The sequence below is a fragment of the Pongo abelii genome, chromosome 9 (genome assembly GCF_028885655.2).
Source record: "Pongo abelii isolate AG06213 chromosome 9, NHGRI_mPonAbe1-v2.0_pri, whole genome shotgun sequence".
NCBI classification, from domain to species: domain Eukaryota; kingdom Metazoa; phylum Chordata; class Mammalia; order Primates; family Hominidae; genus Pongo; species Pongo abelii.
In genome coordinates this window covers 89707888-90235898 of record NC_071994.2, presented here as the reverse complement: position 1 = coordinate 90235898, position 528011 = coordinate 89707888, and the positions used below count along the sequence as shown (strand labels likewise).

General features: G+C 36.9%; 1 long non-coding RNA gene, 1 other non-coding gene and 1 pseudogene across 3 annotated transcripts; 1 reads left to right on the top strand and 2 right to left on the bottom strand.

The window, feature by feature from the left end:
- Nucleotides 1-102361: 102361 nt before the first annotated feature.
- Nucleotides 102362-429929, bottom strand: LOC129048726 (uncharacterized). 2 transcript variants are annotated; one of them, XR_008511303.2, is made up of 5 exons: nt 429472-429929; nt 235775-235852; nt 159664-159701; nt 108947-109067; nt 102362-103019 (listed from the first exon to the last, which is right to left on the bottom strand). It is a non-coding gene; the product is annotated as an uncharacterized LOC129048726 (long non-coding RNA). The 2 variants fall into 2 exon arrangements; XR_008511304.2 differs by lacking the exon at nt 159664-159701 and having other exon boundaries at nt 429472-429921.
- LOC112135587 (U6 spliceosomal RNA) lies at nt 413480-413594 on the top strand (annotated as a pseudogene).
- A 24103-nt stretch (nt 429930-454032) lies between the features above and the next one.
- Nucleotides 454033-454135, bottom strand: LOC112135571 (U6 spliceosomal RNA). The gene has a single exon (XR_002916837.2). It is a non-coding gene; the product is annotated as a U6 spliceosomal RNA (small nuclear RNA).
- Between the last annotated feature and the right edge of the window lie 73876 nt (nt 454136-528011).

The following is a 528011-nucleotide window of genomic DNA, read 5'->3' as shown; positions in this document are numbered from 1 at the left end:
GAGAAATAGGAACACTTTTACACTGTTGGTGGGACTGTAAACTAGTTCAACCCTTGTGGAAGTCAGTGTGGCGATTCCTCAGGGATCTAGAACTAGAAATTCCATTCGACCCAGCCATCCCATTACTGGGTATATACCCAAAGGACTATAAATCATGCTGCTATAAAGACACATGCACACGTATGTTTATTGCCACATTATTCACAATAGCAAAGACATGGAACCAACCCAAATGTCCAACAATGATAGACTGGATTAAGAAAATGTGGCACATATACACCATGGAATACTATGCAGCCATAAAAAATGATGAGTTCATGTCCTTTGTAGGGACATGGATGAAATTGGAAATCATCATTCTCAGTAAACTATCGCAAGAACAAAAAACCAAACACCGCATATTCTCACTCATAGGTGGGAATTGAACAATGAGAACACATGGACACAGGAAGGGGAACATCACACTTCGGGGACTGTTGTGGGGTGGGGGGAGGGGGGAGCGATAGCATTGGGAGATATACCTAATGCTAGATGACGAGTTGGTGGGTGCAGCACACCAGCATGGCACATGTATACATATGTAACTTACCTGCACATTGCGCATATGTACCATAAAACCTAAAGTATAATAATAATAATAAAAGAAAAAAAAAAAAGAAAGGTATTGGGGAGGGTAAAGATGATGTAGGACTTCTTATTTTGATCTTTAATTGGAATAAAATGGGGAAGCATTAGAAGATACTGAGAAGAGGAGTGGAATTATATAACCAAAATTTTAAGAGGGCCACTTGGATATTGTGTAAAGAAGAGTTTACAGGGGTCAGAGGTAGAAGCAGAAATGCCAGATAGGAGACTATTGCAATAATCCAAGCACACGATGATGCTGCCTTGAACCAGGGTAGCAGTGGATGAGGTGCTGAAAGTCACTGAGTGTTGACTTGAAAGCAGAACCAAAGGGATTTCCTGATAGATTGGATGTGAGGTGTGAGAGAAATTAAGGGCAATCCAAAGTTTTTGTCTTGAGTAACTGCAAAAGCTGTGAACAGAGCAGGAGGTATAATTGTGATGTTAGGGAGATCAAGAGTCAAATTTGGGGCTTGTTAAATTTGAGATACCAGTTGGAGATAGGTAGTTGGACATATGATATATAATACTAGAGTTGCGATGAAACATCAGGTTTAGTTAAAACTTCGGAATTCATCAGCTTATAGACAGTATTTAAAGTTATGGATAATGCAGAAAGTAAATATAAAGAGAAGAAAGAATTCAAGGATTGACTTCTGGAGTACTCAACCTTTAAAGTTTGAAAAATAAGAAGGAATAGCATAGAAGAATGAAAGGAGTAGCCAGTCAGTAGGAGGAAAACAGAGTGACTTCCTAGAAGCCAAATGAGAATGTTTCAAGAAGACAGGAGCAACTACATCAAAGGCTGCTGATAGGCTGAGAGGATGAGGACTGAGAAGATATCAGTGGGTCTATCAGTAGGTAATTAATGTAACTATGACAGAGGAGTTTCAGTAGAGAATAAGAGAGTGAAGAGAGGAGGTACAAATGTGTAAATATAAACAATTCCTTTGCTTTGAAATGAAGCAGAGAAATGGGATTATATCAGGAATGGTGCTGAGATAAATACAGAGCTTTAATTTTGTTTTGTGTTTTTGCTTATGTCTTGTGTGTTTTAGGATGGGAAATGTGTAGCATGTTTGCACAGTGAAAGATATAATCCAATAGACTGGGGAGGGGAGGTGAAAAGTAATGGTGCAAGAAAAAGAAAGGTGATTATTGGAGCGATGTCTTTGAGTGAGAAAAGATAGGATCTAGGGCATGAATGGAAGAACTAGCCATAGGTGAAATAATGTTTCTCCATAGTAACTGGTGGGAAGGCAGTGTATTGCTTTTGCTTTATCAGTGAAATAAGAAGATAAGAGTGAGAGGAGAAAAGCAGATATTGAAGGTTCAAGAATAAATGAAAAGGTGTGAAATAATCTTCTAAGAAAGTAGAAAGATGAGTTGAAATATATACAAAGAAATATAATTGCCTGCCAGCACAAAGAACACACTCGAAGTTGGCAATTACGAATTTAAAGTGAGATCCAAAAGTATAGTTCTGCCTTTTGTTCCCAGTCATATTCTGCTATGCAGGCTCAGGTTAAAGTAGGTGGAAATTTAGATTCAACCTGAGTTGGTGATTTAATAAGAAAGTCTGATAGAGGGAAAGAGGGGTAAGGGATATGAGGACACATGTAAAAGAGTTCACATGATGTTTGACAAGAGAGTTAAGTGGATTAGGAGGAAAGTGGAGACATGAGGAGTTGAAGGACAGTAAAGTGGTGGTAAGATCAATCTATTGTAGGCACAGTTGGGATCAAAGGATTGCTTACAGAAAGCAAGACTTGTTCTTAATAATAGTCTAGGGTAGGCCTCAGAAATGAGTGGCAGAGGTAGTTGGCAGAACAAGATCATTAAAGAAGATGAGGTTTATGATATTAGAAAATTGATCCATGTGCCTATTGAAACTACCAAAGAAAACACAGATGGAATTGGAGAGTGATGGCGAGCCACGTAATGGAATTTTTAAATAATTAGGGGGGAAAGTAGCTGTGTATCTATCTAGGAATTGGGGAGAGTAGTGGTATATTGGGAAAAGCACCAAATCTGGCTTCATTCATTGATTACTACTGATGTTGTGCGTATGTTCATGTATTTATTACCTATTGTACTCAGTATTTATTGAGTCTTCCAATGCTTTGGGGAGTGGAGCTGTCAACATGTGTAAAATGAAGATTCTGCCCCGGGAAAAACAGAAAACACATCATTAAAGCTGTGTCCTCTGTGACCCACTAGCCATGGAAGCAATGATGCAGGAGTGGCTCATTTTATTCAGAAGTTGGAGTACCCTTCTCAGATAAGTTAGCAAGGAACCCTTTCAAAGATAAGTATATCTTTTAGAAAAAGCGGGTAGGACATCTGGCAGAGACAAGGAGCATGTGAAAATGAAGTAAGAGGTGAGGGAAGAGTTAATTGGCAAATGTGGCAAGGTGCTTCATATGTAGGTAGAATAGAATCTGTCAGTGATGCTGGGGCTGAAAGATGGGTTGAAGCCGTGATAAGGGTTTGCTTTTTACTGTAAGTAGTTGGAGTCACTTTTGACTTTAAACAGGAGAGTGAACATCAGATCTAGATTTTAGAAAGCCCCTTCTGGCTGTAGTGTGGAAGATGGATTGAAAGCAGCAGTGGAGGTAGAATAACAAGTTAGGATACTGTTATAAACAATCCTGGTAAGAATTGGTAAAGGTTTCAATGAACAAAAGGACTGGTGAGAGTATAAAGTTGGAGAAGATATTAATATTTTTTTTCAAACTATACAATTCGATGTATATTAGTATGTTTATAAAGTTATCTCACAATCAGTTTTAGGTCGTTTTTATTACCCCTGAAATAAACCCTATAACCATTAGCAGTCACTTCCAATTGCCACCCTCCCAATGCCTGGCAAGCATTAATCTACATTTTTCTCTATGGATTTGCCTGTTCTGGACATTTCACATAAATCAAATTATAATGTTTATTGCGGATTGGATTACAGGTAAGCATTTTAGCCAAAGTCATTCAGTCAGTATAGGCTGTCCAAAAGTCTGTGAAGTTGCCTAGTGTGAAAACTCTGGCCATATGGACACATGGGGACTCACCAATCTGTATGCTTTCTCAATAAGCCAATCAGATTTTCTCTGAAGGAGTATAATAATCTTGAGAAATATACAGAGAAAGATGGTTAATTAGTTGTGCTTGGAACAAGGGAAACAAAATTATGTGGTCAACCATCGTGACAATGAAGCCCTAGAGCAGGCATCACCAGATGCCTTATACCTTGTATGATCATCTTGATACAGATTTTTTCCACACTTTATGAACCTGGCTGTGGGAAAGAAAGCCTTGCCTTCTTGTGTGATCTTGTGTATCTTAGAATGAACTCTCATGACTCTAGGCATCTTTTCCCAAACTTTATTCATTTTTATACTACCTCTGAAGTAGGCTTCTGAATAGAGTCTTTCAAATGTTAACTATTTTCTTTTGAAGGGTGTATCATGATTAGGGTACTTATATTAATTTACCATATCTAAAGTGAATATATATTTATATATTAGAAAATATATGTTTTATATATATATATGCACACTAGTTAAATCCATATACATAACATATTCTTTGACATGGTTCAGATGTTTTCCACCCTTTAAATCTCATATTGAAATGTGACCTCAAATGCTAGAGATGGGTCTAGTGGGAGGCGTTTGGGTCATAGAAATGGATCTCTAATGAATGACTTGGTGCTGTACTCATAGTAGGAATGAGTGAGTTCTCACTCTGAATTCATATGAGATCCAGTTGTTTAAAAGAGCCTGGCATCTATATCCTCTCTCTCTCTCTCTCTCTCTGCCTCCCTCTTGCCATGTGATACACTGGCTCCCCCTTCACCTTCTTCCATGATTGTAAGCTCCCTGAGGCCTACCACAAGTTGAGCAGATTCTGGTGCTGAGGTAAGAGACTAGCAGGACTTGTTTTTTAGTCACAACTCTGCTGACCAAAACAGGATCTAGTCCAGACAAAATAAAGTAAAGAAACTCAGTAGGAACCAGAAGATGGCAACAAACGTAATCCCTACCTCCCCTCATTGCTCATTGGCATATGATGTTCCCAACAGCACCATGACAGTTTACAAATGTCATGACAATGACTTGGAAGCTACCACTCCTTTCCATGGCAATGACCCAAAAATTATTGCCTTTTTCTTGACAGTTCTAAATAACCTACCCCTCAATTTGCATTGACCTGCCTCTTCATTTGCATGTAATTGAAAGTGGGTTTACCAAGAGCCTATACAGTTGCCAAGAGCTCATAAATTGGCTCTGGGCACACTACCTGTGAGTTAGCTGACCATAAAGAGCAGTACTGTTCAATAAAAGATTACTGTCTAATACTACCAGCTCTCACTTGAAATTTTTCCCAGCTAAAGCCAAGAACCCTCCCAGGCTAGCCCCAATGCTGGGGCTTGCCTGTCCTGCAACATTTGGTGCCCACAAAGGAATGAAGATAGCAAATGAAAGGCCATAACTGATGTGGTGCTGAGACAGCAAAATGGTGGTGATCCGTAAAGAGGCAAGACAATGAGAGACAGTGAGAAACCGTCAGATGGCAATCAGAGAGGAGGCAAGGGGTGGCAATCAGCGGTCTGTGGGATGGCAAGACAGCAAGAGGTGATGATTGGTGAGATGGCGAGATGGAGAGATGGCAAGAGGTGGCAATTGGTGAGAGACGGTGAGAAGGTGATTAGTGCTACCAAGCTGTAACATTAGCCAAAGTCTTTCAGGAGCCATCATCTGTTCTGGCAGAGTTGAGGGATGGGCATGTGGCCATAGTACCATCGCCTCATGTGAGACCTGTCAATCCAGCCAGTAGGCTATCAGGTCACTGATCCCAGGTGAAGCCCACCTGGGCTGAGGGAACCTAGAGAGACCTTCACCCAGGTCCCACACAAAGATTCATTGGCACCATTTTGGCTCCTGTGGATGGGTGAATGTCCCTCCATCCCCTGCTCCCAATATTGGGTGAGCTAGGAATAAAGCTTCTGGCTAGGTGGCCAGTTTAAATTCTTACATCATTTGGATAACCTGAAGCCTGTCCTTGTCATCCCTTCCACTGGTCCTTTTTCTTGGACTTCATTTTATTGCTCCAGCAGCCATTTTATTTTCAGTTCTAAAATGTATGTTTTGTTTGCAGTTCTGTTTTTCTTATTTGACTTTCTGTTAACTGTATTTGGGCAATTGTTTAAGGCAGGACACATGTTTGTGAAAGGCCCTTGTTATGTTGACTCTGAGATGCCAGAGTCATGTTGTTATATGGAGCTAACCAGGCCTTTGGAGTTCACTATTGGCTGCCCCTCAAATGCTCCAGCATTTTGGCATTTGGTGTGGGGATCCTCCTTGGCTGATAGTTGAGCACTGTGGGTTTTTTGGCATTTGGTATTTTTGGCTGCCACTTGGGTGCTACCAGGTTTTTGGCACTGACATTTCCTCCAGAGCTGTGGGTTCTGGAGAACTGTGGGCCCACCCTAGAGTAATCTTAGTCTTGCCTTTTCTTGTTTTCTGCCCTAAAGTTATTTTCTGTAACAGATTTTTTTTTTCTGATTGTTACTTTATTTACACTTTTCCTCCTATGCTTTAATAAAAATACTTCTTTTGTCATATTTCATTCACTGGCAACACTTATAATCCACTTTTGTAATGACTTGCTACCTATACTTACACCTTCTCTGTAGGAAATGAGAATCTAAAAGGGAAAAATAGCAAACGCCCATTTGCTGTCCCTCTTGCTATACTTAGAAAAACTTCTGTGTCCAGTAAAAATCCTTGTCAGACATGGGGACAATGACTGGCATACCAGAGGACTCACCACTAGGATATCTATCAGGCTACTGGAGCACATTCGAATTTGACTAAAGAAAAAGAAACTTATTTTCTATTGCAACACTGTTTGGATTCAATACAAATTAGAAAACCAAGAGATTTGGCCTAAAGATGCTTCTATTAATTATAATGCTATTTTACAATTATACTTATTCTGTGAAAAGGAAGGGAAATGAGAAGAAGACCCTTGTGTTCAGGCTTTTATGACCCTTTACTGGCTCATGGTACTTCCAGGAAACCATTCCTAAGGAATCTTCTCCTAGCTGCTCCCCCTAGAAGGCTAACACCCTCTCCAGAGTCTCCTTATAGTCCCCCAGTTCTGAGGTGGGTCCCACCCATAACCTAATGAAGGATTCCACCCCAAGATCATCAGGCACCAATCCCACTTATCCAACAAGCCACAGCCTATACCTTCTACTGACCAAGAAAGTAAGCCAAACCAGTACCATGAAGAATGGGGTTCCATATCAACCCTTCAAATCAAATCTGTGTCCACTGCGGGAGGTAGCTGATGAAAATGAGGTAAATCTTACAATTCATGTGCCGTTTTTTATGTGTGATTTGACTGTACAGGGAAAAATATGGCCAGTTTTCAGAGAAACCAGGAAAGTTCATAGAGAGGTTTTTTAAGTTGATCATGTTCTTTAACTTTTCATGACTTGCAAGTATTGTCAACTGCTTGCTGTGCCATGGCATAAAAAAAAACAGAGGAAAAAGTATGTGGTGAAGCCAGTCAATTGTAGCAAGGTTAGATAAATACCTTAAGAAGAAGACAAGAATACCACTCAGTTTCAGGGTCATTTGGTTGAGGCACTCAGGAAATATATTAATGCAGACCCAGACTCCCTAGAAGGGCACTCTCTTCTGGGAATATATTTTATTACTCAATCTGCCCCTAACATGAGGAGGAAGCTACAAAAAGCAGCATTGAAACCTCAAACTTCTATGAGCCAACTCTTAAATGTAGCCTATAAAGTTTACACTAGGGACACTGCAAAAGAGGTGAAAAAAAAGCCAAAAGAAATAGCCAAAAAGTACAGTTACTGATGGCTGCTTTAAGCCCCCTGCCACCTCAGGGTTGCCCAACAAGAGAGAGTGTCACAAGATCAGCATCTGGGATGTCAAGATGAGAGCCCCCGACATGCCAGCCTCTGCCCCTTATTCAATCTGCCCCTGACATGACGAGGAAGGTATTTATTTGTTAAATTATCAGAAATGTTTCTTGTAATGTCATAAATAGTTTCTTTTAAAACTTTTTGGATTTGTATCTCAGAGATTTAACTGTCATTGTGTCTTGCTACTTTCATCTCTTTTTCTCTATAAGAAGGATTATGATGAAGTGTCTATCCTTTAGCTTTTTTTTTTTTTTTTTTTAGCTCCTGTGAGTTTTTCTCCTCCAACTCTATTATTGTGGCCTGATGCTAAAGCGTTTTGTCTTAGAGGTCTATGAGAGACATATTTTCCCTGATATATCTTGAGTCTATGCTTTTGGTTTTTCTTGATGTGTAACCTTATTTTTGGCTTTTACATTTTGACTCTCAAATTGCTTAAAATAATTTTAAGGACTAATGATACCTGCCCACCTTCATTCTCATCTGGCCTAGAATGTTTAATTGGCCAAAGGGAATGCCAAAGAAACCTAAAAAAAAAACTAACTCTGGTCATGTCAGGAAACCAGGGGTCAGACACACCTCACCATGCTCCCCCTTGAAATCTAAGCCAGATTTAAATGGCTTTCAAAAATCATGAAATCGAAGTATTGCCCTTACCCACAAATGAAAATACAGCTCCCCTCTTCAATTAGAAGACTTAGTATTCATAAAATCTTTAAAAAAAGATCACATGATGATTAATTACAACCAAAATAAAAGGGCCCTTATCAGGTATTGTTAAGTACCCCTACTGCTGTTAAACTTCAGGACATCACTAATTGGGTACAACTGTCCAGAGTTAAACTGTTTCTTATGAGTCCCTACAGGGATAAAGGAAGGACACCACAACCTTCATTTGAAAACCCTAGAAAACTTAAGTTTGTTGTTTTACAAATACATAGTTAAATAATTGATGCTGTGGGTGGACATGGCAGCATTAATTCTTCTCTTCTGCCTAATTGCAATTTACTTGTTTAATCTCCTAGTAAATTTTATATCTTCTAGATTCCACATAAAGATGATGCTAGCACAAAGCTTCCAATCCTTCCTGTCTGCTGACCCGGAAAATGAAAACATCCTACTGTTGGTCCCTTAGATCAGATATCTAGAGATTCGCATACCTCCAATGCTAGGCAGGGCCTACACCCATAAAATTGACAAGAAGCTGTTATGGAAGATGGACCACCACCCTTTTTCAGCTCCTGTAATATTAAGGAGAAATATCTTATCTCCAAGTGGGAAATGAGGTAGGAGACCATAAGGACTTTTTTCTAGTCACAACCCTGCTGACCAAAACAGGATCTGGTCCAGACAGGATAAAGTGAAGAAACCATCAGGAACCAGCAAACGGTGATGAAAGCAATCTCTAGGTACCCTCATTGTTCACTGACATAAGACGCTCCCATTAGCACCATGACAGTTTGCAATTGCTATGGTAAGAGCCAGAACTTACTGCCCCTTTTCTAGAAAAAATTTCGAAATGACCCACCTCTCAATTTGCATTGACATACCCCTTAATGTGCATGCAATTTAAATTGGGTTTACCAAGAGCCAATACAGTTGCCAAGAGCCCATATGTTCCCGACTCTGGGCGTATTGCCTATGAATTAGCCCTGCTTCTCAAGGAGCAGTGCCATTCAATAAAAGTTTGTTGTCTGACACTATTGGCTTGCCCTTGAATTCTTTCCTGGGCAAAACCAAGAACCCTCCTTGTCTAAGCTGCAATGTTGGGGCTCATCTGTTCTGCATCAGTGCCATGCCTGTACAGCCTGCAGAACAGTGAGTCAAATGAATCTGTTTTATTTATAAATTACCCAGTCTTAGGTATTCCTTTACAGCAATGCAAATGGACTAATACATTCTCTATGATAAAGTATTTCAAATAAATGAAACAATGGCTAAGTGTGGTCTCTTCCCTGAGTAGCCCTTGTTCTGGGACTAAGTAGCAGGTGAGGTCTCTGTTCAGGGCTCACTGCTTGAACAGATGATCTCAGATATAAGCATTAAGCATTAGGTGTTCTATTCAAGGCACATTCTGCTCAGCAAGTTGTATAATGCCTTTCAGTGGCAAAACAGAACCAATAAATATCCTTCCTTTCTTTCTGCATCTCCTTTACCTGTTAATTCTTAGTTGTATTGAAAGTTTCATTACAAGACTTCTCCTTATAGGACATTTTTGCCTCCCTCCAATTGTCCCCATAGCATTGTCCAGCCTGCTTTTTAATATCTTTAGTTTTCCTGTAAAGATAATTGATACAGTGTATTGAATGTTTATTATTTTGTATATTATATAATGTATATATATATAATGTATATATAATGTATATAATATATACTATATATATAATATAATGTATATAATGTATATGTATAATGTATATTATTAGATAATGTTTATTATTTTCTAGATACTGGCACTGTGATAAGCACTTTACATCTGCTCCAGAATACTCTGCTAGAAATAAGAAAGTACTCTGTCTCCATAATTAATCCATAGACTAAGATTACTCTAGGGTGGGCCCACAGTTCTCCAGAACCCACAGCTCTGGAGGAAATGTCAGTGCCAAAAACCTGGTAGCACCCAAGTGGCAGCCAAAAATACCAAATGCCAAAAAACCCACAGTGCTCAACTATCAGCCAAGGAGGATCCCCACACCAAATGCCAAAATGCTGGAGCATTTGAGGGGCAGCCAATAGTGAACTCCAAAGGCCTGGTTAGCTCCATATAACAACATGACTCTGGCATCTCAGAGTCAACATAACAAGGGCCTTTCACAAACATGTGTCCTGCCTTAAACAATTGCCCAAATACAGTTAACAGAAAGTCAAATAAGAAAAACAGAACTGCAAACAAAACATACATTTTAGAACTGAAAATAAAATGGCTGCTGGAGCAATAAAATGAAGTCCAAGAAAAAGGACCAGTGGAAGGGATGACAAGGACAGGCTTCAGGAGCATAGGACTTAACATCAGAGACACTCCTAGAGGAGATAATCGAAGGGCCAAAAGAAATCCTCTATCTATCTATCTATCTATCTATCTATCTATCTATCTATCTATCTATCCATTTTTATTTTTCTACTCGCCTATTACTTGACACCAAATTCATATGCTATTCATTTACTGGTGTGTTGAGGGAGTTCAAACACAGAATTGGTCATTTGATTGATTGATCTAAACTCTGTGACTTGCCCAAGCTTACCTCCTACCCTAATATCCAGCTCTTTGAAAAGGCTCAATGCCCAGTAATTGGAATAGCATATGTCAGGTCTCATCAGTCCATCACCAGCATAATTAGGAAACAATTGTCAAACTTTAACACATAAGCTCTTAGGCGGGAGACCAATTACCTTGTCTAGGGACGGAGGAGAAAGTGGTTATATCAATGCCCTTGTCCAAGGAGAATATGTGGTTACAACATATTCTTCCACAAGAATGGGATTTATTTCTTATGAACTCATCTACTAATCCTTGGCATAACAAAATATAACATTGTAATTTAATATGTTTATGCAATTTTACTGGCATAGAAATCAAAACTGTCTTTCTTAAAACAATATGTGTAATACTTCATGATTCCTAACTATTATTAATTCTTCATCCCACAAAGCAACAGAGTCACAATAATAAGATTTGGGATTTCTCGAATGCCTACATTGTCACTTAATCTTCACAATAGCCTTATAAGATATTCTTATTAAACTATATTTTCTAATTGAAGAAACTGAAGCTTAGAGAGATTAAATCACTTACTCAAAGTCATACAGTTAGTAAACTGTGGAGGTTAAGTTCAAACCAGTCTACCAACTCTGATGGTCATAATGCTACACCAAGCTGCCTTTCTCTTCTGTAGATTTTATCCCTGAATTTACCAAGAATGCTAATTTGAGGTGTAAGAACAGCTTCAACTCCTCCTTCTGTAAAGCATGGGGCAGTAATTTTTTGTTTGTTTGTTTGTAAAGAGTTATATAGAAAATACTTCAGGCTTTGTATGCCTTATGATGTCTGTCTTAATTAACTCAACTTTGCAGTTATAGTGCAAAGGCAACCATGGAGAACACATCAACAAATGTGTGTCTGTGTTCCAATAAAACTTGGTTTACAAAGACAAGTGATCAGTGAATTTAGCCTGTGGGCTTCAAGTAATCCCCATTTATTTCATAAAATCATTTGAATTGATGTAACTATTTTCTTAAAAATATAACCCATAGTTAGTGAAATTTTCTCAGGCCATATCATAATATTTAGTCTCTATATAGCATTTATACAAGGTAGTTACATACTATAGTGAAAATATAATTAGGTTTGGAGCCAAAAGATCTGAATTTGATTTCTGATTTTATCACTTATGAGCTAAAGTGACTTTGTAAATGTCACTTGGCTTCCCTTGTGAGCATTTTCCCTTTTTCCCTTCAGTGACACCTCTGCTTTTTACCCAATTTTGCCTTGGGAAACCTACTTCTATGAACTGCTTGAGCTTCCTTGCCTTATGGCTGTCAGTTGGATTTGACCAGAGGGGTTAACCCACAAGAGATATATAATGAAAGAAGTGAATGAGGTTGGTTCTCACCCTGCAGGATCACCAAATGCTGGCTAATTCCCTTACCAGAGCGTCAATGCTCCTGTAAAGACAGTCTTCTTTTTATCTAAGTTTGTTTCTCCAGATTCTAGTAACCATTAATCCCTAGGGGTGTGCTCTAACCTTTGTGGTTCCTCTACACCTGTCCATTTCTTTTAAGCAGTCCTGTTACTAAACTCTTATCAAATTACCCATTTTGGGCATCATCTATTTCTATCAGGCCCAGAATACTTAATTTCTTCACACCTTAATTCTGCCTTTATAAAATGGGATCAAAATATGCAATCTTCCTACTTATTTGTAGGAATAAGAGTTGCTTATTTGTCTAATACTTTATTCAGCAAACATTCAGTGCTATTATATTCCAGGCAGTGTATTAGGCAATGGTGCTACAAAGATGACCAAGATGTGGTCCCACCCCCAAGAAACTTCCAAAGAACTGGAAAGACAAACCCAAAATAACTGACTATTATATATTATGATAATGCTACTATCAAAGAAGGAAAGAAGCAGCACAACAAGAGAGAGAGCTGTTATATGAGGAGAGAAGAAAAAGAGTCAGAGAAGGATCCAAAAAGGGCATAATTATGAAGTCTAGCTTTGAAGGGTAAACAGTCACTTATTAATCAAAACAGAATTAGTCATGCAGAGATCTTTTTGACAATGTGAGATTTTACCTTATCTCACTTCATCCTGCCCTTATTTTCTGATCGAGCTCTGAATCCTTCACCAGGTCATTTTCCTTCTTTTCTTATAGTAGCAGTGGCTGTTCAGGATGATTTTATCTCCCTCCTTTTTTTCTTTTGTTACACACCTCTTGGAGCTCCATTCACTTTTATATTTTATCCCTTTCAAAGCAGATGACATCAATCCTCATAACTTTACTTTTTTTTTAAATTCTAGCCCCAGATTTCCAATGCAATACTATCCACACAAAATTCTTTTCTCCTCATTCAACCACAGGGTAGCTTTGTCCCCCAATTTCCCTATTACTGGTAACTGTTTGACCCTATATTCCAATGTCTAGGCTTCAGGACTTGCATTGAGCCTTATTGTCACACACATTATTACTCCCCCCATCCAATTCATTGCCGCATACTTCCTCTGCACCTTCCTCTTCAATAGTCACTATTCATTTATTTATTCATTTAATATTCTTATTCAGTATCTATTGGATGAACATTTATTGAGTACTTACTATTATCCAGGCACAATTCTAGGATATGGGGATATAGCAGTAAACGAGAGAGAAAAAGATCCTTCTGTCTCAGTTCATTTGTGATGCCATAACAGAATATCAAAACTGGGTAATTTATAAATAATAGAAGTTCATTTCTCACAGTTTTGGAGGCAGAGAAGTTCAAAATCTAAGCGTTGGTGGGTTCAGTGTTTGGTGAGGGCCCTGTTCTCTGCTTCCAAGATAGTGCCTCTTTGCTCATTCTGTGACCTTTTCCTTGTATGGCAGAAGGCAGAAGAGCAAAAAAGCTTGAGCTAGTTCCCTCTGGCCCTTTTAGAAGGCATTAGTCCATTCACGACGGCAGAGCCCTCATGACTTAATCACTTCTCGAAAGAACCCATCTCTTAATGCTACCAAAATGAGGATTAAGTTTCAACATGAATTTTGAAAGGGATACATTCAAACCATGGCACCAAGCTTAGAATTGATAGTATCATCGGGAGAAATAAACAATAAATGTTTTGCCATACTTAATTGAACATTTAATTAAATCTAAAATGCCAGTGATTTTTAAATACATCATTATTTCAAGTATCACCATAAAGCATGCTACCAGTTAAAATAGGACTCCATCCATTGTGAGTCATTTTCATTTCAGAGATGTTAAAATGTTCTATAAATGTAAATTTCTGTGTCTTTGAATCAATGAAATTCAAAAATATATAATGCACATATTATTATGTATATAATATATGTTATCTCAGATTCGGGGAAATATTAAGAAAAGTAAGTTGGGAAAAAGCGTAAAGAGAGCTTAGGATGAGGGACGCAGTTTTAAATAGGGTATTCAAGAAAGGTTTTATTGTAAAGATAATATTTTGATAAACACTGAAGGAAGTGAGGGAGTGAGCCTTGCATCTATCTAGAAGAGTAGCTAGACCAACCCAGAGAACAGTTAATCACAAAAGCTTTGAAGTAGGAGCATATCTATTTATGCTTAAAGAACAGTGAAGTGACCAGTATTACTAAAGGAGATTAAACCAGAAGAAGAGTAGAAAGAGATAAGGTCAGGAGAACTAGAAGACCAAATTATCTAGGGTCCTTTGGGCTGTTGTAGGACCCTAGATTTTATGAGAAAGAAAGCCATTGGAGGCTTTTGCACAGAAAAGTTAAATAATCTGATTTATGTCTTAAAAGGATGACTGTGTTTATAAATGGAGGGAAAATTGAAGAGGATAAGGAAAGAAGCAGAAGATCAGTTAGAGAGCAATTGCAAAAATTAGGAGAGTGATGCTGGAATCTTAGACCTGGATGCCTTCAATGAAGTTATTGAGAAGTGAGACTGAATAAATGTTAAAGATGGAGCTTGCAGGATTTTCTGATGAATGGAAATGTGGGATTGAGAGATAAAAGTCAAAGATGACTCCTATGTTTTGGATCAGAGCAACTGGAATAGTCGTGTTGCTCTTTCTTGAGATGGGATAGATTGTGGGAGATGCATATTTGAGAGAGAAGATTAGGCGTTTGTTTTAGCTATGTTAAATTTGAGATTCCTATTAGATATCCGGGTGGTTTTGTCTCCTGACAGTGTTTATTTCCCAATGCCTCTGCCACAAGAGGCATCCAGGCTGACATTTTCTGCTCAGACTCCTAAAATTGATCTCCTTCCTTTTTGGCTTTGCATGTCCTGAATCATCCTACAAATATTTTTTTTTTCTTTCTAGTATATTAAGATGATTAACATTTTTGCTCAAAATTTCAGTATCTTCTCATTGCTTATTTAATTTAGTAGACTCTCCTTAGCTTGAACATTGATTGGTCTAAACTATTATGAACATTGGCAAATATGTAGATATGTAACTACCAAAACAATTATATTATTGATCATTTTCATCACCCCAGAAAGCTTGCTCTTGTGTCAATTTCCATCTCTCATCCCAATCCCTGGCAACTACCGATCTGATTTTTGTCTTAAAAAATCAATTTTGAGCCTTTTTTGGATGCAACGTAAATGAAATCATAGCATATCTAGGTTTCTGTGTCTGGAATTTTTCACTTAGCATAAGGCCTTTCTGATACATCCTTTTTGTTACATGTATTAGTAGTTCATTATGCTCTATTGCCAAGTAGTAAGGTGTACTGCAACTTTTTTTATCCCTTCACCAGTTGAAGGATATTGCGCTTTTCCAGATTTTGTTTTTTATGAACAAAGCAGCTATAGAGGGTTGAATGTGGCGTTCCAAAAGGTATGTCCACCTGGAACTTCAGAATGTGACCTTATTTTGAATAAGGGTCTTTGCAGATATAATTAAGGTAAGACTCTTGAAACAAGACCATCTTGAATTAGGGTGGGTTGTGAATCAGTGATGGATGTCCTTCTATGAAATACAGAAGGAGCAAACACACAGCGACACAGAGGGGAGAAGGCTATGTAAAGATGGATGCAGAGATTCAATAATGTGTCACAAGCCAAGGAATGCTAACTAAGGATTACCAATAGCCACCAGAAGCTAGCAGATAGGAATGGAATGGATTCTTCTTCAGAGCTTCCAGGAGGAACCAACCCTGTCAGCACCTTAACATCCATAACTTCTGGCATCTATAACTGTGAGACAAAAAAATTCTGCTATTTTAAGTTGTCAGGTTTGGAGTATGTGTTATGTCAGCTGTAGAAAACTAACACAGCTTCTATAAACATTAATATACAGGTCTTTGTGTGGACATACATTTTTATTTCTCTTGTGTAAATACTTAGAGTGGGATTGCTGGGTAGTATAACAAAGCTATGTTTCAATTTCTAAGAAACTTCCAAATTTTTCCATATTGATTTTACTACTTTTCATTTCAACCAACGACGTATGACTGTTTCAATTGTTTTGCACATTTGTCATCATTTGGTATTGTAAATTTTGTGTGTCTTTTATTTTGTTTTAGCCATTGTAGTTAATGTGTAGTGGTGTTATTTTCTGTTTTTCTAATGATTGATTATGAGAATCTTTAAATGAGTATTTTTTATATAGTGTCTTAAAATATTTTGTCCAACTTTTATTTGTTTGTTTGTTTCCTATTGAGTTGTAAGTATGTTGGCAGGTAGCGTTTAAGATGGCTTTGTTATCTTTCTTTCATTCTTTATTATTTTCTTTTCTTCTTTCTTTTCTTTCTCTTCCTCCCTCCCTTCCTCCATCCCTCCCTCCCTCCCTCCTTCCTTCCTTCCTTCTTTCCTTCCTTCCATGCTAAATTGCTCATCAAACCACCAAATGCTGCCTTGATGGAAAAATGATTCTCCATTAAGTTATTTTATTAATTAACCACACATGGGTATCAGGAGTGAGGTGCTAAATTTTTGGACTTCCTCTTGTGTTCACTTGATGTAAAAATCTATCTGTACACAAACATACTACTGTGACGTTTATTGCAACTTCAAATTGAGTCTTAAAATCAGTTTATGTGGGTTTTCCAACTTTTTTTAAAGTTGTTTGGAGTATTCTGGACGCTTCTTTTTTCTATTTAAATGTTAGAATCCATTTGTCAATTTCTCAAAGAATATGCTACAATTTTGATACGGCTTGCATCAAATCCATAGATCTGTTGGAGAAGAAGTCATACCCTAACAATGTTGAGTAGTCCAATTAATACATATAGTATATATCTCCTTTTATTTGGATCTTTTAAACAATTTTTCATCAATATTTTTCTTCATGTAGTAGTTTAGAGCCTTATGACTGTTGCATATTTATTATTGGATTTATCTTTACTTTGTACATCATTGTAATATTTTAAAAGTTAAATTTCTAATTGTGTGTAGCTAGCGAATGAATACTTTTTTTGTTTTGTTTTGTTTTTATATATTGACCTTGTATCCTGAAACACTGAGAAGCTCACTCCTTACTTGTAGAAGCTTTTGATAGATTCCTTGGGATTTTTTCTATGTATGGAAATGCCATCAGCTGATAAAGACAGTTTTATTTCTCCATTTCCTATCTATATATCTTTACTTTTGTTTTTTTTTTTGATTTATTGAACTATCTAGTATCTCATGTAAAATGTTAAATAGAAATAATGATAGTATATATTCCTATCTTGTTCTCAGTCTTAGGGAAAAAGTATTTGCTTTGTTTCCATTAAATATAATATTAGGTAAAGGTTTTTGTTAGATGCCTGCCATCAGATTTAGAAATAACCCATTATTCCTAGTGTATTAAGAGTTTTTATCTTAAATGAGAATTCAATTCTCTCAAATGATTTTTGTACATCTACTGAGATTACTATATTTTTTTCTTTTTTATGATGTTTATATGGTGAATTACTTAGATTTATTTTCACATGTTGAACTAGCTTTGCATTCCTGGGATAAACTCCATTTGCTAATGATGTATTACATTTTTTATATTACTATATTTGGTTTGTACATATTTTCTTAATATTATTGCATCTATTTCCATGAGCAACATCAGTAGATAGTTTTCTTTTCTTGTAATAGTTTTGATATCAGGGAAATGATGGTTTTATAATATCAGGTGACCAGTATTCCATCTTCTTCAAATTCTTAGAAGAGTTTGTGTACGATTGGTACTAAAATTTTGGTGTAATTTGCTGGTAAGTTTGTTTGGGCTAGAAGAGTTCCTTATGGGTAGATTTTTACTTAAAAGTGGAGTTCTTAAATAATATAGAACTATTGAGAATATGGTTTTCCTTACATGAGCTATGATACTTTGTGTGATTCAAGCAATCTGTCCATTTCATCTAGCTATCATCTTTTTGACATTTTAAAATAATAATAGCTTATTATTCTGATAATGTCTGTAGGACTTATAGTGCTGTTTCCTCCTTTGGTTCAGATATTACTGTTTCGTTTCTTCTCTCTTCCAGTTTAACCAGAGATTTATCTATTTTATTGATATTTTCAAAGAAGTTTTGGTCTCATTTGTTTTCTCTATTGTTTTTTAGTTGACTATTTCATTGAATTTTTATCTGGATTAATTCTTCCCATTGGCCCAATTTAGGTTTCATTCACTCTATTTTTTCCTACTTTTTTTTAAAAGTTTTTTTTATTGATACATAATAGATGTACATATTTTCAGGGTACGTGGGATAATTTAACATGTTCATATAAAATGGAAAGATAAAATCAATGTAACTATGAAATTCATTACCTTAAATATTTGTCTTTTCTTTATGCTAGAAGTATTTTATTTATTTCCTTCTGGCTATTTTAAAATATACAATAGATCCTTGTAAACTATAGTTGCCCTACTGCTATATCAAACATGAAGTCTTATTTCTTCTATCAAATTTGTATATTTGTACTGATTGCAATCTCTCTTCATAACTCTCTTCCCCCTACTTTTCCCCACCTCTGGTGATCACCAATCTACTCTCTATCTTAATGGGATCCACTTTTTTAGCTCCCAAATATGAGTGAGAACATACAGCATCTGTCTTTCTGTACTTGGCTTTATTTCACTTAACATAATGACCTCCAGTTCCACCCATGTTGCTGCAAATGGTAAGATTTTCTTCTGTTTTATGGCCTAGTAATATTCCACTACACACACACACACACACACACACACACACACATATATATGCACATATATCCATATACATATACATGACATTTTCTTTATCCTTTCATCCCTTGATGGGCAATTAGGTTGATTTCATATTTTGGCTATTCTGAATGGAGATTCATATTGTAAAATAAGATATTGTGATAAATATGGGAGTACAGATATATCTTCAATAGACTGAATTTCTTTCTTTTGGATATATAACCAGTAGTGGAACTGATGGATCATATGGTAATTTTATTTTTAGTTTTTTGAGGAACCTCCACACAGTTTTCCATTAGTTGCTGTACTAATTTACATCCCCACCAATGATGTATGAGGGTTCCTCTTTCTCTACATCCTTCCAAGCATCTTTATCCCATCTTTTTGATAAAAGCCATGTTAACTGGAGTGAATTACCTCATTGTGGTTTTGATTTACATTTTTCTGATTAGCGATGTTGAGGATTTTTTAATATACCTGTTGGCTATTTGCAGGTCTTCTTTTGAGTAATGTATATTCATATCTTTTGCCAATTTTAAAAATTGGATGATGATGATGATGATGATGACAATGAATTTGCTATTGGGTTGTTTGAGCTCCTTATATATTCTGTTTATTAACTCCTTGGCAGATGGATAGTTGCAAATATTTTCCCCCATTCAGTGGGTTGTCACCTCTCTTTGTTGATAGTTTCCTGTCAACAGTGGATACAAAGCTATGCAAAAGCTTTTCAGTTTGATGTAATCCCATTTTTCTTATTTTTGCCTTGGTTGCCGGTGCTTTTGAGACCTTACACAAAATATATTTGCCAATATCTATGTCCTGAAGTATTTTCCCAATATTTTCTTCTGGTAGTTTCATAATTTTTGGTCTTATTTTAAAGTCTTTAATCTATTTTTATTTGACTTTTGTGTATGGTGAACAATACAAGTCTAGTTTCATTCTTCTGCATATCCAGTTTTCCTAGCACTGTTTATTGAAGATTCTGTCTTTTCCCTATTGCATGTTCTTGGCTCCCTTGTTGAAATGAGTTAGGTGTAAATGCATTGACTTATATATGGATTCTGTATTCTGTTCTATTTGTCTAGGTGTCTGCATTTACGGCAGTACCATGCTGATTTGGTTACTGTAGCTTTGTAGTATATTCTGAAGTCAGGTAGTGTGATTCCTCCAGCTTTGTTGTTTTTTCAACAGGATTGCTTTGGCTATTTGGGCTCTTTAGAAATTCCACATAAATTTTAGGATTTTTAGTATGTCTGTTCCTGTGAAGAATGTCGTTGGTAATTTGAAACGACCAGGATTGAATCCTTAAAGTGCATTCGGTCATATTGTCATTTTAATTATTAAATATTTGTTCTTCTAATCCATGAATATGTAATATCTTTCCATTTTTGTGTCCTCTTCAATTTCTCTCATTGTGTTTTATAGTTTTCTTTGTATAGATCTTTTGTTTCTTAGGTTAAATTGATTCCTAGATATTTTATATTCTTTTTCTTTTCTTTCTTTCTTTCTTTCTTTTCTTTTCTTTTCTTTCTTTTTTTTTTTTTTTGATGGAGTCTATCTCTGTTGCCCAGGCTGGAGTGCAGTGGCACAATCCTGGCTCACTGCAACCTCCACCTCCCGGGTTCAAGTGATTTTCCTGCCTCAGCCTCCCGAGTAGCTGGGATTATAGGCTTGCACCACCATGCCTGGCTAATTTTTTTTTGTTTTTTGGTATTTTAAGTAGAGATGGGGTTTCACCATGTTGACCAGGCTGGTCTTGAACTGCTGATCTCAGGTGATCCACCCACCTCAGCCTCCCAAAGTGCTGGGATTGCAGGTGTGAGCCACCGCGCCCAGCCTATATTCTTTATAGCTATTATAAATAGGATTTATTTGTTGCTTTTAAAAAAAATTGTTTGCTGTTGGCATACATGTATGTTGATTTTATATCCTGTACTGTTACAGAATTCATTTATCAGTTCTATCAGTTTTCTGATGGAGTCTTTAAGTTTTTCTAAGTTTAAGATCATGTCATCTGTGAACATAGCTAATTTGACTTCTTTTCCAATTTGGATGCCCTTTATTTATTTCTCTTGACTAGTTGCTCTGGCCAGGACTCCTAGTATTACACTGAATAACAATGGTAAAAGTAGGTATCTTTGTCTTGTTTCAGGTCTTAGAGGAAATGCCATTAAATTTTTTCCATTTGGTACAATATTAGCTGTAGGTTTGTTATATATGGTCTTTATTATTTGAGGTATGTTTTTTTCTATGCCTGTTTGTTGTATGAATCCAGGAATTTATTCATTTCTTATAGGTTTTCTAATTTATTGTATATAGTTGTTCATAGTAGTCTTTAATGATGCTTTCTATTTTTGTGGTCAGATTCTTCTATCTCTTTTCTCATTTCTGATTTTATTTATTTGTATCTTTTCTCTCTTTTTTAGTTAGTCTGGAACAAAACTTTTTGGTTTTTTTGATCTTTTTATTTTATTATTTTCAATTTTAATATTTTTTCTCTGATATTTACTATTTCATTCCTTCTATTGTTTTTGAGTTTGGTTTATTCCTTTCTAGTTCCTTGAGGTGCATCATTAGGTTGTTTGAAGTTTTTCTGCTTTTTTTTTTTGGTTTCCTTTTTTTGAGACAAAATCTCTATCACTCAGGCTGGAGTACAATGGTGCGATCTCAGCTCACTGCAACCTCCGACTCCTGTGCTCAAGCCATCCTCCAAACTTAGCCTCCCGAGTAGCCGGGACTACAGGCATGCACCACCATGCCTGGCTAATTTTTCTATTCTTTGTAGAGACAGGGTTTAACCATGTTGCCCAGGCTAGCCTTGAAGCACTCAGCTCAAGTGATCTGCCCAGCTTGGCTTTCCAAAGTGTTAGGACAACAGGCGTGAGCCACTGTACCTGGCTGGAAGTTTTTCTATCTTTTTGATATAGGTGTTTATTGCTATAAATGTCCCTCTTAGTACTACGTTTGCTGTATCCCAAAGACCTTAGTATGTTGTATTTCCATTTTCATTTGTTTCAGAAACTTTTACATTTTCTTCTTGATTTCTTCATTGATCATTCAGGAGCATGTTGTTTAATTTCCATGTTTTTGTATATCTTCTGAGGCTCCTCTTTTTTATTGATTTCTGATTTTATTCCATTGTTGTCAGAAAAGACACTTGATATGATTTCTACTTTTTAAAATTTGTTGAGACTTGTGTTGTGGCCTAAGATATTGTATTTTGTAGAATGTTCCATGTGCTTATGAAAAGAATGTGTATTCTGCTGGAGTGGAGTGAAATGTTCTATAAATGTCAGTTAGATCTATTTGGTCTGGTGTGTAGTTTAACTCCAATGTTTCTTCATTGATGTCCTGTCTGAATGAGCTGTCCATTGCTGAGAATGGTGTTGAAGTCTCCAGTTATTATTGTATTGGTGTCTAACTTTCTCTCTAATAATAGTTAATTTGTATATTTGGATGCTCCAGGGTTGAGTACATAGATATTTACAGTTGGTATATCCTTTTTCTGAATTGACTCCTTTATCATTATATAGTGTCATTCTTTCTCTCTTCTTATAGTTTATGATTTGCAGTCTATTTTATTTGATATAAGTCTAGCTATTCCTGCTTATATTTGTTTTCTGGTTGCATGGAATACCTTTTCCACCTCTTTACTTTCAGTCTATATGAGTCTTTATAAGTGAAATGAGTTTCTTGTAGGCAGCTTATAATTGAGTCTTCTTAAAAATTCATTCAGCTATCCTGTGCCTTTTAATTGGAGAATTGAATCAATTTAGATTCAGTATTATTGATAAGTAAAACTTGTTACTGCCATTTCGTTGTTTGTTTTCTCATTGTTTTTAACTCTTCTCTCCCTTCCTTCCTTTCTTACTGTCATCCTTTGTGGTCAAGTGATTTTCTCTGGTAGTATGTTTTAATTTGTTGCTTTTTATTTTTAATAAACCTATTATAGGTATTTGCATTATGGTTACTATGAGGCTTACAAAAAGGATCTTACAGTTATAACAAATTATTTAAAGAGATGGCAACTTATTTTAGATCAAAAAGAAAAGAATATCAACAAAGAAATAATTTTAAAACTCTGTAACTCCATTTCCCCATATTTAGTCTTTATGTTGTCTTCATTTACGTTTTTTTATATTGCCTATACTTAACAAGCTGCTGTAGCTATTGTTGTTTCTGATACATTAGTCTTTTGGGTTTCACAGTAGAGTTATGAGTGTATTGCACATCACAGGTACAGTATTATAGTATTCTGGGTTTGTCCACTTATTTTAACAGTGAGCTTTATATCTTCAAAATTTTATCTCCTTTTAGCATTTCCTTTTACCAATGGATTTTCATTATTTAAGCTTTGGAAACATTTCTGTTACTTTCTTTTAATAAGCTTTATATCTCTTGCTCAGCTCTCTCTTAAACACCAGCAATTCTTAGATTTTTTTTTAGGGAATTTTCTATATATTGTAGGTGATCTTCATTTCTTTTAACTATTTTTCTTTTTTTCTCCTTTGACTGTGTATTGTCAAATAGTCTATTCAAGCTCACTGATTTTTCTCTCTGCTGTATCCATTCTGCTGTCAAGACTCTCTAGTGAATTTTCCAGTTCAACAAATATATTCCTCAGTTCTAAAATTTCTGCTTGATTTTTTTAAAAATTATTCAATCTCTTCAATAAATTCTCGATAAACTACTGAATACCTTTTCTGCGTTATCTTGGAGATCACTGAGTTGTTTTTTTTTTTTTTTTAACTACTATTTTGAATTCTTTGTCAGAAAGCTCACATATCACTGTCTCGTTAGGGTCAGTCATTGGTTCCTTATTTTGTGCATTTGAGAACATCATAATTTCTTGCTTGCTGTTGTTTCTTGTGGATGTATGTCTATGTCTTTTCATTGAAGGATTAGTTATTTATTCCCGTAATCTCTGTTTGGCTTGTTTTGTTTTTTATTAGATACATTTGCTTAGAGGTTCTTTGTAATTTACCTGTTGATTTTCTCTCTCTTTCTTTTCTTTTTCCCTGCTAGGTCACTGTCTTCTTTTTGGTATTAGATGGCAACCTAAGCCAAGGTTTGCCTCAGTTCTAGTAAACAATCATAGTGCCTCCAGTTCCAAAAGAGGGGGGTTCCAAAGGGGATATCCCAGTAGTGTGGGAAGACTAGCTAGGAGTTTGTGCCCAGGAGAACTGTGGAATAAACTTCCTGTAGCACGGTTCTATTGAACATCCACTTCAATGTCTCCTTTGGCTGAGTTACAGAGCAGAGTTTCCAGGGCTGCAGTTGGATGTCCCCACTTTGTCTCTGGCCATGTTCAGGGATATATCTCTTTCCAGGCACTTTCAACACTTCTTATGGTGTGTTGAAAGGTATCTTGCCAAGAAACACAAGATGGTGGGGAAGTTGATTGTCCACTCTGACCTCACTTTTTGTAGTGTATAAACCAGGAGTCAAAGGGAGATTTTCTGTGTTTGGTGCCAAGCATATTGGAGGGAGTGGTATCACAGATGTACAAGCCCGGTTCTCTTACTGTTTGCTCTGAGTTTTCTCAGTTTTTTATGGTCCCAGGAATTGTCTTTTCCTCAGACTTGAATTCTGGGATGTTCCTGACTATAACCTTAGTGCTGTATTTTGAAGGGTGGGGAGGCAGTGAAGCCAGCTAGATTCTGCACCAGCATTTTGGAACCAGAAGTCTTTTTTTTCTACTTTTTGAAAGTAGAAGCATACATTACTGATTTAAATATTTTTTCTTTTGTAATGTAAGTGTACACTGCTGTAATTTTTCCTTTTAAGCACTGCTTTAGCTCAGTCATAAATATTCAGTTTAAAATGTTTGTATTTTTCCTTGTGATTTATTTTTTATCCATAGTTTATTCAGTGGATTCTTATTTAAATTCATGCAATCTGCTTGGGGCTCTCAGAGATTCTTGAAACTTTGGCTTGTCTTCCATTAATTTTGGAAATTCTCAGCCATTAAATTTTAAATATTTATTTTTTCTGTGCCATTTTCTCTCTCTTCTCCTTCTGTCATTTCAATTACATGTGCGTAAAACCATTGATAGTATCTCACAGTTCTGTGATGCTTTATTCTCTTTTCGTTTGTTTAGGGTTTTTTGTTCCTTTATTGTAGATCATTTTTCTCTTTGTTGTTTCAGATTAGAAAGCTATCAATCTATCCTTAGGTGTGCTGATAGTTTCCTCGGCTGTGTCCAGGCTGCTGATGAACACAGTGAGGACCTGTTTCTCTTCTGGTATTGCGTTTATTATTTCTAGCAAATTCCACTTGACTCTTTCTACAAGCTTCCTCTTTCTTCAAAATTCCCCCATAGATCTTTTAACATATTATTTTGAAGTCACTGTCTGGTATTTCCAGCATATGAATCATTGCTGATTTCTGATTCTGGTAAGGTAGACTGTTTATCTCATGACAATGAGATTTGTTTCTTGCATTTTGGTGGGTTCTGCAATTTTTTACTGAACATTGGACATTGTGTATGTATGACAAGTAGACTTGTAGGTAAATTGTACTTATGACTTACAATGGAAATGCCTCTTCTGTCAGGCTGTAATGTCAGAGGTTGAGTGATTCTAGACAGGAATTGAGCTGTCTTGGATTTTGTTGGTACCATTAGTCTTAATGCACCAAAACTTTCAAATCCTCCAGTGTGTGTTTAATATGGTGCCTGGAGTATCAGAGGCTTGTTTCTGGTGTTCCTGATTTCATCTTCAGCTTTCATCAGTTGCTGCATTTGTGTATCATAAAGGGATTCTTTCTCCATGCCCTTGCCCCTATTACCAGTCAATTGCTATTGCTTATTACTTGGCGCTTGGTTTGTGGTGGATTTGATTGGTCATTATCAAATCTCCTTATCCAGTGTCAGATTTAGGTAATTCTTGAGCCTCTGGACGTGGGTGGGGTCTTTCTCTGAATTTACGCCTCTTTATATGGCAGTAAAACATTGCCTTTAATTTGTGGTGTGTCTTAGGTGGCAGAGGGTTTCCTGATGCTTCTCTAGTAAGAGCAGAACTCTGCTTTGTATTGATGCAGCATTTGAAGCCCCAGAGAATTTCCTCCTTTTATTCCAGAGTTAGATAGCTATTGCTTCTGTCACTCTCCCAGAAACAGCAGATCTTGCTGGGCCTTGTGCATATGAGAGTTTTCCATTCCTCCACCGTACATCATAGGCAGGTGGATTTTGTTTCTGTTCCTTCCCAGAAGTGGTATATCTCTGCTTGCACCTGTGTGTGTGTGTGTGTATGTGGATGTATGTATGTGTGTCCTCCCCCAGTGGATTAAAAGCTTTTATTTTCTATGAGAGAAGTGTCCTGGAAAGCAGGTAAGGTTTCCTGCTCATCCCCCCAGTGGCACTGATCAGAACCTGCATGCTTGCATCACCTAGTAGCGCTGTTTCTACTCTTTCCCTGACTCTAGTCTTTCTTTTGAGCATCTAGTTGAAGCTCATGATAAAGAGTTTTTGAGTATATATTTGTGAACTCCTTTTAAGTCTTAGGCTCCCAGTCATTTTAAACTTTCATATTAGCCCATGCTTGGCTTTTAAAAATTTAACATTTTAGCTGATGTTCTATTACCAAATATTACGGCAGCCATTTCCTTCTTTCATATTCTATAAACAGCTCATGTGTCCCCTTTCTCCTTGAAGGAACTTATCACTCTTTGTAATTCAGTGTAGCTCTTGTGGTCTTGCAACCTCAGTTATCTGATGGGATCAAAATAAGTTACATTTTGTGGACTGCTTGTTGTTGCCTTGTTGTTTGGGTGAGAACAACATTGTCTTTCAGCGTTCTTCATCCTTTGTGTAAGTGGAATTTTTTTTCACTATGCTTATCTTAATATTCTCATGTCTGGCAACCAGAGATATTAGAATAGCATTCTTGACCTAAGTTCTCTGAGCATTTTCTCTTTTTCACATGTGCATGAAATTAAAACTTAGGAAACATTACCTGCCATGTTGAAGGCATTTATGTTTTTAATTCCTGGGGAAATTCTGAAAATGGTTTAGACTCATTCTTCCTTATACTGTGTCTGGAATTGGTGGGTTCTTGGTCTCACTGACTTCAAGAATGAAGCCGCGGACCCTCGCGGTGAGTGTTAGAGTTCTTGAAGGTGGCGTGTCCGGAGTTTGTTCCTTCTGATGTTTAAATGTGTTCGGAGTTTCTTCCTTCTTGTGGGTTCATGGTCTCGCTGGCTTCACGAGTGAAGCTGCAGACTTTTGCGGTGAGTGTTACAGCTCTTAAGGTGGCGCGTCTGGAGTTGTTCACTCCTCCCGTCCAGAGTTGTTCATTCCTCCTAGTGGGTTCATGGTCTCACTGGCCTCAGGAATGAAGCTGCAGACCTTCATGGTGAGTGTTACAGCTCATAAAGCAGTGTGGACCCAAAGAGTGAGCAGCAGCAAGATTTATCCCAAAGAGCAAAAGAACAAACCCTCCACAGTGTGGAAGGGGACCCAGAGCAGATTGCGCTGCTGGCTCCCACAGCCTGCTTTTATTCCCTTATCTGACCCCACCCACATCCTGCTGATTGGCCCATTTTACAGACCGCTGATTGGTCCATTTTGACAGGGTGCTGATTGGTGCATTTACAATCCCTGAGCTAGACACAGAGTGCTGATTGGTGTATTTACAATCCTCTAGCTAGAGGTAAAAGTTCTCCAAGTCCCCACTAGATTAACTAGACATGGAGCACTGATGGGTGCATTTACAAACCTTGAGCTAGACACAGGGTGCTGACTGGTGCATTTACAAACCTTGAGCTAGACACAGAGTGCTGATTGGTATATTTACAATCTTTTAGGTAGACATAAAAGTTCTCCAAGTCCCCACCAGATTAGCTAGATACAGAGTGCTGATTGGTGCATCCATGAACTCCAAGCTAGACACGGAGTGCTGATTGGTGCATATACAATCCTCCGGCTAGACATAAAAGTTCTCCAAGTCCCCACCCGATTCAGGAGCCCAGCTGGCTTCACCTAGTGGATCCTGCGCCAGGGCCTCGGTTGGAGCTGCCCGCCAGTCATGTGCCATGTGCCTGCACTCCTCAGCCCTTGGGCGGTGATGCGACTGGGCGCCACTGAGCAGGGGGTGGTGCCCCTCGGGGAGGCTTGGGCCATGTGGGAGCCCACCCTGGGGGTCCCTCGGGCATGGCGGGCTGCAGGTCCCAAGCCCTTCCCCGTGGGGAGGCGGCTGAGGCAAGAATTCGAGTGCAGCACAGGTGGGCTGGCAGTGCTGGGGGACCTGGCACCCCCTCCGCACCTGCTGGCCCAGGTGCTAAGCCCCTCAGTTCCCCAGGGACAGCAGTGCCGGTGGGCCGCTCCAATTGCGGCCCTCCGAGCTGGCGCCCACCGGGAGCTAGCCCTGGCCACAATGGCTGCGCGCAGCCTGGTTCCCGCCTGCATCTCTCCCTCCACACCTCCCTGCAAGCAGAGGGAGCCGGCTCCAGCCTTGGCCAGCCCAGAGAGGGGCTCCCACAGTGCAGTGGCAGGCTGAAGGGCTCCTCAAGCGTGGCCAGAGTGGTCGCCGAGGCCGAGGAGGCGCTGAGAGCAAGCAAGGGCCGCCAGCACATTGTCACCTCTCAGTACCATACCCAGGAGAGCTTGATGTGAACCTGGCAAATTGCCTTAAAATATTTATTTTCATCAAATGAAGATGCATTGGTGCTGGAATCAAAGATCCTTTCATGTTAACTGGTTGAAAAAATTTGATTTCACAATTCTCTTGCACAAAACAGCAATAGTTTATTTAGAACAGCCTGATTGAGAAAGTTGACTTGTCATGTTAGGGCAAGTGTGAGCTCTTAATAATATAAAATGCTTATTTGTGTCATTTAATTTTTATAATAGCTTCATAAAGTATTGATTATTATAAAAAGTGCCATGGTATTTGGTTTTAATCAAATATTAGTTGAATGAAAAGAAATGTATAGTATAAATGCAATGATTTCTCATAGGGGTCAGAAATCCTAAATTTTCTCAGTTTCGATTCTCAGCTTGCACAATTGCCAGGAAATTTACTGTGTTTTAATGAGTTTATTTTTAAAGATAGCGTAAGTTTATATTTATTGTTTTATTTCTATTACCTAAGATTAGGCTATGTCTTCTTATATGAAAGAAATAAAGGAATTTTGAAAGTGGTTAACAAAAAACTCAGATTATAGCTGATATATTAGCTAAAGTAAATATAACCCAATTACCAACGAGATATTTTACATAAATCCACACATTATTCAAAATGTGTATGCAAGGAGTAAGGGTCCACTGGCCTAGTCCTGATTCACACTGTGCATGTTTTTCAACTTTAGTCCTTGATCACATCTTTTAATCTCAAGTCTAAATACTGAGATTTCAGTAGGTCTTTTTGAGGAGTGTTTTGTAGAATTTGAGTTTTTGTAAACTGAATTATGGGTTAAGCTAAATGTTCTTTTTGTTATATACATATAATATATGTATATATGTGTGTATATATATAAGTATATATATGTGTATATATAAGCATATATATGTATATATATAAGCATATATATGTGTATATACGTGTGTGTGTGTGTGTGTGTGTGTGTGTGTATGTATATATATAATTTTACCTTAAGTTCTGGGATACATGTGTAGAACGTGCAGGTTTGTTACATAGGTATACATGTGCCATGGTGGTTTGCTGTACCTATCAACCCATCATCTAGATTTTAAGCTCCGCATACATTAGGTATTTGTCCTAATGCTTTCCCTCCCCTTGCCACCCACACCCTGTATTGTTCCCCTCACTGTGTCCATGTGTTCTCATTTTTTTTGATAGATAGTGGGAAGTATTGCCATTTGAAGTTAGACTAACATGTTAACTCTGATGCTCAACTTCTCTATATTGCATATTCCACAAGAGTAAAATGGGGAAAAAAAAATAATATCACTGATAATTGAATGAAGTAATGTGCAAAAAGCACCAAGCTTAATGTCTTTCCATTTTAAGACCCAATCAATGTTATTTTCCTTTCCCTTACGTGCTTTTTAATATAGAGCTCATGATGGTCTATTAGAATGGATGGAGCTTCAGAGTTGGAAAGATACTTGAATCCCAGCTTTATTACTTAATGGTGCTATGTGATATTAGAAAGCTACCTAACTTCTCTGGTGTTGTTTTTTGTTTTTTGTTTTTTTTCATTTGCTAAATGGGTGGAGAGGGGATAATACATATCTTAGAGTATTATGAAGATAAAATAACATAAACTTGTGGCATAATGCTAACATCTAGAAGGCATTCAATAAGCTTTAAAAAATATCTTGCTTTAACTTAAATATTCTAATCTTCCGCTTTACCTTCTTAATGTTTTCTATGCAACTCATTTCCTGTCAGTTTGAATTTTCCCTCATATTCCTCTCTAGTGGCTGCAGTGTATCTGTCATCTGAGCCTGTATGTGCAGAAATACTAATAATAACCAAAGTCATCTTTAGTACTATTAAATACCAAGAAATATTCTAAACACTTTAGGTACATTATTTCATTTAAAAACTCAGTCTTTTTTAAAATGAAAACTAATTCACAATGAAAGTCATCACTAGAGTGGAACCAGCAGGGATTAGCTGGAAGAGGGCCTCAAGGAACTTTCTGAAGTAATGAAAATGTGCTAAATCGTGATAGGGGTTTGTAAGCATTTGAAAAACTTATCAAACTTTACACGTAAAATATGGGTATTTCACTGTTGGTAAATTATACCTCAATGAGAAATTGAGAGGAAAAACCTAATGTTAAAAATATCCATGGAGTGGAATGTTTTATGTCTAGTTTTTAGAGAAGAAAATTAAGGACCAGAATGTTCAGATGATATATTCAAGCCCACACTTGCTGGTGGCCATGCCAGTCAAATCCAGATATATTTTAGTGCATGGCCCCTGCACCTAACCACTAGGCTCCACTGCCTCTAGTGAGATCTGTGCATCCTGACCCATGTTTTCATATTTATACTTTGTTATTTTATCCTTAGTAACTATATCACATAGACTGAGGCAGAGCAGCATATTTACATTTATATTATTGTTTATATTATCTTTATATTATTGAAATATTCTTATTTCCTTGGAGATAGAGTTGTGTATTTTGGAAAAAACTCTACGCAGAAAACATATCTATCCCAAAATGTTTAGCTAGGGTGATGAGACCCAGGATATATTCTATCCTTGGAATCACTATGCATTTCCAAGAACACTGGAAATATTTGGAGGTCATGTTTCAGCTGCAGTAATGTCAGGCAGCATATACAAACAGTACTTCAATAAGTCCTCTGGTAGCAAAATCGCTAGCAATGTCTGCCATGCAATGAACCACCAAGGAGTTAAGAGTATTTTTAAGACAAAGTTTTGACAACCAAGTAAACTTGTTATCTAACCTTCTGTTACAAAGCATACATTTAAATTTCAAGTCAAATATGTCAGCAAAGATCCCTTGAAACTTTGGTGATTATAAAACAAAGCAGTCTGCAGTGCCTTTGCAGAGTTGGGTTCACTTTAAGGTTATATCTGCCTTCAATGAGGCAGGAGTTTCTAAACTTCTCAAAGCCTTGCCTGATATGTCCTCTCCCAACTTCCCATCGAAAAGCCCATACAAATTCAGAAAACTGAATCTGAAATCTAAATTTGAAAAGGACAATTGAACAAATCGAAGGGACATTTTCCTCTGTGCCATGATGAACATAAACTGAGAAATGCCTTCTTGTGCTATAAACTATGAGTTCACCTGCTGAAACTCAATATTAATATGAAGCATTTCATATACTCATTTAATCCTTACAGCAACCCTATGAGGACTTCAATATTAATATGCACATTTATAGAGTAATAAAACGTGTTAGCTGGGTTAATTGATTTGTCCGAGGACATACATCCCATAATTTTGAGTGGGAGAGCCAATATTCAGGCCTCTTTAGCCACTCCTATTCCCTACTATGAAATGCTCTAACTCTTCCCAAAAGAAAATATTAAAACATGTTGATCTGCTTTACTGCCTATATCTAGGGGATGCACTAACCTAGGTCAACTAATTTTGGAATTACAGCTAGACATTTTCTCTGTTGCTTTCAGCACTTCTTCACCTTTAAAAACCTTTTCAAAGCTCATCATCTTGGGGCATTGCAAATGCAAGCGACTTTATTAAAATTGGGGTTTAAGGGAGGAAGAATGTTAGGAACATTAGATGCCAGGATGTATGGTTTCTCTTGTACTGCATGATCAAAGAATTATAAATAAAATATTAGTTTCTATTGAAATTACAAAGCTCATTATTGTGGCATTGGTTAGAAGAGAGTGAATATTTGTAAAACAAACCTGCACCTGAGTGTCACACATGGAGCTAGAAGATGAACACCAAGCTTTCCCTTCATATTTGGATCTGTGAGGGAAATGCTGCAAGCCTGTTAAATGATGGCACTGACAGAGGTCTGCCCATATAAAGACCACTAAAGAGATGATAAAATGAAAAGTCAAGAATCATGGGGCTCAGAAAAAGACATAGCGTAAGGCCAAAGATCTTTTTCCAGATACAGATCTCCGAAAATGATTATTTACAAGAACCAGAAGATTTTTTTTCACAAGATTGTAAGCACCATGTGACCAGAAACACTGTTTATTTCCTAAGGAATTCCTAGCAAGAAGAATAATACTTGACAAACAGTAGGCATTCAAAAAACGTTTGTTAAATATCTAATGAATAAAAAGTAGAGAAAAAAGGCAGAGGAATATAATTAATGAGTTTCCCAAACTGTCAATACAAAGAAAATTTCATGTACATAATAGCTCATATTATATGACATTGTTGTGTTATTACTTGGAAAGCTGTCTGGAGATGTATGCTTTTATCCAAAACATAAATCTAAGGTAATTAATGCTAGTTGCTTCAACAACCTTTAAATCTCAGTGGCTTAAGAGAATAAGGGCTATTTATCACATGTTATACTGTGACGTGGGGAGAGTATTCATTTGTGCAGCTGTCTCCCATGAGGCAACTCCAGGATCCAGGCTCCTTTCATCTCAGAGTATCATACTTCACTTGCGATTGCTTGGGTGAGAGAGACAGACCCTATACAAGATCACATGGGTAACAGCAGGTGAGTCTTGGGAATGGCATTCATCACTTCCATCTGCATGCCATTAACCAGAAGCCAGAAATATCGCTTCAACTTAACTAGAAGAGGAGTTGGAAATGTTATCTTCCTGTTTGTCCAGTAAGAGAAAGTGGAACTTGTGAACATTTAGCTACTGTCTACTCCATTCCATCTTTTTGAGCATCAAATTTTTATTATACTCTCTCTCATACCTTGAACACATTCACCATCTCCATAAGATGATAACCCAAGCTCCCATATAGTGACTCATTGCACTCCACCCATCTCAAAATTTGGAATCTCCATTGATGACAGTTTCCTCTCTGAGTCCCTGTTGTGGTTCCTTCTAGTTATCTGGTTGTCTATATAGCCATTTACAATGGTCGAACATGCCCAGAATAACTGGAATAGAAAATCTCATTTCAAACGGGACACTGATTCGTAGCAAATGTGAAATCCCACTAAGCATATGCTTGGGAAGACCCTGGTATTAATCTGTTCTCATGCTGCTAATAAAGACATACCTGAGACTGAGTAATTTATAAAGGAAAGAGGTTTAATTGACTTACAGTTCCACGTCGCTGGGAAGGCCTCACAATCATGGCAGAAGGCAAATGAGAAGCAAAGCCACACCTTACATGATGGCAGGCAAGAGAGCATGTGCTGGGGAACTCCCCTTTTTAAAACCAATAAATCTCATGGGACTTATTCACTACCATGAGAACAGTATGGGTGAAACCACCCCCATGATTCACTTATCTCCACCTGGCCCTGCCCTTGACACTTGGGGATTACTACAATTCAAGATGAGATTTGGGTGGGGACAGAGCCAAACCATATCGACATCCTATCTTAGGTCTAGTGAAAGGTTCTTGCTTAAGCCCTGGCTTTACTGTCTGACAGGGGCTCTTTTGCTGCTTTGCCCACTGTTCTCCATATCCCTACTGAAAAAGAAGTTTCTCTTCGTGCATTTTTCTCCTTGGCCATTCTAAAGTGAGTGTAGGAATGGTACCTTCCTTGAAGGCTGTAGGAACTTCAAAAACAACTTTCTATTTGTGGAAAATTGGAAACCTAGAGGGTAATTTCAAAGCTTAAACAATGTTTTGTGTGTGGGGATGTGCATAGGGGAAGTAAAAGAGGTAGTTTTTGTGGCAATACAATTACCTCAAAAACTTAGTGATCCTGATATATTAGGTTCCAAATTATTCCATTTTCTTTTAATCATAAAGTTATATTATAGATATAGTTGTAAATCCTGTTTTCTTGTTTTGTTTTCTTGCTAACCCCACCATGACTCTCTCTTGATATAAGTGGGGTCACCTTTAGGCAGGGCATGAATGGATCTATCCCTTGAGACAGTTTATTCGATTGAGACATTTTACAGAATATTTTTCACTCAAAGTCTTAAAAATTATTTTGGAGAATTTCCAACATATAAAAAGGTAGAGTGCATAGTAAACTACCCTAATCCCATCATCCAGGTTCAACAATGTTCAGTGCATGAAGTTAAATAAATTTAAATAAAGTTTAACAGCTGGGGTTTGACAAATCCCTGTGACTATATAGTTCTTACATTACTGTAGACAGGAGAAATAGATTATGCATGGGGTTGTAAAATTGAGGCAAATGCTACCCAGAGAAACTCCGAGACTTGCTGAAGGTTACAAAATTAGTTAGTGGAAAACCTGGGACTAGAAACGAAGTCTCTTGACTCTTAATTTAATTCTTCTTCCATGTTGCTCTTTTGTCTTCTTCAGATTAATTAAAGGCAGTCAGAATACTTCAAGCAGCTACTGTGCTTATCACTTTTTAGGAAAAAACAAGTGCTACCTTTCATAAGAAGCTTAGAGATACTTCTTAAGTGAAAAAATTTACAAAACAGAAATAATTAGAAAGTAGACAACTAGAGCATTGTTGAGACAGTATTTGTATTAGTCCGTTCTCACACTGCTATAAAGAAATACCCGAGACCGGGTAATTTATAAACAAAAGAGGTTTAATTGACTAACATTTCTGCATGGCTGGGGAGGCCTCAGGAAACTTACAGTCATGGTGGAAGGGGAAGCAGGCATGTCTTACATGGTGCCAGGTGAGAGAGAGGAGTGTATGTGAAGGAGGAACTGTCAAACACTTATAAAAACCATCGGATCTCGGTGAGAACTCACTATCATGAGAACAGCGTCGGGGAAACCACCCCCATGATCGAATCACTTCCCACTAGGTCCCTCCCTTAACATGTGGGGATTACAGGGATTACAATGTAAGATGAGATTTCGGTGGGGACACAGAGCCAAACCATATCAGTATTTAACTGCCAAATCTATTTCTTCAAATATTCATACTTTCCTTTTCTTCATTTATTAAACTGTTTTCATTTCTCTACTATAGCTAGTAAAATAAAAAGATGATATATGTATCTGCAAAATCCAAGGAAGTTGCAATTTGAAATAAAAAATTCTTGAACAAAAAAATTGAAGACAGCATTAAAAAGAACCAAAGACCCTATTTCAGGATAGACTGAATCAAGTCTTCTTGCACTCACTAAAGAAAAGACTTGCAGCCATATGAAGACAACAGCAAAGTGACCCTGACCATTTTCTTGTAGTGACACCTCTGCATAGTGACAGATGGGCTCCTAGAGGAGTGGATTGGCAGGTCTTGCCAGCACACTGTGAGTTGATCACAAGAGGAAATCAGGCCTCACACCGGTGCTGAACCAAGTTCCAGGCACTTCTCTAGGGCCTATGGAAAAAAAAATGTTATTTGAACTTCTCTTCCTATAGGCAATAAAGGTTATTAAAAAAAATTTCTTTCCATTGCCTCAATGTTTCTTATTTCCTCTATTATAATCTATCACCAGTTAGAATCAGTTGTCTATTTTTGAGGCAAATACATATTGCAATTTGATTCTTAAATGATCATTGAACAAAGTGACGTCTTCATCTATGTTACATAAACAGTCTAATGCCTCTAGACATCTGGGATGTCTTTTCCGAATTTGTTTGATTAATATTCTCATTTTGCTCAGCACTGAAACTCATGACTAATTTGCTATTTTTCTCTTTACTTCTGAGGTTTCTGCCAATTACTTGCACTTGGGTCTTTTGCAGCATCTGTGACTGTTCACCATTTGTGATCCCCTTGAACACTGTTGGAACCAGACAGAAATGATGCTCATCCTGGCCTTTCCTCTTCACAGCTGTATGACCCAAAGCAGAATACATTATTTCTCTCAGTCTCAATTTCCCCACTGGCAAAATCAGTAAGAGTCTGTCAATATCGCATGATTGTTGTTATATCTGTGATGATTACTGTTCACATTTTCATTATATCATTGTAGGGCACGGATAATGTTGTTTAGATTAGCAAATGGACAGCAGTTCATTAATAATTTCCTCACCTAAAAAAATAAATTATTGTCCTCACAGGCAATCTAGATGTCTTTCCCCCGATTCCAAAGTCTTTTTATTAAACTCCTTAAAGGTAGAATGTTTTATATACATTGGCATCCCCACAGTTCCTAACATATCGCCTTACATAATTTGACATTTTTGGAACGTTTTGGAACAGATAGCTTAGGTAACCTGTTAGATTTTTCCTTAGCGTAGCATTAGTCAGTAGTTTTTAATGGAACAATATTTGGAGAAAATTTTGGCTGTTACAACTGGGGATGGTGCTACTGGTAGCTAGTTGGTATAAGTCAGGGATGCTGCTACATATCCTTAAATATATAGGGTATACAAACAACAAAAAACTATCTGGCCCCAAATGTGCCAAGATTGAGAAACTCCAGTAGGATGGAAAATGTAGCTTTGAAGTTAGACCTAGGTTCCAGTCCCAACTCAGTTGATCGCTTGCTTTATGATCTTGGGCAAGTTGCTTGACTTCTCTACATCTCCTGGAGCTCCCTGACACCTATCTACCAGCGCTTCCTCCTATATAAAATAAACCTCTCCATATAAAATAAAGCTATCACTTCCTTTTACTTTGGGAATTAAGTAAAATAATAATTGTATTCAGTGCTTGATACATAGAAGTTACTCAAACACATATACATTTTCCTTGCACTCTTAAAAGTCTATGTGACATAAAATGTTACAAGAATCTAGACACAGAGAGATAGATGCAAGCAGGAATTCTTATCTTAATAAGACCCAGGGATCTCAGGATTTTAATAAGGGATCTGAGTAAGACACAGGCTGTTCTCTGGAGACACAAAGAGGAGCAGTTCTGATCAAAAGTGTGCTTACAGAAAGAGAATGAAAATAAATCTCATGTCTCCTGTTGGTGGCCACCTTGGGTTACTTTTGTCTTTGCTTCTCAAACACAGACCACTTTAAGAGGAGCTGAACATGCCAAGGCCCTAACAGACGTGTGGATTCCACTTGCTTCCTAAGCTCAGTCAGTGTTCATAAAATTGAATGTTCATAAAATTGAATCACAAAGACTTACTTTTATCAAGATTGTTTTAAAGAGTCTAGAGCCTCCGAAGGAGACTATGAGCATCCAGAGAATTGGGCACCAGCACAGTGGGCAGGAAAATGCATCTGCACCTGCTGCAACCAGCTGGGCTTCCTCCTGGCCTGGGCCCAAGGCTGACAGTGAGCCGGACCAGGGTCTTAGAAGGCTCCAATATTGACCATCTTTGTGTTGAAGTGCTGGTAGATAGGTGTCAGGGAGCTCCAGGAGAGCCTGTCCTGAGGCCATGCAAGCAGGGATTTCATCTTGTTCAGTGTAACAGACTCAGGACCAAACACTGTGCCTGGAACACAGTAGGTGTTTAATAATGATTATTGAATAGTCTCAAAGAAATACTGAAACAGTAACATTTGACTCTGAAACCTGAGAGAAACACTCTGGGCAGAAGCCAAAGTAGTTTCCTCTTACAAGGAGCATGTGGCCTGTGTGGAGGTCTTTGAGCTGCATGATTCATGATCATTTAGAAACATTCCTGAAGAATAATACCTTCTCTAAAGAGGGAGGCATAAAACCTTACATAAAAGGCATAACTGCAGAATCCAGTAGATCCCATCCCTCACATTAGCAAGAGGTGTTGAATTATACCCCTATTAAAAATGAATAGAGATTATAAGCCAGAGAGAAGTATAATATAATTCAATTGAAAGAAATAACTACTTAGGAGAGTTAATCAGTTTGCCATTCAAAATGTGTGTTAATAATTAGCATTTTATTGAATGCTTGCCGCTTCCCATCCACTGAACTAAGCACTTCTCACACATGTTCTTATTTTATGCCCACAACACTTTATGATGTAGTTTCTGTTGTTATCCATATTCTACAGACAAGAACGCTGAAGCTTAGAGAAGTTAAGTGATTTGCCTAAGGTCACAGAATTAATAGTAGTTAAGGTCAGTATGAGTCCAGATCCTGAGATCTTAAACACTAAGCAATACTCTTAGGGAATCCCTTGGAGCATCCTCACAAATGGAAAAAATTGCTTGGAAAATCTCTGTCTTAGCTAGAGGTACTTACCTGCAGTGCCAAGTCCTATAAATCTGCAGGTGAGTGGCCACATATTTTTGGAAGCCCAAACAAAGAAGGAAATGTGAATATTTAATGTCTTGATGTGCAAAAGAAAAAGGCAAACCAGACGCATTAGAGAAGCACAATTATCTCTTGGTATTAAAACCAGAGAATCATTTCCCTGGGGCCTAACAGAGGATAATGTTTAATATCATTAACAATGCCTACAAGAGCATCTTTACTGTAAATATCATCACAACAAAAAGGCCAGGACCGTGAAATTACTGAAATTATTTGAATACCTTGAAATTATTTCAATACCTCTTGCTAATGTGAGGGATGGGATCCACTTGGTTCTGCAGTTATCCCTTTTATGTAATATCTTAAACGTCACTTCTTAGAGAAGGTATTATTCTTCAGGAATGTTTCTAAATAGTCATCAATTATGCAGATCAAAAACCTCCACACAGGCCACATGTTTGTTGTAGGAAGAAACTACCACTAAGCTCTACTCTTCAGGAAGTAGATTCTCAAAGTCACAGATGCTCCCTCTATACATGTTGAACTGGCTCTGAGAAAACAATGTTTAAGGAGGACTGTCTGAAGATTATGCTGTTCATTTGTTCCTCTAGGTATTATAAAATCTATCTCTACATTGCAAATGACCAGCAGGAATGTCCCTAGATTTCATGGTTATGGTCTTTTTGTTGTGGGTCATATGTATTGTAAAGATGCTCTTGGAGGCATTGTTAATTAAATTAAAGTGTCCTCTGTGTGAGGCCCCAGAGAAATGATTCTCTGGTTTTAATACCAAAGATAATTGTGCTTCCCTAATGCCTCTGGTTTATCTTTTCCTTTTGCACATCAGATCATGTAAATATTCACATTACCTTCTTGTTTTGGCTGCCAAAAATACATGGCCACTCACCTGCAGATTTATAGGAACTTGCACTGCAGGTAAGTACCTCTAGCTGATGCAGGGATTTTCCAAGCAATTTTTTTTTCATTTGTGAGGATGCTCCAAGGAATTCCCTAACCCCCTGTTATTTTTACCTCCTGTTAATGGGGAAAGTCAGGGTAATTTTGCAAGGGGTAGAGATGAAGAAGAACAGATAAAAGGTTCTAAGCAATGAACTAGGGCTGGGGCTGCACAGGTACAGATAACAAATTCCCCACCCTCAAAGAGTTTGTAGCTTAATGGAAGAAACACACAGGCTAAAAACTTTTGTAACACACAGTTTTTAAAAATTGTATTCATGTGAAGATGAGAACACTAGACAAGACCCCTGAGCTCCCTATTCTGCCAAGGGAAATTAAGAATGCTTTAATACAGGAGTTAACATTTGGACAGGACCTTGCAGCATAAGGAAACAACATTTATTGAACACTATATGCTGTGTGCTTCTTTATTTAGATTAACTAATTGAATCACGGCAACTTCGCAAGATAGCTGCATTTTCCCTCATTTTTTTTTTTTTGATAGACTAATGAAAGTAAGGCCCAGGAAAATCAAGCATTTACTCAGGGTGGCACAGGTATGGAGCTTCGGGACTGGGATTTCAACCTAGATCTGCTTTGTCTTCAACCATGCTCTTTCCTTCATGTATTAGGACTATTCAGGTCTAATGAGGCCCTCAAATGAGGATGCATGGTTCTGAGAATTGGGAGGGCAAATTCCACCCATGAATATCTGGTTGAATGCTTGTATCCTTTGTGCAGGCAGAGGAAAGGGCAAAATGATTTCTCAGGATGTTTTTAGCTCACTTTCTGTGCATGCTTGTCTCAGGGAAGAAAACATCCACTTCTAACTTTTGATCAGTGTTCCTCTTAGTGTGAGTGTCTCTCCAATGGTACAGTGAAGTTTTTAGATCAGCTGCATTTAAACTGGATGAAGGAAGGGATCAGGTCAGTCTTGTTCAGGACTCATACCTAGTACCTGGCTATAGAAGCCATTGATACTCATTATATATTCACAGCATGAACACAGGAATCACTGAAGAAACTGGGAGATAAGCGTTAATATATTAGGTTTGGTGATTCGGTAGTTTCTATATTCCCTAAGTCCTCATGACGATTTTATTTGTTTATTTATTTATTTATTTTTTGAGACAGAGTCTCACTTTGTCGCCCAGGCTGGAGTGCAGTGGTGCGATCTTGGCTCACTGCAAGCTCTGCCTCCCGCGTTCACGCCATTCTCCTGCCTCAGCCTCCCGAGTAGCTGGGACTACAGGCGCGCACCACCTCGCCTGGCTAATTTTTTGTGTATTTAGTAGAGACGGGGTTTCACCGTATTAGCCAGGATGGTCTCGAACTCCTGACCTCGTGATGTGCCCGCCTCGGCCTCCCAAAGTGCTGGGATTACAGGCGTGAGCCGCTGCGCCCGGCCCCTCATGACAATTTTAGGTCCTCAATAAACGTTTTGAATGAAAAAACTCCCCACCATTTAGAACTGCATTTAGTTCCCGAAGACTTCCCTGACAATCCTCAATTTGACCTACTCCTACTCCACACCACACAAGAAATACCAGCACATGATTTCTATAACACTACATCTCCTGCCAGAGCAGCTATTAATATTCCTGGAATTGTCTTCTCAGTTAGACATCTTCTTCCATTCCCGTATAGGCATCCTGAAGACAAACAGTGTGGCTCCCTTAGTCACCTTTGTATCTGTAATATCCAGCCTGGCATAAAGTAGGCTTGATTGGTTCATAGAATGAAAGAACTAATAAATCAATGAATACAATAATTTGCTGTTCTTGATTACCATACTAATCAGATGATGAACAAGCTCTTACAGGGAGTCATAATCCAGAGGAGAGCTAAAAATAATTACACAAAAGCAAAATTATTATGTATAAACTGTCCCCACCACACACACACACGAAAGAAAAAAATACATGCATTCTAAAATGGCACCTAAGTAGCAGTATGAGGGCCCTCAAAAGCAAAGCAAAACAAAGCTAAACTAAACTAAACTAAAGAAGTTGTATTCATCATTAGAGCACCAGGGCCTCCTTTTAATTGTCTCATTGCAGTAGTTCTTTCTTTCAAAGTTTCTGGTGCCTCCTACTCTGAGTTGCTGCAGTTTAAGTGTTAAATTTCTCATGCTGAAGATTTGCTGCCTTGTTCCTCTTTCGTTTTCCTTCATTCTTCCTGGGAAGCTGCATGGTTTATACTTCTTATTCCACACAATCCTTTGGCCAAGTTTTCCCAGCTTGAAAACTGCTTTATATTTTCATGTTTTTTAAGTAGTCCATGTATTCAAGCACCGTACTCTTTGTTGACTTGTTTTAGTTTTTCTATCACAGTACCTCTTTCATGATAAAGCTTTTCCTCTACACTTTGCAGAAAGAAAGTAATAATATAAGTGATTGATTTTCTCTTTAGTGGAAGCCATGCATTACATACTCATATTATTCATGGCACTGTGTATCTGTTGCTTTATGGATATTACTACTTAAGGTTAATCTAATGTTGATGATTTACAAATTATAATATCAAAAGAAATATCTGTAATAATAATTGACATCTGTATGGATTTACAGTTTAAATACTATTTATTTAATTATCTTTTTAAAGAGATGGGCATCTCACTATGTTGCCTGTGCTGGAGTGCAGTGGCTGTTCACAGGTATGATGATAGTGCACTAGAGCCTTGAACTCCTGGGCTCAAGCCAGCCTCTTACTTCAGCCTCTTGAGTAGCTGGTACTGCAGGCACATGCCACCGTATCATGCTAAAGGGTATCTTAATCTCAGTAAATTCTGAATAGCCAGTGTTAAGCAGTTACTTACAGATGAGGAAACTAATGTTCTGGGTGGTTTGCCCAAGATCAAATAGTCTACCTAGATTTTTTTTGTCCACATATTATTCCCTACGTTATATCCACTTGTGTGAAATTTAGAACCAGACAACTCTGACTCTAGGGAAATGAATTCTCATGCCCAAGGCTTTCTCTTGGGACCATGGTAGACTTAAGGAGATCTCCTGATAATGCTGTGCAATTACTGGGTTCTGTATCTTTGTACACGTTGTTCGTTCTTGGGAAACCTGTTCCCACCTCAAATGTGAAAACCGTATATATCTTTGTGCTCAGATGTCACTTTCCCTGTGAAGCACATCTATCACCCTGAACAAAGTTAGGGGCCTCCTTTATGTTCCTTGTGTATCTTTCCATTACTGGATTTATCACACTGGAATATCTAGTGAGATTTCTGACTTCTTGGATTTGGTTTAGGCAGTTGGAAGACAGAGATTATGTCACATCCAGTAGAAGCTTACTAAATCCCAGTTGAGCTGAATTAGCTATACAGTTCTCAGCATTAAAACCATATTGGGCACATTCCCAGGTAATGTTTGCTTCCCTTTGGGTTTTTTGCTAAAATTCAAACTGATACTCCAGGTTACTTAATTGCTTCATTGAGGTGTGTCAAAGTTAATTGAAGTATTACATGTTCTATTTTTCCATCTTACACATAAAACTTGAGGCTGTTAGAATGCAGAAAACTACCCAGAAATGTTGTCAACTCAGGGAGACCTGGTTCATTCCTAGCCTGGTTCTTCAAGACTCAAAAAAACAAGATGAAAATGGAAGGCCAATTAGAGGGGCTGTTACTCTACATGCAAGAAAAATGTTATCTGTCATTCAGACTTGAGTTTCTATCTCTTATTCTTCATAATAGCTAAGTTCTTAGAGATGTGGCTGGGTGTGCACTTCATATGCATTAATCCTTACAACAGTCAGGTGATGCAGGCATAACATCTTCATTCTTCGCAGTTCGTGAACATGAGATCAAGGCAGGTTTAATGACTTGGCAAGTTCACATACAAGTTAAAGGGAAAATGTGAGATGTGCAAAAAATTCTATCAGGTTTCAAAATGTGTACTCTTTACACTACATGCTGCATGATCTTTTCTTGCTGTATGAGCAGCAATGACATAAGTAAGAATGCCTTTCTCATCTTATTCATTCAGACATTTTCTTTTCCACCTGGCCAGTGACTTTGCTATGAGGAAACAAAACAAAACAAAACAAAACCTTAAGTCCTTTCTCATAACAGTGCACCTGGTTGAGAACTAAAGTAGCTATTTGTCCTTGGCAAGTCACTGCGTATTAAGGCTTTTGATAAAATTCATCTAAATTTTCTGCTTTTGTCTCATGGCCCCAACCTCCTGATTTTATTTGGTTTTAACTTTTCTTTCCCAGTGTGAGTGAAGCTCCTATTGGTTTTTATAAATGCATCTTTCTCACTGGACACACAGCTGTCTGATGACTTTCATGTTCATCTGATAATTTTCCAGGACATGAACAGAAGGCATGCAATATATATATGTAATATATATATGTACACAACATATATATGACATATATATCTCATATGTCTCATATATCTCATATATATATATATATATGAAATTTTTTCCTTCTGCCCTGGGAGGCAGTAGTGGGAGGTATAAAAATGTGTATTAACCTCCACCCCACTTTTTATTTTTGGTCAGCCATATGCCTAGCAAGTAAAGAGACCCCACAAACTGAAAGATTCCTTGCTGTCAAAGGTGGCCTCAATTTCTTCTAGGTCACTGAAGAGTTTCATCTATTAGAAAACAGCTTTGAGGGAAACTGCCAGGAGCATAGTCATTAATGTATCACTGATAGTTCAGTGTCAGGAACTTTTGAGAATGGAGGAAATTATGAGATACTTTTTTCTTCCCATTTTAAAAAAGAGAGTATCTATTTGATAAAATTCAAATACAGACCTAAGGAAGCATATGAACAGGACCTAAGTAAGCTTTTGAGTAAAAAAGACCTAGGGTTGAAATCCAGTTCTATTGTTACCTTTTTGTAGTGGTTTTTATATGATTCAATACATACATTAAATTTCATAAGGCCGTATACCAAAAAATTTGGAAGGTTTTCAGGCATTATTTATTCAACTATATTTTCAGCACCAAACTCTTCCTCTTCACTTTTTGGGACTGACAGCATAAATATTAGACATCTTGCTTTTGTCGTATAGATCTCTGAGACTGTTACATTTTTTAATCTCTTTTTTTTTTTTCTGTTATTCAGGCTGGAGAAGTTCTACTGATCTATCTAAAAGTTTTTTGACTCTTTCTTCTATTCTCTATTCATCTCCATTTCACTGTCAACCCCAACAGGTGAGTTATTTATTTATTCTTTTATTATTTATTTATTTTGAGGTGGAGTTTTGCTCTTGCTGCCCAGGCTGGGGTGCAATGGTGCAATCTCAGCTCACTGCAACCTCCACCTCCCTGGTTCAAGCAATTCTCCTGCTTCAGCCTCCCAAGTAGCTGGGATTACAGGCATGTGTCACCACGCCCAGCTAATTTTTTGTATTTAGTAGAGAAGGTGTTTCACCATGTGGGTCAGGCTGGTCTCAAACTACTGACCTCAGGTGATCTACCAGCCTTGGCCTCCCAAAGTGCTGGGATTACAGGCATGAGCCACCGCGCCCAGCCCTTTATTTAGTTATTATATTTTTTAGCTCTAAACTGTCATTTAGTTATTCCTATGGTTCTAACACTTTGCTGAAACTTTCTATTTTTTGTTTCAAAAGGTTTCAAAATTCCATATTGGGACAATTTTATAATGCCTGCTTTATAGACTTTGTGAGATAATTTCAACATCTGTGCTATCTCAGTCTTGGCATCTGTTGATTGCTTTTTCCCATGTAAGTTGAGATTCTCCTTGTTTTTCACATGATGACTAATTTTTGATTGTATCCTGTTTAAACAGCATACAAAATGTTGACTTTTTTTTGGTTAGGTTCCGGCTGCAAGTTCAGTTTCACCTTCTGTGGGGGTTGTCTATGGTTCCAATGTCAGTTGAGTTTTCAAAGCCTTTGCTTCTATCCCTCCTGCTTGTGCTCCACTTAGTATGGTGGACCTAGGTGGTGATGTATGTCACCACTCAGTTGTCAAGGATTTGGAGGTGCTGATTAGAATCAGATCTATGCATGTGCTGCCTAGCACTTCATGTACAATTTGCATGGGCTCACATTTCTCAGCTACTTTTTATCCTTAATCTCTTTGTCAGTTTCCAGTTCCCTGGGGATCACTTTTTTGGCCCTCCAGCAGGAAAGATGGGACTTTAGTTATCCTACTCCATTGCAGGGCCAAGACCAGGGTGAAATAAGTGACGCACATTTCTTGGGTACAGAAATTAAGAGGGCACCAAAACATTCAATAGATAAATAAAATTTTAATATGATATTTTAAAAAATCAAAATTAATGTGAAAATTTATAATGAACAAAATGTTGCAATTTAAGTAAAGACAGGATCCAGCTCTGCACTTTACTACCCAGCCTCACTTCCTCAACCTAATTCCTGCCCTCCTTTGCTGTATATTTCTACAACTGCACCTCCATCTGGAGCCAGGCAGCAGGAAGACAGGCAGAAAAAAAATGTAACCAGTTTGCTGGAACTTTGAATTCTGGTCTTCTTCTTCAACCTTCCTGTTACTAATTATATTTCAGAGCCTTCAGCTAGTTGATCTATGCATTCTATCCAGGTTTTGCAGCTATACTCAGTGAGAAAAACAGAGTAGAGGGTCGTTATTTCATCTTAACTGGAACAAGAACCAGAGAAGAATATTCTTAGATTGCTACAAGGAGCTAGATGAAAGTTTGACAAAAAAGTAAATTCTAGGGGGAAAAGCAATACATATTTCAAAAAGCAATTTTGTCACCTTATTCTTTCTAGTAAAACTTTTTATCCTTAAAAATAAAATTAGCTTTCTAGGAATTATACAATACACTCTTTTCCTTTGCTTCACCTTCCAGTGGAAAGTGCATGTGTACATAGGTGCATGAGTGCATGAGTAGGCATATGTACAATCATGCCCCAGAGAAAGACAGAAACAGAAATAGAAACAAAGTGGGAGGGACTTAGATAAGGATCTTGTAGATTTAAGCTGAGTTTCTCCAGTGTTCCTTTTACCATTAGGGAAAGATCAAAATGTTAGAATAAATAACGTATAAGGTCCTATATGGATTTTCCTCTTCCTTCCTATTTTGAGGAAATCATCAGAGAGACAAACCTCTCTCCTGGGTACAGTATTTGCTACCATTGACAATGTCACAGTTTTTTCTATTTATAAAAAGAAGGATACTTACATCAAGGGTAATTCATTGTTATAAGCAACGTAGGTCAAGTTCAGTGCTAGCATTCCTTTAGCTATCTGCATCAGTACCTTAAACATATGAAAAACATATTCACATGTACTATTTGAAGAATGTAGCTCAGGATTTTTGCTTATTTGCTCCTGGACCCAGAACTGTTTTGTTCATTGAATATGGCCAGTGTTAGATGGAAGGTTGTAAAATGTAGGGCAGAATGTATTTAAATATTATTTGAATTTGACTGTAGAAAGAGAACTGTGTGAAAAAGCTGTTGACTGCTTTTTACCTTTGTGGCCTCTGGACCTTTGAATTCATTGTAGTAAAAACCACATTTTAACCTACATTTGACCCAGACAGTGAATTTTTCTATAAATATGGAAAACTCTATAAAATATCCCTTTCACTTGCATCCGTGTGAAGAGACCACCAAACAGGCTTTATGTGAGCAACAAGTTCGTAGGTTGATCTTTCTCACGGAGCAAAGAGCAGGAGGAGAGGAGATTGATCTCCCAAGGGAGGTCCCCTTGATCCAAGTCACAGCACCAAATTTCACGTGCGTCCATGTGAAGAGACCACCAAACAGGCTTTGTGTGAGCAACAAGGCTGTTTATTTCTCCTGGGTGCAGGCGGGCTGAGTCCAAAAAGAGAGTCAGTGAAGGGAGACGGGTGGGGCCATTTTATAAGATTTGGGTAGGTAAAGGAAAATTACAGTCAAATCGAGGGGGTTATTCACTGGCTGGCAGGGGTGGGGGTCACAAAGTGCTCAGTGGGGGAGCTTTTGAGCCAGGATGAGCCAGGGAAAGGAATTTCACAAGGTAATGTCATCAGTTTAGGCAGGAACAGGCCATTTTCACTTCTTTTGTGGTGGAATGTCATCAGTTAAGGCAGGAACTGGCCATCTGGATGTTTATGTGCAGATCACAGGGGATGTGATGGCTTAGCTTTGGCTCAGAGACCTGACATTCCTGTCTTCTATTAAAAAGAAAAATAAAATAGTGTTGAAGTGTTGGGGCGGCGAAAATTTTTTGGGGGTGGTATGGAGAGATAATGGACGATGTTTCTCAAGGCTGCTTCAAGCGGGATTAGGGGCGGCGTGGGAATCTAGAGTGGGAGAGATTAAGCTGAAGGAAGATTTTGTGGTAAGGGGTGATATTGTGGGATTGTTAGAAGAAATATTTGTCGTATAGAATTATTGGTGATGGCCTGGATGCGGTTTTGTATGAATTGAAAAACTAAACGGGATAAGACAAGGAGAAAAACAGGTATTAAAGGACTAAGAATTGGGAGGACCTAGGACATCTAACCACAGTGCCTAAGGAGGTTCAGCATAGCCCTGCCAGCAAAGATTATTTACTTCAAGAGGGAGTTAAGAGTGGTGGTTTGGGGATAGCACCAGGAGATATCAGCTGTGATGGCTTGGAGAAACAGTGTAAATGGGCAGTGTAAAGAAGAGCAGGGCATTTATGAGTAGTTGAGAACAGTGAATAGAAGTATGGCTAGACAGAAGACAGTAGGGATGACAAGTTTTTTGGGGCACAGTCCAAGTTGGTCTGGTGTCTGGAATGAGGTTGGGGACTACTAAAAAGGAGCGTCTATACAGGAGCTTAAATGGGCTGTACCTTGTAGCCTTCTGAGGACAGGCCTAAATTATGGAAGAGAAAGAGGTAAAAGTACTGTCCAGTCCTTTTTAAGTTGGAGGCTGGGCTTGGTGAGTTGTGTCTTTAAAAGACCATTAGTCCATTCTGCCTTTCCTGAAGATTGAGGACGGTAAGGGGTGGGAAGGTTCCACTGAATACCAAGAGCCTGAGAAACTGCTTGGGTGATTTGACTAGTAAAGGCCAGTCTGTTATAGGACTGCATAGAGGTGAGAAGGCCAAACTGAGGAATTATGTCAGACAGAAGGGAAGAAATGACCATGGTGGCCTTCTCAGACCCTGTGAGAAAGGCCTCTACCTATCCAGTGAAAGTGTCTACCCAGAACAAGAGGTATTTTAGTTTCCTGACTCAGGGTATGTTGCATAAAGTCAATTTGCCAGTCCTGGGTGGGGGCAAATCCCAGAGCTTGATGTGTAGGGAAGGAAGGGGGCCTGAATAATCCTTGAGGAGTAGTAGAATAGCAGATGGAACACTGAGAAGTGATTTCCTTGAGGATAGATTTCCATGATGGAAATGAAATGAGAGGTTCTAAGAGACGGACTAGTGGCTTGTAACCTACATGGAAGAGGTTATGAAATGACGACAGAATAGAATGGGACTGTGAGGCTGGAAGGAGATATTTTCCTTGGTCTAAGAACCATTTGCCTTGTGTGGGAAGAGATTGATAGATGGAAGTTTCAGCGGGGGAGTAGGTGGGAGTGGCCAGATGAGAAGGAGAAAAACTGAAAGTGAGGGATGTAAGTTGGAACACTAGCTACTTTTTTAGCTATCTTATCGGCATAAGCATTGTCCTGAGCGATGGGATCTGGTGCCTTTTGATGGCCTTTGCAGTGAATGACTCTAGCTTCCTTTGGAAGTAAAGCGGCTTTGAGAAGCATTTTTATTAAAGAGGCATTAATGATACAGGACCCTTCTGTAGTGAGGAAACCTCTTGCATGGTGGTGCAGGATATGGAAAGCATATTTAGAGTCAGTATAAATATTGATATGTAGTCCTTTTGCAAGAGTGAGGGTTTGACTTAAGGCAATGAGTTCAGCTTGCTGAGAGGTAGTGGAGGGGGGCAGGAGCAGTAGCCTCAATGATAGATGTGGAAGATACTATAGCATAGCCTGCCTTTGCTGGTGAGTGGCAATTAGGCCTGGTGGAACTGCCATCAATAAACCAAGTGTGTTCAGGGTGAGGAACACGAAAGAATATGGGGAAATGGAGGGAATGAATGTCAAGTGGATCAGAGAGATACAGTCATGGGGGTCAGGTGTGGTATCAGGAATAATGTGGGAGGCCGGATTGAAGTCTGGGCCAGGAACAATGGTAATTGTGGGAGACTCAACAAAGAGTGAGTACAGCTGAAGGAGCCGGGGGAGCAGAAAATATATGTGTCAGGTGTGAGGAAGAAAATAGATTTTGAAAGTTATGAGAACTGTAGAGAGTAAGCTGAGCACAGTTTGTGATGTTAAGGGCCTCTAAAAGTATTAGGGTGGCGGCGGCTGCATGCAGACTTGAGGGCTAGGCAAAACAGTAAGGTCAAGGTTTGCCTAGGATAAAAAGGCTACAGGGTGCGGTCCTGGTCCTTGTGTAAGAATTCTGACTGCACAGCCTTGCACTTCAGCTGTGGGTAATGAAAAGGGTTGGGATGAGTCAGGGAGAGCTAGGGTGGGGCAGTCTCTAAAGCTGTTTTCCAGCAACAGAAAGAGGAGAGGAGTGGGGAAAGGATTTAGGATCTATGGGGTCAGCTAGGTTTCCTTTTGTGAGTTTATATAATGGTTTTATTAGGATGGCAAAACCAGGTATCTAAAGTTGAAAGTATCCAACCATGCCTAGGAAGGAAGGGAGTTGTTTTGTAGAAGGTGTTGAGGTTTGAGAGATCAATTGGACATGGTTGGCAGGGAGAGCACGTGTGTTTTTATGAGAATTATGCCAAGATAAGTAACAGATGAGGAAGAAATTAGGGCTTGACTGAAGTAATGGGAGCTGTCTGTGAAGCCTTGCAGCAGTACAGCCCAGGTAATTTGCTGAGCCTGATGGGTGTCAGGGTCAGTCCAAGTGAAAGCAAAGAGAGGATGGGATTAAGGGTGCAAAAAAATAGTAAGGAAAGCATGTTTGAGATCCAGAAGAGAATAACGGGTTGTGGAGGGAGGTATTGAGGATAGGAGAGTATATGGGTTTGGCACCACGGGGTGGATAGGCAAAACAATTTGGTTGATAAGGCGCAGATCCTGAACTAACCTGTAAGGCTTGTCTGGTTTTAGGACAGGTAAAATGGGGGAATTGTAAGGAGAGTTTTAGGCTTTAAAAGGCCATGCTGTAGCAGGCCAGTGATAACAAAGCTTTAATCCTTTTAAAGCGTGCTGCCGGATGGGATATTGGCCTTGAGTGAGGTAAGGGTGATTAGGTTTTAATGAGATGGTAAGGGGTGCATGATCAGTCACCAAGGAGGGAGTAGAGATGTCCTATACTTGTGGGTTAAGGTGGGGAGATACAAGGGGAGGATGTGAAGAAGGCTTTGAACTGGGGGAAAAGGCAGCAATGAGGTATGGCTGTAGCCCAGGAATAGTCAGGGCTACAGCAGATAATTTAGTTAAAGTGTTTTGGCCTAATAAGGGAACTGGGCAGGTGGGGATAACTAAAAGGAGTGCTTAAAAGGGTATTGTCTAAGTTGGCGCCAGTGTTGGGGAGTTTTAAGAGGTTTAGAAGCCTGGCCATCAATGCCCACAACAGTTATGGAGGCAAAGGAAAGAGGCCCTTGAAAAAAAGGTAATGTGGAGTGGGTAGACTTCATATTGATTAAGATGGGGACGGACTTGACCTGCACTGTGAGAGTTACCTAAAGCATCTGTGATGGTCCAGGAAGCTTCTGAGGCAATCAGGCAGCGTCAATCATCAGCCGCTAAGCCAAGAAGATCTGGGAAGGAGTCAGTCAGAGAGCCTTGGGCCAGAGTTCCAGGGGCTCTGGGAGTTGCTGCCAGGTGAGTTGAACAGTCCGATTTTCAGTGGGGTCCTGCACAGATGGGACATGGCTTAGGAGGAATCCCGAGCTGCGGGCATTCCTTGGCCCAGTGGCCAGATTTCCAGCACTTGTAGCAAGCTCCTGGGGGACACGGGCCTGGAGGAATGCCTGGCCACTGTGGTTCAGGCATTTGGAAGTTCTTGTGTGCTGGAGATGTGGCTGGGGTTTGTCTCACAGTGGAGGCAAGGAATTGCAACTCAGAAATACGTTGCTACTTGGCTGCCTCTACTCTATCATTGTACACCTTGAAGGCGAGTTTAATTAAGTACTGTTGTGGGGTTTGGGGCTGGAATTTAATTTTTGGAGCTTTATTTAATGTCAGGAGCAGATTGGGTAATAAAATGCATATTGAGAATAAGATGGCCTCCTGACCTTTCAGGGTCTAGGGCTGTAAAGCATCTCAGGGTTGCTGCCAAACAAGCCATGAACTGGGCTGGGTTTTTATATTCGATGAAAAAGAGCCTAAACGCTAACTGATTTTGGGAGAGGTTGGATAAAGAAACAGGAGCATTAACCTTGACTATGCCTTTAGCTGCAGCCACCTTTTTAAGAGGAAATTGCTGGGCAGGTGGGGGAGTGCTAGTCGAAGAATGAAACTGTAAGCCAGACTGTGTGTGAGGAGGGGAGGTGATAAAAGGATTATAGGGTGGGGGAGCAGAGGGTGGGGAAGCAGAGGCTGAGGAAGAATTGGGACCTGGCTCTGCCTGGCGGGGAGTAGCCTGGGGAGGAGGGGAGAGGTCAGATGGGTCTGTAGAAAAGGAAGATTAGAAAGACTCAGCGACACTTGGGTTTGGGACTGAGAGGACAGGCGGGAGGGAAAGAAGGAGGATTTGGGATGAGTCACATTGGGAACAGAGACCATGGAGGGAACAATGTGTAAAAGAATGCCTGAACGTCAGGCACCTCAGACCATTTGCCCATTTTACGACGAGAATTATCTACATCTTGTAGGATGGAAAAATCAAAAGTGCCATTTTCTGGCTATTTGGAACCACTGTCAAGTTTGTATTGGGGTCAAGTGGCATTGTAGAAGGAAATAAGGTGTTCAGGTTTTAGGTCAGATGTGAGTTGAAGAGGTTTTAAGTTCTTGAGAACACAGGCTAAGGGAGGAGGAGGAATGGAGGGTGGAAGGCTGCCCATAGTGAAGGAGGCAAGCCCAGAGAAAAGAGAGAGTAGAGACGGGGGAGAAGGGGTGAGGAGTGCTTGTCCCCCAGGAAAGTGGAGAAGGGGTAGAGACATGGAGAGAAGGGGTCAGGGGGTTCTTCCCCTGCAGAGAAGCAGTACTTTCTGCTAAGGGTGAAGGACCAAGGCAGGTGTCTCCACGTGGTCAGACACCTCTGAAACATGGGTGAATAATCAGGCAGGTGTCCCCGCAATGCTTAAACACCAAGGGAAGGCTGCCTTCAGGAGTCCGTGACCGGCACCAGAGTTTTGGGTCCATGGATAAAATGCATCTCCTTTGTCTCTACCCAAAAAGGAAAGGAACTGAAATTAAGAGAAGGGAGAGATTGAAGTGTGGCACTAAGATTGAAAGGAGAAAGAGGTCGAGGGATAGTGAGAGGTTGGAGAAGAGAGTAAAAAAAAAAAAAAGGCCACTTACCAGATTTAAAATTGGTGAGATGTTCCTTGGGCTGGTTAGTCTGAGGACCAGAGGTCGTAGGTGGATCTTTCTCACAGAGCAAAGAGCAGGAGGAGAGGGGATTGATCTCCCAAGGGAGGTCCCCCGATCCGAGTCACGGCACCAAAATTTCACTTGTGTCCATGTGAAGAGACCACCAAACAGGCTTTGTGTGAGCAACAAGGCTGTTTATTTCACCTAGGTGCAGGTGGGCTGAGTCTGAAAAGAGTCAGCGAAGGGAGATAGGGGTGGGGCCGTTTTATAAGATCTGGGTAGCTAAAGGAAAATTACAGTCAAAGGGGGTTGTTCTCAGTGGGAAGGGTGGGGGTCACAAGGTGCTCAATGGGGGAGCTTTTGAGCCAGGATGAGCCAGAAAAAGGAATTTGACAAGGTAATGTCATCAGTTAAGGCAGGAACAGGCCATTTTCACTTCTTTTGTCATTCTTCAGTTACTTCAGGCCATCTGGATGTATACCTGCAGGTCACAGGGGATATGATGGCTTAGCTTGGGCTCAGAGGCCTGACAATCCTCTTCTAATTTTCCTCCCTATCTCCTTCCCTGCCTCCATCCTGCCTTTGTTTTCTTCATCCCCTTATTTCCTTTCTCTCCAGGAACGCTGACTTAGCACCTTATTTTGCCTGTGGACTATGCAAAAGTAGATGAGGCAAACGACGATCTAGCTGAGAGTGTTGCCATTTATTTGAGGAAACAGGCATGATCACATGGAAGAGTTAAAACAGTCTTGGAACAATGTGCATTCCAGTGTAGAAATATCTTACAGAGATGGTCCTTCTAGGTTATTTCTGATGTCTTTGGAGAGTTAGTGTGTCTCATACTCGTTACGTTTGCATAGGCTTTCTCTTTTCCAGTAAAAAAAAAGGAAATTAGTTTATTGCTCTGTGTGTGTGTGATGAGAGAGCTTTTATTTAAAAACTCATATATTATGGGTGTTTCAGGTACTTGTTGCTACCCTTAACTTAGCTATTGCTTTAGCAAGTCAAATTTTCTTATATTACCCTCTGTAAAGACATTTCTGTTCTCAGCCTATGAGCCAAGCCATGTGACACTGAATGATTGCTGAATGAGCCTTGAGCCCTGGGTCAGGCATTCTGAGGGTCACAAAAGAAAACCTACCCAGTGGCCTATTTTATGAACCCTTGGTTCATTCCAGGCAAAGCTTCCCATAAGGTCTCTGCACTCTCCTCTGGCTTGATCTCTAATGAAAACTTCCTAGGCAGCCTGCGTCCCACTGGGTCTACTCACCTAGAGGGCTTCTGTCTGCTTTCAGTAATTAGGGCAAGACAGCTGACACAGATCTACCTGGGAATTACCAGTCTCCCTTGCACACTCGCTGGCTTCCCCAGGCACTGTGCCCGGGAATTAACCTCTCTTTATATCATTCAGAAGGCAAGTGGCTCATGATCCCATCTTCTATCATGACTGACCTGAGGTGCTCTGAAGAAACCTGGAGGCTGACAGTGTCAGACAGGAATAATGAGTACAGGAAGAGAGCCCTCAGGACTTACCTCAGGATGCTGCCCAGCTCCTCCCACTCCAGCTTCTCAACACACCCTAAAGAAGCAATTAGCACTGGGAGGTGATGGAGGAGCAAGGCTGTGTGCAGGAACCGGCTGCCCAATTTAGCAAATGAGAGGTGGGGGCTATCTCCTATGCAGAGATAGCTGTATTTGGGAGAATTGTTACCTGGAGAGAAGCAGACTTCTACCTTTTCCTGGGAAGTCTATGACCTATGATTTCTTAGAAATGGTATTTATTTTTCTTCAGAGGAAGGAGTTTAGTTTACAGTAGACTTTGAATGTGGTTGTAATAAAACAGCCTTTAAATTTTAGAATTTGTGTGAATAAATCTATTATATGCCTCCCTAAACCCCAATTTCCTTTTCTGAGTTGTGGGTTTTGGGAGCTTTAATTTTTGGGGTCTAGTTCTCCATTTTAATAAGGCAGAAATAAAACCCACTGGCACCTCATAGCTTGTAACAACTCCCAGCAGGATGAGGGGAGGCTGAGCTGCCAGGTCTCAAATGTGGGCTGCGCTTAGGTATCCTGAAGCCTGTCATTCATACGTACCACAGTCACAGAGGGAAGGCAGCAGCGGTATGCAAGTCTCAGTGGGAGGAACAACTTTTAGAAAATAAATTTATATTTTCACCTTATCTAGGTGCTGCTTCTGTTGTTGAAGCAGAGACTCAGAGACAATGATTTTCAGATTTAGTAAGTAATTAAAATTTTTCTCAATTTCATGGGCTAGGCACGTGCTGCCAAGCAGCATCAACAACCAACTGATCTATGCATTAATCATTTTTTTTAACTAGCTTGAGTTGAGCTAATAACATTCTATATGCCAAACTCTAGACATTGACCTATAAAAAGTTTACTCATTACATTCAAGGTACTCTGAATCATTTGGGTAAAACATGTAACAAAACTTATTGTAATTGATATAATGTGTATCGTGACAGAAGCATTATCTAATTATTATTTAACAAAACAGATGCAAGGAGGCAAGGTCTTTCCAGGTGAAGAGAGGAGCACGTGGAAAGGAATGGAGATACATATGTGCAAATGGCATGTTCAGCTCACTATTACAGAGGGGAAGGGCAGTGAGTGGGACTGAAAATGCAGGTGAGGACAGATATTTAAGGAACATGCCATGCTACAGAGTATGGATTTATTCTGAAGTTAACATTTATATAAGAATAGTAAGCAGATGTAACTGGTATGATCTACTTCACCATCTTGGAGTACAGAAAAGATTGCAACAAAAAAATAAAAATATCCTAGCAATATTTTAGGATACATACTGGAAACTTCTCTGGAGGGACAGACATGAATGGGAATGGAGAGGAACACACAGGGAACCCAGCGGTGTCTTCTATATTTATTTGGTTGTTTAACACAAAGTTCTGAAGCAAGTTAGTGCAGCATTAGATTTGATTAAAATGGTGATGAGTAAAGATTTGACAATAAAATAATTTTAAGGGGCTGTATCTTTTTAACATTCAAATTCACTCAAGTCTCCATTCATGCAACATGGCAAGTGTTATAGGCTGAGTTTTATCATCTCACCAAAATTGTGTATTGAAGCCCTAATGCCTGGTACCTAAGAATGTGACTGTATTTGGAGATAGGCTCTTTGTTGTTGTTGTTGTTGTTGTTTGAGACAGGGTCTCCCTCTGTTGTCCAGGCTGGAGTGCCGTTGTGCGGTCACGGCTCACTGAAGCCTCAGCATCCCAGAGTTCAGGTGATCCTCCCAAGTAGCTCAGACTATGCGGGACTACAGGCATGAGCCACCATACCCAGCTAATTTTTGTATTTTCTGTAGAGATGGGTTTTCACCATGTTGCTCAGGCTGGTCTCAAATTCCTGGGCTCAAGTGATCTGCTGGCCTGGGCCTCCCAAACTGCTGGGATTACAGGTGTTAGCCACCTCACTGGGACTGGAGATATGCTTTTTAAAGGGGTAATTAAGGTACAATGAGGTCAGTAGGGTGAACCGTAATCCAATATGACTGGGGACTTTATAAGAGGAGGATATGAGAACACAGATATCTGCAGAGGCCATGTGAGGACACAGGGAGAGGACGGCCATCTACAAGTGAAGGAGAGAGGATGCAGAATGAACCAGTCCTGCTGATACTCTGATCTCTAACTTCTAACCCCCAGAACTGTGAGAACATAAATTTCTATTGTTTAAGCCACCTAGTCTGTTGCACTTTGTTATGGCAGCCCAAGAAAATTAACACAGTAAAGGTTGTAGAGTGTCTCTTTTGGGGCTTTCTCAATACCCAGCAATTGTCTAAGAACCCCTGGGAATTATTCAGTTCAAAACAGCTGCAACTGCTTCTAGGATAAACAAGAACTTAAGAATCAGATCTGGCCATGAGCAAATGCCAGTTTTTTGTTTACCTTGTTTCTTTTACTATCAATGGTGCAGCTGAGGACTAGTGCTGCACTAGTGAACATTTCCTGATCAGTTGCAGCAAAGACACCTTTATTGGTCTGGATCCCACTCCCACGAGCATTCCCTTGATTTAAAGATGCTCTAGATTGGACTTAAAAGGTCATAGTTCTTTAGTCTACATTTAAGGCCCAGTCACTGTGCCTAAAGTTCTCCTCTAGGCTAAGGAGGAGTTGATAATGTCAGCCACGTGCCCATTCTCATGTCTATTTAGGTCCTGTTGTTGAGTCTACCTCTCCAGTCAGGCTCTCCTTTCCCTCTTGGTACACTCCCCTTCAGTCCTTTCTGGGTCAGTGGATCTTTTGTGAAAACTAATCAATTCATGAGTAAAATTTGAACCTCAAGAAGAAAGGAGACAGCTCTTGATCCCTCCCTCCCTCTCCAGAGGCTCCTAAGTCCCTGTGCAAACTTTTCTGCATTTTCCCCCATACTACAGTTCTGCTTATCCAAGGTATTAGGTGCCTAGCTGCTTTACACTGGCCTAAGGAACCTGTTAAGCAAATCTCTGCCTCATAAATAGGTCTGGTTTATGGTGCTTTGCTGTTCTATCATAAAAAAAAGTAGCTGAAGTTTTTTTTTAATGGCAAGTTGTCTTGATTAAATTCCAAATACTCAGTACAGTCATACAAAAACGACTCACATGATCAAAAGTTCCTAATTCCAAGCAGTCTCTAAATTGCCACTAACATTATCTCTTAAAAATAAAAATAATGGCCAATTTCCTTTTTTATTGCTTACAAGACACAATCTAAATTATTTCTCAACTCGGCTCCAACTAAAAACAAAAGAATACAACAAACAAGTTTCTACTCCTCTTTCAAGGTTCAGCTTAAGTATTCACTTGAGCCATTTATATGTTCCCAAATAAATTGACTCATACTTGCTTCTTTGATTCCTCATCATTTTTCTGAAGTTTGTCTACTCTACTTATAAAAGGAAAGCCAGGAGCTCTTCTTTTTTCATCTTAACAACCACAAAGCATAGCAGAGTGTTGGCACATAGCAAATAAATAAATAAATGGAATAGATATTTGTAAAGTATTGCTGATTGCAATGTGGATTATATCTTAGATGTGTCTTTCAAGTTTCATCCCCCAAAAAGCAGAGAATCAAACTAAAAATAATAAGCCATTTAAGCAAGACATGATGTGTCTGGACTAAGGAAACAATAGTGAAGATGAAAAATTACAGATTTTGCAGATATATAATTCGTAAGACTTGGTATTTGATTGGGTAAAAGGTAGTATGAAGAAGATAAAATGATTACCAAATGAGTTTACAGAAAATTGAGGTAAAGTTGTGTGTTCTATTTCTGATAGAATGTAAGAAAACCAGTAAGTTTAGTGTGCTCAGATTATTTTTAGTACCTACTAAGTGTGAGGAAGTATACTTTGCCATTAAAGAACTCAGTCTAGTTGGAAGTGAAGACATGCATCTAAATTGATAAATAAAACTGTTAAATGGCTTAGAAAAAATATCAAATTGATAAATGATGAGAAGCAAACATTATGGAGAAAAATGTACCATCTACCTCCCAGCAGAAAATAAAAATCAACATTGCAATTGCGATGTGGTCTGGAACCAACTGCTCCATTGCTCTGAGCTTGCATTCTGAAATGGTAATTAATATTTTTATTGATTTAACATCTGGACACAAGGAAAGCTGTTGATAAATTGCCTTGAGCTCACTAGGCATTGCTCAGGATTGTTTCTGCTGGGCAAAACCCCAGCTCATGCTGGTTTTTGCAGGGAAATATCTTGGGTCATGTAACTGAAAAGGCTAGAGACAATGGGATACAGAGGTAGAGTATCAGGCAAGACTCTTCAAAAAATGCCATTAATATAATAAAAAGGCAACTCACAGATGAGCAGAAAGTATTTTATATTTTCTCTATATACATATACAATACACACAATACTATATTACATAACTATAAGACAATTTATATTGTCACCATATATTTTATATATCTTTATGATTGTTTATACCTTTTGGAATGAGTATTCTTACAACACATTAATAAGAAGGCAAACAACTCAATAACAATAACAGAAGATTGAAACAGATACTTCCCAAAGAAGATATATAAGATATACAGTAAAAGTATATACAAGTTATTATATCTCTACAATGGAATATTGAGCTATTAATAATAAGATATGAACTGATAGAGCAACTTGATGAATGTCAAAAGCATTATATTAAGTGAAAGAAGGCAGACATGAAAGACCCATACTGTATCATTTTATTTATATGACATTCTAGAATAGCAAAACAAAACTGTTGTGATAGAAAGCAGATTAGTGGTTTTCTTTAGATTAATGACAGAAATGGTAGTGGAGATTTATTACAAATGTGCCTAAAAGAGTTTTTGTGGAGGTGAGAATGTTCTATGTCTTGATTATGATGTGTTTACAAAAATGCACTTCCAAGAGTGCTCAAACTGTACACTTAGAATGGGTTCATTTTATTGTACTCAAATTATAAATTAATAACATACATTAAAAAGTCAAAGTAATACAATTAGGGCTCTTTGGGTAAAACTACCAAATGAGCAAACCACTATTATGTAATCAAAGAATAAAAGGTGAAAGTATTATCTACAAAATGAAATGCTGCGGAGGGGAAATAACTTAAAAAGGAAATGAACAAAATTATGAGATTATTACAGGTAAACCTATGGAAACATATTTGAAATCCTATGCAAAAATACTATTTTTCATAATTGACCCTGGTTGTAATAGAATGCTTCAACAAACTGATTGACATATAAAATGATAAAGAATTCAAAGAACTACCTGCTCAAAAATCACTCAAACTAGATGACTATATAGGAAATTTGACCAATCCTTCAAAGACCATTCTTTTTTAAATTGTTCCAAAGCATAGAAATAGAATAAGAAAAAGTTTGAAATAAATGTAATATTGATAACTAAACTTGATAAAGACATGCACACAAAACTAGGAAATCATGTTTCCTTATGAATATTGATTCAAGAATCCTAAGTATTTGCAAATGAAACCTGCCAACAAGGTGTCAAGGAAATAATACATTATCACCAAATCATATTTGTTCTGGAGATTAAAGACTCATATTAAGAAATCTATTAATATAAATCCTCATATTAATATTAGGAAATCTATTAATATAAATCCTTATATTAATAGTTCTCAAGTAAATAACCATTTGATTCCATTGATATGTTCAACAAAGTTCAACACAAAAGAGAAACAAGTGACCCTAACTCTATGTTGATTGATAACATATTTATATAGAAAAACTTAATCTGAGAAAATATTTTGAATGTACACTCTTAATAAAATGTTCTAAGAAAAAAGGAAATGCACAGAAATTGTGAGCTTTATTAAGTTGTATTGGTGATGGCATTGGTATAGACATTATAACACTGGTTTTTGTACTGTAGGATTAAAGAGTAAATATGGAATAGGAAAAGGCAAGGACAAATGCTATGGTATTGTATTTGAATTTTTGTTAGCATTAATGATTAAATACATGCAATTAAGCCATGGAAAGATTCAGAAGCAATGTTACCCTGGTAGCCATAAGTATACTTTTTCCCCAGATCTTGGCTTCTAAACATCATTTTTCACTATAAATAACTGGAATCCTTAGAGATATAACTGAATCTATGTCTTTGGCAGAGTAAGTACAAAGTGACCTTGAAACATTTTGTTGTGGCAGAGAGTAAAGGAGTATCACGCATTGAGGGTACATATCAAAATGATCCAGAATCCAGCTTAATTGGACTTCCATTGTCAAAATTTGAGATGATTTGATTATTAACAATAATCATAATCTTGCTTTTAGCTATGAAGGAGTAGTTTGTATCTGACTAGTATTACAACTAAGAACAACTATAAAACTTGGATTTTAATTTTCATTTAATTTTATTATTTTTTGCTCATATAGGGACTGACAACTATAAAACCTGGATTTTTAAAAATAGTGGTTTGAAATCATTAGAGAGAAATCAAGGCAAACAGGATTTAAGGAGCCGTGATCCCAAAAGAAAAAAAAAAAGGGGCATTGAGGTTAGTTGTAGATCAGCACCGCTATTTTTCCCCCTGAAATTTGTCAATTTGCTTCAGGGCATAAAGCAGGAGGAGAAATTTAAGTAGTCTTGCTAGAATGGGATGCCCCCAAAACTTGGAGTTCAAGACGCTTTGTCAACCAAATTTGAGGTATTCAGATCCTTAGGTAAAGAAAATTGCAGAAAGAAAACACAAGAAAATGTCTAATGTCATTTAGACTGGTTTAGACTTCTGGCCTATGTCTTTCTCCCATGCTGGACTCTTCTTGCCCTTGAATATTGGACTCCAAGTTTGTCAGCCTTGAGACTTGGACTGGCTTCCCTGCTCTTCAGCTTGTAGATGGCCTATTGTGGGACTTCGCCTTGTGATTGTGTGAGTCAGTACTCCTTAATAAACTCCCCTTTATGTATACATCTATCCTATTAGTTCTGTCCCTCTAGAGAACTCTGACTAATACAGATTTTGGTATTAGTCAATGTTTCTGAGAAAAAAATCTTAAAAGTTGTTAGAGAATAAAAACACATTACTTTCAAAGAAGCAAGTACAAGACTGCCTGTGAAGAAAAAGCATTAACTATATAAAAAGATTAATAAAATTTACTTCATTAAAATTTAAAAACATTATTCATCAAAAGACATCATTAAAAGGATGAAGAAATTAATCATACAGTAGAGAAGATATCACTTTTTTAAAAATAAATAAGCAAACATCTTTGAGAGAGTTTACAAGATGACAGTCCATCTGATCAAAAAAAGAGAAATGTCCTCAACATTGTTAATCAGCAGAGAAGTAAAAATTAAAACCTAGTGAGGTACCACTACACATCCAGAGAAAGTGTTATACTTAAAAAAATGACATTAACAAATGTTGTCAAGGAGCTCTCATATGCAGCTGATGAAAGTATAAAGTCGGTGCAACCACTTTGAAACTATTTGAAAATATTTACCAATGCTAAACACATGCAGATCTATGATTCATAATTCTACTCTTATGTGTATACTAACATAAATGTAAATTTATACTCAACAAAGACATGAATAAGAATGTTCATAGAAGACTAAGGCAATATTGCATCACACCAGAAATATCGTAGGTATCCAGTCACAGTAAAGGTGTAAGTTCAAAGAACTCTTGAAACTCAACAGTAAAAGAAAAAAATCCAATTAGAAAACGAACAGAAGGCATGAATAGAGACATTCCGCCAAAGAGGATATACAGATGGCAAATAAACACATGATAATATGTTCAACATCAGTAGTCACTAGTGACATGCAAATTTAAACTACAATAAGATGTCATAACATATCTGTCATAATGGATAAAATTTGTTTATGATGTCATCAAATACTGACAAGAATTCAGAAAAACTGGAATCAAACATTGCTGTTGGGAATGTAAACTGTTACAGCCACTCTTGAAAATAGTAGGCAGTTTCTTATAAAATAAAACATACACCCACTGTAAACCCAGCATTTGTGTTCTTGGGCATTTATGCCATAGAATAAAAGCTTATGCTCACACAAAAACCAATACATAAATATTCATAACACTTACGTGTAATAACCCAAAACTATAAACAAACTGAAAATTGTCAATGGGCAAATGGCTTACAGTGATACATTCTTACCATGGAATATTACTCAGCAATTAAAAGGGAAATATACTGAGTGAAAAAAAGCGAATCCCAAGTGGTTACATACAGTATAATTCCATTTATGTAACATTGTTGAATTGACAAAATTAAAAATATGGAAAACAGATTAGTGGTTGCCAGGTGTTGGGGATGTGGAAGGTAGATGTGGTTATAAAAATGCAACACAACCGCCGGGTGCAGTGGCTCATACCTGTAATCCCAGCACTTTGGGAGGCCAAGGCGGGCAGATCACAAGGTCAGGAGATCGAGACCATCCTGGCTAACATGTTGAAACCCTGTCTCTACTAAAAATACAAAAAATTAACCAGGCGTAGTGGTGGGTGCCTGTAGTCCCAGCTACTTGGCAGGCTGAGGCAAGAGAATGGCATGAACCCGGGAGGCAGAGCTTGCAGTGAGCTGAGATTGCACCACTGCACTCCAGCCTGGGTGACAGAGCAAGACTCCATCTCAAAAAAAAAAAAAAAAAGCAACACAACAGATCCTTGAGGTGAGAGAAATGTTCTTTACTATAATGATGGATACACAAACTTAACATAATAAAATTGCAAGAACTAAAGACACACACAGAAACACAACTGGAAACGTTGATTAAGATTGGTGGATTATTTCGGTATCAATTTTCCATGGAGAAACCTGGTAAAAGGTACACAGGATCTCTATTAGTTTTTACAAATGCAAATCAAAGCCAATGATATATAAAATAGATAATGAATCTATAAATAATAATCTATAAATAAAATAGATAATGATATATAAAATAGATAATGCAGTCAGTTCTTCATCTGTGGGGGTTCCTCATCCTCAGATTCAACCAACCAATCTCTGATTGAAATATTTAAATAAACAATAACAATTTAACAATAAAAATACAAATTCTAAAGATGTAACAACTATTTAGCATTTACATTGTATTAGATATTATAAGTAAGCTAGAGGTGATTTAAAGTATGTATATGGGAGGTTATATGCAAATATTACACCATTTTATATAAGAAACTTGAACATGATAGATTTTGGTAGCTGCAGGGGTTCTGGAACCAATCCCCCATGGATACCAAGGGACGGCTCTAATATGAGAAATGAGAATTTGCTATTGTCCCTGCTTTCTGCTAGGCACAGAGACATGTCAGGAGTAGGTTCAAAATGAGAAATGGAGACAATGGATACAGAAAACTCTTTTGAGGTGTTTTGCAATAAAGGAAAGTAGATAAATGGAGTTACTGTAGAAGAGAGATGGAAGGATAAAGGGAGGATTTTCTTTTAAAATCAGAGATACTTCACTATGTTTGAATGGTAGTGGGAGGAATTCAGTAGAGAGAAAAGATGATGTGGGAAAAGGGTGGACAATGCTAGGAAATACCCTTAAACGAGAAGTGGGGGCTGCAGTACTAAATTTAAGAGTTGACTTTTGATAATAACAGGAGATCTAGCAGAGTAAGTATATACAGGTACAGACTGGCTCAGTGAAATAAGAAGCAGGGTTATTAGCTGGCAGAAAAAAGTTGATAGGGGAAGGTGAAGGTCTGTGTATTAGTCCGTTTTTACGCTGCTGGTAAAGATATACCGAAGACGGGGCAATTTACAAAAGAAAGAGGTGTAATGGACTCATAGTTCTATGTGGCTTGGGAGGCCTCACAATCATGGAGGAAGGTGAAAGGCATGTCTCATATGGCACCAGACAGGAGAAGAGAGCTTGTGCAGGGAAACTCCCCTTTACAAAACCATCAGATCTCATGAGACTTACTCACTATGACAAGAATAGCACGGGAAAGACATGCCCCCATGTTTCATTTACCTCCCACCAGGTCTCTCCCACAAGTGGGAATTACCAGGGCTATGATTCAAGATGAGATTTGGATGGGGACATAGCCAAACCATATCAGTCTGAAAAAGAGGAAACCACAGGGAATTGTGGTGAACTTCCTCTCTGCTGTTTAGATCTATTTATTAAATCACTGGACAATTTAGTATATATATATAAAATATATATATTATTTATATATTTATATTATATATAATATATTATTATTTATATATTTATATTATATATAAAATATATATATATTTATAGTATATATAAAATATATATTTCTATATTTATACTATATATATAAAATATATATTTCTATATTTATAGTATATATATAAATATATATTTATATATTTATAGTATATATATAAAATATATATTTATATATTTATAGTATATATATAAAATATATCTTTATATATTTATAGTATATATATAAAACATATATTTATATATTTATAGTATATATATAAAACATATCTTTATATATTTATAGTATATATATAAAACATATATTTATATATTTATAGTATATATATAAAACATATATTTATATATTTATAGTATATATATAAAACATATATTTATATATTTATAGTATATATATAAAACATATATTTATATATTTATAGTATATATATAAAACATATATTTATATATTTATAGTATATATATAAATATATATTTATATATTTATAGTATATATATAAAATATATATTTATATATTTATAGTATATATATAAAATATATATTTATATATTTATAGTATATATATAAAATATATATTTATATATTTATAGTATATATATAAATATATATTTATATATTTATAGTGTATATATATATTTATATATTTATAGTGTATATATATATTTATATATTTATAGTGTATATATATAATATATATATATTTATAGTGTATATATAAAATATATATTTATATATTTATAGTGTATATATAAAATATATATTTATATATTTATAGTGTATATATAAAATATATATTTATATATTTATAGTATATATATAAAATATATATTTATATATTTATAGTATATATATAAAATATATATTTATATATTTATAGTATATATATAAAATATATATTTATATATTTATAGTATATATATAAAATATATATTTATATATTTATAGTATATATAAAATATATATTTATATATTTATAGTATATATAAAATATATATTTATATATTTATAGTATATATATAAAATATATATTTATATATTATATATTAAATATATATTTATATATAAAATATATATTTATATATTTATATATAAAATATATATTTATATATTTATATATAAATATATATTTATATATTTATATATAAAATATATATTTATATATTTATATATTTATATATGAAATATATATTTATATATTTATATATTTATATATAAAATATATATTTATATATTTATATATTTATATGTAAAATATATATTTATATATTTATATATTTATATATAAAATATATATTTATATATTTATATATTTATATATAAAATATATATTTATATATAAAATATATTTTATATATTTATATATTTATATATAAAATATATTTTATATATTTATATTATACATAAAATATATTTTATATATTTATATTATATGAAATATATAATATATTTATATTATATATGAAATATATAATATATTTATATTATATATGAAATATATAATATATTTATATTATATATGAAATATATAATATATTTATATTATATATGAAATATATATTTATATATTTATATTATATATGAAATATATATTTATATATTTATATTATATATGAAATATACATTTATATATTTATATTATATATGAAATATACATTTATATATTTATATTATATATGAAATATACATTTATATATTTATATTATATATGAAATATACATTTATATATTTATATTATATATGAAATATACATTTATATATTTATATTATATATGAAATATACATTTATATTTTATATTATATATGAAATATACATTTATATTTTATATTATATATGAAATATACATTTATATTTTATATTATATATGAAATATAGATTTATATTTTATATTATATATAAATATAGATTTATATTTTATATTATATATAAATATAGATTTATATTTTATATTATATATAAATATAGATTTATATTTTATATTATATATAAATATAGATTTATATTTTATATTATATATAAATATAGATTTATATTTTATATTATATATAAATATAGATTTATATTTTATATTATATATAAATATAGATTTATATTTTATATTATATATAAATATAGATTTATATTTTATATTATATATAAATATAGATTTATATTTTATATTATATATAAATATAGATTTATATTTTATATTATATATAAATATAGATTTATATTTTATATTATATATAAATATAGATTTATATTTTATATTATATATAAATATAGATTTATATTTATATTATATATATCTATATTTATGTATTTATATTATATAAATATATAAATATTGATATATAATATAAATATATATTTATATATTTATATATTTATATTATAAATATATATTTATATATTTATAATATAAATATATATTTATATATTTATATTATATATATATCTTTATATATTTATATTATATATATATTTATTTATTTATATTATATATATATTTATATATTTATATTATATATATTTATATTATATATATTTATATATTTATATTATATATATTTATATATTTATATTACATATATATTTATATATTTATATTACATATATTTATATTACATATATATTTATATTACATATATATTACATATAAATTTATATTTACATATTTATATTACATATAAATTTATATTTACATATTTATATTATATATATATTTATATTTATATATTTATATTATATATATTTATATTATATATATTTATATATTTATATTATATATTTATATATTTATATAATATATAAATATATATTTATATATGATATATAAATATATATTTATATGATATATAAATATATATTTATATGATATATAAATATATATTTATATATTTATATGATATATAAATATATATTTATATGATATATAAATATATATTTATATTTATATATAAGATATATTTATATTATATATAATATATATTTATATTATATATAATATATAAATATATATAATATATAAATATAAATATATTATATATAATATATAAATATATTATATATAATATATAAATATATATTATGTATTATATATATTTATATATTTATATTATATATATTATTTATTTATATTTTATACATAATATATATTATTCATATTTTATACATTATATATTATTTATTCATATTTTATACATAATATATATTATTTATTTATATTTTATACATAATATATATTATTTATTTATTTATATTTTATATATATAAAAAATAAAATTTAACAAAAGATCTGAGTAACATACAGAGACAGAGCTGAAATTGTCCAAGGCTGTTGAAAGCACGGGTCTTAAAACAAATGCAGATTTCAAGGGAGGTTATAAAGGAGCCAGTGTAAGACTAGGGTACGTAATAGTTAATCAGCAAAATATGAATCATAGTATAATAAGAAAAGAACTAGAGACAGATGTCCTTGAGACACATGAATAGTAGCTTTATATGCACATTTTAAAAATTGTGAATAAGTATAATAGAATGACGAAGTGGATTATATGACCTTAGAAGTTATATAACTCCTCTCTATCTCTCTGTGCATTTGTGTGTGTGTGTATGTTTCTATATATTATATATCCTTTATTACCAACCAATTTGAGAATATGGTGAGATCACTAAATGGATTTTCTCCACTGAAAAGTGCATATATGCACATAGGCACAATATCATGCATGAAGTATTCACAGACCAATGGATAAGAATTCTGATCCTACCCCTAAATGTATTCTGACTGAACTGACCTTTCCTCTCTCATGTCCATGGTTGTGTATTTCATCCTCTCTGCTTGCAGTGCTTATCTTCATTTTCTCACCTACCAAGCTGCTGCTCCTCCTTCAAATTCGAAGTTAAGCTTTGCCTTGTCTGTGAAGCTTTTTATGACTCTTAAGAAACCCTAGGGGCACCTTCTTCCAAGTGTCTGATCTTTCCCTATTAAGATTTATCACTTTGCTTTGTAACTGTTGGTTTGCAAGTCTGCTTAATCTATCCTGCTGTGGATTCTTTGAAGGCAGGATTAAATCTCTTCATTTCTGAATCGTTATTACCCAGATTAGTGCCTGGCAAGTTTTGAATAAATTTTGCAAATAAAGAAAAGTGAGTCCTAAAAGGGGTTAGGGGACTTAAGCAAGTCAGTGTCAGAACTAAGCCAAAACTATGATGTTTTCTTTGCTGAGTTTAAGTTTCTCTTTATTCTTCTTGCATCTACCTGCTTTTAAGGAAGAAAACATTTTTACACCAGGAAATAGCTGATGGGGCAAAAATGGACTAAAGTGCACATTGAGAGGTCATCTATAAGTATTAGTACTCCCCCTTGTGGCATCTCAGGAAGGTGGAGGTGAAAGTGACCATGGACTTACCAAGGTCTGTTAGGAAGCAAGATGGATCTTTAGCTGGGAGAGAACATCGGTGCCCCGGCCTGTGTTCCCCCAGGAAGAAGTTAATCAGAAGATGTTTCCTTTCACCACAAGCAAAAATTATCTTTATTTCAAGTCTTCAATCATTTTCATTAGATTCCACAGGCATCTGAGTAGGTTCTTTAGGCGGATATTCTGACTTACATTATTGAGAATATAAGTCCTCATTATAACCTGTTGAAATAGGTTGTCTCATTCTAATGTTACCAGGTGAGACAACTGAGGTTCAGGATGTTAAAGTAATCACTGCAAGGGTGGACAGCCTGAAGCACTTGTCTTTGAAGTCCTCTATGTAGCATACTTTTTACCATATTATTCTGCCTGTTTAGACAATAAAAGTTTGGATTGTTGCAAAACAAGCTAGCTATTGTTGTTGCCAGAATTCTGTTAGCTACCAAGTAGGCAAAGGAGGCTGGCGTTCAGTGGACAGCTCAGGTGCAGAAATCAAAGCTGCTTTTTTTCCCCTGTTGTTTTTTTCTATATGGAGATTGCAAGTTGCCGAAATATTAGCTGAAGACAAGGGCTACCCCAATGAGAGGTGGCGGATATGGTGGAAGGATGGCTGAAAGTACAAGGATCTCTATCTCTGATGCACAAGCCCAGACCTCCCAAGTGGCCAGTGTTAAAGTCTTAACATTTTACTTGGAACAGAGGCTGGAGGAGAAAGGAAAAGCCTTCAGACTGTCCTCATGCAAAGGCTCCAAAGCCCAGCCTGAAACATTTTTCTTCTCTAAGACTCAAGACATTTTTTTAACCATGCCAGGAGCTTAGGAACACGCAACAGCTGATAGGGAGCTTTTAGGATAACTGGGTGCTGTCTTTACTGGCAGAGGCAAATATTAGCTTTGATTTGTAATGTTTTCATAATTCACTTTCCTCTCCTGGAGTCTCATCCCCCTTACTAGATCTAACAAGCATCTAAATCACCACAAGAGTATGATTAACACATTTCCATATCCTGAACCCCTGCAAGGCAATGATCAAAATAGTAGCTGATACCTATCGATCACTCATTATGTGATAGGTGTTTTACCTTCATGATTATCTCATTCAATCCTTATAGCAAACCATACTGTAGTGACCAAGACAGGTTCAGAAAACTTGCCCAAGGTTACAATGAGTAGTCAGTGGATCTGAGACTAAAAGTAAACAATCTGACTCTACACTACATTACCTAATGAACTAAAAATAAAAAGAGTATCTGAGGAACTAAGTCTCCACCTGTAAGACTGCTCACTTAGTTTACTCAGCGCATTTGAGAACCGTAGAAGAGAAAAGCTAAAGCTTCTGGTTTCCCTCACTGTATAGCTGGTTAGATAGATGAGTACTAGCCCATGATCTAGCCAGCCATGTACTTCTTAAGAAAAATAATGGCAATTGAATTATCACCAAGACTCAACATTGTAGAGAGATTTTATAACTGAAAAAATTTAAAAAAAAATACAGGCAACTGGGTGTGTTTGGTACTTTGATTTTAAGGTCAATCTATTATTGGTTACTAATTTGCTTTGATTGTCAATTTCACTTTCAGAAATTCCTGGATGTTGTGTCTCCACAACTTTCCAGAAGTTGCCACATCCATATCTGTCTTGTTTCCGACAGAAGCCCTGCCGTCCTTCACTGCTCAGTGCTATTTCTAATAACATTTCCAGTAGTGCCCTGAGGGTTGTACCTCTTGTTGCCCTGGTCTCTGCCGCCTGGCCTTATTGCACATCAAGAGAAGCTCAAATTTGTCCCCACCCATTCTTATCCCAATCAATATGCATGTAATAAGGCCAATCAGTAAAAAGTATTGAGGAAGGATCCTCCCCAAAACACATGGTTGTCAGGGTACAAAGCAGGCCTTGCCAGCAGGGTAGGTATGGGTGATGGGAGAAACTGGCAATGACCACCACCATTAATATGACTTGTTACAACCAGATTGTGGCTGTTGTAACAGTCATGGAGGATAGATCTGTCTTCCAATCTCAACTCTGCCACTTCTGAACTGTGTGACTTTGAGAAAGTCATTTTGCCAATCAGAACTTCATTTTTCTGGTCTCTTAAATTAGGATAATAATACCTACCAAATAGCCTTGTTGTATTGTAAAACAAGTAGCAGACCAGGGTCATTCTGTCCTTGAAATTTTACGATATACAGATAAGGGACACTATGATGGGTTGAGACCAGGCATATCAGGCTTTGCATCCTAACTTGCTCCACTTAGCAACTGTGTGAATTTGCAGAAATTTTTTCAACTCCCTGACCCTGTTTCCTCATCCGTAACATGCAGTCGCAACTACCTACCATATGGAGTATAGAAATAAGACAGTATATATAAGTAACCGCATTAAGACCTGGCATACAGATTCTAAATCCCTTTATTTCTCCTACTAAAGTTCCCATTATTCTTGACTATTTGATAATGGAGAGCAAGAGAGGAAGAGAAGATTGTCCCCAGTAGTGCACTTGTCTTCTATCTCATAACTTAATAACATAACAATAATAGCTACTGCTACGGTCACCACTTCTAATGACTGCTTTTACCACTAGTGCTGCTGTTGCTATTCTGGTATTTATTGAGCACGAACTGTGTAGCAATATGTAAAGGGTACTGCGATGTGCTCTTTACTGTGTTATTGATTTTAATTTCAGTATGTCTGCTTTCAATCAATTTTATTGCATGGCCTTGAAAAATAGCCATTTCATTCCAGTCCTGAGTTTTTGCAGGCCAGGGTTAATGCAAGAAGCTTTCATTAGTAAACCATAAACTCTAGAAGGTGTGAATAATAGGACTCGGCCTATGCATCTTTCTTTTTATCCATCTCGGCCCCAGCACCTGCTGATGAGTCCCTCTGAGTGATTTCACAGTTTGTCATCCTAACTGTTCTGGGCTCTTAGTGTTTCACTGCAGCATTTTTCAGGCAAGCATAAATCTCCAAATCTTCAAATTTTGAATCAGCTAGAACAAAATCTCAGCATTGCTTTTTATGCTATTAGTCATTCTCAATTGGTCCTTTTCCTTTTGTTCCAGTCATTCTAAATGGCAAAAAAACAACAAAAACAAAAAAGCAATCATGAAGTCACATCCTTGGATGTTATTAGTAGAAAATAAAACGACATTCACTTCTATTCTGTTGAACATATACTTACTCTAAACAAAAGAAATTGATGAACTAAAACAAACAGAATATGTTCCTCAGCCCTGCTTTAGACAGATAAGCAAGGACAATTAATATCAAGGCTGTTATTTCTTTGTTCCAATTTTCTATGCCTGTTCCTAATTTATATTCTTCAAGGTATCTGAGATTAGATAACTATTAAAGTTTCATTCTGTATTATTTTTGGTATTTAGTGAAAGTTTATTACCTACAGGCCTTTTGAGATAAATAAACTTTAACGTATTACTATCCCTACAGAATGTCAGACCTGGAAAGAACCATAAGGATGAGATTTTTCTGGGGCAACCATCTCATTTTGCACATGAGAAAACAGGCCCAGAGCACCCTGACATGTGTGTGCTTTGGGAGTTCAGAGGGGACCCTCTTTGTAACACAGTGTAACACAATACTTTCTATACACGTAGTCCTTTGAAATTCTTTTTAAATTGTGTATGCTGAGTAAGAAGTTACCTTTGAGCTTTTTTAAAAATCAGTTTTTTCCGCTAGTGTAGTAAAGGAACACTACTATTATCAGATTCGGCTTTTTTGTTCCAGCACGCATGGGGACATTGAGGAAGGACAGGAAGTATAGTGGAGGAGTTTGACTAAATATAATTGAGGAATAATCCTCTTTCCTCAGTACAAAGGAGCTTTTTAGAGCCTTATTGCTGTCCTACCTGGCTGGTTGTAATTTGCTGGGCATGTAATTTCTGTGTCAAGAGCTGTTCACAAGACAAAGGGCACAGATTGCTTTTGGGAGCCTTGTTAATTGTTAATAATTCTTCTTCACTCTAGTCCTCACCCAGAAGCCAGAAAAATATGCTACCAGGTATGCTAGCCGTTCAAGCTTAAAACTATTTTTTAATAGAAACTTTATTAGGAAAAATAATCCGGTAAGTTCCATATACTCCTTCCGTGCTTGGTTCCCAACATCTTCCTCCCTGTTACCAACAATCCTGGTCCCAGTGTCTTCCCTTCCAGTGTGGTGTCTTCTCCTGCTGCTGGCCTTATGTCCTGACACAAATGCTGAAAGTTACCTCCTCCAGTGTCCTTCCATGTATCTGAACAGTACAGTGACTCTGTCTTTACCTGCTTCAATTGAAGAGTGAGAAGCTTCTGGTGGCTGTGTGATCCTCAGCTTCATTAATTAGTAGGTCACAGTCTAAACTTTTCTCCTCACCGGTGCCATGACTCTTGGTGACCAGATTGAAAATCTGATGAGGCCCAGAGAGCAAAAGTGACTCTACCAGTGACTGGACCCCACTCATGGCAGGCCAGGATTAAGGTGGGAATCTCCTGTCCCATCTCTCAGGTGAATGTCACACTGTTTGAGACAATTTAAGGAAGGGACGTAGAGTGAGTGTGCCCCATAGTAGCTTTAATCTGGCCAAGCAGAACAACACGAATGGAGCAAAAGTCTCAAAGCAAAATCTCTCACTCAAAAGACAGTGTGCCTTAGTAATTAAGAACAAAGGATTTGGAGTTATGGAGGCCTATACCTGAGTCCCAGATGTGCTGCTTACCTACTGTCTGACTTGGAAACATTGTTTAACCCCACTGAACCTTAATTTTCTACCCTGTGGATGAAATCTATGATACCTACACCATAAGGTTGTCTTGAAGAACTAGATGACATAATTTATACAAAAGACTTAGATGAGTATCTAATATACCCAGGCCAAGATGGTAATTATTACTATCAAGATGAGCCCTGCTGCATTCTCACCCTTATTTACTCTTTTTAGTTTTCTGGAAATCTTGCTATTTCAGTCATCTTTTAGAGATGCTTACCAAGGATTGGCTTTTAAGAGCACATGGCTTTGTATCAGATACAGCTATGTTTGAGTTTGAACTACAACATTTATTTACTATTTATGTTACTCTATGCAGGTCAATCTACCTTTACAAAGCTGTTTTTGGACTTGTAAAATAGGAATAATATGCTTACATCTTGATAGAGATGGGCCTAGTTAACAGATTAAATTAGATTAAATGAGACTGTAAATTTTAATAAAAACAAGAACCCTATCTTGTACAACGTGATGTTCCTTGCATCTGGCAATGTGCCTTGCATATAATTAGTGCTCAATAAATAGTTGTTAAAGGAAACAATTAATAATGCATGAATACAGCTTTTAATACAGTGTCTTGCACATATTAAGTGGGAACTATATCTGTCATACACCATTTAAAATATATGTGGAGAAACAGAATTGCAGGGCCATTTAATATTTCTCTCAATAGATACCTATCTGGAATAGCCTCTCAGACTACGAAGATGTCTCTGTAAATGACTCTACTTTTTTCTTAATAAATAAATGCCAGGGAGACACATTTCAGAGAAGGTGGAGGCAGAAGGGGTTAACAGCTGATTCTGGGCTCTCTTGTAGAGACCTCCAGACTGGCAGAATAAGTTCTGACATTTGGGAATGCTAGGTGGGTAGGCGGGAAGTGATGATACTGAAGGTTGGGAGCTTGCATGAAACAGGTGACTACGAGGAAGGTAAAAGGGTTGAGATTATGAGTACCTGGCCTTAAATCCTGCCTTGAAACCTGGAAAAATCACATAGTTTTGGTCTCAACTGCCCCATTTATAAAACAGGAATAACAGTACTTTGCAGGATTATTGTGCGAATTAAATGAGAGAGTGGATATAAAAGTGATTTGTAAAATACTGAACCAAAATAAGGAATTATCCCTCTAGGATGGAACTTTGCTTACTCCATGATTCTGTTCAACTCAAAATCCTGAGTCCAGGTTGACCAAACCTAATTAGGTTTCCATCTTATCATATCATGAGTGTTCTCTGGATTTTATGGGGAAAAATAGAATTCATATCAATACAGTAAATACTAATTTTATCTGTTTTGAACAAAATACATTTTAAATTATCTGAAACCCTCCCTGACCACCCTGGCAGTCAGTTATTCATACATCTGGCAACCACATCACCTTGAACTTCTCTTTCCTCTTGATTACATTTGTTATTTGTCATCTCTTATAGAACTTGAGCTGGAATTCTAGTGCTTTAAGAAACTCTCATTAAATGACTGCTGAAAGAACAAATAAATATTTTGAACTGAGAATGAAATATGTTGCCAATTATTTGGTAGACAACATACAGCATAAGTCAAGTGTGTATTACATATAAAGCATCCCTAGTCTAAAAATTTGAAATCCATACTGCACCAAAATTCAAAACTCTTTGATGGCGACATGATGTCACAACTGGATAATTTCACACCTAACCTTATGTGATGAGTTATAGTCAAAACACAGAACCTTGTTTCATACACAAAGTTATTAAAAATATTGTATAAAATTACCTTCAGGCTGTCTGTATAAGGTGTATTTGAAACATAAATGAATCCTATGTTTAGATTTGGGTCTCATTTCAAAGATATCTCACTTATGTATATGTAAATATTCCAAAAATGGTTCTATGCATTTCTAATAAGGGATACTCAACCTGAATATATATAAAGAGCACAGATAAAATGCTCTACTATGGTCCAAAATGTGTCAGCCACAATGAAACTCCAAAGAGCTGATCTCACTGGCACTGTGGCACCCACAAAGCCATAAATTTTTATTATTTTCCTAGAGTTGAGAATTGCCTAATTGTTTTATTCCTTTGGTATTTTGATCTCCTTTATTAACTTTTCACAAGCACTTCAACAGAATCATTGAAATCTCTCAGTACTATTTATCATATTGGTAAACTCACTGCATAACTCCTTCTGGAATCCTCTATCATCATGTTACAATCTTAAGTGGTTTCTGTCTATGCCTTTCACACAGCTTCTATGCAGGATAAGTGGAAGATTTACCCTGAAACTTCTCTCCAGAATCCTCCTGAGGATTATCTGTCCCTTTCTTTTTATATCTCTTGTTTATAGATGGGATATTTTCCTTTCTTCCAGCTTATGTTTTCCTTCATGAGAAGCATATCGTCTAATAACGTATTGAGAAAGAGAGATGAAGGAATGACACTTCTGAGACTGCTTGAATAACAATGCCTCTATTATATCCTTATGCTTGATTTTTTAGGAGTTGAGGTATAGAACCATAGATAAATTATTTTCCCTTAGAATCTTATAGTATCGTTCCATTTCTGTCAAGCTTTGGTGTTAATATTGAGCATTTAAAATTACCTAATTTCAGTTTCATTGCTGATTTTTCTCTCTGGAAGGTTGTACATATTTCCTTAATATTTGATGTTCAAAATTTTCATGATGATATGTCTTGGCCTGGGTTTTTGTTTTTGTATTTTTATTGTTTTGCATTTTTGTTAGAGACCACGTTTGTTTACTCAAACTGTTATTTCGGCCGGGTGCGGGGGCTCACGCCTGTAATCCCAGCACTTTGGGAGGCCTAGGCGGGCGGATCACGAGGTCAAGAGTTTGAGACCATCCTGGCCAACATGGTGAAACCCCGTCTCTACTAAAAATACAAAAATTAGCCCGGCATGGTGGCAGGTGCCTGTAGTCCCAGCTACTCGGGAGGCTGAGGCAGGAGAATGGTGTGAATCCGGGAGGCGGAGCTTGCAGTGAGCCGGGATGGCGCCACTGCACTAAAGCCTGGGCGACAGAGCGAGACTCCATCTCAAAAAAAAAAAAAAAAAAAAAAGAAAAGAAACTGTTATATCATTCCGTGATAATTTCCTTCCCAATAATCTCTCTCTTTTCTTTCTGGAAAGTATATTAGTCAGATTTCATAGATTGAACCTCAAATTCAGTGTTTTTCAAACTTTATCATGCATTAGAATCACCTGGAGCCTTCTTCATACAGATTGCTGGCTTCACTTCCAGTCACTAATTAAGTTGGTATGATGGTTGAGAATTTCCTTTTCTAACAAGTTTATGGCTTACTGCTGCTAGATATCCTTTGAGAACCACTGTTCTAATTCTCTTCTGGTAACTTTTGTTTTTCACATCATTTTCTTTTTGTTCCCCTCTCGGAATTCATACCTACTCATTATTGTCTCAATTTTTGGTCAGATTTTAATTTTAGCTATAATATATTTAATTTTCTAAAGCTCTTTTGTGTTTTATGGTTAAGGATATAATATTTTAAAAAATAGAAGTATAATTTACATACAGTAAATATAGATTTCAAATGTATAATTTCATGAGATCTGACGATTATGTATATATCTAACCAACATCCTGATCACAACATAGAATTTTTTCTTTCTCCTGAAAGTTTCCGTGCCCACTGCCACTCATTCTTCCTGCCCACATGTCACAACTCTCCTGATTTACATAACCATAGATTAGTTTGTACGTGAATTTCATATACATGGAAACATACGTTGTGATCTCTTTTGTGTCTGACTTCTTTACTCAACGTATTCTTGAGGTTCATGCATATTGTTTCATTTACAGTGGTTCATTCCTTTGTATTGCTGAGTAGTATTCCATTATTTAAATACAATACAACTTACCTATTTTTCCAGTTGATACATTTGAGATCTTACCCCTACCCCTAGTTTTTGGCTATTGTAAATAGGGCTTTTATAAGCAATATTGTACATATATGTTGTGGACATATGTTTTTATTTCTCCTTAGAATTTCAGGCTTGTTGGGTTAGGAGTATATTCAAACTTATAAGAAACTGCCAAAGAGTTTCCTAAAATAGTTGTATCACCTCATGCTTTCACCAGCAATCTGTAGGAATTCTTGTTGTTATGTATCTGACACTTGATGTTTTCATTATTTTTATTTTTAGCATTTCTAGTTATTGTGAAGTGGTATTGCATTGTTCTAATTTGCATTTGGCTAAAAGTTTATAATTTAAGATTTTCTCATGTAATTTTTGATCATTTAAATATCTTGTTTGATGAAGTGTCTGTCAAAACTTGTGGCAACTTATTGATTTGCAGAAATTATTTAGCTATTTAGGATACAAATTATCTTTCAAATATAAGTATTGTATGTACTTTTTCTCAGACTGTGAATTGTCTTGTAATTGTTAACAGTGTCTTTCATGAAAGTTTTAAATTATGACAGAATGAGAAAAATTAATTCTTATGTGTATTGCTTTTTGTGTACTAAGAGATCTTTGCACCCAAATTGTAGACATTCTCCCAAATTTTTATCTGGATGGTTTATAATTTTAGTCCTTATATTTACTTCTGTAGTGTAATTTTATCTTTTTATGTATAATTTTTACGTAATTGTACATATTTATGAGGAACAACAGGATTTTTTGATACATGTGTAAATTGTGTAATCATCACATCAGGGTAATTAGCATATCCATCACATTAAACATTTATTATTTCTTTCTGAGAAATTTATTATTTCTTTGTAAGATGATTCAAAAACCTCTCCTTTAGGTATTTTGAAATATACAATACATCAGACTATGCAATAGGCTGACAGAACTTATTTTTCGTATCTAATTGTAGCTTTGTACTCATTGACCAATCTCTAACCATCACCCACCCTCACCCTAACCCTCCCCATCCTCTGATAACCACTATTCTACTCTCTACTTCTGTGAGGACAACTTTTTAGATTCCACATATTATTGAGATCATGTGATATTTGTCTTTCTGTGACTGACTTGTTTAACTTAATGTTATTCAGGTTTATCCATGTTGCCACAAATGACAGGATTTCATTTTTTATGGCTGAATAGTATTCCATTGTGTGTGTATATATGTATATATATATTACATGCATATATAATGTATATATATATATATAATGTATTCTTCATCCATTAATCTGTTGATGGATATTTAGGTTGATTACATATCTTGGCTATTGTGAATACTGCAGCAATAAACATGGATGTGCAAATATCTCTTCAACATACTGATTTCATTTTCTTTGAGTATATACCTAAATGTAATGAGATTTCTGGATCATATGGTGGTTCCATTTTTAATTTTTTGAAGAAACTCCATACTGTTTTTCATAATGGCTGTGCTAATTTACATTTTCACCATCAGCGTGTAAGGATTCCCTTTTCACCACATTGCTGCTAACACTTGTCATCTTTCAATTTTTTAAAAATTGTCATTCTGACTGGAGTCAGGTGATATTGTAGTTTTGATTTGCATTTCTCTGGAGATTAATAATGTGAAACTTTTTTTTTTTAATTTCTGTTGGTCATCTGTATGTCTTCTCTGGAAAAATGTCTATTCAGGTCCTTTGCACATTTTTTGTTGAATATTTTGTTGTTGAGCTGTTTGAGTTTTTTATATATTTTGGATGTTAGCCTCTTATCAGATGTATAGTTTGCAAATATATTCTTCTATTCTGTCTGTTGTCTCCAAAACAGCATGCCTCTGTCATAGAAACAGAAACATAGACCAATGGAACAGAATATAAAACTGGAAATAAACCCAAGCATCTATAGACAACTGATATACAACAAAGATGTCAAGTACATGCAATGGGGAAAGGACAGTTTCCTCAATAAACAGTGCTGGGAAAACTGGATATTCACATACAGAAAAACAAAACTAGACCCTTATCTCTCACCATATACAGAAATTAGCTACTAAAAATGTATTAAAGGCTTAAACGTAAGACCCCAAACTACAAAACTACGTGCAAAAAACAGGGAAAAGCTCCAAGACATTGCTCTAGGCAAGGATTTTAAAAATAAAACCTCAAAAGCATGCGCAAGAAAAGGAAATACAGACAAATGGTATCATATCAAATTTTAAAAAAAACTTCTGCACAGCAAAGACAGCAATGAACAGAGCAAAGAGACAACCTACAAAATAGGTGAATATATGCAAAAATTATGATGTAATTTTAATTAATAAAAAATTTCTATATGTAGTTTGATGTAGGAGTGAAGCCCATTGCTCATTTATTTTTAAAATGGGTTTCCAGTTGTAGGATCTTTTTTTAATGGTTTTTATTTCCTTCATTGAATTGCCTTGTCACTTTTGTTGAAAAGCTATTGACCACATATATATGACTTTATTTCTGGAGTCTATTCTGTTTCTTTCCACTAATCTGTATGTCTACCTTGTACCAAATTCCTACTGTCTTCATTGGCTTTACAGTAATCTATGTAATCTGGTAGTGTGAATTCTCTGAGTTTATTCTTATTTTCCAAGAATGTTTTGTTATTCTGAGTTTTTATTTTCTTGATTTTCCACAGAAGTATTATGAGTAAGTTGTTGATTTCTACCAAAAAGAAGCTTATTGAATCTTGTTTAGGATCACATTAGATTCATCAATTGCTTTGGGGAAAATTTACATTTTATAAAATTATCCCTTCCAATTCATCAAAATTGTACAAATCCCTCCTTATTTCGGTATACTTTAATTTCTCTGGAATATTTTGTTTTGTCTGCAAAGGTCTTGAAGATTTTTGTTCAGTCTATCCCTGTAGGTTTAGTATTTTTGATCATATTCAAAATAAAACTTTATAAAATTTATTTTTCCAATTGTTTGGTGCAGGAATGTAGAAATGAAATAGATTTTTGTATATTAACCCTTATCCTGAGACCTGACTAAATTCACTTACTAGTTGTAGTAGTTTTATTTCCTTTGACTTTACTTCAGAATTTTTATGTGAATAATCATGTCATATGTAAATAAAGATAATTTTGTTTCTTTGTGTTCAAACTCTGTACATTTTACATATTTTTCCTCTTCTTTTATGCAATGACTAACTAGGACCTTCAACCATGTTTTCTGGAAGGAGTGAGTACCGACAATGCTTGCTCTCCTCATAGATGGATAGCATTTGATCCTTCAACATTAAGTGTGATATAGGTGTAATCTTTTTTGTAGGTTTTTCATAGTTGTCCTTTACGATATTGAGGAACTTTCCTTATATTTCTGGTTTTTTGATAGAATTGGTACTGAATTTGTAAAATGCTTTTTTTTGGGGTGATCCTGTTGCTCTTGATTTTGTTATTGTGATAAATTACACAGATTGATTTCCAAATGTTATATCAAACTTGCATTCCTAGGATAAATCTCACTTGGTCAAAATATATCATTCCTTTTGCAAATTGCTGTAATCAATTTACTATTTTAATAAAGACTTTTTAAATCTGTATTCAGGAAGAATGTATGACTTTTCATCTGTATTCATGAAGGATGTGTGTCTCTAACTATGAGGCAATTGTTCCATAAGTAATATTTTATCAGTATTTTAATAATTGATAAAATGAGGTTTCATAAAATTAGTAAAAAACCTGATTTTCCTTATTTTCTGTGAAAGTATACATATACCTTCTCTTATATATATATAAAAAATATAAGAGAAGGTATATATACCTTTTATATATATATATCCCTATATATATACCTTTATATATAGGTGTGTATATATATCTGTATATAAATATATTTTATATCTTTATATATATATTTATATATTTATATAAAATATATAAAAATATATTTTTTATCTTCATATAAAATACATAAAAATATCTTATATCTTTATATAAAATATATAAAAATGTATATATTTCTATAAATATATAATATATATGATATATTTATATAAATATATCATATATATGTTATATATTTATATAACATATATATGTTATATATTTATATAAAATGTATCATATATAGTTATATATTTATATAAAATGTATCATATATATGTTATATATTTATATAAAATATATCATATATATGTTATATATTTATATAAATATATATGTTATATATTTCTATAAAATATATAATATATATGTTATATATTTCTATAAAATATATAATATATATGTTATATATTTCTATAAAAATATATATATGTTATATATTTCTATAAAATATATAAATATATATGTTATATATTTATATAAAATATATATAACTATATTTTACATCTTTATATAAAATAAATATATGTTTTATATCTATATAAAATATATAAAAAAATTTTACATCTTTATATAAAATATATAAAAATATGTATTTTACATCTTTATATAAAATATATCAAAAATGTATATTTTACATCTTTATATAAATATATATAAATATTATACTTTACATCTTTATAATATATAGTATATATAATATATATAAGTTATAATGTATAGTATCTATTATATATGTTATAATATATAGTATCTATTATATATAAGTTATAATATATAGTATCTATTATATATAAGTTATAATATATAGTATCTATTGTATATATTATATATACTATATACATTGTATATAGTATATATTATATATTATATATATTATATATACTATATACATTATATATAGTATAATATATACAATATATATAGTATAATATATAATTTATAATATATATTATATATAATTTATATTTTATATTATATCATATATATGTTATATATAATATATATTATATATTATACATAATATATTTAATATATTATATATAATATATAATATATATTATGTATAATATATAATATATAGTATGTATAATATAATGTATATATACTATCTTATGTATAATATACTATATCTATTATGTATAATATATACTATATCTATTATGTATAATATATACTATATTATGTATAATATATGCTACATTATGTATAATATATGCTATATTATGTATAATATATACTATATGTATTATATATCATATATACGTATATGTAATATATATTATATAATATAAAATATCTTATATATTTAATATAAATTGTATAAATAATATATATTTATATTATATATTGTATATAATACATATGATTATATATTATATAATACATATAATTATATATAATATATATAATTATATATTATATATTACATATAATATATGTAATATATATTACATATATTATATGTAATATATATTACATATAATATATGTAATATATGTAATATATAATATATGTAATATATATTATAATATATTATATATGTAATCTATATTAATATATGTAATATATATTACATATATAATTAATATATATGCAATATATAGATATTAATTATATATAAAATATATAATTAATATATACCATATATTATATATAGATATAAAATATATATTATATATCATATAAAATTTATATATACTTTATAATATAAAATTTATAATATATATTTAATATAAAATTTATAATTTTATATTATATATTTTATATATAATATATAATTTATAATTTATATAATATATAATTTATAATTATTTATTACATAATATGTTAATATAAAATATATATAATTTATAATTATTATATAATATATAAAATATAATGTATAATTTATCTTTATATGAAATATAAATATATAATATATAATATATAAATATTTTATATCTTTATATGAAATATATAAATATATACATTATATTTATACTATATAAATATAATATATATTTGTATATTGATGATATAACTTATATATAATATCTGAAATATGAAATATATATAATTATATAATATATAAGATATATTATATGTCATACATTATTTTATATTATATATTGTGTATTATACATATATATTACATATACTATATACTATATATTATAAATTATATGTATTATATATTGTATATATTATAAATTAATATATGATTCATATTATATTATATATAACATAATATATACTGTAGAATATATATTATACAATATAACATATATTGTATGATATATATTACGTTATATATTGTGTATATTATGTTATATATTGTATACATTATGTCATATATTGTATATAATGTAATATATGATGTATATAGTATATATTACATATGATATGGTATATATTACATATAATATAGTATATATTATATGTAATATAGTATATATTACACATAACATAGTATATATTATATGTAATATATATATTTTACATTATACATATTGTATAGAATATATATTATACAATATATTATGTAATTAATAATATATATGAGTACAAATATAGTGTATTAATATTAATATTAATATAATATTTAATATATAATGTAATTGTATAATATAATTATATATACAATTACATATATAATATGTTATATAATGTACAATATATTTAAAATATATATATTTATATTTAAATATAAATGTATATATTTATAATATATATTCATATTTAAATATAAATGTATGTATTTATAGTATAGGTTCATATTTAAATATAAATGTATATATAATATTTCTTCATGTTTAAATATAAATGTATATATTTATAATATTTCTTCATATTTAAATATAAATGTATATATTACAATATTTATTCATATTTAAATATAAATGCATATATTTATAGTATTCATATTTAAATATAAATGCATATATTTATAATATTTATTCATATTTAAATATAAATGCATATATTCATATTCATATTTAAATATAAATGCATATATTTATAATATATATTCATATTTAAATATGAATTTATATTTATAATGTATATTCATATTTAAATATGAATGTATGCATGTATAATATGTATTTATATTTAAATATGAATGTATGCATGTATAATATATATTTATAAATATAAATGTATGCATGTATAATATGTATTTTTATTCAAATATGAATGTATGCATGTATAATATGTATTATATTTAAATATGAATGTATGCATGTATAATATGTATTATATTTAAATATGAATGTATGCATGTATAATATGTATTTATATTTAAATATAAATGTATGTATTTATAATATATATTCCTATTTAAATATAAATGTAAATGTAAATATAGAAGTGTATAAAAACAGATATTTATATATGTAAATATATATAAATATATGCAAATATATCAAATATGTATTATTTATATATTTATATTTAAGTATATATAAACATATATTATACATTATATATTTCAATATATATAAATATATGTTATATGTTATATATTTAATATATAGTACTATATAATATATATAATATGTTACCATATATTTTAATATAACATATATAATATATATTACTATATGGTATATATATGTTACATATGATATATAATATATTATAATATATATAATAGTATTGTATATATTACTGTATATATTATATATAATATATAGTAGTATATATTATATATAATATATAGCAATATATGTTTGTATATATTTTTTATATTTATGTATATACACCTACATATAAAATAGTCTGGTATATGTGTATATATATATATACACACACATCTTCTCGTATATATATAGGTATATATAAAAATATACATAAAATATATATAAATACACCAGTATATGTTCCTATATATATAAAATATATATACATATATATACACACACACACTCCTAGCAGGCCAAATACATATATATATATATGGAAGGTGTGTATGTGTATATATATATACACATATACACCTACCAGATTTTTTTGTGGGGGAAATTTTTTGTTAATTCTATTTCTTTCACAGCATAGAGTTATTTGGAGTCTATGTTTTGTGTTGACTTTAGTATGTGTATTTTTCAAACAGTTGATTAATTTTAAGAGATTGATTGTTCTTGTAACAGTTGTTTTAATCTTTTAAATGCCATTTTAATCTGTAGTGAGATACCCTATTTTATTCATGACATTGCTAATTTGTGTTGTTTCTCTTTTTTTCTTTGATCAGGCTTGATATGGGTGTATCAATTTATTATTCTTTTGAGGCACTATTGGCTTTTTTGTTATACCTCTTACTACCTTTTTAGTGGCTGCTGTAAGAATTATAACATACTTCCTTAATTTATTACAGCATATTTAGAATTAAGGATTTATAGAAAATGAAGGAATCTCTCAATAATTTTATTTAATCCATACTTTTTGTCATGTATTTTATTTCTGCATATGTTATTAACTTCACAATAAAATGTTACTAAGCAGTCAGTTGTCTATTAAAGATTGTTAGGAGAAGAAAAAACATACATAGTCTTGCATAGTTACCTGCATATTTACCATTTTACTCATCTCCATTTCCTGTTGTAGTCCTGATTTTTTATCTGGTATTGTTTTCATTCTATCTGAAAAGTTTTCCTTATTTCTCATAGTACAATTTTGCTGGCAGAGAATTATTTCAGCTTCATTACCTGAAAATGTCTTTAATTTTGTCTCATCTTTGAAAACCATTTTGGCCAAATGTAAAATTCTGGAGTGTAGTGGGCTGAGTCGTATCCTCCCAAACTTCATGTGACCTGGAACCTCTGAATAGGATTTTCTTTGGGAGTAGTTTCTTCGCAGATGCAACTAATTGGGGATCTGCAGATAAAATGATCTTGGATTTAAGATGAGCCCCAAATCCTATGACTGACTTCCTTATCAGAAGAGGAGGGGATGCAGAGAAATACACAGAGAAGAACACCATGTGAAGATGGAGGCAGACATTGGAGTGAGGTGTCTATAAGCTAAGGAATGCCAAGGATTGCTGGCAATCACCCGGAGCTAGGAGAGAGGCATAGAACAGCTTTTCCATTATTCCCTCCAAAAGGAACCAACCCTGCCAACACCTTGGTTTGAGGTTTCTGCTTCCAGAACTGTGGCCATCTGTTGTGTTAAGCCACCCAGTTTGTGGCAGTTTGTTACGGTAGGCCTAGGAAATGAATTCTTTGCTCTAAAGAGTTTTGTTTGTTTTATCTCTGAGTGCTTTTAAATGGTTAAACTTTTTTTTTTTCTGATTACCATTTTTTTCTGATTTGAAGACAGCTGTAATTTATATAATAATCCCTCTGTATATAAAGTATCATTTCCCTTTGGCTGCTTTTCAGCAGGCTTGGTTTTCAGCAGATTTAAAAAAAAGTCCTACTATGATTTTTTTGTATTTATATTTTTAGGTATTTTCTGAGCTTCTTGGGTGTGTAGGTTTACAATTTTTGCTATATTTGAGGGAAAATTAAGAAATCATTTCTCCAAAAATTTTTCTCCTGAACTGTTCTCTATCTTATTTTTCCTGAGGTTTTATTGCAATATATTAGACTATTTTAACGCCTCACAAGTCACTGAGATTTTTGTTTTTTAAAAAGTTTTATTTTGCCTCTTCTTGAGATTGGATACTTCCAATTCATGATCCTTTATTTTTCAATATCAAATCTGCTGTTAAGCCCAACCTATGATTTTTTTTTTCTTTCAGGGTTATGGTTTTCAGTTCTTTCAAAGTTGCAGTTTTCATTTCCATTTGGTTCTTTTGTTATTTTAGTTTCTTTTTTTCTGTGGAGCTTTGCCATATGTTCTCTCATTGTAGCTTCCTTAAGTACTTGAGAACATACTTACATCAGCTTGTTTCATTTTCTGCAAATTCTAATAACTGGATCATTTTGATATCTGTGTCTCCTGAGTTCTTTTGCTTGTTTATGGATCTCATTTGCCTACTTCTTTGACTATTTCACAAATTTTTATTTTATTTTGGACAATTGTTGATGATACATTGTAGGGGTATTGAGTTATGTTTTTAAAAAGTGCTTGTTTTTCTTTCAAAATACAGGTAAAGAATGATGGACTTTATTGATCATGTCAGGCTTGGGTTTATTCTTTGTTTGGATGATCTATTTTAATTTTAGACATAGCGAAAATCCCTCAAAATAGGACATGGGGTTACTCTTAATGTGGAGCCTTCCTGAGATCTCAAATGAATGAGCAAGGTGTTCACCAAGACTTCTTCACTGTAACCTGGATTGGTCCTCCAGTATTTTCCGGCATTGAATGACCTATGGCATTTTCATTTTGGTCTCTGCCCTGCATCAGCTTCTCTCTTTTGGATTCACGGGGTCTCATTTTTCACGTGTGTAGCCAGTCTTTGATGAGGTCTTGTGGGGTAAACAGACAGGCTTCTGAGTACCCTCCACACTGCAGCTTTGTCCTATCTAGTAACCTACCCCAAAATTTCAGCCATTTCAGAAGCTCTCTTCACTGACTGATTCTTTGGCTAGCAAGACTGCCATACTCTGCCTGGTCTCTAGTACCACAGACGGGTGTACCCCCAGACCTAGAACATTGGCACATGTGCTCTCTCATTTCTCTGTGCTTCTCTCATTTCAAAGCTCACAATACTGAGCTGCCTATGGTCCGATTCTTGAAGAAAACTGCTTCATGTGTTGTGTCCACTTCAGAGTTATTTGCATCAGGTGGGCAAGTCTTACGCAGCTATTCCTTCATGGCAAGAATCTAGAGAACTAAAATTCTTATTTTTTTCTATGATAATTATTATAATAGTCTTTTATTTAATGGACAAAATATGTTCTCTTACTTCTGTGGAGGTATAAATGATCATTTGCTTGTTTATTTAGCTCCTTACATTTTCTTTCTTTCCTTGTGTATTAGTCCATTCTCACACTGCTATAAAGAAATACCTGAGATTGGGTAATTTATAAATAAAAGAAGTTTAATTGGATCACAGTTCCGTGGGCTGTACAGGAAGCATGGCTGGGGAGGCCTCAGGAAACTTACAATCATGGTGGAAGGGAAATAGACAGGTCTTACATGGGCAGAGCAGGAGGAAAAGAGAAAAGGGGGAGGTGCTACACACTTTTAAACAACCAGATCTCATAAGAATTCACTCATTACCACAAGAACAGCAAGGAGGAAACCTGCCCCCATGATCTAATCACTGCTTACCGGGCCCATCCTCCAACACCGGGGACTACAATTTGACATGAGGTTTGAGTGGGGACACAAGTCCAAACCATATTACGTTGGTATTTCCTTTTACTTTTTTTAAAAAATATATTTATTTTGGTTTCTGACTTAACAGGTTACCTCAAATATATAGGTAAAAAATATTCAGAAAGCTGTCTGGAAACTTCGTTGCAAAGACAGAAGTTGTTCAGTGATATAACTCACCATAAAGTGATTGACTAGGGGAATTAGCTGCTTATTGATGAACTTCCAGAGGTCAGTAGGTGTGGGTCTACTGTACTTCAGAGAGGATTCCTTTAAATCTGTTAATGTGGAAAAAACCAAGAACTGCTATCTAATTGGAGCGAGCATATGTTTTATATCTCTGTTCATTCAGTATAGTCTCTATCGTACCTAATACCAGGGCTTATAAGCGTGGATGTCAGTGCTCTGTAAAGTGAGTGGGCATATTCTGATTCTCCCCGCTGTTTGCCTGAAAGATTTCACTTATTTCTCCCCATGTTCAATACTGTGTTTCACTTCTGCAATCAGCTATAACTGACAGATACTCTTGTGTTCAAATTTTTTAGATAACAAACTATTTTTGGCAAAGGTAGAGGAGGTGTAATCACCTTGCTATGTGGGCTAACGAAGGCGTCCTGAAGTGTGGGGCACCTTATAAATATTTTCAATAATTTCTTTTATTTTTGGCTCCATACTATTTTCAAGCCTTAAGACATAATTGGCTCTTCCTATTTCCATGGCACTCTGTAATGCAGAGAGGTGAATCATCTTTCTTACTGAACTTTCTCTGAAAGTTTCCATCTTCTGTGTACAGCTACATCAACAACTGTTCATGTGTCTACACTCCATCTACCAGAATAGTGGAGTCAATTCAGGTGGATTGTGGCCTCCTTTTTAAATAGCTTTAAAAAAAAAAAAACCCTTTTACACATATTTTAGTGAGATTTCAAGAGGGCATGGCAACGAACATGTGCATTCTGTCTACCACATTCAGCAAGAACAACATTATTGTTTGAGTAGAGTGAAAGTAAGACTGTGAGGCATAGACATAGAAGGATGTAATCAAAGGTGGTTCTTTAAAATTTTTATTTAAGATTATTCTTCCAACAATATCTTGTTCCCACACTCACTCCTCCATATATTAGAACCTGGTTATGCCTCTGTCTAGCATCAGCATCTCTTGCCTTTCACTCTGTATCTATAGAACTTCAGTGAAAGGAAGCTGTTAGCGTCCAATGTCCTTAAACAAACACATTGTATCCCCGTTACCAGGTCATAAAGGCAAGAGTGGGAGTGGCAAGGAGAGAAAAAGTGAACAGGTGTGACGGGAAGGGAGGTTATTTTCCCTGTACATTCTGAGCTGTACATTAGTCTAGGTTCCCTCCAATTTGCAGACATATTAGTGGCAGCCTTGCCATTTCCAAACATTAAAACACAATTTGCAGGGCTCTCTCTTGTCTTTCCTGACTTTATTTCAACAAAATAAACCCATCTGGAAACACCCTTGAAGCAATGTTTTTCCTGCCTCATTACAGCTACATCAACACTTCAGCATTCTGGGACTGCCCTGCCTGCCTCCCGCTTCTCTGCCAGAGTGTCTCATAGCCAATTGAATCCACTGTAGCTCAGCTCTGAGGTCTAGTCTTTGCTCCCTTATTGCTTTTCAATAGCTTGAAATCTACTCAGCTGAAAAACCATACTGATAATCAGGCAAGAAACATCACTGGAGTGGGAAATTATTGAAGAACTGTGCAATGCTGAAGACTGCCCCATTGGAACGTGGCCCTAGATGTAAAATGAGCCTTTTTTAGTACCCATCTGAGAGCAGTCATTACTTCCTATCCTTGGGTGCTCTCTTTGTTTTTTAAATCCCAGAGCTCTAGAGTGACATTTAGCTGCTGCTCAGGGACTCCTTTTGTCCCTTGCCATCTCACACCAGCATTGTGTAAATGTTTGTCTCAACATCCAAGAGGAAAAGGAGTAACAAAAGCCCCAAACGTAAGGCTCAGTGGTAACATCTGAAGTCAGCTGTCAGCTTGCAGCTCCCTAACTCTTCACCCATCAGCTCTGCTTCCTCTGCAAGTCCCAGCTTAATTATATTTTCATATTTATACAATGCCCCAACTATCACTCCTTCACCCTAGCGCCCTTCTCCAACTACCTGGAGAATGTCAGAGGTGGAACGAATATTGGAGATCATCAGTTTAAGTCTTTCATTTTAAAGAATTAGAGAAAACACAAGAAATGACTTCTAGGATAACACAGAAAGTCTACGCTCTGGCTAAGGTAGGAATGTGCACCCCATGCCTAGGGCGGGAACTTGGGTGAGGTATATGAGGCACTTGGGCACAAAATGTAAGAGAGAGAACAAATAAACCCAGAAATTAAGATAACTAATATTTTAATGCAATATTTTTTAAAAAGCAGAATTATTACAAAACACTCCTTGAAGAACAAAATACCATAATATGAAATAAAGGCAGAGTCTAACAGGGCTAAGATTGGGGGGAGGTGAGTGAAGCAGGCCTGCACAAGTACAGCGCTGGACCCTGATTTTACTTAAAATTTTGATATTTTGTTCATGGATTTATTTTGCATTTTAATTTTTAAAATACCACATTAAAATATTATTTTCTAGATTACTGAGATTGTATCCCCTTCAATTTTGCTCCCCAGTTGAGTGCATACTTGCTTTACATAGCCCCAGCTCTGTTTCTGATTCTCAAACTAGTTCTACTTCTGAGCCCATTTTGCCTGACTTTTCCATGTCAATCTTCTCACTTTGAATCTCTTGATTCTGCTGTCATTGGTCTCACAACTTCTACTCTTCCCACTGAACCTGACTTACTTGTTTATTTGGACCTTGGTTATACAGGTTTCTGTATGCCTTGGCTACCTGCTTACTGAACCTTACCTCTCTTCAAATATGGGGCTGTTTCTGCTTCTCTGGTTACTGCTGTATATGTAGGAGCTTAAAATGTCCAGAATCCATTGTTGTGTCACCACAGAAAGAAAAATAAAATTGCCAATTCTAAAAGCTGTTACCTTTTTGCTAGGCTATGCTAACTAATGGAATGGGGTAAAGAACAAGAAAACCAAACACGGAAAGTAAGATATGTGTTAGAAATGCATCTGTTCTATACTAAAATTCTAGTTTATTTTAGATAAATATAATTTCCCGACACAGACCTGATGAGGTCTACTTCCAGGCTCCTTGATCGTCACGTTGCATTATTTTGACTTACCTCTTTGGATGTTCCAAAATTTTGATAATTGAATAATAGTAGTTAAATTAGAAATTAAGGAGCTTTTGAAATCATTTTTGCTCAATGCCCTAGACTTCATTCTTCATGTCTAACATTCCTTTAGGTAATACAGCTATATACCATATAGCGTTTGAAGAATACAGTTTTTAAATAGTCAACCTACTGCCAACTTCATCGTGATAATTTATATTGTTAACACATATTTACTTTAGGAATTAAGGATATGATTGGATATGGAAGTTTTCATTCACATACTCTGTTGGTGGGGGGATATGTGTGGTTATCTGGAGAAGGATTGGCCAACTGTGCCAAAGGATGATGATGGTTGTGTAAGATGAGGATCTTCTACTGGAATAGAGTAACATCAAGTTGGAAAAGGCCCTTACATCATAATTTTTTATTGTTAATGTAATTTGAATGTAATGTAACCTTTTGTCTTCTCCCTTGTCCCCAAAGACTCATGTCAAAGACCATAGGAAAAAGATCAAGAGTGAGTCAAAGAGCCTGTTTAACACATACCCTTAGATACGGATTAATCAGAGCCTAAAGACAAGGTACATAGGATATACTGCATAGTGATGAAATCTAATCTTTTAGTGTAACGATCACCCACATAATGTGCATGTACCCATTAATTAATTTCCCATTCCTCACCTGCCCCCCAGCCTCCTACTGTTCTGAATCTCCAACTGTCTTGTTATTCTACACTCTATGTCCAGGCGTACACATTATTTAGCTTAGGGGGCCCATATTTTTTGGTTAAATTACTATGCCATTTTCTTAAGCAATTCTGCTCAAAATATCAACTCTTTGTTACAAGTCTGCAATAAAATAAGAAACTTGTGTTAGTATGTAAGTCAATAACATAACTAAGCACACTGCTCCGTCCAGATGGTTATTTTTCTTAGCCAGACTTTCTCAATGAAGAAAGCAGTATTTTGAACTCCCCTGTGGTGCAAGCTCCTTATCTCCTTGTGTACTGCAACTTTGAGTGATACTGCTAGAATTATTGTCTGTATCTGTACACTTGAAGCTGACTCACCACCGCTATTTCTGTGTTCCATTCTATGGAAAGAAGATGTTTATGGCATACAACTTCCTTCTAAGAGCCCCAGAAGTGTCCATATTACTTCTGATCACTTCTCTTTGACCACAATTTAGTCACACTGCAACACCTAGAAGCAAGGGAAGCTGGAAAATGTAGCCTTTAGTTAGGTGCTATGTGCCCAGCCAAACCTTGAGTCCTAATACTAAAAGGAAAAAAGAAACATGGATATGGAGGACAATTAACAGTCACATTTTACTCCCTTACTGTTGGGCCATGAAAGGGCTGAAAGCAGTAAGGACCTGGAAACCAAATTTATAACATAAAAAGTAAAATTAAAATGTGCAATAGAAAAAAATGTCTGTTTTGGGGAAATTAAGAAGGTACAATAAATAACATCTCTATTTTTCTAAAGTTATAAACCATTTGAAAATAAGCCAAATAATACAAATAAGAGGCCATATATCAACTTTATTACTGAAAAAGAATATATTGGAGAATGTGGCTTTATTTGTAGGCAAATATACTTTCAACAAATAACCTCAGAATAAGAAGACATATCCATCCAGTGAGAGGCATGGCTGGACTGCTAAAGGTAGTGTTCCATACACACCCAACACCTCCCCCATGCCATCCCCAACCCTCCTACCCACCACAGGGCATTTCCTGTTATGCCTATTGAAAGACTGGGCAGACTTCAGCACATAATCTCTGAAGACAACATTATTTTCGAAAGAGAAAAGATGAAACTGAGATGAGCTCACTCATCTTATTTCTTCTTAGCTTTCCAGTGAAATCAGTCACTTCCTCCTCTTTGGAGAGGATTGCTTGATAGGCAGGAAGGTCAGTAGTGTTACATTAACAACTGCCTCCACCTGGAAGGAAACACTGGAAGTGGAGAAGAGGCATTCCTCACCCCTCACATTGCCCAGCTTTTCGTTCTCTTAATGTACTGCACTGGGCTTAACCATTAAGCTTATGACCAATCTGTGGAATCACTATCTCCTTCATGTAAGCAGATCCCCCATCTCTAAGGATAGTCTTGTTTTTTCACTGTCATGAAGATATTTTAAAATTATTAACCACTATTTAAAAAAAATATATTATCCTAGACCCACCAGTGGGCAGTACAGCTATTGACCCCAGAAGGCTCTGAAATTGGTCCAAACCACACATTAATTGATTGCATTTCAAGGCAATTATTTCCCACTCAAATTTATTCAGCTATTTTGCTCAGCATAGTCAATTCATGGGTTATTGAAAGAGATAAAATAACAATATTACAATAATTTAATGATAAAATGCCAAGCTAGAAGTGCTGCAAATTTAGATACAAATGCTTCTCAAAATAGGGTGACAAATAAAGGTGGAAATACAAATCTCTTTGTAGGTTGAAGTCCAATGACATTAAAGTTCAAAGGAATTAAATTTGAAAATCAAATTATTTGACTGCCTTCATTGTTTCCTCTCCAAGTTAATATTCAGCTTAATCTCAGCCAGAGGGATTATCCATACCTGGCTGGAGTTAGGATTCCTTCAGTAGCTGAAGCCAGGCAGGTTTCCACAAGAATGATTGTCAGTCTTTGGGGACCTTAGAAGCTTTATTTGTTCAATGCAAAGCTCTTATAAGCCTCTCTTTTGAGAAATCCAAAGAGGTAACAGAACATACATGATCATCACAGCACTGGCTCACACCCAATAAATTTTGAAAATGATCCAGACCCTAGAGAAACTATCTCAGATAAAATTATGTACTTAATGTTGCCAAGAATTACAGCAGGGACTTCAAGGATTCTATATAAAGGAGGAAAAATGGAGAAAAGGTTTTTTGTTTTGGGCTAGAGACAATGCCAGTCATCTTGTACCTTGTCCAAAAATCTATGACCTATGCTTTGTAAACTCAAAAATGAGGTTAATTTTAGCATTATTGATTTACTGTATGGGGTGGGAGGAAATCACTGAGACAAACTGTCTCCTCTTTTACATGTTGCATTTCAGGCATTGCTGCCTACTTGCAAATTTAGAAATATATATTTATATCCCCTGTCATAATGGAGATGCATTTTCCCTACCATCTGAGTACCTTGGAAAACCTCTTTATTGCCATTTCTCTTTTCCCTTGGAGCCCAGTGTTTCCATCTCCTAGTGCTGAAATGGGTATGGGCTGTGTCTAGTGATATAGCACCAATACTCCTCTACATGTAAATATAGTAGTTTCAGACTTGATCCAATATTCTTGTGGCACAAAATTGCTTAGGCTTAAAAGCCCTCCCCCTATGAAGGGGAGGGGTTCTTCTTTATATGAAATTAACATATCCTGCTCCACATTTTCTCAAGCTACTATCATCTGGTTGAGGTTCCTCCAGCCTATATCTTTGGTAATTGTGGCTGGTGCCTCTGTGGATGTCTGAGTGCCCTTATCCTCTGTCTTTGCTGAACCTGAGACCTAAAACTTTTTCTTGAGGTCCTTTGCCTGTACCTTTCCTGGGCTTGAGGTCTATCCATTTCTAGAGTTACTGAGGCCCACAACACACACCTTTGCTGGGCACTTGCTTTTCCTTAAAATAGGCAGATGACATTGTTTTCTTAAGGCAGAGCATGTTTAATTCCCTCTATAAAAGCATAAACCACTTGCTTGAGGTCAAAGCTGCCTTAAACTGTCTTAACCCATAATGGACAAATTCCCACTTCCATTTACCGTAGGCCTAACTCCCTCTGCCCTGGTTAAAACAGTTAAAAGTTAAACTAATACCTATAAAAACTGGCTGCATTGTTTCCTGCAGGCCACTGAAGTCTTTGCCTTGGGCATATCAAAATGCTCAGGTAGTTCGCATGTGTTTTGCCCCAAACCACATTTCACCGTCTATGTCCCAATTGTCCTGATCAATGTAGTATATTATAATACTTCTTTGTAAAAACTTTCTTTCACGCCTCCATACCCCACAGGAATACAGCCTGACTCTATAAACCCTAAAGAGTGTGAAGGAGTTGAGCAGAGTGTGTGAGCAGTTTTCTCTTGAGGGAAGAGTAAATGAACATGAACTGGGAACATGTACATGATTCCTCTCTCAAATTCAGTCATCATCGAAGAGCGATAGCATGAAAAAAGGCCAAGGGTTTCAGGAGTGTTCCCTTTTTATGAAAGGCAATCTCCAGAGTGGAGAATTATCATTCTCCTCTAAAAACAATCTGCCCTTCCCAAGAACAGTAATCCCTTTTTTTTTTTTTTTTATTGAGACACATTAATAGATGATGTTTACCTGAGATCTTGAAATTGACTAATAGTTGTGGCATAGTTGCAATAGGCTGTAGGTTATGCACACTGCTGATTCTCTAGTACAGTGGTTCTCAACTGAGGGTGATTGTGCCTCCTTCTAGGGGACATTGGATGTGTCTGGAGACATTTTTGGTTGTTGCAACCTGAGGGCCATGCTAGCAGGTAGAGGGCAAAGATGCTGCTAAACATCCTATAATGCACAAAACAATCCCATACAACAAAGAATTCTCTGGCTGAATATGTTAACAGTGCTAACTAAGGCTGAGAAACTCTGCGGTAAATATAACTTCACTTGTTTACTTCCAAGTCAAGGAAACATTGGGATGCAAGTGAGCGAGAAAGCTGTTAATATATAGATAACATTGAAACTCTCCTGAAAATTTTTTTAGTGAAATAATTTATAAATTATGGTGGTCTGTTCCGCTACAACATATGTTTGTGTAATCTGAATTAGTCCATGTGTGATTGTAAATAGAGGAATAATGCCAGGAAAATGTGGAAGTAATTTTTACAAAAATTATTTTTCCTAGCTCGTTAGTGTTTTATACCACCAAGTGACCACAGCGGGACCCAGAAGGAGGAAGCAGATAATACCATATGCAAGATGTATTTCTCATTGATTAATTGGTTGTTAAATGGGCTTAATTCTCATCTCCCATCCTCTATTTATACTTATTTACAATGTCGTTTTGTACTTTGTAGCTCCTATTTCCACACCCCTTGAATATGAATTGGCTTTGTGACTTGTTCTGACCAATCAACAGGGGCAGAATTAATGGCCTACCAGTTTCAAGCCTAGGCCTCAAGAGACATTCCACAATTCCATTTGTTCAATTGGAACTGTATGACCATTACATCAGTAAGTCCAGACTAACCTGCTAAAGATTTAAAAATTCCTTCAAGCAGAGAATATCACACTTGAGTTCCTTCTTGATTAGCCAGGCTACTGCTGACCTGCTAACTGATCACAGATGCAAGGGTCCTTGCATCTTCTGCTGAGATCAGTCAAGGCTGGCCCAGGTCAGTAAAACCAGTCAGCTGACCTATAGACACGCTAATAAATGGTGGTGTTTTAAGTTACTACACTTGGGGAGGTTTGATATGCAGCAATAGATAACTGATATAAAAGCTATAATTTCTTCTTGGCTTATTTTCGCCACATGCTCCATTTTTGGAGGACTTATTGCACAGTTACCTTTGATTTTTGTGTGTTTTTCCCTTATCTCCAAACTTAGTAGAATCTACCATTACTTAAACTTTATTCCATCAGATCACCTTTAGTGAGCGGTGGCTCACACCTGCAATCCCAGCACTTTGGGAGGTCGATGTGCGTGGATCACGAGGTCAGGAGTTCAAGACCAGCCTGGCCAACATGGTGAATCCCTGTCTCTACTAAAAATACAAAAAATTAGCCAGGCGTGGTGACAGCTGCCTATAATCCCAGCTACTTGGGAGGCTGAGGCAGGAGAATCACTTGAACCCGGGAGGTGGAGGTTGCAGGGAGCTGAGACCATACCACTGCACTCCAGCCTGGGCAACAGAGCGAGAATCCATCTCAAAAAAAAAAAAAAAAGAAAGAAAAAAAGAAATATACAGCCATATGTAGCTATCTCTTTACGTATTAGGAATTTAATATGATGTTTTAACTCTGCTTGTATTTTTATTACATATTTCATTATTATTTTTGTTAGTGCTGTGGTTAAAATGTTGCATAGACTTTGAGTGTTCTGTCCCACTCCTAGGTTTTCTATAGTCCTATTATTTTAATTCGTGATTTTGTAGAATTTAAGCTTTCTTTGAACTGTATGTATATGTTGCATTATAGGCAACAGAAATGCCCACATTTTTTGAGAATCATATTATTTATACCTTACTCACAACTGATTCTTAATCACTTGTGTACCAAGACATAAGGTTAGGAATATTGCTCAGGCCACTCTGGGGGATCAAAGCAGCACCTAAACAGAGGGATCTGTGGATATGTTTATTTCTGTTTTGGGTGTGTGTCAACATGTGAGTGTTTGTATGTATGTGTGTGTTGTATGTGTGAGTTGGTAGAAAATTCAGAGAATTAATATACTGTTATGGTTTTTATGACACTAATATGTTCCCAGGATGTTTAATGCAACTTATATCAAATTATTATAAATAGTTAAAATAATAAACACTGTGTTTAATAAATAGCTCTGCATTTTATCAAGGACTTTTATATCAATAGTCTCATCTTTAGTCCTCATGGCACCCCTGAGATACAGGTACTATTTTTTAATTTTTAAAAATTTGATTGTAAATCAACAAATAATTGTACACATTTTGGGGGCACAAAGTGATGTTATGATTATATGTATATAATGTAGAATGTTTAAATCAAGCTAGTTAATATGTCCATCACTTCAAATACTTATTTTTTTGTGGTGAAAACATCTAAAATTTACTCTTAGAAGTTTTGAAATATACATTACAATAGTCAGCATGCTGTGCAATGAATCTCAAAACATTTATTTCCCCCGTCTGAAAAATTTTTCAGGGAAGTTTCAGTGCTATCCATATATTAACTGCATTCCTATTCACTTGTATTTCAATATGTTTCCTTGACTTGGATTATTATATATTAGTTGAAATCTTAAGGCATTTCTTTTCTAAGAGAGAAACTGAGGATATATCAATTTATAGTGAACTTCCATCTTCATAGCCTTTGACCAGCATATCCTTCTTCCCCCCCCCACCCCCGCCCCCCCGCCCCCCCGCCCCTGCCCAGCCTCTGGTAGCCACCACTCCACTCCTTGCCTGAGGTCAGGTTCACTTCAAATTTTTAGATTCCATTTCATATAAGTGAGATCATGTGGTATTTGTCCTTTTGTGCCTGGCTAATTTTACTTAGCATAATGTCCTGCAGGTTCATTCATGCAGTCACATATGACAAAGTTTCCCTCTTTGAATTCCATTGTACAGATGAGGAAAAGGAAAGCGGACTGGGTTTAGTGCTCCAGGTAGTACATGCCAAATCGGGGATTGTTTTAAAAGATGCTTTTTTCCTACTCCTTCACACCAAGATGCCTTCTTTCGGAAAAGGGCAAGACTGGAAATCTTAAGGCATTCCTTTTCTGAGAGAGGAAGGGAGGATAAATCAATTTATAGAGAACTTCCATCCTTACTTTATAATGTAGTCCTAGTAACAACCGTAAAATTGGTAATTAGGTAACTTTTTTTTATAGATAAGCAAATAGACACAGGTAACAGTCCTAAGATCAAACCATGACCAATATGAAAGCTTTCTGAATGGGGAGTTGGTCCTTTCTCACTAAAGTCTTGATCCTCTTTTATCCTCAGTGTCTCATTTTGCACAATATTTTAGTAAACCTCAAGTCTTCTTGGAAAAAAATCAAGGCATAAATCTGACATAAATAATGCAGCCCTACTATTTAGATAGCCCATGACACATTTTCTCTTAGAGCTAAAGACAATTCCCAAGAGTGTAGTATTTGGTCTGTGGCTACCCAACAGTGATTCTTCAGCTCATGGCGTGATGTCCCTGCTACTGTTGGCATCCAGGCTTGGTTTCTAGGACTTTAGTTCCTGGGTACAGAACCATTCCTCTTTTCAGGATGTACCAGAGTCTGCTTTAATGTAAAAAGGAGGGATTGACTTTTGGGGAGAAAATCAAATCTAGTTGGAGTTGTCTTTGATTTTTAGATTTGGGTCTCAGATGGGTTTATTGAGATCCTGATGTTGGGGGATGAATACTGTCAGCACAATGGGTTGTTCCAATATGCAGAATGCCATGGCTGGCCACTTGCATGGCTGTAATAGTCTATAGAAAATACTCTGGCACCTCCACATGTCCCCCAGCCAGCTCAGGACACTGATGTCAATCACTTCATCACAGCATTATATGGATCACACAATCTCTCCTTAAACTTGTTATTTTTAAGCATTCATTGGGGTCATGATGTTCTGAGGTTAGTCCTTAGGCACTTTCAAATTATTAGACAAGACAAATTATTACTGAATGTCCTCAGCTTTTACTCTGGCTGGGATCAAAGTGTTCTCCACAACTGCTTCAGCCCAGCATTCTAGCTGAAAGGAGGTCCAGCGCCACAAGTGCCATTAGGTTTTGCAGCAGGCAGAAGGGGGCCAGAAACACTCGAAAATTTTATTTTATTCTAATAGGCGCAGCATGAATGGAATAATTTAAAATGCTAGGTTTAAAGTTGCCTTTTACTTCCCTTCAATATGCTGTGAATTCTGTTCAGGAGTGATTTGTCTTCATTCCTTTCCTTAGGCCTTTCTTCCTTAACATGAGTAATCTCTCGTATTTACTGAGTCCATCCTCCACGTGACGTCTTTAGTTTTTACAATGTGTCTGTAAGGCATTGAGAGGTGACAGCATGCTGGCAGTCCTCACAGCCCTCGCTCGCTCTGGGCGCCTCCTCTGCCTGGGCTCCCGCTTTGGCGGCACTTGAGGAGCCCTTCAGCCCGCCGCTGCACTATGGGGAGCCCCTTTCTGGGCTGGCCAAGGCCTGAGCCGGCTCCCTCAGCCTGCGGGGAGGTGTGGAGGGAGAGGCGCGGGCGGGAACCGGGGCTGCGCGCCGTGCTTGCGGGCCAGCGCGAATTCCGGGTGGGCTTGGGCTCCGCGAACCCCGCACTTGGAGCTGCCGGCTGGCCCCACCGGCCCCGGGCAGTGAGAGGCTTAGCACCACCTGGGCCAGCAGCTGCTGTGCTCAATTTCTCGCCGGGCCTTAGCTGCCTTCCCGCGGGGCTGGGCTCAGGACCTGCAGCCCGCCATGCCTGAGCCTCCCCCGACTCCGTGGGCTCCTGTGCGGCCCGAGCCTCCCCGACGAGCGCTGCCCCCTGCTCCACGGCGCCCAGTCCCATTGACCACCCAAGGGCTGAGGAGTGCGGTTGCACGGCGCGGGACTGGCAGGCGGCTCCACCTGCAGCCCCGGTGCAGGATCAACTGGGTGAAGCCAGCGGGGCTCCTGAGTCTGGCGGTCCTCACAGCCCTCGCTCCTGGGAGGTCACCATATTGATGCCGAACTTAATGCGGACACCGGATCGGCATCAGCATTGCTATGCTACAAATGGGCAAAACAGGCTTAGGGACGTCTGGGTAGATTTTGGCTGGTCTAGCTCAATAGGAGGTTAGATTTTAACACATCTAGGGAAAGGAGTTAGTGAATATCTTTTAGGCACTCCTTTATGAACAACGTTTACTTTATAAAGTATCAAAGAGCTATTATTCTGAAGTTATGTAACCGAAATGCAGGTTAGTCGCTCACCTTGTGCAGAGTATAAGTAACAAGAATGAAGTCTGGTATAAAGAAAGTAATTTATTCCAAAGCTAGCTAATGAAAAGAGTATAGATTTCCTGCTTTAAGGGTACCAGTTTGCTTTTGAAACAGAACAGAGGGGCTTTTAAAAGACAGGGGAGGAGGCGAGCAAGGAGAGGGGTCTGGTGCCTTATCTACTGGGCGGTCGAGCTGGTGACCACTGGCACCTTCGTGGGCAGGACTAAGCTAAGCCAGAAACTCCCCAGGAGGGAGAAAGTCTTGTATCTCTGGAGGCAGTCTCCTGATGGGAGAGGGTTTCATAGAAATTGGCTGTTATCTCTTGAGGCAGCCTCCTGGTGGGTGAGTCTCCCTTTCTGGAGCTCCTAAGCATATTGTTACTTGTACTTGCCCTCTAGGCAGTGTCTAGTGAAGGGGAGGTAAAAAAGCTATATTTGCATTTCTAAAGGTAAAGGACTAAGTAGAAAGTAGGGAACCAGGGGAATGAGAACAGGAACTAATCTCTTTAAATCTCAGTTTCCTCATATATGGGAAGCATTGTTTAAATTACCTCATAGAGTGTGAGGATCAAATCTGATAATATATGTAACCACTTAAAACAGTGCATGACACACAATAAATGCTGGCTCTTATCATCATTATTATCAGCATTGTCATGATTCAGTTCTTCCTCCCTTTGCTTCAGTCATGCCCAGGGCTTCTGTCCTTTGAACGTTAAAGTCTTATTTCTCTCTTTTTTTTTTTTTGTCTTTCATCTCTGTGTAAGGAGTTACTGTCAGTGATACTCAAAATGTGGTCACTAGACAGGCAATCTCAGCATCATATGGGGGCTTATTAGAACTGCTGATTCTTAGGTTTGGCCCAAGACCTCCTTGATCAGAGTCTCCAGGGAAGGGGCTCAGGAATCTGCATTGTAATAAGCTTTCCAGGTGATTCTAATGCTTGCTAAACTTTGAGAAGCACTTTTCTAAGTCAATTACACTGTTTGATTTAAAAGCCCTGAAAATGGAGACAAGATTTGGGTTCATATCCTAGCTCTGACACTCATGGGCTATGTAAACTTCTGCAAATTGACTCTAGATTTTCCTTTGTAATGTGTACAGTGTTCTCTGGAGTTTTATTACTTAGGTTATAGGCTAAGCTACATGAATGAAGAAACCCAAAAAACAGTGATTTGAATACACTTATTTCTCTCTGCATAATAGTTCAGAGGTACGAAGGTAGCCCAGAGTAAGTTTGTGGCTCTTTTCTACAAGGTCATCTAAGGACTCAGGATTCTTCTGACTTGATACTCTGCCCCTCCTGAGTCATTGTTTTGTTCATATAGTTGACTTGGGCTCATCGATGCTAGTGAAGCTTCTTGCCTGAGGGAAAAGAGAAAGAGAGAGAAAAGAAAATAAGTAATTTTATTTTAAAGAAGTGATGCAAAAGTTGCTCATATTACTTCTGCTTATATTCCCTTGGTGAGAACCTGGATATTTGGCTATAACTAGTGGGAGGCTGGAGAATGTGTCTATGAGCTGGCTGGCCAGCTGCCTTACACAAATTCAGGAGCTGTTGGTATTCTGATGCTAGTAAAATACATACTCCTAGAAACACATAGTACAATGCTCCGCACATAGGAAGTATTCCACAAACGCTAATGTGAGATGGAATAGTGTGATCTTGAAGAGTCAGATAGATATGAGTATGAATGTGTGTTCTTGTACCTACTTAGTATTTGACTTTGAGAAGATCATTTCTTCTTTGAGATTCAATGTCCTTGTTTTCTAAAGTAGAAATTACATAAGGTAATAGTCTTAGCTTACTGTGTAGGTTTTAGAATGATGGAGGGTTTAGGCTACCTCCAATTCTAGATCAGAATGCATTTTGATTCCCTTAATTACAATAAGGCAGGAGATATCCTAAATGCGTCGGAATATTTCACATGTCATTAATTCCTTATCAAACACAACTGCAAGTAACATTCTGCAATTACTGTGCAGTTATGGGCCCACAGCCTGAAGGTAGGGATCTTAATCCTAGGGCCCATTTGATGATTGGTGGGGTGTACATGGCAGAAATTGTGCCAACAGCCTAAAGCACAGCTTTCAGTTCCAAAGAAGGAGGAGGTGTTTTCCATCATTTCATTATATTCTCTAGGGCAGAAATTGGAGGCCTGTGGTGAAATATAATTACAATTCTCTATTGTCTTATTTGGGGTATAAACAAATTCCTCTCTAATCAATTTACAGAAACAAACATAAAAAGCAAATAAGCAGCCTTCTTAAAAAAGGAGTATTAAACAGGATTTGAATGTGTCACTTACTCTGGTAGAGCAGAAATGCAGCCATGTATTTACAAACAAGGCAAACGTATGCCCTGTTTAAGAATAGTGCTCCTTATTGGAGCTAGTCCTATTTGTCTTAACATCAAAAATTCTTTTTGATACTTATTTGTCAGTTTTCTCTTTTAGAAAAAAACAATGATTCCTGAAATCTCCAAATTAATAAGGTCAAGGACATCTTTAGGTTTCTTGCTGTCTACTTCTTTCCCTCACAAAAGACACTAGAGGATGGAAATGGAGACCACAGTGTTCTAGGTGTATCATAACATTGCTAAGAGCCTCACTTCCTGAGGTTCATTTTCTCTAACTACTAAGAACAACACTAGCAGTGGAAAAAATAAAATAGGTATGAAAAAAGGAGGTTGGAGACTTTCTTAGCTTGGATCTCCTTAAGAGCAGAGCCCGAGACAGAAGCTTGCATGCAGGTATAGATGCTTCTTAACTAACTGGGGTTACGTCTAGATAAACCCATCATATGTTGAAAATATGTAGCTAAGAAATGCATCTTATACACCTAACCTACAAAACATTGTAGCTTAGCCGAACCTACTTATATGTGCTCACAGCATTTACATTGGCCTACGGTCGGGCAAAATCATCTAACAACATAGAGCCCCGTAGAGTGCTGGTTGTTTGCCCTCATAATTGCTTGGCTGACTGGGGGCAGTGGCTCCCAATGAGAAAGAGTATAGTAAAGTATATTGCTAGCCTGGGAAGAGATCAAAATTCAAAATTTGAAGTACAGTTTTTACAGAATGCATATGGCTTTCAAACTATCATAAAGTCAAAAATCATAAGTCAACTCATTGTAAGTCTGGGACCCCCTGTGCTTTATTTGGAAAGTGATTGTAGGGAAGAGAAATGAGCATATCAGGGATCAGAACACGATATCCCAAAATATTGTGTCATGGCATGCCGAGTATTTTGAAAGGAAGGAGATTAGAAGGCCTTAAAAGAAAGGTCACTCTGACCTTCTCATGCTCTCCCTTCTTCCTTTCCCCACACTCCCCCAAGATGTGTCAAGAATTTCTCTCCCCACCTCAGATTATAGAAACTAGAACTCCTCTCCCACAAAGTGAACCATAAAACCTAGAAACTCACTCTCTAGAGAGAGTTTCTATAATCTGAGGTGGGGAGAGAAATTCTTGACACATTCTCAGCAAACTATTGCAAGGACAAAAAACCAAACAGCACATGTTCTCACTCATAGGTGGGAATTGAAAAATGAGAACACTTGGACACAAGAAGGGGAACATCACACACCAGGGCCTATTGTGAGGTGGGGGGAGGGATAGCATTAGGAGATAAACCTAATGTAAATGATGAGTTAATGGGTGCAGCACACCAACATGGCACACGTATACATATGTAACAAACCTGCACATTGTGAATCTGTACCCTAAAACTTAAAGTATAATTAAAAAAAAAAATCACTCTCTGACCCTGAAAGTAGGTCATAGGGGTCTTGTTCTGGAGAGTGCCTGCCCCATATACTGAGAAAAGAATGCCACATAGAGAGCCCAAGAATAATCTGAACAAATAGGCCTTGCTTGGTCTCCTCGCAGTTGATTACTATTAGATCCTACTTTCTTTGTCCAATCATCCTTCTCCACAACTTTTCACTTTTTTCATCAGACTTAGAATAAAAGCACACAGTTTTCCCTGGGTATGGGGGTCACATAAAACCCTGGTTAAATAAACTTATGTTTTTTTGTTTTTTTGTTTTTTTTTTCCTGTTAATCTGTCTTTTGTTACAGGACTGTCATCCGTGACCCTTATGACGATGAGAAAAAGTTATTACCTTATTGCCCCTATGGGGGTTAAGGGGAGAGAAGCAGGAAGGAGAGAAAGGCATTCCAAATATGCATGATCACATTGTCTACTGTGACAGGCAAAGAAGCTTGATTCAGAGAGAACTTTTAGGGAACTTGTGACATGAATCTTGGAACTGACCACTGTAAGTCATTACAGTGCTATAACACTAGACAGATTCATAAGAGAAAAGCACAGCCAATTTATTTAACAATGTTTTATGTGACATGAGAGCCTTCAGAAATGAAGACTCAAAGACCCCCACAAAACTGCATTTTTATGCTTAGGTTCAGTGAAGAATGGACAGTCCTGTAGAAATGTCAGTGTACAAAAAACAGGGTGTAACTTCATGATAATAAACTGAAGGTTGGGGGAGGGAACCCAGAAAGGCCCTGAAAGGTTCAATTTCTTCTTGGCTTCTCTGTGTATCATTCCTTCTCTCCAGGTTTGGTGCAGTACTCCTCTGGAATGAGGGTCTTATGACTTACTTTCAGTTAAGGTAGATTAAAAAAAAAAAAAAAGTTTTATAACTATGCTTTATACAGAAAAGTGGGGGTGGTCAGAGTGACCTTCTAGCTCCTGTAGCTTTTTCAGTTGCTAAGTGCCATGTCTTCACATATCATGTTCTGAGCTCCCACAAATTATTTATTAGTTCCCAGACCCCAGTGGACAAGGTTGGACACATAGGGGTTAATTCTCCTGCCTTTTGGTTTGTACAGACATCTCCTACTATGGCATCTGAGAGACCATTGGGCAGGAGTGGGAGGCCATGGTGCAGCTGATACAAGCCTGTGCTAAGCAAATCTCTGAAACAGAGAATAGTGAAGAGGTGAGGACCCAAGAATTTAAGCTTGCATATGAGTGTTCTCCAATGCAGATGACTAAAGGATATTTTTTTTCTTCTCACAACTTTTTGATTCTAGTCTTATGCTCCGTGTAATTTTATAATAACAATAGCTACAATTTATTTGCTATTTGCTGGATGCAGTTTGAGGGAATTTTGTAACATGTTCTCATTTTATTCTTTATAATAGTCCTTTATGATGACTTGGTATCATTGATACTTACTTACGCATAAACATTTTGAGATAAGTTAAATAATTTACTTACAGTTACAAGGTATATGCATGCATGTATATTTTTAAAAATTATTTTATTAGCTCAGAAAATATATGACCCTTACTGTAGAATGGAGACTTTTAAACATTTTTGGTTTAGCACTTAGTACATTAGCAGACATAAAAAACTGAAGCAAGAGTTTTATAAAATTGCATTTTCTCTTTTGACATGTATTGTTAAAAGAGAAAATACAATATTTTCTGTTCTGTCCTACTTGTGTGTGTGCATACTGTTTGCTACCCATTATATTGATTTTATCACTCACTAATGAGTTATGAGGCATGACCCCACAGTGTGAAAACGGTGACCTAGATAACCAATATTTTATAGAAAATATTCACTTTCAGATAACGGGTCATCTGAAGCCTCATGAATCCCTAGCCCAATGGATGATTGACAAATGATTGATAGATAGATGATAGATATAAAATGATAGATGATAGATATAAAATAAGAGCTAAATGTTGTGCTTATTTTATTAGTTCATTTAAATTGGGCTTATAGTTAGCTACAGGATTTATACAATGGCTTTAGTCTTCATTAAACAAAAGAGTCTATAGGATAAATCATATTGTCTACTGATACTTTAAATAATTTCAACTTTTATTTTAGATTCAGGAAGTACATGTGCAGGTTTGTTATGTGGGTATATTACATGATACTGAGGTTTGGGATATGGATGATCCTGTCACCCCAGTAGTGAGCATAGTACCTAACAGTTTTTCAATGCTTACCCCTCCTGCTTCCAGCAGTCCCCAGTGTCCATTGTTGACATATGATTTATTTATTTATTTTTGTCACGGGAACTGAAATTTTGATAAATATACTTGCTTGGGACTAGACAGCAAATATATTTCCTTTATAATTTGGATTTGCTGCATTAAAGAATAAGAGAAGAATAAGAGAAGAGCAAGAAGAGGAAAAAATAAATGAAAGCATGTGGAGGAGTGCACCAATGTGGAAGAGTGTGTGCCAATGTGGCTTTCATGGACTTCTTGTGGGAGTCAGATGGGGCACCCATGGGCCAGTGAACACTACTGCATCCAAAGCTGCTTTGCAGCTCCCACTATGCTCCTGCTCTTTTCTTCTGCTGTGCTCCTTTTGCAGTCTGTTCAACAAAAATCTTTTCACCAAATTTATTCCAACCTGCTACTTAGTTAGTATGTATGATTCAATATTACTAATTTTCAGAAATTCTTTCCTCTGCTTATTTCGAATATTGCCTTTACAGATTCTAGAGGTGGAGTTGACAGTTGTTTCCTCTTTCATAAACATGGGATGGGATAATGCTTTTCATCCCAGATGAAAGGGTGAGTCTTTAATGAGATAATGTATATAGCACAATAGGTGCCCCTCACATTTTAGCTAAAAGTGTCCTTGCTTTCTGCAGTGCACCAAATCCACTTTCTCCTGCCACTGTGGATGAAGCCTGCTCCCAGGCTCGTCTATACCTTATCTGGCCCTGCCTTCCTGAGCAGCTGATCCTCTTGATGGTGTGTGGTGGCTAGTGGTGGCTTTGTGAATGCTCACAGGAAACTGAGGAAAAATTGTCCAGTTAAGGCACAGAAATTTCTCAACAAGGCTGTTCCTTCTCTAGCATGCATTTATGCAAGTCTTTCAGTAGGTATTGAGACTTGAATATGTAGAAAATCTTTTTCTATCTTTCTATGACAACACAGCACACAAACTCCCTGAAGACCAATTAGTCACCTTTATTCATAAATCTAGGCTGAAAAAGTAGTCTTTATCCGGAACATTTCCAAACTCAAGGAAGAGACAGAGAGGAGATGGGGAATTATGTGATGGGTCTCAAAGTTCTCATTGTTGTTTCCACCATCATGCCATTGGTAGGAGTTCACATGCTCACCCCTGAGTTCAACAGGGAGGATGCATCGTCCTCTCGCAAGAAGGACAATCAAAGGAAGGGGATCCAGAATATTTAGCAATCATCAATGCTACTGATCAACCACCAGACACAAGATGACATTTTAACTCAAAATCACTGGATGTATCTCAGCTTGTGTGTACACTTACATGAATATGGCCATCCTCATTTAGGATCAACAGCATTCTACAGCACACTTTAGGAGGTCCCACCTCTGTGTCTTTGCTCATATCATTTCCTTCTGCTGGAATGTCTTTCCTGCATATTCACCTGTTGAAATTTTGTAGATTTACATCAAAATGGGAATAGGAAATTCAAAAATAAATAAATACAAATAGCTAACGAAATTGTTCAACCTGACAAATAGTAAGGGGGAAAAAAAAAAAAGAAAACCTAAAACAAAGAGATTCCATCTTGGGCCTAAACATAGGCAAGGATTTAAAGAGAAACATACAGTATTGTTCAGGGGGAAGTAATACAGATATTTTCATTTACAGTAGTTTCCCCTTATCTTCAAGGAATATGTTACAAGACTCCCACTGCATGCCTGAAACCACAGATAGTACTGACCCCTATGTAGACCATGACAGTATGTTTTTTCCTATGCATACATACCTTTGATAAAGTTCAATTTATCATACGTACCTTTGATAAAGTGCAACTTATAAATTAGGCACAATAAGAGATTAACAACAATAATAATAATGTAAACAATTATAACAATGTGCTGTAATAAAATTTATGTGAATGTGGGCTCTCTGTCCTTCAGAATATCTTTTTGTGCTGTACTCACCTATTTTCAGACCACAGTTAAATAGAGGTAGCTAAAACCTTAGAAAGTGAAACCGCCAGTAAGGGGGGACTACTGTACTATGGCTAAGAGTAGATATCTGGGTACTTATTTTATTACTAAAAAGTTATCACTCTCTAACGCCTATTCCTTATACATTCACCACTACTTGATATACATGTGTGCACGCCTACAACCCCCTTTACACACACAGGAACTCTTTGCTCGCTATTGTTCTCCCCAGAGAATGTAAGCTCCACGAGGACAAGGACTTTATCTAGCTTGTATATTATTATACCTCCAGTCCTAGAATGCCTAACGCATAGGTGGTCACATAGTAAATATTTGTTAGATGAATACATGAAATAATCATCAGGATTCTGTGTAAATTAATAATGACATTTACATAATGATTAACTTTATAGAATTTTTAAATGTCTTTAAAATTAAAATTTTAATTTTAATGCTTTAAATATTTTATGTTTTAATGTTTTAAAATTAAAAACATTTAAAACATGAAAAATACTTATTGTCTATAATAAAGACACAAATACAGTGGTTATCTCTGATGAGCTTATGATAGTTTTCATTTCCTTTTTATATACATCTGCATTTTCCAAATACTTATCAATAAGCATGTGCTACTGTTATAATCAGACAAACATATAAAAGACAAAAAGTCCTGGAAGTCCAGCTCAAATGCAACCTCTTCCATTAAATATTTCCTGAACTCTCCAATCCCTGGTGATCTTGGCCTCTACAATCCCAGGACATAGTGACATGTCTGAAACCATGCATAGTATAGTACTGAACCCTATACTGCTTACAATACTGTGATGTTGGATTTGTGGGTACAACCCATTTGTGTCACTTAGCTGTGTTCCTCTTGGACCAACATCCTTAGCTCACATTGCCCTGCCCAATGTAGAGTGAAGGAATATGGCATTCTGAAAAAGGTGGAGCAATGGGAAGATAAATAGGAAGTAAAGAGGAGAATGTGGATATACCAGTATATCAGCAGAAAATCAGAAACAAGATCCTGTTTAGTTCCTAAAAATAACTCCAAAAAGGTATTTTTCACTTGGAAACAGTGCAACCTTTAGCTTCAAGAGAATGTCCTAAAATTTACTGCTGGCTGCATTTGAGGTCATTGAGGCCCACCTTTAAATGAGTTCCATAAATTCCCAGGATGAAGTTCAAGAGTTTGAGAGATACAAAAGAGGCCTATGGAAAGGTAACACAGGTAAAGAAATAAGAGATGAATAACCACATTGAAAACACAGAATTAAAACCCTAGCTCCCAAATGGGCTAATCAGTCTCTCAACCTATTTCCACTCTGCACTTCTCTCTGGCCTCTATGTAATGCAACTTTAGTAGGACCCAGGGAGGAATCACAACAGCCTGTATAAAGATACCCTGACTGTCTTTCAATAAATATGTAAAATCAATTACCCAAATGGGAACTGGACTTCAATATAGACCCTCAGAGAGACTGCACAGAGATTTCCAAGATGACATTATTATTGCACTGTGCAATTTTGGAACTATTCTTGAGATCTCGTAGCCTAGGGTCCTGTATCTTCTTTTGTGTTTGTATTTAACCTTTCAGAACAGGCAAAAATATTATTCAAAACAATATTTGGTGAATATGATTGAGCCTTATTACTTCTGACAGAAAAGAAGGCAATCAAGAAGTCTGGATATTTTGTTAAGTGTACAAAGCAAGAAGGGAACTAGAATTTGCTTTCTGTGATATTAGATGTTTTTTTCAGTTCTCCCAGCTAACCTCAAAGATCTTTATAAGGAAGACATCATTTTCTGTGTTTTACAGACCTAAAAGCTAAAGTTCAGACAGTTGAATAACTCTCTAAAGGCCCCGCAGATGAGTAGCAGAGCTGGAACCCAAAGTTCATTTTTTCATTGCATCTCAATGACTGGAGATGAGTTCTAAAGAAAGAGTCTATAACAATTTAGTTCTTTGGGGAGCAAAGTTATCTCTCCAAGAAGACAGTCTACACTGTAGTCAGAAGGAGAAAAACAACTGAATACCACGACATATTGCCAGTTTATAAAGAATTATTACACATAACCAGAATGAATGAGAAAATAATGGTGCCTGTTAATCTGGGCAAACTGAACAATAATTCAATGTAACTGAACAAATAATTAATGATATTGCTCTTATCAAATTAAATAATATACATCAATGGGAGACAAAGATGTTCTCACCACCAAATTCATATAAATAAAAATATTTTGTTACATACTTACATGTAAATAGCTGTCTTTTTTTTTAACAATATAACCCAAAACGCCCCTTTGTTTAGGGGTGTTTTACCTTTATGCATAATTTTGCTTTTATTAAAGATGACTGTTACAGTCATATCTAAGTTCTGCCTCTTAAAACATGTTCTTAGATAATCCATTTAATCATCTTATTCTTTTCTTCAATTTTCTCCGAACAGTTGTAGTACTATTTGATGGACAGAATAAAGGAAACTGTTTTTGACCACACCCAGATCATGCTGATATCTACAGTAAACTCCTGGCTACAAGGAAGCCCAACTCTAACTTATGAAATGGGTGTAGTTTAGAAAGTAACAATGAGGTGGTAACTAAGGATAGTGCTAGCTGTTAACAAATAATAACAACTTAAGGTATTTTTGTTTTGGGTTTCTGCCATTCAGGTGCATCCAAAATTTCTTCATAGTCTGCACTCATTCCCTTTGCCCAGTGACCGACTGTGACCGTTCGATCTGAATTCTGACTTTCAGGGTAATCTTTCTTTAAATGTTTCACAGAGCCACAAAGTGGCTGCATTAACTAATGAACAAAATAACCAGCTAACATCATAATGACAGGATCAAATTCACACATAACAATATTAACCTTAAATGTAAATGGGCTAAATGCTCCAATTAAAAGACATAGACTGGTAAATTGGATAAAGAGTCAAGACTCATCAGTGTGCTGTATTCAGGAAACCCATGTCACATGCAGAGACACACATAGGCTCAAAATAAAAGGATGGAGGAAGATCTACCAAGCAAATGGAAAATAAAAAAAGGCAGGGCTTGCAATCCTAGTCTGTGATAAAACAGACGTCGAACCAACAAAGATCAAAAGAGATAAAGAAGGCCATTACATAATGGTAAAGGGATCAATTCAACAAGAAGAGCTAACTATCCTAAATATATATGCACCCAATACAGAAGCACTCAGATTCACAAAGCAAGTCCTTAGAGACGTACAAAGAGACTTAGACTCCCACACAATAATAATGGGAGACTTTAACACCCCACTGTGAACATTAGACAGATCCACAAGACAGAAAGTTAACAAGGATATCCAGGAAGTAAAGTCAGCTCTGCACCAAGCTTACCTAATACACATCTACAGAACTCTCCACCCCAAATCAACAGAATATACATTCTTCTCAGCACCACATCGCACTTATTCCAAAATTGACCACATAGTAGGAGGTAAAGCACTCGTCAGCAAATATAAAAGAACAGAAATTATAACAAACTGTGTCTTAGACCTCAGTGCAATCAAACTAGAACTCAGGATTAAGAAACTCACTCAAAACTGCGAAACTACGTGGAAACTGGACAACCTGCTCCTGAATGACTACTGAGTACATAACGAAATGAAGGCAGAAATAAAGATGTTCTTTGAAACTAACGAGAACAAAGAGACAACGTACCAGAATCTCTGGGACACATTTAAAGCAGTGTGTAGAGGGAGATTTATAGGACTAAATGCCCATAAGAGAAGGCAGAAAAGATCTACAATTGGCACCCTAACATCACAATTAAAATAACTAGAGAAGCAAGAGCAAACACATTCAAAAGCTATCAGAAGGCAAGAAATAACTAAGATCAGAGCAGAACTGAAGGAGATAGAGACAAAAAACCTTTCAAAAAATCAATGAATCCAGGAGCTGGGATCAGCAAAACTGATAGACTGCTAGCAAGACTAATAAAGAAGAAAAGAGAGAAGAATCAAATAGACGCAGTACAAAATGATAAAGGGGAGATCACCACCGATCCCAAAGAAATACAAACTACCATCAGAGAATGCTAGAAACACCTCTATGCAAATAAACTAGAAAATCTAGAAGAAACAGATAAATTCCTCGACACATACACTCTCCCAAGACTAAACCAGGAAGAAGCTGAATCTCCGAATAGACCAATAACAGGCTCTGAAATTGAGGCAGTAATTGCTAGCTTACCAACCAAAAAAACTCCAGGACCAGACGGATTCACAGCCGAATTCTATCAGAGGGACAAAGAGGAGCTGGTACCATTCCTTCTGAAACTCTTCCAATCAATAGAAAAAGAGGGAATCCTCCCAAACTCATTTTTTGCGGCCAGCAGCATCCTGATACCAAAGCCTGGCAGAGACACACACATAAAAAAGAGAATTTTAGACCAATATCCCTGATGAACATCGATCCAAAAATCTTCAATAAAATACTGGCAAACCGAATCCAGCAGCACCTCAAAAAGCTTATCCACCATGATCAAGTGGGCTTCATCCCTGGGATGCAAGGCTGGTTCAACATGCACATATCAATAAACGTAATCCAGCATATACACAGAACCAATGACAAAAACCACATGATTACCTCAATAGATGCAGAAAAGGCCTTTGACAAAATTCAACAGCACTTCATGCTAAAAACTCTCAATAAATTAGGTATTGATGGGACGTATCTCAAAATAATAGGAGCTATGTATGACAAACCCACAGCCAATATCATACTGAATGGGCAAAAACTGGTAGCATTCCCTTTGAAAACTGGCACAAGACAGGGATGCCCTCTCTCACCACTCCTATTCAACATAGTGTTGGAAGTTCTGGCCAGGGAAATCAGGCAGGAGAAGGAAATAAAGTGTAGTCAGTCAGAAAAAGAGGAAGTCAAATTGTCCCTGTTTGCAGATGACATGATTGTATATCTAGAAAACCCCATTGTCTCAGCCCAAAATCTCCTTAAGCTGATAGGCAACTTCAGCAAAGTCTCAGGATACAAAATCAATGTGCAAAAATCACAAGCATTCTTATACACCAATAACAGACAAACAGAGAACCAAATAATGAGTGAACTCCCATTCACAATTGCTTCAAAGAGAATAAAATACCTAGGAATCCAACTTACAAGGGACTTGAAGGACCTCTTCAAGGAGAACTACAAACCACTGCTCAATGAAATAAAAGAGGATACAAACAAGTGGAACAACATTCCATGCTCATGGATAGGAAGAATCAATATCGTGAAAATGGCCATACTGCCCAAGGTAATTTATAGATTCAATGCCATCCCCATCAAGCTACCAATGACTTTCTTCACAGAATTGGAAACAACTGCTTTAAAGTTCATATGGAAGCAAAAAAGAGCCCTCATTGCCAAGTCAATCCTAAGCCAAAAGAACAAAGCTGGAGGCATCATGCTACCTGACTTCAAACTGTACTACAAGGCTACAGTAACCAAAACAGGATGGTACTGGTATCAAAACAGACATATAGACCAATGGAAGAGAACAGAGCCCTCAGAAATTATGCTGCATATCTACAACTATCTGATCTTTGACAAACCTGACAAAAACAAGAAATAGGGAAAGGATTCCCTATTTAATAAATGGTGCTGAGAAAACTGGCTAGCCATATGTAGAAAGCTGAAACTGGATCCCTTCCTTACACCTTATACAAAAATTAATTCAAGATGGATTAAAGACTTAATTCAAGATGGATTAAAGACTTAAATGTTAGACCTGAAAGCATAAAAACCCTAGAAGAAAACCTAGGCCATACCATTCAGGACACAGGCATGGGCAAGGACTTCATGTCTAAAACACCAAAAGCAATGGCAACAAAAGCCAAAATTGACAAATGGGATCTAATTAAACTAAAGAGCTTCTGCACAGCAAAAGAAACTACCATCAGAGTGAACAGGCGACCTACAGAATGGGAGAAAATTTTTGCAATCTACTCATCTGACAAAAGGCTAATATCCAGAATCTACAAAGAACTCAAATTTACAAGAAAAAAACAACCCCATCAAAAAATGGGCAAAGGATATGAACAGACACATCTCGAAAGAAGACATTTTTGCAGCCAACAGACACATGAAAAAATACTCATCATCACTGGCCATCAGAGAAATGCAAATCAAAACCACAATGAGATACCATCTCACACCAGTTACAATGGCCATCATTAAAAAGTCAGGAAACAACAGGTGCTGGAGAGGATGTGGAGAAACAGGAACACTTTTACACTATTTGTGGGACTGTAAACTAGTTCAACCATTGTGGAAGTCAGTGTGGCGATTCCTCAGAGATCTAGAACTAGAAATACCATTTGACCCAGCCATCCCATTACTGGGTATATACCGAAAGGATTATAAAACATGCTGCTGTAAAGACACATGCACATGTATGTTTATTGTGGCATTATTCACAATAGCAAAGACTTGGAACCAACTGAAATATCCAACAATGATAGACTGGATTAAGAAAATGTGGCACATATACACCATGGAATACTATGCAGCCATAAAAAATGATGAGTTCATGTCCTTTGTAGGGACATGGATGAAGCTGGAAACCATCATTCTCAGCAAACTATCACAAGGACAAGAAAACAAACTCCGCATGTTCTCACTCATGTGAACAATGAGAACACTTGGACACAGGAAGGGGAACATCACACACCGGGGCCTGTTGTGGAGTTGGGCGTAGGGGGAGGGATAGCATTAGGAGATATACCTAATGTTAAATGTTGAGTTAATGGGTGCAGCACACCAACGTGGCACATGTATACATACGTAACAAACCTGCATATTGTGCACATGTACCCTAAAACTTAAAGTATAATTTAAAAAATGTGAATTAGAGGCTCTATGAGAAGAACCATGGTTTTCAAATCAAAGACTGAATTCCAAATGTTCTCATACATCAAAGACCTAAGGCTAGCCCATGTGGCTTAGAGGTGACAACGTATCATCAAATAGCTAAATAACTGACCATGGTTCTAAAGGGACTAAAACATTTTTTCCTTGTCTCAGCCTTCAAGTGGCAGGTCACTGCTGAAGACTTGAAGGAAGAGAGATTAACCCTTTAAGATATTTGGTAAATTCTATCACCATAGTTTGTATATATTCCCCTACTATTGAACTGAGATTGCTAATAAAATCAGAGAAATCAAGGTTTAAATTCTAGCTTTGGCATGTGTGAACTTGGGCCCGTTATTTACTTTCTCTGGGCCTCAGCTTCTGCGTCTGTGAAAAGGGCCATCGCAGTGGATTATCTCACTTACAATGAAGGATAATTGTGAAAATTAGAAATAATAAATCTGAAGAGCCTGTCACTGTGCCTGCCACATCAAAGATTTCCAATAAAAGCTAACTTAATATCTTCACTCAGTTATATTCATTATATCAGGAAAGATGCCAGACGCCAAGTGTAGCAGGGCAGCTTTTACATTTAGGAGCATTTAGTTTAGGTTCATGGATGTTTTCATAACCTTAAGTGAATGACTGTTTCCTTCTGCCACCATTATTTCATCTGAAATACGATCAGCTTATGCTAGTTGATTTCTAAGGCATTTTAAGCTCTGACATCCTGTTTTTATGGTACTATGAAAGAATTAATTGGCATGGGCTTTAGTAGGAGCCTCTCTTTTTCTTTTCCTTCACTCTTCTACATCCTTACTGCTCCTTCCTTAATCAACCACAGCACTGACTTCATTCCTATTCTCTTTCTCTGTTTTCTACCCTTCCAATCCACTGACAACCCCATTGTCAAAAGGAATTTTTGGAAGCTCCAATTTATTAAATTGCTCCAATTCAGTAAAATCTGAATTGCTTTAAGTCTCAATCCCTTTTTTCCATTTGCAGACTAAACCCTTTGTTAGAGTAAGATTTAAAGTTTTGCAATCAGCCTCTGTCCACATTTTTAAATGTACTTCATTAGACTAATATTTTAATGCCTATGACTTTAAGCCAAAATAAAAGTAATGCTAATTGCAAAATTGTAGAAAATTCAGGTCATAATCAGATACAATACAAAATCAAAAAGTTAAAAACCATTCTTAATTCTACTCTCGAAAGAAAACCAGCAACGTGGTGTGTATTATTCTAGTTTTATATCCATTCACACCTGTGGTCAGATGTAAAATTTAAATTTACCCATTTGTCTTTTCAAGATACCTTGTAACTCTCTTACATTTGTCTAGCTAGTTCAGAGGCATCCACTGCTCCAAAAGAAGAGAGCCATTAAAACAGAATGCAAACAGAAAACAAAGGTTTAAATAATTAGGCATATGAACTAACATTATTTAGAAGTGAGTGATTTGTCAGATTTTCTACCTCTCTGTTCTGCTCCAATGCCCTTCCTTCAAAAACAAACAAACAAAAACACCCCCAAACCCTACTAGAAGTCCTGAGGCATAGGGGATGATAGGATGCTCAAATGGGTTTGGCTACGTAAGTGTGAGAAGTCCCGTATGTCACACGTTAAAGTAGAAATTGGGGACCCAGAAAGACTCTAAATATCCACCACCATCCATTTCATGGAAGGTGTAGAGTAGAAATGACTGTGTAAGATATCCAGACAGAATCATTTCTAGAATCTCTCAGAGGTTCCTAAGGCCCAAGAGTGGTCTGGAGGTGACCACATATTTGCTGTGAACTAGAGATGGGAGCAGAAGCAGCTGAGAGAAGAGTAGGCACAGAGAACCTTCTGGGAGGAAGAGGATTCAGCACAGAGCTGTAGGGACCAAAAACGGAAGACTACAGGGGAACTGGGTGTTTCACAGATGCCAACATGGACAAGAGACAACGACCACAGACCAAGTGCCTCTCCTCACTATGGGTTGGCATTGTGTAAATCTCACAGAATTTGCATCTAACCCAACTACAAACATGCTTCATTTTATTGTGGTTTGCTTTATTGGGCTTTGCAGATAATGCTTTTTGTTTTTTTGTTTGTTTGCAATTGAAGGTCTGTGGCAACCCTGCATCAAGCAGGACTAGCTTACCATTTTTCTAGTAGGATGTGCTCACTTTGTTACCATTTTTAGCAATAAAGTACTTTTTAATTAAGATATCTATGTTTCTTTTTAGAATAATGCTATTGCATACTTAATAGACTACAGTATAGTATAAACATAACTTGCATATGCACTGGGACACCAAAGAATTCCTGTAACTTATTGTGCCATTTGCTTTATTATTGTGTTCTAAAACCTAACTGGCAATATTTGCAAGGTATGTCTGTATATGAGGGAAAGACTTCTTGAATTGAATGAAATTTCATTTCTACCAACTGGCCAAACCGGAAATCAAAACAGAAAATGGGTTTATAAATGGAAAAATAAGTTACATTTTTGCATACTCAACTTTGTGAACTGAGATTCACAGAATTGTAGAACTATAGTTCTTTTCCTTAGACTTACTGGTCTCTAAAGTGATCATGCCTTCAATGTAGGACACATTCAGTTGCCTCTTTCTGAAATACTGCCACATCCTTCATTTCTCCAATTAAAAATATCTGCTCCATCTTTAAGACCTCTCTAAATAAAATGATTTGCCCTTTCACAGGCCTCTCCCAAATCTCCTAAGTATGGTGAATCCTCTTACACTACACAAACTCCCAATACAGCAGTTATTTTCATAACCATTATTATTACGTGTATTTCACTAAACCAAGATGGGCGAGAAAATGAGACCTTATCTTCTATCCTTTGTTTCTCAAGGCTTAGCACAAAGCCTTGGCATCTTGCAGACCTCAGTGTATCTTTGTTGAATAAATGAATAGAAGGGTGATAACCTGAGGATAATACCAGAGGGGAAAAACCAGAGAGGCAATGATGAGTAGAAAGATGTTGTAGAGTTCAAGTCATCTTGTTTTTTAGAAAGCAACCTAGCCATGTATCATCAACCCACAAATCCAGTTATAATAACAATAAAAATAATTTAAATTATCTATTTGTCTTTGCTTCACTCAGTGGTCTACAGTGAACAAATCTTCTCCCAAAGAAGAGCGAGTATCTGGACTTTCCATTTCCCTAATTAAATTTAGAGACATCTCCAAAATAGGAAAAATGCTCAATTCTGACAATTGTCTTTTATCTCTTATTCTGTTCCCATGGGGTATTGTAAATTTCCCTTATCCTGATTTCTTAGATCTTGGCTGCTTTGAATCTATTTGACTTTTTCATTTCATTCATTTTTAGGACTTTCTTTTGGCTTATGTGAGAATTACCCATTCCAATTTTCTGGATTTTAGAGCCCCGCTATTGGACTAGTTCCCAGGTTCCCTGCATTAAAGGAATAAAACAAAGATGCAGCCAACTCCGCAAGTCATGGTCCCCTCATTTACAAAATTACAGAGTTAGAGCTCAATGGATGTAAATTCTTTTCTATGAAAAGTGAGAATGATTATGCCAGAATCATCTGGGGGACATACTTCACACACAGACTTGTGGACATTCCTCTAAGTGAGAATTGTGAGTGTGCCCAGGGTGGGTCCTGTTATCTTCAGCAGTCATCGGACAATTTAGACTTTCAGCCAGGTCTGAAATCCACTCACTCCTGTAGGTACTCCCTAGTGTTCCTTCTAGTCTATTATAAATGATAATACAATTGAGAATTTCAGCTCCAGATACCAGCAGGGAAGTTTATTTTGAGACAGTGCCCCTCAAGTCTTAATCTTTACATTTCCATTGTGGGAATAACTCTTGATGTTGAGAATGGCTGAACTGAGGTGAGCATGAGAGCAGGCAACCTAAGCATAAACTTTAGGTTTATACAGCGAGTTGCTAATTCTTAAAGCCTTTTATTTTTATTATAACATTCGATCCTCTTTATAACGCTAGAATTCATCAGGAAGGAGGTTACTGTTTTGTCTTTCTCATTCTTCATATAAGGTAAACTAGGCAGCAGATTAGACTAAGACCATGTCACAATTTATGCTGGTTAATTTGTGAACAGAGCCTCAATCTGACATTAACTAACTCCAACCAACTATGCTGCTTTTCTCTCTCTTTTTTTTTTTTTGTATTATCTGGGTAAATGTCCAATCTTTCTTTCCTGCTACATTTTTTTCTTATTAGTATTACTAGAGATTTATCAATATTATTTATCTTTTCAAAGCACTGGATTTTTTGTTTGATCTTTTCTACTGTTTTTCTGGTTTTTTTTTAATTTATTTTATTCCCTTTTGCTCTTCTCTTTAATATGTCTTTTTTGGATTTAATTTGCTCTTCTTTTTCTAGTTTATTAAGGTGAAACTATAGATTATTGATTTGACGACTTTGATTTTTTGAGGTAAGGTCTGGCTATGTCACCCAGGCTGAGGTGTAGCTGGGGTATAGTGGCACGCTCATAGCTCACTGTAGCCTCTGCCTCCCAGGCTCAAGTGATCCTCCCACCTCAGCCTCTTGAGTAGCTGGGAATACAGGCATGAGCCACCATGCCTAACTAATTTTGATATTTCTTTTCTTTTTTTTTTTTTTTCTATCTCTTGTTGGTACAGAGGGGGTCTCACCATGTTGCCCAGGCTGGTCTCGCACTCCTGGGCTCAAGCTATCTTAGCTCCTCGGCCTCCCAAAGTTCTGAGATTACAGGTGTGAGTCACCATGCCTGGCCCACTGTGCTGCTCTTTAAGATCATTTTAATTCTGTTTTAAGATTTGAGAAGGACAAACTATGCCACTAAACAATTGTAGTCATTTAAGTTGAAAAATATCAAGCAGTCTTTATGTTGCCTTAGTTTGTTTCAACTTCTTTATTTCTATATTGATGTCAAGGAGTGTGTGTGTGTGTGTGTGTGTGTGTGTGTGTATGTATGTGTTACCCCAGTGAAGTAATTGCTGCAGATCCCTGAAGGTCACATACTTTTGGATTATTTTGTATGTGAATGTGTGTGTGTGTATGTATCAATGGATTTTATCTACCCATAACTCTGGATTCACAGCACTCATAATTGAAGAGACAGCAATGAGAACCATACTCATCCTATAGCCAACATTCTAAATATCTAATTAAAAACTAGCAACTTAATGGGAGCTCTAATGGGGGAGTTCCTGAAAGAAATACATTTTAAGCTAGGTTTGGTTGGGAACTGAGTGACAAAGACACACTTGATCACAAAAAGCAATGCCAGATACTCTAAAATGAATAGTATTCGTTATCTGGCAGGTACTAAAAATAAACTCATTTAGTAAAGTGCAACGTTAAAAAAAAAATGAAGGACTTCTGTTTCTGGGAACATGGTGTAGAAGTACATTTCCCTATTCATCCCACTAAGTACAATTGAAAACCTTATATTTTATATAAAATAAATATAGTAATACTCTGAAAGGTAGAGAAAAGAAGTCAGACCAGCTAGGGACCTAAGGATCCAAGGAGCTACAAAGTGGTGAATTCTAGGGTTTTCTTTTCGCCTTATGTATACTTGCCTTGGAGTTGAAGAACCCAGCAATCTGGAAATGCCCATGGTCACAAACAATTTTAAAACACCAACAAAATCTTGTGGGTTTTTCTTTTTTCTGGCAAACAAACAACAACAACAACAACAAAAAAACAAAAAAAAAAAAGGAAAAGAGCCACAGAGAAGAAAGAAAGAAAAAACAACCTTTCAAACAATAACCCCTCTACTGCAACCTAATGGCACTGAAAAGAACTGTGGCCTCTCCCCTATGGATAGCAGTGAAGGCAAGTGGGAGACTGGACTTCTCCCTTTGCGAGGCTGTAAAGAAGCACCACAACAACCCTGCTGGGGTAGTGCCAGAGAGGGCTAAGGAAGCTAAGACGTTCATCCCACCAGCCAGTGGTGAGTCTTCCCCTACCCGTTATGGTGTCAGTGTATACCATATGGGGAGGCTGAGCTTCCAACTTCACACCAAGATGGTGTCAAAGCCAGCCTAGTAGAAAGTCAGGATTTTAACCCCTGCCCAGCAGTAATGAGTCCACCCCTACCATAGTGTCAGGAAAGATCCCACGAAAAGCTGGAATTCCCATCCCCAAAAAGCAATAACAGGGAGTCCCCATCTCAGGTGTTAAAGAGGCCAAATGGGGAATCTGAACTTTTACCTTCACTTACAGGTAACAAGATGATAGAGAAAGCTAGCTAAAACAGAAGGGTTAAATAAGTCCCAGTATCTCAGTATATAATGTGAAAACATCCAGTTTTCAATTCAAATCACTTATTATATGTAAAGCCAGAAAGATCTGAAAGTGAATAAAAAAGATATTCAACAGATACAAAAACCAAAATTCCAGAAATGTTAGAATTACCTGACAAGACTGTAAAGCATACATGATTAAAAAAAAAAAACACTTCAATGAGCAATTACAAACATACCTGAAACAAATGAAAAAATAGCACCAGCCAACCAATAAAAACTGCCAGTGAAGTAATAGAAGATATTATGAAGAACCAAATGGAGATTTTAGATCTAAACCTAAAATAAGTAAAACACTCAGTAGACAGGCTTAACAGCAGAATTTTTCCAAATGGATCCATTATTTGAAAACATAAACTACCACCACTCGCCTAATACAAAATAGATTATTTCAATAGTCATAACTATTCATGAAATTGGATTTATAATTTTAAAACTCCCTCTAAAATATCTCCAGGACCAGATGGTTGCATTAGATAATTCTAGAAGAATTAAAGCCAATTTGACACACTGTCTTACAGAAAATAGAAGAGGATGAAATACTTCCCAGTACATTTTATGAAACTGATAATGCTCCAATATAAAAACCAAGCAAAGAAAGTACAAAACAGATAAAATCCACAAACCAATATCCTCATAATATACTTAACAAAATACTAGCAAATAGAATTGTTATATATGTATTTTATATATATAGTATATATATTTTATATATATTATATATAGTATATATATTTTATATATATATTTTGTATATGTATTATATATATTTTGTATATATATTATATATATTTTATTATATATTATATATTATATATATTTTATTTTATATATTTTATATATAATATATATTTATATATTTTATATATTATATATATTTTTTATATTTTTTATATATTTATATATTATATATTTTATATTTTTATATATATTTATATATTTTATATATTTTTTATATATATTTTATATATTTTATATATATTTATTTTTTATATATATATATAATGACCAAGTAAAAGTTATTTGAGGAATGCAAGGCTGGTTCTATATTCTAAATCAATTAATGCAATTACCATATTAATAGGCTAAAGAAGAGCAGTTACCTGATCATATCAATGAAAGCAGAAAAGGCATTTGACCTAACTCAATACTCATTCAGATAATAATTTCAGAAAAGTAGTTGGTTAAGAAAGAACATCTACAACAAAGCTTGTATCTATAATTATAATTTATGATTAAAGACTGAATATTTTTCCCCTAAAAGCAAGAATAAGGCAAGGATATCCATTCTAACCACTCTTATTCAACATGTTGCTAAAAGTTCTAGCCATTGTAATAAGGCAAGGAAAGAAATGAAAATGCATACAAATCTAAAAGGAAGAAATAAATGCAAATGCCATGGTTGTGTACATAGAAATTACCAAGCAATTTACAAAAACAAAACACAAAACCTCCTAGAAATAATAACCAAGTTTAGGAGGGTTGCATAATACAAAATAGACATTCAACAATCAATTATAATCCCATACGGTATACACTTCAGTTCTCCCCAAATTGATAATCAGGTCTAATGTAATTTCTATCACAATCCCACCAAGATTTTTTGTGGTTATAGACAAAACTATTCTAGAATTTATATTGGAAGGCTAATGAGCTAGAATATCTCAAACTATTTTAACAAAGAAGAATAAAGTGGAAGGAATACATCTACCCAAATTTCAAAATTTACTTTTTAGGTACAATCATTAAGACTGTGTGTGTGGTACTGATGGTGTGGTATGGATGGAGTGTGTCAGGACTGGAGGGGTAGGCACATAAATCAATGGGCCAGAAGAACCCAGAAGTATTTCCATACAAATGTACCCAACAGATATTTTGACAAAGGTGCAAAAGCAATTTAATGGAGGAAAGATTGCTTTTTCAATAAATGATGTTGGAGCAATTGGACATCCAATAAATAATAAATAAATAAAAATAAAACTTGGCTTGTCTCACACTTTCTACATTAATTCAAAATGGAACATGGGCTTACATATAAAATATGTAACTATCAAGCTTTTAGAATAAAAACATAAGAAAAAAATCTTTTAAGTCTAACTAGGCAAAGAGTTTACAGACTTGACACCAAAAGCATGATCCATAAAAGAAAAAAATTGATAATTTGGACTTCATAAAGATTTTTAAAATTTGTTTTGCAAAAGAACCTACTGAGAAGGTGAAAAGATAAACTACAGAGGAAAATATATTTGCAGCCTACAAAGAACTAGTATTTTGATTATAATAAAGAATTCTCAAAAATCAACAGCAAATAAAACAAATAGCAAACAATTCAATTAGAACATGGGCATAAGACATAAAGAGACATTTCACCAATATACAGATAGCAAATAAGCACATGAACGATATAAAACATCATTAGCCATTAAAGAAGTGTAAATTAAAACCACTCTGAGTGAACAAAAATCAATTCTAAGTGGGGGTGCATAATGTTTCATTCCATTTACATATCATTCTTCAAATGACAAAATTATAAAATGAAGAAAAGGTTCGTGGATGCAGGAAGTAGGGGTGGGGAGTGGGTGTGACTGTAAAAGGACAAGAGAGATCCTTATGGTAATGTAAATGTTCTAAATCTTGTCTATATCCATGTCAACATCTTGATTGTATTATACTATAATTTGTCAAGAGGTTACCATTGAGGAAAACAGTAAAGGCTACACTGGACCTATCTGCATTATTTCTTACAACTTCATGTGAATCTATAATTAATTCAAAATAAAATGATTAATATTAAAATAATAATTAACTGTAACTGGTTCTTATTCCAAAAAAGGAACAAAATTAATCTCAGGACAGAATAACAAACTCCACAGATATCTGTGTGAAAAAGAAGTCTTCCGAAGGGCATGGTCTGAAATGAGAAAGGATGAGGGTGAAGAGGGTTGAATTATCGAAAATAATAAATAATTTTGAATGGTTAGGGGAATCCCAGGAGAGAAACAGTAAAGGGATCAGGAAATGAAGAAAAGGGGGAAAATGTGTGGAAGTTCAAAATCAAGGGATCAGGAGCATATGGGAAGAGCCCCCTCAAAATAAGGCCAAAGAGGATTTTCACATGGATGAAATGACTGAGGAGATGTTTTTTAAAAGGATATCTAATATTTAACTTTTAGTAACTTGTCATATGACAACCATTATTTCTCCAAATCTTCTAGAACAGCTTTTTGGTTTGTGTTCCCTTGAAGGAGACTGGAAGACAAGAAGAAGGGAGGAGAGACCTGCCCTTCCCGAAGTGCTTGCCATTTCTACCAGCATTAGCCTGGCAAGGGCTCTACACCGTGGCCACAGGAGACTGTTTCCAGGCTCCACACGGTCTCCTCCTCAAGCTTCTACATTCTAATATCTCCAAACTCTTCCCTTTGTTATCCCATCTCATCGCTGCCCCATCTCTTCCCATTGTAGCTGTTTGCTGCAACTGCTACCTCAGTGTTATCTTAACATTGCTTTTTCATCTTTTCTATTTCCTAATGTATTTTAAACCAAACCTTCATATTTTTTTTTCTGTTAAATACCATGGATGGTTTCTTTTTTCCTTATCAGACTTTAATATTATACTCATATAAATAATATTCATGAGTGCAAGATTTTTATAAGCACAGATGGAGACAAGTGGTAGACTTGGAAGATGTACAGACTGAAAGCTTCACTTCCTTTGAGACTGATTGACCACAGGCAGAACTAGGAAAGTAATTTAGCATTGCACAAGAGTACTGCCTCAAATCAATAGCCTTTTACGTTAATATGATATTTATGTTTTCCCAAATAATAAATTCAACTGGGTCAACTTTTTGCCACTAGGTATAAAACAACACTTTTGGGTGGATTTTCTGCCAGGCTACCTATGAGGTTAGCATATAATTCATTTATTTGTATTTTAATCCAATCCATTATGACATGGCAGAAATAATTTTACTAGAAAATGTATAATTATCATACCAAAGGGAATCAAAAGTTAGAAAGACTCAAGTTGAAACCTCAATTGTGTCTTAAATGGTGTTTCTGTAGGTAATAAATAGGCCCCTATTTCATGGATTTACCCTTTAGTCATTGTAGTGTCTGTTTCAAGCACACAGGCATGTTATTTGTAATTGAGATACACATCCAGATTTCAGTTTAACTTGGAAGACCTCTGTAAAAAGGCTGATTATACTGAAGTGCTTCACTGAGTGGTCCAGGACAATCACGGATTAATTCAGGGAGATGCTGGAAGGTTATTGGCTGTGTAAGAAAGGACTTGAAAGGACCACCCTACCCAGTCATGGTAGAAACCTCAGACTAAGAAAGGACCACCATACCCAGACGTGGTAGAAACCCCTGCACAAACTTCTCTTCATGATGCTTTTCTGCCATGTTCCAGGTTTTTCTCTCCCTTCTGGTGGCACCAAACTCCGTCCTCAAGAACTCTTAAGTTGTTGCTTCTCAACTTCTCAACAAGGCAGAGAAGCTTGGGTAGAGGAAGGTGTTTCAGCTAATATTTCCTAAATTGGAAAATGCCAATCTAGGTAGGACTTCCTGTCTTGCCATTGGTGGATTCGCTTATGCTAAAGGGAATTTTTTTTTTTTTTTTTTTTTTTTTGGCTCCATGCAAACTGAAAAATCTAGGCTTCTTTTTAAGTATGAATTGATTCCCAGCTCAAACAATGTTATCCTCCTCTTGGCTGTTTCCTCAGAGATACTTCAGTTCTCAATTCTGCCCAGAGACACCAAGGAAGCTTCACATTTACAGAATGTCATTCCTGTCTAGCAGTTGAGAGTTTGTTTTTCTGAAAGCTTAAGTAGAAGTCTTCAGGCTGTGCCTTCTCTGGCAGACCTGCTTTGAGACATGTGCCCATTTTTAAACTGCACTGAGTCAAACAGGATAGAATGAGGTAACTAGGCTGGACCAGAACACATGTTCTACTTGTGCATTCTGTGAGTGAAATCAACTTTACCTGAAAAATATGAGATGGGAGTGGGCAAGGAAAGGCTCAAAGGAAAATGAGGACACCAGTGCTACAAAAAGGAATGGATCTGGGGAAACAACAACAACAAAAAGACCACTATATGTTATTTCTGTTACAAAGCCATGTTGTAGCATCTCTACCTGAGTACTAATTTCTTTTCATATCTCTGATATGGCTTCTCTGCTTTCAAAACACCTAGCAGCTGCCTGGCTAATCTGGAACTTGAGTCAGTTTATTTCTTGCTGTATTCACTGAGGATTCATCTTTGTTCTAAGATGAACCTCCATACGTGATATTGTGGGTGGTGCATAACAGACAGTGCTGTTGTCTTTTTTAAGGTCATTGATAGGGCTCTTGAGAAAATATAATTTAGCAGACTGTGGAGTCTGTGTTCTCATAACTGCAACCAAGATGACTTGATTCTAAATTAAGAAAATAAAATTTCAATAATATGACCTGTCCCTAGGTCCCTTTGCTGCTGATTCTAGAATTAGGAATGTCCAATTTAGAAGATCTGAGTAACCAGTACAGTTTGAAGCCTGGGGCACAGCTGTCATTAAGGTATGAGTAGATGAGTCAGGTGGTTTTTGCCTACACACTGGACAACTAGCTGTAGCTGAACTTACACAGAAGGATGGGGAGAAGAGGATGCTTGTAGATGGGATCTAAATGCTTGTCTAACAAAGCAGAGAGCAAACTTTGAGAAATTGTTTTGTTGGGTTTTTCATAGGAGGCTGATTACACTAGGATCTAAGTGAGATATATCTTATTTTTCTGGGCAAAAATCCATTAGAAGAACTAAAGGAAGTTCAGAAGAGATTTGGTGAGATGACAGAAGGAAACTGTTGTGACAGCTTAGTTATGCTTATAGAGAACTAAGCACACAGAGTCACCACACTGCCCGGACATGTTAGAAACCCCTGCACAGACTTCTCTTCATGATGCCTTTCTGCCATGTTCCAGGTTTTTCTCTCCCTTCTAGTGGCACCAAACTCTGTCCTCAGGAACTCTTAAGTTGTTGCTTCTCAGCCTGACTCTTTTTTTTTTTTTTTAATTTTACTTTAAGTTCTGGGATACACGTGCAGAATGTGCAGGTTTGTTACATAGGTATACATGTGCCATGGTGGTTTGCTGTACCTATCAACCTGTCATCTAGGTTTCAAGCCCAGCATGCATTAGGTATTTGTCCTAATGTTCTCCCTCCCCTTGCCCCCCTTGAATCTCTTATTTAGCTAATCTCCCTGGCTATAGCTGGTAGGCTTGGGGTGGACATGGTGTTCAAACCTAGGGACCTGGAACTGGGACATGGAGAGAGCAAACAATTTCACCCTCAGAAGCAGCACCAAAATCCTGGATCATGTTGATCCAGGAGGCTGCCATTCTCCCTCACTCCCCCGCCCCACCCCTCCTGTATATTGTCCAAATATCCTCTTTTCTCCTTTACTTCCCGGCCCCTTCTGCTTACAGTAAATGGAGGTGCTGCTTCTTTAGTCAGATAACACACATTCATCTCATTTTATTCTTGTCCACACTTAAACACACAGATTGTAGGCAAGAATTATAGAGGTATTTGGTGTACCAGCTAAGGAAAAGTTTACAGATGTCAAAAGTTCTTAATACATTTGTTAATTTAACACATATACTCTCTCTGAATCATCAAAGCTAACAGAAGGAACGGATATTATGGGTAATCCAAATATAATTTGTTTGGTTTTGAAAATCGTTCTGTTCTGACATTTGAATGCCAGTGTGCCTGGTGTTCAGGGAATTCACAACATGGAAGCAGCCATATGGTACCTGGTGGCCGGTGGCCTCTGAAAGAACAAGCGATTTCTCAGTCCTACTCCTGGTAATTGCCTCCCTGCTCTGGATCCCTCCCAAGCAAAAGTAGACACATTTCCCAACCCAGTGCAAAGCATCAGCCTGAGTGGAGCTGTCTACACCTTCTCATCTTATATGGAATTCTTTCTTCTCGTACTTACAATAAGGATGACAATAGGTAAAATGAAAGGGCCTCAAACAAAAATAGACAACCCAAACCAACTTGCATCTATCTTCCTTCCTTCCATAATAGCTTATCTTTTAGTACGATTTCTGCCTTTAAAGAGTATCTTGGGTTTGTTATCCAAAATGGAAGAACATTCCATGCTCATGGGTAGGAAGAATCAATATCGTGAAAATGGCCATACTGCCCAAGGTAATTTTTAGATTCAATGCCATCCCCATCAAGCTACCAATGACTTTCTTCACAGAATTGGAAACAACTACTTTAAAGTTCATATGGAAGCAAAAAAGAGCCCTCATTGCCAAGTCAATCCTAAGCCAAAAGAACAAAGCTGGAGGCATCATGCTACCTGACTTCAAACTATACTACAAGGCTACAGTAACCAAAACAGCATGGTACTGGTACCAAAACAGAGATATAGACCAATGGAACAGAACAGAGCCCTCAGAAATAATGCCACATATCTACAACCATCTGATCTTTGACAAACCTGACAAAAACAAGCAATGGGGAAAGGATTCCCTATTTAATAAATGGTGCTGGGAAAACTGGCTAGCCATATGTAGAAAGCTGAAACTGGATCCCTTCCTTACACCTTATACAAAAATTAATTCAAGATGGATTAAAGACTTACATGTTAGACCTAAAACCATAAAAACCCTAGAAGAAAACCTAGGCAATACCATTCAGGACATAGGCATGGGCAAAGGCTTCATGTCTAAATCACCAAAAGCAATGGCAACAAAAGCCAAAATTGACAAATGGAATCTAATTAAACTAAAGAGCTTCTGCACAGCAAAAGAAACTACCATCAAAGTGAACAGGCAACCTACAGAATGGGAGAAAATTTTTGCAATCTACGCATCTGACAAAGGGCTAATATCCAGAATCTACAATGAACTCCAACAAATTTACAAGAAAAAAAACAAACAACCCCATCAAAAAGTGGGCGAAGGACATGAACAGACACATCTCAAAAGAAGACATTTATGCAGCCAACAGACACGTGAAAAAATATCATCACTGGCCATCAGAGAAATGCAAATCAAAACCACAATGAGATACCATCTCACACCAGTTAGAATGGCCATCATTATTAAAAAGTCAGGAAACAACAGGTGCTGGAGAGGATGTGGAGAAATAGGAACACTTTTACACTGTTGGTGGGACTGTAAACTAGTTCAACCATTGTGGAAGACAGTGTGGCGATTCCTCAGGGATCTAGAACTAGAAGTACCATTTGACCCAGCCATCCCATTACTGGGTATATACTGAAAGGATTATAAATCATGCTGTTATGAAGACACATGCGTATGTATGTTTATTGTGGCACTATTCACAATAGCAAAGACTTGGAACCAAGCCAAATGTCCAACAATGATAGACTGGATTAAGAAAATGTGGCACATGTACACCATGGAATACTATGCAGCCATAAAAAAGGATGAGTTCATGTCCTTTGTAGGGACATGGATGAAGCTGGAAACCATCATTCTCAGCAAACTATCACAAGGACAAGAAAACAAACTCTGCATGTTCTCACTCATGTGAACAATGAGAACACTTGGACACAGGAAGGGGAACATCACACACTGGGGCCTGTTGTGGGGTGGGGGGAAGGGGGAAGGATAGCATTAGGAGATATACCTAATGTTAAATGACGAGTTAATGGGTGCAGCACACCAACATGGCACATGTATACATATGTAATTAACCTGCACGTTGTGCACATGTACCCTAAAACTTAAAGTATAATAATACAAAAAACGAAACCAAAAAAAAGAATCAAAATTAATGTAGCTAAAATAAACTGTAGCTAAAATAATTTTCCAAATGGTTATTTGAAATACAACCCTAAAATTCAACTCCCATTAAGACTGACTTAAATAATTAGGGTATATCCACACCAGGAAATAGTGTGAAGCCTTTAATAAGAATGAAATTTACTTTCTATGGGAATATTGGGCTGGAAAAAAAAAGGAATGAGATAAACATATGTACATGAAAAGATTCCCATGCTAAATTGTTAAAAGGAAAGAGGAGCACTCTGTTTTTACTAACTAGTTAACTGAATATGACAGATTAATATGAATGAGAAAAAGATCTGGAACGAAGCCTAGCAAACTGTTAACAGTATTTACCTCTACAGGATAGACTTGAATGAATAGGGATGAAGAGCTTTTACTTTTGTTGTTTTTTTGAGACACAGTCTCGCTTTGTTGCCCAGGCTGGAGGACAGTGTGATCTTGGCTCACTGCCACCTGTACTTCCTGGATTCAAGAGATTCTCATGCTTCAGTCTCTTGAGTAGCTGAAATTACAGGTATACATGACCACACACAGCTATTTTTTGTATTTTTAGTAGAGATAGGGTTTCACCATGTTGGTCAGGCTGGTCTTGAACTCCTGATCTCAAATGATCCGCCCACGTTGGCCTACCAAAGTGTTGGGATTACAGGTGTGAGCCACCGCACCTGGCCTACTTTTTTTCTTATATAATTCAAAAAATAGTAGAGTAATGAGTGATTTAGTGTTACTCATTCTTTTTATTTTCATATTAAGAAATTGAGTGTTTCTACAATTCTTTGTGGTTCTATTTGAAAATAGGACCATTTGCTTTTTGAAAGCAAATTCATCTAAAATTCATCTGCTCATTTTTATGTTTCTATTAACTATCGTGTTTACAGTGTTTTAACAAACAGTGGAATTCTTTTGTATCCTTATGTATTTTTACCCTTTGATCTACTTTTGTTCACTTAAAAAAAACTAGGCAGTTTGTCTCAACATTTTACTTAAAACTTTAATTATTTACATTTAAATGCATTTTAAGATGTCTTTAGTAGTTATAAAAATCATACACAATAAGGCTGAACTCAATATCATCTTGTTATAAGATGTATATATCATGGGTAGACTGAATTAAAAGAACTTTCCATTTTTTCATTTATTTTAAGAACACATGATCAGATATCTGTGGAGACTCTCCCCAGGGTTTTCATTTTATATAACTAGTGTTAAAATAAACTGATAAATTAGTTTTATTAAAATACAAGAAGTAATTTGTTATTAAAAGTACAACATGAAAGAGGGAAAATACTACTAATAGTTAAAACTTATTGAACACTTATCATTTGATAAGTACATGTACTGACTCATTTAGCCCAACTGGAAAACCATGATAGTTTCTCTCTCTTCCTTCCTTCTTTCTTTCTTTTTTCTTTTTTTTTTTTCAGGGTCTTGCTCTGTTGCATAGGCTGGAATGCAGTGATACAATCATAGCTCACTGCAGCCTCAACCTCCTGGGCTCAAGCAATCCTCCCACCTCAGCCTCCTGAGTACCTGAAACTACAGGTTTGCACAACCACACCTAGCTATTTCTTTTTTCAAATTGTTTATGTTGTGTAGAGACAGGTCTCACTATGTTGCCCAAGCCGGTCTGGAACTCCTGGGCTCAAATGATCCTCCTGCCTCAGCCTCCTAAAGTGCTGGGATTATAGGCATGAGCCATCTTGCTCTGCCAGTAGCCTTTGTTAGTATCCCTATGTTGCAGATCAGAAAACAAGCAGAGAAAAGTTAAGTAACTTGCCTAAGGATGACAACAAGTGAGAGGCAGAAAGGGATTTAAAGACAATTTTAAATCTAGTATTCTTCCTTAATTTCTACTAGTATACTAGGTTATACTAGAAATTAAGAAAGAGAGAGGGTGATTTCCCCAGGGATAGGAGGAAGGCTTCTTAGACTGGATGATATGCGTACTTTGTCATGTATACAGTATGGTTAAGAGATGAGTATGTGGACTGGCAATTTAACAAAGGAGAAAGTTCTGTTTAGAGAACTCTGTTCAGGAGGTAAATCACACTGAAGGTAACTCACCTCCAGGTAAAAAGCGGTATACAATACTGTGGGTACTTCTGAAAAGAAAGAAACTCATTTATAATCCAATTGCCTTAAAACAAAAATGATTCTAAATTTTTCTTTTATTTATCAAGCCTATATTGAGCAACAGCTCTGTTAATGCTCCCTTCTGAATATTAGGGTGTAGGAATATATTTAATATAATCCTTACCTGCAGGTAGCTCACAGCCAGGTATGGCTCATTGAAAACGCTGCAAGTCTATTTATACTGACAAGTAGATTCACATCCCAAATTGTATTTTTAGTGGGACGCCTCTTTCTGAGCAATCACCACCTGCAGTTGTTCTTTATAAGCTTCCTGGGATAAATGAGTATGAAGAATAGCAATTGGAACAGTACAACCAAAATCTTTACTTTGTCATACAGGTGCAAGTCCACATGTTATCATGTTCCTTGTCTCCTCTCTTCTGAGTTGACTCTCTGAACCGTTGGATCCATCTCCTCCACTGTTTCTACCACTGTTGCTATTCTAGAATGCATCAAAACAAACTAGCCTAGCCAGGGTTCCCTGGGAAATTGGGGGAGGCTGTGCAAAGGAAGCCTGGTGGAAGACAGAGCTGCAGCTCTGTGCTGCGGTCATCTTCAGCATTGATGAATGAGTCATCCTTCACAGATTAGCCAGTCAGGTCCTGTGAGGAAAGTCTGCTCTTGCTCATCCCTGAGTAATAAAGCTCAACTCCTTAGCAGCACCAGCCCCAGACTGTCACCTGCCAGCTTAGTTTGCCTCTCTTCCTCTTCATTTAGAATTATCTACAATGACATAGCAACTATCTTGGGGACTCAGGCTTCCATATATTACCATTCTCAACAGGTAAATTCTTTGGGACTGAGAATGCAAAAAAACAAACAAACAAAAAACCACCATTTGACTTATTTAGAATTAGAGTAAGGAAATTCCTGAGTGATTCAGTGTTCTCATTTTACATATGAGGCACAGAAAGGTGAGCTCACTTTCCGGAAGTCGATGGCTGAGTGAAGTGATCTAGCTTCAGGGTCAGAACTTTACTACTACATTTTAATTGACAATAGTTTGGTAATTTTTATTATTTTTTTAATTTTAGGGAAGGTAATAACTTTTCTGAAATTCAGTCAGGAACATAGGTTTGAAGCTTTTGAAACAGAGATGTGAAAGAGAAACTAGGCCAAAAAGGACCTGAGGGTAAAATCATAAGGTTGACAATCATGACAGTCAAATAGGGTAGTGGCGATTCTTTCACTGGTTGGACCTCTCTGCTCATTATCCATGAATGATGAACTAACTGTGTGCTAACACTCAAGCATAGGCCATTAACAGAGTGGCCGTCTCTCAGTGCTGCACAAAGGGTAAATGAGTAGGATTTGAATTGGTAGAGGTAGAGGGGCATTCTGACATGAACCATCCTCTCTTGTTTCCCTAAGACATTGCTGTTCCTTCCGTAAAGACTTCCTGACAGTAGCGTGGCAGGTATCAGTGTTAGAAGAAGCCTTAGATAAGTGCATGTCAAAATCAATGTGGAAAACCCTTCCGGATCACTCCAGATAGACAAAGGCTTTATATTTTGCTTAAATGCCACTTATAAGAAGCACATTACCTCAACAGACAGCCCATCCTATAATTGGATAACTTAATAGAAAGAAAGTACTACCTTTATTTTTGCAGTCATCTGCCTTCTATAACATTTGCCCACTGGTCCCCTCAAGGAAGTGTGAGATCACCTCTTGGGACTTGTAAACTGATCAGCTCAACCTTTGATTTCCTTCACCCTATAACCAGCCAAGATGATTTCCATTTGAAATCGTCAGTTCTTCCCTGAATACCCTCATTAAACATACATTTATTATATACTTACTCTATGTGCAAACCATGCCAAAAGCTAAGAATATTGAGCAGATAAACAACTGTCCTTGTTTATGGTACAGATATTTAGAAAAACAATTATAGTGTAAAATGATCGTTGATGTGCCTAACCCTAACACAGATGCTTAGCACAATGCCTGGTACATGGTAGCTACTTGATAAATATTTGTAGAAAAATAAATTCCTTAAGTTAGCATTAATTGGGCAGGTGATAAGAGAAACTTTTTAGAAGAATTGGCATTTGAATTAAGTCTTTGAAAACTAAGTACTTATGACCTACACCAAGTAAGAAGTTCTAAGCTGAACTCAATTTTAACTTCTCAGTATACTCAGATCTAGGAAATAGTGAAGTCAGGTTTGGTGGATGCTCAAGGCAGGAAGTATGACCCTTGTTCTGGTTTTCTAGTATTGCCAGTGAGAGAGAAGAGCTTCTACTAGCCACAGGCCTTCTTTACTCTCCTTGGTTCAAGACTTCACCATCCCTACCACTGAGCACACCAACCTCCCTCATTTACCCAGTGCGCACATGCTATCCTGGAAGAGGAAAAGGAGACAAGAAATGCAAATATAAAAGCAGGCTTCAGGAGCCACAAGATATGTCCATTTGTTTGCACATGCACACTCACACACATACACACAACACACATGTGTATACACAATGATAGGCAATGAGATGCAGTGGAAAAACTGGATCTTTGGAATCAGGCAGGCATTGATTTGAGCCTTGCCTCCACCACTTCCTACCTGTATGACCCAAGGTGACCCCTTCATCTTCTCAAGCCTCAGTTTTCTCACTTGTAAAAGGGAAAAAAAGAGTTACCATCCCACAGAGCTGTTATAAGAGTTATCTGAAAGTGTGTATGCAACATGCTACCTTTCCTGCAAAGTAGAGAAAGGCTTACTTTCACCTTTCAATATCTGTTGCCTGGTGAAGTAGAGTGAGTGTCTCCTTCATCATAATAAGGTCGTCTCCCACCAAGGTGCTAGAAGGCCCTTTCTCCATCAAAAATTTACTCAATAGAATAAAGGCCACCAGTTAATATTTCAGTTTATGACCTCCAAGGACTATTTTGCAAACCATCTCACACTTCCTCATAAATGTTGCATCAGCTGAGATATTTTCTGAGATTTTGTTCTCTGAGTTCAAGGCTATGTCTTGTTTGTCTTTGTATCACTTTAAGTATCCTGTGCTTGTAAAGTGTTTTTGCACTGCAGGTGAAGGTCAGTGTGACCTGGGAAAGGGGCATAGCCTTACTTACAGACTTCCAAGGCATGTGCATTTTGAGTTCAAATACACATTCCTTTACTTGCCAAATTGGGGAAGGAAGTTAACCTCCCAGACTTTCCTTCTCTCCTCAGTGAAAGAAGGAAAATAGTGTCCTTCTTACAGGTGTGTTAGGGGATTCGCAGAAATACTTTAGCAAAGAACTTAGAACAATGCCAAGTGTCTTATTTAAAATGTTGTGTGTGTGTGTGTGTGTGTGTGTCTGTATTTACTTTAGCTTTTTGTCATTTCTCTGAGATGAAAGAAGGCTTAGAAATGTGTTTTTTTTTTTCTTTTTAATTTTCTCTTTGATCTTCAGTCACTCTCTGACCTTGGAGAGGTGGACATAATGAGGAAAGCCATCAACTAGTATTTTTGAAAAGTTAACTATTCTCTCTGGGTCGATGATTCCTCAACTACAAAACTGTGATGCAAATGCTACCTTCACAGTATTCCCATAAGAATTAAATGAGCCAGCATCTGTGCAGTGCCTTGCTCAGAGCAGGTGCTTAATTAATGGTAGTGATGATTATTAATGCTATCATTAAATGCATCCAAAGCACCGACTCACTTCTTTCCTAAAACAACCTCAGAATTATTGGTTTACATGAGGAATAATATCATGATCTTTTAAAAAATGTATCTGCATTAGGTTGTCAAAAAGCTGCCACACACACACACATGCACACACAAACACACACACACACACACACACACACACAGAATTAATTGACTCTTACACTGGAGCAAGACACAAATATCTTCTATTCTCTAGTACTAATTATGTTTGTTTTTGTGTCCCTACTAATGAATCAAGTTTATGCTTAAGGACAAAATAAATAAAGAAATTGTTTCCAATTTAAGACTAAGAATCTAAGACTAAATAGTATCCTGCTGTTTTTTGAACAAATTCTCTAAAAAGTAGAAAAAAAAAGGGCAATCCCTTTAATGAATGAGTCTCCTCTAGCATTTCCACTTAGCTGTTGCATTTGGAAATGAAACCGTCTCTTTCCGGTTTCATTTTCAAAGGTGGTAATATTAATACTAATACTAACAAAGTAGCAAATATAACTATTTCAACCACTCCAACACAGGACCACCATGTTTAAACTTCATGTAACATTAATCACTTTGAAAAATATACTTACCTTATTTGGAGGAGAACAGAACAGCTACCAGGATTAAATCAGTTGTTATCACATACAGGTCAAAGTCAAAATTAATCAACTAATGACAGAATAGTCATAGTTATTCCTCCCTTTTCTTCTTCCTCTATTCTTTTATTTTCTCCTTCCTTCCTTCTTTACTTTTTCCTTCTCTCTCTCCTTGTGATTCCCTTTTCTTTTTTCCTCCCTCCTTTCCTCCCTTTCCCCCTTCCATCTCCCATCCATTTTTCTTCCTTTATTCCTCCTGTTTCCTCTTTTCCTCCCTTCTCTCCCTTTTCCCTTACTCTTGCTTCCATCTTTCCTCCTTTCTTATTTATTTTATTCCTTTAAAATATGTACTGAGTGTGAACATGTTCCAGCCACTGTATAACGTTGTTGGAATAAAAAAGATAAATAACTACCACATTTCCATGTACCACAAACCTCATATTGAAAATTTGCTCAGTGTTTTGCAGTGTAGAAATGATTTGGTTCCTTTATTTTAAGAGTGAAAATCTCCATAAGATGACTCAATTATATATTTTTTTCAGGTGAGAAAAATGAGGCTTGGAAAATTTGAATGACTTGTCAAATACGAATGACAGGTAATTAAGCATTGCCCTGTCTTAAAAGGGTGAAAAGAAATAAGTAGGAAAATTCTGTATTTAAAAATATTCCCACAGAGGGAAAAAAAACTAGATCTCCATGATTGAAACAAAAACAGTGCTTTCTACTTAGGAATTACTCTGCTCCAGTAGCTTGTATTTTTTAAATAATAAATGTAAAATAAAGATGGTCCAGAAATAATAGAATTCTCCTTGTTAGAGGGTGTGCATTGTGGGGGTGGATGACAGATTTACCAGTATAGTCTTTCCCTTTTGAGGCTGCACAATCTGTCTCCCTAATGCAATATAATTACCATCTAAAGTGACACACTGCATGAAGCATCTTGGGATGGAAGTGGAGTTTATTGTGTTCTGGAAATATTTACAGTCATATAAGTTAGATGCTGTCATGAAACCAGTCTAAAACACTATTTAAAATTCTCACTTAGTATATGTTTAAAACATTCTCTTCAGAACAAAGGGTACAGGTGCTTTTGAGAATACTTATTATTTATCTGTCTACCTGTCTACCATTTTTCTCCTTTATTGTGGTTGGCAGAATCCTGATTTTGCTCAAGTACAGTCCTATGCTCATGTGCTTCGTTGCTTAGAAGACTACATCATCTCTTTAATCATTTTTATCCAATGTGCTGCTTCAAAATGGGACTTATAGTTTTGTTGAAATAAACTAGCTGCTATCTCAGAAAAAGAAGGCTCTACCAACCAATATTTTTACTCAGTTATTCATTTAAAACTTTTCCTGAGTGCTTACTATGTGCCAGGCACATACTAGGACCTGGGGATGCAAGGATGAGTAATACCAATCTCTAAGCTCAAGAAGCTTACAGCTGGTAAAAGAGAAAAGAGTCAAAAGGTACCTGAAGTACTGAGAGAGTAATGTTGTCATATCTAAATGTGTATATATATAATATAATATAATATGTTTATATATATTATATATAATATGTGTTTATATTATATTATATATTATATAATATGTTTATATATAATATATGTTTATATATATTATATATAATATAATATGTTTATATATTATATATAATATAATTATATATGTTATATATGTTTATATAAACATATATAATTATATTTTATATATAGAGAGAGATTTACAATGAAATTATTTCTCAATAAACCCATAAGTTGAAAATATCACGTCAAAAATGCATTTAATATGCCTAACCTACTAAACATCATAGCTTAACCGAGCCTACCTTGAACATGCTCAGAACACTCATATAAGCCTAGAGTTGGGCGAAATCACCTGGTAACACAATACACTGTAGAGTATTGGCTGTTTACCCTTATCCCATGGCTGAATGACTGGGAGCTATGGCTTATTGCCACTCCCCAGCAACACAGGAGAGTATCATGAGCCCAGGAAATGATCGAAATTCAAAGTATGTTTTCTACTTTATGGATTGCTTTCACACCATCATAAAGTTTACACATTTTAAAGTCAAACCATCATAAGTCAGAAACTGTCTGTAGTTATACATAGCAGTCCTCATGAATACATTAATGCCATTATCACAGGAATGGGTTCCCTATTGTCAGAGTGGGTTTACCCCCTCTTGTTCTCTCTGTCTTTTCACCATGTGATGCCTTCTGTCCTGTTATGATGCAGCAAGAAGGCCCTTGCCAGATGCCAGCCCCATGGTCTTGGACTTTACAGCCACCAGAACTGCGAGCCAGTAAATCTCTAATTATAGATTACCCAATATGTGGTGTTCTGCTATATTATATAATATGTACTAAAACAATGATAAAGGAATCAATTCATCAAGAAAATGCAACAACTGCAAACACATATTCACCCAACATGGAAGTACCAAAATATAAAAAGCAATGATTAATAGATCTGAAGGGAGAGATAGACTACAATACAATAATATGCAGTAATTCAATACTGCATGTTCAGTAATGGACAGATCATCCAGAGAGAAAATCTGTAGGAAAATGTTAAACTTAAACTATACTTTAGACCAAATGGACCTAATAGACATATACAAATACTCCATTCAACAGCTGCAAAATACACATTCTATTCAACTGCACACAAACAATTCTCCAGAATAGATCATATATTAAACCACAAAATAAGCCCTAACAAATTGAAGAAGATTGAAATCATATCAAGTATCTTTTCTGACCACAATGGTCTAAAATTAGAATTCAATAATAGGAAAAATATCAGAAAAAGTCACAAATATGTGAAAATTGAACAATGTGTTCCTAAACAACCAATGGGTCAACGAATAAATCAAAAGAGGATTTTTTTTAATCTTGAGAAGAAAATGGAAACACAACATTTAAAACTTATGGGATGCATAAAAATAACAGTCCTAAGAGGGAAGATTATAATAATAAATTCCTACATCAAAAAAGAAGAAAGATCCCAAATAAGCTAACATTAAACCTTAGAGAAACAGAAAAAGAAGAATAAACTAAGCTCAAAATTAGCAGAAGGAAGAAAATAATAAAGATCAGAGCAGAAATAAATAAAATAGAGATTATAAAAATGATAGAAAAGATCAGCAAAACTAAGGATTGTTTCCTTGAAAAGATAAGCAAAATTGACAAACCCACAGCTAGACTATGGGAGAAGTCTCAAATAAAGGGAGAAGACTCAAATAAATAAAAAGAGAAATGAAAGAAATGACCTAACAACCCATGCCACAGAAATACATTTGTCAGACTGACTTACGGTAGGTGAATTTTATTAAAGGATCATAAGAGACTACTAAAACAATTATATGCCAACAAATTTAACTTAAATGAATGAAATGAATAAATTCCTAGACATATACAATCCACCATGACTGAATCATGAAGAAACAGAAAATCTGAACAGACCAATAATGGTTAAGAGCATGTTAAATCAGTAATAAAAATTCTCCCATCACAGAAAAATCTCAGGACCAGATGGCTTCAATGCTGAATTCTACCAAATATTTAAGTAACTAATACAAGTCTTTCCCAAACTTTTCTGAAAAATGGAAGAGGAAAGAACACTTCCCAATTCATTTTATAAAGCCGGCATTACTCTAACACCAAAGCCAGACAAGGACACCACAAGGAAAAAAAAATTACAGGCCAACATCCCTGATGAATGATGGATTAAAAATTCTTAACAAAATAATAGCAAACCAAATTCAACAGCTTATTAAAAGGATAATTCACTATGAGCAAGTGGGGTTAATTCCTGAAATTCAAGAACAGTTTAATATAGGCAAATCAATAAATTCCATAAATCACATTAATAAAATAAGAAACAAAAACTGATAATCTTAACAGATGAAGAAAAGAAATTCCACAAAATTTAACATGCTTTCATGATAAAAACTCACAACAAATTAAGTAGAACTGTTCCACAACACAATAAAGGCCATATAAAAAATTCATAGCTAAACTCATACTCAACAGATGCATAGACCAATAAAATTGAATAGAGAGCTGAGAAATAAATCCACACATTTACAGCCATTTCGTTTTTGACAATGATGTCAAGAAAATGCATTGGAGGAAAGGCAGTCTATTTAACAAATAGTGTTGGAAAACTGGATATCTACACACAGGAGAATGAAATTAGACCCTTATCCCACAGCACTTATAAAAATCAAAATTGATTAAAGACCTAAACTGTAAATAGAGTATAAGAAAACATATGGGGAAAGCTTCATGGCATGTTTTTGGGCAATGATATTTTGTGTGTGTGTGACCCAAAAAGCACAAGCAACAAAAGCAAACACAGACAAATGGGATCACACCAAACTAAAAAGCTTTTGTACAGGAAAAGAAACAATTACTAGAGTAAGGAGACAACCTATGGGATGGAACAAAATATTTGCAAAACATACATCTGATAAAGACTTAATATTCTAAACATATTTGGAACTTAGCTCATAAAAAGAAAACAATAACTTGATTTAAAAATGGGAAAAATACCTCAATAGACATTTCTTAAAAGGTGTAGAAACAGCCAACAAGTATATGAAAAAAATGATCACCAGTAATCACCAGGGAAATACATATGAAAACCACAGTGAAATTCATCTAATACCTGTAAAATGGCTTTTGTCTTATGTGACAAATGATAAGAAGTACTGGCAAAGATGTGGAGAAAAGAGAATCCTTGTACACTGTTGGTGGGAATGTAAATTAATACAGTCATTATGGGAAACAGTATGGAAGTTCCTCAAAAATTAGAACTACTATATGATCCAGTAATTTCGCTACTGGTTATAAATCCAGATAATTTGAAATCAGTATGTAGAAGAGAGAGCTGCACTCCCACGTTCATTGCAGCATTATTCACAATAGCCATGATAAGAAATAAATCTAAGTGTTCATCAGTGAATGAATGGATAAAGAATATGTGGCATATATACATGATGAAATACTATTTAGCTATACAAAGAAGGAAATTCTGTCATTGTGACAACGTGAATAAACCTGGAGGATGTGTTAAGTGAGGTAAGTCAGGCATAGAAAGAAAAGTACCACATGATCTCACTTATATACGGAGTGTAAAGAAGTTGAACTGATAGTAAAACAGTGGCATCCTGAGGCTGGGGGGCATGAGGAGTGGGCAGATGTTTGTCAGAGGACACAAAACTTCAGTCGGCCCTTTACATGGGTCTTCACTCTGACTAGAACTTAAAGTCTCCATGTCAGCATGATGTAATTTCTATTGTTTTGCCCCTTACCATTCTCCCCCTTCCTTTTACTAAAAAAAATTTTAACCAGAAAATAAGGATAGTTAAATCCTGAGACAGGGATTAAGTCATGGTTTAAATGAGGAACAATCAATGCATCAGATTCTGTCCTCTTCTCTGCACACAGTGAATTTATAGTTAAGGATCTATAAGGGTAGAAAGCCTCACTGACTGCATCAGTGAGGAAGAAGAGTGCATGGACTCACAGGGAGCCTCACAGCAGCCACATGGCAAGCTCCAGGTGGAGCTGCCATCAAGGCATGTTCTCTCCTTGTTGGTGCCGATAACAACAGGGAACAGTGCAGCATGCATTTTAAGACCTGGCCTGGAATAAATATGTTTTGTCTTTCCCTCCCTGGGGAAAAAAAAAAAAAAAAAAAAAAAAAAAATACACTTCAGTGAGACAAGTGAAATAAGTTCAATAGATCTACTGTATGACATGGTGGTGATATAGTCAATAATAATGTATTATCATAATTTTATATTTATTCTATATACATTTTGAATATAAGTTGAGCTTTCTCAAACCAGAAGCAAGAATTAGTCATTCTTGACACATTTTCCTGTTCTCCACCTCCTCCCAGTCTGCCTTATACCACCATTTCCTGATGACTATCTCTCTACGAGTCACGTAGACTCATCCTTGACTCACCTTGGTGACCCCCACAATACCCCACGCACAGTGCAGGTATGCCACAGTGACCACCTCTAAGTCTCAGCATCCCTCCGTGGAAATTGTGCCTACTTTCTCTGAACCCACCAATTAGACTTCCCCATAAGAAACCTGCTTGGGCAATGCCCCAGACCCCAGTAAAGGTTTTGGCCCTCATGTCCCTTGCTCTCTCTCTCCCCTGCTTCCCAGCCACTGGTTAAATATGCATATGTCCTGGATGACTCCCCACTTCCCATTGATCCTGTGAGGTATGCTAACCCCTTCTCTCTGGGATTTGTAAGTAATACACTAAAAAAACACAAGTATGTGAGATAATACATACGTTAAATAGCTTCATTTAGTCAGTCCACAATGTATACAAAACATCATGCTGCATACAATAAATATGTAGATTTTTATCATCAGTTCAAAAAAGTTAGAAGTCAACAGGCTGGATTTTGAAAACAACAACAAAATAAGCAAAATTCAACTATACATTGCCTACAAGAAACCCAATTTAAATATAAAGACAAAAACAGATTTAAAGTAAGAAGGAGAGAAAGACGTAACAATTGTCTCAGTCTGTTCTGTATTGCTATAACAGAATACTTGGGTAATTTATAAAGAAAAGAGGTCTATTTAGATTCACAGTTCTGCAGGCTGGGAAGTATGAGAAGCACAGTGTTGGTATCTAGTGAGGTCCATGTGCTGGGTCAAGCCATGGCAGAGGAGGTCAAAGGGGAAGTGGACACATGTGAAGAAGCAAAATTAAGGGGCATCCTCACTTTATAACAAAACATGCTCAGTGGAACTAATACATTTCTGTAAGAACTAATCAGTCTCCCAGAGCAAGAATTCAATCATTACCACAAGAACTGTACCTAGACTTTTATGAAGTATCTGCCCCCATGATTCAAATACCTCCCACTAGGCCCCACCTCTCAACACCTTCACATTGGGGATCAAATTTCAACCTGAGTTTGATGGCGAAAAACCATATATAAACCAGTGCATTCCACTCCTGGCCCCTCAATACTGCTGTCCATCTCTCATATAAAATACATTCTTTCCCAATAGTCTCCCAAAGTCCTAATTTGTGTTAGCACCAAAACAAAAGCCAAATCGGTCCCATCTGAGACTCAGGTCAAGCTCCTTCCAGTCTTGAGTGTAAAATAAAAGTTATTTACTTCCAAGACACAATTGTGAGACAAACATTTGGTAAATATTCCCATTCCAAAAGGGAAAAGTCATCCAAAAGAAAGTAACAACAGGCCCCAAGCAAATAAAAAACCTGATGGAGCAGACATTAAATCTCAAAGATCATAAATAATCTTGACTCCACGTCCCACATCCTTGGTGCACTGGTGTGAGGGGTGGACTCCCAAGGCCTCAAGCAGTCAGTCCCACCTCATGGCTTTGTTACCAGAAAGGGATCTTGATTCAGACCCCAAGACAAGGTTCTTGGATCTCACACAAGAAAGAATTCAAAGGGAGTCCATAAAGTAAAGTGAAAGCAAGTTTATTAAGAGAGTAAAGCAATTAAAAAATGGCTATTCCATAAGCAAAGCAGTGGCATGGGCCTCTGGTTTTCCATTTTCATGGTTCCTTCTTGATTATATACTAAACAAGGGGTGGATTATTCGTGAGTTTTCCAGGAAAGGGGTGGGCAATTCTCAGAACTGAGGATTCCTCCCCTTTTTAGACCATATAGGGTAACTTCCTGACATTGTCATGGCATCTGTAAACTGTCATGGCACTGGTGGGAGTGTCTTTTAGCATGCTAATGGATTATAATTTACATGAATTATAATTATACATGTAATGAGCAGTGAGAATGACCAGAGGTCAGTTTTGTCGCCATCTTGGTTTTGGTGGGCTTTAGCCAGCTTCTTCACTGCAACCTGTTTTATCAGCAAGGTCTGTATCTCATGCCATCCTCCTATCTAATTGTGTGACTGAAAATGCCTTAACTTCCAAGGAATGCAACCCAGTAGGTCTCAGCTTTATTTTACCCTATTTAAGATGGAGTCACTCTGGTTCAAATGCCTCTGACAGCTTTGCTAGGCACAGCTCACATGACTGCTGTCATAGATTGGAATCAAATGCCTATAACTTTTCAATTTGGGGTTACATACTGCCACTGGCTCTACCATTCTGGGGTCTGGTAGTGGCCTATACTAGGTATTGTCCTAGTGGGGATTATCTGTAGTGGCTCTGCCCCTCAGGCAGGTTTTGGCCTAGTATCCCAAGTTTCCTGATACAACCTCTGAAATCTAGGTGGAGGCTGCGAAGCCTGTATGGCTTTTGCATTCTGGGCACCTGCAGCCCTAACACCTTGTAGAAGCTGCCAAAGCTTACCACCTGACCGCTCCAAAGTGGAAGCCTGGGTCACACTTGAAGCCACTGAAGACATGGCTACTTCAGCCAGAGCAGCTAGGATGCAGGAAGCAGTGTCCTGAAACAATGCAGGGCAGCAGTCCCTCAGGCCTGTGCTCTAAAACTGTTTTCTCAGGGCCTGGATGGGAGGGGCAGCCTGGAAAATCTTTGAAATGCTGTCAGGGCCTTTTTCTCACTGTTTTCACTATTACATAACAAGCAGTCACTTGACTGCACCCTTGGATTCCTCTTCTGAAAACACTTTTTCATTCTCTACCGCATAGGTAGGCTAAACATTTCTCCAATTTTTATGCTCTGCTTCCCTTTTAATTATAAATTCTACCTCTAGGTCATTTCTTTGCTCCCATAACTGAGCATGAGCAGTGAAAAGTAACCATACCACTTCTTGGAGACTTTGCTGATTGGAAATTTCTTCCACCAGATATCCTAGTCCATCACTCTTAAGTTCAGTCCTCCACAGGGCCCTACAGTGTGAACACAAGGCAGCCAAAAATTTTGCAACAATGTAACAAGGGTGACCTTTGCTTCAGTTCTGAAATAAATACTTTTCATTTCTACCTAAGACTTCATCAAAATGGCCTTTACTGTCTATGTTTCTATCAATGTTTTGGTCACAGCCATTTAATCTCTAAAAAGCTTCAAATTTTCCCTCATTTTTTTTGTCTTCTTCTGAATCCTCATCAGAATCACCCTTAATGATCTGTTCATAGAAATAGAGCCTTTTTCAAGCCTAATCCTCCAAACTCTTTCAACCTTTGCTCATTACCCAATTCGAAATCCACTTCTACACTTTCAGGTATTTTTACAGCAGCACTCCATTCCCGGTACCAGTTTTCTACCTTAGTCTGTTTTCTGTTTCTTATAACAGAATATCCAAAACTAGGTTATCTCTAAAGAAAAAAAATATTTCTTACAGTTATGGAGGCTGAGAGTTCCAAGACCGAGGGCCTCTTGCTGGTGGAACTCTCTGTAGAGTCCTGAGGTGGCACAGAGTGTCACACAGAAGAGGCTGAGCATGCTACATCACAACATGGTGGAGAAAGTCAAAGGGGAAGTAGATATATGCAAAGAGGCAAAACCTGAGGGGGCATCCAGGCTTTATACCAACCTGCTCTCAAAGCGTCAGTCCCACAAGAATGAATTCAGTCTTGCAAGAGTGAGAACTCACTACCATGAGAACAGCAACAAGCCATTCACAAGAGATTCACCCTCATGACCCACATATCTCCCACTAGGGCCCACCTCCCAATACCACCACATTGGGGATCAAATTTCAATGTCACTTTTGGTGGAGACAAGTTATATTCAAACTCCAGCGCCAGGCTATCAAAGAAAGCTAGAATGGCTATATTCATATTAGACAATTCATGGAAAGAAATATTACCAAAGATATAGAGGGTCATTTTTTAATGTTCAGGGGTTACTTAATCAAATGGCATTACAAAATTCCAAATATTTCTACACCTAATAACAGAACTTCAAAATACCAGAAAGAAAACCCTTGACAAAACTTCAAGGGGTAATAAGCAAATTCACAATTAAAATGAAAGATTTTAACATTCCTCCATGATAACTGATAGAAAAAGTAGACAGAAAATCTGTATCTTCAGTAAAGATACAGAAGACTTGAAAAAACATATACCAACTTGGACTACTTGACATTTATAGAACACTCCACCCAACCATAGTAGAAAATGCATTATTTTCAAGTACACATGAAACATTTACCAAGATAGACTGTATTCTGGCCAAAAAGCAAGTTTTAATAAATTCAGTAATAGAAAGATAGCTGGAAAATCCACAAATATTTGGAAACTAAATATCACACTTGTAAAGAAACTATAAGGAAAAGAAGAAATCTAAAGTGGGATTTCAAAACATTGTGAACTGGACAAAAATGAAAACACTACATATCAACATTTAAGAGATGTGCCTACATGTATCCCAGAACTTAAAGTAAAATAAAATAAAATAAAATAAAGAGGTGTGCCTAAAGTAGCAGATTAAAGAAAAATACTATAGTGCTGAATATCTATAGTATAAAAGAAAAAACTTCTACCTGAAGGAACTAAAAAAAAAAAACGAAAAGAAAATTAAACCCAAAGTAAGTAGAAAAAAGGAAATAATGAATATCAAAGTGGGTATCAATTAAATAGAAAACAAAGCAATAGAGAAAATCATCAAAACCAAAAGCTGGTTCTTTAAAGAGATCAATGAGACTGACAAACATCTAGCAGGAAGGATTAGGGTAAAAAAGAGAGAAAGCAATAAACAACATAAATTACCAATATCGAGAATAAAATAAGTGACAACTATAGATTCTACAAATATTAAAAGAGTAATAAGTGAATATTATGAATAACTTTATGCAATACATTGGACACTTAGATGAAATGGACTAGTCCTTTGAGACACAAACTATAAAAAGCTCATGCAAAAAGAAATAGGTGACCTGAATAGCCCTATATCAATTAAAGGAATTTAGTTTGTTAAAAATCTTCACACAAGGAAAACTCCAGTCTGAAATGTCTTCACTGGGGAATTCTACTAAACAAAGAGAAAAAATAATACAACTTCTAAACAAACTATTTCAGAAAATCGAAAAGGGGCAAATGCCTCCCAATTCATTCTATGAGACCAGTATTACGCTGACACTAAAACCAGACTAATATATTAAATAAAATGAAAATTACAGACCACTATCCCTTATGAAAATAAATGCAAAACTTCTTACATTTTAGAAAATTGAATCAAATGATATATAATATAGTTAATTCATCATGACCAAGTTTATCCCAGAAATGTGAGATGGGTTTTAATATTTGAAAATCAATCCATTTAATTCACCACAATAAGAGAATAAAACAGAAAAAAAGATCATCTCAATAAATATAAAAAAATTTTGCCAAAATCCATATCCATTCCCAATAAAGCTTCTCAGCATACTAGACATAGAAGAGAATTTCTTCCAATTGATAAATGGCATCTGTAAACAACTTTCCCCTAACATTACAGTTATTAATGAAACTGAATGCTGTATCTTTAATATAAGAAACACAGCAAGCATGCATATTCTCATGACTTACATTAACTACTATAATTATGATACTAGCCAGTACCACAAATCAAGAAAAAGAAATAAATGACATCCATATTAGAAAGAAAGATGTAAAGATATCTATTACCAGATAGCATGATCCTTTACATTGAAAATCCTATGGAATCTTCAAAAAGTCTATAATTTATGTATAAAAATCAATCATGTTTCTATATACTAGCAAAGAACTGGAAGTTGAAATTAAATAAAGAATCAGAACCATCAAAAATATAAAATATGTATAAATCTGGCAAAAGATGTACAAGCCCTATAAAATAAAGACTATAAAAACTCTTGTGAAGCAAACTTACAAAGACCTAATATATGATGCTATGTATCATGATCAAGGACTCGGAGACTCAAAAAGGTTAAGATGTTATTTCTCTCTAAATTGATCTATAGATTCAATTCCTTCAAAATCTCAATAGGCTTTTTATAGAGCTTGACAAGTTGAATTGAAAATTAATATGGAAATTCAAAGGGCCTAGAAGAGTCAAAACAACTTTGTGAAGAAGAAACACATTTGAATATTGACTTTAATTCACCAACCAACTTTTAAGACTATAGTGTAGTTACTATGGTCAAGTCTCTATGGTACTGGCATCAAGATAAACAATGCTTCAGTGGAATAGAATACAAATTTATACATAATCTACACATATATAGTCAGCTGACTTTAGACAAAGATGCAAATGCAAGCAGGTGAGAAAAGATAGTCTTTTCAACAATTAATACTGAAACAGATATCCATATGCAAAAAAATAAAAAAAACAAAATATTGAACTTGAACCCATACCATATAAAAGTGAACTTTGAGGCTGTGCACTGTTGCTCATACCTGTAATCCCAGCACTTTGGGAGGACGAGGTGGGCTGGATCACAAGGTCAGGAGATCGAGACCATCCTGGCCAACACGGTGAAACCCCGCCTCTACTAAAAATACATTAGCTGTGTGTGGTGGCGCATGCCTGTAATCCCAGCTACTCGGGAGGCTGAGGCAGGAGAATCACTTGAACCAGAGAGTTGAAGATTGCAGTAAGCCAAGATAGTGCCACTGCACTCCAACCTGGCGACAGAACGAGACTCCATCTCAAAAAAAAGAAAATGAACTGAGGTGGATCATAGATCTATATGTAAGACCTAACACCACATAACTTCTAGATGTAAACATAGGACAAAATGTTTGTAACTTTGGGTTAGACAAATATTATTTGGATATTTTATCAAAAGCAGAATTCATAAAAGAATGAATTAAGAATTTTGACTTTATCAAAAGAAGAAATGAATGATCTTCAAAAGTCAGTGCTAAAAGAATGAAAAAAAAGGCAGACTGGGAAAACTATTTTCAAGTAATATATCTGATAAAGACTATCAAGAATATATAAAGAAATCTTAACATTCAACCAAAAGAAAACATGCAACCCCAATGAAAAACATGGGCAAAAGATTTGATAATACATTCCACTAAAAAAGACATATAGGTGGATTCATCATATGAAAACTTGCTCAACATAATTAGTAGAAAAATTAACATTGAAACTATAATAAGATACCACTACACATCTATTAGAATGTCTAAAATTCAACAGAAATAACCATATTAAGTGTTGGCAAGGGTGCTGAGTAAATGAAACTTTTATATATTACTGGTAGAAACATAAAAGGGTCTAAGCACGCTGAAAAACACTTTGGCAGTTTCTTAGAAAGCTTAATGTATACCTACCATATAAATCAGCTATTCCACTCCGTGTTATTTAAGATAAATTAATGCATATGTTTATACAAAGATTTGTAAATGAATGTTCCTGGAAACTTTATTTTCAGTAGCCCAAAACTAAAAACAACTCAAATGTCTATCAACACTGTAATGAATAAGCCAGTTTACTTAGCAACAAAAAGTATGGAACAACTGGTAACACCCAACAATAAGGATGCATCTTAAAATAAGTGTGATGAATAAAAGAAACCAGAAGAATAAAAAAAGCATAGATTGCATGAATGCCAGGTAAAGTAGGGGTAGGGAGGCACAAAAGAGAAGGACTACAAGGGGCATAGAGAAACATTTGAGTTTGATAGATATGTTTATTATATTGATTTTGATTGTGATTTTACGGATGTACGCATTTGTGAAAACATATAAAATTATACACTTTAACTATATATAGTATGTCAATTATACCTCAACAAGATTGTTTAAAAGGAGAGAGAAAGAGAGACAGAGAGAGAGAGAAAGAATATTCTGGGGCTCCACCTAAACTCAGTTGAGAAAGAATGCAATGAATTTGCTTCACAGATGAGGAATGCCCTTCTTAACTCCTACAAAATATGAGAAGTAACAAAGGTGCTGTGGCATGTAACCATGCTTGCTTTGGCAAGTCAAGATATTATCCTAGAGATACTGTACTTACATTGATTATTAAATGCTAATACAAGTAGCTAAATGAAAAGAGAAAAAAAGTTCAAGAAATTTTCCCAATAGGGATCTTGCCTAAGGAAAGACCCAAAGGTAAAGAAGAAAATGATTCATTTCGGGAATTTGAGATACTATAAATGATTCTTAAGAGGCAAATAATGGTAGAGGCAAGAGGATATACATGAGTACACAGATCCGTGATAATATTATCATGACCCTGAGGAACTGGAATACACTGAAGCATCCTCTGCTTCAATAATATTAAATTGTTTCCATTACAGTTTCAGTTGTGACTATTTTTGATGCATTCCATTTTGTTCCAAGATAGAAATCAATATGCCGAAAAGTTTTTAATAAAACAAGCATTTTGAAATGCTCCAATCTTCCTAACATTCAGGATAAGAAAAAGCTCACCACCTTAAGATTATGTTGTTACTGAATACAGGAAATAGGAAGGTAAGAAACTCATTATCTGCCCACATATAGTCAATTTCAAAACTTCCCAAACATTCCTATTCAGCTGTAAATAATATAGGTTTATGGTTTAGAATTTTAAAATTGCATAAACTGCAAATTTACCTTTGATTCTTAAAAAAAATGACTCAACCTTCAAATTGCTGTGTGACAGGCACAGTGCTAGGCACTGAAGTCACAAACATAATAACAATGAAGTTCTACCATTTGGGAAAAATTAGACTGTGATTAATTCAGAGTAAGTATGCAGGCCTCCATAGTTTCCACAAAATTCAATGTGCTCTGTTGAACATCAATTTAATGGAATTAGAATTCTGCTTGAAGCCTTAAATTTCCATAGAGATACCAATTTATTCACCAAAGGAGTGTTCACCCACATTAAGAGAAAGTGAAATGTGGTCTGAGATTGAATTTAGCATCCTGATAACATTGTCTTAAGTACAAACCCCTTCTGTGAGGTCAAGATTAGAAAGATTAGTGGGAAAGAACAATTTTTCTTACGAGAGCAAGCTCTAGGCTTGTAGGTCTGCTTCATAACAGGGCTTTGATCTTTCCCATTTTGCTGATCTGTAAATCCAATCACACTTGCAGTTGAGCACACAGATTTCATTCTCTCTTATGAGCTAGGCATCCCTCCGAACTGCTATATGGCCAGACCAAAACTCTCTTTGAGAGAATTATGTTAAGTCTTATGACAGAGACTAATAATTACAAAATGCATTTTAGTCTTAAAAGGAGAGAGGAAAAAATATTATCAGTATTATAAATATTGAGATCAGTTTTGATTGATCATTAGAATCAGTAAATCAGACATCATTTTCTAATAGTATATTTATACTATATATAAAATGCATGTGTGCTTATATATATTAGAATTTCTACCAAAAAATAAGTATAGCAAATTTATCGCTCTATATAAAATTTGTAAAGGCTCCCAGGATTATAGCAAAAGAGAAATATCACATGTAAAGTGAAAAATAAAAACATATTATTGGAATGAATTTCCAATGAGTTACTAAGGAAATAATATTATTCAACAAATGACTAGCAATTTAAAAAAAAAAGATTATTCACTTCTAATTTTAAAAATCTATTGCATGTGACTAAAATATTTAAATACTAGAAATTTTGAAAGAAATGTCAAAAATATCCATGGTTTAATTTTTATATAATATTGGAATAGGAAAGAAAGAACAGAAAAAGTAAAAACTATGTTAGAAATAATTAAAAATATTGTTTATATAAAACTTTTAAAACTAAAATAAAACAACAAACCGAACAAAAATAAATTAAACCTTAATGTGAAAAAAAATATTTTTTTTTGTAATGTGTGTCAAAGAGCTAATCTCTTGATTCTACTTTAAACATCTTGCAAAAAAGACAAACCAATTTAAAAGAAATAGGAAAGGGGCAAATATTTAGAATAGATATTTAGATAGAAATACAAATAGCTCATAACCAAATAAAAATGTTCCATCTAGTTCCACAGCAAAAACAATGCAAAATAAAATATTAAATTTATGTGTTTCATGTATCAAATCACAAAGTTTTTGTTTGATAATATACAGTATTGGAAACTGTGCTAAGAAATCAGTGTTGTTTGTGGGAACACCAATTGAGAAACTCTTTGGAAGAAAATGCAGCTATATTGACCAAAATGTCATACCATACATAACTATTTAATCTAACAATCTTTGTTGTAGAAATTTACCTAGTCATGTTCACACATACACAAACATATATGTACAAAGATGATTCTTACAGCCTTATTAATAAAAGCAAAAACCTGAAAATATCTTAATACTGTCAATAAATAAATGTTATGTCAATAAACATAACAAATTTTGTTACATTTATGCCAATGAATATGATGCAGTTATTAAAAGATGAATTGTATTAGTAGGTGTAAAAAGGAACAAAACTGAACATATATCAATGGGTGAATAAAAGCAAGCTAGAGAAAATTGTGTATAAAATACTCCCATTTCCATAAACATGAAGAAGCTACAGAAACTGAGGTTTGTATAGCCATGGCAAAATTTTGGAAGAGTACATACGAAAATTGATCATGTTACCTCTCAGAAGTAAGATTCTAGCTCTGAGGTGATAGGCAGATAATTCTTATTGTGTAATTTCTTGTACTACTTGGATTTTAAAGTTATATTTATACCCTGTTTTTATAATGAAAATACTTTCTAAGCATCACTGTAATAAAGATTTTAGCTTTTAACTTCAGAATAATAATATCTGGTAGGTGCTTAATATGTGTCAAACACTGTGTTATGTGTCTTCAAAGCACTCTTCTAAACCTCACAACAATTATAAAGAGTATTTCTATCTCCATTTTAAAGATGACAGAGCAAAACTCAGAAACATTAAATAACTTGTAAAAATTCACATAATTAATGAGTGCTACATTTACTCCATCCAAAAGTTTCACTAATCAAATGGTTATACCTTGAGGACCAATGCCAGCACTTAGCACATTGGTGAAAATGGGAATAATTGACTGTCTTCTTGAAGGTTTATTTGTTCATTTGATTTTTAATGCTCATGGGTGGGAAATGACTCCTAATTCTCACATGTTACAGTAGCTGGTAATAATCTAGCCATTCTGTTATACATAACTATAAAACTAAACAAATATGTATATGAAAAGTACATGAAAAGAAAAATATATTTTCAGAACACAATCATGATCCCCAAGATAAGGTTAACAAATGTGGTGAGCCTCATGATTGCCCAGCTTTCAGCTCAGAGGCACCCATAGCACTTGGAGCTGAAGACCAAGAGGCACACAGGTATCTGAGCTGAGGAGACAGAAATCAAAGTTTGGACATAATGTTTTGGACATAATGTAAGGAACTGGAATTTGCAGTCAGAGTACTACAGAGTCTAATTTGCAGTCAGAGTATGAGAGAATCGATAACTGTGAAGAAAAGGAGCTCTAGATTGCTTGCTACATAAGACTCCTATTTAGTCTTTGGCTGATTATTAAAGTATGCACGCACAGGATGATACTTGAAAATGCTGGGCAAAGGACACCTACCAAGTTGTTGAGAACTCAGTGAAGATTCCAAAGCTTGCATATCCATTGGAAAAATCTGAGTTCCAACCAGCCAGAATAGAGAGACCTTGTTGAAACTTCAGATAATTAAATGACACTTCAGAAATCTCACATCTCAGGAATAAGGCTACTCTAGTCCAAATATAACAACTCTTATGAACAATTCTTAATATAAAAAAGCTGAAGTACAAGTAAATTAAGTCTGCAAGTATCAAATCCAATCTTAAATAAGAGGAAAATACACCATTTATAAGGTTTAGGATTAAATAAAACATGAGTAGACATGCAAAGACACAGGAATATATGCCCTATAAGTATGAGAAAAGTCAATCAAAATAAAGAGATGCAGAAATAATGGAAAGAGCTAACCAGGACACAAAATAGCTATTATAAATATGTTCAAGGACTTAAAAGGACTAAATGAACATAACGAGGGAAAAGATACAGGATTTCAATAGAAAAATACAAATTATGAGAAAGACAAAATTTTTATATTGAAAATATAATATCTAAAATAACAAATTCATCAGTTGGCTTTTCAGTATATTATAAACTACAGAAAAGCATCAGTAACTTTGAATACGGGGAAATAGAAGCTACTCAAATGGAAATAGGAGGAAAAAAATGAAGAGACTCTCAGTAAACTGTGAAACGATATCAAGTAGTAAAATACACCTAAAATTGGAGTCCCAGAAGAGGCCAAAATAGACTTAGGGATGGGAGAGGGATGGTGGAAAGATATGTAAAGAAATAATGGTGAAAAGTTTTCAACTCATGGAAAATATAATCGTATAAACTCAAGAAGTTTAATAAGCTCTGAGCAGTAAAAACGCAAAGAAAATCACACCAATATACATCATAATCAAAATGTTACAACCTTATCAAAACTACAGTGAGACACCATTTCACACTAGTCAGAATGGCTGTTATTAAAAAAGTCAAAAAAACAACAGATGCTGGCATGTTGCAGACAAAAGGGAACACTTATACACTGTTGGGGGGAATGTAAATTAGTTCAGCCACTGTGGAAAGCAGTTTGGAGATTTCTCAAAGAACTTAGAACTATCATTTGACCCAGGAATCTCATTACTGGATATTAAAAAAAATCATTTTACCAAAGAGATACGTACACTCATATATTCATCATAGTACTATTCATAGTGGCAAAGGCATGGAAACAACCAAGGTACCCATCAGTGGTGGACTGGATAAGGAAAATGGGGTAAAAATACACAATAGACTACTATGCAGCCATTAAAAATAACAAAATCATGTCCTTTGCAGCAACATGGATGCAGCTGGAGACCATTATCCTAACTAAGCATATTAATGCTGGAATAGAAAACCAAATACCACATGCTCTCACTTATAAGTGGCTTTTAAACATTGGGTACTCATAGACATAAAGATGCCAATAACATAAACTGGGAACTACTGAGGGGGAGAGGATAGCAATGGTTGAAAACTACCTGTTGGGTACTATGCTTAGTGCCTGGGTGATGAGACCAATTATACCCCAAACATCAGCATCACACAATATACCCAATAACAAACCTGCACATGTACCTCCTGAATATAAAATCAAAGTTGAAATTTAAAACTGTAAACCAACAATTTTAAAAAGCATTTTAACAAGAAAAAGGATATAATAAAAATAAAACCACAATTCCATAAAATAAATAGAAAACAAATAATGCATAGAATTCACAAAACCAAGAGATAATTTTCGGAAAATATTAGTGAAATAATAAACTCCCAGACAAATAAAGAAAAAAGAAAATGAAATACCAATATCAGGAATGATACAAAGTACTTCCTTCTATATGCTACTGACAATAAAAGGCAAATAATAAAATTAATACACAACTTAATACGAATAAACTTAATAACTTAAGGGAAATGAAAAAAAGCTCTTTCATTCAACCCAAATGAAATAGAAAAATTAAAGAGCTTTTATCTACTAAAGAAATGATTTCATAGTTATGAATAAACGTCCTACCAAGAAATGTATAGGCCCAGATGGATTCACTGGAGAATGCTAACAATTAAGAAAGAAATAAAATAAGCTTACACAAAATATTTCAGAAAATGCAAGATGAAGAAATATTTTCTATCTCATTTTATGAAGCTGCATTGCCTAATGCCAAACCAAACAAAACATTTACAATACAAACTCACAAGAGACCAATATCCTTCAAGAGTAAAGGTTCAGAAATTCTTTACAAAACATGAATAAGTCAAATGCAAAGATACATAGAAAGATAATATCTTAAGAAGAAATCAGGTTTTCCCCAATATTGAAAGTTTGATTCTTACTAAAAAAATCCATCAATATAATTCAACTTATCAAGTGAATAAAATAATTATATAACCATTTCAAAAAGGGAAAAGAAAAAAATTTGTATTTATTTATAAAAATATGCCTAGAACAATAGGAGTAGAAAGTAGACTCATAAACTAATAAAAGGCATCTACCAAAAACACAGAGCTAACATAATTTCTTAATGTTGAAAGACTGAATGCTTTTCTATTAAGCCTGGGAACAAAGCAAGAATGTCTATTCTCACCATGTACATTAAACCTCATATTAGACATTCTAATTAATGCAATTAGGCAAAAAAAAAAAAAAGAAATAAATAATGGGAATACATCAATTTAATGATAGGAAAGGATAAGTAAAAGTTTTTATTCACAGACAACATTATTATATATGTAGAATAGCCTAAGCAATCTGCAAAAAATTTCCATCAAAATTATTAAATATATTTAGAAAGACTAAAAGATGCAAGCATTATATATATATGCATATATATGCACATACATATATATGATCAATTTAAAATATATAAAATATACATATAAATCTATCTAAATATAAATATCTATATATTGTCAGTGAGCTGTTATAAAATAAAATTTTTAAAATATCATTTGAAAGCATCACAATATGCAAAATACTTAGACATAAATTTAGCAAAATGCATAGATACAAGTACACTAAAAACAATAACATATTGCTGAGAGAATTTAAAGAGAACCTAAATAAATGGAAAGATATGCTGCATTCATAATTTAGAATTATTCAACACAGGTATTGTTAGTAAGTGACTTCTACTCAAACTCATGTTTAGATTCAAAACAATACTAATCAAAACCCCAACAGACTTTTCTTGTAGAAATGAATAAGCTTTATGTGTTTGTGTGGTAATGTAGATGACCTGGAAGGACCAAAACAGTACTGACAAAATAAGAACAAAAAATCAATATATCACAAAAGAGTCCAGAAATAGACCACCCACATACAGTTGATCTATTTCTACTTTGGCACCAAAACAATTCAATGGGAGAGAGTTGAGTCTTTTCAACAATTGCAGATACAATAATTAGATACCTATATGAAAAGTACTTGTAAAAGGATAATTTCTAGAAAATATAGCAGTGCCTTACTTAATATACTAAAAGTTTGGTGGCCTTATTATAGAAATTTCCTTTTCTCTGGAATATTGGCTATATCCTTTTACAACACTAGCATTTGGGTTTCACTCCCCCACTTACTAGCCATATGAGCTCTTTTCTAACCCTTCATTTCTTTCTCTGTAAGATGGACTTATTAATACTCATCCTTTTCTTCTCCCAAAAGTAAGGCAATATCAAACAGGATAATCAAAGTATTCACATATCTTGTCCTGCAGTCCAATCTTTACACTTTCCATCATGCTTTTGTTTTGCCTTCTCCTTCCTTAGCATAAAAGTTATCAGCATGTCTTGAGTTAAAAAAAAAAAAGTCAGCCAAATATAGTAATAAATTCAATGTAGCAAATAATTTTAGATGCTACATAGGCCATACCGAAGTCTATAACATTAAGGCAGTTTTGATTGGACCATCAGTTGAATGAAGGACTTTCCTGATGGACTATGATTATTAATGCTCTCAAAGCCCTTTTTATAATGGAATGACACTTTTAAGATTTGTAGTGTAAGCACAGCTCCAGTGATTGCATTATTCTGGAATAATGTACTGTTTAAGTTGAATGGTGTGGGGATTTGCTCCTGGCTTAGGATCCTTGACCTTCTATGCCCTGTTTATTAACCTCATTGCAAGGCAGCATATACTACTGTTCAGTTAGGGTTGAGAATGAATGCTTTAGCAGTCTTAGGAAATATGCTTCCATGTGCCTTCAGGCTGATGTTTATAGAGCTATTGGTGATAAAACTTGAATGACGTTAGTGAAAGGAGGATAAAATTCTTTAGAAAAAATACTACACTTACTTTATGGAATGTTGAGTTCCAAGTTCTCCAAAACAATTCTGGAAAAGAAAATGAGAGTCCTGTGATTTTTTATGGAGTCAGTGAATAAAATAGGTTCGGCATGTAGTTTAATTCAGTCCATTATTGATATCATATTATATGCCTGCCCTATGTAAGGATAAGGGAAACACAGATACAGAAGATAAAAGCCTTGCTCTGGAACTAGTCTGCAGGGATTTTTCAATCCTCAATGCCCATTTATCACTTGGGAAGCATTTAATAAATGTTTATAAAGGAGGCATACACCAGGACAACTAGTATCTATAATTTTAACATCACTTCCATTGATTCCAATGTGCAGCCAGAGAAAGCAGAACTGGGTCCCTCCCAAAAATGTGATGATTTAGCTGATGCTGGATGTAAAGAAAAATTCTCTGTAAAGCTTGAGGAGTTAAAAATGGAAGGAGAGTTCCAGAGAGCATAGCTGAAAGACTTTGGATTGGAATAAACATATATATTTAAAAACAAGAGTAAAACATGCATGAGAAAAGATGATGAATGGGTGAGAAACGGAAACACTAGGTGCCTTTTTTCCATCCTTTCTTCCTTGCTTCCTTCCTTTCCTTCCTTCATTTCTTTCTTTTCTTTTTCGCTTTATTTCTTATCTTTTTGTATTCTTTTTCTCTCACTTCCTCCCTCCATCTTCCTTCTTCCCTCCCTCCCTCTTCCCTACCTCTCTCTCTTCCTTTTTCCTTCCTTCCTTCCTTCCTTCCTTCCTTCTTACCTTTCTTTCTGTGACAGAGGGTCTGAGGACATGAGGAGAGATGAACGTTAGATTAATATTGGGAACACTGAGTTCTAGTTGGTGTATCATTCAGGAGGTAAACTTGGGAACAAGTGTCTAGCTGGTGAATATAAGTATTTAAAGAAGAAACAGTGCTATCTTCAGACATTTGCTTGCCAAATACTTTGTTAATTTGTTTCATCTGCTTTTTGCACAAATTTATGGATTTTATGCATTATGATCTCACCAAACAATAAATGTTCTTACAGTTCACTTCCCTATCCACCAGAGAGGTTTTGGAAAACCTGTGGAGTTTCTTCTCATCTCTGTTGATTTCTATTCTATAGGAGTGTTTGTTAGCTGATACTCTCAATTTAGTTTTTCTCCCAGATCTTGGCTCAGTTTTCTTATCTTCAGTTAGGCCATCTCTGATCTTCCTGAGAAGATAAATTATTCTATTACGTAGCGTCAATCTCCTGTATACCCCTCCTTCATGTTTTACTGACTTGTGTGTTTCAACTTTTTAAAGAGTTTCTTATTGTTACACATCTTTCTGCATAGGATGTAAGCTCCATGGTATAGGGACCACTTCAGTTTTTCATCATATCTCCAGCATGCCCATCAATGTCTGGTTCAGAGATAAGTCAGTAAATATTTGTTGAATGAATGAATGATGGAATGACTATGGGGAAAAAAACCGGAAATAGTAGAGAGAGACAAGCTGACTGCCTTTTGCAGAGGTAAAGCAAATAAGATTTTCCAAGGGTAAGGCAGTTTTGCTTTGGCACTCTTTTCAAATAATCACTGTTTCTATAAGAAGAACGCCTGAACAAACCATCCAGGTAATTCCATGACTTTTGGCAGTTGTATCTTATTTACACTTAAAAAACTGTTATTATTTTTTTTTAGCCCATAAAAGGTTAGGATGGAGAGATCATATGCTCTAGTGTCCCAAGAAAGATGCCATTCCTGAGCTTATAGGGGAATCTAAGTTCCCTGGACAATTTAATCATATTTCTACCTTTAGGATATTGGGGTAGAGAGGAATAGTGGTGCCCCTTCCCTGATGCTTTTTGTCTAGAAACTTTCTTCCCAACTGTGGGACCTATTTAGCAATTAAGATAAAAGGAGCTTTTCTTGATATAATGATGGTCAAAGAATGTGCTTAGCACTGTATAGTTTACATTTAAAAAGTACAGCTTCTCTCTCCCTTCATTGTTCCAAAACCCTTCAAATAGCCATTGTAAAGAAATAAAAACAGCTTAGAGGAGTTAAGTTTTTGCCAAAATCACTTAGCTAATAAATGACATTTTTCAGACTAGTACCAGACAGTGCCGTTCCCCCTGTGCCTTCATCTGCATTTGAAAGGCATTTCCTTCCAGTTCATTAGAAACTGAGCACTAGCTCATAGCATCTTATAGGCAGAAAGAATCCTGGGAGCCACACCTTCCGTCTTTGCACCCAGTGCAGTAAAGCTCTGGACTGCATTCTTCATAAGTAGACACCCAGCTTTACTTGAATATCCACAGTAATGGACATTTTATTGTTTCCTTAGGCAGCCCATTCCACTATTGAGGGCTCTAATTATTATCTGTCTCCATAGGAAGTCTGCTATTAGCGATTGTGCACCAGTAACAAAAGTCCTGCCTAAGCGTTGGTGACAATGGCACTACTCCTGAGAGTATCTGCATTAAGAAACAGGCTGTCAGAAGACAAAATACCTTAACAAGAAGCAATGAAGCTCTAAAAGTGTGATAGCAGGCATCTTGGTCCTTCCTACATAGGGGAATCCTAGTTTGTCTTATTGACACATTTTTGGCACCTGTTCCTGCCATGTTGTCTTAGTTACACTCTTGCTGTGGTGGATTACAGTAATCAGAAGTATGATAGGGGCCCTTTAAAAACCTGAAAGCATAGTTGGGAACCAGTGAGAAACTGATGTTCTTCCCCATTCCCATCTCAATTAAATTTTTTAATAAGCATTGAGATTCTGACAATGTTCGTTTTTAGAACCCTAGAAATAATGCACAAGATTGTATTCATTAATGTAGTCCTTCAACACATATTTATTAGGCACCTAGTATGTGCCAGGTGTTAGGCTCAGCACTGAGAATACAATGATGAACAAAACCAGACATGCTCCTGCTGTTGTGGAATCTACAGTCTAGAAGGGGAGCAGACATTAATTTTAAAAAGCAAAAGCAAATGTGAAATTGCACCTGAGATTTACACTCTCTGAGTGATTTCATATATATTGAGAAGATTCTTGGAAAGTGGCTCTGAGGAGATGATTGGTTTGGGATCTGAGGAAGGCTACAGCATACAAGGGAAAAAGTAGAGTGCAGAGGGTGAGGGAAAGGTTTTACACACGCTCTGTGGTTGGAGGGGACATGTTACATTTGGGGAATGATAGAGTAATGCCTTTGAAGAACAGAGACTGGAGATCATGCTGCCTAATAATGACTTTCCCTGGTGAAGGTCAGATATTCATTTTATCATGTTGCAATTTTTACTGTCCCTATGATGTTCTGAATAGGCAACTTTTGGAGGTTATTAGTTTATTCACCTGAATAGTTGGGATATTTCTCTTTTATTTTTGGGAAATATAACATAGATCCATTAAATAAGATAAAGACTTCCAATCTTGAGATGAAAAATAGATATTTATAGAGCCCATCCTTACAGATTCTTACAGATTCATGATAGCTGCCTATAATTATATGATGACAAGGATTCTGAGTCATGTCTTTGCTTAAGCCCATCTGCTCCTTCTCCTGTGGTTAGTCTTTAGCTCAATTCGTGTGTTCTGGTCATTCCACTTGCCTGTCTTTGTCTCAGAAAGTAAGAAAAGCTATTTTATCCTGGAGCTGAAAAGTACATTGAGCATTAAAAATGGAAGACGAAACTATTCATCTCATTTATCCTATAATGGTGGTTTTGCCTTTAAATGGATTCTAAAGCCATTCTTTCTTTCTCAGTTCTTAAAAACAATTTCATATGGGCTGGTATTTTTTAAATCCAAGCAAAATTTAGGCAAATATCTGTATCTACTCTAGAAATTTTGGGGAAAATCCTTCCATTTACAAACATTTCTGCTGCTTTTCAATTTTATTAAAAAAGAACAACAACAAATCTACAAAAGAAATTTAAAAATATCCCTCTTAACACTGTTCAATATTAACTTCAAGACCTTTAGGTTTTTAAGATCTGGGAAATATGGTATTTCCCAAGAATGTCATTTCACATACTGCATGCTACCCAAGATAAAATGTTTAGAAACTAGGGATTGCTGGAGGTATAAAAATACCAGTGTTTGCAAAACCTACAATAGTAAAATATTTACAATTTTTCAAATGGGAATGTTAAAGTATCAGCAGGTAGGACTTTGGCACCAAATCTGTAAACATATTGGCTGATTCATGATTTTAGACATATAGGAGAGGTTACCAAGAAGGATGCAGATTTTCATTTATGGTTCACGTTGGTTTGGGGGGGGTTAAATCTGAAGAATTATTTTAAACGCATGTTTACATGTTTTTATTCTATTCACTTTAAAAGTACCTAACTTCCCAATTAATGAGAAAAAATGTAGACTTCTAAGCTATAGAGTTCCTCAGATGTCTACACTTGAAAGGCAAAAAGATCAGTAAGATTGGCTTTAGTAAAAAATGTATAAGGAATCTTTCTACAAACAAGTAAACTATTAATGAAACACTCCAGTGCCTGAAGAAATTAGAATAGGATAAAACTAACCTGAATGCAGATTGGAGGAAGATACTAGCTCTTTTGAGTGCCTAATATGTGCTGGGCTCCTTTCTACATACTTCACACATATGAGGCCCTGTAATATTCACAAAGAAACTTATAGGTAAGACCAGCCAGGATTACAAAGGAGGAAATTGAGGGTGAACAGGATTAGTAACTTGCATGACAAGCACATTTGGGACCTGAACCCATGTCTGACTCAGAGATGCCTCCTCTGTTTTCCTCTGCCTGGAAATATTGGTCTTAAAGACAACCAATTCTCTGTTTTTTTGTTTTGTCTTGTTTTGTTTTGTTTTTTCTTTTTTCTGTTCCCTAGCTCAACAGCTACAGGAGATGGTTGCTTTGGAAAATTTTCAGCAGTCATGTTTTGAAATTAATGGAGAGTTGGAGTTTCTGACTTTTCTCTCATAAATCTCAGCAGAGAGCAATGTATTTGTTGTGACGTGTCTGCACCCAAATTCAAAACAGTTTTCCTTCTCCTAGATGTGTTGCCGTAGATTCCAGCAAGCATGGTCTCTCCAGATTTCAAATTGGATGGTTCACCTCCCTATAATGTACCACTTTTGGTACAGACATCTTGCTGTCTAGAATGTGGGAGATTCTTACCACAGATGGCTGGGGAAGGGTTGAATGGCCCCTTGGCATGGTCTCTTTCTAAATGTGTGAGTGGAAATGGAAGGTCGGGGGCTTGCAATTTGGCTGTGGTCAGACAGCTGCTGAACAACTGAAGGATTTTAATTCAGCTCTGTCTGACTTCTGTCTATCATTCCCTTTTACGTTACTAATGAGTAGAGTTCACTCTTATACATTGCTGTATCTTCGTCAGTACCTGGTACAGTTTTGATTACATGATATCTATCCAAATAAATAACATTTTAAAGAGCACCTGAATTATTAACTGATTCTGAATAATACGCAGGCTTAAATAATTTAGAAGAAATAGGGGAAGAAAATAAAATGTACAAAGGCACAAGTATATGTGAAGAAATAGTTTCAGGAAGTGTTCCTTTTGAAGACTTGGTTTTTACTCTCCTCTATAGCACTCATCACAATCAGCTTTGCATTTAGAATAATATGTCTATCTTCTCAGCTACATTAACTCTGTCAATGAGACATAGCCTGTGTCTCATTTTTTATGGCTCAGTGGCCAGCACAAGGTGGGTTTTCAAATTTTGCTTACTTATTGGCATGGAATTATAAACATATCCCAAAGCAGAGACAGTGCAGCCTCTCCTCCCCTTAAAGCAGCCGGTGCAGTGGAAGTAGTATAATCTTTGGAGCCAAAGAGACTCTCCATTGTCTAGCTTAATTAACTATAAATTTGCCTTAGTTGCTCATCTGTAAAATGAGGCTAATAATACTTAGTTGGGAAGATAAGAGAACTAAATTAAAATACTTAGTTAAGTTGCCCATCCCATGCTTGAAATGAAACAAATTTCAGGACTCTGCAATTCTTTCTTCTGTTGCTCTCCAAAGCAAAGGCTTAAGGAGCCTGGCTGTTAAGGAGCCTGGCTGTTAGTGAGCCAAATCGCCTTCCCTCAGTACCCGACACAAGGATCTCAATCCTGTATTCCTACAACTCTTGTTCATTTTTCCAATTTATGTGCTGTATTTGACACCAAGAGAAAAGCTATTTTTAAGTGTTTATTTTCCCCATCATCTGTGCTGTGTTTGACTCACATGTGATATGGGCAAGAATATTTAATGGCATTCAACTTAGCAAACACCCTCATCAGCCAGACAAGCTGCTTTCTTTCCAGAGGCCCCGCTAGAGCAATTCACTCTCATTTCACACCTGGGGGTGCTTTTCTTCTTCCTTTTAAACAAATTCAAGCTGATCTTCAAGTAAGCATTTCAGTTGAACTCCATCAACCCTACAAAATGGGGCCAGAGCGTACTGGAACAACAGCACATTTCTTTTACAGAAATTGAAATGACTTAATACTTTGATAGCTTGTAGCTGTTCCAGGAGTCTCAGCTGTAATCAGAGCTACTTAATCCTTTCTTCTTCCCAATGAAAATAAATTCAATATATCTGTAGTTCTAGTTCCCCCACAATGCTATACATTTTGCCTATATTATCACCTCATGTCATAGAGATGTTATGGTAAGTTAGTTTCATATATATATATGATATATAATGTGTACATGTATATGATATAAAATGTGTACATATGTGTACATATATGTGTACATATATATGATATATGTGTGTACATATATATGATATATGTGTGTACATATATATGATATATGTGTGTACATATATATGATATATGTGTGTACATATATATGATATATGTGTGTACATATATATGATATATGTGTGTACATATATATGATATATGTGTGTACATATATATGATATATGTGTGTACATATATATGATATATGTGTGTACATATATATGATATATGTGTGTACATATATATGTGTGTACATATATATGATATACGTGTGTACATATATATGATATACGTGTGTACATATATATGATATACGTGTGTACATATATATGATATATGTGTGTACATATATATGATATATGTGTGTACATATATGATATATGTGTACATATATATCATATATATATAAAAGTGTACATATTATTTCATATGTAATGCACTCAGCATATGTCCCACACACCAGTAGGCATATTTGATGTTATTTCAATTCTATTGTCTCAAATTTAGGAATGAATATCATCACTATCAGCTAAGACTATAAAATGCCAAATGTGTTTTCTTTAATAACACAGAGGATTACATATGTTCAGATGATTTTAATACAACTATTTCAAAATGATCTCTCTAAAAGGAAGCACATTTAGTGTCATATTTTTGCCATTAGTCCAAAGTATGTCGGAACTGCTCCCAGGGAATCTGTGGCATGTGATATATTATTAACATGATTATCCTCATCAGTCATCATTATCCTTAAAAAGGCTACTATAGTAAATACATATTTTTTCTGGCTATCTAACAAAACTCCTTTACACTGGGGAATAGCATATCCTTTCTCTGTAGAATTATTTATTGCTCCCTCATGCCTTGCCTCTCAATTACTGATTGGCCCTCTTATTTAGTTCTGGGGCTGTCCTATTATCAAAATTCTACCTCCTAAAGAAAACAATCCCATATACGATAGCATCAAACAGGATAAAATACTTAGGAATGAATCTAACTAAAGAAATGAAAGATTTACACATTGACCACTACAAAATGTTGCTGAAAGAAATCAAATAGGATAGAAATAAATGGTAAAACATTCCATGTTTATGGATTGGAAGACTCAATGTTGTTAAAATGTCCCTACTACCCAAAGTTATCTGCAGGTTCAATGCAGTCCCTATCAAGATCCCAATGGCATTTTATTTTCAGAAATAGCAAAAAAATCCTAAGATTCATATGGAATCTCAAGGGACCACTGAATAGCCAAAACAACCCCGAAAAAAAAGAACAAGTTGGAGACCTCACACTTCTTGATTTCATATACTACCCCAAAGTTTTTCTAAGCAAATAAACTGGTCACGAAAGGACAAATACTGTATGATTCCACTCAGGCAAAGTAGCTAAAGTAGCCAGAATCATAGAGAAAATAAGTAGGAAGTTGGTGGCTAGAGGTGTGAGATCACGAGAGGAAGAGGATTGGAAAAGTTAGTTTTTAGTGGATATATAGCTTCAGTTTTATAAGATGAAAAAGTTTTAGAGCTCTATTGCACAACAATGCAAATATACTTTACTGAACCATATGCTTAAAAATGGTTAAAATGGTAAATTTAATATTTTGCTTTTTTACTACAATTTTTTAAAAAGGAAAAATAAAGAAAACAAAGCATCTTCCTTCCTCCTGACCATAGTTGATTGGTCCAGCAGTGGGCTCTTGACCTAAGCTCAGCCAGTCAAATAGCTATGTAAAAAAAAATATATATATATATATGTAAAATATATAGGTATATATATGTGTGTGTGTAAAATATATATATGTATGTGTGTGTATACACACACACACACACACACACACACACACAAAATCTGGAAAAAAAGGACACCAGTCATCTTTGATAACTAAAACTCTGAGTTACAAGGTTTGGAAGCTGCCAGTGTGATATTTCTTGCCTTATGAGAGAACTGGTCTTTGGTGAGAGAAAAGTACCAATGAAAGATGAGGAGAAAGTATCCCAGCATCTAAGCGTTAGCTATAACTGAGCCCCTAATATTACCATCAACATCATGGAAACAACAATTTGTACATGGAGTATCTGTGGAGCAACATACTAAATGTTTTATGTTTATTGTCTTGTGTTGTAAGTTTACAAATCTTATACCAGGGTCTCTAACATCTGTAAAGCGTATAGTCTACCAGGATGATCAAGTACACAAACAGACAATTTCAACAATATGAATAAGGTAATATGATAATTTTAATAATGAATAAGGTCTAACAATTCCAATAATTGAATACTTTGAATACGACCTATATAACACTGATCAAAAATGAGAGATATTGGGCTAATCCTAGTGAAGAGAATACACAAGACTTTCTTGAAAGAAACAGTACCTCAGCTGAATCTTAAAGAATGGGTAGAATTGAGCTAACCAAAGAAATGGGGATATATCATGCCATTAGACAAAGTAAGAAGTCAAAAATCAATTCCTCAGGTGTTTAGGATGAGTGGAAATTGCAGTGGGGAGTGAAGAGTAGTAGGAGCTGAAGTAGAGAAGGGCTAGTCAGCTAGAGCTTGATTGGCTATGCTCTGACTACATCCTGCTAGCAACCGCAAAATTTCAGGCAAAATTTTTTAGGACTCAGTAATTAGTTAGATGTGTATGGGGAGTAATACCAAGGAAATAGAAAAGAAACATTCAAGATGTTGCCAAGTTTTGGCAAAGATTCTGCTACCTCCTTGGTGAGTGAGCTTGGACCAGAACTTGAGTCTTTTAATTTCCAGATTATTACCTAATAGGGCTCTCAGACTGCACATGGCAGTTTGAGCATCTCTTCCATGCCCATTTCTACTGCTTTTCCTTCACTCACACATTCCTCATCAGACATTGAACATGTATTGTGCTAGGTACCAGGGATAAAAGATGTATAAATTATGCCTCTTATCATTAAAAGGCTCAAGTAAGGTAAACAGGCAGTCAAACAACTACTATATCACATGATGCAGGGTTTCATTCAGCTGTGTACACAGGGCTGTGGGAGGAGAAAAAACAAAAGAGAAACTAAATGCATTATTGTCTTATAAAGGCCATGGAAATGAAAGGATATTTGATCACCTACGTTCAAAGCTCCAGGAGGGCAAGACCTGTATTCTTTCTGTTTACTCCTGATTCCTAGTGGCCTGTCTACAGTGTTCTACAACACATTTCAAATTCTTGATACACATAACATATTCAAAATACATATTCAAAATCTTGGTGTAATTCATTTGAACTACTGGGCAGCCTATTCACTGGGATGAGAAGAATTTTGTAGCCAGAAAAATGTTTCCAATTCATAGTTTAAATATATTTCTAATGAAAAAGGTCATTCTGATGCCCAGAAACTCTGTTCTTTAGATGATCCTTAAATCTCACCTAGTTTCTGCCAGTAAATGGAGGAAAGAGCAAAACCCATTTCAGCCCGCCCACTACTGGAAACACAATCCAATCACAAAATCTGACTGATCAATGAACAAGTGGTAAGCAATCTCATTAAGTGGTATTCATTCTTCCTGTGTGTGTAATGATAAATATGACATACACAAAACATTAGATTCAGGGTCAGGGATTATATCTATATTTTTTTCCTTGATACTAAAGCAAAAGATTGTAAAGTTCCTTTTTTGTCACATTCTTTAGGGTGTCTTTTAGATGTCTGGTGTTTTAGCAATGATGAAAAGCAAGAAAATGGAGGAACAAATGAAAAGCAGACTTGCTAAGGCCACCCCAAATGAACACTTGTCTTTACTAATACTCTTCACATTCCTGTGTAATTATTTTTCTTTAAGGATAGTAAAAGTTGAAGGGTTTTGCTCTTTCTCATGGAATGTATTGTGAACCAACCTAATCTAGATGAGAGAGGGTGGGTCAGAGCTGGTTTCATGAGAGTGTGACCTATGCAGGTACACATGGCCTTATACTTAGAAGGGTCTTAACTCTTGGTTTAATGCTCTGCTGTTGCTATCTTGACATTCTTACCAATATTTTTTTTTAACAAGGGTTCCCATGTTTTCAGTTTGCACGAGGCTAGTCCTCCTGAAATGGATATACTAGTGCAATATCTAGAACATAATGACTACTCAGTAAGTGAATGAATTCATAAATGAATCAAATTTTTCTTGAAAAATAAGTTAGAGATTTCCAAGTTGAAGTGGGAAAGAATTAGTACAAGAAAAACTTATGCAACAACACAGAGAATAAAGAGAACCTCTATGATTCAGGGAGTGGCAGGAAGTTTCGATTATGGCTAGAGACCGGCCTGTTTGGAGTCAGTTATGGGACAGATGAAATTGGAAAAAAAAAATACAACAGTTGATAAAAATTTTGAAAGCTTTAGATGCCATTCTAAACAGCTTAGGCTTTATTCCATAGCATAAAGAAATCCATAGAAGTCCATTAAACATGAAAGTAACAAGGATCAGGTATGAATTTTAGATGGTCACTCTGGCAGGTGAGGGATGAACCAAGGGCTTGGTATGAGTCATGGGATACTTAAGCAGCAGCAGAACATAGGAGGAGCTGGCTGCTGGGAGGAGGGAAGACATGTGTCTCCTGGAAGGAAACAGAGGTCGAAAGTAATAGCAAAGTGAATGTGTTTGAACTTTAAAATACTTTTAATCTTAGGCAACATACTTAATCTCCCCAGACATACTTCTTCATACATATTATAAATAGTTTGGATCACATGATCACTGAATTGTTTTCCCGCCTTAAAATTTGTGTGATTTTATAGTTTTTCAGATTTTTTAAAGTTTTATAAAAATACACAGAGGTAATTCTATAACTTCACTAGATTGGTGCTCCTAGAATGCAGATACTTTTTCTTCTTCACCTCTTTATATCTAATTACTAGAGTAGTGTCCTGTATATAGAAGGTTTTTCACAAATATCTGTTAAATAATACATACAATATTCTATCATTTATAATGTATATAATTTTTATACTGTTAATATCTTCAACGAACATTTAGTGTGCCTCTAATATAATGAAGTTCTATTACATACTGAGAATACAGAGGAGAGGTACGATATCTGCTCTTAAGGACACATTCTAGTTGCAAAAATAACAACAACAAAAAAAAACACACAAAAACACACACACATCTACATGTTATATAGAACAGTAAGTGTCATGTATAAGGAAAGTGTGATGTAAGAGAAAGAATATGGGCTTTGAAGTCAGAAAAACTCTGGATTCAAACCTGATACTTCTATTTAGCTACTCTGTCAGTTTGGGAAGCTAACTTGACTTCTGTGTGCTTCTTTTACAAAATTGGAGATAATGCCTTTGTTGTAGAGATGTTAAGAGGATAATAATACATAATATATGTAAACAACCTCACATATAGTAGCTACTCAAAAATTATAACTATCATTATTATTACTGATCATAATTATTATTATTGATAACTATTATAATTATTACTGCATACACACAGGAAAAAGTACTCCAGCCAACAAGTTAGGAAAGGCTTTTTCAATGAGGTGATCTTGAGCAGGTTCCTGAAAGATAAGAAGAAATAAACTAGGCCCCATCCTGGGCACAGGGAAGAAGAGCACATGTGGTTTGGATTTGGGAGGTCATGTGTGCTCATTGCAAGCATTCTTGTTTGGCCCCAGCAAACTCTGCTGTAGAATCAGTCAGAGGGAGGTGGAGAACGGTGGGAGGTGAGGGGCCCTCTGCTCCCACCTTCTTTCCTTCCTCTGTACTTCCTGGGCAGAGGGCATATCAGCAGTTTCCTGGCCTAATAATCAAGTTCTTCCATTTGGAGAAAAACATAAGGTCATACTTTCTTCACACTCATATTTTCAAACTTTAAAAACGATTGCTGATAAGAGGAAAACAAAGTTATTAGTGAGTGTTCTGTTCTGTATGTTTTTCCCTTTAGAGTTACATGAGCGCTAATTAGGGAAAAATCTTTTCCTTGAAGCAGTATTAAATGTTTTGTCTAAGCATCACAATGAACCACTTGCAGACAACACCAATTGCTAGTGGTGTCTCCTTGGAAGTAGCCTATGCCTCCATTGTCCCTTTGGAGTTCAATAGTGCAGTACTTCATTTCACCCTTTAGGCAACCAATCCATTGGGCTACGTGCGTGAGAAATTGGCTCTAATATATTACAAGAAAGATAAAATAATCCTCGATGTAAACCATAGCTTATTGCTCCTCATCCCCTAAGAGCAGCGCTAAACCTGGTTTCTTGCATGTTTCCAGCAGTGTGGAAGGAGCAGGCAGGGAGGTCCCTTCTAACCCCCTTGTTCTTGAACGTTTACCAGAAGAGCCACTGAAGAAAGAAAGTTAAGATTAGTACATAAATGATGCTTGTACATGTATAATCTGATTTCCAGCATTCTTTCAAGACACAGATTATTATCTTTATCCTAGAATGAGAGAACTGAGGCTCAGAGAGTGAAAGTATGAATGTTCCAGATCTCGCAGATAAAGAGTGATAGAACTAGGATTTAGACCCATGTTTGTCTAACTCAAAAGCTGGTGCTCTTTTCATTATCACATGCTTTCACTTTTTCTGGCTGTTCACAACTTACTGTATTGCATCCATTCCAAGACACATTTTTTTCCACATTGTGAGCATATCTGAAATGGAAATATATAGTGTTTTACAATGGCTATTAGCCAAGACAGAATTGTAACTATTAGTCATTGCCCCTGTGTGCATAAACTCGGATGTTATTATTGAAGTCACGATTTGATAACTGCAGTCACTTGATGTCTTTGTCAACAAACCACTTAGGAAATATTTGAAGAGGATTATGTGTCCTAGTAGTCTTCTGAAAAATCTTCCTTTGGTACATGGTAAGATCAAGAAAGCACCACCACTAAAATATACAGAACAAGAGTCTGGGGCTTGGAAAAAAAAATCTTCAGAAAAATAGTAGAACACTTTTCAGAAATGCCACATCACTAATGCCCTTGATGGTACAGGGGAGAATGTTGTATAAAAAATGCACCAACTAGAAGATTCTTATAGCAAAATAAGACTCAAAATAGTCAAACTGGTTTTTCTTATATTGTTATTACATTTTGCTGTATTACTACTGCTTACATTTTATTTTTATGTAAGATTGATGGGTGATTTTAAAAATCCAAGTTTAAAATGTCCCACATAATCCTGGGATTACTCATGAATTTGCCTTCTTCCTTTAGCTAGATGTATGTTTCAAAGAGCAAGGTCTGGCCATGACATGAATAACATCATGTTTTTGAGATCCTATCATCTTCCAAATTTTATGTTATGACATATATCTTTTATTGCAAACAACAATCTTGTCAAGTAGCTATTACTTTTCTCATCTTATAGATAAGGAAATGAGGCTTAAAGACATTAAATAATTTGCCCAAATTCATACTACTAGAAAGAGAGGGTTTTAACCCAGGGTGGTCAGACTTTACCATCTTGGTGTGGAATATCATATTGTATTACTTTTGAAATATTTTCTGCACATCACACCAGAGATCCAGCACTCTGTAGAGCATATGCTAAGTATTAGTCAGTTTCTGGAAAATTAAGTAACAAATTCCTGTTTTGGCCACTAAAGGAAGAAGAGGGCAACAGTAAGTTGCTAGAGACGTCTAGCCTTTTCTTGCTACAGCACAGTGAGGCCAGGCAGACTTTGCAGTAAAACATAACTGAGTTTTAGTTTCAAATAAACCACTCACTGACTGCAAGAACTGGAAAAGTTACTTAGCCTCTCAGAGACTTATTTGCATGTAACAGGATGATAGTCTCAAGCCTGCTCAGCTTTTGGTTGCCTTAAAGGAAATAATGAAGGTGATTTTGTCACACTTAGCACACCACCTAGCACAAAGGCCCCCAGGGGAAGAGAGTTGTTTTCCCATTTCATGGGGTTTGGGGCTGAATATATCAGTCTGATTTTACTCTCAGGCTTTTACTTCATTGAAGTTATACTGGCTGATGAAAATGGTTTTCTGTTTGAGTGACAGATATAACCTTTTATTGATGCAATATATATCCATTGAACATAGACAGTGATGTATCAGAAGATGGGCTGGCATCAGTGTAAAAGAAAAAAAAAAAACAAGTGCTTCAGCATCAGGACATCTTCATGAAACCCGACTCGATCAAGTGGTGTCAACTTGGACAATCAGCTCATCTTTTTTTCTCAACCTTACTTTGTTTATTGAAAGTGAATAATAGTATCTCTTTTCCAGGGCAGCTGTGATGATTAGAGGAGATAATTTAAATAAAAGTGTTTGTACTAAGAAGGAGTTAATGTAATAGCCATTTCCCCTGACCTTGATAGCCATGGGTAGAATCAGGATACTTGATTAGTTGCAAATTAACCAACCAACTGCTAGTGTGCTGGTAATTCCTTAACCACAGGTTTTCTGGGGGAAAACAATCTCCGTTTGCAGCACTTGATGATTTCCACGGTGTAAATTCTTCCAAGAAATTTAAGCCCAACCCTGATAGCTATTTTTCTTATTCTAAGAACGTGCAGGCTCACCGGGGGAGAGACTGGAATCATCAGGAAAGTTAGATCTCTCTCTCCTGCACATGTGCATGCACACACACACACACACACACACACACACACACACACACACACACTCACAACATAGTCCGTTTTTTCCTCCTGAATACTGTTGGGGTGATCAAACCCAACACCAGGTCGTGGGGGCAACGAAGTCTGGCGGAGTCAAAGGAATGAGAAAAAGTTTGAGAGAAAGTGGGACCAGCCAGATGGCCACCGCGACTGTTGAGGCTGCAAAGGCTCCTAGATCTGGGAGCCCACGCTATTTATTGGTGATCAAACAAAGAAACAGGTGGTGAGAATGTGGGAGTTGAAACGGTGTATCAAGTGAATGAGAAACATATGGCTACTTGAGATAATGGGAGTGCTAGAAGCAAGGAGCCAGCAAGTCTAGCAGACATGCAAGCCCTGCCTCAGCTTCTCTCCCAACACTCAGCTTTTTCTCCCAACAGAACAACAGAATACCAGAAAAGAAAGAAAAGAATTATGAGACAATACTTCAATAGATGTTTATAAATTTTAGTGTAATTTTTGCCCCCATCCCTTTTTATTCCTTGATTGATACAAGTAATTGCAAATTCCTGGTATCTCATTTTTAAAAAAATTTCCATGCTAGAGGCCAAGGCCACAAGGCAACTGGTCCCCAGTTTTACCTTTTAGGTAACACTGCTTTAAGAAGAAATAAAAATGAGGTTCATTACCCCAAATTCATTTCCTGATAATTAGAGGAATAATCATGACATCTGCTCACATCAGCCAATATCAAGGCAAGGTACAGAAGTATTTTGAAGAGTAACTTCAGCACAGCAGAACTTATAGCCCTGAATTTTACAAAGGAATGGGCAGTGTTCCAGTGTCAGGCATTGCATGTGTTTACCCGCAGTACACTGCCAGTCTTGTCTCTCATTTCCTGCCTATGCTACATGGTTCAGTTGTCAGATAGGATAACTCCAAAGCAGAGAGAGCGCAAGCAGGAATATTCAGGGTGGTAAGTGTAGCAACAGAGCAACTAAGGATCACACCTGACACACCCAGTACATCTGAAGTATCAAGTATCATTTTGATTATGTAGTAAGTTGAATATCTTCTCTTAAAATAGTAGTTCTCAATTCTGATTACATATTGAAATCATCATGAAGAAATTTTAAAAACACACTTGAATGCAGATGATTTGATTGTTCTGAGATGGGCTCTGTGGGTCTCTATTTTTTGAAGTTTTTCAGATGTATCTAATGTAAAGGTAGGTTTAGGAACCACTGACTTACAGCAAACTCACAGTTAAATGTTCTACCTGATCCAGGGCCATAATGATCAGATAATCAACATTGGAATCATCTGGGGATTTCGCTGAACTGTAAATTCTTGATACAGTGGGTCAGAGGTAGGAAAATCTGCATTCCGAATGACATCCAGCTAATGTCATGATAAAATGGAAGTGCAGGGCCTTAGTTGTGGGAATTCGAAGAGGAGTCCCTGAACTGATTTTGATATCCCTTTTTTGCCCATCTAGTCATAGAGACTGAAGTAGGGATATCTGGGACATTGTCTTTGGCTTCCATTTATTTTAGTGCTCAGTTTCCTACAGTGATAACTCAGGAACCTGAGTTATTAACCTGTTGTTAACCTGTGAGCACAGTGTTTTCCCGCTTACTAAGGAAGTAGTGTACCAGTTCCGTCCCATTGCTATGTGAAGGCCCAGAGCATTCTTTCTTAAGGACAGGGCACATCTTTCTCTGCTACAAACCATCTTGTCATTTTCATGGTGCTGATCCAGGTGAGGCATTGCCCCATCTCCCAGGCTGAGGCCAGGCCATTTGACTAACAGTTGATCTTTCCTTTGTTAATTTGCCCCACTTCAAGGAAATAACTATTATCTTCCTCCCCAAGGAATCCTGCCTTCCTTTACTTCAGGGAGCATTTCTTTTCTTCATTCTGACACATATTCCCACTCTTAGGAGCAGAAGCAACCACAAATAATGTCATCAGATGTTAATTCTAGGGGTTTTGTCCCATTAGTTATTACCATTTTATTTATAGGTGACCTACAGGTATCTAATCTAAAGATAAGGATAGATGATGGTTTATAGAGACCATTTATGTCAGAAATTCAAGGTCATCATCTTTAGCTCAATCATCTAAGAGAGTAAAGCATTCCTTTTTCAAGTGTGGTCTTCATGCTTAATAATAAGAGTAGCATATGAGTTTTCTATTTCTGCCATAAATGATCACCACACACTCAGTGGCTTAAAACAACATAAAATTATTATCCTACAGCTTGGAATATTAGAAGTCTAAAATGAGTTTCACTGGTCTGAAATTAAGGTGTCACTTCTTTAAAATGAGGAGTTCTTTTCTGGAAGATCTAAGAAAGAAACAGTTCTCTTGACTTTTTCAGCTTCTGTAAGCCATCTACATTTCTTAGGTCATGACCCCTTCTACTATCTTCAAAGCCAGCAACAATGTATCTCTCTGACCTGTCTTCCATTGGCACAGCTCTCTTCATAACCTGGAAAGTGTCTCTGTTGTTAAGAATACAAGCGATTAAGTTGGGCACACCTAGAAAATCCAGGCAACTCTTTCCCATCTCAAGGTCCTTAACTTTAATCACTTCTGCAAAGTTCCCTTTGCCATGTAAGGCAACATATTCACAGGTCCCATCTTTTGCAGATGATTTTTTTGTGTATTATCCAAATACACAAATGGCTGCCATTTATAATGCTTTTCATGCATTACTTCATTTTCTCAACAACACCATTATGTAGAGATTCTTATCTGCATTTTGCAGATAAAGAAACTATGGCTCAGTGAAATGAATTTGGTAAGGTGACCTAGCTGGGAAATTTCAAAGGTGAGGTTTGAACTGAAGTCCTGTAATTCTCAAGCCTATGTCCATATTCACCTCCTTCTGCTATTTCCCTTATCAAGGATTCTGTGAGCCAATTCCTTGGTTTAACAGAAAATTTCCAAGGCAACAGTTGGCTTGCTGTAGTGGTGAGGGATGGAGGTTTATTTGGAGATATATGGAGTGATCTAGAGTTGATGATGCAAATAAAATTTGCTCTGGATGGCATGTGCTGTCAGCAGTGACCTCCTGCAGTAACCAGAGAAAAATCTACAAGGAGTATTTCTATACTTTAGCTAGGCTGATTCCACCAAGCCTTGTCGACCACAATCACAAGTAACATACAGGACTAAAAAAATGTAAAAATAAATCAGTGAAAATTCAATGAATCCTCTGCAACATAGCTGTGTTGGAACTCAGAGCTGTCTTTTAGAGCAATAAAAATGGGGAAAACATAGTCCATTCTATTTTAATCTCAGCCAAACTTACGTTTTTTCTTGGGGAGAGAGGAGAAAGCTCACAAAGACCATGCCTCATAAGCCATTTCCTGAAAAATAACTGAAATTCTCCTTAAGAAAATAGGTTACCTCAGTTTCCATGGGAATGGTTTCTAATGCCAAAATTTTACTGCCGACAACAAAAAGTGACAATGACAGAGAGACCAAAATGAGTGTAGCTATAGAGACTGCTTGTTTCATTATCACACCCTATTCTAATCGTTTCTTTACATGTCAGACATCACTCCCTATTATATTTTGAGGACAGGAACTAACTTATTCAGTTTGTATCCACATTATTTAACACAGTGTCTAGCAGGAAGCAAGCGATTCATAAAAATTGGTAGATAAAATTGAATATTACATTACCTACTAGAGTGGTTCTCAAACAATCTGCAGATTGATAGTCCTAAAATCATCTGAGGAGAAATGAAAATACAGGTTTTCTATATTTATCATAGAGATTGTCAAGTATAAGAACTGATGGGGCGCAGATATTTGCATTTCTTTAAAGCCTTTTAGGGGCTTCTGATATACACCAAAGTTTAGAACCACTACCTAGCCTTATATACAAATTTATAGGCAACATGCTAGATTCACATTTGCCAAAAGCCAACCTTGAATTAATACCCCCCTATGCAAAAGCATAGAAAGAACTTACTTTGCTAATGATGGGCCTATTAATGTGGCCAAATCTGGGCCAGAGGCAGTCAAGGATATAAGAATGAGGAGTTCTATCCCCACAAAATGTAAAATTCTATTAGAAAACCAAGGATATTTTTAAGATTCAGGTTGGTCTGGGATAGTTTGGGGGACTGGTAAGGAGCTAAGGCAGCTTCTGACAATAACTGTGCTAAAGGGGGAGATTAGAGTGGCATTAATTTGCATCAAGGACAATGCATAACTGTGTCAGGAAAGAAAGAATGGCACTAGTTACTACTGAATACAGGACTCTCTGCCAGACACCAACCAACCCTTTGCTCATTGAGCATCAGTGGTCTTGGCATGGACACTGAGGCATGGCCAGCAACATGGTTCACAGGTTTTTCTGTTGTGCTTTTAGCAGGATAAAGAATATGGCTCTAACTTTTGGTTTTGAAGGTATAAGAACATGACCAGAAAGCCATAGCAGAAAGTGAGGGAAACCTGAGAAAAAAGCACTTAGTGGCTAAAGAGAACTAAATTATGAAGCTCATATTAGACAAACCCATAATAATCTTAAGTAGCTGGAACTAGAGAAAGATCATATTGTCATTACAGTCCTATTCTTACTCACAGGCTAGTGTAGTGTGGCAAATAATACATTAGTTTTATAATAATGAAACACTGAGAATAAGAAATGAATGTAGAGAAAATAACAGATCACTGTGTGACATGATGCAGTCTCCACATTTATGAGTTCATACCCAGAAGATATGGGTAAAAATTAAAATCATGTGAACCTAATAAAAAATAAAAGTAGAAAGAAAAGAGAAGACAAAGGAAGAGTCAGAACTGCTTTATTAACAATTGGATAGGCATTCAATACCCTAGTGCCTAATCTGGAATCTTTCTTTTAAGTCAATAACCCACAGATAAAACATGAATCAACAAATATCCTGGGCTCTGAACATGAGGGCAGCAGGGGCAGTGTATTATTCAAACAACCTACGTTATTCCATTCTCTTTAGTATCTTCTATGTGCCAGGTGCTGTTAGGCATTGGAGATGCTATTACAACAAAGCAAAGAGGTCTGGGCATGATGTCTCATGACTTAATCCCAGCAATTTGAGAGTCCAAGGTGGGAGGATTGCTTGACCCCAGGCTACAGTGGGTTATGATCACGCCACTTCACTTCAGCCTGGGTGACAGAGCAAGACCCTGTTGCTAAAACAAAACAAAGTACCTTCTTTATTTTTCACCATAGCACTCAGCACTAGTTGATACTTAATTATAAATTTATTTTTAAAGTGTCTGTAGTATTTATTCCACATATGAATATAGTTCATGAAGTAAAGGGCTTGTCCTTGTCACCACTGCATTCCCAATGCCCTTTATAGGCCCCACTCATTAACTATTTGTGAAATAAATGAATAAATGAATAATTGAGTGAGTGAATAGTATTGGCCATTAAATGATTAAACAGCAAAGTAGTTTCTTTTGAACTATTATCTTGGAAGGTACTTTTTCAAGTGTATAATGTAGAAAAAGCAATGTTGTGGGACCCTATATATTCTTTCTTCTGTCACTGAAAATACAAAGTGACTCTTCTCCCCAAAAGTGAATATAAACTGCCTCAACTGGAAACAGTGTATTAGTCAGTGTATTCTAGGCTGAATGTGGCAAAAAAAATAAACCCCACAATTTCAGTAACATAGCACAATATGATTTCTTTTTCATATTACTGTCCTTTGAGTGGCTCTTCTATAAGCTGTAACTTGGAGATCTAGGCTGTTACCATACTGTGGCTCTACCATCTTGAACTCTTTGTTTTCAAGGCTTTAAAATTGGGATAGAAGAGCAGGAAAGATCTCTGGAGCATGTTGTGGCCAGGACTCGAAGGGATGAACATTACTTCCACCCATATTCCATTTTCAGAGTCTCACTGAGTTGTAAGAGGGCTACAAAACATAGTCATTTTGTATGCCAAGAAAGAAAATGAAGCGGTTTGGTGAACACATGGCATTGTCTCAATATTACACTTTCAACATTAGGTTTAAAATTAAAAAAAATAGTATTTCTAGTAATAGTCAACAAGTATAGAAAATACAGATAGGAAGCAAAATAATCTATGGAAATCCCTCAATAAATATCTAAGAATCAGATATTCATTCATTCATTCATTTTCTATTTGAACTTATTACTATGTACCACTATTCTCAGTTTCTTAGAGCTTACAGTCTAGACAGGAGGACAAATGAACCATTAAATGAAGATGAGTGCTTTGATAAAGTACAGCATATTATAGGAGATCTATAATAATATTTGAAATATAATTACTAATATTTTGAGCATTAGGTACTTTATAGATATTATTGCATTTATTTCTTTACAATGTGAGGAGATACTATTACTGTTGTTGTTTATGGTTAAAACAGCCACTCACTCAAGGTCTCACAATAATTAATGCACTTTAAGTACCTGAATAAGCAATGATTAACGTTGTTCATGAAAGTTACTAAAATAAGAACTGGTAGTTTTACCCCAGATTAGATAATGTAGAATGAAAAGAATGTAAAATCTCCAGAAGAGAGCCCACATGAGATGAGCATAGAGGTTGCTCCATGAGCACACAGAGGTTCTCACTAGATTCCTAGGGAAGAAAAACCAGAGGTGACAGCAGAACCACTCCACATCCCTAGTCCACTGCATAAGCTCTTAAAGCTCAGAGTTCCCATTCCAGAGGGCGGGTCTTGCCTTTTTAAATATTTTTTTTGTCTTTTCATAGTCCCAACTGAAAAAAAAAAAAAAAATCTTCTCACTTACTGGAATAGTCGCCCCACCCCCATGCCTCACACGTTGAAAAGTAGGCGGTCCCTTCCAAATTTGTCCCTTATGCCTGGTGCTAAGATGAATCATGTTCTCACAATGTGGTTACATATTCACATAAACACATAAGAAAATATTTATGAGTGTATACAGTCCGTATCCATGTAAATGAAAATTTTTATGCTCAACTTAAGCCATTTGTTGTTTTGGTAATTGATGTAGGAACTGGTAAACAATGAAATTTATATTTATGATATGCCTAATATAAAAGCAATTATATTTCCACAATGAAAAAGCAAAGCAAACGACTAGAGTGTTGCCTAGCTTTAATATGATTTACCCCTCTCCTCAACATTTCTGTCAGAATTCAAATTCCTAGGCAATACATATTTTCCACTGAGGCAAAAAAAAAAAAAAAAATCAGTAATTGCTCTGAAAATTAGAGAAGCCAGCTAGGATAGAGTACTTAACTTGGATATTTTCCATTGTAATAACATGGAAATAACAGAATGCATAAGAATGGTATAATGAGGTAGAGTAAAAATTTCATCCTTGAGCCAAAGTCACATTTTTCTCTCCACAGGATGAAGTAAAGAGGTGGATTGAGCAAGAAACTCACCTGGTGAGCATATTGCTTTTGCAGATGTAAGTGGCACACAGCTGGCTTTAACAGCTATGATTTGCTTACCCATATGTGGTATTACATGAAATAAAGAGAAGCTGAAACTAGGGAGGGGAAATGCAATTTTTAGCACAGCCTCACTGTCAGCAATGGAAATTGCTTTTTTAAAACTGGGAGTAGCTTTGATAAAAACATCCTCCGACATTCTCAACATTGTCTTGGGATGAGTTCTTCCAGAAACCGTAGAACACTTCCTCTTTATTTTGCAGTTTTATAGCATTTTATTGTCTACTTTCATTTAATGTTGTGAAGCTCTTGCACTGCCCTCTGCTGTTTTCTGAGCTGCATAACCAGGGTGTTCACAAGTAAAATACTGAGTTCATTTAATTCTCTCTCGATAGATAGATAGATAGATAGATAGATAGATAGATAGATAGATATGTGTGTGTGTATATATATGTGTGTGTGTATATATATATATATATATAGCACATATTAGGCATCCAAGATAAAAGAGCAATTTTTTTAAAAAGCGGTAAATGGGCAAAGCGTAGATTTTACAGTTAGGCAAAATGAGTTCTGATCCTAGCCCCACCAACATTTTCAGTTGTGAGACTGCAGATAATTTAAATTCTCTCTGGCTCAAGGCTCAGTTTCCCTACATACAAAATAGGAATATTAATACTTATTTGCATCATGTTACAAGGATAAGTCAGGCATGCTTAGTGCCTAAAACAGAGAAGACACCATGGTATGAAGCTATTATAATATAAATTAGTCACGCACTCTTCAAGAAGATAAGGCAAGTGGGGAATCTGGCAATTATGTAATACAAGGAGGGATTGATTTGATGGCTGTTGTAGAAAACCAGATAGTAAAGTGGGCTTAAATGAGAATTTCAGCCATGAAAATGATACTGCTATAGTAATCAAGTGGAGACCATTCAATTAAGGGGACAGAGACTGGAAAAAGAAACAATAGCTAGGAGGGCTAGTGTTATACCTGAGGATGAAATGTAAGGTGGGCATAACTATGGAGGCACCATTACTAAGAGGAAGATAGACACAGTCAACAGTCATGGTGGAGGTTGAATAAGAATAATTTGGTAATAGATTGGATACAGGACACAAAGGAAAGAAAATTGGATTCTGGATATGTTGGAAGGATGATAGAAGGCATATTCCATGGATGAACAGGAGTCAGAATTAGCAAGAAAAGGAGATAGCACGGGTGTGGGGGGAGGAAGGAAATTCATAGTTACTTGGCATCAACTAATAGAAATAATTTTCCTTTATTCCTCACAATAATTCTGCAATAATAATATACTTCATTATTCCCATATTTCAGATGAGAAAATTGGGTCCCAGAAAAGTATCTTGTTAATGACACTTAATGACACCCATCAGAACATAAAGAAGCTAGGATTCAAACAATTTTATGTACTTTGCAAATTCTAGGCCCTTTCCACTATGGCTTTACAGAATCAGTGCAAAAGAAGCAGTATATAAAGAGGTCCTGGTTCCATGGATGAGGTCCTCAGCACTTATGGTACTTCCATGCATGATACTGTTTTCCTTAGGTATAAAAAGATGACACCTATCTGTCCTGTTTATACTGTTTATACACAAGTCCACTCATGAATATTCTCATGATATTTACTGTTGATGGGTATTTCACTTTTGTCGATGGTGAAAATGCACATTGATTTGACAATTGATTTAAGATTTCTTCTAATGCCCATTTGCTGTTTTGGGACTCTCTACTGAAACTGTATTATGTGTTTAATTTCCTGAGAGATACTATAAGAACACTTCAGCTGAATGGCAAAGGAGAAAATGTGCCCGGTATTACTGCTCATCTGCTACGAGGTGGGCAGGTCTAAATAGCATTGAAGAACACCGTTTCCTTCTCTCTTTCACCAAAGTCTTGTTTGAAGAGTAGTGTCACACAGGCCTCACTAGAATTTCATAATCCAGAGTGACTTCTAAGAAAAGAATTTTCAAACTTAAAGACAATGGAAAGTCAAAGATGTGCATGAGCCCTAAAGAAACCACCTATCAAGAAGAGACATAGACTCAAACTAGCCTCCCACGAATTCCAAAGTCCTAGAAGCTTTCTAAAGTCTCCTGTCTTCAAAATCCCTTCATTCTAACATTTTTATTAGGTGAGAATTAATATTTGTTACTCTTTCAAAGCTGTGTTAGTTTGAATTTGCTGAGGAGAAGCCAAGACAGAACTAGATATACAAAAAGTTTATTGGGGGAGGAAGAAAGAGGAGATGGAGAGAGCTTTTGGACAATGACACTGGTCTAACGTCTGTGAAAGAAGAGAAGGAAAAAGGACTATGGTAGAAAAATTGCTGGCAAGGAGTCATCATCATGCCCAGCTACCCACTAGAGGTTTCTATCTCTAGAATAGACCCACTTTGTTCAGTCATTGGCATGAATGTGGTAGTTGATCAGAAGGGCATCAGCTAAGATCATCACTCAATTCTGCTACCTGCAGTTAGAGATCTTAGCAGCATGTTTTCATGGCAGTTTCTAATTCTATCCCCCAGAGATCTATATTGAAATATTAGAGGAAATTATAGAGTTATATTTAAACATAGAGTTTGGAGACAAACTTCCTAAGTTCAATTCTTAACTTCATCACTTGGCTGGATAAAGACAAAGATTCCTAATATCACTATTCAACAGTGTATTGAAGACCTTGGCAAAAGCAATATAGAAAATAAATGTAAAGAATGGGGAGGAAAAAGCAAAATCTGTTATAATTCACAAATAACAAGATTGTAGATATAGAACATCTAAAAGAATCCACAAATTATTAGAACTAATCTGTAAATTTTAGCAAGGTTGTTGAATAGAAGGTCAATATGCAAAAAATCCATTGTACTGTACTACTATGGCCAACAACAAAAATTTTGAAAATAAAATTTTATTGAGCTAATGCTTAAGGTAATATCAAAAACATTACATTTCTATAAAAAAATTTAAGGAAATTAAGACTTAAAACTGCAATGAAAACTATTAAATTACTAGAAAAATTTAAGAAAATATAACGAAATATGCTATATTCATCAACTATAATACTCAGTACTACAAAGATATAAATTATCCCCAATAGACCTATAGCTTTCACTAAGTCTGAATCCAAACTCCAGTAGCAATTTTGGGTAAATTGATACCCTAAATCTAAAATTTATATTGACATACCAAAGATAAATAATCAACATTTACAGTCTCTTTATTTATGACATTAAAATGCAATGGAGAAAAGATTTTTTTCAATAAATGGTGTTTGGTTGATTGGATATCAATATTTTATTTTATTTTTCTCAGCTTTACTTATAATTAATTTTTGATTGATAAATCATAATTGCATACACTTGTGGACTGCAATATAATGTTTTATATATTGTATATATGTATATAATGTGGAATGATTGAATCAAGCTAATTAACCAATCCACCACTTAACTTACCTATCATTTTTTATTCTAAGACATTTAAAATTTACTCTCTGAATTATTTTAAAATATACATTATTATTGACTAGAGTCACCCTACAGTGCAATAGATCTAAAAGATTATTCCTCCTGTCTATCTGAAACTTTGTAATCTTTGATCAACAACAGATCCATATCTTGGTTATTGTGAATAATGCTGAAATGAGTATGGCAGTATAAGTATCCTTTCAACATACTGATTTCAACTTCTTTGAATATATACCCAGAAGTGGAATGACTGGACCACATGGTAGTTCTATTTTTAATTTTTTGAGGAATCTCCATACCATTTCACAGAATGTGGATTTAATTTGCATTAAATTAATGCAATGATTATAGATCCTTAGCATCCTAATGATTATGGATGCTAAGCATTTTTTAATTTATTTTATTTTATTATTTTATATATATATTTTTTATTATACTTTAAGTTCTAGGGTACATGTGCACAACTTGCAGGTTTGTTACATATGTATACATGTGCCATGTTGGTGTGCTGCACCCATTAACTCGTCATTTACATTAGGTATACCTCCTAATGCTATCCCTCCCCCCTCCCCCCACCCCATAACAGGCCCCGGTGTGTGATGTTCCCCTTCCTGTAAGCCATTTCTGTGTCGTTAAAAGGTATATGTTCAGGTCCTTTGCCCATTTTTTAATTGGATTATTTGTTTTCTTGATACTGAGTTGTTTCGGTGCTTTATATATTTGGGGTATTATCAGATGTATGGCTTGAAAATATTTTCTCCCATTCTGTGATTGTCTCTTCACTTTGTTGTTTCCTTTGTTGTTGATATCAGTATTTTAATACGTGAAACAATGGTACTTCACACAATACACACAATATGCAATAATTAATTCTAGATGGGTCATAGATCATAATGTAAATGGTGAAAAAATAGAAGTAAACTTAGAAAAATTTCTCTATGAACAAGGAGTAGGGAAAGATTCATTAACAGGACCAAGAAGCATTAACATAAAGAATATTGTCAAATTGGACTTAATTATATTTGTAACTTCTGTTCATCAAAAAGTAACATAAAGAAAATAAAAAGGGAAACCACAGATTGAGATATCTGTCATATGTAGATCTGACAAAGAAATATTATGCAGAATATATATATACACACACACATATATATACATACACACACATATATACGCACACACACACACCTATACACTGGCAAATCAATAAGAAAGAAATGTAAACATATTCAATTTTAAATCAAATTTATAACAGAGTTAGGAAAGAAATATAATACAAATTGAGTCAACTGATCTTTGACAAAGAAGCAAAAACAATTCAATGGAAAAAGGATATTTTTTTCCATAAATGGTGCTGGGACAAACGGATGTCCACATGCAAAACAAAATCTAGACACAGACTTTATTCCCATTGCAGAAAATTAACTCAAAATGGATTATAGTCTTAAATGTAAATGCAAAGTTACGAAACTCCCAGAACATAACATAGGAGAAAATCTAGATGACTTTGGGTTGGGTTTGGTGATGACTTTTTAGATACAACACCAGTGGCATAATCCATGAATGAAATCACTGATAAGTTGAACCTCATCACTAAATAATAACAACTTCTGCTCTGCAAAAAATACTGTCAAGAGAATGAGAAAACAAGCCAGAGACTTAAAGAAAATATTTGCAAAACACATATTTGATGAGGGACTCTTATCCAAAATATGCAAAGAAGCCTTGAGTTTTAACCCAATAATAAGAAAACAAATATTAAAAAGTGGGTAAAATATCTGAATAGACACCTTACCAAAGAAGATATACAGATAACAAGTAAGCATATGAAAAGATGCTCAACATCATATATTACTAAGGGATTGCAAATTGACACAACCATAAGATATTATTATGTACCTGTTAGACTGTCTGAAATCGAAAACATTGACACCAGGTGTTAATGAGAATGTGGAGGAACAGGAACTCTCATTTTTTGTGGGAATGCAAAGTTGCACAACTATGATGGAAGACAATCTGGAGGTTCTCACAAAACTAATCATATTTTTACTATGCGATTCAGTAATTGTGTTCAAATTATTTATGGAAATGAGTTGAAAACCTACATCCATACACAAGCCGCACATAAATGTTTAGCAGCCTCATTCATGATTGCCAAAACTTGGAAGTAAACAATATGTCCTTTAGAGGGTGAATGGATAAATAATCTGGGACACATTCATACAACAGAATATTATCCAGCATTAAAAGTTCTGAGCTATCAAACCACAAAGAGTTGTGAAACAACCTTAAATGCACATTACTAAGTGAAAGACGCCAATCTGAAAAGGCTAAATACCGTTAAGTAAAATGAAATAAAAGATTCTAACCATATGATATCCTGGAAAAGGCAAAACTATGGAGACAGTAAAAAGATCAGTGATTTCCAGGGTTAGAGGGCAGGGAGGAATGAATAGGTATAGCACAGGGGATTTTTAGGGCAGTGAAACTACTCTGATACCATAATAGTGGATATATATCACTATACATTCGTCAAAACCCATAGAATGTAAATTAACAGTGAACGCTAATGTAAACTTTGGACTTTAATTTATAATGACATGTCAGTGTTAGTTATCAGTTGTAACAAATGTACCACCGAGGTGCAGGATGTTGATGGTGGGGGAGGCTGTGCGTATGTGAGATGAGGAAGCATATGGGAACTATTCATACTTTCCACTCAATTGTTGTGTACCTAAAATTGCTCTAAAAATATAGTCTGTAGAAAAAAATCCAATTTAAAAATGGACAAAAAGTTGAATACTCTCTTCATGGGAAAAGGAAAAGGATATTTCAATGGCTAATATGCATATGATAAGGTATTCAAAGGCTTACTGCTAAATGCACACCAGAATGGCAAAAATGAATGACAAACAAGTGTCACTGAAGACAGCAGGTAAATAGAACTCTCAGATACTGTTGGTAGAAATGTAAATTAATACAACCAATTTGATAAAGTATTAAGCACTATATTATAAAGCTGAGCCTATGACTCTGGATTTCTATTCTTTGATATATATATATATCCAACAAAAATATGTACATATATTCACTAAAATACAGGTAGCACTATTTGTAATAGTCAATGGTGGAAACAAACCACGTGGCCATCAATAATAGAATGGTTAATATGGAGTATGTTCATTCAATGCAATGTAATGAAAATAGGTAAACCATTGCTACATAGAAGTCATGGAAGAAATTCACAAAATGTTAGGCAACAAAAATGCAGCATATGTTATATCCTTCTACTTATATAAATTTTAAAAACAGTCAACCTTAGTTCATGGTGCTAGCAGTTAGAATATTTGTTAGCCACAGGGAAAATGTAGTAGCTAGGAGAGAGAATAAGGCATTTTTCCAGGATAATGATAATGTTCCATTATATTTTGTGGAAATAATTTATCTACATACTTATGATACACCACTTTTCTATATTTATATTTTTATAAAATTATACTTTAAAACATGCAAGCTTTTTATGGACTAATTTATGCTTTTAATTGGAAAGCACTAAAAAGAATTTTAAACATAGGTATAAGACCGTGTGCATGTGTATATGTATTTGTGTGGACACCACAAACTTCTGGGTCAAGTTCAAAATCTTAGCACGTATCATATATTTGAGAATTTGTTTTGTAGCTGTAGTCTTTTTCACATGAAGCCTCACTTCTTACCTAAGCTCTGCCAGCCTAGCTCTAATTCCTGCTTTATGGGAACTTGGTGGCAGACGGTAGGGAGGGGTTGTTGGGAATGGATCACAGTCTGTTGCTCTGGAATCTAGGCGTTTCACAGCTTGTCCCGGAGGCAATCAGAATATACAATGACATGCTTTGACAAACAGACTAACAACAAACTTGAATCATGTTTAGACCCTCAGGTGAAATCAACTAAACATAAAAATAATTTTCTCAAAATTGTTTGCTTTAATTTTTACATATTACATATTAAACCCAGTGTTTGCATCCAGATTAAAGTTTGAAACAAATGGAATAGTTTGTACATAAAATATGGTTATAAAAATATTTTAACATTTTGCATGATATACTAGAACACAACATAATGCTATGTGTGATATAAAAAATTCAATTGCATAAAATGCAGGATTAAATAATTGCATTGCAAATGAAAAAATATGGTTTTCATTTGGTCTGAACATAAAGCACAAATATACAATGATAGTTATTCCATACACAAACACCAGACTAAGTCCCACATGATGATAAGGTTGTCACTTTCAACCCCCTCTTTCCCCTTCCAATTCCAGAATATAAGTCTATTTCTATTAAAAATTGGCTTGGGCAGAGGACAGGAGCAATTGTGTTCTATCCTTGCTTGAGTTATCACTTTCCTGCTCCAATTTACGTGGGCATCTTCTTAACGTCACACATTAGTTGATAATACAAATAGGAGCTATCTTAGCTTAGAAACACTAAACTAAAAATAAGAATAAAGAAACAAATTTAGTATGGCCAGAAAAGCCAAAGGCCACAGTAAGGAAAAGTCATGGACCCCTGATGATAAATGTGTGTAGACCCTGAAATGATTTTTTTTTAATTTGACAAAAGGAATTTCTTAAAATTTGAATTAAGAATGAAAATGGACATGAATAGCTGCATCACAAACATAAGACCTATATTAGTTTTGTTTAAGTCTGTTCCAGTGATTCTGAGCCATTTTCATGATGAGTCACAGTGGATGATGTCTCTGTGTCTGACATTCTGGGCATATACAGATATTTTCACAGAACTGTGAAAGCTTTTGAAAGGAAGTACAGTAAACAGCCCCACAAAAATATTTTGTCTTTAATGAGGTGCTCATAAAAAAGATTTGTTGTGAGCATGTGAATAATAAAATCAGTCCCAAGTATTTACTTTAAAAGGCTAGATAATATTATGACTAAACTAAATAGTATTAATTTTAAAAAGGTCTTATATGTTTCCAGACTTCTATTCTACAGGTAATATTAAGATGAACAATATTACATAATTTAAGCATAAGTATGAATATAATTTATTGTAAGAGTTATAATGGATTTTATAAATTAAATAGACACATTATAATGAATTTTAGAATTTTCTGACTTTTAACATATCTATAGAACTTTTTTAAGTGTTAGCTTAGTTGAGTTGCTTTGATTGGCAACAGGCATACCCTTTTGTGAATCTGGTAATAAAATCATACTGCTCATCTCCTTCATTTATATATACTGAAGAGATGGCTCTGCAGGAATGCAGCTGATCATTTGGGCTGTGTTGTGTAGATGGGATGTCTCCAACTGAAGAAAACATAAGGGAATACAAACAAACAATTACAATGTTATTATTGGGATACTCTTGAAAGAATCCTAAAGTTATTTTTTTCGGTTCAAAGCTTCACAAATACTTGAATATAGTAAAAACAAGGACTACAGACCTAAAATATACTTTTTCAACAATAGCACTCCACCTGCTGCTGTGATTTATCCAGTAACTATAAAATTATTGCATTTTCCAAAAAGATTTGATACTTGTGTTAATGCAGACCTGTTTACAGGATACAGATGCACTATAGTAGAGTAAGCAGAGCAGTAATTTGGGGTGAGTGAGCTGGGTTCTTATTCAGGCTCTCAAGGAATACTGACCAAGTCACTATGAGTGCTCATTTAATTTCGCTGAATCTCAGTTTCCTAACATTTAAGTTTAGGATAATAATATTTACCACATGAGTGTTAGGAAGATTAAATGAGATAGATGTGAAATGTTTATCCCAGTGCCTGGAGTATAATAAATCATCTAAAGAGTAGTAGCTGACCTTGTGATTTGGTTGATGAGAGAGCAGATGATCATTCAGCAGACAGCAGTAAAGGACAGTTTGCCACAAAAATATAAGTGATCACGATAGTGACATTTAAAATGGTTTGTTTTATGGTTTTGCTCCCTAGATTCTGATACCAGAATAAGATAACAGGATAAGGCAGTGGAAAAAGTGAATCAAGAGCAAGTTCTCAGCTAGAAAGTCAAGGCAGTCTGTTTTTTGTGGGAATCACTGGAGCACAAACAGTTCCAGTCTTGGTTTCACCTTTGGGACAGGGAGTGGCCTTTGTTACCATCTAGGCAGTCAGACATTGGTGACAGCGTATGGACCTGAAGAAGGTAGGAATGAAACAGGCCTCCCTATCTTGTGGGAGGCAATTCTCCTGAGAAGCAGGCAACACTCAAAGCAGCTGGGATGGTACACCAGCCAGAAGAGAGGATGTGGGCAGAGTACCAACAATTGTGTCCCCAACAACTAGCATCCTTCCTCAGTTGGATCTATTCAGTAGCAGAGAAATCCTGTGCTAGGAGTATATGACCTAGATGTTGTCTATCCTCCAAATTAAATTATCCCTTCTTTGTTTATTCTCATTCTCATTCTCTCTCTCTCTCTCTCTCCTCACCTCTTATCATTTTAGCCCTGATCTGGATCACTCTTTAATTTTCATTTCTGTTGCTACATTCTTTGTCACATAATGTTAGTCCATTTCTGTTGCTATAAAAGAATACTTGAGGCTTGGTAATTCATAAAGAAAAGAAGTTTATTGGCTTATGGTTCTTCAGACTTTACAAGAAGCATAGCACTAACATCTGCTTCTGTTGAGGGCTTCAGCCTGCTTCCACTCATGCTGGAAGGTGAACAGGAGCTGACGTGCACAGATCACATGGTGAGAGAAGAAGCAAGAGAAAGAGGAAGGAGGCGACAGGTTCATTTTAACAACAGCTCTTGTGGGAACCAATAGAATGAGAACTCACTCACTTCCTCAAAGATGGAATCAAGTCATTCATGAAGGATTTGCCCCCATGACCCAAACACCTCCCATTAGGCTTCACCTCCAGCATTGGGTATCAAACTCCAACGTGAGATTTTCAGGGACACTCATATCCAAGCTATAACACATAATGTTCCACTTTCAAGATATTCTATGTGAGACTGATCATTTCCGTGTATCAGTCTTGATATATCAGCTGTGAAGGGTTTCAGCATCTTTGTTCATAACTCTTAAGTATTCTGTTTCATAAACTGTGAGACAATAAATAGTGTCACTCAGATTAGGGCCAGGTGACTTCTGTTTGGATCTTATCTCTGCCATTCACTAGCTCACTGAGTTGAGGCAAGTGATTTAACTCTCTGGATGTTAGTTTCTTCATCTGTAGAATAAATGTAAAAATTTCACTTACCTGTTAAGAGTCCATGGTAATTCGATTAATTGATACATTTAAAACACATAGAATAGTATCTGATACAGGGTAAGCACTAGCTAAATATTAAGTGTTCATAGTCATAAAATGCAGAGGCTGCCTTTTTCAATTTCAGACTTTCAATTATGTTTCTAGTTTTCTGGTTATTACCAAATCTCCCAATTGCTATTTATTACCCACATCTGTGCAATTTTTGGATAATCTTAAAGTGCAATTCTTGAATGTCAGGAAGCTCCACTAATGTCTTCTACCTACAATTTCCAGAAAAGCCTATGAATAGTCATTATGACTATACTAAAGTAGATTTGGTTTTTAGCTAAAGGATGAATGACTTTTAGATTAAGTTTTGCCTATAAGACTCTCCCATTACAATGGATTCTTTCCTTTTTTATGGCATTTTAATTTTTCTGTCTTGTATCTAATGTCCTCCAAGATCTAAACACTAAGATTAAAACTGCCTCATGGAGACAAAATGTTAGTCTTTAAAAATGAAATAACAATTCGGATCATTGTTTGGCTACTATGGTGCCCGTTGAACTCTAAAATTTACCCTGAGAGCTATTATTCCAATTAGCTATGTAGCTACCATATCTTCTGGTCTGCTGCCAAGTATGTGGTAGTAGGCCTGGATTTCTGTTCTTCTGGACAACCAGCATTCAGAAAGCTGAGCTGGATGCAAACCAGAGAAGAGCAAGAACAGGCTGGCGCCATCCAGTCATGTCTGCATTCAACCATCATCATAACTGATTTCAAATACCTTCCAAGGCAATAGCCACATATTTACTTCTGCCTCCCAAATATTCTGCATGTTTCTCATTTATCCAACTCTACCCTATAACTCTATAGGGAATGGTATTTGTTAAAACATAGCCTCCAACTTAACCAAGTCTCCACAGCAAAATCCAGCCCATGCCAGAAGCTTTCCTGACTCTCCATGTTCAGTTGAATGCTCCTTGTTCTGACCCTCTTCCATTCTGGACACATCAAAGTCATTCTGTAAGCACAAATTGGCTCTTCACATTTTGGTATGGAGGTCAGAGGAGCTTGCATAACTACCTATTATCCCAATTAGTTTAAGTTCCACCACCTTGCCCACTATATGGCACATGGTAGAAGTTCAATATACATTTATTGAAATGGAATGAACAGAGACAAGAAAAAATGAAAAGGAGGTTTAGTAGAAGGTACTTTTCTCAGAAAGTATATATCCCAGAGACAGAGTCAAGACTCCAGAAAGCAGCTAAAATCAATAATAGAATTCAGCTCATTTCACTTATGTTAGAAAGGTAAAAATAGAGTCAAAGTAGGATTGACTTATTTGTGCCTGATAAACATGTTTATAAAGAGAAGTGAATGAAGAATAAAGCAATGCCATGGAAAGCAATGGTATTGGAAGAGTCTCTATTGGAAAGATATTGCCCATGGAGTAGTAGTAGTGCTTGCCAGAGAACTTGCCACAAATTAACATACACATAGAGGCCCAGAAATCTTGATATTTGTTTGCTGCTTAACTCTTTCCTCAAAATTCTGACAAGCACATCAGTAACTCTAAGCCATTTATTCTCTATCTTCCCACCCTGATCCCCTATGCCCCACACTCTCCCTGCTCTGGATATCATTGTTCTTCCTACTTTTCTCCTTTTCAGTTACTTTAATTCCTCATTCTAAAGGAAGATCAATTTGGTTTGGAATACTTACTCCATTGTTCATTCTTACTTTCTGAGACTCTGATTTCTCTTCTATAAAACTGAGAATATTTTCTATTGCAAAGGCTAACAACTAATTTATTGTGAATATTTATTCAGTGTATATGTAAATTCCTCTCTGTTTCCTTCTTTCCAAGACTAAAAAGATAAAGATTAGGGGCCATCTGCTGTTGAACCAACATAGTCCCTGAGATATAACCTGACACGTACAATATTCTCCTGAGAGAAATTCTAGTGACTACAAATCCCCGTCCTCTTTCTGTCGTATATTTACCCTGATTGGTTTTCCAAGTCTGCTGACTCTCACAATTTCTTAATCTCTCTCTGCTTTTCTTCCTTCCTTCTCTTTTCCTTTTTTTTCTCTACCTTCCCTTCCCTTTATGTCCTCCTTTCTTGATCATGTATTAGCTTCCCATTGCTGATCTAACAAATCACCACAAACTTAGTGGCTTCAGGCAACATATTTCATCTTACGGTTTTGAAGTCAGAAGTCCAAAATCAGTTTCACTGGGCTAAAATTAAGCGTCTGTCTTCCTATGGGAGACTCTAGGGAGGGAGACACCCTTACTTCACCTTTTCAAACTTCTAGGAATGCCTGAGCAAGAATTCTTTGATTGTGACCACTTCCTCCATCTTCAAAGCCAGGAGTATAGCATCTTTTCTCCTCTATGACCTTTGTTTAGTTCCTTATATTGTTTCCTTCTGATTTTTCTGCTTCCCTTTTATAAAGACGCTTGTGATTGCCTTGAGATCATGTGGATAATCCAGCATAATTTCAACACTTCAAGATCCTTACTTTCATCATATTTACAAAATCCTTTCGTTAAGTAACACATTCACAGGTTCCAGGCATGAGTACATGGACATCTTTGGGGGATGTCATTCAGTCCATTATACCCAATTTCTTCAAGTTCATCTTTCCTTTTCCCTCATTTCCTCCATCCTTTCCTGTCTCTGGTCTTCCTTTCTGGTGACCCTCTTACAGGAACACATCAGTCTCTCCTCATATTATGTGCAGTAAAAATAAGTGACTCTCATTTTGTCAAACACATCGCAATGCGTAGATGACAAGAGAATGGTCCTGTTTGCTCAATCAAATTATAAGGTAGAAAATCTAACCTTTCAAATACACAAGCTGGATAGATGTTCTGCTAAGTTATCTCTGGAAGTTTGTTTAGGTGATGAGCAACCACACTGAGAAGTGCTCATCTGCGATATTAAGTTAAATTCTATTTTTCTGTTACCACCATCTAACAATATTTTATACTTTGTCTAACTCGTTTCTTTCAATATTTGAAAGTCTTCCATTATTCTTTCACCCATGTAGTGTTGAGGGAAGAATATAAATTAGAATTCCAAATAACTGGTATCATATTCTAGTCTGACACTCACTAGCTATGTGGCTTTGGGAAAATTATTTTATTTTTTTGAGCCTCAGTCCCCTCACCTAATTAAAGGATAAAATATTACATTTGCTGTCAAAAAGTAAGATAATTCATATTATACCTGAAAACCATGATATTCCAAGAAAACATGAAACAAGAATATTATGTTTGAGGCTTTCTGACAAGATTGTTGCAAAGGCTAAATTAAATGATGTATGTAAATTATGAGGTAAAATACTGCTACTACTACTGCTAATAATATTAGTAATAATGTACATGTATTGAGTAGGCCCAGCAGAGGGAGAATTGTATCAACATTATATGATATAATATACAACATATTAATATAAATAATATATAACATGGTACAGTATAGTATAGTTTATTAATTATATGAGCATTGTGATTTCACCAGCCTTGAGAGTGGAATGATGAGGGGACTGACACAACTAAGAAAGAAGTTTTGGTAATGTTTTCTCATAGGGTGTCATTTCCAAAATGTCCACATATCTACCTATGAGGGACTTTTGTAGAAGCCCTGGTTAAGAATAATTAGCTTCATCTTTGGAGCAAGAGTTACTCTCTCAAAGCCCACATGTGTTGCGGCATGTGGGAAAGATAAAGGGTAGATTTTTACCGTGATCACGACCACCTCACCCACCAAAGCTCTGCCAGGTTCATCTGCTCAGCCTTGGTAGTAGAGGGGGTGGTAACCACTTTGCACTGAATAGGAAGATACGTATGAGCCCGTGGGGCAGCACTCATTTATAGGAAAAAGCACTGTATTATCTAAAGAGTTTTCACATTATGCTTAGACATTTTTAATAAACTCTACAAGGATTTTAGGCGAGTGAAGTCAGTGAGGCTAGGTTGCATAGTAAACTATGCTTATCTAAAGATTTAAGAGCTATACACTTTATTATGAGTGTCTTTAATACAGATAGAAAGATGGTTTAAAAATACGAGATCAAGCAGAAAGTGATTCTCTTGAGCAATGAATTATAAACTTTGAAGAGGCCTAAAAATCTAGCTTTAGGTCTCCAGGTTTTTATTTAGAGCACTGTCTTATTTACACTATCATGCATCAAACAGAGTTCTGCCTTCTGTCTCTGTTTTCATGTATTTCTGCAAATTCTATCCTAGGTCTGAAATTGGGACTTTTCACCACCCAGTTGTTGTAACCTCCCTCTCCAGCCCACTACCTACTTCATGCTTGCTGGTGAAGTGTGAGACATAATATTCTGCGGTTGTCTTATGAAAAGAGTACAGAAGGAAGAAAGGAAACTTGAACAGGAATTGTCATTTGCCATAAGTTGGGTACTTTTGGGGTGCTTGACACTTTCAGTATGTTATTATATTTAATCCTTCTCTCCCCCCTATAAAAGCAAGATTATTTTCTATTTTAAAGATGAGGAAATAAGAATCAGAGAAATAATTTACCTAAAGTCACACAGCTTTTACTTTTGCAGAACTGATATTTGAATTCAGATCTTTTTAACATTGGAAGACCATTCTAGTCCTGCTTATCTACTATTCATTCTTTTCTCACTTCTTCCTATTCATTCATCCACCCATCAACATTTAACGTTTTCTATACACCAGGCTGTGTTCAAGACACTACAGAAGTATATTAAATAACATTCAGCCTGTGTCCTAGAGAAGCTCAGTGATTAGTGCAGATGTACTGCATATAAATGAATTACTATATTAGAGTGAGTGCTATTTAAAAATATGTGCTTTACAGGTAATGGTTTATTCATTAATCAAGATAAAGGCTTTATTTATTTTAATGTAAACTTTATCAACATTAGTTCCTTCAAGTACAAGACACTTTTGTAAGTGATGATACCAGCCATTTAGTCTATCTTTTTAAAAAAAAATTGTAAACATTTACTTAGTATATTGTGCCAAGATTTATATGTGATATACTGAATCCTTGCACATTTATTTAAAGATCAGCATTATTAATCTTATTTTTTAGTTTTCATTTAACTTTTGTTTTAAGTTCAGGGTTACAAGTGCAGGTTTGTTACGTAGGTAAACTTGTGTTGTGGGGGTTTGTTGTACAAATTATTTCATCACCCAGATATTAAGCCCGGTACCTATTAGTTGTTTTTCCTGATCCTCTCCATTCTCCCACCCTCTACCCTCTGATAGGCTGCAGTGTGTGTTGTTCCTTTCTATGCGTCCATGTGTTCTCATAGTTTAGCTCCCACTTGTAAGTGAGAACATTCCATATCTGGTTTGCTGTGCTGTGTTAATTTGCTAAGGATAATGGCCTCCACCCCCATCCATGTCCCAGCAAAGGACATGATCTCCTTCCTTTTTTTATGGCAGCGTAGTATTCCATGGTGTATATGTACCACATTTTCTTTATCCAGTCTATTGTTCATGGGCATTTAGGTGATTCTGTGTCTTTGCTATTGTGAATAGTGCTGCAATGAACTATTGTGCATATCTGTGCATGTGTCTGTATATAGACAATTTATATTCCTTTGTGTATATACCCAGTAATGGTATTGCTGGGTCAAATGGTATTTGTCTTTAGGTCTTTGAGGAATCGCCACACTGTCTTCCACAATAGTTTAATTGATTTACATTCCCATCAACAGTGTGTAAGCATTCCTTTTTCCCCACAACCTTGCCAGCCACTGTTATTTTTTGACTTTTTAATAGTAGCCATTCTGACTGGTGTGAGATGGTATCTCATTGTGGTTTTGATTTGCATTTCTCTAATGATTAGTGATGTTGAGCTTGTTTTCATATGATGAGGGTCCTGGGAATATAACCATATAAATGCAGTCATTGTACATTATTAACTGAGGAAAAATTGATGCTTTTTTAAGACTAGGAAACAAAAATAAGTCAAAAGGAGCCAAATCAGGAATATAAGTTGGGTGTCTAATGATTTCCCATTGAAATTTTTGCAAAATGTCCCATGTTTGATGGTAGGAATAAGCAGCAGCATTGTTGTGGTGGAGGACTCTCTATGAGGGTGTGCTGGGTCCTTTTCTGCTAAAATTCTGGCTTTCTCAAAACATTCTTATAATAATCAGATAGTATCACTTTTTGGCCCTCCAGAAAGTCAACAAGCACAATGCCCTGAGCACCTTAAAAAACTGTTGCCCTGACCTTTGCTCTTGACTGGTTTTTGTTTGCTTTGACTAGCCCACTTTCACCTGTTGGTAGCCATTGCTTTGATTCTGCTTTCTCTTCAGGATTGTACTGGTAAAGCTATGTTTCATCCCTGATTGCAAGTCTTTGAAAAAAATGCTTCTGTATCTTGATTTTTCACATGTTTAAAACTTCCACTGAAAGCTCTGCTTTTGTCTGCAGCTGATCCGAGTGAAACCATTTTGGGACCCATTGTTCAACTTTAATTTTTCAGTCAGAATTGTGTAACCTGAACCAACTGAGATGTCTATGGTGTTGGCTATTGTTTGTGCTGTTAAGCATCCATCTTCTTCAATTAGAGCATGAACAAGATTGCCTTTTACCATGCAAATTAATGTGGATAGTCTGCAGCTGTGGGCTTTATTTTCAATATTGTCTTGTCCCTTCTTACAACAAGTTATCCATTTGTAAACTGCTGATTTCTTTGGGACATTGTTCTCCTAAACATTTGATAAAGCGTGAATAATTTCACCTTTCTTCGAGCAAAGTTTCACCATAAATGTGATTTTTGTTCTAGCTTTAATTTTAGCAGAATTTATGTTGCTCAGATGGGGGCTCCTTTTGAACTGATGTCTTGGCCTTATAAAACACATATGACATATAAAATGGAATCCTTACTTTAAATTATAACATACAGCTCCTTTCTCCAAAAATCTCCAACTCATTATAGAAACAGCTTTGACTTGTAAAATAAAAATAAAAAAAATTAGCTTTCACATTTGACTCAGAAAATAAAAAGTCCAGATGTTACTTATTTTATTATCTCTATCAAAACAATTTGAAGTTTTTTTCATTTGTGTTATTTCCCTAGCATTATTTTAAATCAGCTTAGTGAAACAATCAGCTTAGTGAAACAATTGGTCACTCAGCAGATAACTCCATATTCTTTGTATTTACAAAGGTTTGAATTCATTTTAATATTTACGTAAGAATTTTATTTATATACTTCCTTATAAAATTAGATACAAAAAAAGTATTCACAATGAAAGTAAATGTCTCACTTTGTCTTATCCTCTCAATTGTCCACTCTCTTCTCTAAAAGTAATTAGTGTTAAAGTTTGATATCTATTATTCTGTAAACTTTATATACATTGCATATACATGTAACTTTACAAGTTATAATTTAATTTTTACAGAAATAGGGCCATTCTGTTTAAGTTATTTGGCAATATTATCATTTCACTTAATTCTGTAAGTTAAGAGATTTTTTTCTAAGGCAATACAATTAGATTTCATTGGGTTAAACTAAAGTCATGTTGCTTTATTGATGCATATTTAGTATTGCTCTTATTTAGAGTTACTATAATTATATGATGAACATCCTTATGATTCCTTTCTATAGTATAGTGAGCACTTTAAGAAGTTGGCCCATCAAGCATCTATTTTTTAGTAATGGAATGTAAATCACCTTTGTTAGAATCTCCTCCATCGCCATGCTAAGTAATTCAGGGAAGACCCTACCCAATTAGGGTGGAGCATGAGCTTCAGGCTGATACCACTTGAAGTATTCCATACCACAGACACATAGTTTGGTTTACAGATGGGCGCATGACACATCTGGCCCATAGGCACCATGGCTTTCTCTTAATTTGGAAGAAAGAGAAACAATATTTTCTGCTGACTATAAGCTTGTTACAATACAATATTGAAAGCACTAAAATCTTTCTGCCACTACCATGAATGAACCTGTCTGGGAATGGAGCCAAAATAGTGGAAGCAGAGCCAAGAAGCAGAAAAAGAAGTCCTGTTGACCTATTGTTAATCCCTGAAACAAGATGTTTCTGATGCCAGCAAGAACTAGCTCTGGACTTTACAATGATGCGAGCCAATAAATTTCCTTTTGCTGCCTAAGCCACTTTGTTAGCTTTTCTCTGAATCACAACCAAAAGATATCTTACTAATGCTGATAGGAATATAATTGTCAGGCCATTTAAAGGCATGTGCAATCAAAATTATTATATATATTGGCAAATTGCGCTTCCATCAATGCTACCAATTTAAACAATCACAAACCTCCAACCATCAAGGTGTCTTAATTGTGCATATATTTCTCCTATTTTTCTATTAGGTCATTTATGATTTTTCTGATTATCTTCATATATCCTATAAATGTTTCCTTTATTGTATTAGAGTGCATACTTTTTTTTTTACAAACCACCCTTTTTCTTGAAACATTATTTATAAGTAGTCATACCAAGGTTTTAAGTCAAATTTTAAATTGTTAAAATCCAGGGACATCTGCTAATTACTTCTTTGTAATTGACAGATTAATTTTTTGTCTTCTCAATAGCATATAAACATTCTTAAATTTTTATTTTTCCTATTTTTAAAATTTTATTTTACTATTTTCTTTTAAAACATTTAGAATTTATTCAAGTGTATATTGTGAGATATTGTGATGAATAGTTAATTGTGCTAAAACTATTTATTAAAGAGTCTATTCTTTTGCAGTAATTCAAAAGGCTATTTTTATTATTTCTTATGTTCTTCTTTATATTTTCATTTATTCTAAGTCTGTTGCTTGGCTTTATTCTGTTTTGCTTATTTTTTTTTTACTTTTCATTTTTATTTTTTGGACTCAGGAGGACACAATTTTATTAATCATATTTCTTGTTTATGATATATTGTCACCATTGGTTTATGAATGAATTGTCATTTGTTTGTTTGACAATTTAATAAACACCTGCAAATCCATCACTGCAAACTAAAGTTAGGACCTTGACAATGACCTACATATAACCACATCCCTTCTTCCTATCCCATTTCTACCAATCCATCATTTCCTGTTTTCTTTATAAATACTCTATGTCCCTTGTAAATTCTATGCATCGTCCCAAAATTAAATATTTTATATTTCATTTGTTAACCTTAATACAATGGCATTTGAGATTTCCTTAAGGTTTTTAGGGTCTTGAATAAATTTTTTGTTTGGAGCCCCTGTCTGTAAATAATTTGAGTTATCCCAAATAAGGATGCTACAACCCTAATGGCTTTCTAATTTAATGTGATCCCATGAATGAAATACCTTTCTGGTCTTCAGGAACAATCTGCTTGACAGGCTACCCTCCTGGAACCACTGGGTTCTTGGAAGAACACAGAGGCATGAGTCCAGAGTTCCTTAGAGCATTTGGTTAACTCTACCACAGAGTAGAGGATTAAAGAGGGCCCCAAAGAAAAGAAATGACAACGTGAGTCCAAAGATTCTGTTCTGGGATCAGAGAGCTCCACCCGGATGGCACTGTAGGCCAATGCTGATTCCAGGCATACTGGTACCAAAACAGAGATATAGACCAATGGAACAGAAAAGAACCCTCAGAAATAATATGACACATCTACAACCATCTGATCTTTGACATACCTGACAGGAACAAGAAATGGGGAAAGGATTCCCTATTTAATAAATGGTGCTGGGAAAACTGGCTAGCCATATGTAGAAAGCTGAAACTGGATCCCTTCCTTACACCTTATACAAAAATTAATTCAAGATGGATTAAAGACTTAAATGTTAGACCTAAAACCATAAAAACCCTAGAAGAAAACCTAGGCAATACCATTCAGGACATAGGCATGGGCAAGGACTTCATGTCTAAAACACCAAAAGCAATGACAACAAAAGCCAAAATTGACAAATGGGATCTAATTAAACTAAAGAGCTTCTGCACAGCAAAAGAAACTACCATCAGAGTGAACAGGCAACCTACAAAATGGGAGAAAATTTTCACAACCTACTCATCTGACAAAGGGCTGATATCCAGAATCTACAATGAACTCAAACAAATTTACAAGAAAAAAAACAAACAACCCCATCAAAAAGTGGGCAAAGGACATGAACAGACACTTCTCAAAAGAAGACATTTATGCAGCCAAAAAACACATGAAAAAATGCTCATCATCACTGGCCATCAGAGAAATGCAAATCAAAACCATAATGAGATACCATCTCACACCAGTTAGAATGGCAATCATTAAAAAGTCAGGAAACAACAGGTGCTGGAGAGGATGTGGAGAAATAGGAACACTTTTACACTGTTGGTGGGACTGTAAACTAGTTCAACAATTGTGGAAGTCAGTGTGGCGATTCCTCAGGGATCTAGAACTAGAAATACCATTTGACCCAGCCATCCCATTACTGGGTATATACCCAAAGGACTATAAATCATGCTGCTACAAAGACACATGCACACGTATGTTTACTGCAGCATTATTCACAATAGCAAAGACTTGGAACCAACCCAAATGTCCAACAATGATAGACTGGATTAAGAAAATGTGGCACATATACACCATGGAATACTATGCAGCCATAAAAAATGATGAGTTCATGTCCTTTGTAGGGACATGGATGAAATTGGAAATCATCATTCTCAGTAAACTATCGCAAGAACAAAAAACCAAACACCGCATATTCTCACTCATAGTTGGGAATTGAACAATGAGAAGACATGGACACAGGAAGGGGAGCATCACACTCTGGGGATCATTGTGGGGTGGGGGGAGGGGGGAGGGATAGCATTGGGAGATATACCTAATGCTAGATGACGAGTTAGTGGGTGCAGCACACCAGCATGGCACATGTATACATATGTAACTAACCTGCACATTGTGCACATGTACCCTAAAACCTAAAGTATAATAATAATAAAGAAAGAAAGAAAACAAAAAAAAGAAAATTTTAAAGGAATCACCTGCCTCAATCAAGTACAGGTAAGCCTTGATGATCTAGGTTTCATGACATACTTTATTTCATTTATACATACTGGTTCACATTCTGCACATGTATCCCAGAACTTAAAGTAAAATTAAAATTAAAAAGAAGAAGGAGAAGGAGAAGAAGAAGCAGCAGCGGTTCTCAAGCTACGCTCTAGTGGGACCAAGGCACCTTGATGATAAATTTGAATTATTTCTGCTATTCTCAGGTTTGATGGGAAATGATGAGAAATTTTTTAAAATAATACATTTATCTAAAACTTTTGGTGTTTGTTATGTTCACATACTAAAATCTATATAAAATATTGTATTGAGATAAGTAGGGTTAGTTGCTGCAATAAACAACCCATTTTTGTGGCTTACGTTAATAAATATTTATCTTTTTCTCATGTCACAATCCAATGTGAGTTAGCTGGGATTGTGCTCCACACAGTTACTCAGAGACTCAGCATCTTTCCATCTTGTGTTGCCTCCATCTTTAACAAAAGATTTCTATAGGACAGAGAGTTTGTAAGAGTATATGAAGAGAGTATAGGAGAATCACTCAAATGGTTTTATGTGCCAGTCATGGAAGTGGACCACACTTCTTCCACTCAATTATGTTGGTCAGAATGCAGTTCATTGCTCCAAATTTATTTGTAAAGATCAGGACGTATAACCCTCCCATATGTCCAGGAGGAAAATGATATAAATTCAGAGAATTTGTAGCACCGTCTCTACCACAGATGATCCCTTACCACAACATGTACCTTTAATTGTTTTAAGTTTGAAATTAGTAAATTGTGGTGTGTTCCAAAATGATTGTGACTTTTAAGAAATCCATTAGCTTACAGAAGTTTAAGGAACACCGAACTAAATGTTGGAAAGTTCTGTGAATGTTGTACCCCCAAGATTACATGTTGCCCTACTGGAAGCATAAAAAGATGCACAAACAAATACAAAGATAGAGCTTCTTAAAAAATACCAAGGCTATCCTAATCAACTGAGAGAACTGCCAGAATTATTTATGTTTATTTAAAGGATAAATATAAAAATGATACAAAAATGTTTTACAATTGGAAGATGTAGGATATTTTTCTGTAGGAAAAGACTAAATTCTAACCCTTTCATTCTGATTTGTATGCCATAGATTAGGTGTTTATTCTATAAGACAGCTTTATGTAATTTCTTTTATCTTATCATCTTTAAAAATATTAAAAAATAATTATAAACCATTATTTGCAAAGTATATTTTAAATTTTCTACTACACTGTATTTTTTTCTATTCCACACCCTAACTTTAATAATAGAATGATCAACTTGAAACAATGATTTAGATTAAACTTCCAATATAATGACCAAAAAATTTCTTTTACTCCCCAGCAACTGTGCATAATTCTTATATCGCCACTGCTCTGAGTTGATATACAACCTCAGTAAGCCAATAGAGGTCCACAGGGGTCTTGTTGAAATGGAAGAGCAAGAGATTATTGAAGAAAAGGAGATCACCATGGAAACTATGTTTTTTCCTGGGTATGATATCTGAAGACTCTATGGAAGCATTTATATACACTGAACAAATCATGAAAAGTTTGAAAAACATTGACTTTAATTTTTAAGAAATCTGACAGTGCTCAGAGAAATGCAGGAAAATAAATTTCCTTAGCTTACTAATAGAGAAATTTTCTTAGAAAAAAATGGAGGGAAACTTTCATCAGAACTTCAATAGGCTCATGTATTAAGGAATCATAAATAGGCCAGGCGCAGTGGCTCACGCCTGTAATCCCAGCACTTTGGGAGGCCGAGGCACGCGGATCACGAGGTCAGGAGATAGAGACCATCCTGGCTAACACAGTGAAACCCCGTCTCTACTAAAAAATACAAAAAAATTAGCCAGGCGTGGTGGCGGGCACCTGTAGTCCCAGCTGCTCGGGAGGCTGAGGCAGGAGAATGGCGTGAACCCAGGAGGCAGAGCTTGCAGTGAGCCAAGATCGCGCCACTGCACTCCAGCCTGGGCCACAGAGTGAGACTCTGTCTCAAAAAACAAACAAACAAACAAAAGGAATCATAAATAGTCCCCCAAATGCATGAAATGTCTTCAGAATAAAATTTACCCTATAGCTTTCTGTACTGTCTGGTTTTTACATAATTAAGAAATGTTTTCTTAAAGATGTTTTATTTTAAACATTTTTACTAATTCTGGTGTTTTTCATGGCAGAAAAATGTATTTTTATGAACAGAGCTCCAATTCTAAATTTTGGTTTCTAGGAGGAAAACATTTCATTTACCATGTTTTTACTTGTGGTTAAAAGGAAACATAAATGACTTCCTACTGGATATTTAGTTCTCTCAAAAATCCATATTCTAAATCTTTATGTGACAAGAGTGGATCATTTTCCTATTCACTACCAAATGTTAAGTTTGTTCTAAGGAAAAGAGAATGTAAGAGAAGAACATGAGAAGAGAAATAAAAATATCTATACACTTTTGGAGAGTCTCATAGCCTTCATTCTTTATGTGCACAATGAACAAAATAGGCTCAAATATTAATAGAATACCACATTTTTAGTTAAACTGTATAGAATATTAGCTAATTTATCTGACATCACATCACTAGAAATTCTTCATTTACCAGCTTTGGCAGGCAGAATGGTGGTGTAAAGATGTCCATGCCCTACTCATAGAACCTATGAATATATCACCTCCTGTGGCAAAAAAATGAAAATAAAATAAAATAAAAAAATAAAATAAAACTTTGCAGGTGTGATTAAGGTCGAGGACTTGGAGATAGGTCATTTATCCTAGATCATCCAGGTGGGCCCAATCTAACAAACAAACCTTTAGATAGATGCAATAGTGGAAGAACTAGACCTGTCATTGCTGGCTATGAAGATAGAGAAGGGGGACATGAATCCCAGATGGCCTCTAGAAACCAGAAAGACCCTCAACTGATGGTCAGTAGCTGAATAATCAGAATTAAATCTTCCCTTAGCCCCTCCAGAAAAACATATAGCATTGCCAACACCTTGATTATAAGCTGGTGAAACATGTCAGATTTCTGGCCTACAAAACTGTAAGAGAAAGTTGTGTAATTTAAAACCATTAAGTTTATGGTGATTTGTCAGAGTGGCAACAGAAAATGAATACGTCAGAATTTCTGTCAAATTCAAGACTTTTCTGAACTGAAGATTAGAATTTTGGTTTTCTCTTTAGCCCAATCTTCCACTACGCCATATCACAAATGTCTGCTCCAGTTAAGCTTTCAGTTCCCAGAATGTAGTATTTTTTTCCATGGCTTCTATCCTGTGTTTGTCAGCTTGGGCTGTCCCATAACAAAGTACCATAGACTGTGTAGCCTAAACAATAGACATTTCTCACAGTTCTAGGGGCTGGGAAGTTCAAGACCAAGGTGCCAGCACATTTGGTTCCTTTTGAAGACCTTCGTCCTGGCTTTCAGAAAGCCACCTTCTCACTGTGTTCTCCTATGGTGGAGAAACAGAGAGCTCTTACCTCTTCCTATTCTCATAAAAACACTAATCTTAACATGGAGGCCTCACCCTCATGAACTCATCTAAACCTAATCGCCTCCCAAAGGCCCCGCCTCTACATACCATAATATTAGGAGTTAGGGCTGAAATTTGGAGGATACAAACATTCTGTCTATAACTCACTCATTAGCCCATGTTCTTTCTGCCTTGAATGAAATGCCACGTGCTTTGTAGGGACTTCATAAACCTTTCCAGATGTAGCTGACCATATCCTCTCTTTTAACCCAAATAGACATTCTACTCCATCTGTGATATCACAACTATAACACATAATTAATGATAGGATTCAGACTTTAAAATTTTCCCTAGTAGTTATCCCATATATTTTTGTTAGGAGGCATCCCATTTTGTAGTGAAATATGTCTTGCTTAGTCAACTTAAGATAGATATTAAGCCACCAGGATCTGGGTTTCAGCTAGTGTCAAGATGACATGATTGTATATTTAGAAAACCGCATTGTCTCAGCCCAACATCTCCTTAAGCTGATAAGCAACTTCAGCAAAGTCTCACGATACAAAATCAATGTACAAAAATCACAAGCATTCTTATACACCAATAACAGACAAACAGAGAGCCAAATCATGAGTGAACTCCCACTCACAATTGCTTCAAAGAGAATAAAATACCTAGGAATCCAACTTACAAGGGAAGTGAAGGACCTCTTCAAGGAGAACTACAAACCACTGCTCAATGAAATAAGAGGATACAAACAAATGGAAGAACATTCCTTGCTCATGGGTAGGAAGAATCAATATCATGAAAACGGCCATACTGCCCAAGGTAATTTATAGATTCAATGCCATCCCCATCAAGCTACCAATGACTTTCTTCACAGAATTGGAAACAACTACTTTAAAGTTCAAAAAAGAGCCCGCATCACCAAGTCAATCCTAAGCCAAAAGAACAAAGCTGGAGGCATCACACTACCTGATTACAAACTATACTACAAGGCTACAGTAACCAAAACAGCATGGTACTGGTACCAAAACAGAGATAGAGATCAATGGAACAGAACAGAGCCCTCAGAAGTAACGCCGCATATCTACAACTATCTGATCTTTGACAAACCTGACAAAAACAAGCAATGGGGAAAGGATTCCCTATTTAATAAATGGTGCTGGGAAAACTGGCTAGCCATATATAGAAAGCTGAAACTGGATCCCTTCCTTATACTTTATACAAAAATTAATTCAAGATGGATTAAAGACTTACATGTTAGACCTAAAACCATAAAAACCCTAGAAGAAAACCTAGGCATTACCATTCAGGACATAGGCATGGGCAAGGACTTTACCTCTAAAACACCAAAAGCAGTGGCAACAAAAGCCAAAATTGACAAATGGGATCTAATTAAACTAAAGAGCTTCTGCACAGCAAAAGAAACTACCATCAGAGTGAACAGGCAACCTACAAAATGGGAGAAAATTATCGCAACCTACTCGTCTGACAAAGGGCTAATATCCAGAATCTACAATGAACTCAAACAAATTTACAAGAAAAAAACAAACAACCCCATCAAAAAGTGGGCGAAGGACATGAACAGACAATTCTCAAAAGAAGACATTTATGCAGCCAAAAAACACATGAAAAAATGCTCACCATCACTGGCCATCAGAGAAATGCAAATCAAAACCACAATGAGATACCATCTCACACCAGTTAGAATGGCAATCATTAAAAAGTCAGGAAACAACAGGTGCTGGAGAGGATGTGGAGAAATAGGAACACTTTTACACTGTTGGTGGGACTGTAAACTAGTTCAACAATTGTGGAAGTCAGTGTGGCGATTCCTCAGGGATCTAGAACTAGAAATACCATTTGACCCAGCCATCCCATTACTGGGTATATACCCAAAGGACTATAAATCATGCTGCTATAAAGACACATGCACACGTATGTTTATTGTGGCATTATTCACAATAACAAAGACTTGGAACCAACCCAAATGTCCAACAATGATAGACTGGATTAAGAAAATGTGGCACATATACACCATGGAATACTATGCAGCCATAAAAAATGATGAGTTCATGTCCTTTGTAGGGACATGGATGAAATTGGAAATCATCATTCTCAGTAAACTATCGCAAGAACAAAAAAACCAAACACCGCATATTCTCACTCATAGGTGGAAATTGAACAATGAGAAGACATGGACACAGGAAGGGGAACATCAAACTCTGGGGACTGTTGTGGTGTGGGGGGAGGGGGGAGGGATAGCTTTAGGAGGTATACCTAATGCTAAATGACGAGTTAACGGGTGCAGCACACCAGCATGGCACATGTATACATATGTAACTAACCTGCACATTGTGCACATGTACCCTAAAACTTAAAGTATAATAATAATAAAAAACAAAAAAAATAAAAATAAAATATATTTAGATAAATCTCAATCCATTGAAATCACACACACAAAAATAAAAGTATAGAAAAAAAAGATTGTAGAGAAAAGAAAAGGCTTATTTTCATAATGTAGGAAACAATTCTGAGACACCCATAGGAATCTGAAAAGAGGTGAGAAAAGATGAGGGCAGGAGAAGGAGAGGGAAGCAAAGCAAGATTGTGTTCTGTGTTGTTGTATACTAGTTCTCTTAGCCCTCAGTGGTTACTGTCTGGATATGTAAACCATCCTATTTCCAGCATCATTCAATTTTAATCCTGTGATGAAGATATAAATGATATTTAGTGCAGAGATGAGAAAATAACATTTTAATGTTATGCTGAAACTTTCTTTTAAAATTTGAATCTGTTGCCTAGCATGTGAACTGTGGTGCGCCGTTAATTTCTCAATTCGGGGCCTTTTACTAGATCAGTATCAAGAAAGATACATTATGGCCCGAAACAAACACCATTTTCTTACGAATATTTTGCTCACAATATTTTCAAACAGAATGTCTTTGCAGCAAGAAATGTGGCTTTGATATTGTTTTCAACAGTCAGTTGTGAAGCGGGAAGAACAATGAAATGACTAGAAGGGTGATGGGATTCAGGACACACTACTCCAGAATCTCGACACCTTGGCATTTGGAAAAGCAGCCGAAGCAGAAAGATCCTTTCCACCTTTCCTCTGCCCTTATCCCCTAGAGTAGGTCACACAGCCTCAGAATAATTTTCTGACCTTTCCCTGAAGTAGGTCATAAAACCTTCATGTGACAGGTGCTCTCTCTATACCCAGAGGAAAGGAATATCCTTATCTCTGAAGACACAGGGACACAGAAAAGAAGCTGAACAAAAATACCCTGCTAAGTTCTCTCCAGTTTATTACCATTCGATTGTACATTTTTATCCAATTATGATTCTCCATGACTATTCACTTTTTCATCAAACTTAGCATAAAAAATATAGTTTAACTGTTTCTTTAGGTCTTCATTTCCTTATGAAGTTTCCTCTGTCATCTAAAACTTATTAAATAAATTTGTATGTTTTTCTCCTGTTAATCTATTTTTGTCAGTTTGATTTTCAGACCCAGCTAGAGACCCTAAGAGTGTCTAGGAAAACCTCTTCTCCCCTACAAGGGTACTTCTGTGAATTTCAGAGCTCAGCCAACCACTTCCAGGTAGTAGAGTTCCCAGAAAGAGCCAAGCTCTCTGCAAAGCTACACATGGCAGGGTTTAATCTTAGGATCAAAGAGATACAGCAACTTCAACGTCATACGAGTTTTTAAAACTCAGTAAGTGGAAACTACCCTCCCTCCCTGGCTATATACTATCCATTTTTCTTACCTTTTCTTTTAATGCCATTAGGTTCAACTTGTGTGCATACAGGGGTAATAGCTGGGGAAAATGTAAAATTAGCATGTTTCCCAGATGATTGAGACCAAACAACAATGAAAACAGTTTATCTTTCAACATTCCCACTCATTTAGGCAAGAAATGCCATTCTAAATACTGCCTTTAAGTAGTCTAAAGGCTCTGAAAATGGTGGGAAAAAAATAACTTGTGACTCATTTTTATTTTAAGTGGTATGACTTCTATGATGTGGAAATCAGTTCAATCCATTTTTATTAACTGCCATGTCACATGCTGAAGATATTGAAGTGAACCAGACACAGCCTCTGTTTTTAAGGGGTCTACAATTTAGTTGGGGAAGGGGTCAGGGAAGAAAATCTATCAAATAAATGTCCTTTGGGGTAACAGATGCTAAAGTCAGGCTCAGTAAGAGGTGTCTAATTATTATACTCATTTGAAGAAGGTGTAGGTAACTCCTGTAAAAGACTGTCTATACTTTTTTCAAAGGGAAGGCCAAGGGACAGCATTCTGTGTGAGTGCCTCTCTCCCTGAGTGGAACGGGGGACCGCCCCCAGGCTTGAAGCTAATTGGCATAACCATGAAATGTAGGCTGTCATAGCTCAATCAGTCTTAGTGTGTATGCTGGAATTTTACAATACTGATAAATTGCCACACTGGTCAATGAAAAGGACATGCACTTTGATGTTCCATTCAATGGGATCTGCTAAGTAAGTGAGTTAAAGAAAGGTGTAGCACTAAGCTAAAATTCCTCAGATTAAATATAAAGAACTTCTAACACTTTGATGGGTCTCAGACTGAGGCATTGTTTGTGTGTATACTGATATGTATGTGTGTGTGTGTGTGTGTGTGTGTGTGGCAGTGTTGTGGGATTGGATCCCCCCCCCCCCCAAAAGCTAATTCTTCAATCAGTCTTGGGTGCATATACTTGGGAAGAAAAGACAAAGAAGGTATAGATATTGTGCCTAAAATATATTGAGTAGCAATATAAAGACTAAAAAACTGAATAAAACCATGAGCCAACACAAGAGAGTAGTTCCCAAAAGGGTTTTGTGTACCCATCACCACCTCTCAAAACATAAGAGTGCGTGCACGCGCGTGCACACACACACACACAAACACACACACACACACTGCTTTACAAGGAAAATGATTTTGATTATTTGTGGAGGTGGGAAGTATTACAAAAAAGCAACATTGTCAGTTATAGGGGAATGAGGGAGGGAAAGATTAGTTTTCAAATTGTAACCTCTAAGGTTATGAAGTGTACATATGTGTGTATGTTAAAAGGAGAAGAGAGAAGAACGACCTTTTTCATTTCTAGAAAAAAATGATATCCCTGGGGAAGAGGCTGTAGAAGAACTGATATTATTTTGTTGAATCAATGTTTTGGTACTTTAGTTACAGTTATTTTATGAAGACTTGGTACCTCTACAGACAAAATAAGTAAACTGATAGCTTGAGTGAGTCTTTGTGCTAACTTTTAAAGATTTTAATGTAGAGTGTGTATGTATGTGGACATGTGTGAGAGATATGTGTACTTACAATGAAGTGCCCCATAAGGTATAACTTTTATTATTATTATTATTAGGCTAACAGAACAGCCATTTAAAAGCTGCTTGCTAATTTTGTTGCTGATTAAAATATGATCAAGCCTCCTTGAACCAGAATACAACTAGTTTGAGGTCATCATAATGATCCCTCAATTACAGAAGTCAAAGAAAATACCTATATATATTGTTCAAGAAGGCAAGAAACAAGATCATTGTTTTGCTCTGTGGGAGTCCAAGGTTAAATTTTGTTTGCAAGTCAAGTTCTATGATACTTACCTATTACTTGACTCATTAATTTTATTCAGGGAAGTTTCTGGATGAAAAGATGATAAAACAATGATTATTTCCCTTTGAAGATTAAAGTTATTAAACACTATATCCAGCTGGCAGAAAAGGACAACACCCAAAGATATTCACAGGAAGGAGGGGTGAGATATCTGGGCTCAACATCAAAACCTGTATTATTTTAGGGAGGTACAGAGTGTGTGATTGATGCTGAAACTGTCTCTCTGATGCTGCCACACTGACACTATTGGCATGACCTGAGGGAACAGTTCTGTGTGCAAGATACCCACCAAAAGCTCTAGTCTCTTTTTATATGGAGTACTTGTGAATGGAGCAGTCGGCGCTGAGTAAGCAGATCTCAGCTGCCAATTCTATATATGGCGACCATATAACTCATAGCCCAGATGAAGAGCAGTTTAAAAGTAGAAGGATGAGGGAAGGTGACTATTAATAATGAAACCAGAAAAAGAGGCATAAACTAGCATTGTCCTGGGCAAACTGGGGTACAAACCCCAAGAAACTTGGATCAGATGAGTGGGGTATTATGCCCTTACTGCTATAGCACTTCCTGTGGTGCACAGTTTTGTACCAATGTACCAACTTCTGATTTCAGAAACAACGTTCTATGGTGGCGAAAGTCATGTTTATCAGGGCCCTTTGGTTTGCTGGGAGGAATCCATAGTACTGGTTCAACTGAAGTAAGTCCTGTGAGAATCTGGAACTTACTACTAAGCCTGGGGAGGGAAAAATATGTGTCTTCTAACAAGCAGGCTACGGACAAAAGGCCATTTTTATTAGTATAAAATGGGACCTAAACACTAAAAACATGGCCACATTGGGGTTGGCATTAATATGTGACTATGTGAATAAAGAATTAATAATTACATGTTATAATGCAATAAATTAATAACTAGTTTCTCCCTCATGTATGTACTGATTTTCTGGTAGTTAATTTGTTTATTAATTAAGTCTCAGCTTTTTAAAATTTTCAGGTGTGGACCTGATGGGCTGGTGCTTTTGGAAAGCTTTACTGTTTATCTGACAGCTCAGAGAGATAAGGAACTTCAAAGCTGTATGAACACAAAATGTTATTATGTATTGGACATTACTAGAATACAGAAGAAAGACATCTTTAAATTTGGTTTTTACTGGGTCTTTTTATTGGCTGGATTTTGTTGTGGAAAATACAGGCATGTGAACATGTTTTGTTACTTCCAATGAGAGCGAAATAGAATAAGTTAAAAATAAAATCATAAATTATCAAACATTATTTTGAGACATCACTCAAGTAGGCTTAAGCTTAATTTGCTCAAAGAAAGACAGAATGTCAACTTCCAATATTTTAGGAGGAGAAACAATATGCTTTCATTCTTACTATAAATCATTAGACCTGGAAGGTGGGGGAAAGGGTTAAAGACAGACTGCAAGCCAGCATGAAAGGATATGCTTAATGTCCAAAACTGTGTTACTAAGAAACTTCTGGCAGAGGAAACTGGATGCTGGCTGTCCTTTGGAACATCCTCTACCCGTTTCTCTGAAGAGCTTGCTAAGTAGATGATGATTTATTTCCCTGTATGGTAAAAGAACTTTCTGAAAGCTGCAAATCAGGGATGAGGTAGGAAGGTGATGGAGCAAAGTTAGATTAGAACTAGAGGTAGGTATAAATGAGAATTAATTGGCTACCCTTTTTAAAAATGTAGAAATAATATGGCACAACTAGGGAATGGTTTAATAGAATAAAACTCTACTAGTAGACTTTCATTGTATACCTTGATGTTTGGAAAGTTATTTAATTGGTAATTGTTGGCCTCTAGTTAAGAATTTCAAGGTTTGTATTCTCTTAGCTCTTTTATTCTGCCCCATATTATATTCCTTACAGGGAGGTATATAGACATGTTTGGCCCAGGACACTGACATTATTTATTGAGGGTAGGTGAAAGGACCTGTCCCGTCTTTCTGTCCTTTGATTCTTCCTTTCTCCCGCTTGATTTGTGGCTGCTGATGTTAAATTGATCATCTTAACAAGAAAGAAGAATGTCTTTGGTCATGAAACCAAAGCATCCTGTGCATAAGTCTTGTTCTGCTGCAGCCTCCTGTGTACCTGCTGTACCTTCCCACCATCTCACCCCTACTCACTCTACACAGGGAGCATGCAGTGATGTCCCAAAGAGAAGCATATTCACAGAAGTCAATGCCAACCCCACAGGGAAACCCAAGGCCTAGAGGAGTTATTTTGTTTTGTTTTGAAAGAGAGGGAGGATTTTGGTAACAAATTCAGTTTATTTAATTTACATAAGACTATTCAGCTTTTTTGTTTCATTTTGTATCAATTTTTATAAGTTATGTCTTAAGAAATCTGTCTCATGTAAAGGATCAAATTTGTTAGTCCAAAGTCGTTTATAATATTCTTTGTTCTTTTAATGTATAGAGTGTATTGTAACAAATCCTACACATTAAGCATTCATTACTGATACTGTTGATTTGTATTCTCTTTTACTCATGATATTCTAGCCACAGGTTTGCCAATTTTCATTTTTTTAAAAAACAGATTTTTACTTACTTTCTTCTACCATCTTTTCTTTTCAATATCAATGATTTCTGGGTTTTCTTTATAAAATCTTTCTTCTACTTACTTTGTTATTCCTTTTCTAGTTTCTTAGGCCTTAAATTATGAACTTTAGATCTTTCTTTTTTCCTGATATATGCATTTGAAGTTATGTTTTCTACTTAACTGTGCTTTAGCTACTCAGAAAAATTTTGATATATTGTATTTTAATTATTCGTTTAAAATATTCTATAGATTTTATTGTAATTGGGCATTGACCCATGAATTATTTATGTGTACAGTTTAATTTTTATTTAAATGAAGTTTAACTCTATAGTTACTGCTATTTGGTTCTAATGTAATTCCCCTGATGAGAGAGAATGCACTTTGTATTACTCAGATTTTAAAAAATTAACTGCATTGTTTTGTACTCCAGATTGTAGTCTCTCTCAGTGTATGTATTTCATGTACTTGAGAACAATATGTATTCTTCAGTCATTGAATAGACTACTCTACAAATATAATTAAAGCAGTTCATTATAATTATTGAGATCTTCTTTGTCTTTATTGACTTTTTGTCTCATTGGTCTATCAATTACTGAGAGATGTTGAAATCTCCTATGATAAAAAAAAATTGTATTTCTTTAATTCTGTACATTTTTTATGTACTGCATATCAAAGTTTTTCCTAATGAATTATTTCTATTGTTATTATAAAATGCATTCTTTGTAATCTTATTTTTCTTAAAGCCTATTTTCTCTGATATTAGCATAGCCACTATAGCCTTCTTATGCTTACTATTTGTATTTCATATCAATTCTCCCCATTTACTTTAAACTTATTTGTGTCTTTATATATTAAGTTTAGCTCTTGTAGCAGCATATAGTTCAGTCTTGTTTTTATCTACTTTGTTCATTTCTGTCTGCAAATTGGAGTAACAAAACCAATAACGTTTTATGTAATTATTGGTATAGTTGGATCTAGACCTACCATTCTCTTGTTTTCTGTTTCTCTTCTTTGGTTTTTGTTTGCATATCCTCCCCTTCCTGATTTTCCTTTGAATACTTTTAGTATTCCATTTTGATTTATTATCTGGCTTTTTAGTGCTTTATTTGTGTTTTGTTCTGATTTGACTTGATTTAAGTGGTTCTTTAGGGATTACAATATATACACCTAACTTTTCACAGTCTACTTAGAATTTCTTTTATCATTCCTGTAGTAAATATCTGTTAGTGACACATGCTCTTAGTTTTATATCATGTCAGAATTTCTTTGTCTCACCTTCAATACTGAAGGATATTTGCATTGGATATAGAATTATGGTTTGCAAGAATTTTTTGACTTTCGGTACTTTAAAGATGTAGTCTTTGGCTTTGGCAGTTTCTGATGAGAAATCAACAGTCTAATTGTTTTCTTCCTATAAGTAATATGTCATTTTCTCTAAATGCTTTCAAGACCTTTTTTTATATTTGAATTGAGCAGTTTGTCTGTGTCTAGTGTTGCTGTCTTTGTGTTTATTATTTTTAGGATTCACCAAGCATTTTGAATTTATAAATGTAAGACTTTTATGAAAGCTTGAAAGCGTTCAGCCATATACATTGAATTTTTTTCCTACAGCAATCTCTCCCACCCCACCCCTTTTTTGGAGCTTCAAATATGCATGTATTCAATCTTTGATATCATCCCATATGTACCAGAGGCTGGTCATTTTTTTATCTCTCCTGTTATTTTCTCTATCATATCCATTTTGCTTTCGCGTCTATCCAGTGCATTCTTTGTTTTGGATGTTGCATTTTCAGTTCTAAAATTGTAATTTAGTTCTTTATTGTTTTTATTTCTTGTTGAGTTTTTCTTATCTTCTAATTCACCTCATATGTGTGAGGCTTTTGTTTTTAATTTTTTATGTTTTTCTGTTTTATTTTTTACAATTTATAAAGGAGCTAATTAAATATAGCTTCCTTAAAGTTTTTGAAAGACCTATTCCATCTGTGTCATCCTAGTGTCACTATCTTTTGCTTTTATTTTCTTTGAGTTTGGCTACATTTGCCTGGTTCTTTGTATGTCAAGTAATTTTGGGTTGTATCTTAAACTTTGTTATCTATTACAATCTGCAGGATGTTGTTACTTTTGTATTAGCAAAAAATCAACAAATTCTATTTTACTTTTTGTGGATGATGGTTCAAATTTCAGTTCAGTTCTCTAAATTATTGCTATTCTTGATAATGACTATTATAAATAAGCATGATTTGGAGATTATGTTGAGATATATACAGGTAATGCAGATCTGATTTTAGTTTTCTAAACCTTTGCTATGCTAGTTTGAATGTGCCCACACATGTGTGTCTCAGAGGTTAGGCTCAATCTTGTGCTAGTGATTCAAATCTCAGTTCAGTCTTGTAGACCTGTACTATGTTGGTTTGGGTCTGTCCCATGCATATTTGCTCAGGGTTTATGTTAAGGCTTGCCTATTAACTTTAAGTTTTCCCATATGTACAAGTCAGATTGATTAGGCTGAAAGTGAACTTTTGCTTCGGACTTAGTTATAAATTAGTCATTATAGATGCAGAGTTGTAGCAGGCTCAGTGACAAGAGTGGCCAAAGAAAGTTAATAAGGCCTACTTTGAGAAAAGTAAGAAACCTGAGATAAATTAGACAGGGAATAGAACATAGTGGTTAGTAGTATAGACTTTGGAATCAGACCAAACCGGAAGCAAGTTTTAGACCTCCTACTATCTAGCTCTGTACCTTCAGGGAAATTACTTAATCTATCTGTGCCTCAATTTACTCAACTGCAGCAGGAAAAATGATTCCTCTGTCATAAAGTTCTTGTAATAATTCTATGTAATTGTGCAAACTGCTTAGCATAACGCCTGGCATATAGTGAGATTTCAATATATAAGAAGAAGATACTTAAGGCATACCTGAAACAACCTGAAATAATGGCATTCTTGTGGGTTAAACAAAAAACTTGAGTTATAAATGAATTACTATCCTTGTATGTTTCAGTTTTCACACGAGCAAATTTTAAAAAGAGTAATCTCTATTTATTTCATAGGATTATTTTGGGGATCCAATACAGTAACCCATGGGAAAAGGTTTGGTTTCTTTTAACTACAGAGCATAATGCAAAATGCAAAGGAGTAGCTGTAGCTTTGAATCTGATGAGACGTTATATGAAGGTCATGAGCAGAAAATAGAAAATATAGTTAATTAAAGCATCCAAGGTAGATTAAAAGTAAGAGATGGGGAAAGATGTTATCAAAAGTCTACATGAATTGAAAACATGATGGTATCTCCAGGATTGTCTAGTTTTTTAAGTTAAAAGGCAGTGAGTGCAATGAAGGAGTCACTTATAACAAATTGAACATTTCACGAGAGAAAAGACAGAGAATTTACATTACCCAGAACCCTATAATAGATTTTCTTTTTCAGTCATATAAATCTTTGACTTAGAACCCTTGCTTAGAACTATACTTGATTTTCATATCATGTTTTGCGGTTACTAAAATATTTTCTCATTCATTTTCTCATTTAATCCTCACAACAGCCTTGCAAAGTAGTACAGAGGTTACTTTACTTGTACAAGCAAATTTAGGCTTGAAGTGTTTAAGTAACACATATAAAATTATCTCATAAGTAAGCTATGGAGCTGAGATTTCAAATCGGGTCTTTTGATTCCAAGAATAGTGCTTCCTTTTTCTTAGCATGAAGTATTGATGTACATATTAGTCAATCAGAAGCACTTAAGGTGCAACCCCCTGGGCCTTGGTGAGGTAGCAGAGATGGTGAATGTTCAACTTCTGAGTAATTTATAGGTAACTATGCAGCAACACTAACACATGGTTCCTGATTATCTGGGCAGATATGTAAAACTTCTTAGTACTTAACCTGCCCATCATAACCTCCAACAAGAAAAACTGAAGAAAAAAGGAACCAAAGTAATTCTGTCAGAAGATTAGCCAGTAAAAGTCTATATAACGATAAAAGTGGCAGGCTGTGGCTGTTTGGAACATATGTAGACTAGGCTTCTATTGAAAGATGCTCACCTCACCTCTGACTAGCATGGTATTCAGAGAGGTAGACATAAGCGGATGCAAACAAAACATGTGTGCATCAACACATGGTTTGTGCGCCCACCTCTCAGTGCTTCTCAACAGGGCCCAAAGAACTGTCTAAAGAATGAGTCTGGGAGCTGAGAAAATAAAATATGTCTAGATCCTGTGGGAGGGATTGACTTAATATAGCCCCTCACTAGAGCCCCCCTTCTGCTTATTTCAGCCAACACTTTCCCCTACAGCTTGTTTCCATGGCTGCAAAGCCCAACCTGGTCAATTCTGCACTTCTCATTGAGACGAATTTCACATCTTCTATAAAAAATGTTTTCTGTTTCTCAAACATTTTTTATAAAAGGGGATGTGCGTGTGTGTGTGTGTGTGTGTGTGCATGCGCGTGCATGTGTGTATGTGTGCGCATGGGGTGGAGATTTATTTTGGCTAGTGAGGAGCACTTGTGTATTCTGAGGTAGTCTTTCTAGGAAAGTCAGGTTAAAATAGAGATAATATGCAAACATCAAGTAGAAAATAACAAACAAGCTAATTTTTGTTAAGGGGTGATTAAAGAGCACATTTATTTGTGTAGTTCACAGATCATTAGAAATTTTGGATAACCACAATTTTAAAAGTATTTATGGCACAAATTAATTTCCCAGATACTAATTAGTAGTTGTTGAGATGTTCAAGTACAATGAAGCCCCTCTCTTAACTGTGCAAGAGGCACCTTCAGGCTTTTGATGATATCAAATATGGTAGGCCTTGGAGCCATTTGCAGAACTTTACTTGGACTCCAGAATTTCAACTTGTCTCCTGAAACCCCCCTCCCAAACTCAGCACATACATTTTAAAATCTTATTTTTTCTTCTTTATCCCTTTGTCTCTCCGTGACACAGCTTAATGATGCTCCATTGTCTCTTCCCTAGGGAAATTCTTGACCTTCACTAGTGTTGTGGGCTTCCATGTCATCTTCTCCCTTCAAATTATTTATTCTGGTCCAGTAAGCTGCTAAAATTTCCTTTTCTAAGCATCCTCTCTGACATGTTCTTCTTTATTCATCCATGTCACTTCTCAAATTCTACTTTAATGGCAGAAATGTCAGGTTATACAAAGATAATTGCATTTTCAGTCTCGGAATCTTATTCCCTTCCCTTTCTGTGACAAAGTGTTTTGAAGAAAAATAGAAGAAAAAATAGCATGAAGAAGAAGAAAATAAAAGAAAAGAGAGGAAGAAAAAGATAACACTCAGCCAAGTGAATCTCAGAGAATATAAAACTACTCCAAAATGTTCATATTCTCCAAATGTCCCTTAACAGAAAACAGGAGTAAACTACAGGTGGAGTGACTATACACCCCATGTTGCCCAGATATTCTGGTTTATACTTCTTGTCTTTATATCCAATCAGTTAGCACCCCTTTTTATCCTCCAAAGTATCTAGATGTGTTCACCTATAAACAATGAGTTTTTTCACGTCCAGATCAGGTTGTACATTCTGAGAAACAGGCACAGATATCTGAAACTCAAGACTGTTTCTGGTCTGTGGGTGGACTGGTCTTCAGATAAGCATCCAAACTCAGAAAAATTTATTAAGAAAATGTGTAATAAACAGAGAATACACACTCTTCTGCTGGAAGGGATACCAGCAGATGAGTGGTAGGCAAATAAAATTGAGACAAAAATCTAAATCTTTCAGAAATTATAATAATTAAGTATGAAATATAATCGCTTGAGCACAATAGTAATGATAGCTGATTGTATTAGTCCATTCTCATGCTGAGTCATGGTGGAAGGGGAAGCAAACATGTCCTTCTTCACATGTCAGCAGGAAGATGAAGTGTCAAGCAAAGGGGGAAAAGTCTCTCATAAAACCATCAGATCTCATGAAAACTCACTCACTATCATAAGAACAGCATGTGGGTAACCACCCTCATGATTAAATTACTTCCTACTGGGTCCCTCTCATGACACATGAGAATTATGGGAACTACAATTCAAGGTCAGATTTGGGTGGGGACACAGCCAAACCAAAGCACTGATGTTTTTAAAATATATGTACCAGGCACTATTCTAAATACTTAATATTAACTCATTTAGTCCTCACAGGAACAACAAAAAGATAATCAACTGTTTTGTTACTATTTCACAGGCAATGAACATGAGGCTCAGAGTGACTAAGGGGCCAGGAATGATGGAATTTGCATCTGACCTAGACAGGCTGGTTTCAGAGTTGTCATGCTTAATACCTGTAACAAGAACCTTAATCACTATGCTCTACAGCTGTCCCTTGGTGAGCAGGCGAAAGATGTTATTAATATGGGTTAAAAAATAATAAAGTGTAATAAAATGAAAATGTATACAAAGAGTAGTGCTTTAATTTGAACCACCCTGTATAGAGGTGTGTCTATAAAGCTAAAAGTCAGATTTCTATATGTCTTACAAATTAGAAACATCCATATTCATCAGTAATTTTACATTACTTTTTATGGTAATGTCATTTCAACACATTTCTGTCTTTGGGAACTCCTACAAAGTTCAGTAGTATGAGACAGAAACTCTTAAAATAGACTTATATCACTGGGTTAAACTATAACAAATACTACCTTAGTTTAGCATTAGTATAAAATATTACAAAAAAAGCTTTCCTACCAGGATGCTGAGCTATTGATTCCATGTATGTAGGACCTGTGTTACCCTGGATGAAAAGGTAGTCTGACATTCCACTGGACTTTGTAGAGAGGTCATTTTCTTGAATGATCACTTAGCAAAATCCAATCACCAACTTTCAGAGAACCGGAGGCCAAATTAGTTACCACTTGGCCACCTTAGTTTTATGCTATTTGCTTACTGTGAAATCCAAGACCCATCATGACTTCCCATGTTTCTTAATTTCACGAAGCAAATAGGGGATTTATTTCTCTTCTCTAGCTCAAATGCCGAAAAACTTCAGTAAGCCATCTGGCAGTGATGTTAATTTTCATTTGTAACTTCAACACTTTCCCAACTCTTCCTTTCATTTGTTATCACTTCTCTTCCCTCTCTTTTTCTATGTCTCCTTTCTCTCTCCTTTCCACCAAATAGTAGCCACAAATAGAGCCTTATTTGTGTAAGAGAATTTGCATTATTTTCCTGTTGCCTAAGGCCCAGTTTCACTAATGACATTACATGGGCTCACTGGTCTACATAATGAGATCTAGTCTTGTTCTTTTCTTTTCATCCTCTGTACTTTTGAGGCCAGTATCACATACATTGCCACAATCAACCTGAGAGAAACCTACTGATATGCAGGACAAAGATTTCGCTTTACTGGCCAAATGAAGGTTAATTCTTATTATACTCAGAGTTTGGTCCAGTTTATGGCATCCAAATTGTCAGTAAATTAATGTGAATGGATGGTGCTGGAGAAATTTTCCCTAAATTTCTTTGCATCCAAGTCAGATAAATCTCTATCTTCTACTTCATTGCTTTTCCAATACATCATATTAAGAGAGTTTCTTCAGCTGTTTCTCAAGTACATAAAAATACTTCTGCTTCTGCTGATAAGATTGACAGTTAAAAATGTAATACAGATGGTTTTTTCTTTGATGTGTTACAAAGTAACTTAAATTGTGTAATTTTGCTCACTCTACCCAAGTTGGTCTTGCTACGCTGTAATTAAAGAAGCATAGCTTGATTGATTTGTTGATCCTATGTCACTGAAAAAGAACAACTGAAAAGTCAGGTGACCTATAATTAGAAAGCAGCCCAATATAGCCTACGTATACTCCTGTGCGTTTGATAAACACAGTTCAAAGCCCAGACACATGTAGACCACTATCTGTCTGAGTCCTGACTTTCTGCAACATCTGTGGTCATTTACTTTAATTAACAAAGTATTATTGTATGTTTTCAACTTCAAAGCAATGTATTGCATAGTTGGAGATATTCATAAAGTATAAAAGATGGTCCCTGATCAAAGAACCCAAGTCTAAAATCTATTAACACATTTATAAGCAACAGGTAGAGACAATAAAAGCACTAGGAATTTACTTTCTAACAGCAAAATGTATAAAAACCATTAAATAAAGGCTCTTTCGCTAGGCTCCTGACTAGGATAAAATTACTCCAGTCTAACATCTCTCTTGTGTCCGATGGATAGTAGCACACTTTACTAAAGTAACATAGCATAGTGATTAGGAACATGGGCTTCGCAGTGATACAGCCTGGATTAGATTCTCAGCTATGCCTCTTACTGGCTGAGGAAGTTCGAACAAGTTACCTGTGAAATGGAGAACACATTCAAATTCACCAGGGTTGTTATGAGCATTAAGTAAGATGATGACAGTAATGAGTTTTACACAGTGTCAGCACATAGTAAGCATTCAGTAAATGTTAGATATTTTTAAAGTTAACAGAGGATGAGCTGGCAGAACTATTTCAGGATGTCATATGTTGTTTCCACAGTGTAGGATTTGAATTAAAACATAGAAATATGAAGTGACGAATGCCCACCATGGGGTTCGGGTACACCCACATCACTGGTGTTTTATTTATCCCAGAAAAGATTTGTGCAAGCTGAATGCTTCTCCTTGATAAAGGCAACAAGACCACCCAGCTTTCTTGAGAGAGCTCAATTACTGTTAGGTATAATTCCCTCTCCAAAAGAGGCAGATCTCACAAAACCACCTCAATACCAACTGGAGAAAGACTGAACTCATTAGCTAAGAATGATTTCTGTTAAAAAGTAGCTGCTAATTCCTGAGGCTGGTTGTTGCATAAAAATGAATGTAACTAGGCCAGACGCAGTGGCTCACGCCTGTAATCCCAGCACTTTGGGAGGCCAAGGTGGGCAGATCATGAGGTCAAGAGATCGAGACCATCCTGGCTAACACGGTGAAACTCCGTCTCTACTAAAAATACAAAAAATTAGCTGGGCGTGGTGGCGGGCGCCTGTAGTCCCAGCTACTTGGGAGGTTGAGGCAGGAGAATGGCATGAACCCAGGAGTCAGAGCTTGCAGTGAGCTGAGATCACGCCACTGCACTCCAACCTGGGAGACAGAGCGAGACTCCATCTCAAAAAAAATAAAAATAAAAATAAAAAAAGAATGTAAGCATTTCTTCCTATATTACTGGGAAGTGCTGCACATGTATCATAAGGTATTAAGCAACATTCACACATGAAAGAGTAACCAAGTATTTATTAAAAACTTACCAAGAGCTAAACTCTTATTGCTTAAGAGCAGGTAATTTTCAGAAAGATCAATTCACAAGAAGACAAGAAACTAATAATTTGGTACCTTATATGTCAACAAAATCTTCAAATATTATTATATATATATGTTTAATATTTCATGTTGTCATCACTGCCTTTCCCTTAGGTGAATGGCTATCCATCCTGGTAAGATGGAAAATGCAAAGACTTTAGTCAAGAATTAGCTTCAAAGGAACATTATCTGTGTGACTTGAAACAAAAGTCCCTTAGTTTGCTTGATCCTTAGTTACATAGATTAGTTACATAGATAGCCTATGTATAAAATAAGCAAAATGATGCTTGACTCATTTGATATTTGTGAAGACTGAGTGATAATAATTGACTAGCACCAAACTTATTCTCAGTAAACATTAGTTTAATTTGGCCCAATAGTTAAGCCATTGTTTATGACACTTACGCCATACCACTGCTGTATCTCTAATCTTTCGCTTAATACTTATGGCTTATGCAGGTCTAGAAGCTTAGAAAAACATTCGAGAGCTCTAGATGTTGTCTACCAGAGTAGATTATAGATCAAACTTGATGCCTCTTGTGGAAGAACTGATAATAGAAGAATCTCATTCATTTAAAAAAATGCATTAGGTATCCACATTGTTCTTTACATAAGGAATACAAATGCACCCTCGTGGAGCTCACACACAAGCACCCAACACTTTAAACAACATATATGTGCTAACATGGGGAAAATGTAGGGAGCTATGTAAGTATGTAGGAAGCATTCCAAACTTGGTTTTGAGTTCAGGAGTGGTATAATAAGGAAATCTTAAAGAGAATGGCATTAAAAATAGTAATAACTACCATTTATTGCGTGCTCACAATGGCCACTTGGCTATTATAAGCATTTTATAAAACTTAACTCTGTTATTCTGCACAATGGCTCATTGAAGAGCATTACTTGATATCCCCATTTTACAGATGAGAAAGCTGAAGCATAAGACTAAGTACTTTGCATAGTGTAATTCACCTAGTAAGTGAGGCACTGAGATCTGATATCTAAATAAAAACCCTTCATTAAAAATGGGAGTTCTAGGAAGAAAGAGTGGGTGACAACTTCCAGACAGATGGAATTTAAAGTACAAAATCCTGGAGACAATGAGTACAAAAAGAAATTTAATGTTGGTGTTATGGCCAGAGCAGAGCATAGGACTGGGGGAAAGAGAAGAGGTAAGATCACAGAAGGAGGCAAAGACTAGAGGGATAGTCAAGAACTAAGTAAACCATGCCACAAAATTCCTATGCTTTATCCTGAAGGCCATGGAAAGCCAGTGAAGGATTTAAATGCTCTCCAGAACCAACCTGCGCATAGAAGACTCTAGCTAGAGCATGCAGAAATGATTGGAGGAATGATCCCTGGAATCAAGGAAAACAATTGAGATTTTGTGGTGGTAACTTTGGGGAGAGATGATGGTATGCTGAGCTCAGATAGTAGCAAAGGGCATGAGAAAAATGGATGGGGAAGACTACTGGCTTTAGGTACTTGAGTCAACAGCACACAATGATTAATTGAATGGGGAAGGTGAATCAGAAATTAGTAAAGTAAAAAATACTCAGGTTTCTGGACTGAGAAATCAGGTAGATAGAACTTTTATTTGCCAGAAAAAGGAATGCCAGAGAAAGGACAGATTAAAGAGAAATATATTTGGTCATCTAGCTGCACAATTGTTTGTACAAAACCCAAAGTTAGTTTTCGGTGGAGTGTTTCAGAGGTGAAATTGTCTGAAGGGTTCAAGTCTTTCATAAAGACTTTACCATAACAACTCTTTACCATAACTAGTACAATTATCAGTTTTATAGTCAGTTTTCTAGTATGAAGAATCTGCTCATTAGTGTTCCTTACACAGGGGAAATTGCATTATTCTAGAAAGCTTCCCCTACATTATTATGGCTGTATATTATGTAGATATTTTGAGACTTGTTGAAGAAAAAGTATAGGTTAAAAGCTATATTTGGTATCCTGGACCTGATTCTAATGCTGAGAAGAAAAGATGTCCTGGATGTCAATGGGTAAAATTGAAGAATCAGGCAAAGTAAGGGATTACTACGCGAATCTCCTTCATATTTGTATTAGTTTGCTAGGAGCTGCCACAATGAATACCATAGACTGGGTGGCTTAAACAGCAGAAATTTATTTTCCTACAGTTGTAGAAAATGGAAGTCTAAGATAAAGGTGTTGGCAGGCGTTTTGGTTCCTTCTGAGGCTATAAGGGAAGGACCAGCTCCAGGTCCGTTTCTTCAGCTTGTAGATGGACATCTCCCTCTGTCTTCACATGGTATTGCCTCTGTATGTGACTATGACAAAACTTTATTCCTTATAAGGATAGCAGTCATGCTGAATTGCAGTCATACTGAATTACAGCCAACCCTAACAACTTTAACTTAATTACTTCTGTAAAGACCTTATGTCTAAAATAGGTCACATTATGACGTACTAGGGGTTAGAACTTCAATGGGGGGGGAAGCGAGGACACACAATTTGGCCCATAACAGAATCTTTGCTAAAATGCCCTAAGCCAGGGCTTAATATGGAGGGAATGAATCAAAGAAAGTAGAGACAGTAGGGAGTTTATTCCAAACACTTCAGAGATGATTGCTACAACATCCAAGATCCAGACTGGCAGTGACCACAAGTATAGCCAGCCTCTGGTGCCTTTGGTGGTGACAGTACCCACCACACAGCCTAGTTCCAGTTGGTGGCAGAGGTGTACTCATCCAATAGTTCTTCTGGCTGGTTCCTGCCCCTTGGCTTCCCTTGGTTTCTGCTCATTTACTTAGCGTAGTTCCCAAGCTTTTCTAGGATTCCATAAGGCACCCAATACATTCGTTTCTCCAATTCTATTAGTCAGATTTGGTTTCTCATGTTTCTAAACTTGACAACTAAAGAAAACACCTAGGGATGCTTCTACATGTTTGAATTAACACTTTTTACTATCTCCTATGGCACAGGAGAAAGAGAACAAACTGCATAATGGGCAGATCTAGGTTGAAGCCTTGGCTCCTACATTTTCCAGACACATTGACAAGTTTCTGGAACTTTCTGAGCATCAGTTTCCTCATAAATAAATTTGAAATCATAATACCAAACATTTATTGGGCATTTATCAAATTCCAGGCACTGCTCTAGTATTATGCCGTTTGTGTCTCATAGCAACCCTTCACCATAACTGTACTACTGTCAGATTTATAGATTAAGCAATGATGCTGCATGTCAATGACTCCCAAATGCATGTTCTAACCGCAGGACCTGTCTATCAGCTCTAAACTGATATATCTGACTACCAGGTTTACATATTTCAAACAATATATTTCACAAAGAATTTTTGAACTCTAAATCCTTCCCTCAATTGAATATCCTCCCAAATTCTGTTGACTAAATAATGACATCCAAGTTTCTCAATCCTGAAACGTTTATTATTGGCACTTCCCATTTCTTCATCTCTCCCACTTCCAGTCATAACTAAGCCCTGATTATTTAAACTCTGTATTAGTTTTCTATGGCTAACGTAGCAAATCAAAACAAACGCTGTAGCTTAAAACAATACCCAATTATTACCTTACAGTTTTGAAGGTCAGAAGTCTGGATACAACACGACTCTGCTAGTTCTCAGCTTAGAGTTTCATAAGACTAAAATGAAGGTGTTGGCAGGGATGTGTTTTCTTCTGGAGGCTTTGGGGATGAATCCTTTTCTAAGTTCATTTAAAGTGCTGGCTGAGTTCAGTTCCTTGTGGTTGTAGGACTGAAGTCACAGTTTCCTTGTTAGCTTTGGTGGCTGGTCTTTGCTCCTGAACACAGCATTCCTTCTTCATATGCTTTCCAAATGGACCCTCCAACAGCCATGACTCCAATCTTCCTCAAGCCTTGAATCTCTCTGATTTCCTTTTCCCTTGCATCTCTTAGCTTCCAGCTGGACACAGTTTTCCGCTTTTTAAGGCCCTGTGTAATTAGACTGGAGTTGCCTGGATAATTAAGCATACTTTTCCTTAAAGCCAGCTGAGTAATAACCTTAATTGCATCTGCAAAATTCATTTTGTCATGCTTTGTGACATAGTCACAGGTTTTGGGACTGGAGCATGGACTTCTTTGGGACGACATTACTGTACCAACCACAGTGAGAAAACACATGCATACCTCATTAGAGATAATAGCAATGTTACGTATTAGTTAGAAGGGTAGACTACGGAGCTGGATGCTTTGGGTTCTTCTACCTATTAGCTATCATTTAGGACAAGTTATTTAACAACTCTGTACTTCAGTTTCTTCACCTGTAAAATGAATGTGATAATAGTACTTATCTCAAAGATTCTTGAGAAAATTAAATGAGTTACTATATTTAAAGTTTTTAGAACAATGCCTGGTATAAAGTATGTGCTGTGTTTAATTATCTGTTATGACAAATCAATATTATGAAGGGGGAGAGGGGAGAGTATGCTATACGAAACATGTGGGGACCAATTTCTAATGAGATGTCAACAGAAAGATTTTTAAGATCAGAACTGATGGAAAAAGAAAGGAGAAAGCTAAAACCAGGTTGTTGGGAGGAGGTAGGATAGTGCAGGAAGCACCATGGACGTAGAATTCTAGATGGGCAAAGACTCAGGAGTGAGAAAATACTGCTCTATACAAGAAACTACAAGTAGGTTATTGTTACTTCAGCCTGATGGAGTGAAGGTAGAGTGAAACAAAAAAAGGTTAAAGAAGAAAAAAGATGTCAGTCCCACAAGTCTGTGTGGTCAGAACGAGGAACTTGGCTGTCAGAACAATGGAAGCTGTAGAGAGATAGGAAATGAGCAACACATTTTAGAGGATCACTCTGGCTGCCCTGTGAGAAGGGATTAGAAAGGGGCAAGAACAAAAGCAGATAAACTGTTTAGAAGTCCACAGGAACAGTCTAAAAATGGAAGACTAATTTGGTCTATGGTAACAGTCCGTGTGAAAGATTGGTTTGGGGCTGTGGAAATAAAGAAAACTAAGCATATTTGTGATATGTTTTGGAAGTTTTGCTAAGCTGAATAATGTCCTCCATCCCCCCACCCCCCACCCACCGCCACCTTCCATCCCCTACTGTGAGATGTTCTAATCTCTGGAACTTGTGATACGTTATGTTACATGGTGAAAGGGACTTAGTAGTTGGAACTAAGGTTATAGACTTTAAAATACAAAGTGTATCCTGAGTGATTTAGGTGGATCCAATCTAGTCAGGAGTTCTTAAAAGGAGAGAACACTCTCTAGATGGAAGTAAAAGAGGATGTCAAAGAGCTGTGGCACAAAGAGAAGTCAGAGATTCCAAGTGTGAGAAGGATTTGGCACGCCGTGCTGCCTCTGAGATATAGGGGCCTGCCAGAGTTAAGGGAGGCCCCCAGTGGACAGCAAATAAGAAAACAGGGGCCTCAGTCCCACAACTACAAGGAACTAGATTCTGCCAATAATCTCAATGAGCTCAGAAGCCAATTCTTCCCAAAGCTGTCCAATAAGAGCCCAGGTAACAGATACCTTGATTTCTGTCCTGTGAAACCGGAAGCGCAGAAACCAGTTGAGCCAGTCTGGACTTCAGAACTACAGAAGTGTGAGAAATAAACTAGTGGGATTTTTTTAAGTGACTGACTGATGGTTTTAAGCCACTAAATTGGTGGTAACTTTTAATGCAGCAGTAGAAAACTAATATATTTACATATTAATATCAGTCTTCCTCATGGACTGTAAGCTTCATAAGTACAAGGAGAGTCTCTGTTTATTTCACCATTCTTTTCCTAGACTTAGTCCAATGCTGGCATTTGATAGATGCCCAACAAGTATTTTATTGCAAAAATGAGGCAGTGAGCATTTAAATAGCTTACCTAATGTCACACAATTAGTAAGTGTTGGAACCAGGCCTTGAGCTCATGTCAGAATGTCATATATAACATTTAATTCTTTTGAACATTAACACAGCATATTTAATGTCTTTGGCACACAGTAGACATTTAATAGCTATTACATCCTCCAGGTCCCCTTAATTACCCTGACCCTAGCTTAAATGCTCCTTTTTGCACTTCTGGCTAATAGTAATGTCCTAATGAGCCTCACTGAATCTAAGCATTCTGTACTGCAGTCCATTTTCTGCCACATTAATATTCTACAAACACATACATTAAGATTATGTCTTTGAAAGCATAGGGACAACTGTAAAGCTTGTTTATCGTTTATTGTTATTGTCACGATTATTACCATCACTCACATTAAATCTAGACTGCTGAGCCAAGCTTCCAAGGTACCAGTCTCAGGGCTTCCCTGTCCTCTCTGACTTATTTCTCACCTTTCTCAGCATGTACTCATTGTGTAAGCCAAATGGTCTCCTATCTGATAGAGATACATCCATGACTCACTGTTACCTTTGGGCTTTGCTCATGTTTTTTGGTCTTTCCTATCTAAATATTGCCATGCCCCAACTTGAAAGTCCACCTTTTTCACAAAGCCTTTCTTAGCGACACTACATCTCATTGATCTCATCTGAATTCCTAAGCGCCCTTTGGCACTTATTTAGTCTATTCCACAACCCTAAAATGCATGCCTCTGAAGTGGTAGACATAAGGCTAAGCATAAACTATGGCTTTTGTCTAATACTATTTTGTATGGCTTTTGGTGGGGTTTTGGGGTGCAGTGTATGCGTCTTGTCTCTCTCCAGCTATGTAGTAAACCCCTCAGAAAGCCATCTAAAAAATTAAGCAGTTAAGCTCTGGAGTCTAATATGCTGGATTCAAATCCTGTCTGTCACTTATCAGCAATTTGACCTTGGGCAATGTCATTATTTTCTCTAAAACTTAATTTCCAGCCAGGCACGGTAGCTCACACCTGTAGTCCCAGCACTTTGGGAGGTCAAGGCTGGTGGATCACTGGAGCCCAGGAGTTTGAGACTAGCCTGGGCAACATGGCAAAGCCCCATCTCTATCAAAAATATGTGCATACAAAAATTACCCAGGCAGATTGGCACACGCCTATAGTCCCAGCTACGTGGGAGGCTGAGGTGGGAAGATCACTTGAGCCATGGAGATGGAGATTACAGTGAGCCGAGATCACACCACTGCACCCCAGCCTGGGCAACAGAGAGAGACCCTGTCTCAAAATTTCATAGATAAGGAAATTAAATTTTATTTAATTAATTTATTAAAATTTAATTTCCTTATCTATAAAATGATGTATAAGATCTAATATATTTGATATTATAGCATATCATAATCTATCAATCCTATAATATTAAATTTTATGCTATATCATATTACAATATAATAAATAGTGTACAATGTATAATATATAATGGTGGATTATAATAGTTTACTTCATTGGGTTGTTGTGGGAAATAAAATAAGGTAATTCATGTAAGGCTTTAAAAATGCTCTCTAGCATACAAGGACTCAATAAACATTATCCATTATTAGGCTTTGCGCAGTTTTTTTTTTTTTTTTTTTTTTTTTTTGAGACAGTGCCTTGCTCTGTCACCCAGGCTGCAGTGCAGTGGCACAATCATGGCTCACTACAACCTCGACCTCTGGAGCTCAAACTATTCTTCCACCTCAGCCTCCCAAGTAGCTGGGACCACAGGTACAACGGCACCGTGTCCAGCTAATTTTTTAATTTTTTGTAGAGATGGGGTTACACTATGTTGCCCAGACTAGTCTCAAACTCCTGAGCTCAAGAGATCCTCCTGCCTCAGCCTCCCAAGTTCTGGGATTATAGGTATGAGTCACTTCACCTAGCCGATTATTAGTTTTTATTCCTACCACCATTCTGCACCTTCCACAACGTCTAATACAATTCTGGGCACAGAGTAAGTATTTAATAAATATTCTTGTCTGAATATTATTGAAAAATAATAATATATTAGATGGCTAATCTGGTAGAGGAAAATCAGAAAATTGATTCAAAGGAGTATTGACTGAACTGAATATTCAATTGACAGAAATCAGTAATCAGTAATTTGGGAAGCAAAGACACCCACAAATTATTCCATTGTATATAGATCAAACATCATAAGAAACAAGAAAATCACAATCATTAGGTAATTTTATTTTGCTTTATGAAAATATTTGATTGTTAAATTAATATGCACTATTAGTAAAGTTGAAATTTCAGAAGTAGGGAGAGATAATATCACCTCTATCCTTATACCTCGCTATCCACACTGCTGAGAGGTACCTCCTATGCAAAGTTTCTTGCCTGATCTTCCCTAAATTTATTTGTTTTTTTAAAATAATTTAAACTTTTATTTTATTTTAGATTCAGAGGCAATACGGTTAAGCCTTGTGTCTCCACCCAAATCTCATACTGAATTGTAATCCCTAGGTGTTGAGGTGATTGGATCCTGGGAGCATTTTCCCCCATGCTGTTCTCGTGATAGTGAGTGAGTTCCCACAAGATCCGATGGTTTTATAAGGCAGTTCTCCCTGCTCTTGGTCACTCTCTCTCCCCTGCCACCATGTAAGACTTGCCTCTTCCCCTTCTGCCATGATTGTAAGGTTCCTGAGCCCTCTCCAGCCATGGGGAACTGTGAATCAATTAAACCTCTTTTCTTTATAAATTACCCTGTCTCAGGTATGTCTTTCTAGCAGTGAGAAAATGAACTGATACAACAGGGTACATGTGCAGGTTTGTTTCATGGGTATATTGCTTAATGCTAAGGTTTGGAGTACGATTAATCCCATCACCCAGGTGGTGATCATACTACCCAATAGTTAATGATCTTCCCTAAATTTTCTATGTGTGTAGTTACTTGCCTTTCTAATCCTCCATTTCCTCATCTTAAGAAATACCAACTCCTTCGCAGGAGTGTTCTAAAATTTATAAAGCACACAATAATTTTATCCTAGGTTAATCTGAAAACAGCAGAATTTTGTAGTCATGGAAGCAAAAGAGAGGATATTTGTCAGAGTAGTTTCAAGGTGAATCAGAGATTAATTCCCTTGAAGTTTTTAAGTCCCAAATGTATCTTTCACTAAAGATTGTTATAGAGTTTGCCTTTTTCTAAATCTATTTAAATGACTGCAATATTCAAACATGAAGTTGTGGATAAATTAGCTTTTAAAAATGTTTAAGAAAAAATAATATGTGCATTTATAATCATTCATCACAGAGTCAGCTCACCAAATTTAAAGCACATTGTTTGGCAATCAGAAAAGCTGATGAACAAATTGAAAAAAAGTAATTACAGAAAAAGTCAATGAACAAGCAATTACTGAAGAATAAATGACCCAAAAAAGGTAGATTAGAAAGTACAGCATGGAGACCATACCTTTGTGCACAGGATGAGCCTCTGCAGTGTCACTGTCCAGCACTTGCCCTCTGAGCAAGAAGAACCTAGTTACCTTCCCTAGCATCCTTACTCACTGGCAATATACAACAGGCAGAAAACACCTCTTCTCACCACTGCTTTCCTATCATAATTGCATGTGTTTTATGGCAGGAGGAAAGGATGCAAACCCATTGTCTGTAGTACAGATTAGAGATACTTATACCTCTTAAACATTTTTAACTGCCAAATGTAGTACAATGGGGATTTAAAAATGAGTATTGAACTTAAAATATCTTGATGAAAATAAATCATCTATCTAGTAAATATGACAAAGTTCTTAATGTTGAAGGAACAAGGCATTCATGATAGTCTAAGCAAGAAGGTGAAAATTTTTGAAATTTTAAACATAACACAATAGTTTTAAACATTATTTGGGGATTTGGTATCAAATCAACAAATATTTCTGTTTTCATAACACTGAAGTCAATGGTTTTTAAATATTTTTAATAAATGTTTTATATTTGAATAATTTTATTCACAAAAATGTTGCAAAGATAGAGCACAGAGTTTCCATACACCTTTCACCCACTTTCAGCTAACACTAATATTACCATATACATTTGTCAAAACTAAGAAACCAATGCTGGTAAATTACTATTAAACTCCTGGCTGTATGTGAATTTTGCCAGTTTTCCACTAATGTTCTTTTTGTGTTCTAAGATCCAATCCAGAATATTACACTGCATTTAGAAGCTGTCAGGTTTTCATCTTATCTTTTTCCCTCTAGAAATCTAACTACAACAGACAACTTCCTTCGCTATTTCGTAAGGTACAGTTTAGAGCAGCTTCTATAGGTTGCCAGAATCTCTATTTGAGAAGAGATAAATCCAGTGTGCTGATGAGTTTTGTCTGAAGTTCTCCATGTAATTCTGGTCTCCAGGTGAACTGATTATTTTAGCATTGGGAAAACAGGCTAACGGTCTCAGGAAATATTCTGAGACAGGTCAGTTTATATTATAGTAATATGGATTTGGAGATTTTTTTATTTCTATGGCTCTAACTCATTAATATTCTTCCTAAATCAACACCATCAGTGAAAATTAATGTATTTTCAGTCTAGGGTCAGTAAAAGAAAAGCCATGATTACATTTTTGTTGTTATTATGGTTATGCATTATGACATTTCCTTAGGGGGAAATAACACTTTAAACAAATCTGATCATGTTATTCTCAATCAGATTCTTATTGTTCACAGAGTACTACTTTAAAACTTTCCAATAAAGAGCTCCTAATGAGAAAGAGTGAAACCCAGACCCTTGAGATCCAGAAGATCGTCATAAAAGCCAGCCAAAAGCAAAAAAAATAAATAAATAAATAAAAATAAAAACTTTGAAGTCTTCAGCTTCAACTTAAAAATTCATAAGTTTTCCATTCTACTCCATGATATATTTATATTTGTTTTCATATAGAATTAATGTTTTAAATTACTTACCAACCAGTTAAGACTGATGACTCCTTTCACATTGATGTTCATCACTGGTATGGATGTCCCTGTTTGACAACCAGAGGCCTGTTGATAGAAGTCCATGTTAGGCAAGGTACTCGTTATTGTTACCTCAATTAAACTTTTCAGCCAAATCCCTGTCCACAAATACCATGATATCCACACAGGAAAAAGAAATGTCAGGCTCAAACCAGGCCTGAAGTCCTCACTCTTCTATTCTATATATAGTTTATTCTATCAACAGGGTCCTCCCCTCTTCCTTCACTTACCCAGCTACCGGGTATGGTGAAGAGGTTAATGACCCAGGCCTTGGAGTCAGGGAGGCTGGTTATCTGGGTGTGTTCTAGACCAACACCCACAGCACTTTTTACCCGGTGGTTGTGGTATTTAAAGTTCTAGCACTGTCATTTATTAGCCAAATGAACTTGAACAAAAATCTTGCTAAGCCGTAGTTTCCTACTCTGTACAATTGAGATTTATAATTGAAATTGAAGAGTTATTAGGAGAACTAAATGATATGATGTATGTAAAGCAGTTAGCAAATTGACTGACTCAGAAAGAACTCAATCATTTTATTATTATATGTTAAGACCCAGTTCAACGTCACTTCCTCTCTTTTCCAAGGAGAGTTAGTATTTTTCTTCTTTGGATTTCTTTGCATTTTTATTTTTTTAAAAAAATATAAAAAGCAATGTCACAGTAAAATCACCATATGCTTTTAAGTAATAAAAGATTATAAAACAGCAAGTGCAGCATGTGTGTGCATTAACTACATTAATGATGAATATTTTCTTTTGGCACCTTTATTTTTCAAATTTTTTACAATAAATATGCATTAATCTTATAATCTAAAATAAAGAAAGCAATGTAATATTGTTTTACCATCCACATTAAATTCATTTTATCAAACAAAGATATGTACATAGTCCTATTTCCTGTCACTCCTACCACTGAATCCTCATCCCTAGGGGATATCATTTTCAAAACTTTTCATTGATTCTCATATTATATACCTTCATATTTCTAAATAACATGACTATGTTATCACTCACTTTTACCATTTTAAACATCTATTGTCTTTCTACTATGGAGGATAGAGACTTCATTCTTGCACTACTACCAATTTCCCAGTAGTTTTCTTCATCTTCCTAAAATAGTTATATTATACAATTTTTAATTAAACCATCATTTATTTTTTATTATTGTAACAATGTAAATATAATTTATAGCTAAACTATGTAGTTTAGTATGACTATTTTGTATACATTTAGTCCTCTGAAGTTAACTGTTTAATGATTTGTTTAAAAATGATATCCCTATTACTGCTTTTTCTCAAAATCTCCCATAAAAGAGTCAATCACCTCTTGATAACATATACAATCAATAATCTCTCCACTTTTTCTCTACATCCTTCCAAACTCTTTGTCCTCCAGCCTTACTCAGGACTGCTTCCCTCTTTAGGCCTTTGTTATAGACTGAGTTGTGTTCACCAAAAATTCATATGTTGAAGCCCTAACCCCAGATTCTTCAATATATGACATTATTTGGAGACAGCATCTTTCCAGAGGTAATTAAATTAAAATGAGGCCATAAGGGTGGCCCTAGTCCAATTACACTGGTTTCCTTCCAAGAGAAGGAGATAAGCACATACAAGCAGACACCAGGGCCGTGTGTATGCTTAAAGTGACAGCCAAGTGAAGAGACAAGAAGAGGTGCTTCGAGGATGCCAATGCTGCTGGCACCTTGAGGACTTCCCACCTCCAAAACTGTGAGAAAAGATATTTCTGTTGTCTAAGTTACCCAGGGTGTGTTATTTTGTTATGGCAGCCCTAGCAAACTAACACAGCATCCCTAACAGTAAATGAGGACTCTTTTTTCTGAACTCCTTCCTTTCTTAATTTATTCCTTCATTTTTACTAATATTCTGATTGTTTTATAACAGGTGCACAGGAGATAATGCATGTCTGATAATTCCTTTATTTTACTATATAATTTAATTGAGTGACTAGATGTAGGATTCTCGATGGAAATAACTGGCCTTCCAGAAGACTCCATTGCCTTCTAGCTTCCAGAGTTGGTGTTGGGAAGTTCAATGCTATTCTTGATTCATTCTCTCTCTCTCACACACACACACGCACACATTCTCTCTCTCTTTCAAATGTGTTCTTTATTCCAGGTGTTCTGAAATTTCACGGTGATATATGTGCCTTACCGGTGATCCTTCATCTTTTGCAGTGTTAGGTACTTGATAGGCTCTTTTAATCTGGAAATACATGTCCTTGATTACTGGGAAAGGTTAACTTTCTTTTTCCCCGTCCTCACCTCTAGTGTCTCTAGGCTTCTGCATAGAAATCTCCTGCATTTTGGACCTCCTGGAATGATCCTCCAATTTACTTCTATTTTTTCCTCCTGTTTTCCATCTATTTGTTAGTTCTTTCTTGGACATCTATTCAGCTTTCTCTTTCAATCCTTCTATGTAATTATTTCATTTGTTTCATTTTAAATTTCCAAAAGCTCTCTCTTAATCTCTTAGAGTCTTTTTGGATACTGATATGATTTTATGATTTTTTAGTGGATTCGATAACTTCCTTCTGTCTCCAAAGTGTCAATTACAGTGTTTTATTTTAAGCTTTCATGTTCTTCTAACTTTGTATGTTTCCTCCAAGTACATTTTATGTTCATTTTTCTGACTTTTATTTTAGTACCTGTAATTATACACATGTATAGGGTTTCTTGATCATTGATTTAGATTTAAAAGGAGGCCTTAAATAACTGATTTGCACCTTGGTGTATGTGATATGTGGGGTAATAAGGCAGAGACCCAAATGTTTTCTGGAAAGCCTCCAAATATTAGCATCTGTAGATATTTTCTAGTGGGCCAATTTCTCTTACTGTTCAGAGGGAAGGCAGCTGATAGTCTCACTGCTCAACATGTAGACTTTTCTCTTAATCCTAGTGCAGTGATTCATCTTCACCTATGCAGTTATAAACATCCCTCCCACCATGCTGGGGAAGGGATGGCAATCTGTCTGCACAGAGATGGGGAGGAGGATTTTGGAGGCAAATTGCTCTTTTTACATGCTTTTAACTAATCCTCATCTTTCAACAAAAACTTCAACATTTTTTCCAAAATAAAACAAAAACTAAAGCCTTTAATTTCATGAGCAGTTTAAATATAGCAATGTGAAATTGAATGTGTCTTGTTGGCATATCTTCACAGACATTGTGTACTAGCTTTCTCTGATATTATATAATATGTACTTATCTGAGTCTAGCCTCTTTCACTCTGTATATTCTTCTTAAAAATCATCTGTGTTCCTTTTTATTGCTGAATAGTATTCCATTGTATGAACATATCATATTTTATTTGTCAAGTCATCTATTGATGAGCATTTGGGTGGTTTTCAGTGTTTAATTTGGCTACTATGAATAAAGTTGCTATGACCATTTGCATTCCATTTGTTGAAAAAAAAACTTTACTTTCCAAATTGAATGACATTAGCAACTTTGTCAAAAATCAATTGACATGTGGATATATTTCTGAACTTTCTATTCTGTTCCATTGATCCATGTTTCTACTCTTATGTTAGATACCACACTATCTCAATTACTGAAGCTTTCTACTAATCCTTGAAATAGATTAGTGTAAAAGGAAGTTTTTTCTTTTAAAAATGTGTTTTAGCAGTTCTACATCCATTGAATTTTCATATATATTTTAGAAACAACTCAACTTTTACCAAAAAAAAAAAAAACTGCTGGGATTTTAATTGGGCTTATATTTAATCTATAGCTGAATTTGGGGAGAATTATTATTTTAACAATATTCAGTTTTTTAATCTGTGAACCTGGTATATCCCTCCATTTAATTAGATTTTTCAAAAATTTAACTGACCAATGTTTTCTGGTTTTCAGTATACAGGTATCACATATTTTGTAAATCTTTCACATGAGTTTAAGGCAGCTATTTACATTTTTTATGTATATCTGCTAATTAAGTTTGTTAATTACATGACTCAAATATATCTATTAACTCTTTTGTCTATGATGATTGGAGATTTGTCTGTTTTTCTTTGTAGGTTCATCAAGTTTTGCATTATATACTTTGAGGCTGTGATGTCATTTAACAAGACTTTAATATTTTTCATCTTCCTGTTATAATTAACTTTTTATCATTATAAAGTAATTCCCTAACTTTGGTAATGCTTTTTGTATTAATGTCTATTTTACCTGATTCTACTATAATTGCATTAGTTTCCTTTCTGGTTTGTCTTTTTTCATTCTTTCTATTTCCTTATGTTTTAGATGTGTCCTGTTAAAAAATCATGTGGGTAGGCAACCTCCAATGATCTCTGCCTCCTGATTTACTTCTCTTATGTAATATCCTTCCCTTGAATATAGGCTGGACTTAAACTGACTCACTTCTAATGAACTAAATATGAAGGAAGTGATTAGGTTATAAAAAGACTGTGGCTTGTGCTTTAAGTGTTCTCTCTTACTCTCTTTTGGATTACTTGCCCTGGGGAAAGCCAGCTGTCTATGGTAAGACAGCATTGTGAGAGTTTCACTTGAGTAAGCTGGAAGATCTTCTGAGGCTAGTAAGTCCTTCTGAGGTTCTTCAAAAAGGATTCATTCACAGTTGAGCATTGAGATGACTGTACCTGTCAACACATGGATTGAAGTCTTGTGAGAGACCCTGACCAAGAACCGTCTGCAAAGACATTCCCAGATTCTTGGCCCACAGAAACTGTAAAGTAAAAATGTATGTTGCTTTTAGCCACTACGTTTTTGGGCAGTTTTTATGTAGCAATCATTATCTAATACATGCTTGTACTTGGATTGTTTTAATCCACTCTGACAATTTTTTGCTTTGAACTGTAATATTTTGTTCAATTATAGAGAATAACAATTTTTTATATATTTTGGATTTATTTCTACTATTCTATTTTGTGCTTTCTATTTATCTTGCCTGGATGACATTTTTTTTTTCTTACAATTTTTGGTTTCTCTTGAATTGTTCTGGTATTTTTTCTTATTTTAGTCTCTGTTTTAATTTGGAAGTAATGTGTTTTATTTCTACTTTGTGTTTGAAATGGTTACTGCAGTAATTAGAAGAGGCATACTTCTCAAAGTTTAAAATTAATCAGTTTTTTTCACCTGCTAAGAAATACAAAAGCCATAAAACACCTTAATTCCATTCACAATTTCTCCAACTTATATAATATTATTATAATGTACTTCACCTTTATTTTCGAATCCCCAATATTTTATTATACTTTTTTTTTTGAGACAGAGTGTTGCTCTTTCACCCAGGGTGGAATGAAGTGGCGGGATCTTGGCTCACTGCAATCTCTGCCCCCCGGGTGCAAGCGATTCTCCTGCATTAGTCTCCCAAGTAGCTGAGATTACAGGTACCTGCCACCATGCCCAGATAATTTTTTGTATTTTTAGTAGAGACGGGGTTTTGTCATGTTGGCCAGGCTGGTCTCAAACTCCTGACCTCAGGTGATCCACCCACCTCGGCCTCCCAAAGTGCTAGGATTACAGGCCTGAGCCACCGTGCCCAGCCTTCATTATACTTTATAAGCAGTGCTTGTTTAGACTTAGTCACAAATTTACTACTTTGCTTTTGCTTCTTGCAGTTACATTTGAGAAGAATTTTCTTCTGCCTTAAAAATATCCTTAAGAATTTTTTTATAGAGAGTTATTGCTGGTAAACTTAAGTTTTGTTTGTCTGAAAATTCCTTTGTTCCACTCTCGTTTTTCAGACATACTTCTAATGAGTGTAGAATTCTAGGCCAACAGTTATTTTCTCTCAATACATTGAACATATTATTCTAGCATCTGTGGTTGCTTCTGCAAAATAATTCTTCTTCTATTACTACTTTGGAAGTAGTCTATCATTTCTGCCTGCCTGCTTTTAAAATGCTCTCTTTTTCTTTATTTCCCTTGGTTTAAATATAATGTGCCCGGCTTTTTAAAAGTCCTACTTGTGATTTATTGGACTTAAAAAAATGTGGATTGGTCTTTTATTTCTGCTGGAAAATTCTCAGCCTAAACTCATTCCAATATTGCTTCTGTTCCTCCCTTTTCTCCTCTTGGAACCCTGATGATATGTGTGTTGGATTGTCTTACTCCAACATCCATGTCTCATTGCTTCCCTTTTAAATATTCCATCTTGTTGCTTCATACTAGTTTCAGATAATTTCTTTAGAACCATATTCTACTTTACTAATTTTTTATTCTTCTCTCTATAATATGCTACAAAGCCACCTGTGCTATTTAAACTATTCCCAATATGGTCATTGATTCTATTCCTTATTCACTATACATGTTTTTAAACTTTTTTTCTTTAAGCATATTAGAGAGTTATTTTATAATTTGGATCTGATTATTTTATTATGTGATGATTTTATAAAATTTTGCTGCTGTTCTTTAATGCTGGCTCTTATTCATAGTACCTCATTCCCAAGTCAATTTAGTTCATTTTCATAAGCTTATTTTTCTTAGAGTTTTATGCATGAAAATCATTTGAGACCTGGGAAAAGGTGAATACTGCTGAGTTTGATTTGCCTTTGATTTGCCGAATGTTGCCAATACTTGACCACTCTGATTTAAATATGTGGCTGTGTTTCTTTTGAACCAGATAGTGAGATTATAGATTGAAAATCTGGGCAAGTACTATGTTAGGTTTCTCAATTTTCACATGGTCATTTTTCATTTGGAGCTCATTTTATTGTTATTAAAAGACAATTGTTTCTTCAGGACACTAAGAAAGATTTTATTGGTTTGTTTTGGCTCATCCGTATACTGAAGAGGTCCTTACACTCCCGAGGACCTAGTTTTGCCAGAGAAATCTACTTGGTTTCCTGCGTTTGGCAGACATCAGGCTTAGTTTCCTATCTCTTTCACTCCATGAGTCCATGAAAACCAACATGCAAGCTTACATGGTTTGGCAATTGTCCTTAGAGTGAACGCCAGCTGCAGAGCACTAAGAATAGCAATTAGTTCTTTGAGTTTCCATTCTTTATCAGTGCCTGATCTGAGAATTGCTTACTTCCCTGAGAGCTTATTAATACTTTAAACTTATTTTTAATATCTTATCCAGAATTTTTTAGGATATTTCAGCAGGAGGGTTGATCCATAAAATTGGCCTCCTGTATAACTAACCAATAGGAGCAGTCCTGCTGCTGCCCATAACACAGTATCTATCAATGTTGAATATATTTGCTTGTGTTTCTTTCTTCCTTAATAGGCTTAGAGCTTCTCGAAGATAGAGACTGTTTTTCATTTCAGTGCCTGGATTCTAATATGGATGGAGATATATATATATATATATATATAATCTTAGTAAATTCTATATCAAATCACATTTTATTGTCCTTTATAGATTACTTATAAAGCAAATTGCTAGACTTATAACGTGGACAAGATAGAGATCCTAACTTGAAATTCGATTAACTGAGAAACAAAAGTTCAGGTACTTATGAGAGTCTGTGTTCCTTTTTTGTGGCATGATCTACAGGGGAAATTAATTTTTAATGTAATTATTAAATCCAGTATATTGCCTCATTGAAATTCTTGAGAAATACAAACCAGTTGCCCTTTCAGCAAAAGAACAAAAAACAATAAAAAAAAATCCTGTTATGTAACACTGACTCCTCATTTTCTCATTTTTCAGTGGCCTGTTGCTATGGAGATCTCTCTATACTATCTGCAGATATGAATCACACACTTGGTAGCACTACATCTGCAGTGCTGCAGTGAACCATATGGAAAATTTACTGCAGCCAAAGGAGTCAAGTAAAAACTCTCTCCACAGATGGATTCAGCACTTCAAAGGTTGAGGCAACTGTTCAATAGGTTACACTGCCTATTTCTCAGCAATACCAAAACTCAAAAAGGCATTTGTCCTAAAAGACTGGATACACAGGTCCTGAGCTGTCACTTGAAATGGGTAGGCAAAGGGGCTGCTGTAAATAGAACTCCAACAGAAATCCTCAAACCTGAATTGGCAAACACAGTCTACCTATCAGGGCCATCTGGTCTTCATTTGAATACAGTTCATCACTAGTGTTATAGAATCTACTAGTTTATAAATTTATAATTTTTTCCTTTAGCTCTTGAAAAATATCAATGCTTGTTTCATAAGAATTATTTAACATGTGAAAATTGAATGGATGAATGGTAAATCATAAATTGAGAAGTTAATTCTTGATGTGTCTGGAGTTACAGTTGATATGAGCAGATAATGGTTCCAATTTGTAGACCACCCATATATGCTATACCTTTATTTAAGTGTTTATATACATTATTTGATTTTATTAACATTCCTACAAAAATAAGTGTTATTAGCCCCATTTGACTGATAAAGAAAATAATTAAAAAAAAAAACTAGTAAGTCTGTCACTTACAGTTTGTAAGTGTTGTGAAATTTGGGTTTCATTCAAGTCTATCTGACCCTAATGCTTATTTTATTGCCACAATTAAAAATTTCTATTTGAGAGGTGTATGCATAGATCATGTGTCAAGCCTATGCTCTGGAGTCAGAGTGCCTGTATCCAAATTTTAGCTGTCTTTGATTATCCATGTAACTTCAGGGTATTTACTTAACCACTCTTCTGTTCAGTTTTCTCACCTCTAAAATGGAGGTAATAAAAATACTTACCTATGAGGATTCTTGAGAAAATTAAATGACTTACTGCACAGGACCAAGAATAAGTGCCAAGTAAATCTCAACACTGTTATTATCATCGTGTTCATTCGTTTGTTTTAAAATATGGCATACTAGTTTGAGGAATATAAAATTTATGAATTGTTTTCCCTTTCTTTTAGGGCAGCATGTTTACTAGGGCAGTAGTTCCCAAACTAGTAGCAGCATCACCAGCTAGGAATTTGTTAGAAAAGCAAATTATCAAGCTTTATCCCAGATCTACTGAGTTAAGAAACTCTGGAAATGGAACTCCCAGCTATCTGTATTTTAACAAGACCTTCGGGTGATTCTGACAAATGCAAAGCTTGAGAAATAGTCTGGGATAAAAGATTTTGTATCTTTCCTAGTTTTACACAAGGCCAACTGTGACCAAGGGATGCTTTTAGAACCAATCCTGGGGTGCTGTGATTTTTCTAGTATCACTCCTCACACTTCGAATGGATGTTGCAATCACTTTGTTCCTTTGAGCTCATCTAATCACTAAGATTCTTGATTAATAGTTCATCTTTTTGCCTCGTCTGCATTTGAGATGATCAATTACTTCATAATAATTTCCTCTTGTGTGGAATGAGATGAAACACTGTGATTATCACAGCCATTAGAAGATACTACTGGAATTTTTCAGAATTGATGCAGACAGAATATTTAAAGTGTCCCTAAAAGCAGACTAGTCTCTATTTTGCATAAAAATAATAACAATTAATGAAGTTTTTCCAATTGAGGAATATGTGAACTAACTTTTAAAGGCTTTATTTATCCTAAGTTTTACAATGTTTATTAAGGTTCATAAGTAGAAAATGACATACTACCAAGCTTTCAGATAAGGCATCTTGAATCCAGGAAGCAAGCTCATAAGAAAGTATGTTAAACTATTTCAAGACAAAAAAATTAAGTTAGTATCAATTTATCAATATTTTAAACAAATGATGCTGCTTAAATGACTTAAATGAGTTTTAACCTAAGTCTTTCTTTAATCTATAAAACTACAGGATTGTTTTAATTGATCTCTTAGGATTCTTCTAAACTGTAAGAAAAAAATATGGTACAATGAATACATTGAAAATTATCATTTACATTGAGTAATAAAATGTTTAAATCCTTCAGGAGTCTTTCTGGAGTGGAACCAGCTCTGACTAGGTAAAAGTTTAAAAGTTTTGAGCAAGGTCTTGTGAGAAAACTACCAATTTGTATACCTTATAGCAGTTCCAGGAAGCTCTGACATTTAGTAGTTATGTAGAAGCTCTTGATTTGAACAGTTGGAAAATCCTAATTAGGTTGAAGGTGTTAGCTTATCTACCTGAATATCTTCATGTGATTTAAAGGTGTATTAATACTGCCTACCTAATAAAATTAATCTAAGGATGACATAAGCTTATAAATGATAATAAACCTAATAATTGATTCATACAGAATGAGCTCCACAAAATGCTGTTATTGTTCTAGCACAGTGGTTTTCAAACTTTGTATGTATTAGAATCATCTGGAAGGGGTACCTGGTAAAAATATAGATTCTCAGCTTCCATCCCAGAAATAAAGTGGGTCACCCATATCTGCATTTTTACAAGCTCCTGGGATATTTAAAATACAGCATATTTTATGTATTATTAAGGGTTCTTCAGAAAAATAAAATCTATAGGATATAGGATCTCTCTCTCTCTTTCTGTCTCTATACACACACACACGTATGTATATATCTAGACCGAATTCTTTCACAGTGGCAAAAGGAGAATGATATTATAGAGAGAGTTTTTAACCACCTCACATTAGTAGCATATAACAATAAGGAGAGAGAGAGAGAGAGAGATCCTATAGATCATATATATTACCACCCAATCATATTCAATTATTCACCAAATTAACACCAGCTTTATTAATAATCTTAATAATAAAGCCCCTCAAATGTCAACACTTGATCCTCATGTTTCAGGATATTCCTCAACAGCCATTGCCACAGTATAGCCAATCAACCATTATACCTCCCAAATAAATTTAAAAGACTATTAGCCCCACAAAAGCCCCACCAAAATTTAACACCATACCACAACCCACAGCACCACAAATAATTAACCCTAGACCCCCATAAGTAGAAGGTTTTGAAGAAAAACCTACAAACCTTATAACCAAAAGAATACTTAATAAAAATAAAGGATATGCCATTATTTCTACATGGACTATAACCATGACTAATGGTATGAAAAAACATCATTGTACTTCAAGAACACTAATGACCAAAATATGCAAAACACATCCGCTAATAAAAATGATCAACTACTCATTTATTGATCTTCCCACACCATCTAACATCTCTACATGATGAAGCTTTGGCTCACTTCTTGGTGCTTGCTTAATTCTCCAAATCATTACACGACTATTCCTGCCCATACACTATATATCAGATACCTCAACTGCCTTCTCTTCAGTCACTCATATTAGCCGAGATGTAAACTATGACTGAAGTCCGCTATTTTCATGCTAACGGTGCTTCAATATTCTTCATCTGCCTCTTCCTGCACATTTGGCCAAGGCTTATACTACAGGTAATTTATATTCCTAGAAACCTGAAACATTGGCATTATCCTCCCACTCACAACTATAGGAACCCCATTCATAGGCTACATACTCCCGTGAGGCCAAATATTATCCTGAGGTGCTACAGTAATTACAAACCTACTATCAGCCATCCCATATATTGGAACTGACCTTGTACAATCAATCTGAGGTGGATTCTCGGTTAATAAGGTCACCCTTACATGATTTTTCGCCTTCCATTTCATTTTACCCTTCATCATCACAGCTCTAGCAACTATTCAGCTTTTATTCTTACATGAAACAAGATCTAACAATCCTTCATGGATCTCGGACAAAATCACTTTCCACCCCATTATACAATCCAAAAATATTCTAGGCTTAATTTTTCTCCTCCTCCTCTTAATAATTTTAGTACTATTTTCGCCTGATCTCCCGAATGACCCAGATAATTACAGTTTAGCCAGCCCCCTCAATACCCCACCCCACATTAAGCCAGAGTGATACTTTTTGTTTGCATATGCAATCTTACAATCCATCCCTAACAAACTAGGAGGTGTACTAGCCCTTAGATCTCCCACTTTCATCTTAACAGTTATCTCTGTACTCTACATGTCGCAACAACAAAGCATAATATTCTGTCCATTAAGTCAATGTCTATTCTGGATCTTAGTGGCTGACCTGTTACACTCACATGAATTGGAGGACAGCCTGTTGAATAACCTTTTGTTACTATTTGACAGATAGCATCCATTATGAACTTCTCTACCATCCTCACCCTATACCACTCACTACCCTAATTGAAAATAAGCTACTTAAGGCCGGACACAGTGGCTCACGCCTGTAATCCCAGCACTTTCAGAGGCCGAGGCGGGTGGATCACGAGGCCAGGAGATCGAGACCATCCTGGCTAAAACGGTGAAACCCTGTCTCTACTAAAAATACAAAAAATTAGCCGGGCGCGGTGGCGGGTGCCTGTAGTCCCAGCTACTTGGGAAGCTGAGGCAGGAGAATGGCATGAACCCTGGAGGCAGAGCCTGCAGTGAGCCAAATAGTGCCAGTGCAGTCAGGCCTGGGTGAAAGAGCGAGACTCTGTCTCAAAAAAAAAAAAAAAAAAAAAGCTACTTAAATGAAACTGCCCTTGTAGTATAACTCAATGCTCTGGTCTTATAAACCAGAAATGAAGAATTCTTCCCCAGGACAACTCAGGGAAAAAGCATTCCTGCTTCACCATCAACACCCAAAGCTGAAATTCTATTTAAACTATTCCCTGTACTTTCTTCGGCACACACTTTACCTTGTCAGTATTAACCAACTAGCACTGATACATTAGTGCTTTTATGTACTTCATGCGTTACTGCTAGTTCCTGTGAATGATGTACTGTAATTGCTGAATTGTACATTGTACATTTACATATAAAAGTGCATTAAAAGCTTAATCCACATGCATATAAGCACGTACTGAAAATCTCTTGATCAACTATAATACATTCATGATGAACATCCACATAACAAACCTAGCTAACATGGATATTGACTCATACTAAAAATCCTTAGTATTACACAGTACATAAAATCGTTCGTCGGACATAGCACATTATAGACAAGATAATCCTCGTCCACATGGATGTCCCCTACCAAGCTTTAGCCTCTTAACTTACCAATCTCCATGAAATCATCATCCCACTCGGGAGTACTACCCTCCTAGCTCTGGGCCCATAACACTTGGGGGTGTTGTCAATTATTCAAAGCAAGACACTGAAAATGTCTAGATGGGTCTGCACAACCCCATAAACAAATAGGTTTGGTCCTGGCCTTTCTATTGACTCTTAGTAAGATTACACATGCAAGCATCCCCACCCCAGTGGAAATGCCCTCTAGATCACCTGAATCAAAAGGAGCAAGTATCAAGCATGCACAAATGCAGCTCAAAACACTTTGTTCAACCACACCCCCACGGGAAACAGCAGTGATAAATCTTTAGCAATAAATGAAAGTTTAACTAAGCTATACTAATATTTAGCATTGGTTAATTTTGTGCCAGCCACCACCGTCATACGATTAACCCAAGCTGATAGAACTCGGCGTAAAGAGTGTTTAAGATCTACCCTCAATAAAGCTAAACTCTGTCTAAGTTGTAAAAAACTCCAGCTGAAATAAAATATGGTACGAAAGTTGCTTTAACACCCTGAAGAGACAATAGGTAAGACCCAAACTGGGATGAGATACCCCACTATGCTTAGTCTTAAACTCTAATAATTAAATTAACAAAATCATTCACCAGAATACTATAAGCAACAGCATAAAACATCTGACAGAGATGTGTGTGTGTGTGTGTGTGTGTGTGTGTGTGTGTGTGATGTGTATGTGTGCATGCCTTTATTTTCTGGGTCACAGAAGATGAACTAGGGCTTTTTATCTGCGTATTTTTCTCTACTTTCCCTGTCTTGGTTATCCACCTCCTGAAAGGAGAGAAAGTAGGCTTAACCTTGAACATGCCCAATTGATTTCACCCTGGAACAGTTCTTTATCAACATACTCTATTATCTTAATGCCTGGGTACGATATGAAAAGAGCTTGGGAATCTTCTTCCTCCTTATCTCCTTCCAAAATTCATCACTTGAAATAAATTCCTGCGAGGTTTCTTAAATGGTTATTTCTGTGGTTCTTATCAGACTAAAGGATATAAAATACCATCTGCATTCTCTTAGAATTAGGATCCCTCCCAGAGACGCATTTCATTTTATTCCCTCTGTCTCCTCATTGCTATATGCTACTAATGTGAAGTGGTAAAAAATCCTATTTGGCTGTGGGTCAAAAGAATCACTGGATCTTTCTTGATAAAAACAGGCATTTTTTGCTGTAAGATAACATTGTTCATTTTCAGAGAATTTCTTTAGAGTGTTGCCTTTCAATTTGTTTCTCATTCATTAAAAAAGGTGGAATCAGTGTTATAGTTCCCATCTTCAACAGGCCAATTTAGAATTTATGATAGGCTATATTTCTCTAATTTGTAAGGGATTAATTCACTGCTGACCTAAATTCCTTCACAGTGGCAAAAGGAGAATTGTTTCCAAGCAACCAGAAATTACTGAAGTGAGGATTCAATCTTTCGGCGTTTTGCACAAAAGCCAAGAAGTCTATTCTGCTGATCAGTTGAATAGAAGATACATGATGAGCAGTGTGGGACCTCTGCAAGACTAATAAAGCTGCTTAAGAGTCAAGCATACAGCCTGTGCCTGCAGTCAGTACCATGATTGTCTCCGTTGGGAAACCATCACACAGGGCCCCATTTGCTAAGAAATCCCAAAAGACTCTTCATAATATTCAGATTGAATATAAACAATATGTATACAAACCCCATTTCCCCAACCAAAACATATGACTACATGTCGTCTTCAGCCTTAGAAACTGAATGTGTTGACTTTTTTTCCTAGCCTCAAGTTTTGTATATTTATAGAGCCAATAAGATGAAAGTGGACTCAGCCCAGTGTCCAACACGGCTTCAGAGGTAATTTAATCATCAGTAACAGAAGAGTGAGGTTGGCCTAAGGGCAATCAGAGCATCCCCAAGAATGACAAGGAAAGTTTTGTATTTAGCAAAACAAAAAGAGACTTGAAAAAAAGAATGACACTAATCAGGTCAAATCTATTCATTTTACAAATGATGACATGAAGTTATTTGCCCAAGGTCAATGGCGGTAAAGTTGAAATACTAATTCCTAAATGTTGAGTTTTTCTCTACTTCATAGTTAACAGGATCTTAACCTATTTGAAGTTCTCTGGAAACCTCCAGGCCCATAGTATGACCTCTGGCAAAGCTTTTTGGAGCCAGATTTATCTGAATTTCCACAAGGATACAAAATGTATCCATTACGTAAGTGAAATAAACGACAGAAATTCAGATGGCTCATTAAAATTACTACCTGAAAAAGCTACTATTTGAAATTGTACACATTTCAATTTCTCCCCAATTTCAATCACTTTTCAACCATAAAAGATTGCCAGCAAATTTCTTACATTTTTATAACTCTTATGTACTTAATATATAAAATATGACTAATATTTATTTAAGGGAAGTTGTTAGAATTTTTTAAACAATAAATATAATCCCTGGCAACTTTTTCTTTCCCCTGGAATTTAAAAAGCAACACAATAAAAGGCTTAAGACAACCACAATGAGGGAACAATTATGAAGCGAGAAGAGGAAAAATAAATGTTCACAGTACAACTGAGACCAGCAGCCCGTAAAAGATTCTACAGCAAAGAAAGTGGGTAGAGGAGTAAACATTCCAAATAGAGGGCCCTGCGAGAAAAAGAGGTACAGACCATAATGTGGTTCTTAAAACTAGGGATGGAAACCAGGCCTGAAGAGGTAAGAAGAGGCCAATTGTGTAGGTATTTTATATTCATGAATTTGTTACAGGTAGTTAGATAGGCATGAGCATGGTTCCACAATTATGACACTGCCTAACAATGATAATTCGGCAGCTGGCACCAGGGCACCTGGGAGAGACACTCTCTTGATGATCCACAGCTACTGACATTCAAGTGTTAACTGAATGCAGAGGCCAGGGAGAAGAAACTTCCTGGGCATGTGCTCTAAGAGAAAAAATGGTGAAGTGTGACTTCCAGGGACACTCCACTAGAAAAAGCCTCAGATGGGCACATGTACAATTTCGTAGACACGCTGCGTGTGCTCAGTTCCCAAGGGTAAGGAGGGCACTGCCCACGCAGGAAACCTAGCCTAAGGGAGAATCTTGAGAAAGAGGAGAGCCTATAAAGTTCTAGGATCAGAGTTAAACGCCCTCTTTTTGACATTCAGGTGCCTACTTGTATCTCTTCAGGCAACTTTTCCTTTCTTTCCTGTTCTAAAGCCTTTTTAAAATAAACTTCCACTCCTGCTCTGAAACTCGCCTCAGTCTCTTCTGCCTTATGCCCCTCAGTTGAATTCTTTCTTCTAAGGATGCAAGAATTGAAGTTGCTGCAGACATGTACAGATACCCTGCTGTATCAACTGGTAAAAAGTTTTTTTTTTCCTCTATTCATTGTTGTGCTGTTGAAAATTTCAAGCAAGTAGGTGTATGACCCTATTTACATTTCAGAAAGAAAGATTTATGAGTAGACTCTATTTGCTGTCTACATGCATGCTAATAGAACTTTGCCCCTACCACAGGGGAAAGAATGTAACCATTGGCTTATAGAATTATTAACAACAAAGTCACACCGTTAGGACCAGTTTTCCTCCACTTTTTGATTACTGGCTAACTTAAAATATATGGTACATAGTCTTTCTTATTTTTTTACTGCATGATACCATGTATATGACATGTTGAATAACACAAAATAATAGGGATTATTGGTACATACAACATAGATGAATGTCAAAATAATTATCCTTAATGAAAGATGCCAAAGACAAGTTCACACTATATGATTCCATTTTATAAAAACTCTGGAGCTAGACATGGTGGTGCATGCCTATAGTCCCCGCTACTCAGGAAGCTGAGGTGAGAAGATCACTTATGCCCAGAAGTTCAAGTCACGTCTGGGCAACATAGTAAGACCCCATCTCAAAAGAAAAATAATAAAAATCTAGATAACTGAAGCAAGTTTATAGTGACAGAAAGTAACAGTAGGTGTCTGGGGATATTTTCAACATAAAATAGGAAAACAGAAGTAAAAAAAGAAAGAGTAAAGTCTACTTTCCCCTTATATCTCCTATCTCCTCTGTGTCTGTATGATAATGGACAATCTAATTTTTTCAGAAATTTTGAAGTATTATTGGAAAAACGCTTCCCTTAGTTATTTTACATGTTTGAGAACTGACAGATAATGAAATTCATAGAATTTAAGAGTAGCTTATTCAGACAGCAATTTCAATTAATATCTGCTTTTTATTACTTTTAAATTCAAAAGAGATATAATATTTTGAAACTGGATAAATCTAATGTCAATCTTTTCTAGGTTATAAAGAATAGGAAAGAACTTGAAAAAACAAACTATCAACATTATAATTGAAGTTATTTTATTTTCTGGATTTAATGGCCTCCAAATTGTTAAGCAAAAAACAAATTGAGGATAAAATGACAGAAAAATAAAGCTAGCTTTGTGAATAAACCATTTACCTTCCCAAAACTTATTTTTTTTTTTCAGAGCTTTCAACTGTAGGTAATTTCTGCTTCCTCTGATTATTCTTTTAAAAATAGAAGTACTGTCTTTGGGATTCAGGAAATGGAAAGGTTGCCCAGGTTGAAGTAAGATTTTCTGTCTTTTCCCATGTGAATGCATGTCTTGATTTAGTATCAAAAGTCCAGATTCATATCAATTCTTCCTCAGGCTACACAAAGTGGTGATAAGCAGAAGTCAGAGACTGTGACTTGGCCTTGTGTTGCTGGAAGCGCAAGTTGTCAGAGCCCCAGGTTGCAGCCCTGGCAAGATCAAGTAAAAGTTTCCTGTCTATCACACTTGAAAGTCTTTTTTCACATCTAGGACTGGGCATGTAGATTCTTTTGTTCTCTGGACAAATCAGTAGTTGTGCCATCTTTTTTTAGGATTTCTTGGCAAATCTTTTCTATCCTTTCTTTCAAAACTTCTATATCCTTATATTTTAGATGTGGCTCTTATGAACAACATATAGTTGAATTTTGTCATTGTTTTATCCAAGCTGGCAATGTTTTTCTTTAAATTAGATCATTTTCTTCATTTATATTAAATGAAATTACTTATATATGTGGATTTAAACCTAGGATCTTATTATGTGCTTTCTGTTTATCATGCCAACTCTATGTTCCTTTTTCTCTCTCATATTTCCTTCTATTAAACTGATTACTTTTGGCAATTCCAATTCTTTCCCCTCTACCAATTTAGAGGCTATGTGCTCTATTTCTAATATTTCCATGGTTACTTTTTAACATGCATTTTTAATTTATGAAAATCTAATATTAATTGATATCTTTATTTTTACCCATGAAAATGCAAAGGAATTAGAATACTTTAACTCTATTTATCATCCCTCCTGATATATATATTTTTGTAATATATTTTATTTTTTATCTTTTTAATTTTATAGACAAAATTGTATGTATTTATCAAGTAAAACATGATGTTTGAAATATATAGTTTACTGAAATATACATTACATTGTGTTATGGCTAAAGTAAGCTAATTAACATATGCATTATTTCATGCAATGAGAACACTTAAAATCTACTCTCTTAGACACCGTGTTCTACCTCAGATCTCTTGAAATTATTCCTTCTAGCAAACTGAAATTTTGTAATCTTTGAGTAACATCTTCCCAACCCCCTTCATCACCATCACCTCCACTCCTGTGACCACCATTCTTCTTCCTTCTTCTATAGATCAACATTTTTACATTTCACATATGAGTGAGATCGTGAGGTATTTGTCTTCCTAAGCCTAACATAATATCCTTGAGGTTCATCCATTTTGTCACAAATAACAGGATATTTTTTTTTATGGTGGAATAGTATTTCATTGTATATATACATCACATTTTCTTTATCCATTCATCTGTTAGTGGACACTTAGGTTGACTTAATATCATGGCTATTGTGAAAAACACTGCACTAAACATGGGAGTGAAGATATCTCTTCAATATACTAGCTTCATTTCCTTTGGATATATACCCAATAGTGAGATTGTTCGAACATATGGTAGTTCTATATTTATTTATTTTTAGGAAAATTCATACTTTTTCTGTAATGACTGTACTACTTTATATTCCCACCAATAACGTACAAGTGTGAAAATACCAAACTAAGGTTTGTCCATGAAAGAATGAGAGACTGGGGAGGTATATGTATACTCTGTAGCTGAGATTCTGCAACACACAGTTCCTCTCTGTCAACTGGCTCTGCCAATAGGACATGCCAGAGGGAGATAGATAGGAAAAACAGACTTGTTTCTTCCTGTTGTTTTTCTTCCACTACTGGTGTAATCATAGCAGTGACTTTGTTCTTGACCCTGGTGATAGCAGCTGTTTGGTCCACACTGCAGCTTTTCTATACTATCAGAACTACTCTCCTCAGAGATAACAGCACCAGCGCTACATTACTCCTTCCCAAAGGTCTTCGTCACACCTTTGTGATTCCTCTTTTTCAAGTCTCTAAGGTTTAATAATTCCATTCTCATTGATTTTTCCCTCAGGACAAGGGCTGGTAGATATTTATGTCCTATCACCTACCATTATGATATTTATGTCCCTTTTGCTTTTTCTGTTCTCTCTACCTAGTTAACAAAAACAATTTTTTATATTAAAATTTATGTGTTAAAATAGTCAGCATGGTTTATGTCTTGAATGGTCCCTGACTGAAAAAGAACTACTTGTACCCTTGAGATATTTATAGATCCAGTGAAGACAGCGTAGCTGTGCTATGCTTTTTCCAGCCATAAAGAACAAAGCCATAGGCCCGTCAAAGTTTGGAACTCTGGTAAAATAGTCCACTTTAATCTGGGACTTAGGGATGTCCTGTAAGTAATTACTAATTACTGTAAGTAATTACTGTAAGTAATTAGTAATTACTTACAGTAATTACTAATTACTCCTTGCATTAGGTCATCTGTGTCATGTGGAAAACTTTAAACCTCAAACTTTGTTTGTATTAGCATTTTGGAGTTTTGAAGAAAATGTTTTCTATGCATCAGCAGTCCCCAACCTTTTCGGCGCCAGGGACTGGTTTCATGGAAGACAATTTTTCCACGGATTTTTGTGGGGGATAGTCTTGGGATGAAATTGTTCCACCTGAGATCATTAGGCATTAGATTCTCAAACGGACTATGAAATCTAGATCTCTTGCATACACAGTTCACAATAGAGTTCGCACTCCTATGAGAATCTAATACCCCACTGATCTGACAGGAGGTGGAGTTCAGGCAGTGGTGCTCACTCACTTGCCACTCACCTCCTGGTGTGCAGCCTGGTTCCTAACAGGCTATGGTCTTGTACCAGTCCAGACCCAGAATTTCATTTGTCTCAAATATCTAGCCAGCCGTTAGGGGAAATGGAATACCTGACTAAATGCCTTGTAATATTTCAGGACTAAAAACATTTCATTGTTAGCAGTACATTCTTCATTCACTTGTTTTCTCTTTAAATCTTTGATAACCTCAGTGCAACATTGATTAATAAACAATAAAATACTTATTGTCTTGATTTAAATATTTTACCTTACTCTGCCACTGTCATAAATATTTTTTTCAGTTATATCTGGTAGTATTTTAAAATATTTCAAAAAGGAAAACAAATAAAAAAATTAAGACTACAAATGAAACAGGATATAAATGCTTAGAATTTTTTCCCTAATTTCTGGCATTGATATAAGAGCATGCTTCTATACTATACTCTGAATGTTTGTAGGCCCCCAAAATTCGTATGTTGAACCAGATATTCCCAATGTAACAGTATTAGAGAGTGGAGCCTTTGAGAGATGATTAGGTCACAAGAGCTCTGCCATCGTTAATAAGAGTAATGCCTTTATAAAAGAAACCTCAGAGAGCTCTTTCACCGTATGAGGATGTGGTAAGAAGGTGCCATCTATGAAGCAAAAACAGACCCTCACCAGACACTGAATCTGCTGGTGCCTTGATCTTGGATTGCTTAGCCTCTAGAACTATAAGAGATTAAGTTTCTCCCATTTACAAGCCATGAAGTTTATGGCATTTTTTAGAGCAGCCTGAATGGACTAAGTTGCATATCATGAAGTTTCTATCTTTTAAGAGAAGATCGTTTCTGTCAAAAAAATATATTCATAACTATCTAAGAATTTATCAGTTATCACACTTTAATTTTCTGTTTACTTGCTCTGATGGCTAATTCTATGTATCAACTTGGCTAGGCTACAGTAGCCAGTTTTTGGTCAAACTTCAGTCTAGATGTTGCTGTGAGGGTTTTTTTTTTAGACTTGAAAAACATTTAAATTAGTAGACTTTGAGTAAAGTAAATTATCTCCAATAACGTGGGTAGGCCCCACTAAACCAGTTGAAGGCTTTAAGAGAAAAAGACTGAGGTCCCTAAGAAAGAAGAAATTCTACCTCTACACTGCCTTTTGACCTGAGCCGCAGCATCAACTCTTTCCTGGTCTCTATCTTGGGTCTCCAACCTGCTAGCCTACCTTGCAGATTTCAGACTAACCTATGCCTACAAATGTGTAAGCCAATTTGTATATATACAGAGAAATTTATATGTGTATATATGTATGTATATATGCATACACACGTGTGTATATATGTATGTATACATACACACGTGTGTATATATGTATGTATACATACACACGTGTGTATATATGTATGTATACATACACACGTGTGTATATATGTATGTATATATACATACACACGTGTGTATATATGTATGTATATATACATACACACGTGTGTATATATGTATGTATATATACATACACACGTGTGTATATATGTATGTATATATACATACACACGTGTGTATATATGTATGTATATATACATATACATACATGTAGCTGTATATATACATACATGTATATGTGTATATATACATATACATACACACATGTGTGTATGTATATATGTATGTATATATACATACACACATATGTATGTATATATACATACACACATATGTGTATATGTATGTATATATACATACACACGTATGTGTATATGTATGTATATATACATACACACGTATGTGTATATGTATGTATATATACATACACACGTGTGTATGTATATATACGTACATCTATGTATGAGAGATATAGGTATCAGTATAATGAAGGATATATGTATGTGTACATCCATATATATACACACATATATGTATGTGTGTGTATACACACATGCATGTATATATACACATACATAAATGTGTATATATACACATACATAAATGTATATATGTGTGTGTGTGTGTAGTGTTTTCTCTGTAGAACCCTGACTAAAATGCCCTATGGTTCTTTTGTGAGCAGAGATTATATCTTCTCCAGTGTCTGCTACAATTCTGGCATCTAGAGAGAGCTCAGTAATATTTGTCGAGCAAATTAACGAAGGATAGCTATTAAGATGCCTGATCATTTAGCCATCGGGAAAAAAAAATGACATAGATAATATCTTCTAACATGAAAATGATAAAGGGAATAAATAAAAATATAATATTCTACATATGTATGTGTGTACCTGTGAATATGTGCATATGCACAGGTGTTTGTCTGTGTGTATAAACATAGATGTCCAAAGATAGTTGCACATATGGATGGAAGTAAGAACAAAAGAAAGGGATATTATTAAATAAAAATGAAGATTTTTAAAATGTTACCAAGCAGGCTCTTTCACACTCCAGATACACCAATGCTTCTTTGTACTACCCTTTTAACACCATTTAGGCAGAAAGTGAAAAGTAGTTTTTCAGTGCCCTCTGAGGGAGGGTATATTGCTTAGAACACAGAGTCAAAGTGTTGGCACTAAGTTCCAAAACAGGCTTTTAAAATTCATTGAAGAAGCAACAACCTTGAAAGCAAAGGTTTTCACAAGGCTGAGATGTTGAGAGACAAATGACTTTTTTTGAATTCAAATTCAAAGGCAGAAAGTTTAAGCTAAAAATGATAACATTGAGAAAAATCATGACAATTGTAACAGTTTTGTTTACATGGAATGAAGAAATAAAATCATTTCATCATTAGAGGAGTATTTTTATCACGTAAACAGAAAATGGAGCAATATAGTAAGTGACTTATGGATTATGTAGAAATAATTCATGGCCTTCAACTTTGAAGTATAGAGCAGATATCCTAGCAGAAGGAGATGATGGAATTCCCAGATAAGCTTTGGAGGGCACCATAAGAAAGGTATTTCTTGCCTTACTTCTGAGACTGAAAGCCCTGTAGAGAAGCTAACTGTCTGGTGAGGTTACACACAATAAGATTAAAAAAAAAAAAAAAAAAGTCTGAGTGGAATACCTAAGCAGATGGGCCTAAGAGCATCAGCAAAATTTAAGTCCTCACAGGGTTGTATAAAATGTTTCTTTCCTATGTCCCAGGGAGAAGCACAAAGGCTGAAGAGGCAGAATGTGGGCCTGTTGACCAATGATCATGGTGAAAACAAGATACCTCAGCAGGCGTCAGTGTATGTAGGCAAATGCCCTAAGACTAGTGCTGAAGACACCCACAGAGAACAGAGGACAATGATGGGCCAGATACCTTAATCTAGTTAATGCTAGGATAATGCATACACCCACTGCCTCTACCCAACTCAGCATTTAGATCACTCACTGGAGAGAGGTAGAAAGTAAGGAAAGTAAAAACAAAGGGGAAACCCCTCAATTAGACTATTTTCCTAAAGAAGACAAAGAAATGTCTGCAAGTGACTCAATTTACCTTGATGTAAATATATCAAGAAATTTGCTATTTACCAAAAGGAAGAGTTAAACCTAGTTAGTTCAGTTACAAAATAATAAAATCATGGTTTTGGTCACCCAAGTTGCACCAGAGTGAAAAATTCAGACCTGGCATATGCATATGCCACACGTTTACTCAGTCACAGTGTGCAAAGTAACTATCACATCAAAGAGAAAGTATGGCTCTTAAGGGCAGGGCATGGGCCACAGAAAGTTATTCTCACGCCTTGGGGCCTAACGGAATTTGCTTTGCTGAGTTTTGAACTTGCTTGGGACAAATGACCCTTTATTCCTTCCATCTTCTCCTTTTCACGATGTCAGTGGCTATCCTATGCCTGCCCTACCATTGTATCTTGGAAGCAGATACTTGTTTTGTAGTTTCATGGGTCTGGGAATGAAGAGAAATTTTGCCTCATAATGGACCATATCCTGAGTTTCACTCATTTCTGATTCTAATAATTAAGATAATTAAATTGAAACTTTTTGAGCTGATATTTACAGAAAATTTGAAATTTACCATTAATACTAGAATGGATCCATACTTTGGATGACATAGGACTGGGGTGAATATAACTTGCATGTGGGATGAATGAGAATCTGGGGGACAGATGGTAAACTGCAGTGTGTCAAATAGTGTCCCACGAAGTCTTATGCCCATATAGAACTTCAGAATGTGACTTTAATTGGAAATAAAGTCTTTATGGATATGACAAGTTAATAGGGGGTCGTACTGGGTTAGGATGGCCCTAAATCCAATGTGATTGGTGCCCTTATAAAAGGAGGAGAGGCAGAGGCACTGACACACATGATCACAGGGAAGATGGCTGTGTGAAGGCAAAGGCAAAAATTGGAAAGATGCAGCTGAAAGCAAAGGAAAGCCAGGGATTGCTGGCAACCACCAGAAGCTAGAAAGAAGCAGGGAAGGATTCTTCCCTAGAGCCTTCAACTTTGCTGACACCTTGATTTCAAGGTTAGAATGTAATATAATAAATTTCTGTTGTTTTAAAACACCAAATTTTTGATTTACCATGCAGGCTTAGGAAACTGATACAACTACTAAATATATGCAGGTTTTTGTATGAACATAGTTTTCGCTATTCTGGGGTATATACTTAATTCTGGAATTATTGTTATATTTTATGTGTATATTTAACTTTAAGAAAAACTACTATTTTTCCAAGAGATGATACACTTTTACATTACCAATACCAGCTTTGTGTGTGAGTCTCAGTTTTTCCTCTTCATTTCCAACACTTCTTATTTTAATCATTTTAATTTTAGCCATTTAAATGGATATGTACTGATATTCTATTGTGATTTTAATTTGCATCTCTGTGATTACTAATGATATTGAGCATTTTTATGTCTTATTTTATATTTGTATATCTTCATTGGTGAAGTGTTTAACGAAATATTTTCATTTCTTTAAAATTAGATTGTCTTCTTAATACAGATTTTTAAGTATTTCTTTTTAAATTTAATGTATTTTGTCTTTCATGTTTTCTTCTATTTTTCAGGGTTTTTTTTGTGGTTGTTTTCTGTTTTTGGCTCAGGGAGTACATGTGGAGGATTACTACATGGGTAAATTGGGTGTTGCTAAGTTTTGGTGTATGAATGATCCTGTCAAGCAGATAGTGAGCATAGTACCCAGGACATAGTTTTTCAAACTTTGTCCTCCTCCCTCTCTCTTCCCTCTAGTAATCCCCAGTATCTACTGTTCCCATATTTATTACCATATGTACTCAATGTTTAGCTCCCACTAAGAAATTAGAATATGCAGTATTTGGTTTTCTGTTTCTGTGTTGATTCACTTAGGATAATGGCTTCCAGCTGCATCCATGTTGCTGCAAAGAACAGGATTTCTTTCTTTTTCATGGCTGCATAGTATTCCATGGTGTATCTGTGCCACATTTTCTTTTCTCAGTTCACTGTTGATGGGCATTTAGATTAAATCCATATATTTGCTATTGTGAATACATCTGTAATGAACAGATGAGTGCATGTGACTTTTTACCAAAAACGTTTATTTTTCTTTGAGTATATACCCAGTAATGGGATTGCAGGATCAAATGGTAGTTCTGTTTTATATTCTTTGAGAAATCTCAAAACTATTTTCCACAGTGACTAAATTAATCTACATTCCCACCAACAGTGTATAAGCATTTTCTTTTCTCCACAGCCCCATTAACATCTGTTAGTTTTTACTTTTTAATAGTAGCCATTTTGACTGGTATGAGATGGTATCCCATTGTGGTTTTGATTTATGTTTTGCTGACGATTAGTGATTGGGAAAAATTTTTCCATGTTTTTTGGCTGCATATATGTCTTCTTTTGAGAAATGTCTGTTCTTGTTTTATGTCCATTTTTTAATGGGGTTGTTTTTTACATGTTGATTTAAGTTCCTTATGGATTCTGGATATTAGACCTTTGTCAGATGCATAGTTTAAGAATATTTTCTCCAGAGTGGCTGGCAAGATGGCCAAATAGGAACAGCTCCAGTCTACAGCTCCCAGCGAAGATCAACACAGAAGGTGGGTGATTTCTGCATTTCCAGCTGAGGTACACAGCTCATCTCATTGGGAATGGTTAGAGGGTGCAGCACATGGAGAGGAAACTGAAGCAGGGTGGGGCGTTGCCTCATCCGGGAAGTGTAAGGGGTGGGGGAACTCCTTCTCCTACCAGGGGGAAGTTGTGAGGGACTATGCCATAAGAAACAGTGCATTCTGGCTCAGATACTACGCTTTTCCCATGGTCTTCACAACCTGCAGACCAGTAGATACCCTTGGGTGCCCTGGGTTTCAAGCACAAAACTTGGCGGCCATTTTGGCAGACACCAGGCTAGCTGCAGGAGGTTTTTTTTTAATACCCCAGTGGCACCTCGAATGCCAGCAAGCCAGAACCATTCACTCCCCTGGAAAGCAGGCTGAAGCCAGGGAGCCAAGTGGTCTAGCTCAGCAGATCCCATTCGCATTGAACCCAGCCAGCTAAGATCCACTGTCTTGAAATTCTCACTGCCAGAAGAGCAGTCTGTAGTTGACCTAGGATGCTTGAGCTTGGTGGGGGAAGGGCTGTGCACCATTACTGAGGCTTGAGTAGGTGGTTTTCCCCTCACAGTATAAACAAAGCCACTGGGAAGTTCGAACTTGGTGGGGCCTACCACATCTTGACAAAGCCGCTGTAGCCAGACTGCCTCTCTACATTCCTCCCCTCTAGGCAGAGCATCTCTTAAAGAAAGACAGCAGCCTCAGTCAGGGGCTTATGGATAAAAATCCTATCTCCCTGAGACAGAGCACCTGGGGGAAGTGGTGGCTGCGGGCACAGCTTCAGCCAAATTAAACATTCCTGCCTGCTGGCTCTGAAGACAGCAGTGGATCCCCCAGCACAGCACTTGAGCTCTGCTAAGGGACAGACTGCCTCTTCAAGTGGGTCCCTGAGCCCCATGCCTCCTGACTTGGAGACATCTCCCAGCAGGGATCGACAGAAACCTCATAAAGGAGAGCTCCAACTGGCATCTGGTGGGTGCCCCTCTGGGACAAAGCTTCCAGAGGAAGGAACAGGCAGCAATTTTCGCTGTTCTGCTGCCTCCACTGGTGACACCCAGGCAGACAGGGTCTGGAGTCAAACTCCAGCAGACCTGCAGCAGAGGGGACTGATTATTAGAAAGAAAACTAACGAACAGAAAAGAATAGCATCAACATCAATAAAAAAGGACGTCCACAGAAAAACCCCATCGGAAGTCACCAACATCAAAGACCAAAGGTAGATGAATCCACAAAGATGAGAAAAAACCAACCCAAAAAGGCTGAAAATTCCAAAAACCAGAATGCCTCTTCTCCTCCAAAGGATCATAACTCCTCTCCAGCAACGGAACAAAACTGGACAGAGAATGGGTTTGATGAATTGACAGAAGTAGGCTTCAGAAGGTGGTTAATAACAAACTCCTCCAAGCTAACGGAGCATGTTTTAATCCAATGCAAGGAAGCTAAGAGCCTTGAAAAAAGGTTACAGGGATTGCTAACTATAATAATCAGTTTAGAGAAGAACACAAATGACCTGATGGAGCTGAAAAGCAGAGCACGAGAAATTCGTGAAGCATTCACAAGTATCAATAGCTGAATCAATAAAGTGGAAGAAAGATATCAGAGATTGAAGATCAACTTAATGAAATAAAGCATGAAGACAAGATTAGAGAAAAAAAAAAGTAAAGGAATGAACAAAGCCTCCAAGAAATATGGCACTATGTGAAAAGACCAAACCTACATATGATTGGTGTACCTGAAAGTGACAGGGAGAATGGAATCAAGTTGGAAAATACTCTGCAGGATATTATCCAGGAGAACTTCCCCAGTCTAGCAAGGCAGGCCAACATTCAAATTCAGGAAATACAGAGAATGCCATGAAGATACTCCTCGAGAAGAGCAACTCCAAGACACATAATTGTCAGATTCACCAAAGTTGAAATGAAGGAAAAAATGTTAAGTGCAACCAGAGAGAAAGGTCAGGTTTCCCACAAAGGGAAGCCCATCAGACTAACAGTGGATCTCCCTGAAGAAACCCTACAAGCCAGAAGACAGTGGGGGCCAATATTCAACATTCTTAAAGGAAAGAATTTCCAAACCAGAATTTCATATCCAGCCAAACTAAGCTTCATAAGCAAAGGAGAAATAAAATCCTTTACAGACAAGCAAATGCTGAGAGATTTTGTCAACACCAGGCCTGTCTTACAAGAGCTCCTGAAGGAAGCACTAAATATGGAAAAAAAAGCTGGTACCAGCCACTGCAAAAACATACCAAATTGTAAAGACCACTGATACTATGAAGAAACTGAATCAACTAATGGGTAAAATAACCAGCTAGCATCATAGTGACAGGATCAAATTCACACATAACAATATTAACCTTAAATGTAAATGGGCTAAATGCCCCCAATTAAAAGACACAGACTGGCAAATTGGATAAAGACTCAAGACCCATCACTGTGCTGTATTCAGGAGACCCATCTCATGTGCAAAGACACACATAGACTCAAAATAAAGGAATAGAGAAATATTTACCAAGAAAATGGAGAGCCAAAAAAAGCAAAAGTTGCAATCCTAGTCTCTGATAAAACAGACTTTAAACCAACAAAGATCAAAAAAGACAAAGAAGGGCATTACCTAATGGTAAAGGAATCAATGCAACAAGAAGAACTAACTATCCTATGTATATATGCACCCAATACAGGAACACCCAGATTCATAAAGCAAGTTCTTAGAGTCCAACAAAGAGATTTAGACTCCCACACAATAATAGTGGGAGACTTTAACACCCCACTCTCAATATTGGACAGATCAACGAGATAGAAAATTAACAAGGATATTCAGGACTTGAACTCAGCTCTGGACCAAGTGAACCTAATAGACATCTACAGAACTCTCCACCCCAAATCAACAGAATATACATTCTTCTCAGTGCCACAGCACACTTATTCTAAAACTGACCACATAATTCAAAGTAAAACACTCCTCAGCAAATGCAAAAAAACAGAAATTACAACAAAATGTCTCTCAGACCAGTGCAATCAAATTAGAACTCAGGATTAAGAAACTTTCTCGAAGCTGCACAACTACATGGAAACTGAACCACCTACTTCTGAATGACTACTGGGTAAATAAAGAAATTAAGGCAGAAATAAATAAGTTCTTTGAAACCAATGAAAACAAAGACAGAATGTACCAGAATCTCTAGGACACAGCTAAAGAAGTCATTAGAGGGAAATTTATGGCACTAAATGCCCACAGGATAAACTGGGAAAGATCTAAAATCTACACCCTAACATCACAATTAAAAGAAATAGAGAAGGAAGAGCAAACAAATTCAAAAGCCAGCAGAAGATAAGAAAAAACTGAAATCAGAGAAGAAGTGAACGAAATAGAGACACGTAAAACCCTTCAAAACATCAATGAATCCAGGTGTTTTTTAGAAAAGATTAACAAAACAGATAGACCACTAGCCAGACTAATAAAGAAAAAAGAGCAGAATCAAATAGACACAATAAAAATGATAAAGGCAATATCAACACTGATCCCACAGAAATACAAACTACCATCAGAGAATACTATAAACACCTCTACACAAATAAACTGGAAAATCTAGAAGAAATGGATAAATTCCTGGACACATACACCCTCCCAAGACTAAGCCAGGAAGAAGTCAAATCCCTGAGAAGACCAATAACAAGTTCTGAAATTGAGGAAGTAATTAATAGCCTTCTGAGCAAAAAATACCCAGGACCAGATAGATTCACAGCTGAATTCTACCAGAGGTACAAAGAGGAGCTGGTACCTGCATCTATTGAGATAATCATGTGGATTTTGTCTTTGGTTCTGTTTATATGCTGGATTATGTTTATTGATTTGCTTATGTAGAACCAGCCTTGCATCCCAGGAATGAAGCCCACTTGATCTTGGTGGATAAGCTTTTTGATGTGCTGCTGGATTCGGTTCGCCAGTATTTTATTGAGGATTTTTGCATTGGTGTTCATCAGGGATACTGGTCTAAAATTCTCTTTTTTTGTTGTGTCTCTGCCAGGCTTTAGTATCAGGATGATACTGGCCTCATAAAATGAGTTAGGAAGATTTCCCTCTTTTTCTATTGATTGGAATAGTTTCAGAAGGAATGGTACCAGCTCCTCCTTGTACCTCTGGTAGAACTCGGCTGTGAATCCATCTGGTCCTGGACTTTTTTTGGTTGGTAGGCTATTGATTATTGCCTCAATTTCAGAACCTCTTATTGGTCTATTCAGGGATTCAACTTCTTCCTGGTTTAGTCTTGGGAGGCTGTATGTGTCCAGGAATTTAACCATTTCTTCTAGATTTTCCAGTTTATTTGCGTTGAGGTGTTTATAAGTATTCTCTGATGGTAGATTGTATTTCTGTGGGATCGGTGGTGATATCCCCTTTATCATTTTTTATTGCGTGTATTTGATTCTTCTCTCTTTTCTTCTTTATTAGTCTTGCTAGCGGTCTATCAATTTTGTTGATCTTTTCAAAAAACCAGCTCCTGGATTCATTGATTTTTAGAAGGGTTTTTTGTATCTCTATCTCCTTCAGTTCTGCTCTTAGTTATTTCTTGCTTTCTGCTACCTTTTGAATGTGTTTGCTCTTGCTTCTCTAGTTCTTTCAATTGTGATGTTAGGGTGTCAATTTTATATCTTTCCTGCTTTCTCTTGTGGGCATTTAGTGCTATAAATCTCCCTCTACACACTGCTATAAATGTGTCCCAGAGATTCTGGTATATGGTGTCTTCGTTCTCGTTCATTTCAAAGAACATCTTTATTTCTGCCTTCATTTAATTATGAACTCAGTAGTCATTCAGGAGAGGGTTGCAGAAAAGGCCTTTGACAAAATTCAACAGGCCTTCATGCTAAAAACTCGCAATAAATTCGGAATTGATGGCACATATCTCAAAATAGTCAGAGCTATTTATGACAAACCCACAGCCACCATCATACTGAATGGGCAAAAACTGGAAGCATTCCCTTTGAAAACTGGCACGAGACAGGGATGCCGTCTCTCACCACTCCTATTCAACATAGTGTTGAAAGTTCTGGCCAGGGCAATCAGGCAGGAGAAAGAAATAAAGCGTATTCAATTAGGAAAAGAGGAAGTCAAATTGTCCCTGTTTGCAGATGACATGACTGTATATTTAGAAAACCCATTCATCTCAGCCCAAAATCTCCTTAAGCTGATAAGCAACTTCAGCAAAGTCTCAGGATATAAAATCAATGTGCAAAAATCACAAGCATTCTTATACACCAATAACAGACAAACAGAGAGCCAAATAATGAGTGAACTCCCATTCACAATTGCTTCAAAGAGAATAAAATACCTAGGAACCCAACTTACAAGGGATGTGAAGGACCTCTTCAAGGAGAACTACAAACCACTGCTCAATGAAATAAAAGAGTATACAAACAAATGGAAGAACATTCCATGCTCATGGGTAGGAAGAATCAATATCGTGAAAATGGCCATACTGCCCAAGGTAATTTATAGATTCAATGCCATCCTCATCAAGCTACCACTGACTTTCTTCACAGAATTGGAAAAAATACTTTAAAGTTCATATGGAACCAAAAAAGAGCCCACATTTCCAAGACAATCCTAAGCCAAAAGAACAAAGCTGCAGGCATGATGCTACCTGACTTCAAACTATACTACAGGGCTACAGTAACCCCAACAGCATGGTACTGGTACCAAAACAGAGATATAGACCAATGGAACAGAACAGAGCCCTCAGAAAAAATATCACACATCTGCAACCATCTGATCTTTGACAAACCTGACAAAAACAAGAAATGGGGAAAGGATTCCCTATTTAATAAATGGTGTTGGGAAAACTGGCTAGCCTTATGTAGGAAGCTGAAACTGGATCCTTTCCTTACATCTTATACAAAAATTAATTCAAGATGGATTAAAGACTTAAATGCTAGACCTAAAACCATAAAAACCCTAGAAGAAAACCTAGGCAATACCACTCAGGACATAGGCATGGGCAAGGACTTCATGTCTAAAACACCAAAAGCAATGGCAACAAAAGCCAAAATTGACAAATGGGATCTAATTAAACTAAAGAGCTTCTGCACAGCAAAAGAAACTACCATCAGAGTGAACAGGCAACCTACAGAATGGGAGAAAATTTTGCAATCTACTCATCTATCAAAGGGCTAATATCCAGAATCTATAAAGAACACAAACAAATTTACAAGAAAAAAACAAACAACCCCATCAAAAAGTGGGCAAAGGATATGAACAGACACTTCTCAGAAGAAGACATTTATGCAGCCAACAGACACATGAAAAAATGCTCATCATCACTGGCCATCAGAGAAATGCAAATCAAAAGCACAATGAGATACCATCTCCCACCAGTTAGAATGGTGATCATTAAAAAGTCAGGAAACAACAGGTGCTGGAGAGGATGTGGAGAAATAGGAACACTTTTACACTGTTGGTGGGACTGTAAACTGGTTCAACCATTGTGAAAGACAGTGTGATGATTCTCAAGGATCTAGAACTAGAAATACTATTTGACCCAGCCATCACATTAGTGGGTATATACCCAAAGGATTATAAATCATGCTGCTATAAAAACACATGCACACGTATGTTTATTGTGGCACTATTCACAATAGCAAAGACTTGGAACCAACCCAAATGTCCATCAATGACAGACTGGATTAAGAAAATGTGGCACATATACGCCATGGAATACTATGCAGCCATAAAAAATGATGAGTTCATGTCCTTTGTAGGGACATGGATGAAGCTGGAAACCATCATTCTCAGCAAACTATTGCAGGGACGAAAAACCAAATACTACATGTTCTCACTCAGAGGTGGGAGTTGAACAATGAGAGGACTTGGACACGGGAAGGGGAACATCACACACTGGGGCCAGATGTGGGGTGGGGGGAGGGATAGCATTAGGAGGTATACCTAATGTAAATGAGGAGTTAATGGGTGCAGCACACCAACATGGCACATGTATACATATGTAACAAACCTGCATGTTGTGCAAATGTACCCTAGAACTTAAAGTATAATTTAAAAAAAAAGAATAAAAGAGAAAAACCAAAACCAAAACCAAAGAGGAGCTAGTATCATTCCTTCTGAAACTATTCCAAACAACAGAAAAAGAGGGACTCCTCTGTAACTCTTTTTATGAGCCCAGCATCATCCTCATATTAAAAACCTAGCAGAGACAACACAAGAAGAAAATGTCAGGCCAATATCCCTGTTGAACATCGATGCGAAAATCCTCAATAAAATGCTGGCAAACTGAATCCATCAGCACATAAAAAAGCTTATCCACCATGATCAAATCTGCTTCCTCCCTGGGATGCAAGGCTGGTTCAACATATGAAAACCAATAAATGTAATCCATCAAATAAACAGAACCAAAGACAAAAACCACATGATTATCTCAACAGATGCAGAAAAGGCCTTCAATAAAATTTAAAACCCTTCATGTTAAAAAATCTCAATAAAATAGGTATTAATGGAATGTATCTCAAAATAATAAGAGCTATTTATGACAAACCCACAGCCAATATCATACTGAATGGTCAAAAGCTGGAAGCACTCCCTTTGAAAACTGGCATAATGTACTCTCTCACCACTCCTACTCAACATAGTATTGGAAATTCTAGTCAGGGCATCTGGCAAGAGAGAGAAATATAAAGGTTATTCAAATAGGAAGAGAGGATGTCAAATTGTCTCTGGTTGCAGATGACATGATTGTATATTTAGAAAACCCCATCGTCTCAGCCCAAAATATCCTTAAGCTGTTAAGCAACTTCAGCAAAGTCTCAGGATACAGTCAATGTGCAAAAATCACAAGCATCCCTATACACCAATAATAGACTAACAGAGAGCCAAATCATGAGTGAACTCACATTCACAATTGCTACAAAGAGAATAAAATACCTTGAAATACAACTTACAAAGGCCGTGAAAAAACTTTTCAAGGAGAACTGCAAACCACTGCTCAAGGAAATAAGAGAGGACACAAACAAATGGAAAAACATTCCATGCCCATGAATAGAAAGAATCAATATGGTGAAAATGGTCATACTGCCCAAAGTAATTTACAGATTCAGTGCTATTCCCATTAAGCTACCAATGACTTTCTTCACAGAATTAGAAAAAACTACTTTAAATTTCATATGAAACCAAAGAAGAGCCCATATAGCCAAGACAATTCTAAGCAAAAAGAACAAAGCTGGAGGCACCAAGCTATCTGACTTCAAACTATACAAGGCTACAGTAACCAAAAAGCATGGTACTGGTACCAAAACAGATGTATAGACCAATGGAACAGAACAGAGATCTCATAAATAACGCCACACGTCTACAACCATCTGATCTTTAACAAACCTGACAAAAACAAGCAATGGGGAAAGGATTGCCCATTCAATAAATGGTGTCGGGAAAACTGGCTAGCCATGGGCAGGAAACTGAAACTGAACCCCTTCTTTACACCTTATAGGCAAAAAATAGCTCAAGATGGATTAAAGACTTAAATGTAAGACCTAAAACAATAAAACCCCTAGAAGAAAACTTAGGCAATACCATTCAGTACATAGGCATGGGCAAGGACTTCAGGACTAAAACACCAAAAGCAATGGCAACAAAAGCCAAAATTGACAAATGTGATCTAATTAAACTAAAGAGCTTCTGCACAGCAAAAGAAACTATCATCAGAATGAACAGGCAACCTACAGAATGGGAGAAAATTTTTGCAATCTATCCATCTGACGAAGGGCTAATATCCAGAATCTATGAAGAACTTAAATTTACAAGAAAAAAACAAACAACTAAAAAATGGGTGAAGGATATGAGCAGACACTTCTCAAAAGAAGACATTTATAAGGCCAACAAACATATGAAAAAAAGCTCATCATCACTGCTCATTAGAGAAATGCAAATCAAAACCACAGTGAGATACCATCTCACACTAGTTAGAATGGCAATCACTAAAAAGTCAGGGAACAACAGATCCTAGAGAGGATGTGGAAAAACAGGGACACTTTTACACTGTCAGTGGGAGTGTAAATTAGTTCAACTATTGTGGAAGACAGTGTAGTGATTCCTCAAGGATCTAGAACCAGAAATACCATTTGTCCCACCAATCCCATTACTGGGTATATACCCAAAGGATTATAAATCATTCTACTATAAAGACACATGCACATGTATGTTTATTGCAGCACTATTCACAATAGCAAAGACTTGGAACCAACCCAAATGCCCATCAATGATAGACTGGATAAAGAAAATGTGGCACATATACACCATGGAATTATATGCAGCCATAAAAATGGATGAGTTCATGTCCTTTGCAGAGACATGGATGAAGCTGGAAACCATCATTCTCAGCAAACTAACACAGGAACAGAAAACCAAACACCGCATGTTCTCAGTCATAAATGTGAGTTGAACAATGAGAACACATGGACACAGGGAGGGGAACATCACACACCAGGGCCTGTCAAGGGATGGGGGGCTAGAAGAGGGAGAGCAATAGGAGAAATACCTAATGTAGATGATGGGTTGGTGAGTGCAGCAAAAAACCATGGCATGTGTATACCTATGTAATAAACCTGCATATTCTACACATGTATTGCAGACCTTAAAGTATAATTTTTTAAAAAAGAGAGTATTTTCTCCCATTCTGTGGATTATGTATTTACTCTGTTGATAGTTTATTTTGCTGTGCAGAAGCTCTTTAACTTAATTAGGTCTGACTTGTCAATTTTTGTTTCATTACAGTTAATTTTGGGGACTTAGCTATAATGTCTTTACCAAGATCAATGTCCAGAATTGTGTTTCCTAGGTTTTCTGCTAGGATTTTTAGTTTTACATCTTACATTTAATTCCTTAAGCCATCTTGAGTTAATTTGTGTATATGGTGAAAGGTAAGAGTCCTTCTTCTATATATGGCTAGCATATGGTTAGCGAAGTACCCCAGCACCATTTATTAAATAAGGAGTCCTTTCCACATTGCTTGTCAACTTTGTTGAGGATCAGCACCTCAACTTTGTTGAAGATCCCAGCACCATTTATTAAATAAGGAATCCTTTCTGCATTGCTTGTCAATTTTGTTGAGTATATAGGTGTGTGGTTTTATTTCTGAGTTTTCTATCCTGTTTGATTGGGCTGTGTGTCTGCTTTTGTACCAGTAGTGTGCTCTTTTGGTTGCTATAGCCTTGTAGTATAGTTTAAGTTAGATAGTGTGATGCCTCTGACTTTTTTCTTTTTGCTTAGATTTGGTTTGGCTATTGAGCTCCTTTTTATTTCCCTATGAATTTTAGAATACATTATTTTAATTATGTAAAAAATGACATTTACAGTTTAATAGAAATAGCATTGAATCTGTAGATTGCTTTGGGTAGTATGGTCATTTTAATGACATTGCTGCTTCAGATTCATGAACATAGGAAGTTTTTCCATTTCTTCGTATCAGGCATTTGATTTTTTTTCAACAGGATATTGTAATTCTCCTTGTAGAGATCTTTGACGGCCCTAGTTAGATGTATTCCTAAGTACAACTACATTCAACAACTATCTTCATCTTGATTTTTGTTTGTTTAATATTCTTATGCTATTATTTGTTCATACATACTCTTCTTGGCAGGGTGACAGATTCTGGTTGTTGGTTTTTTCTCCCTCAATTGAGATTATGTGCTTGTATCAAGCTTTCATTTGTCATATTTCCAGCGAACATTTCATCAGTCTCCTCTGTTCTATTTTTGTTTAAGATTTTTGAAGAGTCTTTTATTGTTAACTAATGAGCTTAATTTCATTTCTTCCTTGAAGATATCTTTCACTATTTGTCACAAAGTTCTTTTCCCTCCATATCAGATAAATATTCACTCATATTCCTTCTATTTGTATGGTTTTATGTTTTTCATTTGGCTTGTTTTGGTTTGGGGATTTTTTTGACATTCAACTCTTTGTTTCATCTGAAATGGACTTTGTTCTGTAGAATGCATATCTAAAATTGTTGCCAAGTGTGCAACCGTTATAACCCTGCTTAAATTATCACAAAAAATATTGGTAATTATTATATATATTCATAATCCATTTTGGAACTACATTTTCTGCCCCATTGATCTACCTGTTGACTGTTGTTTCCTATTTTATTTCAATTATTGAGATGTTATAGGAAACATTTGTATCTGGTAAAGCAATAGCTCCTCTCCTCACTTTTTGAAATATTTTAGTAGTTTTCATTTATTCATTTTTCCAGAGGAGTTTTAGAATTGGTTTGACAATCTCACCCAAAATTCTTTAAATGCTGATTAACTTACATCAAAATTGCAAATTAATTTTAAAAAATTGGTGTTTTTAGTACTTTAAAAAAGATTTTTCCTCCATCTAGTTAAATCTTATTTTTGGCCTTCTTTAAATTTTATAGAAGAAAGCTTATTTTTGATACTTTCTATTTGGTTTTGCTATAGTCAATCAAATATTTTCTTTTGTATTTCTGAATTACTTATTTCTGGAATATGAGAAAAAATTTGGTTTTCTGTTTTTATATTGTATCCATATACCTTGTTAAAGTCTGTTTTTTTCTTATTTATGTTTCAGTTGATTCTATTGAGTATTCTTTATTTACCTTTCTGATTTAGACCTTTTTAAATTTCTCAGCAGTATTTTATAATATGAAGCTTATACATTTTTTATTTCTTTTTTAAAAATTATTCCTAGTATAATAATGATAATAATAATAATAATAATAAAAGAAAAAAAAGAAAAAAAAATTATTCCTAGTATTTTATTTCTTTTGATGTTATTTTAAGTGGAATCACTGCCTTGATTCCATTTGTGAATTATTTGTTGCTCTGTTAATTATCTGTTACTCTGCAACCTTGCTAAACTTATTAATTCTAGAATTTTTTGGGTGTGGATTGCTTCGATTTTCTTTTCTTTTCTTTTTTTAGAGTCAGAGTCTCACTTTGTTGCCCAGGCTGGAGTGCAGTAGCGTGATCTCGGCTCACTGCAACCTCTGCCTCCTAGGTTCAAGCAATTCTCCTGCCTCAGCCTCCTGAGTAGCTGGGACTACAGGCACGTGCCACCATGTCCCGCTAATTTCTTTTGTATTTTAGTAGAAACGGGGTCTCACCGTGTTGCCCAGGCTGGTATGGAACTCCTGAGCTCAGGCAATCCACCTGCCTCGGCCACCCAAAATGCTAGGATTACAGGCATGAGCTACCATGCCCAGTCTCTTAGATTTTTTGTATTATTGTCTATTATCACCCTGTTGTGCTATCATACACTATTTTTCTAATTCCTTAAAGTATACATTCACATTATTGTTTTAAGACATTTCTTTTTTCTAATATAGCTATTATTTAAAGCTATCAATTTTCCTCTAACCACTGTTTAACAAATACTATAATCTTTGATATGTGGGGTTTTTTTATTTGCTTTTCTTTGTTTCAAAATATTTTCTAATTTCCCCTGTGGTTTTTTCTTTGACACATGGATTATTTATACATGTAATAATTAATTTAAAATATTTAGAGATTTCTCAAATTTTTTATTTTTTAAGACTTAGTGTTTTTCAAGTCTTCTATACTCTTGCTGATTTTATATCTAGTTATTTTATCAATTATTCAGAGTAGCATATTAACCTCAGCAATAATTTGTCTTGAATTACTTGTTTCTCCTTTCAGTTCTGCCTTTCTCTCATCAGCATTTTCGGGATTCATTGTTAGATATATTTCTCCAGTCCTTTTTTATTTTCAGTCTGTTTTTGTTGGTCTTCTTTACAGGATACTTCTTGACCCTAATTATTAAATATTTGAGTTTTCTAAGACTCATTCCAAGACCCTCTTCTTTCACCCTATACTCCCCCCATAAGCAATCTATTTAATACCCAAGACTTCAATCACCATATTTTTATAATTTCCAAACTTATATCTTCAGCACAGTTCTTTCCTCTGATCTTGAGGATAAAATATCCATCCTACACAATATTTTCAAAGCTAAGTTAATGATCTTCCTTTCAAAACATGGTCTTCTTGTACAGCTCCCTCCTTGGGTGAATGACATAGCCTTGTTATGCAAGTTACAGTCCTATTGACCTAATTCCTTTAATGCCTCACAATTTTGCTTCCCTCCTCTTCATTCTCACCACCAGTCTCATCAGTATCATCTATCACTGGTTTGCTACAATAACCTACTGACTGATCTATCCAAATCTGCTTCTACCTGGCTCACCCAAAACTGCAGCCAAATCAGTCTTATTGAAACAAAAAACTGCTCAAGTCACTCCCTATCCCTCTTAAAAATCTTCAGTAACTGACCATTGCCCTAAGATAAAAGTAAAACTCATTTACATGGCCTGCAAGGCCTGGCACAGTGTGACCACTACTATCTCCAGCATTCTCTCAAACTTGATACCCTTACACACTGTACTTGAGCCACATTTTCTTTCTTTCAGCCTTCTTGTTTACAATGCTAAATTTTACAATAGGTTATCTTTAATGGGCTCTCTTTTGGCCTTAGCTACTCTTCCTTCTTCATTTGGGTAAGTCTTATTCTCTCCTCTACATATCAAATCTTTTGTCCTTTTCCTAGTAATACTTTGACTCACTGATGAGGTCAAATTTTGATTTCAAACACTTATATCACCATGTATATCTCTTTCACAGTATTCCTGCAGTTGGAGATTGATAATTCCTGGTGATGATTTAATCAATGTCTGTCTACACCATTGAACTGTTAGATCCAAGAAGATAGCAGTTGGATCTAGCATAACCTAGCATAATACCAGATACATAAATAATATTCAATAAATGTTTGCGGAATTTGCATGAGAGATTTGTATTTCTTAATGCCAACTAGATATAATCTCAAGTTGGAAATTTCTGACATTATAGAAAAACTAAATCATGTATACATCTATTTAATAAACATTTCTCAGTTCTAGAGCATGTATAATCTGACATCTCTGTGTTGTCTTAAGTACTTCAAGGTACCAGATATTTACAATTGCAACCTAGAAATATTATTTAACTTAAATCAGCCTACCTCCACTCTCACTGCTACCCTCACTTAACCTTTTTAACAACATTTTCTTATACCCCTGTAAAGTCTTTAAAGCCCATACATTTCTTAATTGCGTCTCACAACACCTCTATGTACTTAAGTGACTCTCTTGACTCTCAATGTTATTTTTATTCACTATACTGTTGTATTAATACATTCACTGTAAGAGTTCAAGGAAGATAGAATGGGAAAATATAAAAGTAATTGGAGATGGAGGAAAAAGATGTAGGTTTATGTCTGGATGGCACTTGATGGCTTTGTGAGCAGGAGAGAGATACCAATTTTGAATATTACCTCTTATAACTAAAGTGCAGACAGTCTTCATAGCAGTTTTTTGGAAAAGATGAAATGTGACAGTATGTATGAAAGTTTATTGTTAATTATAATTTACTACGTAAATGCCAATTATTATTGTAGTCACATAGAGAAAGGTGAAGAAACACTTAGAATAAAATGATTTGCTCAAGGCCAGAAACTCACTTAATTTCTCAAGACCAATACTCAATAACTCTAGCTGGCTTGAGGTGTGATGGAGTTCAGATCATCCCACCCCAAAGTATAAAACCCTGGCATTGAGAAAACAGCAGAAGCAGGATGCTCACTCTCACTTTCCCCTTGCCCTTCTTCCCTGAAGCAAGCCACAAAACCTAGGAAGAATTTTCTGGCATTCTTCTGAAGTAGGTCGTAGTTTCCTCAGTTGAGAATTACTATTCCTGTACCTGGGGAAAATAATCCAAAGGCCCAGAGATGCCAAGAAGAATCTGCACAAACAGGCATTACTTAGTTGACCCCTTCCTCCCAATTTATCGCCATTACATAATACTCCTTTTTTCCAATCATACTTCCCCACAGCTGTCCATTCTTTATCAAACCTAAGCAGAAAAATATACAAGTATACCTGTTTGTTCATTTCTGAAGCCTCCCATCACATAAAACTTATAGAAAATAAATGTGCATGATTTTCTCTTAGTAATCTGACTTTTGTTGTAGTTGCTTCAGTCATGAATCCAGCAACAGGTAAGGAAAAGAAATCTTTCCTCCCTGCAGGTGATTCTGATTTTTCAGCTGGAAAGAACATCTGTGTGTATATCATCTCCAGCATGAGCTATTATATTTGTCAAACAAACCCTAGATCATTATGTTTCCCCTTCCCAATGTTCTCTTTAAAATAGATATTGAAAAGAAAAAATACAGTATTTATAAAGACTTAATACAAGGGGGGCTCACCTATACCCATTGTTAGTGTGAAAAAATGTGAGTAAAATACATTACTCCTGGTGGGTAGGCAAATAACAACAGAAAGTGTTCATTATTAATAACTCTCCAAAACATTTTTAGGCTGAAGGCAAGAGATGCAAAAACATTTAGATAGAATCATTGTAAGATTTAATTGCAGACTATCTGATCCAGAAAGCAGTCAGTTTCTCAGTTTGGTAAGCTGTGAGGTGCAGGAATTTAGAAACAGGAATATGCCAAAGATCAGAAATTGGGTGAATTCAGGAAGTTTTGTTACATTGGTGGTTTGTATTAGCTAGAATTCTTGCACAGTTCTAACTCACAGTGGATCCAACGAGCGCAAGATTCTATCCTTTAGTTATTAACCTAGTCCCTCAAATAATAGTTAGTAGAAGGGCTCACATAATTCTCTCTTTGATCTACTTACCTGTGGAACAAAAATTATTATTGTAAGAAGGGTCACGTGAAAATCTCTGAAACTGTTCACCTGTCACCAACTAAGATAGGAAGTTAGAAACAATACTTTATTCAAGAAGAAATAGCAGAGATTACCAACATCATCAAAGACTTGAAGAGGTGGCCGTCTCTATTTAGTTGACTTATATGACCCCTGAAACTCAGGGGTCATACAGTGATGTTGGAGGGCTACTATAAATTTAAACAAGTAGCAGGCCAGTCTTAACTGCTGACGAGATGTGGTCTGTGTACTAACACAGAGCAACACAGCCTCTGGCACTTGATGCGCACCTATTTATCTGGCAAATGTGCTCATCTTGAATCTCCATCAGCAGGAAGGAGACTCATTTAGCTTCTGTCACTAGGAAATCAGAAACATACCAGAGCAGAGGCCATTGTTAAATCTTATTCTGGAACAGTTTATATATATATATAAAGTATATATATATGTGTATATATATAAAGTATATATATACACATATATATATACTATATGTGTGTATATATATAAAGTATATACACATATATAGTAAATATATGTATATATAAAGTATATATATACACATATATGTGTATATATTATATATACACATATATAGTGTATATATTATATATACACACATATATAGTGTATATATTATATATACACACATATACAGTATGTGTATATATTATATATACACACATATACAGTATGTGTATATATTATATATACACACATATACAGTATGTGTATATATTATATATACACACATATACAGTATGTGTATATATTATATATACACACATATACAGTATGTGTATATATTATATATACACACATATACAGTATGTGTATATATTATATATACACACATATACAGTATGTGTATATATTATATATACACACACATATACAGTATGTGTATATATTATATATACACACATATACAGTATGTGTATATATTATATATACACACATATACAGTATGTGTATATATTATATATACACACATATACAGTATGTGTATATATTATATATACACACATACAGTGTATATATAATATATACACACATACAGTGTATATATAATATATATACACACGTAGTATATATATAATATATATACACACGTAGTGTATATATAATATATATACACACAGTGTATATATAATATATATACACACATAGTGTATATATAATATATATACACACATAGTGTATATATAATATATATACACACATATATAGTGTATATATTATATATATACACACATATATAGTGTATATATTATATATATATATACTTTAAGTTCTAGGGTACATGTGCACAACGTGCAGGTTTGTTACATAGACATACACATGCCATGTTGGTTTGCTGCACCCATCAACTAGTCATTCACATTAGGTATTTCTCCAAATGCTATCCCTCCCCCAGCCCCCCACCCCCTGACAGGCCCCAGTGTGTGATATTCCCCACCCAGTGTCCACATGTTCTCATTGGTCAACTCCCAACTATGAGTGAGAACATGCGGTGTTTGGTTTTCTGTCCCTGTGATAGTTTGCTTAGAATCATGGTTTCCAGCTTCATCCATGGCCCTGCAAAGGACATGAATTCATCATTTTTTATGGCTGCATAGTATTCCATGGTGAATATGTGCCACATTTCTTTAATCCAGTCTATCATTGATGGATATTTGGGTTGGTTCCAAGTCTTTGCTGTTGTGAATAGTTCCGCAATAAACATACGTGTGCATGTGGCTTTATAGCAGCATGATTTATAATCCTTTGGGTATATACCCAGTAATGGGATTGCTGGGTCGAATAGTATTTCTAGTTCTAGGTCCTTGAGGAATCACTACACTGTCTTCCACAATGGTTGAACTAATTTACACTCCTACCAATACTGTAAAGGCATTCCTATTTCTCCACATCCTCTCCAGCATCTGTTGTTTCCTGACTTTTTAATGATCGCCATTCCAACTGGCGTGACATGGTATCTCATTGTGGTTTTGATTTGCGTTTCCTTATTAACCAGTGATGATGAACATTTTTTCATGTTTGTTGGCTGCATAAATGTCTTCTTTTGAGAAGTGTCTGTTCATATCCTTTGCCCACTTTTTGATGGGGTGGCTTTTTCTTCTAAATTTGTTTAAGTTCTTTGTAGATTCTGGATATTAGCCCTTTGTCAGATGGATAGATTGCAAAGACTTTCTCCATTCTGTAGGTTGCCTGTTCACTCTGATAGTTTTGTTTGCTGTGCAGAAGCTCTTTAGTTTAATTAGATCCCATTTGTCAATTTTGGCTTTTGTTGCCATTGCTTTTGGTGTTTTAGTCATGAAGTTTTTGCCCATGCCTATGTCCTGAATGATATTGCCTAGGTTTTCTTCTAGGGGTTTTATGGTGCTAGGTCTTACATTTAAGTCTTTAATCCATTTTGAGTTAATTGTTGTATACAGTGTAAGGAAGGGATCCAGTTTCAGCTTTCTACATGTGGCTAGCCAGTTTTCCCAAAACCATTTATTAAATAGGGAATCCTTTCCCCATTGTTTGTTTTTGTCAGGTTTGTCAAAGATCAGATGGTTGTAGATGTGTGGTGTTATTTCTGAGGCCTCCGTTCTGTTCCATTGGCCTGTATATCTGTTTTGGTACCAGTACCATGCTGTTTTGGTTACTGTAGCCTTGTAGTATAGTTTGAAGACAGGTGGCGTGATGCCTTCAGCTTTGTTCTTTTGGCTCATGATTATCTTGGCTAGGTGGGCTCCTTTTTGGTTCCATATGAACTTTAAAGTAGTTTTTTCCAATTATGCGAAGAAAGTCAGTGGTAGCCTGATGGGGATAGCATTGAATCTATAAATTATCTTGGGAAGTATGGCCATTTTCACAATATTGATTCTCCCTATCCATTAGCATGGAATGTTCTTCCATTTGTTTGTATTCTCTTTTATTTCACTGAGCAGTGGTATGTAGTTCTCCTTGAAGAGGTCCTTCACATCCCTTGTAAGCTGGATTCCTAGGTATTTTATTCTCTTTGTAGTAATTGTGAATGGGAGTTCACGCATGATTTGGCTCTCTGTTTGTCTGTTATTGGTGTATAAGAATGCTTGTGATTTTTGCACACTGATTTTGTATCCTGAGACTTTGCTGAAGTTGCTTATCAGCTGATGGAGATTTTGGGCTGAGATGATGGGGTTTTCTAAATATACAATCATGTCATCTGCAAACAGGAACAATTTGGCTTCTTCTTTTCCTGATTGAATACCCTTTATTCTTTCTCTTGCCTGATTGCCCCAGCCAGAACTTCCAACACTATGTTGAATAGGAGTGGTGAGAGAGGGCATCCTTGTCTTGTGCCAGTTTTCAAAGAGAATGCTTCCAGCTTTTGGCCATTCAGTGTGATATTGGCTGTGGGTTTGTCATAAATAGCTCTTATTATTTTGAGATACGTCCCATCAATACCTAGTTTATTGAGAGTTTTTAGCATGAAGGGCTGTTGAATTTTGTCAAAGGCCTTTTCTGCATCTATTGAGACAATAATGTGTTTTTTGTCTTTGGTTCGGTTTATGTGATGGATTACTTTTATTGATTTGCATATATTGAACCAGCCTTGCATCCCAGGGATGAAGCCAACTTGATTGTGGAGGATAAACTCTTTATGTGCTGCTGGATTCAGTTTGCCAGTATTTTATTGAGGATTTTTGCATTGATGTTCATCAGGGATATTGGTCTAAAATTCTCTTTTTTTGTTGTGTCTCTACCAGGCTTTGTTATCAGGATGATGGTAGTGTCATAAAATGAGTTAGGGAGGACTTCGTCTCTTTCTATTGATTGGAATAGTTTCAGAAGGAATGGTACGAGCTCCTCTTTATACCTCTTGTAGAATTCGGCTCTGAATCCATCTGGTCCTGGACTTTTTTGGTTGTTAGGCTACTAATTATTGCTTCAATTTTAGAACCTGTTATTAGTCTACTCAGAGATTCAACTTCTTCCTGGTTTAGTCTTGGGAGGGTGTATGTGTCCAGGAATTTATCCTTTTCTTCTGGATTTTCTAGTTTATTTGTGTAGAGGTGTTTATAGTATTCTCTGATGGTAGTTTGTATTTCTGTGGGATCAGTGGTGATATCCTTAATAATTTTTTATCGTGTCTATTTGATTCTTCTCTCTTTTCTTCTCTATTAATCTTGCTAGCAGTCTATTTTGTTGATCTTTTCAAAAAACCAGCTGCTGGATTCATTGATTTTTTGAGGGTTTTTGGTGTTTCTGTCTCCTTCAGTTCTGCTCTTATTTATTTCTTGCCTTCTGCTAGCTTTTGAATTTTTTTTAATCTTGCTTCTCTAGTTCTTTTAATTGTGATGTTACGGTATCAATTTCAGATCTTTCCTGCTTTCTCTTGTGGGCATTTAGTGCTATAAATTTCCCTCTACACACTGCTTTAAATGTGTCCCAGAGATTCTGGTATGTTGTGTCTTTGTTCTCATTGATTTCAAAGAACATCTTTATTTCTTCCTTCATTTTTTTATTTACCCAGTAGTCATTCAGGAACAGGTTGTTCAGTTTCCATGTAGTTGTGTGGTTTTGAGAGAGTTTCTTAATCCTGAATTCTAATTTGATTGCACTGTGGTTTCAAACACAGTTTGTTGTGATTTCTCTTCTTTTACATTTGCTGAGGAGTGTTTTACTTCCAATTATGTGGTTAATTTTAGAATAAGTGTGATGTGGTGCTGAGAAGAATGTATATTCTGTTGATTTGGGGTGGAGAGTTCTGTAGATGTCTATTAGGTCTGCTTGGTCTAGAGCTGAGTTCAAGTTCAAAAAGTTCAAGTCCAACAACTTCAAGAAGTTTTAATCTTCTGTCTCATTGATCTGTCTAATATTGACAGTGGGGTGTTAAAGTCTCCCATTATTATTGTGTGGGAGTGTATGTCTCCTTTTAGGTCTCTAAGGACTTGCTTTATGAATCTAGGTGCTCCTGTATTGGGTGCATATATATTTAGAATAGTTAGTTCTTCTTGGTGAATTGATTCCTTTACCATTATGTAGTGGCCTTCTTTGTGTCTTTTGATCTTTGTTGGTTTAAAGTCTGTTTTATCAGAGACTAGGATTGCAACCTCTGCTTTTTTGTGCTTTCCATTTGCTTGCTAGATCTTCCTCCATTTCTTTATTTTGAGCCTATGTGCATCTTTGCACGTGAGTGGGTCTCCTGAATACAACAGCACATCGATGGGTCTTGACTCTATCCAATTTGCCAGTCTCTGTCTTTTAATTGGGTCATTTGGCCCATTTACATTTAAGGTTAATATTGTTATGTTTGAATTTGATCCTGTCATTATAATGTTAGCTGGTTATTTTCCCATTAATTGATGCAGTTTCTTCATAGCGTTGATTGTCTTTACCATTTGGCATGTTTTTGCAGTGGTTGGTACCAGTTGTTCCTTTCCATGTTTAGTGCTTCCTTCAGGAGAAGGCAGGTCTGGTGTGACAAAGTATCTCAGCATTTACTTGTCTGTTAAGGTATTTATTTCTCCTTCACTTATGGAACAGTTTCTTGAGAAGACCAGCCAGTCAAGTGGAAGATTAAGTACATCAGACTTTTTCAACTTTAATTAAACTTTACCTGAATTGAGACCTGGTAAGTGATTTAATCTTACCAGCATGGAAACCTCTGGCTATGTATTATCTTTTCTTGCCCACAGTACCTCTGCCAGAATGACTATCTGAGGGTTTTATATATCATTGTAGTAAGCAAAGGATGTGAAACAATTGGTGTCTGACCATAGCATCTGCTCATTTTATCATGTAGACTAAACCCATAAGCAGACAGTCTGTTAATTCCCAGTTAATGTGTCATCTCAGGATTGGAGATTGTACTTTAGGATACAGTGCATACAGTAAACCTATCACCATGGTGCTATGTCTCTAATGGCTAGGATATATGGTTCCAGGAATCAAGGAGTGAAAGTGGCATTGGCTTTGGTCACCATCATTTCAAGTGATCCACTTGCCAAAATTTGCTTTCTATTTCCCAAATCTTAGGTCTGCTAGATTAGAGGCATGGTTCCCAACAACTAAATGTATCTACTAGAGAGACAGTAATGGCTCCTCTGAACTTGAAGCTATGACTACAATGTGGTCACTTTGGTCTCTTAATATCCAAGAACTAGCAGGCAAATAAAATTACTCATGTTAGGGATAACCAAGGCTGATTACCACGATGAGCTGGAGCTGCTGCCACAAAATAAAATGGAGCAGGAATGACAATGGAGTCCAAGGGGTTTACTGAGGTGCTTATTTATCTTCAGTGCCTAGTGATCAATGGGAAATTGTTGCAAACAAATCCTAACAAAGGCAAAGCAATTAAGGACTCAGATCACTTGGGAATATAAAACTGGGTCACCCCAGCAGACAATTACGCAGACCAACTAAAGTGCTAACCAAAGGTGAGCAATTTTTAGAATGATGATTAAGAGGGAAATGGTGAATACTAGTTAGAGCCATGTGAGCTGTTGCAGCCATTGGGAATATAGGTTATTTACCTAATCCATTCATCACCTAAAAGGGACCTCTATAATAGATGGCACTTAAACGAGGGAACAAGTGGATCAGAGTGGTACAAGGGGTGACATATAACAAAAATTTCTTCAGATGCACTTCTTATTCCATCCACAGTTGTTTAACCAGTTTGGCATAGGTTCCAAGCAGCTTCATACAGTTATAAATAGACAATTCAGGCTAATACTGCTCATCTCTTGCCTCACCCCACAGTTTCTTGTTTGAAATCGGGAAGTAGGTCACTTGTGAGAGTCACCTGATACCCAAACATGCACACATTAGAAATATAAAACAGCTACAGCCACAGGGTGAATAGTTTACCAATGGGGAATGGAAACCAATAGACAAAGGTTTTCTCCTCTGTCACCCTGACATATTATACACTTCTCAGATAATCTTTTGGGATCAAGCAACAAGTCAATAACACATTTTGTACTGGTTCTTTCTCTTTTTATGCCTTGCTCCCCATTGCTCAAGGCTGTTACTGGAATCACACTCCCATATAAAGTAGTTCCATAAAAGCCTTTGTTTCAGGCTCTGATTTCTAGGGAGCCCAAGTTAAGTGCACTGTAGTCTGCAGCCCAGATGCTAAATAACTCAGTGACTTACCTGGAGTCTCACAGATAGTGATGGTCTGAGCCATCATCTTAATCGTATCTTCTGACTCAAAACCCTGTACTCTCTACACTGGATCACTTCTCAATGAAGTCGGTAAATTCATTGTCTACTAATGCAGGAAGACCTTGGACACTGTCTGTCCTAGTGACCATGACTTTTTGTTTGTCACATCTCTTTTTTCTTTTTTTTTCTAGTAAAATCAGAGGCAGAAACATAAAAAGATAATAGATTGTTCTACATAAACAATAATGTGGGAGGGGAATGCTATCTACTCTAGGAAACCCTTTATTCCCCAGTAACCCTGAAGAAGCTCTACATAGACCTTCAGTATCATAGTGGTAGAGTTCGAACAAAGACAATGCATTCCTGCCCTGACTTTTAAATATGAGACACTGAGGCCTGGAGAGATTAAGTTATTTAACAAATTTCGCAAGCTCATTAGTGGCAAATATTTAAGTTTTTACTAGATTATCCAAAGAATGGAGTAATTATGTTTCTGGTAAGTTTAAATACAGGTCTATGGAGGAGTCTGAAAATTTTTTTACAAAACCTCATGAGAGCCCTTCCAATACTGTATTTCTATAATTCTAAGTAATCATCACATCCAATGAATTAATTATGCCACATGATATTTTCCCAGTGATACAGATGGCTTCATCATATAATTTTAGGCTATAGTTAGAAATGATTCACTGGCATTTTAAAGGCACTGTTGCAACTGTTTCCCAGAAGAAACTCGAAAAGGATGCTTAAAACTGCTGTGTATTGAAAACATATCACTTATCTAATGACAAGCCCCTTTGCAGCACCTGAAAGGGTCCACATGGAATGGAATTTTGGCAAGCTGTGTCAGTGGCTTCAGAGACTGAGCTGTGATAGATATGCCTATGCTTCAGGGTCTAGGAGCATGCCTTATGCTAGCCTTGCTCCAGGGTCTAGGAGCATGCCAGTGTGACTCAGAACTGAACAAAAGAACCCACTGTTGAAAGGTCCTGGAAGCTCTGAATCAGAAGGACAGCTAGAGAGCATGAGGCACATACAATCTCCCCATTAAAAATCTAATGCCTGAATCCCTTCCACAGCCTTCCTGACACATTGACACCTAGGCCCTCTCTGAACTCACCTCCTAGCTGAATTAAATACCGAATCTGCTGTGTCCCAATTAAAGTGAACCTCCCTTAATTGCTGAACATTACTTTTGGGTAAAGCATTACCTTTGACATTTTATCCATTCAACAGGTACTTATTGAAAACAACATATGTTGGTCTCAGACAGTGGGAATATAAAGATGACTATATGCTTATATATATCTTGCCTCATTCCTTACAGTATTTGAGCCTTATGAAACTAAATAACATAACTCTCTCCTTCAAAAAACTCTCAGTATGGGGTACAGAACCAAATGTAAATGAATGGTTACTACAAATATTATGATAGAGATACATAGAGGGAGAACCTATCCAGCTGGGTGATTTAGAAAGGCTTCCTGGAGATGAAATCCATGAGTTGAGTACAGGAGGATTTATAGGTATTACCTAGAAAGGGGGAAACAGCCTTCCAGGCAGAGCAATATGTGTAAGATGGGGAATGCAGGATACATTCAAGAAATGACAACCAAATCAGGAAGACTGGCTGCTAATGGTTTGAATGTGCCTTCCAAACTTCATGTGTTAGAAACTTGCCAGTATTACCAGTATTAAGTATTACAGTGTACAATATTACAATGTAAGGCCTTTAAGAGGTAATTAGATCATATGGGCTCCACCTTCATGAATGGATTAGTGCTATTACTGTAGTTGTATTAGTCCATTCTCACACTGCTACAAAGAAATACGTGAGACCGGGTAATTTATAAAGAAAAGAGGTTTAATTGCTGCACAGTTCCACAGGTTGCACAGAAAGCATGATTCTGGCCATCTGCTCAGCTTCTGGGGAGGCTTCAGGAAACATAATATCATGGTTGAAGGCAAAGAGTGAGAGAATCACTTCACATGGCCAGAGCAGGAGGAAGGGAGAGATGGGGGATATCCACACTTTTAAACAACCAGATCTCATGAGAACTCTATCACAAGAACAGCACTGGGGGATGGTGTTAAACCATGAGAAACCACCCCCATCATCCAATTACCACCCACTAGGCCCCACTTCCAACACTGGGGATTACAACTGAACATGAGATTTGGGCAGGGGCACAGATCCAACCCATATCAGTAGGAGGGGATTCATTATCATGAGAGTAGATTCCTAATAAAAAGGATGAAATCATCCCACTTATCTCTCTGTCTCATGTGCTTGCTTCCATATTCCATCTTCCATCTTCCACAATGAGATGACCCTCAACAGGTGCCAGTGCCATGTTCTTGGACTTTCCTGCCCCCAGAACTGTGAGGAATACATTTCTTTTCTTTATAAATTACCTAGTCTGTGGTATTCTGTTAATAGCATTAGAAAATGGACTAAGACACTGATGTAAAGTGCCCACTAGGGAGGTATGCTTGATAAATCTGGGCAGAAATAAAAAGGCCAAGTCATAGAATGTTTTACAAGAAGCCTAAACATTATAATCTATGGAGGGTGACAGAACCAGTTTAAGTAGGGTAGTGAGATTTTGAGATTAATCACTGAACATTTAGGCAGAATAATTATTGTAGCATTTTTGTAAACTGGATCATAATCTTCTGATATACCAAAACAAGTTCTACTGGTTTGTAGAATAAGTGGCACCTTTCCCTACTATAACACTAAAGAGAATTCTTTGAGAACTATTGATCCCCATTAAGTCTTCCATCTACATCAGAGTAAATTTCCTATTATTTCAGACAGGAAGGAAATGTGAGTTAACAAGCAATTATCATAGCAGCACTTCTCACAGATGGTTATATCCTTTCCAACTTCACTGAATCTATTTCTTACCTAGTGTCTCTGTCTTCCATACACTCTGGCTAAACATTTCTCAACCCAATAGTCTGTCCCTTTTCCTTTGTGCATTTACCTGATCTTTTCTTTCTCTCTCTCTCATTCATACTCCTTAGTAGAGGTTTTAGAACCAAGCCCAGTTCTTTTTTTTTTTAATTATACTTTAAGTCTTAGTTTTTAAAATTATACTTTAATTATACTTTAAGTTTTAGGGTACATGTGCACAACGTGCAGGTTAGTTACATACGTACACATGTGCCATGTTGGTGTGCTGCACCCATTAACTCGTCATTTAACATGAGGTATATCTCCTAATGCTATCCCTCCCCACTCCCCCCCACCCCACAACAGGCCCCGGTGTGTGATGTTCCCCTGCCTGTGTCCATGTGTTCTCATTGTTCAGTTCCCACCTATGAGTGAGAACATGCAGTGTTGGTTTTTTGTCCTTGCGATAGTTTGCTGAGAATGATGGTTTCCAGCTTCACCCATGTGCCCGCAAAGGACATGAACTCATCATTTTTTATGGCTGCACAGTATTCCATGGTGTATATGTGCCACATTTTCTTAATCCAGTCTATCATTGTTGGACATTTGGGTTGGTTCCAAGACTTTGCTATTGTGAATAGTGCCGCAATAAACATACGTGTGCATGTGTCTTTATAGCAGCATGATTTATAGTCCTTTGGGTATATACCCAGTAATGGGATTGCTGGGTCAAATGGTATTTCTAGTTCTAGATCCCTGAGGAATCGCCACACTGACTTCCACAATGGTTGAACTAGTTTACAGTCCTACCAACAGTGTAAAAGTGTTCCTATTTCTCCACATCCTCTCCAGGATCTGTTGTTCCCTGACTTTTTAATGATCGCCATTCTAACTGTTGTGAGATGGTATCTCATTGTGGTTTTGATTTGCATTTCTCTGATGGCCAGTGATGATGAGCATTTTTTCATGTGTCTTTTGGCTGCATAAATGTCTTCTTTTCAGAAGTGTCTGTTCATATCCTTTGCCCACTTTTTGATGGGGTTGTTTGTTTTTCTCTTGTAAATTTGTTTGTGTTCATTGTAGATTCTGGATATTAGCCCTTTGTCAGATGAGTAGATGGCAAAAATTTTCTCCCATTCTGTAGGTTGCCTGTTCACTCTGATGGTAGTTTTTTTTGCTGTGCAGAAGCTCTTTAGTTTAATTAGATCCCATTTTCAATTCTGGCTTTTGTTGCCATTACTTTTGGTGTTTTAGACATGAAATCCTTGCCCGTGCCTATGTCCTGAATGGTATTGAACCAAGCCCAGTTCTAAGGCTGGCTTTACAACTCTTAACTTCTTGAAAAAAATGAGTTGGCTGGTCTAGATCACCGTTTCAAAACATGGATCTCCACCCTTAATGGTACTATTCTAAAATATATTTTAAAACTGCTTCTTGAGAAAATGGAGAAAAAAGACAATACACTGAGGGAATTGTTGCACTGTTTTTTTTTTTTTCATTGTATTGGGTTTGCATTTGGATCTTAAGAAAAATGAATTAATAATTTTTGGTTTGTGATACATATCTATCATTGGTCTATGAATAACCGTTATTTCTTTATTTGTTAGTGTGAAACAACAGACTGTAACAAACACAGGTGTATCGCCTACCTAACACAAAAACTAGAACGCTGACTGTAATTTAAATCTATGTATGCAGTTCCCATTCATCTCATTATCATACTTCTGTCACTTGAGGTATCTCTTATTTTAAATTTTGTGTTATTCTCAACTTTTAAAAAATTATACACACATACACATATATCCACGCAGATATTTCTGTATGTTCCTAAAAAGTATATTCTTCAGTTTTAACCTGATATAGAACATATTTTGCTCAAGGTAATCTTTTGGACATTTTTACCACTCAGTGTTTTAGTAAGATTTATATTTTTGCATGCAGCTCTCATTCACTTTCCTAACTGCTATATATTTTTTCAATATTTAAACACACCAAGCACAAGCATTTATTTATCCTCTTTCCTGTAGACGGCCATTTGGATGGTTTCCTGGTTACTTCTGATATGAACGGGGCTGCTGTGGACACTTTTGTACATGTATTCTGATGTACATTGACAAAAGTCATTGTCAAATAAAAATCTAGAGATAGGATTGCTGGATGGTAGGGTACGCAAGTTTTCCATGTAGATAAATAAATTTAATTTAAAGGATTCCCTTTTATTCTTAGATTATGGGAGGAGTAATAAATGTCCTTTTTAATTAAATAATACTCATTATAAATGCTGGTTACTGATTTTTTTAAATACCTAATTTCTGGTAAAATTAAAATATTCAAAACTTTTAAGGAAATTTTGCACTCTATGAAATTCTAAAGTCTGGGGACTCAAGGCTATAGCATATATGAGAAAGGCTAAATTTCATCCTCACATGTGAAGGAGTGATAGTAATAGTGCTTATGTCAGTGGGCTGTCACAAGGGTTAACGAGATAAAGAATCATAAACACTAGCATATAGTAATTGTTCCATAAACCACAGCCCCTGGCTGCTTTGGTTTCAGATAACAATTTCTAAATGTCTGTGTTTGTGCAGCCAGCTTTGTTGTGCTCACTGCAGTATTTAGACTTTCTGAAGTGGGATAACCCTGACCAGATGCCAGTGCCATGCCCTTGGAGCCTGAGAGCAGCTTTCAAGGTGGTATTCACTCCTTCTATTTATCTGTTCTAGCAAACATCTGCAGTGCTCAGGAATAAAGTTAAGCCTTGCTTGCAGTGATGCCCTTTGTTTGCAGATAATTGTTTATTTCTTTGAACAATATGGAGGAAGCATGGCCGCAGGACAGGGTATCTTGGAATTCAGTTACCTATGACTCTATGTCTTTGGTCTGCCTCACAGTTTCCTTTCCTCACATTACAAACACACTGCTAGTCATATGGGGAACAGCCAGATATGAGGGACACGCTTCAACAAAAAGGAAAGGAGAATAAACTACCAGTCTGTTAGAAGAAAAACAACCTTTTCTCCAGTTTCAAGACCAAGAGCCGTCTCCCCCAGGGACCTCCGTGGTGGTTTTTGCTGGCTGGGCACTGGTATCTGATGGACACTGAGGTGAGTTTAGCTTCATATAAGAAATAAGTTTGGATAATAGAGATCATAAGCCCTCAGACTTCTTTCCCACTCACAGATCAAATCCATCAATCACATGTCCAGTTTTTATTTAAATAATTCAACAAAATACTGTTTCAGAAACCTCAGCAGTTCTTGCTATTTGTCTGTATACAAAGGGAGGATTTTTGCGGCTTAAAAAGGACAGTAAGTCCTTGAATAATGTCATTTTATTCAACCTAGTTTTGCTATAACCTTGAAGAGGAAAAAAACCAATTCCCAGCCAGGGCCACTCTCTGTGTGGAGTTTGCACATTCTCCTCATGTCTGTGTGGGTTTTCTTCGGGTTCTCCAGCTTTCTCTCACATCTCAAAAATGTGCATGTTAGGTGAATTGGTGTGTCTAAATGGTCCCCATTTGAGTGAGGATGGGTGTGTGTGAGTACACCCTGCGATGGACTAAGGTGTCCTGTTCAGTTCCACCTTCTGCCTTGTGCTGCTGGGATAGGCTCTGGATACCAGAGGCAATATACTGGAATAAGCATGTTGAAAAATGAATGAATAAATACAAATGATTGCCAAATAAAAATTCTTAAAGTATAAGACTATCATACAAATGCACAACAATGAACAACATGGTACAAAAGCCCTCAGGGAGCCCACGGTATTTCTAATTGCTTGTGTTTCGACTGCATGGTGATAGGAGGTGCTTCTGGTAATTTTTGCTTTGCAAACATTTATTCCTTGATTTAATCCACCACCGCTACAACTGCCATCACTCACTGATTCCCCCCAAAAATAGGTAAATAATTATTCTAGTTGTTTTTATTAATCTCTTTAAAATGTATGTATAGGACACATTTGTTACAATGTTTCATATTAGAAGTGTTTTGTTTCTTTATTTAGAAGTTTGGTGATGTTTTTGTGACTAAAAGTATGCCATAGGAGCTTAACTCTTGTTTACATCAATTAACCTATTGGTTTTGTTATATACTGTTTTGTTTAAAATGACAGTTTCCAGGAACCTATTGATGACGTTAAGTGAGGATTTACTGTAGTTGGTTTTTTGCCAAAGAGACTCAAGTCTGCGATACTGGAGTCTTTGTGCCAGGAAAGGGTACAGATACAGTTGGTAGAAATGTCTCAAAGACAAACTTGCTTACTTTAAAAAATAATATATTATTTGCACTTACTATGTGCCTAGCACTGTGTTGGTTACTGAGGATACAAACATGAATCAGCTGAGTAAGGCATCCTTTCTTCTCATGAAGTTCTGGCTCCTGGGGAAGGTAAGCAACTTATTGAACAATACTGTGGTACGATACCAGTGGTAACCCCTACAAAAACACCATGGGTAGGTGCTGGGATTGCACAGCACACCTCCTCTGGATTGCACAGAGGTGAGAAGCTAACTCATTGAGGATGGTTAGTGACCAAAAATATGGATAAAATGCTGTTTAGGTGGGGTCCTGAAGCACAGTTGGGATATTTCTAGGTGGAGAAGGAATTCCTGAAAGAGGAAGAAACCACTGGAACAAAACCATGCAACTGATAAAATGTAGAGCACACTCCAAGATCAAGGCCTTCTTCACAGGTCCCAGGACTCTGTGCCATTTTTTTGCTCATTTCCTCCTGCTATGCCCCACAAGAGTGCATATTAACAACATCAGATGATGCATAGGAAGTACACAGTGTATGGCACATAGACACTGGTCAGTAAATGTGATTTCCATTATGATGAGGCTGCTGATGCATGCCCTTGGTGATGATGATGATGATAGCTTATTGAACACTTTCTAGGTGGTAAGTATTGTAAGAGGGTTAAGTGTATCATCTCATTTGAGCTTCACCATAAACCTATGAGGCTGAAATTCTTGTAATTATTATTATACCCATTTACAAATTAAGAAACTGAATCACAAAGAGATTAAAGAACTACTCCAAGAACACATTTTTTTAAATGATTGAAGACCAAGATCTGGTCCTGGGTGTATCTGGTTCAAAACTTGACCTTAACCTCTACTATGATATTAACAATAACAATCACCATTATTGAGCTTAAAGTAAGTAGTATTTAGACAACAACATGATGAATTACTATTATATCCATTTTATTGATAAGAAAATTGAGCTTCAGGGAAATTAAATGACTTATCCAAAGGTACACAGTGGTGTAGTTAGAAACTAACCCACGTCTGCAGATTCCAAAGCCAATGCTTTTCCCTTTGCTTCACAGACAGCCTCCCCTGTTAAAGACAGCCTCCCCTGTTGAATCCATGGTAGGTTGACCAGGGTCAAAGAACAACTCTCAGAATCCTGCAATATGCTTCATGCTTGAATATTTGAAACATTCTGATTAATGCACCCAGTTTCTGCCTATATTCCAAACCAGTATTTGGAAATCATATCTCATGCTGTGGCATCACTAGACCCAGATGTCCCTCCTGCTACCCTGTAAGGGCATCTGGAAACCGGCTGTATTTAGGACAAGCATCTCAGACCAAGGCTTTGGGACTCTAAATAATGTTCTTGTCTGTGCCATTTATTTCTCCCCCTTTCCATCATGCATTTCACTTCTCTAGGGCAATCATTAGACAACATTCACTCACTTTCTTAAGAGCCCATCTCCTACTGCTGACTAAATCCCAAATATGGAGCATCAGATTCAGAATGAAAAAGCTCAGCCCTGCAAGCAGTCTCCGGAAGGCTGGGCTGTCAAGTGTTTCAATTTAATTGGGAAGGAAAGAGAAGACTATACAGAATTGAGGACTTCCATTTTTTATTTTTCAGAGAACTCGGGGATCTTTTCAAGTCTGTAATAGAGTATGACTCAAGTCTATGAGGAAGTGAGTTTAAGCCACTAGGTACTTAAATCAGAGAGCCCCCAGATTCTACTTTGTAAGCATAAATAATATCAGAATTAATGTCTACTTCCTTCAGCTCTACTCTATGAAGATAGTATTGACCCTGTGGCCTCATTTTAGTGCAACCTAATGTCTTATAATTATTCTGCCTTTCATTGTGATGTGCATTTATGTTCACATACACACATTCAAAGGTAAGGCTGGGGTTAAACATGTGTCTCATTATCCTGCGAGCAACGTAAGGGGAAGGACAATGTTTTCTAACCTTTGATCATGACATTGCCACAAAATTGAGCCTCAGAAACGTTCAAGGAATATTTACTAAGTTAACATAACCAAGACGTAAAGTAATTCTCTTTCCCACAGAAAAAAAAAAAGACACATGTCAAAATAGATGTTTTAAAATTTTCATTAGGCTTGTGATATAGAAAATTACTACAAATCTAACACTTCCTGATGTTACTGCCTCAATATTTACTAAACATTCCCTAAACATTGAGCACTGCTGAGTCAAACATGTTGCAGACTGACTAAGACAGACTATCTGCCCTTACTTAAAGATTGGCAGTTATTTAAGGGAGACAGCCCATTAACACATTAGTCTTATAAAGCAAGGTAGATACTTCAATTAGAGGTGTGTGACTCTCAGTTGGAGAGTTGGAAAGTACTTCAAAGAGACTGGAGAGTGGAAGAAGAAGGAGAACACTCCAGGCAAAAGAAACAGAGGTAAAGAGAGGCAACATGTTCTAAGAATGGCAAATATCAAGTATGTCCTAGGCAGAGATCATGGAAGAAATAGAGGAGGCTGGGGCCATAAAGATTTTGAATATCATTAAAAGAGTGGCTTCTTGCAGTCAGTGATTATCAACGTTTTTTTTTGTTTGTTTAAAAAAAAAAAAAACTGCAATCTCACATTTGCATTTCCTCCCATAGGCACACCCAAGATAATGCAAATTCCTAATGAGTTGGCATTTCAGCCCCTTCCTTTACAGTCAAGAAAGCATGGTGTGAGGGCCAGGCATGGCGGCTAACACCTGTAATCCCAGCACTTTCAGAGGCCGAGGTGGGCAGATCACTTGAGGTGAGAAGTTCAAGACCAGCCTGGCTAACATGGTGAAACCCCATCTCTACTAAAAATACAAAAATTAGCCAGGTGTAGTGGTGCACACCTGTAGTCCCAGCTACTTGGGAGGCTGAGACAGGAGAGTCCCCTGAACCTGGGAGGCAGGGGTTGCAATGAGCTGAGATCATGCCACTGCACTCCAGCCTAGGAGACAGAGAAAAACTCTGTCTCAGAAAGAAAAAAAAAAAAAAAAAAAACATGGTGTAATGACACTGGGCAGGTGAGTATGGTCTTATTTTAGACATATTCTTCAATCAGCCATAGTAAGAAAAAATAAGTATTCTCAAGCTTCCATACTTCAATGTTTTTTTCATAATGATCTGTGACAACTCTTACAGCCTCCACTCCCCAAACTGTTATGTCTCAATATCATGATTGAACTGTCCTGGGGAATTTATCATTGTGATAACCCTTACAGCTTCCCCTCCCCAAACTGTTACATCTCAACTTCATGATTGAACTGTGATTCTGGGGAGTTTATAGTATCTCTAGCAGTGGAGTCATATAGTCAGTTATAATACTTTAGGACCTTGGTAAAAGCCAGCAATTACCATCTCATTCCTAAGTCAGAGAATTTCTGAAACATTGGAAATGTAAGGTCATTCATACTATGGATTCTTGTTCCATTCCTAAGCACTTGGAAGCTTTCTTTCTTTCGGAACTTCCTATTTGGAGGAAGTTTGGATTTTGCAGACCACCCCTTGGCCAGATTGTCTTTGGAGAGATGTTTGCTACAGAATACATCCTGTTTTGTTGTTGTTATTTCCAATTGATCGCCCCACCTTGGTAAAAAGTCATCAGCTTAGCAATTAGAAACTGCTGTGCTCACTTGTTTTTAGCTGAAGTTCCATACTGAGAAAATTGTTTTACTTGGCTTGAGTTCTATTCTTGAGTGATGCTCAAGTTAAGAAGCAGGTGTGCCTGGTAGTATTTAATGCCTTCAGTGAATAAAGTGCTGCAAATGAGATAGCCCATGTAAAGCGAGCTTCAGTGAATGCAGAAACATTAATTTTTATTTTTTCTTCCTCACTTTCAAAGGGGCCATGACTTAAACTTTTATAATCTCTTTCCTGCATGTTTGCAATAGCCTCCTAATTGATTTCTCTGACCTAACTCAAATACTTTTCCAGTCAACTTTTTTAGTGCTGCAGAAGTGATTCCACAACAAACAGAATCCTGTCACTCCCTTTCATAACACGTGTATTAGTCTGCTTTCACACTGCTGATAAAGACACATCAGAGACTGGGCAATTTACGAAAGGAAGAAGTTTAATTGGACTTACAGTTCCACATGGCGGGGGAAGCCTCACAATCATGGCAGAAGGCAAAGAAGAACAAGTCACATCTTATGTGGATGTCAGCAGGCAAAGAAAGGAGTGCTTGTGCAGGGAAACCCTCCTTTTTGTAACCATCAGATCTCCTGAGACTTACTCACCATTGCCAGAACAGCATGGGAAAGACCTGCCCCTGTAATTCAGTTACCTCCCACTGGGTCCCTTCTACAACACATGGGAATTCCAGATGAGATTTGGGTGACAGCACAGCCAAACCATATCAATGCCTTTCATGGACAATCCTGTTTTTGAGAGATTAAAATTTGAAATTCATGAATCAGACCCAAGAAGGCTTTCAAGTCTCATCACCTGTTACACTCATCCACACACTAATTTTCTACTAACCTGAACTATTATTTAGTGTTTCTTCATTAAATTGAACTCCATCTCTCTCTGCCATGCATTTGCATAGGTTATTCTCTGATATATGTTGCTGCCCAAAATGTTCTTTTTCCCCTACTCACATTACTATGGAACTTAAATTGAGGCTTTAAGATGCAATTCGATCATTTCTTTCCCTTTGAAACCTTCTCAAGAATTTCTTGGAAAGATTCATTGTTCATTCATTCATTCAATCAATACCTATTAAGTATCTTCTATATGTAAGGTATTGTTCTCACTGCCAGGAATACAGATGAACTAGACAAAGTTCCTACCCTCATTTATTTTACATTCTAGTGTAGGTCAATATAACAAAAATAATAAATATATAATATATAATCCAAAGTAGTGAACAGTGTATTATGAATAAATCAGGATATATAAAACTATTTTTGGTTGAGAAGTGAACTTTTGATATCTTTTTCAACTACAAACAGCATATTCTACTTTGGGAAATGACTTGTTTCACATGTCTTGTCTTCATTATAGCTCCTCGAGGTGATAAATGCTATTTACGTTTGTCATCTTTAATCTCTTCTTCAAAACACTCAATAATTCTGTCCTGAATGAATGAATATGCACATATCTGAATAGCTGAATAAATGAATTTTTCTATGCAGTTTTATTTTCAATCCATTAGTAAGGAAGTCTGTTGCACAATAATAAGTGAAATACTCTCAAGGTAACAAACTAACACCTTAACAATACTGGGACTCTGGCCAAAAACTAAGTCACCTTCAGCACATGGATTAGAATCATAAACTGCTCCTTAGAACCAGGCATCTGAGTCATTTAATGCTCAGGTATCTTGAAAGAGAGAAACTCCCTTAGCCAATTTTTCTGTGTTCTATAATCTCACAAGTGAAGATGTCTCTCCAATTCCTAAAATAAACAACAAAAACAACAACAAAACTACTAGCTTTATAAATTACTTTTCAAACTGGGATTTGACAATAAAACAATTTTCTGGGTAATTGGCTAAAGTTTGGAAATCTTTATATTGTAAAGAGACATTTAAAATGCATAATTATGTGGCCAAAGCATATATAAAAAGTCATTCTTACAGCAGATGGGTAATGCTTGGTTCTAGGTTGCCCATTAACTCACGCTGAAAGATGACTGATCAGATCTTTTACTCATCTATTTCTCAGTTTCTGCATCTGCAGAATGAGCTTCTGTAAGTCTGCAATGTATCTGAGAGTGCCCATGTTATTCTGCTCTCTTTCTATCTCTACATAAACCAAATGAAACTTCCAATCCTCACCACTGGCTTGTTCCAAAACAAGAAATCAGAATAAGGGTACAACATGAAACAAAGTGTCCATAGGGATTGTTAATTCTTTATTTGTGTCTTGTTTGGTTTTTAACTGACAAAGCACAGGACATGACCCTTTTTTTTGGTTGGGTGAGGGGGTGGGGGTGTGGTTTAGTTGCAGGCAACAGACATCAACAGACATCAACTTTGGTTAATTTATGGCAAAAAGTAATTTATTGGAAAACTGGGTTCACTCACAGAATTAAGGAAAAAAACTGAATAACAAGGCTCAGAAAGCATCAGACCTAGGAAACTCTGGGATTTAGACAGCAGAAACTAATGAAGAATCTCCTCAGGGCTTTGCTCAGAGATGAATAAATTATATCAATGACCAGATACTGTGACATGATGCTCAGAATACAGAATCTAAAGACAGAGCACTTGATTGGTCTAGCTTGGGTCACTCTTGTTTCAGGAAAACTGGGATAGGAATGATGCACTTTACAGAATTGCTATGAATGTATCTAATGGGAAAAATGTAATTTTCCAATGGAAAGAAAGAAACGATTTTAGTAGAAAAAATGAGAATAGATGTTCAACAAGCAGAATGCTTGCCTCAAGCAAAAACTCGGGAGATCAAAAAGAAGAGGCTTGACAAAATAGAAAGCGCAAAGATTTTTGTGTTAAATGCCTGGGGTTCAAAAAAGATTTTGGCATTAAATGGCTTGGCCCCCTACTTAGTAGCTATTGTATGGAGATTATTTTTATTTACTCAGAGAGTTGCTCTTACAATAAATGAAGTAATCTATACAAATTCATGTCTAGCTCAAAGTGGGTACTTAATAAATTGAAGCTATTATTCATATTATCACCAAAGAATAAATGTGTTCAAGGTATTTGGGGACAAGAATGCAAACATATAATGACATGTTACTGTTAAGGCTTTGAATGTCCCTGAGAAGACACAGCTGAGAGAGAATTAGAATGCAGCCCCAGGATCTGTGCATGTTTCCAGATATCTGACTGCAAAAGTCACTATCTGAAATTAATCTTAGAAGTGCCTACTGCTGTGCCCTCATTGCAGATCTAGCCTCTTCTGTTTATTATCTTTAGCTTAAAGAGACAATGTTTAAATAATGGAACATGAGGAGAAAATTGTGATGTTTGATTAAACTATGAGCTATATGTCATCCATTCTCACTGTATTCATTTGATATTTGCCAAATCAATCTATCATAACCAATAATATTTTTATATATGCAAAGTATACTAAGGTTTGTGATGGGCTGGAGCAGTCTGTACTGGTGCAGGCAATCAGTATATTGCCTGTACACAATTTTAAAAAATAATAAAACCAAGTAAAGATGATCTGCCTTTTATTATCACTAGGTACTGGCAATTCTAAACAATGTCAGTCATAAAATAGTCTTTGTGAAAATAAGTAATTTGAAATTTAAGCTGTTGAAATTTTAAGATATTTTCAGCCTTAAGGCAATGTGATTATGGAACCTGAGTCATGCAATCAGGCAGCTATAACCTGGCAGCTATAATCTTTTTTCTCTAATTATAGATTAGCCTTTTCCTTACCTACACTGCTTTGTAAAATGTTGTAAGGGTCCCAGTGAAGACCCCCTTCTCTCTTAACTGTTTGTTGATCTTCATTATAAATTAACTTCCCTCTTTCTTGTCTCATACAAGACTTCATGATTATCATGTCTAAGATAAAATATTAAGTACAATCCTTTAAACTGTGTAGGAAAAGAAAAGAAGCTGTATGGAAAAGAAAACAAACTGTAACTAACTAAATTGTTGTAACTCATAAACCAGCCTTGTATAGAAAATGTTATAATCCCAAAAAATTTCACTGTTTTCTGCCTAAATAAGCAAAGCCTTAACTTTTAACTTCAAAGCACTGACACTGTTCCTTTGGAATCTGCATTACCCAAACAACTCTTCTCAGCTTTGTGTTTGATTAAACTCTTTTAAACTGGATTCTGATCTTTTTGATTATTTTAGGTTGATATACTAATCAAACAGTAGAAAGCTCCCTCTCCTTTTCTCCTTACTTATTCATCTTGTAAGTCTGTCTTTCTCAACTTTTCTGTTTGATTATTAACTTTTAGAGGACCACTTCCACACCTTGTTTAAATTTGCAGCTTTCATGAAGACTGGCATTAACCTCATGATTAAGTGAGAGGAGTGGGTCTAGGGTCTTCCCATATAATTTGCCTGGTTCCAGTTACTCTCCTTAATTAAATTTCTAATTCATAACTTAGAATCAATTAAATTTAACATGGGTTTCCTCATCTGAAAAATGGCATAATAATACTTACTTGTGATACTGAAAACTGTGATGCAAATTAGCAATAAAATAGATAAAATCCCAGGTTCAATGCATTCCACCTAGGCTTTCAAAAATGCTACTTATTTTTATATCATTAGAGTCATTATTAAGTCAACAGATATACAATAAAAGTCTACCACATATCAAGAGACAAAAATGAATGAGACATAACCCTTGCCCTACAGCACCTCAACAACAAACATATACACTCTGAGGAGGTCTAATGTCCTGGGAAAAGAGACAATAAAATATACAGGGCAGGACACGAAGTGGCAACCTTCAATTCCACAGGGAAGGAGGCCATTCAGAAGAGGTTTCTATAAAAATGTAACAGATGAAATACAGAGGTATATGCTACGCAGAGACATCACTGGATGGAAGAATCATGTCAATTACTGAGAAGCCAGAAGATTAATATCATAGGAGAATGCTTCCATAAAGAAAAAAGCAAGACACAAAACAGTAAACAGAATTTTAATACGACAGAACATACACATAAATACTGGAAGGAATTCTTCAAATTGTTAAAACTAGTCATCTCTAGGTGCTAGAAATATAGTTGTTTTTTTTTTCCTCTATATGTGCCAAAAGGCACGACTATAAAATCACAAACAAAATGCTCCTAGGCAACCTAGCAAAACCTTCTCTGTATAAAAATTAGCTGGGTGTGGTGGCACACACTTTTAGCTACTTGGGAGGCTGAGGTGGGATGATCACCTGAGCCTAGGGAGGTCAAGGCTGCAGTGAGCTGTGATGAGGTCACTGCACTCCAGCCTGGGTGACAGAGCAAGGCCCTGTCTCAACAGAAAAAAAAAAAAAAAAGAAAGGAATGCTGTTTTTTAAAAGGAAGGTGGACAAATAGCATTGAAAATCTATTCAGAAAGGGTGGTTCCAGGATGGCCGAATTGGAACAGCCCCAGTCTACAGCTCCCAGCATAAACAACGGAGAAGACGGGTGATTTCTGCATTTCCAACTGAGGTACCAAGTTCATCTCACTGGGGCTTGTCAGACAGTGAGGGCAGGACAGTGGGTGCAGTCCACCAGCGTGAGCCAAAGGAGGGCGAGGCATCGCCTCACCTGGGAAGTGCAAGGGGTCAGGGAATTCCATTTCCTAGCCAAGGGAAGTGGTGACGGACTGCACCTGGAAACTGGGTCACTCCCACCCTAATACTGAGCTTTTCCAAGGGTCTTCGCAAACAGCGCAACAGGAGATTACCTCCCATGCCTGGTTCAGAAGATCCCATGCCCATGGAGCCTCACTTATAGCTGGCCCAGCAGTCTGAGATCCATCTGCAAGGCGGCAGCAAGGCTGGGGGAGGGACACCCACCATTGCTGAGGCTTGAGTAGGTAAACAAAGCAGCCAGGAAGCTCAAACTGGGTGGAGCCCACCACAGCTCAAGGAGGCCTGCCTGCCTCTGTAGACTCCACCTCTAGGGGCAGGGCATAGTCAAACAAAAGGCAGCAGAAACCTCTGCAGACTTAAATGTCCCTGTCTGACAAGTTTGAAGTGAGTAGTGGTTATCTCAGCACAGAGTTGGAGATCTGAGAATGGACAGACTGCCCCCACAAGTGTGTCCCTGACCCCAAGTAGCCTAACTGGGAGGCACCCTCCAGTAGGGGAAGACTGACACCTCACACGGCCGGGTACCCCTCTGAGACAAAACTTCCAGAGGAACGATCAGACAGCAACATTTGCTGTTCAGCAATATTCGCTGTTCTGCAGCCTCCACTGCTGATACCCAGGCAAACAGGGTCTGGAGTGGACCTCCAGCACACTCCAACAGACCTGCAGCTGAGGGTCCTGACTGTTAGAAGGAAAACTAACAGACAGGACATCCACACCAAAAACCCATCTGTCCATCACCATCATCAAAGACCAAAGGTAGATAAAACCACAAAGATGGGGAAAAAACAGAGCAGAAAAACTGGAAACTCTAAAAATCAGAGCACCCCTCCCCCTCCAAAGGAATGCAGCTCCTCTCCAGCAACAGAACAAAGCTGGATGGAGAATGACTTTGATGAGTTGAGAAAAGAAGGCTTCAGATGATCAAACTTCTCCAAGCTAAAGGAAAAAGTTCAAATCCATCACAAAGAAGCTAAAAACCTTGAAAAAAGATTAGATGAATGGCTAACTAGAATAACCAATGCAGAGAAGTCCTTAAAGGACCTGATGGAGCTGAAAACCATGGTACGAGAACTATCTGATGAATGCACAAGCTTCAGTAGCTGATTCGATCAACTGGAAGAAAGGGTATCAGTGATGGAAGATCAAATGAATGAAATGAAGTGAGAAGAGAAGTTTAGAGAAAAAAGAATTAAAAGGAACAAACAAAACCTCCAACAAATACGGGACTATGTGAAAAGACCAAATCTACGTCTGATTGGTGTACCTGAAAGTGATGGGGAGAATGGAACCAAGTTGGAAAACACTCTGCAGGATATTATCCAGGAGAACTTCTCCAATCTAGCAAGGCAGGCCAACATTCAGATTCAGGAAACACAGAGGACACCACAAAGATATTCCTTGAGAAGAGCAACTCCAAGACACATAATTGTCAGATTCACCAAAGTTGAAATGAAGGAAAAAATGTAAAGGGCAGCCAGAGAGAAAGGTCGGGTTACCCACAAAGGGAATCCCATCAGACTAACAACAGATCTCTCGGCAGAAACTCTACAAGCCAGAAGACAGCGGGGGCCAATATTCAACATTCTTAAAGAAAAGAATTTTCAACCTAGAATTTCATATCCAGGCAAACTAAGCCTCATAAGTGAAAGAGAAATAAAATCCTTTACAGACAAGCAAATGCTGAGAGATTTTGTCACCACCAGGCCTGCCCTAAAAGAGCTCCTGAAGGAAGCACTAAACATGGAAAGGAACAGCCGGTACCAGCTAGTACAAAAACATGCCAAATAGTAAAGACCATCCAAGCTAGGAAGAAACTGCATCAACTAACGAGCAAAATAACCAGCTAACATCATAATGACAGGATCAAATTCACATATAACAATATTAAACTTAAATGTAAATGGGCTAAATGCTCCAATTAAAAGACACAGACTGGCAAATTGGATAAAGAGTCAAGACCCATCAGTGTGCTGTATTCAGGAGACCCATCTCACGTGCAGAGACACATATAGGCTCAAAATAAAGGGATGGAGGAAGATCTACCAAGCAAATGGAAAAAAAAAAAAAAAAGGCAGGGGTTGTAATCCTAGTCTCTGATAAAACAGACTTTAAACCAACAAAGATCAAAAGAGACAAAGAAGGACATTACATAATGGTAAAGGGATCAATTCAACAAAAAGAGCTAACTATCCTAAATATATATGCACCCAATACAGGAGGACCCAGATTCATAAAGCAAGTCCTTAGAGATGTACAAAGAGACTTTGACTCCCACACAGTAATAATGGGAGACTTTAACACCCCACAGTCAACATTACACAGATCAACGAGACAGAGAGTTAACAAGGATATCCAGGAATTGAACTCAGCTCTGCACCAAGTGGACCTAACAGGCATCTACAGAACTCTCTACCCCAAATCAACAGAATATACATTCTTCTCAGCACCACATCACACATAGTTGTGACCACATAGTTAGAAGTAAGGCACTCCTCAGCAAATGTAAAAGAACAGAAATGATAACAAACTGTCTCTCAGACCACAGTGCAATCAAACTAGAACTCAGGATTAAGAAACTCACTCAAAACCGCTCAACTACATGGAAACTGAACAACCTGTTCCTGAATGACTACTGGGTACATAATGAAATGAAGGCAGAAATAAAGATGTTCTTTGAAACCAACGAGAACAAAGACACAACATACCAGAATCTCTGGGACACATTCAAAGCAGTACATAGAGGGAAATTTATAGCACTAAATGCCCACAAGAGAAAGCAGGAAAGATCTAAAATTGACACCCTAACATCACAATTAAAAGAACTAGAGAAGCAAGAGCAAACACACTGAAAAGCTAGCAGAAGGCAAGAAATAACTAAGATCAGAGCAGAACTGAAGGAGATGCAGACACAAAAAACCCTTCAAAAAATCAATGAATCCAGGAGCTGGTTTTTTGAAAAGGTCAACAAAACTGATAGACTGCTAGCAAGACTAATAAAGAAGAAAAGAGAGAAAAATCAAATAGATGCAATAAAAAATGATAAAGAGGATATCACCACTGATCCCACAGAAATACAAACTACCATCAGAGAATAGTATAAACACCTCAACGCAAATAAACTGGAAAATCTAGAAGAAATGGATAAATTCCTAGACAAGTACACCCTCCCAAGACTAAACCAGGAAGTTGAATCTCTGAACAGACCAATAACAGGAGCTGAAATTGAGGCAATAACGAATAGCCTACCAACCAAAAAAAGTCCAGGACCAGACGGATTCACAACCAAATTCTATCAGAGGTACAAGGAGGAGCTGGTACCATTCATTCTGAAACTATTCCAGTGAACAGAAAAAGAGGGAATCCTCCCTAACTCATTTTATGAGGCCAGCTTCATCCTGATACCAAAGCCTGACAGATACATAACAAAGGAGAATTTTAGACCAATATCCGTGATGAACATTGATGCAAAAATCCTCAGTAAAATACTGGCAAACTGAATCCAGCAGCACATCGAAAAGCTTATCCACCATGATCAAGTGGGCTTCATCCCTGGGATGCAAATCAATAAACGTAATCCAGCATGTAAACAGAACCAAAGACAAAAACCACATGATTATCTCAATAGATGCAGAAAAGGCCTTTGACAAAATTCAACAGCCCTTCATGCTAAAAACTCTCAATAAATTAGGTATTGATGGGACATATCTCAAAATATTAAGAGCTATTTATGACAAACCCACAGCCAATATAATACTGAATGCGCAAACACTGGAAGCATTCCCTTTGAAAACTGGCACAAGACAGGGATGCCCTCTCTCACCACTGCTATTCAACCTAGTGTTGGACGTTCTGGCCAGGGCAATCAGGCAGGAGAAGGAAATAAAGGGTATTCAATTACGAATAGAGGAAGTCAAATTGTCCCTGTTTGCAGATGACATGATTCTATATTCAGAAAACCCCATCTTCTCAGCCCAAAATTTCCTTAAGCTGACAAGCAACTTCAGCAAAGTCTCAGGATACAAAATCAATGTGCAAAAATCATAAGCATTCTTCTACACCAATTACAGACAAACAGAGAGCCAAATCATGAGTGAACCCCCATTCACAATTGCTTCACAGAGAATAAAGTGCCTAGGAATCCAACTTACAAGGGATGTGAAAGACCTCTTCAAGGAGACCTACAAAACACTGCTCAATGAAATAAAAGAGAATGCAAACAAATGGAAGAACATTCCATGCTCATGGATAGGAAGAATCAATATCGTGAAAATGGCCATACTGCCCAAGGTACTTTATAGATTCAATGCCATCCCCAACAAGCTACCAATGACTTTCTTCACAGAATTGGAAAAAACTACTTTAATGTTCATATGGAACCAAAAAAGAGCCCCCATTGCCAAGACAATCCTAAGCCAAAAGAACAAAGCTGGAGGCATCATGCTACCTGACTTCAAACTATACTACAAGGCTGTAATAACCAAACAGCACGGTACTGGTACCAAAACAGAGATACAGACCAATGGAACAGAACAGAGCCCTCAGAAATAATACTACACATCTACAACCATCTGATCTTTGACAAACCTGACAAAAACAAGAAATGGGGAAAGGATTCCCTGTTTAATAAATGGTGCTAGGAAAACTGGCTAGCCATATGTAGGAAGCTGAAACTGAATCCCTTCTTACACCTTATACTAAAATTAATTCAAGATGGATTAAAGACTTAAATGTTAGACCTAAAACCATAAAAATCCTAGAAGAAAACCTAGGCAATACCATTCAGGGCATAGGCATGGGCAAGGACTTCATGTCTAAAACACCAAAAGCAATGGCAACAAAAGCCAAAATTGACAAATGGGATCTAATTAAACTAAAGAGCTTCTGCACAGCAAAAGAAACTACTATCAAGAGTGAACAGGCAACCTACAGAATGGGAGAAAATTTTTGCCATCTACTCATCTGACAAAGGGCTAATATCCAGAATCTACAAAGAACTCAAACAAATTTACAAGAAAAAGAACAAACAACCCCATCAAAAAGTGGGCGAAGGATATGAACAGACACTTCTCAAAAGAAGACATTTATGCACCCAACAGATGCATGAAAAAATGCTCATCATCACTGGCCATCAGAGAAATGCAAATCAAAACCACAGTGAGATACCATCCCACGCCAGTTAGAATGGTGACCATTAAAAAGTCAGGAAACAACAGGTGCTGGAGAGGGTGTGGAGAAAAAGGAACACTTTTACACTGTTGGTGGGACTGTAAACTAGTTCAACCATTGTGGAAGTCAGTGTGGCGATTCCTCAAGGATCTAGAACTAGAAATACCATTTGACCCAGCCATCCCATTACTGGGTATACACCCAAAGGATTATAAATCATGCTATAAAGACACATGCACATGTATGTTTATTGTGGCACTATTCACAATAGCAAAGACTTGGAACCAACCCAAATGTTCATCGATGATAGACTGGATTAAGAAAATGTGGCACATATACACCATGGAGTACTATGCAGCCATAAAAATGATGAGTTCATATCCTTTGTAGGGACATGGATGAAGCTGGAAAGCATCATTCTCAGCAAACTATCCCAAGGACAAAAAACCAAACACCACATATTCTCACTCATAGGTGGGAGTTGATCAGTGAGAACACTTGGACACAGGAAGGGGAACATCACACACTGGGGCCTGTCATGGGGTGGGTGGAGGGGGGACGGATAGCATTAGGAGATAAACCTAATGTAAATGATGAGTTAATGGGTGCAGCACACCAACATGGCACATGTATACATATGTAACAAACCTGCATGTTGTGCACATGTACCCTAGAACTTAGAGTATAATAAAAAAAAAAATTTAAAAAAAAAAGGAAAATCTTATCGGAGAAAGAGGATTATTTTCCAAGTTCAGAATTCTGTTCCCTGGGCTGCAGAAAACTAAAGGCTACATTTGTTAGAAATAAGACTTTACTTATGGGGCCCCAGAGCAAGTGACAGCTTCGGCCAATAAACTTTGAAAAGCCTTCTACTCTTTGTATCTCTCTCTTGCATGAGATGTGACTCGTGATTTGATTTTGGAAAAAAACGGCACTGCACGTAATTCTTCAAAGGAGAATGAAGGGAAACTGCAGGGAGTTGTGTCTAGCTTGCTGGAACGTTAGAACGTGCTTTAAATACTCAATGTCATTCTTTCATTTTTGGCCATTAGATAAACAATGAGCCATTGATGTTGAAATAGACCTTTTCATACGCTTGATCCTTCACTGAATGCATCTCTACTTTTCTCCTAGTGAAGCCTATTCACTTCCCCAAACTTTTTCATCTATTTATTGCTCCAGAAAGACTACACTGGCTCAGCAACTCTCCCCACTTACTCGGTTTCTCCCTAGCATTGTGTAAGTACTCTCATCAAAGCTCTTATCCCACTTCCCAGGAATTTTTTATTTGTATTCATCCTTGAGTGTACTGCTGTTACTGTAAAGCAGGACCTAGCATTATTCTGTCTTAAATATCTTGTACTTCACAGACTGCAGACTGCCTGCAACATGAAAAATGATGAATAAATGGTTGATCATCGTATATCAAACCTAAGTAATTTTAAAGTTTATCCTACGCTGTTGTGAACCATCCCTTTGCAAATGCCTGTCCTTTGGCTGTAACTCTGAGGATTCCTCCTCAGTCCCTTTCATTGGTTCCCTTCTGCCTACTTCTTAAGTGTTGTTCTCCAGAGTTCTGTCCGTACCCTTCTTCTCTTCTTGCTAAATATCTTCCCTGAATGAGCTCATCTCCTTCCCTTCATTTGCTTCCACACAGAGGATACTGAAAGCCACATTCCTTTTTCCCAGTCCAAACCTCACTGCTGAAATTCAGACCCACCCTGCATGTCCTAGCCATCTTTATCCAGATACCCTACAGTCACTCATCTTCAACATAACCAATATGGACTCCCTTTTTCCCTGTGTATGTCTCCCACCCCCCAAACAAGTTTTTCTCTTTCTGAGTTCCCTAGCTCAGTGAGCCTCATTCTTCCAACTTATGTTACCTCTTTCTCCATATTACATCTGTGACCCATTTCTCCCTAATCTGTATTTACAGCACCTCTTCTATTTCCTGCATCTCCATGCCTGTTCTTTCTAACCTCAAGTGTTTATTGGCTCTTATGTGGGCTATGACAATAGCCTAATAGCTCATCTATTAAATATGATCTCCAAACTGTTACTAAATGGATCTTCCTAAAGCACAGTTGTCATCATGTGACTCTCCCGTTTTATTTCCTTCATTATTTACAGAAAGCCTCCTTCGGTAGAAGTTTGTCTTCTTAGTAAAGCAGACTGTAAGATAGAATTAAGCATATAGGGTGTTTATTAAGGAGTACTTTTGGAGTCAAACCCAATTGAAGGAAGAAGGAAGCAGGAGTGAGAAGAGGAAGGTGAAGCTATGATATGTGGGCCCTGTATCAGCTTCAGCTTGTTTCCTTTCTCTAGTGTTCTAGCCTCCAATCATATTGATCTATGTGCAGTTCCTCATCAGCTCAGCTCAAGCTTTCCTGCCTTCTCCTTTAGGCCATACTGACTATGCCCTCTTCTATCATCACATCCAAATTGCAACACTTTGTTATACTTAATGATTGACATGCCTATTTCTAGTAAATGTTAAGCTTCTTGAAATCAGGCACTCAGTTTATTCACCATTTATCCTAAGCATACAAATACACATAGTGTATCTGGAACATATGTGCACTTGTATATACATATATACTATGAGGAGGTCTAAAGTCTTGTGGAAAGAGCCAGTAAAAAATATCCACTCAAAAATGAAATGAAAAAGGTGGGTAAGTAAGTGACTAGATAGATAGAAGCATTATAACCATGCCTTCCCCTAGCATGTACATTGGGACCTCTGTGACACACTGGATTATTAAGCAGGCCTAGTGTAGCATTTCACAGGACAAGGGCTTTCTTTTCTGGGAGAGAAACCAGGAAGAGACAGTAGGCTTAAATACAGGATGTCCAAACTCAGACAAGTCACAAAGCTAGGGATAAACAGGAAAATGCAGTAGGCAGAAGAGGATTCAGACTCCAGATAGTTAAGGCAATGGGACTCAGGAACTCTGACCAGGAGAACAAAACAAAAAGGCCAGAATCCAAAAGCATGTTATGAAGCAGGAGCTTTAACCAATGAGTCACAGAATGTTAGGAAAATTGTTAGAGGTATTCATGAAATCTTCATTTTTTTAGAGGAGAAATATTAAGGTTCTAGACAATAGGAGTTCAAAACTCAGATGTCCATCTATCCATCCATTTATCCATGCATCATCTACCCATCCATCTATCCATCCATGCAATTATCCATGCATTAGATATTCATTTGCAGTTCATGAGAACCTACTATGTTTAGATATTCTGCTAGTCACCGGGGATACAAATATGAATGAGACATGTTATTTTCTATAAAGTAACCTTAATATAAGATTGGTCTGTGCATTGAAGATACCAAAGGTGAAGCTCTCAAACTGGCCTTGTGGGGAAAATTGTCAAGTGTTCTGGTGATAGATAATGGGTGTGAGCCACAAGGATGAAGTCTAATATGAAATAAAAGGTTTTGAGAACCAGAATCTCCCAACTTTTTCTCCACCAAGGTTCAGAAAAGATATCATATGTGTGCAGAGTAGAGAAGATGGGTGTGTCCGGGCTGAAGGAGGAAGAGAAAAGAAATCAATTTCTGCTAGTCGATATCTGTGTTTAGCTTCCACTTCAATTTCCTTTCATGCCAGGAATTACCAGGAGCCATAAGATGCACAGTGCTTAACTCATTCTAGGTTTTCTTAGTCAAATTTATTTAGCTGGTGTCCATTTATCTGCCTTTCTCTAAGAGGAAGGAAGGAAGGAAGGAAGGAAAGAAGGAAGGAAGGAAGGAAAGAAGGAAAGAAGGAAAGAAGGAAGGGAGGGAGGGAAGGAAGGAGGGAGGGAAGGAGGGAGGGAAGGAGAGAGGGAAGGAGGGAAGAAGGAAAGGAAGGAAGGAAGGAAGGAAGGAAATAAATTATCTTAGAAACAAGTAATGAAAGCCAGCACCTTCTTTTCTGAAGCCTTATCTTGAACGTGGCTTCAAGAGAGCTTTAGTAGCTCAGTGATTACACAAGCCTTTCAGGGATCAGGCATGAAGCCAATACCTCAAGAAATTGTTCCTGTGACTTACTTTAATGAATCAGGTCAGACTGACACAACATCTTCCAGATAGAACCTTAAGGAATAAATGGAGAAGAGGTGTTGGCAATGCATGTGAACTAATAAAAATTTACCCCATAAAGAGAGAATAATTTTCTATCAGCATCCTGATTCATGACTCTTAAATTTATATCAGCAGTTATCCTAACAATGAAGCTCTCTCACAGAAAAAATGAGCAGGATATAGAAGAACATTTTTTTAAAAACTTAAAAATTGAAAACTTGGGGAATATAAAATGTGCTAAATTGTTTCATCTTTGCTAGTCAGATATAAGTTGAAAATTTAAATAATAAAACGTGCCCAAATTACATCCAAACTGCACTCAACTAGTTTCCCCATAGCAGTACATACCCAAGAATGCCAGGCAGTTTTCAGCATTTGTTTGTTAACATTTTATTCTCATTTTGAAACAGAAAAACTAATGAAGGATCTACTTAAATAGCAACTCCTACTAGTTTCCCTTGCGTTAGTTGGTAGTTAGTACAATTTCATTTCTAGGACTAGGCCCTAATTTATCATTATCCTTATTCTCTCACCTTGAGCACGACATCCCTCTTCTTTCATTTGGGCATTGTCTCTTCTCACAAAAGTCTGCACTAAGTTTATATATATATATCTATGTTATAAAAATATAATATATAATATATAATATTATATATTAAATATATATTATATAACATGTAACAACTCTAATGGCAGAGTCTGAGTCTTTATAATCTGTTTACCCATCTCACTTGTGACCAGGCATTAGTGCATCACTGGGCCCACTTGCGAATGCTCAGTTGACTAGAGTGAAAAGTACGTCACTACAGTCGTTACCTGAAATAAACAGTTTCACCAATATTCACTGTATTTGACTTGGTTAGGCAGAGGCAGTGGGTTCAAGGAGACCATGAAAAGAGTTTAACAAGAATAGAAATAAAATGTCTTTCTAATTCTTTCTCAAATCTAAAATTAAACTTATCAAGAGTCCTTACTTCTTGACCAAAGTCTAGTTAGTCTCAACAATAAAACAAACAAGGTAAATCAGTTTTCTAGTTCAAATAGTCTCCAAAGAAAGTTTAAGGGAAAGAAAATGAGGAACATAAATGGAAATGACTGGACGTTTCACCAGAGATTCCACAATTACTGAAATTTTCTAGTATCACATCATTATCCCAGAAAAGATGCTTTCTTAAGTCTAACCTAAACTTCTTTGGGTAGTATAAATGTATTCCTTTTGGACCTTATACCAGATGTCATTGAGAATAATCTTCACCTAGTCATATGTACTACTCTTCCCTTGTTTGTGATATATGGATTTTATTCTTTATCTTTTCTATTTATAGCCATGGCTCTACTAATGAAAAGAATGTGTTCTAATGTACACATCGTTATTAAAAATCTTTTTGAGAGAAGCAGAACAGTTAAACTTGTAAGTAAAATATTACCTCTGCCCCTCTCCAGAACTTTCAGACTTCTCAAGTGGCCCTTCAATCTCTCAGGATGGCCTCCAATGTTGGATTACAAAACAGGCCGTCTCCAACTACCAGATCAAGACATACCTTCCTCCTAACACCTAAACTTCCTCCAAAATTTGCTGAATTCTAGCGGCAGGATTTTAGCTAAAATATTGCATATATCCCAGGATTCATCTGCATAGCCTTTTTGATGCTATATGTCTCTACACTCACACTTCTGGGTGAGACAATATAAAGAAAACCTACTTTCTTCATCACAGATACAAATCTGCCCGGTACGTTGACTAGGCCAATTTTCAGCCTCCTAAGATCTTAATTTCACTGTCACTGGAGCTAAGAGGTACAGTTACGGAACAGCAGAGCTGAAAACTTATTCTAGGTGACAGACAATCTGAGACGGGCAGCTATGGTCAAAAAGGAGCTGTGTGACAGAAGGAACTCCTTTGCATCTGCACAAATAAGATGTTGCCCTTGACTTATACAGAAAGCACAAATGGCACATGTCATGTGTGATTACCACTTTCTATGAAAATCCATCTACATTGTGAAGTAGGTGATGTAATGGTTATCGACCATGTTTTGCAGATGGGAAAATGGAGGTTACTCCCTGCAAGAAAGAAAAAAGGAAAAGTCTAGCACGGTAGCCCATGCTTGTAATCCCAATGATTTGGGAGGCCAAGGCAGGAGGATAGCATGAGCCCAGAAGTTCAAGAGCAGCCTGCCAGCCTATGCAACACATCAAGACCCTGTCTCACAGAAAAAAAACAACAACAACAACTTAGGGAGATGGAGAAATTAGGGCAAAAGAAGAGAATAATACACAAACTGGCACTTTTGTTGAAAGAGTAAGCTATGGCTTCCAAGAAGATATTCTATATACTTTGATTATCTTTGAGATGAGGATCTTAGGCTTCTTGAGGTTAATGGAGCAATGCTATAATCTAAAGACAACCCTATTCTAAAGACAATCTTACAGGTAACTGGGACAAAGCCCTGTGTGGCCCCTGGGGGGTGTATCTGTTTTTGAGTATGCCAGTATCCTCCTCCTCACCCACTGCTGCAGAGACCAATGATTAACAAGATCTGAATACTTTCATTTTTTGTTGTCCAGGGTAGCTTTAACAAAAGTATGTTGTTCTCAAAAGATCTGTTAATGACAGCATGCTAGGAACTCCATTTCTTTAATCTTTCTTAAATTACTAAATTTTTTGTCTTTATTATATTTTTTAGTAATAATACTCTAAGCCATTGAAACCAAGAATAGCTTCTGCTTATGATGGCTGAAGCCAGATGGGCTCCATAATTATTATTTTAAATACATTTTGGGTTGTGCTCCTACCTTTAATTCACTTATCACAATGTCTCTACCCAAATCTTAAGGCTATAAAACAAATACTTTGTAAACTCTTTCCAGAAAGAAGTTCAAGCAGAAATGATGTCAGGGCATGAAGAAAATTAGTTCTTTAGAATGGGTAAAAAGGAAAGGAATGAAAGGGCGGTGAAGATAAGTCTTTGCTTTCAGAGTAGAAGAGCACAAAAGCAGCCAGAAATTGAATATTTTTAAAATGTGACAAATGGCTTTATGCTTTTCATATTAGCTATTAACTGCTGAGAGTCATTAGGCACAGTATGCAAAAGGAAATAATTGAATGTTCGAATATTCTGCAGTGCCACAATGGAATTCCTATTTCTAGCGTCCACTGTAATTATGAATCATCCTCAATATATGGGACTCATAGAAGAAATGTTGCCCTCAAATCAAGCTTGCATTGTTCCAGCTATTTTTACCCTTATTTTGACCAATGGAGGTAGACATTCCAATTTACTGAGCATAGAAAAGGTATTGCTTGAGCCACTGTTTGGTATTTTGAAGTACCGGAAGTCTTCTCGAAGGGGTTCAAGGAAATGGGAAGGACAAAAGACTCCAAGTTCCCCAAAGCTCACATTTTCCTAGCCCTCACCAGGCTTTACAGCCATTTTTTCATTACAGCACATGTGGTCTCTAGATCCTTCATCCTCTGCTGCAGGATGTTCTCTCAAGCCGTCTTCCTTCCTCTGCCAGGTCATCCCTTGGAACTTAGAGCTGTCAATCTCTTTAGCAATTCCAGAACATACCCTCAACCAGTCCTTTCTACCTGCATTTAAATTCAACCTACCCACTTCCATCATCTAAACAATTTCTACAACTCTACTTCTTTCAAAAAAAACCACCTTCCAATGAGTAGCCCAACAGAACTAGTTGTCAAGTCCTGAGTTTTAGCTCAAAAACATCAATTATATATTTGCAAGAGATGGAGTTTAAGTCAAAAAGTTCTTAGGTTTCAGTTAACAACAAACTTAGAATAGACCTGGGTAAATGGGATGCAATTGCCAAAAAAACTCTTAGTCTTAGGTTGCATTAACAGAAGAAACAATGGTCATTTTATATGTGGCATCAATCACGTATCAATTAGCACATAATACCTAGAAGGTGTGTTCACATCTGAAGTGTTGGATAAATAGAGCGTACACAAAGTGGGGGATGAGAAAAATACTTAGTGATTTGGAAAACGTATCAAAAAACAATAAAAGCAGCTAGGGATTTCAAGACCATTGGCCATTTTCCCACCCAGTTTGTTCTTCTTTCTGACGTCTCATTTCCTCCTCTGACAGTATCACTATAACATATACTAAGTCCCATTATCTACCATGCCTTGTGATGGGCACTGGAGAAATAAGGGTTATTTATTACGGCCTGGTCTCTGACCCTAGCCCCTGGGACTTCCAGTCACTCATCCTCAGAATCCAAATACTGTGGATTTAAATAGTAAAAGCTATGTCAAAAATACCTCATGACGTTTTGTTTGTGATGGGTGGCACTTAATATTATTAACTTTAGTTAATAATATTATTAGAGTGAATATCATTGTATAGTGGAAAAAACATGAACTTTCCAACCAGATATAACTGAGTTAAAATTCTATTCTTAGCATTACTACCTGTGACATTTCTTTAAAGTGGGGTTGCATTACATGATTATTAGAACCACTCAAATAACACTGGTAATGGACATAACATTAGACCCATCGAATAAGTGATGGAATGGGGATTCAAACCCACACAGCCTGACTTCAGAATCCAGGTGAAGGAGAAAAAACTCCATTGTTAGATTAAAACCAGATTGATGTTACAGCTTTGGTCAATGGTCTTTGCATGCCCAATTTATATACACGGAAATAAGCTGCATTATTTTTCAGCAATCTCTAAGAATATTTACCCAACTCATTCTGTACATCTTTGCCATGTGGAAATAGGGCTCTTTGCACCCTAAGAATAATGGACTGGACCTGACAGAGATTATCATGATGAAAACATTCTGCCTTACTGAGGGTCCATTCAGGTGCTCTCATTTATTCTTTCCAATCCACTTGTTCAGTGCACAAGAAAATGGCTATGCTTCTCCCCAAGGCAACTTCTCGAACAAAGACTGTTGCTCTTTCTGTCACCTGGGCTTCATGGATAATTGGAAAGCCTCCGTAGGTGCTGGGATTTCTACAGCAGCTTTTGATTTGCCCTCACCCACAGTAGGAGGAAATGCCATAATTTGTAAAGAAACAAATCTTCACTAAAGTCCTATCAGATGGATATAGATTGTTGCAACCAACCATGCAATGACAAACACGCTCAGAAACCTTCCTTCAGACATGTGGGTCCAAACAATCTCTGAAAATAGAGCTAGGTCCCAGACAGGAAGGCTTAATGCAGCTAAAATGATTGCAACACAGCATCACAGGAGGAAGATAAAATGGAATTTCCAAAGGTTTTCATAAAAATGACATTGAGCTGTTGGAGAAATTACAATAGCTACCATTTGAGGGCTTGTTCAATGCCAAGAGTTAAGCTAGGCATTCTACCTCATTTTTTTCATCTATCCATTTCTTCATGCATTCATTTGAAAAAAAAAAAATGATGAAGCACCTACAGTGTGCCAGGTGCTGGGTGCTGTAGTAGGGGCTTGGAATAAAACAATGATATACATGGTTTCTAACAACACAGAAGCTATAATCTAGTGGAAGAGACAAATTTAAAACATATCTGTCAAAAGCAATTTCTCTAATTAAACTTATAATGTACAAAAAAGAGAGTTACCTGGGGTACTGCTATAATTTTCTCTGGAGAAGATACTTGAACTAAGATGTAAAGTACAAGTGGAGGTTACCAGGAGAAAGCAAAAAGAACACAAGGAATTGCACATGGGAAGGACATTTAAACAACCCTGAAAGGCAAGTGTTGTTGTGCCATTTTACAGCTAAGAATACTTAGGCTCAGAGAGGGTGAGTAGCTTGCTTAAGATCACACATGAACAAATACTGAATCTCCAGATTTGAATTCAAATCATCTTTTTTCCTAAGGAGTTATCTTCCTTATAGAATATATAAAAGGAGCTCTATCCATCCATCATCAGTATATTACCTTTTAAAAAAGAGATACTTTTCTGTCTCAGGGATTTTTTTTTCTCCACATTTATGGATGATAATAAAAGAAAATACCTTACTTTCAGACATGAGATTTGTATTGCTCAGTACACATAACCAAGAGGGACTTGGTTTTATTTGTATCACTAGGAGAATTTTTCTCCTGTCTTTTTCAGAATTCCTTCTGGAAAACCCTCTCACCTGTAGTGGTTTAATGCTAACACAATTTAAATAAAATAAAGCAGATATTCTAGTTGGCAAATGAGTGAGTTCCTGGTATCACAGTGATTGGTACACCAATGGAGAGAGTTGTGAACACCTGGAGGCCTCAGGGAGTCATTTTTCTATTATGTTTTGAGACATCTTATTCTAGGAACTCCTCTCTGTGCCAGTTTTTTATGGGTTTGCATGGTGATAAGAATAGTGATAATAACAAATATCCCAAAGGTAGATAATCATTTAGTGGGAGCCTATGCAGCAGGCACTTAAGCATTTTATTTATGTTTAAGACATACATGTGCTGAAATCCAGATGTGTCTCATAATCGATGACAATTTACAATTTTTTGTATTTTTTTCTTAACTGAAAATAAAATAATCCATGCTATTTATAATCAATGATTTCTTAGAATCAACAAAATATGCAACATAAATTTTGTTTAATCTTCACACATGTTATGAGGAAATTCTAACATAATTTTTTATCTGACAAATAAAAATTGTGTATGTTTTACAACCTGTTGTTCTTAAATATGTATACATTGTGGAGAGGCTAAGTTGAGCAAATTAATTTATGCATTCCCTCACATAGTAATCATTTATTTGTGTTAGAAACACAATGTACTCCCTTAGAAATTTTCAAGAATACAATACATTTAGGCCGGACGTGGTGGCCACACCTAAATCCCAGCACTTTGGGAGGCCAAGGTGGGCAGATCACTTGATGTCAGGAGTTCAAGACCAGCCTGGCCAACAGGGTAAAACCTCGTCTCTACGAAAAATACAAAAATCAGCCAAGTGTGGTGGAACATGCCTATAATTCCAGCTACTTGGGAGGCTGAGGCATGAGGCATTAGAATCACTTGAACCCGGGAGGCGGAGGTTGCAGTGAGCCAAGATCGTGCCACTGCACTCCAGCCTGGGTAACAGAGCGAGACCCTGTTTCAAAAAAAAAAAAAAAAAAAAAAAAAAGAAAAAGAAAAAGAAACAAATGCAATACATTATTATTGTTATTAACTATAGTTACTACATTGTACAATATAGCTCTTGAATTAATTCCAGTCCAGTATTTTTATTTTACACATAATGAAACAGTCTTAAAATGTGAAGTAACATGTCTCAAGTTACAGGGCTATTAAATGGACAATTAAAATTCTGACTCAGATTTTTGTTCTCTCCGGTCTTTGAGACAAAACTGTGTTCCAGAGATTTGCTTTGAAATGACTTAGATAGCCAAATGGTCATAGCTGGATTAATGTTATCTTTTTCTGTTGCCATGTCACTGCATGTACAAATTTATTATGTGTTTGATTTCTCATTTTTGCAGCATGGGGGATGTTTTGGATTGTATACTAAAAAGAAACTTGGAGTTAGGTTTTAAAATAAAGGATGAAGAAAACTCCACTTAAGTTCATATAACACAGCAATTCAGAATAGAAGCTTTGAGTCACACAGCTCAGATTTAAATTTTGTTTCTTCAACTTGCTAACTTTACAATCTTGGGCAAATCATGTACCTTTTCTGAGTCCCAGTTCATCATCTATTATATGGTACATGAAATGTATTTAAACAAACATTTACAGTGTCCCTTCGAAAAGGCTAGAAAACTGCAGCCAGAGAGTAAGCAGATGCACAAGTCACTAATTCCCTTAGAATACTGCAGACAGCCATGCATGGTATGAGCTACAGCTAAACACAACATGGAGTTAGGCACTGGGAGAAGGTCCCCTTTCCGCAGGGTGCTGAGGAAATGGAGCACCTGTTCCATGTCGGCATTCTTCCCATGAGTTCTAGTCTGCCCGAGGTTATGCCTCCATGTTAGTCCAAGCTCCTGACAGCAACTCCTCTAGCAAGCAAATGGCCCAGTGCAGCAAGCATTTCTTGCTGCAAGCTGTAACTTGTTGATAGAAGGTTCAGAGGTTGCATGAAAATTTTAAATATCAATACTGAAGTTAAGGCTTGTTTTGAGAATTAGAACATATAAGTGTTCAGCAGTTCCTGAAGGATGGTATGATTTCAGTTAAAGTTAGTGATATGACTTAATGATGATAGTAGTGATGATGATGACGATGGTGATTATAATGTTCACTATCATGATTACTGGAATGATTACCGCATCTTAAATTCCATTTAAACATATTGTACATTTACACTATGTTAGGCACTGTGCTACAGTTAGGCACTTTAATAGACTAAATAGATTTCACAAAAACCTTGAAAAGGCTATTGCTATCTCCTCTTTGCAGACGAAAAATGTTGGGTGTCAGAGGCAATACCGTGGTCTTCTAATTCCAAGCATTCCATTACACTATAAACTCTTCTCAAGAGTCCTTCTTATTAAAAAATCGACATAGGCTCATTTTTTCTGAATAAGATTTTATATTGCAAAATGTTATACGCATTTTTAACGCTTATTTACTACCTTAAGAAAGGAATTTATTGAAAAACATGACAATAAGTGAGTAGTCAGAGACAAAATTTTATTTTTCTTCTTTCAAAACCCAACAAATCCATTAGAATAGCTTCTATGGAAAATTCTGCCAACCGCATATATTGGTGAGGATTTAGAGCAAATGAAACTCTCATAAATTGCTAGTAGGGAAACTAGCAATTTCTTGTGAATATTTATCAATCCTGTGACCCAGTAATTCCACTTCTAGGCATTTACCCAAAAGAAGTAAAAATAAATGTCCAGAAAAAATATGTATGTGTGAATATTCATCATCACTTTATTCATAGCAGTCCAAACACAAACAATTCAAACGTTCATAAATAGAAGAATGGACTAAACAAGCTGGAATAAACTTGTATAGTGGAAATCCTAAAACTCATTTTTCTGAGTGAGAGAAGTAAAACAGCATATGCTCTGGTTTCATTTCCATAAAGCTCTAGAATAGGCACACCTGTTCTATGGTGATAGTATTCAAAACAGTGGTTGCCTCAGTTTAGGGGATTAACTGAGAAGGGACATAAAGAAATGTTCTGGGGTGATGGAAATGCTTGCTGTTTAAATACAGTGTGGGTTAGATGGGTATTGTCAAATCTCATTAATTGTAACAGTTACAATCTGTACATTATACTGTATATAAATTACACCAACCGATAAAAAAGAAAAACACAGCAAGAGCTGTAATTAAGTCTTTTGGTCAGACTAGCATTTCACTTTATCTCTTTAGATTGATGATTAGTTTTATGAATAGCCATAAAAACCAATTCTAACATTATTTTTATCACTAAAGTTCCAGCCCCAGCTGCTTTTACCTCTATGGCAGATACTGGTAATAATTATTCTCCAATATCCAATCATTCCTCTGTTTCTGTAACTCCCAAGTTTAGCTGGGCAAATGGACCACCAGCTGAAGACCACACTCCCCAGACTTTCTTGAAGCTAGATGTGGATATACGATTAAGTTCTGTCTAACTGACAGTAAGTAATGTGTGCAACTTCTAGATTATATCCTTAACAGGCAAGGAGAGTGCTTTGTTCTCCCCTTTTCTCTTCTCTACGACCAAGATGTACTCCTAGCAGATGTGATGTTCAGCCAACTTCAAACATATGGATTGGACAATGATGGAGCCTTAAGATAAAGGGAGCTTGGGTTATTACCCTGTCAAGCCACCAACACAGGCACAGACCACCTACCAAAACTTCTAAAGGAGAAAAAAATAAAATTCTCTCATTTACACTACTGTATCTGGGGAGTCTTTTTTTTATAGTCTCCTAGTCTATATCCTAATTAATACAACCACCATATGTTTTAGGCAGCTTCTGTAGGACCTTGCTTTGGGAATCCACTAACATCTGCTTGAGAAGATTACAGAAAAATCTGATGTAGAGGTCACTGTCACATGAAATCCTTAGCACCCACAAAGGAACCTTCAGCCACAAAATGAGGCAGCAGCTCTGAGAGCTACACAGGGTAGACCATAGCCCCAGGTACCCTGTATGGCTCACAAGCATCCTCATCAATATTACATCCCAGGTGTGCAAGAGTTATAGAGTTGAAGGCAGCTGGACCTTCATAGTGAGCCTCTCAGCCTGCACGTCTCCAGAGGAAGAACTATCAAATCAACTGGACCTCCTTCCTCAGTGTTATCTTTCCTGACTCCCCAGAGAGATCATTTCCCTCTCAATCTGACCTGACTTTGAAAGTTTCATTCCATCTCACCAGTTTACATTTTGTTTATTTCAGTTTCATTTGCTTCTGGTTTTGACACAGTGAGCCTGTTAGAGCTTTCAATGCTTTTTAATCTGCCCGTGCCTTACTCTCTGGATCAATGCTGACTCTCTTGACATGAGTGTGCCAGGAGACTTAATTAACCACTTAGATATTCCTTTACACATTGCAGTTCCCAAAGTACATTCATTGTTTTCAGCACATTTTTATCTTCAAACAAATCTTGAGTTAAGCAGAAAATTTTTGGTATCTCTATTTACACATGAGATACCTGAAGCACAGTGAAAATAAGAAAATAATACATCCAAGATTGCATAAAGAAAGAGATGGTGCAAAACTGCAACTCCTGACTATAAGTCTAATGCTCTGCTCACTAAACTATGATCTAATCTTTGGTATCCTGTTTAAAAATGCAGGACAATAGACGTAAGCAGAGCACTCATCTCTAAGCAAAGGGATAATGAGTGAGGACAAAAGAGGATTTTAAATTCCTGCAAATTAATCTTCCTCCCTTCCTTTTGGCAAATGGCATCACCATGAATCCAGCCATCTAAGACAGAAAAACTGTCTTCACCCAAGACATTTCCCTTTAAATTTCCCCACTCAATTATTTGCCAAGTTATCTTCTTTTAACCTCTTTCCAATTTCAAATAAATATGCCTCACCCCTTTATTTTTATTATTTGTGATTAGACCTTTATAATATACAGCCTGATTTAATCAATACCTCTATAACTTTTATCTTCATCTCTATTTTTTCTCTCCTCCAATCCATTCTGCACACCACTGCCACATGATCTTTCTATAAGGCAAATCTGACCCTGGCAGTTTCTGCTTGAGCTACTTTAATCGCTTCCTTTATTTTTCTGAATGAAATTTACATTCTTTATCATTGCATGCAAGGCTTTCCATATTTGTATTCCCATACACTTCTGCAGATTTCTTTCTTCTCTTTCCCTGCATTCACCCTTTGTTCTGTCCATACTGAGCTACTTAAAGCTTCTCTAATGCCTCATTCTATTTCCTGTCTCTATGCCAAGGTTCAAAAACTCAAACATATTTATAGGTCAAGCAGATAACATAAGCATGTATAACATCCTATGTGTAAGGTAATAGGGATCAGCGCGTGAAAATCATTTAAACTCAAATTTAAAACATTATGCTGAACTCGAACAGACTGCTTTGAAGAACTATTCCAATTGCAAGCAGACAGATTATAACCCTTGATTGTGTTCCTCCCTATATACTGTTTCATCTATCAGCAGTATCTCTATTCCCTTCTTCTTTGTCTCACTCATTCCAACTAATTCTTCAATACAGTAGTGCCCCTTATCTGCAAGGGATGCATTCCAAGCCCCTCAGTGGATAGCTGAAGCCACAGATAGTACAGAACTCTATGTTCACTATGTTCTTTTCCTATACATACATACCCATGATAAAGTTTAATTTATAAATTAGGCACAGTAGATTAACAACAATAATAATAAAATAGAACAACTATAACAATATACTGTAATAAAAGTGTGAATGTGGGCTCTCTCTTTCTCTCTCCAAATATCTTACTGTACTCACCTATTTTAGACTATGATTGACCACAGGTAACTGAAACAGTGGAAATCAAAACTGCGGATAAGGGGAGCTACTCCATTCAACTTAGTCATTGCTTTCTCTGACCACAGGCCTCCTCATTTTGGATAAGCTCTCTCCTAAAGTGTCCCTTCTTCATTATTCTGCAACCTCTATTACTATGTGAGATCTTAAAGGCAGAGTAGTTGGCTATGTATTATTTAACGTGAACTTCCAGTGCCTAGCATACAAGTGTGATGCTCAATAAATATTTTAGTGGATGACTATATAAGTAAATCAATTTATGCCTGAATAGGATAAATGACAATAAATGAGTGACCTGAATGTATGATTCTGACCTACATATCTATAATATCTATACTGACAAGAATGAATTTTTCCCCTCACTTTTACTTTATTCTCATCAGAGAAAGACTATTTACTACTGCTCTGAGGTAATGCTTCTCTTTAAGGTCCTCATGTTCTACATTTTATTTTAAGCAGCTGAATATCAGCAGTCCGGGTTTAAACAGAAATGCCCTTTCCTCCTGAAAATCACAATGAAGATTTTGTTTTGCTTTGTTTTGCAGTTAAGTGACTGTCATTGGATAGTGTATAATAGAGAAATGCCACATCAGAATTTCATTTTCAAACAAATACCGCATCATAAAGAAGCAATTACATATTAAGATCATAATCTCTTCATCAACAATCTACATGTGTATAAAATAGCAAGTTAGTGGAGGTAATGGGATCATAATTGGCTTGGAAATTGAGGTTGGCAAAATAACACCCTGAGATGGGCTTCAGAAGGAATGAAGGAGACACATTTTCAGTGTCAATGGTGCAGAGAAAAGAAAGTGCCTGGCAGAAAGAATTCTTATGCTGTGCCTTAGAGAGCTCAGTAACAAATTGGGTTGGAGGCAAGAAGAGCTAACTAATCAATTATTTCTAGAAGAAAGGAATGAAGGATTCACTTTCTTCCTTGATGGGCTGGGTGCTTCATAAGTAGTGGATGCTAAATAACTAGGAAACCATAGCTTTACTGAATAGCATGGAAGCAAAAATAGAGAAGCATCAATGAAGTTAGAACTGAGCTCCCAAGGCAGATCTGTGAAGGGAATAAGGGGCATCAAGCTGCTGCCTAGTTAGAATGATATCATTAGAGGAACGTGATTATAATCAAGCCACTTTTGTGCATGACACCAGGATCCCACATCTGCCTGAGAATGCGAGCTCTGAAGAGATGCTGATTGAAGTTGGAAAAAATGATAAGAGTAAATTGGAGCCAGATAAACAATTTTGCTTTGAATTAAGTGATGAGTGTACCTCAGAATAGAGAGCAGCCTATTGTAGAAACAGGGTCAAGAGGGACTATCAAAAACTCCTTTGTTCTAGTCCCTTACTTTCCGGAAGAATGACACCTAATCCAACACAGGTGCCTAACTTACAGCAAAGGAGTTCCACTAAGCCTTCTAGGCAATGGTTTATACAAATATTTACCTGATAGGCAAATAAGAGTGAATGCCACGCTTTTCCCTCCATTTACTGGGGGAAATTCTGAAGACAGGAAAAGTTGCAAATGTGTGGATTTTCTGCCACCCATGACAATCTGGGGCAGCACACAGGCATCTAGCTGGCCTGACAGACTCTTGGAGGCAGACCATGACCCTTGGTCCTTGGCACTTTTAGGTTCCATGACTATAGAAGCACCAACTCTTAAACGGATATAATCAAGGGCTGCAGTCCAAGTCTTTAGTTTCAGCATCATGACCTGAAAAGAACTTTGGCCTTTAGCCCCGTTTTATGACCTCTGCATTTGTGGTTGGAAAAGACATTTCCCCCTTTGGTGTAATTAGAGAGCTGAGGTTTCATGGCATTCACCAACCCAAAACCTTTTAATGGCCTTCCACTGCCAGTTAAGATAAAATCCACAGTGCACCATGGCATTGCATGGCCTTTGTGGATCTGAGCCCTGCCTATATGTTCAAACTGATCCAATCCTGCTCCCTCATCTATGCCCTATACTTGGGCAAACTGTGTGCCCAAACTTTTCCATATCTCTTTCCCTTTGCATATATAATTCACTTTGCTTGCAATATTCCCACCCAAACATACCTATGTTGATGGTGGGGTGGGGATGCTTACCCACCCTTCAATGCCTGCTCTGATGTATCCTCCTCTTATAACGACATAAATCACCTCAACAGAACTGCTTCCTCCCTTTCTGTGGCCAATGTACTCCTCATAAATTCCTTTATCATGTAACATATGAGTTGCCATAAGTAAAGCACTTAGAACAGTGCTTTGTAAATAGAGTACATTCAATGAATGTTATGTGATATAATGTTTTATCACAGAATTTTGCAATTATCGGTCTATTACTGCCTTATCTTCACTTCTAGACTAGGAAAATGCCCTACGGGAAAGTAATGTGAAGTGTTTATCTTTGTACTCCCAGCACTTTCTCACCAGCATTGTCATCAGTTAGAATATAATTTACTCTCTCTTATTTTTATTACCAGGTAAAGAGAGATTATTGCGTTATTAACTGTTTTTCAAGGAAGAAGTCTTTGGGCTCAAATTCTAACTCTGTCATTTACTACCTGTAAATGTATAATTCTAAACTCCTTAGATCCTCAGCTTCCTCATCTGTAAAACAGGGGAAAATATTTGCATTTTAAGTTTTTTCTTAGGCTTATGTGAGGTCATTTTTATTAAGTATGTGACACATGGCAGGACTGCTATAAATGTACAACTCTGAGCTAGAGGTGAAGATGAAGGTCATCAGGATGCTGGAGGTAGAAGTGTGTTAACAGAAAGAATTTAGTAAAAGAGAGAATTTTTTCAAACTTTGGAGTTACAGAAAAAAATGAGTCATACAAACTTTTTCTGACTACCTTGCTCTTTTACTGTGAAATACAAAAGGATGCAATTGTGTGTACTTGGCAAAGATTCTTACCCTTAATGTGAAACTTGAGGAAATCCAAAATGCAATCTTAAGATTTTTAAATCAGATCCAGAAGTAGAGTGTTCCTCTCCTTTGGAGAGTGACTCAATGAAAAAAGTACTTGAGCTCAAAGGAAAAGAATTTAGGACATGAAACTTAAAAGAATAATACTTCCCTTTGAAACTGGTGCTGGAGGAATAAGAAAAATTTCAGTTTTGGGGTGAGTCTAGTTCTCTTTCTCTCATATATATCATATACCTCTCTCACACACCCTTCTTCCCTCCTCTCTTCTCCTTTTTGAATAGCAACTGTATCTAAAAGGATCAGCATTTTAAGCAGAAAATACTAAAGACTTTAATTTACAGTAGAATCATTCAAGGTAAAAATCCTATGTTTTGTTGCCATGCCTTTCTTTTGGATTGAGGACTTACAAAAGAAACTCATTCTATGAAATGAAAACAAAAGAGTGGCCCCTAGTTGTTTAGCAGTCACTACTCTGGGATTTTAATGGCCTCTGTGGTGCTTCATGGTGCAAAGCATGGGGGTGCATTTAATATCTCTTCATCTCCCTGCCAGGTTTTCCTATGTTCTTAGGCACAGCAGCCTATTTCCTCAGAATGCATCCTCACATATTCTCCTTTTGCCTCCCAGTTGTTTTTTTTTGTTCGTTTGTTTGTTTGTTTCTGAAGGTTAACAGTTCAAAAGTTTACATTACTCTACCAATTAGGACATTTTATTTACTTTGCACTATTTCTACTGACACTCACAAATCTCATCATGAAAAAGAGACAGATGTTATAACTCACACTTACAAAGAATGAAACTGATAATTTTACAAGTCAAGTGACTCTACTCAATACTATGTAATACCTATGCTCAACCTAGGATCTCCAAGGGCAAGACTTGGTCCATTATAACAGCAAGTGCTGGCTGGGTGTGGACAGGACCATAGTCCCTAAGTGTCTGGCTCTAAACTCCAGGTCCACTTCACTAAGTGTTTAGGGTTACATCATTGGTGTAATAGCATCATCTCTTGCTTCATGTTTTCTGCTCAACTACAAGATGCCCTTTGAATTAAAGTTTATTTCTGGAAGGATGCAAAACTCACAAACCTCTCCCCACCTATGCCACAAACACTACTATTACTACAAGTTTTTCTGATTTGTGCTCTATCCTTGACACTTCTCAATTTTTCTTATGAGTTGACGAAGGAAAGTAGGGACAACAAAAGAGGAATGGGAGGCCCAATACCTGGGTTGAAAAAGATTACAGCTCATGTCTAGTTTATTACTTTCCATCTTTGAAAAGTTGTCGGGAGCTCGAAGTTTTGGCTACAAACTCGCCTCAATCAGTGCTGTGCCTTTCCTACAAGAGTAAAGATGTTAAACCCAGAGCCTTTCTGCTCATTTTCTCGCTCAAGGCTCTAAGTGAATTTGACTCATTTAGTGTCCAAAGCCACATGGGAACAAATTGTTGCTCTTATTTTATTTATTTTTATTTTTATGTTTCTTATTTATTTATTGAGACGGAGTTTCGCTCTATTGCCCAGGCTAGAGTGCAGTGGCGCGATCTCGGCTCACTGCAAGCTCTGCCTCCCGGGTTCACGCCATTCTCCTGCCTCAGCCTCTCGAGTAGCTGGGACTACAGGTGCCCGCCACCATGCCCGGCTAATTTTTTTTTTTTTTTGTATTTTTAGTAGAGACAGGGTTTCACCATGTTCACCAGGATGGTCTCGATCTTCTGACCTTGTGATGCACCTGCCTCGGCCTCCCAAAATGCTGGGATTACCAGCGTGAGCCACTGCGCCTGGCCTGCTTTTATTTTAAATGCAAGTGAGACAGGAAAGAAAAAAAGGAAATAAAGACAAAAAGAGAGGAAAGAGGAAGAGAGAAAGGGAGGAAGAGAGGAACGGAGGGAGGGATGGAGGGATGGAGGGATGGAGGGATGGAGGGATGGAGGGATGGAGGGAGGGAGGGAGGGAAGAGGAGTTCATCTGGTTCAACTTGAGTCAGTCTCCACCTTACGGTCAATCATCTTTGGCCAGAGCAGAGGGGAGCTGGTACAAATACAGATATTTAGGTTGACTCTTTTAGCAAGAACTAACAAAATCTATTGGAAAAAAAGACAAGAGTTGAGATAGCACAAATATAGGTGCCACACAGGTAAAGGAGTAAAAGATAAAGCTTCTTGCACAGAATGCCAGGATCTGTCTGGGAATATAGGTCACAGTGAGTCAGCTTGGTGTTTAGCATCTGAGGGCTAACAAAGAGCCCTTCCTGGACTAAGGAATCTTTGCAGGAGTGGGGATAAGAGTAGAAGAAAGGTAAATGCAAGATAGCCAGACTTGTCTGTTAAACTAAACCTTGTAACTGGACTGAATTCCTATACTTAGACCATCAACCTTATAACTTAGGCCAGTTATAACCCTGTAATTGGTTTGAATTCCAATACTTAGACCATGTACCTGTACACTAACATATATTTGGTGCCCTGAGATCCTAAGTTACTACAACACAGAGTCAAACTTGCTTGACAATAGTTATTGAGAACTTAGTACTTTTCTAAAATGGGACAGAATAAAAGAAAATGAGGGCCGGGAGACGGGAGATGTTTTGTACATATTTGGGGAGTTGAAGAATTTATGTTGAAAACTGAGGAGGTATTACTTGGGGGATTTTAACCTTTATTTATAACCTAGATGACCCTAGAGTTGACTAAAATAAAGCAAGACTGGTGCTATCAATCCAGCCTAAAATACATTAATGAGTCAACTCATCTCAAAACCCAAGAACCCATTTATTTAAACACATTTGACCAAAAATAGCAACAATAATAAAGAAAATCCACCACCTATTTTTCCTCTGTAATATCTAATGTTTGGTCCCCAGCCTGGGCATTCCTATTGTCCACGTGTTTCCCTTTTAGAAACACATGATTGGCAACTTCACTTAGAACACAGCTTGCTTATTTCTAAAATAAATAGAAAAATATTCATAGAATGGAAGAGCATAAACAAAACAGAATAAGGATAAAGGTGAGATGATAATAAAGAATAATAATTAAATGAGAACTATATTAGTAATGGAATTAAAAGCACTTTATAAAATGCTATATAATTAAGAATAAAAATATCACTTCCAAAACCTCTAGATAATGTGTATTATTGAACATAATGCAGGAATCATTAAGACAGGGACCATTATACCAGATCTGAAAAATCTCCAAATCAGCTTTTGGGAGTCTGGATTTTCCCAGTTTGGCTGCCCTCATCACCATTGTGTCAATGCTAGGACTTTAGCTATCATTCAAAATTGTGTGGAACTAGCTTTGAAATTTCTCCATAACACAATGTTGTAATCAGACACATTCAAATTTGGTATTTCAAAATTCATTGTCTTCTCATAGAACAAATGGAAACTGATACTGTCTTGAATATTATGACAGATGGGCTCATCATTTCATAGCAGATGGCAAGATGATTAGGCTAAACTCTGAAATCTTAAATACTAGAATATAAACACCTATCCAACAGCTAAGGACACTGAAAATATCCTTTCATAAATTCTGAATTTGGGGGTGATATTTCTTCAAAACTCATACATTATTTGCTCCAGGAAATTTAGGTTTTCCTTAAAACAAATACATTCCATTGTGAATTGGCTTGGTGTCAGGCTGACCTAAGTTTGAATTTAGCGTTGCTGTTTTCTAATGTATGATAAGATATTTCAACTCAGTTTCCTCATCTGTAAAGGTGGGTGAATAGCACTTGCTTTATGGGATGTAGGGGAAAATTTAGTGAGATAGCACATATAAAATAACTTACAGATATTCACTCCCTACAAACTCCTTTCTTTACTGACAAACAGTAAAATGATTCCGTATTTATAGCTGAAGAGAATATAGTACATGTTTTATCACAAATATTATTTTCTGTTTCCTAAGGTAAAAATTTTAATACACAAACTCTAGCAAATAGAAAACAACATGTGATAGAATAAATACAGATATAAGTATACCACATGCAAACATATATATGGAAGACATACAAAGTCATCTTTATGCAACTCTAATTACAGATTTTAAAGTATTTCTGCAATGATTATTTTATCTGATCCTCAGTATCATTGAGAAAAGCAGCATTATCTCCATCTAAATAAAATTTTAAAGCTGAAACAGAAAATTAATTAATTTGACCAGTGATGCAAAAGACAAAGTCAAATCTGAAAACCTAGTCTTCTGGGTCTAGACCCAGTTCCAAATGAAAGAGATTCTGAAGGCTTTCTCAGTCAGAGTCCCTGCTGTCTATAAATGCTTTTCTCCAGATTTGTTTTGTTTTGTTTGGTGGATATTGTTGGTTATGTTTTCAACATCCACATCCCCTTCTATCCATCAGCAGTACCCAAAGTTTTGCATTGGGGGAATCATTAATCACATATTCTTAGCCATTTTTAGTACTATTGATCCACCTCAGATACAAAGTAGTGTCAGACTGGCCCAAAATAATTCATGTGTTTAATCCCCCCGAGTTGAAGAATATTTTAGAAACAGGCACAGGACCTAGTCAGATTCAAAGAAAAGCAAAGTGACTTTTGCTGAGTAATCTGAGAAAGCACAGATTCCTCTTTTTGTTTGTCTTTTTGAAAACTCTCTTCCTCCAGAGGGTGTGGCATACATATGTCAGGACTAGAACTGGAGCAGCCATTTTCAGAGGTTGGAAAGTCAGATCCTTGTTGGCACCATTGGCCCTGAATCAGGCTGGTACTGAATTATCACTAAACTATCAGTTACATTCACTAATGAATTCTCTTTATTGTTCAAGCCAATTTGAATTGGATTTTCTTTTCTTGAAACATAAAAAGCTATGTTAAATGCTGTGGCTAAACTTTTGGCAGTAGGAAATAGATACTTTTTGAGATCAACATTTGAAACCCTGGGGAAATACGCCTCTAAAATGCCATTTTGAGTCAATTTTGAAAAGGGTTTGCTTTTCAAAACTTTGCAAACAACCTTCTAATGAATGCACCTGACTATCATTCCATCAACCTATCAAGGATTTAACAAAATTTTGAATCAGGCTATGGAAGGAAAAAACATAAAACTTATGCCTGATCTTAAGGAGCTTATAAACTGGTTAAGTGAGTAGGGCTAGCATATGGGATATAGTGAAAACTACTAGATTATATGATTATGTTAAGTGATATAGGGGAAATTTGAGGGTCTACACACAAACTACAAAACCTAGAAGAAACAGATAAATTTCTGGACACATACAACCTTCAAAGACTGAAACAGAAAGACATTGAATCACTGCACGACCAATGCCAAGTTCTGAAATTGAATCAGTAATAAAAAGCCTACCGTCCAAAAAAAACACACATAAAAAACTGAAAAATCCAAAAACCATAGGATCAGATAATTCACAGCTGAGTTCTCCAGATGTACAAAGAAGAGCTGGTACTATTCCTACTGAAACTATTCCAAAAATGTGAAGAGAAGAGATGCCTCCCTAACTCATTCTGTGAGACCAGCCTCATCTTGATATCAAAACCTGGCAGAGACACAACAAAAAAGAAAACTTGAGGCCAACATTATTGATGAACATAGAGGCAAAAATCCTCAACAAAATACTAGCAAACCAAATTCAGCAGCACATCAAAAAGCTGATCCACCATTATCAAGTAGGCTTCATCACAGAGGTGCAAGATTGGTTCAACACATGCAAATCAATAGATGTGATCACCTAAATAGAACTAAAAACAAACACCGCATGATTATTTCAATAGATGCAGAAAAGGCTTTCAATTAAATTCAATATCCCTTCATGTTAAAAACCCTCAATAAACTGGGCATTGGAGGAACATACATCAAAATAAAAAGACTCATCTAGGACAAACCCACACACAATATCATACTGAATGGGCAAAAGCTGAAAGCATTCCCCTTGAAAACCAGAACAAGACAAAGATGCCCTGTCGCACCACTCCTATTCAACATAATACTGGAAGTCCCAGCCACAGCCATCAGACAAGTGAAAAAAGAGGCATCCAAATAGGAAGAGAGGAAGTCAAACTATCCCTGTTTGCAGATGACATAATTCTATACCTAGAAAACCCCACAGTCTCTGCCCAAAAGCTCCTTTGGCTGATAAACAACTTCAGCAAAGTTTCACTATTCAAAATCAATGTACAAAAATTAGTAACATTCCTACACGCCAACAACATCTAAGCAGAGAGGCAAATCAGGAATGCAATACCATTCACAATTGCCACAAAAAGAATAAAATATCTAGGAATAAAGGAGAGATGAAAGATCTCCACAATGAGAATTACAAAACACTGCTCAAGGAAATCAGAGATGACACAAACAAATGAAAAAACATTCATGCTCTTGGATGGGAAGAATTGATAGCAAGGTTCCTCCTATCAAACTACCAATTATATTCTTCACAAAATTAGAAAAAAACTATTTTATAATTCATATGGAACCAAATAGCCAAGGCAATCCTAAGCAAAAAGAACAAAAATGGAGGCATCATGTTACTCAACTTCAAACTATATTACAAGACTACAGTAACCCAAACAGGATGGTAATGGTACAAAAACAGACACATAGACAAATGGAACAGAATAGACAGCCCAGAAGTTATGATGCACAACTACAACCATCTGATCTTTGACAAAGTCAACAAAAACAATCTGTTCAGGAAATGGTTCTAGGTTAACTCCTTAGCCATATGCAGAAGATTGAAACTGGACCCTTTCCTTACATCATATACAAAATCAACTCAAGATGGATTACAGACTTAAATATAAAACCTAAACTGTAAAAACCCTGGAAGAAAACCTAAGAAATGCCATTCTTGACATAGGATCTGGCAAAGATTTCATCATGAAAATGCCAAAAGCAACTGCAACAAAACACAAATTGACAAATGAGACCTAGTTAAACTAAAGTGATTCTGCATAGCAAAAGAAACTATCAGCAGAGCAAGTGGACAACCTACAGAACTGGAGAAAATAATTTGCAAACTATGCATCTGACAAAGGTTTAATACCCAGCATCTATAAGGAAAACACATTTACAAGAAAAAAAAAACCATTAAACAGTGGTCAAAAGACATGAACAGACACTTTTCAAAAGAAGACATACATGTGGTCTGCAAGCATATGAAAAAAAATTCTCAATATAATGGATCATAAGAGAAATGCAAATCAAAACCACAATGAGATATCATCTCACATTAGTCAGAATGCCTATTAAAAAGTCAAAAAACAAAAAAAACAGATGCTGGCAAGGTTGCAGAAAAAAAGGAACACTTATACACTGTTGGTGGAAGTGTAAATTTGTTCAGCCATTGTGAAAAGCAGTGTAGCAATTTCTCGAAGAACTTAAAACAGAACTACTATTGGACCCACCAATTCCATTACTGAGTATATACCCAAAGGAATATAAATCATTCTACCATAAAGACCCTGTATGCATATGTTCACTGCAGCACTATTCACAACAGCAAAAACATGGAATCAACCTAAATGCCCATCAACAGTAGAATGGATTTTAAAAATGTGGCACATATATGGAATGGCCCACTATGGAATAATACACGGCCATTAAAAAGAGTGAGATCATGTCCTTTGCAGCAACATGGATTGAGCTAGAGACCATTATCCTAAGCAAACTAATGCAGGAACAGAAAACCAAATATCATATGTTCTCACTTATGAATGGGAGCTAAACAATGAGAACACATGGACACATAGAGGGGAACACCAGACACTAGGGCCTACTTGAGGGTGGAGGGTGGTAGGGGGGAGAAAATTTTTAAAAAATACCTAGTGAGTACTATGCTTATTACCTGGATGACTAAATTATCTGTATACCAAGTTCCCATGACATGCAGTTTACCTATATAACAATCCCTCACATGTACCCCAAACCTAAAATAAAAGTAAAAAAAAAAATTCTTAATGCAAGCGTGAGGTTGGTAGAATTAGGAAAATATTCATAGAATAGTTGAAACAAGGAGAGTTCTAATGTTGGAACCACAGATGTTAATAGGTACAGGAACGCTGACAAAATTGTCAGGTAATTTCAAAAAAAAAAAAAATCAGAATTCAAGATGTATTGTACTTTCCCTATATCCTTAATATTTTACTACTACCTGTTTCACTAGCCATGTAACACAGGGAAAGAGAGCTAAAAACCTAATGTCTTATTTTCATTCTAATATTTACTAATTTTTAAAACTTTTAAATTTGAAATAATTATAGATTCTTAGGAAATTGCAGAGATTTTACCAAGAGATGCTATGCATTCTTTATCCAGTACCCCCAACTGTGTATAGTTCTTTGCCATTTTATCACTTGTGTAGATTTGTGTAACTATCACCTCAATCAAGATACAGAACTACTCTATCACACCACCAAGACTTCCTTCATGCTACTCCCTCCAGCCATCCCTAAATGCTATCAACTACTAATGTGTTCATCTCTATAATGTTGTCATTTTGAGAAGGGGTTATATAAATGAAATTCATTTTATTCTTTTTTGTGTTCTGTTTATTTTTTTCCTTTCCTTGGTTTTCTGTGAGTTATTTAGACATCTTTTAAAATTTTATTTTGACTTGTCTGTAGTTTTTTGAGTATATCACTTCACATAGCTTTTTTAGTGGTTGCTTTTAAGTATTATATGTATATAACTTATCAGTCTACTATTTGACATTTTACTAATTCATGTGAAGTACAAAAAAACTTATCTGTCTTTATGCCTTACTACTCTTCCATGTTTATAATATTATTTTCTTAAATATTTCTTCTATATACATTGATAATCATATCAAATGGTGTTATAATTTTTGCTTCAACTATCAGGCAGAATTTGAAAAATTCAAGAGAAGGAAAGCTTATCATATTTACCCATATGTTTCCACTCTTCACATTTTTTCTTCCTTTCTTACGTTCAAAAAAGTCCTTCTTCTATAATTTATTTTCTACGCAGTGAGCTTCTGTTAGCAAGTCTTTTATGGCAAGACTACTTGTGACAGGTTTTCTTAATTTTCCTTCATCTGAGAATCACTCAATTTTTTCTTCATTTCTGAATGATATTTTTGCTAAATATAAAATTCTAGGTTGACAGTTCTTTTCTTTTAGCACTAGAAAATGGTATGTCATTTCCTTCTGGCCTTTACTTTTCTGCTATAGTTTGAATTATTTTTTCCTATAGGTAGTAATTTCTCTCTTGCTGCTCTCAATATTTTTTTGTTTTTACAGTTTGATTATGATGTACCTTACATGGATTTTGGGGGATTTATCCCATGTGAAACTCATTTAACTTCTTGAATCTTTATATTTGTGCCGTTTGCCAAATTTGGGAAAATTTCAGCCCATTACTTCTTCATATACTTTTTTCAGCTCTACACTCTTTCTCCTTTCCTCTATGACTCTGATGATTCAAACATTAAATCTTGTGTTATAGTACCATAGTTTCCAGAAATTCTGTATTTTTAAAATCTATTGTCTCTGTTTTACAGATTGGGTAATTTCTATTGTTCTATATTCCAATTCTCTACTATTTTCTTCTGGCCTTTTCATTCTGCTGTTGAGCTTACCTACTGAGTTTTCTATACTAGTTATTCTATTTTTCAGTTCTAAAATTTCTAGTTAGACATCCTTTATATCTTCTATTTCATTCCTAAAACTTTCTAATTTTTCTTTCTCTTTCAACATCACTAAGATAAAATTAACATATAAAAATGGTATATATTTAAGTTGTACAATGTGATGTTTTGATACATGTATACATTGTGAAATAATTAGCATACTCAAGCTAATTAACATATCCTTCACCTTATATAGCTTATATAGTGACGTGTGTGTGTGTGTGTGTGTGTGTGTGTGTGTATGTGGTAAGAACATTAAAAATCTACTCTTTCAGAAAATGTAAAGTATCTACTCTTTTATTTGTTTCAAATGTATACATAATCATTCATTGAGGATTTTTTTTTGTGATGCTGCTTTAAAATCCTTACCAGATAATTCTAATATCTGGGATCAAGGAAGACTCCATATGGCCTTTTATGACCCAGCCTCTGAAATCACATAGTATAATTTCCACTGTACTCTATTGGCTGAAGTTCTGTTGGTTAAACAGTCATAAGCCCATTCAGATTCAAGGTAAGGGGGCAAAGAGCATATATCACAATGGGGAGTATGTCAAAGAATATGCAGATATGTTATATAACCACCACACATTATTATATTTAATCTTGACAACAACCCTGTGAGATGGGCTAAAGAAGTTTTACAGATATAGAAAGTCATACACAAAGACAGTAAGGAACTTGCCTGAGATCACTTAGCTAGTGGATGGCAGAACCAGGATTTGAATCCATTTTCTGAGTCTAAAGCCTATGGACTTACTCATTAAATGCTAAGATAATGATGTGCTGCTTTGCAATTAAAAGGGCTTTTTCATCTGTTCATGTGTTTCACACAGAAATACTCTGAAATAGAAAGTAAAGTTAGTATAATTTCCATTTTATAGATGAACTGGTAGAGCTGGAACTCAAATACAGGTGTTCTAACTTTCATTAAGACTTGTTGCACAGCATTATCCTGCTGTACCTAATGCTAAACTCTAATGATAGCAGTGCCCAGCTCCAGTTACATAGGCACAATTTCATAAAACTGTATATTGTGTATAAGCCAAGTCCATACTATTTTTATAATGTAATGCTGCCAAGAAGGGGATATTACCCAATAATTATACAGTGATTTGACATGTGACACAAACAAGCAAACTCACAGGAAAATGAATCTGATAAGTGTGCAGAGTTATAGCAAGGTCCAGAGACAAGGGAAGAGGAGGGGGCAGAGTTGCCTAACCCAACCTACTGGGTGTACAATGAAGACAGGTTTTGTGTGTGTGCGTTTGGTTGTTATTTTTCCAAAAATTATTTAGGAAGCCAGGGGAGCAGAGAAATACTCTTAAACAGAGAGAATAAAAGTATAAGCTTAGATGGTGATCCTTGCAATATCCCTATCATGGCTCCCTCCTTGCCACTTAATTTCCTTAGTATCATCCTTGCATTCTATCAAGAAAATCCAAAGGACAAGAAAATGTACATAAAAGGGGTTTACTGAAACCTCAGAGATCTTTCAAAAATAGTAATATCTATCCAATGTGTCAGGCCCCTTCCTAGCAAGTCTTGTATAGCCCCACATTGCCCAGCGCAACATGGCTCAAACTCTAATCCTTCTATACAACTCCTTTAACAAAATCTATTCTTAGTGTACCTACACTATGCCATTTCTTTCCTATTTGTGCTTAATTACATCTCATTCCCAGCTCTCAGATCATTCACTATTTCCTTAGCACACGAGGCACATTTATAAGTCATGGCTCTCTTTGCTCATGCTGTACGCTGTGACTACATCTCTTTTGTCTTTCTTTTGCCTCCTTCATAGTTATTCTCAACTATCCTATCCATTTTGTTACTTGTTGACTATCCTTTTCTCCTCCTCTGAGAATTTTCCCCAACTCTTTAGGCAGATCTTAATTGATGATTCTCCCATTGAAGCTGGTACATTACTCTGTTTTAGTAGTACACAACCAATTCCCCAAAGATTTGTAAACACAAATATTTGTCAGACATGGGATAAAGGATGGAATTATACAGATAAAAGAAAGTCTGTACCCACGAGTAGCACATCTTCCATTTGGAAGATGAAAAATAGCAAGAGAATTTCAATATTATACTGCTAAATGCTAACAAAGCAGTATGCTCGGTGTGCCGTGGTAACACAAAAGATGAGTGTCTAGTAAAACCCAAGATGTATTCTAGAGATAACAACACCCCTTTGCAGAGTTTTGAAGGACAAGTATCATAATTACTTGTTTACATGATTTTATTCCCCCCACTTGAGCTTAATTCTTTTTTGGAGTCCCATTTTTTATCTTTGTAACTTTCAATGGTGCCCAGCCAAGTCTAATAAGGCATCAATAAATGTTTATGTGTTGAATGAATGACTGAACTAATAAACAAATAAATTTCTTATTAGGCACATTGCCTAATGGTTGCTGATAGGTCAAATGGATCAGTGTTTATTTTTTCTGACCAGTTAACTTCACTGACAAGCAAAGATACAATAAATCAAGAAAATAAAAAAGAAGTTATCCAAATTAAAACCATGCTGTACAGCCTAATCTCCCATATATTCGCCTTAGAGGGATTATCTATAGACCAACTACAATGTAATGTGTGGGAAGCCTTGGAATAAAGGGAATTTGACATCACACACACGGAATGTTTTAAGGCAGCATAATTCTCTAAATGAGGACATGACTGGAGAAAGACTTCAAGTTAAAGTTCTGCCCTGATATTTGTTTGTACAGGCCTGTACTCTACTCATCAGGTCACTAGACTGCTTCCACCCAGAGTTAGTAACTTGCACAAATATGCCTTCAGGCGAGCTTAGTCCCCGTCTTTTATTACATCACCTAGGCACAAGTGGTGGACTGTGGTAAAATAAGATGGCAAATGTCTTGGCTGATTTGAGGCAGATTCTATGAGCAAGTCTCTTCTATTCAAACAGAAAGCCAACAGTTTTTGGACAGAGGCTATTCTCATAGTATTTTGATAATACATTATATATCCCTTATTAGTTTGAGACAAGATTTCAGCTCTTAGTGTATGTTAAATAAGTACAATAGATAACAATTATAGAGTTATGAGAGAAAGAGAAAAAAATGTTAAATATTTGGTCAATTCCAGGAGATCTGCAGACCTATAAAGAGATTTGACCAAGCAAATCTCAGAAGAGCAGCAAATGCCAGAATTTATTTTGGTGCCCAAGGAAAGAAGCTGGAGATAATTTACACATTTATGGTTTGGGCCTCTCTTACACAACTATTTAGTTTTGGGTCTTAGCCCTAATCAGTTATTCCAATGAATCAGCAAAGACCAGTTTCCACTAAAATCCACTGGGGCAGGAATGAGGGTGGAAGGAGTCTTCACCTTGGACATTTAGACAAGAAAACATATGAAATGTCTCTCATGTTTTAGACTCCTTCACAAGTAAAATTGTTTTTAGTCCTCAAAACCCCTTTGCAGGTATTTTATCTCCATTTACAAACTATAAGCTAAGTCTCAGGAAGGTTCACATAGCTGGTAAGAGGCCAAGCCACAGTTAGAACCTGAACTTCCTGTAGTCAAATTCCATGTTCTTTCCACTTTATCATAGCCCCTTCCTCTGAAAAGCTCTGACCTGGAGTGTATCTTCAAGGTTTACTTCAGCTGAGCCAGGATGGTAAGAGGATTTAAAAAGCCCTCAAGGCTACCAAACCTTTCCTGAGCCCAAGAATTTATTCAGATGATGGGAAAGGAATGAGGCAACTGACTAGTATTGTTCATTAGCATAATTCCCATTCCTTTAACTTATTACAATAGCCAACATGAAACAGCCACCAAATTCTGCCAAACCCAGTGCAGCTCATTTTCCCTCTACACGGGCAAGCTTCTTCCCCTATGATTCCATTTCTTTGATGCTTGCACCTGGAGAAGAATGAAAAGTCACCTCTCAGCAGAGGACAAAGAGAAGCAGCTTGATTGGCTAGAGGGGGAAGGAAGGAAATTTGGTGAAGCCCTTTAAAAAGGAACTATCTCCTTCCCCTGGCTTCATTATTTTATCAGCCACATGAAGCCAAACACATAATGTGATTCCCTCTACATAACTGTGTGGGCTCCATTCGCAACCCTTTCAACACCAACATACAGTACTCATCACACTTATCTGTCCGAACACCTTGCATGTGCCTGGAGCTTGTGGCTTCTCTGAAATAACTAATTTTCATTTCTATCAATTCAGCTTGAACAAATGTCATTTTAAAGCAAAAATAAATTTTGAATGTGCCTGACTTCTTCCAAGGCTTTATGAAGTTCTAGGGAAAGAGAATGCACCCACAGAGAAAGAGAAGCTTCATTCGTCACTAAATGATTTATATGTTCATAGAAGGAATTCAATTTTTGGTATCACACGGACCTGATTTCTAATCCTAGCTCTTCCACTTAATAGTTGTTGGTCAAGCTATTTTATATCACTATGTAAAATACAGATATTATTAATAATACATTAATAATGCCCACTACATTGTGGAAATCAATTGGGAAAATGCACATAAACATTTAGCATGGCACTTCTCATACAGTAAGTAACCAGCAACTGCTCACTGTTGGTCTGTGTCACTGTGTCGATGGGTGTTGGTCTGGCACTGAACTGGGCTTTTAAGAGCCAATGCTGAATAAGACTCCATCTCTGACTTCAGGGTTAATCAATAATTACAAAACAGGATAGTTGTAAAATTATAATACAGGAAGTACTGAGCTAGAGATACAAGGGTGATCCAAGGAAGAAAGCACTCAATTTAGTCTGGGGGTGCCCTCTTGTTGAGCTCCTCCAGTATCTTTTTCTTATCCAGCTGCAGCACATTTACTCTGTAATAAAAGACCTTATCTGTAGATTCTGGGAAACTGAGCTCCCTGAGGAAAGGAGTTTGTCTTTTCCTATTCTGTCTTTTTCTGATGCTCACGGTCTGGCTTATAGCCTTCAAAATAGGTGCTCAATAAATATTGGACATAAGAATAAGTGGTAGATGTGATATTGTGATGTGTAAAATCTGTTCTTGGTAAAGTGAAGAGATCATTCAGCTTTTATTTGTATTTATGCAGAAATAAACATGAAGGGCTGCATCATGGAAGGCCTAGTTGTTAGAATGAGAAATTTAGCCTTTATTATGAACAGCCATTGAAAACTTTGGAGGACATAAGAAAAAACAAAATAAGTTTTTAAATTTTAGTTTGAATATACTGCTCAAGATATAATGGAAAGACATGGAGAAAATAGACTAGTTGAGACACTTATGCCAGAGATGAGGTGATGGGAGTTTGAGCAAATGCAACAAGAACAGACAGGGAAATTAAGGGACAGTTTTGAAATGCCTCCCTAGAGGGAGATGTGGTGGGACTTAGCGATTAACCCACTGAATCTGGCAGAGAGCAAGGGGGAGAGGCCAAGTGTGAGTCTGATCATTAGAGTATCCATGGCAAACACATTGGGTTTTGAGCGCCTCTCTCTCGGGAAGATTTCTAAACTAAAATGTTCATTTCAGCATTTTCCACCTGCTTTTGTCCTTCTTTCAGATAATAAATGGAATTAGAAACCCTGTTGAAATCAATAACAAGGAACTTGTTTTTGACAGAAAACAGGAAAGCAATAAGGGGCGGGATGCTGAGAAACAGGTCACTGTCTGTCATTCCTAGAGGCAACCAACCTTCCATCCTCCTTCCCATCCTTCCACTCACTTTTCTATCCATTCATCTAACCAGCATGCATTTCTTGCATACTTACCTAAGACTAAATACTGTTCTGCTTTCTAAATATTCCATAATGACAGGCAGTTTGCTGCTCCCTATGAGTCACATGACTGCAAGAGCAACTGTACAAAGTACAGAATGATCTTAAATTTTTTTATTATATTGATTGGTTCTGTTTCTTCATGGGGACAGCAGTAAATTGCTCTTTTAAATTCAGCTTTGAGACACTATAATTTCAGTTCTAAACGCAGAAATTGAACTGCTTTCAAGGATACGAAAATGATGGCAGTACCCTGGGCTAAAATACAATGACAAGCTAAAATACAAGGAACCATTACAGTGCCCTCTGCGAGTTCCCAGATATGCATATATATCCATGCTGAGAAAGGCAGGCACGTCTTGTGAGCACTGTACCTTAACACACTCCCTGAGAATGCTCTTTCTCTCCATGGAGCAGAGATGTTAATGCATCACCTTTCTAACTGATAGGGTTTGTAGAAGAATCACAAGACAGAATGTCTGTGAATGTGCCTTTTGAAATATACAAATATAAGAAAGCAATTTTTTTATCATTGGAGGTTGTCTTTTAAAATTATTTGTTAAGAGTACTCCCTGAGTTTTTCTTATTCTACTACTAAGTTTCACTGGAAAAGACAAAAAATGTTAAGCCAGGGAATAGTTAAATTGACAGGTTAACTTTGGTATTTGATAAGTGACTCTAAGCTAAATGTTTAACCTTTCGATTTTCTCATCCTTGAAACAGTGATTATAATACATGGGTTGTGGCCGGGCACAGTGGCTCACGCCTGTAATCCCAACACTTTGGGAGGCCGAGGCGGGTAGATCACTGGAGCCCAGGAGTTCCAGAGTAGCCTGGCCAACAAGGTGAAACCTCATCTCTACTAAAAATACAAAAATTAGCTGGGCGTGGTGGCACACACCTGTAATCCCAGCTACTCTGAAGGCTGAGACAGGATAATCACTTGAACCTGGGAGGCAGAGGTTGCAGGGAGCCAAGATGGTGCCATTGCACTCCGGCCTGAGCGACAGAGCAAGACTCCGTCCCCTGCCCCCGAAAATAATTATATATATATATATGCATATGTATATCTATATGTACATGTATATGCGTATGTATATGTATATGCATATGTATATATGGTTGTAAGTCTTAAGCTTCCCGACCACTCCCCAAATCTATCAGCCTGAAGAATACTTGCCTGTGTTTCAGGTTTCCACACCAAGCTTCACTTCGACCTTGTACTTCCTGGGAGCTCCACCCCTAAGATTCTAACCATTCTTCCTTTCACCTCTCAGTAGACTTCTATCAGACCCCTATGATATACTCATGTTTTTATCTCCCCCTGTAACTTAGGAGAAGATATTGCAATACTGTCTCATTTAATTGTAACCCTAGCAACTAGCATAGTGCCTACATAAAGCAGGTGTTTAATAAATGTTTACATAAATAAATGGATAGCAGACACGGCAGTGCTTTGTACACTGTAGGAGAATTAGCAGTGATAATTAGGAATCTGATTTGTTAAATGTTGCAATGTGTAAGTGAATTTATGGCAAAAAATGAGTATAAGGTTTTAATTATGAAAGAAAGCACTTTTATAATATCTGTAACTCAGCGTTTCTCAGCCCATGGTGATTTTGCTCCCCGGGGGGGCAACAGTTGGTTGCCACAACCGGGCGAGGGTGCTACTGCCATCTAGTGGGTATAGCCAGACCTGCTGCTGCTAAACAGCCTTCAATGCACAGGACAGCCTCCCGCAATAAAGAATTACTTGACCCGAAAAGCCAAAGTTGGGAAACCTTACCCTAACTAATTCTCTTGCCTCAATTAGAGAATGTGCTGTCCCTCGGACTGTGCTGGCGATTTGACATTCTATAAGCCCTTTTGGGATTCATCACCCATGAACTTACAGAAAGAACTGTGTTTCACAGCTACTTTTACAAAAGGAGCCGTGATTTGCCCCGGATAGTACTGACTAGAGAACAGCAAACAGGGCTGTAAGTCAGTAGTACCTTCAATACTTTTCCATCTTGTGGCAGATACCAGCTTGGTTGGGCTTTGATTAGTGCAGCAAACTCCTCTTTCAAGAAATCTGGAGAAGTTAGACTTTCCTCCCTCTAGGCTAAAGAAAGTTAGCTATCACAGAACTATTTCTTCAAGAACCATGGCAAAATAACCATGGGAACTATCCCAGTTTCCAAGAAAAAAAAAATACGTATATATACATGGTACTAGATGCTTCAATAGTTTCTCTATTTTTAACTTTTTTCAAGGTGACTGTTTTCCTTTTAAGGATAAAAACCCTACTATGACCCTCCCACCAATGACTTGTCTCACCCAATGCCACATCCCTCCTCACTCCCCATTTTTGCATTACAGCTGCAAAGGCCCTGTCTTGATTCCTTCAACATCCTGCGTTCTGAACAACTGCACTGTCAGGAATATCCACAGGTTGCCTAGTTAATTCCTATTAATCCCTCAGAGCTCACTTCGAATGTCAAATCTTCCTAGAGAAGACCTGCTCTAACCTTACATGAGGTTGGATCCCTAGTTAGACCCTCAACTTGTGCAGCAGCCATTCTCCCTAATGTTTACCACAGCTGTCATTAAATCAGTTATCTAATGTAAGCTCTGTAGAGCAGGAACCATTTATATCTTTATAAACAAGCCTAGCATTTAGTTGAGACAGAATAAAAATGTGTTTAATTAGTAAAAATAACTTTTTAGAAAGGGTATCCCCATTTCAAGTTTAAATGATATTTGGCAAGTATTCCCTGATTCAGAATCCAAACATCTTGCAAAAGTAACACACAAAGGCACTGTAAGTGAAGAAAACTCAGATTGAGTTAAGAACCTTGTAACTTGTTTCCTCCTACATCTAGATAGATACACAAAGAAATACAAAAAGAAAATTATTTTTACAATTAGCAAAAAATATTAACTTTTAATAATGTCAAGAAATGCGTGGGAAGCTTTGTGAAAACACTAAAAAAATCCATTGGGAGATATAAGTGAGGATTTTGCAAAGAAAAAAATTAAATTTAAAAAAAATATTTTAAAACTGTCTCCCTAAATCAATTAATAGATAAGAATAATCCTATTCAAAATCTCAATAATATTTTTATTACATTAAAATGGTTCAAGTAACCACCTGAACTATTTCACAGTTAAAAATAGCTAACAGAATATTAAAAATGATGAGATCAGAATTCACCTGCTAAATATTAAAACTTATACTAATTTTTTCCAATATGCCACTAGAATAGAAATCAAAAGGCAGAACAACAGAACAGATAATTCAGAAACAGATCCAAGTATATGTAAAAACTTGTAAAAGATAAAGAAATTATACAAACAAATGATAAGTGGAAGTTTAATTGACAAAAAAATTTTTTTTTACATTTTGGGGAAAAATAAAGTTAACTCACTTCTTACCATAGACCAACATTAATTCTGGTGCATTAAAGAAACAAACTAAATAAATAAGTAGATTATGAAGAAAATAAGAGATTAACAGACACTTTATAGTTTTTCTAGAGATTTGGACTTTCTGAACATGAAAGCTATGGGAGAAATCACAATGGAATAGATTGATAAATTTGCTACATGATGCTAGTTACTTTAACTTATTGAGTGGTTGGTGTGTTGTGCCAGGTATCATTGGTGGTGTGCCAGGCATCATACTATATGCTTTCTATATGTCTTAATTTGATGAAACCTCATTATCTCCCATAAGCTATTAAGATGCTCATCTTATAGAGAAGAAAATTAAGGCAGAAAAAAGTTAAAGTAATTTGATGAAAATCACACATCACAGAGATGTCAGAGCCAACAGTCAAATGCGTCATAGAGGCCAGAGTCTCTGTTCTTCACTACTGTGCTCTTTAATCTGCTATAAAAACACACAAAACAACTGCACATCAAAAATAAAAGGGAATAAAAGCCATAAAGTAAAAGACAAATAACAAATTGAGAAAAATATTTTCAACAAATATCACCACAAATGTATACCCTTTATATTAGGTCCTCCTCTTGCGACCCCACCTTCTTACTTCATTTGTCATTGTATAAAGAATACTTCCTGAGTGTTCGTGTGTATGTGTGTTTGTGTAATCAGCTTTATAAATCAACAAAAAGACAATACTCAAATGGAAACTAAATGGGCAATAACATGATCAGAAACTTCATTAAAAAATAAATGGACTCAAACAAATATATATACAATCTTACTAGTAACCAAATAATATCTAAATAAATCATCATGTTATTTCCCACCAAATCAGAAAATATTCACTTGTGTATTAGTACAAGTTTTCTGGAAGCAATTAGCCTACATATGTCAAGAATATTTTAAAAGTTGGAAACAAAAGACTTTTTCAGATCTATCAATTCTGCTATTGGCCGCCTCTTCTATGGAAATTTTCTGAGAGTTGTATAAGAGTAAATTCATACAAGTAACATTAATAGAAGTAACATTAAGAGAAGCAAATTTCTCAGAATAAACTAAACGTTCAATCAGGGATAGGTAAGTCAGTCCTGTGATACCCATAGCATAAGTTTCTGAAAAATCACATTTTCATGTAATATTTAATAATGTGGGAAAATGTCCCTGATAGAAAATCAGTTGAAATATAATAATAGTCATCCTATAGAGGTGAGATAGATATTTTAAGGAGGTCTCATAACAGACTAAATAACTTTCAGTTTCTGCCATTCCCAGTCTATACCTAAAACTCTCAAAACAAAATCACTTTGAGTGGCTGATACAGCGTGGGCCGGCTTCCCTTTGTGCCTTTCATTCTCAGCTAATTGATTTGAATCCCACGTTAAGCTTTGGAGAAGTCCAAGGAACTAGACGGAAAATGGAAAGGTGAAGCTCTCTGTCCCACCCTAGACCAAGTCTCTCCAATCCTTTCTCTCCATTCTCCATTCTCATTGTTACTGAGAATGCCTCTTGCATTGTGACAACAAGCCCTTAATTAATGTCCTCCTAGAAAAGTAGACTTTTTCTCCTAGTCCTGGATCTCCTTGAAAACAGCTTCCTGAGCATTGCCCTAAATGGCAAGTAAAAGTAAAAGAATGCTCAAAATTTTTACCAGGACCTTGCTGCTAAGCAACCATTTTCTTTGTCTCTAAGTATATGAAATATGACATTGTTTGGAATGTGCTTAATACAAAGGATCAAGGTTGGGAAGCAGGAAGGAGGTAAGGGAGGAGGTGGTAGTAAAGAAACCTTTAGACTGAAAAATGTAAAGATATAATATGAAAGGAGAAAAAAACAACAAAAGAACCCACCATGGAAGTTTCAACCCACCACCACCACATAGTGCCAAAAACTTCAAAATGGAACATTTCTTATGTTGGCACGTATTTTTGTGAGAACAAACATATGGTTGTGAGCATATTCTTACCTTCATTGTGATATGCATATTTCCTCTCTGCAGGAAGATTTAAATGCACTGTTGACATCTTTTTATAGTCACATAATAAGAAAGCAGACAAAGAAATGTTACGATCGGACTTATTCATGAGATACCACAGACTAACATATCAAGTTTTTCATATTTACACTACTGGTGAGTCTCCAGTTGCACACCTGCCTCTGTGGTCTCATTGTTGGTCCCTAGGATAGCTTATAAATAAAAACAGATGATACTGTCTACTGGCCAGAACAAGCTCACAACTCACTTTCTACTCCATTCTCAAGTGTAAGTATCATTTTTACTTGGTTGAGGGCAAGAACCCTAGTTGGGCAGCTTTTACTAAGAAATGAAAAAAATTTTAGCAGAATATAAATAAGCCTAGACAGACAGAGACTTTTTGTTTCTCTTGCCAAGTGGGCAGCTCTGGTGAAAATTTTTTTTCATCATTAGGATCACACACAATCCAAAACTTTGGTATAGTTAGCGAGACTGGGTTGGAGAAGTCCATTTAGCTTGCTATGTTTGTCAGACCTGCATGTCTCTAGTCTAGAAAAAGTCTATACTTTGCCTAGCTTACTCATTTAGGGATCAAGAACCTGGTCAGCATTAAAGTTTTGCCTTCTCAGTCAACAGGGCATTTTTCTGTGCACATGTTTCCGTTTAGGACCACGTAGAGAAAGATGGATGGTAGAGGTCAGGATTTGGAGTTCTCCGGCTAACTGCATATTAACTTTGTTATCATGGCCAATATTATCACATGACAGAGAAACAGACTTGATGGATTTGGGCTTTAGCCCTGACTTCATCACAAATAAACAGTGTCATCTTGGATGCTAACTTATTGTCCCATTGGTGTCTCTTTTTGTTTTATGAAGGTAATCATATCTATAGAAATAGGTATAAATTGAGAGTGTCAATAATAATTATAAGATAATCATGTATTTAATACCGAGATTAAGTAATAAAAATTTCCAAGCACCTCAGAAGTCTTCATATGCTCCTATATGCCCTATCCCCACAGCCTCTGTCTTTTCTTCCTTAAAGGTGTATCATTATTCTGACTTTTGTTTTAATTATCCCTCAATTTTTTGATAATTTTTACTGTAATATAATTTCAAATTTATGCAAAAATTGCAAGAAAAGTACAAGAAAATCTTATGTAACTTTTACCCAGATTTACCATTTATGTACATTTTGATCATTTGCTTTATTATGAATGTGTGTGTGTGTGTGTAGTCCTTACTTTCTAGAACAATAAAATGTCCCAAGATCAGCTCACAGTTCCTCTGCCTCAGCTCTGGAGTCATTCGTTTCTCCCAGGAGATTTAGTTCTTTATACCAGAGAATGATATTTAGAAACCAAAATCTGGGCTCAAAATGTGCTCTTTGCTACTAGTATGTCATAGCTTTTAGACCCTCTCAATGATTATGTCTAAAAAATATATGTATATTTAAAACACAGCCACACAAATGTATGTATGGATAGATAGAGAGAGAGACATAGATACATGATCAATATGATTTATATTCTTTACTTAGATAAAATTTACATTCAATGAAACATACAATTCTTAGATATAAAACTTCATGAGTTTTGGTAAATGCATGTATCTGCTCATTCCTTGATCAGTCAGTAATTCTGTTCCTCTAGTGTCCTAAATTTTTTCAATTCTAGATTACTTTGGCTTACTCTAGAATTTTATATAATCTGAAGATAATTTTCTTTTGAGTCTTCCAACTCATGAACATAGTATATCTTGCATTTATTCAGGAGGTCTTCCTAATTTCTCTTAGCAAAACTTTAGTAGTTTTAAGTGTACAGGTATTGAGCATATTTTATTGAATTTATACCTAAGTGTTCTCTGCTTATCTTTTGAAGATACTGTAAATATTTTTATTTTTGAAATTTTCTGCTAATATACAAAACTACAATTAATTTTTGTATATTGACTTTGTATCTTGCAACCTTGATACACTCACCTATTAGTTCTATTAATTTCTTTGTAGTTTCCTTAGCATTTTCTATAGACAATAATGTTTCCTGCAATAAGAGAGCTGCACATTTTTTTCCCGAACTTAATGACATTTATTAACCTTTCATGCCTCATTGGATTGTCAGAGCCTCCAGTAGAGCGTTGAATTAATGTGTGAGATCAGACAGCCTTGAATGTAATCATTAAATATTACATTGGTTGTAGGTTTTTCCATAAGTAAATTTTGTCAAATTAAGGTAGTTCCCTTCTAGTCCTGGTTTGCTGAGAGTCTTTATGATGAATAAGTGTGGAGACTTGTGACGGTTTTTTTCTGAAAGTGAGAATAGAGAAAGATAAGAAAAGGGAGGAAAAAAGAAAACGTAAATTCATTCAGCTTGCAGCCTTCCTTAGCAACTCCATCCCTCAATAATTACTCTCTTATTTGAACTCAGATTTCATTAAATGTGAGTGCTTAGTTGTTCTCTATTGTATGTACATGTTGGTTTTGTCTTTACTGTCAAAGTAAAACAAAACCAAATCTTGAAGGTGAGAATAGGAAGCTTTACTTCTCTGTATCCCCTACTTCCCCTGGCATTGGGCTACTCTCATAGTGACTGCTTCGTCAGTTTCAGCACTGATTTTTATTAGTAAGAAAATGCCACAATTGTTTATTATTTTAGAGTTCCACATCCATGATCTCATTTTATTCTCAAAACAACTCAGTGAAAAATTGTTTCGTGATAAGGCATGTGAGAGTCAGAGAGGTATATGGCTTGTCAGTGAACACAGAACTCATTTCAGACAGAGCAAGGAAGAGAATTCAGATCCTCTGACACCTCACCCAGATCTATCTCAATGCACCACCCTGCCTGATTTCCATGGTTCCTCCCAATATCACTACTGAGGTCAGCTCTTGTCCCACTAAAGATTGTACTGTACTAAGTCTCAAAACTGGGTTAGATCAGGATACATAGACACTAAGCTGTAAATGATTTAGTGTCTCTGTATCTTCCATCACCATGGACTTTGTCCATAAACACACTTGTGCTGAAAAGTCCTATTAGCCAAGCAGGGTCTTGTCAGACATTCTGCAACATATTAGGTGCTAATTATATATTTGTGGTTTCATGTTGTGCCAAATTCCTGAATCTAATTTGCATGAGGATCCCCTCTGAGATGAATACTCTCTTTCTGGGGAAGGTCGCCCAGCGGTTCACAATGGGCTGCACTTAAGACCAGCATATTTGTTTTCTAATTCCACTTCTGGAAATATTACAACTCTGTGGGTCACATGGGAGACTCACCTGTACCATGTACACATTAAGCAGATGTCCATTTTAATGGACAATCCTCCCAGAAACTGCCAAAGGGAAACAGAGATCAATGGAGGAGGGCACTTGACTCCATTTACCATTAGACTGAAGCACACTCTCTGCTTAATTTCCCAATTGTATCTCCTGCCACTTTCTCCCTTGCAATGTATGCTCTGGCAACTTGGAAGTATTTGTCATTCATTACATAGAATGACTTAACTGCTTTTTGCCTTCATACGTTCATGCTGTTTCCTCTATTGATAATGTCAATAATGCCCCTTTCCTCCCAAACCTCCTCTTTCACACACCTCAATAACTGCTTTTCACCTAACATTCTGTCATTTCACAGGTATGTATTAAGTACTTACTACCTGTATGCCAGGCAACATGCTAGGCACAGAAGATACAGAGGTGAGTACAAAAATGTCCCTGCCCTAAAGGAGCTCACAATGTATTGTGAGGCTGACTGGCAGGGCTTCATGAGGCACACAAAAGCATCATCTATCCTAGCTTTGCAGGGCCACTGAATGCATCCTGGTGGAGGTTACATAAGCTGAGACTTGGAAAGTTTAGATCTTAGGAACTAGCCAGGCCACAGAGAAGAAATGTGAGAGCCAAGGCTAGAGAGATTGGATTTCCAGCTTCAAGACAGGGATCAGCTGTATTCCCTTTTAGAAGGCTTCCCTAACCCTTCCCCAAGCTGTCAGTTTCCCTCAGAACTTTTACCATTTTTTTGTGCAGAACTCATAATGGCACTTACCACCCTCTGCCATAATCATTGCCAGATTTTTCTTCCTCGAGAAACTAGGAGCTCTTTGAGAGTAAGACCTGAGCTTTATTTAGCATATACCACCAGTACCTAGTGCTGACCCTGGTACCACAGGATGTTTAATAACTATTTGAGGGAACAAACAAACACTTGTGGGGATCTTCTGGAGGAGAGGTACCAGCCTCACAGATAATCCTGCTGCTCTGGGCTATAATCCCTTCAGGCAAAATCAGTGAGCCAGGGCATGTGATTGTGTCCAGGCCCTCAGAGGCAGGGTTCCTGTGGTGGCAAGGGTAGGTTGCTCAGGCTTGCTTTCCACAGGGCCATCATCATGACTTTGAGAACCAGACAGACCACTGTTCTTGCCAGTTTGAGATGCTGGGGCTCAGAAAACAAAATCTCGAAATCAAAATCTCAGATGCAAAAGTTTATCTCTGACCTTCTTCTGGCCTTCTATCTCTCAGTCCCATTCTCCCCTAAAGCATTCTCCCCTAAATAAGGAAATTATCTGACCTACCTTGTTTGACTACAGGTCATAAAGCCCCCATTCTAGAGAGGGTCCTGCCCCATACCCAGAAAGAAGGAATGCATGCTCAGAAAGGCCAAGAAGAATCTAGACATACAGGCCTTGCTGAGTTTCCCCACTCTGTGTATTAACATTAGATCACACACTCTTTGCCCAACCGTGCTTCCACATGCCTGTCCATGCTTTCTTGAACCTAAGCATAAAAATGTACAATTTCCTCTGTATCTTTTGGTCTTTATTCTGAAGGTTCCCATGCATACACATTAGATTTGTATGCTTTTTCCCCTATTAATCAATCTGCATCATGTCAGTGTTTTTTCAGCAAACCTTTAGGACCTTGGCTCCCACAGAAGGGAGGGTTCTCAAGAGATTTAGACTCTCAGAACTGTGTCTCTTCTACCTGAAAAGCAATTCCTGCTTTTATGCCATCAAACAGTTTTAATTCCATTTTAAGAGATGTAATGAATACCTATTACTACGTATCATGAACTCTCAGATACAAATCAAACCACCATCCTCTTTGACTCTGCTGTCCTTCAACAGTTGTAATGAGAATCATTTTACCTACACAGAGTCAATAACAGACTGTCCAATTCTTACTCCCATTATTGCTGTTGGGGAAATAATTAAAAGTAAAACATCCTGCTAACTCAAAATGATCATCTTCACAAAACGCAAAAATGAATGAAGTCTTATTAATAATCAAGCATTAAACCAGACTGCGATGTGGGTCACAGACAGTCCACTAAAGAGATCGCAAAACACAAAGAAATCTCACCAATTATGTTTCTAGACAGATACAATCTATTACATACATGTTAGTTGTTTCTAACCACAGGAAAAATAAGACTTTAATTTTATGGTGAGCAGTCTGTTCCAGCTTGGAGCTGGCACCTAAGATAAACTCTCTCAGAGGCAGGGAGACAGGGCAGCACCCTCCCTGATGGTCACATTTTAATGCCCACAAGAAAGGCATTCCTGGGAAGCAAAACTGTTAAGATGCTTATTTAGCTTTTAAAAAGATTTACATGCAGCTCAAACAGTCACAGAAAGCATTTATAATTCCAGGTTCTCCAAAGGAATGCTAAAAAAAAAAAAAAAAAGGCGGTGGAGAGTTCTCTTTTATGTTTGGCACCAGGGAAATTTTTAAATTCAATTTTTACTGATTTATTTAGATGTGTGTAGACCCTTACATTAGACAGTTCTCATTTATTCTGTTCCTGGGCCTGGTCTGTTTCTCACACAACATCTGACTATAATCACCTCTCCCAACTTGTGGTTGTTTCTGTTTATACTTCATTCTGTGGGTTTGTCCTTAAGGAAACCTGTGATTTTTAACTACCTTTCCTCACAGCTCTTAAGCTATGATTGTTTAGGTCTTGGATTACCCAGTACTCAGACTGTTGCCACACACCGCGGGTTCCTATGCATCTGTCTTTCCTGTACTTCCTGTACTGGGCATGCCCTTAAAGCAGTGCTTCTCAAATTTTAAAGTGCACTTGATCACCTGGAGAGCTGATTAAAATGTAAGCTCTAACTCAGTAGGTCACAGTGGATTCCAAATTTTTGCATTTCTGACAAGTTCCCAGGTGATGCCACTGCTGCTGCTCAGTGACCATACTTTGAACAGGAAGGCCTGGGGAATGACTGCAATTCTTTCTATAGCCTGGTAACATCATTGCTTATCTGCCTCTAGCATAGCTGATATTCCTTGTGCAATTTGTAGCTATCAATTTATTTATTCATTTATTCAGTAATAAATATTTATTGAATGCATACTCTATGACAGACATACTTTAGGAGATGTCACACTTTCTCTCTTTTTTCCTGCTGTGGCTGGCACTTTTATCCTTTCAAACACAGAACTGCAACTTGGAATGGCTTCCTCCCAAACCAGTGCAGCCAATTGATTCCCTGTCCTCCTACAGTTTGTCTGTAAGACTGTGCATCCATTTTCCATGTGAATTTTCCAGGACAGTTTATACTGTAAATGTTTTCTCCCTTTGTCTTTCCAGGAAAATTAATCACAAGTAGGAATATATCCTTTGTCAGAGTACAAGCCTTGGCTTTTTTATTTGGAAAATATAGTGACAGAGCATAGAGGCTTAGGCTACAATTCTCTGTCCCTTACAGTGCTCAGCTGTCATCAGTGGCTCCTGGGCTCCATGATTAAGTCTTCTCTGCTTTGCAGTCTGTGGCTCTGATCCTCTATTTGCCAGAAGCAGGGACAGATAATGGCTTCTGAGCACTCATCAGCACTAGCTTTCTCTGATTCTCTGACTCCCTATGACAGGCTTGAGGCTTGGTGTTGCCCTTGGAGGGACAATGATTAAGCTATGTCTGCCTGCTGACTGGGCACATCCAAGTGGGGATGACCTTGGTGACCAGTAGACCCCTACAGTAATAAGTGAGTTCACTGGCACTGGCTTCTTCATTCCTTACAGCTGCCACGTGGTCTGATCTTGAAAATTACTATTAAAGGATTTTCTTTTGATCTTCCAAATCACTAAAAATGCTCTCCAATTGACATCAATTAACATCAGTGTGATTACTTTCCAAGCCCCCACAGGATGCCACAGCTTTATAGGAGATGTCAGGGTTGCAGGCAGCCCCTTTCTATGGCTTTGCTTATTTGGATCTACTGATCATAATGGTGCAATTGTACAGGACTGCCTGCATATTTGGTGTCAGACTAGGGAATACATGTAATGGCAGACTGATCGCCACCCTGGAACAGCACTGGAAAACCTATAGTTCAGTTTCTCTGATCCTCATTCACAAAGGTATTCATGACTCCCCACTGTGTGCAGGAAATATTCACACTAGACTCAGTTCAGAAATGCTCTCCAAGAGCCAAGTTCTGGAATTGGGGACCTTAAGAGCCTGCTTATTGCTCTTAGCAGGTGGCAAAGTCAGCCAGGCCTACGTCCTTCCCTTCAGGGTGGCAAGTTCCCTCATGTCCTGAGCATGTCCAGAGGGAGTCAGGGACTATAGTCAAAAGCCTTAGAAGTCTACCCGGTGTTCTGTTGTATCGCCACTGAGATGGCACTCAAACAACAAATTGCAACCCTTCCCAATCTTCCCTCCCCTTTCCAAAGGAAGGGGAACCTCACTCTATCGCCACTGCCACTCCAGGCTCATGGGGAGTACTGTCAGACTACTACTGATATTCCATTAAGGCCCAAGGGCTTGTGAATGCTGCCAGGTCTGGGACATACCCTTTCGGGGCAGCTGGCTCCCATTTGGCCCTCCAGCCTTGGATAGCACTGAAGAATCTGAAGTTCATTTTCTGTGATCCTCATTTACAAAGCTATTCATGACTCTCCAGTGTGCACAAGAAACATTTACACCAGACTCGGTCCAGAAATGCTGTGCAAGAAGCAAGTCCTGGAATTGGGAACCTCAAGAGCCTGCTTCTTGCTCTACCTTTCTGTGGCCAGGCTGGTACCTAAGGTGCAAGACAAATTCCCTTTACTTTTCCCTCCACTTTTCTCAAGCAGAAGTAGTCTCGTCCCACAGCCATCATAACTGGGAATGTGCTGAGTCTCACCTGAAACCAGCAAGTCTGAGAGGCTCACCCAAGGCCCTATAATGCCTGGGTATTGATGCTGGTTTTGCAGGGCCCAAGGGCTCTTCAGTTAGCAGGTGATAAATCCTGCCAGGACTGGATCCTTCCCTTCAAGGCAGCAGGTTCCCTTTTGGCCCAGGGTATGTTTAGAAATGTCATCTGGGAGCTAGGATCTGCTCAGGTCATGAGAGAACTTGCCACCCTAAAGGAAAAAGCACAGGCCTGGCTGGCTTTGCCATCTGCTAACTGTAGAGCTCCCAGGTTTTGAACAAACATATGCAGTAGCCAGGGAGTGATTACAGCAGGCCTTCGGTGAGACCCAGTGCTGTGCTGGCTCCAGGTCTGATCTAGTGCAGTCCTAGAAGTGGTGGCCACAGGAATTTTTGCATCATTTCACCCCCAGCTTAGGTTGCTTAGAACAGAGAGAGAGAAAGTAAGGGAAGAGCACAAGAATCTCTGCCTAGTAATCCAGAGAATGCTTTCATATCTTGTCTAAGACCATGAAGGTGGTACCTCTAAGAATCTACAAAAAATACAGCATTGCTGGTCTTGGTGACCCTCTTAAAACAGATACAGCTTAGATCACAACACCAAAATCCTTTCAAATATCTGGAAAGCCTTCCCAAGAAGCATAGACAAAAACAAACCCAGAATGTGAAAACTAAAATGAATACCTAACTCTTCAATGCCCAAATTCTGAAGAACATCTACAAGTATCAAGATAATCCATGAAAACATGACTTCACCAAATGAATTAAATAAGACATCAGGGACCAATCCTGGAGAAACAGAGATGTGTGACTTCAAACAGAATTCAAACTAGTTGTTTTGAGGAAATTCAAAGAAATTCAGAGAACAGAGAAGGGGTTCAGAAATTTATGAGGTAAATTTAGCAAAGAAATTGAAATAATTAAAAATAATCAAGCAGAAATTCTGAAGTTGAGAAATGCAATTGGCATACTGAAAGATACATCAGAGTCTCTTAATAGCAGAATTGATTAAGCAGAAGAAAGAATTAGTGAGCATAAAGACAGGCTATTTGAAAACACAGTCAGAGTAGACAAAAGAAAACAGAATAAAAAACAATGAAGCATGCTTACAGGATCTAGAAAATAGCCTCAAAATGACAAACATAAGAGTTACTGCCTTTAAAGAGAGAGTAGAGAGAGAGACAGAGGTAAAAATATTTATTCAAAGGAATAATAACAAAGAACTTCCCAAACCTAGAGAAAGATATAAATATCCAAGCACAGAATGGTTGTAGAACACCAATCAGATGTAACCCAAAGAAGAGTACCTCAAGGCATTTAATAATCAAACATCCAAAAGTCAAGGATAAAGAAAGGATCCTAAATGCAGCAAGAGAAAATAAATAAATAGCATGTAATGGAGATCCCAAACATCTGGTAGCAGACTTTTCAGTGAAAACCTTAAAGTACGAGAGAGTGGCATGACACATTTAAAGTGCTAAAGGAAAAAAATATATATTTTACCCTAGAATGGTATATCTGGCTAAATTGTCCTTCAAACATGAAGGAGAAATAAAGACTTCATTAGACAAACAAAAGCTGAGGGATTTCATCAGCACCAGACCTGTCCTACCAGAAATGCTAAAGAGAGTACTTCAATCAGAAAAAATGACATTAATGAGCAGTAAGAAATCATGTGAAGGTACAAAACTCACTGTTAATAGTAATTACACAGAAAAACACAAAGTATTATAATACTGTGACTTAAGAAGATGAAATGACGAATGAATCAAAAATAATAACTATAACTTTTCAAGACATAGCCAGTACAATCAGATATAAATAGTAACAACAAATAGTTAAAATATTGAGGAGTGGAAAAGTTAAGAAATAGAGTCTTGTGAAACCCCATCTCTATTAAAATACAAAAAATTAGTGGGGTGTGGTGGCAGGCGCCTGTAGTCCCAGCTATTCGGGAGGCTGAGGCAGGAGTATGGCATGAACCCGGGAGGCGGAACTTGCAGTGAGCCGAGATTGCATCACTGCACTTCAGCCTGGGCAACAGAGCAAGACTCCGTCAAAAAAAAAAAAAAAAAAAGAAATAGGGTCTTTATTAGTTTGTTTGTTTTCTGTTTGTTTATGCAAACTGTTAAGTTGTTATCAGCTCAAAATAATGAGTTATAAGATAGTATTTGGAAGCCTCATGGTAACTTCAAACCAAAAAACATATAACAGATACATGAAAAATAAAAAGCAAGAAACTAAATCATATTACCAAAGAATATCACCTTCACTGAAAGGAAGACAAGAAGGAAAGAAAGGAGGAAGAGAAGACCACAAAACAACCAGAAAACAAATAACAATATGGCAGGAGAAAGTCTTCACTTATCAACAATAACAATGAATATAAATGGACTGAACTCTTTATTTAAAAGACATAGAGTGGCTAAAAGGATGAAAAAAACACAAGACCCATTGATCCATTGCCTACAACAGATCAGCTGGAAAATGAACTCTCCAATCAAAAGGCATAGAGTGGCTAAATAGATAAAATTAAAAAAAAAAATGCCCATTGATCTGTGGCTTACAAGAAACACTTCACCTATAAATACACACAGATGGAAAATAAAGGGACGAAAAATAAACGGATGGAAAAAGATACTCCATGCCAATGGAAATGAGAAAAGAACAAGAGCAGCTATATTTAGACAAAATAGACTTTAAGACAAAAACCATAAGAGGAGACAAGGAAAGTCACTATACAATTATAAAGGGGCCAATTCAGCAAGAGGATAAAACAATTTTAAATATGCACCCAACACTGGAGCACTGAGATATATAAAACAAATAGTATTAGAGCTAAAGAGAGAGGTAGACTCCAACACAATAACAGCTGGAGACTTCAAGACTCCACTTTCAGCATTGGAAAGATCTCCCAGAGAGAAAATCAACGAAGAAACATTGGACTTAATCTGCACTATAGACTAAATGGATCTAATAGATATTTATGGAGAATTTCATCCAACAGCTGCAGAATACACAGTTTTCTTCTTTGCATATGGATCGTTCTCAAGAATAGGCTATGTGTTAGGTCACAAATGAGTCTTAAAACATTGAAAAAAATTCAATAATAACAATAACAAGCATGTCCTCTGACCACAATTGATTAAAACTAGAAATCAATAATAAGAGGAATTTTTGAAGCTATACAAATATTTGGAAATTAAATAATATGCTCCTGAATGACCAATGGGTCAATAAAGAAACTAAGAAGAAAATTGAAAAATTTCTTGAAATAAATAATGGAAACACAACGTACCAAAGCTACTGGATACAGCAAAAGCAGTACTAAGAGGAAAGTTTATAGCTACAAATGCCTACATCAAAAAAGAAGAAAAATTTCAAATAAACAACCTAACAATGCATCTTAAAGAACTAGAAAAGCAAGAGCAAGCCAAACCCACAATTAGAAGAAGACAAGAAATAGTAAAGATTGGAGAAGAAATAAATGAAGTTAAAATAAAGAAAACAATACAAAATGTCAATGAAACAAAGTGTTTTTTCAAAAGTTAAACTAAGTAGACAAACTTTTAGCCATATTAACTAAGAAAGAGAGAAAATCCAAATAAATACAATCAGAGATAAAAAAGGAAACATTACAATTGACACCACAAAAATTCCAAAGATCATTAGTGGCTATTGTGAGCAACTATATGCCAATAAATTGGAAAATCTAGAAAAGAAGGACAAATTTCTAGATACATACAATGTACCAATATTGAACCACAATGAAATACAAAACCTGAGCACACTACTAACAAGTAATGAGACTGAAGCCATAAATAAAAACCTTCTACCAGTAAAGAAAAGCCTGGGACCTGATGGCTTCACTGCTGATTATTCTACCAGTTAAAGACTAATACAAATCCTACTCAAACTATTCTAAAAAAAAAAAAAAAAAAACAACTCAAAGAGGACTGAATACTTCCAAACTCATTCTATGTGGCTAGTAATACCCTGATAACACAACCAAGCAAAAACACATCAAAAAAAGAAAACTACCAGCCAATAACCCTGATGAATATTGATGCAAAAATTCTCCATAAAATATTAGCCAACCAAATTCCACAATACATTAAAAAGATCATTCATCATGGCCAAATGGGATTCATCCCTGTGATGCAAGGATGGTTCAACATACAAAACTCAATCAATGGAATACATCATATCAACAGAATGAATGACAAAAACCAAATGATCATTTCAATTGATGCTGAAAAGTCATTTGATAAAATTCAACATCCTTTTATAATAATAACTTTCAAAAAACTGGGGATAGAAGGAACATACTTCAACGTGATAAAAGCCATATATGACAGACCCACAGCTACCATCATACTGAATAGGGAGAAGAACTGAAAGCCTTTCTTTTAAGATATGGAACATGACAAGGATGCCCAGTTTCACCACTGTTATTCAACATGGTACTGAAAATCCTAGCTAGAGCAAACAGACAATAGAATGATATAAAGAGCATCCAAACTGAAAAGGAAGAAGTTAAATTACCCATTTTTAAAATGATATAATCTTACATTTAGGAAAAACTAAATACTCCACAAATAAATTGTTAGAACTAATAATAAATTCAGTAAAGTTGCAGGATACAAAGTCAACATACAAAAATCATTAGAATTTCTATTAGGTTGTTTCAAAAGTAATTGCTATTTTTGCTGTTAATGGCAAAAACCACAATTATTTTTACACCAACCTAATATATGCCAGCAGTGAACAATCTGAAACAGAAGTAAAAAAAAAAAAAAAAAAGTAATCCCATTTACAATAGCCACCAATAAAATTATATATCTAGGAATTAACTGAAGCAGTAAAAAATTTCTACAATAAAAACTATAAATAAATAAACTAAAAATTTCTACAATAAAAACACTGGCTGGGCATGGTGGCTCATGCCTGTAATCTCAGCACTTTGGGAAGCTGAGGCAGGTGGATCACTTGAGGTCAGGGGTTCAAGACCAGCCTGGCCAACATGGTAAAATCCTATGTCTACTAAAAATACAAAAATCAGCCAGAGGTGGTGACAAGCGCCTGTAATCTTGGCTACTAGGGAGGTTGAGGCAGGAGAATCACTTGAACCCAGGAGGCAGAGGTTGCAGTAAGCTGAGATTGCACTACCACACTCCAGCCTGGGTGACAGAGTGAGACTGTCTCAAAAAAAAAAAAAAAAAAAAAAACTATGAAAGAAATTGAAGATGACACCCAAAAATAGATATTTTATGTTTATGGATTGGAAGAATTAACATTGTTAAAATGCCCATAGTTCCCAAAGCAATCTACAGATTCAATGCAATCCCTATCAAAATACCAATAACATTCCTCACAAAAATAGAAAAACCTATCCTAAAATTTATATGGAACCACAAGAGACCCAGAATAGCCAAAGCTATCCTAAGCAAAAAGAACAAAACTGGAGGAATCGCATTACCTGACTTCAAATTATGCTACAAATCTATAATAACAAAAACAGCTTGTTCCTGGCATAGAAACAGACACATAGACCAATGGAACAGAATAGAAAATCCTGAAACAAATCCACACACCTACAATGGACTCATTTTCAGCAAAGGTACCAAGAACATACAGTGGGAAAAAGAATGAGACTAGACCCCTACCTCTTGCCATATACAAAAATCAAATCAAAATGAATGAAAGACATAAATCTGATTTCAAACTATGAAACTACTACAATAAAACATTGGGGAAACTCTCCAGGATATTGGTTTGGCCAAAGATTTCTTGAGTAATACCCCAAAATCACAGGCAACAAAAGCAAAAATGAACAAATGGGATCACCTCAAATTAAACAGCTTCTGCACAGAAAAGGAAACAACCAAAAAAGTGAAGAGACAACCCACAGAATGGGATACAATATTTGCTAACTATCCCTCTGACAAGGGATTAACAACCAGAATATATAAGGAGCTCAAATAGCTCTATAGGAAAAAATCTAATCTTCTGATCAAAAAATGAACAGAAAATTTGAATAGACATTTCTGAAAAGAAGACATACAAATGGCAAATAGACTTATAAAAATCTGCTCAACATCATGAATAATAAAAGAAACACAAACCAAAACTACAATAAAATATAATCTCACCCCAGCTAAAATGGCTTAACAAATGCTGGTGAGAATGTGGAGAAAAGGGGACCCTCATACACTATTGGTGGGAATGCAAGTTAGTACAACTACTATGGAGAACAGTTTGGAGGTTCTTCAAAAAGCTAAAAATAGAGCTATCATATGATCCAGCAATCCTATTGCTGGGTATACCCCAAAGAAAGGAAATCAGTATATCAAAGAGATATCTGCACTCCCATGTTTATTGTACCCCTGTTCACAATGGCCAAGATTTGGAAGCAACCTGTGTATCCAAAAACAGATAAATGGATAAAGAAAACATGGTACTTATACAGAATAGAGCATCAATCAGCCATAAAAAATATTTTAAAAAGGAGACTCAGTCATTTGCAATAACATGCGTGGAAGTGGAGGTCAGTATGCTAAGTGAAATAAGCCAGGCACAGAAAGACAAACATTATGGGTGGAGCCAAGATGGCTGAATATGAACAGCTCCAATCTACAGCTCCCAGCATGAGCGACACAGAAGATGGGTGATTTCTGCATTTCCAACTGAGGAACTGGGTTCATCTCACTGGGGAGTGTCAGACAGCGGGTGCAGGACAGTGGGTGCAGCGCACCAAGCATGAGCTGAAGCTGGGCAAGGTATTGCCTCACCCAGGGAGTGTAAGGGGTCAGGGAATTCCCTTTCCTAGTCAAAGAAAGGGGTGACAGACGCCACCTGGAAAATTGGGTCACGCGTACCCTAATACTGTGCTTTTCCAATGGTCTTAGCAAATGGCACACCAGGAGATTATATCCCACACTTGGCTCAGAGGGCTCTACACCCATGGAGCCTCTCTCATTGCTAGCACAGCAGTCTGAGATCAAACTGCAAGGGGCAGCGAGGCTGGGAGAGGGGTGCCCACCATTTCCAAGGCTTCAGTAGGTAAACAAAGTGGCAGGGAAGCTCAAACTGGGTGGAGCCCACTGCAGCTCAAGGAGGCCTGCCTGCCTCTGTAGACTACACCTCTGGGGGCAGGGCACACACAAACAAAAGGCAGCAGAAACCTCTGCAGACTTAAATGACCCTGTCTGACAGCTTTGAAGAGAGTAGTGGTTCTCCCAGCATGCAGCTTGAGATCTGAGAACAGACAGACTGCCTCCTCAAGTGGGTCACTGACACCCGATTAGCCTAACTGGGAGACACTGCCCAGTAGGGGCAGACTGATACCTCACATGGCTGGGTACTCCTCTGAGACAAAACTTACAGAAGAACGATCAGGTAGGAACATTTGCTCTTCACAAATATCCACTATTCTGCAGCCTCCGCTGCTGATACCCAGGCAAACAGGGTCTGGAGTGGACCTCCAGCAAACTCCAACAGACCTGCAGCTGAGGGTCCTGACTGTTAGAAGGAAAACTAACAAACAGAAAGGACTTCGACACCAAAGCCCCATCTGTACGCCACCATCATCAAAGACCAAAGGTAGATAAAACCACAAAGTTGGGGAAAAAACAGAAAAACTGGAAACTCTAAAAATCAGAGCGCCTCTCCTCCTCCAAAGGAACGCAGCTCCTCACCAACAACAGAACAAAGCTGGATGGAGAATGACAAGTTGAGAGAAGAAGGCGTCAGAGGATCAAACTACTCTGAGCTAAAGGAGGAAGTTCGAACCCATGGTAAAGAAGGTAAAAACCTTGAAAAAAGATTAGATGAATGGCTAACTACAATAACCAATGCAGAGAAGTCCTTAAAGGACCTGATGGAGCTGAAAACCACGGCACGAGAACTACGTGACGAACGCACAAGGCTCAGTAGCTGATTCGATCAACTGGAAGAAAGGGTATCAGTGACTGAAGATCAGATGAATGAAATGAAACAAGAAAAGAAGTTTAGAGAAAAAAGAATAAAAAGAAATGAACAAAGCCTCCAAGAAATATGGGACTATGTGAAGAGACCAAATCTACATCTGACTGGTGTACCTGAAAGTGACAAGGAGAATGGAATCAAGTTGGAAAACACTCTGCAGGATATTATCCAGAAGAACTTCCCCAGTCTAGCAAGGCAGGCCAACATTCAAATTCAGGAAATACAGAGAACACCACAAAGATACTCCTCGAGAAGAGCAACTTCAAGACACATAATTGTCAGATTCACCAAAGTTGAAATGAAGGAAAAAATGTTAAGGGCAGCCAGAGAGAAAGGTCAGGTTACCCACAAAGGGAAGCCCATCAGACTAACAGCAGGTCTTTTTGCAGAAACTCTACAAGCAAGAAGAGAGTGGGGGCCAGTATTCAACATTCTTAAAGAAAAGAATTTTCAACCCAGAATTTCATATCCAGGCAAACTAAGCTTCACAAGTGAAGGAGAAATAAAATACCTTACAGAACAAGCAAATGCTGAGAGATTTTGGCACCACCAGGCCTGCCCTAAAAGAGCTCCTGAAGGAACAACTGGTACCAGCCACTGCAAAAACATGCCAAATAGTAAAGACCATCCACGCTAGGAAGAAACTGCATCAACTAACAAGCAAAATAACCAGCTAACATCATAATGACAGGATCAAATTCACATATAACAATATTCACCTTAAATGTAAATGGGCTAAATGCTCCAATTAAAAGACACAGACTGGCAAATTGGATAAAGAGTCAAGACCCATCAGTGTGCTGTATTCAGGAAACCCATCTCACATGCAGAGACACACATAGGCTCAAAATAAAGGCATGGAGGAAGATCTACCAAGCAAACGGACAACAAAAAAAAGGCAGGGGTTGCAATCCTAGTCTCTGATAAAACAGACTTTAAACCAGCAAAGATGAAAAGAGACAAAGAAGGCCATTACATAATGGTAAAGGGATCAATTCAACAAGAAGAGCTAACTATCCTAAATATACATGCACCCAATACAGAGCACCCAGATTCACAAAGCAAGTCCTTAGAGACCTACAAAGAGACTTAGACTACCACACAATCATAATGGGAGACTTTAACACCCCACAGTCAACATTAGACAGATCAACGAGACAGAAAGTTAACAAGGATACCCAGGAATTGAACTCAGCTCTGCACCAAGCAGACCTAATAGACATCTACAGAACTCTCCACCCCAGATCAACAGAATATACATTTTTTTCAGCACCACACCACACCTATTCCAAAATTGACCACATAGTTGGAAGTGAAGCACTCCTCAGCAAATGTAAAAGATCAGAAATTATAACAAACTGTCTCTCAGACCACAGTGCAATCAAACTAGAACTCAGGATTAAGAAACTCACTCAAAACCGCTCAACGCATGGAAACTTAACAACCTGCTCATGAATGACTACTGGGCACATAACAAAATAAAGGCAGAAATAAAGGTGTTCTTGAAACCAACGAGAACAAAGACACAACATACCAGAATCTCTGAGACACATTCAAAGCAGTGTGTAGAGGGAAATTTATAGCACTAAATGCCCACAACAGAAAGCAGGAGAGATCTAAAATTGACACCCTAACATCACAATTAAAAGAACTAGAGAAGCAAGAGCAAACACATTCAAAAGACAGCAGAAGGCAAGAAATAACTAAGATCAGAGCAGAACTGAAGGAGATGCAGACACAAAAAACCCTTCAAAAAATAAATGAATCCAGGAGCTGGTTTTTTGAAAAGATCATCAAAATTGATAGACCACTAGTAAGACTAATACAGAAGAAAAGAAAGAAGAATCAAATAGATGCAATAAAAAATGATAAAGGGGATATCACCACCAATCCCACAGAAATACAAACTACCATCAGAGAATACCTCTGACGCAAATAAACTAGAAAATCTACAATAAATGGATAAATTCCTGGACACATACACCCTCCCAAGACTAAACCAGGAAGAACTTGAATCTCTGAATAGACCAATAACAGGCTCTGAAGTTGAGGCAATAATTAATAGCTTACCAACCAAAAAAATTCCAGAACCAGATGGATTCACAGCCGAATTCTACCAGAGGTACAAGGAGGAGCTGGTACCATTCCTTCTGAAACTATTCTTATCAATAGAAAAAGACGGAATCCTTCCTAACTCATTTTATGAGGCTTGCATCATCCTGATACAAAGCCTGGCAGAGACACAACAAAAAAAGAGAATTTTAGACCAATATCCCTGATGAACATCGATGCACAAATCCTCAATAAAATACTGACAAACCGAATCCAGCAGCACATCAAAAAGCTTATCTACCATGATTAAGTAGCCTTCAACCCTGGGATGCAAGGCTGGTTCAACATACACAAATCAATTAACATAATCCAGCATATAAACAGAACCAATGACAAAAACCACATGATTATCTCAATAGATGCAGAAGAGGCCTTTCACAAAATTCAACAGCTTTTCATGCTAAAAACTCTCAATAAATTAGGTATTGATGGGATGTATATCAAAATAATAAGAGGTATCTATTGCAAATCCACAGCCAATATCATACTGAATGGGCAAAAACTGGAAGCATTCCCTTTGAAAACTGGCACAAGACAGGGATGCCCTCTCTCACCACTCCTATTCAACATAGTGTTGGAAGTTCTGGCCAGGGCAATCAGGCAGGAGAAGGAAATAAAGGGTATTCAATTAGGAAAAGAGGAAGTCAAATTTTTCCTATTTGCAGATGACATGATTCTATATCTAGAAAACCCCATCATCTCAGCCCAAAATCTCCTTAAGCTGATAAGCAACTTCAGCAAAGTCTCAGGATACAAAATCAATGTGCAAAAATCACAAGCATTCTTATACACTAATAACAGACAGAGAGCCAAATAATGAGTGAACTCCCATCACAATTGCTTCAAAGAGAATCAAATACCTAGGAATCCAACTTACAAGGGATGTGAAGGACCTCTTCAAGGAGAACTACAAACCACTGCTCAATGAAATAAAAGAGGACACAAACAGATGGAAGAACATTCCATGCTCATGGATAGGAAGAATCAATATCATGAAAATGGCCATACTGCCCAAGGTAACTTATAGATTCAATGCCATCCCCATCAAGCTACCAATGACTTTCTTCATAGAATTGGAAAAAATTGCTGTAAAGTTCATATGGAACCAAAAAAGAGCCCACATTGCTAAGTCAATCCTAAGCCAAAAGAACAAAGCTGGAGGCATCACACTACCTGATTTCAAACTATACTACAAGGCTACAATAACCAAAACAGCATGGTACTGGTACCAAAACAGAGATATAGACCAATGGAACAGAACAGAGCCCTCAGAAAAAATACCACACATCTACAACCATCTGATCTTTGACAAATCTGACAAAAACAAGAAATGGGGAAAGGATTCCCTATTTATAAATGGTTCTGGGAAAACTGGTTGGCCATATGTAGAAAGCTGAAACTGGATCCCTTCTTTACACTTTATACAAAAATTAATTTGAGATGGATTAAAGACTTAAATGTTAGACCTAAAACCATAAAAACCCTACAAGAAAACCTAGGCAGTACCATTCAGGACATAGGCATGGGCAAGGACTTCATGTCTAAAACACCAAAAGCAATGGCAACAAAACCCAAAATTGACAGATGGGATCTAATTAAACTAAAGAGCTTCTGCACAGCAAAAGAAACTACCATCAGAGTGAACAGGCAACCTACAGAATGGGAGAAAAATTTTGCAATGTACTCATCTGACAAAGGGCTAATATTCAGAACGTACAATGAACTCAAACAAATTTACAAGGAAAAAACAAACAACCCCATCAACAAGTGGGCAAAGGATATGAACAGACACTTCTCAAGACATTTATGGAGCCAAAAGACACATGAAAAAATGCTCATCATCACTGGCCATCAGAGAAATGCAAATCAAAACCACAATGAGATACCATCTCACACCATTTAGAACGCTGGATCATTAAAAAGTCAGGAAACAACAGGTGCTGGAGAGGATGTGGAGAAAAAGGTACAATTTTACACTGTTGGTGTGACTGTAAACTAGTTCAACCATTGTGGATGTCAGTGTGGCGATTCCTCAGGGATCTAGAATTAGAAATATCATTCGACCCAGCCATCCCATTACTGGGTATATACCCAAAGGATTATAAAACATGCTGCTATAAAGACACATGCACATGTATGTTTATTGTGGCACTATTCACAATAGCAAAGACTTGGAACCAACCCAAACGTCCAACAATGATAGACTGGATTAAGAAAATGTGGCACATATTCATCATGGAATACTATGCAGCCATAAAAAATGATGAGTTCATGTCCTTTGTAGGGACATGGATGAAGCTGGAAACCATCATTCTCAGCAAACTATCGCAAGGACAAAAAGCCAAACACTGCATATTCTCACTCATAGGTGGGAATTGAACAATGAGAACATATGGACAGAGGAAGGGGAACATCACACACTGGGGCCTGTTGTGGGGTGGGGGTACGGGGGAGGGACAGCATTAGGAGATATACCTAATGTTAAATGACGAGTTAATGGGTGCACCACACCAACATGGCACATGTATACATATGTAACAAACCTGCACATTGTGCACATGTACCCTGAAACTTAAAGTATAATTAAAGAGAAAAGAACGAAAGACAAACATTATATGTTCTCACTTATTTGTGGAATCTAAAAATCAAAACAATGAACCCGTGAAGATAGAGAGTAGAAGGAATGTTACCAGAGGCTGGGAAGGGTAGTAGAGAGGTGGGTGAGAAGTGGGAATGGTTAACGAGTGCAAAGAAACAGAATGAATGAATAAGGCCTAGTGTTTTATACATGAACGGGTGACTGTAGTCAATGATAACTTCATTGTACATTTGAAAACACACACTGGGGTATGTTGGAGGGTGGGGGTGGGAGAAGGGAGAGGATCAGGAAGAATAGCTAATGGCTGCTGTAACACCTGGGTGATGGGATGATCTGTGTAACAAACCACCATGGTACACGTTTACCTATGTAACAAACTGGCACATCCTGCACATGTACCCCTGAACTTAAAAGTTGGAAATATATTTTTTAAAAGGATATAACTGGATTGTTTGTAACACAAATGATAAATGCTTGAGGGAATGGATACCCCATTTTCCATTATGTAATTATTATGCATTACCTGCCTGTATCAAAACATCTCATGTACCCCATAAATATATACACCTAAAATGTACCCAGAAAAATTAAAATAAAAAATTATAAAATACAAACAAACACACAAATGTGTAATTATTCATGTATTGCAGTGCTGAAATTTCTGACCAGTAGGTGCTCAGAGGAGAGTGAAAAAGTTTGAGGCGATGTTTTTGTGATACTAAGTCAATTACAATAAACCTGGAAAGTACTGCTTACCATCAAAGACCCTTAGCATTTACCAACTCATAAGAATCATGATCATTTGAGCTTTTATACCTACCCAACATCTAGAAAACAAACTGCACGTTGCCGTATCTGTATGTGCCCATCTGAATCCCAGCCAGAAAAGCCCTGGCCTTGCAGACATGGATTGTTCAGCCTGCACATCCATTCCTAATGCAGGGCTGCAGTGGCTTCTTATTCAGTTCTAAGGATTAAAGCCAGTGAACACCAAAACCATGCTGAGCAATTAACACCTGACCCATCAGAAACTAAAAGTGTTTCCTGTCAAATAAGTGACTATCAATTTTCCTTAATTCATCTATGTTTCAATGTTTCAAGGGATGTTCTAAATAGAAACGCTATACCTATAGCCTGATTTAGTACATCTCTTTCTGAAGTGGATCCTTTTTGAGCTTTTCTTTGATTAAATTGTACACTTTGTAAAGCATATTTTGCAATAAATTATTCACTGGTGCTTTAACTTGCTCAAGCTAAATAGCTATGGTGTATAAAAGGAGAATTGCTGTTTTGAACCTCTTCATTACTGTCTAAACCACAAAATTTCATCATCTTTCTGTAAACCTGTAATAAATTAGAAGTGCATTCACTTTAGAGTTCTTGGCAACACTTCACTCTCTTCTCTTGTTAAAGCTGCAGGGCACATTCCTATGCAGAATTATGGATCTGGAACACAGTGCATTTCATCTTCACAAGAACCCTATGAATTAGGTGTTATTATACCCATTTAACAGATGAGCAAACTGAGACTGGAAGTATGTTAGCAGAGCCAGGATTTAAAGTGAGGCATTCTGGACACAAATCATTACAGTGCTTGCAGAGAAAGAGTGTTTACAAGGCTTTAGTGAAGACGCCTACAGTGTTGATGGATTTAAGGTGGGGGAGAGGAAATTTGGACCAATGGTGCCAATTTTAAAGTTTCTTATAGAACCAATTTTATGTCTAAAATAACTGTATGCTCCCTTTTCTATTTATGCTATTGGCACCTTTCTCTTAAATTCACTTATACTTGAAATTCCGATGTCATCTGCTCCCTTTGTCATCTCCCTCCCTTTGTATAATTTGCCATCAAACTCTGACTGGGTTCCTCTAGAAAGGTCTCTCACATAGACTCTTAGCCCTCACACCTGCCATTTCACTGGGGCCTCCTCACGTTATTTTCTTACTAAAATATCATCAATGGTTTTTCACTGTCTTCAGAATAGAGTTTGAAGACTTTCAAGATCTGCAAAGATCTGGTGCCAGGTTACCTTTGCCCCTCCTCCATACTCCCTCTCCTTCCCACGGCCACTACCCAGCACTAAGGGCAGGCACTTGTGGAGGAAGTTCAAGGAATGAGTACTGTGCTCAGACTTTCCCTGCACTTCTTATTAAATTTTCAAACAACGCTGAAAGGTAAACACTTTTACTATCATCATTTCAAAGATGAGGACCATGAGGACTGAGGTTAATTACTGTTAAGAAAAAGCAAAGTTGAACCTAGAACTAAGCCTTCTCTCTAACTGGTTTTCTCTGAGCTACACTGTCTCTGAGAGCATGTAGTTTACTCCCTGACATCTCAACGTGCCTTACACATCACTGCCTCATGCCTCTGCCCTTTGTCCAAGTTCTAATCTGGAATTATTTTCTTCTCTCAACCTTTTAAAATTCCATCCACACTTGTATTATTCATTTTTATATTCACTTAATAAACACAAACTCTCAATGGCAAAAACCGCGGTTACTTTTGCCCCAATCTAATAGCTCTGTCAAAACTTAACAGGTTGACATATTTGCCTGAAATATAATCATTCAAAATAAAATGTAACAGGTTCCATTCAGGCCACCTAAATCCACTCTTCTCTTTCCTCCTATCTCAGAGTCAATATCTTAAATATGGTTTTTATTATTGCTAGGCAAGTTTAGATAATTTATAATGTATAATGGACAATATAGAGTTTTAAACATTTCAAACTATGTATAATCATATCATTCAGCAACTTTCTTTTATTCACTAAACATTGGATTTTTGAAATACATTTTTCTATGTTAATATATGTAACTCTAGTATATTTATTTTAATTTTTAATAGTATAACATTTTATGTGATACCTCAATTTGTTTATTTTTTTGTAACAGATACTTAAATTGCTTCCAATATTTTCTTCTTACAAATGTTTATGCAATGAATATCCTCATGCAGCTACCCATTTGCACACACGCAAATTATTCTAAACCAAAATATAGTCCTATCAGATGGATTCACAGTCAAATTCTACCAGATATTCCAAGAAGAATTGGTATCAATCCTGCTGAAACCACTCCAAAAGACTGAGAAGAGAATCCTAACTCATTCTACAAAGCCAATATCACCCTGATTTTTTTTTTTTTCTAAAAAGCCAGGAAGGGACACAGCAAAAAAAGAAAACTATAGGCCAATATGCCCGATGAACATTGATGCAAAACTCCTCAACAAAATACTAGCAAACCAAATCCAACCTCACATTAAAAAGGTAATTCACCATAATCAAGTGGGTTTCATCTGAGATACAGGGATGGTTCAACTTACACAAGTCAATAAATGTGATTCACAACATAAACAGAATTAAAAACAAAAATCATATGATTATTTTCAATAGATGCAGAATAAGCATTCGATAAAATCCAGCATCTTTTATGATAAAAACCCTCAACAAACTAGGCACAGAATGAAAACACGTCAAAATAATGAAAGCCATATATGGAAGAGGGGGACAAGATGGCCAACTAGACACAGCCAAGAAGTGCCACTCCCACTGAGAGAGACCAAAATATCAGGTAAACCAAGATTATTTGAGCGGATCTTCAGAGAGAAAATACTTATTGGATGGAGAGATGATGCAGATTCTAAAAACAGAGAGAGAGGAAGCTGGGAATCCTGCACAGGGTACCTGAATGGCTCCTGGGGAAGGGGTGAGTGAAGGAACTGAGGCACAGCCCACTCTCACTGCATACCTCTGGGATCCTACCTACAAGGGACCCCACATGCCCCATGGGCATCTGAGCTGGCAGGGAGATCTTCCCAGAGAGTAGTCACAGACAAGGCTTCAGGCAGCAAAGAGCCCATGGGCTTTTGCATATGGACAGCTTTGGGGAAGTACGGTCATTAGCACTCATCCCCCAGAGCTTCCCCCTCCCTGTGAGAAGTTCTAGCCCCAACTGACTGCCAGGCCAGAAGACAGTGGGATCAGCATCCCCATGGGACTGAAGCATGTCTGTTCTATAGGCCCTTCTGCCTGTCAGCCCATCCCAGGGACCCCTCTTGGCCATCACAGGAGCATTGTGCACAGTGCAGCCTCCATTGCCCAGCCTGAATGCTTTGCTCCATCTGAGTACTTTCCTGGTGACCTGGGAGCACTTTAGATGCCCCAGCACAGCTGGAGCTCAACCTCAAGCTGCAGGCCAGACCCAGCACCCCAGGGCTATGTTGTACAGCTCAAGGGTGCCAAGCCAAGATCTGTGGCTGACACTTGAGCAGAGGAGGAGCCCTCATTCTCAGAGTACTGAGAGGGGTAAGATAAGTGGGTTCATGGCTCATGATGGGAGTGGGGCATTTCTCCATCCACAGGGCCAGCCCAGAAAGGATGCACCCTATCTCTCTGCCAGGGCCTCCACCTGAGGGAGCACACAGCCTAAAACACCTAATAAAAGAAATGCAGTGCAGCACCAGTAATCAGTGTGCTCTCCTCCAAGGCCCAGGAGACCGGTGAGAGGGTCAAATCACTCTCACCTCAAATGCAAAGCATGCTGGTGAATGTGAGGAAATACAGGAGTCAGGAAGCTAAGAGCCTATCTATTGTCCATTAGTCCTAAGTGCCATCTACTGGAAGGAAGCTCAAACTACAACACCAGAAAAGACTGCTAATATGCACCCTGTGATACCAAGGGCAAGAATCCAGTAACGAATAAAAATCCTGTACAGACCCTTGACCCTCTGGAAGCATCTAGAATTAAAAACAACTGACTGTACTCAAATTACAACACAATTAAAACAACACCAACCCTCCTAGATGAGAAAGACTCAGCACAAGAACCCCAGCTACGCAAAATGCCAGAGTATTCCTTTACCTTCAAATACACCCACTAGCTCCCCAGCAATGATCCTTAATGAGACTGAAATGATTGAAATAACAGCCATAGAAATCAGAATCTGGATGGTAAGAAAGCTCATCAAGATTAGGGAGAAAGTTAAAACCCAATCCAAAAAATCTAGCAAAATGATCTAAAGCTAAACACAAAATAGCCATTTTAAGAAAGAACCCAACTGAACTTGTGGAACTGAAAAATTCATTACAAGAACTATATAATGCAATTGGAAGTATATCAGACAAAAAACAGCCTTTAAAACAACAATCAGAAGGGACAAAGAAGAACATTACATAATGATAAACGGCTCCATTCAACAAGAAGACTTGGTTATCCTGAATAAAAATGTGCCAAGCAATGTGGCACCCAATTCATAAAACAAGTCCTCTTCACCTATGAAAACATTTAGACAGCCACACAATAATAGTGGAAGACTTTAACACCTCCTGACAGCATTTGACATGTCATCAAAGAAGAAAACTAACAAAGAGATTCTGGAATTAAACACAGCACTTGACCAATTGGACCTAATAGACATCTACAGAATACTACACCCAACAACCACAGAATGTACATTCTTCTCATCTGCACATGGCACGTTGTCTGAGAATGACCATATGCTCAGTCATAAAGCAAGGCTCAATAAATTCTAAAAAGTTCAAATCATACCAAGCACACTCTCAGACCACAGCATATTAAATATAAAAGTCAACATCAAAACGTTCTCTCAAAACTACACAAATACATGGAAATTAAACAATTTGCTGCTGAGTGAACAATAAAATTTAAGCAGAAATTATTTTAAATTGAAATTAATGAAAATAAGGATACAATTTACAAAATATTGGGGATACATCTAAAGCAGTGTTAAGAGGAAAGTTTTGTAATGCTAAATGCCTCATCAAGAAGTTAGGAAGATCTAAAATTAACAATCTAATGTTGCACCTGTACAATCTAGAGAAAAAAAAAAAACCCTAAAGCTAGCAGAAGAAAATAATTAACTAAAATTAGATAAATAACTAAATAAAACTGAGATACAAAAATATATACAAAAGATCAATAAAACCAATAATTTTGTTTTTCAAAATAATAAGTAAAATTGATAGACCATTAGCTAGATTAACACAGAAAAAAAGAGAACATCCAAATAAGTACAATCAGAAATTACAAAAATGATATAACAGACTGCACAGCAATACAAAATATCATCAGAGGCCATTACGAACAATTGTATGCACACAAGTTACAAAATCTAGAGGAAATGGATAAATTCCTGGAAACATTTGACCTCCCAATATTGAAACAGGAAGAAAGTGAAAACTTGAACAGACCAATTATAAGTTAAAAACTGAAGCAGTAATAAATTTAAAAAAAACTAGGAAACAAAAAAAGCTCTGAACCAGATGGAATCACAGCCAAATTCTACAAGATCTATACAGAAGTACTGGTACTAATTCTACTGAAACTATTCCAAAATATTGAGGAGGAGGGCCTCCTCCCTAACAGCTTCTATGAAGCCAGCATCAGACTGATAACAAAATCTAGCAAAGACACAATAAAAAAAAAAGAAACTTTAGTCCAATATCCCTGATGAACGTAGAGGCAAACACCCTCAACAAAATACTAGCAAACTGAATCCAGCAGCACATAGAAAAGTTAATTCACCTCAATCAAATTGGTTTCACTCCTGGGATCCAAGCCTGGTTCAACATATGGAAATCAATAAATGTGATTCACCACACGAACAGAACTAAAAGCAAAACGATATGAACATCTCAATGCAGAAAAGGCCTTTGATAAAAATACAACATCCCTTCATGATAAAAAGCCTCAACAGACTAGGCACCAAGGGAATACAACCCAAAACAATGAATGCCATCTATGAAGAACCCACAGCCGACATCATACTGAATAGGCAAAAGCTGGAACCATTCCCCTTGAGAACTGGAACAATACAAAGATGGCAACTCTCACCACTCTTATTCAACATAGCACTGGAAGTCCTACCCAGAGCAATTAGGCAAGAGAAATAAATAAAAGGCATGCACATAACAAAAGAAAAACAAAGTATCTGTCTTTGCTGACAATATGATTCTATACTTAGAAAATCCTAAAGACTCTGCCAAAAAGCTCCTAGAACTTATTAACAACTTTAGTAAAGTTTCAGTATACAAAATCAATGTATGAAAATCAGTAGCATTTCTATACACCAATAATGTTCAAGCTGAAAGTCAAATTAAGAACACAATTCCATTTAAAATAGACACACCAAAAAATGAAATACTTAGGACTATATCTAACCAAGTAAGTGAAAGATCACTATAAAGAGAACTACAAAAAAATTGCTGTAAAAATCAGAAATGATACAAATAAATGGAAAAATATTCCATGCTCATGTATTGTAAGAATCATTATTATTAAAATAAGCATACTGTGCAAAGCAAATTACAGATTCAATGTTATTCCTATCAAGCTACCAGTGTCATTCTTCACAGAATTAGAAAAAACTATTCTAAAATTCATATGGAACGAAAAAAGAGCCTTAATAGCCAGAGCAATCCTAAGCAAAAAGAACAAAGTCAAAGCCATCGCACTATCCAACTTCAAACTATGCTATAAGGCTACAGTAACCAAAACAGCATGGTACTGGTACAAAACAGGCCCATATACCAACAGAACAGCATAGAGAACCAAGAAATAAAGCTGCACACCTATAACCATCTGATATTTGACAGGTCATGTGGTCTTTGACAGATGTTTTTGTCAAGCATCTGATTCTTAACAAAAACAAGCATGAGGAAAGGACTCCCTATTCAATAAATGGTACTGGGATAACTGGCTAGCTGTATGTAGAAGAATGAAACTAGATCCATAACTTTCACCATATACAAAATTAACTCAAGATGGATTAAAGATTTAGCCTAATACCTGAAACCATAAAAATTCCAGAAGAAACCCTAGGAAAAACTATTCTAGACATTGGCCTAGGAATAAATTTATGTCTAAGACCCCAAAACCAACTGTAACAAAAACAAAAATCAGTAAATGGGACCTAATTAAAAAAAAAGAAACCTTTGCACAGCAAAATAAATAATCAATGAATAGACAATCTACAGAATGGAAAAAAATACTTGCAAACTATGCCTCTGACAAAGGACTAGTGTCCAGAATCTACAAGGAACTCAAACAAATGAGCAAGAAAAACAAATCCCATTAAAAAGTGGACAAATAACATGAACAGACATTTCTTAAAAGAAGATATACAAATGACCAAAAAGCGTATGAAAAATGCTCATCATCACTAATCATCAGGGAAATGCAAATTAAAACCACAGCGAGATACCACCTTACCTCAGCCAGAATGGTCATTACTTAAAAGTCAGGAAACAAATAGATATTAGCACAGATATGGTCAAAAGGGAACACTTACACACTACTGGAGGGCATGTAAATTAGTGCAATCTCATGGGAAACAATATGGAAATTTCTCAAAGAATTAAAAACAGATTCATCATTTGATTCAGAAACACACTACTGGGTGTCTATCCAAAGGAAAAAAGTTATTATATCAAAAAGATACTTGGATGTGCATGTTTATCACAGCACAATTCACAGTTGCAAAGATATGAAATCAACCTAAGAGCCCACCAACCAATGAGTGGATAAAGAAAATGTGACTTGTATATATGGCATTTAGTTTTGAGGATTAGATTGTAAATATAATAGTAAATATAATGTATCTGTATATATTTTTATAGTATTTTATTTTCATTACACTCTAAATATTTTTAAATTTAATAATCATTATTTAATCAACATATTATTTAGCAACATGTATTTGAAAAATCTATTTTATTGAGGGTAGTTAGCTTTTAATTATTGATTTCTGACTTAAACATACTGCAATCATAAAACATGGCTTATAAGATATTGATGTCTGGTTTTCATTAAGTTTTACTTTATGCCCTAACACAGTCAATATTTATCAATGAACCACGTGTAATTGGAAATAATATTTCTTTCTTTAGAGTACAAAGTTAGTAAATGTTCATTAGAACAAACTATTGACTGTGTTACTCAAAATGCATATAACCTTAACCTTATCATTTTTCGTTTGCTTTTTTTTACTGAGAAGCATTATTCTATAGTAGTTTACAGTATAGACTTGCTGCATTCCAAGCCTGGTTCTACCGTATGCAAGCTGAGACCTTGAGCAATTTATTTAGCCCTTTTATACTTCAGTTTCCCTATCTGCAAAGCAAAGCAAATAATAATATATTGTATAAAGTTGTTATTTATTTTAAAGTAGTTGATACATATAAGGGGCAATTATAATAAAATCTATCTATAAAGTTGTTATGACAGTTAAATATGTTGACGCATATTAAGCAACTAAAACCGTGTATACCTTATAGTAAAATCTCAATAAATGTTACCTGTTTTTAAAAATTATGAGTAAAATCTATGAATGTTATAGTGTATTTACTAAACTTAACTCTTTTTAATTAGCTACACATAACATCGGAATGTTTATATCTTCCCAGTGATGTGTTCCTTATGCACAGGGTAAGGGATATGTTATCACTCCTTATGCTGAATATTCTCTTTTTGCTGTAAACACTACTTTGTCTCATATTTATAGAGTTGTATCAGCTTTCTTTGGGATAGTATTTGTCTAGTATAATTTTCTATTCTTTAAAATTTTTTTGTGTCATTATAATTATATGAATCTCTTATAATCTGCATGTAGCAGTATTTTAATTTCACTTTGATAATTTATGTATTTTTTAATTTTTAGTTTTAGGGTACATGTGCAGGATGTGCAGGTTTGTTACATAGGTAGATGTGTGCCATAGTGGTTTGCTGTACCTATCAACCTATCACCTAGGTATTAAGCCCAGCACACATTAGCTATTTTTCCTAGTACTCTCCCTCCCCACACCCCACCCCAAACAGGTCCCAGTGTGTGTTTTTCCCCTCCCTGTGTCCATGTGATCTCATTGTTCAGTTCCCACTCATAAGTGAGAACATGCAGTGTTTGGTTTTCTGTTCTTGCATTAGTTTTCTGAAGATAATGGTGTCCAGCTTCATCCATGTCTCTGCAAAGGACATTATCTCATTCCTTTTCATGGCTGCATAGTATTCTATGGTGTATATGTACCACATACCAAATTTTCTTTATCCAGTCTACCACTGATGGACATTTGGGTTGATTCTGTGTCCTTGCAGTTGTGAATTATGCTGCACTGAACATACACATGCATGTATCTTTATAATAGAATGATTTATATTCCTTTGGGTATATACCAGTAATGAGATTTCCGGGTCAAATATTATTTCTGGTTCTAGATCTTTGAGGAATCACCATACCATCTTCCACAATGGTTAAACTAATTTACATTCTCACCAACGGTGTAAAAGCACTCCGGTTTCTCTGCAACCTCACTATCATCTGTTGTTTCTTGACTTTTTAATAATGGCCATTCTGGCTGGCATGAGATGGTGTCTCATTGTGGTTTTGGTTTGCATTTCTCTAATGATCAGTGATGTTGAGCTTTTTTTCATATGTTTGTTGGCTGCATGAATATCTTCTTTTGAGAAGTGTCTGTTCATGTCCTTTGCCCACTTTTTAATGGGGTTGTTTTTTTTTTCTTGTAAATTTGTGTTCCTTGTATATTCCAGATATTAGAACTTTGTCAGATGGATAAATTGCAAAGATATTTCTCCTACTCTGTAGGTTGCCTGTTCACTCTGATGTTAGTTACTTTTGCTGTGCAGAAGCTCCTTAATTAGATCCTGTTTGTCAATTTTTGCCTTTGTCACAATTGCTTTTAGTGATTTCATCATGAAATCTTTGTGTGTACCTAGATTTTCTTCTAGGGTTTTTATAGTTTTTGGTTTTACATTTAAGTCTTTAATCCATCTTGAGTTAATTTTTGTGTAAGGTGTGAGGAAGGGGTACAGTTTCAATTTTCAGCAAATGGATAGCAAGTTTTCCCAGCACCATTTATTAAATCCTGGTCACACATGGTTGTTCATACCTGTAATTCCAGCACTTTGGGAGGCCAAGGTGGGCAGATCACCTGAAGTCAGGAGTTTGAGACCAGCCTGGTCAACATGGTGAAACTTTGTCTCTACTAAAAATACAAAAAATAGCCAGGCATGGTGGCAGACACCAGTAATCCCAGCTACTTGAGAGACTCAGGCAGCAGAATTGCTTCAACCTGGGAGGCAAAAGTTGCAGTGAGCCAGGTTGGAGCCACTGCATTCCAGCCTGGGCAACATAGCAAGACTATCTCAGCAGAATAGAATTAGAAATAATAGAATAGAATAGAATAGAATAGAATAAATAGAAAGAATAGAATAGAATAGGAGAATAGAATAGAATAGAATAGAAAAAATAAAATGAATTATTTCCCCCATTGCTTTTTTTTGGTCAGGTTTGTCAAAGATCAGATGGTTGTAGATGTGCGATCTTACTTCTGAGTTCTCTATTCTGTTCCATATATGGGTCTGTGTGTCTGCTTTTGTACCAGTCCCATACTGTTTTGGTTATTGTAGCCTTACAGTATAGTTTGAATGCTGGTAGGGTGATACCTCCAACTTTGTTCTTTTTGCTGAGGATTGTCTTGGCTATACAGGCTGTTCTTTGGTTCCATACGAATTTTAAAATTTTTTCTAATTCTGTGATGAATGTCAATGGTAGTTTAATGGGAATAGCATTGAATCTATAAATTACTTTGGGCAGCATGGCCATTTTCATGGATATTGATTCTTCTTATCCATTAGCATAGAATAGTTTTCATTTGTTTGTGTCCTTCCTCCCTGGCTCCCTTAAGAAGAGTTTTGTAGTTCTCCTTGAAGAGGTCTCTCACATCCCTGTTATCCCAGCTGTTAACTCTTTTTATTCTCTTTGTAGCAATTGTGAATGGGAATTCATTCACGATTTGGCTCTCTGCTTGCCTGCTGTTAGTGTATAGGAGTGATTGTGACTTCTGCACATTGATTTTGTATCATGAGACTTTGCTGAAGTTGTTTATCAGCTTAAGAAGCTTTTGGGCTGAGATGCTGGGGCTTTCTAGATATAGAATCATATCATCTGCAAAAAAAAGACATTTGACTTCCTCCCTTCCTATTTGAATACCTTTAATTTCTTTCTCTTGCCTGACTGTCCTGGCCAGAACTTCCAATACTATGTTGAATAGGAGTGGTGAGAGAGGGCATTCTTGTCTTGTGCCAGTTTTCAAGGGGATTGCATCTAGCTTTTGCCCATTCAGTATGATATTGGCTGTGGGTTTGTCATAGATGTCTCTTATTATTTTGAGGTATGTTCCTTCAATACCTAATTTCTTGGGAATTTTTAACATGAAGTGATGTTGAATTTTATCAAAGAGCTTTTCTGCATCTATTGAGACAATCATGTGGTTTTTGTCTTTGGTTCTGTTTATGTGATGAATTACATTTATTGATTTACATATGTTGAACCAGCTTTGCATCCTGGGAATGAAGCCAACTTGATAGTGGTGGATAAGCTTTTTGATGTGCGCTGGATTTGGTTTGCCAGTGAGAATTTTTGCACTGATGTTCATCAGGAATATTGGCCTCAAGTTTTCTTTTTTGTTATTGTATCTCTGCCTGGTTTTGGTGTCAGGATGATGCTGTCCTCATAGTTAGGGAGGAGTCCCTCCTTTTCAATTGTTTGAAATAGTTTCAGAAGAAACGGTATCAGCTCTTCTTTGTATTTCTGGTAGAATTCCGTTGTAAATCCATCTGGTCCTGGGCTTTTTTTGGCTGGTAGGCTATTTATTACTGCCTGCATTTCAGAAGCTGTCATTGGTCTATTCAGGGATTTAACTTCTTCCTGGTTCAGTCTTGTGTCCAGGAATGGATTCATTTCTTCTAGATTTTCTAGTTTATTTTTGCATAGACCTGTTTAAAGTATTCTCTGATGGTTATCTGTATTTCTGTGCAGTCAGTGGTGATATCCCCTTGATCATTTTTGTCTATTTGATTCTTCTCTCTTTTCTTCTTTATTAGTCTAGCTAGCAGTCTATCTTTTTTATTAATTTTTTCAAAAAACCAGCTCTTGGATTGCTATTTGAAAGGTTTTTTGTGTCTCTATCTCCTTCAGTTCTGCTCTGATCTCGGTTATTTCTTGTCTTCTGTTAGCTTTGGGGTTTGCTTGCTCTTGGTTCTCTAGTTCTTTTAGTTGTGATGCTGGGATGTCAATTTGAGATCTTGTGAGCTTTTCATTGTGGGCATTTTAGTGCTGTCAAATTTCCTCTTAACACCACTTTAGCTGCATCCCAGAGTTTCTGGTACCCTGTCTGTTTTCACTGGTTTCAAGGAACTTCTTATTTCTCTCTTAATTTCATGATTTACCCAGAGTCACTTTCATCAATTTCCATGTATTTGTGTAATTTTGAGTGAGTTTCTTACTCTTGAGTTCTAATTTGATTGTGCTGTGGTCTGAGAAACTGTTATGATTTTAGTTATTTTGCATTTGCTGAGGACTGATTTACTTCCAATTATGTAATCAGTTTTAGAGTAAGTGCCATGTGGCACTGAGAAGAATGTATATTCTGTTGTTTGGGGGCGGAAAGATCTGTAGGTATCTGTTGGATCAGCTTGGTCCAGAACTGAGTTCAAGCCCTGTATATCTTTGTTAATTTTCTGTCTCAATGATCTAATATTGACAGTGGGGTGTTAAAATCTCTCACTATTATTGTGTGGGAGTATAAGTCTCTTTGTAGGTAAGAACTTGTTTTATGAATCTGGGTGCTCCTGTATTGGATGCACATATATTTAGGATAGTTAGCTCTTCTTGTTGAATAGACCCTTTTACCAATATGTAATGCCTTTGTTTGTCTTTTTTGATCTCTGTTGATTTAAAGTCTGCCAAGACCGGCTCCGTCAAGAAGACCCTAACCTGGTGGCGCTAGAGGAATTAAAGACACACACAGAAATATATAGGTGTGGAGTGGGAAATCAGGGGTCTCACAGCCTTCAGAGCTGAGAGCCTTGAACAGAGATTTACCCACATATTTATTGACAGCAAGCCAATGATAAGCATTGTTTCTATAGATTATAGATTAACTAAAAGTATAACTAAAAGTATTCCTTACGGGAAACAAAAGGATGGGCCGAAATAAAGGGATGGGTTTGGCTAGTTATCCACAGCAGGAGCATGTCCTTAAGGCACAGATCGCTCATGCTTTTGTTTGTGGTTTAAGAACGCCTTTAAGCAGTCTTCCTCCCTGGGTGGGCGAGGTGTTCCTTGCCCTCATTCCAGCAAACCCACAACCTTCCAGTGTGGGTGTCATGGCCATCATGAACATGTCACCGTGCTGCAGAGATTTTGTTTATGGCCAGTTTATGGCCAGATTTTGGAGGCCTATTCCCAACAAAAGTCTATCTTGTCAGAAACTAGGATTACAATCCCTACTTTTTTCTGTTTTAAATTTGCTTTGTAAAATTTCCTTCATCCTTTTATTTTGATCTTATGTGTGTCCCTGCATGTGAGATAGGTCTCTTGAATAGAGCACAACAATGGATTTTGACTCTTTATCCAGCTTGCCACTCTGTGTCTTTTAATTGGGGCATTTAGCTCATTTACTTTTAAGGTTAATATTGCTATGTGTGAATTTGATCCTTACATCGTGATGCTAGTTGGTTATTTTGCAGCCTTGTTTATGAATTTGCTTCATAGTGTCACTGATCTGTATATTTCAGTGTGTTTTTTGTAGTGGCTGGTGACAGTTTTTCTTTTCCATATTTAGTGCTTCCTTCAGGAGCTCTTGCAAGACCTGGAGACGACAAATTCCCTTAGCATTTGTTGTCTGAAAAAGATTTTATTTCTTCTTCGCTTATGAAGCTTAGTTTGGCCAGATATGAAATTCTAGGTTAAAAATTCTTTTAAGAATGTTGAAAATTGGTCCCCAGTCTCTTCTGGCTTGTAGGGATTCTGCTGAGAGGTCTGCATGTCTTTTAACTGGTATTTTAAGTATGATTAATCATAGTATTATCATTGTGTACTCGGACTTAATTCTAGGTTTTTATTTTGTGCCTTTTTACTTATTATTTCTTATTCATCTGTTTTATTGATCACATGTATTTTATTCCTCTTTTGTCCTCTCATTGTTTGAAAGTAAGATAATCTGTTTTTCTGTTTAACATGTATCCTCAACTTTAAAAAAATCAAATTCACTTCCCCTAAATTTAAGATTCTTAGAATGCTTTACCACAATCACCCTCCATCTTACAGTCTATTGTTATCCAGTAGTTCAATGTTTTATAACTTACTTATTCTAAACTTTATTCACTATTAATGTTGTTTAAACAGTTAATGCTTATTTTATAAATTTCCATGTTTGTCAATATTTTTGCTTCAAAATTTTTCATTTTGGGTTTAATTTTCTCCTTCCTGAAAGAGGAAAAGTATGCATTTTTGTAAATTTATCACATGAAGTAAACTCCGTAGAATCATTTCCAGTGAGGATCTATTAGTGGTAAACTAATTCAGTTTGTGTTTATCTGAAAATGTGTTTATTTGGAACTTGCACTTAAAGTGTAGAGTTTTAGGCTGATGGTTATTTATTTCAGCACATAGAAAATCTTCTGCAGTCTTAATTTCTAACACTGCTGTTGAAAAAGTTGGCTGACAAATTTTAATTCTTTCTTAGATAATCAATCTTTCTCTGATTGCATTTAGGATTTGTCAGTTTTACAATATACATCAAGGTGAGGATATCTTTCTCTGACTTTTGCTTGGAAATTTTTCTTATATTTTCTGAGAATTCATCTATTTTATAAATTCTGGACAAAATCTTTACCATGATTTAAAATATCTCCTCTTTCCCATTCTCACTTTATTCTATTTCTGAAATCCCTATTAAACAAATATTGAGCCTTCTTATTCTATCCTTAATGTCATGTATCTTCTTTTATTTTCCATTTCTTTCTGTCTGATACACATGTTCTGAGAAATTTGCTGAGATCAATTTTTTAAATTCCAATTCTCTGAGTTTAATATGCAGTTTAGCCCACTCAATGGTTTCTTTTATTATATTTTAATGTCATTTATTAATGCAATCACTTAACAATATGTATTTTAGTAGAACCTATGTAAGCACTGTACTTTATTTGATAAAGCTGTTTCCCATAGCTAACAGTTCTGATATCACCATATATTGAAAGATTAAAGATGGTGGATAGTGGGAGCCAGGCTTCTTATTTTTGAAGATGGAAATTACTTATAAACAAAAGGAGGTGGCTAGAATTATCTATATGGTAATGGACTAGAGTTGTAGACATTAGTATAAACTCAGGCTTAGGTTAATATAAATAGAGATGTTACATATGTAAATATCTATATTAATATTTATATACATGGGTAAGTGTGGATACATATATTTCTTTTCTCTGTCAGCTGAAAGAACAAGAAGCAATAATAACCATGTAGCAATGAGCACACCTAGTGCCAAGATCTTGGTTTCTAATACCATTTGCAATAGAAAGAACCACAGCCACTTGGAGAAATGATTGATTTTAGAACTAGAGCAGAAAATGTACAAGATAAGCCTGGAGCATCTTGCAATGCCTAAAAGTAAAAATATGCTAAGAAAAATTTAAAAAAATAAAACTACATGATGAGGGCATGAGAAAGAGACATAGAAGCCAGCTGAAAAAGCTTTGGATTGCCTAAGCTAGAACAATTTCAGCAACAAAATTAATAAAGCAGTACTGGTTTGTAATCTGCAGTATAAATTAAATATCCATGTATTGTTGCTGATATGAATAAATGATCAAATAAATGGAGAATAGGCATATTTTTCCATGCAGATAAACTCAACATGTTTTTATAGATACTCTGTCCTTAGGGAAGTGGAATGTACCTTCCCACTCCTTAATGCAGTCTGTGCATACAGATGTGCTTCAGGGAGTACTGTATGAAAAGGGTAAAAAAAAAAAAAAAGGTTGTAGAAATCTGACAAACATTACTTCAGCCCAGTGATTAATGTCAACATTAACACTGAGAAGTGATGTTGATAATATGTGTCCTTGGTATGATGTGATGAAAATGTACTTTACCTCTGTAGTGTTCTCCCCAAAAACATGAGCCCAATCTCATCATGAGACAAACATCCAACAAATCGTAGGTACATTCTATAAAATACCTGACCAGTATATCTAAAAAACTGTCAAGGTCATCAAAAACAAGGAAAGTCTGAGAAACTGTCACAGCCAAGAGGAGGTTAAGGAGATATGACAACCAAATGTAATGTGGTATCTTGGATGGGATCCTCAAACACAAAAAGACATTAGGTAAAACTAGGAAAATCTGAACAAAGTATTATAATGTTAACAGTAATAATATAGAGAGATTGGTTCATTAATTATAGCAAATTTTTAATAATAGAAGAAACTGAGTGTGGGTTTAGATCAACTCTCTGTACTACAGTTACAATTTTTCTGTAAATCTAATATTGTTTTTAAATAAAAACACTATTTATAAAATACATATTTTATAGCTTCCATTGCATTGTGTCATTATCTAAAGGGTTTAGGAATCTAATACTGCCATTTGTAGGTGTATGTTTGCCTGTTAATTCTTGTTCATAATAGATTGTTTTGGGGGGAGTTTTACATTTTTTATTATGAGTTTATTTTCACTAAGACTTTATATCAGGGTCTTTCTTACAGCCTGTGTTGAAATAGTGTCGCTCCAGAATGGTTTTTACATTGCTTCTTCTAGGTACCTCAGAGAAATCACTCACCATTTCTGTGTCAATCTCTCAGATCATTCCAAATCTGTAAAAGATTAAGGGTCATTATTGTGAATTCAGAGGGAGGTTTCTTTCTTACCAGAGACTTAGGTGAGAGAAGTCACACGTCCAGTCCAGCATTGAGCCATGCTGAATCCTGCATGCTTCACTCTGCTGTGTGGGGACTGATTGGTATGTATAGGGGAGTGGACTCCCTAAGGGTATGAGACCAGCTTCCTTGTTGGGAGATTTTTTTGATCCATCTTTTTACTTAAGATGTAATAGCTCTGATGGCCTGAGACGTGTGTGGCTAGGGAGAGGACTCAGTTCCAATGCTCTGCCTCATAGTACCTCATCTTCTGTCTCCAAGCCCTCCAGTTACCAAGCCTGATACCTGTTTCACTTAATCCCCATTCAGTCATATCTTGGCCTCCTAGATTCACATGTTAAACCTCTATGAACTTCCCTCTTCATTTTTGGCCCCTCACAACTTAAGCTGTTTATTAATTCAACTATGTAGTTAAAAGGAAGTATGTTACATTTAAGTCAGAATCACTTGGTATTTGAACCCAGAGATTTAGAATTACCTAGTCTGAAACACGGATGTGTGTCTTGCTCAAGCCACATAGCCAGTAAGTGGCTGAGTTAGGACTCTAAAGGGGTTTGCTTACTTTCTGCCATAAGAATTATTTCTCCACATCCAAGTCATAGATGAAATATGTACAATAGTGGTCCAAAGGCTCTTCAAAATTTCATTACAAAACAACTGACACACATCCATCAGTCAAAACTTTTCATAAAGCTTTTCATTCAGCTCGTATTTTTCCATCTTGTTCACAAGAATATGGTAAATAGTATAGTGGGTTCAACAAGGTCCCCCCCAAAAAATTCATTTCCACCCAAAACCTCTGAATGTGACCTTATTTGGAAATAGGATCTTTGCAGATGTAATTGTGTTAAAATAAAGTCATACTGAATTAGGATCGGCACAAAATCCAATGACTGGTGTCCTTATAAGAAGACGACACAGCAATAAAAGGATACTTTATAGATGGTCTCCAACTTACAATGGTTCAACTTAACAAGTTTTCAACTTTACAGGGATGGAAAAGCAATACACATTCAGTAGAAATTGTACTTTGTGTACTCATACAACCACTCTGTTTTTCACTTTCAGAATGCTGTTCAACAAATTACATGAAACATTCAATACTTTACTATAATACATGTTTTTGATAGATTATTTTACCCAACTGTAGGCTACCGTAAGTACTCTGAGCACATTTAAGGTAGGCAAGACTAAGCTATGATATTCAGTAGGTTAAATGTATAAAATGCATTTTAACTGACAATATTTTCCATTTGTAATGAGATTATTTTAAGGTAATTTCATTTTAAGTCAAAGATTATCTCTATATAAAGATGGAAGCAAAGACTGGAATTATTCTGCCATGGTCAAGGAATACCAGGAGGCACCAGGAGCAGGAAAAGGTAAGGAAGTATTCTTTCTTAGAGCCATCAGAGTGAGTGTGGTCCTGCCAACACCTTGATTTCAGACTTCTAGCCTCTAGAACATTGGAAAGAGTTGTTGTTTTAAGCCACCAAGTTTCTGGAAATTTGTTATAACAATCATAGGAAACTAATACAAATGGATTTGCTAAATGCCTCACTAAATCAAGGTGCAAAGTTTTTTAGTAATTCTCCTGAAGGCTCTTCGGAACACATCTGATCCCCATGTTTTAGAGCCTTTCTCATTCTTTTTCATTTCTTGCCAGTTACTGACCATTGCTCTTTACCTCTGTAAGTCCTTTTATAGTACTAGGATACAATTTATCAGTCTGTCTCAAGGAAGGGCATTACCATCCTTGAGACTATGTATCTGGCTGTCATCCTTGTCGCCTGTTTCTCCCTCACTTTAGAAACTTCATCAAAAGCAAGTCCTGCTTTACTTTCCTATCTCTTATTTCTGTAGCCCCAGTGTCATTCCCTATCCAGGCCACATCATTTCTGCAAGAGAGTTCTACCTCCTAGTATTCCAGTTCTCCTGTATTCATCCTTTCATTTACCCATCCATCCATCCATCCAACAAAAATTTATTAAATATCTGCTGTGAGAAGAGCACTCTGCAAGGTGCTCTGGATGCAAAAATGAATTAGAAAAAGACTAGGTCTCTGACCTGATAAGAGTTTATAGCATAGTGTGGGGACAAACAATCAAATAATCTCACAGACTAATGTGGAATTGTCTTGGTAACAAGAACTCTGAAGAAGAGTCGTGAGTGTTGTGAGTGGGACTCTTTGAAGAGGGTCTTTCTTCTCTCTTCTTAGATTAGAAGTCAAAGAAAATATCTGTGACTACTAAAAGGAATGTTAAAAATAGACAGTTGAATTTATATCTATAGTTACAACAGTGCCAATGTGTTCTTATATTTACATTATATTCTATAATAAGCATAGCTTTACAATTATAAAAAACGCAATAAATATTTGTAATAACCTTGGATACACTACTTTACCTCATTTGGGATGCACTGAGATGACCACAGAACTCTGGCTTACCTGTTATCCCAGTTGCAACACTACATTTTAATTTCCTGTTTATATGTCAGTCTAAAAGCCTCTAGAAAACAGAAGTATGCCCTATTAACTTCTGTGTTTCAAACACCAAACCCCACTAAGCCGTTGGTAGACTCTAAATAAATGTTTTTGAATGTATAGATAGATGAAAATTAACAGTGAGACTATTGGACTTCTTTTTAAATAGCTGCTTATTGCATGCAAATATTCAGATGACAGAGGAAAAAAATGGGAAGAATTTGGACTTCTATCAAAGATGTGCTTTCAGGTATAGGGTGCATTTAAATCTTCAGCATTGTTTAATTTCATTCATGGATGAGCAAGACAACTAGGAATTTCAGCCCTCAATACTCCCACTGCAAAGTATACCTGGTTATCCATTTATCCAAAGAGTATTTAGTGTGAAACCTTCTATGTGACTTCCAAACAATGTCATCATTTTCTGAACAATGACAAGTCGATGAGCCAAATTAAGTGCCTTTTCTCATCATACACTAATTAGAATTCTTCCTAGTAGGTAAAGTTCCTTAATACAACTTTAAAACAGTACTCTACAATTCAAGGTCAAGTTTGCACTGAATAAATTAGCTTAATTCAAGTGTCACATTGATTAAGGATATTGAGCGGATGTACATATGCTTCTAGTGCTTGGAGTACCCATGGAATCAGTGAGTAATCTTTGGATATTGGCATTAAAAAACCTTTTCAGAGGAAGAACAATGGGGCTTGCCTTTCTTTGAGTTACAGAGTAAACTTCTCATCAATAGAAATCCAAAGAATGTCCTTTTTTTTCCATAACCATCAATGATTTTTTGAAGCATGAAGAATAAAGTACTTCTTACTGAAAATATGTTAAATAAGAAGAAAGTTCAGACATTCTAAAGAGTGGGGAATTACTTCGCATTGAAAGGGACTCTAAAATATTGCAGGCCTATAAATTGGTTGCATAGACCTCAATTTTAATCTGAAATGCAGTGGATATTCCCCCTTAGACATTATATTGTTTGGATAATTCTCTTATTTTTTAGTAGTTTGTACTTAACATGGAGTGCTCAACTCCTTTAGACGATAAGAAAATATATGTAAGTCTCGCATACCATTAATTATTACCTTCGTTTAAGACTGTTAAGTTTATTTGTAATTTTAAGGACATCTAATCTTTGGAGAAAGCAAGGTCAGAAAATAAATGAGGGTACATTTGGCTTTGTCCTTTACTGAGGTTGGGAAATGTTGCCTCTGCCTCCGTAACTAGGTCTATTACTCCCTTCAAACTTGCATCTGCAAAAGGTAATAATCTTTTACTCTCAGCAAAAATAAAGTAGGCCAGACTTCCCTTTGGCATATGAGCTCTGCCACTTATAGTCAGTTGCCTTCATGATGGATAGAAGTGTCTTCTTGCATGCCATCTCCACCCCATTGTTAGTGTCATACAGAAGCATGGCTTTTTAGAAGTGGCATGACTTATTGTTTACATCTATTGTAGAAAAAGTATGTGTCAAACATTTGCATAACTGCCAACACCTATAAACATTTATAACTTTGTGAGTTAGTCCATTTAGCCTTGTTGTTCAGGTTTTTAGTTTACTTTCTTAAAGTTGCCAACCAAATCACCAGGGAAAGGCCCAGAAAATTGCAAGCACATTATCTCTTTGCCAGCTCTCTACAAAGCAGATACCATGTCCTAAAGTCAAGATTGGTTCCAGAAACTCAAAGCCAAAGAAATAAGTTTCTAGTGTCTTACGATTCAGGGTGGGTAAGTGTTATGGACTTGTGAGAAGAATTAAGCTCCTCTAACGTAAAATCAGCCTAAGTTATTTTATTCAACTAAGAATGGGTTTGCCTAGACCAAAGAGTCTAATGATCAATGTTATAAATAATTTCAAGATTTATTTTCTCCATGCCAAAAGGTACTCTTAGAGTAGAAGAAAGGGGGATTCACGTAAAGGTATGTTCCAAAATTATCTAGGATGGCTTGGTTTCTCATTTCATGCAGACAGTTTGCTTAGGCAGATTTAAGCACAGAAACAGAGCATCCACAAAGTAGAGAACACATAGCTTGGTAAAACTTTCAAGTGATGGTGGGATAAGGACTGGATTGAGATATTTAAATAAATTTAGCCTCTAGAATCTTTAATTCTCTCCCAAATATGAGCCCTCACAGTATCAGTTGAGCTGCCCTGAACCTTACTTGACATGAAAAGCAGTCAAGACAAGAACATTATGTCCTAAAGTAATTTAAAATAACTTCCAAATACAGTTCCACAAGATAACAGGGGGCTGAGGGGAGAAATGTTATCTGTGCAAGTTTGTCCAAATGTTTTGAAATTGACTATAGAAATGTAATTATATTTCTTGATTTATGTTTTACATACATTGGAATGAGGAAGCAAAAGGCAAATCGTGCACAGTGTTCAGTCCAGGATCTTCCTCTGATTCCCCTATGGAGACCCCCACTTGTACTGGCACACAGTCTCAGATTCCATTCCTTTGTGGGTTCTTGACACTACAGAGCCCATATCCTTGAGCTGTCTAATCTTATGTCACAGGGTTCCCAGTAGGAGTCTTCAAAGTAGGATCTACCTTGCCCCTGGGCTGCATCAACCTACCTACTAGTGCTGAGTTCTACAAACATACCTACATGGCTTAGTCTGCAGAACACTCAAAACAAAATAACCATCTTTCTAGGTACTGAGCCAGGATTGAAAACAGTATCCATTTCCTAAGAATAAGTGAAGAATGAATTCTCACTTAATATCTCAAATCGAGAAAACTTAAACATTCTGACATTGTCACAGACTCAAATTTGCTATGGAGGTTAAATATAAGAAAGAAAATTCAGCATCCTGATGAGCAGGCACCACTAAAACAAATTCATCCCAAGAAATGCATGAAACCTGAAGAACCACAGCATACACAATGCAATATTTGCTAACTGAACTCTTTTATGGCATTCATAGAAGGGAAAAAAAGTAATAAAAAGAAAAGATCCTTCAAAATATTTTTATCTTGAAGAAGCACTGCTAAAATTTTGGTCAGTAATTATATATTTTAACTCGATTTATTGACATTTAAATCAAGATTTGTAGTGTATCTCTGTTTTCCAAAAGAAGTCCCACTAAAAATTCAGTTTGGTTCAATCCAGATACTTGTGGGAATAGCTAGTATGTATAAGCACTAAATCAGACCCTCAGGGTATACAGAGGTGCGTGGGATCTACTTGGGTAAAGAAAATAAGGACACATTAAAAATTAGGAAACATTTATTGAGAAACTACTCTGTGTCTTACATGGTTCTAGTTTCTTGCTCAGTGCTCTGATCCAAGGTGTATTGTTTTGTTTTGTATTTTTTAATCAAGAGAGGTACAAAAAGCCAAGCAGAAAGTTGTTGGCATTTTGAACACTAATATTAATAAATAACAATGGGGAACACTTACTGAGAACTTCCCATAGTCTAACACTGTTATAAGCACTTTACACGTAATAACTCATTTAATGCTCACAATAACTTTATGAGGCAGGTACCATTATTATTCCTATCCTGCAGATGAGGAAAGTGAGGAAAAGAGAGGTTAGGTAACTTGCTCTACCCCTACTCACATCTACTATTCAACATGTGAATTGATCTCTCCTTCCCTCCAGAAATCCCAACGAAGGCCTGTGGTAGGGCATAAACCTGAAAACAAGACACACAGGACCCCTTCCTACCTTTACTCAGCGAGGCACATAAGTATCCCAGACCAAGAAGGGGAACAGGTCTCAGGGTCCAGAGAAACTGGACCACAGTGACTCGACTTGCAGGCATAAGCAAGAAGCAATTGACTGAAACAGAGGATTAAATGAGAGTCTACACACTGCTCCCTCCAATGTCCTCATCCCAGGTGTTTGAAACCAGACTATATCATCTAAGCAAGAGAGTGCAGAAACTGTGCAATCCCAAGGAAAAGATCTCTAGAGAGTTATATTTGGGGACCTCCAACTGAGCTGGCTGCCTTGCTATCCAACCATTGCATTTGTGAAGCCTACTGGTTAACAAGTCTTCCATCAGAGAGCTGTTAGCCTTTGAGTGCCTCACACTAAAATAGAAACATTAACACTGATACCAGCAGTCATTAAAATGAAAATTAAATGGAAAAAAGAAAAATATATTGAAGTCATAGGAAAAGAAAATAATATGGGAAGAATGGAAAAAATTGCTTTCCTCAGAGACATAAAATAAGACACTACATCTTTTACCTCAAGTAAAAGATATCACAATTGTCAGAGAACAAAAGACACCTCATGGAAATAAAATGATAATAATAATATCAGAAATAACAATTCAACAAAAGCTTTGGAAGATTAAAACTGAGACAATCTCCTAGAAGAAAAAATTAAAAGTAATATACAATAGAAAAAATATACATAAAAAATAATATATAAAAAATTAAATATATAAAAAATTAAAAGTAATATACAATAGAAATAAAAAAATCACAGCATTTATCCAGGCTGTCCAATATCCAAACAACAGGAGTTCCAGAAAGCAAGGAAAGAAAAATGAGGAAATAAAATTATCAAAAAAAATTAATACAAGAAAGTTTTCCTTGTCTACAACAGGAGTTCCAAAGCACCCAACACATAAAGGAAAAGTGTTCCCATCAACTCACATCACTAAGAAAGTTCACAGCTCCAAGCCTAAGGAACAGATCCTAAAAACTTTCAGAAGGGAAAAACAATTCATACTGATACAAATCAGAAATCAAAATTGCAACAGATATTTCAGCAATAAACATGGAAATTTTAATATTATTGAGCTATGAGTTCAAAAACTCAAAGGGAAATGATTTCCCACTGGAATTCTCTATCCAGCCAACCCATCAATCAAATGACTAAGATCTCAGCAATTTTACTTCCAAAGTGTCTTTTCTCAGGAAGCTACTAAAGATTTATTCTACCAAATCAGGAGTATAATTATAGAAAAAGGAAGGCAGAGAATCCAGGAAACAAAAGTTCTAACACAAACTTTTGGCAGAGGAAGGCCCCCGTAAGAGAAGTACAAACCAGACTTAAAGAGGCAGTAAGTTGTATGGGAGCATGAAGATATAGATTTGCAGGAGGGGGTCTCCAGGGAAATAAAGAAACTGATTATTCTGTCTGTCAGAGCATTTAAAAAAAAAATCTGAACAGGCATTCTATAAACCTGAGAAAATTACCAATAGGTATATAGAAAATCAGTAAATGAAAACATAATGCAATGAGTAACTACAGAGAAAATAAAAAATAGGAAAATAAAAAAGATAGTATTCCACAAGAAATAGTACTGGACTCAGCCATAAAACATATTTATATGGTCATAACAAAGCAAACACAATATTTATTTAATCCCAAGTTGCGAAATCTAGTTTAAAAGGATAGGGAGAGCAGATATGGGGTGGGACGCAGCTCTTGGAGGCTAAAGTTAGGATGACAATAGACAATGTCTAAATTTATAAAAAAAAAAAAAAAATAGTAAAAGCATGTTATCTAAAAGTATGGACACAAATACCAAAAGAATTTCAGCACAGTTGCCTCTAGGGAATAGAAATAAAGATGTGTGAAACTGAGAAACAAAGGACCACTTATTTTTAATAATCATTTGATATTATTTACTTTCTAATTTTGTATGCAAATTACTTAAACTATACATAAACGTATAGAGAATCCATATATCAAATTCACATACCTGCAGTCGACTTTTTTAAAGAATAAAGTAGTTTTTTTGGTATTCCTTCCTGATCTCATTTCTACTCTGTCCCTGGAGAAGTTGCTGTGTTTCCCAAGGCGGGCGGATCACGAGGTCAGGAGATAGAGACCATCCTGGCTAACACGGTGAAACGCCGTCTCTACTAAAAATGCAAAAAATTAGCTGGGCGTGGTGGCAGGCGCCTGTAGTTCCAGCTACTCAGGAGGCTGAGGCAGGAGAATGGCGTGAACTCAGGAAGCGGAGCTTGCAGTGAGCCGAGATCGCACCACTGCACTCCAGCCCGGGCAACAGAGCAAGATTCCGTCTCAAAAAAAAAAAAAAAAAATTAAAATAAAGAAGTTGCTGTGATTCAAGCACTTGCATGCTTTTAGACCCTGACTTTCTAGGTTTACCTCTGTAAACAATGGTGCCCTGTGTCCACACTTTCAAACTTTATAGAAATAGCCTCATATTGTATATGTCATTTTGCATTTGCTTTTTTAATTGCACATTGTGTTCCTGAAATTTAATTAACCATGCTGATGAGTAACTTTTGTTCATTAACTGTTGCATATATTCCACTGAAAAAGGATAATGCAATTTACATATTCGTCTCCCTGTTGATGGACACTGTAATTGTTTCCAGCTTTTCAGTATTACCATCAATACAACAAACATTTTTGTACATGTCCTCTTGGAAAGGTGGGGTGGAATTACACAGCACAAGACCTGAATAGTTTATACTTTACTAGATATGACCAAACGAGTGTTTCAGTGATTTCACCAAATCACACCTTCTCCAAGAAGTGAATGAGTTCCAGTTATTCCAATCCTCACCAAAACTCCAGGCTATACTTCTGAGAGCTGCAATTTTTCAGGAGCAAAGACCCATGTTGGTCTCATTATGACAATCATTTCTGCTGAGGATGTTGCATCTTTATTCAGGCACAAGTAACCCAAACGGCAATAACGATGCTCCTTCTGTGTAAATTTCTCCACCTTTTCTCATACCTCCTGTCTTCCTAGACTGCCCCACTCTGTCTGCCAATTACTTGAAGACCAAACTCCATGCTCATATCCTCTCCAAAGGCAGCCCTGACTACCTGTCACAGAAATATTCTTTCCTTCCTTAGGACTCTATTCCCATTCCATAATTACTGTTTGCTTTCTAGGATTAATGAGACCACTTTTCTTAAGTACAGATCCTGTCACTTGAATTTACTCTAAGCAAGCCTCATATTATCAGACTGATACTAAGAAGCCTTTGCATTTACACAGGGCTTTGCAGATTTATAGACTTTTTTCGTAGTCAGTATCACAGTTGCTTTTAGCCCTTTTTGAGTATGAGGGCTCTTTTCAAACATAAATAAAAACCACGGCACAGAAAAAAAAAAAAAACTATCATCATTTTCTGCCACTCTGTAGGTAACCTACAGAGTAGGAGAAAATTTTTGCAATCTATCCATCTGACAAAGGTCTGATATCCAGAATCTACAAAGAACTTAAACAAATTTACAAGAAAACAAATGACCCCATTAAAAACTGGGCTAAGGACATAAACAGACACTTCTCAAAAGAAGACATTCATGCTGCCAACAAACATATGAAAAAGAAAAGCTCAACATTAATGATCGTCAGAGAAATGCAAACCAAAGCCACAATGAGATACCATCTCATGCCAGTCAAAACGGCAATTATTAAAAAGTCAAGAAGCAACAGATGCTGGCAAGGTTGCAGAGAAATAAGAATACTTTTACACTGTTAGTGGGAATGTAAATTAGTTCAACCACTGTGGAAAATCCTCAAAGATCTAGAACCAGAAATACCATTTGACCCAGCAATCCAATTACCGGGTATATATATGCCCAAAGGAATATAAATCATTCTATTACAAAGATACATGCACACATAAGCTCATAGCAGCACTATTCACAATAGCAAAGACATGGAATCTACCCAAATGCCCATTAATGATAGACTGAATAAAGAAAATGTGTTACATATACACCACGGACTACTATGCAGCCATAAAAAGGAAAGAGATCATGTCCTTTGCAGGGACATAAATGAAGCTGGAAGCCATTATCCTCAGCAAACTAATGCAGGAATAGAAAACCAAACACCACATGTTCTCACTTATAAGTGGGAGCTGAACAATAAGAACACATGGACATAGGGAGGGGAACACACACTGGGGCCTGTTGGAGGTTGCAATGGAGGGAGGAAGAGCATTAGGAAAAATAGCAAATATATGTTGGGCTTAATACCTAGATGATGGGTTGATAGGTGCAGCAAACCACCATGGCACACGTTTACCTATGTAACAAACCTGCACATCCTGAACATGTACCCCAGAACTTAAAATAAAAATTTAAAAAGATTTTTAAAAACAAAAACTGTTGAGTTTTCCTCGTGATAGAAATACATTATATATTAATTTAGCAGATACATAATAATGTAAAACTGTGATGATTTTAATACCACTTTTACATGGATTTTATTTTATTAATTTCAAAAGTATCTGCATACTTTTGAAAACTGATTGGGTGTTTCATCACCTGTATATTTAGTGGCCCATCTAAGAACAATGCCAGATTCAAAACATAAGTGTTATATCTGGAAAAAGCCAAAATCTGTTGTAAATAATTTAAATATTATATGAAATTTCCATAAGTGGAGTCAAAGAAGTCATTAATAACACTCAGCAAACCTTTCTTAAAATTCCCCTCAGTTTTTTCCGCACTGAAGAAAACATATCCTGCTCGTGTCCTTATATCCTGCTGTGGTCTTAACTCTCTATATATATAGTCTTGTGTAAACTCCCCTGCACTTGCTCCAAACTCAGCTTGAGGTGCTGTTTCTGTTTCTCTCTTTGTCCCTGGATCACTGTCACCGTCTCTGTCTGTTTCCCTTCCTCCACCCATTCTCTGAATTGCCCCCTTCCAGACTATAGCTCTACCCACTTTTCTGACCAGCACCACAGAGGCCCAGGGTTAGCAACTGCCTGAAATAAAAGAATTGCTACCTGAAAAAGCCGGGGTAGGGGAAAGCTGCAGGCATATATTTTGAGTTCATTCTGTAATGTGTGGCTACTGTTTTTTTTTTTTCGGTCTGTGAAAATGTTAAGGATTTGTATCACTCTTCAGCACCTCAAGGGTCCACAGCCTTTAGAAGAAACCACTGCCTCACCTTATGCCTCTTTCAAACCTCTGCAGGACCCAGCTTAATAATTTATACAGTGTGATTTGTGACAGTACAGGACAGCAACACCTTCTAAATTCAAACTGATTTGGAAGCATATCCACTCCAATAAATCAGTGTTCCCCCCTTGACTAATTTATGGATTCACTTGGCTAGGAAAAGGTCAGGGACAGTATTGGAGGGGATACAAGCTGACTCAACCACCAAAAAAAAGGAAAAAAAATGAGAGCATTTCATTGTTTGTTTACCCCACAAATGGGAGTTTTCATATAGATATTATTTTTACAGTAATATCCACTGACCCACATCTGACACTCAGCACAATTTATGTGAAAATACTGAAAGCATCAGCAGAATAAAGTTAAAAAGTTGAGAAGTGATGCAGCAGGAACAAAGACGGAGGAGAAAAGTGTGTGTATAATATATTGAGAACCGAGGTACCTCATTTCTTTAGCCAAAATAGGAAAATGATGTCTGTATCAATATAAAACTTAAGTTTGTAGCATTCTAAGTAGGTAAGGTGCAAATTTTCTAGGCTTTCTCTTCTATTGGAAAATGTCCTTTTGGCTTCCTAGAATATTCCTAACGGAGAATTAAAACTGCAAGATTAAAAACAAATATTAAACACTTTGGGAGGCCGAGGCGGGCGGATCACGAGGTCAGGAGATAGAGACCATCCTGGCTAACACGGTGAAACCCTGTCTCTACTAAAAATACCAAAAATTAGCTGGGCGCAGTGGTGGGCGCCTGTAGTCCCAGCTACTCGGGAGGCTGAGGCAGGAGAATGGCGCGAACCCAGGAGGCAGAGCTTGCAGGGAGCCGAGATCGCGCCACTGCACTCCAGCCTGGGCGACAGAGCAAGACTCTGTCTCAAAAATAAATAAATAAATAAATAAATAAATATTAAGCACATACAGATGCACCACATGTTACTATGCACATAAATTTGGAGCAGGAGAATCGGTATATTAAGAAACAACAGTAAATCACATGACCGGACTTTTTGCTTAAAGGCCAGGCTATTCCATAAACATTCTATGTGGATGTAGCAATTATTTTTATCTTTAGCTTTCTAAAAGAGTTTTGGATAGGTGATCTCTAAATTTCCTTACAACTCTGAAATTCAGAATTCTGAAAGTTTTCCCATTGGATTAGTCTCACCCATTTGTCCTTAACTCTAAAAAAAATACACACAATGGAAAAAACATTAAGAAGGGGTTTACAGCCCAGCTCTCCCCATGGGTATGTGACTTTGGCAAATTATTATCTTATTTTCTTCTTGTTGTCATTATCATTACTATTATTAATCCCTCAATATGTAATAATATATTTCTTACAGTGCTGCTGAGAGGGCTAGATAAGATAAACATTTAAATATATATTCTAAATGATAAAACATTCTGCAAGTATTAGCTGCTAAAATTTGCATGGTCCTGTTGACAAGGCTTGTTCTTCTACAGGGAGTGAGGTAATAGGAGACTGAAATTTTGTAGGATAAAAGCTATGATATCCTTTGAACTACATCTTCCCATTTCCTGTCCACTCATTTCCTCACCCCTGGTAACCACCGTTTTATTTGCTATCTCTGTTTGGATGAACAAGTCTAGAGATTTAATGTACAACTTGAGGAATAGGGCCCATAAATATCACATCATATTAGGAATTTTTGTTAAATAAGTAGATTTTAGCTGTTCTCGCCACAACAAAAAGTAACTACGTGAGATGATGGATATGTTAATTTGCTTCTCTACAGTAACCATTTGACCATATGTATCCTGTAACATCATGTTGGTAAATCTCAAATACACACACAAAAAATATTTTTAAAAGAAACAAAAAGGCTAGAGTTTAATTGCTCTTCTCCAAAATAGTCATTTGCACAGACACAGCAGCCAAAATTGTGGAATAGTCTTTTAATTTATTCTATTTTTAAAATATGAAAGAATTTCTATAACTAGAGATAGGAAAAATCACCAGCAATATCTTCTCAAGTAATTAAAGACCTATTCTTGCATTTTTTAATTTAATGAGCTGTAGAATAGGGTTATACCAAAGTAGGAGAGACAACTCCGCAAATTCAAATGCGCTATTTGGTGATGTCGACAGTGCAAACCTTGTATTTCTATACCATTCATTCACCCAAATTTGGAATTTTTTTAAAAAGGTCCTTTCTTGGATGTTACTTTCCCTTTATCATCAGAAACTTTGGATTTTTTTTTTTTTTTTTTTTGCTCCAAACTTCTAAATGATTTTACTGAACCTCATTGTCTGCTAATCAAGAGTTATCAGGAGATATTTTCTCTGGAGGGAAATAAATTAAAAATTAACTCTGACTGCTGTCTTCTACATGGAAGATTATGCAAATGCTCATCTGTTCCTTTGAAGCCTTGAACATCCTGTGGGACCAGAAACCTCTTAAATATTCCTATTAATGTTTAAAGTAAGTGTGCACTTACCTGTAGTTCAGGAGGAAGCTAGCAAACAGTATTTACAATATCAGAATGATCAGTAACTGTATTTCCAAACAGCAAATCTCATGGTGGAAATATGGTTCTCTTGGGCCTTGCAAGTGTCAGCATCATCTCACTGAGCCTTCCTCTCCACTGCCCCAGCAAGCCAGTGATACGGAACAATCCCATCCAGGGAAAGCTTGCAGGCTGGGAAAACAACTTACCCAAACTCTCTCTCCTGGTGCTCTTTTTTTCTCCTTTTCTAAACTAACTTAATATTTTGACTAAATGAAATGTTCCTGGAATAAGATATTAATTTGATTGTTTTATTAATAGATTAATAAGCAGGAAAACCTATTTATTCAAGCTCCTGGCTGAAAGAAAACCTTCTGGAAGAGGATAGGCTAATTTCCTGGCTGCAAATAGCATTTGAATCAATAATGAATGTTTTGGAAGAACCTACTTCATCTTAGGGTATTTGTAATCTAAGGAATAAGAGCACCAGTGGTGGGTAAGGAAATGCTCAAAGATGTTTTTGTAGAGGAAAGAAGCACAGCTCAAAATGTCTTAGCTCCAAAGAAAGGCAGAGGAGGCACCATGTGTGCCAGGAACTTTACTTGGGTATAATATTCCATCTTATGACCACACAAACAAGCAGATTCATTCAAGCTTTCACAAGTTCTTTAAATCCCATTTATAAGGAGCCCCGAAAAATAAGCAATAAATAAGTCCTCTGTCCTAACAGTATGGCAAGACAGGCAAGTTAACAGCTATAGGCACAATGAGCTTAAAATGAAGTGTAAAGTATTATAAAAGAAAGCATTCAGTGGAAACCCATACAAAGAAGAGAAACTGTCTGGGCAAAGATGGAAAACGTGTGAGGGGCAGAACAATTATTATCCTCCTTTGACAGATGATACAAGTGAAGCCCCAACATATTAATTAGGTGAGGGAAGAGTCGGGATTCAGATCTAGATCTTCATCCTCGAAAGTCCAAGCACTCAAGGATTCCCAGATGAGATTCAGAGTTCTGTTTATCTGTTTAGTCCTGTATAGTTGGAAGAAGGAAACTTCCTGGGAGAAACTGTCCTCAGATTATTCTCCTAAGTTGGAGGAGAGAAATGATAAGGAAAGAGATTTTGTCATCTTTATTTCAGCAAATTAAGCAAATATTGCTTTTCAATATATTTTCTAGAAATAGTTCTAAAAGGGATTGTGTGTGACTGGCTGGGATACTTGTAGTAAGAACTCTGTGAGAGCACTAAAATTTTTAACTTCTGGCAAGGTAGAAAGGTCACATGTTTGAGCCAGCACCCAATTCTGGAATATGTCTAAGGGACCTACTCTTTAACCTAGCAAAATTGGCCTCAAAAGGATCCCAAATGCCTATTATAAGGCAAATGTTAAATAAAGTTCTTGCCAATCTTACAACTCAGACATGTTTCTTCAAAGACATGAGAGCCATCTCTTCGAAATGTAATCATCAAGAAAAATGCCCTATGTCTCAGTTTTTCTGGAAGAAGATAGACCTAACTTCAGTTGTCAACTGACTCCAAATTGCAAAACCTACCTGCAGTTATGAACGTAGGAGAAAATTAGCCAATTTATCTTGAAAACATAAATGGAATGGTTGTACCCATTTGGCTGTATAAAACAGTGAGATTTCTTTCCGCCTCTGCAATCTCTTCAGCAGATTGCCTTTTTGTGCTAACACTTATTCAATAATAAAACTTTTATTTATCTTCTACTTTTGTGAAAAGGTTTTCTGTGTTGGGTTCAGATTGTGTTTTTAATATTTCTTCAATACTTCCCACCATTTTCCTGCTGACAAAAACAGGAGAATTGAAGAGTGAATTTTTGACAACTGTTTAGAATCCAGATGGAAGGTTGAGCTTTCTCCGGTTTTGAGGAAGAAAGAATGAATTGTTCTCATGTAATCACATGGCAGGCAAGCTTTTGCAGCATATTTAGCCAAAGCCTGCAGAACACAGGGTCAAGAACAGCCTAAGCCCTTTGTCAATCTCCTTCAGGGACAATTTAATGAAAAACAGCATTTGAATTAAAAAGATGAAAGTTTCCCCAGTTTATTATCCTTGTGTAACCAGGACAATTGCAGAAGGAATAAATGAAGACAGGCTCCCCAGATCTACCAAGAGAAATGAGAAGAAACATCTTGGAAAGACTCCTCACAACATGTTCCCATGTTTGCTGTTTGTGTTATTTTCCTTTCAGTTCTTAATAGTTCTACTATTCAATGAGGCAGGCCTATGTCTTTCTATGGGGTCAGCAGAAGTAGGAGGAGCAGGGGAGACTCTGCAGCCAGGGATGCCGGGAGGGGGGCCCAAATGATGGGGGGAAGCTAGAAAGAGAACAAAGAGAAGGCTGAATGCCTAAGGCCTGCGAAAAAGGAAATGAGAGCCAGGCTTTTGTGATCCATGGGCAATGGCCGTTCACAGTGTGCCCCCTGAGACACCTGAAGGACTACAATCCCGCCAGGTATTCTATCTTGGGTGAAATGCCTGATATTCTACCATCAGGCATCTGTGGCTTTAGTTTTGGGTTTGATTCTTGCTCAATTGATGAACAACTATTCACAGAGCATTTGCTATGTGCCTGGCACTGTACGGGAATCTGGGGTAACATTCAAAAAGTACTCAGGCACACTTTGTTTAGGAAGTAAAATACATAAAGGCAAATGTCCTAAAAGGGGAAACACTGCACTGCTGCAGGCATTGAACCCTCCAATGGCTTTTCACTGCACTTTATCACATTCAAATTACTGTCTGCCTCTCTAACTTCATCCCTTTGTGCTTCCTCTCTCTGTAACACATTGTCTTTTTTTCTATTCCTCAAACACAAAACTCACTTCTTCCTCAGAGTCCTTATACATTTTCTGTTTCTAGAACACTGGGTTCCTAGATCTTTGTATTCAGGTCTTTGCTCAAATGTTCCCTCTTCAGAGAGGCCTTTCCTGACCATCCTGTCTGAGGTGGCCATTTTATCTCTCACTGCTACAACATCCTACAGTCATGCTCAGCATGGCCTTTACTCCTACTTAAAAATGTTTAGCATGCAATTTAATTTGTTTTTTTATTAGTTTATTTTCTATCTCACTCTCCTGGGGGATACATTTCAAGTAGGCAGAGAAATCTGTTTATCACATTCACTGCTGTTTCCTACATGGTGGGTGAGAACAGTGCCCAGTACCCAGCACAGAGCAGGCACTTGATGGTTGTTGATTTAATTAATAAATAAATGGCATGTGCCCAAAGGACCTGAAAGTATCTTAGAGTTAGAGGGGAATGCAGAGAAAGCACAAGGGCACTGGCATTTGTAAGAAATGAAAAAGAGGGAAGGGAAAGGGATTTAAAAAAAAAAAAAAAAAAAAAAAAAAAAAACCAACTTATCTCATCTCACAATTTTGCCTGGGGCTGCAACTGGTACTAGTGAAAATATGTTTCAGTCAGGAGCCAAGAGAAAGCCGCTTCCTCCAGCTTCCCTGGGAGCTCTGTACTTCCCATGTGTCACTGGCCATCGCTTTGCACTGGAGTCATCTTCCTATATGTTTGTGGTTGCTCCTACAACAGTGCCTGGGTCTGAGTTAACTTTCCCCTTTCATCTTCCTCCAGCACCCATCCTATGGCCTGGAGAGAAGCTGGCACCATCTCATAAATGTGCACTGAATGAACTATCATGAGGTATATCCTAAAACTACCCTTGAAAAATAAATGCTTGCAAAAATGAAAATAATATATAAATATTTGATACAATCTTGTCTTTTGCCATTTATCTTTCTCATAGAAGTATAAGAGGGAAGAAAAAGAAGTCATTCTACTGAGTTGAAGCCATGAACAAGTAGGGTTGGGTGATTTAAGGCTTCATGGCAAGCTCCCTGATATGATTTGGATCTGTGTCCCCCCCAAATCTCATGTCAAATTATAATCCCCAGCGCTGAAGATGGGGCCTGGTGGGAGGTGACTGGATCACGGGAGTGGATCCTCATGAATGGTTTAGCACCATCCCCTTGGTGCTGTTCTTGTGATGGTGAGTGAATTCTTACAAGAACTGGTCACGTAAACCTGTATAGTTCTTCCTCCCTCCTGCTCTCTTTCTCTTGCTCCTCCCCCTGCCATGTAAGACACTTGCTCCCCCTTTGCCTTCTGCCATGAATGGAAGCCTACTGAAGCCTCCCCAGAAGCAGAAGCAACTATGCTTCCTTTAGATCCTGCAGTATCATGAGCCAGTTAAACTTCTTTTCTTTATTAATTATCCAGTCTCCGGTATTTTTTACAGCAATGCAAGAACAAACTAATACACCCCCTTTAGGCAAAGACCTCACCACACCGACTTCTCATTAGTGTCCCAGACTAAATGCTTGAGGAACAGGTGCTGCTTTTGAGGGCTACAGTCCATCTGTTCCAAGGAATTCTTCCAAATTTCCGCTAGGAGTGTTCACTGTGACTCAGTTTCCTCTTGAAAATACAATAAGGGTAACAACATCAATTTTTGTCTTTTTGTTTTTTCGTTTTTGAGATGGAGTCTTGCCCTGTTGCCCAGACTGGAATGCAGTGGCGCAATTTCAGCTCACTGCAGCCTCCGCTTCCCACGGTCAAGCAATTCTCCTGCCTCAGCCTCCTGAGTAGCTGGGATTACAGGTGCACACCACCACGCCCGGCTAATTTTTGTATTTTTAGTAGCGACAGGGTTTCATCATGTTGATCAGGCTGGTCTCGAACTCCCAACCTCATGATCTGCCTGCCTCCACCTCCCAAAGTGCTGGGATTACAGGCATGAGCCATGGCGCTGGGCCAACATCAAATATTTTTGCAGCCTTTTACAATTCACCAAGCACTTTGCCATCCATGGTCTCATCTTTATCTTATCACAGGCTGTCTGTTACTTGAATAGGAGAGACTCCATTTGGATTCCAGATTACAGAGGACAAGCAGAAATGAATTACAACCTCTGGAAGGAGAATAAAGACTGCAAGGAGCAAACACAGCCTAGCATGGCTTCTCACGAAAGAACAAAAGGAATACATCTGTACCCTCTGACATCTGTAAGCTCCTTGAGGGTAGATACCATGCAGCACTACTATTAATGATGGCTACTATTTAGCAAGTACAGTCATGTCAGTTAACAACCGGGATACATTCCAAGAGATGCATCATTAGGTGACTTCATCATTGTGTGAACATCATACAGTGTACTTATACAAATGTAGATGGTATAGCCTACTACAAACCCAGGCTACATGGGATAGTCTATTGCTCCTAGACTAAAAGCATGCTACTTAACTGAATACTGTAGGCAATTGTGACACAATGGTAAGTGTTTGTGTATCTAAACATAGAAAACGTTCAGTAAAAACATGGCATTATAATCTGATAGGACCACCATTGTATATGTGGTCCATTTTTGACTAAAACATCATCATGCGGTGCATGACTGTATCTGCTATGTATCAGGCCCTAAGAAAGGCACAAAAAACACATATTATTGGTCTAGATTTACTGTTGGTGGGGAATGTTGGATAATAAAAGGCTTTCCTCCAACAAAACCTTAGACCAAAGCCCATAATATGTAAACCAAAGGAATGGAGTGTCTCTGTTGAGCTATAGGTGTTGGCTGGGCCCTGTTGGCTCCTCTCTCCCTTCAATTGTCACTCCTGTGGCCATGGAGACAACTTTGGGAAATGCCCAGAGCACAGTTGGAAAAACAGTGCCCTATTGAGAAGGCCTTGGCTGGGCCAGGCACCACAGGAGAAAACTGAGTTAAAGGAGGTGGGAAGGCAACAGAGGAGTTGTTTTCCCATGTGGCACTCTGGCAGAGGGGCATGGCTTCTCTGATGAGGGGCTTAGCTGATGTATTCTCCTGTGCTATGATAAAGCCTCCTCACCTTGCCTGAGAACCCCTGTGACTTTGAGAAATGTCCTCACAGCAACATAAACCTCTAGTCTCCAGTTAAGTTTCCTGTCTGGACACTAGGTGCCGGAAAGGCGATTGTCCTGGACACTTCTCCCATTTCTTTCCACTTAAATCCCATTTATTTCCACTTAAGTAGAAACAGACTTATAATTCTGCCTGATGCCAACTTCTCAGCATCCATAGAGCCTTGCAAAATGCATCCCTGCCAGTTGAGAGCTCTGCCTGCAGACATCAGGGAACCTTGAGAAGTCTGACCTCCTTGAAGCGTTTCTCTCCCTCTTGCTGGGCCCTGACAGATAGTGATTTAGCAAAGACAGGGATGGCTTGGGGAACTCACCTTCCCCTGACTTCTGCAGCCACCTCTCAACAGTGCTTGGCAAAGGCTTGGGAGCTTGTCATCTTTCATACTCACCTTTTGTATTCTGGACAGCCTCACTGGATATTTTCCTATCTTGTCTGTGTGCTAATGGAGGCCTTATCTGTTAGAGATCCCTTCCTCTTTCTGCTCTCTGTCCAACACAACCCCTTAGAATAATAACAGGAACAAAAATGAACAAACAAATCAAAGCTTTGCATTTGAACATCTTACTATCATAAAAAAGCACATTGGCTTTGGAATTGAACAAAGATAAAAATATAACCACTGCAATTTTCTTAGATATAAAATGGGGTGAGCAATAGATGCTATAGTGTAAAATTGTGATTACTAATTAGATGATATGCAAAGTGCTCAGTGCTGGGCCTGGGCCACAGTAAGTGCTCAATAAATATTAATGAATGAGTAAATAAACTGATATGTAAATAAATACCAAGATAAATAGATAAATGAATAGATAAATGAACAATATAGCATAGGACCTGAGGTGAGTTATCACTCTTTTTTCCCCTGTGCAGTTAATAATTATTACTAATATTTATACTTTAAGCAACTCACCTGTAATCACATGGAAACTCAAATCTCACCTGAACTCAAAACATATATTTCTAACCACTAACCCAGAGGAGCAGTCAAGGGGAGTGGGTAAGAGCACGAACACTGGAGGCAGCCCACATTGGACTGAACCACAGTAGTGCCACATAATAGCTGTGCAAACTTGTGCACGTTATCTAAATGTTCTGCCCGTTTGTTTCCTCATCTGTATAACAGAGAAAGTAATAGTACCTGACTCATGGATATTGCGAGAGAGGTAAATGATATAATGCAGAAAAGAGCTTAATCCACTGCCTGAAGCATGGCAAGGTATTCCCTAAATCTGTGGGTGACAGATAAATATGCTGTTGCTACTACTGCCAGCACACCAGGGACTGCTGCCAGACATCCCTGGGCACACTCCAGAAGGAATGTGTTCCTCCTGCCCTTGTTCAGCTTTTCTTCTTTTCCCCTAGCCTGGACCCCTGAAGTCCCAGGATGCCTTAAAACCTCTCTGGGTTAAGTTATGACAAGCTGTTCCGCTCATCTCAAGCACAGCTGCTGCAAAGTCAGACTGAGATGCAAGCCTGCCTAAGGAGCAAGCATGAACTTGGGGTCAGCCAAACTTACCTCTGGAGCCCCCATTTCACTGACTGTAGATAACTCTTAAATTTACTTTTGGAATGGTAGATTTATTTTGTTTTTTGGTTTGAAATATCGTCCTTGCATGGTGAACACGCAGAAAGCTTCTAGAGCCAATATATAAGCAGAAGAATAAAAATAGAAAAGAAGTTTGAGTGTGTGATGCTGGACTAGAGGGTTGTGAAAGCAGTGACATTCCATATGTCCCAGGCCAAGTGTGAGGTCAGCTCTAAGACAATCATCTATAGACACAGAGGTTCCTGAAGAGGGGAGACCGCCTTCACTGCCTGGCTAGAGGCCTGCTGAGATACAGGAACTGCGGGCTCAGCCTGGGGCTGCCATCAAAGCAGACAGGATCACAGTGAGGAAGGTCACAGGAGCACAACAAAGCCCCATCACCTCAGATATATGGGAACATAGAGATGGTACCTGCTTGTGACCTGGAGAATCTTAAGCACAGGAAGATGGTGGGGGTGGTCCTGGATGTCAGGAAGAAAACAGAGAGGGCAGCAGTGAGGTAGCCTTGGCTCCTGTCCTGCCTTGTAACCAGGAGGCATGTGTTTCTTACAGACCAGACTGGTGCTATAAAGGGAAGTAGAATTTAGAGTATCTTACATGTAATCTATACACTTAAGAAGGCCTTTTAGATGAAGAAACTCTGTTAGAAAGAGGCTACATTTTTTACAGCAGGGGGTCAAAAGCTGAGGAGAGTCTCAAAACGTCAGCCAAGGAACCCATCACCCATGCCAGAGAACTGTGTATGTGGAGATCCTGCAAGTTCTTTCTAAGAGCCCACGCTGGTTCTCCAAGCGAAAGCCAGCAATGTATGTCTGCCACTCAGAGAGCACCAACAGCCAGACTGCAGTAGCACCAGTTAAATGACATCTTCTTTGTGTTTTAAATCTCATCCCCTCCCCTACCCAGAACAAGAAAGAGCCAGAAAAGGATGAGAAGGATGGAAACGACAATTTTTTAAAAATGTTCTTTCCCCACTACTCGCCTCTGAGCAGTGATATGCTGCTGGCTCTCTTGGCGGAAAACACCCTGGTTTGTAGTGGTTGCCAATTTCCATGGTGCAAATCCTCCCACCGTGGCTGATTTAATCCACCAACCTGACAACACTGAACTTGGAATTGCAAAGAGATGCTAACAGTTGGTTCTTGCTGAGACTTTGATCCGTCTCCAACACACTGCTGCAGCTGAGCCACAGATCAGGCCTGAGCTGGAGTGGGAAAGGGAAGGGGGTGGAAAGACAGGGGAAGATCTGAACTGGGTATGAGATTGAAATTTTTATTTAGACTAGGCAAGATCTCTTTACAACAGAATGAGACTTAATAACCAAAGTGAGCCTACTCTTGAAGTTGAATGTGATCAAGAAACTTCATAACCTCTAACGATGGTATCAAGAACTTTGAGAGAAAGATGAACCAGAGTATACTTAAGACAGCAGTGAAACATAAAACCATTCTCTGCTTGAATCTCATCAAGCTTCGACTGTTTTAACATTCATGTTATATTTCAATCCCACAGGCCCCCTCAGGAGCTGCTCATCTATTACATTCCAGAGAAGCAATGAATCTTTTGTGGATCTTTTTACCTTTCTTTCATGCTAACCATCCTCCTTCAGAGAAATGAGGCTGAACTTTCATAATGAGAGTTCATCACATTTATTTCACAGAAAATTAAGAAATGTGAACATTGTGAGTGCCATCAAGTGACAAAGCAGAAACCCAGGCTAGTGGGAGAAAGGATAGACCAGGGAAGGCATGTGTCCTGATGTCTCACTGTCTTTCCCAGCTCCTGAATCATCCTTGTGCTGTGTATGGCCATTACATTGTGAACCCTCTGGAGAAACTGAGCTAGGTCCTCAGGAGTCCACCTGCAATAGAAATTTCTCTTGCTAGACATAAGCCATGAGAAGGAGAGATTGTTCTGGGAAGGGAAATAGTTGGAGCAAGATGGCTCTCAACAAGGTGCCTAGAAGACTATGACCCATCATATAGGCAAGTATACTTTAGACATCCCTCACATGCCCAAGTCCCAGCCTGGCCCAAGACACCGTCGTCTGTCTAGAGAAGCGGTAATCTTCTAACTGGTCTCCCTAATTCTATCCTTGCTCTGTATCATATATTACTCACACAGTAGCCAGAGTTATTTATTAAAACCCAAGCAAATCTTATCTGCTGAAAAACAAAACAAAGACTCCTCCAAAGTCCTTCCAATGACCTCACCTCCTACCACTCTTTCTTCTATTCACTCTTCTCCAGCCACACTTATCACTTTGGTATTCTTCAAACCACCGAACATATTCCCACCTCATGGTTTTTGTACTTGTTGTTCTCTCTGCCTGGTATTCTTCCCATTAGAGGCCATGCCACATACTCCATCATTTACTTAAGACCTCTTCTCAAAAGACATGTTAAGCAAAGGCATCCTGACCAACTTGTATAAAAAGCTACTTGCCCCATCCCAGCACTTCCTGTTCCCCTCATTCTGGTTTATTTTCTGCAAGCACTAACACCACATACATAGTATATACTAGCATGTTTGCTCACTGTTGTCTTTTGATTTGCAATGGAGTTTAAACTTCAAAAGAACAAGGACTTTGTCTGATTTGTTGTATCCTTAGTATAACAAATGAGCCGATGCATGTAACAGCAGCACAATGGATATCTAATACATTAATAAATGTTCTCCTAAATAATATGCATTGACAACTGAACAAAATGTGGGAAAGGATCCTCCAAGCCTAAAGAGCAAGAGGCATTCCATGAATCATCCCTTTCCTTCCTCACCATGAGATAGATGGGAGAGACAGAAAGTTCACCCGCTTTAGCATTCTGTTTTTATAGAAAGGACACAGATCCCTAAAGAGAAGAAAACAAACACATGTCGGGAGGAATATTCCACCAGAGCTGTATTTACCCTCACTAAACCACATTTACCATCTTTTCACCTCCCTCTGTCCATGTCTATCTCTTCCTTACTCCCTTAATTCTTTCATTCCATCTACATTATTTATAACTTTGGAAGTAGTAGTCTCAATTGACTGGTGTAAAAATGATTATATTTCATATTTCGTCCCTGAAGCAAGTAAAGAATTCTCTAGCAGGCTTGAAACTTTCTGCTTAACTAGTAAGATGTTTTAGCTGACACTAGCATGATTTTTTTTATTGAGGTATAAATTACCTGTAGTAAAATATACTGATCTGAAATATATGAATACAAGGTTTTGATAGAAATATACATTTGTGTGACATACACACCTATCAAGACAGAACATTTTCATTACCTCAGAATGATCCCTTGTAAGCAAATCACTAAACCTTTCCAGAAGCAAGCATTGATCTTGTTTCTATCAACATTTATTGTTTTTGTCTACTCAGGAATTTTACACTAATGTACAATTTTTGCATATTTTGCCTGGCTCTTCTTGATCAGGATATTTTGAGATGCACTCATCATTTATCAAAACTTGCTTTATTCTATTGCTGAGTAGTATTTTATTGTAAGAATATGCCATAATTTGCTTCTCCATTCACTTATTGATGAACATTTAGATGCTTTTCAGACTTCAGCTATTATGAATAAAGCTATTTTTAACACACATATGCAAATATTTTGTGTGTATGCAAGTCTTTTGTCTTTTGTGTGGGCAGAGGGGGCCTTATGTGCTTTTATTTTTCTTGGGTAAACACCCAGGAGTGGAATTGCAGAGTGATAGAGCATGTCTAGGTCTAATTTTATAAAAATTTGCCTAACTTTTCCAAAGTAACTGAATTATTTTACCCTCCTGATTTGGTTTGGCTGTGTCCCCACACAAATGTCATCTTGAATTCCCACATGTTGTGGGAAGGATCCAATGGGAGGTAACTGTATCATGTGAGCAGGTCTTTCCCATGCTGTTCTGGTGACACTGAATAAGTCTCACAAGATCTGATGGTTATAAAAAGGAGAGTTTCCCTGCACAAATGCTCTTCCCTTTGCTTGCCACCAACCATGTAAGACGTGACTTGTTCCTCCTTGCCTTCTTCCATGATTGTGAGGCTTCCTCAGCCATGTGGAACTGTAAGTCCAACTAAACCTCTTTCTTTTGTAAATTGCCCAATCTCGTGTAGGTCTTCATCAGCAGCATGAAAATGAATACAGTAAATTGGTAGCAGTACAGTGGGGCATTGCTGAAAAGATACCCAAAAATGTGGAAGCGACTTTGGAACTGGGTAACAGTAGACGTTTTGGGGGGCTCAGAAGAAGACAGGAAAATGTGGTAAAGTTTGGAATTTCCTAGAGACTTGTTGAATGGCTTTGACAAAAATACTGATAATGATATTGACAATGAAATCCAGGCTGAGGTGTTCTCAGATGAAGACAAATAACTTGTTGGGAAATGGAGCAAAAGTTACTCTTGTAATGTTTTAGCAAAAAGACCGGTGGCATTTTGCCCCGCCCTAGAGATTTGTGGAATTCAAACTTGAGAGAGATGATTTAGGGTATCTGGCAGAAGAAATTTATAAGCAGTAAAGCATTCAAGAGATGTTTTGGGTGCTGTTAAAGGCATTCAGTTTTATAAGGGAAGCAGAGCATAGAAGTTCAGAAAATTTTCAGCCTGACAATGCAACAGAAAAGAGAAACCCATTTTCTGAGGAGAAATTCAAGCTGGCTGTAGAAATTTGCATAAGTAATGAGGAGCCAAATGTTAATCCCCAAGACAATGGGGAAAATATCTCCGGGGCATGTCAGAGGTCTTCACAGCAGCCTCTCCCATCACAGGCCCAGAGTTCTAGGAGGAAAAAGTGGTTTCTTGGGCCAGGCCCAGGGTTCCAGTCCTGTGTGCAGCCTAGGGACTTGGTTCCTTTTATCCCAGCTGCTCCAGCCATAGCTAAAAGGGGCCAATGTACAGCTCGGGCCATGGCTTTGGAGGGTGCGAGCCTCAAGCCTTTGCAGTTTCCATGTGGTGTTGAGCCTGCAGATGCACAGAAGTCAAGAATTGAGGTTTGGGAACCTCCATCTAAATTTCAGACTATGTAGGGAAATGCCTGGACGTCCAGACAGAAGTTTGCTGCAGGGATGGGGCTCTCATGGAGAACTTCTGCTAGGGCAGTGCAGAAGGGAAATGTGGGGTCAGAGTCCCCACACAGAGTCCCTACTGGGACACTGCCTAGGGGAGCTATGAGAAGCGGGCTACTGTCCTCCAGGCCCCAAAATGGTAGATCCACTGACAGCATGCACCATGTGCCTGGAAAAGCCACAGACACTCAAGGCCAGCCCATGAAATCAGCTGGGAGGGAGGCTGTATCCTGCAAAGCCACAGGGTCAGAGCTGCCCAAGACCATGGGAACCCGCCTCTTGCATCAACATGACCTGGATGTGAGACATGGAGTCAAAGAAGATAATTTTGGAGCTTTAAGGTTTGACTGCCCTGCAAGATTTCATACTCATATGGGTCCTGCAGCCCCTTTGTCTTGGCCAATTTCTCCCATTTGGAATGGCTGTATTTACCCAATGCCCATACCCCCATTGTACCTATGAAGTAACTGACCAGCTTTTGGTTTTACAGGCTCATAGGTGGAAGGGACTTGCCTCATCTCGAATGGGACTTTGGATTGTGGACTTCTGAGTTATGCTGAAATGAGTTAAGACTTTGAGGGACTGTTGGGAAGGCATGATTGGTTTTGAAATATAAGGACATGAGATTTGAGAGGGGCTAGGGGCAGAATGATATGGTTTGGCTGTGTCCACATCCAAATCTCATCTTGAATTCCCATGTGTTGTGGAAGGGACCCAGTGGGAGGTAACTGAATCATGGGGGCAGGTCTTCCCCATGCTGTTCTTGTAGTAGTGAATAAGTCTCATGAGATCTGATGGTTATAAAAAGGGGAGTTTCCCTGAACAAGTGCCTGCCACCATCCACATAATACATGACTTGCTCCTCCTTGCCTTCTGCTACGATTTTGAGGCTTCCCCAGCCATGTGGAACTGTAAATGCAATTAAACCTCTTTCTTTTGTAAAGTGCACAGTCTCAGGTATGTCTTTACCAACAGCATGAAAATAGACTAATACACTTCCAAATAGCAATGTATGAAAGTTCTGGTTGCTCTATATCACCATTAACATCTGGTGCTATCACCCCTTGTAATTTTAGCCATTATAGTAGATATTTACTGGTTTCTCATTATATTTTCTCTTTGCATATCTCAGACGACAATCAATGTCAAACACATTTTCATGAGCGTATTTGTCATTTAAAAATATTCCTATGTGAAATATTTAAGTTTTTCATCAAGTTTTCTTGACTTTAATTTTTAAATTATTATTTTTTATAGGAATCTTTGTACATTCTGGAGATAAGTCATTTTTCAATAGTATGAACTAAGAATATACTCCACCTGCCTGAAACTTGTGTTTTTGTTTACCTAGTGGTGCTGTTTAAGAAGTTTTAATTTTGATAAAGTACAATTTGCTAAAATTATTTACTTTTTTATGTTTCTTGAGTACTATACAAGAAATATCTGCCGATTCCTAGGTAATAACAACATTTTTCTATGTTTTCTTCTAGACATTTCATAATTTTAATATTTACATTGAAGTCCATAATTAATTTTATATAAATTATTATGTGCTATACAAAGTAAAAGACAAGATTTATTTTATCCATATAAATATCCAGTTATTTCAGCACCATTTGTTAAAAAGACTACCTCTACCCCCATTGAATTACCTTGGTAACTCTGTCAAAAATTATATAACCACATAAGTGTGAATCATATATTTCTAAACTCTGATTACTGTAACTTTATGATTAGTCCTAAAGTCAATAAACTTAAGTTACCCAACTTTGTTCTTCTTTTTCAAAATTGTTTTGTCTATTGTGGATTATTTGCATTGCCTATAAATTTCAAAATAGAATCAGCAATCTCTACCAAAACAGCCATATGAGCTTTTGATTGTGGTCACAGTGAATCTATACATCAGTTTAGGAAGAATTACCAAATTAACAATGCAGTACTAAGTCTCCCAATCCTAGTATAGTACATTGTTCCACATTTTTAGGTCTTTCTTAATTTTTAAGCAGTGTTCTATAGTTTTAAATGTAGAGTTACTACATATCTTTTACTAAATTTTTCATATTTTTATGACACATTGTATTATTTTTATTTAATTTCATATTCAAATTGTTGATAGTTTATAAAACAATTGATTTTGTCTATTCACTTTGCATACTGTGACTTTGCTAAATTTCTTTATTAGTTCTAGTGCACATTTTTTAAACTCTTCGAATTTTTAATACACACAAGCATGCTGCCCAAATTTTTGTTTGCCTTTTTCCTACACATGCCTTTTATTTATTTTCTGTGACTTATTGCACTAGCTACTACCTTTTATAAAATACTGAATTGTCATGATAACAGTAAACATCTTATGCTCACTTCAGCAGCACATATATTAAAACTGGAATAATAAAGAGGAGATTAGCAGATTAGCATGGATCCTGCATAAGAATGACATGCAAATTTGTAAAGCATTCCATATTTTTATATAAATGTGAAATTCCACAAAAAGATAGGTACCACAATGACGAACCAAACAGAAATCCTGCAGTTAAAGAATTCAATGAATAAAATAAAAAATGCAATCAAGACCTTCAAAAGCAGACTTGATAAAGCAGAAGAAAGAATCTCTGAACTTGAAGATAGGTCATTTAAAATTATCCAGTTAGAAAAAATAAAAATAAAAAAGAGTAAAGAAAACCTATAAGAATTATGGTACACCATTCAGTAAAAAACATTCATATAATAGTAATGCCAGAAGGAAAAGAGATAGGCAAAGGCACAGAAGATCTATTTACTGCAATAATAGCTGAAAACTTTCCAATTCTGAGAAGAAATATGGATATCCAGATCCAGGAAGCTGAAAAGCCCCAAGTAGATTCAACCCAAAAAGGTCCTCCTTGAGGCACATTATAGTCAAACTGTCAAAACTCAAAGGCAAAGAGAATTTAAAAAAAAAACAGCAAGAGAAAGGTATTAAGTCAAGATAAAGGAATCCTCGTTAGACTAACAATAGATTTCTCAGTAGAAACCTTACAGGCAAGGAGAGAATGGGATGATATATTAAAAATACTAAAAGAAAACAATTGCAAGCCAAGAATACCATACCTAGAAAAGCTATTCTTCAAAAATGAGGAAGAAATAAACTCTTTCTCAGGCAATCAAAAACTGAGGAAAACTGTCACCACTAGACTGGCAGTATAAAAAATGTTTAAGAAGGTTCTGCATCTGGAAGCAAAAAGATGATAATCACTATCATGATAACACACAAAAGTATAAAACTCACTGGTAGAGCAGATACACAAATGATAAAGAGGAAAGAATCAAAGTTCATCACTACAGAAAACCAGCAAACCAAAAAGATAAACGAGATAAAAAAATAAACGAAAAGATAGAAACAATAAGAAAACAATTAACAAAATAACAAGAGTACATCCTCACCCTCAATAAACAGTATAAACAGATTACATTCCTCAATAAAAGATAGAGACTGGCTGAATACATTTTTTAAATAATCCAACTGTATGCTGCCTACAGGAAACTCACTTCATCTTTAAAGACATATAGACTGAAAGTGAAGAGATAGGAAAAGATGTTCCACACAAATGGAAATCAAAAGCAAGCAAGAGTGGCTATACTTATATCAGATAAAACAGATTTTAAGTCAGTAACTATAAAAAGAGACAAAAAATGGTTATTATGTAAAAATAAATGGATCAATTCAGCAAGATAATATAACAATTATAAACATATATTCAGCATCAAAGCACCCAGATATGTAAAGCAAAAATTATTAGATCTAATGAGAGGTCTAGACTCCAATACAGTAATAGTTAGGGACCTAAACACCCCACTCTCAGCATTGGACAGATAACCTACACAGAAAATCAACACAGAAATATTAGATTTAAATTGCACTTTAGACAAAATAAATCTAACAGACATTTACAGAACATTTTATCCAACAGATGCAGAATATACATTTCTCTCTTCAGCACATGGATTATTCTCCAGGATACACCATGTATTAGGTCACAAAACAAATCTCAAGAAATTTAAAAGAACTGAAATTATACAAGTATCTTTTTTGACCATAATGGAATAAAACTAGAAATCAGTAACAAATGAACTTTGGAATCTGTACAAATACATGGAAATTAAACAACAGCCTCCTGAACAATCAGTTGGTCAATGAAGAAATTAAGAAGAAAATTTTAAATTTCTTGAAATAATGACAGTAGACTGACTGCAGTGGCTCAAGCCTGTAATCCCAGCACCTTGGGAGGCTAAGATGAGCATATTGCTTGAGCCCAGGAGTTTGAGACCAGCCTGGGCAACATGGCAAACCCCTGTTACAAAAAAAATACAAAAATTAGCTGGGTATGGTGGCACACACCCGTAGTCCTAGCTACTAGGGAGGCTGAGCTAGGCGGATCACTTGATCCCAGGAAGTTGAGGCTGCAGTGAGCCATGATTGTGCCACTGCACTCCAGCCTGGATGACAAAGTGAGAACCTGTATCAAAGAAAGAAGGAGGAGGAAAGGAGAGCAGAAGGGAGGGGAGGGGAGTGGAGGGGAGGGGAGTGGAGGGGAGGGGAGGGGAAGGGGAAGTGAAGGGGGAAAAAAGTGAAGGGAGACATGAAGGGAAGGGAAGGAGGAAGGGAAGCAAAGGGTAGGGAAGGGAAGGAGGAAGGGAAGTGGAGGGGAGGAGAGGGGAGGGTAGGGGAGGGGAGGGAAGGGAAGGTGGAAGTGAATGGGGAAGAGAAAGAAAGGGAAGGGGGAAGGGAAGGGGGAAGGGAAGGGGGAAGGGAAGGGGGAAGGGAAGGGGGAAGGGAAGGGAAAGGAAGGGAAGGGGAGGGGAAGGAAGAGGGAAAGGAAGGGAAGGGAAGGGAGAGGAAGGAAGGGGGAAAGGAAGGGAAGGGGGAAAGGAGAAGGGAAGGGAAGAGAAGTGAAGGGAAGTGAAGGAAAGGGATGGAAAGTGAAGGAAAGGGATGGAAAGTGAAGGAAAGGGATGGAAAGTGAAGGAAAGGGATGGAAAGGGAAGGGAAAGGATGGAAAGGAAAGGGAAAGGACAGGAAGGGAAGGAGGAAGGGAAGGAAAAGGGAAAGGGGGAAAAGGGGAAAGAGGAACAGGGGGAAGGGAAGGAAAGGGAGAAGAAAAGGGAAGGGAAAAGGGAAGAGAGAAGGGAAGGCAAGGGGGAAGGGAAGGCAAGGGGGAAGGCAAGGGGGAAGGCAAGGGGGAAGGGAAGGGAGAAGGGAAGGGAAGGGAAGGGAAGGGAGAAGGGAGGGGAAGGGAGAAGGGAGGGAAAGGGAGAGGGGAGGGGAAGGGAGAAGGGAGGGGAAGGGAGAAGGAAGGGAAAGGGAGAAGGGAGGGGAAGGGAGAAGGGAAGGGAAGGGAGAAGGGAGGGGAAGGGAGAAGGGAAGGGAGAAAGGAAGGGAGAAGGGAAAGGAAGGGAAGGGAGAAGGGAAGGGAAGGGAAAGGAAGGGAAGGGAAAGGAAGGGAAGGGAAGGGAAGGGGAAAGGGAAGAGAAGGGTGAAGGGAATGGAGAAGGGAAGGGAAGGGGGAAGGGAAGGACAGGGGAAAGGGGAAGGGGGAAGGGAGAAGGGAAGGAAGGGAAGGGAAGGGAGAAGGGAGAAGGGAAGGAAGGGAAGGGAGAAGGGAGAAGGGAAGGAAGGGAAGGGAAGGGAAAAGGGAGGGAAGGGAAGGGAGAAGGGAAGGAAGGGAAGGGAGAAGGGAAGGAAGGGAAGGGAGAAGGGAAGGAAGGGAAGGGAGAAGGGAAGGAAGGGAAGGGAGAAGGGAAGGAAGGGAAGGGAGAAGGGAAGGAAGGGAAGGGAGAAGGGAAGGAAGGGAAGGGAGAAGGGAAGGAAGGGAAGGGAGAAGGAAGGGAAGGGAAGGGGGAAGGGAGAAGGGAAGGAAGGGAAGGGAAGGGAGAAGGGAAGGAAGGGAAGGGAAGGGAGAAGGGAAGGGAAGGGAGAAGGGAAGGAAGGGAAGGGAAGGTGGAAGGAAGGGAAGGGGGAAGGGAAGGGAGAAGGGAAGGGAAGGGAGAAAGGAAGGAAGGGAAGGGAAGGGAGAAGGGAAGGAAGGGAAGGGAAGGGAGAAGGGAAGGAAGGGAAGGGAAGGGAGAAGGGAAGGAAGGGAAGGGAAGGGGGAAGGAAGGGAAGGGGGAAGGAAGGGAAGGGGGAAGGGAAGGGAGAAGGGAAAGGAGAAGGGAAGGGAAGGGAGAAGGGAAGGGAAGGGAGAAGGGAAGGGAAGGGAGAAGAGAAGGGAAGGGAAGTGGGAAGGGAAGGGAAGGGAGAAGGAAAGGGAAGGGAAGGGAAGGGAAGGGAAGTGGGAAGGGAAGGGAGAAGGGAAGGGAGAAGGGAAGGGAGAAGGGAAGGGAAGGGAAGGGAGAAGGGAAGGGAAGGGAGAAGGGAAGGGAAGTGGGAAGGGAAGGGGGAAGGGAAGGGGGAAGGGAAGCGAAGGGAGAAGGGAAGGGAGAAGGGAAGGGAGAAGGGGAAGGGAAGGGGGAAGGGAAGGGGGAAGGGAAGGGGGAAGGGAAGGGAGAAGGGAGAAAATAGAAATACAACATACCAAAACCCATAGAATACAGCAAAAGTGGTATTAAAGGGAAAGTTTATAGCAACAAATGCCTGTATCAAAAAAGTAAAAAGATTTACATAAACAACCTAATAATTCCTCTCAAAAAGCAGGAAAAACAAGAACAAGCCAAAACCAAAATTAGTAGTAAGAAAGAAATAATAAAGATCAGAGTAGAAATAAACAAAAGTGAGACATAAAAATAATACAAAAGATCAACAAAGTGAAAAGTTGGTTTTATGAAAAGGTAAACCAACTTGACAAACCCTTAGCCAGACTAACCAAGAAAAAAAGAGAACATATCCAAATCAATAAAATTATAAATAAACAGGAGACCTTACAACTAATACCACAGATATACAATGGATCATTAAAGAGTACTATGGACAACACTAACAGATAGGAAAGCCTAGTAAAAATGGACAAATTCCTGGTCACATACAATCTATCAAAATTAAACCAAGAAGGAATAGAACATCTTAACAAAACAATTATGAGTAATGAGATTGAATCAGTAATAAGAAGTCTCCCAGCCAGGTGCAGTTTCTCACATATGTAATCCCAGCACTTTGGGAGGCCAGAGCAGGAGAATCGCTTTAGCCCAGGAGTTTGAGGTTGCAGTGAACGATGATCACACCACTGAACTCCAACCTAAACAACAGAATGAGACCCGGTCTTAAAAAAAAAAAGAACAAGAACAAAAAAAGAAAAGAAATAAAGCCTTCCATCAAAGAAAAGTGTGGAACCTGATGAGTTCACTACTGAATTCTACTAAACACTTAAAGGAAAATGAGTACCAATTCTTCACAAACTCTTCCAGAATGTAGAGAAGGAGGGAATTCTTCTAACTCATTCTAAAAGGCCTATGTTACCCTGATACCAAAACCAGAAAAGAAAACAAAACAAAACTATAGGCCAATATCCCAGATGAACATAGACCTAAAAATTCTCAACAAAATACTAGCAAACTGAATCTATTCAGTTTATTCACCATGATCAAGTGGGAATTTTTTTTTTTTTTTTTTTTTTTTTGAGACAGAGTCTCGCTGTTGCCCAGGCTGGAGTGCGCTGGTGCGATCTCGGCTCACTGCAGGCTCCACCCCCCGGGGTTCACGCCATTCTCCTGCCTCAGCCTCCCGAGTACCAAGTGGGATTTAAACCAAGGATACAAGGAGAATTTGGTATATGCAAATCAATAAATGTAATATATCATATAAACAAAACAAAGAATAAAAACCATATGATCATCTCAATAGATGCAGAAAAGGCATTTGATGAAATTTCACATGCATTCATAATTTTTTAAAAAATCTTCAAAAAACTAAGTATAGAAGGAGTGTACATCAACACAATAAAGGCCATATGTGACAAACCTACAGCTAACATTATACTGAACAAAAAATGGTTGTTTTCTAAGAACTGGAATGAAATAAGAATGCCCACTCTCACCACATGTATTCAACATAGAACATAATATGGTAAGTCCTAGCTAGGGCAATAAAGCAAAAGGATAAAATAAATGACATTCAAACGGGAAAGGAATAAGTTAAATTGCTCTGTTAGCAGACATGATCTTATACATACCCTGAAAGCCCCACCAAAAAACTCTTAGAACTGATAAACAAATTCAGTAAAATTGCAAAATACAAAATTAACATGCAAAAATCAGTAGCATTTCTATACACCAACAATGACTAGGTGAAAAGGAAATCAAGAAAGCAATCCCAATTACAACAGCTACAGAAAAAATACCTAGAAATAAATTTAACCAAGGAAGTGAAAGATATCTACAAGGAAAACTATAAAACATTGACGAAAGAAACTGAAGAGATCACCAAAAAATGAAGATATCCCACATTCATAAACTAAAGAACTGATATTGGGAAAATGATTATACTACCCAAAGCAATCTACAGATCCAATGCAATCTCTAACAGAATACCAATGACATTCTTCAAAGAAATAGAAAAACAATTCTAAATTTATATAGAACCACAGAAGACCCAAATAGCCAAAGCAACACTGAGCAAAAGGACAAAGCTGGAGGCATTATACTACCTGACCCTAAAATATACATCCTCACCCTCTAACTAAAACAGCATAATACTGGTACAAAAACAGACACATCGAACCACAGAACAGAATAGAGAACCCAGAAATAAATCTATGTATTTACAGCAAACCGATTTTTGACCAAAAGAAACAAAACAAAAATATTCAGTGGGGAAAGAACAGTCTCTTCAATAAACAGTTCTGGTAAAACTGGATATCCGTATACAAAATAATGAAACTAGGTCCTTATCTTTCCTAATATCCAAAAATCAAATAAAAACATAGCACATGAAACTATGAAACTACTGAAAAATAAATGGAGAAATACTACAGGATATTGATCTGGGCAAAGATTTTTGAGGTAAAACTTCAAAAGCACAGGCAACAACAACAAAAAAATACACAAATGAGATCATATCAAGCCAAAAACTTCTATATAACAAAACAATCAACAGAGTGAAAAGACATCCTACAGAATGGGAGAAAATATCTGCAAACTAACCATCTGACAAGGAGTTAATAACCAGAATATATAAGGAATTCAAACTCAATGGCAAATAATAATAATCCGAATTTAAAATGAGCAAGTATCTGAATAGACATTTCTCAGAAGAAGACATGCAGACTGTCAAGTCATATGAAAAAAATGTTCAACATCACTAATCACCAAAGAAACACAAATGAAAGCCACAATGAAATATCTCACCTCAGTTAAAATGCTGCCATTAAAAAGACAACAGATGCTAGTGAATATGCAGAGAAAGGGGAACACTAGTACACTGCTGGTAGGAATGTAAATTAGTACAGCTACTATGAAAAACAGTATGGAGAGTCTTCTAAAAACTAAAAGTGGGTCCACCATATGATCTACCAATCTCCCTGCTCGGTACATATCCAAAAGAAAGAAAATCAATATATCAAAGAGATATTTGCATGCCCATGTTTATTATAGTATAGCACTTTTGCCAAGATATGGAATCAACCTAAGCATCCATCAACAGATAAATGAATAAAGAAAATTTGGTAGATATGCACAATGGGATACTATTCAATCACAAAATAAAGAATGAAATCCTGTCATTTGCAGCAACATGGATGGAACTGGAGGTCATTACGTTAACTGAAATAAGTCAAGCACAGAAAGACAAACATCACATGTTCTTGCTCACATGAGGAATATAAAAAACTTGGTCTCATGCAGGTAGAGATTAGAATGATAGCTACAAGAGGCTGAGAAAGAGGAGTGGAAATGGAGATTGGTTAATGGGTACAAGCATAGAGTTAATTAGAAGGAGTAAGTTCTAGTGTTCCATAGCACAGTAGGGTGACTATAGTTAACGATAATCTAGTGTATATTTCAAAATAGCTAGATCAGAATATTTGAAATGTTCCCAGCATGAGATGATGTTTGATATGATGGATATCCTAATTATCCTGAATTAAACATTATGCATTATATGCATGTATCAAAACATGTATAATTATATATCAATAAAAATAGTAAACATCCTTACATTTTCAAAGTTTTATATATTTCATCATTAAATATTATATTAGCTGTAGGTTTTACATACATAACTTTTATCTAGTTAAGGAAGCTTCCTTTAGTTTCTAGTTTGCTAGTTTTATCATTACTGGATGCTGAATATTTTAAATAATTGATTAATATTAAAGATTGGTGTTATTTTTTCTAATACATTTGATAGAGTTTACTAGTGAATCTACATTACCCTAGCATTATCTTGGTGGGAAGTTTATTAACTATAAATCAACTTATTTAATGATATGTAGGGCAAGTTTTAAATTTCTTTTCGTGCCAGTTATGGAATTTGTATCTTTCAAGGATTCATCAATTTTGTCCAAGTTATCCAATTATTGGCCTACAGTTGTTCATTCTATTTATGCTAGTACCTTACTATCTACTCATTGCCTGTATAGAATTTCTAGTGATGCCTACACTTTCATTTAGATGTACTAAATTACCAAATTTGTTTGTTTTCTCATTTTTTCATGATTCAGCTAGCTGGAAACTTGACAATTTTATTGATCTTTTTAATGGCTCAATTTTTGCTTTTGTTGATATTTTCTACAGTTCATTCATCTTCTTGTTCATTAATCTCTACTCTTATCTTTACCGTTTCCCTCCTTCACACATTTTGGATTTAATTTGCTCTTTAATACTTTTTTTTCATCATTTGGTTGTATTCAGACTATTTCACTCAATTTTTAATTTCCATATATGTCTCTGTGGACAGTCCTACAATTCACACACTTTGTCTACATTTTAAGTCCTTGAATATATTTATAACAGTTATTTTAAAGTTATGTTTACTCTTTTAAATGTCTGTGGTATATCTGAGTCTCTTTATATTAAATTTTTCTCCTAATCTTGGGACATATTTCCTTATTCTTCATATAGACAGTAATTTGTTGTTTGCAGGACATTGATGCTACAATGCTAAGAATCTGCATTTTGTTTGTTTGTCTTCCTGTAGAGTGTTGAGTTTTGTTTTAGAAAGTAGTTATTTCACTGCCTGATGAGTTTTGTCCTGGAAAGTCTTGTTTTTAGGCTTTGTTAGGGCAGATATATAGTAGTTCTTGTTTAAATTCTATTTGTAAAGTGTACCTTCTGTAGGGTCACAGCTGAATACCTGGCAGGAACCCTACCAGCACTGTTTGATCTATAGAACCTTCATTTGACTGTTAGCCTCCATAGTACTAGTTCTCTGTCAGGCCTCACAGTCTTATGCTGAGCAGGAGAAAGACCAATTAGGAGATCATTATAGGCCAAACACACAGATATCATTGCTTCCCAGGTACAAAGTTTCCTCATCAAATTATATAAGGGTTATAGGAGAGTGCACACCAACATCTATTTTCTTGTGTTTTAATTTTCTTGACTCAACTAAATTATATAATGTTTGAGGGCAGAGGCCTTCTCTAACAAACATGAAGTCCTTGTTCAACACAACACCTCCTGCTAGGCTCAGAATAAGTTTGCCTTGCCACAATGTGTTGGCTTGGGGTGTAATGTGACAGAGGGATGAAAATAATAAGTTCTATGGATTTGAATATCAGTACATCTTGACAGGTGCCAAAAATGAAACACACAAAAATCTTTGGCCCAATTTCCCAAAAGAATACAGAATTCAAGAGAATTATTTAATATATTAAGCAAAAAAGATTAGGCTACTGAAAATAGTATTATAACCTGCTTTATAGTCCACCATGGTGGAAAGGACATGGGTTTTCTATTTAAAAATCTTGTATTTAATTTTTGTTCTCCACTGATTAGCTGAATGGGCTTTAAAAATTTATTTGCCCTCTCCGAAACTTAGTTTCTTCACCTGTGAAACAGAGGCAGTAATTTATAGGATTTTTGTTAGGCTTAGAATGGCAAATGTAAAATATCTAGTTTTGCGAACCACAGTAAAGCTCTAAGGCCATGGGTTCGTTCCCTTTTCCACATCAGTGAGTAAAAGTGGCTATGAGGAGGGAAGGGTTTATGTGTCTAATAAAATTAGGAGGCTTGGATTCTCTGGAAAAGTCTGCTTCTCTCTGAGTCTCAGGATTTTTTGTTCTTTGTCTCATGAGAGATTGACCAAGAGATCAGTCAGATTTCTTCAGGTACAACAAACATTCTATAGGTCTGTGAATACTAACTAGGTCTGCCTACAGCCTCACCGACTCAGCCCTCCCAGCTAATACTATTCCCATGACAACTAACAAAAAGGCAATAGAAAGAAGTTAGGGAAACAAGAGATCAAAGAAAAATAATGAGGCAGGCTTCAAAGCATAAAGAGAAAAAGGAGGAGAAAGGGGAATGGAAAACAACTAAAAGCTAGTGGTAAAGAGCACACTAGGCTGAGAGCTATGATGCTGTCAGCACAGTCAGCTGACAGCCCTGCCCATCAGAATTCACAGAGATGATACAGGGAGAAGAAACCTGCAAAAGGCTGGGGGCTGCTTTGAGAGGGCATAGATCTTACAAGGTAGAAGCTGCCTGAAGCATCATAGCTTAATTTCTGAACTTCCAAATCACCAACTGAGCTTAGCTTAAAAACGGCAATTCATAAGGCTCTTTAAATTTTAACTTTCTTTGAAGAAAAAGATATCCTAATTTTTTACTGCTTTCGTTCCTAAAACACTTAACTCATATTTCCAATGGGAAAGAGTCAGTGAAAGAAGAGAGTGGGTTATAGAAGTTGTAGAGAAAAAGAATGATCATAAATAAGAAATCTTGTGTCCCTAGAATGGGTCAGATGCTGTTAGTTGCTTTTCCAAAATATTCAACTTCGATTGTCCTTCACAATTCAGAGACACAAGCCAGCTGGAGTAACACACAAAAGGGAAAGGATATTGAGTGTATTTGAGGACAATATGTTGAATTTTAAGTTCATGTGTATCTTTAAAGTAGGGCTAAGGGACAAGAAACATTTTATAAAACTTTGCTACAAAAACTTGGTTCAAAGATCAAAGGCATCAGGATCACTAGGAAGCTTATTAGAAATTCAGAATCTCAGGTGCCTTTCCAGACCTACTGAATCAAAATTCCAAGGTTTTATTTGAACCCTAAAATTTGAGAAACCCTGTATTAGAAAATGAAGAGAGACTGCTAATAATTCTTTCTGCAATTATACTAAGTAATTTATTTCAACACTCTGTTTTTATGTTTTAATAGTAATGAAAAGTCCTATTAAGGTTGTCATTTTCTATGTTGGGTAACTGCAGGGTAAGAGGAAGATGACTTGGGCTAGAAGCTTTACTTTGTCACCATTATTATGACATGAGAAAAATAACTTACGTTTTCTAAATTTTAGTTTCTGCTTCTGCAACATGAGGCCAATTCATGTAATTAGTAGTGTCACAGTGTTAACAGGGAACATAAAATAAAGAGTATGAATCATGCTATACCTCTTCCCAAAAAAACTTCAATGACTCCTCATAGCCTACAAGTTAATATCTAGTGTCTTTAAACAGCATTCAAAGCTCTTCACTCTTTAACGCCAGGCATGGTGGCTCACACCTGTAATCCCAGCACTTTGGGAGGCCAATGCAGGAGAACTGCTTGGGCATAATAAGGAGACCCTGCATCTACAAAAAAAAAAAAAAAAATAGTTAGGCGTGGTAGGGCACACCTGTAGTCCCAACTACTTGGGAGGCTGAGGTGAGAGGATCACTTGAATCCAAGAGGTTGAAGCTGCTGTGAGCCATCATCATGCCACTGCACTCCAACCTGGGTGACAGAGCAAGACTCTGTCTCAAAACAAACAAACAACAACAACAACAAACTTCTTCACTCTAACCCAATCCTACACCTCCATCTTCATTACCCATTATATTTTCCCAGGAATCCTATACTTCTGCCTTTCCCTGAAACATAACATTCACTTTCATTTTCCATCCACACATCCATCCTCTTTCTTCTGCCAGGAATAGGCTCTTTTCTTTCTGTAATTACCAAAATTCTACTCATCCAAGAAAACTCAGTTCAGAAGCATCTGCTTCACAAAGCTGTTACCAGTAACACTAATTGGACATCATTTAACATTTCTCTGCACGGATACAGTGATTTACACTTTTCTCTACAACACTATTTCATTCTTTTTTGAGTTGTTGCTGGTTGAGTATATATCTGAAATTGCCTTTGAAATGTAAAATACTCAAGGAAAGGGATTACTTGTTATTCATCATTACAGTTCCCTCAACAACTAGCACAGTACTTTTCACATCATATATAGTAAATGTTTGAGGAAATTAAAGATGAAAAAAGAAAGCTTCTCAAGATATACATCTAGAGATACTTTTGTTCTGAAAATTATCTGACAACATTCTAATGTGGCAGCAATAAAACTGCCAATAAAATATGTGCCAATCTTAATAATATGAAGATACGAGACAGAGATGGTATACAGAACTCTACAGAGGGAAATGTAATTAATATGTGGTTCCATCAGTATATATGCAATGCTTACTATGGGGTCTCTGACCTCCGAGTTGCACCTCCATGCTCTCCTTTAGTTTGGGCCATTTAAGAGGTGAGGTTTCAATCAATTCCCTTAAGAATAAAATTATCTTCATAGCTACTCATTTGACGTTAGCCAAGGGCTGATTTCTTAGTAAACCGTGGACAACCTTATAAAGGGCATGAGGGCTAGAAAGAATTCAGTAAAAGAGATTGTTACAGAGAAGACACTGAGCAGAAATTCAGTAGATTTAGACATAAGTTCTAATTCTGGCACTGTGTAACTCTGGGCAAGTTACTTAACTGTACAGCATCATTTTTCTATCTATCAAAATGATTACTATGATTAAGTAGACAACTATTGCTTCTTTGTAATTTGTAAAAAAAAAAAAAAAGTATACATACGGAAGTTATCACTGGTAAATTCTGCTAACAGGACAAGTTCAGACTTTAACTACTGGTTTATCAGACTGTAAAATAATGGGCATGAGAAGCCAATGACTTTAATTTAGACCCATCCCTCCCTTTGTGTTATGCAGAAAAGTGAAATTGACAACAAAGTGAAAGGTTATCTATTATTTTTTCTGCCCTGACCCCAGATAAAGTCCCTATCTTATCCATACAGAGCCGGCAGACACATAGACTCCTTTCTCCACACCTCATCTAGTTATTGAAGGGCGAGCTCACTGTCAGAGTCCAAAACTATTAAAAATGGCATAAGGACAGAAAAACAGAAACAGAGATGGCTTTAAGATAAAGTTTAAACTGCTTTTCTCGCCAACCCCAGCCAAAAAAATAATTTGACTTTAAAGATGGTTCCATGAGGAGGGAGGAGGCAAGATGATTTTATTCCACTTCTGTAACTTTACCTCCAAACACACAACTTCTAGCACAAAAATACAGTGGTAAAGAATATGGGTTTGGAAGCCTGACTTGAATTTGATTCTAGGTTCTGTCAGGAGCTATAAAGGAGCTGAGATTTTTACTCTACTTACAAGCTAGTAAGTTCGCTTGCCAGTTTTATGGATGCTGGCATAATCTATAAGACAAAGTATCAGAGACCAAGTAGAGTTTATTACAGCTATAGCAGTAGACAGAACATCAATATCTTCTGTCAGTTTTCCAAGTGACAATGCTCAAGGGCTGAGGTCTGTTGACACCTGTACATACAGTGGGTTGTGTTACAGGAGAGGAAATCTGAGCTTGGGGAACCCAAATCTTTTACATAGTAATCATGCCTGCTCTATGCTCCAAAGAAAGACCCTACCTTCTTTTATTATCCTAAATATTAAGTATTCCTGCCTTTGCTCCAGAGGTAAATAGTATCTCTATCTTCCAAAGCTGTTCACTATACAAACATCCTTGACAAGATGGTCCAGAACAAAGGCAGCCATGCCTCTGCTTACCATATGAACAGAAACATAAGCTCCATGGAGAACTGTCTCCCAACAGGTTCTTTTTCACTTTTTAGCCATAATTAAAAATCAAATTTTACTTCCCTCTCAGCATAAAGTTGTAGGTTTTTCTTCCCCGTATAACGAATGTAGAAGTAGCACTTATAAGGATAAAATGCAATAATTCATATTAAGTCCTTAGCACACTGTCTAGTACATCAATGATAGCTAGTTTAATGCAGCAGAATGACAACGGAGGTGTGCATGGAAATGTCTTTATATCTGCCCCTAACCAACAGTCCATTCTGGTTGATTAATAAGCACAGAGGCAGCTTGATGTGATTCCCAGGCTAAGTAAATATAAGACATCGCACAATATAGAAGAGTCTTCCTAGCTCTGTATTTCTGACAATGGCCAGTTAACTTTACTAAACCTCATATTCCTCATCTAGAAACTGTCTTAACTGATCAGGTTATTGTAGCATTTACACGGAACACTTGTGTGATAGGTAGTGTTTGGCACATAGTGGTGGGTATTCAGCAAATAGTGGTGGGCTATCATTAAGTACTGGTAACTACCTAAGTCACCTGGTTCAATGTAACACTTAAAGTTGTTTTAAAGCATTTTAACATCCACCACCACCCCTTCAGAACCCCTGACCACCCATCCAAAAAGAACTACTGAACATCATTCATGCACCAGGGGATATAGACCATTCCAGATGCTCAAAACTCCATAGGGGCTGTAGATCTTTTTGGATGCTCAGAACACCATTACTGGAACATTAATGGGGACAGAAAATGTCCTCTTGAAAGTCTCATCTTAAAATTATGTAACGCGGCCTCTTAATATCTAAGAATCTTAGAATCCTAAACTTTGAGCAGAAATGATTTGTGTATACGAATCTCAGCTCCTTGAAAAATATACTTCTCTTCCATAGTACTGAGTTTCATAACCTTAGCATCTGAGATATGACTGAGAAACACTAGGAGAATCAATCTCCTTCTCTACCCACTCACACACTACTTGAGGGTTTCTGCCATCACTTCCTCCCATCCTATCCACCTAATTCCCTATACACATTTTATTTCCTTCTCTTTCCCTTCTCTCTTTTCTTATTTAATCAATATTTGCTCTTAAATATTGACAATGTTCATTAAATTGGTATTTCTGTATATACCATGTATGAAGCATGCAGTTGAAGGTACTCAAACACAGTAGGTAACTGTAGGAAGTACCAAAAATTTTAAGGAAATGAGTCAGGTTCATGAAAAGCATCTATCTACTTGAGATTACACAGACATGCATATGTGAAATCTAAAAAGAAAGAAACAAGCAAAATTATGCACGAAGATTCATACATATGAAGCTAAGTGCCCATTTTTCTTCATCACTGCTCCAAATTCATCACTGCTCCAAACCCAAGTCACTAATATTAGCACGTGGAATGAGTACTAAGATAGATACATCACTATGCAATTTGTAATTTGGGCTGAATAGCAAGCATATTATATACTGATGAACTTGCTAATGTCTCTACTTAGAGTTACAGGAATGAGGGCAAGGGGCAAGCACCGACTATGCCATTGTCAGCGCTCAGGCAGGAATGGGACAGCAATGCCAGAGAATAGCAAATACTTCTGCTATCCCCAACCATAAGCCTCAGGTTGAATGTGCCAAAGGAAATCTGTCTTCTAAAGCCCTTGAAGCCACAGGCTGTACTAAGAGTGATAGTTTGGTAACCTGCTCTTGGCCAGATGGTTTTTGTCGAAAGAATAAATGAATGTGCAACCTCCATTTCCAGTGAGACTTTGCTACCTCCCTTCATCCTCAACACTATCAGAGCCTGGGCAGAAAGTCAACCAATAAGATTCAAATTGTTCTGTTTCCAGTTATGTCTTTGTGTTATAAACCATGGACTCATCTATAAACCATGTGGTACAGACAGCCCAATTTAAATCCTGAAACACTAGGAGAAACTGCTACTGCTCAGGAGACTCACAATATGAAATGAGACTCACAGGCATTGTTAACCATAACATGTCAAGAAAAGGGCAAGGTTTCCCTCAGGCAGCAGGCTCCATAGCTCCTTTTCTCTCCAGAGATTTCTTCTTTTGTTTTCAGGCTTTGACTATGTCCCAGCAGAGGGAGATGTCTAGGAAACCCTCACTAAGAATGTAAGCTCTAAAATTCAAAAAGGAAGACAGATGCTCTAGGAGAAAGAAAAAAGACTATTTTAAACAGAGAACACAGGGTGGAGATTTTCGATATTATATCTTAAGTAATATACTCTGTTAACATCCAGTGAACACATAAGTATATATCAACAGGACTATCTCCTTCAAATTTAGGACAATTTGGCATTTATACACTTACTTAAGAAACACGGGGAGGAGCCAAGATGGCCGAATAGGAACAGCTCCAGTCTACAGCTCCCAGCGCGAGCGACGCAGAAGACGGGTGATTTCTGCATTTCCATTTGAGGTACCGTGTTCATCTCACTAGGGAGTGCCAGACAGTGGGCGCAGGTTAGTGGGTGAGCGCACCGTGCGCCAGCCGAAGCAGGGGCGAGGCATTGCCTCACTCGGGAAGCGCAAGGGGTCAGGGAGTTCCCCTTCCAGGGGTGACAGACGGCACCTGGAAAATCGGGCCACTCCCACCCGAATACTGTGCTTTTCCGACGGGCTTAGGAAACGGTGCCCCAGGAGAGTATAGCCCGCACCTGGCTCAGAGGGTCCTACGCCCACGGAGTCTCGCTGATTGCTAGCACAGCAGTCTGAGATCAAACAGCAAGTCGGCAGCGAGGCTGGGGGAGGGGCGCCCGCCATTGCCCAGGCTCGCTTAGGTAAACAAAGCAGCCTGGAAGCTTGAACTGGGTGGAGCCCACCACAGCTCAAGGAGGCCTGCCTGCCTCTGTAGGCTCCACCTCTGGGGGCAGGGCACAGACAAACAAAAAGACAGCAGTAACCTCTGCAGACTTAAATGTCCCTGTCTGACAGCTTTGAGGAGAGCAGTGGTTCTCCCAGCACGCAGCTGGAGATCTGAGAACGGGCTGACTGCCTCCTCAAGTGGGTCCCTGACCCCTGACCCCCGAGCAGCCTAACTGGGAGGCACCCCCCAGCAGGGGCAGACTGACACCTCACACGGCCGGCCAGGTACTCCAACAGACCTGCAGCTGAGGGTCCTGTCTGTTAGAAGGAAAACTAACAGAAAGGACATCCACACCAAAAACCCATCTGTACATCACCGTCATCAAAGACCAAAAGTAGATAAAACCACAAAGATGGGGAAAAAACAGAGCAGAAAAACTGGAAACTCTAAAAACCAGAGTACCTCTCCTCCTCCAAAGGAACGCAGTTCCTCACCAGCAACGGAACAAAGCTGGACGGAGAATGACTTTGATGAGCTGAGAGAAGAAGGCTTCAGACGATCAAATTACTCCGAGCTACGGGAGGATATTCAAACCAAAGGCAAAGAAGTTGAAAACTTTGAAAAAAATTTAGAAGAATGTATAACTAGAATAACCAATACAGAGAAGTGCTTAAAGGAGCTGATGGAGCTGAAAACCAAGGCTCGAGAACTACGTGAAGAATGCAGAAGCCTCAGGAGCCGATGCGATCAAATGGAAGAAAGAGTATCAGCCCTGGAAGATGAAATGAATGAAATGAAGCGAGAAGGGAAGTTTAGAGAAAAAAGAATAAAAAGAAATGAGCAAAGCCTCCAAGAAATGTGGGACTATGTGAAAAGACCAAATCTACGTCTGATTGGTGTACCTGAAAGTGACAGGGAGAATGGAAACAAGTTGGAAAACACTCTGCAGGATATTACCCAGGAGAACTTCCCCAATCTAGCAAGGCAGGCCAACATTCAGATTCAGGAAATACAGAGAACACCACAAAGATACTCCTCGAGAAGAGCAACTCCAAGACACATAATTGTCAGATTCACCAAAGTTGAAATGAAGGAAAAAATGTTAAGGGCAGCCAGAGAGAAAGGTCGGGTTACCATCAAAGGGAAGCCCATCAGACTAACAGCGGATCTCTCGGCAGAAACCCTACAAGCCAGAAGAGAGTGGGGGCCAATATTCAACATTCTTAAAGAAAAGAATTTTCAACCCAGAATTTCATATCCTGCCAAACTAAGCTTCATAAGTGAAGGAGAAATAAAATACTTTACAGACAAGCAAATTCTGAGAGATTTTGTCACCACCAGGCCTGCCCTAAAAGAGCTCCTGAAGGAAGCGCTAAACATGGAAAGGCACAACCGGTACCAGCCACTGCAAAATCATACCGAAATGTAAAGACCATCGAGACTAGGAAGAGACTGCATCAACTAACGAGCAAAATAACCAGCTAACATCATAATGACAGGATCAGATTCACACATAACAGTATTAACTTTAAATGTAAATGGACTAGCAAGATTAATAAAGAAAAAAAGAGAGAAGAATCAAATAGATGCAATAAAAAATGATAAAGGGGATATCACCACCGATCCCACAGAAATACAAACTACCATCAGAGAATATTACAAACACCTCTATGCAAATAAACTAGAAAATCTAGAAGAAATGGATAAATTCCTCAACACATACACCCTCCCAAGACTAAATCAGGAATAAGTTGAATCTCTGAATAGACCAATAACAGGAGCTGAAATTGTGGCAATAATCAATAGCTTACCAACCAAAAAAAGTCCAGGACCAGATGGGTTCACAGCCGAATTCTACCAGAGGTACAAGGAGGAACTGGTACCATTCCTTCTGAAACTATTCCAATCAATAGAAAAAGAGGGAATCCTCCCTAACTCATTTTATGAGGCCAGCATCATCCTGATACCAAAGCCTGGCAGAGACACAACAAAAAAAGAGAATTTTAGACCAATATCCTTGATGAACATTGATGCAAAAATCCTCCATAAAATACTGGCAAACAGAATCCAGCAGCACATCAAAAAGCTTATCCACCATGATCAAGTGGGCTTCATCCCTGGGATGCAAGGCTGGTTCAATATACGCAAATCAATAAATGTAATCCAGCATATAAACAGAACCAAAGACAAAAACCACATGATTATCTCAATAGATGCAGAAAAGGCCTTTGACAAAATTCAACAACCCTTCATGCTAAAAACTCTCAATAAATTAGGAATTGATGGGATGTATCTCAAAATAATAAGAGCTATTTATGACAAACCCACAGCCAATATCATACTGAATGGGCAAAAACTGGAAGCATTCCCTTTGAAAACTGGCACAAGACAGGGATGCCCTCTCTCACCACTTCTATTCAACATAGTGTTGGAAGTTCTGGCCAGGGCAATTAGGCAGGAGAAGGAAATCAAGGGTATTCAATTAGGAAAAGAGGAAGTCAAATTGTCCCTGTTTGCAGGTGACATGATAGTATATCTAGAAAACCCCATTGTCTCAGCCCAAAATCTCCTTAAGCTGATAAGCAACTTCAGCAAAGTCTCAGGATGCAAAATCAATGTGCAAAAATCACAAGCATTCTTATACATCAATAACAGACAAACAGCCAAATCATGAGTGAACTCCCATTCACAATTGCTTCAAAGAGAATAAAATACCTAGGAATCCAACTTACAAGGGATGTGAAAGACCTTTTCAAGGAGAACTACAAACCACTGCTCAAGGAAATAAAAGAGGATACAAACAAATGGAAGAACATTCCATGCTCATGGGTAGGAAGAATCAATATCATGAAAATGGCCATCCTTCCCAAGGTAATTTACAGATTCAATGCCATCCCCATCAAGCTACCAATGACTTTCTTCACAGAATTGGAAAAAACTACTTTAAAGTTCATATGGAACCAAAAAACAGCCCGCATCGCCAAGTCAATCCTAAGCCAAAAGAACAAAGCTGGAGGCATCACACTACCTGACTTCAAACTATACTACAAGGCTACAGTAACCAAAACAACATGGTACTGGTACCAAAACAGAGATATAGACCAATGGAACAGAACAGAGCCCTCAGAAATAATGCCACATATCTACAAGTATCTGATCTTTGACAAACCTGACAAAAACAAGAAATGGGGAAAGGATTCCCTATTTAATAAATGGTGCTGGGAAAACTGGCTAGCCATATGTAGAAAGCTGAAACTGGATCCCTTCCTTACACCTTATACAAAAATCAATTCAAGATGGATCAAAGACTTACATGTTAGACCTAAAACCATAAAAACCCTAGAAGAAAACCTAGGCATTACCATTCAGGACATAGGCATGGGCAAGGACTTCATGTCTAAAACACCAAAAGCAATGGCAACAAAAGCCAAAATTGACCAATGGGATCTAATTAAACTAAAGAGCTTCTGCACAGCAAAGGAAACTACCATCAGAGTGAACAGGCAACCTACAAAATGGGAGAAAATTTTCGCAACCTACTCATCTGACAAAGGGCTAATATCCAGAATCTACAATGAACTCCAACAAATTTACAAGAAAAAAACAAACAACCCCATCAAAAAATGGGCAAAGGACATGAACAGACACTTCTCAAAAGAAGACATTTATGCAGCCAAAAAACACATGAAAAAATGCTCACCATCACTGGCCATCAGAGAAATGCAAATCAAAACCACAATGAGATACCATCTCACACCAGTTAGAATGGCAATCATTAAAAAGTCAGGAAACAACAGGTGCTGGAGAGGATGTGGAGAAATAGGAACACTTTTACACTGTTGGTGGGACTGTAAACTAGTTCAACCCTTGTGGAAATCAGTGTGGCGATTCCTCAGGGATCTAGAACTAGAAATTCCATTTGACCCAGCCATCCCATTACTGGGTATATACCCAAAGGACTATAAATCATGCTGCTATAAAGACACATGCACACGTATGTTTATTGCCGCATTATTCACAATAGCAAAGACTTGGAACCAACCCAAATGTCCAACAATGATAGACTGGATTAAGAAAATGTGGCACATATACACCATGGAATACTATGCAGCCATAAAAAATGATGAGTTCATGTCCTTTGTAGGGACATGGATGAAATTGGAAATCATCATTCTCAGTAAACTATCGCAAGAACAAAAAACCAAACACCGCATATTCTCACTCATAGGTGGGAATTGAACAATGAGAACACATGGACACAGGAAGGGGAACATCACACTTCGGGGACTGTTGTGGGGTGGGGGGAGGGGGGAGGGATAGCATTGGGAGATATACCTAATGCTAGATGACGAGTTGGTGGGTGCAGCGCACCAGCATGGCACATGTATACATATGTAACTTACCTGCACATTGCGCACATGTACCATAAAACCTAAAGTATAATAATAATAATAAAAGAAAAAAATAAATAAATAAATAAATAAATAAAAAAAGAAACACGTACAGATCTTTTACCCAGACCCTACCCATTTACTTTCCATACACTGTCTCGTTTAATCTTCAAAACACCCCTGAGAGATATATAGCATTACTGCCACTACAGATATATTATGATTCAGCTCAGGAACATAGGGCTAAGAGAATAACTAAGCTCAAAACTCACAAATTGCAGAGTTGTACTTTTGACCTGGAACTGCCTAATTTTAAAGATCATTGTTCCTTGTGTGGAAACAGTAGTAATGACTCCACCACCTCAATGCAACCCTACTATACATATCTGAAAACAAAGAAAATTGAAAGATAATCCTGAGAAACCCTTGTATATATATTCAATACACCGATGTGGTGAGTCTCAAAGGAGATTGAAGAGACAGAGAGGTTTTAAAAAAAGAGTCCAAGAGTATAGGCTGTGACAGAAACAAATTGTATTGTTTAGAATTTTTTATTGCTAACTGATAGTTATACCTTTAATGTCTTTCAAGACTACTTCCAAAATCCTACTAATAAAGTTGTGAGGACATGCTTATTTTGTCTCTGTAAAACCAGAACTGATATGAATATTTCTCTAAAGTTTCATCCTACTTTGACTATATCATGTCATAGTTTAAGTGACATCAATATGCTGATAAGTCAATATTTTTAACCTCTAACCCAGACCTCTCTTCTGAACTCCAGATGCGTATGATCAACTGACTACACACGTCTCTTCTTGAGGTCTAATAACTATAGCATACCTAAGGTTTCCAAAATGGAGTTCTGGATATTCTCCCCTAAACAAGCTCCACTCATTTCTTTCCTCATCTTAGAAAACAGCAATTAATTCCAGCCCTCTAGTTGTACAAACTTTACAATCATTATCAATGTCTCTTCTCCTACCCCATACCCCATCCTTCAGAAATTCTTTTTGGCCTTCCCTTCAAAATATATCTCAAATCTAATGGCTTCTCACCATCACCATTGCTACCACCCGGTCCAAGTCCATGTCATACAATGCCTGGATCTCTGCAAAAGTCTCTATGAGTTGCCCTGTTTTTGCCCATGCCCCTATTAGTCTAATCGCCACACAGCTGTCAGAGTTATCCTATCTCAGCCTTCTGCAGTGGTCTATTTAACTGGAAGTAGGAGTCAAAATCATTCCAATGGTCTACAAGTCCACACATGATCTGTTCCCTAACATCTCCGTTACTTTTCTGATGTCATTTCATTCTGCTCTCACCCCAGCTTGCTCAGCTCCAGTTATCACATATTTTCTTCCTTCTGCCTCAAATGCATTTTCCACAGATGCCCAAAAGGCTCACTCCCTCACCTCCTGTAAGTTTTACTCCAATAAAGCTTTCAATGAGGACTTCCTCAGCCACCAAATTTAAAATTGCAGTGTCCAGACATTCCCAATTTCACCTTTCATGTTTTACTTTTACTGTTACACTTAAAATATAAACGTGCTAAATATTTTACTGATTTTTCTTTTGTGTTAAATGTCATCTCATTCCAATTTAGGTTTCAATTTAAGACAGAGTGTTTATCTGTTATTTTCACTGGTATATCCCCAGCAGCTAAAAATAACCTGGTACATAGTAGTTGCTCAATAAATGTTTGCTTAATAAATCGTCAAAGAGTGAAACATATTGTTGGTTTAAGGTAGGTAATTTTTGTCTATTGCCGATAGCTTTCTTACATCCTCTGTTTTCTAAAAGTTTTAGATATTAAATTTTATCAGTGCCATCTCTGCATTTGTTGAAATTATCACATACTTTGTTCTATCAAATGTTAATATGAAGAATTTACTTATAAGTGATCTGCAATTAAATCATCTTGCATTTTTGAGATAATGCTACTGACAGATTATTTGCTAAATATGCACTAAAATTCAACCGGTTAGTTTTTAAGTTCTTTCAAAAAAGTTTTTCTGTTTTTTGCATGTGCTATGTTTGCCAGACCTGTGAATAAGCATATGCTACCTTTATAAAATAATTTTGATATCTTCTCATATTTTTCTAAGCTTTTAAACAGTTTATTTAATAAAAGTATATTGCAAAAGAGTATTTTTTTTCAAAGTTTTAAGCTGAATAAACCTTTTTGGATATAATTTTTTGATAACTTTTATTCATTTAGATCTTGGTTAATGATCTACTTGAGTTTTCTATTTGTTTTTGAGTCAAGACAATACATTTTTCTCAGTTAAAATTCATCCATTTCACCGATGCTTTCCAATTTATTGTCATGAAGTTTTACATAGTGGTTTTTTTTTCTAAAATTTGAACCCTTCTTTTTCATTAAAAACGTCCATTTGGGTTTTCCCCTTTGCTTTTCAGGCTTTGAAAAGCTGAACTTTAAGTATTTTAAAAATATTTCATTGGCTCAATTCTGTTCTCTTATGCAATTCCTTAATTTTTGCTTGTGTCTTTCATATTTCTTTAAGAAATACACATCCCTCCAGTGTGCACTTTAATTTTTCGACCTAATTTTACTTTTATTTTTATTCTTTATCTTCTTCATCCCTCTCCATTGCCATTACAAGCCATTCTCATCTTATGTGGCATCTTAACAGATTCTTCCTTTCAGCTTTCTGCTTCTGTTTCATAAAGGTCTTGTCTTACTACATCACACCGACCTTTTCAAGTTTTCCAAATGTTTTAGGGGTTTCTGTAATAAGTCGTTTACAGTGGTATACTCTTCCTCTGAGTATTTGGGTTAATTTCCTCTTTCCCTGTTTTTATAAACATGGAGGGAGGGTTGGTTGTTTGTTGCTTGGTTTTTGTTGTTGCTTTTTGCACAGATTTGTGTTTATCTTTGGAATAGATGCCTGAGTGGTGCTTGGCTTCATTCATAACCACTCAAGTGCCAGTGGAATCTACTTCTTACATTATTATCAGGATCACAGATCCAATCACAATTCTTGTTTTTGGTCTGCTTAATTCCAGTGTTCTGTTGAACTAAGATGGGATCAAATCTACATTCCTTCTATACCCATAACTTGGAATATATATATATATGTACATATTCATATATATATACATATTCGTATATATATACATATTCATATATATATATATGTATATACACATTCAACTCCTGTTACCATGAGTGTTCTGCCAGTCCCTGCCTCCATCTGCTGTGCTTTACTGCAGGGCTAATATCCTCTCTTGGAATCATTTATTTATTCATTCAATAAATATTTACTGGATACCTAATGTGTACACTGCTTTCAGCATCAGTCTCTCCTTATTTTCTAAGATAATGTTTTTTGAATGTTGTTAGTTTAGAAAGAATGATCAAAAAATGAGAGCAGAAGGGGACAGTCTTTGTACCACCTAGAAATAGCACCCATATAGAAGATACAGAAGAAGGGCAGAACATAATTTTATGGTTCATAGAGACCTGGGTCTCTGATCTAGAGTGAAACAGAAAATAAGGTAGGATTCCACCTCTTTCAAATCACTGGCACTGTTCTGTTCTATAAGGTGACACATAATTATGAAAATTATTAATCAGCTTATCAATCTTAAAAGTAGTAAAAATTAAAATTGCTCCTATATTCTTGCCATAAGATGTCTCTCACTCTCTCACACACTTTGTTTTCCATTGCCTTTTTTTTAAAGGGGATAATTAAATAAATTTTAAACTGGAAGCCACCCATGCTTTTCTTACTATTGCCACTGCAGGGAGTCTGGTATATCCCTGGGCAAAGGCAGATCCTTCTAACCACTGGGACTAACGTGGGCACTGAAGCACCACTGAACTCTGAAAAAGTTAAATGGACCAACTATAAGATAGGCCTCCTCAGAGTCTAATCTGCTTTCAAACCATAAAACCCGCATTCCTGTTGAGCTCCAGCACACAGCCTGCTGGTGCCCATTTGGATAACAGGCACAGCATGTACTTGCAGGAACAGCTGCCTCGCTTTTCCCCCTTTGGCAGGCAGGATATTGCAGCTAAAATGATCGGGTATTTTCCTTCTAGCTGCTGAAAAGTAGGAAGCAGTGTGAAGCATATAAAGTTTTCTCTGGCCATGTGGTATTTTCTGGCAAAGGCACACAGGGAAAAGAGTGAAAGTTGTCACTTACAGATACCACCTATGCAGAGACCCATGCTCGGGTGTGAGTGGCTTCAATGTAAGAGAAGCAGTTAGAGGCAATCATGCTTTAGGAGTGGGGAGAGAATGAGCTTTGGAGACAGACATGCCATTTTAGCTGTGAGGCCTTTGGCAAGCGACTCACATGAGAAGTCTCATGGCTTGTTTTCTCATGTAGAGAATTAAGATAACAATAGGTATCTCACGGGGTATAGAGAGGACTAAATAAGATAGTGTATGTTAAACACCTGGCATATAAAAGACACTCAATAAAGGACAGTTCCGTTCTGCTCTGGACCAGAACTAGGGTGAAGCATGGGAGGCACTCACCACGGGTACAAAATTTAAGGCCCACCAAAAACTCAGCAATCAAGATAAATAATACTTTAATATAATATTTTAAAAATTATTAAAATTAATGCAAACAACTATATGATGGACAAAAGTATCAAAATTTTAAATAAAGGCAGAATCTGCCCTGTACTTTATAACCCTGGCTCACTTGTCTCATGCTAATCCTGGCCCTGTTTACAGAAGAATTTTACTTACAAACACAGGAGCTAGCCACTGGGTCATAATGTGTTGATTTCATTCTTTAAAATACTGCATTAAATATTATTTATATTTATTACTTAGTTTTTTGGCACATTACATTTTGCGCCTTAAATGAATTCCTTACTCACCTCATCTGGTCCAGGTTCTGGTTCTGCTTCATGATTTCTTAGCAATGTATTACTTGCCTTTTTCAATTTCAGTGAGAAAAATCCACGTGATCTCTCTCCTCTTTACCCCCGCCAAACTCCTCTCCTACCTTGTTATCTACTTAGCATGAAGAATTCTTACCCCTAGCTATATAATTCATTAATTACAGACATGATGACATTTATAGGAATATCTCAAACCTTAATGGTCTTGCCCCAGTTGACTTGAGCAGTAGGCAGTCCTAGAAGTTTTCTATAAAATATTTCCACGATGTCTATTGTGCTTACAAGCACAATCCAAGTGTCCCCTAGGTCCCAACATTTTGTAAGTGCCAAATAAGGTCACTTTTTTTCTAAAGGCCATGATAGGGTGGAGGGAGCCTTACAATAGGTTCTAGGGGAAATACAGAGATGTGTATATATTACAGTTACATTCGGGGAACTTAGTGACAGAAGTGGCGAAAAAGAGAAATAGCTACAAAATAATAATCTTTTATTGTGTGAGTATTATGTGTTAGAGTTTGTGTTATATGTATACTACTTAATCTTCATAAAAAGCTTCATGATGTATGTATTATCATCTTATTTTGCTGATAAGCAAACTGGGGCAATGAAAATTAACTGGCATGATCAGCTAGTAACTGGCACTTCCAGTGTCTTTTCTGCTTTACATAATGAATTGTACATAATGCTTTACAACTTAGAAGAGAATTTTATGCATATTTTCTACTTTGATCCTTTCCCCAGCCATATGAAGTAAGAAAATAATATTCCCATCTGCTGTGAAAAGAGATTGCAGTCCGTAGCCACCAAGTCACCAAAAAAATAATTTCTTTCTCTAGTGCTCTATATTTAACAACTTGTTGTCTCTCATCTAGGAATTATTCATCAAAACTCCCTAGTATTGTCTATTAATATAAGTTTATTAAACTCTATTTCTTATCTGGACTCACTGGGCAACACTATATTCGGTCCTCCAGGTCAAGCCTAAATGTTACCTTTTATGCTGAACTAGACATCCTCCATTTGCCCTCTAAGTCACTCTCCAGCCTTCTCCAACCTGAAGGCCAATGTGTAGGGATTACATCAAGAAGTCCCTCTGGCTTCCTATTGCATTTAGGTAAGTGGGGAGCCCCAATAGGGAAGCAGAGGGAGAAGAGGGAGAAGAGGGAGAAGAAACAGTGAGGTCAGGGCACCTGGCTCCCTTGCTGTAAGGTCACCTCAGGCCAGTTATTCCCACCAACAAAGATCAGGATGCCCCTCAAGGCAAGCATCTCTGCTAGACTCTCCACTACCCTTCAGAGCCGAGAGAAGAAACAGCTCTACTGCTGCTTGCTGCTTCACTGCACTGTCCCTTGTGTTTTCCTACATTCTCCCACATCTTTGTAAATAGTCCCTATTTAAACCCTGATTTAAATGTGTTCCTCTTCTGTTTGGACCCTGGATGATATAGCCGTGCCTGTGAATTTTAATCAAGACTGTTAGAGTTGATTTGATAGACCTGATGTTCAAATCCTAATGCCATCCTGAGAGGGGTTATCAGAATCTTACCTCTGAAACATCACTAGAAGAGCTCACCAGGAGTTATTTGTTCCTCATTATGCATTCATGACATAATTGTTAAGCCTCCACTTTGTGCAGAAAAAAAAAAAGTCTAACATGCCTTCACATCATGTAAAAAATAGAAATAAGGGTCTAGGGACTTGGCAACATTTGGGCCAGAACAAGGATGATGAGCACTTAGAGAAAGAATTCAAGAAGTGGTCACTGCTCTCTGAATCTAAAAGTTGAAATTATTTTTTAATTTTATATATATATGCATATATATATAAATTCTTATACTTAAAGTCTGAAAACGAAAAGAAGACAAACTGGTGACAAATGATCTGAGACCTGAGGGCTGAGAAGGGTGTCTCAAAGACCTCTCAAACTCAAGAGGCTCGAATCTCCAAACTTCGTCTTCTAAGAGTTCTTCCTTGGGCAGAACTGAAACCTAGGAGTCAACCTTCAGCCCTCTCTCACCCTTATTCCCCATACAAAATCAATCACACATTTTCTTTGTATTGTATCCTTAAAATCTGTCCAGTTCTTTCAGTCTTACCCATGATCTAGTACAAATTACTACCATCGCTCACTTGAATTACAATGTCTCTCTACACATTCACTTGCTCACCACCTGGCAGAGACTATGAGCTCAAAAAAAATGTGTTAAAGATAGAAATAAAATGTCAGAAAAAAAAATGACAGTGACTTCTCCAAATCAATAAAGAAGCTTTCATTATGCATCAAAATACTTCATTTTTAAACATTTCTTAAGATATTACATTTTTCTCTGTCTTAAAGTGTACTGGAAATAATTCGATATTTATAGAAAACTGTGGGTCACTATTGGGAATCTTAGTTATTGTACTTTCTTCTAATGCTGGCTGACTTTCAACTTCTGTGCTTTTTAAATTCCTCAGCCTGCATGTCACAGATTTCCACTTTCTGCCTTTAGAGTTGGCAGTGTCCTTTCTGGCTACTATCAGTGTTCCTGCCTCTAACAGCCTCTTTCAGGCTTTCCAATTTGTTGCTTTAAATCTCCTGAAGACTGGGAAACTAGATAACCAAGCTGTTTGGATTGAGAGTCAAGTCAGACTGACATGTGCCAAGTGAGCCCCAGAGGATTCTTCTAAGTTAGAACAAATGACCTCTAGTACCCTGAGACCAACCACCATTATCCCACTTCTGCCCACTGCTTTGCTTCTTTTTTTCTTTCCTTTTATTTCTCCTTTTTCTCCTTCTCCATCTTTTTTGTTTGTGAAGCTGGTATTCTATGGACTTGCCAGCTAAGAGGAATTTTCCTTCCTTCCCTTGAGCAGCAAACCCACCAAAATGGTGGACCTAATCTTTAGGGTTTCAACATCCTTTTTAATTTTCACTATTTTTAGGTATCCAGTAATATATGGAAGAATCTACTTCTCTCCCTGTTCTATAAAGAAGAACAGGAGAACTAGAGGAGACTTCCTTGGATAAATGGAGTTTTATTCTAAAAAGACTGATACCAAAGACATCAAGCAGTTGAATGGCACTGTTAGCAGATCAATCAAGCCTGGGTACGGTGGTAATGACCTTCTTCCTTGTTTACTCACAAAGATATTCTCCCCCTTTTAAAAATTTTATCCAATTAGAATAATATTAATTGTTTCCACTTTTGGTTAAAGGGAAGCAGTGGGGAGTCAAACTACTCACTGTAAACCTGGGAAGAGTTTTGCTGGCTGCGGAGGAACACCAAAGCAAATAAGAGACTTGTATAGGAAATTTCACAAGTACGAAGCAAATGAGAGAGCAACAGCTCTCATTTCTGTCTTGAATTTGAGCACTTAGCCCTTTCAAGTTGATTGCATGCTTTCAAAATGCATTAAGGAAAAGCAAGAAAGATGGAGAAACAAATTTGGAATGAAAGAGTTCTTACAAGCTGAGAATCAGGCTGTGATTTGACGGACAATTCCTTTAACGTTTTTGGAGACTGGGTCTAACACTTGGTTTTGTAGAGCCAGCTGAAGCAGCCTTTGTTATAACAGGCAATTTACCCTCTTTGATGCATATGTGATGCTGACAGGTCAGATTCAAAGGTGAGCAAAAATGACAGCACTGTCTGTTCTCCAAAAAAAATAGTCATTACCACAATTTTCTACATGCTAGCAAGAGGCCAAAGACTCACCACATGTTTAGGGCTGGAAGACATTCTGATGAAAAGTGAAAAGGCCAGAAAGAATCCAGGTGGCTGAGCTCATCAAACAGATGGGCTAAGCAGGAAGCTCAGAATAGGACAGACTTATGTAAGGGAGGCCCCTCTCTTTTTGCATTTGTGGAATAACTAGAAACCATACAGTGACTATAAGTACAGTTCATTGAACGTAATTTTCCACCCAGGTATATTTTAAAACTGTTTTCCACCCAAAGTGCTTATTTTACTGTGTCAGAATGGGTTTGAAAATCAGGCTATTCTAAGAAACTACCTTTGTAACAGGAAATACAAAGCATCAGCAGGAGTAAAAATGAGATGGTAGGCACCAAGGTGCAGAGTCAGAAACATGAACACTAGTTTCATTGTATCATTCACAAACTAGCTCTGTGAGCTCAAGCAGGGTCCTTAAACTTCTAGTCCAGAATGTCTTCAATTTTAAGTGACAGGGTGTGGCAATGTTACTTCTAAGGTTACTTCCAACTTATTTCAAGAATCCATGATTTTCAGGAATTTTCTGAACCTGAAATCTTAGTTTTATCATAATGGTGGATGTTAGGGAGAATAGCGAAAAAGAAGAAAAATCCGTATCTTATAGTAGAAAGAGCACCAGGAAGCAACAAGTATCATTTGACTTCTGTAAGCCTCAGTTTCCATTCCTTAAAAATGGATATAATAATAATGTACTTCACAGGATACTATTTCTATAAAGCTTCTAATAAGTCATGCTCCAGCCCTCAAGGACTATGCAGCTTATTGTGTGAGTGGGAAAGACCAATGCTGACATAGAGAACCGTGATTCTCAAATTTTAATATACATACAAATCACCTGGGTATCTTGTTAAAAATGCAGCTTCTGGGGTAGAATTCAAAGCAGATGCTACTGGTCCTCAGATGATATTTTGAGTAGAAAGGCTATAAAACAAACATGTTTAAAATAAAATACCATATGATAGTTATATGTGTGATGTTTACCACGAGTGAAAGCTTCTATTTCTTTCCACATACCTAAATTCTACCTTCCCTTCAAGACATGTTCAAGTGATATGGTTTATAAATACAGCCCTGACCACCATAGCCCTTTGTAAGCTCTTTCTTCTAAAAACCTTTGTTTTATATGTTGGTAACTGTTCTAATACTCCTGAAATGTGGGTCTGCTGGCCAGCTGCACCAGAATCACAAAGGGAGCTTTTAAAAATACAGACTCCTGGGTCCCACTCTCAGTGGCTCTGGGGTCATTTGGTCAGGAAAGTAGGAGGAGATAGGGGCAGGACAGGATTCTGGATTTTAAAAACTTTCCCAGATGATTATGATATTAGATTTGTTTGGCACAAAGTACTAAAGAGGTGGTTCTCAGCACTGGTGGCATATTACAATCCATCACAAAGTTTATAAAACATAGGGACTTGGGCTCCAGGCCAGCTAATTAAATAAAGTCAATTAGAGCTCCCCAGGTGATTCTAATGTGAGCCAAGTTTGAGAACCGCAGCAAGTGGTAATGAAGTATACTGGTGTGGGTAGGGACCGTATCAGATTGTTTTACTGCTGTATCTCTGGTGCTTAACACAGAACATGGCATTTAACAAATATTTGTTGAGTGACTATATGAACTAAGATAATGAGTCTTCAGACTGTAAATTATCTCCTTAATCTCTTGCCTGCCTCCCAGCAAGATTATAAGCACTAGTGCATGGGGTTACAGTTAAGTTCTGGAGTGGATGCCTAGGCTGGAATCCTGTCTCTGCCATTCACCATCTACACAACGTAAGCTCCACAACTTCTTGTCCCTCAGTTTCCTCCTTTGTGAGATAAGGATGACAACAATATTTGTGATAATAAAATAAATTGGGACACAAAAATATGTAGAAAGTGCCTGGTACAGGGAAACCGCTTAATAATTGATAGCTATTTTTACTTTGAATCACCAAGCACATAGCAGTTCTTAGAGTTCTGTAATGGTCACATCAATGAACATTTTCCAGGTTATTCAACCAATAGATATTTCTTTAAATCATCTTTATTTCAAGCACTGAGAATTGTTACTGTAGATATAGCAGCAAAAGAAACGAAACTGAACTACTTTATAGAATTTAAAATATAGTGGGTGAGGTGTACAATGAACAAGTTATTTCAAAGTGATGAGTAATAGAAAGTTATTTTAAGTGTATCAGCTATTGCAAAGAAGAAAGGATCAGGGAGACATAGAAAGGGATGGGAAGCTATCTACTACAGTGTGTAACCGGGCCAATTAACTTAATATTAAAAGTCAGGAAAAGGTTCCTGGAAAAGAAGGGATGTTCAAGTTGATTCAGCTTAACAAGGAGAGGACAGAAGCTGGAGAGCATTCCAAGTAAAGGGAAGAGTGTTAATAAAAGCTCAGAATCATGAAGAGCAATGGCTGCAGGCACCAAAAGAAGGCAGGTGTGGCTGGTACAGAGCATAATCAAAGAAGGCTTTGAGAGATATGGGAGCTTAGGGTGGGTTTTGAAGAATGGGTAAGATTAGGAAGGGAATGAAAAAAGCAGGAGTTGAAGATAGGAAAATAAGGATGAACACAGCATTCATTCACTCAGCTTCTGCAATGTGCTAGATGCTGAAGATAAGCAGTGGGTGAAAATAGAAAAGATTCCTGCCTTCATGGAATGTACATTTTGCTGGGGAGGAAGACAATAAAACAGATAAACCAAACAATTAAGTAAGATCATAAGAAGTCATTATAAACAACATAAAGAAAATAAGCAAGGTGCTATAATGGGGAAAAACTAGAATGTGGGCTGGAAGGAGATATGTCTGATAGGATTAAAGAGGACCTATGGATTTCTATGCAATGTGATTCTATAGCAATGGACATGTCAAATTGTAGTCAACCTAGAAAGCCAGGCAGATGACTTTGACATCTTATGAAACTGAGGTTGCTCATTTTAAGGCTGTCTGTACTCCCTATCCTTTTTCTTTCACCTCATGATTCTTTCCCCTTCTCTACTAACAATGCAAGGCAAGTTCTTGGCTTTGTTTAGGAAGTAATTCGACAGTGAGCAGGTGGTGGAAGAAAGCAGCTTTATTGAAGTGGCAGTGTTACAGCTCTGTGACTGCTCCTTGTAGAGCAGGGTTAATCCATAGGCAGTGTGCTGAGAGTAGCAGCCTATGGGTGGTTGGCAGCTGTATTTAAAACACGTTTGATGACATGCAAATAAAGGGGCAGGATATTCAGAAATTGGTGGAAAATGTATGGTAACTTCTGGTTGTTGCCATGGAAATGGGTGGTAATTTTTGGGCATTGACATGACGTTTGTAAACTGTCATGGAGTCTGTATTAATCCATTTTCACACTGCTATAAAGAACTACTGAGACTGGGTAATTTATGAATAAAGAAGGTTCAAATGACTCACAGTTCTGCAGGCTTAACAGAAAGCATGATTGGGAGACTGCAGGAAACTTTCAATCACAGCAGAAGGCAAAGGTGAAGCAAGCATGTCTTAACCATGGTGGAGCTGGAGAGAGAGGACGAAGGAGGAAGTGCCACACACTTTTAAACAACCAGATCTTATGAGAACTCACCCACGATCACGAGAACAGCAAAAGGGAAGTCCGCCCCCAACACGTGGGGATTACAATTTGAGATGAGATTTGGATGGAGACACAGAGCCAAACCATATCAGCACTGGTGGGAGCATCTCGCACAGATAAGCAGCAAGGGCAACTGGAAGCTTCCTTCAGCGCTGCTTGCCGATTTTCGTCTGTCTTCAGTCTGGTCCAGAGAATGAGTCCTGCCGGCCTCTTCCCTTCATAATGTTCCTTTATTAACTTCTCTCTTCTTTTTCTTCCAAAAATAATTGGAGGAGGGAAGGGAGCATCATACAGAAATCAGTGATATGACCCAGATTTGAAATCAGAAAGAAAAAATTTTGAGATATAAGCTCTACTCTTTATTAGAAAAGGGATCCAAAGCTTCAGTTTCCTCATCTGTAAATGGGGTAATAATATCTGCATTAGCCAGATTTATTCAGAGGAACAGAACCAGTAGGATATACATAGATGATGTGCATATATACAGAGAGAAATATTTATTTTAAGGAATTGGCTCATGTGATTGTGTGGGCTAACAAGTCTAAAATATGCAAGGCAGGTAGATGGGCTGGAGACCCAAAGAAGACTTGATGTTGCAGCTCAAGTCTGAAGGTGGTCTAGAGGCAGATTGTCTTCTTCCTTGGGGGACCTCAGTCTTTTTCTTTTAACACCTTCAACTAATGGGGTGAGGTCCACCCACATTATGAAGGATAATCTGCTTTATTCGATATCTACTCATTAAATATTAATCACATCTAAAAAATTTCTTCACAGCAACCTCTAGACTTGTATCTGACCAAGTATCTGGGCATCATAGCTTAGCCAAGTTGACACATAAAATTAACAAACTAGTCTTTTTGCTTAAAATAAAGTATGATTCTTTTTTTGCTGGGTAAACTAACTTCTAAAGTTACATCCCCAATATCTATTAACCAAAGCCAAAATTGATCTTTCTAAACTCTGAATCTGATTTATGGAGTCATTCCACAAATACTACTGAGCACATCCTTTGTAACAGATACTTGATAGAGGTGGGCTACTAATATGCAATGAGTCTGTACTTGCCCCAAAGAATTTAGTCAGCTAGGGAGATGAGATTGCAAACCAGCATAGCTCCTATTTACTGAAGCCCTACTAAGTGTCAAGCACTCTGCATTAATTATGTCATTTCATCTTCACTGACTTTACAGTGTGGCAATGAGTAAATTCTGCAGATTAAGTGGTTTGCCCAAGGAAACAAAGGCTACTAAATGCTGGAATGGGCATTTAAACTCTTGCATGTCTGACACCAATCCCCATGTGCTCTTCTGCTTTCTGGTTATAAACAAAGACAACCCTGTAAGATAGTTGCTGCAGAAAAGGTTTGTAGAACATTCAGTGAGGACAGGAAACTCTGCCTGGCTAAGTCAGAGATGGCTTCACAATGGTCATGGTGATCTTCTGTTTGAAATCTTTATGGCCTTCAAAGGGGAAAAAGCATCCAGAATATTAACTAGCAAAACACCTAACATACTGCCTGATAGTCCTGTTCACTCTATGCTTTGTGTTGAACATTCTACACTTCCTTTCCTGGTATCCTTTGCACATCTTTCTCCACACACCACTTTTCTCTTTGGCAAAATTCTATTTTTTTTCTACAACTTTATTGTATTCTAGCTTTGGTGAGGTATAACTGATAAAATTTGCATATATTCAAGATATACACTTGATATATGTATGTATACACTATGAAATGATTACCACAATCAAATTAAATAATACATCCTTCAACACACATAGTTGCCACTTGTGGGTGAAGGGTGAAAAAGACACTTAAGATCTGCTCTATTAGCAAATTTCAAGTAAACAATAAAGTCACCATGCTATACATTAGGTCCCCAAAGTTTATACATCTTATAACTGAAAGTTTGGATTCTATAAACATCTCCCCATTTTCCTCACCCTGCATCCCCTGGAAACCACCATTCTACTTTCTGCTTCTATTAGTTCAAATGTTTTAGATTCTACATTTAAGTAAGATCATGCAGTCTTTCTGTATCTGGCTTATTTCACTTAGTATAATGTCCTTGAAATTGATTCATATTGTCAAAATATCAGGACTTCTTTTTAAGGCTAAATAGTGTTCCATTGTATATACAACATTTTCCTTATCCATTCATTCATTCACGAACACTTAAGTTGTTTCCATTACTCAGCTATTATGAATAATGCTGCAATAAACATGGAGGTTATGTATCTCTTTCAGATACTGATTTTATTTTCTTTGGATGTATACTTAAAAGAAGGATTCTTGGATCCTGTGATTAGTTCTCATTTTAATTTTTTGAAGAATACTGTTTTCCATAATGGCTGTACTAATTTACATTCCCACCAACAGTGTACAAGAGCTCCCTTTCTCCACACCCTCACCAGCACTCCTTGACTTTTTTTTTTTTTTGGATAGTAGACATTCTAACAAACGTAAGGTGAAATCTCACTGTGGTTGAGATATGCATTTCCCTGAAGATTAGTAACATTCAGTCACTTTTCACATACTTCTTGGTCATTTGTATGTCTTCCTTGTAAAAACACCTATTCTGGTCCTTTGGCAATTTTTTATCATTTTATTATTATTATTATTATTATTACTATTGAGACAACATTTCACTCTTGTCGACCAGGCTGGAGTGCAGTGGCACGATCTTGGCTCCCTGCAACCTCAGCCTCCTGAGCTCAAGTAATTCTCCTGCCTCAGCCTCTCCAGTAACTAGGATTACAGGCACCCGCCATCACACACAGCTAATTTTGGATTTGTAGTAGAGACAAGGTTTTGCCATGTAGGTCAGGCTGGTCTCCAACTCCTGACCTCAGATGATCCACCCGCCTCCCAGAGTGCTGGGATTACAGGAGTGAGCCACCACACCCGGCCGGCAATTTTTTAATTAGGTTACCTTTTTTGTTATTCATTTGTATGAGTTCTTTATACATTTTGGATGTTAATCTCTTAACAGATAAGAGGTTAATAGTTCAGATAGTGTGCAAATATTTTCTCCCAATCTGTAGATTGCCTTTTCATTTTATTATTTCATTTGCTATGTAGAAGCTTTTTAGTTTGATGTGCTCCCATTTGTGTATCCTTGTGTTTGTTGCCTGTGCTTTGGGTGTTATAGCCAAAAAAAAAAAAATCATTGCCAAGGTCAATGTCAAACAGATTTTCCCGTGTTTTCTTCTAGAAGTTTTACAGTTTCAGGTCTTATGTTTAAGTCTTTAATCCATTTCTAGTAAATTTTTGTATATGGTGTAAGATAAGGACCCAATTTCACTCTTTTACATGTCGATATCCAGTTTTCACAATGCCACTTATTGAAGAAACTGTCCTTTCCCCATTGTGCATTCTTGGCACCCTTGTCAAAAATTATATTACATATATTATAACTCACACATATGTTGTATATGTGTGAGTTAATTTCTGGGTTTATTCGTTATTCTGTGTATCTATTTTCCTGCCAGTGCCATACTGTTTGATTACTATGCCTTTGTAGTAGATTTTGAAATCAAATAGTGTGATGCCTTCCAGCTTTGCTCTTCTTTCTCAAGACTACTTTGCTGTGCAGAAGCTCTTTAGTTTAATTAGATCCCATTTGTCAATTTTGGCTTTTGTTGCCATTGCTTTTGGTGTTTTAGACATGAAGTCCTTGCCCATGCCTATGTCCTGAATGGTAATGCCTAGGTTTTATTCTAGGGTTTTTATGGTTTTAGGTCTAACGTTTAAGTCTTTAATCCATCTTGAATTGATTTTTGTATAAGGTGTAAGGAAGGGATCGAGTTTCAGCTTTCTACATACGGCTAGCCAGTTTTCCCAGCACCATTTATTAAATAGAGAATCCTTTCCCCATTGCTTGTTTTTCTCAGGTTTGTCAAAGATGAGATAGTTCTGCACAGCAAAAGAAACTACCATCAGAGTGAACAGGCAACCTACAAAATGGGAGAAAATTTTCGCAACCTACTCATCTGACAAAGGGCTAATATCCAGAATCTACAATGAACTCCAACAAATTTACAAGAAAAAAACAAACAACCCCATCAAAAAGTGGGCGAAGGACATGAACAGACACTTCTCAAAAGAAGACATTTATGCAGCCAAAAGACACATGAAAAAATGCTCACCATCACTGGCCATCAGAGAAATGCAAATCAAAACCACAATGAGATAGCATCTCACAACAGTTAGAAAGGCAATCATTAAAAAGTCAGGAAACAACAGGTGCTGGAGAGGAAGTGGAGAAATAGGAACACTTTTACACTGTTGGTGGGACTGTAAACTAGTTCAACCATTGTGGAAGTCAGTGTGGCGATTCCTCAGGGATCTAGAACTAGAAATACCATTTGACCCAGCCATCCCATTACTGAGTATATACCCAAAGGACTATAAATCATGCTGCAATAAAGACACTTGCACACGTATGTTTATTGCGGCATTATTCACAATAGCAAAGACTTGGAACCAACCCAAATGTCCAACAATGATAGACTGGATTAAGAAAATGTGGCACATATACAGCATGGAATACTATGCAGCCATAAAAAATGATGAGTTCATGTCCTTTGTAGGGACATGGATGAAATTGGAAATCATCATTCTCAGTAAACTATCGCAAGAACAAAAAACCAAACACCGCATATTCTCACTCATAGATGGGAATTGAACAATGAGAACACATGGACACAGGAAGGGGAACATCACACTCTGGGGACTGTTGTGGGGTGGGGGGAGGGGGGAGGGATAGCACTGGGAGACATACCTAATGCCAGATGACGAGTTAGTGGGTGCAGCGCACCAGCATGGCACATGTATACATACGTAACTAACCTGCACATTGTGCACATGTACCCTAAAACTTAAAGTATAATAATAATAATAAAAAAAAGACTACTTTGGCTATTCATGGCCTTTTGCGATTCCATATGAATTTCAGAATTGTTTTCTTCTATTTCTGTGAAAAACTTCACCAGAATTTTTATAGGTATTATATTGAATTGAATTTGTGGTTTGCTTTGAGTAGTATGCACATTTTAACAATATTACTTATCCCACTCCATGAATGTAGGATATCTTTTCATTTATTTGTGATTTCTTCAATTTCTTTCATCAATGTCATAGTTTTCAGTGTATATATTATATATATCTCACTTCTTTGGTTAAACTTATTCCTAAATATCTTATTGTTTTTAATTCTACTGAAAATTGAATTATTTTCTTAATTTCTTTTTTTGGATAGTGTGTTGTTAGTGTATAGAAATGCAACTGATATTTGTATGTTGATTTTGTATTCTGCTACTTTACTAAATTTGTTTATCAATTCTAACAGGCTTTGGTAGAGTTTTTAGGGTTTTCTGTACATACAATTATGTTATCTTAAACAGAGATAATTTAGCTTCTTTCTTTCTTTCTGATTTGGATGCCTTTTATATCTTTTTTCTTTTATAAGCTAGCTCTGGCTAAGACTTCCAATACTATGTTGAAGAGAAGTTCTGAGACTGGGCAACCTTATCTTGTTCCTGATCTTAAAGAAAAAGCTTTTCAGGTTTCACCATTGACCATGATGTTAGCTAAGGGCTTGTCATATATGACCTTTCTTATGTGAAGTACAGTCTTTCTATACCTAATTTTTTTATCATAAAAAAAGATGTTGAATTTTGTCAAGTACTTATTCTGCATCTATTGAGATAATTATATGATTTTTATAATTTGTTCTGTTTATGTGCTGTCACATTGATCAATTTGCATATATTGAAACTTCCTTACACCCTAGCAGTGAATGCTACTTGATTGTGGCATTTGATCTTTTTAATGTGCTGTTGAAGACAGCTTGCTAGTATTTTATTTCTGCACATTTCTCTTAAGTTTTGATATGTTGTGGTTCCCTCTTAATTTGTCTCAAGATAATTTTTGTTTCCCTTTTGATTTCTTCTTTGGCCCATTGGTTGTTCAAGAGTGTATTATTTAATTTCCACATATTGGTAAATGTTCTAAGATTCTTTGATATTTATTTCTAGTTTCATACCATTGTGGATAGAAAAAATACTTGACATGATTTTAATCTTCTTATCTTTTTTAAGATTTGTTTTGTGTCCCAACAGATGATCTCTATCCTGGACAATTTTTTCATGTGTGCTTGAAAAAAATGTGTACTCTGCTGCTGTTAGATGGAATGTTCTGTGTATATCTGTTAGACCCATTTAGCCTGTATGTTATTCAAGTCTGCTGTTTCCTTATATTTTATTTTCATCATAATTTGCGTTTAATTTTTAATTTTTATGAGTACATAGTAGGTGTATATATTTATGTGGTAAATGAAATGTTTTTATATATGCACTTAATGCATTGCATAATACTAACATCATGGAAGATGGGGTACCCATCCCCTCAAGCATTCTTTGTGTTACAAACAATCCAATTATACTGAGTTATTTAATTAGTTAATTAATTTTTTGAGACAGTCTCACTCTGTTGCCCAGGCTGGAGTGCAGTGGTGCAATCTCAGCTCACTGCAACCTCCACCTCCTGGGTTCAAGTGATCCGCCTGCTTCAGCCTCCCGAGCAGCTGGGACTACAGGTGTGTGCCACCAACCCCAGCTAATTTTTGTACTTTTAGTAGAGATGGGATTTTGCCATGTTGGCCAGGCTGGTCTCGAACTCCTGACCTCAAGTGATCTGCCAGCCTCAGCCTCCCAAAGTGCTGAGATTACAGGTGTGAGCCACTGCACCTGGCATATTTTAGTTATTTGAAAATACACAATTAAATTATTATTGACTATAGTCACCCTGTTGTGCTATATGATACTAGGCCTTATTCACTAATTTTAACTTTCATACCCATTAACCATCCCCTCCTCCCACATATACACCACCCCGCAACTACCCTTCTCAGCCTCTGGTAATCAACCTTCTACTATCTATCTTCATGGATTCAATTGTTTTGATTTTTAGATCCCACAAACAAGTGAGAACATGCAGAATATGTTTTTCTGTCTTTGGCTTGTTTCATTTAACGTAATATCCTCTAGTTCTATCTGTGTTGTTGCAAATGAGTGAATCTCATTCTTTTTATGGCTGAATAGTACTCCATTGTGTATAAGTACCACATTTTCCTTATCCATGCATCTGTTGATGGACACTTAGGTTGCTTCCAATTCTTGGCTATTGTGAACAGAGCTACAACAAATTTGGGAGTGCAGATATCTCTTTGATATCTTGATTTCCTTTCTTGGAGTATATACCTAGCAGTGGGATGACTGGATAGTATGATATCTCTATTTTTAGTTTTTTAAGGAACCTCTGAAATATTCTTCATAGTGATTGTGGTAATTTACTTTCCCACCAACAATGTACAGCGGTTCCCTTTTCTCCACATTCTTGACAGCATTTGTTATTGCCTATCTTTGGATATAAGCAATTTTAACTGGGGTGAGATAATATCTCACTGTAGTTTTGATTTGCATTTCTCTGATGGTCAAAAAAAATGTGGAATGCTTCACGAGTTTGCGTGTCATCTTTGTTCAGGGTCCATGCTAATCTCTGTATCATTCAATTTTAATATATGTGATGCCAACGTGAGCACTGCCATTTCCTTATGGATTTTCTGTCTGTATGATCCATTCATTGTTGAAAGTGGGATGTTGACATCTGCTACTATTGTATTCTTACTATTATAGTCTATTTCTTCCTTTAGTTATGTTAATATTTTCCTGATATATTTAAGTGTTTTCAAGTTGGGTGTATATGTATTTACCATTGTATCCTTTTAGTAAATTGATGCCTTCATCATTATATAATGACCTTCTTTGTCTCTTATGACAGCTTTTGATTTAAAGTCTATTTTGAATTATATAAGAATAGGTACCCCTGCTCTCTTCATTTTTATTTGTATGAAATATTTTTTTTCTATCCCTTCGCTATCATCCTATTTGTGTCCTTAAGACTAAAGTGAGTTTCTTGTAGGCAGTATATTGTTGGAGCTTGCTTTTTAATCCGTGTAGTCACTCTGTGTCTTCTGATTAAAGAATTTAATTTATTTACATTTAACGTAATTATTGAGAGAAATAATTTATTATCGTCATTTTTAACTGTTTTCTGATTGTTTTGTAATGTCTTTGTTTCTTTCTTTCACTCTTGTTATCTTCCCTTGTGATTTGTTGACACTTTGTGGTGGTATGCTTTCATTTCTTTCCTCTGTCTTTTGTGTATCTACCAGTTTCTTTTTCTTTGTAGTCAGCACAGACCTTACATAAAACATCTTATAGTTATAACATTCTATTTAAAACTGATAACACCTTGAATTCAACTGCACTTAAAGCTTCACTTTTTCTTCTCCCTCACACATTTTATGCTATCGATGTCATACTTTGCATCTTTTTATATTGTGTATCTATTAAAAATTATTGGAACTATAGTTATTGTTAATACTATGGCCTTTTAACTTTTATTCTAGAGTTAAAAGTGACTTACATATTATCATTACAGCATCAGAATATTCTGATTTTAACTATATATTTACCTTTACCAGTAAATTTTCCACTTTCTTGTGTTTCATGTTGTTACTAAGCAAACTCATTTCAACTTGAAAAAACTGTATCATTTTTGTAAGTCAAATCTAGTAGTGATAAAATCCATTAGCTCTTATTTATCTGGAAATATCTTTATCTCACCTTTATTTTTGAATGACAGTTTTGCCAGATATATTATTCTTGGCAGTTAGTTTGAATCTTTTGGCACTTTGAATATATCAACCCACTCCCTTCTGGCCTGTAAAATTTATGCTAAGAAGTTCGCTGATAGACTTATGGGGGCTCCATTGTGTGCGATGATTTCTTCTCTTGATGCTTTCAAACTTTTTCCAGCTTTCACTTTTGACAATTTAATTAAACTGTGTCTTTGGGTATTATTCTCTAGGTTGAGCTTGATTGGCTTGGGTTAAGCTTTATGAATCTGAATATCCGTATCTCTTCCAAAATTTGGGAAGTTTATAGCTTTAAATAAGGTTTCTGCCCTTTTCTCTCTCTTCTCGAATTCCCAAAACTCATAATTTATTCACTTAATGGTGTCTCATAGGTCTCTTATGCTTTCTTCACTTTTTTACTCGTTTTTTTTTTCTTTTTGTTTCTCTAATTGGCTAATTTCAAATGTCCTGCCTTGAGTTCACTGGTTCTTTCTTCTGCATGATTGACTATGCTGCTAAAGATCTGTATTGTATTTTTTATTCTGTCATTTTATCATTCTGCTTCAAGATTTGTTTGGTTGTTTTTATACTTTTTATTTCTTTATTAAACTACTCATTTTATTAATGCATTGTTTCCCTGATTTTGTTTTCTATCTGTATTCTCTTGCATCTCATTGAGCTTCCTTAACATGACTACTTCGAATTATTTTTCATCCAACTCATAGTTAACCATTTCCTTGGGGTTGGTTTCTCAAGCTCTATTAGTTTCCTTTGGTGGTGTCATGCTTGCCTGATTCTGGATTGTACATGTAGCCTTGTGTTGGTGCCTGTACATTTGAAGGAACAAATATCTCCTTCAGTCTTTATAGAACTTATTTCAATAGGTAAAAACTTTCTCCTGGTGGGTCCTCATGTGATGGGATTGCCTTTAGGATCATGATGAAGTAGCACTTTAGCCTGTTCTGCAGTGGGATCCACAGCTGAAAGAGCTTATTGTGGATAAATGTGGCTTCCTCCAAGTCACTGGAAGGTCTCCTACTGGGTCACTGGGTAGATCTCTGGGCAGGCAGGACTGGCTCCAGATTGAGAGGGGTTGGAATTGAGGCACAGGGCTGCATCAGGGTCCACAACTAAGACTAGAGTCGACAGGCCTACTTCCAGGGACATGAATGGGCATGCCTCTTGCCAGGTTCCTTGGAAGGCAGAACTCTCCCTGGACTGAGGCAAAGTATGACTGAAGCTGAAAAATAAGGCTGCTTCAAGATATACAGCCAGACCAAATTCAGCAGGCCTGACTCTGGAGGCACAGATGAGCATGTCTCCCAGAGGGTCACTGAGTGGGCAGGACTGCTCCTGGAGTATAGCTGGAAGAAGATGGCGCTAGGTTGCAAGACCACTTCAAGATTTACCGTGGAATCAAGGTGGGCTGGCCTGTCCCTGGGGCAATGAACAGGAGTGTTTCTCATCAGGTCCCTGTGGACAGGATTGCTCTCAGATCACAGCTGAGAGGAGCTGGAGCCAAGTTACAGGGCTGCTTCAGGATCTACAGCCAGGAATGAGGACAGGGGGTCTGTTTCCCTTGGCACAGGTGGGTGTGACTTTTCCCAGAGCCTTTGCCACATGATTCTAGTGATAAGACCAAGGCCTAACAAGGATGTAGCTCAGTCTATAGGGGGACAAGGCCATAGCTAGTGACAGCCAGAACCACAGTTGGCCAGCCCTCCTCTGTCTTGGGCTCCATGGAGGTTTTACAATCTCCTATCTGACTTTCAAAGTTCCCACAATGGCACTTTTATCTGTGGATGATTGCCAAATTATAGTTGCTATGAGGAGATAAGAGAGGGGGATCTCCTTGGTTTAGATAAAGTCTTCCCTGCTCCACCTGTGTCCATCTTCTAGATTCAGTACACTGTTTTCTTGTATCTGTCATAGCATTGAACACACTGTTTAATTGGTTGGTTAGTTGGTTGGTTGGTAAGCTTCTCCAGTAACGTAAATTGTAGAAGGTAAAAATGTTACCTTAACTTCCATATGCCATCATTAGAGCAAAGCATGACACACAGTTTTGATATCATTGCAAAATAAACAGAATCACACAGATCTATTTATATTCACGCAATGAGATGTATATTTGAAGGCACTTGATTCTCTTCAGATTGCAACCATTCAGCCCTCACACCTTTATAGTGATCACGAGAGCTTCTTCCCCTCTCAAGCTTCCAGAGTCACATTTAATATTTTTATCTCTATTTGGTACTATTTAGTAACATGTTTTTCATTTATCACAACTATGTTATCAGATAGAAAAATATGTTCATTGTTGAACTGAAATAAACTGATACTGACATCATATGGTGTAACAGATTCAGTAGGTAGTTGAGCTAGAAAATTCAGTAATAGTTTGTTTATACTAGCAAGAGGGACTCTTTCTGGGTGATAGAACTGTTCTGTATCCTGATTGAGATAATAGTTACATGAATCAATCCTTGTATTAAAATTGATATAATTATACACCAACAAGGTCAATATTACTGCCTAATAAAAATTTTTAAAAATCAACATCCAGATAATATGCATAGCAAGATACTGAATATACAAATAGACAATGGCCAGACTACGTACGACAATTAAAACTCTTACCTACAACCTTCATCCCAGAAAGCCAAACCACAATTTCTGTAGCAATAGTCCTAGAACAGTCATAGCTTGCTCAATGACTACCAGATTCCCAAACTTTTAGCCTGACTTCCAACTTAGGACCAAACAGAGTAGGTCAAATATGCTCTCCAAACCAATCACAGATGATACCCTGCCTCTAGTTAGCTAACCTCCAACTTTCTCATGTCAACAGCCTCCATTCAGGGCACACCTGAAGCCTTACCCTTTTTTCACTATAAAGTTTTCTCACTGCCCTGCCTGCCTTTGAGCCTCTGTCAAACACAATGATAGTGACTGATTTCCAAGCTCTGAATAAATAGCTTCTGTTTTTTCTAATGTAGTCGGATTTTTTTCATTATTTCCACAATAGGATGCAATCATTTGGGTTGAAATAGAAGTGTGTGTGTCTGTGTGTGTGTGTGTAAATGTTTATATATGCACAGACTATGAAAATACACACACACACACACACCAGAAATGTCACTTCCTAGATAGAAAGTTGGTTGGCTGGGGAATAGGGGTAACAGTGAGATCGATTTTCAATATATTCCCTTTTGAGTCTTTTGAATGGTCCTATAAGATCAAATAATTAATTTAAAAATAAAATTTGAGGCTCACTTAAATGTGAAGACTTACAGATTATAAGGAATATTTATTCAAATTCATAAATAATCACAAATAATCTCTAAAGGTAACCTGTTTTATAATTATATTTAGAATAAATCAATGATAAATTGATAATTGATAATAAATCAATTGATAAATTGGTGAGTTGCTTCATATCTCTGGGCCTTATTAACCCCATGGATAAAACAAGGACAATACCAGCTTGAGGAAGTTGTGGGGAGGATTAATTGCTGCTTTATACATGTGGTTCTTGTCATAAATGTATCAGCTGGGTAGGCTAGCTGCTGAAGAAAACAGAATCCAACATTTATCACTCAGGTACAGTAGATGTTTCTTTCTTGCTCATAGAACAGAGAGAGTGAATGAGTTAGTGGATGCCTGTCCTTCGTGTAGTCATGAATGCACCAAACTAAAGGATCCCATTCCAGAAGAAACCCAAACTGATTGATAGTGGTCCTCCCAACTTCAAATATATGACTTACCAAGTTTTCCTGAATATTGTCTCCATTCAGCCAGGTTAAATGGAGAAGGATGAGAGGGAGCACATAGAGAAGGTTTGCATGGGCCATGCCTGGGAGTAGAGCCTGTTACTTTCACTCCTATTTGGGACTGTCAGATTTAGCAAATAGAAATGCAGTACAGGTATCCTGTACTTTGTGCAGTTAAACTTGAATTCCATATAAACAACACAATTTCTTTTAATATAAGCATGCCTCATGCAGTACTTGGGACATATTTATACTAGAAATATGTTTGTTTATCTAAAACTTAAATTTAACTGGGTACTCTGTATTTTATCTGGCAACTCTACGAGTAAAACCCATTGGCTAAAACTCAATTACAGGCCTACGTACAATTAAATTACAAAGGAAGCTGGAAAGTGTAGTCTAGCTGTTTCCCAAGAAGAAGAGAGTAAGAATTTTGTTAAGCAACTAGTAGTCTATGTATAGTAAGAAATGAATAAAAGTTAGGACCCTTCTTTTTCCCATATGTGTGGGAGCCTGACCTGGAACATTGGCCTTAAACTTTGGGTACAAGAACACAACTCAAACACCTGCCCAAATAGGCTCAACAAAAGTTCTGCCACTTGGAACGTGTCCTCAGTAAACTACAAAAATAAAATAAGAAGACGACAGTGAAACCATGCTGGAATCGTTCATCAAAGTCAGACAGTGCCCATGCGGCCTCCTTCTGTGCTGTCTGTTTAACCTCTGGGGAAGCAGCACATTCCATGTGGACTCGAATAAGCTGCCTCTGGGAGCAATTTGACTCATGAAGCTGACTACTGTCTTGAGCAGTTTAAAGAACTTGAGAATTTTTTTTTTTTTAACAAATCCCCTTGTTATGGTTGAAATCCCAGCATTCATTTATATTCATCTTGGAAGTTGGCACCCATAGCTCACAGGACTAGTAATAAAATTGACAATCTGCTACAGTGGAACTCATGCAGGTGTTATTAACTTTAACTGAATTGATCTCAACTAAATCACTGTCAGGGACGATGTGGTAACAATTGATTTTTCCAGCTCTGAGAGAATTCTCAGTTTACTTATTTTCATTTCTCCATAGACTAATTTTTTTCCTTTGCTTGGAGATTTATGGCAGCATTTCTTTCTTCTTGCTCTCTCATTTCAATTTGAAAATAGTATGCTTTTAAGTACAATATTTTGGGAGGAAAAGCAAAGTGACTTGGAGGCTTCAAAAACAACCCATCCAAGCCCATAAATTTGGCAGCTGTAGATGTTTAAACAGGCATTGACAAAGAAGGATGCACTCTTTCTGAACCTTAGGCATTTCAACCATGTGTGGCCACTGTTATGACTTGTGTCCCCTCAAAATTCATATGGTGAGCCCTGACACTGAATGTGCCTGTATTTGGAGCTAGCACTGATGTCCTTATAAGAAGAAGAGACAAAAGTGTTGTACATGCACAGAGAAAAGACCATGTAAAGACACAATGAGAAGATAGTCATCTTCAAGTGAAGGAGAGAGGCCTCAGGAAAAATTAAACTTGCTAACACTTTGATCTAGGACTTCCAGCCTCCAGAACTATAAGAAAATACATTTCTGTTGTTTAAGTTATCCAGTCGGTGGAATTTTGTTATGACAACCCAAGCTGTGACGAATATACCCACCCACCCAGTACCCTTTGTGGATTACTGTGCTTGGTGTTTCCTAAAGGCTTAAGGAGAATACAGCATCTCCTCTATCAGCATCGGGGTAAATCGAGGCACCAAGATGCATATTCCTGGCATGCACATACCATTTCTGCATACCTAGAATGTACACTTGCCGCCTTCCCTCGCACACACCTGCATCAGGAGTCAATGCGGAAACACAGGCATTACAAGGAAGGATGAAGAGTGGAACTCTGGCATAGCAGGCCCTGGCCCTGCACTTTCTTAGCATCATGACCTCAGGCACTGTGACCTTGGCCAGTGAAGTTCTTTGGACCTCAGTGTTATTATCTGGACAATACAAATAATAATTCAATACCTACCTCTAAGGGTTGTTACAAGGATCCAAGAGAGCAATATATATGAAAGTGTTATCTATAAAACAGACAGATAAACTAGCAAGTAATAACAAGTGTAGCAACACTCTGATAGAAGGTTATAAAACTCGCTCTTTCATTCAAGACCAGCCTGGCCAATATGGTGAAACCCTGTCTCTACTAAAATACAAAAATTAGCCAGGCATGATGGCAGATGCCTTTAATCCCAGCTACTCAGGAGGCTGAGACGGGAGAATCACCTGAACCTGGGAGGCGGAGGTTGCAGTGAGCCAAGATCAGGCCACTGCACTCCAGCCTGGGTGGCTGAGTGAGACTCTGTCTCAAGGAAAAAAAAAGAGAAGAAAAAACCTCACTCTTCCTATTTATTACCTCAGAGAAATAATTTAGCAATTTATTTTAAACTTCTGAGTATACAGGGCAGGGGGTAAGTAGCTCAAAATCATATTAGCTAGCTAGAAATCATATTTATTTTTAACAAAACAGTAAGAGAGTGGTTCTGCGACAACAGGATGTGTAAATTAAAGAGTGATTACTGAAGATGTAGGGGGAAACTAGAACAAATTATAAATAACTAAAAGTATGACGAAAAGTCAGGAGAGCTGGTTCCCCAACCAACAAGACTCAGCTCACAAAGACCCAAGTCTAGCCCCCATTTTGTCTTCCTCTTATGAACTGTGTATTGTAGACAAGTTACTTAATCTTTCTAAGCTTCACAGGCTTGTTGAGGATTAAACAAAATCATGTATGTGTATATGATCTGTGAAGGTAGTTTCTTTTTTGTATAAGAAATATGTATTATTTCCTATCCTGGCTCTACCAATAACTAATTGCATGACCTTGAACTTGCCTTTTCTGAGCTTGTTTTCTAAGCTGAGTGCTACGATTTCCTTCTCATAATAAGCTAGATTTTAAAAGGATGAACATCATGGCTGCATCACGAGGCTGATAACTAATTCAAGTTTCTTATGTAACTGTGAAATAAAATTTACAAATCAGGACTAAAACAAAGGGGCAGTGATTTGAAAATAGCTCTCCATAAAAACGTTAAACAGGATCATAAATAGAAAATTGTGTCTCTGGAGCCTTTTTCTTCCAGACCATTTGGTCATTCAAAAAATGTTTATCATGTATCCACTACCTGTGGCACACAGGTCTGGAAGCTGGTGAGGTACAAAGCCAGCAGTGGGGGAACTGTGAACAGTGTAGGGCATCCACAGCTGTGTGCAGCAGAGGACATGAACTTGGAGCCAGCATGAGTAAGCTGAGCAGTGAGAGGAGGTTAAAGGTGTAGAGTAGGATGTTGGTATCTAATTTGATGAGAAGGAACAATTCCCAATAAACACAGCTCTGTTCTGCTCTGACCTGGGGTTGTCAGAAGTGGAGCCAAAGCCATCCTGACCTCTATACTGGTGAGGGGTAAAGGGAACATCTGCTGGCCATACAGTCCCAAGCCAAGCACATTGACAAAGGTTACCCAAAGTATATCCTTACTTAAAAATTCAAAAATTACTTTATTTCTGCAGCCACAACAAAGCCAGGCAGTCAGGGTCAATGAAATTAACCCCTCTGAGTGTCTTTTTTTTTTTTTTTTTAATCTATGAAATGGGTCCTATGTCACTGGGTTTTTGAGAACTAAAATTAGGTAATATATATTAAAACACTTTTAGAAGTTGCACAAATATGAACTCTCATCATTACTGCCATCATTTGTCTCAAAGGGATTTGCCATGTGTAACAACCCACTTCAGTCTGGTTTTACAGCAGATGGCTGCCAGAAATATCAATAGCAGCAATTTTCCAAGTCATTCTTCAAATTCTGCTTACTGTTCATTATCACCTTTATTGACTTAGCCCAGCTGCAGGCACCAGCCCAGTTCCATCATTCTGTCACTAGGACTCTGCTGGGTAATTTGTGGTTTCCAAAGGAGGAAGAATGCAGAGGTAGGAATGCAAGTGCAATACAATAGCTGACATAGGATGAGAACAACTACCTTCCCACATCCCCTCTATCCTGGGCGGGCCCTCACAGAGAAAGGGCAGGACTGGTTTCACCTGAGCCTGGGATTAGAAGGGCCCATAGCTCTGGAGTCTGTCTGTAAGCATGAGAAGAAAGCTTTAGCATAGCCAGTCGTTGCTGCAATATGAGCATTCTTACAGATTTAGAAGAAATGTCATGTAGTAGTAATAACAATAATAGTGCCCTCCATTTATTGGGAAGCACTATGTGCCAGGCCTTCTGTAAGTGCTTTATAAATTGACGAGATTCAAATGTCAGCTTTGTCCATTCCTGGCTATGTGGCCTTGAGAATGTTACTTAGCCTCTCCGCGCCTGTTTCCTCAACTGCAAAATGTTTATTTTGTGAAAATTGTTCTGAGAATTGCATAAATATATATACATATATATACAATATGAAATATGTATCAAAGTAAAATACAAATGTATAAAATATAAATATATATAATATATAGTGTATAATATGTAAAACATACATCTATAAAACTTAGAAAAATTCCTGGGACATATATACCATGTGAAGTATTATTATCAATTATGACTGTCATTATCAACATTATCATGATTATAAACGTCCTGTATTAGTTTCCTGTTGTTGCTGTAACTTAGTGGCTTAAAACAGCACAGACTGATTATCTTACAGCTCTGGAGTCAGAAGTCTTAAGGTATCACTGGAGTCGTTTTCCTTCAGGAAGCCCCAGGGAGGATTTGTTTCCTTGTCTTTTCCACCTGCATTCTTTGGCTCATGCCCCTTCCTTGCATCACTCCAATTTCTGCTTCCATTATCACATCTTCTTTTCTGACTCTGACCTGCCTACCCCATTCTTATAAGAACCTTTGTGATTATATCAGACCCAAGAGAATAATTCACAATGATCTTCCCAGCTCAAGATCCTTCCCTTAGTAACATCTGCAAAGTTGCTTTTGCCATGTAAGTTAACATATTCATAGGTTCTAGGAATGAAGATGTAGACGTATTTTGGCGAACATTATTCCGAAGACTAATATATTTGTATGGAGATTTTACACTGAGGAACTGACTTAGAGTGGTTACAAAAAGCTAAATATGCTAGAGGTGGGTTCCAAATTTAGGTTGGTCTTGTAAAACTCATACTCTCTGTACCAGCTGGTTCTGGACATGGAAACAGAAACTCTGAGTTAGCTTCCCAGTTTTCCTACCCAACAGCTCAGGGCTACTGAGAGAGTGGCTGTGAAGTGGCTTTAAATGATACTTCACAGGTACAAGGCATCCCTTTCCCATCTGTGGGTGTCCAGATGGGGAAACCAGGGCTCTGAGAGTAGAAGGGCTTGCCAAAGTACACGCAGTAAGTAAATGGGAGAACCAAGAGTTCACCCGAGGTCCGCTTGGATCCAAGGACAATGACACCATTATTCAGTGGAAATAGATTAAAGAGCCACTGCAAAAGAAATGCAATTTTGTGATTCTCAAGCTGAGTTCATAAGACATAACCTTTTAATAGTCTCACGTACATAAACTTTCAAGTACAAAACAAAGTGCATCTGTTCAGTCTTGTACTTTATAAACTACACACTTTATACTCCCAACATGAACAGAAATAGGGCTGAGAATCTGGGACTGACATGTAAGGACAGAAGGAAAAGGTTCAGCTCTTCAGTAAGAAAAGAAGGAGGTCGACAGAGGACATGCTCAAAACCAATCACATTGTGACCATTCTGCATAAACAAAACCCAAACTGGTTCGCCAAATTCTCATTAAAAAGGACAAGATGACCCTTTAGGAAAGTAAGAATAAGTAGTTTTAAGTCAGTTAAGCTAGGCCTTTCCTACTGTAAAATAGTGAATAGGAGACTTAAAGAATGTATTTCTCCCTTCTTGGCCCCGGGAATGCTACAGACTAAAATTACAAATACGTCTGAATGAGGGGAAGTTTGGACAAATGAATTAGAAGTGTTGGCTGGCTCCTAAGAAGAGCTTAACACTGCTTTGCCTCTAAGGTTGGCATCAGAGGGGCATGGAATGTAATGGTTTCGAAACTGGATCATGGATCTGGAAGATGGAATCAAATCTCTACTTTGCCACTTTGTTCAACTGGAGAAATTCTTAACCTCCCCGAACTCATTTTCCCATCTATAAACCAGACCCACGATGCATACCCCTCAGAGATTGTTGGGGAAGAGTAAAGAAAAAACCATCTGTAAACTACTTAGCACAGGGCCTGACACCCAGCATGCACTGAAGTGGTGATGACTTCTATTAATTAACATTCCACATTATAACTGTGGGGCATCTGAACCAACCCTGCCTTCCCATTGTAAAATGCAAACTCAGTGGAATGCAATAATTTTCTAAATGCTTATGCAAAACACCATTAGAATAAGAGAAAGTAAATAAATGTGCAACAATGACAGTTAACATTTATTAAACATCTATGGTGTTCCAGGCACTGTTTTATATATATCAATAATTAAATTCTTATACAATTGTAAATGTTGGTATAGTATTAACTCATTTTAGAGATGATATAACTAAGGAACAGAATGGTTGCCCAAGGTCACACCAATAAGAAATGTCAGAGTTGGACACTGACTCAGTCAATGTAGCCCCAGATCTAAAGGCCACAAATCTAAAAGGCTTTTTCAATCACTACACTGAGGCACATGTAGTGGCCACATAATTTACCATCCAAACCAAGATATTTTCAAGGCAGGAAAATGGGCAGAAACTTTGACTGTTCGCAGGCAAACCAGGACATGTGGTCATCCTAGCTCTATTGCCTTTTTCATTTCTTCTAAAAAAAAAAAAAAAAATGGGATACATGTGCAGAACATGCTACATAGGTATACATATGCCATGGTGGTTTGCTGCACCTATTGACCCGTCCTCTAAGTTCCCTCCCCTCACTCTTCACCCTGCAACAGGCCCTGGTGTGTATTGTTCCCCTTTCTGTGTCCATGTGTTCTCAATGTTGAATTCCCACTTATGAGTGAGAACATGCATTGTTTGGTTTTCTGTTCCTGTGTTAGTTTGCTGAGAAGGATGGCTTCCAGCTTCATCCATGTCCCTGCAAAGGACATGATCTCATTCCTTTTTATAGCCAAATAGTATTCCATGGTGTACATGTACCACATTTTCTTTATCCAGTCTATCATTGATGGGCATTTGGGTCGGTTCCATGTCTTCACTATTGTAAATAGTGCTGCAATAAACATACTTGTGCACGTGTCTTTCTATTAGAATGATTTATATTCCTTTGGGTATATACCCAGTAATGGGATTGCTGAGTCAAATGGTATTTCTGGTTCTAGATCCTTGAGGAATCACCATATTGTCTTCCACAATAGTTGAACTAATTTACATTCCTACCAACAGTGTAAAAGTGCTCCTATTTCTCCACAGCCTCGCCAGCGTCTATTGTTTGCTTTTCAATAATTGCCATTCTGACTGGTGTGAGATGGTATCTCATTGTGGTTTTGGTTTACATTTCTCTGATGCTCAGAGATGTTGAGCTTTTTTTTTTCATGTTTGTTAGGTGTGTAAATGTCTTCTTTTGAGAAGTGTCAGTAAACTTTTTGATGGAGTTGTCTTTTTCTTGTAAATATGTTTAAGTTCCTTGTAAATTCTGAATATTAGACCCTTGTCAGTTGGGCAGATTACAAAAATTTTCTCCCATTCTGTAGGCTGCCTGTTCACTCTGATGATAGTTTCTTTTGTTGTGCAGAAGCTCTTTAGTTTAATTAGATCCCATTTGTCAATTTTAACTTTGGTTGCAATTGCTTTTGGTGTTTTTGTCATGAAGTCTTTACCCATGCCTATGTCCTGAATGGTATTGCCTAGGTTTTCTTCTCAGGTTTTTATGGTTTGGGGTTTTACATTTAACTCTTTAATCCATCTTGATTTAATTTTTGTATAAGGTGTAAGGAAAGAGTCCAGTTTCTGTTTTCTGCATATAGCTAGCCAGTTTTCCGAGCACCATTTACTAAATAGGAGATCATTTCTCCATTGCTTGTTTTTGTCAGGTTTGCCAAAGATCAGATGGTTGTAGATGTGTGATGCTATTTCTGAGGTCTCTATTCTGCTCCATTGGTCTTTATGTCTGTTTTGGTACCAGTGCCATGCTGTTTTGGTTACTGTAGCCTTGTAGTATAGTTTGAAGTCAGATAGCATGATGCCTCCAGCTTTGTTCTTTTTGCTTAGGATTGTCTTGGCTATATGGGGGTCTTTATTCCATATGAAATTTAAAATTTTTTTTCTAATTCTGTGAAGAATGTCAATGGTAGTTTGATGGCAATAGCATTGAATCTATAAATTACTTTGGGAAGTATGGCTGTTTTCATAATATCGATTCTTCCTATCCATGAGGATGGAATGTTTTTCCATTTGTTTGTGTCCTCTCTTACTTTCTTCAGCAGCGGTTTGTAGTTCTCCATGAAGAGATCCTTCACATCCCTTGTTAGCTGTATTCCTAGGTATTTCATTCTCTTTGTAGCAATTGTGAATGGTAGTTCATTCATGATTTGGCTCTCTTCTCGCCTATTGTTGGTGTAAAGGAATGCTTGTGGTTTTTGCACATTAATTTTGTATCCTGAGACTTTGCTGAAGTAGCTTATCAGTTCAGGAAGTTTTTGGGCTGAGATGACGGGGTTTTCTAAATATAAAATCATGTCGTCTGCTAATAGAGACAACTTGACTTCCTGTCTTCCTATTTGAATACCCTTTCTTTTTCTTGCCTGATTGCCCTGAACAGAACTTCCAATATTATTTTGAATAAGAGTGGTGAGAGAGGGCATCCTTGTCTTGTGCTGGTTTTCAAAAGGAGTGATTCCATCTTTCACCCATTCAATATGATATTGGCTGTGGGTTTGTCATAAATAGCTCTGATTATTTTGAGATACATTCCATCAATATCTAGTTTATTGAGAGTTTTTAACATGAAGGGATGTTGAATTTTATTGAAGGCCTTTTCTGTGTCCATTGAGATAATCCTGTGGTTTTTCTCTTTGGTTCTGTTTATGTGATGGATTATGTTTATTGATTTGCATATGTTGAACCAGCCTTGCATCCCAGGGATGAAGCTGACTTGATCGTGGTGGATAAGCCTTTTGATATGCTGCTGGATTCAATTTGCCAATATTTTATTTGTTAAGGATTTTCACTTCAGTGTTCATCAGGGATATTGGCCTGAAGTTTTCTTTTTTGTTGTGTCTCTTCTTGATTTTGGTATCAGGATGATGCTAGCCTCATAAAATGGGTTAGGGAGGAGTTCCTCCTTTTCACTTGTTTGGAATAGTTTCAGAAGGGATGGTATCAGCTCTTCTTCATATTTCTGGTATAATTCAGCTGTGAGTCCATCTGGTCCTGGGCTTTTTTTGGTTGGTACACTATTAATTACTGCCTCAATTTCAGAGCTTTTATTGGTCTGTTCTGGGATTCAATTTCTTCCTGGTTTAGCCTTGGTAGGGTGTATGTTTCCAGGAATTTATCTATTTCTTCTAGATTTTCTAGTTTATTTGCATAGAGGTGTTTATAGTATTATCTGATGGTAGTTTGTATTTCTTTGGGGTCAGTAGTGATATCCCCTTTATCATTTTTATTGTGTCTATTTGATTATTATATATCTCTTCTTCCTTATTAGTCTATCTAGTGGTCTATTTTGTTAATTTTTCAAAAAAAAACATATCCATGGCACATGTATACATATGTAACTAACCTGCACGTTGTGCACATGTACCCTAAAACTTAAAGTATAATAATAATTAAAAAAAACCAGATCCTTGATTCATTAATTTTTTGGAGGGTTTTTCATGTCTCTATCTCCTTCAACTCTTCTCTGATCTTAGTTATTTATTGTCTTCTGCTATCCTTTGGATTAGTTTGCTCTTGCCTCTCTAGCTCTCTTAATTGTGATGTTAGGGTGTTGATTTTTCTAGCTTTCTGATGTGGGCATTTAGTGCTATAAATTTCCCTCTTAACACTGCTTTAGCTGTCTCCTCAAGATTCTGGTACCTTGTCTCTTTGTTCTCATTGGTTTCAAAGAACTTCTTTATTTCTGCCTTAATTTCATTATTTACCCAGGAGTTATTCAGGAGCAGGTTGTTCAATTTCCATGAAATTGTGTAGTTTTGAGTGAGTTTCTTAAGCCTGAGTTCTAATTTGATTGCACTGTGGTCTGAGTGACTGGTTGTTATTATTTCAGTTTTTTTGCATTTGCCGAGTAGTGTTTTACTTTCAACTATGTGGTCAATGGTAAAATAAGTGCCATGTGGCACTACAAAGAATGTAAATTCTGTTTATTTGGGGTAGAGAGTTCTGTAGATATCTACTAGGTCCACTTGATCCAGAGATGAGTTCAAGTTCTGAATATCCTTGTTAATTTTCTGTCTTATTGATCTAATATTGACAGTGGGGTGTTAATGTCCTCCACTATTATTGTTTGGGAGTCTAAGTCTCTTTGTAGGTCTCTAAGAACTTGTTTATGAATCTGAGTGCTCCTGTATTGGGTGCATATATATATCTTCAGAATAGTTAGCTCTTCTTGTTAAATTGCTCCCTTTACCATTATGTAATGCCCTTCTTTGTCTTTTTTGATCTTTGTTGGTTTAAATTTGTCAGAGACTAGGACTGCAACCCCTCCTTTTTTTTTTTTTTTCTTTTGCTTTCCATTTGCTTCATAAATATTCCTCCATCCCTTTATTTTGAGCCTGTGCGTGTCTTTGCATTTACAATGGATCTCCTGAATACAGCTCACTGATGGGTCTTGACACCTTATCCAATTTGCCAGTCTGTGTCTTTTAATGGGGGCATTTAGCCCATTTACATTTAAGGTTCATATTGTTATGCACAAATGTGATCCTGTCATCATGATGCTATTTGGTTATTTTGCACACTAGTTGATACAATTTCTTCACAGTGTCATTGGTCTTTATATTTTGGTGTGTTTTTGCTGTGGCTGGTACCAGTTTTTCCTTTTTAGTGCTTCTTTCAGGAGCTCTTGCAGGGCAGGCCTGATGGTAACGAAATCCCTCAGCATTTGCTTGCCTGGAAAGGATTTTATTTCTCCTTCACTTATGAAGCTTAGTTTGGCTGGATATGAAATTCTGGGTTGAAAATTCTTTCTTTAAAAATGTTGAATATTGGCCCCCAATCTCTTCTGGCTTGTAGAATGTTGAATATTGGCCCCCAATCTCTTCTGGCTTGCAGAGTTTCTGCTCAGAGGTCTACTGTAGGTCTGACGGGCTTCGCTTTGTAGGTGACCTGACTTTTCTCTCTGACTGCCCTTAACAGTATTTCCTTCATTTCAACCTTATAATTTGTTGATTATGTGTCTTGGGGTTTATCTTATCATGGAATATCTCAATGGTTTTCTCTGTATTTCCTGAATTTGCATGTTGGCCTGTCTTGCTAGTTGGGGAAGCTCTCCTGGATAATATCCTGAAGTGTGTTTTCCAACTTGGTTCCATTCTCCTCGTCACTTTCAGGTACACCAATCAAGTGTAGGTTTGGTTTTTTCACATAGTCCCATATTTCTGGCAGGCATTGTTCATTCTTTTTCATTCTTTTCTCTCTATTCTTGTCTGCATGTCTTATTTCAGTAAGGTGTTCTTCAAACTCTGATATCCTTTCTTCAGCTTGGTCAATTCGGCTATTGATGTGTGTATGCTTCACGAAGTTCTCAAGCTGTGTTTTTCAGCTCCATCAGGTCATTTATTTCCTCTATAAACTGTTTATTCTACTTAGCAAGCCCTCTAACCCTTTATCAAGGTTCTTAGCTTCTTTTCATTGGGTTAGAACAAGCTCCTTTAGCTCCTCATAGTTTTTTTCTACCCATCTTCTGAAGCCTAATTCTGTCAATTCTTCCATCTGATCCTCCGTCCAGTTCTTCACCCTTGATAGAGAGATGTTGCAACCATTTGGAGGAGAAGAGGCACTCTGGTCTTTTGGGTTTTCAGCATATTTTCATTGATTCTTTCTCATCTTCTTGAGTTTGTCTAGCTTCGGTCTTTGAGACTGCTGACCCTTGGATGGGGTTTTTATGGGGTCCTTTTTGTTGTTGTTGTTGCTAATGCTGTTGTTGTTGTTTGCTTGTTTGTTTTTCTTTCAGTAGGCAGGTCCCTCTCCTGTAGGACTGCTGCAGTTTGCTGGGGGTTCACTTAAGGCCTTATTCATCTGATTCACTCCCATGCCTGGAGATGTCACTCAAGGAGGCTGGAGAGCAGCAAAGATGGATGCCTACTCTTTCTTCTGGGACCTCTGATCTCAAGGGGCACCAACCTGATGCCAGTAGGACTGCTCCTATATAGGGTACCTGACAACCCATGTTGAAGGGTCTCATCCAGTTGAGTTGCACAGGGAGCAGGACCCATTTAATGAAGCACTTTGTCCCTTGGTGGAGAGGGTATGTTTCACTGGAGGGAAACCCATTTGTCTGGGCTGCCTGGATTCCCAGAACTACTAGGAGGAAAAGCTTAAGACTGCTAGTCCACAGAGACTGTGGCCACCCCTCTCCCTAGGGGCTCAGGCCCAGGGAGATCCAAATTCTGTCCATGAGCCTATGGCTGGAATTATTGGAGATCCTGCAGGGAAGCCTCACCCACTGAGGAAGGATGGGTCAGGGTCGGGGCTGAAGAGGCACTCTGGCCACAGATTGCCACAGCCGGTGTGTTGGGCTGTGGGGACAAGCCTTGGGACCAAGCCGTCCAGCCTTCCTGGCTCTGGCAGGGGAAAAGCACAGCCTGGAGCTATAGCCAGGGAGCTTAGCATGTTAGGCAGTTGTGAGTCCCAGTGCTGGTTGATGCTCCTCCCCCAAGGAGCTCAAAAGGCTTAGACAGCAGGTAGTGGCAGTTGGTGCTGTTTGCCTCTCCTCCTAGGAGTTTGGTAGGCTTAAGCAGATTCCAGCTGAGAGGCTGTAAGAATCCGCACGTTCCAGGGTTGGGACACTAGGCCTTGGTGGCGTAGGTTCGCAAGTGGGATCTTCCAAACCATGTGTTGTGCAGTTCCGTGGAAAAAGCTCAGTTTCCCTGGCTGGATAGCGGACTCACTTACCACCTCCCTTGGCTGGGTGGAGGGGATTCCCCTTCCCTGTGTGGCTCTCAGGTGGGCCACAGTACCACACTGCTCTTCTTTCTTTCCGTGGGTCATGCCAGCCTTGTAGTCAATTTTGATGAGACAACCTGGATACCTTGGTTGCCGGTGAAGCATTCACATGCTTATCATGGTTTTTTTTTGATGGGATCCTCCGAGCAGCACTGCTGCTAATCAGCCATCTTGGCCCTGCCCCTCTACTGCCTTATTAATAGTATTTAAGAGCATAAACGAATCATAGACATTTTTGTCTGCTTGTATAAGATGAGAAAACTAAGACAAACCTATGCAGAGATTCCCATTGTTGATAGGACACTAACCTCCTTAGCTTGGCCATGAAGGTCCTGCATGGTCTAACCCTGTCTATTCTCCAGCCCCGTGTCCACCACAGTCACTCACTCTCATCTTTTGCACTCGAGGTACACTGGTTTTCTCTCCATTCCTTAAATGTCCATACATTCTTCATCTCAGCCTTTTGTATGTGCTCTTTCTTCTGCGTAGCACCCTAGAGTGCTCCCCGATCCCCTTCCAGCTTTACCTTGTTAACTTCTAGTTGCTAGAAAGGGAAGTAAAGATTCTGTCATCTTAGGATACAGAAAACTGCCCACATTTCTACTCCTACTTATTGCCTTCGGAGCCCCACCCCAGAGACATGGCTAATCTAGCTAATGAGGTACAAGTGGCCATTTTTTTTTGAGGGAGGTAGGGATACCGATGATGTGAGCATACTGTCTCCCATTTCACTTCCTGCATTTGACTGTAGCAGAGGCTGCCGTTTTCCTCTTTTCCTTACTGCACCCAAGTATAGCAGACTCATTCCTACTTCTGTTTCTGCTACCAAGCCTCATGGCATCAGCTGTTGTGGGTAGGGCCTGCCTTCCAGAGGCTGCTCATGCCTCATTTATGCTCCCAGTTCTAGCAGCTCATACATATGTCTAACTTGGGTAGTGAAGACAGTATTTGCCATAACTCATATGTTATACTGGGGGAAGAAAAGGGAAACTCTGCTCGGATTTTCCATCATAAGCTTTGTGCTATAACACAGTGTACCAGATAAGTCTTGCACTGGTGAGTACTGGGTAAGTATCCAGTGACCAGCAGAAGTGGTATGTCATCCACCATGTGGCTACTATTCCTTGTAAGTATTGCTCCATCAGCAGGAAACCCCAAAATAGCCCAGAAAGGAGCACCAAACCTCACCTTGGACCAAGGACCATTCATTCTTCTCAGCTCAATTTAAAGGTCAGACTCTACTACTGCTATGTCTGTGGCTCAGGTCCTCTTAATATTGAAATTCATTTATCACAAGTTTTCTTCTTATCAGCTCTTATTCAAAATTGTAAATATGCATTTATTTGGGAGATAATTTAATTAATGTCTCATCTCCTTCTCCACAGTATAAACTCATAGGGGAGAAAAAAATGTCTTCCCCTTTACCTATCCTGGACTCATAACTGGCTCTTACAACAAAAGACAGACTAACAATACAAAACAAAAGCATTCAGATGCAGAAAAAGCATTCAATAAAATTTAGCATCCCTTTATGATTAAAACTCTTAGCAAAATCAGCATACAAGGGATATACCTCAATGGGATAAAAGCTGTCTATGACAAACCCACAGCCAACATAACACTGGGGAAAAGTTTAAAGCATTCCCCCTGAGAACTGGAACAAGACAAGGATGCCCACTCTCATGACTTCTCTTCAACGTAGTATTAGAAGTCTTAGCCAGAGCAATCAGACAAGAGAAAGAAATGTAGGGCATCCAAATCAGTAAAGAGGAAATCAAATTGTCACTGTTTGCTGATGATATATGATTGTTTACCTTGAAAACCCTAAAGACTCCTCCAGAAAGCTTTTAGAACTGATAAAAGAATTCAGCAGAGTTTCCAGATACAAGATTAATGTAGACAAATCAGTAGCTTTTTTATACAGCAACAGCTACCAAGCTGAGAATCAAATCGAGAACTCAACCCCTTTTACAATAGCTGCAAAAAAATAAAGTAAAATACTTTGGAATATACCTAACCAAGGCGGCGAAAGACCTCTACAAGAAAACCTATGAAACACTGCTGAAAGAAATCATAGATGACACAAACAAATGGAAACACATCCCATTCTCATGGATGGGTAGAATCAATATTATGAAAATGACCATACTGCCAAAAGCAATCTACAAATTCAACACAATCCCATCAAAATACCACCATCATTCTCCATAGAATTACAAAAAAAAAATTCTAACATATATATGGAACCAAAAAAAGAGCCCACATAGCCAAAGCAAGACTAAGCAAAAAGAACAAAACTGGAGGCATCACACTACCTGATTTCAAACTATACTATAAGGCCATAGTCATCAAAACAACATGGTATTTGTATAAAAACAGGCACATAGACCAATGGAACAGAATACAGAACCCAGAAATCAATCCAAATACTTACAGCCAACTGATCTTCAACAAAGCAAACAAAAGCATAAAGTGGGGAAAGGATGCCCTTTTCGACAAATGGTGCTGAGATAATTGGCTAGCCATAAGTAGGAGAATGAAACTGGATCCTCATCTCTCACCTTATACAAAAATCAACTCAAGCTGGGCCCTGTGGCTCACACCTGTAATCCCAGAATTTGGGAGGCCAAGGCAGGCAAATCACCTGAAGTCAGGACTTCAAGACCAGCCTGGCCAACATGGTGAAATCCCATCTCTACTAAAAAAAATACAAAAATTAACCTGACAAGGTGGTAGGTGCCTATAATCCTAGCTACTCAGGAGGCTGAGGCAGAAGAATCGCTTGAACCTGGGAGGTGGAGGTTGCAGTCAGCCTAGATCACACCACTGCACTCCAGCCTGGGTGACAAAGTGAGAATAATCCATCTCAAAAAAAAAAAAAAAAAATCAACTCAAGATGGATAAACGACTTAAATCTAAGACCTGAAATGATAAAAATTCTAGAAAATCACATTGGAAAAACTCTTCTAGACATTGGCTTAGGCAAGGATTTCATGACCAAGAACCCAAAAGCAAATGCAATAAAACCAAATATAAATATCTGGGACTTAAACTAAAGAGCTTTGCATGGCAAAAGGAACAGTCAGCAAAGTAAACAGATGACACACAGAGTGGAAAAAAAAAATCTTCACAATCTATGCATCTGACAAAGGACTAATATCCAGAATCTACAACAAACAAAAAATCAGCCAGAAAAAAAAAAACAAGCAATCCCATCAAAAAGTGGGCTAAGAACATGAATAGACAATTCTCTAAAGAAGATATACAAATGGGCAACAAACATATGAAAAAATGCTCAGTATCACTAATGATCAGGGAAATGCAAAAGAAAACCACCATGTGATACACCACCTTACTCCTGCAAGAATGGCCATAATAAAAACATCAAGAAATAGATGTTGGCATGGATGCAGTGATCAGGGAATACTTCTATACTGCTGGTGGGAATGTGAACTAGTACAGCCACTATGGAAAACAATGTGGAAATTCCTCAAAGAACTAAAAGTAGAACTACCATTTGATACAGCAATCCCACTACTGGGTATCTACCCAGAGGAAAAGAAGTCATTATACAAAAAAGATACTTGCACATGTTTATAGCAGCACAATTTGCAATTGCAAAATCATGGAACCAACTGAAATGCCCATCAATCAATGAGTGGATATACGATGGAATACTACTTAGCCATATAAAGGAATGAATTAATGGCATTCGCAGCAACCTGGATGAGATTGGAGACTATTTTTCTAAGTGAAGTAACTCAGGAATGGAAAACCAAACACTGTATGTTCTCACTGATTTGTGGGAGCTACACAAAGGCATAAGAATGATACAATGGACTTTGGGGACTTTGGGGGAAAGGTGGAAGTGGGGGTGAAGGATAAAAGACTACAAATAAGGTACAGTGTATACTGCTCAGGTGATGGGTGCACCGAAATTTCACAAGTCACCACTAAAGAACTTACTCATGTAACCAAACACCACCTGTATCCCAATAACCTATGGAAAAATAAAAAATAAAAATAAATTTAAGAAACAAAAGCATTCAATTTTATTTACGTTTTACTTGACCCAGGAGCCTCCATAAGGAAATGAACACCTGAAGAAACTGTTAAACCTTGGTGTTTTTAACAGCAGGTTTAATAAAGAGTGACTAGTCACGGAGCAATATTGTAGGGCAAAAAGTATGATCTAATGGTAATAAACTGGGGAAACTTAGCAAGGACTGTTTGTTCAGATTCTACTGTGTTCCTATGTCTTCAGAGATAAGGATCCTCCCTTCATTCTAAGAGGGAGGGTACCTCTCACCTGAGTATTTTAAGACATACTTCAGGTGAGGGTCAGAAAACCCTTCCTAGGTTTTATGACCAGCTGGGAGGAAGGGCAGGGAAGAGGTCTAAGTGACCTTTCTGCTTCTGCCATTTTCTCAGATTCCTTCAGCTTAAAATACTCACTACACCAATGTACCATATTTGGGGGCAATGTGTCCTAAACCCTATCAACTCCATAAAGTAACAACAGTGTTGAATTTGCTCTTTCATGTATCTTTAATGCCTGGCACATGGTAGGTACTCAATAAATGTATGTGGAATGTCTTAATAAATAAGTTGAATAACTTGTCAGAAGGCAGAAGTAAATTTTTCTGGTTTTCCTCTACTATGGTTACAGAGCTTGGACATGTCAGGGCTGAAGTTGTCTGAGGATTTTCCTGAAGTTTCTTTCAGAAGATAGATTAGTGACTAATTGCTACACAATAAAGAGGTAAAACAACTTATTGAAATGAATACAGGAAAGGGTGTGAGGAATGCCAAATTGTTGGACAGACTGTTGAAATACTGTGCCTGCTGTAAGAGAATCAGGACAAAAGACTGACCTCCATCTCCTTGGCATAAGCCATTAGTCACTTCTTATATTAGGGGAAGAAGAAAGAAACCCTGCTCAAACTCCATCACAAGCTTTGTACTCTAACACAGGGTACCAGAGAAGTAAAGAGATCGTGTCTGGTTTCCTCAATATTTGATACTGCCATACCACAGCAAATGTTTTGAAATTTTTTCTTTCTCATTTATTATTAGTAGGTGCCTTTGGAAAACAAAAATAATACCTAATTGGTTCCTACTGTATGATAAGTTTCGGTCTCAGTCACTTTTAATATATGAATTTTTACCATAGCTCTATGAGGTAGGTGCTATTATCCATTTTACAGAGGAACAAATGAGTCATAGCTGGTAACTTACAGGATTTGAAATTAAATCCAGAAATTATTAATTTAACAGTTCCAGAGTTCAGGCTGTTGACCACTGTGCTATGCTGCCTTGTCGTGCTGATCCAGATGATAGGAAAATGAGTTTTGTTATGAGAAGGATTCAGACTAAAGCAATGTGCAAGGGAGAAGGGGGAAGGAATATGACACTAGAAAAGACAGGAAGCTCTAAGGAGAAAAAGGTAAAAAAATTATTTAGTATTAAGAGAGTGAGAATTTTGAGGAACAGCTATTTGTTAGGTGGTAGATTTTGAGAGTATCAGCAATGAAAGGGATTTTTAAGGTATTTTCCTGTGTTCTAAGGATATACTTCCCACCACACTAACACTTAGAGGTTATTTTTGAGAAGTGTAGTTCTGAATTTCTTTGAATTTGATTTTTTATGATTGACAATTATTAAACATATTTATAGGGTACAATGTGACGTTTCAATACACATATAAATTGCGTAATGATCACATCAGAGTAATTAGCTAATTCATCACTTTAAACATCTATCATTTCTTTGTGATGAGAACATTCAGAAACCTCCCTTCTAGTTATTTTGAAATACACAATATGTTACTATTAACGCTAATCATCTTATTGGGCAATAGGACAGCACAACTTATTCCTCCTATCTTGCTGTGGCTTTGTAATCAGTGACAAAATCTCTCCCCTCCCTTCCTCTTTAGTACCCTCCCCAACCTCTGATAACCACTATTCTACTCTTTACTTCTATGAGCACAAAATTTTAGACTCCACATATGAGTGAGATCATGCAATATTTGACTTTCTGTGCCTGGCTTATTTTACTTAACATAATGGGGAAATGACAGCCTCTTCAACTGATGCTGAGAAAACTGGATATCCTATGCAGAAGAATGAAATTAGATCCCTACCTCTCACCATTTACAAAAATCAAATAAAAATAGTTAAATCTTTTTTTTTTTTGAGATGGAGTCTCACTCTGTCGCCAGGCTGGAGTGCAGTGGTGCAATCTTAGCTCACTGCAACCTCCACCTCCCAGGTTCAAGCGCTTCTCCTGCCTCAGCCTCCCAAGTAGCTGGGACTACAGGCGTGTGCTACCACGCCGAGCTAATTTTTGTATTTTTAGTACAGATGGGGTTTCACTATGTTGGCCAAGATGGACTTAATCTCCTGACCTCATGATTTGCCCGCCTCAGCTTCCCAAAGTACTGGGATTACAGGCGTGAGCCACCATGCCCAGCCAAACATGTTTACATTCTTAAACGTAAGATTCAGAACTACTAGAAGAAAAAATAGTGGAAAAGCTCCACAACATGAGTCTAGGCAAGGATTTTTTGAATGAAACCTCTAAATCTCGAGCAGTGAAAGCAAATGTAGGCAAATGAGATTATATCAAACTAAAAACTTCTGCACAACAAAGGAAACAATCAACAGAGCAAACAGACAACTTACAGAATGGGAGAACATACTGGCAAACTATACATTTGATAAGGGGTTAGTGTCCAAAATATATAAGAAACTCATATAATTCAACAACAACAAAAGAGCCAATTAAAAAATGGGCAAAAGACCTGAACAGACATTTCTTGAAAGAAGATATAAAAATGGCCAACAGAGATTTGAAAGCTGCTCATATCACTCATCATTGGGGAAATGCAAATCAAAACCACAAGGAGATATTACCTCACTCTAGTCAGACTGGCAATGATTGAAAAATCAAAAGATAGCGAGTGTTGGCATAGATGTGGAGAAAAGGGAACCCTTACACACTGCCAGTGGGAATGTAAATAAGTACAGCCATTTTGAAAAACAGTATGGAGGTTCCTCAAGAAATTAAAAATAGTACTCTCATACCATCCAATAATCCCCTACTCAGTACATATCCAAAGAAAATGAAAATCAGTAGGTTGAAGAGATATTTGCATCCTGATGTTTATTGGAGTACTATTCACATTAGCCAACATGTAAAATCAACCTAAGCATTCAACAATGGATGAATGGATAAAGAAAATTGGGTATATATACACAACAGAATACTATTCAGCCATTAAAAAGAATGAAATCCTGTCATTTGAGACAACCTGGATGAACCTGAAGGAATCATGTTGAACTATTTTTTATAGGAAAAATAGTTCATTTGAACTGACACTAATCTGTTACTTTTGGCATTCATATACATTATCCCATTTAATCTGTACAATGAACTATGAGATAGATAACATTGTTTCCTTATTACAGATGAGGAAACTATAGATCAGAGAAGTTAAATAATTTGCATTAAGTCACATAGCAAGTAAACACAAGACCTACGATTTGAATTTAGGTCTGAGTCCAAAAAGCTCTGCTCTCACTATGCATGTTAAATCCATACAAATTGGCCTATACTTCCTGTAATAAGACCAAAGTCACACAGAGATAAGAAAGATCATCAACCTCTCAACTTTTATTTTAGTGATCTTATGGCTCCCTTTATTGCCGACATTACTTCCAAAATGTATACTACATACACTTTCAGGATATTTGACAAAAAGAATAGAAAGAAGGAAAATTGTAAACTGGAAGAAAATGGTAATTTCTAAAAGAACTTCTCTATAATGTTAGTATTATTTAACTTCAACCTCATCTTTTTTAAAAATAAAAATATATATCTAATATCATGCATATATATATAACATAATATAAAAACATAACATGCACATATATGCATATGTAACTTGTCATTCATAGATCTTGTGAAAAAGAAAATCATATGCTACATTGGTTAAAAGCTTTAACTTTGAAGGGAAATACACTTGGGTGCAAACACCAATCTGCCTCTCAGTAACTACACAGTTATGGACATCTAATTCAACCTATCTGGGATTCAATTTTCTCATGTCGAAAAAGGGCAATTATTCCTTACAGGGTTGTTGTGCTGATGTAAACCACTTAGTGTAGGCCTGGGACCACAGTGAGCACAGAATAAAAGGTTGCTTTTATTACTTGGAAATTATCAGAAATTCTTCTGTTGTCATCAGAATTGTTTAAGCTTCTTTCAAGGGTACTATCACAAAGAGTAATGGCTACAATTATTGGCATGCAGCATGTAAAGGACCATAAACCTACAGGTATAAGGTCATCCATCCATCCTAATGGTATAATTGGATAAGTCATTTCCTTCTTTGGACCTTTGTTTTTTAATCCATAAATGTAATGTATTTATAGAGCAAACAATGGGTTTTATGTTCAGATCTGAGTTTAAAATGCCAATTAATTACAGTTAATGTCAACAGCAGCCTCTTTAAACCTTAAAAATAGTAATTCTTGATCACAAAGTCTTCAATAGGTGATCCTTGTTTAGACTGTACTGACACGGGATATTCTGCCCAAATGAACAATTTGTGATTCTACCAAAAGCTGTAACCTCAATTTCTTTCTAAGGAGGAAGCATTTCCATCCAGATCCTGGACAGAAGAGGGGTTTGTAGCCTGAGAAAGCAATTAGGCTTAGCTCTGATTGCCTCCCACCAAATGGCCACACAGGGTGATGCCTTAGCAATCAGGTGAATTCTACTCTGGGGATAAAGATGCATACTAATTATCCTTGGAGTTATTCCAGACACTCTAAAGCAATTCAAGAAAAAGTACATCAATTGAGCTGACCACATTGTTTAATAACATAGCACATATACCTACATGATTTTTTCCATTTCTCGCAGAAAAATCATCCCATACAAGTGACTGATTGACAGTATCATTAATTAATTTATGGATGTAGGCTCCTTTTCTGAATACTTAACCAATGTACTAGATGCAAAACATATGCCAGAAATGAAAATAAAGTTTTTGTTCTCAAGTCTAGTGGGCAAGGCAAACAATTGTTATAATGCCAGTGTGATCCGGTGATAAGAAGTACTATGAAAACACCCAAACATATTTGAGGGTATGAGGCCATGGTGGGCTGATAAACCAGCTCTGAGGGTGGGAGAAACAAAATGATTTGTCACATTTGCTGATTTCTGTGGTATATCAACTTCCATCAAGGCTGATTTCAAGCTACCAACAAGGCATCATTGAACACAGTCTTGGGAAGAGGTATGCATAATTAGCTCTTGTAAGCCAATACTGAAAGCAATTAGACTCAGTAAAGGACAGCTCTGAAGCACCAACGAAGGCTTTCTTGTGTGTTTGACCTTCAACTAACAGTTTTCCAAACAAAAAGATTTTCCTAAAATGTTGGGGTACACAGAGCCCACAATATTTATTAAATTCCAGGCAGGGAATCTGTGCCAACCTAAGCTCGGAGTGCTATTTCGTCATTGAGGGCAGACATGCCTGACTGTTGACTCCACCTATGTTTACCTGTGTCTGGGAAGAGTATTTAACATTCTGGAGTGGTATATTTGCTCAGATTATCAGCTGCACACCCTCTTAATAAAGAGTCAGTGAACCTGCTGTCAGAAGAATTTCCCCTGCCGTGGCAGAATGAAATCAACCTCTTTGGTGGAATACAGTTAAATCACTAAGTGGTGATGTTTTAACACATCTCAGAAACTGCGAAGTCACCTAACCCAAGTTTAAGGACATCACAAAAGCAAAACTTTTCTTTGTGTTTAATATGACAATTCAAGAATATTAGGGAGTTATTTATGAAATTTAGCTCCTCTGTGTATATAATTCCTTGGGCTAACAATCTCTAAGTGAGGCAGAGCCCTTTGGTTTCTCTAGTAAATTTTCTTAAGCATGTCTTTCAGAGTAATAGATGCAGGAAATGTTAGACGAGTAATGCAAAAAATTAATTTACCGTTCCACAGTCACAACCTTCTGATTTAATGTTAGGTGAGTTTCTTCATGTTAGATTTATCAGAGCCTTTACTCTGCATTAATTATGGCTACGTTATTGGACCATATTAAGCTTATATGTCACACAATGTTTCTAACACTTTAAATGTGTTTATTCACTTAATTTTTTCATCTGATTTGAAACTAGATATTATTATCAGCTACATTTCTGAGCAAACTGAGGCTTATAAAATTTAAATACCTTACCCAGGATCATAAATCCAACAAGCATATCTGGAACCCAAACTTCTGACTCCAGAGCCTGTGTTCTTAAACTCCTATACTGTGAATCTTCAGTGGAGTATGCACTAATTTCCTAGACATATCTAAGGATTAAACACTTTTCCATAGAGCCTTTTTGCTGCATGTGTTCAACAAATGCTTTGTGAGGTGGTATACCACAGGATCATAACACTAATTTTTTAAGGTACGAAGTAAAGAAACCACTGAAGAAATCTTGTTTAGCAGTTGAAAATTGAGGTACAGCTGTAAGTAAATAACTAACGAAAGTAATATAAAGAGGCAAGTGTGGTATTATGGAAAGAATGTTAGATCTGGAGTCTGTAAAAAATGGGTTTCTGTCCTTGGCAAGCCATCAGTGTAAACTTAGACAAGTCATTTTACCTCTCAGAACCTCAATCTTCTCTACAATGTAACTATGCCAATGAAAAGTTTCTTCCAGCTCCTTGGTGGTGAAGTCAACTTGCCATAGGCACCTTGCACTCCCTACACGTTTTGCTGCACAGGCCAAATTACAAGGTCTTGACCATTCTTTTACTTCTGTGAAAGTGCCATTGTGCCACTTCTTAGGATGTTTTGTGCAATCAGCAATTCTGAAAAGGAATGCTGTACATGGAGCTGTACAGTGATGTGCTTTCCCTCTGGTCCAAAAAAAAAAAAAAAAAGTTTGCCAGGTGCAGTAGCTCATGTCTATAATCCCCGCACTTTGGGAGGTTGAGGTGGGTGGATTGCTTGAGCCCAGGCATTTGAGATGAGCCTGGGCAACATAGCAAGCTAAACCCTGTCTCTATGAAAAATACAAAAATTAACCAGGCCTGGTGTTGTGTCCCTGTAGTCCCAGCTACTTGGAAGGCTGAGGCAAGAGAATCAACTAAGCCCAAGAGATCAAGGCTGCAGTGAGCCATGATTTTGCCACTGCACTCCAGCCTGGGCAACAGAGCAAGATCCTGCCTAAAAATAAAAAATAAAAAATAAAAAAGTTTGCTTGCTGCTTGTTATAAAAGCAATGGATTCCCTAATCTCAGGGTTCCTCTCATGTGGTACATACCACTGAGCATAAAGTCCCCACCTAGTCCTCTATGTTGCCCTGTAGAATTTAGAGCTATTAGGGCTATTAGAACTGATGCAACTATGCTGATACTCCTGCTACTGACTTCACAGTGAATGATAAAGCCCTTTGTCTCTGACCCAGGAGTTTTGTGTTTTCTGTCATCATTCAAGCAACTGTTTGAGACTAGTTTGCAAACTATGCAGTTCCCCTGCTTCTAGATCTTTTCTCCACTGTCAAACATATTTAGGTACAGTAAAATCCTAACAGATGGCATCATAATGGAACACATGGTACACCTTAAATTTAGTAGAATAAAGAGAAACCATGAATTATAGGATGTTTCCTTGTATTTTTCACTCATTCATTCTTTCGAGAGACACATTTTTTCAGATTGGGCAACATAGTAAGACCCCCATCTCTATAAAATAAAATAAAATAATTAAACAGGCATGGTGGTACATGCCTGTAGCCCTAGCTATTTGAGAGGCTGAGGTGGGAGGATCATTCCAGCCCAGTAGTTCAAGGCTGCAGTGAGCTATGATTGTGTCACTGCACTCCAGTCTGGTTGACAGAGTGAGACTTATCTAAATGAGCTTCTTTGCATCAATATAATGAAAAAAAAAATAGAAAAAGAGAGAACAAAAGACACATTTTGAGTTTATGCCCTGTGTCAGGCCCTAAAGCAATAGATGATATGAATAAGACCATCCTGTTTTCAACAAGCTCTTCATGGAAAGTAACCAATCAATTATAAAATAAGCAATCAAGTAATTGCTGGAATTATAAGTATGTTCTTAAACAGGTTTATACAACACCAAAATAAAAGGACAATACTACGAATTTTGTACAAAAGTTAGATAATTTATAGAAGAGGAAAGACATTGAGATTGTCTGTGACATAAACTAGAGAGCATATGTAAAAGTTTCTGGTACTATGTAACTCGTGTGTGACCCCTTAAAAGTGCTCAGCAATTATTTCTTGAATTGTAATCATAGATTCAGATAGCCTCTGTCTTTGCATACATTGGTTCAGGTTTTATTTTGAAACTAGAGACAAGTGAGCCAACTGTTCCCATCCAAAGACAGATGAAATATTAAAAGCCACTCTAAACCAAATGCTACTCTGTTTAAAAGAGGATTCACACCAGTCATGGCATGAAATAACCTGTGTTCTGAACAAAGAAATCACACAAAATATCAAGAACCATTAGGATGCCACTGGGAGATATTCAGGTTTTAATTTTAATGAATTAGAGGAGCAGAAAAGAAGAGAAATGATAGACTCCTCTTGTGAGGAAAACTATTTACCCTGCTGTTCAGAAGACAGGGCTATTATTTAATGGTTCCAAATAGCCCTGAATGTTGCTTGGTGATTTTTGCCAAGCCAGTTTGTTATGCAGGTGATTACTATAGAGCTCTCCTATCATTGTGACCAAGGCAGTTGTAAAACACAAACATTCATCAAAAAGATTGTTGGTAGGAATGTGTCTATGAAGCTTGTTCATATATTAATTCATTCAACAAATATTATAGAGCTATTATATTCCAGACAATATAGAAGGTGCTGAGCCAGTATTTATGTAATTATTTGTGGTGTGTGCATTGCATGTCAGTTAACTAAAATAACTGAAGCTGATCTCAAACCCTGCAAACCTAACACACATTTATAATTCCAGACACTGAAATCCCTCTGAATGAACAAGGCATCTTCCTACCCAAATGGACATATTCTTGGTGAAATGTCACCAAAACCTTAAGTTGTTAGAGCCAGGTTGCAAACAGCCAACTCAGACCAGTTTGTAAAGGCTGCTGGAAGCAGCAGATTAAGGACTGTGTGGCCTTTTCTGTGCTTGGGTATAGGAGGGAACACAGAAAAGTAGTGCACAGGCAGTAGAATTGCAATCTTGGTTTTAGCTATGACTAAAGAGACAGAAATCTGGAAGACAAAGGCAAGTGAGTGGCCCTCTGGATTTTATAAGACCTGACCAGATTTCCAGATTAACAATATGAAGGTAATTTGACTTTGAAGTCTAGTGTGTCGAAGAGTATTCCAGAAAGGCAAAACCAGAAACCTGTGAGTGTTAATTAAAATTAGAAAATAAATCTAGATAATATAGAAGCCCAGTAAGGCATAATTCCTGGGGAATTGGGGAAATAAGACACCAGATAAAGTTCATGCTTCTGACATATAGAAGTTTCCTTTGGTATGGAGTATGGCCATCTGAGGCTCATGTGAAAACATCTGAATGAAAGTACACTTGTCCAATTGGAGCCTCCCTGCAGCTGGGTGTGATAATGGGATTAAGTTCTTGCCGAGGAGATGTGAGTGAAAGTGATGTGTGCAACTTCTGCTTCAGTTGTTTATCTAGCTTTGACTGTGGATGAGGACAATGTCCGAGAAATGGCAGAGACACAAGATGGAGGAAGCCAGGTCTCTAAATGACCTCAGGGAGCCAAAATGTTCCACAGGCCTTGACTGCTATTTATGAAGGGACATTGTGTTTCAAAATCTCATTGTTAAATCAACTGACTTAGTTTTTGCCCTAAGAGTTATTCAGAGAAGGTCTTCTGAGGGGGACTAAACATGAGGTAAGTTGTGAGTGATGAGAGAAAACGAGTTATTTTAAAGAGGTGATGGAAAAATATGCCTGGAAGAGAGAGCAGACAATGCAGATACCTGAGGGAGTCACGCTGTGTTCAAAGAGCAGAAAGAACACATTGCTGGAGTGAGGGGAGAGTAACATGGGACAGCCTCTCACTCCACAAGCACTCAACCAGCAACATCAACATTTGCCCAAGTCACCCCAAACGGAGGTCCAACTGTGGCCACACGGACTTTAGAAGATGGTATATACATGTCTTTGTATTCCCATCAAATTAGCTATAGGTGGCCAGTCAGTCCCTTTGTCTTTGGTCTTTCTCCCTCTTCTCTCTTTCCAAGGACTAGTTCCATATGGCTTCAGGCTTGATCAAGGAAATAGGCCTGACTTAAGGAGACAGGCATGCTATTGTTATCTCCATTTTATGGAAGCTAATATCTAGAGAGAGTAAGTAGCTGACCCAAAGTCATTCGGCTAGTAAGTGATAAAACCAGGACCCAAACCCAGGTAACCTGACACAAAAATTCAATCCCTTAATTACCACACTCCCTGCCCAGGTAGGCTCAGCTCTTGTAACATCTTTATAATGGGGCATCTACAAAACAAAACAAGGAAACCTTTATCCTGCTTATACTGAATGCCTCTAATCACATAATCTCCCTGTGCTATTATGCTAAAAGGGCTTCTCTCTACCTGGGATAAGAAGGAGAAAGAACAAAAGGGAATGAGAGGAACAGAAAATTCTATCTTGCCACATTTAGAAAATATTAAATATAATCAGTTCTCAGAACTCAGAAAATGATGGCCATTTGTACACTCATACCCTCATGAAATAGCACTGTCATCATTGTACCTATGTGGAATCTCACACATGTATCAAGTAGGAGAGCAGTATTCAAAATTAGGTGTAATTATCCCTGTTGCTTCCTCTAAAAAGGAAGAAAGATTCATTATGCCCAAAAATATATCCAAGTGACCCTGGCAGTGGTAAAGCAGAATCCATAGGAATGTAACATGCCCAGGTGTCACTGGCTGAGTCTACCCCCTCGTTAACCCTGCTCCCTTGTCTTCTCCTCCCATCCCTCTCCACACCTCTCCACAGTTACTGTACTCATGCCTCCTTCCCCAATTAAACATAGCTCTCAGCAAAGAGCCCTGCACCTCCTTCAAACTAAAAGAGAAGTGAATGGCTATCCTGAATACATAATCCAGAACAAGAAGATCCACGGTTTGATAAAACTGTATCTCCAGGCTGTCTAAAAGAAAATCCTTACTCTGGGATTTTAAACATGAGGGTAGAGACTAATGTCTAGTCAACTCAGCTACTTTGAGGCCACCCGCATCCCAGCCTGAAAATAAACTTTATAGTCAAGACTTCATATTATTTAAAACTAAATTAAGTCAGGTATTATTTTCTAAATCAGTGAAATCTTAGTACCTAAAGTTTAAATAAGTTTTATGTGCTCCTCTTCCAAAAAGGCAATTACAAAGAAGGTTATCTGCTAGAACTTCACTGGGATCAATTGAGTGTGCTTACTTCTGGACTGGTCAGCAGTACCTTAGACAGCAAAACAGAACAGGCAGCCCAGCCAGCCAGGCGACAAATAGCTTTTCACAGCTGGCCACAAAAACGCAAGCTAATGTGTCATCACATTTACTGCTACTGGAAAAAAAAAAAAAAAAAAAAAGTCATCTTCGCAATTAAATTTACTGGACATTAAATGGTTATTGCTTTGGCTTGTACCAAAGCAGTCAAGTTGCATTTCTTGCTTCATTGGATTTTTTGTTTCCTCTAATGGCTAGGCATGCTTTTCTTGGCATAGAATCTGTAACTATCACGTTATGGGTCCAGTTGATTATTAAAAAGCTCTAAAAAGACAGGAGAGTCAAACAAAGCTGGGGAGCAGTCTTGCAGTGGTACTGCAGCTCCCAGCCTGCAGGCTAAGGACTTCAAGGAGCTGCAGAATTATTGCAGGGGGCCGCATAATCCATATTCTGTGCACCAACCATTGTCATAGCCTGCTTAAATATCTCACATGCATGCCTGACATACACATAATAAACAAAACATTAATTTCAAAGTGGTATTATATTCATATTGGCTTCTTGCTACTAATTATAGTAATCTGGTATTTTTTACCCACAAAAAAGAGGCCCTCATTCTTGAAACCACAGTGGTTGTGACACAATTTAACATAATGTAAAGCTAGCCCAAGGATAGCATTCAATAAAAGTAGCTTTGTAGGAGTACAACTGTCCTTAGAACAATGGTCATGTTAAAATACAGGTTTTTCAAAACATCACGGCTTTAGTTGACATGATTGCGGCTATTATAGGCACAAATTAGAGAGTAACTAAATTTTGACCATATCTCAAATTCACACATTTTCTTGAAAGAAATAATTATGTATAATGAATCTTCCCCTAAACAGAAATTTAAACCAGTAGAACATTAGCAAAAAATGCCAACTTGTTCAAGCTTCTAAATTAAAAAGAGTATATGCCCTCTTAATTGTTCATCCTAAACCTGGGTTGCCAGCAATCCTAATTCAATAGGAAAAGTTGATTTGTTGCTATGTAAGGGAAATTTAGCTACCAGTTTGTACATATGCCTGATATTTAACTCCACCAGAGGAGCAGCATATTCTAAATAGGAACCAAAAGACAACTTCTGTCACTAGTCCCAGTGTGCAAAGGGAAAGAACTAGGTCATGATATTTTCATCCTTGACACCAAGAGTATTGGTTTGGGCAGGAAGAAGTTGGTGCCACTGTCTGATTTTATGACATTTACAGTTAGTTGCCTCCTTTTCTTTAATACCTGGAGTAAAGAAAGCTTAATTTGCTTGAAGCATGAAGTAAGGAAAGTAAAACCCAACTGTCTATAAAACAGCTCAAGACAACTCAGCAAGAATTCTGTTCCCACCATCTAACCCTGTGCCTGGACCATAGGAAAAATTTAATACATGTTTATGAAATAAATTACTGACTTTCTGAATACAATTCTCAAAGCCAAACTGGGTGTCTGAGTTGCCTCTTTGTTTCACTGAGAATTTGTTGCTTTGTCCATGAAGTTAGTATACTTATGTAGGAAAGCAAAGTGATTTACACTCTTAGAATCACAGCTCTAAGAGGCTGATCCTTTTGTAATGACAGAAGCTGGCTTTGCTCTTGTCCCATTTTCTAAATACACAGATTCAAGCTTGCTCAAACCTAGATTGTAAATCTAGAAGTTTCTTGAAGCATCAACTCTGAAAAGCCTAAAAGTATCAAGTACATTTTACTATTTAAATTTCTGACTTGGGTTTCTTCCCCCAAAACTAAAACCATTAGTGAAAATGGTACCTGAGAGTTCCAGCTGAGAAGAGCTTTTGGTGACCTTCGATTGACACCACAATGAAGCTGAACACAACAAGCCTTGTTCTTTGTTCAACGTGCACATGCCCACAGCTCAGTCCCAGCCCTCCAAATTATAATTATTTGTTTATGTGCTTATCTTCACTATGGGATTATGAGTTTCTTGAAAACAAGAATGTCATTATATTAGTCTCTGCAACTACAGCTCAACATGGGGGCTGGCAAAGTCTCAGTACCACATAAATATTTCATGAATATTACTAAACTCATTTTCTGTCTTACCTTAGTTCATGCTTCAGTGAAATCTCAGAGAAAACTCTCACTTCTGTGTTTTATAGACCAGCTCTGTATCTCACCTGCCCTTATTCTAGCCCTCCTTTCCTTTCCTTTCTTTCGCTTCATATGAGTCATAAAATCACCAAATGACAAAAAGCTGACAACCCTAGAGGCACAATTAAGCAATGAGCAGCAAGCCCATGATAATTCCTCACCATGACCCCAGCTCCAGGCCCTAGACCTAATAGGTAGGCTTTGAGCTGAAACAGTGACCTTCAAAATAGCCCTTTCCTTGCTGAATGTGTAGCACTTCCCTTGCTGAATCTTTTGCCCAAAAAAGGTAACCCTTCCCTTGCTGATTTTTTAGCCCCCCAAAAACGGGTCAGACCTTAATAATATTTTTATACAGATCACTTTCAGACCAGTTGCAGAGGCTCACACCTGAAATCTCAACACTTTGGGAGGCCAAAGAGGGAGGATCTCTTGAAACGAGGAGCTCAAGATCACCCTAGTCAACATAGCAAGATCTCAACTCTACAATAAATTAAAAAATTAGCCAGGCATGGGGGCTCATACCTGTAGTTCCAGCTATTCGGGAGGCTGAGATGGGAGAATCGCTAGAGCCCAGGAGTTCGAGACTGCAGTGAGTAGTGATCACACCACTGCATTCTAGCCTGGGTAAGAGCCAGATGCTCTCAAAAAAATTAAAATTAGATTGATTTTATATTTGATAACAAAGAATCTTCCTGTCTTCCAACCATGTGTCATGATCATCATCATCATCATTTAAGTGCTTAGTATGTGCCACATACTGTTATAAGTGCTTTGTTGTAATTAATAACTCTATAATATATATACACATACAACTTATATATAATTTAGGTATATATACATTATTTTATATGCACATATTTTTTACCCTCATTTTTCAGATGAGAAAATTATCCTATGTTACACAGCTTATAAATAACACAATCAAAATTTGAAACCAAATGGATTCAAATTGACCTTACCTAATATATCTAAATTGAAAATTTTTGTTTTTTCTTTCCTGGATCAATGTTAGGATTTTGTAGGGTTTTTTGTTTTTGTTTTTCATTTTTTGAGTCACGGTCTTGCTCTGTCACCCAGGCTGGATTGCAATGGTATGATCTTAGCTCACTGCAACCTTGAACTCCTAGGCTCAAACAAACCTCTCACCTCTGCCTCCTGAGTAGCTGGGACTACAAACACACACCACCACACCCAGCTAATTTTCTGTATTTTTTGTAGAGATGGGGTCTCCGTACGTTACCCAGGCTGGTCTCGAACTTCTGGCCTCAAACAATCCTCCCAATTTGACCTCCCCAAATTCTGGGATTACAAGCCTGAGCAACCACACCCAGCCTCAATGTTAGTTTTTTGTTTTTGGTGTTTTTTTTATATATATATATATTTAAAATTTCAATAGTTTGGGGAAAACAGGTGGTGTTTGGTTGCATGGAAAAGTTCTTTAGTGTTGAAATCTGAGATTTTATTGCACCCATCAATCAAGCAGTGTACACTGTACTCAATGTGTAGTCTTTTATCCCTCACCTACCTCCAACCCCTTCCCCCTAAGTCTCCAAAGTCCATTATATCATCTTATGCCTTTGCATCCCCACAGCTTAGCTCCCACTTACAACTGAGAACATACAATGTTTGGATTTCCATTCCTGAGTTACTTCACCTAGAATAATGGTCTCCAACTCCATCCAGGTTGCTGCAAATGCCATTATTTCATTCCTTTTTAAATGAGTAGTATTTCATGGTGTGTGTGTGTGTGTGTGTGTGCGCGCACACATAATGTTTTTTATTTACTGGTTGGTTGATGGGCATCTAGGCTGGTTCCATATTTTTTCAATTGTGAATTGTGCTGATATAAACATGTGTGTGCAAGTGTCTTTTTCATACAATGACTTCTTTTCCTCTGGGTAGATACCCAGTAGTGGGATTGCTGGATCAAATTGTAGTTCTACTCTTAGTTCTTTAAGGAATCTCCATACTATTTTCCATAGTGGTTCTACTAGTTTACATTCCCACCAGTAGTGTAAAAATGTTCCTTTTCACCACATCCACGCCAACATCTGTTATTTTTTGATGTTTAAATTATGGCCATTCTTGCAGGAGTAAGTTGGTATCTCACTATGATTTTGATTTGAATTTCCCTGATAATTAGTGATACTGAGCATTGTTTTGTTTGTTGGCCATTTGTATATTTTCTTTTGAGAATTGTCTGTTCAGTTCTTTGCCCACTTTTTGATGGGATTGTTTGCGGGTTTTTTTGTTTGTTTGTTTGTTTTTGCTGATTGATCTGAGCTCCTTGTAGATTCTGGATATTAGTCCTTTGTCAGATGCATAATTTGCAAATATTTTCTCCCACTCTGGGTTGTCTGTTTGCTGATTATTTCTTTTTCTATGCAAAAGCTTTTTAGTTTAATTAGGTCCTATCTATGTATCTTTGTTTGTGTTGCATTTGCTTTTGGATTCTTGGTCATGAACCCTTTGCCTAAACCAATGTCTAGAAAGGTTTTTTCTGCTATCTTCTAGAATGTTTACGGTTTCATGTCTTAGATTTAAACTTTTGATCTATCTTGAGTTGATTTTTGTATAAGGTAAGAGATAAGCATCCAGCTTCATTCTTCTACATGTGGTTTGCCAATTATTCTAGCACCATTTGTTGAACAAGGTGTCCTTCCCCCACTGTATGTTTGTGTCTGTTTTGTTGAAGATCAGTTGGCTATAAATATTTGGCTTTATTTCTGGGTTTTCCATTCTGCTGCATTGGTCTATATGCCTATTTTTATACCAATACCATGCTGTTATGGTAACTATAGCCTTGTAGTATGAAATCAGATAATGTGATGCCTCCAGATTTGTTCTTTTTGCTTAGTCTTGCTTTGGCTATGTGGGCTCTTTTTTTGGTTCCATATGAATTTTAGGATTGTGTTTTCTAGTTTTGTGAAGAATGATGCTGGTATTTTCATGGGAATTGCATTGAATTTATGGATTGCTTTTGGCAGTATGATCATTTTCACAATATTGATTCTACCCATTCATGAGCATGGGATGTGTTTCCATTTGTTTGTGTCATCTATGATTTCTTTCAGCAGTGTGTTGTACTCCTTGGTTAGGTATATTCCTAATTTTCTTTTCTTTTTTTTTTTTTTTGCAGCTGTTGTAAAAGGGATTAAGTTCTTGATTTGATTCTCAGCTTGGTCATTGTTGGTGTATAGCAGTGCTACTAATTTGTGTACATTGATTTTGTATCCTGAAACTTCACTGAATTCATTATTAGATCTAGGAATTTTTCAGATGAGTCTTAGGGTTTTCTAGGTATACAATTATATCATTGGTGAACAGCAACGGTTTGACTTCTTCTTTACCAATTTCTTGCCCTTTATTTCTTTCTCTTGTCTGATTGCTCTTTCTAGGACTTCCAGTACTATGTTGAATAGAAGTGGCTAAAGTGGGCACCCTTGTCTTCTTCCAGTTCTCAGGAGGAATGCTTTCAGCTTTTGCCACTTCAGTGTAATGTTGACTGTGGATTTGTCATGGATGGTTCTTATTACCTTAAGTTATGTGCCTTCTATATCGATTTTGCTGAGGGTTTTAATAATAAAGGATGCTAGATTTTTGTCAAATGCTTTTTCTGCATCTATTGAGATGATCACATAATTTTTGTTTTCTGCATCTATTGAGATTATATGATTTTTGTTTCTGTTTATGTGATGTATCACATTTATTGACTTGAATATGTTAAATCATCCCTGCATCCTTGGTATTAAACCCACTTGATCATGGTGTGTAATCTTTTTAATATGCCATTGGATTTGGTTAGCTAGTATTTTGTTGAGGATTTTTACATCTATATTCATCAGGAATATTGGTCAGTAGTTTACTTTTTTTGTCATGTCCTTTCCTGGTTTTGGTATTACTGTGATACTGGCTTCACAGAATGATTTAGAGAGGATTCCCTCTTTATCTTCTGGAATAGTTTAGTAACATTGGTCCCAATTTTTCTTTGAATGCCTGATGGAATTCAGCTGTGAAGCCATCTGGTCCTGGACTTTTTTTTTGTTGGAAATTTTTTTATTACTGTTTCAATCTCACTACTTGTTACTGGTCTGGTCAGAGTTTCTACTTCTTTCTCATTTAATCTGTGAGGGTTGTATATTTTCAAGAACTTATCCATCTCCTCTAGGCTTGTGCATGTAAAGGTGATCATAGTAGCCTTGAATGGTCTTTTGTACTTCTGTGGTATCAGTTGTAATGCCTTCCATTTTGTTTCCAATTGAGCTTATTTGGATCTTCTCGCTTCATTTCTTGGTAATGTCACTAATGGTCTATCAATTTTGTTTATCTTTCCAAAGAACCAGCTTTTTGTTTCATTTATGTTTTGCATTTTTTTGTTGTTGTTTCAATTTCATTTAGCTCTGCTCTAATCTTTGTTATTTCTTTTCATCTGCTGGATTTGGGTGTGGTTTGTTCTTGTTTCTCTAGTTCCTTGAGGTGTAACCTCCTTTCCCTTCCATTTCTTATCCTTCCCTTAGCCTTATTTTTCTCCACAGTAGATATTAGCTTCAGGCATATTACATAATTTGTTTTCATCATGGTCTGCCTTCCCCTATAAAAAGATAAACTACAAGAGATCAGGGATTTTACCTGTATTGTTCATTGAATATCTTCAGAGCCTAAAGGGGTATTTAATATATAGTCAGTGCTCAATAAATAATTGCTGACTGAATGACTGAGTTGGTTATAATGGGATATAGAAAGTGAAGGGCTAGAGATAAAGATGACTCTAACATAGTAGTACTATTATTGAACAGAGAAAGTGAAATCAACGTAAGCCTAAAAGATGATTAAGTTAAGCTTGGAGCATTGCTTTTTATTTCAGTTTCCTTTTTTTTTTTTTAAAGCAAAACAAAAAACCAATTTATTGCATAGGTCAGCTCTGTTCTTTACTGAAATTTTTTTTTTATTATACTTTAAGGTTTAGGGTACATGTGCACAATGTGCAGGTTAGTTACATATGTATACATTGTGCCATGCTGTTGTGCTGCACCCATTAACTCGTCATTTAGCATTAGGTATATCTCCTAAAGCTATCCCTCCCCCCTCCCCCCACCCCACAACAGTCCCCAGAGTGTGATGTTCCCCTTCCTGTGTCCATGTGTTCTCATTGTTCAATTCCCACCTATGAGTCAGAATATGCAGTGTTTGGTTTTTGTTCTTGCGATACTTTACTGAGAATGATGATTTCCAATTTCATCCATGTCCCTACAAAGGACATGAACTCATCATTTTTTATGGCTGCATAGTATTCCATGGTGTATATGTGCCACATTTTCTTAATCCAGCCTATCGTTGTTGGACATTTGGGTTGGTTCCAATTCTTTGCTATTGTGAATAGTGCCGCAATAAACATACGTGTGCATGTGTCTTTATAACAGCATGATTTATAGTCCTTTAGGTATATACCCAGTAATGGGATGGCTGGGTCAAATGGAATTTCTAGTTCTAGACCCCTGAGGAATCGCCACACTGACTTCCACAATGGTTGAACTAGTTTACAGTTCCACCAACAGTGTAAAAGTGTTCCTATTTCTCCACATCCTGTCCAGCACCTGTTGTTTCCTGACTTTTTAATTTATTTCAGTTTCCTTTAAGCTATTCAAATAAAGATGGATGAGTTGGCAGTAAGAAGTAGAAACCAGGAAAGAGGGCCTGAAGAGACACAGCCAGACCAATGATGTGGAAAAATGTAAGTGTCCACAGAAGGAAGACACTTGGAAATAGAACATTCAAGAGGCACAAGTAAGAATAACACTAGAGTTGTCTCCACCATTCTGCCCCCAGTACCTACTGTAGTAGGATTAGTATTGGCAGTCACAACTCAGACATGTTCATATCTGAATATGATGGAGTAACAGCAACTGACTATATCCTTACACCTGCTTTAAAAAAGGCAAAATTTGGCCGGGCAGGGTGACTCACGCCTGTAATCCCAGCACTTTGGGAGGATGAGGGGGCGCGGATCAGGAGGTCAGGAGATCGAGACTATCCTGGCTAACGTGGTGAAACCCCGTCTCTACTAAAAAAAAAAAAAAAAAAATGCAAAAAAATTAGCCAGGCATGGTGGCAGGCGTCTGTAGTCCCAGCTACTCAAGAGGCTAAGGCAGGAGAATGACGTGAACCTGGGAGGCAGAGTTTGCAGTGAGCCGAGATCACGCCATTGCATTCCAGCCTAGGCAACAGAGGGAGACTCCGTCTCAAAAAAAAAAAAAAAAAAAAAAAAAAAGGAGATATTTATGAAACAACTGTTTTAGACATTGGACAATGGGTTGGGCAGGATATTAATTTCTAAAAGGGGAAACCAGCTAGGTGAACCCTATGATCATCAAATTTACTGCCTGGAGAGAGTATTCAGACTGTAGCACAGGGAAGGTGTACTCAGAGTTCAGCCATCTCTGTCAGTTGAGACGACATTCAGGGAGTTCAGAACTCAGGCAGGCCAATGTGGAAAGAATTTACAATGTAGGGAACCAGAGAGGAGAGAGTTACAGGAAGACTTCTGGAGATTTGCAAAGGGTTCCTTTCAAAATTTCACCTGAGTAGGAATCATCACATGCATTTGAGGAAAATACCTGAGGCCAGGAAAAAAACAAACAAACAAAATGCCAAATGATATCAGGCAGGATAATTCAGAAAGGTCACACATGGCTTGGAATAGTTCCTGTTTCCCTCAGCCAATGAAGGGGGTAGGGGAGAGGGGAGGACACTGATCACCTGACGCATCAAGCAGAATCTTCAGAAGAGTACTGCCTCAGTAAAGGGCAAATTCCTAATTAGGGAAGGGAAGAGAAAATTATTCTCTAGGGCCATCCAGATTTGTCTGTCCTCCAGAAGACAGAATGTTAAGTGTTCAATAATGACACTTGCAGACAAATCAAGAAGTTTGCAGATAAAAGCATTCCATGACTCTAACATCAGCAAGAATAAATTTAGTAGGAATTAAGTAGGCAGAGGGGAGAATGACCAGTAGGGAAAAAAATAGGGAGTATGCTGACTCCACAGGACAGTAAGTAAGCAATCATGAAAGTGGGATAATAAACTGGTTTATAACTCCAGATCAAATTAACAAGGGCCAAGCAGAATACATTCTAGGGAGGGACAAGAAAGGTAAAAATGAAATTAATTATACATAGTTCACAGGGAAGAGTCACAAGCTACAATTTCATTCTTGATTTCAAAAAGGCAGAACCATGGGTATACTTAAAAACTGGGCTGATATTTTGAAAATCACCACAGAATAAAAGCAAACAAAATAGAGCAATCAGTGGAAGCTATAAGAAAGCACATTAAACATAAAACTAGATGATAGCCAAACCTCATTTATGACAACACACGCAATTCAATGGGCACAGCTAATTTTAATTTAAGGAAAAATGGTTTTTTCTAAAAGGATGAAAACTGCATTCGAATTGCAAATTTTATCTTTTAAAAAAGTGATTGTCCAAAAGAAGAGTGAAATTGTCCCTTTTGCAGATCTCCCTGCATAGATCCTGTAAATGGTTCTACTGGGCACCTTCTTGCCTAAGAGAGAACAACTGATTAAATTACTTTCCAGAGTTCCTTTTATCTGTGATTGCAACAAAACAGAGCATAAACAATTAAAATCAAATACACCAACATTTCTGGAATAAAGTGTCATATTTCTAACAGAAATAAATCTGAGATGAAATATCCTTTTGAAAGATTATGTTGGAGAAAATATGCATCACATGTAAAGACAAGAAGACATCCATCTGAGATACACACCAAATGAATTATCATAGCCAAAAAAAAAAAAGCTGGACAGTCAACTACAATAATAAATAATATGGCAGTGTCATGTGCCAACTGTTTGCACATTTTAGAGCAACTTTGTTAAGAAAAATAAATTACCCTAAAACAAGTTATCAAATGCCAATGTTTTAATAGAAAAGTAATGGAGTAAATTTGCTATGGTTTGGTTTATATATTCATTAATGAAGAAATGAAAAAAAAATCTGGTTGTTGTAACTGTGTATCTTCAGAGAGGCAAAGCAACCACAAATTTTCATGTTGAAGACCTGTCTCATTTCAGAATGTGTAGCAATGTGACAGGAAGAAAAATCAAAATATCTGGAATAAGAAATGAAGTAGTTAAAACACATTTTTTGTTAGAAAAGTATCTGAGAAAGAAAGCTAGAATCCTGAGTTAGCAAGTACCAAGATCATAATACTAATATACTCTTAGGCGATTTTGGCCCTAAGGCCCTGTGGAACCCCTAGTATTAAGAATTTGTTCCAGATAGTAAGGAATTATTTATATGACATCTTGAATAGGTTAATGGTCTTTATCTCAGAAAATAAACTTCCAAATAATTAACACTGTATTAGTCCGTTTTCACACAGCTGATAAAGACATACCTGAGACTGGGTAATTTATAAAGAAAAAGAAGTGTAATGGGCTCACAGTTCCATGTGGCCGGGAAGGCCTCACAATCACGGTGGGAGGTGAAAGGCACATCTTATATTTGTAGCAGGCAAGAGAGAGAGAATGAGAACCAAGTGAAAGGGGTTTCCCCTTATAAAACCATCAGATCTAATGAGAAATTCACTACCACAACAACAGTATGGGCGAAACCACTCCCATGATTCAATCATCTCCCACAACATGTGGGAATTATGGGAGCTACCATTCAAGATGAAATTTTGGTGTGGACACAGCCAAACCATATCAAACACATTAATAGATAATATTTTGGCATGAATTATGCTCCAATTAAATATGTTAAGCAGTTGCTATTGTAACTCCCATTTTACTTATACAGAAACAGAGCTTCCTAGAAACTAGAAAGTTGCTTTGATAACATAAGACATAAATAGCAGTGCTGGAGCTTGAATCCATGTCTCCCAACTCCAAATGAAGACAACTTCCCAGTGCCCTCAGGAGCAATCGCATTAATACAAGATTTTATTTCGGACCATGCACAAGATGATTTGTGTCCGGTTGCTACTGATTCAGAGCAGATGAAGCGGGTCAACTGTGATAGACACCAGAGGAATAAGTTAGGAGAACCTAGGCAAAAAGCAGTATGAGCCTGGGCATGGATCCAGCAATCTGTTTTCAAATCAGTAGGGGAGCAGAAGTTCATGTGCAGGGCAATCAGAAAACCAAAGTTTTGATCTGAAAGTGGCTAAAGATATGTCTTGCATGAAGACAGGAAGCTCCCCAGAGGCCACGGATAACAGGATTTTTCCATGTTAAGTTAAAGGACATATTATTACTCAGATAAGAAGACTGAGGTACAGTGGGGTTTAGGGAACTATTTCTCAGCAAAGAATGGAACACACGGGGAACAGAACATACTTATTTTGAGTGTTTTGAGTCTTCATCTTAACTGTCTAAAATTTACAAGAAGAATAAAGCAAAGCATATAGTAGACTTTTAAATTAGACCCTTCTGCCTTCTGAATGGGGCCCCAGAGAAAAAGATGGAGAGAAGTAGAGTTTTATTTCATTACTTCATAATTCAAAAAGTATAGCAATTTGGAGGTTTTGTTGGCTTTCTGCTTGGTTATTCGTTTGTTTGTTGAGACATGGTTCTCACTACATTACTCAGGCTGGTCTCGAGCTCCTGGGTTCAACCGATCCTCCTGCCTCCCACTCCTAAGTAGCTGTTATTACAGGCATGAGCCACCATGCCCAACCTGCTTTGTTGTTTCTAATGGACTTCAACACAATTGTTCTTTACTTTCCTGTGTGGGTAAAAGGAAAGTAGGGAAAGGGTAAGGGAGAAATGGGAAAACTGACTTCAAAGGGTGAGATTAAGTTAAAGAGGACAACACTTATTCAGCCAAGTGACAAAGACCAGACTGTGGTTTGATAACCCCTGGTTTGGGGAGAAAAAAGAAAAAAAGAACTTTAAGCAAAAAATGCTATTGCCCAAAAGGGGATACTTATAACAGAAAGAAGCCAAAATAAGAAAACAAAATTAAGCCTAGGAGAATGCAGGCTGCCCATCAAGGGAAATGGCAAAGTATAGAAGACAATTAGATTGGGAAACTATCTTCTAGGAGAAATTAGAGGAACCCCATTGCTTGAGTAATTAAACCACAGACATCATGCTATAGGGAACACATATGAGGTGACAGAGGGAGAATAGAAATGTACATCTGAGGATCCTAAGCTTTCTCATGAAAAATCATGAAGGAGGAAAAAAGCCTTGCCTAAGCACAGGTTTATTATGATAAAAAAAATCATCCAGCTCTACTACTAATGTTTCCCAGAGTCTAAAAGGCAATGCAGTCTCCTCTCTTTCTCTCCTATGGTACTCATGTGATTCAAGCATCAATCTCCTGGCCTTTTGTTGTGGATGTTTGAGTTTAATGGATGTTTATCACTGTGTTAGCATTTCATATCTCTTATCATTGATAATCATTCACACAGTAACAGCACATCACTGGACATAGCCTAAAGAACGTACAATGATTTGCATTGTACATAACAATAATTTAGGATAGTCATAATTAATATCTAACCTCTCATTCTGTGTCTTCTTGACCAAATTAATAACCCTCCCTAAGATCTAGTTTTGATATCTATAAAATGGGTGTAAAAGTATCTCTCCTTCACATGGTTTGGCTTTGTGTCCCCACCCAAATCTCATATCAAATTGTAATCCTCATGTGTTGGAGGAGGGGCCTCGTGGAAGGTGATTGAATCATGAGGACCCCCCCCTTGCTGTTCTCGTGATAGTGAACTGAGTTCTCACAATATGTGTAGCACTTCCCCCTTCACTCTCCGTCTCTCCTCCTGCCATGTAAAGAAGGTGCTTACTTCCCCTTCACCTTCTGCCATGATTGTAAGTTTCCTAAGGCCTGCCAGTCATGCTTCCTGTTAAGCCTGCAGAATTGTGAGTCAATTAAACCTTTCTTCATAAATTATCTAGTCTCAGGTAGTTCTTTATAGCAGTGTGAGAATGGACTAATACACTTCTTTAAGATTATTGTAAAGAATGAGATAACATATTTTAGTTAATACAGTGTCTGAAAAAAATATAGCAAGAAGCCTCTTAACAAATATTGTTAATAATGATGATGATGAAAGTGAAAAATACAGCCCCAGATATTAAGGATTAGAGAGAGACCTGATTTAGAAAATACATTTCCTAGTTCCTAGAACTAGGAAATAAAATTAGAAGGTATTTAGTGCTCAGTGTTGGAAGGTCTTCAATGACTGTTGGCTTATGTCATAGAATAATTATGGAAGAATGATGACATTCAAGCATTTTCTATCCATGGTCATTTTAAGAAAGATTTGGAGTAAAGAAATTAGGAAATATACTTTTTTTGTGTGCCTGTCCATAAGATAAAGAGATGTGATGATTTTTCTGTTCCCAATTAAATTCCAGGACAAAGTCTACAACATAAATAAATACAAAGGATTTGTTCACACTTTATTGCTGATGTCATCTTTGTGATAGAAAGAGCAAGAGGCTTGTAATCAGAAAATGGGGGTGTGAGTCCCAGCACCACCACTTCCTCTTTCATTATGCTCATTGCAAAACAAATAATTATCCTCTCCATGACTACTTCACAGAGTTGTTATACAAATTTAATAATGTACATGGAGATGCTTTAAAATAATGACAAAATAATGGCAAAAATAATGTGAATTAGTTTGCCACATTATCTCACAGGAAAGTAAAATTCATTCCTTATAAAGAAATCAAAATAAGTTCCAATATGGTACTGAGAGACAGGACTAGCTGGATTTCCTAGGCCAACTAAGAATTCCTAAGCCTAGCTGGGAAGGTGACTGCACCCACCTTTAAACACGAGGCTTGTAACTCAGCTCACACCTGACCAATCAGGTAGTAAAGAACGCTGACTAAAATACCAATTAGGCTAAAAGCTGGAGGTAAAGAAATAGTCAATCATCTGTTGCCTGAGAGCACAGGAGGAAAGACAATGATCAGGATATATAAACCCAGGCATTCAAGCCAGTTGTGGCAACCCCCTTTGGGTCCCCTCCCATTGTATGGAAGCTCTGTTTCCACTCTATTAAATCTTGCAACTGCACACTCTTCTGGTCCATGTTTGCTCTGGCTCAAGCTGAGCTTTTGCTCACTGTCTGCCACTGCTGATTGCCACCGTTGCAGACCCACTGCTGACTTCCAACCCTCCAGATCCGGCAGGGTGTTCGCTGCACTTCTGATCCAGTGAGGCACCCATTGCCACTCCCAATCAGGCTAGAGGCTTGCCATTGTTCCTGCATGACTAAGTGCCCGGGTTCACCCTAATCAAGCTGAACACTAGTCTCTGGGTTCACAGTTCTCTTCCATGACCCATGGCTTCTAATAGAGCTATAACACTCACCGCATGGCCGAAGGTTCCATTTCTTGGAATCTGTGAGGCCAAGAACCCCAGATCAGAGAACAAAAGGCCTGCCGCCACCTTGGGAGTGGCCCACCACCATCTTGGGGACTCCAAGAACAAAGACCCACCAGTAACAGTACTACACGAGAACAGCAGTTTGGTATTCAACAATTTGTGACAGATTACTCACAGGTTGTCTGTACTTTGGAAGCTATGGAAATTGCACCCCACTCAATCCATTCTGTAGAAAAAGAAATTTGTAGTTCCAAGGGAACATATACATTGTCTAGAGGACACTCCTCCAAGATATCTGATTATACTTTCTCTTCATCTTTGAGCTATTTTGCCACTGTAAAGTGTAAGTAACTGATAGCAATGCAAGATAAATTCTTGTCTGTAGACGTGCATATTCTGTTCTGTCCATTACAGGTTCAACTGTCTTCCTTCCCATTCTGAGGAAAAATTAGTTTTGTCACCATTTATTTATTTAAATATTTCCAATATATAAGTGTGCCCTTGATTGTGATAACTCCTTTGCATCAGTTATCACATTTGCCTGGTTCCCTCATGAGTTAAACAACAATCTTTAACACATAGAATTTACTCTTTTTTGGAAAGTATCTCTCAACAGTTTGTTAATTCATCATTTTTCCCACAAACATTTGGTGAGTACCTACTCTGTGGCCTGCTCTGATTAGATACTTAAGCCTAAGGAGTTAAAAAATAAAATCAATACAACACTTAGCACTATAGCATTGATGATAGAAAAAGCCAAATTCTGCCAAAATATTTAAAGAAGTTTATTCTGAGCCAATATGAGGGATGGCGGCCAGGGGTTACAGTCTCAAAAGGACCTGAGAAAGTGTGCTAAGGCAGTAGGGCTGTGGTTTGGTTTTATACATTTCAGGGAGACAGGAATTGCAGGTTAAATCATAAATCAATACATGGAAGATATACATTCATTTGGCCCAAGAAGGACATTTTGAAGTCAGAGCTTACAAGTCATTGGTGGGTTTTAGGGATTCTTTTCTTTTTTTTTTTTTTTTCTGAGATGGAGTTTCACTTTTGTTGCCCAGGCTGGAATGCAATGGCATGATCTCAGCTCACCACAACCTCCGCCTCCTGGGTTCAAACGATTATCCTGCCTCAGCCTCCCAAGTAGCTGGGATTACAGGCATGTGCCACCACACCCAGCTAATTTTGTATTTTTAGTGGAGACGGGGTTTCTCCATGTTGGCAGGCTGCTCTCAAACTCCTGACCTCAGGTTATCTTCCTGCCTCAGCCTCCCAAAGTGCTGGGATTACAGGCATGAGCCACCGTGCCCAGCCAATTTTAGGGATTCTTTAGTTGACACTAGTTAAGAGAGTTAAGGTTTGTCTAAAGACTAAATACTTTGGTTAAGATAAAAGGGTCTGCTATTTGTCACGTGATGCTATACCAGCGTCAGCTTGGAAAGTAAGCCATATTATACCAGGTTAAATTTAATTTTAAAAAATTAAGGATATTTTACTGTTTGTAGGGTGTGACTCTCCAGGACCCTTAAATAGGAATTTGGGTTAGATGGAAAAGATCAGAGTTCAGTCCTCAGCATTATTGTGAATCCAGTTTTCTCTTCTTCACCCACCACCCTTCACCAGCACACAGTAAATACTTCATACAGATGTATTAGAATTTTAAAATGTCTTCCCCCCAAAACACACAATCTAGTAATTTATTCTTTTACAAAGGCCTGCCAACTAGCACCTAGACAGTGCTTGGCATGTAGGAGATACTTTATAAATATTTGTTCCGTGAATTAATATAGTCTGCTTTTAAGAAACTCACAGGCTGCTCATACAAATGTCTGCCATCTAGGCTTGCTCATACGAAGGTCCACCATGATTTTGCTGCTCATACAAAGGCCCACCATCTAGGCTTGCTCAGTGCTTCACACTTAGTGGACATGCATTTGGTATCTGCTGACTGATTTCAAAGCATAGCAGATGTAAAAGCCCAACATAAATAATAGATTTTCCTCAACTAAATCACCTCCGTATATATATCACTAAAGCAATCATTGTAATAGTGAATCTTTACCAGCTCCCCTTTAATGATTAGAGTTTCAAGCAGAAAAGTCATCCCTCTATTTAATTTTTCCCTTAGTCTGGGGAGTTAAATTTTTATCATTATTATTCAAAGTTTATGTCATCCATGTTCCACTGGTAATATTTTTATTCAGTTATTGTCAGCCACACACCTTGTGTTCATTTTTGTTCATCAAACAGGTTCTAACACAGTCTCTGTCTCACAGATACTGACAAGAACACCAACATGAACATCAGGTTTTTTTCAAATTGGAAAATAATAGTTATGTTACAAATTTTCTAAACCCTTTGCAGAGTGAGAAAAATCTATGCCTGGCAAAGATAATTTACTAGATAGAATCAGATATAAATCTTACCAAAAAAACGAAAAGAAAGAAACTTCATGTTTAGAATAAAGTACAAATCATTGTCTCCAAAAGGGAGCTGGCATAAACCTTGACAAGGCTTATTAATAATGCCCACATCTTCCTTGAAACCTTCTAGACACCAGGGGAAGAATGTACTTCCCTGACCATGCTATAAATATAGCTGGCAGGAGAGGGAGTTTTATTGCCTCTGAATGACTGTGTGGCTCACTGCAAAATGTTGTTCCCATAATCACAGGAAATTAAATTAGCAGCTCCAGGAGTTCTCAAAAGGTTGAAATATGCTATTGTGCCCATGTTATGTGTCACAATTGATGTAGGCAGTCCAATACGTTCAGCTAGTAGTGAAAGGATTTGTCAAATTTGGCTATTTAAATTAGCCAATTTGAAGATGGCCATGACAACTGGCACAGATCTGCAAACTCAAAATTAGGGGATGCCTTCCAGAGGTCACAGTATTGTCAGGAGACTGAGCCTTGAACATAAATAACTAAATAGACAACTCCATGTGGGCAGTGCTAAGTAAAATAACAGAGGGATATATATAAAGATATGACTGGGAGAAAGATTACATTCAGACATGGCTTGAGAAGGCTTTCTGTGGGAGGTAATTTAAGCTAGGCCAGGAAGGATGAGCACACTTTGGCTATGTGGAAATGAAAGGCTGAGCACTCCAGAAATAGGGCACCACATTAGCCAACACGTATAAATGAAATGAAAGGACACGTAGTTGGAAGAGAAATAAGCTCTATATGGCTAAAGTGTGTTTTCATGAACAAAGTTGTGAAAAATAAGGCTGGAAAGGTAGTTAAGAGAAGATGGCAAGGACTGCCGTGAAGGCCCTTCACAGCTCTACCCTCAGAATGCTCCCCATCCCTCTCTAGGTTAATGTCCTCTGTGCACAGCACCCCCACCTTGCTTTGATGGTTTTGCTTTCTCCTCAGTAATAAAGGTTCTAAAGTCTCCATGTGTGGAAACTATGCTGGGAAACATGAACACAAGCACCCAGACATCAGAAGTTGCAGAGCATGGACTGCAAATAACAGCAGACTCCATTTTTCTGAAAGATCAGTAGTTTTCAAATTTGATAAATTCATGAAACCTGTTAGATATGAGTTCTAAATTTCTTTTCAATGAATCAATGTCAGTAGGCTCAATTCTTTGCCTTCTACTTTTAAACTTAACTTTCTCATAAAGCAACCTTTTTCGATTACCTGCTCCACCCTGACTCATTCTGATTACCTACTCCACCCTGATTCATTCCGATTACCTGCTCCACCCTGACTCATTCCAGTTACCTGCTCTGTCATAACCATTTTTCCCACCAAACCACTTACCCCGTCACTCTCTTTAAATTAGCCAATCAGAATTAGTTTAGCCTGTGCAGTCTAACCCTAGCCAACAGGGGAAAGACACAGTGGCAGGAGCCATGTGTGTCAGGGATAAGAACCACTTCCCCTCCCTTGTCCAAGTGTGAGCTCATCATTGCTCCATCTGTAAGGGCGCACCCTTCTACAGAAGTACTTTGACTTGCTGAGAATTAAAAGAAAATTTTATATTCAAGTGCTATTTCTTTTGCAGCACCGAAACTTTATATATAATAAACACTTAGTTTAAATAAAATCTTACACGGAATCCCAATAAGCAAAATGGAGCTGCTCTGTTTGGAACAGGGATAGGAGCCCAGAGGCCCACCTACCCAGCTTCCTCTCCTTGACAGCAACCCCTCAGAGCAAGGGGGCAGGGGGGCAGGCAGGAATTATCTGTGAATCTCTTATTGCTCTATGGAATGCAGTTTGTAGAAAGTGCTGCCCTAAGGCAAAGGATGTACGATAGAACTGCAGACAATAAGAGGTTTGAGTCAAGTGGTGAAGGGCCTGGAGTTCCAGATTACATGTTTGTTCTTTATTCTGTAAGGAAGAGCTCATCAATGAGAGTTCTTCAAGTAAGAGATGATGAAACCAGAGTGAGAAAAGAGACAACAGGAACAGAACAGTGAAAGGAAGACATCATTCAGAAAGAACTCAGCAGAGCTTAGCAAGTGATTGATATGGAAGACAAAGAAAAGGGAGAAGTCCCCAAAATTAGGCAAGACTTCAAGCTGGGGGACTGAAGTCAATGGAGAAAAATAGTGACAGGCAGGGGCTTGAGAAGATGAAGAATTCAGTTTAGGACACACTGCGTTGCATAGGCCAGACACAGAGGTGAAGACTGCCAAACAAGAACCAGATGGGTGATGCTGGAACTCAGTAAATGTAGTCAGAGCTCTGGTGGTGAATTCAGCCCAAAAAGCACAGAAGCTACTATTCTCAGTATGTACAAGGGCCTACCCATAAGATACGGCTGCTATATGGACAAAATAATGGAGTACATGAGAAAAAAGCATGCCTAATTGTCCCCCTTTTTCTGGCTAATGAGCTTCCTCAAACTTAGGCTTATTTCTACATTTATTCCTTCTTTTGTTCACTCAACCATTACAATTTAATTACCAATTGAGTTTTGGGCATAGTGCTAGATCCTGTATACAACTTTAAAAATGTGATGTTGACCCCTGGAAGCAATTTAAAGCAGTATATACGTAACTGATTTGAATATCAGATAAACCTAGAGTTGAGTGTAAGCTTCATTTCTAAACACCTGCAACAATTTGACCAACTTATTCAACCCCTCTGTAAAATGGGATTTGAATATAGAGCCCAGGAAGAGGCCAGACCAGAAGTACAAATCATGAAACAGACTAAAATAAATTTAGGGACTGTATAGGCAGAGAAAAGATAAGCACAAAGGGTCAAGCCCTGGGGCCTAAATATACTAGATCCCCTGCCTTCTGTTAGTTGACATGTGGTTGAACAGTTACGAGTAGTGGTTAACCTGTACCATTGGTAAAACCAGACCAATGTACAAATTCCAACTTGGCTTATTTCTACTAATAAACCATAAATAAGGTATAAAAGATTTCTGAGTCTCCTGAATTTTATCATCCATACAATGGATATAAAATTACTAACTCACAGAGTTATCATTAGGATGCAATCAGTCAATATAACTAAAGCACTGAAAACAGTCATAAAAGATAACGAGCACTTAATAAATGAGAGTTTGTATTTTGAGATGCTGCTTCCTAGCTTTCAAGGCAAGCAGAATCTCCTGCCCTCACCTTTGGCTCTAGCCCACTCAGGCAGGACTTCTCCTGGAGCAAGAAGAGCCCCTAGAAGCTTCTCTGAAGATGGAGAGTTTCCAGGTGTTATTAGATCCAACACAGCAGCATTGGAGCTGAAAGGTCATTAGGAGATGGGCTGAATTCCCAGAAAGGATCCTCTTGCCTCCACCCCTAGATCAAAGGCCAGGCCCAGCCAAGCATCTCTGACTCTTACCTCCTGGGAGGGAGCAGCACCTGATGGGTGCCCTATTTTCATTAGCCCCTCTGTCCAGTATCTCTATTATTTGCAAAGAAAGAAAAACGGTACCTTCAGGCACTTCTTTCTCTTTCTTTCTTCCTCAGAGTATAGAATACCTGATTATCTTCTTCATGCTAGACCTTGATTTATAAACAATCTGTCTGTTACAAGGATGCCTCTCCTTACAGCAACCAAAAGAAAGTGGTGAACATTTCTACTTCATGTCCTTCCAAGGAGCACTTCATTTTCTCCAGAATGAGCACATGACCACTGATATAATAATAAAAAGCGAAATATTTTGCACTGTGCATACATTTAAGATGTTATGAATCCACATTAATTTTGTCTCATGTTATAACTATCCCTTACTGCCGCCTCCTTAATGATAAATTACCAATTGTTGGCTTCTTATGTCTTTCTTGTGAAATTCACTTCATCTCCTAGGCAGCAACTACTAACTGGAGCCTAAAGACAAAGAAAAAGGGGTGAAGTCAAGAAGCTTCATTCATTCCTTGGAAGCACTTCAGCAGAAATGTGAAATAATAACACCTTTAACTGAACTGAGAAAATAGTCATTATCCACCACAGATATGTGCTCAACTGGGCTCAGGAGGTCCTAGGAATGTTGGGGGTTTTGCCAAGCTAAATTATGTAATGATGGCATGGTAGAATATAAAAGTGAATTCTGCCTTTACTGCATTCACACAAAGAAATGTTTCTCCTCTCTAAACCATAGAAACTTGGGAAACTTAAGAAAGACAAGTGAAGATGAAAGGCTAACCCAGTTTATGCAGCAGTGGAAAACAGTGTACAAAAACCACATGGCTCAAAATCCTTATCTATAAAGATGAATATATTATTATTATTATTATTATTAAACTCACACTGAAAGGAAGAAAAAATTATTCAAGTAGCTGGTATGCTTTTGCAAGCACTATTGTCAATAAAAGTGATTAGACTTTTATGGTTCAAAATGAGAAATGAGGTGTGAAATGATTCCAAACTCCCTATATTTAGTAGGCAAAATAGCTTAAGATTTCACTCCAAGTTGAATTAGTATCATGTAAACCAGATCCAAGGTTCAGAAATAAAGAAAATAAGTTTAAGTCTTTTACAGAAAGATAGTTGTAGATGTGTAAGTCAACTTCTGAATGGAGAATGAACTGTGTTAATGACCCTCACTTTCCTGCCTTTGGCCCTGTCTACAATCTGACCAAAGCTGACTGACCATGAAGGAACCAACTAAAAGCAATAAATTAATTTGCTTGTCAGTGACCAGTTCAGTCCTCTTCTTTGTTGTTATTTGAATTAAGAGATAAAGTGGGGCTAATGAAAATAGGAAGAACACAAATGTCATGAGGTCATTATCAACTTATGTTCATCAAAACAGCACATTTTCATTTGTATATATAAGGCTGTTGCCTGGAAAATGTTTGAAAACCACTGTGGCAAGGTTACTTCAACATATGCAAATCAATAAATGTGATTCATCATATAAACAGAACTAAAGAAAAAAAACACATGATAATCTCAATAGATGCAGAAAAGGCCTTCAATAAAATTGAACACCCCTTCAGGTTAAAAACTCTTAGTAAACTAGATATTGAAGGAATATACTTCAAAATAATAAGAGCTATCTATGCCAGACCCACAGCCAACATCATACTGAAAGGGCAAAAGCTGGAAGGATTCCCCTTGAAAACCAGAGAAAGACCAGGATGCCCTCTCTCACCACTCCTATTCAACATAGTATTGGAAGTCCTGGCCACAGCAATCAGGCAAGAGAAAGTACTAAAGGGCATCTAAATAGAAAGAGGAAGTCAAATGATACCTGTTTTCAGAAAACAGGATCCTATACCTAGAAAACCCCACAGTCTTAGCCCAAAGGTTCCTTCAGCTGATAACTTCTGCAAAGTCTCAGGATACAAAATCAATGTATAAAAATCACTAGCGTTCCTATACACAAACAATGGTCAAGCCAAGAGCCAAATCAGGAATTCAATCCCACTCACAACTGCCTAAAAAGAATAAAATACGTAGGCATGCAGCTAACCAGGAAGGTGAAAGATCTCTACAAGGAGAACTACAAGACACTGGTCAAAGAAATTAGAGATGGCACAAACAAATAGAAAAATATTCCATGCTCATGAATAAGAACCAATATCATAAAAATGGCCATACTGCCCAAAGCAATTTATAGATTCAATGCTATTCCTATTAAACTATAACACTCTTCACAGAACTAGAAAAATCTATTTTAAAAGTCATATGAAACCAAAAAAGAGCCCAAATAGCCAAGGCAATCCTAAACAAAAAGAACAAAACTGGAGGCATCATGCTATCCAACTGCAAACTATACTACAGCGCTAAAGAAACCAAAACAGCATGGTATTTGTACAAAAACAGATACATAGACTAAAGGAACAGAATAGAGAACTCAGAAATGAGACCACACACCTACAACCATCTGATCTTAGACAATGCAGACAAAAATAAGCAATATGGAAAAGGACTACCCTTTCAAGAAATGGTGCTGGGATGACTGGCTAGCCATATGCAAAAGATTGAAACTGGACCCCTTACTTACATCATAAACAAAAATTAATTCAAGATGGATTAAAAGCTCAAATGTAAAACTCAGAACTATAAAAACCTTGGAAAACAACCAAAGCAATACTATTCTGGACATAAGAACAGACAAAGATTTCGTGATGGAGACACCAAAAGCAACTGCAACAAAAACAAAAATTGACAAATCGGATCTAGTTAAACTAAAGAGTTTCTGCACAGCAAAAGAAAATATCAACAGGGTAAACAGACAACCTACAGAATGAGAGAAATGTTTTGCAAACTAGGCATCTGACAAAAGTTTAATATTCAGCATGTATAAGGAACTTATAGTGGGCCAAAGACATGAACAGACACTTTCAAAAGAAGGCAAACACGTATCCAAGAAGCATACAAAAAAAAACTCAACATCACTGATCATTAGAGAAATGCAAATCAAAACTACAATGAGGTACCATCTCACACCAGTCTGAATGGTTATTACTAAAAAGTCAAAAAATAACAGATGCTTGTGAGGTTGCAGAGAAAAATTAATGCTTATACACTGTTGGTGGAAATGTAAATTAGGTCAACCATTGCACAAAACAGTGTGGTGATTCCTCAAAGACCTAAAAACAGAAATATCATTCAACACAGCAATCCCAAAGTTGGGTATATACCCAAAGGAATATAAATCATTCTATCATAAAGACACATGCACACATATGTTCAATGCAGCACTATTCACAATATCAAAGGCATGGAATCAACCTAAATGCCCATTGGTGGTAGAATGGATAAAGAAAATGTGGTACATATACACTGTGGAATACTATGCAGCCATAAAAAGAACAGATATGTCCTTTGCAGGAACATGGCTGAAGCTAAAGGCTATTATCTTTAGCAAACTAACACAAGAACAGAAAGCCAAATACTACATGTTCTCACTTATAAATGGGAGCTAAATGGTGAAAATACATGGACACATAGAAGGGAACACAGACACTGGGGCCTATCAGAGGGTGGACAGTGGGAGAAGGGAGAGAATCAGGAAAAAAAATAACTAATGAGTACTAGGCTTAATACCTGGGCCACAAAATAATCTGTACAACAAATCCCCAAAACATGAGTTTACCTATATAACAAACCTGCACATGTACCCTGACCTTAAAATAAAAGTTGAAGAAAATTGTCATTCACATGTCTATCTACAGAGCTAGTCAATCTTTCTAATAGTTACTTAACATTTTTTAAAAAAGGAAGAGATGTTATAGAAAGATTGGGGCATGGAGAAGGAGGGGGCATCAATTTGCATGAAGGCTCAAGAAACTTGATGATTTTTATGGAGGAAAACTAATTGTATTTACCACAGTTCACCAAGGCTGGAGTGCAATGGCACGATCTCAGCTCACAGCAACCTCCGCCTCCAGGGTTCAAGCGATTCCCCTACCTCAACCTCCCGAGTAAGCTGGGATTACAGGCATGAGCAACCACACCCAGCTAATTTTTGTATCATTAGTAAAGACGTGGTTTCACCATGTTGGCCAGGCTGGTCTCAAACTCTTGACCTCAGGTGATCCACCTGCCTTGGCCTCCCAAAGTGCTGGGACTACAAGGCATGAGCCACCGTGCCTAACTGACTATATGGCTTAATGTGCTTGGGATATTACAAGTTCATGCCTGTTTCCTAGCTTTATTATTCACTATGCCACCTGTCACTCTCAAAAATGTCCCAATTTGGATGATAAATTACATTGTCAAATTAATTATGGTCACAAAGTAAAAACACACAGATATATAGTGAATACATGCTGGTGTTTGCTTAACTAAAATATCCTTATCCTCAAGATTGACTTTCAATTATAACATATGTTACCTACATTCTCTAGTTTTTTTAACAAAGGGTGAAGTTATTCAATATTTCTATCCTCTTTCCAAATATTACAAGAACACTAGCATGCTTTCACGCTCCTAGCCTATTTTTGCTTAGAGTTTTATAATTATCTTTCAACGTAAAAAAAGGCTCAAGTAGGTAACATTTTTATGGTCAATAGTTAAGTTTTATACATATCTGTGCTTACCCCAGTATGGTATTCCTTCTCTTTAGTGAAATTTATCCTCAAATAGCTATTTAAGTGAGAGATTGTGGGTTTAGTCTTTGCACACCTAAAAATGCCTTTACTTTCATTCACTGTGTGATAATTTAACTAGGTATAAAATTCCAGGCTAAGAATGAATTTCCCACAGCACTTGGACAATAGTATTCTATTTTCTTTCCAAATCCATTCTTCCTTATCTAACATCTATCCTTTGTCTAATTTCTGTTTCTTTAAAGGCAATCTTTGCTTCCCCTTTGATAGCTTTTGATATTATTTCTTTTCCTTGACATTTTTAATTTTCACTACTGTGACTAGATGTTGATGTATTTTTATTGATTCTACAAGATATTATATATTTTACGATCTGAAAATTCAAGTTTCCATTTTTCAGAATTATCTTCTCTATCATTCATATGAGGTTGCTATTTCTTTTGTTACTGTTTTCTCTTGGTTTTTGTCTTCCCTTGCCTTCTGTGAAAACATTTCCAAGCATAAAAGTTTTGTGGCAAGCTTCATCCAGTCCTCCAGGGAACCATACTTAAGATCTTACAATGGTAGTTCAGGCTTCCCACCAAAGATGATATTGTAGAGATCTCACATCCAGTAGTCAAAACTCTAGACAGATTATTTCAATCACTAGCCTATATTAGAAAGCAGTGCAGCTCAAGAAGGCTGATAGGTCATGAAATAAAAACAATTTAACATTCACATAGCATGATGCAAGGTAATACCCTGACCTTCAAAAGTAACCCCAATTTTCATGTCACTGCATTGTTCAAATGTACAGAAATTACACACTATGAACTCACATGTATGTCAAGTGTTTTATTTTAATGTACTAGTTTAAAATATTAGTTTTTAAGTTAAAATACTAGACTGGAAAACGGTTAATATTGTAAGCATAAAGAAGCAGTAAATATCTGTCAACTTTTACTTCAATGAAAAAAGTAAAGATGTTGCCTACACCAAGTTAATGGCTCATCTTGGTGAAACAAGAATAGGTAATAATATCAACATTAACAAAAGCATTATGTTCAGAACATCACTGATTATGACAAAACCTTTACATGCAAAAATTATTTTAATATAGAAGGTAAGAGAATAGCATAGCTAATATATTGACACTATTGTCGTCTGGATAGGCTGGACATTATCAGAAACTTTTTTGTTTCATAATACTTTTTTGTCATTACTTCTTCCCTAAAAGCTAGTGGTGATTTGCCCTTCATGTTAATGTGATGACAAAAAAAGAATACTTTTTATCCTGCTCAATATATCCTGCTTTTTTCTTTATTTCTTAAGTGTAAATCTATCTTGATAAAAGCATTTTTAATTACCCAAGTGTATCTAATGCTTCTTGAAAACCACTGAAAGCCATCTTGGCTTCCTCTCTCATTCCAACCACTGCCCCAACAACCAGGTTTCTGCAGGTTTTGATTACCCAGAGTTCCTCTTCCTACCTCGACTTGCTCACATATCCATAATCCAGAAGTATAGAAGATTTAACACCGTATGAAGCCATCCCTGACCAAAGAGAAGAGGAGCTGATGGATAAATGTTTCTCCTTTCTTCCCTCAGGTTGATGGTTATTAGACATATTAATATTTTCTCCACAGGATTAAGCAACCAGTCCCTCATTACAGTGGCCATTGCATTGGCATCATTGTATTGGCTTCTCTCCTTCCCCAGTCATTTCCTTCCCCCCTCACTTCTGCTCTTAGGATTTATCCCTAAATAAACCCACTGCCTTTAAGCTTTTAACTCATATAGTGTTGTCAGAGAAACTTATGCTAAGATAAAGACACTTTTCAAGAGCTTAACCATTGGGCACATGAACTGACAGTCGATTTCAAAGCTGTAGCCAATTTAATGAGTCCATTTCTTTCCAATTACAGAGTTAATGTATGCCCATTTTTGTGTTAAAAACAAGAGCCTTACCATTTCTAATTTGATTTCTTTCTGCACTGTACTTGACAGTAAGTGCTTGACATTAAATACTTTAAATACAATTGAACTAATATGGCTTCAATCAAAGCAATTGCACATTCTGCTAGTCTCAAGCAACAGATAAAATGCCCAGAAAGACTTTTCAAAGAGGAAACGAGCAAAGATCCATTGGTGAATTTTTAAGTAGATTCTGCAAGGATTTTGAAATACAAATATGAAATAAGAACTATCTCTGCCCTCTTGAGCTCATATGTTAAGAGAGACAGATAATAGATTCATATACATATATATACACACACACATATGAATAGTGTATTAAATGTGGTTACTTATATGATATATAAAGCATAATTTCATTCTACAAAAAATGAATATAGAAATAAGCAGTACTTAGGTCTACTCCTCCACCAAAATAAGATATATCTAGATAATCTTACCTGTGTAATATTGGATACCTTACTTAAATTCTTTTATTCTAATTTTTCTCAACTGTAAAATAGAAGCAATTACAACTACCTCACAAAGTTTTTGCGAAGACTCAAAGACTACGTGAAAAGTTCTGGCATTTAATATATGGTAGCTGCTATTGCCACTCCTTGTTATATCATTTTCATAGTTTTCTTTAATAACATTTGCTATCATTTAACATTTGCTTTAATTCATTTGCTATCATTAATATAAATTATCATGATCATTGATTCAAATGTTTGAGTACCTACTCAGTGCCAAGCACTGTGATAACCAATACAACAAAAGCAAGAAAATAAAAATGGTTCAAAAGAATGGAGTTGTTTAGCAGAGACAAAAGTATGGGAGGCTAAATGGAAGCTCTGAATAGGCTTTGGATACAAAAGTGTAGCAAAGGCAGCTACCTTAATATTGTGTTCACAGCACAGTGGGGCTCATTGGTGCTCAGTCCTTCTGTGCACAGTCACTAGCATGGGAGAACTCAGAATGCTGATGCGAAGTTATGACTTCCAGAGCCTGTCATTAATAGAAGTAGAGCACCTCCCATCACCCTGGGATGCATGTCAATGATAACATTGTTGTTTCACTGGCATCTTCCCTCCAGAAAGTGTCGAGTTATAATTCACTCAAGCAGAGCTATTTAGCTGCCCTTCTTCTTTGTTCTGTTGTCTGTGTTTTGTCATTATGTACATTCAATTAAGATTGATATCTGTACTAACAGAATCTGAGTTCTCACCACGCCCAAAAGAGAAATTACTCACTGTGAACCAAAGTACTATGGCTCCATTATGTTCTGAGGGCAAGTGGCAGCTGAGTGATGACTTGTGTACTTTCTTATTTTGTTGCTGGAGTAAATATATTTCAAATGATAGTTAAGATTAGACTCAGCTGAAACACATCAGTAACCAGTGCAAACGAGACTACTCCTTTTATTAATGGATGGGAGTCCTTATATCTTTTTCCATTTTATTTTATTCAGTTATTGCCTCTAAGAACAAGAAAGATTTACTTAGGCTCATTGGAATTAACAAGATTTATTTCCTTGTTGATAAATTACATTGAATTAATCCTTTTCTACTGCACCAAGGACCAAATATTGGATGAGCTACTTAATCATGGGACTTGTCGGAGCCCAAATCCATCCCCAGACTTACTAACAAAAAATTGTCAGAAGACAGGTAATAACAAACCCAAATGAGGATGTGGGGAAAAAGGAACCCTACGTTCTGTTGCTGTGAATACAAATTAGTACAACCACCACGGAGAACAGTTTGGAGCTTCCTCAGAAAGCTAAAAATAGAGCACCATATGATCCAGCAATCCCACTGCTAGGTATATACCCAAAAGAAAGCAAACCAGTATATTAAAGAGATATGTGCACTCTCATATTTACTACAGTACTATTCATGACAGTCAAGATTTAAAAGCAACCTAAGTGTCCTTCAACAGATGAACGGATAAAGAGAATTTGATACATGTACACAACCAAGTACTATTCAACAATAAAAAAGAATGAGATCCTGTCATTTGCAACATGGATGGAACTGGAGGTCATTATTTTAAGTGAAATAAGTCAGGCACAGAAAGACAAACTTTTTATATTCTCACTTATTTGTGGGAGCTAAAATGTGAAACAGTTGAACTAATGGAGATTGATATAGTTTAAATATATGTCCCCATCAAATATCGTGGTGAACTGTAACCCCCAACATTGGAGGTGGGGTCTGGTGGGAGGTGTTTCGGTCATGGTGACAGATCCCTCATGATATTGAGTGAGTTCTCATGAGATCTGGTTAAGTGTGTGCCACATCCTCTTCCACTCTCTTGCTCGTGCTCCTGCCATGTGACATGCCTGTTCCCACTTCAACTTCCCCCATAAGTAAAAGCTCCCTGAGGCTTCCCCAGAAGCCAAGCAGATGTTGGTGCCATGTTTCCTGTATAGCTGGTAGAACTATGAGCCAAATAAACCTCTTTCCTTTATAAATTACCCAGTCTCAGGTATTTCTTTATAGCAATGCAAGAACAGCCTAATACAGAGATAGAGAGTAGAATGATGGTTACCTGAATCTGGGAAGGATAGTGGGGGAGGGGTGGAGGGGAATGGGTACAAAATATAATTAGATAGAATAAGATCTAGTATTTGATAGCACAACAAGGTGACTATAGTCAATGATAATCTGTTGTACATTTCAAAATAACTAAGTGATATGGTTTGGTTCTGTGTCCCCACCCAAATCTCACCTTGAATTGTAATCCTCATAATCCCCAAGTGTCAAGGGTGGCATCAGGTGGACATAACTGAATTATGGGGCCATTCCCCCATGCTGTTCTTGTGATAGTAAGTGAGTTCTCACAAGAGCTTATGGTTTTAAAGCATCTGGCATTTCCCCTGTTGGCACTCACTCTGACCTGCCACCCTGTGAAATGGGTGCCTAGTTCTCCTTTGCCTTCTTCCATGACTGTAAGTTTCCTGAGACCTCCCCAGCAATGTGGAACTGTGAGTCCATTAAACCTCTTTTCTTTATAAATGACCCAGTCTCTGGTATTTCTTCATAGCTGTGAGAATAGACTAATATAGTACATTGGTGCCAAGGTAGTGGGGCATTGTTAGAAGATACCTGAGAATGTGGAAGTGACTTTGGAACTAGGCAATGGGCAGGGGTCAAGACAGTTTGGAAGACTCAGAAGAAGACAGGAAGCTGTGGGAAAGTTTGGAACTTCCTAGAGTCTTGTTGAATGGCCTTGACCAAAATGCTGATAGTGATATGGACAATGAAGTCCAGGCTGAGCTGGTCTCCAATGGAGATGAGAGACTTTGTTGGAACTGGAGTAAAGGTCCCACTCACTATGCTTTAGCAAAGAGACTTGTGGCATTTTTCCCCTGCCACAGAGATCTGTAAACCTTTGAACTCGAGAGAAATGATTTAAGGTATCTGATGGAAGATATTTCTAAGCAGCAAAGCATTCAAGAGATGACAGAGCACAAAAGTTTGGAAAATTTGCAGCCTGATCATGCAATGGAAAAGAAAAACCCATTTTGGGGGGAGAAATTCAAGCTGGCTGAAGAAATTTGCATGAGTAACAAGAAGCCAAATGTTAATCACCAAGACAATAGGAAAAATGTCTCCAGGGCATGTCAGAGACCTTCATAGAAGCCCTTTCATCACAGGCCTGGAGCCCTCGGAGGGAAAAATGGTTTTGTGAGCCAGATTTAGGGCCCCTCTGCTGTGTGAAGCCTTGGGACCTGGTGCCCTACATCCCAATTGCTCCAGCCATGGCTAAAAGGGGTCAAGGTACAGCTCAGGCCACTGCTTCAGAGGGTGCAAGCCACACGCCTTAGTGGCTTACATGTGGTGTTCAGACTGCAGGTGCACAGAGATCAAGAATTGAGGTTTGGGAACTTCCACCTAGATTTCAGAGGATGTATAAAAATGCCTGGATGTCCAGGCAGAAGTTTGTTGCGGGGCTGGAGCCCTTAGGGAGAACCTCTGCTAGGGCAGTGTGGAAGGGAAATGTGGTGTCAGAGTCCCCATAGAGTCCCCACTGGGGTACCGCCTAGTGGAGCTGTGAGAAGAGGGCCACCATTTTTCAGACCCCAGAATGGTAGATCCACCAACAGCTTCCACTATGCACCTGGAAAAGCCACAGCTACCAGCCTGTGAAAACAGCTAGGAAGTGGACTATACCCTGCAAAGCCATAGAGGAAGAGCTGCCCAAGGTCATGAGAGCCCACTTCTTACATCATCAACCTGACCTAGATGTGAGACATGGAGTCAAAGGAGATCATTTTGGAACTTTAAGGTTGAATGACTGCTCTATTTGATTTTGGACTTTCATGGGGCCTGTAGTCCCTTTGTTTGAGCCAATTTCTCCCATTTGGAATGGGAGCATTTCTCCAATGCCTGTACTCCCTTGTATCTAATTTGCTATTGATTTTACTGGCTTATAGGCAGAAGGGACTTGCCTTGTCTCAGATGAGACTTTGGACTATGGACTTTTGAGTTAATGCTGACATGAGTTAAGACTTTGGGGTACTGTTGGGAAGGCATGATTGGTTTGGAAATGTGAAAAGACATGAGATTTGAGAAAGGCCAGGGGCAGGACGATATGGTTTGGCTCTGTGTCCCTACCCAAATCTCACCTCTAATTGTAATCTCCATAATCCCCATGTGTCAAGGGTGGGATCAGGTGGAGATAATTGGATCACAAGGGCTGTTTCCCCCATGCTGTTCTCATAATAGTGAGCAAGTTCTCACAAGATGTGATGGCTTTATAAGCATCTGGCATTTCCTCTGCTTGCACTTATTCCAACCTGCCACCCTGTGAAGAAGGTGCCTGCTTCTCCTTTGCCTTCTCCCATAATTGTAAGTTTCCTGAGGCCTCATCAGAAATGCAGAATTGTGAATCAATTAAACCTGTTTCATAAATTATCCAGTCTCAGCTATTTCTTCATAGCAGTGTGAGAATGGACTAATACACTAAGAGTATAATTGGATTTGTGAAAGGAAATTAAATTTGGGGACCCCAAACTCATTTAGCCAAAGCGAAAATTCAAGCTGGGAACTGGGTCATGCAAACCTGCCTCCCCCTTTTGGTTCCTAAAAAAGATGGTTACAAGATGAAAGGCTACATGTCTCCCCCCATATTTTACCCACAAGGAAATTCCTGGTGAGCTGTTAAAACTTCACCATGGCAATGCAGATTGACAGCTTATCTTTACAGGCACAGTCACCCCACCCACCAAACACAAATGCACATCTGATTATTCCCCTATTTTGTCTGTGTTATCTTATTTGAGATGCACATTCCCCACATTTTTCCTCTGCCCCCTTTCATTTATGTAAAAACTGTGTGCTTCTCAATATCCCACCCTTTCCCCTTTAAATTTGGAGCCCTCAAAATCTTCTTCAGAGAAAGGCATAGACATGTCTCCTGGGTGCATCCTTAACTTTGCCAAGTAAATTTCCTAAAATGATTGTGACTTGTCTCGTTATTTGCTTATTTTCTTTGATCAACAGATTGCTTGTAACATAAAGAAAGGATAAATGCTTAAGGTTATGGATACCTTATTTACCCTGAGATAATTATCATGCATTGTATGCCTGTATCAAAATATCTCATGTATGTCATAAACATATACACCTACTATGTACCCACAATAATCAAAGATTTTTAAAATAAATGAAGACAATCAGGGAAATGTGGAAAAAATTGTGAGAACCATGAGGATGCTGACAGAATAGACTGCCTCAGAGACACTTGAGAAATGCCCTCCTCAGGGTGTGTTCAGGCCTTTTCATACACATCTAGCAAGACAAAAGTCTAGGATTTGTCATTATAAGCTAGGATAATGTATTCACAACTACAAATCAAGGTTTCTGGAGGCCTAAAGCTTATGTAGTTAGGGGGGTCATTTTGAAAAATAAAAAAAATAATAAATAGAAAATTGGGCACAAAACTCAATATAAATTTAGATTTAAAAAGAAATCACAATTGAAAATTTTAAAAAAATTGACAAATACCCCCAACATCACCAAATCCAGAGAAATAACACACTATGTTTACTGAGTAACTGCCTGATCCACTTCTATAATACTTTCTTCATGCTTTTTTTTTTTGCTGCTTATTCTTTGACTGCCTCTTCATATGACAGTTTTGTAGTATTATTCTTTGCAGAAAAATAGTAAGAGCCCTTTTTCTAGGATGGTGTATAAAATGGTGCTTTATATTATGATGGTTTTGAATAGACATCAATGAGAACTGACTCCCCTGCTTACAGTGTTACACATCTGATGATTAGAAGCACATTCTACAGTGTACCTTCCAGCTCCTTCCAGTAAGCCTTGCCCTATAATTCCAGGGCCAGTAGAACTCATTCATACTGTGATGTGGTATCCATTCCTGCATCTTCATGTCATGATGGCTGACACAGTAAGTGTTAGGAATATTCCTGGAAGCCATTTCTATGCCAGGAAGGTTAACAATTACTTGACTCTTCATAGAAATGGCCTTTTGCATAAAAGAGCTATTAGCATCCCTTAGACACTAGTGACAAATATTGATCTCGATCATTCATACAGTAACTTGGGCCCCTTGTTGTCTCCTGAGTGTGTGTCTAATCTTATTTTTTTGGCCTCAGCTTTTGAATTTAGATTCCTTAACTTTTGCATTGGTATTTTTGGCCTCTTCCATATTTCTCCAAATTATTTCTACTTGGGAAACCCAGCAACAAGCACAGTGCCCTCCTAAATATAGTGTCCTTGCTACATATAATGCCCTATGGTCGACATATACCTCAGAGTCCACATTTCTGCCAGTTACAGCAAATACAATCATTGAAAGGGCATTTACAAAGTATTTTTATTAAAAGCATACTCCTCAAGTTAAAAAGGTAAATGGAAATGAAAAATATGCTTATTAAAGTTAATGCTGCATTTTGCCTGTGAACCTGCCTGATAAAAATTCTTGAGTAATTAATCCTATATTAAGAAATCTGCATTTTTATTTTGGCAGGAGATCTTGAAGATAAGAAAAACATGGTTGAAACCACTATTCTTCAAACTATCTGATAATAACATGGTTTATATCCTTTTCTTCATTTTCTCAAATTCCCCTGATAGTTTTTTAACCTTAAAAAGTGCTAGATTAAAAAGCAGGAACAAATGTTAACACTTGCACAGAATTCCTAATGTCATTTATTCTCCTAACAAGCTTAGTGAGAAATGAAAAAAATGAAGGAAAAGACATTTCTTACTTGTGTTCTTCCTCCAAGCAAAGCAAGAGAATAGATGTAACAGATTTCATGCATTAGTGAGTGCTCTATTACCCCATTTTGCTAAAAAATCAAATCAAAAGGGCCATCTGTTCTCAATAATTCCTCTTTATTCTATACCAGCAAAATGCCCTTGGCACTGGAAGAATTCAGTAGTGTTGTAAGGAATCCCTCAGGTTTCAAATAGACCTTTGCAGGAAGGTAGGGTCTATACATTCCCAAAAGTAGTAGTTAATGAAAAAAAAGAAAAAAAAACCCAAATGGGTGACAGTTGATCTATTAATCAAAATGCTCAAGAGGTCTCTATTAAATTGAATTTTCCAGTTAAATGAACCATAAGCATAACATTCTTGTTATAGAACCTGCTGCATTGGACCCTGTTATAAGACCATGCTTCTCAATATGTTTTAACCTATGCCCTCTCTTGATAAACATAAAAATCTCCTCTCTTCCCCAGAGATTCTGCTCCTTTGCATATGTCCAGAGGCCTTGTTCTCATCTCCATAATGGAATTACTGAGAGGCAAAGGAGAGTTTATTTTCTATGTATTCTCATCAACCAAGAACTTTCCTTTAGCTTTTCTGATGTAGTTTTCATTACAAAACTAATGACTTTTTGTGGTATTTCAATTTTAAAATTTTATAATTTTAAATATGTATTTTCATATACCCACTGGGAGAGTGAGATGTTTTCCTGAAGAAAGGCTGTCTCTGCCCCCTCCCCACCCACAGGTGAGAAACACTGTTCTAAGACTAACGATTTCAATTTTCTGCTTTAGTAAATAGGATGGAGAGAACCTAATTGAATTCCCATTTAGTGCTTAGGATCTAATAAGCCTCAGGCTCTGGGTAATAAACTTAAATCTTCAATATTCAGCATTATAGCTACAGATTCAAAAAACAAGCAAACTTGACTGCAAGGTATACTGAAAAACCTGGAAATACCACAAGGTACCCTTCCCCTACTCTTTTAACAGGGTCTCAATTACCATGAACATTGTTCAGAATTTAAACTTGAAAACATTTAGGTCAAGCTACACAAGGCAGCTTATCTTTGATGATCTTCTCCAACAGCATCTTGCATTATTTATGAAAAAATAAGCTAATCTCTTCTTTATTGATTTAGAGCCCTCCTGTGTTTGCAGATATGTGACCATTTTCTCATATTGGTATTTGTTCAGGCTCTGGGTATAAGTGCCATGATTCTTCTCATATGCTCCTGGCAATTAATCCCTCATGCAGTATGCATGCTTTCATACCCTTTTACTGCATGACCTCCACTCTCACATCTCCCCAGGACAATACGATGCTAACACCTGGATTCTGCCTTTCCATTTCAAGAGATATTGAGTTCAGTAAACAAAACTAGAATGGGCTTGAAGTGTCTTATTTTTATTCCATCTTTTCATGGTCCCTTTGCGTTTCACCTTGAAATTAATTAGGAGAGAACAGAAAGGTGAAATTGCACCATTTAATCTAGGTGGTACTCTGCTTTTCTTTTGTTGTTGTTGTTGTTGTTGTTGTTGTTGTTGTTGGCTCCAGAAATGCCATGGTTTCAGACAGATATTTAAACAGGAATTAAAGGATCATAGTTTGTTTTAAGATCCCTTGACCATCCAGGGATGCATCCGCCTCCTCAGTTTCTTTGCTCAAAAGGGCATAAAACTATGATTGTGGTATAAAGCTGCCAAAAGTGGAAATAGATTTTTTTAAGAAAAGATGTTCATGAGATGAAAAAGTATGGTTAACTTCTGTGGATAATATAAGAAAGGTTATGGAAAGGAAATAATTGTAGGAGACAGAAGATTCTGCACCCCAGAAAAACGCTTGATATCATTACAGAACAAGATGTGGTTGTGTGTAAAATCCCTATACCTGCAGAGAGAACAGAAAATACTTTACTATCATAAGCTACTCTTTCTCTACAGTAGCTGTAAGAGTGGTTTTCATTTACACTCACAAATCTGTCCATCTGCCAATCAGGAAACAAGTAGAGGAGGCAAAATAGGGAAGAAACCCTGTTCCAATGGTTTGGCTTTCTCTTTGCAAGTACAAAGCTGACTTGGACAGAAGACTTTCAGTACTCCAATGACCAGTAAATTCACAACTTTATACAATATCAATGTTTCATAACAACTCCGCATAGACACAGGCAACACCTCAGGGATCAGTACAGCTAATTAACTTTTAATCTGCACACTTTTGTCTGGTTTTAGAGCTAGTTTGTATAATCAGTTTAAGTTATAAATTCTGCTTTGTCAATAAGTTATTTCCCATAATACTAGAAGCACAACAAATTCACTCTTTATATCTTCCTGAGGAGTTCATTTTGTTACAGAAATTTCTCACTTCACTGGGCCAGGCATTTTCATCCTGTATTACTGCAATGAACTTCTTTCTTAGGTAAGTTCTTCAAGTTCTCCATTTTAAGTTCCTTGTTAAGCAAATTGCCAAAACTTAACAGACTGTTCTAGCTCAGCTTATAGTTAAGAGCTACCTAAATACCCATCCCCATCTCTCCATCTTAAACCTCCATTTTTCTTACTTATTAACACTGTGATCAACTTTTAATTAACCCACCAGAGACATCTAGAAATCTGGGGAAGGTTTATTGTCGTCTTACCCCAATGTCTAATGTTTGCTCTATGATGCCCTTTTGCTGTTTCTGAATAGGTATTACAAGAGCAGTATCCATTTTTAATGGTTGACCAACAAAATAACATCAAGAAAGATGTGGGATTATAGAAAAACAAATTATACTACATCAAAATATAAATATAATACAGCTCTGACAAATTAGCCTTCAGAGTTTATGAAGAACTTTCTGGAGACCACACTGAAACAAGACTTCAGGAAAGTATAGGGTCATTTCACTGAAAATGTTAAAAACGATCCATTACCTAATCCCTAGTAGACATAATTCCATGTTTTAAAAGAAATATAAACAGCAATGAAATAATAACACTCTACCCCACTCTAGAATGATGCCCACCTAGTCACAAATAGAGATGGCTATTTTATAGGACAATTTTAGGTTCATAGAGTGCTTTCACAGAAATCATCTTGTGTGATTCTTACATTAGGCAGGTAAGACTTCCTTCATTTCAGTGACTAGGAAGCTGAGCTCAGCATTATTTTCACAAGATCACATAGCTACTTAATGAGAGAGTCACGCCTCTAATAATCAGTTTTCTCTTTTCCAACTTCTGGCAATTCTTTTTCTGCTGTCCCTCAAACTGATGTTGTTTGTCATTCATTCCACAAAAGCCAAGCATCTGACTATACCAGTCACCAAGAAGAGTTTGAAGCAACCTCTCCCCAGGTTTCTGACCTTTGGCACCAAGAGTAAGGAGAATTATGCCAACTGCGTGATCACAACTCAAATATGAGAAAGGTTAGATAAGCCCATATTTTCTATTGTTATCTTCTGTCTTAGTACATTTTGTGCTGCTATAATGGAATACCTGAGATTGGGTAATTTACAATGAACATAAATATATCAGATCACTGTTCTGGAGGTTGTGAAGGGTAAGAGCAAAGTACTGGCATTTCACAAATGTCTTCCTGCTGCATCATCACATGGCAGAAGGTGCTAAGGCAAGAGTGTAAAAGAATGAACCCACTCCCAGAAGCTTTTTTCATAATGGCATTAATCTATTCATGAGGGTTCCACTCAGATGACTTAAACATTTCCCAGTAAGCTCCAACTCCCAACACTATCAGATTGGGGATTAAGTTTCTAACACACGCATTGTTGGAAACACATTCAAATAATAGCACCTTCTTACATCTTGCTCTTGTAGGGTACTCAGCAAGAGTATACCTCCAACCAAGTTCAAAGTCATACAATTTACAAAGTTTTTTTACACATCTTAATTTTTAAATATACATTGTATATGGATTTTTTATACTTAGTAGTTTTAATGTTTATATGTTAATTATAATGTTAACTCATTGTAGCCTTCATTTTTAGTGAAAACCTATGAAGTAATTTTAATTTTTTATTAGATGTAGAGCATAGAACAAAGGGCAAGGCTACAGAGAAAAACCAGCATGGACAGAAGGCACATTTGGGTCAGGGAAGATAGGGTCCGGATGCCATCTCCAGATCTTACCATGGCCACTCATCTAGAACTCAGAATTTAAAGTCTCAAGTTCAATGACATAATCTCACAGACAAATTAAGTATCAAAAATATTATAGAAGTAACAGTTTTATGACCTTAAAAAGCATGTAGAGATAGTATAAACCTGTTTGACCAATAGACCTAGGCAAAGAAAATGTCTAAATTAAATTTTGAAGATGTTTTTATTTTATTAACAAGTTTAAACTATTTGTCTTTACCAAAAATTGTTAAAGCTACATTAACTTGAAAAGTATTTGGGCTAGTTATTTAATTTATGTGGATTCATTTATACAGAAGTTAATTTGTTACCATGTTAGCATTACAGGCATATATACATATATACAGTACACATAAAGATACAGACACAAAGACTTCATCGTTTTGATTTTAAAATTTTAGATATGCAATCACTAAAACTAACTAGCTTAAAAGGACAGTGGGAGTTAAACTGTGTCTTCATAAATGAAAAAGGCTAAGTTTATCTGTCTTACATGGCTGCAAAGAGAAGATTTTAGCTTTTTAAAGGAGCTTTGGTGGGCTAGTTAAGGAAGATCAAAAATGAATGTTAAAGTAATTTACAAATAATAGGAATCTACCATAGAATTTTACAAAAATACTAATTTTACTTAAATAGTTAGCTTTTAATTTAGTCTGTTTTTTAACTGGACCATTGAGCTCAGGGCAGAGCCCTATAAGGAAAAGGGCCAACAAAACATTTGTACTTCTTAGGACCTAATAATTTAAATATATGAAAAGCAGGTACAGTTGAAAGGCAAAGTATCTAGAGTATCTAGATCTTTAAAAATTAAACAGTCCAACTTTACACTGAATCTCAGGTTCCCAAAAAGAGGGAAATGCCATGAAAACAGGTCCTGCAATGCTTATGAAGTGTACTTTGTTATAAAGACATTTTTAAGTGTTTAAACTGCACCTTTTAAAATCTAAGCACACAAAGAAACAAGTAGTCCCATGCAGTAATAACCATTTACTGTAAACAATTGTTGCCAGCCACCTCTAAAACCATAGCTCTTTCCAGCGATTGACCAATTATCAGACACAGAAAGTTAAAGTGTTTTCCACAGTATAAAGTAATATGTGGTACCTCCAAAAGCCAAAGAGATTACATAATGCAACATGAAAGACAGAGTTTTAGGCCAGAGAAGAATCTGCCCATGACATTTTAGACTCCACAGCAAGACCGAAGACTGCAAAAAGGGAGTGAGTGGAACCCTTTTCTGTGTTCTTGTTTTGTTTTGTTTTGTTTTTTGGAGATAGGATCTCACTCTGTCACCCAGCCTTAAGTGCAATGATGTGATCACAGCTCACTACAGCCTCAACTTCTATTGTTATCTTCTGTCTTAGTCAATTTTGTGCTGCTATAACAGAATACCTGAGATTGGGTAATTTGCAAGTGATTTACAAGTGATTTTTCCACCTCAGCCTCCCAAGTAGCTGAGACTACAGGCATGCACCACCATATCTGGCTAATTTTTGTGTTTTTTTGTAGAGACAGTCTCACTATGCTGCCCGGGCTGCTCTTGACCTCGTGGACTCAAATAATCCTCCTGCTTCAGCCACCTAAGTCACTGGGATTGCAGGCATGAGCCACTGCAAAGGATCTGAAATATTAGATCCCTTCATGTAATATTTAAGACAGCAAAAAGGAAAAAAGAGTACGAAGCAGAAGTAAATGGGAGAACAATTTTTAAGAAAGTAAATGAATAGAGGGTTCAAGCGCATAATTTTCACAAGTTGAAGTAGTTTAGTTGACTGAAAAAAATTTTAACAGTAAAAAAGAAAAAAGCAGAAAGGTCTTTAAAATGTGTGTGTGTGTGCGTGTACATAGCTTGAATATCAGCTTTTAATTAAGCTAATTTCTGACTACAAACCTCTTTAAAAAAAATACCTTTAATTCTCTTATTATCAGATTTTAGTCAGGACAAACAAGACGTATTCCTGGCTTTTGAACGTTTTACCTAAGGTGGCTTCCCAAGTGAAACCAATACGTCTTAACCAAGATTATGATTTAACCAAGGATGCACAAGTCATTGCCAAAGAAGTGTAAGGCAGTCCTCACAAGG